Raw genomic sequence first — 576716 nt, forward strand, 5'->3', positions numbered from 1 at the left:
CTCATACTCCATCCCAGCAGCTCATACTCCATCCCAGAAGCTCATACCCTGCCCCAGCAACTCAAACCCTATCCCAGCAGCTCATACTTCATCCCAGCAGCTCATACTCCATCCCAGAAGCTCATACCCTGCCCCAGCAACTCAAACTCTATCCCAGCAGCTCATACTCCATCCCAGCAACTCAAACCCCATTCTAGCAACTCAAACCCCATCCCAGCAACTCAAACCCCATCCCAGCAACTCAAACCCCACCCCAGAAACGCATACGCCATCCGAGCAGCTCATACTCCATCCCAGCAGCTCAGACCCCATCCCAGCACATCAAGCCCCTCCTCCAGCAGCTCAAACCGCTCCCCAGCAGTTCATACGCCTTGTCCAGGAGTTCAAAACCCTCCCCCAGCAACCCAAGCCCCTCCCCCAGCAACCCAAGGCCCTCCCCAGCAACCCACACCCCTCCCCTAGCAACCCAAACCCCTTCCCTAGCAACCCAAGGCCCTCCCCAGCAACCTAAACCCCTCCCCAGCAACCCAAACCCCACCCCTAGCAACCCAAATCCCTCCCACAGCAACCAAAACCCCTCCCCAAGCAACCTAAACCCCTCCCCCAGCAACCCAAGGCTCTCCCCAGCAACCTAAACCCCTCACCTAGCAATTCATGCTTCTCCCCAGCAATCCAAGCCCCTCCCCTAACAACTCAAACCCCACCCCCAATGACTCAAAGCCCTCCCCAGCATCTCAAACCCCTCCCCCAGCAGCTCACACCCCTCCCCAGCAGTTCAAACCCCCCCCAGCAATTCAAACCCCTCCCCCAGCAACTCAAACCCCATCCCCAGCAAATCAAACTCCTCCCCCAACAGTTCAAACACACCCAGCAACTCAAACCCCCCACCTCCAGCAACTGAACCCCCGTCCAAGCCCCTTCCTCAACACAAAATCCCTCTTCACAAGCAATATACAGCCTTCCCCCATCATTACAAACCTGTCCAAAACAATGTGGTCACCTATTATTTGCCATTTATATGAGCAACATTGATGACTATGCGGGAAGTGTAATGTTCTTGTCGGATGGCCTGATTTATATTACAAGAACACTTGTAGCTAAAGCTATGAACAATTTATGAACATTAACTATGAGTCAAATATATACAAAACAACAGATGAATGCCGTTATTAACATGCACAAGCAACATCTCTCCCAGCTTCCCAGTCAGTCTGAGGTCACCTGACTCCAACATTCACTTATATACTAATGAGACACCTAGTGGTCAGTTGGCGAATTACAACACAACCATGATATCACTCCAGGGTGTACGTTTGTGGACGAAATTGGACAGGTGATTATCAGTGAGGTTGAGTATCTTTGGTCACAGAAAGATATAGATGGGTGGGTCAAATTATTGAAGAAGGGAGGAAGGGATAAACCAGGAAACTACAGGCCAGTCATTCCACCCTCAGTAGTGGGGAAGCTATTGGAAACTATTCTGAGAGACAGAATTAATCTGCATTTAGAGAGGGAGGGATTAATCAAGAACAGTCAGCATGGTGTTGTTAAGGGGTGGCCATGTCTGACCAACTTGGGGCAGCACGGTGGCGCAGTGGGTTAGCACTGCAGCCTCATGGTGCTGAGGTCCCAGGTTCAATCCCGACTCTGGGTCACTGTCCGTGTGGAGTTTGCACATTCTCCCCGTGTTTACGTGGGTTTCGCCCCCACAACCCATAGAAGTGCAGGGTAGGTGGATTGGACACGCTGAATTGCGCCTTAATTGGAAAAATGAATTGAGTACTCTAAATTTAAAAAACAAAAATGTCTGACCAACTTGATTGAATTTTTCAAAGAGTTGACCACGTGTGTAGATGAGGGAAATGCATTTGATTAGTCTACTTGCACTTCAGCAAGACTTTTGATAAGGTCCCACATGGGAGACTGATAGCAAAGGAACTTCCAAGGAAGTTTGGTAAATTGGATCCAGAATTGGCTGAGTTTCAAGGAAGCAGAGGGTGATGATCGAGAGGTGTTCTTCTGAATAAAAGCCTGTGTCCAGTGTGGTCTCACAGGGATCAGTGTTGGGGCCCTTGATGTTTGTTGTTTATATAAATGATTTATATATGAATGTAGAAGGGTTGATCAGTAAGTTCGCAGATGATATGATAATTGGTGGGGTGGTGTGGTGGTATGATTTGCATAGCTGCCTGCCATTGGTGCAGAACACTGGCTTACCATTGGCCCTGGTCGGTCATGTGCCTCTCGACCGGTTGGTTGAGACCAGTCATGTGACGGCTCCCCGATTGGTCGAGAGGCTGAGTTAACCCCGCCTCCAGGGCGGGTATAAATACCCAGTACTCCCGGCGGTCGTCCTTATACGGTAATCGACCGCAGGGCTAACATCTAGCTGATTAAAGCCATACTTTTGTACAGCAACTCGTCTCGCGTTCAATTGATGGTACATCAGGTGGTAAATAGTGAGGAGGGTAGCCATCGATTACCGGAGGATATAGCCAGGCTGGTCAGATGGGCTGATCAGTGGCGAATAGAATTCAATTTGCATAAATCTCAAGTGATGTGCTTGGGCAGGACAAACAAGGCAAGAAAATACATGATAAATGGCAGGACCCTGGGAAGCACTGACGATCATTGGTGTGCATGTACATCTGTCCCTTAAGGTAGCAGAGCAGGTGGACATGGTGGTTAATACTTGCCTTTATTAACCGAGGCAGAGAGTTTAAGAGCAAGGTAATGCTGGAACTGTATAAAACATTGGTTAAGCCACAGCTAGACTATTGTGTGCAGTTCTGGAATTCACATTATAGGAGGGATGTGGTAGCACTGGAAAGGGTGCAGAGGAGATTTACCAGGATGTTGCCTGGGCTGGAGAGATTTAGCTATGATGAGAGATTGGATAGACTTAGATTGTTTTCCTTGGAACAGAGAAGACTGAGTGGGAACATGATTATATCTATTTAATTATGAGGGGGATAGATAGAGCAGACAGGAAAAAATAATTCCCCGTAAAGTGGGGATCAATGACCTTAGATTTAAGGTAAGGGGCAGGAGGTTCAGAGGGCATGTGAGGGAAGGCCTTTTTACCCAGAGGATGGTGAGAATCTGGGACTCACTGCCTGAAAGGACTGGGGAGGCAGAGACCCTCATATCATTTAAGACGTATTTGTGTTCATACAAGGCTATGGGCCAATACTGGGAAATGGAATTAGAATAGTTAAGTGGTAATGGGCAGGTAAGTGGCAGATGGAATTTAAACGTGAAAAGTGTGAGGAGTAACTTTGGAAGGAGTAATTTGACAAGGAAGTATTCAATGAATGGCCTGACACTGGGAGGTTCTGAGGAACAAAGGGACCTTGTTGTGTTTGTCTATCGATCTCTGAAGGCAGAAGGGCAGGTTAATGGTGAAAATGGCACATGGGACACTTGCCTTTATCAATTGAGGCATTCGTTACAAAAGCAGGTAGATCATGTTGGAGTTGTACAGAACTTTGGTGAGGCCACAGCTGGAGTACTGTGTGCAATTGTGGTCTTCACATTATGGGAAGGATGTGATTGCACTGGAGGGAGTGCAGAGGCGATTCACCAGGATATTGCCTGGGGTGGAACATTTAATTTATAAAGAGAGGTTGGATAGACTTGGGTTGTGTTTGTTGGAGCAGATCAGACTGAGGGGCGATTTGATCGAGGTGGACAAGATTATGAGGGGCATGGATAGGGTGGATAGAGAGCCGCTGTTCCCCTCAATTGAAGGGTCAGTCATGAGGGGCCACAAGTTCAAGGTGAAGGGCAGGAGGTTTGGGGGGGATTTTAGGAAATACACTTTTACTCAGAGGGTGGTGATGGTCTGGAATACACTGCCTGGGAGCGTGGTAGAGGTGGGTTGCCTCACATCCTTTAAAAAGTATCTGGATGTCGTAACATTCAAGTCTATTGACCAAGTGCTGGCAAAATGGGGTTAGGTAGGCAGGTCAGGTATTTTTCATGTGGCAGTGGAGACCTGATGGGCCTATTCTGTACTGTGTGATTCTATGATAGCTCAAACACCTTCCCCAGCAACTCAAATACTTCCCACACCAACTCAAACACCTCCCCCATTGCTTCAAACCCCTTCTTCAGCAGCAAAGGTCCGACGGTGCTTTGGTGAGACCGCACTAATAATAATAATCTTTATTGTCATCAGTAGACTTACATTAACACTGCAATGAAGTTACTGTGAAAAACCCCTCGTCGCCACATTCTGGCGCCTGTTCGGGTACATAGAGGGAGAATTCAGAATGTCCAAATTACCTCATAGCACGTCTTTCGGGACTTGTGGGAGGAAACCGGAGCACCCGGAGGAAACCCATGCAGATACAGGGAGAACGTGCAGACTCCGCACAGACAGTGACCCAAGCCGGGAATCGAACCTGGACCATAGCGCTGTGAAGTCATAGTGCTAACCACTAGTCCAACACCGGCATCTCCACATCTGTGTCACTATCAGCACCCTTCTTAGTCATTATCTATTTATACTCGCTTTGTTTTTCTATCCACGATGCCTTTGTCATCTCCACCTATCGCTGGCCCTCTATCCAGCCCGACTGCTCTACCCCCTAAATGTCATCCAATCTCGAGTTCTCTCAAGTTTTGACAAAGAGTCACCCAGACTGGGAATGTTTGCTCCATCCTCTCTTCACAGATGCTGTCAGGCATCCTGAGATTGTCCAGCATTTTTTGCTTTTGTTTCAGATTCCAGCATCCACAGTAATTTGCTTTAATTTAAGTTCCCCACAGTGCCTTGGGCAGTTATATCATTGCTTTTTCTGAGAGTCTGCGGTGTGCAAATTGTGTGCAACAGTAAGTCAGCTTCAAAAGCCACTTCATTAGCTAACTTTACAGCTGTCAAGCTCTCAGGCCATGAAAGGCACGACATAAACGTACGTTCTTCTTTTAAAATTGAGGACAACATAAAATAAACAAATAGCTATCAGACCATTTTTCACTGTTGGCGAAATTAACCCGCCCTCTCCGCACGTTTTGTACTATTTTTACTGTTGTAGCAGTTCATTGAAATTGTCCAAAACCTCCACAGCGATGGTCCCAATGTCCTGACGTAACTTTGGTGAGAGGTTGTCAGACCTCTGCACTCTGAACTCCCATTGCAAAGATATTCTCACCAATTGCCTCTGTCCTGCTAAATGATGTGGTTTGGCACCTGGCATGTTACTGAGGCATGTGCCTCACACCCTGCTTCCTGTAAGGATACCATTCCATTTTCCCTGTTTCTTCATAGCATCTGTTCTGATGATGCTACCTTCTACACCAGTGCATCAAACATGTCCTCCTCATTCCTCAACCAATTAATTCCACCCAGGATGATTGACAGGATGATTGGGCAGCATGGTGGCACAGTGGTTAGCACTGCTGCATCACAGCTCCAGGGTCCCAGGTCCAATTCTGACCTCGGATGACTGTGTGGAGTTTGCACGTTCTCCCCGTGTCTGGGTGGGTTTCCTCCGGGTGCTCTGGTTTCCTCCCACAGTCCAAAGATGTGCAGATTATGTGGATTGGCCTTGCTAAATTGCCCCGTAGTGTCCAAAAGGTTAGGTGGGGTTACTGGGTTTCGGGGATAGGGTGAAGGGATGGGCTTAAGTAGGCTTCTCTTTCCATGGACCGGCGCAGACTCAATGGGCCGAATGGCCTCCTTCTGCGCTGCAGATTCAATGAAAGGGCCTTTCACCATGTGAGATGGTGGATGAAGTCCATTCTTAAGGTAGAGTTTTGCATCTCCCCAGGAACTCCAATTTTCTGAGCAGCTAGGGGAAGGGGTTGAGCTGCAGAGTTGGCAAGCTGTCAGCTGTCAGAGGCAGGGTTTGAGCTGCAGGGCCAGGGTTTGGGCTCGCCGGCTGAGTTTCACATACTGGGGCTTGGGGGTTTAGGCTAGTGGAGGCAGGACTCGAGTTGTAAGAGCGAGGTTTGCTCTTCTGAGAGTGTGTATGAACTGTTAGGGGTGGGTTTTAGGCTGCAGGGGGCAGAACTTTTATCAATAGATTGGAGTTGAAGCTACTGGAGGTGGGGTTTGTACTGCAGAGAAGGGTTTAAGAACGTAAGTAATGGATTATGAGAAAACCATTTTGCCTGTTCAGGGGCTGGTTTAGGACAGTGGGCTAAACAGCTGGCTTGTAATGCAGAACAATTGTTCAACCATTCCACATTGCCGATCTCCCATACCAATAGTGCAGCTCTGCCTCAGTACAGCTTCTCGAATTGTGTTTTTCCCACTCAGTACTGCCCATCTGCTAGTGCAGCATTTCAATACTGCACTGGGAATCTTACCTTGGATCAGCCATGATTCATGATGAATAATTAAACAACTAATTGGAGGAGGAGGCTACATGTACTTCCCAATTCTGAATGCCTAGCACATCAGTGCAGAAGACAAGGCTGAAACATTTGCACCCATCTTCAGCCAGAAGTCCTGAGTGTATAATCCATCACAGCCTCATCCTGAAATCCTCAGTAGCACAGATCCAAGCTTCAGCCAATTTGATTCAAGCAATGTGATAGAAAGAAATGGTTGAAGACACCAGACACCACAAAGGCCAAAGTAATATTTCAGTTGTGGGTAGCGTTCCAGAACTTGCCACACCCCTATCCAAGCTGTTTTAGTACAGCTACAACACTGGCATATTCCCGGCAATTAGGAAAACTGCTCAGGTATGTCCTGCACAGAAAAAGCAGGACAAATCCATCCCAGCCATAAGACCATAAGACATAGGAGCAGAATTACACTATTCGGCGAATCGAGTCAACTCCGCCATTCAATCATGGCTGATATTTATTTCATCCCCATTCTCCTGCCTTTCCCCATAACCCCTGATCCCCTTCTTAATCAACCTATCTATCTCTGTCTTAAAGACACTCAGTGATTTGGCCTCCACAGCCAAACTGCTCCGTCAGTCTATTCTCGATCATCAGCAAAGGGATGGAGGGATCATCAACAGTGCTATCAAGCAGACAAGCAGCACTTACTCAGCAATAACCTGTACACTGACACTCAGTTTGGGTTCCACCAGGGTCACACAGTTCCTGACCTCATTGCAGTCTTGGACCAAGCATGGACAAAAGAGTTGAAATACAGAGGTGAGATGAGAGTGAATGCCCTTGACATCAAGGCAGTAGTGACTGGAGACTTGGGATACTAGATTGATTCCAGAGATGGTGGGTTTGTCGTATGGAGAGAGATTGAGCAGTTTAGGCCTATACCAGAGTTTAGAAGATTGAAGGGAGATCAAATTGAGGTGTACAAGATGATAAAAGTTATGGATAAAGTAGACGTAGAGCAGGTGCCTCCTCTTGTGGAGCATTCTAGAATGAGAGGTCATAGTCTTAGAAAAGGAGGTAGCAAATTTAAAATGCAGTGGAGGAGAAACTATTTCCCCAAAGGGTTGTGAATCTGTGGAATCTCTGCTACCCCAGAGTGCAGTGGATGCTGTGACTGAGTAAATTTAAGGAGATTTTTGATTGGTAATGGGTTGAAGGGTTATGGAGAATGGGCAGGACAGTGGAGTTAAGGCCAAGATGAGATCAGCTATGATCGAATGGCGGAGCAGGCTCAATGGGCTAAATGGCCTAATTTTGTTCCTATATCTTATGAATTTATGAACTAATGACAGATCCAGAGTACTTGCTGTCTTGTTATGCTTTTGGCGTAGCAGAAGCTGCTCCCTTGATGTTCACTCTGACAAAGGAAGGTTCAGACGTGGAGATAACTTCAACACGTTTATTAAACTATTTCCAATTCTCCTACTCGGGTTCGTCACTACTGTTAATCCTTTTATAGCTACTCAGACTGACAAACAGTCTGCTACAATCCACATGGTGGGTGTGATGTTGAATTAACCCTGTGTCTGTACTCACTGTGTGTCTCCACTGGAAAGAGAAAGATCATGTGTGCTGTGTCCTTTATATATGAGTTGGTGTAATGCCCCCCCTGTGGTAGTGTCACCTCTGTGTGTATCGTGAATGCCCATTGGTCGTGTCCTATCTTACTGACCTATTGGTTGAGTGTCTGTGTGTCATGTCTCTGGTGCTCCCTCTAGTGTCTTGCTAGTCTACGTGTACTTATATTAACCCCTTGTGTGTGTACAGTGATGCATATCACCACATCCCCCTTTTATCATGTTACATATTTTCTGTACACTTAAAGAAAATTGAACAAAAAAACAGGTAGATAAGCGATGCTCTGTACAAGTCATGATAATAGTCATTAAGCAATAAGTCCAACTCATATGTATGAGTCCAAAACCAATCAATTATCATGGTCGAATATCTTTCTTGTTGGGTTGGTGAGTTGGTGATGTTGATGGTGGCATGTCCTTGTGAACGCCATCAGTGTCCCTGTGCATAAGGAACCAAGAAGTGGTCAAATCACTTCTTTGTCTGATTTGAAGTCTTTTTTTTCTTCCGATGCTTGTGATAGCGATGTTGGGTGGCATCTGTCCTGAAAGCTAGGTTGCCTGTTGGTAGTGTGGCAAACATGAATTGGGAAGATGCATCATCCTGCCATGGTATGTCATTATTCTGCGCTGAGCAGTAACAGTGTCCCTCATGGGCAAGGTTGTACCATGTCGTATCAGTCGTAGTTCCATTGGTGTAGTCTTTGTCGTGCTTGCTGTCGACGATGTTGTCTTTGGTACGCGTCGTGTCGTTGTCTTTGATATGGTATTCAGAGGTTGTGTTGTGTTGGATGGTTCTGTTGTTGTGTTCGCTGTGCTCAAGGACCACATTGTGTGGATAATACGAGTCCTTCACACAGTTACCCGTGTCAGTGTGCTTTGTGGCATCTGCTGTTTTCTTGAGCGTGCCGTTACTGAGTTTGCGGCACTCCCCGTCTAGAGTCATGTCCGGCTTACTTGAATCAGCTTTGGCGTTTGGTTGCTCCCCATCTGGAGTCTGGTCTGTTTCACCTGAGTCAGTGTTGGTTTGTCGATGCTCCCCATCTGGAGTCTGGTCTGTTTCACCTGAGTCAGTGTTGGTTTGTCGATGCTCCCCATCTGGAGTCTGGTCTGTTTCACCTGAGTCAGTGTTGGTTTGTCGATGCTCCCCATCTGGAGTCTGGTCTGTTTCACCTGAGTCAGTGTTGGTTTGTCGATGCTCCCCGTCCGGAGTCATTTCTAGTTCATTTGAGTCAGCTGAGATTTCTTGATGCTCCATGTCAGGAGTCAAAATGTTCAGGAATGCATTTTCTTGTAGAGAGGTTCAAGCGAATGAGGTTTGAAGTAACGTGGTGTCACTGGAGTCACCAGTAGTCTCACTGTGATCGTCGAGTGCCTCTGTACACACTAGCTGAGGTCTGTCACATTGCACATCCTGTATGGAAGTGGGATGCTGTCGTCACTTGTCGCACATACAGTGGATAGAGTCTCAGTAGCTTCTTGTTGTCCACTTGGGCTGGGTAGATTGTCAGAGTCTTCCTCTGGTGGCTCAAACAATGTGGGTGGAATGTCACAGTCGCTTTGTTGTTCACTGGAGCTGGATAGACTGTCATGGTCGTCTTGCTGTTCACTGGAGTGTGGTAGACTTTCATAGTCTTCTTGCTGTGCACTTGAGCATTGCAGACTGTCATAGTCTTTCTGTTGTTCACTTGAGCGTGGCAGACTTGCATCGTCTGCTGCTGGTTGCTCAGAAGAGGTTGCTAGACCCTCATGGTCTTGTTCATGCAAGGACTGTGCTTTGGAGTCTTGCGTTGCTTCTATCGTGGATGCTGTCCAGAAGCTCGCTGTGGAGGCTTGTGTCACTCCCACCCCCTGCAGGCCGTTATGTTTGGTCATCATCCAGCGATGTTGGCCGCCGTAGCGGGAGCTGTACATCTACATGTTGCCCCGGGGGTGCTGGAGCAGGAGCATGCCGCATGGAGGCAGGTGGCAGCTACCAAGGCTGGAGGGCTGCCCGCCCGATAGAACGAGGAGGAGGTGATGGCGATGCCATGGTGGTGGAGACGCCCGATGAGGCTCCGTGTGTACCGGCCCCGCTCGTCATACCAGGACCTCATGGACCGGGCATGCAGGGGGAGACTCCGGATGAGCCGGGGAACCATCGCCCATATCTGCCACCTGATGGCACGCCTGGCACCGCCTGGCACTGGGGAAGGACACCCTCTCCCCGTGGCTGTCAAGGTTGCAGTGGCCCTGAACATGTATGCCACGGGGTCATTCCAGACGCCGAGGAGGGACCTGGCCGGCATTTGCATGAATTGGTGCACCGGTGCATCCGGGCAGTGACAGATGCCCTATATACCATTGCGGACCGCTATATCCAGTTCCCTATGGACCGGGCCAGCCAGGATGCCCGGGCAGCGGGCTTCGCTGCCCTGGCCACAATGCCCATGGTCCAGGGTGCGATCGATGGGATGCACGTCACTGTGTGGCCACCTGTGGATTTTTCACAGAATTTACAGTGCAGAAGGAGGCCATTCGGCCCATCCAGTCTCCACCGGCTCTTGGAAAGAGCACCCTACCCAGGGTCAACATCTTCACCCTATCCCCATAACCCAGTAACCCAGTAACCCCACCCAACACTAAGGGCAATTTTGGACACTAAGGGCAATTTATCATGGCCAATCCACCTCACCTACACATCTTTGGACTGTGGGAGGAAACCGGAGCACCCGGAGGAAACCCACGCACACACGGGGAGGATGTGCAGACTCCGCACAGACAGTGACCCAAGCCGGAATCGAACCTGGGACCCTAGAGCTGTGAAGCAATTGTGCTATCCACAATGCTACCCTGCTGCCCACAACAGGGATAACAGGGCCGTGTTCACGAATAGGGAAGGGACCTATTCCATGAACGTGCAGGTGGTTCGTGACCACCGCATGAGGATCTTGCACGTCTACGCCCGGTACCCGGGCAGTGTGCATGACTCATTCGTATTGGCACAATCTTTCATCCCCACCATGTTCGAGGGATGCGCCCCCCGGCTGAGGGGCTGGTTGCTGGGCGACAGGGGTTACCAATTGCGGTCGTGGCTGATGATGCCGATATGAAGGTCACAGACTGACACGAAGAATCGCTACAACGATGCCCATGCAGCGACCAGGGGTGTGATAGAGAGGTGTTTTGGGCTGCTGTAGATGCGTTTCAGGTGCCTGGCCCGCTCTGGAGGGGCCCTCCGGTACCCGTCAGACAGGGGCGGCCGCATCATTGTGGTCTGCTGCGTCCTGCACAACATAGCCCGGCAGAGGAGGGGGAAGGGGAGGAGCAGCAAGACCAGGCGCAGACCTCCCCAGATGAGGGGGATGGGGGCAATGATCAGAACAGACAGGCTGGACATGGACGGGAGGCTGCCCATTGTCACCGGCTGGGCCAGCGGGCATGGGACAGGCTGATAGCCACCTGGTTCACTGACTAGGGAGGGCGTGGGAATCACCGAGTATGGGCACAGACTGCACACTATGGCACCAGCCGACCACCCTCACCCCACCCACCCAACACCAACCACCCTCACCCCACCCAACCACCGCCAACCCCCCTCACCCCACCCACCCAACACCAACCACCCTCACCCCACCCACATGCACACCACCCCTCCATTGCACATCCACCTGTGGCACAGTAGGCAGGGCTCACACGCTTGCCAGTGGAAGGGGGTCTATTGCAGGCCATGGAGGATGATGACAACCTGTTCTGCGATGAGTTCCGGGCTCTACATCATTGGACAATGTCTGACTCATGGCCACAGTACCACCCTCCACCCGGACCGTCCCTGCATGCAGCCTTGACACATAGAACATAGAACATTACAGCGCAGTACAGGCCCTTCGGCCCTCGATGTTGCACCGACCTGTGAAACCACTCTAAAGCTCATCTACACTATTCCCTTATCATATATATGTTTATCCAATGACCATTTGAATGTCCTTAGTGTTGGCGAGTCCACTACTGTTGCAGGCAGGGCATTCCATGCCCTTACTACTCTCTGAGTAAAGAACCTACCTCTGACATCTGTCCTATATCTATCTCCCCTCAATTTAAAGCTATGTCCCTTCGTGCTGGACATCACCATCCGAGGAAAAAGGCTCTCACTGTTCACCCTATCTAATCCTCTGATCATCTTGTATGCTTCAATTAAGTCACCTCTTAACCTTCTTCTCTCTAACGAAAACAGCCTTAAGTCCCTCAGCCTTTCCTCATAAGATCTTCCCTCCATACCAGGCAACATTCTGGTAAATCTCCTCTGCACCCTTTCCAATGCTTCCACATCCTTCCTATAATGCGGCGACCAGAACTGCACGCAATACTCCAAATGCGGCCGCACCAGAGATTTGTACAGCTGCATCATGACGTCACGGCTCCGAAACTCAATCCCTCGACCAATAAAAGCTAACACACCGTACGCCTTCTTAACAACCCTCTCAACCTGGGTGGCAACTTTCAGGGATCTATGTACATGGACACCGAGATCTCTCTGCTCATCCGCACTACCACGAATCTTACCATTAGCCCAGTACTCTGTATTCCTGTTACTCCTTCCAAAATGAATCACCTCACACTTTTCTGCATTAAACTCCATTTGCCACCTCTCAGCCCAGCTCTGCAGCTTATCTATGTCCCTCTGTAACCTGCAACATTCTTCCACACTGTCCACAACTCCACCGACTTTAGTGTCATCTACAAATTTACTCACCCATCCTTCTACGCCCTCCTCCAGGTCATTATAAAAATGACAAACAGCAGTGGTCCCAAAACAGATCCTTGTGGTACACCACTAGTAACTGAACTCCAGGCTGAACATGGGGGAGGGGGGATGGGGGAAAGAGGGGATGGGGGAAAGGGGGGTTATGGGGGAAGGGGGGATATGGGAGGATGGGGGATATGGGGGATGGGGAAAAGGGGGATATGGGAGGATGGGGGAAAGGGGGGATATGGGGAAAGGGGGGATAGGGCCAAGAAGGATATTGGGGAATGTGGGATGGGGGAAAGGGGGATATGGGGGATGGGGATATGGGAGAAGAGAGGACAGGGGAAAGGGGGGATATTGGGGAAAGGGGGCAGGCAGTGGCGGGTCTGACTTTGTGGTGCACCCCCGACCTCTGCATCCCCAACCTGCTGGTCCTCGGGTCCACCTGCAAGGTCCAGAGCCCTCTCTTCATGAATGGTGACCAGTCGCAATTTGGGGAGACCCCCTCCGGTCCTCTCACACTCCTGGCTGTTGTGAGCGCGCTTCTCCAGTGGGGAGTGGAGCGGTTGTGTGTATGTTGGCAGCGGTTCACAACCCATCCTGCCAATGCAGCCTGCATTGGTGGGTGCAGCCATGTCGGTTTTGCCTTGAGCTGTGCCGCCTTTCGGGGTGGGGGGGTACTCACCCTGGCTGCCCTGACTAGGCCATTGACCTTCTTGTGGCACTGGGTGCCTGTCCTGGCTGTTACGGCCACAGCGCTGACGGCCTCTGCCACCTCCCTCCACAGGTGTGGTGCGCCCCTGTGGCCGTATCCTGGGTACAGGGCCTCCCTCCTCTGCTCCACTGCATCCAGAGGCACCTCGATGTCGCGCTTTTGTGCTGCGGCGCCGCGAGGCTTCAATGACGGCGCACGCGTCCGTGACATGTGACGCCGTCGCAAATGGCGTCACGCCGCTGCTAGCCCATTCCCAACCAGAGAATTCGTGACGTTCCGGGGTGCCCAACGCCGGAGTGTTTCGCACCGTTTTTGGCGCCGGTGTCAGGCCATTGCGCCGATTCCCGGAGAATCCTGCCCCAGAATCATAAAAATAAATTAACTGATCATTTTCCTTCATGCTATTTGTGGAACTTTGCCATATGCAATTCGGTCACCATGTCATCCTTCACTACAACAGTGAGTTCACTTCCAAAGTACCTCATTGCCTCTGAAGCACTTTGGGATATACTGTCGGCAATATAAATCTCTATTCTTCTCTTCTTGTATCGCAGCTAAATCAACTTGTTTTCAGCTTAAATTTACATCCCCATATTCAGTTATCTGATCTTTTACATATCTGACCGATACTCTTTTGATACCTAAACCATCTTTACCCAGTATTTTCTATCTTCAACTTTCTAATAACAGGTTTCTAAGATCCTTAAGTCTATCCCCAAATATCATCTCTTTTTCTTGTAATGTCCATTTCAACTGCTAGTTTTATAGCCTAACAGTGAACCACCTATTATAGAACTGTCATTTGAGAATCACACAAATCCAATCAAATTCTGATTGATAACAACAACCTGTCTCGCAGCTCCACGGATCCTGCCTTTCTGGGCCAAGCAATGCAAACAAACAAATAAATAGTTCTCATTTTCCCAGCATGCCAATATTTCACGTTCACCCGTCAGGGGACTTTCTCCTTCCCTTTTGCTAATGATGGGGTTAACATATTAACTGAAGTTAGTATAAGTTTGTTTGAACTTCCCTGATTTGCCCTTAACCTTATGGTTGTTGTGCACGTGTCGCACAAACGAAAAGGCTTTTGCTAATAGGATTAAGCACACTGTTAATGGCTCCATATTAAACCTCAGAAGCCGGCTTATCCTTGTCTTTTTAGAAGCAATTTACCAGGAACATTAATATCAGGTGCGTTGGAAGTCAATTGAGCTGGAACACTTCTCAGAACTGAGACCTGTGAATTCGCAAGCAACACAATCCTAGTTTTGCACGGATTGACACTATTAACAAAGAACAAAGAACAATACAGCACAGGAACAGGCCCTTTGGTCCTCCAAACCTGTACCAGTCATGATACCAACCTTTGCCAAAATCCTCAGCACTTCCTAGTGCCGTATTGTAGCCATCTGGGATGGCCACTTATAATAAGAAACATGGGCGGTCGCAAAGGATAATGGGAAAAATGGCCAATGTAAGGTTCAGGCAGGCTCAGAGCCTGAATGTATATTTGTGAGCAAAGAATCCAGACGGTATCAAAACCCCCAACCGATTAGCATTTGATGGCCCATCTCCGCCAGACAAAGGACTGATACTTGAGCGACCGATACAATCCGAAACATTTCGGCACCACTCCCTGTACTCAGGAAGTCACCTGGTAACAGGGTCAATGACCGCTTAGGACACTCCCAGCCATCAAGGCACCCGCCCCTTTGTTGGTTCAAATCGAACACAGTGATCAGGAATGACCCAATTAGTGGGGTCCAAACTGAAGGACTGGCCAAAAGAGCGCGACAACCCCCAAGGATAAAGAGAGACAACCATGTGTTCGGCCTCTCTTGGACCGGGGGCTCCGGCAACATCTACCTCCATTTGCAGCACCACCACAAGCAAGTTCAAGTTCAACGCCTGCTACCAGACGAATGTTCCCAGCTAAACAGCAGTTACTTCTACAGACCCGGTAGACCCAGATCCGAACAACGGCCACTGTTCCTCTGACCTAAGCCGGGTGCCTGAAGTTAAGTACAGGTTGTCATTGTCGATAGGTGTAGTTAAACTAGTAGTGTCTATGTTGCATGATTAATTGTGTGTATAAATAAAGTACCCTTGACCTTGAACTAACTAACTAACTGGTGTTTGGCTCTTTGATCGATACCCGGTTGAACCTTGTGGTGGTATCATTTGATACCTGGCGACACTGAGCAATATAATATTGATATCCAAAGAAAGAAGGACAACCTTACTGATTGCGATATTTATAGCAGGTAAAAAAGGCAATAGCATCCCTCTATACCCATCCTATCCATGTGTTTGTCAAGGTGCCTTTTGAATGCCGTTAATGCATCTGCTTCCACAATCTCCCCTGGCAACGCCTTCCAGGCACTCGCCACCATCTGCATAAAAAAACCTGCCTCACACATCTCCTCTAAACTTTGCCCCACGGACCTTAAACCTATAACCCTGGTGACTGACCCCTCCACCCTGGGAAAGAGTGCCTGACCATCCAGTCTATCCACGCCCCTCATAATCTTGTAGACCTCTATCAGGTCACCCCCTCGACCTCCGTCTTTCTAATGTAAACTGTCCGAATCTATTTAGCCTCTCCACATAGCTAATACCCTCCAGAGCAGGCAACATCCTGGTAAACCTCTACACCCTCCTCAAAGCCTCCACATCCTTCTCGTAATGTGGTGACCAGAATTGTGTGCAGTATTCCAAGTGCGGCCTGACGAAAGTTCTATACAACTGTAGGATGACTTGCCAGTTTTAATACTCGATGCCCCATCCAATGGAGGCAAAGCATTACTTTGAGAACTCACAAAACCTGTTGGCTCAGTGGCAATTTCAGTCATGACATATTGTTAAAGCAATTTATAATGAGTTCATCCCTGTATCTAATCCATGACAAACCAGTAATTATTGTTTTTAACCACCAGAAGCAAATTCTAACTTGCACAATAAAGTTCTGTATTGTATTTAATTTTGTAAAACCAAAGGAGAGTTAATCTTGTTCACTTAGACTACATATTAAAGGATAATGGTACATCAGAAAAAACCTCGTAAGATGTTTCTGGTTTTCCTGATTCTTCTTCATAAGGCACTGGTTCCACAAATACTACTTTTTAAAAATAAATTTAGAGTACCCAATTATTTGTTTTCCAATTAAGGGGCAATTTAACGTGGCCAATCCACCTAACCTGCATATCTTTGGGTTGTGGGGGTTAAACCCACGCAGACATGGGGAGAATGTGCAAACTCCACATGGACAGTGACGCAGGGCCAGGATTCGAGCTCGGGTCCTCACCGCAGTCCCAGTGCTAACCACTGCGCCACATGCTGCCCCACAAATACTACTTTTATGATCCTATTAAAATCTGAAGAAGTAATCCAAATACCCAGCAATTAACTGACCGATCTTCGCCACAAGATTTAATGTTTCTATTGAACTATTCTGGAAATTGAGTTCTACTTCTTACTTCACCCCCAAGAGTTCCCTTACAGTAGGCACCTTTGCAGCTTCATTCACTTCTTTTCTGGGACCAACCCAAAGGTATATCACAGCTCTCCAGAATTCACTTTGATTTCTCCTCAGTGTTCCAGCTATTCTCCAAAGTGCAAGATTTCATGGGGGTCTTTTAGCTCAATTTTCCTTTAGAATCACATGACTCCGGATTGCACAGCTCAAGCACAGACCTCCCTTTCACTCAATGGCTTAAATCATCAGAAAACACCCTTGGTTTCCAATAGCACGCTGGATTGATTTCAAACTGCAACCAATCTGATTCCTCCCAGAACTCTGACAGCAATAAGATTAACTGGCTTTCGCTGAGACGATTACTGTAGATTTCTTCCTCGGCTTCCAGCTGAACAAATCTTCCAGTTATTTTCCTTTTACCAACTTTGTCTTATACTGAATACCTTCTTCCAATTGCAGACTGCATCTTGGATGATAGATCTCGCATTTAGTCCACTTCAGTTGAATGTCTGGCTTTATTTCTCAACATTTAACGATATAAATTACTTAAAACCCGAAGCTTAGCAGCTTTCCACACATCAACCTGTCTTTCTGTTGGCTGCTTTCCTTAGTTGCTTCTCTCAACCTGGCAGCTATGCACTAATTGTATGTACAGAGATAAACTCAAAACAAAGAATCTTACTAAGCTCCACCCATCTCCATGGCAATGTGATACAGGTAGAAATTACCAGGCAGCAATGTAACTGAACTACCTCTTAATTCCAAAGTTTTCCTTAATTCTGGGGAATTACATGAATAATTTATATCCCTTATTGGAATAACTGCAGATGTTGGGTCCAATCTACCGGCCGTGTTATGCCCGACAGGCAGCGCAGTGCGATGCGACTGTTAGATACTGGGAGCCACCTAGTCTCACTCCAATATGCATTCCCAAGATCTAACCAAGGCATGTGACCTAATCCCCTTCGCCTAGGAGATGTCAGACAAGTGCCATTCAGTGCTGGTCTCCACAAACGGGGCCCAGAAGGAACAGCACTCGTGGGGGTCTCCCAAGGGATTGGAAGCTCCCACTTGCTCGATCTGGGCAGGCTGGCATCCAGGCACTGCTAGATCCAGCCTGGCACTGCCACTCTGGCCCTCTGGCACTGCCACCTGGGTGCCAGGCTGGCAGTGCCAAGGTGCCATGCTGGCATTTTCCCATGATGGGGATCAGGCCCAGGTGCCCTGTGTTTGTGTGCAGTGGGGTGCGGGAGGCGAGGCTGACCATCCTGTACTCATTCCAATAACTTATCCTTGAGAGCATTAATGCTAATTTGGTTTCCCCAGTCTATATGGAGATTGAAATCCTCCATGTTGCCTGCATTACCCTTGTTCCATGCACTTCTAATTTCCTGATTTGTACAGTGTCCTACATTACAGCTACTTTTGGTGGCTGATAAAAATCTTCTCCCAATGTTTGGTGTTCGTTGCTGTTTCTTAGCCCCACACAAACTAACAGTGTAGAAGACTTCTGTACCTGTAGTGGGTGGGTTGTCTTATGAGCAATGGATGGACAGACTAAGTTTGTATCCGCTGGAGTTCAGAAAGAGACAACTTCATAAAATCATTGGATATTAGAATTTACAGTGCAGAAGGAGGATACTTGGCCCATTGAGTCTGCATCGGCCCTTGGAAAGAGCACTAAGCCCACACCTCCACCCTATCCCTATGACCCAATAACCCCATAGCCCCACCTAACCTTTTTGAACATTAAGGGCAATTTAGCTTGGCCAATCCACCTAACATGCACATCTTTGGACTGTGGGAGGAAACAGGAGCATCCGGAGGAAACCCACACAGACACGGGGAGAACGTGCAGACGCCACACAGAGATCCAAGTCGGTAATTGAACCTGTGACCCTGGAGCTGTGAAGCTACCGTGCTAACCACTGTGCCACCCTCCGTGACTTGATTGAAACATAAAGATCCTGAGGGATCTTGACAGGGTAGATGTGGAGAGGATAACTCCTCTTGTGGGAGAATCTAGAACTAGGGGTCTCTGTTTAAAAGTAATGGTTGTTCATTTAATATGGAGATGAGGTGAAATATTTTCACTCAGAGAGTTGTAAGTCTTTAAAACTCTCTCCCTGAAAAGACAGTACAAAGTCTTACAACAACAGGTTAAAGTCCAACAGGTTTGTTTGGAATCACTAGCTTTCAGAGCATAGCTCCTTCATCAGGTGAGTGAAGAGGTGGGTTCCATAAACACATTTATATAGACAAAGTCAATGATGTAAGATGATACTTTGAATGCGAGTTTTTGCAGGTAATTAAGTCTTTACAGCTCCAGACGGAGCAACTGGAGAGAGGGGATAATCACAGGTTAAAGAGGTGTGAATTGTCTCAAGCCAGGACAGTTGGTAGGATTTCACAAGCCCAAGCCAGATGGTGGGGGGTGAATGTAGTGAGACATGAATCCAAGATTCCGGTTGAGGCCGTACTCATGTGTGCAAACTTAGCTATCAGTTTCTGCTAGGTCATTCTGCGTTGTCATGTGTCCTGAAGACCGCTTTGGAGAACACTTACCCGAAGATCAGAGGCTGAATGCCCTTGACTGCTGAAGTGTTCCTGACTAGAAAGAAACATTCCTGCCTGGTGATTGTCATGCAATGTCCATTCATCCGTTGTCGCAGCGTCTGCATGGTCTCGCCAATGTACCACGCTTCGGGACATCCTTTCCTGCAATGTATGAGGTAGACAACATTGGTCGAGTCGCACTAGTATGTACCACATACTTGGTGGGTGGTGTTCTCACGAGTAATGGTTGTATCCATGTCGATGATCTGGCACATTTTGCAGAGGTTGCCATGGCAAGGCCGTGTGGTGTCGGGCCCGATTTGGGTGTCGGAGTCGATTCTCCGCCCAATCGCCGATTATGAGAATCCCGTCCCTCGTTTCTCTCAGGAAAACAGGGAGAGCCAAATGGACTTCCTGGCAAGGGATGGACTGTCTTTTTCAATAACTGCAATATAATGACATATCTGTCTGCTCATCTGTCTGCACATCTGTCCATTTTTACCAAGGTTTTGCCAAGGAACTAACTCCATCTCTAATCCAGTCTGACTGCCAATTCCATAGATTCAACCTTACTTTGTTGACTTTCGTGCGACAATCTGTCAAAGGAATTATTTGAAAATCAAGGTGCTCATCTACTAACATCATACCTCCCTTTAAAAAATTGAACAGGTCGGTGAGCCAGAACCTTCCTTTCCAGAAGCCATGTCCCCAAAAATTCCTTCTCTATCAAGGTGGCAATTTATAGAATCGCTAATGATCACTTCGAGCAATTGTCCTTGAACCAAAGTCAGTTCTTAACAGCCCTCAAATCTTAACATTGCTGAGAAAGAGTTTACTAACAAATCTATCTATTATTCTCTTCTCCTGTGTCTTTTTCTTTGTGAAGGGTAATTATTAGGCCTGAGATACATTATTCTCTTCATACTATTTCTAAGTTTATTATGCGTTAGATAATAGGGGCATGGGTTTGTTTCTAGGAACTATTCTCAGTGAACATGTATAGAAGGGGGGGCAGTCAGTGCCATTATAGTATTGTCACAAAACTAGGGTAATGTTCTGGGGTCCCAGGTTCAAATTCCACCACAGCAGATAGTGAAATTCAAATTCAGTAGAATACTTGAATTAAAAGTCTAATGATGACCATGAAACCATTGCCGATTGTCGTAAAAACCCATCTGACTCATTAATGCCCTTTAGGGAAGGAAATCTGCCATCCTTACCTGGTCTGGCCATGTAACTCCAGATCCACACAGCGGCATGGTTGACTCTTAACATACCCCCTTTAAACCGCCCAGCAAGCCACTCAGTTCAAGGGCAATTAGGGATGGGCAACAAATTCTGGCCCAGCCAGCGACGCCCACATCCCAAGATTTAAATAGCTGGGAAAATTCCCAAAGTGTACCAAAGATTTTTGTTAATTTCTGCACTAAGCATTTTAACAGAACTTGATTTTGTGCGTGTATGAAACTATTAAAATCACTTATGTCCTTTGTTTGTGATTTTAGTCACAATCGACTGATTTTGGTACACCTTTGTACATTCCTCATCGTGATCCAACATGATAGAAAGTGACAGCTTTAACTGCAAATCCCTACTTGTGCCATAAAAGGTTTGTGGAAGGAAAATGAACAGGAGAGGATGTGTACACAGAAATACCATGTTACTGTGGTCAGACAGTATTTACTGCCCCAGCACTTTAAATAAACCATAGAATCATAAAATTTACAATGCAGAAGGGGGCCATTTGGCCCATCGGGTCTGCACCGGCCGTTGGACAGTGCATCCTATCTCAGCCCATACTTTCACCCTATACCCACACGTCCAACCTATCCCCGTAACCCCACCTAACCTTTTTTGGACAGTGAGGGCAATTTAGCATGGCCAATCCACCTAATCATTGGATTGTGGGAGAAAACCGGATCGCCCGGAGGAAACTCACGCGGACACGGGCAGAATGTGCAGACTCCGCACAGACAGTGACCCAAGCCGGGAATTGAACGTGGGACCCCGGAGCTGTGATGAAACTGCGCTACCGTACTTTCACTGTACCATCTTTTCCAGATAGAAGCAATTACTTAGCTGTGGATTGAGTGAGAGGACTTTCTTTTTTTTTTAATTTAGTGTACCCAATTCATTTTTTCCAATTAGGGGGCAGTTTCGGATGGCCAATCCACCTTGCCTGCACATATTTGGGTTGTGGGGGCGAAACCCATGCAAACACAGGGAGAATGTGCAAACTCCACATGGAGTGGCCAAACTGAGTGTCTTGCTAGGGGGGTAAGTTTTTTTTTCTTCTAAATTTAGAGTACCCAATTATTTTTTCCAATTAAGGGGTAATTTAGTGTGGCCAATTCACCTACCCTGCACATCTTTGGGTTGTGGGGGTGAATCCCACGCAGGCACGGGGAGAATGTGCAAACTCCACACGGACAGTGACCCAGGGCCGGGATTCGAACCCGGGTCCTGAGCGCCGTAGGCAGCAATGCTAACCACTGTGCCACCTTGCTGCCCAGGGGGGGTAAGTTAAGAGTCAACCACCCCGCTGTGTGGGTCTGCCCCTTGATCCAGCAGAGGGCAGTAGAGCGGAGCTGCTGATTGGCTGTTGTGGGGGAAATTTGCATCAGTGCATTGCGGTCACCGTATCTTGAAGGTGGTTTGTGGAGGAGCTGTTGTCAAGTGACAGTTAAACCTCAAACAATTCTTCAGTGTTTCCCTCCCTACCTCCTCCTCTAACCAAACAAAATAACAATCACTGTTTTACCAGCTGAGTAAAGATAAAGGGGGAGACTCGAGGGCAGGTAGAAGAAGAAAGAAGGTGAACTGTGACATCACAGCCTGCAGGTAAGTGATTGGCTGGTGACTGGTAAGTAGTTTTTCTTTTCCCTGAGGTGTTATCGTGCGGGGTGCAGTGGTTGCTGAATGAGTGCTTGCTGAGAAGGGGAGTAAATTTTTAAAAACTTACTGTTGGGAGTTTCCAGCTGAATCCGGTCAGAGTGAGGACAGAGATACTGCTGGGTAAGTAGTAAAGATTTAAATTCTTTGCCCGGGCCCATAACAGCTGATTGCTGTTCTTGTGTGGGTTTCTGGTTAAGTGTTTTATTTTTACCCGTATTTAAGTTGGGCAGTTCCTAAACCCTAGACACTACACTTGTAGTGTCCCCCACACTTCCACATCCTTTAACCTAAGGGGTAGAGTGAATAGCAGGTAAGCTCTTTCTTTCTTTTTCTTTTTTTTGTTTCAGTAAGAGTAGGGAACGTGGTAAAAGAGGTGGAGGAGTAGCATTGTTAATCAAGAATAGTTTAACGGCTGCAGAAAGGCAGTTCAAAGAGAATCTGCCTTCTCAGGTAATATGGGCCGAAGTTAGAAATAGGAAAGGAGCGGTCACGTTGTTAGGAGTTTTCTATAGGCCCCCAAATAGTAATAGAGATGTGGAGGAGGAAATTGCAAAACAGATTATGGAGAGGTGTGGAGGTCTCAGGGTAGTTGTCATGGGTGACTTTAACTTTCCAAATATTGATTGCACCCTCTATAGGTCGAACAGTTTGGATGGAGCAGTTTTTGTACAGTGTGTACAGGAGGGTTTCCTGACATAATATGTGGATAGGCCGACAACAGGGGGGGGGGGGAACAACACACGTTGGATTTGGTACTGGGTAATGAACCGGCCCAATTTGTTTGTGAGTGAGCACTTTGGAGATAGTGACCACAATTCGGTGTCTTTCACTATTGCAATGGAGAGGGATAGGGCCATACGGCAGGACAAGGTTTATAATTAGGGGAGGGGTAATTATGCTGTGATTAGGCAAGAATTAGGGAGCATATGATGGGAACAGAAACTGTCAGGGAAAGGCACAAATGAAAAGCGGATCTTGTTCAAGTAACAAACACTGCGTGTCCTTGATAGGTATGTCCCTGTCAGGCAGGGAGGAAATGGCCGTGTAAGGGAATCATGGTTCACAAAAGATGTTGAATGTCTTGTCAAGAGGAAAAAGGAAGAGTATGTAAGGATGAGAAAACAAGGTTCAGTTGTGTCGCTACAAGGTAGCAAGGAATGAGCTAAGACAAAAGGGCTTAGGAGAGCTAGGAGGGGGCATGAGAAATCCTTGGTGGGTCGGATCAAGGAAAACCCCAAGGCTTTTTACTCATATGTGAGAAATAAAAGAATGACCAGGGTGAGGGTAGGGCAGGTCAAGGACAGTAGTGGGTGTCTTCTTATGCTCTTGGCATAAGCGGCTTCCTTGATGTGCAGGCCGCTCTCTGTGGGCTTGTACCGCTCTCTGTCTCTTGCTGTCAGGCCACAGCATAATCCTGCACTCACGAGTCAGGATGTCATATATGCTGGGCTGAAGATCCTCAAATCCGAAGAACTCGTCATCGGGGTCTCGAATGTACAACACGTCTAGTTGTGTTTCGGATTTGGTGCTGGGGTAGCCTCCCAAGGTGAAAGGTTCGTCTGAGTCATCTTCTAGGACCATATCATCACGTTTTGTGTCGGAGCTGGCATTGGGCTTGCGATGTCCAGAGAAGTAATAAAGGTCGGTGTCGTAGTATTCAAGGACTGAATCATCTCTTTGGGCGGAATGTTTGGGCTCTCTGTGTGGGATAGAGGGAAATTTGACCAATTAGATAAGTAACTGGCTATTACATAGGAGACAGAGGGTGGTGGCGGATGGAAAATTTTCAGACTGGAGACCAGTTACCAGCGGTGTACCACAGGGATCACTGCTGGGCCCTCTGCTATTTGTGATTTTTATCAATGACTTGGAGGAGGGGGCTGAAGGATGGGTCGATAAATTTGCTGATGGCACCAAGATTGGTGGAGTAGTGGATGAGGTGGAGGGCTCTTGTAGGTTGCAAATAGACATTGATAGGATGCAGAGCTGGGCCAAATAATGGCAGATGGAGTTTAACCCTGATAAGTGCCAGGTGATTCATTTTGCGAGAAAAAATTTGAATGCGGATTACAGGGTTCTGAGGAATGTTGAGGAACAGAGAGATCTTGGGGTTCATGTCCACAGATCTCTGTAGGTTGCCACTCAAGTGGATAGAGCCGTGAAGAAGGCCGATAGTGAGTTAGTGTTTATTAACAGGGGGCTTGAGTTTAAGAGCCGCGGGGTTATGCTGCAACTATACATGACCCTGGTGAGACCACATTTGGAGTATTGTGTGCAGTTCTGGTCACCTCATTATACGAAGGAAATGGAAGCATTGGAAAGGGTGCAAAGGAGATTTGCCAGGATGCTGCCTGGTTTGCAGGATAGGCCTTATGAGGAAAGGTTGAGGGAGCTAGGGCTTTTCTCTTTGGAGCGGAGGAGGATGAGAGGCGACTTAATAGAGGTTTATAAGATGATGAGGGGGATAGATCGAGTAGACATTCAGAGACTATTTCCTCGGATGGATTTAGCTGTTACAAGGAGGCATAACTATAAGATTCAGGGTGGGAGATATAGGAGGGATGTCCGAGGTAGGTTCTTTACTCAGAGAGTGGTTAGGGTGTGGAATGGACTGCCTACTGTGATAGTGGAGTCGAACACTTTAGGAACTTTCAAACGGTTATTGGATAGGCACATGGAGCACACCAGTATGACAGGGAGTGGGATAGCTTGATCTTTGTTTCGGCCAATGCTCAGCACAACATCGAGGGCCGAAGGGCCTGTTCTGTGCTGTACTGTTCTATGTCTATGTAACAGTGACACAGAGCCGGGATCGAACCTGGGACCTCGGCGCCGTGAGGCATCAGGGCTAACCCACTGGGCCACCGTGCTGCCCGCGTTAGAGGACTTTCATAAGTTTATACTTCATTCAATATACATACAGCTACTGCTTACCTCAATAGCTCTCTCTGATTTCAAATTAAAAATGGTAAGATAATGTTCAGTAACTTTGAACAAAATGCAGCAAATGCTGGAAATCTAAAATGAAATCAGAAAATGTTGCAAATACAGAGCAGGTCAGTTTCCATATGTGATGAGAGGGCTGCACTTGAGTGGTGAACTTGTCCTTTCTCTTTACAGTAGCTGGTATGTTTAATATGGTGGTTCAATGGTTTTATCTGTGAACCTTTTTTAAAGAAGGACTGATGTGATTATCTAGATTACAGAATGAATCAGCCCTCTCTTTCACCCTTCCCATTCCTCACCAATTTTTATGCATTAATAAATGTCTTATCTGTACAATTTACAAAACCAGGGGCCGGTTTAGCTGAGTTGGCTGGACAGCTGGTTTGTTGATGCAGAGTGAGGTCAATTCCTGTACCGGATGAGGGTATTCATGAAATACCTTCTCAACCTTGCCCCTTGCCTGAGATGTGGTGACCCTCAGATTAAATCACCACCAGTCAGCTCTCCCGCTCAAAGGGAAAAGCAACCTATGGTCATCTAGGTCTATGGATACTTTATTTGTACAAACTATATAGTTTATAGGTCACAGGTCTTATTATAAACAATTCTTTGCAGTTATTGAGAAGCAAGCAGAGCAAATCACCTCCAACTGTTTGGTAATGATTACTATGCTAAGGTTATGCCATAGGTCAATTTGAAACAGCTGGAACTCACTGAGTGTATTGAAAGGAGATGGAATAGTAAAGTGAAGTCAATTTCCCACCTGCAGGTGTTAAAACAATCAAAAAATACATGGCATGTATAGCACTTGAAGCAACAATTTCAACAATTAGGGCAGGATTCTCCCAGCCCTGGGCCGGGCCAGAGGATCCCCACGAATGGGCCATACCGCCCCGATGCCGGCATGTGATTCTCCGCAGAGCGGAGAATCGGCGGTGGCATGGTTGGCACAGCACAGGTCACGGCCGCACTACGTGGCCAGCCCGCCGATTCTCCAGCCCAGATGGGCCGAGCAGCCGTAAGAAAAGAGCCGAGTCCCGCCGGCGCCATTCTAACCTGCTCTGGGCCGGCAGGACTTCGGCGTGGAAGGGTCAGGTGGTGGCCTGTGAGGGGTGGGGTGTCCGATTCTGGGGGGCCTCCGATGTGGCCTGGCCCGCGATCGGGGCCCACCGATTGGCGGGCCGGCCTCTGTGGCTGAGTGCCTCCTCTCCTACGTGCTGGCCCCTGTAGTCCTGCGCCATGTTGCGTCGGGTCCGGCGCGTTGATGGAGGCCACTGCACATGTGCGCGTTGGCGCCAGAACCCTGCGCATGTCCTAGTTCGCGCCAGTGTAATTGCGCATGCGCCGATCCCGCGGCGCACAGTTCACGCTGGGATCGGCAGCTGGAGTGGCGCGAACCGCTCCAGCGCCGTACTGGCCCCCTTTCGGAGCCAGAATTAGTTATGAGAGCAGCCCGTTCACACCGTCATAAAACACGACGGCATTTACAACAGCGTGGACACTCGGCCGCGGGATTGGAGAATCCCGCCCTTAATTATTCATCTTAATTTGAAATGGTCACCTGCTTCTGATTTGGGGGAAAGGTCCTTCAAGGATAAACAGCGCAAAATGAAAAAGTTCATTATTTTGTGATTATGAATGTTATGAATTTGAATCTTGTGATAATATACGCGATTGACTGCAATGCTCTGCCCAATCGTCAAGGATGAATTCAACACGCAGTCAAACACTTGGAAGTTTTCTTCAAAGTTAAATTTCATAGCCTGCACAAAGGGGTCTTTGCAACCGAAGATACATATGTTATGGTTCAACCATCCAGGTGTCTCATTTTTTGTCTCCCCCGTTCATGATACAATGTTCTTGCTTGTAAATTTAGTGAAAAGACCATTTTTGGTGTTAGATTAGGGAGTATTGATCGATTGATTGATTTGTTTTATTGTCATGACTACCGAGGTACAATGAGAAGTATTGTTCTGCGTACAGTCCAGACAGATCTTTCCATACATGGAAAAAAAGGACATAAATAAATACACAATGTAAATACATAGAAAAGGATAGTATGGTTATAAGAGAAGTAAGAAGAGGATCTGTGGGAGAGAGCTCCAGACAGTCGCCATGCCTTCTTGAAAGTATTGGTGAACGTGGCAACACTCAAGACTCCATAGCACCATTTTAAGACATAACAAACTGTCTTGTCCATTTACGTGTACAAAAGGGGTTAAACAGATGGGTCTATCCATTGAAAGACCAAAGTTTTCCAAATATGTTTTAAATGACGGCAGCTTCTTTACAGGTATTACATTATATTTATGAGTTATTTATAATTCCAAGATTAACTACAGAATTTAATAATAAAGTGGAACTTACAATAAGCGATTCTTTCACATGGAATTGATTTTTTAACTACACCCATACCACATTCTGAGTAGTTTAAGAGTACTGTAGTTTCATTACTAAGTAGTCAGATGATTACCCATTTATTTGATGTACGTGCTACAATCTCAAATGATGCCCATTTCTATGATGCCAGCACCTTCTACACCATGGGAAGTTTTAAAAATGCAGGCCCGCCTATCCTCCTCCAGTTTTTTCCTGCTGTTGTTCTGTGCCACCTCTCCTGCAAGGAAGCATGTCAGCAACCATCCTACAGGATGCTTCCGTGATGTGACTATATTGGCTGAAGTTCATAAGAATGAGAGGGGAATCTCATAGAAACCTATCAAATTCTAACAGGACTAGACAAGAGTAGGTGTAAGAAGGATATTCTCGATGTTGGGAGTGTCCAGAACCAGGGGTTGAAATCTATGGATGTGGGGTTAACTTTTTAGGATTGGGATAAGAAGAAACTTCTTAATCCAGTGTGAGCCTGTGGAATTCATTATCACAGGAAGCAGTTGAGACTAAAACATGTCTCAGCAGGGTAGCATGGTGGTTAGCATAAATGCTTCACAGCTCCAGGGTCCCAGGTTCGATTCCCGGCTGGGTCACTGTCTGTGTGGAGTCTGCACGTCCTCCCCGTGTGTGCGTGGGTTTCCTCCGGGTGCTCCGGTTTCCTCCCACAGTCCAAAGATGTGCGGGTTAGGTGGATTGGCTATGCTAAATTGCCCGTAGTGTCCTAAAAAGTAAGGTTAAGGGAGGGGGTTGTTGGGTTACGGGTATAGGGTAGATACGTGGGTTTGAGTAGGGTGATCATTGCTCGGCACAACATCAAGGGCCTGTTCTGTGCTGTACTGTTCTATGTTCTATATGTTTTCAAAAGGAGTTAGATATAGATCTTGGGGCTAAAGGGATCTAAGGATATGGGGGTAAAGTGGGAACAGGTTACTGAGTTGGATGATCAGCCACGGTCATATTGAATGGCGAAGCAGGCTCGAAGTGCCGAATGGTCTACTCTTGCTCCTATTTTCTCTATTTCAATGACTATAGGGCGGGATTCTCTCTTCTGGGGACTAAGACCCCACGCCGGCGGGAAAACCGGCGCCAACCACTCCGGCGTCAACAGCCCCAAAAGTGAGGAATTCTTCAAATTTTCGGGGGTGTGGTTGGCGCCGCTCCAGCCACTGCCGGAAATCTGCTCCATACGAAATACCAGAGGCGGGCATCCAGGGAAGTCCCAGATGGTAAATTGTCTAGCCTCAGCGATATTTAACACTGCTTCAGCTAAGAGCTGTGCTCGTTCATATGTCTTCCCAACAGAGCATGGAAGACATTCGGGTAAGTTCAATGGAGCATTCTCATTGATGTTCTCAATACTGATGTAAGATTTATAGGGAAACCTGGAATGGAGAGTACCAATGTTCTCAGAGAGAGAACAATAGACTAATATTTCCAATACTTTCTGGTGGAAGCTCTTTTGTGGTGGCAGAGTGGTTAGCACCACTGCCTCACAACGCCAAGGACCAGGGTTAAATTCTGTGCCACTGTCTGTGTGAAGTTTACACATCCTCCTGTGGGTTTCCTCCGGGTGCTCCGGTTTCCTCCCACAGTCCAAAGATGTGTGGGTTAAGTGGATTGGCCATGCTTAATGTCCAGGGATGTGCAAATTAGGTTGTGGGGTTACTTACAAGGATAGGGTGGGGTGGACGGGTAGCGTAAATGTGTAGAGTGCCCATTCGAAGGCTCAGTACAAATTCGATGAGTCGAATGGCCTCCTTCTATACTGTAGGCGTTTTATGATTTCTATTCTATTCTATGAAACATTTTTTTTCAGGAGTCTCTGGCAATGCTGACAGGGCCTACTTCTGAGGCCGATTAAATTGGATATTCTAAATTAAAGAATTGGACATTTCAAAATCATACTACAGTCAAACTTCAGGCAGGCTGTTGGAATTCAAATACACAACCAACAGACAAGCTGTCAATCAGCCATCAGGACATCATTGCACCCTATTGATATGCACAGGTCTGTAGCCCAGATCGAGCCAGACTCTCGGGCACCCAGAGTTTCTGCTGTTACCTTATATGGGAACAAGTTATGTGCAACCCACACCACCAGAGATGGACACCTGGGGCGAGCTCAGGTGTCCTGTCAAACAGTCATCAACCAGACCATTGGGTGCTGAGACCCCCCTCCCGAGGCATCATTGGCAGAAAGCCAGAGGAAATGGCAAAAGGACGCGAAGGGATGGGGAATAAAAACATGCACCCGAGGCACATCAGTAGCGAAGGCTCTATACAGAGTCAATCAAGATGACTAACCAGGGCAGGAAGGAAGGAGGAAACAGTGTGCGAGACTCACCTTCACGACTGAGAAAAAGATTTTAAAAAGAAAGTTGAAGTATTAGCATTGCAGTTGACTGTGCAATGGTGCTCTGTTGTCTCAGTGAATAAAATGGCAGGTGCATTAAGTGCTGCAAAAACGATAGGAGTTACACAGATGCAATACCATACGTCTATCTGGATGGGTACCCTATTAAACAGATGAATTACAGCAGGTGTCTGGTTATGGATTGCAAATGGTAAAATCCCTGGGCTTTTATTGACAGCAAGCAGGGAATTTCTTCTCCACAAACATCAGGGAAAAAGGAACAGCAGTTCCAGACTGACAAGAATGATAACATGGTTTGATTAATTGCACCTTCGAACATTGTTTGTAATTCAGTATTTACAATCCAAAGAGAAGCTAACCCAACTGTTATGTCTAATTTCAGAATCAAATTATGTCAAACCACAATAAGTATCAAGCACACTTTACAGCATATGTACTGATGACACTTAACGTGGAATATGTATGGAATATCTCAGTCTTATTTGTTATCATCATCTTCTCATGGGCAGTTAGGAATGGGCAATAAATATTGGCCTTGCCACTGATGCTTATATCCCTTAAACCAAAAAAACTCTGAATTTATCTGGTAATGCCACAAAAACAGTGACAGACTTACACTTTGTGGGGCCCCACGCTCACCTTCATTTCTGGGCCCCCCCCCCCCCATGATGTCATGCTCCTCCCTGCAATGGTGGCATGCCCCTCCCCCATGACACCGCGCTCTTCCTGACCGCACCTACCCTCACCCCACAGAACGCAAAGGCGCAAGCCACAAAAATACACAAATTGATCACTGCTTAACTGCTTTAGTGCATTTTAACTTAGAAAACATGCCTGTGAATAATTGCTGAATACTGTAGAAATCCAAGCATACCTCTTGAAAGAATGATGGTAAAGATAGTCAATATTGCGCCATTATTTTTAAAATTTAAAGTATCCAGTTCATTTTTTCCAATTAAGGGGCAACTTTAGCATGGGCAATTCACCCACCCTGCACATCATTTTTTTTGGGTTGCGGGGGTGAGACCCACACAAACACGGGGAAAGTGTGGAAGCTCCACATGGACAGTGACCCAGGGTCGGGATCAAACCTGGAACCTCGGCGCCGCGAGGCAGCAGTGCCAACAACTGCACCACCGTGCTGCCCGTGCGATGTGTGTCTTGATGCCAACAAATATGGGGCGCGATTCTCCCAAACCGGGAGAAATCGTAAGGCTGGCGTCAAACCCGGGCGGGTTTGACGTCAGCCCCCCCCTTCCCGACCGGGAACCGATTCTGGTCCCCGGTCGGGGCTAGCAGCCCGACGCCGTAAGGTCCGGCATCACGGGCTTAACGAATTTCGTTAAGCCCGCTTGCCCGAGTTAGCGCCGGCTGACGCGTCATATGACGTCAGCCGCGCATGCGCGGATTGGAAGACTCCAACCCGCGCATGCGCGGATGACGTCATCGTGTATTTGCGCGAGACCCGCGCATGCGCGGGCCGGGATGCCCCTCAGCCGCCCCGCGAATGGATACTGCGGGGCGGCGGAAGGACAAATAGTGCGCGGGCATCGGGCCCGCTGCCCGCGATCGGTGGGCACCGATCGCGGGCCCATGGCACCCTTGGCACGGCCGTGGTACTGCCGTGCCAATCAGTGCCATGGTTATAAAATGCGAGTGTTTATGGCCGTTTTTACGAATGGCCAGACCAGGTGTGTTTGCCGTTCGTAAAAACAGCCGTAAAGGGCTGGGAACTCGGCCCATCTATCAGCTGTGAATCGCTGCCGGCCGTAAAATAACGGCGGCAGCGATTCGTGTGGGAGTTGGGCGTGGGGGGGGGGAGAATAGCGGGAGGGCGTCGGAACAGCGTGGCTGTAAAATTTTACGAGCCACCCTATTCTCCGCACCGTCGGGAGTGCGGAGAATCTCGCCCATGGAACCTGCTGATGAGCAGCAAGATGGAAAAAAAATCAGTTGATGACATCACGCAGGCCAGTGAAGGACAGAATGATTCAGTCCAGTGCAATACTGTAATCAACAACATGCATATTTCAGAGTCTCATTCAGTTTCAAAAATTAACTTCCTTACTTCCTCTCATAAAAATCAAAGAAGTTTTTGCTGTAAATTCATGTGAGTAGTTTGTCCAGTGAGTCCAAGTCACTGGCTCTCTCTGGCAGGATTCCATTATTCGTCCAGAAGAGACTTTCTGAAGGCCAGTCTTGAGAGCGATGGTGGAGCGATGGTTGAGCCGAATCGCATAGGTCGATCATAGAATCCCTCCAGTGCAGAAGGAGGGCATTCGGCCCATCAAATCTGTACCGACCCTCTGAAAGAGCAACTGACGTCGGCTCACTCCCCCAACCCATCCTCATAAACTCAAAACCGAACCTGCACATCTTTAGACTGAAATTAAGGGGAAGCAAGATAGCAAATTAGTGGGAAGGGAACAGAGGGTTATGGTGATAGATTTAGATGAGGAATAATGGGAGGACGGTCAAGTGGAGCAAAAATGCTGACAAGGGGCGGGATTCTCCGACCCCACGCAGGGTCGGAGAATTGGCGGGAAGCGGCGTTATTTCCGCTCCCGCAGGTTTTCGAATTCTCCCGCCGGTACAAAACCGGCGTTGTGCAAATCCCGCCGGCAGCCTGTGAAAACAGCTGGCGCCGGCGGGATTTCATTTTATTTGCACTGACCTTAAATCTCCGGCCCGGATGGGCCGAAGTCCCGCCGACGTGGCCACGGGTCACGTCGGCGAAAATCACAGTTGATTTAAAACGGCGTCAACCATTGATGATGGTTGACGCCGTTCAGTGTCGGGGGTGGGTTGCGGCATGGGGGGGGGCATCGGGGGGGGTGGGTTGCGGCCATCGGGGGGTTGCGTTGCGGCCATCGGGGGGGTTGCGTGGCGGCCATCGGGGGGTTGCGTTGCGGCCATCGGGGGGTTGCGTTGCGGCCATCGAGGGGTTGCGTTGCGGCCATCGGGGGGTTGCGTTGCGGCCATCGGGGGGTTGCGTTGCGGCCATCGGGGTGTTGCGGCCATCGGGGGAGTGGGTTGCGGCATCGGGGGGGTTGCGGCCATCGGGGGAGTGGGTTGCGGCATGGGGGGGGTTGCGGCCATCGGGGGAGTGGGTTGCGGCATGGGGGGGGCATCGGGGGGGGGTGGGTTGCGGCCATCGGGGGGGTGGGTTGCGGCCATCGGGGGGTTGCGGCCATCGGGGGGGGTGGGTTGCGGCCATCGGGGGGGTTTGGGGGCAGCGGCGGGCAGAGAGGGGGGGGCGACGGATGCCCGGGGCCAACGCACCGTCGCCCCCCCCCCCTCTGTACGCCGCTGCCCCCTACCCTAACCCCCCCCCCTCACCACCCCTACCTCCCTCCAACGCCCCTACCCCCCTCCCCACCACCCCTACCCCCCTCCAACGCCGCCCCCCATCTCTCGCAACGCCGCAACCCCCCCCCAACGCCGGGACCCCCCCCCCTCAACGCCGGGACCCCCCCCTCAACGCCGGGTCCCCCCCCCCCCCTCAACGCCGGGTCCCCCCCCCCTCAACGCCGGTTCCCCCCCCTCTCAACGCCGGGTCCCCCCCCCCTCAACAACGCCGGGTCCCCCCCCCCTCAACGCCGGGTCCCCCCCCTCAACGCCGGGTCCCCCCCCCTCAACGCCGCAACCCCCCACCCTCAACGCCGCAACCCACACCCCGTCCCCCTCCCTCTGAAGGCCGGTACCCACACCCCCCCCCTCTCTCTCCTCCTCCCCCCCTTCCTTCCTCCTCCCCCCCTTCCTTCCTCCTCCCCCCCTTCCTTCCTCCGTTAGTGGGGGGGGGGGGGTGCGGCATTAGTGGGGGGGTGGGTGCGGCGTTGGAGTGGGGTAGGGGTGGTGAAGGGGGTAGGGGTGGTGAGGGGAGGGGGTTGGGGTAGGGGCAGCGGCGTGCAGAGGAGGGGGGCGACGGATGCCCGGGGCCAACGCACCGTCGCCCCCCCTCTGCACGCAGCTGCCCCTACCCCAACCCCCTCCCTTCACCACCCCTACCCCCTTCACCACCCCTACCCCCCTCCACCACCCCTACCCCCCTCCACCACCCCTACCCCCCTCAAACGCCGCACCCCCACACTCCCACTAACGCCGCACCCCCCCCCCACTAACAGAGGAAGGAAGGGGGGGGAGGAGGAGAGAGGGGGGGAGGAGAGGGGGGGGGGGAGGAGAGAGGGAGGGGGGAGGAGAGAGGGAGGGGGGAGGAGAGAGGGAGGGGGGGAGGAGAGAGGGAGGGGGGGGAGGAGAGAGGGAGGGGGGGAGGAGGAGAGAGGGAGGGGGGGAGGAGGAGAGAGGGAGGGGGGAGGAGAGAGGGAGGGGGGGGAGGAGAGTGGGAGGGGGGGAGGAGAGAGGGAGGGGGGGGGAGGAGGGAGGGGGGGGAGGAGGGAGGGGGGGGAGGAGGGAGGGGGGGGAGGAGGGAGGGGGGGGAGGAGGGAGGGAGGGGGGGGAGGAGGGAGGGAGGGGGGGGAGGAGGGAGGGAGGGGGGGAGGAGAGAGGGAGGGGGGGAGGAGAGAGGGAGGGGGGGAGGAGAGAGGGAGGGGGGGAGGAGGAGAGAGGGGGGGGTGTGGGTCCCGGCATTGAGGGGGGGGGACCCGGCGTTGGGGGGTGGGGGGGGGACCCGGCGTTGGGGGGAGGGGGGGGACCCGGCGTTGGGGGGAGGGGGGGACCCGGCGTTGAGGGGGGGGGGGAGACCCGGCGTTGGAGGGGGGTAGGGGTGGTGGGGAGGGGGGTAGGGGTGGTGGGGAGGGAGGTAGGGGTGGTGGGGAGGGAGGTAGGGGTGGAGGGGGGGTTGAGGTAGGGGTGGTGAGGGTAGGGGTGGTGAGGGGGGGGTTGAGGTAGGGGTGGTGAGGGGGGGGGGGTTGAGGTAGGGGTGGTGAGGGGGGGGGTTGGGGTAGGGGGCAGCGGCGTACAGAGGGGGGGGGCGACGGTGCGTTGGCCCCGGGCATCCGTCGCCCCCCCTCTCTGCCCGCCGCTGCCCCCAAACCCCCCCCCCCAAATGCCGGAACACACACTCCCCCCCCCCCCCCAAATGCCGGAACACACCCCCCCCCCCAAAATGCCGGAACACACCCCCCCCCAAAATGCCGGAACACACACCCCCCCCCCAAAATGCCGGAACACACACCCCCCCCCCAAAATGCCGGAACACACACCCCCCCCCAAAATGCCGGAACACACACACCCCCCCCCCCATGCCGGGTCTGTCTCTCTCTCTCCTCCTTATCCTCCAAAAAACACCGGGTCTCACCACTTCCGCAGCTGGTGAAACTGACGCGTATCGCGTCAGTCAGCTGCTAGCCCCTCCGGGAACGGAGAATAGCGGCCTTAAAGAAGGCCCCGACGCCGGAGTCATTAACACCGATTTTTCTCGCCGGAAACCCGCGTTACGACGGGCAACGGAGAATCCCGCCCATGGACTGTTTGGGCCAAGTGACCTGTTTCTCTGTTGTATATTCTAATTAATTGTGGTGTTGCCTGCTCCTGAAAGAGAACTGGTAATGTGATAATGACAGAAATATTCATTTTAAAGAGATAATCTGCCACAGTTTAGTTGCTCCATGGCTGAATCAATTGCAGCTTATTGTTTGTTTTAATTTACCACAGTGGCCTCAATTTTCTCACTGGGACCTCTTTAACAGGACACAAACCAGGTTTAAACAACAACAGCAAAGGTTTTAACATTTTTAAATGAGTTTCATTCATGTAAATTGCAATTCAGGAGTTAGAGACTAGTTCTGAGAAGGGTAAATGGGCATTTTGAGTTTAGATGTAGCCAATACAATCAATGACTGTATGAAAGAATTGATCTGAAACAGCACAACTATTACAAAACATGGATAAAATGTTCAAACAATAATTGACTTGATTCATCACCTTCAGCGAAATTGTGAATTTAATTAAATAAGAAATCCTGCCACACGTAATATGATTCAGAGCCATGCAGCGTTAGATTAGAATATTAACAAAAAATTAAAAGCAGGTTAAATTATTGCTGGAAGTTTTGTCAGCGTAAGTGTCATTCTTCCTTCTACGCATGACAGACATGCAGCAAATCAAATCCTTTACAGGTGGATAGTTTCATATGGTGCACTTTTGCTGATGTTTGAAGACACCAACCCGCAAGGTCACTTACCTCTGATGAGTGCCAACACTTGGGAACTTTCCTTTTCAGAGGACAGCTGCATTCCAGACTTCCTTCCTTCCAGGGGCAGCACGGTAGCATTGTGGATAGCACAATCGCTTCACAGCTCCAGTGTCCCAGGTTCGATTCCGGCTTGTGTCACTGTCTGTGCGGAGTCTGCACATCCTCCCCGTGTGTGCGTGGGTTTCCTCCGGGTGCTCCGGTTTCCTCCCACAGTCCAAAGATGTGCAGGTTAGGTGGATTGGCCATGATAAATTGTCCTTAGTGTTGGGTGGGGCTACTGGGTTATTGGGATAGGGTAGAGGTGTTGAACTTGGGTAGGGTGCTCTTTTCAAGAGCCGGTGCAGACTCGATGGGCCGAATGGCCTCCTTCTGCACTGTAAATTCTATGATATTCTATGATATAGATGCTCCAAATGCACCACAAATAGCAACAATGAACGTTGTTCAGCTCCCTTCCTTGATAGCTACATGTTATCCATGATTCACCATCATACAAGGTCCTGATAACACAGGCCTCATAAACCAACATCTTGATGGTATATTGGCTCTGGAAACCTAGTAAAATCAAGCCTATGTTGTTTGAACATTTTATCTATTACCCATGTTTTGTAATAGTTTTACTGTTTCAGGTCAATTATTTCATGGATCAATCATTGGATATATCGATATTTTAAATTGTATCCTTCTCAAACTATTCCCTGGCTGCATCGAGATGTCTAGTTGAAGTTTGTGAGTTTGAGCAACAGAAGGATTGTCTAATCAGAGATAGGATTGGCTTAGGAACTAGAGATCCTGCTGTGAGGATCCTGCTGTGAGGAAGTCAAACTTACTCTCAAGAAAGTTATTGTCATGTTTAGAAGCTCTGAAATGGTCAATCATCAATTGAAGAGTATTGATGGGAGAACTGACGAGGCTTTGCTGAGAGGCAGTTCAGGTCTTCCAAGCACAAAACAATAGAGAGAAGGAAGAACTTTGAAGAAGATGCAACTCAAGGCTAGAGTTCTGGATATAAATATTGTGGCGGACACCACACAAGTGAAAAAGCAGTACGTCCGGTGTGGGGAAAGCGGTGCTCTAACTGCAAGAAGCTGGATCACTTTGCACACAAGTATTTTCATGGAAGGAAGAATAGCAAACCTATAAACCTGGTCCCTGGAGAGATGACAGATGATGAATTACTCTATGCCTGGGAAAATGTTGGCAGCCTTAACGCTCAAGGTAAAAAATGGTTTGTGACTATTGGAATGATGGCTGCAGATGGAGAGCATCAAGTTAATTGGACAGACACTGGCGGTACATGTAACATCATGTGCTTTGCAGTTTCTGAAGATGGTGACCCAAAAATGAAGGTTTCAAAGGTAAAGTTGAGATTATATGATGGAACAATGCTCACCCCAAGATAGTAAGAAGTCTTACAACACCAGGTTAAAGTCCAACAGGTTTGTTTCAAACACAGGCTTTCGAAGCACTGCTCCTTCCTCAGATGAATGGAGAGGTATGTTCCAGAAACATTTGTATAGACAAAGTCAGAGATGCCAGACAATGCTTGGAATGCGAGCATTTGCAGGTAATCAAATCATTACAGATCCAGAGATAGGGGGTGATGCCAGGTTAAAGAGGTGTGAATTGTCTCAAGCCAGAACAGTTGGTAGGATTTTGCAAGTCCAGGCCAGATAGTGGGGGGTGGATGTAATGTGACATGAATCCAAGATCCCTGTTGAGGCCGCACTCATGCGTGCGGAACTTAGCTATAAGTTTTTGCTCGGCAATTCTGCATTGTTGCTTGTCCTGAAGACCGCCTTGGAGAAGGCTTACCCGGAGATCAGAGGCTGAATGCCCTTGACTGCTGAAGTGTTCCCCGACTGGAAGGGAACATTCCTGCCTGGTGATTGTCGCACAATGCCCGTTCATTCGTTGTCGCAGTGTCTGCATGGTCTCGCCAATGTACCACGCTTCGGGACATCCTTTCCTGCAGCGTAAGAAGTAGACTACATTGGTCGAGTCGCATGAGTTTGTGCCGCGTACCTGGTGGGTGGTGTTACCACGTGTAATGGTGGTATCCATGTCGATGATCTGGCATGTCTTGCAGAGATTGCCCTGGCAGGGTTGTGTGGTGTCGTGGTCGCTGTTCTGAAGGCTGGGTAATTTGCTGCAAACAATGGTTTGTTTGAGGTTGCGCGGTTGTTTGAAGGCAAGTAGTGGGGGTGTGGGGATGACCTTGGCAAGATGTTTATCTTCATTGATGATGTGTTGAAGGCTGCGAAGAAGATGTCGTAGTTTCCCCGCCCCAGGAAAGTACTGGACGACGAAGGGTACTCTGTCAGTTGTGTCCCGTGTTTGTCTTCTGAGGAGGTCGGTGCGGTTTTTTGCTGTGGCGCGTTGGAACTGTCGATCGATGAGTCGAGCGCCATATCCCGTTCGTACGAGGGCATCTTTCAGTGTCTGTAGATGTCTGTTACGCTCCTCCTCTTCTGAGCAGATCCTGTCTATACGGAGGGCTTGTCCATAGGGGATGGCTTCTTTAATGTGTTTCGGGTGAGATGTTTCGGGTTCACCCCAAGATGACATATTAAGCTGAGAGCCCAATGCAATAGGAAGTATGTAGATTTGCAGTTCCAAATGTTGGATACAAAGAAGAATCCACTTATCTCAGCTGAGACAAGTCAAAACTTCAGCTGGTAACTCGCTACATACCAGAAGAGGTTTACATCTTTCGCACTCACAAAACCACTGACAGTTGAACAAATCCTAAAAATTACCAAAATGATTTCACAGTACTTTTTTTTTTTAATTTTAGATTACCCAATTATTTTTTCCAATTAAGGGTCAATTTAGCGTGTTCAATCCACCTACTCTGCACATTTTTGGATTGTGGGGGCGAAACCCACGCAGACACGGGGAGAATGTGCAAACTCCACACGGACAGTGACCCAGAGCCGGGATCGAACCTGGGACCTCAGCGCCGTGAGGCGGTTGTGCTAACCACTAGGCCACCGTGCTGCCCGATTTCACAGTACTTTGACATCTTCCTGGTGAATATAATCTTGAAGTATATGAGAGTGTAAATACAACACAGTATCTTCTGAGGAGAGTTTCAGCTGCCCTCAAGTCAAGCCTGAAAAGCAAGGTAAAGGAGCTCAAAAGGATGGCAGTAATCAAGAAAGTGACAACTCTGACAGACTGGATTAGCAGCATGGAACCAGGGAAACAACTTGGAAAGCTGGGAGTGTGCTTGTATCCAAAAGATTTCAATGCAGATGATGCAAGGTTGGGTGGTGGGGGAGCTGTGAGGAGGATGCAGAGATGCCTAAGCAGGATTTGGACAGGCTGAGTGAGGGGCATATGCATGGTAGATGCAGTACAATGTTGATAAGTGTGAGGTTATCCACTTTGGTAGCAAAAATAGGAAGGCAGACTATTATTTGAATGGGCGTAAATTGAGAGAGATGGTTACTCAGCGAGATCTTGGTGTCTCATGCATCAGATGCTGAAAGTTAGTGCACAGATACAGCAGGAAGTAAAAAAGGTAAATGGTATGTTAGCCTTCATAGCGAGAGGTTTTGAGTACAGGAATAGAGATGCAATTGTATAGGCATTGGCAAGGTCACACCTGGAATATTGTGTGCAGTTTTGGTGTCCTTATCTGAGAAAGGATGTTCTTGCCATGGAGGGAGTACAGCGAATGTTTACCAGCCTGATTCCTGTAATGGGGGACTGTCATATGAGGAGAGTCTAAATTGGTTAGGATTATATTCATTGGAGTTCAGAAGAGTGAGAGGGGCTCTCACAGAAACTTATAAAATTCTAACAGGATTAGACAGGATAGATTCAGAAAGAATGTTCCTGATGTGTGTGTGTGTGTGTAGGGGGAGGTCCAGAACTAGGGGTCATAGTTTGAGGAGAGGGGTAAACCTTTTAGGACTGAGGTGAGAAGAAATTTATTGACTCAGAGAATGGTGAATCTGTGGCACTCACTACCTCAGAAGGTAGTTGAGGTCAAAACATTGTGTAATTTCAAGAAGGAATTAGATATAGCTCATGGGGCTAAAAGGATCAAGAGATATGGAGGGAAGGTGAGATCAGGGTATTGAACTTGATCAGCCATGATCATAATGAAAGGCGGAGCAGGCTCAAAGGACCTAAAGGGCTCCTCCTGCTTCTATTTTCTATTTGTGCCTCTATGTATAAAGCTTTGAAGACACCTCACTGCCATATTCCAACCACTGAAAATTTTTTTGCCTCAACAGGTCAAGGTAAAAGTTTTTACTATGCTAGATGTGGAGAATGGATTCTGGCAAGTGAAGTTGGATGAAAGCATCAGTTTTCTGACCTTGTCCTTTTAGCAATCTGTCCGAGGCGACTGGATAAGGAGAAACTAGTTTTATTCCAGAGTAATAATATGTACATACTCTTCAGATCCCAGCTGGGGCTGAGGCATCAGTTCCAAGTCTGGCCAGCTTTCATATCAAAGTCTATTACCCAGTCCATGGGCTCCCTGCCCCTCAGCGAGGGAGATCCTCCTCAACAAGGCTCATGGGAGACTAATTGCTCCAACCCTGTAGGGCTCCGACCTTTAAGAGGAGGAGTAAATCATGGGTCAATTCTAAATGAAAATAATGCTTCTACTGCTCCTCAGTATCACCCAGTAACCAAAACATGGCACTGTAGACTCAAATAATGTTTTTTATTTGGTAATTATTTTGTGATATAAATTAGCTAAAATTACCAAACATTTAACATCAGAAATCCGATATCACAGCACCACCTACAGACAAAACTGGTTTTGCATGGAATGAGTGACTCAAATACAGATGTTAGTCATTAAAAGTCAACTTTGACAGGGGTGCAAAGTGAGGGCCTATTATATCCCTGCCGTATTTTCCTATTTATTGAAGTCAATTAAAGGGACAAACCAGGCAGAGTGCATAAAGGGAGCGCAACTGCATCTTTTGTCCCCTGCTCAAATTGGTCTTCATTTTCTGAATATATAGATGTGGATTCTTTTATATGTATTATGTACAAGGCATAATCAGAAGTGATGGCTGCATGCATTAATGGTTCTGGAGGTTACAGGTGGCACGGTGGCTCAGTGGTTAGCACTGCTGCCTCACAGCGCCGAGGACCCAGGTGCGATCCTGACTCCGGTCACTGTCTGTGTGGAATTTGCGCATTCTCCCCATGTCTGCGTGGGTCTCACCCCCACACCCAAAGATGCGCAGGGTAGGTGAATTGGCCATGCTAAATTGCCCCTTAATTGGAAAAAAAGAATTGAGCAGTTTAAATTTATTTTTAGAAAATGGTGCTGGAGGTATGCTGGGAAAAAGAAAAAAACTTGTAGAAATTATGCAAAGGTGGCGGTGTTGGTGATTTCCTTCATAAGTGTACCTTTCAGGGCTCGACAAGACAAGTGAAATGACAGACGACACGGTAGCACAGTGGTTAGCACTGTTGCTTCACAGCTCCAGAGTCCCAGGTTCGATTCCCGGCTTGGGTCACAGTCTGTGCAGAGTCTGCATGTTCTCCCCGTGTGTACGTGGATTTCCTCCAGGTGCTCCGGTTTCCTTCTACAGACCAAAGATGTGCAGGTTAGGTAGACTGGTCATGCTAAATCGCCCTTGGTGTCTAACAAAAGGTCAGGTAGGGTTACTAGCTTATGGGGATAGAGTGGACTTGTGGGCTTAAGTAGGGAGCTCTTTCCAAGGGCCGGTGCTGACTTGATGGGCTGAATGGCCTCCTTCTGCACTTCTGACATGAGATTGACTAGCAGGGGTACATGATTCCAAGTCATCCAAGTCAGCTCCAGATTGCTTTCCTGGGCAACCTCCCAACTTCTACCTTTTGCAGATTCTAGTTCATTCAAAATATTATTGCCTGTGTGCTTTCCTGGACCAAGTATTTTTGCCTCTCCTTGTTGACCTGTATTGACTCTTCATCCCCCAGAAGCATAAATTGAACATTCCCACACTTTTCTTTAATTCTTAATCATTTCACCTCTTCTGATTTCCGTCACCATCTCCAGCAAGCTGCTGCTGCTGTTTCACTGGCACCTTAACCTAAACTGACTCACATCAGAACAACTTTCTTCAAACTATGATTTTTCAAAGATGCTACATATTGCATTATGTAATGTTATAAGATGAACTCTTAACGAGGTAAATGTTCTACTCCTAGACCTGATGTAGCAGGACGAGATTACAGCTAATGCTTCGCACAAAGGTTGAACAAATGCATCCTAATCAAATAGTTGCAGTGAGTTTGTGGACTGATGCTCAATGCTTGCCTAACGCAGAGGAGGAATTTGATGTACCGAAGAAGCTCTTTAAAGACTGCTGCTTCTTTGAAAGGGTCGGAAGGTATTATTCATTCTCCAACACAGAGAAAGAATGGATAAGAACTGCTCATCATCAGATGCAGTGCAGGAAATCCTGTTGCAGTAAGTGCTGTCATGTTTTGGGACAGAGGGCCACTTCCTCACAAGAAAACCATTTGCACTGTGTGTGGAAATGACCAAAAAGGTGAACCTTCACAGAACCTGTGAAGAGAAGTGGAAAGATTTGGCAGGTGCCAATGTAAGGCGATTCAGATTTGTCAAGACAAAGTGACCAGAGGTTATTTGTCACAAACATCTTCCACTCAGCATGTTGCAGCCTAACTGAGTCCACACACAAATCTTTCAGACAACTAAATAGGTTTATATAGAACATACATAACTGTCAGGCAAACGTTGTGCAACCTGTCACTGAAAACAGGCATGATTGCTGTACTTGCCCCACACAGCAAGCTTCCAACAAAACCTTGGTGCATGGTACATTAGCATTATTTACACCAAGTTGAGAACTTGGGTGGGCACTTGGGTGTCAGCATTCATCATAATTTATTCTCGCAATATCACCTGAAAAGGCAATGGTTGGCTAACTATTTGAACTGCTGAAATCCTTGTGGGAATTGTGTTCAAAACTATGGGAACACAAAACCTGACCTGCTTGCTGGAAAACGAATTTGAAAACATCCATTTGACACTATGCCCAATTGTACACTTTCTATTTGAGACCACTTTCACCCTCTGAAGATACAAAAACTGGGAAAAGAAAATTCAAGAAAAAAAGCAGAAAACACAATTCCAAGAAACAAAACGACAACGATAAAAATGCTAAGTTTACAAAGCTGCACCCCCATCAAAAATATTCACGCATCACCAATTTTACATAAACATAGACATTCCTGATACAAAGGCTGAAAATTCACAAAGTCTTTGAATGCATTGTAATAAGGTGCGAGATGTTTTGTGAAGTTCTCCAGTGTGGCATTGCAGTGCTGAAATATGTACCAATCACAATGTTGTCCTTTCTGTGCATTCGGTTGGAACAGGCTTTATGACTTCTCATCTGATTTTACCCATTCTATTCCAACAACCTCAGACTGAAAAATAGCATTACGCATCATATTAATTTACCCAATATTTTATTTATTCTATTCATTACATTCTTGGATGCTACAATTCACAGTATAACTCCAGGCCGAATAGCTGAAATACCAGGGGCTGGATTCTCCACAGCCCCGCGGCAAAATTGTGTTCAGCGCTTGGGCAGAGAATCCACTTTCACGCTGAAACCGGGCCTGGCGCCAGTCCGGCAATTCTCCGGGACCCGACAATTGGCGTGATCGCAGAGTACACTGCACGGCTGTGGGCACATTGACAGTGGCCCGCTCAGCGATCCTTCGCTTCCTTCCGGCCGAGTTCTCGACAGCATGGAACTAACCACCTCTTGCCAGTCAGGAGGCTGCCCTGGTTGGGGGGGGTGGGGGAGCAGGGGATCGGACTCCGGCAGTGGGAGGGGGGAGGCCTTATAGGTGGCCGGGGGTTAGATCCGCGCGGTTAGATGCTCGGGCGCGCGGTTAGATGCTCGGGCGCGCGGCTGATCGGGGGGGGGTGGGTTCTCATTTTTTCGTCCGAGTCCGCCATGGAGCTTATGCGGCCGCTGGAATCCACCGCCGTGCGCATGTGCGGACTCCAAACCGGAAGTGTATCCATAGTCAAAGCTGCGAGAATTACCCCGTGTCCCTGCTAGCCCTCTGCAGGGTATTGAATTAGTTCGTCTTTTTTACAGGAATCTCTGTAGTAAAACTCCAGCTTTTTTACGCCGGCGTGGGGACATAGTCACATTTTGGGGGAGAATCCAGCCCCAGTTTTTTGATTGCAAACCAAAGCAAAAGTTGCTTTGAAATCCATTACAGTTGTGTAGCAGGTATGATGGCTTCTTTTGAGGATATTCATTCCCTCCCTTTTTTCCCAGTACTTGTGGCTTATTAGACCACACACCAGTTGCAGCGTAGAGGAAGTGAATGAGTTCCCTGCCATTGCTTCTCTGAGCCAACTTCCAGTTGGTGAAACTCCCAGCTGAGGTGAAAGCTCCCTCTAACTAATGCTCACTTTGATTTTCCTTCCTTTGTGTGAAGATGTTCAGCCCCTTTGTGATGCTTTCATTCTGTCCAAAGCACAATGCTGCTGACATGAAACACACTATCCTTGCTGCTGTGAATCCAACTATAATCTTCTCAAAATTCTCAAGAGGGATGATGTTGGGTTGTCAACCCTCTAGGATTGGCCTGGGGTATCCAGGAATTGAAGACCAATCTCCAGGGCACTGTAGTGTGCAACGCTGGAGAAAAATCACTGGGGCATTAAAACAAAAATACTTTTTTTTGTCATTTTCTTTGAACAGTTCTATTTACGTTGAACATTTCTATATCATTTTTAATTTAATTATTAATTTACGGGATGTGGGTGTCTCTGGTCAGGTCAGCATTTATTGCCATCCCTAATTGCCCTTCTGAAGGTAGTGGTGAGTTGCCTTTTTGAACCACTGCAGTTCCTGAGGTGTAGGTGCACCCACAGTGCTGTTAGGGAGGGAATTCCAGGATTTTGCCGTGGCGACAGTGAAGGAACGGTGATATATTTCCAAGTCAGGATGGTGAGTGACTTGGAAAACCTCCAAAGATATTGAAAATGAAGGGAAAATGGCTGTTTGGCTGACAGGCAAGCATCATCCAAGTGAGTAATGGGTCTTTTTGTTTTCCAGCTGATGCAGGAGGACAGTGTGTCACAAGAATGGATGCGTTGCCTGACTAATGGTGGAAGGCCATGAGATGAAAACCCTAGGAACACAGTTAATCACAGTTGACAAACCTAGCTGAAGGTTACCCTAGATTCTATAATTAGGAGAACTCATAGCATCTTTTGGAAGCATCCTTTGGAAGCAGGACCAAAGGGCCAACATGGTATGTTGCATGCCCAGTGCCAGGCTGAGGGACATCTCTTATCAGATTGTAAGGATATTAGTGAGGGAGGGGGAGGATCCTGTTGTTGTGGTCCACGTTGGGATAAACAAAATAGGCAAGACTAGGAAAGAGGACCTGGTTGGGGAATATCAGGAACTAGGAACAAAATTAAAGAACAGGTTCTCAAGGGTTATAATCTCTGCATTATTAGCCGAGCCACGTGCAAATTGGCATAGGGATGAGAAAATTAGGGAAGTAAATATGTGGCTGATGGAGTTGTGTGGGAAAGATGGGTTTCATTTCATGGGGCACTGGCATCAGTACTGGGACAGGAAGGATCTGTACCGTTGAGACTGTCTGCACCTGAACTGATCTGGGATATTTGTTCTAACGGAAAGGATAAATAGGGATAGCCACAAGGACTTTAAATTAGCAAATGGGGGGTGGGGGGAGGGCTCAGGAGAACTCAATACAGTTCCAAATGCAAGTAACAGGGCAGAGAGTAAGGAAATAGTCAGAAACATAACTTTAGGAACTGCAGCTAATGGTAAAACTACAAGGAGTATAATGGTTAATGAGAAGCAAAGCAGCAGGTCAGCATGTGAGGAGAAGGTAGAAGTTAATAGGATAAACAGGCAGGGCCAGTCTAACAATTACAGAGGGGAAAGGAAGCGTAAAAGATCAAAATGTTACATGACGGAGAAAATGATGGGGATGAGACTGAGTGTTATCAGAGATTAATGAAGGAAATTAGAACGCGTGAAAAGCATTGTGCATAAGAAAATTCAGCAAGGGAAAGACAAATCAGGAGGACATATTTAAAAACGTAGTACCTAAATGCACATAGTATCGGAATAAGCTCAGTGAGCTGATGGCACAAATAGAGACAAATGGGTATGATTTGGTGGGGTTTACTGAAACATAGTTGCAGGAGAACCGGGACTGACTGGTCAGGTTATTCAGTATTCCGAGCGGATAGACGGGATGGAACAGTAGATGGAGTTACTTTATTGGTTAAAGATGGCATCAAGAGTGGCATGCTGGTGCAGTGGGTTAGCACTGCTACCTCATGGAGCTGAAGACTGGGTTTGAATCCTGGCCCTGGGTTACTGTCCGTGTGGAGTTTGCACATTCTCCCCGTATCTGTGTGGGTTTCACCCAAAAATGCGCAGGGTAGGTGGATTGACCACGCTAAATTGCCTCTTAATTGAAAAAGAATAATTGGATACTCTAAATTTATTTTTAAAAATATGACATTAAGGCTGTATTAAGAAATTATATTGGCAGTAAGGGCCAAAATGTTGAATTGATCTGGGGGAAATGACAAACAATGGAAAAACTCCTTGGTAGGAGTAATTTACAGGCCCCCGAGCAATACTTCCAAAGTGGGACATATTATAAACCAAGAAATAATGAGGGCTTGTGAGAAGAGTAATCATGGGTGATTTTAAAATACATATTGACTGGATTAATCAAATTGGCAAGGGTAGCCTTGAGGGAGATGAGGAATTGTTTCTTAGAACAATATAGTAAGAAGTCTTACAACACCAGATTAAAGTCCAGCAGGTTTGTTTCAAACACTAGCTTTCGGAGCACTGCTCCTTCCTCAGGTGAGACCTGAAACAAGGTGAAACAACCTGGTGTTGTAAAACTTCATACTGTGCTCACCCCAGTACAACGCCAGCATCTCCACATCATTAGAACAATATGTTATGGAGCCAACCAGGGAGAAGGCTATTTTAGATTTACTATTATGTAATGAAGAAGGGTTGACAAATGGTCTTGTTGTTAAGGATCCTCTTGGAAGGAGTGATCACAGCATGCTAGATTTTTGAACTCAGATTGAGCGAGAGACGACTGAGTGCCACACTAGTGTTTTAACGTTCGGAAGAGGTAATTATACAGGCCTGAGGAAAGAGTTGCCCAAGTAGACTGGGCACAAATAATTGAAGGTAGGACATTGAGGAACAATGGCGGATGTTATGGAGATATTGGAGGGGCAGCAGGGTAGCAAGGGGCAGCAGGGTAGCATGGTGGTTAGCATAAATGCTTCACAGCTCCAGGGTCCCAGGTTCGATTCCCGGCTGGGTCACTGTCTGTGTGGAGTCTGCACGTCCTCCCCCTGTGTGCGTGGGTTTCCTCCGGGTGTTCCGGTTTCCTCCCACAGTCCAAAGATGTGCGGGTTAGGTGGATTGGCCATGCTAAATTGCCCGTAGTGTCCTAATAAAAGTAAGGTTAAGGGGGGGGGGGGGTTGTTGGGTTACGGGTATAGTGTGGATACGTGGGTTTGAGTAGGGTGATCATGGCTCGGCACAACATTGAGGGCCGAAGGGCCTGTTCTGTGCTGTACTGTTCTATGTTCTATGTTCTATATTAAATACCTCTCAATTAAAGTATATTCCTGAGAGGAAGAGGAATTGTAAAAGCGAAAAAAACTTTCCATGGCTAAAAAAGAAGCCAAAGAGGATAAAAAGGCAAAAACTAGGGCAAAAGCTAGTGATAAACTGGAGGATTAGGAGAACTATAAGGTTCAGCAAAAGGCTACTAAAAATTAAATCAAAAGAGCTAAGATGAACTATGAAAGGAAACTAGCAGTAAACATAAAAACTGATACCAAAAGCTTCTATAAGTATGTAAAGAGCAAAAGTAAATGTTGGCCCTTTAGAGGATGATACTGGTGAGGTAAAATGGGGAACACAGAGATAGCGGAGGCACTGAACCATTATTTTGCCTCTGTCTTCACGGTCGAGAATAATCAAAAAATTCCAAAAACTGCAGTTGATGCAGTGGAGCTTGGTGCAATAACCATCACTAGGGAGAAGATATTGAATAAACTAATGGGATTCAATGTGGACCAGTCTCCAGGACCTGATGACCTGCACCCTAGGGTATTGAAGGAGGTGGCAGCAGAGATGTGGATGCATTGGTTATGATATTTCAAAATTCCTTGGATTCTGGAAAAGTTCCGGTGGATTGGAAACAGGCTAATGTGATTCTCCTATTCAAAAAGGGAGAGAGAGAAAATGTAGGAAACTACAGATTGTTAGCTTGACCTCTGTGGTGGGAAAGGTGCTGGAATCAATCATTTTTTATTTAATTTTTTATTTAATTTTATTTAATTTTTAATAGATTTTCACGAAATATAAACAACAAAACAATATTAACAGAATAACCATTGTAAAAACCCAAGAACAACACCCCCCCCCCCCTACAAAAGCAACTACTAAATCGAAAACAAAAAGAAAACAAACAACAGAAAGGAAAGAGATAACACCCGCCACATTTGGAATCAATCATCAAGGAGGAGATGATTGAACATTTGTAAAGACAAAGCTCAATCCATCATTGTCAGCATGGTTTCATGAAACGTAAATTATGCTTGACAAACTTGCTTGAGTTCTTTCAGGAAGTAGCCAGCCAGGTGGATAATGGGGAACCTATGGATGTGGTATATCTAGACTTCCAGAAGACATTTGACAAGGTGCCATATAAAAAACTGATCCAGAAGGTGAGATTGCAGGGGATTGGGGGTAGAGTACTAGATTGGATTGAGAATTGGCTGACTGACAGAAAGCCGAGGATGGGGATAAATGGGTCCTTCTCTGGCTGGTGAACTGTAACTAGCAGGGAGCCGCACGGGTCAGACCTCGGACCTCAACTAGTTACTATCTATATAAATGATATGCAAGCAGGGGCAAAGAGTAACATAGCAAAATTTGCAGATGATACTAAAATAGGTGGGAAAGCAGGCAGTGAATAGGAGATAAAGAGTTTACAGATGTGTATAGATGGGCTGGGACATTAAAGCATTGTATCATAGAATTTATAGTGCAGAAGGAGGCCATTCAGCCCATCGAGTCTGCACCGGCCTTTGGAAAGAGTACCCCATTTCAGCCCACATCTCCAACCTATCCCCATAACCCAGTAACCCCTCCTAACCTTTTTTTAGACACTAAGGGCAATTTACCATGGCCAATCCACCTAACCTGCACATCTTTGGACTGTGGGAGGAAACCAGAGCACCCAGAGGAAACCCATGCAGACACGGGGAGAATGTGCAGACCCCGCACAGACAGTGACCCAAGCCAGGAATCAAACTTGGGACCCTGAATCTGTGAAGTAACTGTGCTAACCACTGTGCTACTGTGATACGATCCCGGTCACTGTCAGTGTGGAGTTTGCACATTTCACATGTCTGTGTGGGTTTCACCCCACAACCCAAAGATGTGCAGGTGGATTGGTCACGCTAAATTGCCCCTTAATTGGAAAAATATAATTGGGTATGCTAAATTTATTTTAAAAAAATAAACGGAAAGCAGATTCAAAATACGTCTGGGCAGAGGGATCTCGGTATCTTTGTTCATGAATTGCAGAAAGTTGGAATGCCGGTACTGCATGTAATTAAACAAGTAAATGGAATTTTAGCGTTTATTACAAAAGGACTGGAGTAGAGAAGTGTTGCTGCAATTGTTTAGGGTGTTAGTGAGACCCCATCTGGAGTATTGTGCCCAGTTTTGATCTCCTTATTTGTGGAAGGATGTGGTGGCATTGGAGACAGTTCAGAGGAGGTTCACCAGATTGATTCAGAGGATGAAAAGGTTGACATATGAGGAGAGATTGAACAGTTTGAGCTGATACTCACTGGAGTTTAGAAGAATGAGAGGGATCTGATCCAGGTATATAAAATACTAAGAGGGTTTAATAAAGTAAATGTAGACCAAATGTTCCCCCTTTGGGACAATCTAGAACGAGAGGTCACAGATATATGTTAAGAGGCGGTAAATTTAAAATTGAGATGTATAGATATAGAACAGAACAGGCCCTTCGGCCCTTGATGTTGTGCTGAGCAATGATCACCCTACTCAAACCCACGTATCCACCCTATACCCGTAACCCAACAACCCCCCTCCTTAACCTTACTTTTTAGGACACTACGGGCAATTTAGCATGGCCAATCCACCTAACCCCGCACATCTTTGGACTGTGGAAGGAAACCGGAGCACCCGGAGGAAACCCACGCACTCACTGGGAGGACGTGCAGACTCCGCACAGACAGTGACCCAGCTGGGAATCGAACCTGGGACCCTGGAGTTGTGAAGCATTTATGCTAACCACCATGCTACCGTGATGTGGATGTGGATGCTACCGTGATGTGGAGGAACTACTTCTCGCAGACGGTGGTGAATTTGTGAAACTCGCTGTCCCATAGAGCGGTGAAGACTGAATCATTAAAGGATTCAAAATAGAGATAGCAGTATTTCTGATTCTAAAAAAACAGGTTGAAGGATTATGGGGAACAGGCAGAGAGATGGATCTGAGAAGAGATCAGCCATGGTCTGATTGAATGGCGGAACAGGCTCAAAGGCCTGAATTGCCTACTTCTGCTCTTAATTCCTGTGTTCTTATGTTCCAAAGTTGCAATTTATTTAAAAGAAAGTGAACTGGAAACATGCTGCCCCTTCGATGTCTAGATATGAGAACAATAATCGATAAAAGACAAACTTGTGTTTCCAGTCTTCTCATCAGCTGGGGTGATGCATGAGGAGTGCCAGGACTGCAACAGTAGGATATGTAAAAGAAAAAGCCTTTCAGAAGGAGAAGAGTGTGCATTTTTTACATACTATCTAAGAACAACTCCCATAAAAAATGTCCACCAGCTCAGCATGTTGAAATACTGGCACCTTGCCAAAATCTAATCAATATTGTTTACTGGCTAATTACTGTGCCCTTCCCTCCACTAATTCTGACAGTTTTATTTCAATTAAGAAATAAACTACTGATTATTGTCTTTTTAGCAATGGCTGGGTAATAAATTCGATTTTAGAAAAACTCCTGGAAGTGAACTGTGAAAGCGGATGATAAATGAGCTCATATATTCTGGATGAGTATGTGGTAACAGGTGAATAAATAAACCCTTTTGGTCACTGTCACTGATTTGAAGTCTGTTCATATTACATTGTAAATAATCTGGAAAGGAATCGAAACTCTGAGAGTGTTAAAATTGGAGTTTATTCCCTGCTGAGTTCTTCTTGGAGGGCATATCTTCTAAGTTCATGGTTGTAACACTTTACTAAGGTCAACATGAGTTGTTATGGGATCATAGATAGTGGAACTCCTCTACAATCTGGAAACAGCACTGCAAATTGTAACTCCGTTTTTACTGAGTGTTGAATTTACCTGATTGTGACCACTGCGATTCAAGAAATGTGATTAATATTTTCAAAATATAATACTCAAAAAGGGAGAGTACAATAAACTGGAATTTAAACCAGTTTAAATTCCAGTTCACTGGAATGAACAATAAACAGATGAAGCAGCCAAATTAGTCGTTGAAAGTCAGTCCCACTGATGAAACTGAGTTTTTTTTCTTTATTTGTCCATGGGATGTGGATGTCGCTGGCTGGGTCAGCATTTATTGCCCATCCCTGAGGGCATTTATGAATCAACCACATTGCTGTGGGTCTGGAGTCACGAGTAGGCCAGACCAGGTAAGGATGACAGATTTCCTTCCCTAAAGGACATTAGTGAACCAGATGGGTTTTTATGACAATTGACAATGGTTTCATGGTCACGTTTAGACTTTTAATTCCAGATTTGTTATTGAATTCAAATTCCACCAACTGCCCTGATGGGATTGAAACCCAGGTCTCCTAGAGCATTACCCTGGGTCTCTGGATTACTAATCGTGACAATACCACTGTGCCACTGGCTCCCTTATCATGAAATGAAAAATGAAAATCACTTATTGTCACGAGTAGGCTTCAATGAAGTTACTGTGACAACCCCCTTAGTTGCCACATTCCGGCGCCTGTTCGGGGAATCAAACTGTGCTGCTGGCCTGCCTTGGTCTGCTTTCAAAGCCAGCAATTTAGCCCAATGTGCTAAATGCTTTGTTACTCCTGTCACTGATTTAAATCAATCTAATTTGCACGCAACAGAACTGAAGGAACATGAAATAGCACTGTGTGGATGTGCAATTAGAGATTGAAGATGCTTTTTGGTTTGAATTGGTTGTTCTCATTTACACCTCAGATAAAATATGAGCATGCTGTACATAATGCAAATATATTTTTGACTTTCTTCCCAGATAAATCTGTAAAGCCAAATTTCCTTTATTTCTAGCTTATCATATTCCACATTCAAAGGTTGCAGACCACGGGTGAATTTTCATCTGTGCGGTTCCATTGGCTAGAGGACTTGCAAAGCAAGCATGCTGCCTCTTTGTTTGAATCAGTGCAAGGTCTGAAACATGTTCAGAATCTTGCTTCAGAATATCAATGGTCTGTTTGATGATGTTCCATGTGGTAACATGGAATACAGATTGCAGTAGTCCAGAATGTGTCATGACTACTGCTAAAGTAATGGAAAAAGACCCTGCATGATGCACTGCCTTGACCGTAAGACCTTAAGAAATAGGAACATTATTCAGCCTCTCGAGCCACCATTCAATAGGATCATGGCTGATGCCACATTCCTCACGTCCGCTTTCCTGCCCTTTCCCCATAACCCTTGATTCCCTTGCTGATCAAGAATCTATCTATCTCAGCCACAAATATACACAAGGACTCTGCCCCCACAATTCTGTGGCAAGGTGTTCCAAAGACACTTAACCCTCTGAAAGAAGAAATTCCTCCTCATCTCAGTCTTCAATTGGCACCCCTTTATTCTGAGACAATGCCCCCTGGTCCGAGACTCTTTCATGAGGGGAAATATCCTCTCCGCATTTACCCTGTCAAGACCCTTGATGTACCATCAATTGAACGCGAGACGAGTTGCTGTACAAAAGTATAGCTTTAATCAGCTAGATGTTAGCCCTGCGGTTGATTACAGTATAAGGACGACCGCCGGGAGTACTGGGTATTTATATCCTGCCCTGGAGGCGGGGTTAACTCAGCCTCTCGACCAATCGGGGCGCCGTCACATGACTGGTCTCAACCAACCGGTCGAGAGGCACATGACCGACCAGGGCCAATGGTAAGCCGGTGTTCTGCACCAATGGCAGGCAGCTATGCTAATCATACCACCACATTCACCCCTTGCGGAGAAAGAAGCTGGGGGGGGGGGGGTGTCAACGAGAGCTGGGGGGGGGGGGGGAGAACTGGTGGTATGAGTAATGAGAGAAGGAAAAAAAAAGTAACCTTGGCTTCCCACTGGCCCAGACATTTAACAACAGTACATAGTGTCCATACAAGGTCCATGGTGGTGTTGAAAGTTAAATGGACTCGATCAGCCTTTTCGTTGCCCGTGACGTCCTGGCAGACCACCGCAGTGGAGTTGGTGACGCTGGTTCAGCCGATGGTGGTGGTTCCGCTGATATCCTGGACTCCGGGAGCGATGGTCCTTGAACTGTTTCCATACCCTGGTCTGGTGGTGGAGACGCCATGGATGGGGGAGGGGTGGCCTGGGTGGGGCGTTGGGGGAAAAAGAACAGGGGGGGGGTCTGTGGTGAAGGGGGGGAAGACCGCACGCCAGCGGGTGCCAGGTCCCGGAAGGAGACCGTGTCCTGCTGACCGTTGGGGTACTCCACGTACGCATACTGTGGGTTAGCGTGGAGTAACTGGACTTGTTCCACTAACGGGTCAGACTTGTGCACCCGCACATGCTTCCGGAACAAGATGGGTCCGGGGGCAGCAGTCACGTCGGGAGAGGGGATCCGGAGGACGACTTCCTGGGGAAAACAAGAAGACGTTCATGAGGTGTCTGATTTGTTGTGGTACAGAGGAGGGAGCGGATAGAATGTAGGGCATCGGGGATAACCTCTTGCCATCGGGAAATAGGGAGATCTCTGGACCGGAGGGCCAGTAGTATGGTCTTCCAGATGGTACCATTCTCCCGCTCGACCTGTCCGTTACCCCGAGGGTTATAGCTGGTCGTCCTGCTAGAGGCAATGCCCCTGCTGAGCAGGAATTGATACAGCTCGTCGCTCATAAATGAGGACCCCCGATCGCTATGTATGTACACGGGGTAGCCGAACAGGGAGCAGATGGAGAGGAGGGCCTTAATGACGGTCGATGTGGTCATGTCGGGGCAGGGAATGGCGAAGGGGAAGCGGGAGTATTCATCGATTACCATCAGGAAGTAAATGTTGCGGTTGCTAGAGGGAAGGGGCCCCTTGAAGTCTATGCTGAGATGTTCGAAGGGGCGGGATGCTTTGATCAGATGCACGCGCTCGGGGCGGTAGAAGTGCGGTTTGCACTCTGCGCAGATGTGGCAGATGTTACTGTCCTGACTTCCTCAATGGAGAAGGGCAGGTTGCGGGCCTTTATGAAATGATAGAAACGGGTCACCCCTGGATGGCAGAGGTCCGCGTGGAGGGAGCGGAGGCGGTTTATCTGTGCGCTGGCGCAGGTACCGCGGGACAGGGCATCAGGAGGCTCAATGAGCTTCCCAGGACGATACAAGATATCGTAGTTGTCCGTGGACAACTCAATCCGCCACCGTAAGACCTTGTCGTTCTTAATCTTGCCTCTCTGTGCATTATCGAACATGAAGGCCACTGACCGTTGGTCTGTGAGGAGGGTAAACTTCCTGCCGGCCAAATAGTGCCTCCAATGTCGCACAGCTTCGACTATGGCCTGGGCTTCCTTTTCCACTGAGGAGTGGCGGAGTTCGGAAGCCTGGAGGGTTCTGGAGAAGAAGGCCACGGGTCTGCCCGCTTGGTTCAGGGTGGCCGCCAGAGCTACTTCTGATGCGTCGGTCTCGACCTGGATAGGGAGGGACTCGTCGATGGCGCGCATCGTGGCCTTTGCGATGTCCACTTTGATGCGGCTAAAGGCCTGGCAGGCCTCTGACGACGGCGGGAAGGTCCTGGACTGAATAAGGGGACGGGCCTTGTCGGCGTAATTGGGAACCCATTGGGCGTAGTAAGCGAAGAAACCCCAGGCAGCGTTTGAGGGATTTCAGGGTGTTGGGGAGAGGGAGTTCCATCAGGGGGCGCATGCGTTCGGGATCGGGGCCTATCACTCCGTTACGCACTACGTAGCCGAGGATGGCTAGACGGTCGGTGCTAAACACACACTTATCCTTATTGTAAGTTAGGTTAAGGAGTTTTGCTGTTTGGAGGGATTTTCGGAGGTTGGCGTCATGGTCCTGCTGGTCGTGGCCGCAGATGGTGACATTATCGAGGTACGGGAAGGTAGCCGTAATCCGTACTTGTCGACCATTCGGTCCATCTCCCGTTGGAAGACCGAGACCCCATTTGTGACACCGAATGGAACCCTGAGGAAGTGGTAGAGGCGCCCATCAGCCTCAAACACGGTATACTTGCGGTCACTCGCGCGGATGGGGAGATGGTGATAAGCGGATTGAGGTCCACAGTGGAGAAGACTTTGTATTTCGCAATCTCGTTTACCATGGTGGAAATACGGGGGAGAGGATACGCGTCCAGTTGCGTAAACCGATTGATGGTTTGGCTATAATCGATGACCATCCGGGTTTCTCCCCAGTCCGGACCACCAGCACTTGGGCTCGCCAGGGACTGTTGCTGGCCTCAATGACGCCTTCCGTCAGCAACCTCTGGACCTCGGACCTGATGAAGGTCCGGTCCTGGGCGCTGTACCGTCTGCTCCGGGTCGCGACGGGTTTGCAATCGGGGGTGAGATTAGCAAACAAGGAGGGGGGGGTCCACTTTGAGGGACACAAGGCTGCAGACAGTGAGGGGGGGGGTATAGGGCCGCCGAATTGGAAGGCCAAGCTCTGCAGGTTGCACTGGAAGTCCAGTCCTACGAGTGCTGGTGCGCAAAGGTCGGCGAGGACAAGGAGTTTATAATTTTTAAAAACCTTCCCTTGGAACGTTAGGTCCGTGATGCAGCACCCGGTGATGTGGACGGAGTGCGAACCTGAGGCTAACCCGATTTTGTGTTTTACAGGGTGGACAGGGAGCGCGCAGCGTCTTACCGTGTCAGGGTGTACGAAGCTTTCCGTGCTCCCGGAGTCCAGCAGGCAGCCCATCTCGTGCCCGTTGAGGTGGATTAGCGTCGTCGTCTTGGCGAGCGTGCATGGACGTGACTGGTCGAGCTGAATGGCCGCGAGCCGTGGAGAAGATCCATCGTCGTAGTCGTAGTCGGCCGAGTAGGTGCTGGCAGGACCTTGTGTGCCAGTCCAGGATGGCGGTGCCCAGGATCCGCACGTGGAGTCGGGGCCCCAAGATGGCAGCGCCCAGGACCCACACGTGGAGTCGGCGCCCCAAGATGTTGGCACCCAGGACCCGCACGTGGCGTCCGGGGCCCAAGATGGCGGCACCCGCGGGACCCTCGTGGTTACTGGGGGCGGGGTTAGCGGTGCCAGCGGGCCGATCGGAGCAGCTGAGAGCGGGGGGCAGAGAGGCGCGCAGGCCGGGCGCAGGGGTCCAGAGGCGGGGGGGGGGAGATTGGCACGGTGCGCTGGAAGGGCCCAGAAAGGCCCGGAGGAGGAGATCCCCGGTTGCTGCGCGGCACAGCAGCGACCGATTTGGCCTGGCAGACCGACGAAAAATGGCCCTTCTTCCCGCAGCTCTTACAAAGGGCGGAGAGGGCCGGGCAGCATGGGCGAGGGTGTTTGGCGAACCCACAGAAATAGCAGCGGACGCCCCGCGGACTTGTCGGGGCGTCCCGCAGCGCAGGCCTGAGGGGGGTCGGGAGCGGCGGAAGGCGGTGGGGAAGCGTGCCAGGAGGCCCAGGGTGCTGCAGCGCGGCTGGGGACATAGGCGCGGGCGTTTAAGTCGGCGACCTCCAGGGAGGTGGAGATTCCGTGCCTCAGTTAGGCTGAGGTCGTCTTTTTCCAGCATCCGCTGGCGGATAGTGGCAGACTGCATCCCAGCCACGTAAGCATCTCCGATCAAAGGTTCCATGTGCTCAGTGGCTGAAACTTGGAGGCAGGTGCAATTCCTCCCCAGGACAGCGAGGGCCTGGTAAAAATCGTCTAAGGACTCACCGGGGAGCTGCTGTCTGGTAGCCAGCAGATGTCGGGCGAACACTCAGTTTACTGGCTTACGAAACTGTCCTTTCAGCTTATCCATGGCCGCGTCATACTCTTTTTCTTCCCCTATCATCGCGTAGGCCACCATGCCCGCGCTGGAATGGAGAATATCAAGCTTCTGTGCCATGGGGGGGGGGGGGGGGGGGCTGCTTGCGGACGCCAGGTAGCCATTGAAACACGCCAGCCAATGTTTGAAGATTTCCGATGCGTTCTGAGTTTGCGGGCTGATGCGGAGGCATTCGGGCTTGATCCGGAGCTCCATCTTCAAATTTCTAGCTGATTAAATTGATGTACCATCAATTGAATGCGAGACGAGTTGCTGTACAAAAGTATGGCTTTAATCAGCTAGATGTTAGCCCTGCGGTCGATTACAGTATAAATAAGTACTCCGGTTTCCTCCCACAGTCTAAAGATGTGCAAGTTGGGTGGATTGGCCATGAAAAATTGCCCTTAGTGTCCAAAATTCTATGATTAACCTAGGACAAAAGTTCGGCACAACATCGTGGGCTGAAGGGCCTGTTCTGTGCTGTATTTCTCAAAAAAAAGGACGACCGCCGGGAGTACTGGGTATTTATACCCCGCCCCCCTCTTGACCAATCGGGGAGCCGTCACATGACTGGTCGCAACCAACCGGTCGAGAGGCACATGACCGACCAGGGCCAATGGTAAGCCGGTGTTCTGCACCAATGGCAGGCAGCTATGCTAATCATACCACAACCCTTAAAAATCCTCTATGTTTCAATGTGACCACCTCTCATTCTTCTCAATTCCAATGAGTACAATCCCAACCTGTTTAACCTTTGCTCATAAGACAATCCCTCCAACCGGGGATTATCCTAGTGAACCTTCTCTGAACTGTCTCCAGTAAAATAATACATTTTCTTAAATACGGGAACTAAATCTGCTCACCGTACTCCAGATGTGGTCTCACCAGTTCCTTGTACAGTTGCAGCAAGACTTCCCTCCTTTTATATTCCAGCCCCCATGCGGTATTGTTGCACAGTGTCTAGCACTGCTGCCTAACAGCGCCAGGCACCCAGCTTCAATTCTGGCCTCAGGTGACTGTCTGTGTGGAGTTTAGGCCTCTCCTCCTGTCTGCATGGATTTCCTTGGGGTGCTCCGGTTTCCGCCCATGGTCAAAAGATGTGCAGGTTAATTGGATTGGCCATGCAAAATTGCCCCTTAATGTCCAAAAGGTTAGGTGGGGTTACTGGGTCACCAGGATAGGGTTGGGGCAAGGGCCTAGGTACGGGTCTCTTTCCACGGGTCAGTGCAGACTTGATGGGCCGAATGGCCTCCTTCTGCACTGTAGAGATTCTACGAAATAAGGGCCAACATTCCATTAGCCTTCGTGATTACCTGCTGCATCTGTGTGATTACTTTGTGTTTTATGCACAAGTACCTCCAAGTCTCTTCGTGTTGCAGCTTTCTGCAGTTTTTCTCTTGAATTAATACTCTGTTCTTTTGTTCTCCTTTCCAAAATGAGCAACTTCACATTTTCCCACATTATACTCCATGTGCCAACTTTTTGCCCACTTACTAACCTATCAATATCTCTTTACAAATAGTTTGCATCCCTCTCGCAACTTGCAGTTCCACCTATGTTTGTATCATCTGAAAATTTGGCTGCAGTACATTCGCTTTCTTTCTCCAGTTCATTAATATATAAAGTAAACAGTTGCAACCCCAGCACTGATCTCTGAGGAACACCTAATCTCCACTTTTTGCTTCCTGTCTATCAGCCAATTCTCTGTTTATGCCAATATACAACCTCCAACTTAACCTTTGTTGAGTGCCTTTTGGAAATTCAAATACAGCACATGCTGGTTCACCTCTATTCACTCCGGTTGAGAATTTTGAGGAAGGAAATTTTTAATTGCCTGAACTGCATAATAATGTAGTTACATTTTGCTGCACATGTCACACATTTCAGGTAATAGGGAAATCTCAAGCAGTAATCAATCCAGAATCTTTGATACCCATTTGAGGATCCTTTTACTAGGATCGTAATTGATTTGTGTAGGTCCCCTGCCTAAAACAAAAAGTGGAAATCAGTATCCGTTGACTTAATTGATGTGTCTACTAGATTTATGGAGGCCATTCCATTAAGAAACATTACAGCTAAGAGGGTTGTAGAGGAGCTAACCAAATCTTTTACTAGATATGGACTACCATCAGGGCAGGGGTCCAGTTTTATGTTGGAGTTATATAAGGAAGTTATGGATAGTTTAGGAATAAGGCAATTTAACTCCATCCAGAATCACAAGGGGTGTTAGAAAGATTGCATCAAAATTTAAAGATCACGTTGAGGGCCTATAGTCAGGATTATCCAGATGATTGGGATAAAGGAATTCCATTTGTACTATTTGCAATTATGGATGCACCTAATGAATCAACTAAATTCATCCATCCTATTTGAATTGATTTTGGTCATGAGGTGAGAGGACCACTTAAATTGACCAATGAAAAGTTGGTGAGTGAGCATTCGGAGAATACGTTTTGTTCTTTGTGTTAAACTTTAGGGAGATATTAACTAGGGCTGGTGAGTTGGCTAGAACAGTATTTTTAAAACTTTTTTTCCTGCGGCCCACTTTTGCCAATGGCCCAACTTTCGGGACACCTTCCAAATCCACGTCCCGGTTGCTTCCCCAATTTTCCCTGAGGATAGGCCATGATTGGGACACTAAAGCCTCCTTTCCCCAGACAAGGGAGAGAAAGAAAATCATCTAGTTTTCCTGTTCTTAATCACTATCTAGTAGCCCCTGGTATGTTGAACTTATGTCAACATTGAGTTAGGGCAGGGTATTTGAGCTAACGGACCCCAGAATGCGAAGTACTTGAATTTAAATCGGACAATACTGGAAATAGCCAGCAGATCAGGCATCGCTTGATCGCTGTGATGGAAGGCTATCAATCTGAAAAGTTTAGCCATTTCTTTTTTATCACTGAACTTGGAAACACTGCTCATTGCTAAAATGAAGGGTAAGAGAAAGTAAAGGCATATCCTTATTCAGTCATCCTGTCTCCCCCTTCTCAGCCACATGGTGTCTTCCATATTCCAAGTGTTGAAACCGCTGAGAGTTATATTAGCTGGTTGAGTTGTGCGATTGAATACATCCACCTTCACAGACACGTAAAATCAGTATAAGTGGGAAGGCATTCAATTAAAATAGATGACAGTTTTTGTGGTCAGTGGTGTGGAGGGATTTAAAACATGTGCAGAATCACAAAACAGTCTGAATTCCATTTGCAGATCTCTCTAAACAGTTCCAATGGTCAATTGTATTCAGCAATCAGAACAGAATTTCGGATAGGACCATATAAATTTGCCTCCAAGCCAATGTGCAATTTCACCTCGATCATTTAATGAGAATTGGTGACTCTCCCCCTTAATCAAGACAAATAAATCGATTAACCAAGATATTTATTGATGTATTGGGTATGCTGGGTCTGCGAGGACTGCGTTTACCATAGCAGTGAGAGAGACAGGCTTCCAACACCTTGAGAAATGCAACTCTATTTTGTTGAACTACCAACTGCTAAACATACTTAGACTGTGGGTTGACACTATGCTGAGTTGACTGGAGACCTGAGGCTAACCTGACCAGACTATCTTGCTACCACATGGTGAATGTCCGTGTGGTTGCTCACGGGCTCTGGCTGTATCAGAGGCTGCATCCCAAGAGAGTGGGAAAACTAGTGCCCTCTGGCTTTATAGTGGCTGTGTCCTGTCTGGTGATTGGCTGCTGTGTTCTGTGTGTTCATTGGTCAATCAATGTCTGTCTGTGCACCATCATATACTTGTGTATTATGACATTTATGATCTTGCCAATCCTGCCCTTCAATATGGAAGTTGCCTCCCGTGCTTTTACAATTTGATAGGCTAATCAAATGCCACCTTCAACACCGTTCACTGATCAGCAGACGGCTTTATCACATTCCTGGACAGAAATGCTGAGCACAAATTAGGGAAAGATTTTAAGCTATGAAGCCCCGTTCAGTTCTCACATACAGTGGATGATACACGGTCACTTCCCCTGAGTTGCATTCACTCTAGCATGATCTTCCTGATAAATGTACGTCCATCAGCCCCTATGTCCCTGAAACCAATTAAAGTGCACTGAAATTACTTCTTTAAAATAATTAAAGGAGCAAAATTGATAAACATGAATCTGGTGCATAAGTTAGAATCTCTAACTGTCAAATCTGTCTTCATTGTAATTGTTTAAGGAGAGGATTGAATTGATATTTTAGGTAGGATTTTCTCTGCAGGCTTCTGAATGCTGCTGTTGGGGAACTCTGTGCTAGCGGCTGATGGGCGTAATGAGTGTCATAATATCTATTCATGTATATAATGAGATACAGACAGGCAGTGGTTGACACACAGGATGACCAATGAACACACAACACAGAACAACCAATCACCAGACAGGACACCACCATGATAAAGCTCACAGGGCATTAAGACTCTCCCTCTCTCAGGACCCAGCTACTGAGACAGTCAGAGTGCACACATCAGTGAGCACTATTACCATGTGGTAGCTAGTAAGTCTGCTCAAGCCAGTAAGAGATCATCAGTTGGATTAGTAGAGTGTCAACCCATAGATGAACATGTACAGTAGTTCATAGTTAAATAAAACAGTGTTGAAATGAAATGAAAAATGAAAATGAAATGAAAATCGCTTATTGCCACGAGTAGGCTTCAATGAAGTTACTGTGAAAAGCCCCTAGTCGCCACATTCCGGCGCCTGTCCGGGGAGGCTGGTAAGGGAATTGAACCGTGATGCTGGCCTGCTTGGTCTGCTTTAAAAGCCAGCGATTTAGCTGAGTGAGCTAAACCAGCCCCTAAAACAACCCCTGTTGGATCATCTCCTGTGCCAGACGTCTGTTTCTAGCTTCACTGCATCCAGTTGCAGTCAATGTCGAACCAACCTGCCTAACACATGTGCTATTAACCCTAACGAACCTACCTCGAGTGAATCTGCAATGACCAGCAAGCAGCCATCCAGCGAAATGGAAAACATCCAGCCTCCTCCGCAGCTCCGCATCTCCGGCAACCCCTCTGCCAATTGGAAAATCTTTGAGCATCTAGTCCCTTCGAGTCCCTACACATGCCCACCACGACCGGGTGAACGACGAGACCGAAAACCCTAATGTGCAGGTGCGTATGTCGGCCAACCGTACTGTGCATGCACGATGGCGCACGGAACATGCTGACGTAAGCGTCATGACGTGTCCGAATTGTGGCTCCGCCCATTTAAAGCGGCAATGCCCAGCCAAAGGACGGCAATGTCTACAGTGTGGGAAGCCTGGCCATTACGCGGCCTACTGCAGGTCCGCTCCACCAATCATCAGCCAGCAATCCCAGCTGCGGCGCAGAAGTGTCCGCTCGGTACAACAAGGCATGCAGGATTCTGATCCCCACAGCCTAACAGACCCCAATGCTGACTGCCTCGAGTCTCCATATCGGGTGGGCATCATAACCACACGCGAGCTGGTCTCCACCGCCGGTCTCAACATCGTAGTTCCAAGTACTGATACGTGCTCTAAGTTCATCTCCCTTATTCCTGAGTTTAGTTCAAGGACTCCTTTAGTTCAAGACTCCTTTGTGTCTGAATTATTTTCAGGAATAACCAGATTGGAAGGCTAATTTTTAGGTCTGAACGTCTATCCTCTCCACACAACATTATGATAGCCAGGAACATTAAATGGACCCAGATACAATGAAGATTATGCAATATTAGGAAGATATCCTAAGCATCTTGGAGCAGTGCTTCTGACACCTGGAAAAATGTATTACAGTGCAGATATTACAGTGCAGCTCCACCAGGGTCTGTAAACTCATTATTGTATCCGACACATTATACTGCTTAGCAATCCATGGAGGCACAGCTGTGAATTAGGTGGGAGAGGCTAAATCACATTCAAGGGCAGATCAGGCTTCTGGGAATGATATGAAGATATTTCTGCCAAAACAGGTCAACAGTCAGGCTCCCATGGATGATTTTCAGTGACGTGCCTCACCTGTACAATGCAGTAATAGCCCCATCAAAAGTGCAGATAGCTAGGGCAGCACGGTGGTGCAGTGGGTTAGCCCTGCTGCCTCACGGCACCGAGGTCCCAGGTTCGATCCCAGCTCTGGGTTACTGTCTGTGTGGAGTTTGCACATTTTCCCTGTGTTTGTGTGGGTTTCGCCCCCACAACCCAAAGATGTGCAAGGTAGGTGGATTGGCCACGCTAAATTGCCCCTTAATTGGAAAGAAATGAATTGGTAACACTATATTTAAAATAAAAGTGCAGATAGCTGACAACACAAGGGCCGATAATTTCTGTTGCATTAACTTAGCTGTCATAGATACATATAACTTACAGTGCAGAAGAAGGCCATACGGACCATCGAGTCTACACCAACCCACTTAAGCCCTCACTTCCACCCTATCCCAATAACCCCTTCTAACCTTTTTGGAAACTAAGGGCAATTTAGCATTGCCAATCCACCTAACCTGCACGTCTTTGGACTATGGGAGGAAACCGGAGCACCCGGAGGAAACCCACGCACACACAGGGAGAGCGTGCAGACTCCACACAGACAGTGACCCAGCAGGGAATCAAACGTGCGACCCTGGCGCTGTGAAGCCACAGGATGCTACCGTGCTGCCCCTAAATGTCTCTTTCTTCATCTGCTTTTAGCTCACAATGCACTATCCAAAGACACGTCTGAAAAAGATGGCGCAATTATGTATAATTATATCTTCCCGTAACAGCCTTCCCGTAACAGTTCCCATAACAGCCTTCTCGAACAGGCGCTGGAATGTGGCGACTAGGGGCTTTTCACAGTAACTTAATTTGAAGCCTACTCGTGACAATAAGCGATTTTCATTTCATTTCAAGGGGCAGCAGGGTAGCATGGTGGTTAGCATAAATGCTTCACAGCTCCAGGGTCCCAGGTTCGATTCCCGGCTGGGTCACTGTCTGTGTGGAGTCTGCACGTCCTCCCCCTGTGTGCGTGGGTTTCCTCCGGGTGCTCCGGTTTCCTCCCACAGTCCAAAGATGTGCGGGTTAGGTGGATTGGCCATGCTAAATTGCCCGTAGCGTCCTAATGAAAGTAAGGTTAAGGGGGGTGTTGTTGGGTTATGGGTATAGGGTGGATACGTGGGTTTGAGTAGGGTGATCATGGCTCGGCACAACATTGAGGGCCGAAGGGCCTGTTCTGTGCTGTACTGTTCTATGTTCCATTTCATTTCATTTCTTATCCCCAATATAAGATCAATGTGTATGCCATTACACAATTATTATCCTGGTGCTTCTCCTTAGCGGCAGTATCTAATTTGTAGCTCCAAAGCCTGTTCAAATGCCATTTCTACATTCTTTTAAAAGGGACTTTCAGGTCAGATGGCTGTTTTGTCGAACAATAATTTTCTACTTGCCACAATGGACACAGATCTTGAATTGGCCATTTTCTCTTTAACCTAAGATTTCGCACCAACTCTTCCTAGTTGAATGAACTTATGGCAACAGGCCTAATCCAGCAGCCAAATTTTAATTTTCTGAATGTGAATGGGTTTTGAGTGAGTTAATATTGAACCCACATATGTTTATATCCATGGTAACCCCAAAAAAACGGACGGAACCAGTGATTTCCAGTTCAGTTAAGAGCAATCAAGGAGAATACGCTCACCCTGCTTAATGTGATAATTGTCCAGCAGCTTGCAGCAAGGAAGATATATCCCATGAATTGTGAATTTCAACAACTTGCAGGTCAAAGAAAGATTTGAGATGAATGGGGAGGGAGCAATTCTAACAAATGGGACATGCTGTGATATGCAAATTGTGAGCCTTTGTTCAAAATCTGTCAAGTAACTGGGGCTGGATTCTCTGCAGCCCCTCACCAAAATCGCGTTTGGCATGGGAGCAGAGAATCCGATTTCACGGCGGAATTGGGCCCGGCGCCAGTCCGCCGATTCTCAGGGCCCCAAAATTCAGTGCGTTCGCGTAGTACTCCGCACAGCTGGAGGGCCATTGCCAGAGGCCCGCCCAGCGATCCTCCGCTCCCAACCAGCCGAGTTCCCAACAGTGGGAAATAACCTGCTAAGGCCGGTCAGGACTCTTGCGTGGCGGCTGCGGACTCAGTCCGTGGCCACCCTGGTGGGGGGGCAGGGGGATTGGGCACCGAGGGAGGGGCCTTATGGGCGGCCAGGGAGAGATCAGGCCGGACGGATCCATGGGCACGCGGCCGATCATCTTCCAGATGCCTCCGCTGTCCGAGTCCGCCATGGCGCTCGGCGTGGCCGCTGGAGGCCGCCGCCATGCGCATGCGTGGACTCAAAACCGGAAGTGTGGGGGCCCATATCCACAGCCAAAGCTGCGTGAAGCACTCCGGGTACCTACTAGCCCCCTGAAGGTAAGTGAATCAGCTGGTATTATTTTGAGGAAACTTGGGATTGCAACGGCAATGTTTTTACTGATTTCTGCTTTCATCATCCCAAAAACAAATTCAATACGAGCACAGATTAATTACTAACAAAGTCAATTGTATTTTTATTGTGAATCTGCTTTTGACATAAGCATTTTAAAACATTCCATACACAGATAGAAAAGAATCATATATAACACTTCAAGGCATTCAAAAAAATGGAAGCGCATATAGTACATCAAGCATCATAACTGCCACCTTTCGAATAAACAAGAAATATCATGAAAACATTTCCGTGGTCACTTTTATTTCTGTTGTTGAAGCAAGGCTTCTGTACACACATGTTTCTTCAAGCTGAAGGACACCACAAATACTGTAACAATTACCCCCAAAACAAGATGCGAAACATTTCCAAGCTTGACCCCTCATTGACCTTTCTTTTGGCCTTCCACACTTGAAGTACTGTCTGTGAAATAATCAAAAATCTGCAGTTTTGTGATATATTGTTTGCTTTTAATTACCTGATAAAAGAGAGAGCATAAAAAATTCCAAGTCTTTTAAACGATTCCTTTGCACATGGAAAGGGACCTTTGTTATTCTCGACCAGCCTCATTGAGTGCAAAGCCAATCTTCTATTTTTGTGGCAAGATCTATCAAGAGATTCAACTAATCCTAGCTTTTCAGCAGGGCACAGGAATCGGGTTCAAGCGCAATGAAGTAGTTTTCTTAAGTCCAAATAAGAGTGGGATCCAAATTTACATGGCATTATCAGATTTGACGATAATCTTCTTCGTCTCTCAATCAGATGCATGGCTTCCTGAGAATTAAGGGAAAAAGAATCAGTGATAACACAATGACAAAAATAATCCGGTTAGCACAAAGTGCATTTGAGCCGCCGGATCTGAAGCTTTAGAGAACAGCAGACAGATATGGCTTTCAACTGGGCTGCACAAAGGAATGCCTTGGCTGGTAATGAAATATTGCGTTGGTCAGTGAAATTACTGTTGGGATAGTCAAGGACTTAAATCTCCACAAGAATGGTGCAGCCTCTTGGTTAAGTGTCTCTTCAACATCCGGAAAAACTTTATATTTGCATCACTGCTGAGCACCTCAACTGCATGTTTAATTCCAAATTTTTACAAGTCAAATGAGTGAAAGTTGCTCGGCTGGTGGGTCCCTGAGTCTCGCAGATCACCAACCCAGTTGCCTCCCCAGTTTCAGTTCCACCAAAGGCACCCCCACCTCGAGAACAAAATGTGAGCTGGATTTTATCAGCCCTTTTGGCTTGGAAACTTGAAGGCTAGTAAATCAAATAAAGTCGCCATAGCCACAGACGACCATAGACTGCTTTCCCCTTTGAGGGGGAGAGCTGACTGGTGGTGATTTAACATGAGACTCACCGCACCTTAGGCGAGGGGCAAGGTTAAGAAGGTAGTGCCTCAGCCAGTATGGGAATTGAACCCACACTGTTGGCCTCGCTGTTGCATCACAAATCAGCGGTCCAACCAACTGAGTTAAACCAACTCAGTCAACTGAGCTAAAGGGCCAGTAAAATGGTCAGAAAGGCATCGGGAGCAGGGTAAACACGACTTCCTTGTGTGCGAAGATGAGCCTGATACAATTCAAGGTGGTACATAGGGTTCATATGACTCGGACAAGAAAGTGTGGGCTCTTTCAGGGGGTGGCAGTGCAAACGGGGACCAGCAGACGCACTTATGTTCTGGGGCTGCAAGATCGAGAGGGTTCCTGGCAGGAGGTGTTCGCGGCACTAAAGAGGATTGTGGTAGAGGAGGTTGGGCCGGACCCTTTGGTGGTGATATTTGGGATATCGGAAAAGCCGGAGCTGATGGAGGGAGGAAGGCCGATGTTGCCTGGTTGCCTGGCGAAGGATTTTACTGGAACGGCGGTCGGCAATGCCACCGGGGGTGGCGGCCTGGCTGGGAGACTTATACGATTTTCTCCGCTTAGAAAACATTAAATACGAATTGAGGGGTTCAGCGGAGAGCTTTGAGGCAAGGTGGGGAATGTTCGTGGCCACGTTTGAGGAGTTGTTCGTTGTGGGGAGGAGGAGAGGGCGGGAGGGAGGGGGGATGAAAATGGGGAAAAAAAAATTCTGCAAACTGTATAATTGTGTGTTGGGGAGGATGTTCCTCAGACTGTGTATATTTTGTAACCGTTTGAATTAGTTTGGAATAAAATAAATTTTTTTAAAAAGGGAAACGCAGCACCACCTAAAGCTGCAGACTGGCTATCGGAATTTCTCCAAATGGAGAGAATCAAATTCGGCATCCGTGCGTCGGAAGAGGGCTTCCACAAAATATGGGAACCATTCACCCGACTGTTCCGGGACCTGTTTGTGGTCAACACATAAATAAATAAGTTTCCAGGAGCCAGGGAGAAATAGCCAGGACAAGATAGAAAGAGGAAAGTGAGGGAAGACCGGAGGACTTGGGGGTGGGGGGGGGGGGGGGGGGGGGGGGGTGGATAAGGTGAAGTAGCAAAGCCCAGAAAGAAAGAATGGGGGGGGGGGGGGGGGCAGGTGAAGCAGTGAAGAAGTAGAGGAGTGGGTAGGGAACGAGAACAAAAAAGGGAAGCCAGAAGGGTGAAGAGATAACAGAACAAAAACCGGGGTGGGGGGCACAGGGGAAGACGACAGTTGCAGCAGCCACAACACAGCTAGAGAACGTGAAGAAATACGGAAAGGTGAAACGAGCAATGGCCGATGCCAAGGCAACGGCACAAAAGAATGTAAAAAGCATTAGGGGACACCACACTAGTTAGATGATCTGTAAAAAGGAGAGAATAGAAGGGGAGGAAAGACCCCCCCCCCCACCCCCAATGTTATATTTCCTAGATCCTGTGTTTTGGTTTGCGATGTATATACCTGTATTTATAACTTGTACAAAATCCAATAAAAAACATTTAAAAAAAAAGAAAGGCAGGGGAGGGAAGCAAGATCATTTTAATCAAAATAACTTTAAACAAACATCAATATTAACAGACAAACAACACAAAATTGCGTTCCCAACCCTTGAAATGTGGGAAGTGTGCATTCCATACAAGTTTAACTCTGGTACATCTGTCTGGTTGAATTTCCCAACCTTCCATTTTCATTAAAGCCACAATTTAGAATTATTTGCAATGCCTTGGATTATGTACCTCTCTTTTTAAAGACTTTACAGTGTGGATTAAGCAATTGTTCCACGGCTTACACAGCACCTAATCGCTGAGGAAGTTTTTTTTTAAACAAAGCTGTTCTTCATTAAAAAACAAAACAAAACTAGGAGACTGCTCCATCACAAGGTCATAGACACTTAAACACCCCTGGCTTAATTTGAAATCCTAACCACTTCTGGAGAAAAACAAAGGAAACACGATGCATGTAAAATAAAGCAGCATGCAAAAACAAATGGCATCAAATGAAACCTGACACATCGTGACAACTGTGCCCCAGGATTTTAAAAAATAAACATGTTATCATCACCCATAACATTTCAATAAATTATACACATCCTGTGCTGAAATATGGAGTTCTGCATGTCAAGACAGTGAATGAGATCATAATATCCAGCAGTAACATCTCTGAGAGATTGGCTGATATCTTGACAGGCCATGCTGGTGTGAATGAATTAAAGTGTGGATATTAACATTTTGTATGTGCAGAATGGTTCCAGTATTTATTTAAAAATTAACACTGGTGTTACTGAATGAAGGAAAGGAGACAAAAAGAGTAAAGAATGGACATTGGAGGTGCATAGCTGTAGGATTTGTAGGGATATCCTATGGGAGTGGACAAACTTGATTGCCTTTATTGCTGAAGTTATTTTCTGCTTAGTGTGTGGTAAAATGATCAGTGGTCCATCTGCCTTTCAAGTACAAGAGAAACCACCAAAGTACTTTTTCGCTAACTAGTTCCTGAACTAAGTAAGAGTACACCAAGGGGCTGTGGCCTGCTCACTGGAAACTATGCATTTCCATCTAACCTTAATGTCACCCCAGATGTGAGTGCCTGGACTGGGACCTATGGCATTAGTGAATCATGCTATTGCAATTGCTTCTTTTGTGTCAGCAACAGGTATATTTATGAGCAATCACCAGGGGGGATCTTTAGAACACTGACCTTCCAGGCCAATCCCACACTAAATATCCTTTTTCTCTAATGGACCGTTCCCAGTTATTGACCTTTGATGGTCTGCTTTGCAACCACCCCAAAAACCAGAACTTACAGAAAAGAAACCTGCCTCAAAATGCAGCTGTGTTTTCATTTCTCCGAGAATTTGAAGTGTTGCTGATCTCAAAATCATTCACTGTGCTTATTAACATAAATTGCAAATTAAATCTAAAAATAAAAATTGGAAATCTTATTGAAGCTACAGCTTGATCAGATCAGACCTAGAACTGGTATTCAAAAGCAAATTGATTGGTCATTCTTACATTATGGCTTGTGGGAGCTTGCTGTGCCTACATCAGCTGTCAGGTTTTCGACATAATAGCAATAACTACACTTCAGTGATTGTGCTTCATTGGCTATAAAAAACTCAAGAATGTCTGAAGACAGGGGTGATTCTCCAGGGTCGCTAACCCCAGCCTGAATTTGCGATGGCCTGTTGTATTCGGTGAGACAGCCAAATTTGGGATTCTTGGTGGCATCAAACATTGCGTTTCTCCCGAACCCTGACCAACTGAGCCTGGCCCGATCAGGTTCTCGCCTGCTGATTACAGCTGATCTCCATCCATTGGGTTTGAGACCAGGCGCTCTGGTTCCCACCTCGCCCTCCCAGCCAGAAGTCCCGTGGGCACCAATCTCTCCTGGTCTTGACAAGTGTGGCCCAGATGCTGTGGATTATGAGAGGGGGTAAGGGGGTGAGTGCCCTATCTATCTCCAGAGTGCCTTCAGGGGGTCCTTCAAGGGAACTGGGGGGTCAGGGGGGCTCAGGCTGGGCTGGAGGGGCTCAGTTTGGGGATTTTCCCAGGGTGGGGGTCAGGTGGCAGGTCTGCCCACTGTGGCTTTGAAAGTCATTACCTATCTTTCAGCATGCAAAGTTGTAGTTCAAATTTTTCGATCTAATGTGCTGGAACTCTTTGATGTCTCTCCCAGCATGTCAAATTTAAAGGGGCACGGTAGCATTGTGGATAGCACAATCGCTTCACAGCTCCAGGGTCCCAGGTTCGATTCCGGCTTGGGTCACTCTCTGTGCGGAGTCTGCACATCCTCCCCGTGTGTGCGTGGATTTCCTCTGGGTGCTCCGGTTTCCTCCCACAGTCCAAAGATGTGCGGGTTAGGTGGATTGGCCATGATAAATTTCCCTTAGTGTCCAAAATTGCCCTTAGTGTTGGGTGGGGTTACTGGGTTATGGGGATAGGGTGGAGTTGTTGACCTTGGGTAGGGTGCTCTTTCCAAGAGCCGGTGCAGACTCGATGGGCTGAATGGCCTCCTTCTGCACTGTAAATTCTATGATTCTATGAAGGTGAACATCTTCCTCTGGTGTGTTGGAAACCTTTGAAGTGGCTTTTTTCAGTCAATTTCATTCCCTTTTAACTTTTTCAAGCCTTTGGGAGACTAAAAGCTTTGAATTGCATTGTTCACATTCAATTTCATGGTTCATTACAGTTTATAAGCCTCTTGATTGACAGGTCCAGGCTATTTCAAAGGAGGGTTGGCATTGTTTCTTATATAGCTCTTAACTCTATTAACTCTGAAGTGCATCCTCTTTTGAGCAGGTGTTGTTCCTAACCATAGTTTTTTTGAAAGAGGTTGAGCAGGATCCTCCATTTTGCTCATTCACATCCTGGGATTTCCCGACACCATGGGCGTGCCCACACTGGGAAGCCACATTGGCTGGCTGACGGAATGGAGAATGCCACTGCCAGCGGAGGCATGCCATACCAGAAAATGGGTGCGGCGGGATGGAGAATCCCACCCGTTGTTTCTTTGTTGGCATCCCTTTAATTTAGTTCTGGGAAAAGCACTTTTCTGCTTTTTCCATTCGTTTTGTGCCCAGATTCCAACATAACCTGGTTGGTTCGGCTAAATTATGCAAAAGGTCGGCATTTTTAAACATTGGTGAGTTATATCCTAAACCATGCCCTACGCTCATGATATCCATGAACATTTTCATTGGTTCAAGATTGAATTTGCCCAAATTGGATCCCAATCAGAAAAATGACCTGGCTTCCAAGTCAAAATTGCAAGGCTCTGTTGATTGCATTTTTTCGGGAAGGCTCTGCCAATTGTGTTTATTTGCTTAGGGTTCCAGACAGAAATTTTTCCCCATATCAAAAAGTTATAAAATTTACTAAGAAACTTACCCGTGTGTGTACCTCTGAAATTATTAAATGGTTTAAGTTTTTTTTCAGTAACTTCTCAGAGATTTTAAATCAGATTAGTCACAGGCAGAGGACCGGGTACCCTTTTTTAAAAAATGCTTAATTTTGGTGATAAACCTGTTACCACCGTTATTAATAAGCCTGCGCCTTGTCACCACTCTTAAATATGTCAAAACAAAATTTGGTGGAAAATAAAGATTAAACAATTGTGTTGCCCAACTGCACTGATTTATGGAGAGGCGTGTGAATTTACAAATGGTTTGTAATGGAAACATGAAAGCCAATGAGCTCAATTTCAAATCCATTTTGGATGTAATTCCCAAACTGCATTAAGGTTGAAACCCTCGTCCATGCTGTTATAGAATGTTTTCTATGTTGTTTTGTGGAGCTAACAAGTTATCTATCACTGGAACCTGCTGTGTCTCTCATTTATAGACAAGACAGTGGAAACGTCCAGATAACTATTTTTGGTTTCTTCCTTCTGCTCCAAGAGGTTCTCCTAATGGGCAGCAGTGTATAAAAGTGAGTTGTTAATGTTATTGAATCACGGATGAGTACTGAATCTCTGGGAACGGCTGCGCTTTGATGGATATTAGCAGACAATTACCCAGGTGGGTATTTTCTAATAGTCTCCAAGACTGATAGCTGATACCAGATCTGCAGCATTACTTTTTTGAAGTGATGTTTTTAGCATGACTGCGGATTAGTGGGACTCTGGTGGTACAATACCTTATTGTTTCTTTCATAATGAACCCTCCTAGGTCAGAATACCTATTTTCATGCTTAGATACATTTGAGCCCCTGATAATTATGATCATCGTTCAAACATAAACAGATGTAACACTTCAGAAACTTAAGAATGTTATGCACAAAATAGTGTTAAAAATTGTGATTTTCTTTAACCGATCCATTCTGTTGTCTGAACCTTCTAATTTTTGACAGTTCCTTTGGAAATCAGTTCCTGTCCTTTGTGGGTTAACAATGTTAATTCTGAGAGATCTAGTTATTTTGCTGATTTGCAATTTTTCAGGCAATGTGAGTTTTCCATTGCTGACATTGAAATTATTCAGTTTGTCTCTTTCTGTCTTCGTGAATAATGGTGTAAAACTCTCTGAGCAGGATTTTCTGTGCAACTCGCCACAGCACCATTGGCCAGCAGCAGGATCTTCTGGTACCGCCGTGCACCCTCACCGTCAGCAGGACTGAAGATCCCAGAAAGTTTTAGTCTCTATTTCTCAATCCTCATCATCGAGTGTCTTCAAATCAATGAGCACCGGAAACCATCAATGCACTCCTCTGTACAACTTCTGTCTAGCGCTGAGCACAAACACCAGCAACTTAGACTTCCGCCCAACATCATAGAATCAAGGAATCATACAGCACAGAGGAAGCTTTACTGTCCAATATGTCGGTAACAGCTCTATGAAAGTCTCACTCCACTGCTCTTTCCCAATATCACAGCAATATTTATCCCTTCTGCTTTATCTCCTTTTGAAAGTTATTATTGAATCTGCTTCTCCCTCTCTTTCATGCAGTATGTTACAAATCATATCAGTTCAACTGCATAATAGTCATCGCTCAAACATTGATGTAGCTAATCTGTTTTTTTTATTTCAGGATTTCTTTCTAATTTCTTAAGATTACATTAACTTAACTTTATTTTATAAGGTCACAAAGAGTCCACACTGAGTTTGTAGAAACAAAATCTTACTTTATTTTACAACTACTATGTGCAGGTTAGGTGAATTGTCCAGGCTGAATTGCCCTCAGGGTCCAAATTGCCCTTAGTGTTAGGTGGGGGTTACTGGGTTATGGGGATAGGGTGGAGGTATGGGCTTGGGTAGGGTGCTCTTTCCAAGAGCCGGTGCAGACTCGATGGGTCGAATGGCCTCCTTCTGCACTGTAAATTCTATGAAAGAAAATATACAGCTCAAGTAGCTCCCCACTGGGTCTTCACCAGTCGATGCCTTACTGGCTGACTATTTATATGTAGCCAGACATTATTATATTCTGCAAGGTCCAGAGGTAACCATTCCCACCCCGTAAGAACCATGCGGTTAATAACACTTTCCATTTATAATAGTGTGATTTCTGGACTGTGGCATAAGCAAGTGAGCTGTAAATCTATTGCATTCAGAGATATTATAAAGTGGTAACAAAGACCCTCCTAGACTCATGAAACCTCCAGCAGAATCCTAAATTTTCACGCAAGTCTCAAACAGCCTAACTCTAGTTGTTATCTCACTAACATTTTACACAGGACAATTTGTATGTGGAGTAATTAGACTGGTCACTCCATTCACACCTTCGCTGAATCTTGTAAAGGGTGACTGTCAGCGATTGACTGCTGGTAGGCAATTGAAATCAAACTAGTTACCACTGCGATTCTGATTATCTGCAGTGAGAGTGACGCACAATTCGAAGATTGAAAATAGACATTCCATCTTTCACAACATCCACCTTAGGAGAGATGTTTAAGGAAGGAGAATAGCTCTTCTCAACTCAAGGATGGAAAACAACAACCAAAAAGAACTTGGACAAAGAGGTTTTGAAGAGGGATTGTTGTGAAGAAGCGTCACTCATAGAGAATGAAAGAGCCTATAAGAGCCAGCCTTCAGAGAAAAAAGCCGGTTTATCAAAATCATAGAATAGAATCCCTGCAGTACAGAAAGAGGCCATTTGGCCCATCGAGTCTGCACTGATCCTTTGAAAGACCATCCTACCTAGGCCCTCTGCCCGGCCTGTAACCTCACCCTAAGGGGCAATTTAGCTTGTCTAATCCACCTAACCTGCCCTCTTCTCTTCAATCTTTACTGATTTTCTTGATAATATTGAACAGCAAAACAAATAGACACTAATATAAATAGTGCTGGTGGCATTCTCCTGGGAGTGTGCATGTCCGTGAGGGGGATTGGGGGGCATATGGCAGGCAGAGGGATTGTCTGCTCCATAAAGGCACACCTGACCCCATCCTTAATGAGAGAGTTAGGAGCATCGCATGTTCTTGCATATCAACTAGAGACTGCGGCTAAGGGATGGCTGGGATTAAAGAAAAGGACCTGGAGTTATAGAGTGCCTTTCATGACCTCAGAACATCCCAGAGTGTTTTAGCATGTATGACAATCTGCAAAGAACAAAGCAAAATAAACAAACTGAGTAAGTCAGAAATTTGTTGTGATCAAGTATCCTCACGAGAGTATCTTAATTCCATTATAGAGATTTTTTTTTTATTCTCCATATTTCATAGAATTTACAGTGCAGAAGGAGGCCATTCAGCCCATCGAGTCTGCACCGGCTCTTGGAAAGAGCACCCTACCCAAGGTCAACAACTCCACCCTATCCCCATAACCCAGTAGCCCCACCCAACACTAAGGGCAATTTTGGACACTAAGGGCAATTTATCACGGCCAATCCACCTAACCGGCACATCTTTGGACTGTGGGAGGAGCACCCGGAGGAAACCCACGCACACACGGGGAGGACGTGCAGACTCCACACAGACAGTGACCCAAGCCGGAATCGAACCTGGGACCCTGGAGCTGTGAAGCGATTGTGCTATCCACAATGCTACCGTGCTGCCCATACTAATACTAATAAAAGTAACAGAAAACTAGTGTGCTTTAAAGTGCTGAGTATGAATGGGTGTTGATTGGGAATAATATAAAGCTAAACAGTAGAGTGAAAAAGGAGAGGCTGAGAAAGTGACCCCCATGACCAACATGGCTGGGGATCTCAAAATGCTAAAAGAACTCTGAGTGAGTGTGAGATGATTAGTCCCGGTGCATATATGCCATGTCTTTGATTTTTGGCTTTAATTTAAACTCTGATTGCAAGATTGGAAGACTGAAGAACAAAATTAGCAAGTGTCAAGTGAAACTGAAGGTTAAAATAAACATGTTTTTCCTACAGTGTAATGGATATGAGGAATGGACTCATCAAAGGAAACTGATGCTAATGCTACGTTGATTAACTTCCTTTAAAGTGAACTGGAGGAATGGCTATGAAATAATTTGAAGTGCTTAAGGATAGCCATAGACGTTGATCACCAGGTTCCTTTCGGAACAATTTGGTGCCAGTTCTACTGGGATCATGTCATCTCTGGAGTACAATTGGTGAGTGTTGAGGGATGCAGGTTGCTATTTGCACCTAGAACATAGAACATAGAACAGTACAGCACAGAACAGGCCCTTCGGCCCTCGATGTTGTGCCGAGCAATGATCACCCTACTCAAACCCACGTATCCACCCTATACCCGTAACCCAACAAACCCCCCCTTAACCTTACTTTTTTTTTTAGGACACTACGGGCAATTTAGCATGGCCAATCCACCTAACCCGCACATCTTTGGACTGTGGGAGGAAACCGGAGCACCCGGAGGAAACCCACGCACACACGGGGAGGACGTGCAGACTCCGCACAGACAGTGACCCAGCCGGGAATCGAACCTGGGACCCTGGAGCTGGGAAGCATTTATGCTAACTACCATGCTCCCGTGCTGCCCCCATGCTACCGTGCTACCTGACATCATGTAGCTCGTGCTTACTGTTACTTTTGGAGTCCGCCTGGAAAAATTACAAAAAGTTTTCTTTTATCTCGTTATCACATTATCTCTGTGCATTCGAGATAAGCAAACAAATTAGAAAATAATTATTGTGACATAAGTAAACAATCTACTGAAAGAAGGAGGAGCGAGCTCAAGGTACTAAACCCTTTGCCTAAAAATTTATATTGGCAATGTTATAATGCTAACATGCGCATACACCATTCCTTAGTTTGATACTTTACTGGAGAAGTAGGTTAAAGCTTCATTTAGAACAGGAGACAGGAATGTTACAATTTAGCGAAGCAACAATCACCATTGGGTTGTCACACCAACCGTACTATTCTCGCCCCAAAACTGCATCACATTTTTGGCCCAGTCTTCCGTGCTCGGCTTCTCCAGAAATACAGAGCATATAGTCCACCAGAGAACTCCATCTCAGCAGAATAGGTGGAAGGTTGGACATGCCCCCATTTTAGGAGATTAGCTGCCATAAGATAGGTTTAAATGTCCAGTTTGAATGTTAGTGATTGGGCAAGTGGATGAAAGTTCATTAATGGGTGAGTGGATGTATGAGTGAATGGGGAGGGTGGTAGGATGGTTAGGTAATTATGCAGGTATGGGTAGGGTGGGTGAGTCAGTAGGCAGGTCAAGCTTGGAGCGGTAGTTCAGATGGGAGTTAGTTAGGTTAGATTTTGGGGGATTGTCGGGTGATGGAGAATAGTCATGTCGAGTCGGGGGAGTAATCGTCAGGTTGGAGGGGTTGTATGGTTGGGAGGGGTAGTCTGTTTGGGTCAGGCCGTGGGGTTTGGTTTGGGGTCAGGATTTTCAGGGTATCAAAGGAGGTATTCAGAAGGTCAGTGTGAGCGATGGGGGTGAGGCCGCAACAGGAATTAGACTAGGATTATCGGTCTAGCATTTCTTGGGTAAATATTCAAATAAGTACTTTCGACCTGTCTCCAACTCTAACTCAGAGTCAGAGATTTTTGCGAAGGCTCCCAGGGAGCAGGGGAATTGCCCGTCGGAAGTTCAAACATCACAGGTTATTCCCTTAAACGTCAGCACATCATGACTTCCTTAGGGTCCTGATGCACATCTTCAACAACCTGCAGACCAGAAGATCTGGACATTGTTGTTCTTCCATCAACATTAACACAGCCATATTCCTAAGGTCTTGTTTTAAACTTCATTTTCTGACTATCTGAGTAAGACAATTGATTCTTTGTCCTGTTTCCAGCAGCTCAGTGCAAGTTCCAGTTTAATATTAGCCTGAAATCTGACATTCAGAGTTGCCAGATTCACTGAATTAAAATAAGCAAAATACTCTCAACCACTTGCAGTAGCATATTTATTAACTGATACATGCACCAGAAATCTGTCTTTCCAACTGCAAATTACTTCATACAAGCACCAGCCAACAAAAATGCTTAAAACACTTGAATTTAACAATGCTAATTGTATTTAATCTTCAGAATTGAATTACGTTTCTATATCAGCTGGAGCTAAGAACCATTCAATCGGTAATTCTATCTTGTGAGTTACTGTCATCACTAATTTATCATGCTACTATTGAAAATAAAGACTGCTATAGAATTTCACTCTTACATTTTGCTTGTCTACAGTTTAATTGTCGACAAGTATTAAGTCAAATTTCTTCATCCAGTTCAGAACTACATATGCTGAGACTACATGGGGATCAGCTTGTCCGACAAGATTTTACATTAAAATTAATGCATGTGTGACCCTGTGGAGTGCATTAACTGCAATATGCTGTAGTGCTGCTTTTTATTTAACCAGGACGTGCTCCCAACCTCAATTCCCTCTCTCTCTGCCACTGACAAAATACTCACCAAATTCCATCCAACTGCCCTTTCAAAATCCCAACTGTCTATTCTTTGGTCATCTGTTGACTAAGATATTCTGTAGTTATTGATAGAATTCCTACAGAAGGAGGTCAAACGACCCATCAAGTCTGCACCGTCCCTCCAAAAGAGCACCCTAGCTAGGCCCACTCCTCTGCTCCAACCCCACAACCTCATCCACCCACCTTTGGACACTAAGGAGCAATTTAGCATGGTCAATCCACCTAACCTGCACATTTTTGGACGGTGGGGTGAAACCGGAGTACCTAGAGGAAACACACACAGACATGGGGAAAACATACAAACGCCAAGCAGACAGTCACCGATGGCTGGAATTGAACCCAGGTCTCCTGCGCTGTGTGGCAGCAGTGCTAACCACCGTGCCACTGTTCTGTCATACCGCTGATCGACCGTATCGTCATCTCTGCCTTCAATGGCCTAGTCCCTATTAAAACCACTGCTCTCTCCCATCTTGGCCATCCCCTTGTGTGAAATGTCTGGCAGCCAGATGATGAGGTAGGAAATCAGATGCCAATTTTTCACAGAATGCAATATTATAAATGTTTGTCCCTTCCTCAACCAACACCCAGTGTTCCATAAGTCTTTCTTCATACATTCTTCTGAACCCAATAAAACAAATAAACAAATTAAATTGTCAGCCCCTTTATGGGGCACTGTGACAAATAACAAGAACTTTTCAAAGGAAACTTATTGAATCAATCAAAATGGTGTTCCGTGGCTGACAACACAATCTAGCTCCTGTGGCGCCCACCAGTCACAGAAGGCCAAGTCTTTCTTTGTATTCGTTTAAATAGAACAGAAATATCAACAAATGAAACAAAAATGACATGGATGACAGCCCCTAACTAAAATAGAGCAAAAATAATGTCTTGTTCATCAGAGAACTGAATCCAGAATCACAACTGATAGATGCTCTGTGGGATTCTCCGTCGGCGGGGTCTTCCGCTTCGCCGACGGCACACATACGCCCGTGGACCTCCCGATGGTGTGGGCTGGCCACAATGGGAAACCCCATTGGCCGGCTGCAGGAACAGAGAATCCTGCTGCCGGTGGAGGCGAGCCATGCCAGAAACCGGGGCTGGCGGGATGGAGAATCCCACCCGTTGTTTTTCATCATTGGATTTGGCAATCAATGCCCTTCACTTGCATATTCTTAACTTTAATAACACAATTAACATACCATTAACAATCCTGCTTCATTAAGTCAAAGAGAAGCAGAATGAAACAGAATGAAACAGATATGACAGATAACTGGTTTAGATATTCACCGCCAGATCTGGCTAGACCACGGAAAGTACCATGGGGTCCTGCTCTCACCTCTGAAAACTGCTCACAATTCAGGATCATCCTGGAATTATGTTCTTTACAACACAGCGTCTCCTTAAATCTCTCCCCGTCTCCTCCACTTTCACGCTCAATGTGTAAGGAACGAGGAGCTCAGGGACTTCATAGATGAGCAGAAATTTCTTCCCATTAGACTTTGGGAATACTGAAATGATGGTGTTTTGTCCCTGTTACATAGTGTGGTCCCTAGCCACCAACTCTTACCATCTTCCCTGTCAACTGTCTATTTGTAACTTGGTATCATATTTGATGAGCTTATGACCATGTATTCGAGCTGTCATCAAGACCACCTATTTCCACCTCTGCACCATAACCTCATTTCACCTTTGTCATAAGAACACATGAAACAGGAGCCGCAGTAGGCCACTCAGCCCATCCAGCTCTGATATTCAATACAATCATGGCTGATCTTGGGTTTCAACTCCTCCGGGGTAGAGAATTCCAAAGATTCATAACCCTTTGAATGAAATAATTTCTCCTTGTCTCAGCCGTAAAATCATCAGCCCCTTACTCTGAGACTGTGACCCCAAGCTTTAGTTTCCCGACCAGATGAATCTCTCAGCATCAACCCTATCAGGCCCCTTCTGAACCTTTGTAAGATTTAATGAGACCACCTCATTCTTCCGGACTCCAGAGATTATAGGCCCAATAACTCAGCCTCTCATCAAACAGGCACCAAATTAGTGAACCTTTGCTGTACCTTCCCCAATACAAGTATATCCTTTCTTAAATGTTTCACAACTGCACACAGTATTCCAGATGTGTTCTCACCAAGGCCCTGGAGAAATGTAACAGGATTCCTGCACTCCAATTCACTTCAATAAACGGCAACAGCAATTTGCCTTCCTATTTGCTTGTTGTACCTGCATGCTAACTTTCTGTGCTCCTTGTATGAGCATACCTAAGTCTCTTTGAATATCAACGCTTAAAGGTTTCTTACCTTTTAAAATATATCTGCTTTTTTATTCTTACAACTTAAGTGAATAACTTCACACTTTCCTACATTATACTCTATGTTCTGTCTTGTTGCCCACTCACTTCACCTGTCTATATCTCTTTCCAGCGTCTCTGTGTCTTCCCCACAGTTTACCTTTTCAACCAGCTTTGTTGAATATAGTCAGCAACCTTAGATACATTACTCTTCGGGCTCAAGTTGCCCGAATTGGTACAAAGATCTATGCCCGCGATTAGCCACTGTCGAACGGCCAGTCATAGAATCAGAGAATTCCTACTGTGCAGAAGGAGGCCAATCAGCCCATCCAAGTCTGCATCAACCCTCTGAAAGACCACCATACTAAGCCCACTCATCCAGCCTATCCCCATAACCTCACCTAACCTACACATCTTTGAATACTAAGCGGCAATTGGTCATGGCCAGTTCACCTAACCTGCACACTTTTTTGGACTGTGGGAGGAAACTAGAGTACCCCGGAGGAAGCCCACACAGACACGGGGAGAAAGTGCAAATTCAACAGACAGTAACCCAGGGCTGGAATTGAACCTGGGTCTCTGGTGCAGTGAGACAACAATGCTAACCACTGTGCCAGCGTCCCAGTAGATTTGGGCAGACTAGGGGTAGATTTGGGTAGATTGGGGGCATCAACGGGGAAAGCACTAGTCCCGTTTTCTGCACTTCGGAGCTTTTCTTGCCTGAACCCCTCAGTGCAAGGTGAGAGCGGGACGCCATTTCTAAATTCAAAAAGACGTATAGAACTCTGAATCCCGCAAGATGGTGCCCGAAACCCCTCAGCCCAGCTCACCTATAAGGCGGCTCCCAGGCCACCCTCCCCCCACCTGCGCAGCACACCCCCGGGCCCAATGCGCATCACAAAAATGCCAGCCTGGCATCCTGGCAGTGCGGGACAGATGGCAGTGTCAACTGGGCACCTTGGCAATTCTAGGCTGCCAGGGTGCCAGGCTGGCAGTGTCAAGATGCCACCAACAGTGCTAGGGTGCCACCCTGTCCAGATCCCCTGGGAAACCCCCACAAGTGCCATTCCGCCTGGTCCCCATTTGTGGAGACCAGGGGCGAAATTCTCCGACCCCCAGCAGGGTCGGAGAATCGCCTGTGGCAGCATAAAATCCCGCTTCTGCCGTGGCAGAGATTCTCCGCCACCCGGGAAGTGGCGGCGGCGGAATCACGCCACTCCGATCAGAGAGGCCCCTGCGGTGATTCTCCGGCCCGGATGGGCCGAAGTCCCGCCGCTGGGAGGCCTCTCCCGCCACCGAGGTTTAAACCACCTCTGGAACGGCGGGATCAGCGGCGCGAGCGGGCCCCCGGGGGGAGCGGGGGGCGATCAAACCCCGGGGGGTGCCCCCACGGTGGCCTGGCCCGCGATCGGGGCCCCCCGCTCAGACTCCGGGCCAGTTCCCTGGCGGCACTCTTTCTCCTTCCGCGTCCGCCAGAAACCCACATCGCGCATGCGCCGGCAGTGACGTCAGCGGCCAGCTGCCGCCTACATCACTACCGGCGAAAGCCTTTCGGCCGGCCCCACTGCCGGGGGCGCCGTTTTTTTGCGCCAGTCTTCTGGTGCCAACCGCTCCGGCGCGGGGCTGGCCCCCAAAGGTGGGGAGAATTCCCCACCTTTGGGGAGGCCCGACCCCTGAGTGGTTGGCGCTACTCCCCTACGCCGGCACCCTCCATCACGCCGGGTAGGGGAGAATGCCGCCCCAGCAGTGAACAGTGCTTGTCCGAGATCTCCAAGCAAGGGGGTTAGATCTCCTGCCTTGGATAGACTTGTTGCCTCACTCTAATATGCAGATTTAGACAAAAGTGATCCTGCCCACATTGGGCTGGATTCACATTGAGACATCTCACAAAATCGCATTAGATCTCACAAGGCATGGCAAGCCTGGTAGATCCCAGAAGAGGGATCACCTGGCATCTACTGGTCTTGCCACACTGCCTTCATGTGTAACACAGCCGGTAGATCTCGCTCTCTGTCTCTTCATCTAAATCAGTGGTTCCCAACCTATGGTGCGTATGCCATTAGAATGCTGCAGGTGGTCCGTGGGAAAAGAAAATACAGTTCCGTGTACCTCGTAGAATAGAATCTCTACAGAGTAGAATCATAGAATCTCTACAGTGTAGAAGGAGGCTATTCAGGTCCTCCGAGTTCGCACTTACCCTTGGAAAGAGTACCCTACCTCAACACACCCCCAACTATATCCCAGTAACCCCACCTAAGGGCAATTTAGTATGACTAATCCACCTACCTTGCACATCTTTGGACTGTGGGAGGAAACAGGAACACCTGGAGGAAACCCAGTCAGACATGGGGAGAAAGTGCAAACTCCACACAGGCGGTCACCCGAGGCTGGAATTGAATCCGTGTCCCTGGAGCTGTGAGGCAGCAGTGCTAACCATTGTGCTATCTATGTATTATAATCAATTTTACACTATTATGCACAATGCAATTTGCTTCACAAACATCCTAGAGTAATATAATTCGCAATGTATTTGTGAGTCTGCAGAATAAACAATTAGAAATAGCTACATTTTAATGTAATAATAATAATCTTTATTATAACAAGTTGGCTTACATTAACACTGCAATGAAGTTACTGTGAAAAGCCACTAGTCGCCACATTCCGGCGTCTGTTCGGGTACACAGAGGGAGAATTCAGAATGCCCAAATTACCTAACAGCACGTAATTCGGGATTTGTGGGAGAAAATTGGAGCACCCTGTGGAAATCCACACAGACATGGGAAAATATGCAGACTCCGCACAGACAGTGATCCAAGCTTGAATTGAACCTGGGACCCTGGCACTGTGAAGCCATAGTGCTAACTACTGTGCTGCCGTGCTGTCTACACACTCTGCACAGACAGTGAGCCAAGCAGGGACTGCAGCATCCTAGTCTCCTGGTGCTGGGTTCTCCCCTGGGTAAGGCCATTCACTGCTGCTGGAATCTGTGCTTCTCGATTGCTCTTATAATTGTTGCTCTGGGGTCCGGCAACCATGCTTGCATATTCCATCTCCATCCTCTGCACCCAACCTCTTATCCTTGAAACATGAATTTCCACCCGTATCCTTGACTCGAGAATGTGGACAACTGACATTGTTGAGGGTGAACTCCAATGCCCAATTGGCTTGACGAAAATGAATGTTAGGGGACACAATTACTCTCCGAATCAGGGATAGGCAAGACTAAAAGGCACCATTTTTACTTAGGATGCATCATCCCGTGATCTCATTGCTGGCGTGTCTTTACATTTAAGACTCCTGTGGGGGCAAGGGTGTGACGAAGTGAAGGAGGCTGGTCTAATATCCATTGATATATAGTTTTGCGTTCCTTCAACCATAGGCTATTTAAAAAATAATTTTAAGAATGGCTTACATACATTGTGGTCCGCAAAATCTTTTGATGACGATCTATGGTCCGCATAAAGGAAAAGGTTGGGAACCACTGATCTAAATCATTAATATAGATTAAATAGCTGAGGCCCTGCAATGATCCTTGCAGCACTCCATTATTCAGTGTCTGACAACTTGTAAATGCTTCTTTTCTGCCCGCTCTCACCTTCCTTTCCATTAACCAATCCTTTTTCCACTCGAATATATAACCACCTGCTGCATGAGCCCTTACGTTGCAGATTAACCTTTTGTATTGCAGCATAACGAATGTTGTACACCCTCAAAAACTCTGTTAAATTTGTCAAACTGTGCAGCACGGTAGCACAAGTGGATAGCACAGTTGCTTCACAGCGCCAGGGTCCCAGGTTCGATTCCCCGCTGGGTCACTGTCTGTGTGGAGTTTGCACGTTCTCCCCGTGTCTGCGTGGGTTTCCTCCGGGTGCTCTGGTTTCCTCCCACAGTCCAAAGATGTGCAGATTAGGTGGATTGGCCATGCTAAATTGCCCTTAGTGACCAAAAAAAGGTTAGATGGGGTTCTTGGGTTACGGGGATAGTGTGGAAGTGAGGGCTTAAGTGGGTCAGTGCAGACTCGATGGGCTGAATGTCCTCCTTCTGCACTGTATGTTCTATGTTCTAATTAAAAAAAAAATAATTTCTCTTTAGTAAAAGCATATTGACTTGTTTTAATTATAAAATGCTTTTTTAAGTGAACTATTAAGACTTCCTTAGTAATGGATTTCCACATTTTCCCAACACTGATGCCAGGCTAACTGGTCTGTAGTCTTGAAAAATTATGTAACATTTCACAACTTCCAATCTGATGGGACCATTTTTGAATCAAAGGAATTTTGCAAAATCACAGCTAGTCCATCCACTATCTCTGCACCTATTTCTAGAATCCTAGGTGTAGACCATCAGGTCCAGGAGATTTGCTGCATTTTAAACCGTTAGTTTTCGCAAATACGTTTTTCTGGTGATATTAATTTCCTTAGTTTCCTAATTTTCTTTAGCCTCTAGTTTACTGTTACTGTTTATTCTAGGTATAAAACCTGTGTCTTCTTCTATGAAGAGAAACATAAAATATTCGTTCAATGCCTCTGTCATTTTGTCAATTCCATTGATAATTTCTCCTGTCTCTGTTTCTATGAGACCATTCTCATCTGCTCTGTTCTCTGCTCAACTGCTGCTGAAACCTTCATCCACGCCATTTTTGCACTTCGAGACTCGACGATACTTAAAAAAAAAAAATTTGAGTACCCAACTTTTTTTTTCAATTAAGGGAGAATTTAGCATGGTCAATTCACCTACCCTGCACATCTTTGGGTTGTGAGGATGAAACCCACGCAGACATGGGGAAAATGTGCAAACTCCACACGGACAGTTACCTGGGGCTGGGATCGAACCTGGGCCCTCGGCACCATGAGACAAGACTCAACGATAGTAACGCACAACGATACTAACGGACTCCTAACAGACCTTCCACACTCCACCCTCTGTAACTTGATGTCATCTGAAACTTTGCTGCCTGTGTTCTAACTTGCACTAAAGTCCTATTCACCCACCATGCTTGGTCGGCTACACTGGTTGCTGGTTAAGCAATGCCTTGATTTCAAAACTTTCATCATGGTTTTCATATGTTCTATAGTCCCACAGCCCTCCAATATAGCTGTTCTCTCTAATTCTGTTCTCTTAAGCATAACTGATTTTATCGCTTCATCATGTATGGCTCTGCCTTCAGCTGCCCCTGTAATTCCCTTCCTCAACCTTGTCCCATTTTACCTTGCCTTCTTTCTTTAAGACACTCCTTAAAACCTAACTCTTTTGGTCACCTGCCCTAATGTCTTCTTATATGGACCCGGGTTATATGCCCCTGGAATATTTATTATAATAAAGGCAATATATAAATGTAAAATTAATGCTATTGTATTTTAAAATTACTGTTCAAATCAATGCAGCATAGTCTTGTAGCTAAACTATCTCAATCATTACTCTCCCTCCCATGGTAGGGTAAGTAAATGGTGCACTATTGAACCGTACCGGCTGAGGTTATTCATGAAGGCCCACCTTCTCAACCTTGTCCCTCGCCTGAGGTGTGGTGATCCTCAGATTAAATCACCACCAGTCAGCTCTCCCCCTGACCAGCCAATGGTAATCTAGGACTATGACGACTTTGCTTTAATTTTCTGAACCATACACACTGGAAAGATCACTGTAAAATCTTCAGGAGACCCAAGAGGATGCTACAACAGATAAGGCCACAATGGGACATACAGCACATAGATCCCAGCCGGGACTACCAAAAATGCCAGTCCCAATCCAGGCCGGCTTTTATGTGTTAGTTTTGTGAGTCCCAGTTGCTAGGCCACCGCCCCTCAGCGGGGGAGCTTGCATTCCGTGAGTCCCACAGGGAGATCAATTGGATCATCCCCCTGGGTCTCATGAGAATTATTACAATCACAAACTACAGTCTATTGTGGTGAGCTGACACAGTCATAGTGATGCTAGGGATGCAAAACCTGCCTTATACCCAGGCTTGGGAGGAATGGGGGGAAAAACGCAAAAGAAGGGTTCCCATTTTGGAAATTGATGTCAGATGGGAACAGCATCAGGTTTAACAGTTATGCCCCCATTGGTCAAAGAACCTAACACCACCCACTGCCCAGGCTCAAACATGAAGATTCTCTTTGTGGATAAGGCGCTGGAAAGCCAGCAGTGCTCAGGGAAATGTGTTCATGCATTTTTAGAACTGAACAAGAAATTTAAGTATTCTTATCAAATTCAGCCTAAAAGCTAATGGGCGAGATTCTCCCATCGGGAGACTAAAGTGCCGACGCCGGAGTGAAAACCGGAGTGTTTCACTCCGGCGTCGGAGGCCGCTCCTCGCCCCCCTATTCTCCCACCCCCGGGGGGCTAGGAGCGGCACCGCATCATTTATGCGCGCCTGGTAAATAACGCGGCCAGCGCCGCGTAACTGACGTCACCCGCGTATGCGCAGGTTGGCTGGTGCCAACCCGCGCATGCGTGGTTGCCGTCCTCCCCACGGGCGCCTCGCACGAAATGTCGGAGTGATCTTGTGGGGCGGCGGAGGAAAGGAGTGCATCTCTCAGAGTGGCCGGCCCGGTCACCGATCGTGGCCAGACCCCTACTGAGCGCCGCCCCCCCCCCCCCCCCCCCGGTGCTGGATCCTCCCTCCCCCCCCCCCACCCCCACAGGCCCCCCCCCCCCCCCCTTAGCGTCCTGCACTGTTCACGCCGGCAGCGACCATTGGGCAGGTCGCTCGGCCCATTCGGGCCGGAGAATCGCCGCTCGCACCGGTTTGGGGAGGAGGGGGGTGGGAGAATCACGTGCGGGTGCCGGGGTGGCATGGCGGGACTCCCTCGACGCCCCCGCGATTCTCCCACCCGGTGTCCAATGTTTTTTTTCATTATGAGACCAGCTAAAAAATGTGTGGCAGCATTATGACAGATTTCACGAGATTTTAAAAATTAAAGTTACTGAATGGATCAATTCAGATTTCTAGATCATCAACTTTCTTTTTGTAATGTTTCATGAATAAACTATGGACCAGTAAACATGGGAAATGGTCCCCAGCTCTTGTACATGTTAGAGATATGCATTGGGTAAATTTTATAAATGGTGTTTGTGGTAATGTTTTTCTGACTTTTAGATTTATTTGGCAGAAAAATCTAGCGGAGCCTGCTGACCTTCATGCAAACATTCCCGCTGAGTCCTCACACCACATAAAGTTCAGTGCTTTGTGAAATCTACTTTTTTATGGAAGAACAGTTTTGAAGAGATAGCTGGACAGCTAAGGGAACACGAGGCTCTTCAAGCAATGCTTTTTGCAACTCTTAATTAACACAAGTATTCCTCCAGTGTAAAAAACAGTATTAGTGCATTTGTTTCATGCTCTGTTGTGTCAGGAGGGAGCAGATAAATGGGCAGGAGTCTGTTTCAGTTCTTTTGCCTTTTACTCATCTGAGGTGTCTCCAAGATAAGATCATTAGATTGTGGTAGTTTTCTACTGTAATTCACCCCCAAAGTGCTACCTGCTTGCCTCAGTTGTGACCTTAAGCTGCCCCTCAGTGACACTTGCATACTCAACATGAAACATTTCTGAGGTTTAGGTTAGTCTGCTGTGCCTGAGGATTTGACCCGTGACAGTTTGCAGGTTTAAGTTGTGTGTTGTTTAGTCAGCTTCTTATTTGGATGGATATTATCATAACAATGTTCTAACAAAGATCAAAGTATGACCCCAACCACTCAAAGTGGCCGAAATAAGCTTCACTAAGTGGATGAAGGTTTGATTTTGTGAGATAATCAAATAAAAGGGAAGATTACTTTCAAGACCACCGGATATCCGAAAACACTTTACAAGCAATGAAGCATTTTTAGAATGTAGCCACTTTTATAATGTGGCAAATGGTAGCTAGTTTGTGCACAAAAAACTCACAAATAACAATGCAATAATTACCAGAAATGTCAAAGCTAACTGCGCTTGTATATCTATTCGCTGCCCAAGTGATGTCCCTTTATGCCCTATCTTATCTGTGACTGGTTCTGCACAACGTGGATTGGCAAAATTCTTGGGCGAATTGTTACAAACAGTTTTGAGCAAGCTATCCACGTACACGGTGGTGAAGGACTCCTTCACATTTGCAAAAATCATGCAGGACTTGCATATCCACATGCTCAGTTGACATTGCTTGTCCATATGCTCAGTTGACATTGCTGGCCTATTAACCAATCTTCCACTTAAAGAAGATATTTGCTCTGCTGCATCATATCATGATGAGCTAGACGCACTACCATTGTGTGAATCAGTATTCATTGAACTTACGCACTCAGCAACTCGTGTAATTGAGTTCAGCTTCAACAATACAGTGTATGCCCAAATAGATGGTGTTGCCGTGGGATCTCCTGCAAGACCAGCTCTCTCTTTGTTGGGTTCCATGAGAAATGTGTTGTTGATGGAATGATAACTAACCTCCTACCCCTTGCATATTTCAGAACCATGGATGATACTTTGTTATATTTAAATACGTAGCGGCATGTAATTAGTTCCTTATATGTCTTAATGGCTCTATCCTGCACTCAAATTCACATTTGAAATGAAACCGTGAAATGAACTCCCCTTCCTCGATGTACTATTTGAGAAGTCTGCCAGAGGGTTCTCTACCATGGTCTGTGCAAACCTACCTTCAATACACACATTAGGATTCTTCAGTTCCACGTGCAATACAATTCATCTTATTGGCAACTTGGTAAATAGACCCGAGCTATTCGCTCACCATTCAAGCTTGATGCTGAAGTAGGCTGCATTGAAGGCACCCAGTGGAATAGTGGCTACCTTGATCATTTTGTGCTCTATATCATGTAAACTAAGTCTACAGCCATCACATTTGACCCTTAAAAGTACTTCAGATTATCCTGGATGGACTAGGTATCACAATTTACCAGCAATAAGTTAAGCTAGCTGTTTCAGACTGCTATTATGCAGTAGCCACACGAGCAGTAATTTGCCGCAGGGTGCTGCCGTCAAGCCAAAAAGACATTCTCCCTATCACATAAATTAATGATGTTGTATATGAATTTCAGCACCAGTGTGATGTTAAGTATGTAGACTGTACATCTCAAAGACTAACGGATCTTATCAAACAGTATGTACCAGCTGCTGTTCGCAATGTCCAACGTATAGGCCATTTCCAACCAGCCCGTGCTTACAAAACATCCAACATTAGATGTGATTCTGCAATTAGACAACATTTGCTAAATAATCCTCAGTGTGCTGAGAATTATGCCGACAACCAATTTAAGATCGTCAGTCAGACTCGCAATGCGGCTCATTTGCGTGTACTGGAAGTTACATATATTAATCCACAGGGCCCTGTTCTTTATAGACAGAAAGAACATGGACGCACATTGCGCCTTTTGCAGAAAAATTAAATTAGTGACAGGCGTTCGCTGATTCATTCTCCAGGGCACAGCTTTGACCATGCAGTGTCAATCTGCCTCGTTTAAATTTCAAACAATACTTGGCAGTTATGTGTCAGTCATAATCATCTAGTGCATTTTCCATGGTAACACGATTACCAATCAGAGTCCAACTGCCAACCAATCAGTATTCTCTTCTCATACAGTATAAGTTGTTGGTTTCCCCTTGTATTGGTATACTTGTGAAGTGTCCCAATAAATGTAAAATGAAAAAATCCGACATGTCTCTTTTTTCAGCAATACTCAAATTCTGTAATTCCAAACGACTATTTTTAATTACGAGGTAGTTATTCAGATGAATCCCAGTCGTCTAGGCTCCCTTGCACGGGAACTGGACCTACCCTCTGTCAAGGACCGTGTGTCTGCTGATGTGCAACGGCATACCCACGTTAAATGATGACCCATACAAGGTGTCAACCTAGAGGAAACCAGCCCATCCGCCACACAGACAAATCCCGCGGTGATCGGCAAGAAGTGACGGGGACAGGACTGTGTGATTTGGAAGTCCCTAGCTTTGGACCGGCACGTAGGCAGTGAAGTGTGGTTCATTCATCTCGCTCTTGGAATAGGAAAAGGAGAACATTTGGGCAGCTTTCTTCACGACTGACCAGCCCTCTTCAGGAGGCACCCAAATCGTTCTCCCCATGGAATACGAGCTCCCCTGTTAGTGAGCAGTGTCCCAACACCTGGAGCTCTTAAAATTCACCTCATAAAAGCTGGCCTGGACTGGGACCAGCATGAGCAGTACTCCCGATTGGACTACTAAATCGTGTAGCAGCCTTTACTTTTGTTGTCGAATTGAACTTCTTTCAGATTTACCTTCTTGGGCCTCCAGAGCGTTTATGTATGGATACACATCGGCCGGAAGTTTGGGGGAGTGGAATCCCTTTTAGTTGTTGAATAGAACAGGGTTGTCATGCGGTATTAGCAAAACTATGTGTATGTAGTCAATGACACCTTATACCATGGGGGAACCTGCAATCCAAGCAAGATTGCATACGCCCTCCACATGCAAGAGTGAATGAAATGTAGTTACATATCTTTGAATGGAGATTGCAGTTCAGGGGCGGCACGGTAGCACATTGTTTACATTGTTACTTCACAACGTCAGGACCCAGGTGCAATTCCTGGCTTGGGTTACTGTCTGTGCAGAGTCTGCACATTCTCCCCGTGTCTGCGTGGGTTTCCTCCAGGTGCTCCGGTTTCCTCCCACAGTCCAAAGATGTGCGGGTTAGGTGGATTGGCCATGATAAATTGCCCTTTAGTGTCCAAAATTGCCCTTAGTGTTGGGTGGGGTTACTGAGTTATGGGGATAGGGTGGAGGTGTTGACCTTGGGTAGGGGGTAGGGTGCTCTTTCCAAGAGCCGGTGCAAACTCGATGGGCCGAATGGCCTCCTTCTGCACTGTAAATTCCATGTAATTCGCATCCGCACCTCCTGGATAAGGGAAGGAAAAAGTGACTCAGGATTGTCACTCTTTATGATCATCAACCACCCCTGGTGGAAGTCTCCCCTGTGGATGTTATGTGATGGCAGGATCATACTGCTGTATTCTCCCATCCTGCCCTATCAATAGCCTGCCAACATGCAATATTTAGCTCATGGGACAGGGTAACCGAGGGGATCTGGGGGAAAAAAACTAACAGAAAGAGGAGAATATATAGACTTTTTAAAAACCTCGGCCATGTTCTTTGTGCTTTTAAGGAAATTACAGCCACTTGTGTTTTTAGACAACTGAGATATGCGCAGCAATAGCAGAACATTTCTGGGAAATGCAATAGTTTAAGCCTCTCTCTCATGGCTATTTAAGAAGTGTCTCCAGCAACCCTGCAGTTTGTCTCCCTGATCACAGATTCCTGAACACTTTCCACCTGCAGACAAGCTTCTTTAGGCATGTTAGTTATGCAGTTGTTGAGGAAATTCCCTCGCACTAGACAGCAAACTGTCTAATCCAATGGGCTACATCTAGTCCAGCCAATCAGAAGACCAAAACAGTCAGGAACACCTGTTACTTGCAATGTGCACCACATCAAAACTGTCACTTTGCAGTCTGTGCTAATTTACCTTTGCTCTCAAAATGATTTAAATTAATGCATCTTTTATCCATCAATATATTTTACAGTTCAATTAAAGTTCATAGGGCGCGATTTAGCGGAAATGAAACAAAGTCCCGTGTCGGGCGCGTTTTGCTTGGTGTTTCCTGGCGCTGGCATATCAGAGAATGACCCATCTATTAAATGGAATTCTGCTTTATTTCTGGGCCTTGAAGGAACGCCCTGCTGAGGCTGCACTTAGTCCCATTTCCTGCACTAACAATCTCCGCTCGCCAGTGCAGGAAGAGGTTGGGGCACCATTTAAAAATCTTTGAACCCCCACCATGGCCTCTGGAACCCCCCCCCCCCCCCCCCCCCCCCCCCCCCAACTTAGCAATGAGGGAGTCCTCCAGCCCTCTTGCACCTCACCTCATTAGGACAGGACACCTCCAGGATAATTCCCTGGCATGGGAAAGATGCCACCCAGGCACCCTGGCAGTACCACCTGGGCACCATGATAGTGCCAGGGTGGTACCCAGGTGACACTGTCATGGGGCCAGGTTGGCAGTGACACAGTGCCCAGGTAGCATCAGGGGTGTCAGGATATCACCCCACACAGAGTTTGAGCACCCAGGGGCCCCTGATCGCTTGGAAGACCACCCCAAATGCCAGTACGCCTGGTCCACGTTGGTGGAGACCAGCATTCGCTCAGGGTCTCGGAGGCATGGCCTTGGGTAACTTTTTGTTTTTTCATTGCTGTTAGTGGGACATTTCCTGGCAAGTTAGTCTACAGTATACAAGAGTAAATGCACGTCAAAAGTAATTAATTAGCTATAAAGCAGTTTAGGGTAATCTAAGTGTATAAATGCTATTAGATGAATGCAAATTCTTCCATTCTCTCTTAGCAATCCAGAAATGAAAACAAGATAATAAGACGGGTAGCAGCTGCAAAATAGTTACAATAAAATTATTTTGCAGTTTATAAACTGCATGAACAATTTTCAAATCATTTCACCAAATTCAGATTTGCGATTTGGGTAATACTCAACAATTCCAATTATATACAGCAGCTTGAATGTCAAAAAATGTTACAAGGTACTTCACAGAGTCATCTGGGAAAAATGGACAATGAAGCAAAAAAGATAGCTTCGTCAACGAGATGGTGCTTAGGAGTGTTTCAAAGGAGAGCACAGTGGAGACGCAGAGTGATGAAGCGGCTAAGGCACCGAATTCCAGAGCATGGAACCCAAGCAGCTAAAGGCACAGGCGTTAATGTTAAGGGAAAAGGTTGGAGAGAGAAATGCAGAAGAATTAAAATAATGTAGAGTTCTCAGAGGGATAAAGGGTTGTATGAGGTTACATAAGTTGGTAGTGATAAGACCATAAAGGGATTTTAACACAAACATGAGAATGTTACCCCTTTCACTTTTAATTCCTTGAAGTATTGCAAAAAAGATGACTATTACAAATATTCCATGGCAAAATAATGGTCAAAGTTCCAAAACGGTACCAGCTCTCCCTTTCTTTGTTTAGAAAGGATTATCTAAAGTGGATGACATTTGCTATGTAAAGATATCAAATTCAAGTTGAAACCTGAGTTTCTATAACCTTAAAAAAATCCTCCTGCCATCAGATTTTATCTGGTATTGTTTTTGAGTGATTCGGTGTTATGGGAAAAGCAAAATGCCTCTCTGAAAGAAAATATCATTAGCACTAAAACATTTTGTGCACACTTCAGTGAAACATAAGGAAAAAGTCTTATTGTTGCAAGCATAATTTGCACATTATGCTTGAAAAGTATATATTTTAGTGTTCAGAGTGGTCTATTCTATCCTTCAGCAAGATTCATGGTTTCCTGCCACACGCAAACACCGATCATACACACAACACGACTACACATCTCAGCATAGGCTTTGCTAAATTGCCCTTCAGAATCATAGAATTTACAGTGCAGAAGGAGGCCCTTTGGCCAATCGAGTCTACACTGGCCCTTGAAAGAACACCCTACTGAAGCTTTCACCTCAACCGTCCCCATAACCCAGTCACCCCAATTAATCTTTAGACACTATGGAGAAATTTAACGTGGCCACTCAACCTAACCCGCACATCCTTTGGCCCGTGGGAGGAAACCGCAGCACCCGAAGGAAACCCAGGCAGACACGGGGAGAACATGCAGACTCCACACAGACAGCGATCAAAGCTGGCAAACGAACCTGGCGCTGTGAAGCAACAGTGCTAACCATTGTGCTACGGTGTCACCCCCTCTAAGAATGTGCAGGTGAGGTGGGGTTACGGAGGTAGGGTGGGGGGGAGTGGGTTGGTGCAGACCCGATGGACTGAATGGCCTCCTTCTGCATGATAGGGATTCTATGATTTGCAACTCGACAATATGATAAATCTTTGAATCATATCATCATCCTATGGAATCACTCGGTGTCAATTTTCGCTTTTAGTGTTCTCATGGCAAAATGTGTTGAGAATTTGGGTACATGTCATTCTGACAATATTACCTACAGTATATATATAAAGAGGCTCAGATAATAGGTGGAAGGGTCGCTCAAAGCTCAGTGGCACATGAAGTCAACCATTTTCTTCATATCTTGCTCCTCAGCTTGAACATAGAACATAGAACGATACAGCGCAGTACAGGCCCTTCGGCCCACGATGTTGCACCGACATGGGAAGTCAAAAACTAAAGGCCATCTAACCTACACTATGCCATTATCATCCATATGCTTATCCAATAAACTTTTAAATGCCCTCAATGTTGGCGAGTTCACTACTGTTGCAGGTAGGGCATTCCACGGCCTCACCACTCTTTGCGTAAAAAACCTACCTCTGACGTCTGTCCTATATCTATTACCCCTCAATTTAAGGCTATGTCCCCTCGTGCTAGCCACCTCCATCCGCGGGAGAAGGCTCTCACTGTCCACCCTATCTAACCCTCTGATCATTTTGTATGCCTCTATTAAGTCACCTCTTAACCTTCTTCTCTCTAACGAAAACAACCTAAAGTCCATCAGCCTTTCCACATAAGATTTTCCCTCCATACTAGGCAACATCCTGGTAAATCTCCTCTGCACCCGTTCCAAAGCTTCCACATCCTTCCTATAATGAGACGACCAGAACTGTACGCAATACTCCAAATGCGGCCGTACCAGAGTTTTGTACAGCTGCAACATGACCTCATGGCTCCGGAACTCAATCCCTCTACCAATAAAGGCCAACACACCATAGGCCTTCTTCACAACCCTATCAACCTGGGTGGCAACTTTCAGGGATCTATGTACATGGACACCGAGATCCCTCTGCTCATCCACACTGCTAAGAATTTTACCATTAGCCAAATATTCCGCATTCCTGTTATTCTTTCCAAAGTGAATCAGGCCTCACACTTCTCTACATTAAACTCCATTTGCCACCTCTCAGCCCAGCTCTGCAGCTTATCTATGTCCCTCTGTAACCTGCAACATCCTTCCACACTGTCTACAACTCCACCGACTTTAGTGTCGTCTGCAAATTTACTCACCAAACCTTCTGTGCCCTCCTCTAGGTCATTTATAAAAATGACAAACAGCAACGGCCCCAGAACAGATCCTTGTGGTACGCCACTCGTAACTGAACTCCATTCTGAACATTTGCCATCAACCACCACCCTCTGTCTTCTTTCAACTAGCCAATTTCTGATCCACATCTCTAAATCACCCTCAATCCCCAGCCTCCGTATTTTCTGCAATAACCGACCATGGGGAACATTATCAAACGCTTTACTGAAATCCATATACACCACATCAACTGCTCTACCCTCGTCTACCTGTTCAGTCACCTTCTTAAAGAACTCGATAAGGTTTGTGAGGCATGACCTACCCTTCACAAAACCATGCTGACTATCCCTAATCATATTATTCCTATCTAGATGATTATAAATCGTATCTCTTATAATCCTCTCCAAGACTTTACCCACAACAGACGTGAGGCTCACCAGCCTATAGTTACCGGGGTTATCTCTACTCCCCTTCCTGAACAAAGGGACCACATTTGCTATCCTCCAGTCCTCTGGCACTATTCCTGTAGCATTGAGAAGGCATGTTTTTCTCAGGATGCAAGTGGCCTGTAGTTTGTGCCATCTGCAAATGTCATTTTTCAACGGCTATAGTTTCAGATATATTATGATTGGAATCTGATCTATTTGCCCCCACACCCTTTAACATCTAACCCTACTGTGCTCTACATATGCAGACAATGCAACCTGTTGCCTGTTTATCTGTAGCAAAGATCCAGCTACACAATGAGTCTAACATCTGCACACAACGGTGGCTTGTGTGGAGTTTGCACATTCTCCCCCTGTCTGCATGGGTTTCCTCTGGGTGCTCCAGTTTCCTCCTGCAGTCTAAAGATGTGCAGGTAAGGTGGATTAGCCATGCTAAAATTGCTCATTAGTATCCAGTAATGTGCAGGTTAGGTGGCTTTTTCAGCGGGTCGGTGCAGACCCGAAGGGCCAAATGGCCTCCTTCTGCACTGTCGAGATTCTATGATTCTATATAGTTGGGTCCGGGTTCAATTCTGTCCTTGGGTCACTGTCTGTTTGGAGTTTGAACGTCCTCTCCATGTCTGCGTGGGTAAGAGTGTAAATATTAGTGCTGCAGGAACACCAAGAACCCTCCTCTTCACCAAAATGAGATGCATGTCTTGCCAAAGCAGATGATAATCAGCAGGAGGTTTCCTTGCCCATGTTGGACCTGATACCATGAGACTTCATGGGGTATTTAGTCAATGTTAAGGACTCTCAGAGACACTTCCACCAGACTGTATACTACCTTGCTGCTACATCTGACAGGTCTGTCTCACTGATGGGACAGGACATACCCGTCTTCAGTGCTGTGGAGGAGTCTGGGACATTGGCTGTTAGGTTTTATTCATTGAATATGAATATGTTAGGCTGTTGCTTGGCAAGACTCTGGGACAGCCCTCCAAATTTTGGCACACATCCCCAGATGTTCATGAGTGAGCAGGATGTGCTGTGTCATATGTGCCTCAGTCGATGACAGGTGGTTTTATTCTTTTTAAAATAAATTTAGGGTACCCAATTATTTGTTTGGCCAAATGAGGGGCAATTTAGTGTGGCCAATCCACCTAACCTACACATCTTTGGGTTGTGGGGGTGAAACCACGGGGAGAATGTGGTCCACATGGACAGTGACCCAGAGCCGGGATTCGAACCAGAGTCCTCAGTGCCATCGGCTACATTGCTAACCACTGTGCCACGTGCTGCCGAGGTGGTTTTATTCTTAATTGAATTTTCTGTAGCAGTTTTTTGATTCATCTGTGGCTTGCCAGGCCACTTCCTTTTTGACAATCCAGTAGTCTCATGGTCATCATCACTGAGTGTGTAATTTTATACGAGATATGTTAATTAATTGAATTAAAAATTTCCTAACTGTGATTGTGGGATTTGAACTCATGTTTCCAGAACATTCTAGAACTCTGGCTTGCACGTCCAATAATATTATCACTGTGACACTCTTACACCTTTCCAATAAAGTGGTTGATTAATGAAGGTGGATTTACTTCAGTAGAATAGATCAATATCATGGGCTGGGATTTTCCCCTACCCGGCGGGGGGATCCCGGCGTGTTGGAGTGGCGCGAACCACTCCGGTGTTAGGCCGCCCCAAAGGTTTAGGGGCCAGCCCTCACATTGAGGGGCTAGGCCCGCGCCGGAATGGTTCCTACTCCGCCGGCTGGCGTGAACAGCCTTTGGCGCCAAGCCAGCTGGGGCCGAAAGGACTTTGCCGGCCAGCGTAAGTCCGCACATGCGCCGGAGCGTCAGCGGCTGCTGGATTCTCTGACCCCCCCGCTGGGTCGGAGAATCGCCCGGGGCCGGCGTCAATCCCGCCCCCGCCGTATCCCAAATTCTCCGCCCCCCGAGATTCGGCGGGGGTAGGAATCGCGCCGCGCCGGTCCCCCCGCACTGGTTGGCAGGCCCCCTGCGGTGATTCTCCGGCCCGCGATGGGCCGAAGTCCCGCCGCTGACAGGCCTCTCCCGCCGCCGAGGTTTGAACCACCTCTGGTGGCGGCGGGATCGGCGGCGCGAGCGGGCCCCCGGGGACCTGCGTGGGGGCGATCAGACCCCGGGGGGTGCCCCCACGGTGGCCAGGCCCGCGATCTGGGCCCCCCGCTCAGACTCCAGGCCAGTGCCCTGGGTGCACTCTTTCTCTTCCGTGGCCGCCACAGCCTCCGCCATGGCGGAAGTGGAAGAGAAACCCACATTGCGCATGTGCCGGTGGTGACGTCAGTGGCAGCTGGCCGGTGACGTCACCGCCGGCGCATGCGCCGACCGGCGAAAGCCTTTCGGCCAGCCCCACTGCCGGGGGCGCCGGTTTTTTGCGCCAGTCTTCTGGTGCCAACCGCTCCTGCGCGGGGCTAGCCCCCAAATGTGCGAAGAATTCCCCACCTTTGGGGAGGCCCGACCCCGGAGTGGTTGGCGCCACCCCCCTACGCCAGGACCCCCCGTCATGCCGGGTAGGGGAGAATCCCGCCCCGGCTTCTGGCATCGCAACACAGGGAATTCAGCCCTGTGAATATTACTAGCTCAGTATTCTCAATCTCTTAACTTCTACCTAACACACAAAGGTTACAATTGTTTTGGATTTTACCTTGCTTTTGTCATTAACATAGCTGTGTAATAAATGACAGAATGTAACACTGTGCCTATTCCACTGACTCTGCTCAAGCACTCTACAATGTCAATTGTGGCGCCTCCTCCCACAACCTAACTGCAAGAAGTACATTTCTGTTAGATGTTAATCAAACACTTTGAAAGTATTTCTCGGGAAGCATTCAACACACACTATACCACTATAAACCATTGCAAACTGCAACTATCCCACACGCTTAGGGCTTAATCTAACCAAAGAAAATCAGAGTCCATTCTGGGCGTGATCAGTGGGGTCATTCTGGTGTTTGCAGTGCCGGGAGCGACCTCGCTATATACCGGCACTCTGTTGTTATTTCGGGCCCTGGCGGGGAACGCCCCCTTCCTCAAGGCCGCACTGAGGAACTCTGATGAGCGGAGGTCCTCAGTGGAGGAAGAGATCGGGACAAGATTTTTAAATGGCGTCCTGATCTCCGAACCCCCCAGATGTGACCCCTGGACCCCATGTCCCAATTCACCTGTTGGGGGTATTCAAGCCCCACTCCCCCGCGCCCCACCACATACCGGCATGGCACCCCCAGGCCCGAATCCGACATGAGCAAAATGCCAGATTGGGACTGCTAGCCAGGCACCCTGGCAGTGCAACCTGGGCATGCTGGAAGTGCCAGGCAGGCACTCTGGTGGCACAGTCAGGGTACCCAGGTGGCACCAGAAGTGCCAGGGTGTTAGTATGGCCAGAGGCCGAACACCAGGGGGCCCCTGATCACCTGGGGTCCCACCAACGCGGGTACGCTTAGTTCCCATTTGTGGGGACCAGTACTAATCGGCGCTCAGCTGGAGTTTGCTCGGCGAGGCTGATAGATGCTGGGTGACCGTTCCCTCCGACATCAGCGCGACTAAGTGGGTTTTTAAACTCAGTTAACCTTGCGAGATTGGATCCCGCCCATTGTGGGGTTGGACCCAGATTGCAACGTCTTGCAAGATCTGGTTAGATCTCGCAAGGCATAACAACCATCGAGAATCCTGGGCGAGGCCTCTCCCGGGATCTACCAGCTGGATCCCGCCCCAATTCCGGAGGAACGGGGCAAATAAATTGGGCCTTTAATTTGTCTGCAATGGATCTACTGCTTGTGCAAATCATTAAAACAGCAATTTAATAGACTAGTATCCATGGTTATGGAAGAATGAGATAAAAGTTTAACTATAATACCCTGAAAATTTTAGTGTGTTATATTAACAAAGCGTGAATATATTTGTACAAATTTGCTGTGGTATTCTAATAGGACAGCAGCATACGCATTCATTTGTATTAAAATATCAAACAAAGGAAATTCCTGGAAAATCATTAACTGTTCATACAATAATATTGTATAATATAATATCTAGGCCCAGTTTGTTGGGTCAGCATTTTTATATAATATGGAAGAAAAAATGACACCCTTTCGTTGTAAAAGCTAAGTCACTGAATTAAAATGACCCACAGATCAGAATATTAAATCCTGCATGAAATAATCCTGAGCAATAATCCATAAACAATAGCACAGGGTAAACTATGTTGTTCAAGGCCATTTCTGGGGACAACTCTGTAAAAAACAGGTATTCCTCTAAGGATTAGGGAATTACATTTAAAGCTTCAGCGTTCAAACGAACAGGCTGGAGCTGTTATTGGGCTCTACGACTGTGACAAACAGGCTGGAAGCTGTTTAGAATATAGACAGTGATCTTACTTTACTGGCTTGACAATGCTTACATGTTTGGGATTATGCATAATATCCCAGAAACCAAAGTAAATTTAGCATGATATTTCTAAAGAGGCAACATGAAAAATGATGCCCAATACTGGATTCCTTTCTGGGTGGGACATTCAACAAGTTTATGCAGTTTCTGTTTTAACAGTGAAATGAAATAACTCCCAGTCAGGAAGCAATGTGAAGACTCATAAAAATAAACAAAGGAATCTCCAGTGTGCTGAAGTGCACATGGCTAGTCCATGAGATAAGATGGTAAAAGAAGACGACACTAATATTACTGTAGCAAATCACGTTACAAATGAGATTTTGAAACTTAAGCACCAATATTTGGTGTTGGCAGTCGGGTCAGATTGTAATTTGCAGTTGAGGGCAACTGACCACAAGAAGATTAACAGATATGTTTGGGCAGCACGGTAGCACAAGTGATTAGCACTGTGTCTTCACAGCGCCAGGTCCCAGGTTCGATTCCCCGCAGCGTCACTGTCTGTGCGGAGTCTGTATGTTCTCCCCGTGTCTGCGTGGGTTTCCTCCCACAGTCCCAAAACATGCAGGTTAGGTGGATTGGCCAGGATAAATAGCCCTTAGTGACCAAAAAAGGTTAGGAGAGGTTATCGCGTTACAGGGATGGGGTGGAAGTGAGGGCTTAAGTGGGTCGGTGCAGACTCGATGGGCCGAATGGCCTCCTTCTGCACTGTATGTTCTATGAACTGGAGAAACCTGCTCATCTCGCAGTTACTACCAGGGTAGAAATTCCCTTGAGTTGCAGTACAATATATTATCTTGATTTCCACAGTTGCGTTTCAAAGGCTGTTAAGATGGTGGTGGTCTCCACAAACAGCACCAATTTAAAGCTAAGAATTTAGTTTGAACAACAAGCTGGACTAGTGCCACGCCATTGTGAGGCCGGAGGGGGTGCTTGTACATTTCTCTCTGGTGTTATCTATCTCGAGCTTTTTCTTTGTTTCAATTGATTTAGTTTAATTTAAATTTGCTTTTCATGGACATGCCACATTCACTTCCTTGTTTTGGTGTTCCTCTAGAACCTCTATAATTTTGTCATTGGCGATTGGGAGGAGAATCCCTTTTGACGCTGAAATCGGGGCGGCGTCTGTTTGACGCAGGTTTCGTATGCTCCATCCCCTGTGAAATGGCATGATCACATGCCGTTGGGACGGCCTCAGCGTGTCCCCTGAAGGCCCTCCCCCAATCCGCTGCCCCTGGTGGGCCGTGTTCATGATGGCGCGGATCACTTCTGGACTGGGACTCTCTGATCCTGCTCCAGGTCGGAGAATCCCCAGGGGCAGTCGGGAATCCCGCCCTGACTGCCCTATTCTCCGCCGCCATTTTTCGGGATCCGTCAGGATTCCCACCATGATGGCAACGACCCCTCCGGCGATTCTCCGTGCCCCGATGCGCAGGTTTTGCCCAGTCCCGCCGGCGTGAATTACTCATCTCACACACGGCTGGACTTGGCAGGTAAGTGTGCGGGGCGGTCCTGGGGGCGGGGGGGCGGGAGTGCGGATCTGCCTGGCCCGCGATCGGGGCCTACCGATCTGTGGGTGGGCGGGTTCCGTGGGGGCCTTCTTCCCTCCGCACCGGGCCCCTGTAGGGCTCCACTATATTGCCTGGGGCCGGTGTGGAGAAGGTAACCCCGTGTATGCGCGGAAATATGCTGGCCGTTCTGCTCATGCGCGGAAATAAGCGGCTGGACCGCGCATGTGCGAGGTCATACCGGCCGTTCCACGCATGCGCGAACTCGCGTTCAGCATCATTTGGAGCTGCGGAAACCACTCCGGCATCAACCTAGCCCCCGAGGAAGTGGAGAATTCCTCACTTTCGGGGGCGTTGATGCCGGTGTGGGGACATAGCCCTATTATTGCAGAATCCCGCCCCTCATCACAGCCGTGCGAGATCCTGGCATGGTGGCTGCGGACTGTGTCCAGCGCCGCCACAGTCGGGCAGGAGCTGTGCTGCTGGCCGTGTGGGGGGGGGGGGGAAGGCTTGCGGGAAGGCTGGGTGGACTGGTGGGGGGTGACCAGGCGCGCACTGTCTGGCAGGTCGGGTCCTTGCACAGCCTATGCCTTGTTTTATGGTGTAACCGCTGCAGGTCATCACCATACACATGCGCAGCTAGAGACCCGGACATTCTCGTGGAGGCCGGGAATTTTACGTGGCGGTGCTGCTACCTCCCTCCCATCAGTTGCAGCATCGATGAGGGGGCGCTGCCGATTTTATTCCACGTAAAACGCCACACACCCTCCGCACTTAGCCTCAGAATCAGAGAATCAGGCCCCTTGGGTGGGATTCTCTCAGCTCGGGGCCAGGCCGGAGAATCTCCGTGACCGGCGGCAATCGTGCCATGCTGCCCCGACACCATGACACCGGCATGTGATTCTCCACAGAACGGAGAATCGGCGCCATTGGTGCTGGTGTGGTTGGCACGCCGCAGCTCTATGCGACTGGCCAGCTGATTCTCGGCCCGAGATGGGGCGAGCGACCATCGTAAAAGTGCTGAGTCCCGCTGGCGCCGTCCACACCTGCCCTCAGCTGGTGGGAACTTGGCCTGGAAGGGCCAGGGGGCAGCCTGTGGGGGGGGGAGGTATTTGACCCCAGGTGGGGGCCCTCTGATGTGGCCTGGCCCGCGATCGGGGCCCACCGATCGGCGGGCCGGCCTCTCTGGCTGGTGGCCTCCTTTCTTCCGCACCGGCCCCTGTAGACCTGCGCCATGTTGTGTCGGGGCCGGCGCTTTAAAGGAAGCCATTGTGCATGTGTGCGTCGGCGCCATTGTGCATGCGCGGATCCCGCGACACCCCGGGATCAGCAGCTGGACCGGCGTGAATCGCTCCAGCGCCCTGCTGGCCCCCTGAGGCCGTGTTGACGCCTTCGAGAAACGCGACGGCATTTCCAACGGTGTCAACACTTAGCCTCAGGATCACAGAATCCCGCCCTCTGTATTCATTCTGAAGCAATTTGTATTAAAATGGACTTTCCTCCTCCCTCTCTGCCTCTTTCCTAGCAACTTGCATCAGCTTAATTATTTCTCTCTCTTGAACATACCAATTTAGCCCATTTCTCCCTCTAATGAATACTAAACAACAGAATTCTCCCATACACTGCAGAGAATGGCATAGAATGTACACACAGAAGCAGACCACTCGCCCAATTAGTCTGTCTTGGTCTTTCGGCTCCATACAAGTCTCCTCCCATTCCATCTACCTCGTGTTCGCCTGGGTGCACTTACTCAATCATGCCACTCTGTCTGCTATATAAATATTGCAATTGAAAGAAAGACTTGCATTTCTATGTGACGCGATTCTCTAAAAATATGATGTTGTCGTTTTGAGTGAGTTTGGCGGGGTGTTCCTGCTGGCTTTTTGGGTGAGATCCAGACCTGGTCTCGCTCACACTTATAAATGTTGGGAACTGAAAATTGGCGGCGAGAGCAGCTCCTTGAAGATCGGGATGCCATTTTGAAAGGGTGCCCTGATCTCTAAATGAGCTTGAGGGTCCTCCCCTCCCCACAGGCAATGCCACCCCCACAGACATGGACATCCCACATTACCCTCAGTGAGCACAGCCTGCTATTGGGTCACTCAGGGCCCCCCTCGTTCAGGCCCCCCACTCCTCCTCTTTCAGGAGCCCCCCTTAACCCTAATGAAGCCCCATCATACCCCTCCTTCACCCCTCTTGCATGGGCATGGGCCTCCTCAGGCCCTGACCCTTGGCAGTGCCAAGCTGGCATTTGGGCATCCTGACACTGCCAGTTTGGCAGCCAGGCACTGCCAGGGTGCCAGGTTAGCACTGCTGAGTGCCGGGGGAATGATAGCGTAATGCCCTGCCTTGACCCTGACCACCGGAGACCAGTACTAATTGGGGGCCAGGTGAAGCCACACCGGGAGGATGCGGCCGTATCTAGGTGGGCAAAATTAAATGAGCCAATTTAAATATGATTATCTGAATCAGGTCGCACAAGGCGTCATGGATCGGGTGACTCGTGTGCTGTTTTGCGCCTGGCCCATAGCCCGATTCTGGCCTCCCCCATGATGCTCCCGGCACAACCTGATTGGCGCCTGGCACACACAGTAGAAAGATTGTGCCCATAATGTCTTTCACAATGTCTCAAAACACTCTACAGCAAATGAAATACTTTTGAAGTGTTGACATTGCTTCAAGTTGGAAATGCTGCAGCCAATTTGTGCAGAGGAGGTTCCCAGAACTAGCAATGAAATAAAGATGTACTATTCTGTCTTAAAGACGTTAATTGAAGGGCCGATATTGGCCAGAACACCAGGGATAACTAATTTTCTTTAGTGCCACGGGATCCAGCTGAGGGAGCAGTAATATGAGTTTTGGTGAATGGTGTTGTAGTAGCAGGAATTGATGCAATGTATATATATGCCATTCAGTCAAAGAAATCAGACCTCATTACCGCAGGGATTGTGAGGTTGACAAAAACCTCAAGCTCAGTTTAAATCAGAACGCTAGGCTTCCAAAATGTATATGGAAGTGTCGCTGGAAACTGATGGGTGTTCTAAGGTATCAGAATGGTGGCAGATAACAAAGCATAACTGCATTCACACTGCTTAGCATATTTCAGATACTGGCAGAGTTGATTTGTCTGGCATTACACTGAAAACATCGACAGGTATTAGATGCTGACTTGAAGAATGACACTGAATATGTTTTTACTTGGCAGGAGAGATGCAGATTGAATGACCTGGGTGAACATTTAGCACATGCTTCTAACTAAGGCATGGTAACACAGCTCCCTAGTCATCATATGTTAAAAGGGAGTTAGTCACATTAAACCATGAGGTTATGAAGTATAGCCCAGTGGCATATTAGTCAATATCAGGTTACCCTTCCATGGGTCAAAGCCCCTCTTGAAACAATAGAGTGAAATGAAGAAGCTGTGAACACTTTAAAAGGCATCAGCAGGGAATGATGAATGTTCCGATACACATTAAACTCACACTGAGAGCCCTTAACATTTTTTCTTATTTTTCTTAGTTGATAAAAGCATATGTATCCAGTAGCCTTGTGTGTGGATAAACAAGCAAAAATAAATTAACGGCATGAGATGAAAAGGTGGTAAGCACCAGCGAAGTAGGTGGAATTAATGAGGCAGAAAGGTTGCCATTTAATTATTTTGTCTCAGATTCTAACTAGTCAGTGACTTAACTTCCACCGACTTGCTCTTCTGTTGGAGCTCTGATGGAGGAGAGCCCTGACTCAATCCAGCGTCCCCAGTGAGAATGATGCTCACAGGGAACGCACGTCAGGAAATCAGACCCTCAGTTTTGCAGTTTCTATCAACAAGAATAATGAGCACTAGATTACAGAATTGTGTAATTGTGAATTGAGTTCAATACTGGAGAAATATATGGAGGCATTTGTGTGCAGTGACATAATGGGTGGAATTTTCCCCCAGAATGACCAAGGGTCAGATTTTGACTGAAAACCAAGCACGTTGCCAGGTTTTCTCTCCAAATCGTCTAACAATTTGTCAAAGATAAGGGGCGTGTTTTGCACCGACATGCTTGAGGGGCGCAGCCTAAAGATGCCAGCAAGCTCGCCTCCACAGCTAAAAAAGGACGCCCTGATCTCAAAGTCCCATTTGAGACCCCTCCTCCCCCATGGACATTGGGACCCATCCATCTATCATTGTTGGCAATCATCCCCTCACTCCCATCCATCATTGCCGGCAATTCTCCCCCTCATCATAGCCCCGATCCTTGGCTGCCAGGGGCAGGCATGTCCCTGAACACCCAAGGGTGACACTGGCCTCTTGCCCCCGTCCGTGATTTCCACCGCCATGATGCCACGCTTGCAAGGGTATTTGTATTTCTCCTCAGTCTATTCTGTTGGGATATCCTATCAATACACAATTGTTTTCTTCATAAGTTATTTGATTTTCCTCATTTTCTTGCTCTATGCTGATATCCATCTTTTATTCCATGCATTGTGTGTCAACCATGATTGAATGGTGGAGTGGACTCGATGGGCCGAATGGCCTTACTTCCGCTCCTATGTCTTATGGTCTTAGTTGGCTAAGTTTCATAATTTTCATTTTCTTTATGTTTTTTGTGTTGTCCTCAATCGAGAAGTTGCTCTTAAAAATAATTGACTAAAATCAAGCAGCAATGGTGATATCAATGGTGCAAAGGAAAACGCTCCTCCCTCCCTACTGATTTTAACACTAATTCATCCTTATGTCCTCCTCCATCTTTTTCCTCAATTCTGCTCCCCTTAAGATGCCAACTCACGGTTTCAGTTTCATCTGACAAAGGGGTAGTGGCTCACTGACTAGTTAGAATTCCTGTTTGATTTATCTTTTGCTTGCTTACAAGTTACAAGTTTATTTCATAAACTCTGGGCGAAATTCTCCCCCCCCCACGACGGGTGGGAGAATAGCGGGAGGGCCTTCCCGACTTTTTTGACGCCCTCCCGCTATTCTCCCACCCCCCCGCCGAAATCCCGACACGAATCGCTGCCGCCGTTTTTTTACGGCCGGCAGCGATTCACAGCTGTTAGAAGGGCCGAAGTCCCAGCCCTTTACGACCTTTTTACGAACGGCAAACACACCTGGTCCTGCCGTTCGTAAAAACGTCGTGACCACCTGGAAAAAAATAACCATGGCACCGATTGGCACGGCAGTACCACGGCCGTGCCAAGGGTGCCATGGGCCCGCGATCGGTGCCCACCGATCGCGGGCTGCGGGCCCGATGCCCGCGCACTATTTGTCCTTCCGCCGCCCCGCAGTATCAATACGCGGGGCGGCTGAGGGGCAACCCGGACCGCGCATGCGCGGGTTTCGCGCAAAAACGCGATGACGTCACCCGCGCATGCGCGGGTGGCGTCTTCCCACCTGCGCATGCGCGGCTGACGTCATATGACGCGTCAGCCGGCGCTAAGTCCGACAAGCGGGTTTAACGATTTTCGTTAAGCCCGACTTGTCGGAGCCTCCGACGTCGGGCTGCTAGCCCCGACGGGGGACCAGAATCGGTCCCCCGTCGGGAAGGGGCGCGATGCCGTAAAACCCGCCCGGGTTTTACGGCGGTTTGACGATTTTTCCCGTTTTGGGAGAATTTCGCCCTCTATCTTTTTCTTCTGGAATGACACCATGATCCATTAGTGTAGAAATATAGATCTGCTTTACTAAATCTATTCTGCCTGAAACTGTTACTATGCAATCTGTCAAAACTAATTTGGTCACTGCGTGGTCATTATATTGAGAAAAATGCAGAAAATATGCCTTAATTGTGATATTGATATTTCACAGTATGTTCAGTGTTGTTATATCTGACTGCAGAGCATTAATATGAGCATAATACTCTTCTTTGGAAGGTTAAAGTGTCCCTTTATTGCAGGGCAATTACTGTATTTCAAATGACGAAGTACAATGGTAATTATTACTTTACTATAGACATAGGAAAGTCAAAATGGGAATCATTACCCCAGCCTCAGTTCATTTATCTCACTATTCAAACCAAAACTGTTACATCACATGTGTTATGGGATGTGTGTGCGTCTGAATGCAAGTTACAATTGCACCTATCAATAAGTACAAGATATAAAATGTCACCATTGCTTCAGCGGAGGCAATGGCGTAGTGACATTATCACTAAGCTCATCGTTAAAATGCTCTTTGGACCCAGGTCGAATCCCACCATGACAGATGTTTAAATTTGAATTCAATAAAAATCTGGAATCAATGAATTGAGTTTAGAAAAAGCCATCTGGTTCACGAATGCCCTTTAGTGAAGGAAATCTGCTGTCCTTACTTAGTCAGGCCGGAACCGCAATAGTTGACTCCTGAAAGTATCCTCTAAAATGGCCCAACAAGCCATTCAGTTCAAGGGCAATTAGGGGTGGGCAATAAATGCTGGCCCAGCCAGTGGCACCCACATCCCATGAAGGAACAAAAAGTAGAACACCCAACTGTGGCAAAGTACAACATCCTTCAAGAGAAGAATGGACACTTGACTAAAATGTCAGGAACTGTAAGCACTATAGTTCAGTAATTCAGAGATTGTTTATGATAATGATATTACAATTCCAGGGCCATCTATTTAGAATCTTTCCATCTACATCTTTAGATGAATCTGTTCCTCGTGACATGTGGTCATTAATACACTTGTATTAGATATGTCACTTGACTAAGAGAAAAAATGTCCACTTCTGGGGTTGGGGGATATCATATTATATAATTGGTTTATTTGTGAATCTGTCTTGGGGGCGAAACGTGGCGGCACAGTGGTTAGCACTGCTGCCTCACAGTACCAGGGACCCGGGTTCAATTCTGGCTTTGGGTGACTGTGTGGAGTTTGCACATTCTCCCCGTATCTGCATGGATTTCCTCCCACAGTCACAGGTTAGGTGAATTGGCCGTAATAAATTACCCCAAAAGATGTGCAAGTTAGGTGGGGTTATGAGGATAGGGTGGGGGATTGGGCTTGGGTAGGGTGCTCTTTCAGAGGGTCAGTGCAAACCCAACAGGCTGAATAGCCTCCTTTTGCACTGTAGAGATTTTATGATTCTATGACGCCAAGATGAAAATCTTCAACAGCATGGACGCGATTCAGCGGACTTGAGTTAAAGTTCGCTGAACAGCGTGTGTTTAGTGGGGTGTTTCTTTGCCCCTGCAGCGCCTGGAAAGACTCTGCTGTTCAGTGGCACTTTGCTTTTATTTTACACCTCGGCGAGGAACTTCCCATTGAGGCTGCACTTTAAGTCAGATACTGCACTGAAAATCTCACCTTGCCAGTGCAGGAAGGTTACTCGAGGATCTGGGTGTCACTTTCAAAGGCAGCCCGATCTTTCGACTTCCCCTCAGCATCGACCTCCAGACTACCCATTTCACTCAACTTACATTTTCCGGGGTCCTCACCCCCCACCCACTTCTTCTGGCCAAGGCCCTGGCCATCCTCAATCCCAGACAAGGGCAGCCTGGCATCTGGGTACCTGGGCACTGCCAGCCTGGCACCTTGACACTGCCAGCCTGGCATCCTAGCAATGTTACCCACGCACCCTGGAAGTGCCATGATGGTGCTGCCAGGGTACCAGCATGGCACTGCCAAGGTGCTGGGTGGCATTGCCAAGGTGCCAGGATGATGATGCCAAGGTGCCAAGATACCAGAAGAAGCGCAAGAGTGCCACTCTGCCCTGTCCCCAACCACCCGGTGGGTCTCAAATGGCCTGGGAAACCCCCTAGGTGCCGTTACAACTGCTTCACATTTGTGTGGACCAGTACTAAACAGCGCCCTGGCAAGCTCTGCAAGGCATGACCGGTGGATCGAGGGCCCTGGGTGAATCCTGTGGATGCATATTTATATGAATCTAATGGCTTATTTAAATATACACGTCTGGATCTCACCCAGCGACAGTGAGATCCAGATAGCGACTCCTAGCGAGATTTTGTTGAATCTCACGAGACATTTTGAGCGTCTCGAATCGTATGAGAGGCCTCTCGCGAGATTCAACAGCCTTTTTCCGACAACAAGAAAGGTGTGACGAGGTCTTTGGCCAACAACTCCTGGATTGGGACCTGAACCCAGATCTTCTGTCTCAAAGGCACGATCTACCGCACTATAAACCTACATGTCCTATAATACGGCATATCAGAACTCCAGGAATTCTTGCAGCAGTGTGCAGAAAACCCTCTTTCTCCAATCTTTCAAAGTAGCTTTAGTCAATGATATCTGAAAAGTTATGACCTCAACTTGCAAGCCATTAATTATTTAGATCTATCTGTATTCTGACAGTGTTGGTAAAGTGACCTGGTTGCAGATTTGATGCTAACACCAGAAAAAGAAATACATGTCTGGTGAAAAAGATAACAAGAGTTTTGAAGGGTGATTGGAGAGATAAATGAGCAAAATGAAAGATACTTGGCTGTGCAAGAGGTCATTTATATGAATGGGGGGTGATAAACTTAGAAGTAAAATGGAAGGATTTATAGCATCCTGCAACATCAGAACTGTCAGTAAGTCAAGAAATGCCTGGTGATAATTACTATCAGGAGAATTACAGTGTGACACCCCTAATTGCTAAAACAACATAACGCATACCTAGGCTCCATTTGGTGGCATTGTGTTCCAGACCACTCCGTGTCATCGAACACCAATCTTGTTTTATGCTCTGCTAAAGCTAGGAAGCTTGTATGCTTGTAAAATTGTAACGGCCTTTAACAAAGCTGCATTTCACACCAAGATTCCATGGATTAAATTTGGGTGAAGAAAATTAATCTTCCCACAACACGTATGAAAACTTTTAACTGGGAAATTCATATCGAAAAAATAATAATCGGCTTCAGTAAATATTGATACATATGGTTATTTCATGAGAAGTATTTTTTATGCTGTGGTGATGTGGTTTTTTTCATTAGCATAATACTGTATAACTAATAAAGATTCACCAGATGATTGATTACAGGGGATGCAGCAATTTTTAATATGTGTATAGTTTTGTGAACATAAGCTTGTGGATTATTATTTTGTTATATTTCCCAAATACAATACAATTTTGAGGAGATAATTTCCTTACAAATGATATTATTCAGCTGGTCACGTTACAATCCAAGAAAGGGTAAAATTAAGTTTCCTAATCACCCAAATGAAAAACTCAGATTTGTTCTAAGGCAATCAGGCAATTACTTGGACAGAGATGTGAGGCAGGATTCTCCGGTGCGCCTGCTACGTGTTTCTCGGCCGCACGTAGTTTGCTTGTGGCGGGATTCTATCTTCCCACTGATTGTTAATGGGATTTCCTATTGTTAGCACCCACACCGCTGGGAAACCCGTGGACAAGGGTGCGTTGCTGGCAAGAAAAATGAATTGTGATGACTGGAGAATTCCGACCATGGTCTCCCACCCAATTAAGACCCTGTAAGGAGCAGTGACCATTGCCAATATTTTACTGGAGCTGACGCAAACCACTCCGGCGTCGGGCCTCCCCAAAGGTGCGGAGAATAGCCCGCGCCGGAGTGGCTCCCGCTCCGCCGATGGCGCCAAAACTGGCGGCAACGGCATTTGGCACTATGCTGCCCGGTGTCAGGACTGGCCGAAAGGCTTTCGCCGGTCTGCGCATGCGCCGGAGCGTCAGCGGCCGCTGACGTCACCACCGGCGCATGCTAGGTGGAGGGGGTCTCTTCTGCCTCCGCCATGGTGGAGGCCGTGGCGGCGGCGGAAGAAAAAGAGTGCCCCCATGGCACTGGCCCGCCCGCCATTCGGTGGGCCCTGATCGTGGGCCAGGCCACCGTGGGGGCACCCCCCAGGGTCCGATCGCCCTGCAACCCCCCCCCAGGACCCCAAGGGCCCGCTCGCGCCGCCATTCCCGCCAGCACAGAGGTGGTTTAAACCACGTCGGTGGGATTGGCCTGTCAGCGGCGGGACTTCGGCCCATCGCGGGCCGGAGAATCGCCCCGGGGGGCACGCCGATCGGCGGGGCCTGATTCCCGCTCCTGACGATTCCCGGGTGGCGGAGAATTCCGGCCACAGCGGGGGTGGGATTTAGGCCGGCCCCGGGCGATTTCCCGACCCTGTGGGGAGTCGGAGAATTCCGCCCCTTGTCTTTTCTCTCAAATGGACATTTAAAAAATCACCTAATGTTCTTTTGAAGAAAAGCATGGGAGCTGTCTTGGGCAATATTTATCCCTCAATTGACATAACTAAAGCAGAATACCTGGCCAGTGTCACATTGCTATTGTGAGTGCTGTGTAAGTCAAAATTAATTTATAGATTCAAAGGTGCTTTGGGGATATGCAAGTTCATAAATAAATGCAAATCTTTCTCCACTGAAAGAAAATTTCCAAGGGGAGGGCCCACCATCTGTGGTTAACTAAAAATAGTTGAAATTGTGGGGGAGATTCTGAGCCCACACTGGCCATGCGCGGAATCAGCGGTGTGGGCGAAAATTCCCACAAGAATCGAGAAACGTGATTCTCGCTGAAGAGCTCACTTATCCCGATTTTCCTCGTCCCTCGCCAGCGACGTCACAAGGTTAGATTTACATCAAATTAAATATTATTAACGCGCCCCCGTCGAATGATCCTTCCTCTCCAAATATTTATCCCGTGCCAATGTGACATGACATTGGCAAAGTTCACAACAGGTTTGGCCAAATAAGGAGCAGTTGAGGGGATTCGTCGGGGTGCAGAGGAACGTATAGTGTGGACGGGAGTGGTGGGGGGGGGGAGAGGGAAATGCACTGCCCACTGGCACAGGTTGGCACTGACAGGTTGGAACAGCGCCAACCTGGCAATGCAAAACTGTGCCAGGGCTAATGCCAGGGATGCATTGATGTGTAGTGGGGGGGGGGGGAGGGAAAAGTGGACACTGAGAGTTGGGGGGAGTTCCAGCGATACTTCCGCAGTGCCGATGGGGGTTTGAATGCAGCAATGACTGTCGTGGGGGGAGGGATAGGTAACTGCAATGTTATAATATCTAGTTATGATTGACAGATCCTGAACCACACAAAGACAGTTAAGTGCTTTCTGCAGAGAAAAAGAGGAAGTGAGAGCATTGAAAGCACTTAACAGGCTAGCTTCACAACTGACTACTTGAAAGTGATTCAAGCGTGAAGGGAGCTGAATGAAACAATGCAGACAATTGGGTGTGTGTGTTAACAGTCAATCACAGCCTAGTTAAAGCAATATGTTAAATATAGTTAAAGAGATATGAATGAAAGGCTTGCAGATCAAAGATCTGAGGGGATTTAAACCCAGCTGACAGTTTTTCTCTTTCGAGGATTTAAAAAAAAAATTTCAGAGTACCCAATTCATTTTTTCCAATAAAGGAGCAATTTAGCGTGTTCAATCCACCTACTCTGCACATCTTTGTGTTGTGGGGGCAAAACCGATACAAACATGGGGAAAATGTGCAGACTCCACACGGACAGTGACCCAGAGTCAGGATCGAACCTGGGACCTCGGCGCCGTGAGACTGCAATGCTACCACTGCGCCACCGAGCTGCCCGTGTCTTTCAAGGAACTGACAGGTGCTGCTTCCTGTGTCTGAGCCAGCAGGAGATTTGCCCAGGTGAGTTTAAAGCAGTGATTTTTTTTTTCATTGCCTCTGTCTGGACTGCTCTCTAGCCTCCAGACAGGGTCTCTCTTTTGAGGGTCTTCCAGAAAGGAGTCTCTCTACTGGGGGTCTCTGGGGGATGTCTCTGTAATTGGGGGGGGCTCGGGGTGGGGGTCTCTGATAGTTGGGGGTCTCTGGTGGGGAGACGTTGCGGTCATCTGTTGGGGGTGGGATTGGCAGGATTTGAATTGTGGGGGAGGGGGTGTGGTGCCCTCTGATGGAATCTGAGTGCAACTCTCTTAAACAGTTACCGCCTTGGCCCATCTCAAGGTCCACCGCATCACAAACACATTTGTAAATATCTGCAGCAATTCTCACCCACTTGATTCTCGGCCCAGAGGACCGGAGAATCATACGGACTTGGGAGAATGTGGTAGTTGGCCTGTTAATAGGATGTAAATGGGTCTTAATGACCCATTCGCATCCTTCCTCTGGCACGGGTGAAAACCTCAATGATGCCGCAAGCAGGTGACAGGAGCATCGGAAAGGGATTGGTGGCAGGCTAAGGGCCAGCCTGAAGGCAGTGGAAGCAGAGTGTTTGAATATTTTAAAGGCAGTGGTAGATAGATTAGTTATTAGCAAAGAATGAAAAGTTATGTGGGTACATGGCAATATGGGGTAGATGTTATCATCAGATCAGCCATGGTCTTCTTGAATGGTGGAGCAGGTTTGAAGGGCTGAGTGGCCTACTCCCGTTCCTAATTCATACGTTCTGAGGAACTAGGCCACAAATCAAACTGTTCTATTGAATAGATTGAGTGGAGATGTCAGTTTGATTGTTGAATGAAAAACAGAAGTGTGGAGGGGGGGGGGGGGGGGGGGGGGGAGAGAATCGCGGGGGGGGGGGGGGGAGGGGGGAGTTAGTTAAAGCTGTTTCTGCAGAATATTGTTGTTTGACAGAGTTTTTGTAATTCTATGTGATTGGTTCCGAGTCTTACCTCAGTGAAAGCAGCTAATGTGTGCTGGCTGGCAATGACACCAATTGCTTTTGTTCAGTTTAAGTAAAGGTAATTTGGGGTTGATGCTCTCCTTACCTGCATCAAATGCCAAATTAATTGGTTTCCTCAGTGACATTCTGTGCTCGTTTTGATTACCGAGATGTGTTAAAGGTTAGTGAGAAGGATGCCCGAGGACAAATTGAAGGCGGCATTCCTGCATCTTCAAAATGAGTTTGCTTACAGCTCTCGTGATTAGAATCACTGTTTAATAATCTGGAGAACTGGGGTTTTGTTAAAAGAAGAAATGTCCGAGAAAAAAAATCAAAACAGCATTTCATGCTGAACTGTAAACGAAGCAACACCATTTTTACGCCACGATTAACCCCTTCCTGCCTCCAGTACATGGAGCATCCCGGAGAACCATACATAAAAATGAGAGAAACACATTATTCTTGGGTGGCACAGTGGTTAGCACGGCTGTTTCACAGCGCCAGGGACTCGGGTTCAATTCCGGCCTCGGGTGGCTGTCTGTGTGGAGTTTGCACTTTCTCCCCGTGTCTGCGTGGGTTTCCTCCGGGTGCTCTGGTTTCTTCCCACAGTCCAAAGATGTGTATGTTAGTTCGATTCGCCATGCTAAATTGTCCCTTGGTGTCCAGGGATGTGCAGGTTAGATTACGGGGATAGGGTGTGGGAGTGGGCCTAGGCAGGGTGCTCTTTCAAAAGGTCAGTGCAGACTGGATGGGCTGAATGGCCTTCTTCTGCATTGTAGGGATTCTATGATTCTAGTCATGTGCACTTATCAAATACTGATGTAGAGGCCACCTGTTCGGTCCTGCATCCAGTGTTTAATGGAAGGAATTTTGTGGAAATGGGAGAAAGGGATTGTTTCTGTTGATTAATTTGCGATGCGAGTGTTACTGGAAAGGCTTATTGGCTACCTATAGTTTCCCTGAAATGGCTTCTTCTATTAATGCAACGGAGTAATTTGCCTGCCTACTTCAGAGTAGTTATGAATCAACCACATTGGCGTGTGATTGATGTCACATATAAATCAGAGCAGGTGAGCACAGTAGGCTTCCTTCTCTAACATACATTTGTCAGTGAGAATGGGTCTTGAAGACAATCCAACAACTTTAGGGATCATTTTACCAATATCAAATGTTCCTGGATCATTGCATTGCACAATTCTGATTACCCAATGAAAAATATTACTGGTAGGTGAGATAAGTGTTTGCAGGCTGCTTACTCACTTAGACCATAAGACCATAAGACATAGGAGTGGAAGTAAGGCCATTCGGCCCATCGAGTCCACTCCGCCATTCAATCATGGCTGATGGGCATTTCAACTCCACCTCCCAGCATTCTCCCCATAGCCCTTAATTCCTCGCGACATCAAGAATTTATCTATCTCTAGATTCCTCTGCACTCACTGCAAGTTTCAACCTCCAGACTGGTGTCACCCTCACATGTGGCCAGAGATACAGCTCGGGTCAGTGGGTATCTTTTTGATCGCCTTGAAGATCATGGCTGGGTGCCGTTTAGCACTGGTCTTCACAAATGTGGACCAGGCGAACTGGCACTTGGGGTAGTCCCCAGGAAGGAATTAGATATAACTCTTGGGGCTAAAGGGCTCAAGGGATATGGGGGACGGCGGGATTAGATTATTGAACTTGATCATCAGCCATGATCATAATGAATGGCTGAACAGGCTTGAAGGGCCGAATGGTCTCCTCCTGCTTCTATTTTCAATGTATGTCTCTATGTAATTCACTTCCTCCTCTAGCATGCTTTTTCCAGTTGGATTGAAGAGTGAAGAGAGTTGTCTAGTTTTTAATGTTAATTGATTCTAATCCTCTTCAGCAGGAGGAAGTTAATTAATCTTGGATTAAAGAACAGTGACATTTGATAAACTAATGGTAACAACCATGACTGAAAATGACTATATCCCAGGATTTTGCTCAGGACGCTAATTAGAAACTTGGTATTCTTTTGATAAAGGTCAACTGCAGTATTCTTGGTTGCCAAATTAATTGCTTTAAGCCTTTACTTAAAGACAACAGAAACCCAGGAAGTGTATAAAACCTTGCAGCATTTGGAGGTAGGTTCTAATTAATGGCAGGCTCAGAATATTTCACCATCATTCAGTGATGATGTTATTTTCAACACTGTCCTCACTTATAGGTACTTCTAAGCTGCTTAGAAATCAGATCTTCAGTTACTCTGTTTATTAAAATTGATCTTTTCATTATGAAATCAGGAATGAATGGTAATTGAACGATATTTGCAACTTACTTTTATTCTCCCAACCCTTCCTGAAGGAGCAAGCGGCAAACTGCTTTTAGGCTTCTTGAGCTACTTCAGCACATCACTGCTGTGGATGAGTTGCCGGGGACTCATCCCCCACTTATTATAGAAAAGTGCTTCATCTCTGTTTACTTCACCGTTCAATAGAACTGGATGAACATTCACCAACCTGGTTTTGAGTTTCAGCCTCAAGGCTGTCCAGCATTTTACTGCATTATACAGACTAGTTAAATTCACGTTATTATTTTACCAGCTATTTACTGGGCTGTTGATTAGCACTACGTTCCACCCTGAAAGGTGCGAAACATTGGATGGCATGGTGTCACAGTGGTTAGCGCTGTTGTCTCAATTCCGGGCTTTGGGTGACTGTCGGCGTGGAGTTTGCACTTTCTCCCCGTGTCTGTGTGGGTTTCCTCCCACAGTCCAAAGATGTGAAGGTTAAGTGGGGTTATGGGGATACAGGGAAGTGGGCCTATGTAGAGTGTTCTTTCAGGGCGCAGTGCGGACTTGATGGGCTGTGTAGCCATCTAAGATGGCCACCTGCAAAGGACCATGGGAATTATGGCCAACCCAGGACTCAGACAGATACACAGCCTACGTGTATCTAAAACACAGGTAACCAGACCTGACCGAAAACCCGCTTGTTTACATTTTAATGGCCCATTTTCCCAGGACAATAGAACTCCAATCAAGCAACCGGCACAGCCACAGACTGATCGGCGCCACTCCCCTTACTCAGAAAGCACAACTGCCAAGGTCAATGACCGCTAAGGACCCGCCCAGCTACCAAGGCACCCGCCCCTTTATTGGCCGAAATCGAAGAGAGTGATCAGAGCCCTGTCGAACTATTGGGTTCAAGGTTAAGGACCACCCCAAAGAGCGCAAAATCCCAGGGGGATAAAAGAGAGCGCAGCCATGTGTTCTGTCTCTCTTAGATTCGGCCTGTGCCAACCCAATTGCAGCAGGAACAGCCAGCTAAGTTCAAGGCCAATGATCGCTATCTGACGGATGAGCCCAGCAGAAACAGAGCCACTTTCTTCGAACCAGCCAAGTGAAATCCAGATAAAGGCCTTATCCGTTTGCACAGTGCCAGTCGCCCTGAAGTTAAGTACAGATTATTGTAGCTGATAGGTGTAGTCTAACTCGTAGTAGATATTGTGTTTGCATGTCAACATAACTCTTGTGTATGCAAATAAACCATCTTTTGAACTAACTAACTGGTTGTGTGGCCATTTGATCAATATAAGGGAAGGCTTGTGGTTCACTAAGGTAAATAGAAATACCCACAGTATTGGCGACGCTGTTGGGACTGAAACAGAGCAACAGCTGAATGGTCTCCTTCTGCACTGTAGGGATTCTATGGAAATGGATAAAGCTGGGCTATCTTGCTGGAGCTTACAGTTCTCCTTTCTCCTGGATATAGTACACTTCATTAATTTAGCCAAACATATAACTCCTTGGCCATTTACTATGGCACACCACTTATTGATCAAAATGAGCAATAAAATAAAGATAAAAGGAATTGACTGCAGATGCAAGAAATCAGAAATCAAAACAGAAAATGTTGGATGTATTCATTAGGTCAGGCAGCATCTGTGAAGGAAAGGGAACAATACGAGTTGATAATCTTTCATCAGAACAGAAGTTAGAAATGTAATAGGTCATAAGCTGGTGGAAGAGTGGAAAATAGAGGGTGCCAAAAGAACATTAGGGAAGAACTGTAATAGGGTGGAAATCAGGAAAGATTAAATGACAAATTAACTGGTAGTTTAGGGCCAAAGGGACTGAGATATAGAAGGAAACAAAAGGTGCACCTGGAGGAGGTATGAATGGCAGAATGATGAACAGCTAAGGTCAAAAAACAAGACTAAACTTGAAACTCAAAAAGAAAAAACTGATTTCAGGCACCACGTTGTGAAATTGTTGAAGTATTGAGTCCTGAAAGTTGTGGGCTGGATTCTCCGCAGCCCCGCGCTGAAATTGCATTTGGCGCAGGGGCGGAGAATCACAGTTCCCGAAGGAATCGGGCTGGCATCGCTCCAGCGATTCTCCGGGCTCCAATTATCCACAGGTCCGCAACTTACGCCGCACAGCTGGGGGGGGGGGGGGGGCATTGACAGAGGCCCGTCCAGCGTTACTCCGCTCCTGACCGGCCGAGTTTCCGACGGCGTGGAACTAATGTGGTATGGCCCGTTGGGACTCCCGCGTGGCGGCTGCGGACTCAGTCCGCGGACGCCCTGGTGGGGGGCGGGGGGGGGGGGGGGTTCGAGCACCGGGGGGGGGTGCTTATGTGCGGCCGAAACAGCGGGCCAGAAAGATCCTCGGGCACTCGGCCGATCGAGTGGGTCTAGTTTGTTGGTCCGTGGTCCGAGTCCGCCATGGCGTTCGGCTGGAGGCCGTCGCTGTGAGCAAGCGCGGACTCGGAACCGGAAGTGTGGGGGCCCGTATCCGCAGCCAAATCTGTGTGAACCTCCCTGGGTCCCTGCTAGCTCCCAGAAGGTAAGTGAATCAACTTTTATTTTTTGTAGGAAACTGTGGAGTGCAACACCAGCGTTTTTATGCCGGCGTGGAGACATAGCCCCATTTTGGAAGAATTAGCCCGTGGAATTCTGAATCAATAGGTGAGATGCTGGGCGGGATTCAGTGATCCTGGTTGACGCCGTCGGAAAAGCCGTTGCGTTTCTCGACGGCATCAACACGGCCGCAGGGTCAGCAATTCAGGCCCCTACAGGGAGCCAGCACGACACTGAAGCCGTTCACGCCGCTCAAGCTGCTGATCCTGTCATGAACTGGGCGAGCGGGATCCGTGCATGAGTCATATCACCGGTGCCAACGCGCACATGCGCAGTGGCACCGGCACCAACGCGTGCATGGGCAGTGTCTCACTTCAACGCGCTGGCCCCGACGCAACATGGCGCAGGGCTACAGGGGCCGGCGCAGAACGAGGCCCCCAGCCAGAGAGGTTGGCCCGCCATTGTTGGGCCCCGATCGCGGGCCAGGCCACAGTGGAGGCCCCCCCCCGGAGTCGGATCACCCCCTCCTCCCCCACAGGCCGGCCCCGACCCTTCCACACCGAGTTCCCGCCGGCTGAGAGCAGGTGTGTACGGCGCCGTCAGGACTCGGGATTTTTAGGACGGCTGCTCGGCCCATCTCAGGGCGAGAATCGGCGGGCCGCCCGTGTAGAGCGCCTCCGACCAACGCCGCGCCAACCACGCCGGTGCCAATGGCACCGATTCTCCACTTTCACATGCCAGCGTTGGGGCGGCATGGCACAAATCACACCAGTCGCGGGGATTCTCCGGCCCAGCCCCGGGCTGAGAGAATCCCGCCCGCTGTTCCGGAAACTTACTTGGAGCTTCGGTGAAATACTGCAGGTGGCCAATAACTGAGAGGTCAATGTGAGGGCAAGGTGAAGAATTAAAAAAAGCAGCTAAATTGAAGCTTGGGATCATGTTTGCATACTGAGTGGAGGTGTTCTGCAAAGACGTCACCCAACTTGCCTGTGGTCTCCCCAGTGTAGAGCAGATTGCCAGGTGAGCAGTGAATGTAGAATACTAATTTGAAACAAGCACACTACATGGCCTCAGGAGCAGCAATTCTGACCCCTACAGGGGACCAGCACGGCACTGGAGTGACACACGCCGCCCCAGCTGTCAATCCTGAAGTCAGATGGGCGCCACAGGTCTGCATGCGCATTCGGACTGCCGCAATTTCCTTGCATGTGCGGTGTTTCCCTTCTCCGCGCTGGCCCCGACGCAACATGATGTAGGGCTACAGGGGCCGGCGCAGAACAAAGGAGGCCCCTAGCCCGAGAGACCGGCCTGCCGATCTATAGGCCCCGATGGCGGGCCAGGCCACAGCAGAGGCAGAGACCCCAACCAGGCTGCCCCCGGATCCAACCATGCCGAGGTCCCGCCGGCTAAAACCAGTTTAGAACGGCATCGGTGGGACTTGTTTTTTTTGTATGGCCGCTCGGCCCCTCCTGGGCAGAGAATTGTTGGCCGGGCCCCGTAAAGTGGCCCCCAACCGGCACCGCGCCAGCGTCAATAGCGCCGATTCTCCGCACTCCGGAGAATCATGTCCCGGCGCCGGGACGGGACGGTGGTCACAGAATCCCGTCCAAGGTATTTTCCAGATATCTCACAGAAAGATAAGGGGTTGAATTCCTCTTCAGCGGGATCCTCGGCTTCGCCGGCAGCACACTCATGCCAGCGGATTTCCCGACGGTGTGGAGGTGCCCACAGTGGGAAACTGCATTGGCTGGTTGGAGGGACGGCGGATCCCACTACTGGAGGGGCCGGGCCGCACCAGAAAACTAGTGCGGCAGGACAGAGAATCCGGCACACAATCTATCCAGGTATCCATAGCAACACTTTTTATTTGGTGGAAATGCATGGAGTTAAAGGATAAGTTTGAGATGGTGGTGGTGGATGGGGACTGGTTGAACATCTATTCAAGGAAGAATCAGAGAGGCCTCAGACTATCCTGGTGGAAAATGGAAGTGTACAGAGATTGCACATCCAAGCTGAATAGGAGAGAGTTATAGCCAGGAAATTGTTTAAGTGGCAGAGAACATTGGAAGAATCAGAGGTGTATGTGGGAAGGGCAGGGAATGGGAGGAAAAATAGAGTTGAGATAGGAAGGAACAATTATGTAAATCTTGAGAAGGAGGTGGAGGTGGGCTTTTCAGGGATGGAGGGCTATGAGGTTAGAGGCTACGGAGGGAAGATCGCCAGAGGAGATGAGGTCGGTGACAGATCTGGCGACAATAACTTGATGTTTTTGGTGAGATCATGGTCCAGAGGAGGTGGGGAAAGGTCCAAAAACTGGCGTTAAACTTGCCAGTTCACCAGACAACAACAGCACCAGTCTTGTCGGCAGATTTGATGACAATTAGGGTTGGGCGTTTAAGAGAATGGAAGTGCAGAAAGTTCAAGAGGGGTGAATGTCGGGGGAAGTAAAATGGCCGATGTTACGCCGGCACATTTCAATGAAAGAGGGTAGGAGGCCAGAGGGAGGGTTCCAGGTGAAGGGATAATATTGGAGAAGGGCGGAAAGGTCCACTGTGCATGGGGAGGACTCCTGACCAAACAATCGAGTGCGGAGATGAGGGTGAAGAAAAGGCAGCTCAGTGTGGTGCCAAGCTCAAAATTAATTTAGGTAGGGTTAAAGCTGAGACTACTGATAAGGACAGATTGTTCACAGTCAGAAAATGGAGGGACACCCTGTCTCATTGACTCTTTTGTGATTTCATCTTCATCTTAGGGGCCTCACGGTAGCATGGTGGTTAGCATCAATGCTTCACAGCTCCAGTGGTCCCAGGTTCGATTCCCGGCTGGGTCACTGTCTGTGTGGAGTCTGCACGTCCTCCCCGTGTGTGCGTGGGTTTCCTCCGGGTGCTCCGGTTTCCTCCCACAGTCCAAAGATGTGCGGGTTAGGTGGCTTGGCCATGCTAAATTGCCCGTAGTGTAAGGTTAATGGGGGGATTGTTGGGTTACGGGTATACGGGTTACGTGGGTTTAAGTAGGGTGATCATTGCTCGGCACAACATCGAGGGCCGAAGGGCCTGTTCTGTACTGTACTGTTCTATGTTCTATCTTCATCGCATCCCTTTAGTCTTTGTTTCCAACCTTCTACTTTCCATTTTCTTGAAACCTATTATATTTTCCCCCATTTGCTCTGAAAGGCCTCGTCATGAAATAGTAACTCTGTTTTTCTCTACGGATGCTGCATAGCCTGCTGAGTATTTGAAACAACTCGACAATTGGTGAGGTTGGACAGGGGCAAGTTTAGAGAGGGATACCACTGTCACAAAGCAGTTGTTCAAGAGATTGTACACGTGACAAATAAAGATGAATATGGATTGTTTTCACATTTAGACATTCTCCCGATAGCAGCATCTAGATAGGCAAGATTTTGTGGTTGCTGTGGATACTGACCACTATCATTTCAATCTCCTCATTTAACTCCTGACCAGCTAATTACAATCACGGGCTCCGAACAGCACAGGAAGGTCAGACGTAACGATGCAGGATTTCCAAAACAATATACACTCAGCGTGACTTAAGGAATTCAAAACACTGACCACAAAGAAGCAATGTCAAGGATCTGACAAGTCAAACAAAGCCAATGCTAATGAAGATCGGATCATTAGCCTTAATTGTAATGCTTGGACTGTCTTCTGGTGAAATGATTTTCCACAAAGTACCTAACTTTGAACACTGTAACGTATTAATGGACAATACAATCTGAATGAATGCATTATTTTGAGGTTTTGTTCTCCTTTATTTATAATTTGGACAAAATTTATGATGAAATTTATCCCTCTGAAAAGGTTCACATCTTATTATTCATCTTCGTGGAAAATGAAAAACTCCTCACTTTTTGCTGCTCCTCATTCCTGTGGAAGAGTTGGATTATAGTAATGTAAGAACCACAAAGGTGATTTTGAACCTTTTTTATAAAATAATTGGCCGCTAGTTCAAAATCAGGGGCGCGATTCTCCGCAAATGCGGAGAGTCGTAAAGGCTGCCGTGAAACTGGCCGTGTTTCACGGCAGCCTCCGCATCCCTTCCCGGGACCCGATTCTCCCCCCCCGGTCGGGGCTAGCAGCGCGGCCCCGTGAAGCACGGCATCGCGGGCTTAGCGACCGTCGCTAAGCTCGCGCGCCAAGCGTCACGGCGGCTGACGCACACGATGACGTCAGCCGCGCATGCGCGGGTTGGACGGCTCCAACCTGCGCATGCGCGGATGACGTCATCGCGCATATGCGTCAAACCCGCGCATGCGCGGGCCGTCATGCCCCTCAGCCGCCCCGCGGACTGACCCTGTGGGGCGGCGGAGGAACAAAGAGTGTGCGGGTATTGGACCCGCTGCCCGCGATCGGTGGGCACCGATCGCGGGCCCATGCCACCCATGGCACGGCCGTGGTGCGGCCGTGCCAATCGGTGCCATGGTTGTCCGGAACGGCACTTTGCGGCCGTTTTCATGAACGGTGAGAGCAGGTGTGTTTGCGTTCGTGAAAACGGCCGTAAAGGCCTGGGAACTCGGCCCATCGGAGAATCGCTGTTCGCCATAAAAAACGGCGAGCAGCAATTCGTGTCGTGGGGCGGCTGTGGGGGGGGGGGGGGGGGGGGGGGGGGGGAATAGCGGGAGGTCAGGAAAAATGTCGGGAAGGCCCACCCGCTATTCTCTGACCCATCGTGGGCAGCGGAGAATCGCGCCCCAGGGGTTGGGATGTTGTCCTCTCCATGTGTTCCCAGGATCACCTGATACAATTATTGCCACCGGATTTTGGAGGATCTAAAGAATCGAAAGACAAAGGATGTAATTGTTAGGCAGCCTATTTTGGTTGTCTGACTTGGGAAAGGGGCCAATTTGGATGGTTGGAATCCATTTCCAACTTTTAAATATATAAATGTGCTGAGCATGGAGTGTCTGACTAGTTCCTCTTGTTGCTCGTTCTGGTGAGTGTGCTTTACACTCAATTGGCTCTGTTTTATTCCTTAGCTCTAGAGTCGGCAGGTATCTTTATGATACCGCCACGAGGTTCAAGTTCAAGTTCAGATAAATGACTCAATACACCAGTTAGCAAGGTTCAATCAAACACATTTATTATTACACAGTAAATCGATACTCATGCAACTAATACTAATGGACTAAACTATTCCTACCACTATAAGCCAATACTTATCTTCGATAAGGGAACACACTGGATCAGGGGACAATGGCCTCTTGTTCTGTCCTGAGACTGCAGGCTTCCCAGTTGGTACGGGCTAAGGGGTCAGGAGTGTCTACTCTCGTAGCGAGCGTTGGTTGGACACTTACTTGTTGGTGAAGCTGTTGGCCAGGCCTCTCCTTCTCACGGTCAAGTTCTTAGAGAGCTGCTGCAAAGGTGTTCTGCTGGGAGGGCCGGCTAAGAGAGAGAGCAAACTGGACTTGAGATCTGTCCTTTATAGGTCACAGGGGCTTTGCACCCATCTGGGCGGACCCTATACCTGCTTGCAATCAATTGGACCTCATACCAATCGATTGGTTTGAATTCCCCAATACTGGGGCTGTTTCCCGATAGCTGGGCGGTTCTTGGGGCTGTTTGTGACTTATTGTCCGGGACTCCTGCTGGCGCCGAAGAGTCTGGCCTAACCTTTGTTATTCTCGATTGTGTCCATTGTGCCCGGGAATCACCGGGAATCGTTCAATTAATATGCGCAACTGTTAGTTTCAGTGCTGTCTGGTTTCTTTGCAGACAGAATACACAGGGAGATTCTGCAGCCTGCCTGTTTTCCTTACATTGTCCTGTTTTCCCTGCATGCATTCCAATTCTCCATTTTGTGTCGGGCAGTGGCCAACTTCAGTGGCTACACTCTTGGTTCCAGAAAAACACACGGGGCGCGATTCTCCGCTGCCCACGACAGGTCGGAGAATAGCGGGAGGGCGTCCCCGACATTTTTCACGCCTTCCCGCTATTCTGGCCCCCCCACGGCCGCCCCACGACACGAATCGCTGCTCGCCATTTTTTACGGCGAACAGCGATTCTCCCAAGGCCGATGGGCCGAGTTCCCAGGCCTTTACGCCCGTTTTGACGGCAGCAAACACACCTGCTTGCATCCATAACGGACGCACTCTTTCTCCCTCCGCCGCCCCGCAGGATCAGTCCGCGGGGCGGCCGAGGGAGATGACGGCCCCGTGCATGCGCGGGTTGGAGCCGTCCAATCCGCGCATGCGCGGCTGACGTCATCGTGCGCGTCAGCTGGCGTGACGCTTGGCGCGCGGACTTAGCGACGGTCGCTAAGGCCGCGATGCCATGCTTCACGGGGCCGCGCTGCTAGCCCCGCCCGGGGGGGAGAATCGGGTCCCGGGAGGGGGCGCGGAGGCTGTCGTGAAACACGGCCAGTTTCACGGCAGCCTTTACGATTCGCCACATTTGCGGAGAATCGCGCCCACTGTATCACTGCTGCTATTGCTCAAGGAAAGTACAAGAGATGCATATGGATGTTGCAATGCAGAACCAGGCCATTTGGGACAACCAATCCACGCCAACAGTTTTCCCTTACACACGCAATTAACTCTAATCCTATTTTCACACCTTCCAATTCCTTTTCGCTATTCAATCTAATCTTGAATGTTGCCATAGTTACTGCCTTGACCACTAACCCTGGAAGTGAATTCATTGGGCGGAATTCTCCAGTCCCCCAGCCATGTATTTCTTGGCGGCGCACCGTTTACTGGCAGCGGGATTCTCTATTCCCGCTGCTTGTCAACGGGATTTCCTATTAAAGCTATCCTATGCCACTGGGTGCGTTGCCAGCAGGGAAAGAGAATCCTAACGACTGGAGAATTCCGGCCATTGTCTCCCAACTTTCTGAGCAGTCAAGGTGCACATTTCTATAATACAGAATGGCAGCATTGGAGGTTGTGTTTTCTTGGAACTCTAGTCTTATGCTCCTCAGAAATATCAGTCATAATGCAACAATCAAGTAAGAAGATAATTCTACATACTGCCACAATCAGCGCATGTGCCTTGGTTGCAGAATGATATGTAGAGTGAAAGAGCCATAACACGGGAGGAAATGAAAAAAGAATGCAAGCTGAGACATTATGAAAATAGAAGAGCAAAATGATTTTGGATGAAATTCAAGATGCACCAAGGAATGTTAAACAGAAGTTTCAGTTAATTACACTGGAATTCCAGACATTGTTATATGCACCTCTAACTACTGACTACATGATTGGGGATAAACAGAACAAATTGCTCAGGGAAAACTAGATGCCAACATGCACTTGAGGGTTGCATACTCAAAGTGATCTGTCAATAGAAGGATTACTCAAATGGCTTTCGTGGAAGATAATACCCCTCACTGCTCTGCAGTTGCTAGATGAAAGCAGATAGCAATACAAGTTAAATATAAATCATTCTGAATCACTACTACTCTGAAAACTTTGCAAAAAATCTGCAAGACTTGCACTTGCAAAAAGGACATAGTAAAGTCTTTGAGAAAGCCAGTTCATATTAATTTTGACAATATGAGATTCATCGCATATTTCACTTCACAGCACATATCTTGCTGTTCCTGACCTGAAGTAGATGTCAGCAGCCCAAAGACTCACTGCTCTTATCATTTTCCACTTAAACACTGAAATGACCTGGTTGCAGTGCCCATTGTAAAGGATTGTCTTCAGTTGATACGTCTTTTTAAGGTGTAACTAAATCCAAAAAGGAACCAGAGAGAAGAAGCATTTCAAAGAAAAAAGGAGCTGACATGCTGACTGCATTTCTTCAAGTGATACCAAAAGCTTTGACTGTTACTTGAACTGTTGCAGATATTAGTAAAAATAAAATATTTGAAGAGAGCGAACACTTTTAAAATAATAAAACTGCTCCGTGTTATCAAGTGCAACGATTGCATTAAAAAACGTTTAATTCTCCTCTGAGGCAAGATAAGTTGAAAATGCATTAGCAGTAAAACGATATTAGTCTCAGTTCAAATTGTCTTTTGCATAAAGAGTCCGCTTGAATGCATGGTTGACAAGAGAAATGGAACTCAGTTGGCAGACAATGATCTGTTTCAGTAAATGGCTTGTTTCCAGGGCATTTCACCTATATGAGGTAATGATGGTTGTAAATTAATATACCTTGGTTAAAGAATTCAAATCCTTTGGCCGGGATTCATCCAAAGTGTTTCACGCCGGCGTCAGTGGGCCTCTTGGCCCAGCGATTCTGTAGCGTACACAGGACCAGCACGACGCTGGAGTGCTCAGCGCTGCTCCGGCTGGCGTACACGGCCCTGCACTGCCGACCACGGGTCAGCGGGTCCACGCATGTGCGCCGCAGCCGCTACCACACTGGCCCCACGCAACATGGCAGAGCCACACAGCGGGCCGGCGCGGAAGAAGGTAAGCCCCTCCCAGAACGCACACGCTCACTGATGGGTGGCCCCCGATCGCGGGCCTGGCCATCATGGATCCCCCACCGGAGACCGATCACCCCGCTCCCCCACCAGGATGGCCACCGCAGCCCCGACGCCGAGCTCCAGCCGGGTGGAATCATACGTGAACTACGCCGGTGGGAACTCAGCCAGTCGACCAGGGAAAATCGCCACGGGGGCCTCTTTCAACGGCCCCCGACTGCCAATTCTCCGGTCGCCGGAGGTTCGCGTCCCGCTGTCGGACCTGATTGCGGGTCTGATGTGCCATTCTCCGCCCTCGCGCCAAGGGCGGCTTTGATGCGGAGGCTGGGAGAATCCTGGCCTTTATCTCCTTGAAGTTTGGCACACAATATTGTGTAGAGTAAGCATAGAGTAAACATAATCCAAAGAGCAGCTCAGTAATGATCAAGCATCATGGAAAATGCTGGAGAGAGACTTGTAAATATAATTTCTTATTCATTGAACATAAGGCTGCTTAGAATAATAAGGGAAGTGGATTTAGTGGTATTGAATGTTCCAAGCCATGTGAAAGATTTCCAATAGTTCATTGGGCCTAAGCTGTGAGGGGCTTTAAAGGGTGTTTTCTAATGCAAGGGAAGCCTAAGGCTCCCTTGAGAGACTCAGAGGAGCACCCCTACACCTCTTTGCCCACAAAGGAACTTCAAATTAAAATATACTTTTTAAGACATAATTTTAAAAATAACTTCCTGGCCTCTTCCAGCACATGAACCATTTCCAAGCAAACTCTGGCCTAATGAGGCATCCATCACTATTCCCCGCTCAAACCTCCAAGTAAAATTTTAATGCTGGGTTCCAATTACGGTCAGATGGCCAACGGCCTGAATCTCAGGCCTTAAACAGAACTGGACACTTTAAATTAAACCACAGTCAGCAGTCACAAACAGGTCTGATGGGAATTCAAACAGCCAAGTTCAAATCCACTTGGCAGAGACAACAAGCCAGGGCAAGTTTAGACTTGTCTTATGTTATAACCCCAATGTAGGTCCCAGGATCAGGACTGTACGATTTCCCGTGACCTCCCCGGAATATGAACTTCCCCTTCAAGACAGGCAGGCCATCCCCTCATCTAATGTTCCCATTCAGCCCTCCAAAACTGCAGCTTCGTAAGAACTATTCTGTCACAGTTAAGAGTACCAATACTGAATACGGGGATGTTGCAATTTATACAGATAGAATAACCAGGAAATGCAAGTAGTTAACACCCAGAATTGTGCCAAGGCCCCTGCCAGTTACATATTCTAGTTAACTCCGACAAATGCTTATTTCGAACAAATAGTCCTGATCATTTACCAATGCCATAGATGTTAATTGCAAAGGCATTGGCCAAACTATGTTAAGCATGCCGGCTATTTTAGGCACTTAAAGGAGTTTAGCTGTTGCAATCACTTTTAATTTCTCTGTATCTGGATTTCTTGTTAAAAAGAGTTTGACATTAATAAACTGAAATCTGGGAAAACCCAGATTTAAAAATCCCATCCTTATTTTCAAATCACTCCACATGTCCTCACTTCTCTGTACCTCTATAACCTCCAACTCTGCTAGCCTCTGAGAATGCTGTGCTCTTCCTAATCTGGCCTCTCGGCCATCACAAACTTTCATAGCTCTATGAATGGTGGCTGTGCCTTCAGCTGCCTATAGACCCCAAGCTCTGGAATTCACTCCCGAAACATCACTCCTACTTCATCTATCTCTCATACCTCCTTTACTCTCTTCCTTAGAACCTGCTAAAATCCCTTTATTGGTTCATCAAATATTGTCTGATGGCGCTTCTGTGAAGTGCGATGCTGAGGTGTGCTGTGAATTTAAGACTCTTGCGAGTTGGAGTAATAAGAAACCCCAGTGAAAATCCCAGTCTCTGACTGAACTACTTTACAGAGAAGCAGTTTGAGACAGCCAATTACATGTTTTGACAGGGCTCACCTAAACTGACCTAAAATCTGAATGAATGTGCGTTCATTCATTGAAAGAAAACAAGACCCCAAAACTGACTGGCAACAGCCAGAGATTCCAGCAATGAGATGCAAAAAGAAGAAAGATTGTTGTTTTTGTTTTCTGAGGCTGTAACATGAGCTGCTGTTATGGTCCTTTTAAAACAAAAAAACTATTCTTAAATAAATAATAGATTGAAAACTATAGGACGGAATTCAACTGTACAATTCTATCAGACAGGTACAACACCTTTTTTTAGTAAATTCCTTGGAGTGATATTTAACAGAGGCATTAACCTATTTGTCTTAAATTAGGTAATCCCCCATTAAGAATAAGACAAAGATTTAGTGTGAATTCCAGGTGTCGGTTTTCTGTTTTTCCCAGTAAAAGAAAAGGTTTATTCACATTGGTTAAAATGGAGTGGATGGCTGGCACATTATTCAATATTCAGTGGATGGCTGGCACATTCTATTGGAATGAGTGGGCAATTGTCAGTGCTAAATCAGGGACATTCTCAATACTTAGAGCATATATGTCAAACTCAAGGCCCGTGGGCCAAATCCGGCCCGCGGTGGAATTATCTTTGGCCCGCGAGATAATATCTAATTACCTTTTTTTTAATTTTAATTTTTAAAAAAAATTTAGATTAGCCAATTATTTTTTCCAATTAAGGGGCAATTTAGCGTGGCCAATCCACCTACTCTGCACATTTTTGGGTTGTGGGGGCGAAACACACGTAGACACGGGGAGAACGTGCAAACTCCACACGGACAGTGACCCAGAGCCGGGATCGAACCTGGGACCTCAGCGCCGTGAGGCGGTTGTGCTAACCACTAGGCCACTGTGCTGCCCTAATAATATCTAATTACTATTAAAGCTGGCCCCAGCAATTGAAGCGCCTATGGCGTATGATATGGCTGATGCCGAGTTTATTCAGGTATAGTGTGAATCACAAAGTGTTGGCCTGTGGAAAAATGTTTTCATTAGAAATTACTCTGGAAAAGTTCCAGATAAAGCAATAAGAAATAAATGCAACTAATTTATTTATTTATTTAATATTTAATGTTGTTTTTATAGGCAATAACCTAAGCTTTATTAGTTCCAGGTTCAATAAGTTCATTTCAATAAGTTTTGCAATAAAACATTGAACCAGTCCGGCCCTCGACTTGTCCCGATTTTTAAATTTTGGCCCACGGTGTATTTGAGTTTGACACCCCTGACTTAGAGCAAAGCAGTAGAACAAAGTAAAGTAAATTAACTGATAGGACACTGATAGATGCGATAAAACAAGTGAGTTTAAATATGGTAGAGACACTGCCAGAAAGGAATGGAGTTTCTCTAATAAAAAGCAAATCTATCACTTTTTCAAATTCACAAGAAGATATATCTGTGATGCAAAACTGGCTACTTTGCAAAATTGCTATTCTGCTCATAGTTTGAAGGTATCCTAAAATAACTTGCCTGGTCACATGACCACGGTCTTGAGGCCGCATGTTGTGTCTGCATTGCCACCTGCTGGTTGGAGGTCGCACCACATCACAGTAACTTAATTGAAGCCGACTTGTAACAATAAGCGATTATTATTATTATCCATCTATTGCTTACAGGCATATCACCACAAGAGGAAACAAGCATATTTTACTGATTATCAAAGCCCCCACTAGACCATTTATATTTTCTGTTGTAGAAAGATACGTCTTGGAATACCAGCTGATGCAACTTCAGTGGAGCTGGTATTTGTAAGGAGCATGGTTGAGAAAATGGTTTCCATTCCTGCTTGAACTACATAACCTTGCCTTGATTTGTATATTATTACAATGTTGTTCCCTTTAGATCAGAGCATGCAAATGCACCTTTTACTCAGACATGAAGCCATTTACATGGATGTGCCCTTATAGATATTTTTAAAATGTCAGCTCCCCAAGCTTCCCATTAATTCAAAAAGGTTCAAAGCTTGACCATGGCAATGTTCAGTTAATAGCACTTTTGAAAGGATGTTTTTTTTTCATTCCTCAAACTCAGATGCCCCATATAGCCCCTTAAAGCTCAAAGGTAATTATTTTTCTAAATCTGCTCCAAGCCTTAAGGAAAGATATTCTGAACAGTCATTGTTTGGGAGCACAGAGTCTCATTCATTCAATGTCTTCTGGAACCAGGCAATCTTATTAGTCAAGGGAATTATAATGAGTTGTACATTTTGATGTTGTTGAATTTACTGCGTTATCTCTGGACTAATGAGAACAAGGTTTAGTAAATACTTCTGTTAAAATAAACAAAATCTAGAGATAAAAGACTAGTTTGCAGATTGAATGCCAACTTTGTTGAGCTAATCAGCATTTACTCTATTTTGGGCGCGATCTTCTGGTTGTTCATGCTGGCAGGATCTTCTGGTTCCGCCGGCGGCTCATCCCAGCCGTGGGTTTCCCGGCAGCAAGGGGTGGATTTAATGGGAAATCTCATTGGCAGCGGCGCGACCAGACGATCCTGTGGCCGGCCAACGGCCGCTTACCTCCCACTGCCGGGAAAAACTACCTAAAATTCTGGCGGGAGGCCAGAGAATCCGGTCTGTTGTCCATCTATCCAACTAGGGGAGAAAAGCAGATCAGTGTGATTCTTGTTCAGGATATCCCCTCCATACAGCCTCAGCACTACCTTCTTAGTGCTTGCACTAGTTGAATGAACAATGCTAATTGTACTCTCACTGGCATCTTTTCTCATTTTGATCCTTGCGTTCATGGGAAAATTGGCACTTCCGCATTGCTAAAAGCAAAAGAAAATGACAAAGACTTTGTCTAACAATACAATGCACAAGGTAGTAAAATTAGACCCAAATCCCTGTAATTATCGTGCTGCTGGTCCTACACAATCAGAATTTCTGTCTAATATATCGACATGTATAAGTCCAGAACCACACAAATCTGAAAAAGTTGTTGACGTAAGGACAAAGTGCAAAAACTGTTAAATAGGATGTTATTCCAAGTTGTCCTCTCATCAATATCTCTTTACTTTTACTGATTTGTGCATTTTCAGAGATGGACAGATTGCGGAAAAGCATGATGCTTGGAAGTTGAGACCTGTAACTTGATCCAGCAATCATTCTGGATCTGGAATGACAGACATTTCCCAGAGCTTGCCTTAAGTTTTTTTGCATTATCCTCATTATTTTTTGATTTTAAACAAAAAAACTTAAAAGGATTTTTGTAGCCAAAGGGGAAAATGTCAATATATAAAATATTGTGCTTCTTCATTTGTGTCTATGACCATGTTGGACTCTGAACTTCCAGCATTTGGGGAGGTAGTTCTCTGGTGTATGTTGTACATCATTGCCAACTGCTAGTGGCAAGATTAGAAATGAACGGGGGTGGGTGAATCAAGGTACAGTTGTGGTCTATTTTTAAGCGAGGTCAAATGAGAAGCTCGACAAACCATTTGTGTCACATATAGATTTGAGCTGTCACCAAACATCCAAGCAAATATTTGTCTTGTCAACTACAATAACGCTCACTGACTCTGCTTTTTGCAAAGTCTGGTATTCAGGTTATATTTGTGCTCTTTGAAATAAGAATCCACACAAGGTCACGTTGATCTGATTCAAATCACGATAGCTTTCGCCTCTATCTACGGATATTGACTGTCCTGCAGCATGCAAATGTGTGAAACGCCAAACTCAGATGGAGATTACAATTCTTCCTAAAATTCAGCACCTTTCATAGGGCGGACGAGTCCCAAAAGTCTAATTTCACCTGTAGGTTGTTCCTTTCTTTATCGTTTAATTGTTCTTCTAATTTGCTACATATCCTAAAAATGAGTGAAATTAAAGTGTAATCTCCAAGGAGGTCATTGGACAGTGCTGGCCTGCCAATGCCAACTGGGCGCAGGGAATGATTCTTGGGCAGGGACAAGTAAACCTGTGGCCTGATAGAAATTGGGCCTCAGTCTTCAATTAAGTTAGATCAGTGAGTTAAGCACGCTTACTGTCCGATTTTGTTAGGTTATGACTCTATGATTATGTGAAGCTTTTTGAGGTGTCTTTCCATGTTAAAGGGCTATATAAAGGCAGATTATTGTTATTTAAACTATGGCACATGTCCTGTGTTACCCTTATCTTCCAATATCTTTTAGGGCAGCATGTGGCTCAGTGAGTAGCGCTGCTTGTCTCACGGCGCCGAGGTCCCAGGTTCGATCCCGGCTCTGGGTCACTGTCTGTGTGGAGTTTGCACATTCTCCCCGTGTCTGCGTGGGTCTCACCCCCACAACACAAAGATGTGCAGGGTAGGTCAATTGGCCACGCTAAATTGCCCCTTAATAAAAAAAAGGAATTGGGTACTCTGAATTCATAATTTAAAAAATCTTCCAATATAGAACATAGAACAGTACAGCACAGAACAGGCCCTTCAGCCCTCGATGTTGTGCCGAGCAATGATCACCCTACTTAAACCCACGTAACCCGTATACCCGTAACCCAACAATCCCCCCATTAACCTTACACTACGGGCAATTTAGCATGGCCAATCCACCTAACCCGCACATCTTTGGACTGTGGGAGGAAACCGGAGCACCCGGAGGAAACCCACGCACACACGGGGAGGACGTGCAGACTCCACACAGACAGTGACCCAGCCGGGAATCGAACCTGGGACCCTGGAGCTGTGAAGCATTGATGCTAACCACCATGCTACCGTGAGGCCCCGAACAAAAATATCTTTTTGTTGAAACTTCTATTTTGTTCTCCATTCTGTTAACACTACAATAATAAACATTTCTCATTTCAATATTAAATATCCTCTTTCCAACAACCTTACTCTTGAAATCGCTGGAGTCATTTTGACTTTGGATGTTAATGTAAAATGTGCAATATTGACGCAGGCACACATTGAACGGTTTGCTAATTTTGCTACAATTGGCTGCAATCATAGAACATAGAACGATACAGTGCAGTACAGGCCCTTCGGCCCTCGATGTTGCACCGACATGGAAAAAATCTAAAGGCCATCTAACCTACACTATGCCCTTATCATCCATATGCTTATCCAATAAATTTTTAAATGCCCTCAATGTTGGCATGTTCACTACTGTTGCAGGTAGGGCATTCCACGGCCTCACCACTCTTTGCGTAAAAAACCCACCTCTGACCTCTGTCCTATATCTATTACCCCTCAATTTAAGGCTATGTCCCCTCGTGCTAGCCACCTCCATCCGCGGGAGAAGGCTCTCGCTGTCCACCCTATCTAACCCTCTGATCATTTTGTATGCCTCTATTAAGTCACCTCTTAACCTTCTTCTCTCTAACGAAAACAACCTCAAGTCCATCAGCCTTTCCTCATAAGATTTTCCCTCCATACCAGGCAACATCCTGGTAAATCTCCTCTGCACCCGTTCCAAAGCTTCCACGTCCTTCCTATAATGAGGCGACCAGAACTGTACGCAATACTCCAAATGCGGCCGTACTAGAGTTTTGTACAACTGCAACATGACCTCATGGCTCCGGAACTCAATCCCTCTACCAATAAAGGCCAACACACCATAGGCCTTCTTCACAACCCTATCAACCTGGGTGGCAACTTTCAGGGATCTATGTACATGGACACCGAGATCCCTCTGCTCATCCACACTACCAAGAATTTTACCATTAGCCAAATATTCCGCATTTCTGTTATTCTTTCCAAAGTGAATCACCTCACACTTCTCCACATTAAACTCCATTTGCCACCTCTCAGCCCAGCTCTGCAGCCTATCTATGTCCCTCTGTAACCTGCAACATCCTTCCGCACTGTCTACAACTCCACCGACTTTAGTGTCGTCTGCAAATTTACTCACCCATCCTTCTGCGCCCTCCTCTAGGTCATTTATAAAAATGACAAACAGCAACGGCCCCAGAACAGATCCTTGTGGTACGCCACTCGTAACTGAACTCCATTCTGAACATTTCCCATCAACTACCACTCTCTGTCTTCTTTCAATTAGCCAATTTCTGATCCACATCTCTAAATCACCCTCAATCCCCAGCCTCCGTATTTTCTGCAATAGACGACCGTGGGGAACCTTATCAAACGCTTTACTGAAATCCATATACACCACATCAACTGCTCTACCCTCGTCTACCTGTTCAGTCACCTTCTCAAAGAACTCGATAAGGTTTGTGAGGCATGACCTACCCTTCACAAAACCATGCTGACTGTCCCTAATCATATTATTCCTATCTAGATGATTATAAATCGTATCTTTTATACTCCTCTCCAAGACTTTACCCACCACAGACGTTAGGCTCACCGGCCTATAGTTACCGGGGTTATCTCTACTCCCCTTCTTGAACAAAGGGACCACATTTGCTATCCTCCAGTCCTCTGGCACTATTCCTGTAGCCAATGATGACCTAAAAATCAAAGCCAAAGGCTCAGCAATCTCTTCCCTGGCTTCCCAGAGAATCCTAGGATAAATCCCATCCGGCCCCGGGGACTTATCTATTTTCACCTTGTCCAGAATTGCCAACACTTCTTCCCTACGCACCTCAATGCCATCTATTCTAATAGCCTGGGTCTCAGCATTCTCCTCCACAATATTATCTTTTTCTTGAGTGAATACTGACGAAAAGTATTCATTTAGTATCTCGCTTATCTCCTCAGCCTCCACACACAACTTCCCACCACTGTCCTTGACTGGCCCTACTCTTACCCTAGTCATTCTTTTATTCCTGACATACCTATAGAAAGCTTTTGGGTTTTCCTTGATCCTACCTGCCAAAGACTTCTCATGTCCCCTCCTTGCTCGTCTCAGCTCTCTCTTTAGATCCTTCCTCGCTTCCTTGTAAATATCAAGCGCCCCAACTGAAACTTCACGCCTCATCTTTACATAGGCCTCCTTCTTCCTCTTAACAAGAGATTCCACTTCTTTGGTAAACCACGGTTCCCTCGCTCGACCCCTTCCTCCCTGCCTGACTGGTACGTACTTATCAAGAACATGCAATAGCTGTTCCTTGAACAAACTCCACATATCCAGTGTGCCCAACCCTTGCAGCCTACTTCTCCAACCAACACATCCTAAGTCATGTCTAATGGCATCATAATTGCCCTTCCCCCAGCTATAACTCTTGCCCTGCGGGGTATACTTATCCCTTTCCATCACTAACGTAAAGGTCACCGAATTGTGGTCACTGTTTCCAAAGTGCTCACCTACCTCCAGATCTAACACCTGGCCTGGTTCATTACCCATCAAAGCAAAAAATTAGGAAAAGGGGTTAATGCACAGGTGAGCTAAAATTGCTCAGTTTGCATTATCAGCTGAGTCAATAATGGGGCTGGTTTAGCCCACTGGGCTAAATCGCTGGCTTTTAAAGCAGACCAAGGCAGGCCAGCAGCACGGTTCAATTCCCGTACCAGCCTCCCCGAACAGGTGCTGGAATGTGGCGACTAGGGCTTTTCACAGTAACTTCATTGAAACCTACTTGTGACAATAAGTGATTTTCATTTCATTTTTCATTATTCCCACTGTCTCCGAAGCTAATTGATTTTTTGGAGGATCCCAAACATTCCTCCATTTCACAATGGCTTGTAAAAGTCAAGTATGTGTCAAATTCATCATTGTCCAACATACATAGAAAATAAGAGGAGGAGTCGGCCATCCGGCCCTTCGAGCCTGCTCCACCATTCATTATGATCATGGTGGATCATCAACTTCAACACCCTGATCCCGCCTTCCCCCACACCCATTGATTCCTTTTTTAAAAATAAATTTAGAGTACCCAATTATTATTTTTCCAATTAAGGGTCCAATCCACCTACTCTGCACATATTTGGGTTGTGGGTTTGAAACCCACGCAGATACGGGGAGAATGTGCAAACTCCACGCGGACATAGGCCCAGGGCTGGGGTTCGAACCCGGGTCCTCAGTACCGCAGTTCCAATGCTAACCACTGCGCCACCATGCTGCCCCAAGAGCTACATCAAATTCCATTTTGAAATCCACTTGTTTTGGCCTCAACTACTTTCTGTGGTAATGAATTCCACAGATTCACCACTCGCTGGGTAAAGAAATTTCTCCTCACCTCAGTCCTAAAACTTATCCTCAAACTATGACCCCTACTTTTGGACTCCCCCGCCATCAGGAACATTCTTTCTGAACCTACCCTGTCTGTTAGAACTTTATAAGTTTCTACGGATCCTCTCTCACTCTTCTAAACCCCAATGAATATAATCCTAACCGACTTAGTCTCTCCTCATATGACAGACCCACCATCCCACGAATCAGCCTGGTAAACCTTCGCTGCACTCCCTCCATAGAAAGAACATCCTTCCTCAGATAAGACACCAAAACTCTACACAATACTCCAGGTGGGGCCTCACCAATGCCCTACACATTTGCAGTAAAGCTATTTCTATACTCAAATCCAGTCACTATGAAAACCAACATACAATTTGCCTTCTTCACTGCCTGCTGTACCTGCGGACTTACTTTCAGCGACTGATGCACGAGAACACCAAGGTCTCGCTGAGTATCCACTTTCTCAATTTAAATAATCTGCCTTCCTATTTTTACTAACAAAGTGGATCTCACATTTATCCACATTATACTGCATCAGCAATGCATTGGCCCATTCATTAAGCCTGTCCAGATCACATTGAAGCATCTCTGCGTCCTCCTCACAGCTCCTCAACTTTGTATCATCTGCAAATTTGGAAATAATACATTTGGTCCCTCATCCACATCATTAATTATAATGTGAATAGTTGAGGTCCTAGCACAAATCCCTGCAATACCCCAAGAGTCACTGCCTGCTAATTGGAAAAAGATCAGGGACCGGGATTCTTCCTTCTGGTGACTAAGTCCCCACTCCGGTGGGAGAACCGGAGCCAACCACTCCGGCATCAACAGCCCCCAAAAGTGCGGAATTCTCTGCACTTCCGTGGGCAAGGTGAATGCCGGAGGGGTTCGCGCCGCTCCAACCGGTGCCGAAGGGACTGCGCGAGTTCGGGCAATGCGCCAAAGGGCCAGCGTGACCTCGCGCATGCACAGAACCGCGGGTGTGTTTTGGGGGTTCTCTTCTCCGCGGCACGTACAGGGGGTTCTCTTCGCGCCAGTCAGGGCGGAGCCCTACAGGGGACGACACGGAAGGAAGGAGTGTACCCACAGCACAGGCCCACCCGCAGATCGGTGTGCCACGATCGTGGACCAGGCCACCGTGAGGGGCCTGCCCTGGGGTCGGATCCCCCCCCGTGAGGACAGCACCAGCGACTTAGCTGCCGGATCCCGCTGGTACGTGAGCGGAGTGATTCACACCAGCGGGATTGGCCAAAAACGAATGGCTGCTCGGCCCATCGGGGCCTGGAGAATTGCCGGGTGGGCTGTTGCCAATGGCCCCCGACCGGCGTGGCATGAATCCCGCCCCTGCCCAAAAAATGGCGCCGGAGAATACAGCAGCCGGCGTTGTGGCGACGGGGCGGGATTCGCGCTGCCCCCCGGGGATTCTCCGACCCGTCGGGGGGTTGGAGAATCCGGCTGCAGTTTCTTCTAACTCTTTGCTTCCTGTCTGCTAACCAGCTTTCCATCCATCTCAAGACACTACTGGCAATCCCATGCACTTTAACACTACGTTGTAATCTGCTTTGTGAGACATTGCCGAAAGCCCTCAGAAAGTCTAAATAAACCACATCCATCGGTTCTCCCTGGTCATCTCCACTAGTTATATCTTCAAAGAAGTCCAGTCAATTTGTCAAGCATGATTCCCTTTTGTAAATCTATGCTGACTTTATCTGATTATACCGTTGCTTTCCAAATTCTGAGCTATGAAATACTTGATCATGGACCCTAGCAATCTCCCTACTACTGACGTTTGGCTCACTGGTCGATAGTTCCCTGTTTTCTCGCTACTTCCTCTTTGAAGAGCTACACTCCAATCTGTGGGAACCATTCCAGAGACCAAATATTTTGGAAAATGACCACCAATCATCTACTATTTCTAGGGCCATTTCCTTAAGTAGCCTGGAATAAATTTTATCAAGCTCTGGAGATTTATCCGCCTTAAATCCCAATAATTGCCCCAAAACCATTTCTCTACTAATACTGATTTCCTTCAGCTCCTCACTAAACCTTCTATTTCTCAGAACGTCTGATACATTATTCATCCACCAAGTCCTTCTCTTTGGTGAATACTGATGCAAAGTACTCATTCAGTACCTCCCAGTATCTCGGCGCCGTGAGGCTACAGTGCTAATCACATCACCACCGTGCCGCTCCGTCCAAATCATTTATAAATACTACAAATAGCACTAATCCCTGCAGAATACCAGTAGTCACAGCCCTCCATTCAGGAAAGCACCCTTCCACTGGTACCCTCTGAATGCTATGACCGAGCCAGTTCTGTATCCATCTTGCCAGCTTACCTTTGATCCCACGTGACTTCACCTTCTGTACCAGTCTGCCATGAGGGACCTTGTAAAAGGCCTTACTGAAGTCCATGTAGACAACACCCACTGCCCTACCTTCATCAATCACCTTTGTCACTTTCTTGAAAAACTCAATCAAGTTAGTGAGACACACCTCCTCTTCACAAAACCATGCTGCCTCTCCGAATGCCTCCACTTGCTTCAAAATGGGAGCAAATCGTGTCTCAAAGAATCCTCTCCAATAATTTCCCTAGCACTGATGTAAGGCTCACTGGACTGTAATTACCTGGATTATCCTTGACACCCTTCTTGAACAAAGGGATAACATTAGCTATTCTCCAGTCCTCTGGGACCTCACCTGTAGCTAGTGAGGATACAAAGATTTCTGTCAAGGCCCCAGCAATTTCCACCCTTGCCTCCCTCAATATTCTGGGGTAGATCCCATCAGATCCTGGGTACTTATTGACCGTAATTTTTTCAAGATGCCCAACACCTCTTCCTTTTTGATGTCAATGTGACCCAGACTATCTACAAACCCTTCCCCAGACTATCATCCACCAATCCTTTTCTTTGGTGCATACAGATGCAAAATACTCATTCAGTACCTCACCCATTTCCTCTGGCACCACGCATAGATTCCCTCCCCTGTCCTTGAGTGGGCCAGCCCTTTCCCTGGCTATCCTCTTGCTCTTTATATACGTATAAAAAGCCTTGGGATTTTTCTTAATCCTGTTTGCTAATTACTTTTCGTGACCCTTTTTAGCCTCCTGACTCCTTGCTTAAGTTCCTTCCTACTTTCCTTCTATTCCCCACAGGCTTTGTCTATTTCCACCCTTCCCTGTCTTCTAGCCCTTACAAATGCTTCTTATACACAGTCTCTCTCACTCACACACCCATCCGGCAGCCACTCCAGACCCCAATCGGCAGCCACTCTGGGCCTCGCTCGGCAGCCACTCCGGCCCCCTCGGCAGCCATTCCAGGCCCAGCTGGACCTTCTACACTGCAGGGATTTTACGGATTGTGGGCAGCACGGTAGCATGGTGGTTAGCATAAATGCTTCACAGAACCAGGGTCCCAGGTTCGATTCCCGGCTGGGTCACTGTCTGTGCGGAGTCTGCACGTCCTCCCCGTGTGTGCGTGGGTTTCCCCCGGGTGCTCCGGTTTCCTCCCACAGTCCAAAGATGTGCGGGTGAGGTGGATTGGCCATGCTAAATTGCCCGTAGTGTCCTAAAAAAAAGTAAGGTTAAGGGGGGGGTTGTTGGGTTACGGGTATAGGGTGAATACGTGGGTTTGAGTAGGGTGATCATTGCTCGACACAACATCGAGGGCCGAAGGGCCTGTTCTGTGCTGTACTGTTCTATGTTCTATGGATACCAAGCTTAAACAAGTATCACAATCATAAACCTACTCAAATGTTTACTGCATTACTGTATTACTGCTGCACTATGAAAAAATAATCAAAAAATATTTTGAGTAAAATGTTAACACTCATTCTGGGAAATAGTTTGTACCACTACTAGTTCAATGCCAACCAGTCAGAGGCTAAGGCCCAACAAAGTCTCAGAAATCTTTTTAGTAAGTCCTGAGAACCCAGCATGCAGTGCCAAGCAGTTCACTAGTAAAATGTGGTACAATTATGTGGTAAAGTTGGGCCACTATGGTACCAACGGTGATTCTTTTGCAAGTCCATCAGGGGAGGTGAACCTCGACTTGAAGTGACCCACAGCACTGCTATAGAGGTAGGAGGAGCACTTCTGTTCTTCCTGGCTCTGCTTTAAAATAAGTTTAAAAAGGATTAAAAACAAAACTTATTTGATCTTTGGCAATGCTGCAAGCTCTGTGTTTACCAAACTAGAAAGGAGCCATTTAACAGGCAATAGGTCTCTTATCAGCATGTTTAAGTGGCCTCGGAGTGTTTTAGATGGTTCCGGGGACTCAAGCGTGTCCAACACAAAATGGGATCTGATGTGCTTCCAATTTTGTTGACGGTGTGGGAGATCGGCACCATGAATTGGATTTCGGTGCCCCCATTTGATGCCCAGCAAAAAGATACAACAGGTTGAATTTCACCCCATTCTGTCTTCCTATTTACTCATTCATTCTTTATTAAGGATTAAAGAATTACAGTACTACAGTATGAAAACAGGCCGTTTGGTCCATGCAGTCTATATCAATTCTTTTTCTTCCACTCTCCTGTTTACTCTCCATACCTTTAATACTCATCCTTTTTAAACAACAAATTCACGGTCAAAGAATTTATGGATTCTATTCCACGCCACAGTTTGGGGCATTGGATTTGGCACTGGTTACAAAAGGGTTGAGGATATCTTATTCCAATTACACTCTGCTTAAGGAATTCATAAATTCCCCTTTATCATCTTTGTCGAAACAATCCAGCACTATTTACCTTATCATAAATATTTCCAGTCTTGAAGACCTCTAAAGCTTTCCAGATCTAATGGAACAACTGCAATTTCTAAAGTCTCTTTTCATAACTGTAACCCGTCACCTTTAGTAAAATCTCTATTCAATAAACCCGTACTGCAACTCGTTAGCTTTGTGTTGGTGTGATATTAGGTGGTTAAGAGACTGACCCTGCCAGCAGGAAGTGAGATCTGTGTGGGGTGGGGAGGGATGAATGTCCAATTGCTGCGCTGTTGGATCCTGCCAATAATCCACATTATTGTTGTGGAAATGATGCAGGATTCCTACTTATCCTCACCCCACAGAAATAGTTTGGGGATTTTTTTCCTCTTCCCAAATACAGCTGCACACTCCACCCAGTGGTCCTTCAAAATTACACTGGAATTCTGTGGTATTTTATATGGCCCCAATTTGCACACAATATTGAAGCAGCTGTCGAATTCAGGTGAGCTCTTGCACCCCGGCACCGCCCGACCACCACTCCCAAAGGAAGGCCCCAGTAAATATGGTGCAGTCAGGATGGTTTCTACACACAGGAATGGGATAATGACCAAATAATCTGTTTCAATGATGTTGAATAAGGATAGATATCAGTCAGTGATCCAGGAATAATTCCCTTGTTATTCTTCAAAATAGCACCATGGAATCTTTTATGCCCACCGGAGAGAGTTGGCAATTAGTTTAACTTGGTTTAACATCTCATTCGAAAGGGAGGAAGCACTGACGTTGGAAACCATGGTAAAACAAAGCATTTGTGACTTTTCTAATTCTGGAATGCACGCCAACTGATTATTCTGGCAGAAGTCACCAATCAAACTTTGGAATTAACCAGTTTCTCAGTAAGTGCAGTCCTGATTGTGGGTCTGATCTTCAATTCTGGCTGTAATGGTGAGTTTTGCTCCTCTCAGGCATGGGTCTGAAATGTGGCCTCCTGTGGAATAACGCTAGAGCGAGATTTAAGAAGAAACTCCTAGGTCTGAAAGCCCAATGAGGAGGGGTGTCTCTGAGAGGTTCTGATTTTTTACTGCTCTTGCCAATGAGCTTCCTATGGAAAAATATGCTACTCCCTTTTCTTTCCTACTTATAGAACAGTACAGCACAGAACAGGCCCTTCGGCCCTCAATGTTGTGCCGAGCCATGATCACCCTACTCAAACCCACGTATCCACCCTATACCCGTAACCCAACAACCCCCCCCCCCATTAACCTTACTTTTTTTTTTTTTCTAATGTATTAGAGAAAAAATAGGATTTCCCTCGGGCATCACACTTTGATACTTTCAGAGAGTATATTGCAAGTGTTGCTGGCTGCTAATCCTTTTCAAGAGGATCAAATTTAAAGCTGAGGGCTTCAGATAAAAAAGGCAAAATTAATTCTGCAGAAAGATGTAGCAAAGCTACAAACAAAAACATTTTTGAACACAAAGCTACTGTGCTCTCTCTCTCTAAGACTGCACTAAGACCTCTATCATCAGGTCAAGGCAGTCCTGGCTGCCTTATAATAGGTTTTCTGTTAGAGTTCAAGATGGAATGTCAGAATTGAAGATGAATGACATCTTCCTCAATCCTTTACTTACGTCTTACTGATGCTTCCATTTCCTCGTAGATAATTCACAAAAAATTAACTGATACTGGGATGTATCTCGAAGTATTAACAGCAATACTGAATATGATTCAGTGCAGGAAGACGGTTCTTAGGTATTCTCGACTGGACTCTCTGAGACCTATCAGTGAAAGTAATCAGTACATACTTTTTCCTCCATATTACAGAAAGCTGGCCCATTCCAATTACCAGGAGACCTTCTTTAGATCACTGTTACTGCACATACATTATGTTCATTTATTCTGCTTTCCCGCTACTATCTTGTTGATGTGTGTCAGCTACTCCGAAACATAGTGAACTGGTCTTCCACATTAAACAAAGGAGGTATTGTATACAATGCAGGCGGTAGCTTTGTCCTCAAGACCAAGGTCGCAACTCAGTTCCTCTTAAATGCTTACTTCTGTCATTCACTTCAACAGTCTTTTGATATCAACTCAGTCTTGACTATGATGCCTGCTTTAAGTCACTGTCAATGACTCTTCATTTATCTAACTACAGGGATTCACATTTTTTTCATTGATTATAAGATTCATGGCCGACATCAATAATTTAGGAATAAGTAAAACACAGCTTAACATTCAGTTGTTATCTCGAGGCCTGAAAAGAAATTAAGTGAAATGGTTTAGAGTGCCACAGCACAGGATTTTATGAAGCCAAACCATGTTGTGATATTTTAATGTTATGACCCCATTCTCCTGTTTGTTCACAGTATTCCTCTTCTTCTATGTAGCTAATCCGCTTTTAAATTCATTTATGAACTTTGCTTCAAGAGCAGTTGATAACAAAGAATCCCACATTCTAACCACAGATTGTGTAAAAATATTTTTATCTACAATTCCTTTAACTTAACTTACCTTAACTTTGAAAATAAGCAATTGGTTAAGGTAATAGTTACTGGTTGAAATAATAGATTGAATAATAAACCAGAGAATGATCTTTAAACTAATGTATCTGAAGTTGATTGGGCTCCCCCATGAGTGTGCAATCCTGCACAGTCAATTATCCTCTCTGAATTCTACCCAGGTGATTCAATCTGCCAAGGAATAGGAACTGGTCCCCATGTGTCACCTAGGATTCGCAATAAATTTTTCCCTCGGGAATACTTAATTTTCTTAAGGATACAGTCTTCTGATCCAAGAACTTTGAAATGGTCACTTTTCTAATGTACGAATGCAATTCGTTTTATATGTATTTTAGTTTGAGACAAGAGTTGTATTATCAATGTTTTATGTTAAAATATAATACATGCCTGTAGTATTAAATTAAATGTAAATCCACAAGGGATCAGAAGGGCTAATACTCAGCACGGCGGTGCAGTGCTTAGCACTTCTGCCCCACGGCGCCGAGGTCCCAGGTTCGATCCCGTTCTGGGACACTGTCCGTGTGGAGTTTGCGCATTCTCCCCATGTTTGGGTGGGTTTCGCCTCCATAACCCAAAGATGTGCAGGGTAGGTGGATTGTCCATGCTAAACTGCCCTTAATTGAAAAAATGAATTGGGTACTCTAAATTTATACATACAAAAGGAAGGGCTAATATTATCAATCCTTGGAATATTCTGCATGGGAGAAACAAGAGCTCACCTATCTCCAAGAATATTCTGAGCAGGAACTTGCGAATCACTGAACACTGACACAGTCCATCAGGTCAATATCAGTGAAGGTAGGGCCTGGAGACTTCCAGTCATCAAGGTTGTCTGTGCTATCCTGGACAGGATTGGCTGCAATAAAGAACACACATGATAATCAAGTGGCTGAAAATGAATGTCCATGAACTACTATTGCTTTAACTAACCAGTTAACAATGTGAGATGTTTGGCGGGATTCTATCTTTCCGCCATTTGTCATTGGATTTCCCATTGAAACCATCCCATGTCACTGGGAATCCCGGGGGCGGGGGTGCGCTGCCATTGGGAAAAGCGAATCGCAATGACCTGAGAATTCCGACTGGTATTGTGGTAGAAGCCGCGAGCAGTAAGAAAGGAGCATGTTGTTTTCATATTGATATAAAAGGGATAGATAATTAAAGAGACTCCAATATATATGGACATGCTATCTACACTCTCCCGCCTTCTTTGTCATGCTCCATTCAGGTGATGCACATGAAAACTCTTTCCCAACGTGTATTGTATTAAAGACACTGGCATTGTGCTCATGGTAAGGAGGTCTCCCACCTCCCCCCCCCCCCCCCCCCCCCTCACCTACCAGGGTTGCTAATGGCACACAGTTATCCAATCTGTGTGACTGACGGGTGAGGCTTCACACTGGGGGCCTGTGTTATGCCAGCTCTATCTATTGTACAAAAGCTTTGATGGATTAGAAATTTGATACTATAACTTCACTGACAAAATGGTATCCTACTGCTAGGCTGCCTGAACCCCCGCACCTTGATAGCTCCCCATCCTAAGCTCCAAGCCCCAGTGGACTCAGCGAGCTGATCATTTTCCCGCCTTTCACAACTATCAAGTTGCAGCAGATTTCCCATGAAGTGCCCACAGCCGCCTGAGGCTCATCATTGAGGTCCACACCTGATAATGACAAGGCCTCGAGCTGGCGACAATGGACAGGCAGTGAGCCTGCTCCACCCATTATTTGTCAATTATCCCCCATAAAAGTACAATTGCATACCATATATTCACCTGGCAAACAAGCACCGGTGATCAGCATCCATTTTATCAGCAAAATATTAAAAATCAAATCAAATCACACAGCCCTGAAATTCTGAAGAGGCTTTACTTTTTTTAATTCTTTCAGCAGGTTTAGTATGGTTGGCAAGGCCAGCATTCATTCCTCATCCACAATCGCCATTGAATAACTTGCTTGCAGAGGCAATTAAGACATAACTACATTGCTCTCAAACCGGGTTGAAAATTCAGCAGCTTCAACAATGGGTGGGGAATCTGCTTGACCAGATTTTTGCAAAAACAATCAGCTCAAAATTACCACACGGGCTTTGGCAATTAAGCCATCAACTGGCAAATTGAACTGGTGTGGAGGTGCTGACCTACATTCACATATCTTATTCACTAGTCCCTTACTCCAGTCACATTGAGCAACAAAATGCTGGGGATTTGGCAGGAGCGGGAATCGCACTGCGCCGGTCATAGAACATAGAACATAGAACATAGAACGATACAGCGCAGTACAGGCCCTTCGGCCCTCGATGTTGCACCGACATGGAAAAAAAATCTAAAGGCCATCTAACCTACACTATGCCCTTATCATCCATATGCTTATCCAATAAATTTTTAAATGCCCTCAATGTTGGCGAGTTCACTACTGTTGCAGGTAGGGCATTCCACGGCCTCACCACTCTTTGCGTAAAAAACCCACCTCTGACCTCTGTCCTATATCTATTACCCCTCAATTTAAGGCTATGTCCCCTCGTGCTAGCCACCTCCATCCGCGGGAGAAGGCTCTCGCTGTCCACCCTATCTAACCCTCTGATCATTTTGTATGCCTCTATTAAGTCACCTCTTAACCTTCTTCTCTCTAACGAAAACAACCTCAAGTCCATCAGCCTTTCCTCATAAGATTTTCCCTCCATACCAGGCAACATCCTGGTAAATCTCCTCTGCACCTGTTCCAAAGCTTCCACGTCCTTCCTATAATGAGGCGACCAGAACTGTACGCAATACTCCAAATGCGGCCGTACTAGAGTTTTGTACAACTGCAACATGACCTCATGGCTCCGGAACTCAATCCCTCTACCAATAAAAGCCAACACACCATAGGCCTTCTTCACAACCCTATCAACCTGGGTGGCAACTTTCAGGGATCTATGTACATGGACACCGAGATCCCTCTGCTCAGCCACACTGCCAAGAATTTTACCATTAGCCAAATATTCCACATTTCTGTTATTCTTTCCAAAGTGAATCACCTCACACTTCTCCACATTAAACTCCATTTGCCACCTCTCAGCCCAGCTCTGCAGCTTATCTATGTCCCTCTGTAACCTGCAACATCCTTCCGCACTGTCTACAACTCCACCGACTTTAGTGTCGTCTGCAAATTTACTCACCCATCCTTCTGCGCCCTCCTCTAGGTCATTTATAAAAATGACAAACAGCAACGGCCCCAGAACAGATCCTTGTGGTACGCCACTCGTAACTGAACTCCATTCTGAACATTTCCCATCAACTACCACTCTCTGTCTTCTTTCAACTAGCCAATTTCTGATCCACATCTCTAAATCACCCTCAATCCCCAGCCTTTGTATTTTTTGCAATAGCCGACCATGGGGAACCTTATCAAACGCTTTACTGAAATCCATATACACCACATCAACTGCTCTACCCTCGTCTACCTGTTCAGTCACCTTCTCAAAGAACTCGATAAGGTTTGTGAGGCATGACCTACCCTTCACAAAACCATGCTGACTATCCCTAATCATATTATTCCTATCTAGATGATTATAAATCGTATCTTTTATAATCCTCTCCAAGACTTTACCCACCACAGACGTTAGGCTCACCGGCCTATAGTTACCGGGGTTATCTCTACTCCCCTTCTTGAACAAAGGGACCGGTCAGCGGCCATTAGCAGCGCACCCCCCCCCCCACGATTCTCCGGCCCGCGATGGGCCGAGTGGCCATCCGTTTTCGGCGGGTCTCGCTGGCATATGTTGTGACAGGTACTTACCAGCTGGACCTGGCTCCGCGGGCAGCCTCCAGGGTCCTCAGGGAGGCACAGGGTTCTCTGGCCCTGGGGCCCATGGTGGCCTGGCCCGCAATCGGAGCCCACCGATCCGCAGGCGGGCCTGTGCCGTGGGGGCACTCTATTCCTCCGCGCCAGCCACTGTAACGGTCCGCGATGGCTGGCGTGGAGATGAACTCCCCCCCCCCCCCCCCTGCATGCGCTGGGATGACGCCAGCACACACTGGCGCTCCCGCACATGTGCTAACTCGCGCCGGCCGGCGGAGGCCCTTCGGCGCCGGTTGCCGTGGCACCAAACCCTTTCCCCGCTGGCTGGCGCAGCGCAAACCACTCCGGTGCCAGCCTAGCCCCTGAAGGTGCGGAGGATTCCGCACCTTCGGGGCGTCCCAACCCCGGAGTGTTTCACACCACTACTTCGCGCCGGGGTTGCCCGCCCCGCCAGTTTCCGAAGAATCCCACCCAATATGCTTGAGGAGACAGGATATTGTTCCGCAACTGGACTGAATGGTTCTGGGATTGCTGCTCAAATGAGGGTCTCCTGGACTAAGTTGTTCCTCAACTAGATCTGGTCTTTCCACATTATTGTTCATCCACTTTCCTTCATGAAACAATCTCTTGTCTGTCCTTAAAACATAAACCTAAGAATTGAATAATCTCAATGATGTGGAGATGCCGGCGTTGGACTGGGGTGAGCACAGTGAGAAGTCTTACAACACCGGGTTAAAGTCCAACATGTTTGTTTCAAACACTAGCTTTTGGAGCACTGCTCCTTACTCAGGTGAATCAGGAAGGAGCAGTGCTCCGAAAGCTAGTGTTTGAAACAAACATGTTGGACTTTAACCTGGTGAATAATCTCATGCAGCGCTTCAGCAATTTGGTCCACTGAACACATTTGTTACTATCGGTGAACTGTAGGTGCCAGTTCTCACACCCAGAGACATCTTGCTGATCCAAGGACATCAGTAAGATTCATCCTTGTCCATATTCTCACCATAAAGGGCGAGAATCCTTGGCCTCCCCGTGGCGTGTTCCTCAATGGCAGGAGGCAGCAGGATCTTCTAATCCCGCTCTGTCATTGGGATTTCCCATTGAATTCACCTCATGCCGCCGCAAAACCCGTGGAGGGGGAGCATCGTTAGCTGGACATGAAGATCCCGCCAGTGTGAGCAGCCAGAGGGTCTCGCCCAAAATCTCTTGTATTGATTTGTATAACACTCAGGTTTGGCTCAGGTATAAATATTAAGTACACTGAATAATGTTCACCTCTTTATTTCTTTTATTTTCCTCTTTATTTGAGCTTTTGTTTGAGTTTTTAAATATATCATCAATTTCCATATCTGGACCCAACAGCAACAACTTATATTTACGAGCACCTTCAATGTACTAAAATGTCCTAAGGCGTTGTACAGATACATTGTAAAATAATGTATGACACCAAGCCATATATGGGAATATCAGATCAGGTGACCAGAGCTTGGTCAAATGCTTTTAAGGAGTGTCTCAAAGGAGGAAAGCATGGTAGAGGGGCCAACCCATGCCCTTACACACACAATGCCATCTCACCCAGATTAAATTAAGATTTATCCATAACGATACATCAAAACAATACATAACGATACATCAAAAAAATCCTGTGCAAGCCTTCAGGCCCATGAAGTGCAAAGAGAAAATATCAATAAATAAGGAAAACTATGGGCAGCACGGTGGCGCAGTGGTTTAGCATTGCTGCCTCACGGCGCCAAGGTCTCAGGTTCGATTATGGCTCTAGGTCACTGTCCCTGTGGAGTTTGCACATTCTCCCCGTAAATTTTTTAAAAATTTATTTAAAAAAAATTAAGGAAAACAAAAGAACTTGAGTTGCCTTGATTTGTTGGATACCTTGCACGTTAAATTCAACTTCGGCAAGAGCAACACGGTGTCACAATGGTTAGCACTGCTGCCTCACAGCACCAGGGACCCGGGTTCGGTACCGACCTTGGGCGTCTGTGTGGATATTCACCCCGTGTCTGTGTGGATTTCCTCCGAGTGCACCGATTTCCTTCCACAGTCCAAAGATGTGAAGGTTAGGTGGATTGGCTGTGCTAAACAGCCCCTTAGTGTCCAAAAGGTTAGATGGGGTTATGGGGATAGGTTGGGGGTGTGGGCCGAGGTGGGGTACTGCTCTTTCCAACGGTTGGTGCAGATCTGATGGGCCGAATTGCCTCCTTCTGCACTGTAGTAATTCTGTGGGTACAAAACTGATACCAACCTTGGGCGACTGTGGAGTTTGAACATTCTTCCCACAGTCCAACGATGTGCAGGTTAGGTGGATTGGCCATGTTAATGAGCAGGGATCTGCAGGTCAGGTTCTCGGTTGCAGGGAAAGGGCAGGGTGGACGGGGGAGTGTAATTGGGGAGAATGTTCATTTGACGGGTCAGTGCAGACTTGATAGATTTTAATGGAAAGGAAAATCAAATATATGGGTGGTCGATCTGGTGTATGATGCTTTTACCCGACCTTCACTCCCCACTAAAGTTGAAATTCATCTCCTTGCATCTCAGGGGATGTCAGGTGTCAAACTACTGAAAATGTAAATGACCTCTTAATTATAAATGTCTTTTAAATATGGTAACCTTTTTTGTCAAAATACTTTAAGATTTCTGAAACTACCTTGAGGAGGGTTTCCTTGTAACAGTGCATGAAATGGAAACCAAATGTAAAGTTCACTGTAGTTCTCTACAGCCAAAGTACATCTATTACAAAATGCTACCTTTAAATTCTCAGACCAGGAGTGCGACATGCCTGAAATACTTGTACAGGTCTCAGACAAAACAAACCGAGTATCTTTCAGCAAGCCAAGAGAATGCGATGCAATTTCATCCAGAGTCTGCAAACACCGCATCTGTAAAGGAGTCTCTCAGATCATATTCTTTGCTGAGACATGCAATGCTTGTCACTAAGGCCAAAATGAAAGCTTATAATTGGGGTTACAACATGGAACAACTGTCAGCAGTTTTCAACCAAACAATGTTAACATTGGTTCAAAAGGTCAGTATCATGCCATTCTGACATAATTCTACCCTTACACTGGGTGACTATGGGCACACATGTGTAGTCTTAGAATCCCATTGCTGGCTTTGTATTTCTGTAAAGGAACCAGGTTAAGGACATTATTCAATATCTTCTACCTATGCATCTAAATAGCACTAACATGCCATTGCACAGAACAATTCGCTACAATTTGAAGCTTTGTTGCCAAAGAGTGCTCATAAATTTGGTCCTGCTCCAATTTTTGGTACAGGATAGAGACAGAACTCACCTATACAAAATGATGATATGGTAACTACTTTTCACAGTTTAAGAAAACTATACAAATAATCAAAGATATGTGAGGAATAGTTGCTAGACTCTAATCTTATGGATGCATTCATGTCCAATCTGACGCAATTCTGAAGACGATCTGAATTCTGACAATACACTTTCAAAACATTTCTGTCATGGAATGTTTTCCATTTCTCATAGATTTAATGCACAATGTGAATATCAGTAACTTTGAAGCGATTACATTCAGCACAATATTGCAGAATTGAACAATGTATTTGAATTGGTTTTATTTTTTATTCAGCCATGGTGCGTGCCACTGTCAAGACCAGCATTTATTGCCCATACCCAATTGCCCTTGAGAGGGTGGTGTTGCACCACACTTTCAAGTCCAAATAATTGCAAGTTTTATTTCCTTTATAACTTAAATCCCTCCTCTGCCTCGCAGTGACTCATGCTAGGTGTGCTAATTCATGATGCCTTCTGTGCTTTGATACTTTGACTAATTTGCAAGTCTTTCCAGTGGGCGTCAGCAGTCTACCCCGCTGCTCCTTAGCTAACTTCACACATACAACATTTCGCATTCTCAGCACAATTTTCAAACCGCCATGGAGGTGAGGTCGGGTTTTGCAAGTAGTGCTCCTGGATGTTGTGTCAGTCTTCTGAAATGCGCGTCAAATTTCCAAATAAGGGAAGAGTATGGGATATGGCGGCTCACTCGTTTCCAATTAACTGACCGTTAAGCTCATTGAAGGGCTTGATGGAGGCCTGGAGGCAGCCAGAAGGAGATTTTCAAAGCAGTGAAGGGAAAGAGCAAATGATCTAATGCATGTTAGTGTATACCTGCCGGGAGTACTGCAGAGAGTAAGATCATAGGAAATAGTAACAGGGCTAGGCCATTCAGCCCCTCGAGATTGTGGACTTAACTCCCTTTCCTGCCTGCCCCCTATTTACCTTGTTGATCAAAATTCATATTAAATTAAATATTTATTAAATATTTAAATTAAATAATTATTAAATGCAATTAAAATATTGGGAAACAAGGGTTATTGAAATAGAGGTGTTCAGGCACAATGTTGTTTTTGCTTGAGTGGGGCAGATCAAATACCTGGTAATGAATTGTTTGGTCAGCTGTAAGAACTGGGAGGCTGTTGGCCCTCTGCCCTCATGCCCGCTCCAGCCTGCAATACAACAGCAAGCCCAGTCATGGCTGCCGTCTGCCTTTGAGTATTGGACTCCTGAGCCAGTTTCCACCTCCAGGCAGCGCCTGGCACCGCTAATTAGAGTTTGGCTCTGGCCCAATTAGGGGCTTTGCATATTAAAATAGCTTTGCATCAATGACATAGACTGACACAGGGCTGGAACCTGGAAATGTTCTGGGTGGCAGGTTCCAGTCCTAGATGAAAATCCAGCCCACTGAGCAGGATCAATCTACATTTCACACACTGGGCGCGATTCTCCGCTGCCCACGACGGGTCGGAGAATAGCGGGAGGGCCTTCCCGACATTTTTCCTGACCTCCCGCTATTCTCCCCCCCCACGGCCGCCCCACGACACGAATCTCTGCTCGCCGTTTTTTTTACGGCGAACAGCGATTCTCCCCTAGCCGATGGGCCGAGTTCCCAGGTCTTTACAGCCGTTTTCACGAACGCAAACACACCTGCTCTCACCGTTCGTGAAAACGGCCGCAAAGTGCCGTTCATGCTGAAATAGATTCAGACACCAAAACATAATCACGTGGCGTTTTATGAGCACATAAATGTGTGGTAGGTTCCACAGTGCAGATGTGTCATTCAACAAGATCCAGATGCCCCGTCGTCCTCAAGTACTGACACTTGTGGATTCCCACCTGTACCTGCACCATGCAGTTGAATCAGCCCGACACCATGGAGATCATGCCCTCAATCATGGACGTCATGAGCTGAACCATGGTTCGGACATCCTCTGCCATGGAGTCATGACCTGCACCAAGGTCTCCACTACGGAAGCCACCCTCGCAGTCTTTGCCTCATTGTGTAGGAGTGACAGCACCATCTCCTCAAACAGAATTCAGCCTTCCTGTCTGATGGGGGATACTGTCATCCCTTCCTGATGCTCGCACCTCTGCCTTTGCAGCTCCGTCAGCTCTGGGATAACCAGACCCAGAGGCATTTCATCGGCCGGGGATTCAGCTGAATCCTGGGCTCTGGCATCCCTCTGAGAACCGGATCCCTGGGATGTTCCTTCCTCTTCCTGCTGTGGATCATCAATTCTGAGGTGCTCACCAGTGAGTGCCCTAGACGTCTGTCTACCTGTTAATCCCACCAAAGTGTGAGTATCTGTGCTGGTAGTGAGTGCGGGTGACCGCTGTGATGCCTCTTTGATGCTGGTCTCCAAGATGTCTCCCTCGGAGCAGCTCAGGTCTGTGGTCTCTGGAGGGCGCGAGGATGGTCCAGGCTGGGCGATTAATTGACCTTCAAGGAAAGGGAGGTGGCATTGGTACATCGCAGCAGCAGATTGATAGAGAAAGTCAACTCACTTGAGGCATACACTATGACTGTGTGTCTTGAGATTTCTCACTTTTTCTTGTGGCCCCCACCTCACCCTCTGCACAGGTGCAGCCCTGCTCCTCACCAGGCAGTTCAAGGGCTCTCTCCTCAAAGGGTGTTAGGGATCTCAGATTGGGCATGACTCCAGCAGGCTGTGCCCGCTCATGCCGGTTGAGCTTGAATTTATCCTGCAATGAGACAGACGGGGAGAGTGTAAATGGGAGTCCGACTAGGCCAGAAGGTGATGAAGTCTGGCATGAGTGGGACTTGAGTAGGAGCAGGGATATGAGGAACCGATTATCTCCTGGTGGGAACCTGGAGACTGGGGGTGGGGGTGAGGGCACCACGATAAGTGTTGGGAATCTGTGAGGTGGCTGGATGAGAGATCACCATGAAGGTGTGAAGGGTGTCTGAATGGATGCAATGGTATACATCAGAAGGCAGACTTACCCTGACTGAGCAAAGAAGGTCATTCATCTGCTCCTGGCACTGTTGGCCCGTCCTCTTACAGAGCTGGCACTCCTTATGCAGTGAGTGGCTCCCAGGGCGGGTTTGGTGACCTTGCTTGCTGGATATCTGGCTGATAGCGGATAGAAGATGTGACACCTCTGCTCCACACCATCCAGAAATTTGGTGAGGGCTCCCTCTGTAAAATGTGGTGCTGTCTTCCTGGCAGCCATCCCCCGACTGGAGGTGTTTAATTGGAGTGCCCCACTGATTGCAGAAATTAAGTTTTCCCGGGGCGAGCCAACCAGTTGAAAGCCACCACAAGCATGGCGTGAATCCCGGGGAAAAAAAAAATGTTAATGAGGCTAAATATACGGTGAGTTTTCCCATCACCGGTGCTAACGAGATGTTCCCCAGTTTTCTCACCAGGACTGACACTTTGAAAAAAAAATGGGAAAAAATAACTAAATTCTGGAACACAGCAGGTCAGGCAGCCTCAGTGGAGAGAGGATCAGATTTAACGTTGCGGGTCAGTGACATTTCTGAGATGAAAGACTATCAGATTTTAAAACTGCAGTTTGGATGAAAGGTTATTGAGCTGAAACCTGAACTCTGTTTCTCTTTCCACAGCTACTGCCTGACCTGCTGAGAACAAATTATTTCTCAATATCTGTACATGGTGTCATTTTCTTCTGCACAGATATTTGACCCATTAATAATCAACAAAATGTGCTTTCAAGTTGTAAACTGGCTGCGTGACCTATAGGGTATTTGGCAGTGCTGGAGCAGGTGCTCTTTGTAGGAAGCTATGGTACCTGGCTATAAAAACCTGGGAGGTAATGGATAAGGAGCCCTTCATGTTCGAGGCATGTTTCTGAAGTCAGGTCAAATACAACAGGTTTTGGATCATCTCTCAGAGTCTGTTGTAACTCTCAGTTAGGTTGACTCAATCATTTTTGCTTTATAACTGCTGTCCATCTATCATTAGCAATAATGGAGCAATCAGTCATTTTTTACACCAGATTAATTGTTAAAACACAGTACAATAGGAGAAACAAGGGTTAGCTTAAAGGAAAATAGTTGCTGCCTGCACCGCGTTCACAGCACGCCCTCCAGCACTAATTGCACTAAAGGTTAGGTCACAAGATTAGTTGAAAAAATTCTTTCAACTCTCTCTTCCATGGTCAGTTTTCAACCATAGATTTATCTTGGCCCTTGGAATAAACTGTGATCTAAGTGTAACTCAAGATCAATGTGAGTACAGGCAATTTTCACAGCTCTTAATGGTTGAAGGAATCACCAGGCTACACTTCACAAGCTGGAATAAACCACTTTAAACAAAACCTCATTGCAGAGGTCAGAAGCTACTTGCAGCTGCTTTGGGGAATTGGGCAATGGCTGTTTCTGGTCATTCTAAATGGGGAGAAGGTTAAACCTAAAAGGAATGTGGCTATCAATTGTACTGGCACTTACATGAAACTGGGGTCCAGGGTCCCCAGGAATGTTGGTATCAACTTTAGAGACAAAATTGTAACTGGGTGGCAGCAGGAATGCTTTTGGATTTCACACGACCATTATATTGTTGTTCAATAAGATAGATTATTGAATTATGTGGAATTAAATAGAATTTACAGTGCAGAAACAGAATATTTGGTTTAACTGGTCCATGTCCTAGTTTATGTTTCACACCAGCCTCCTCCTACCTTTGTTCATCTAACCCTTCATATAAATTCTTCATTATTAAAACTGAACAGAGTTTTAAACTGTTTTATTGATTAGAATAATTTCAAAGTAGATAACTAAAGGATGATAAAAACTGTCCTGAGTTATTTTTAATTCAGTATCAAATATAAAAGCATCTGTAAATCTTAGAAAATTAGGAAACCAGAGATTTAAAATTTTGTTCACTTTTTCTGTTTATTCAGTGAAGTGATGCGATTGTACTCTTGTTCTATTTGATATCTTTAGAATAGAAGTCCCACTGTATGGTGCTAATGCAAAATCAGATAATCTACTCTACCAAAGTTGAAAGCACCTTCAATTGTCCTAACATAAGCTCTCTTCTCTCTCTACAGATGTTGTCAGACTTGCTGAGATTGTCCAGTATTTTCTGTTTTTGTTTCAGATTCCAGCATCAGCATTAATTTGCTTCTATTCAATTGTCCTTGAATGTTTTTTGAATTTTAAGGGCAACATGGAGAGCAAATTCAGTAACACCTCACAACTACCATTACCAGCCTGTGCTCAAATGGGGAGGTCATCATAATGTAGGTGATGCATTGTAAAAGTCCACACAGATTAGGGCCTCAGAGCTCATGGTTGACGTTTGGTGGGGACTTCAGGTAGGAAGATCGCAGACCTTAGGAGTGCTGTTGAAGTGGGAGTGGTTATACGAGGTTGGGGCCAAAGCTCAGGCTGAAGGGAGATCAGCAAGGTGCTGGAGCAAAGTTGGAGATCTCTGATCAGGAGCAGCAGTGATTCTAGTAAGCACTTAATACTTTTTATTTACATCGTCTCTAGAAAGGAAAATTCAATCCTGAGTCCAGTGGCAGGCAAGAAGTTCGATATGATTCCCATTGGACAGCAGGGTGACTGAACATGTGCAATCTTCCGCTGGCCAGATAAATAATTATGCACCCGTGAGGAACTTGGTGAAACTTGTGCTGGGGCAGGCAGGAAGTTGTTCACCCTGCCGTTACCTCATGGGGTTAAAAGTGATGTTGACATAGTTAAAAGGCATCTCGACAGGCATTCACTCAATATAGGCTTGAAGCTCCGCATTACTCCTCCAGAGTGCTTGCAGCCGCAGCTCATACTGGGGAAGCTGGCCGTTGTGAGCAACCATATCCTGGGACATACATGGGCACCTCCAGCATTGCATTTTGCTCATCTGTAGATAAGAGCACCACTGGTCAGGCCAATGCTCGCCGTTACGGTGGTCCATGTTCGCTAGCATCTTCACTGTCGAGAAGCCCTGTTGCCTCCAGCTGTTCAGGCCCCTGCTCCTCATAGCCCTGTGTCAACGAGAAATGGGTGTGCCTTTTCCTTACCTGGATGAGAGCCATTACCAAGGCATGGTTACCTGCAGCCTATATCATCAACATCTCAGTGGATGTGCGCATGAGTTAAAGTGATCCATTGAGTGAGAATCTCCAATAGAGGTTCCCCATTATCTCAAACCAGAATGCCCTCCACCTGGCCTCCATCTATACATGGCATCCTTACCCCAACCCATCCAGATGAAGGACACCCTGGAGGGCCAGGGATGGGTGTTCCTCTCATTCATACATGACTGAGTATGGAGACATTGCCATGTGACCAGAGTGATGACAGTCGTGTGCAAGAAGCCTCCCTCTGACACTACTCCGCTTGTCTCACTACCGTGAAGATCCTATAGAGAGACCTGGCAGCATAGAAAGACTAACCCCATAATCCCTTGTTAGCCAGAACCATGCACCCATGGAGATCGGAGTTGAAAGTTGTCCACAAGCCGTGACCCTTGGAGGCATTCTAACTTCCTCCCTCTCTTCATCCCTGACTGCAGCTCCAGTCCTTGCTGGGATCTGAATGTTATGAGGCCCATGAATCGGTAAAAAACCTGCTTCAATACAGTTTTCACCATAGAGCGGAGAACACAACTGACCAAGGTTGGCATCCAGTTACCTCACAATTATTAGGGTGTCCCATTAGTCGGCCACTTGTATTGACCTTGAATTCCCCCCACTCTTTTCCCACTCTGACGGATCTGAATGGCTGAGTGACTGTGTGGTCAAGGTTATTTAGTGAGCACGTCCATTACAGGTTTCCCGCTATCCCAAAGCCAGCAGGCTTTTGAAAAATGGCATGGATCACCTTTCAAACTTGCTCCACCACCTTCCACAGTGTTTTGCACAGGAGCAGTGGGAGAGTCTACATCTGGAGTGAGACACAGCCAGAGTGAATGTGGGTGTCGGGAGTTTGAAACACAGTGGGAATTCGGCGCAGAGCGTGAAGAAGTGATTTTTACTTTTCCCCCTTGCTTTGTAACTTTTCACAGCTTCAGTGAGTCGTCTTGCCCTGCTGAGCAGCTGAGGCTACAAGGGAGAGTGCTGATTGGTCAGGAACGGGTAAGGTCAGTAAATCTTTACAACTTTTATTACTTATTGTTTGAAAATACTTTTTGTAGTTTAGAATCTGTAAGGGCAACAATTGGTAGTGACGATGACCAGGAAAGAAGGGCCATAGAGAATTGGATATAATCTAATATCAAGCATCTTCCAACGGTTTAATTTAAAGGGGTAAGTAATGGCAGGGGAAATCAAAGCCGTGGTTTGCTCCTCCTGCTCCAGGTAGGCAGCTGGGATCATTTCCAGTGTCCTGGACAACGTGTGTGCAGGAAGTGTCTCCAGCTACAGCTTCTGGAAGCTGGAGCGGTGGCTGGGGACACTGTGGAGCATCTGCAAGATGCAGAGTATCATGGATAGCACGTACAGAGAGGTTGTCACACCACAGGCTCAGACTCCACAGGCAGCAGGCAGGAAATGGGTGACCACAAGGCAGAGCAAGAGAGTTAGACAGGCAGTGCAGGGGTCTCCTGTGGCCATACCCTGCAAAATCGATGTACTTCTTTGGATAGTGTTGACAGCGATGACCTCTCAGGGGAAAGCAGCAACAGTGTGGTAAACCACTGAACATACAACATGTATTATGGTACACTGCCATTGTACTCCAGTTACTATGGTAAATCCTGGCCTGCAGGCTCCACCCAGCAGGCTCTGTTTAAAAGTGTACGCTCTCCTGCACTGGCCCCACTCTTGGGTCCAGCTGCCGGAGGCTTTACATCTAGCATAATAAAGCCACAATAGTTCACCATTCGTCTCATGGTCATTGATAGGACATCAATTTATTGTACTAGAATTTTGAAGATGAGTGTCTTACTCAAGCCAGATCGCCTGGAACTGAACCCATATGCAACCGACGCCACAGCGACTTTCGAGCACTGGCTAGTCTGCTTCGAAGGATATCTCGGAACATCCACTGAAGTCATCTCAGACCCACAGAAGCTCCAACTACTCTACGCACGGGTGAGCCCACATGTCTTCCTCCTCATTCGGGATGCTCCCACCTATACGGAGGCAATAGAACTACTGAAAGGACAGTATGTCAGGACTGTAAATCAGGTGTTCGCCAGGCACCTTCTGGCCACGAGATGTCAACTCCCCGGGGAGTTTCAGGACGAATGCCTTGCGGCTACTTGGCAGAAACTGTATTTGCCAGGCGGTGTCGGCAGTCCAACACACGGAGCTCCTGATCAGGGATGCCTGTGTCACGGGCATTAAGTCCAACTACATCCGCTAGCGCTTATTAGAAGGGGGTACACTCGGCCTCACAGAGACAGTACAGCTCGCGAACTCCTTAGAAGTGGCCTCCCGCAACCTGGAGTCCTACACCTCATGGGCATCAAGGGCACCGCCATCATCCCACCCGGGTGCACTGCACGCCTGTGCCGCGCGGGAGCCAGCTAACTCCAGAGGCCCCAAATGCTACTTTTGTGGCCAGAACAAGCACCCAGACAACGTTGCCCAGCGCGGAGCGCGACCTGCAACTAGTGTGGCAAGAAGGGCCACTTTGTCACCATTTGCCAGGCTCGATTGGTCGCTGCCGTTTCTAGGCCCAGCACCACTACCGCAACATCCCCCATGTGCGATCCAAGGGCGCCGCATTTTTCACCACCGCCCGCCGTGGGTGCCGCCATCTTCGGCGCCATCTTGGAACGCACCCTAGGACCCCTGCTCGCCTGACCGTACGCTGGCCGCCGATACCTCCGCCCCCGCCGACCGGCCCTCTCACCACTTCCCGCAGCTCACCTCCATCACCCTCGACCAGTCTCGGCCTCGCAACCTCGTGACCGCCGCAATGACCGTTCGGATCAACGGGCACGAGACGACCTGCCTCTTCGATTCCGGGAGCACGGAGAGTTTCATACACCCAGCTTTGGTAAGGCGCTGCTCCATCCCGGTTCTCCCCGTGACCCAGAAAATCTCCCTGGCCTCCGGATCCCATTCCGTACAGATCCGGGGGTATTGTGACGTGACCCTCTCGGTACAGGGCGTAGAGTACAGTAGCTTCAGACTTTACGTCCTCCCCTATCTCTGCGCTGCCTTGTTACTGGGTCTCGATTTCCAATGCCACCACCAGAGCCTCACCCTAAAGTTTGGCGGACCCCTGCCTCCCCTCACCGTCTTCAACCACATCAAGGTGGGCATTGCCTAAGCCACGATGCACGCAGTCGACGAGTCACTCCCATTTCAGGTGGAGAGCGATGCATTGGACGTGGCTCTGGCCGCCACCCTCAACCAGGCGGGCAGACCCGTGTCTTTCTTCTCCCATACCCTCCATGCCTCCGAAACTCGGCACTCCTCTGTCGAAAAGGAAGTCCAAGCCATTATGGAAGCTGTGCGACATTGGAGGCATTACCTGACCGGCAGGCGATTCACTCTCCTCACTGACTAACGGTCGGTTGCCTACATGTTTAGTTACACACATCGGGGCAAGATTAAGAATGACAAGATCTTGATGATGAATATTGAGCTCTCCACCTATACCTACGAGATCTTGTATCGCCCTGGCCAGCTCAATGAGTCCCCAGATGCCCTATCCCGCAGTACATGTGTCAGTGCACAAGTAGACCGACTTCGGGCTCTCCACAACGACCTGTGTCACCCGGGGGTTACCCGGTTCTTCCACTTTATCAAGGCCCGCAACCTGCCTTATTCCATTGAGGAGGTCAGGACCGTGACCAGTGGGTGGAACATTCCAAATAAAATGAATATACTAATCGCTCAAATCGATATAAACGGATATGATATAATCAGGATTACGGAGACGTGATTGCAGAGTGACCACGGACGGGAACTGAACATCCAGGGACACTCAGTATTGAGGAAGGACAGGCAAAAAGGAAAAGACAGTGGAGTGGCAGTACTGGTTAAAGAGGAGAGTAACACAATAGCGAGGAAGGATTTTACCTTCGACAATGTGGAATCCGCATGGGTCGAGCTGAGAAACACAAGGGGCAAAAAACATTACTGGGCCCCCAAATGGCCTTAAACAGAAAATTAGAGATGCATGTGATAAAGGGAACAATTGTAATTATGGGTGATTTTAATCTGCATATAGTATGGGCAAATCAAATTCAACACGATGCCATAGAGGAGGAATTGCTGGAGTGTACACAGGATGGTTTTCTGAACCAATACGTTGAGGAACCAACTAGAGAAGAGGCCATCCTAGACTGGGTACTGTGTAATGAGAACAGAATCATTGGCAATCTAGTTGTGCGGAGACCCCTTGAGGATGAACAACCATAATAGGATAGAATTTTTCAACAAGAGCGACGTATTTGATTCTGAGACTAGGGCCCTGAATCTTAATAAACTATGCTGACATGAGGCACGAGTTGGCTATCGATTAGGAAACATTACCTAATGGGATGACTGTGAATAGGCAATGGCAAACATTCAAGGTGTGCAAAGGAAACTTGAACAATTGTTTAATCCTGCCTGGAACAGAAGTAAAATGGGAAAGGTGGCATATCTGTGGCTTACAAGGGAAATTCGAGATAGTATTCGATCCAAGGAAGAAGCTTATAAATTGGCCAAGAAAATAACAGGTTTGAGGATCAAAATCAGTTTAGAATTCAGTAAAGAAGGACCAAGGTATTTATTAAGAAGGGGTAAGCTTGCAGGTAACACAAAAATAGACAGTAGAAGTTTCTATAGGTACGTGAAGAGAAAAAGATTCCTGAAGACAAATGGAGGTCCCTTATTGTCAGAAACAGGGGAATTTATAATGAGGGACAAAGAAATAGCTGAGAAACTAAATACATACTTTGGTCTGTCTTCACAAATGAGGACACAAATAAAAAAAACAGAAATATTGGGGAACACAGAGTTTAAAGAGAGGGAGGAACTGAAGGAGATCAATATTAACAGAGAAATGGTGTTGGGAAATTGATGGGATTGAAGGCAGATAAATCCCCTTCCCAGAGTACTTAAGGGAGTGGCTCGTGAAAATAGTGGATGCATTGGTGGTCAACTTCCAGGATTCTATAGACTCTGGAACAGTTCCTACAGATTGGTGAGGATCTAATGTAATTCCACTATTTAAAGAGGGAGGTAGAGAAAAAATAGTGAATTATAGATCAGTAAACCTGATGTCGGTCGTGGGTAAAATTCTAGAATCCATGATCTTACTAATAGATGCTCTCATTAAACACTCACTTAGAGGATCAAAAACAGAGAAGACTTGGTTCTGTAGACAGAACGGTGTGTTCCCTCAGACATTGCTGCTGCAAACTGTGTGCTGTTGTGGCAACGCATGGAACCCTGTTCCTTTAGGTGCTGCAGCATGGCAACCACCACAGCAGCATTTTATTTCCTCCCAGAGATGGACTCGAGTGTAAAGTGTTACGAGTGCTCAATCGAATAGAGTTAATCCTGGCTGAGAATAATGATATGGGATCACAGTAAGGTATAAACACAATTTTCCCCAGCTTCCCCTAGTTCTTTTGCCAATCAATTCATATTGGTTTTCTTTAGTTTCTGATCCTCTTGCCAGTGGGATTAATTCATCTTTATTTAATTCATCAAAATCCCGCAAACTTTGTAAAAACTAAAACATCCTTTCGTTGTCCAGGCAACATGCCATAGGAACTAAACAAAAACTCATTTAGAATACTGGGTTCAGTTTTATTCACTATACAGAAAATATATTTGCATTAGAAATGGCACAGAAAAGTAAAAATAAGACTGATCCCAAATGGAAGAGGCATGATGTATGAGGAAAGATGATTGAGGCTTAAGCTTTAGCGTCTGGAAAGAAGGTCATAAAGTGAAACTTCGGGGCGGCACAGTGGTGCAGTGGTTAGCACTGCTGCCTCACGGGGCCAAAGATCTGGATTCGATCCCAGCCCCGGGTCACTGTCCGTGTGGAGTTTGCACATCCTCCCCGTGTCTGCGTGGGTCTCACCCCCACAACCGAAAGATGTGCCGGGTAGGTGGATTGGCCACACTAAATTGCCCCTTAAAGAAAAAGAGAAACTTCAAAGTAAATAAAAGATTAAAGGATGCAGTTAAGGCAAAACCTGAACATTGCCACTTAAGGCTGGAAAATAGAACCAAGAAAATAGGACAGAAATGGAAATAGTGAAAAGTAGATATAAAAACAGATATTGTGAAAAACGCTAACAAAGAGGGGGAAATGTTTGGGATAATCCATCAAACAAGGTCATGGAGCCAAAAAAAATGCATTGATTCAGAATATAACTAGATGCCGTGATGGGAGGATTAATGTACAAGAAGGATGATGATTGAAAAACTGAAGAGTCTTTCCTCATTCTTGACTGTTGCTATGTTCAAATGCTTCTCTTTAGTTACTGTTATCACAAGGAGCAGTGGGTCTGCCTTCCCAGCTCAGGGCTCACATCATGTGAAGCACTGCATAAAGCTTTCCAAGACAGCCAGGTGAGGTGATGACAGGATGGCATTCTTAAACAATCTGTGAATTCTCTCAGACAGCAGCTGCTCTTCACCCCTGGATAGGAGCTTGACTGATTTTAAAAAAAAACACCCTTCTAAAAGTAAATTCAAAATTGCTTATAGCTTAGTTATGAAAGAAATGGACGTGGGAGGGTAAAGGATTATTAAATAGGCCGTGGTTGTCATTCCTGCATTCTCATTGCAAGATAACATTTAACATTATACATGTGGCAGAACACTAGAATTGCACAGGGTTGCATAGTATGGGGCACAGAAACAAGCCATTCTGCCCAAGCTTTTCACATTGGTGTTTAGAAATTGAGAAACATATCTAACCAGAGAACGGTTAGAATGTGGAACTTGCTACCACATGGAGGTGCTTGAAGCAAATACCTGGAATATAGATGCATTTAAGGGAAGGCTAGAAAATACAAATGAGAGAGAAGGGAATTGAGGTTTATGCTGACCCCCCTTTCCTTCACACCAGCCTCCACATTCAAAGGATCATCCTCCGTCATTTCTGCCAACTCCTGCATGATGCCACCGTGGAACACCTTGCCTCAATCTGCAAGCATGAGCCCCAACCTTCCTGTCACTTGTCATTGTAACTCGGCATCTTATCCTCATTCACATTTCCCTCTTTGGCTGTTGCAATAAAGCCCAACACAAACTGGAGGAGCAGCATCCCATCTGCCCATTAGTCATGTTAGAGCCCACGGGTCTCAACTTTGAGTTCAACAACTTTAGACCAGGACCAATTCCTCCACCTTGAGCCCCTTTTTTTAATCCAAAATGTTTTTTGTCCCAAAGCAACCCCAACCTCTCCCTCCCGTCCTCCTCCTACCCTTTGGGCCATCTGTCATCTGTTCTTTAGTTTTGCTTTGACTGAGCATTGACCTTTGTTTTCCTATTAACACATTCTGCTGCCTTACTACTTTGCTATGATCAGCACCTTCTATAGACCTTCACACTGTCATTAACACGTGTTCTGTCTCGTGCCACACACATCTTTGTTGCGGTCTCTCGGCACAGATACGAAGATGATGCACCAACATCGAGGTTTGTGCCTGCCTGCCAGCTGGAGGATATAAATGAATGCAAGTGGATCTTAATGACCACCCTTTCTCTCACACCCTGAAACCCATTTGCTAAATGCTACTGCTTGCCCTTGGAACCACCTGCCAATCTCTGGACTCTCAAACTGCCCACCAACGAGCTGCTAATATTTGGAATTGGCAGCTAACCGGAGGTATGTAGACGAGGCCCAGGAGTTACAATAAGTTTTGCGTTTCACACTTGCTCCATGCCCACCAGCCTGAAAAGTAGTTTGGGATTAAAATACATTCCTTTGTCTCGGATGCATTTCTGCCGTTGGGCATTTCAAAGGTTGTATTGATAGAAGAGTCTTATCGCTGAGAAATATTTAGCTTCAAATGACAGCAAGTGATTCATCAAATTGAATATGATTAGTGTATGATGAGGCTTACGTGCTTTAATGACACCTTCAAAGCAAAAGGTGCCCATGTAAGGGTGTGAAGCCAATCACCTAACAACTTCCAGTAATTGAATTAAAATTGACTCACTTAACACGGGGAAGGAAGCAAGTTATGGAGCAGGAAAAAGAATGAAGAAGATGAAATTGGAGGCAATTGCATCATTAACAATAAGAAAGAAAATATAGCAATAGCTCCCAAATATAAAAAATTGCAGATTTACGTATCACCTGCATTGAACTGTAAAACAAATACTGTTGAGAAAAACATCACTCTGATTTCTTGTGCAATGTAAATGAAAATGCAGCAATTTTGAATATATCTATGATTTTACATGGCAATCAGAAAAATGGTTCCCCTAATATGGCCATTGATGCAGCAGAGAAAAGTTAAGACAACTCCAAGCCAAAATATCAATCCTGAGTGAATTAAGGAAAATTTGGAGCCTTTTCCTTCTATAATGGTAAATAAGATTGGTGAGTTAGAGGCATAGATTGCCATGTGAAAATAATGTTGTTATAATAACAGAGACCTGGCTCAAAGGCAGGACTGGTTGTTAAATATTCCTGGATAAGAGGTGTTTAGGAATGAAGGAAAGGAAGAAAATTAAGAGGATTGGTGGTATTGCTTAAGGAGAGCATTGCAGTTCTGTAGAAAGATGCTTCAGAAGGGTCAAGGGCAGAATAGACTTGGGTAGAACTAAGGAATAAAAAAAGTACAATTGCATTGCTCAGTGTAAGTTATAGACCATCAAAATGTAAGCGAACAAATTTACAAGGAAGTTACAGAGGTGTAAAAATTATGGAATAATTTTAGTGGCCGACTTTACTAACACTACTGCTCCACAATGCCGGGGAACCGGGTTCAGTTCCAGCCTCGGTGACTGTCTATATGGAGTTTGCACTTTCTCCCCTTGTCTGCCTGGGTTTTGTTCGGGTGCTCTGGTTTCCTCCCACAGTCCAAAGATGTGCATGTTAGATGGTTTGGCCATGATAAATTGCCCCTTAGTGTCCAAAATGTTAGGTGGGGTTACTGGGTTATGGGGATAGGGTGGGGGCCTGACCCTAGGTAAGATGCTGTTTCAGAGGGTCGGTGCATTCCCAAAGGGCCAAATGGCCTCCTTCTGCACTGTAGGGATTCTATGATCAATTATCTGAATATAGACTGGGACAGTCATAGTATAATGGGTAGAGAGGGGGAAGTATTTCTATAATGTGTTCAGGAAAGTTTTAAACAGCATGATGATCTCATTTCAATGAGATAGGCACTGCTTAATCTGGTTCTTGGCAATGGGGTGGATCAAGACCAAGTGGGTCAAATGTCAGTCGGAGAATATTTAGAGGTGAGTGATCAGTGCACCATAAGGTTTAGGTTGGCAATGGAAAATGGCAAAGAACAAGCCAGAGTAGGAACAATTAACCAGGGGGCAGCTAACCCGGGCTATGCATGGAGACAGTGAGCACAACTAACATCTTATCAAGGATGAAGATGATGCCCAGTACATGGTGAAACAGCAGGTAATTCAGACACTGGAAGGGTTTCAAATGGAAAAGAAGGAGGTATTGAATAAACTGCCTGTACTTAAAAACTGATAAGCAAACAGATTGGATGAGATGCAGCCATGGATACTGAGGGAAAAGAGAGTGAAAATTGCAGAGGCATTGGCCAGAACTTTGCAATGTTCCTGAGGAATGATGTCAGAGGACTGGAAGATTACAAACATTACATGCTTGTTCAAAAAAGTGCGTAAAGATAAGCACTGCAACAAGATGGGCCAATCGGTTTAACTTTGGTTATCGGTAAAACTTCTAGGAACAATGGGCTGTGACAAAATTAATACTCAAAAGAACAAATGTGGGTTTATTAAAGAAAGCAGGATGGCTTTCTTAAGGGAAAATCCTGTACGTTGCCGGAGTTATTTGAAGAGGTAATGGAGAGGGTTGATGAGGGCAATGCTGTTGATATAGTGCCACAAAACAGACTTGTGAATAAGGTTACAGTTCATGGAATAAAAAGGACAGTAGCAACATGGACATGGCTGAGTGACAGGATAAAGAGAGTAGTGGTTAACGGTTGTTTTCCGGGCGGGGAGAAGGTTTAGAGTTCTCCATTGGTCAGGGTTGGAATCCTTGCATTTCCTGATACATATAACCTCCTGGACCATGGGGGCACAAGTTAAAAGTTTGTGAATGGTATGAAACTTGGAAGCATTGTAAACTGTGAGGAGGACGGTGTAAACTTGAAAAGATCATTGACAGGCTGGTGGAATGCAAGGACAAGCGGCAGATGAAGTTCAACATGGAGAATGTGAAGTGCTTCATTTTGGTAGGAAAAACATGGAGAGACGTGATAAAGTTAAGTGTACAATTCTAAAGTGGGTGCAGGAGCCGAGGGACTTGGGTGCATATGTACATAAGCAACTGAAGGTGGTCAGACAGGCTGAGAACGTGGCTAATAAAGCATAATAGGGGTGGGATTCTCCGAGCCCCACGCCGGGCCGGAGAATCGGAGCAACCACGCCACGCCGCCCCGATGCCGGCACGCGATTCTCTGAGGAGTGGAGAATTGGCGCCATTTGTGCCAGCACGTTTGGAGAGGCGCCGGGCCGGGCCGCTGTCTGGAGAGGCGCTGGGTCGCCGATTCTCCGGCCTTGATGGGCCGAGCAGCCACGTGGAAACTGCAGAGTCCCGCTGCCCACACCTGCTTGCAGCCGGTGGGAACTCTGCGCGCAGGGTCGGGTGGCGGCCTGTGGGGAGGGGGGAGGCTCCTTTACCGGGGGGCCTCCGATGGGGTCTGGCCCATGATCAGGGCCCACCGATCAGTGGGCCGGCCTCTCCAGCCCTGGCCCTATTTAGTTACGCAGCCGGCCCCTGAACCCCCGCACCATGTTGTGTTGGGGCCGGTGCGTTGAGGAAGTTCCCCGCGCATGCGCTGGTTGGCGGGGCGCCACTGCGCATGCGCGGGTTGACAGCCAGTTGGCACCGGGAAGGGAGGCTGGAGCGGCATGAACGGCTCCAGCGCCATGCAGGGGGCCAGAATCGGTAGTGCCCGCGCCCGTTTCGCGCCATCGTGAAACGCGACGGTGTTTACGACGGCGAGGGCACTCTGCCTCCATTTCGGAGATTGACGCCCAATATCTTCGGATTTATTAATAGGGGCACAGGATAGAAGAGCAATGAGGTTATGTTGAACTTACATATGACTCTACTTTGACCTCAGCTGGAGTATTGTGTCCAGTTCTGGGCTCCGAACCTTAGGAACGATGTGAAGGCATTGGAGAGGTTCATATAATGGTTCCAGGGATGAGGAACTTCAGTTATGAAGAGAGATTGGAGAAATTAAGACTGTTTTCCTTGGAGAAAAAAAGGCTGAGAGGAGATTGATAGAGGTATTTAAAATCATCAGGGGTCTGGACAGAGTAGATAGGGAAAATCAATTCCCACTCACGAAAAGATTGAGAATGTGAGGGCGTGGATTTAAGGTAATTGGCAAAAGAAGCAAAAGCGATACGAGAAAAAACATTTACACCGCGAGTGGTTAAGGTCTGGAATGTGCAGCTTGAGAGTGTGATGGAGGCAGGTTCAATCGAGACATTCAAAAAGGAATTAGACTGTTATCTGAAAAAGAAGAATGTGCACTGTTACGGGGAGGAGGGAGAATGACATTAAGGGAATTGCTTTTTCAGAAATCTAGTGTAGACAGGATGGGTCGACTGGCACTATAACAATTCTGTGACAATTCCTTCATGATGGTTACACATTTAACTGTTTGTTATCTCTTCTCCTGCAGAAACTCGAATCGTACAGTATTGAGAAGCAGAAATTCAGATGTAACTCATTGAGAGCTCTTTGAGTGCAGTATGTATCTTGTGTAGATTGTAAAAGGTCAGTACTGTGTTATTCATAAAACTGTGGTGGCTCAAGACATATACTGGGGGCTTCCAATGGTTAACAAAGGGGTTTATTGATGAAAGGCAATGGCTTATAAGTAACAGGCACAGAAAACAACACAACAGGTCTTAACACTTTGGCTCCCTGGTCCCAGGGCCCCGTGCAAACTCCCCATTGGTCCGGGTTCGTGCCTCCTGCGCAATTGGCCCAGATCTGGTCATGTGGTCCATCGAGCCCACCCCCTTAAAGGACCATGCTACCACAAAAACAAACTCTTGCAGCAACAAACAGAAAATCAGTGATTTGTGAAACTTTCTTCCTTCGTACTCGCTGTTAAAACATCTCCTATAATTCAGTCCAGACTAAGTTTTAAGATAAAGTTACCATAGTCCCAGATGATCATAGGCTGCTTTCCCCTTTGAGGGAGAGAGCTGACTGGTGGCGATTTAACCTGAGGATCACCGTACCTCAGGAGAGGGGCAAGAACGAAAGAGAAAATGCTGGAAAATCTCAGCAAGTCTGGCAGCATCTGTAGGGAGAGAAATGAGCTAATGTTTTGGGTCCGATGACTTTGAGTAATCGGACTCGAAACGTTAACTCATTTCTCTCCCGACAGATGCTGCCAGACATGCTGAGATTTTCCAGCATTTTCTCTTTTGTTTTAGATTCCAGCATCAGCAGTAATTTGCTTTATATAGGAGAGGGGCAAGGTTGAGAAGGCAAGGCCTTCATCAATAACTCCTCTCTGATAAAATGAAACCAATTTTATGAGAAAGGCAATATACTTGTTACTATGGTTATCGCTCTGAGCAAACCTACTTTCATAAATGGAAATTACATTTTCGAAAACAAAATTCTTTATTACCCTAAAACATAACTTTATTAAAATAGTGATTTGTTCTGTGTGTGTAGCCCTTTGTAACGTACAAAGAAACAAATCTTAGGATGCTGATTGCAAAAACTAGGACACAGCTTAAATCATAAGTATTCTCATGGTAATTAATGACAGGAAGGCTCAACAGATCAATGTTAATGACCAACAGGGGTATAAAAAGCAACCACATTGGGTCTCTCGCTCTCTCTTGGGTGCACTGTGACCAGGACAATAGCAGACTAGTTCAGATGGCTAGTGGAGTTACGTATAGTTACCATAGTTAGATCTTGTTAACCTTATCACTCGTATCAAAGTTAAAGTAAAGAACTCATGCAATTATTGTTATAGTTACTCAATAAACCTTTTGTTACTACTGGACGAGTTCAAGTCTTCTTCATCGAGATTCAGAAGACCTCGGGCGGTATTCTCCCCCTCCCCCAGCCGGGTGGGAGAATCGCCGGGGCGCCGCGCGAATCGCACCACGCCGCCCCGACCTCCACAAGCGATTCTCCCACCCACCCCCCCGAGACCAGCAGCGTGCGAATCGCGCCGGGCCACTCAGAGAATCGGCGCAAACGGCGAGCAGCAATTCTCTGGCCCAGATGGGCCGAGCGGCCGCTCCGACACAACAGGATCGCGCCGGCCCCGTCCACCCCTGGTCATTGTTGGCGGGAACTCTGCGGGAATGCTCGGGGGGCAGCCCCCGACCTACACTCCGCAGGGGCCGGCCCCTGAACACCCACGCCATATTGCGTTGGGGCTGGTGCGTGTAAGACGTTCCCCGTGCATGCACAGGATGGCATGACCCAACTGCGCATGTGTAGGATTGAGCTGCCCAACTGCGCATGCACAGGTTGGCACGGCACCCATTTGGCGCCGTGTACAGAGGCTAGATCGGTGTGAGCCGCTCCAGAGCCATGTGGGGACCAGGATAGGACGTACCCGGTCCCTGTTCTCGCTGTCGTGAATCGCGACGGCATTTATGACGGCCCGAACACTTGGCCACCATATCGGAGAATCACCCCCCTCATCACTAACCAAGGTTTGAGTAGCACATGTTACCTACCACACAGGTAACAAAACACGGTACCAAGCATTTTGGCTTTAACAGAACTAGTTAGATTAGGTTAGACAAAAAGAGAAGAAAATTCAGACCGGATATTGGATTGTGGAAGACTTTGCAGCAAATGGATCCTCGACAACTAACTATGGGAGTCATTGGACCTCTAGGGCAGCTGGAAACAACTGGTAATTTAAGGTATGACTGGAGAAGATTTGAACAGATTTTCCAAATATTTATCGCAGCTAATGATGTAAGGACGGTCTCTGCGCAATGAAAATAGCACTACTAATCTCAATAGGAGGGCATGAAGCTAGAGAAAGCTATAATTGCTTAAATTACTTAGAAGGTGAAGACAACACCAAATTAGAAGTAATACTCAAAACATTTGATGTACACTGTAAGAGTCATTCTTGTGAGATGCTGGAAAGATTTAACTCTTGTCATAAATGCCATGGAAATGGGGGGCCCATCACTGATTGTATTACAAATCTCAAGTTAATATCACAAGACTGTGATTATGCTGATTTCAGAGACACTATGATATCTGACAAAAATTTGAAGGAAGAACTTTCATAAGATAGGTATCTAACTCTAGAAACTGCTATACAAAAATACCTTGCTTATGGACAAAAACAAAATTAATACTGTGAGTCTTTACAAACACAGAATCAGTATCCAGAAAACAAAATCGGTAAAATTGGCACGAATACTCACCACGAGGCAGAGGCAAGGTTGAAATTTAAGAAGACGGAAGTTCTGAGTGGCAGTCATCTTGCACATGTGCAGTCTGACCAGTCCGCACATGCGCACTTCCCTAAAAGACAAACTGGCAAAACAGTGTTCTGCGCATGTGCGAGAAGCCGTGCATGCGCAGTTGCAGAAAGAGCGCACAGTAAAGGAAACTCGGAGTGCGCATGGACAATCGAGTCCTACATATGACGTCACGAGCGTCATGATACCAGAGGACCCGAACCACGCCCACTTAAAAGGGAAATGAACGGAAATGAACAAAAAAAAATGTAAAGCTGCAAAACCCAATTTTCTTGCCTCAAAAGACAGAACAATGCCCGAACTTACACCAGCAGTTGAAAATAACTTTCACAACACCCTGGAACAAGCTTCACCCAAAGTAAAGAGCACAATGACAAATCCAAAACCCAAGAAGGTGATTTGTTCATTGAACATGAAGAGAATGATCACAACTCCAAAACAAAAATAGACGATTTGTCTACCGAGCAATACACAAAATACTACTCAGAAATGGCTGAGTTATTTGGATATGCTGATCACAGCATCCGCAACACGGTTGCAAAGCTCAACACGACTCTACTCATGGTAGATAATTCCAATACCATGGCAGATCGTCGATACATTGGATGACAGCAATACCCAATAAGAAAATGACGCCACACAGAGAGCACAGATCAACTCTACAACAAGAACACTGCACGACTCCACAGGGACAGCGATGACAGACTCCACAGAGAGAGCGATGAATGACTCCGCAGAGAGCGCGATGAAAGACTCCACAGAGAGAGTGACACAAGCCTCCACAAAGAGAGCGATGCAAGCCTCCACAGACAGCTCGGTGACAGACTCAAAAATTAAAGCAAGCAAACACTCCATAGCGAACGTCATGCATGAACAAGACTATGAAAGTCTACCAAGCTCACATGAACAACAAAAAGACTATGACAGTCTACCCAGCTTATTTGAGCCACCAGAACTCAGCTCATTTAACCAACAAGAAGACAGTCTACCCAGTTTATTTGAGCCACCAGAAGAAGACTATGAAAGTCTACCCAGCTCATTTAACCAACAAGAAGACACTGAATGTCTACCCACTGTATGGGAGACAAGTGACGAAGAAATCACAATTCCCATACTGGATGTGCAGGATCACAGCGAGACTGACAGATCTCAGCTCGTCTGCACAGAAGCAGTCAACAAGTCAACAATCAGAGGAGGGCTACTCATGAGTCCAGAGGGACCACATCAAATGAAATCGTGAAGGTTTTGACTCCAGAAGAGGAGCACCAAGAGTCCAGAGAGACCACGTCAATAGAAATCCTGAAGATTTTGACTCCAGAAGAGGAGCACCAAGAGTCCAGAGAGACCATGTCAATAGAAACCTTGAAGATTTTGACTCCAGAAAAGGAGCACCCAAAGGTGATTGAAATGAACCAGAAATAACTCCAGAAGAGGAACACAAAGAGATCAAAGATGATTCAAGTGAACCAGAACTGACTCTAGAAGAGAAGTACTAAGGAAGCAAATAAGAGGAATCAAATCCACCACAAATGACTGATGTCACCAACATCAATGCAACATAAGATCATTCTCATAATTCTCAAGAAGAAACGCTCAATGGAACAGATACCACAAAGGACACTGACACTAATAACTTGACAATGGCTCACATCATCCACACGGAACACTCATTGAGCGCAACAGGAACAACAAAAACTGCAAGAAGCACAGCAGAAACAAGAACAACAGCAGCAACAACGAAAACAACATGCAGCACAACAAGAGCAACAACAACAAGAAGCGCTGCAGAAACAAGAACGACAACAGCATCAAAAACTACAAGCACAACAACAAAAACTACAAGAACAACAACAAAACCAACAAGAAGCATAACAAAAGCAGAAACAACAAGCACGACAAAAACAACAACAAGAACGACAACGAAAACAACCAAGACAGAAACAACAAAGACAGACATGACAACAACAACAAACAGAGTTGTACAACATCATAGAATTATCAGAGAATTTACAGTGCAGAAGGAGGCCATTCGGCCCATCGAGTCTACACCGGCTCTTGGAAAGAGCACACTACCCAAGGTGAACACCTCCACCCTATCCCCATAACCCAGTAACCCCACCCAACACTAAAGGCAATTTTGGACACTATGGGCAATTTATCATGGCCAATCCACCTACCCTGCACATCTTTGATACAACTCTGCACATGAAGCACAATACCACAGCACACTGCAAAACGATGACAAGACTACAAACATTTTTTTTATAAATGTTTTTATTCAGTTTTCATATTTTATATTGAACAAATTACAAATTGTTAGGAGAGAAAAAGAACAAAAAAAAAAAAAAAAAAAAAAAAAAAAAACAAACAAACACGCAAAAATTAACATACATATTTACAGGTAAGCATCTTCGTAGTAGTAACTGCGCCCGCCCCCCCCCCCCCCCCAACATGTTTATTTAGTTTGGTTTTGGGCCTTAGCTAGCCATCGAACCCCCGTACCGAACCTGTAGCCCCTCCCGCTACCTTCCCCCGACTATTCTTCCTCTTGTACATTGGCCACAAATAGGTCCCGGAACAGTTGCATGAATGGCTCCCACGTTCTGTGGAAGCCGTCGTCCGACCCTCGGATGGCAAATTTGATTTTCTCCATTTGGAGAGATTCCGAGAGGTCGGACAGCCAGTCCGCAGCTCTGGGCGGTGCTGCTGACCGCCAGCCAAACAGGATTCTACGGCGGGCGATCAGGGAGGCAAAGGCAAGGGCGTCCGCCCTCCTCCCCAGGAATAGATCTGGCTGTTCTGAAACCCCGAAGACCGCCACTATCGGGCATGGCTCCACCCTCACTCCCACCACTTTGGACATAACCTCGAAGAAGGCTGTCCAGTACTCCACGAGTCTGGGGCAAGACCAGAACATGTGGGCGTGGTTGGCCGGGCCTCTTTGGCACCGTTCACATCTGCCTTCCACCTCCGGGAAGAACCTACTCATACGGGTTCTTGTTAAGTGGGCTCTATGTACCACTTTTAGTTGCGTCAGGCTGAGCCTTGCGCACGTGGAGGTGGAGTTGACCCTATGCAGTGCTTCGCTCCAGAGTCCCCACCCTATCTCCATCCCCAGGTCGTCCTCCCATTTCCTTCTTGTTGCGTCCAGTACGGTGTCGTCCCTATCTACCAGTCGGTCATACATGTCACTACAGTTCCCTTTCTCTAGGATACTTGCGTCCAGTAGGTCTTCCAGTAGTGTCTGTCGTGGCGGTTGTGGGTACGTCCTTGTCTCCTTTCGTAGGAAGTTTTTGAGCTGCAGGTACCGTAGCTCGTTCCCCCCAGCTAGCTGAAACTTCTCTGTCAGTTCGTCCAGTGTTGCGATCCTGTCGTCCGTGTATAGGTCCCTGACTGTCAGTGTCCCCCCGTCCTGCCTCCACCTTTTGAAGGTGGCGTCAGTCAGTGCTGGTGTGAACCTATGGTTGTTGCAGATGGGAGCCCTGTTCGACATTTTGGTCAGGCCAAGTTGCTGCCGCAGTTGGTTCCAGGATTGGAGGGTGGCTGTCACCACTGGGCTGCTGGAGTGTTTTTTGGGTGGGGATGGGAGTGCTGCCGTGGCGAGGGCCCGGAGGGAGGTTCCCATGCAGGAGGCCTCCTCCGCACGCACCCACTCAGCCTCTGGCTCCTGGATCCATCCCCTTACTCGCTCGGCTGTTGCTGCCCAGTGGTAGAATTGTAGATTCGGGAGGGCTAGCCCTCCCCTGGTTTTTGTTTTTTGTAAGACCTTCTTTGGGATCCTAGCATTTTTACCCCCCCATACGAACGCCATGATGAGTTTGTCCAGCGCTTTGAAAAAGGCCTTGGGGATGTAGATCGGAATGGATCTAAACAGGAAGAGGAACCTGGGCAGTACGTTCATTTTGATCGTCTGAACTCTCCCCGCGAGGGAGAGCGGGAGTGTGTTCCATCTTTGCAGGTCCTTTTTAACTTCCTCCGTCAGGCTGGTGAGGTTCCATTTGTGGATCCCTTTCCAGTCATGGGCTATTTGGATCCCCAGGTAGCGGAATTTATGTCGGGCTTGATTGAACGGCAGCCCCTTTAGTGCTGCCCCCCCCCCCCCCCCTTGCGGGTGTACTGGGAAGATCTCACTTTTGCTCATGTTGAGTTTGTAGCCCGAGAAGGCTCCAAACTCTTTCAGGAGCGCGATGATTCCGTCCATGCTGCTTTGTGGGTCCGAGATATAGAGGAGCAGATCATCCGCATAGAGTGAGACTCTGTGCTCTCTACCTCCCCTTCGGATCCCCCTCCAATTTTTTGCTGCCCTGAGCGCGATTGCTAGCGGTTCAATTGCTAGTGCGAACAGCAGCGGGGACAGTGGGCATCCTTGTCTGGTGCCCCTGTGCAGCTGGAAGTATTGGGAGTTGGTATTGTTGGTCTGTACACTCGCCATGGGTGCGTTGTACAGGAGCTTTACCCAAGCGGTGAACCCTGTTCCAAGCCCGAACCGCTCCAGTACCTCTATGAGGTATTTCCACTCGACTCTGTCGAAGGCCTTTTCTGCGTCCAGGGAGACGATCACCTCTTGTGTTCTCTCCCCGGAGGGGGTCATTATCACGTTCAGCAGGCGCCTGATGTTCGCGGTAAGCTGTCTACCTTTGACAAAGCCCGTCTGGTCCTCTGTGACCACCTCAGGTACACAGTCTTCTAGCCTCTTGGCTAGGATTTTGGCCAGTATTTTGGCGTCTGCATTCAGCAGAGATATGGGTCTGTATGACCCACATTCCGTTGGGTCTTTGTCTTTCTTAGGTATCAGCGAGATTGAGGCCTGTGCTAACGTGGGTGGCAATGTGCCCCTAGCTAGCGAGTCTGTGAACATCTCCCGCAGGTGCGGGGCCAGCGCTGTCGCAAATTTTTTGTAGAAGTCCGCCGGGAATCCGTCCGGTCCCGGCGCCTTCCCCGCCTGCATGGAGCTAATGCTGTCCATGATCTCTCCCAGTGCTAGTGGTGCTTCCAGATCCCGTTTTCTGCCCTCTCCCACAACTGGTATGTCCAGTCCGTCAAGAAACCGGTTCATCCCAGCCTTCCCCGTTGGGGGCTCTGAGGTGTACAGCTCTTGGTAGAAGGCCTTGAAGGTTTTGTTAATCCTCTCTGGTTCTGTTTCCAACGTGCCTCTGGTATCTCTGATTTGCGCAATTTCTCTGCTGGCTGCCTGCTTTCTCAGCTGGTGGGCCAACAGGCGGCTGGCTTTGTCTCCGTGTTCGTATAGGGTCCCGCGTGCCTGGCGGAGTTGGTGTACTGCTTTCCTGGTGGAGAGCAGGTCAAAGTTCCTTTGTAATTCTTTCCTCTCCGCCAGGAGTTCTACGGTCGGGGCCTCGGAGTATTTATGGTCTACCTCCAGTATGGAGTCGACCAGCTTCTGCCTAGCCACCCTTTCCTCCCTATCTCTTTGCGCTTTGTAGGCTATGATTTCCCCTCTTAGTACGGCCTTAAGCGCTTCCCAGAACGTGGAGGGTGAGACCTCCCCGTTTTGGTTGATCTCAGTGTACTCCGCTATGGCCCGCGCTATCCTTTCGCTGAAGGCCTTGTCAGCTAGTAAGGCACCGTCCAACCTCCATTTGGGGCGCTGGGCCCTTCCCGTCTCTAGCCGCACATCCATGTAGTGTGGGGCGTGGTCTGATATCACAATTGCGGAGTATTCCACCTTGTCTATCTCTGGAAGCACCGTTTTCCCCACCACAAAGAAGTCAATTCTGGTGACAAGACTACAAACATGCCACAGCATGACAAAGTATCTCACAGATTCACATCTGCTCCAGAACAAGCAAACACGCCAGCTTTCAAGGCAGATGACACACTAGATCAATACCGCAAGCACAGGAAAAAGTCCAGGTCAGACAACGGTGTCACACAGAATCACTACCACAAGTATAAAAGAAAAAAAAAAGGAAAGTCTAAATCAGACAACAAAGTGATTTGACCATTCGAACACCTCATGATGACTTGATGGTCACTTAAACACAAGAACACTGACGACATTAACAAAGAAATAACAACATCAACATCACTACTTCAACAACAGAAGAAGAAAGCAACTCAACCGAACAAATTCATAAAGTTTGGTCTCACAAAATGTTTTATTAAGTTTGGACTCATAAATATTCATTGGCTTTGTATAATCATCAAGATCATCACAACTTGTCATAACATCATTTGTCTACTTATTTCACACAAGTGAAAAAAACCTAAGAGACTAAATGTATTTACATTTGACGGACAACTCATTGATTTTAAGTAATGCATTTACAAACTGCATCCATTTTGTTTGTTCAATTTTCTTTATAACATACAGAAAATATGTAACAGGGAAAAAGTGGGATGTAGTGATCTCTATATGTGCATGTACACAAGGGGTTAATGTGTATCAGTAGCACCACATGATCACTAGAGGGCCGGACCAACAGGGGTATAAAAAGCAACCACATTGGGTCTCTCGCTCTCTCTTGGGTGCACTGTGACCAGGGCAATAGCAGACTAGTTCAGATGGCTAGTGGAGTTACGTATAGTTACCATAGTTAGATCTTGTTAACCTTATCACTCGTATTAAAGTTAAAGTAAAGAACTCATGCAATTATTGTCATAGTTACCCAATAAACCTTTTGTTACTACTGGACGAGTTTGAGTCTTCTTTATTGAGATTCAGAAGACCTCATCACTAACCAAGGTTTGAGTAGCACATATTACCTACCACACAGGTAACAAAATGATCCTTGCCCCCACATGAGAGCATTCATAGAAAGCCAAGACACTCATTAGGTACAGTTGTAATTAGATCAAATGGCACTGGCATAAAGTGGTCAGTCAAAGATCCTAGTCTACCTTTTCACCGAAAAACAGTTGGGATCAAAAACTCACTAATCGATCTCTTTAAGCTGCAGCCTCAAATAGGTACTTGGAGAGAAACCCTACTCAATATGATGGCCCCATTCAGCTTGCTTTGTGTCATTTCTGTTAAGTTATTTTCAGATTTCAAAGTGGAAGTGTCATGCCCCCTCCTTCTCTTATCTCACAGTCTCTAGCTTTGCAGGTAATAAAACAGGCTTGATTGTAGGGTATACTGAAAGAATATACACGTAGCAGAGGGAAGAATGTGATTCCATGACAAGAGTATACTGCCTGATCCACTCAATTGTAAATGCAGAACTGTGTGATTCTGATCAGTAAAAATTGCATCTCTTTGCCTTCAGTGGATAATCTTTTTTTAATAAATTTAAAGTACCCAATTATTTTTTTTTCAATAAAGGGATAATTTGGTGTGGTCAATCACCATCCACACAGACATGGGGAGAATGTGCAAACTCCACACAGGCAGTGACCCGGGGTCAGTATTGAACCTGAATCCTCAGCGGTGTGAGGCAGCAGTGCTAACTACTGAGCCACCGTGCCCTCCCCCCTCCCAAGCCTTATGTGGGTAATCAACAAATCAAGGTTGATACCAAAGAAAATAGAAAAGTAGTCACTGGAGAGTGGGAACGCTGGTTAAAATGAATTGTTATTTTCTATTCAACATTCTTCTTTTAAAAAAATATTTTTATTGAAGTATGTGCAAAATTTTGATAACAATAACAAACGAAATAATAATAGCATAAACATCAACATGGTAAAATAGACATTTCTTACCCAACCCCTTCTGTACATCCCTTAGCCATATTGCACCTACCCCCCTTCAGGATTCTGCTGCTGCTGACATTTTAATTGCCCCCGAGAAAGTCGATGAACAGCTGCCACCTCCGAGAGAACCCCAGCATTGACCCTCTCAAGGCAAACTTTATTTTATCCAGCTTGAGAAACCTATTAAACATTCTTGTCTACGGCAAGGAGGATTTATTTCTGAATCTAATTCATAGAGTCTTCTTCTGACAGGCAGCTACAAGCAAGCTAATAACCTTATTACAGCACAAGGGACACAGGTTGGAAATGACCACATTTTGAAGGATTTTGTATCTGTAGAGTGTAGTGAAGAATCGCGCAGCTACAAGCACGATGCATGTGTCAAAGCCAAAGCGGCGATGCATGTGCCAACTCATTCCTTAAAACAGAAGGCAAATAAATGTTTCACTGCAAAATGAATTGGAAGTTACAGTATAGACAATGAAAGTGATGATTAAACATTTGGTGGGTCGTGATGGTTCACTACTGCAGGGAATGGAAAATATGCAGCGGGATTCTTCATAAGCGGGATCCTCCGCTTCGTTGGCAGCATACCCACACCCGCGGGTTTTCCGATGAGCATCCAGCCCATGATATCTGTGGAAAACCAGATAATGGAGACATGGGCCGAGATTGTGCCTGGAAATCCTAAATCCTAACTCCAAACGCAGCACTTCCCATTTTTTGTGGGGGGGGGGGGGGGGAAGAGAGAGAGAGAGAGAGAGAGTAGGTTTCATGCTTACATGTTTTAGGGAGGCAGTTGATCATTTAAATCATCAGCAAGGGGGGTTGGAGACTGGTATGTCATCTGTCCCCCCTCAACCATATTATTCTACCCAAAGTTTTTGATGTCTTTCCTGCTAAATCACCCCTTTGTGTCCATTGCCATTTACTGCCCATACGTTTTTCTCCTATTCTTTCTTCCAATGTGCATTTTGAGGAGAACATAGAACAGCACGGTAGCACGGTAGCATGGTGGTTAGCATAAATGCTTCACAGCTCCAGGGTCCCAGGTTCGATTCCCCGCTGGGTCACTGTCTGTGCGGAGTCAGCACGTCCTCCCCGTGTGTGTGTGGGTTTCCTCCGGGTGCTCCGGTTTCCTCCCACAGTCCAAAGATGTGCGGGTTAGGTGGATTGGCCATGCTAAATTGCCCGTAGTGTCCTAAAAAGTAAGGTTAAGGGGGGGGGGGGTTGTTGGGTTACGGGAATACGGTGGATACGTGGGTTTGAGTAGGGTGATCATGGCTCGGCGCAACATCGAGGACCGAAGGGCCTGTTCTGTGCTGTACTGTTCTATGTTCTATAAAACAGTACAGCACAGAACAGGCCCTTCGGCCCTCGATGTTGTGCTGAGCATTGTCCGAAACCAAGATCAAGCTATCCCACTCCCTGTCATTCTGGTGTGCTCCATGTTCCTAAAGTGTCCGTTTACAGCAGGCAGTTCATTCCACACCCTAACCACTCTCTGAGTGAAGAACCTACCTCGGACATCCCTCCTATATCTCCCACCCTGAATCTTATAGTTATGCCCCCTTGTAACAGCTACATCCACCCGAGGAAATAGTCCCTGAACGTCCACTCTATCTGTCCCCCTCTCCTCCTTAAGTTGCCTCTCCTCCTCCTCTGATCCAAAGAGAAAAGCCCTAGCTCCCTCAACCTTTCCTCATAAGACCTATCCTGCAAACCAGGCAGCATCCTGGTAAATCTCCTTTGCACCCTTTCCAATGCTTCCACATCCTTCTTATAATGAGGTGACCAGAACTGCACACAATACTCCAAGGGGGAGTTTTTTTTTGTCAGAATACTATTGACTTGTAATTTTTTTTTTACCAAGTTCTGTTCGAATTCTTTAGCTGTCACATTAGACTCAACTGTCCCATTCACCCCAATCCCTCCAAGTGAATATTATCTGCACATCTGAGGAGCTTGCAATGCCTTTCTGAATGTTTGCATGGATCACAAACAAGATGACCCCAGTGCTAATCTATAACCACATCTCCCTCATCCAACATTCCCTAAGAAAGGAGAAAGCTGTCTGCAGGTTGGTACAAATTTCTGCTCGGCACACCTAATTGGCCATTTAAGAAGCAAAACTAAAGATCATGCTGGGTTTGCGAATATCAACTGTAGTTGGGTTGTGTTTTATGGAACATATTTGCTGCCCTCTGGTGGTCAACATAGGATCAAGTCCATTTCAATCATACTCAGCCTCAAAATTACCCACTAGGGCCAATAAAAGGTCTCGTGCCACATCAGCTTTTAAATGATGTTGCCAAATATTATAATACAGTGTGTTTAAGATTGTTCAGCAAAAGAACTTGTAATTATGGGTGTGATTTTAGGGGCATGCTGGCCCGCAAGGGCAGCTCCCGCGGCGCAACGAGGCCGATAGAATTCTGGAGACCCTGGTCCTGGGATCTACCTGTCTTGCAACGCCTTGTCAGATCTAACATGATCTCGCGAGATGTTGCGATGTAAATCCTTCCCTTTTAGCAAATCTGCGTATTAAAGTGTACGGCTAGTCTTCTCTAATGTGCAGGTAAATGTACCCGAAAAATGGGATCTATCTGCTCCATCTCGGATATCTCGGGCAAGCGATATTCAGTATTGGTCTCCACAAACAGGGACCAGATGGAACAGCACTCGTAGGGATCTCCCAGGGGATAGAACATAGAACATACAGTGCAGAAGGAGGCCATTTGGCCCATCGAGTCTGCACCCACCCACTTAAGCTCTCACTTCCACCCTATCCCTGTAACCCAATAACCCCTCCAAACCTTTTTGGTCACTAAGGGCAATTTAGCATGGCCAATTCACCTAACCCGCACATCTTTGGACTGTGGGAGGAAACCGGAGCACCCGGAGGAAACCCACGCAGACACGGGGATAATGTGCAGACTCCGCACAGACAGTGACCCAGCGGGGAATCGAACCTGGGACCCTGGCGCTGTGAAGCCACAGTGCTATCCACTTGTGCTACCGTGCTGCCCCAGGTGCATGTCCTTTGGGCAAGGTGGTACCCTGGCACTGCTGATCTGACACCCTGGCAGTGCCACCTGAGTGCCAGCCTGACACCGCCATGCTGGCATATTTTGCACGGTGGTGATCGGGCCAGGGGTGCTCTGCACGGGTGAAGGGGAGGTGTGGTGTGCCAGGGACCTTTCATAGCGTGTTGGGGCTGGGGGGTCAGGGATTGCTTTGGGGGCTCCAGAGATCGGGGCACAATTTAAAAATGGGGTCCTGATCTTTCGCTACACTGATGAGTTCCGGTGAGCAGAACTCCTCAGTGCTCAAAACGAGGCTATGTACGGCCTGGCCTGCTGAGGCCCCCTATCGAACCTGAGTGTCATTTTATAACGTTGTGTTTCTTGGAGCTGCGAACACCGGGAAACATGTGGCTAAACGTGCTCGCTGTGGAACTTTGTTCCTATTTAGTTAAATTGTGCCCTCTATAGCACCTTCAACAGGGCTGGTTTAGCTCACCAGGCTAAATCGCTGGCTTTTAAAGCAGACCAAGCAGGCCAGCTGCACGGTTCGATTCCCGTACCAGCCTCCCCGGACAGGCGCCGGAATGTGGCGACTAGGGGCTTTTCACAGTAACTTCATTGAAGCCTACTCGTGACAATAAGCGATTTTCATTTTTCACATAACACAACATCCCAAGGTGCGTCACAGATGCTAGAAAACAACATTGGACACTGAGCCACAGAAGGAGATAATAGGGGAGTCGACCAAAAGCTTTGTCAAAGAGGTTGGGTAAAGAGTGCCTTACAGGAAGGAAGTGAAGTAGAGAGGTGAAGAGGTTCACAGAGGGAATTCCAGAGATTGGGGTCAGGCAGATGAAGGCATAGCCACCAATACATGGATTCTGCACACAGTGGGGATTAGACAGAGTTTATATTATTTAACAATGATCAAGTGCTTCCCAACTACATAGAAATCTGTGTCCTTACCAAATGTTCGACTTTACTAGGTAAACTAAACCCATTACTTGGTGAATGTCAAAGAATGTGAGTTTGGCATATTTATGTTGTGGAAAGGAGAGAGGAACAGGTCTCCAGATTACACTTTTTAATAACCAGATCAGAGACCACGTCTGGCCTTTATTATATATATCACTGAAAAGATAGGCAAAATAGAAAATAAATGTGATACATGCTTTGGCATTTAGGAAGAAACATATTCATTTTGCCTATTATCAAAGGCCTCTTAATGGAATAGTAGTAAGGCAGTAATTAGTGAAAGAGCATTCTTACATTATAAATAACTGTGCCCCAATGATATATACGACTTGGGGAATGCAGAATGCTGCACCTAACCAATTTATCTCCCTGACCATGCAATGTATTGTTGTTTTCTGTCTCATTTCACAGCTCCACAATGTTATCAGTGGTGTTGTAATAGGAGCCGCATTTGTGAACTATGTGGAAAGCACAATCTCTTTTGATTAATGTACAAATTGTAAATTAAGGAAAATACTAATCAAAGATGTATGTGCTGCCAGATTGCGCAGCCTTGAGCATAAACACTGCCTGACAAATCTGTACAGTCCATTCATTCTCCCTAAAGCTCTAAATGCCTCCACAACTTTCAGCATTCATAAAATCCCGGAAATACCGGCACAGAAGGAGACCATTTGGCATGCAGTGTCTGTTTCCATGCTTGTTCCGTGTCAGAGATATATGCTCCAAATCCATTTCCCTGCACTTGCCCTGAAACCTTTAATATTTTTGTTGTTCACCCCCCCCCCCCCCAAAGTTCAGTAAAGATACATACGTCTGGAAACTTCTGCAACTGACTCCTTTTCAGGGGAAGGGATGGATGCTGACTTGCTGCGAAATATCTAGCCTAGGTCCGAGGAATGTACTAGCCCAAGAGTACCTTTTCATCCATGCTCTCTCTGATGTAGGATGTCATTCTTAGAACTGGTGGCAGTTCCGCCCCAAGAATCCCTCACAGAAACTGGCAGAGAGGGTCAGAGTAATCCCACCAGACTTACATTGGAAAAGCAAAGGAAAAACTGTGGATTTTCAGGATGCATTTGTTAAACAAAATCCTTCTAAAATGTTATAATTGATTTAATTTCAACATGTACTTTATATTCTGCATTTTAATAATCCTCTTCCGAGGAAACAAAAACCTTTAACTTCTTATTTTATGCTGCCAGTACCAAAACTAAATGTATTCCTCCTTGTTACCAATCGATTGGGCAGTGAACATAACCTCTGATTATTTACCCTCTGAAAATTTTTCAATAATTCTGTCAGATATTTCTCTATGTGAGCAGCCCACCACCTCGATACAATTTTTCAAAATTCTGCTCTGGAAAATATTTTGAAACAGATTTACTTGCAGCCAGCAAACCTGACCCAGGAGATTCTGAGATTTGAGGCTGGCTAAAGATCAGCATAATCCAGTATTTTATCAGACATTTAATGTGGGCCAGTCCAAATCTGGGTTCATAACCAAACTGACTACACAAGCTAGTACTGAGCCATAGAGCTGGTTCATATCCAGTGTGTGCCAGTGGTGTTGTTGTAATCAGAGACCCCATCTAAAGAGGGAGGGAAAAACTCTGATCAAGGTTCTTAATGCTGATCAGTATCCATTTGTGCTTTTTGGTATTCATTTAGTGTTGCATACAAACATACGAATTAGAGCAGGAATGGGTGACACAGCCACTCAGGTCTGCTCCACCCTTCAATAAGATCATGGCTGATCTGATTTTAACCTCAACTTCACATTCCTTCCTACCCCTTTCACCCCCTTGCTTATCAAGAGTCTATCTACTTCTGCCTTAAAAATATTCAAGAATTCTGCTTCAACCACCTTTTGAGGAAGAGAATTCCATAGTCTTGTAGTGAATCACAGTAGCATAATTCACACTGTATTACACATGTTGTACTATGTCTCTGTACGCTCGGCACATGAGCAGTTGCGCTGCTCTGCCACAAGGGGGAGATGCACTGGGAGTGTATGGGAGTTTGTACTGGGCTCCACCCTTGGCTCCACCCATGGCTCCTCCCCCTAACCGAAAGTATAAAGGTTGATGCTGAGAGCCTGCCTGCCAGTTCATCTGGAGTTCATCTTGTCACAGGCAGGCTCTGTTGTAAGACGATTAAAACCACTGTTCACTTCTAACCACGTGTCGCATGAATTGATGGTCTCATCAAGTCTCACAGGGCTTTTAGAGAAAAATGTTTTCTTTACCTCTGTCCCTTATTTTTAAACACTGACCCAAGTTCTAGATTCTACCACAGAAGGAAACATCCTTTCCACATCCACCCTGCCCAATCCCCTCAGGATCTTCCTGTTTTAATCAAGTCACCCCTTACTCTTCTGAAGTCCAGTGGATATAAGCCTAGTCTATCCCATCTATCCTCATAAAACAACCCACCCATTCTAGGTAGTAATCTAGTAAACTTTCTCTGAACTCTCACAGCGCTGAGGACTCTGTCTCCGGGTCACTGTCCCTGTAGAATTTGCACATTCTCCCCATGTCTGCGCGGGTCTCACGCCCACAATCCAAAGATGTGCAGGTTAGGGGGATTGGCCACACTAAATTGCCCCATAATTGGAAAAATATTTTTAAAAAACTTTCCCTAAACTGCTTCCAACACATTTACACCTTTCCTTAAATAACGAGACCAACACTGTACACAGTACCAGAAATGTGATCTCACCAATGCCCTGTCTAACAGATACATAACCTCCCTACTTGGTTATGTATCTGGTACTCTTGTATTCAATTCCCTCGCAATAAACAATAACATTCTATTAGCTTTGCTAATTACTTGTTGCAATTAACCATTTGCGATTCATGCACGAGCACACCCAGATCCCTTTGCATCTCACCCCTCTGCAATCTCTTACCGTTTAGATAGTGTGCCTCTTTTTTATTTGTCCTGCTAATATGGATAACCTCACATTTTCCCACATTGTATTCCATTTGCCAGATCTTTGCCCATTCACCAATCTACAGATTGAAAATCCCTTATCTGAAATGCTTGGGGCCGAGTGTGTATCAGATTTCAGAATCAGGTGCGGCGCGCATTATTGGGAACTGCACATATGCAGAACATTGGGAACTGCACATGTGCGGCGTGCATTGGGAACTGCGCATGTGCAGAACATTGGGAACTGTGCATATGCAGTGCACGTTGGGAACTGTGCATGTGCGGCACGCATTGGGAACTGCGCATATGTGGGACATTGGGAACTGCGCATATGCAGCATGCATTGGGAACTGCGCATATGTGGGACATTGGGAACTGCGCATATGCAGCATGCTTTGGGAACTGCGCATGTGTGGCACGCTCAAGTGCGGATTCCGGAACTTTTTGTTTTTCGGAATTTCGGATAAGGAAAGCTCAACCTGGGTATATCCTCTTGTAGATTCCTTGGGCTGGATTCTCTGGCCCACTAGCCACGTGTCTTTCGGCGGCGGGAGACAGCACAGTGGACTTCTCTGTTCCTGCAGCTGCCAATGGAATTTCCCATTGAAGCTCCCCCATGGCGTCAGGAACTCCATGGCAGGGGTATGTTGCTGGCGGGTCCAGAGAATCCTGCTGCGAGCGAATGGCCAGATAATTCCGGCTCTCTTGGCCCCATTGTTCTTTTTATTAATTTGTTAACCATTTTAATAGGTTAATCAATGCATTTGAAGGGAGATTGATAGATTAAGCGATTTGGCAAAACTGTGGAAAATGGAGTTCATTGTGGAAAAGTGTGAAATCATTCAATTTGGATCTAAGAAAGATAAATCTGCACATTTTCTCAATGGTGAGAGGTAAAGAACTATGGATGAGCAGGGAGATTTTCAGAAAGTAATGAAAGCAGATACAAAATTAATTCAAAAGGTAAATAAACTGTCAGTTTGTATCTCAACAGGACTAGAATACAAAGGGGTAGAAGTGACATTGTAGCTGTGAAGAGCTCTGCTGAGATCTCATCTAGGGTATAGTGCACACAGTTCTTGGCACTGCACAGCAGTAAGAATATATTGGAGAGACATCAGTAAGGAAATATTCGGCGCACATCAGTAAGGATATTTCGGAGACACATCAGTAAGGATGTATAAAGGGACACATCAGTAAGGATGTATAAGGAGACACAGCACCGATTTACTTGAAGGATGTTATTGTAATATGCCTTTCATGGGTAAGCCCATAATCTGTATACATCGTCAGACAGGATATGACGCCATGTGACACTCAGTTGGGATGTGTTAGTTGGTCAGAGAAGACAGGCCAGTAACAACTCTCCAGAAGTTTGTACATACTATACTTTTGTCACCATGTACAAATCTCTGGATAAAGGAGGGAGGAACGTACCCAACGTCTCCCTCATCCTGATGGCCACCTTTGTGTGCAGCTGCATCAAGCTGTGCGTGGATCCCCGGTATGCAAACACCAAGTGTCACTACATATTGAGGTTCTACCTGTCCCCGGTGTTACGAAGGATGGGCCTGGCCTCATTGCTGCGGAACGCTCCAAGTAGTTGGACCGTGCCGTACCACCTGTCCCTCGTGGAAAAATGTTTGAAGAAAAAAATCTTTGACCACAAGGCAATGAAGCAGTGGTCAGCACGTAATGTCCTCGAGGCCCTCAGGGAAAAGGAGACTGTGGAGGACGTTGGATGGTTCCCTTAGCAGACTGTCAGAGTCATCTGGCAGAATGTCTCATCACCAGAACTTTCAAACAAGCACCAAGACCCAGCTTGGCTGGTGGTGAGAAGTGCCCTCCCCGTCAGATTCTTCATCTACACCTGAAGACTCAGCACCGTTGCACGCTGCCCTCGGAGTGGCTGTGGGGGAAATGAGATGGTCACCCACCTCCTTGAGGAATGTGCCTTTGCAAAGAAGGTCTGGAGAGAGATGCAGTGGTATCTGTCAAGGTTCATCCCGAGCAGCTCTGTGACACAGGACTCTGTGCTCTACGGACTGTTTCCAGGGACACACACTGAAACAAACATCAACTGCTGCTGGAAGGTCATCAACTTGGTGAAAGACGCTCTTTGGTCTGCCCGTAACTTGCTGATCTTCCAGTGCAAAGAACTGTCCTCGACCGAGTGTTGCAGACTGGCACATTCCAAGGTCCAGGACTATGTGCTGAGGGACGCACTCAAGCTTGGGGCAGCTGCCGCCAAGGCGCAATGGGGAAAGACCACTGTGTAAGGTCTTCCAACAAATGTACACCGAGGGGCTGGTAACTGTGTAAAACACCTCGGTCTGTGTCATTAACACTCCAATGTATAAAAGAAACATGACAATGTAAATACTTAAGAAAGAATTGCAACGTAAAGAGGGATATATGTGTAATGTCATCTCATTTGAATGGAAGAAAGTCAAGGGAATGTGTAACGTTGATGGAAATGTACAGTCAAGACAATTCGAAATGTTCTGTTATGTTTATTATAGATTTTATGAATAAAGTATATTTTTGGAAAAAAAAATCCAGAAATGGGAACCAGACGGAATGGCACTGGTGGGGTTCTCCCAGGGGATTAGAGGTCCCCAGGTGCTTGCCCTTTGGGCAGGTTGGTACCTTAATACTGCTGGTGCCACCTGGGCATCTTGGCAGCGCCAAGGTACACTGAGGAGGTCCGTCGAGTGGAGCTGCTCAGTGTACAAAATGGAGCTATGTGTGGGCTCAGCCGCAGGTCCCCTGTTGAGGCCGCTTATCGATGGCGAGTTGCATTGTATAGCCTTGTGGTTCTCGAACTGCGAGCGTCGGGAAACACACGTTAAACGCACTCACTATGGGACTTTATTCCCATTTAGTTAAATCGCGCCCTTAGTATTCCCATCAGTGCAGCTGGAGAAAAATTATTTCTTCTGCTGGGGCAATCCAGAACAAGGGGGCATAACCTTACAATTAGAGCTCAGCTGTTCATGGGGTGCTCTCAGAATTCATATCTTTACACAAAGGGTAGCGGAAATCTGGAATTTCCTCTCCAAAAATGTTTGTTTAGGTTGGGACAATTGAAAATTTGATAACTGTGATTGGCGAGGTTTTTGTCAGGCAAAGGTTATTGAGGGTCAAGAAACCAAAGGGGGTAGGTAGGTGGAGTTAAGATGCAGGTCAATCATGATCTACTTGAATGGTGAAACGGGTTAGAGAGACTGTGTGACCTATTTCAGTTCCTGTGTTCTTATTGACTTGATACGTACACAGGGGAGAATGGAAGGCAACGTAGAAAGGGTTAGCTGAATGTCAGGATGTTCAAGGGACATAAACATGTTGAGGTTAGTTGAGTGAATTGCTTCTGTTCTGCAATTCATTGTAACTCTAATTCAATGTCATTTCAAATGCATTTTTATTACTTAAATGCTTTTCCCTTTAAAGGAATTCCTCACATAGCCGAATATGGGGAGATACAATATAAGCTGTCTGATTTATCTTGCTCTCCTGCAATTCCTTTCTATCAAAAGGGTTCAGGATCCTTTCACTGCCAGCAGGCCTGGTGAGGAGTGCATTCTTCTTTTTGCTCAATCACCATATTTCCTGACAATACTCTTAACTTCCTGTCATCCTTAAAGAAAGACAGAGCACAAAAGCTGCCTTATTAATTTAGGAGGTTCAAATTTATCAAATGCAACCGCTAAAAGGAATTTAATCACAATAAACTGAACTCTCAGTGGAGGGAACAAACTGGGACTAGAATTGCAACTGGATTGATTTTTCACTGGCCTACTTTGGAATTTCAAAATTGTCACAATTTGACAGATGAGAATTAAAAAAAAACTATAATTTGAAAAATCTGCACATACTGTGCTGTACCTCTGGCTGGCAAAACACAGATTCCTCAACTAGTGTATATCAAATGTAGTTAGCATCATTACTACACAGCTGTCAGAAATATCCTCACTGACAGGAAGGGAAAATCAAGGGGCTGAATTTTATAATGTTGATTGAAGTCCTGTTGCCAGGCCGAACAATCCCAATGGAACTCAAGGAGGCATATTCCCAGCTGTCGCCAATTGAGTGACCACTGCCAGGGTTGTCATCTCTGTTAAGAATGGCGGCACACCCCATTAAGTATTGACAAAGAGTTACCAGTCCAATCAGAGGACTGGCAGGTCGGTGGCTCAGCAGCTGCAGGATAAGTCCATATCAATGGCCAGCCACCTTTGAAGATAAATGTGGTCTCGGGGCACGAGGCCCAGTCAGGCAGACCTCAATGACAGGAGGAGGGAGGTGGGTGAGTTGCTGATGGTGGGGTAACTGTTGCCTTAAGGGAGCCCCTCCAATGGGCTATGGAATGGCCAAAAAAGAGGGACTTCCCAAAAACCCACTGGGAGGCCACTGGGCTTCACTGGTGCAACATCGAAAAGAGATTGTTAGCTTCCCATTTAAGTGGCTCAACCTGGGCTCCTGGCAAGAAGCTCATCTGCCAGCTTTCCACAAAACCCAGCCTTTATTTCACACTGAATTCAACCGCAGCAAAAATAGAGTGTGAAATGGAGGTACCAACCCAAAACCCCAATCCTGCTCTTTCTACCAATATTAACTAATTCATGCACAGAGAAAGTCACATATTACAGTCCCATTAGATTCCCCCCTGGAGAATCAGGTCGCAATACTCCTGAAAAAGCTGTAAATGTTGTATCCAGCGGGAAACGTGGTACAGTTCACCTCAGGTGGGTCGGCACAACCAGATCGCAATCCACCCACACTTCGAAAGTTTTTTAAGGGGGCCAAGGTTTACACCGGCACAGAGAGGGGCGAGAGCTAAACATGCCAGCAAGCCCAGCTTCACAGAAACCCCCCCCCCCCTTCCCCACCAACCCCACCATCAAGGCTTCAGGGACACCACCCACCCGCCCCCCTCCCCACAGAACCATCGGTTTCTGCCGCCACATCCCTTCATACAGGCATATAACATGACCATCCATGAGGTAACAATCAAATAAATTACATTTGACCTCTGACTGAAATGTAATTAGTGCAACAGGACTTTCCTGGCCCTGGGTTGAAATGCTGGGAGGTGAGAGTGGCCAGAAAGGTAGCAGGGAGTCACAATGGAACGCCTCTCCCAGTATCACAGCGGTGTGGCTGGACACAAAATTAAATACTTTAGGTCCTATTAAGGACAATATTTCCTGGCTGCCAGGTGAGCAACATCCCACTATGGGATTGTCAAATGCCCCCATTTCAGGACCTGCCCCCATTCAGGCCCCACCCCTTGTCAAATGCCCCATCCCATTTTCACAGTGGTGGGACTGGATATAAATTTAAATGAAGGCCCTATTAAGGACAATATTTCCCAGCTGCCAGTAGAATGTTGTTCCCTCCAGATTCATGGGGGTGGCCTCTCTGTAGCTGTTGGCAAGGCTGCCCTACCGCTATTTTTAAAAAAAAATTTAGAGTACCCAATTCATTTTTTTCCACTTAAGGGATTGTTAGCGTGCCCAATCCACTTACCCTGCACATCTTTGGGTTGTGGGGGCGACACCCATGCAAACAAGGGGAGAATGTGCAAACTCCACACGGACAGTGTCCCAGAGCCGGGATCGAACCTGGGACCTCGCCGCCGTGAGACAGCAGTGCTAACCACTGCGCCACCATGCTGCCCTGCCCCACCACTAATTGGCCATGCATGGGGAGTGGTATGTTGGCTTGACCTCTCTGATCTATATTGAAGTGCCCCTTCATTCCATGCTCCCTCAGTACCACCCAGCTCTCTTGGAGGGGCTGCCGAGGCTTCATACCTACTAACCCTCTGATTGGGCTGGCAACATCTATCTCATAGAATCATAGAAAACCTACAGTGCATTAAGAGGCCATTCGGCCGATCGGGTCCACACCAGCCCTCTGAAACAGCACTCTACCAAGGCCAATTCCCCACCCTATCCCCGTAACACCATCTAGGAGAAATTTAGCATGTCCAATCCACATAATCTGCATACCTTTGGACTGTGGAAGGAAACCGGAGCACCCGGAGGAAACCCACACAGACAGGGGAAGAATGTGCAAACTCCACACAGTCACCGGAGGTCGGAATCGAACCCAAGTCCCTGGCGCTGTGAGGCAGCAATGCTAACCACTGTGCCACTGTGCTCGCCATCCTTAATTGGGCTGCAAGCCCTGAGGTGACCAATTTGGATCCACCTCCAGGTGATTGCTGAGCTTGTCTCGTTGACGGAAAATGTGGGCTTCATGACCTCCATTTGTTATTGGCTCAAGGTAAAGGCCTGCCCTATTAATCAGTCATGTGTTACGGAGCCAAAATTAGAAAATGTTAACAATGATGTAACAATTTTTCAGAATTCCATTTAAAATAGTTGAACAACTTCAGAATGAATAAAAGCTTTGCTTTGAATGGATAAGCACATTGTATCGTTGTACTACTAAATAACGCTTATCAGTGCTGTGCAGGTTATTAACATGTCATTCAGTCATAATGACTAGCTTGACCACTCACACCCACAGCTCTTGGCTCCGTGGAATGTTGAAACAGGCAGATTTATCTGTTTCAGTTTAACAGATTAGCTTCTAATAATGCACTTACTTGTGAGATCTAGGAATAATACACAACACAATTGCATTAAATCAGAAAAATCAAGACAAAAGTTGGCGAAGGTGCAGAATTTGTTACATTCACTGCTTTGGTGTCACATGTATTTTGTCCATTTACGTCGAGGAATATGCTTGAAAATAAAACTGTCAGCTAGATCCTGATTTATTTGTCAAACGTAGGGAAGTCATTTCTAACCTGTTTGTTTCATTGGATCCCTTAAGGGAACTCCAGCTCAGGGCTTTTATTTAAAACAAATACACAATGAGCCAACTACACATGCAAATCAAAATATACCATCACTGCTAACAGGCAGGGGAACAACACAACTGTTGCTCCAGGCAACTAACGCCATTTCCAGGATTACATCCCACAAACATTATCAGACAGTTTACAATGAATACAAATGCTGATATGATACCATACGATGTATTTCTTGTCATTTTCACCCTAAAGGATAAGAAACGCCTGTGTAATACGAAAGGGATAATAGAGGAGGGGATAGGAGGGTGGGAGCAATTCTCTCCCCTTACCCTTGGCCTACACCCCAACACCCCAACACTGCGATTGCGCCCTCCTGATCCCTCAAGGCAACAGTCCCCTCCCCTCCCTGGGACCCTGGGTACGTACCAGTCCCAGGACAGGCAAGACACCGCAGTACCTCTTTTGGCCACTGCAATGCTGTGACTGGAGGGGAACCGTCAGATTGGCCGACAGCTTTCCAAGGACTTCTGTCCAAGTCCAATGGAAGTCCCACCTGTTGCAATCAGAGAACAATTGAGTGTGAAAATAGCAATGGGCGTATCGGAGTTGGTGGGGATGTGTTCCCTGCCGACTCTCAGGGCGACGGGCGCCAAGCACTCGCCATCAAAATTCAGACCATGGTATAATAATAACAATAATCTTTATTATTGTCACAAGTAGGCTTACATTAACACTGCAATGATGTTGCTGTGAAAATTCCCTTGTTGTCACACTCCGGCGCCTGTTTGGGTATACAGAGGGAGAATTCAGAATGTCCAAATTACCTAACAGCCCGTCTTTCAGGACTTGTGGAAGGAAACCGGAGCACCCAGAGGAAACCCACACAGACATGGGGAGAGTGTGCAGACTCCGCACAGGCAGTGACCCAAGCCATATATATATATATATATACTATGTATAATAAGGCAGAGTATTCATATTATTGCCATACCTCGAGGCATAGCAAAGCAATGCCTAGAAAGTTCATCTAAGGATTTAAATAACCTACCAGCGATGCTTTGTAGTCTATTGTGACAGACAACCTGATGTGGAGCATAGAATTGATTCTGGCAGTCTGGTAGAGTAGTGACAGGGAGGCAACTAGACTGTGTCCTGTCAACTGGGATAAGCTTTAAGTCAGCACTATTGTCAATAAGATGTTATGTTGGAATGCAGAGAAAAGTGCCAAATGGTCTGCTTTTGATGAGCGATATGGATAATTTGGTCTGCATTGTACCAAATATTTGGGTGCAACATTTGCTTGGGCACAACATGTAATAATTATTGGGTGCAAGATCCGACACTCACAATATGCCACTGTCATGTTGGTCTTTATTATTTTTACATGTCTTTGGCAGCTGAGAAAAGCATGGGCCCAATTTAAATCTGCAAAGGACCTTGCACCTGTTCCTTGAGTATTTGCTAGGGAGTAGTATCTAGGGAGGTTTTGGAAATAGTGTGCCCATACTAGAGGTCCTGTGGCTAGGTGATACTATTGAAGCCAAATTAGAAAGTCATTGCAATAGATCTTGCAGATACTACTTGGTGTTAAATGAATGGCAGTCACCATAGTCCCAGAGGAGAGCGCGGACTACTGGTGATTTTCCCTGAGAATCGCCACACCTCAGGCAAGGGACAAGGTTGAGAGGTCTTCATGAATAACCTCAACCGATACGGGTATTGAAACCGCGCTGTTGACACCTCTCTGCATCACAAAACAAAGGTCCAGCCAACTGAGCTAACCGACCTCCCTACTTGCCGTAATCACAATAGCTATGATATTCATTGGAGAGAAATTTCAGAGGAGGGAGGACCAGTTTCGGCTGTGTGTTTCAGAAGACTATAAGATATAGGAGCAGCATTAGGTCATTCGGCCCATCGAGTCTGCTCCGCCATTCAATCGTGGCTGATATGTGTCTCATCCCCATTCTTCTGCCTTCTCCCCATAACCCCTGATACCCTTATTAATCAAGAACCTATCCATCTTTGTCTTAAAGACACTTAATGGCTTGAACTCTACAGCCTTTTGTGGCAATAAATTCTACAGATTAATCACCCTCTGGCTGAATAAACTCATCTCAGTTTTAAAGGATTGTCCCTTTAGTCTGTGGCTATGCCCTCTGGTTATAGTTTCTCCTATTATTGGAAATATCTTCACAACCTCCCCTCTATCTAGGCCTCTCAGTGTTCTGTAAGTTTCAATCAGATTCCCCCCTCATCCTTCTAAACTCCATGGAGGACAGATCCAGAGTCCTCAACTACTCCTCATTTGACAAGACCTTCATTCCGGGGATCATTCTTGTGAATCTCCTTAGGACCCTCTCCAAACCCAGCACATTCTTTCTTAGATAGAGGGCCCAAAAGAGCACACAGTGTTCCAAATGGAGTCTGACCAGAGCCTTATACAGTCTCAACAGCATATCCCTGCTGTTGTATTCTAGCCATCTCGAAATGAATGCTAACATTGCATTTGCCTTCCTAACTGCCATCTGAACCTGCATGTTAATCTTAACATAATCCTGAAATAGGACTCCAAAGTCTCTTTGTGCTTCAGATTTCCAAAGCCTTTTCCCATTTGGAAAATAGTTTATGCCTCTATTGTTCCTATCAAGGTGCACAACCTCACACTTCCCCACATTGTATCTGCCCCTTTTTTGCTCACTGTCCTAGCCTGTCCAAGTCCTTCTGCAGCCTCCCCGCTTCCTCAACACTACCTGTCCCTCTACATATCTTTGTATCATCTGTAAACTTAGCAACAATGCTCTTAGTTTGTTCTTCCAGATCGTTAATGTATATCGTGAATAGTTGTGGCTCCAACACTGACCCCTGCGGAACACCACTAGTCACCGGCTGCCATCCTGAAAAAGACCCCTTTATCTTCTCTCTGCCTTCTGCCAGTCAGCCAGTCCTCTATCCATGCCAGTACAATACCCCTAACACCATGGGCTCTTATCTTATTTAGCAGCCTCCTATACGGCACCTTGTCAAAGGCCGTTTGGAAATCCAAATAGATTGCGTCCACTGGCTCTCCTTTGTCTAACCTCCTCGTTACCTCCTCAAAACATTCCAACAGATTTGTCAGGCATGACCTCCCCTTAACAAAGCCGTGCTGACTCAGTCCTATTTTATCATGCACCTCGAAGTACTCTGCAATCTTATCCTTAATAATAGACACTAAAGTCTTGCCAATGACCAGAGTCAGGCTAACCAGCCTATAATTTCTCTCCTCCTGCAGCCCGCCCTTCTTAAACAGGGGTGTTATCCCAAACATAGTTGAGTTACAACCACACAATGTGTGTGTTTTTTTAAGTAGGTTCCCTGCCCAGAGCCCAGCCTGAATGACAGCCTGACTGACAGGCGTTATGCTGATTTGGTTCGAGTAGTTCCAGAAAAATCCACAGTATCCACAGTTAACCTTTTATTTCTTTACTGTTCAAATGTCTATCTATCTTTGCTTTAAAAACATTTAATGAGGTAGCCTCAAATGCTTCACTGGTCAGGTAATTCCACAGATTCACAACCCTTTGGGTGAAGAAGTTCCTCCTCAACTCAGTCCTAAATCTACTCCCCTTATTTTGAGGCTATGCCCCCTAGTTCTGGTTTCACTCACCAGTGGAAACAACCTCCCTGCTTCTATCCTATCTATTCCCTTCATAATTTTATGTTTACATGAGATCCCTCCTAATTCTTCTAAATTCCAATGAGTATAGTCCCAGTCCACTTAGTCTCTCCTCATAAACTAATCCTCTCAACTCCGGAATCAAACTAGTGAATCTGCTCTGCACATCCTCCAGTGCCTTTCTCAAGTAAGGAGACCAAAACTGTACACAGTACTCCAGGTGTGGCCTCACCAGCGCCCTATACAGCTGCAACATAACCTCTCTGCTTTTAAATTCCACCCCTCTAGCAATGAAGGACAAAATTCCATTTGCCTTCTTAATTACCTGCTGCACCTGCAAACCAATGTTTTGCGATTCATGCACAAGGACACTCAGGTCCCTCTGCACAGCAGCATACTGCAATTTTTCACCATTTAAATAATCATCCATTTTGCTGTTATTCCTACCAAAATGGTTGACCTCAAATTTATCAACACTGAACGCCATCTGTCAGATCCTTGTGCACTCACTTAAACTATCTATATCTCTTCTGCAGACTTTCAGTGTCCTCAGCACACTTGGCTCTCCCAATCATCTTAGTGTCATCTGCGGACTTTGACACATTACGCTTGGTCCCCAACTCCAGATCATCAATATAAATTGTGAATAATTGCGGACCCAATACTGATCCCTGAGGCACACCACTAACCTCTGATCGCCAACCAGAAAAACACCCATTTATCCCCACTCTTTGCTTTCCGTCAGTTAACCAATCCTCTATCCATGCTAACACATTACCCGTAATACCATGCGCATTATTATGCAACAGACTTTGTGTGGCACCTTGTCAAATATGTTCTGAAAATCCAGATACACCACATCCACTGTGTTCCCCATTTTCCACCGCGCTCGTAATTTCCTCAAAGAATTCTACTAAATTAGTCAAACATGACCTGCCTTTTAGTGTCACTTCTGCTCTGAAGTGGTCAAACAGTAAGTGTGAGGGTTGAAACAATTGTGGCTTTGTCAGAATCTGCATTAGTATGCTTAGCACCTTTCTTGGAAATATATCTCAAACTTCAATGCTGATTGGAAACAATGAAGAACCATATGAGAGTTTTTAGATCTACGGTATTGTCACAAATCACCCTGATGTTATCCCAACTTGGAACACCGGTCAGGAGGGTATATTTTGTAATGATATGAGGAGACAAGTGATACCCCAGTGAGAATAAGTAGCCCAGTCATCGTTTAGCAATTATTAAAGACTATTTATTAAAGTAAAGAAAAGAAAAATGCACACTAAGAGGACTACTCTACTCTACGACAGTTACGGTATATAAATTTCTAAACACACCCACAGTTTATGTAGAACGCACCCCTTGTTCTGAAATATATCTACGATCCCTGAACTCCTTAAGAGCTCTCTGTTTCCCCAAACAAGATCCAAATCAAATGAATCTAAAAGTTAAAAACAACTTATAGATACCATACAATACAGGGATGATAGCCAAATCTTGGAAATGCCTTTTCCTGCTCCAGTGTAGATCTTTCAACTGCCTTTCCAAAGGTTTTCTGCTCTACCTTGTCTCTGAGACTTTGAGGCTGTTAGATGTAAAACTTGGCCTTTAGGCTTGATGGCTGGAAACTGGCTTGACTGTTCCAGATCCTGCTAGGTATTAACTGACCTCCCTTGCTTCTGAGGGTCCAGCCAATTATACTTTTGTTCCACTTTGATTTTGCCTTCTGAGTATTTGGCTGGCTGCCCGATCCAATTCCTTGTGCAGAATTCTCTGTCCCGCCAACCATGTTTTCCGGCACAGCATGCCCCCACCGGCAGCAGGATCCTTTATTTCAGCAGCCGGCCAATGAAATTTCCCATTGTGGCCATCGCACAGCATCAGGAATTACACGTGCCTGGGTTTGCTGCCAGAAAAGCGGAGGATCCTGCCGATGGAGAATCCTGCTGCTTGATTATAGACATTATCATACATAGATATTTCCAATCATCTAAGTAAACTGTTTCTACTCATAATCTATTCACATTTGAGTCTTATCTAAAATGCCTTCTAATCTCATTACTGGGAGAAATATCCAGACTTTTGAAAACTGGCTACTGCTGTCTCTAGGCAGATTTCGACCTGGTGCTGGGCAGATAGCATCCCATTATGTTTTGTTAAATTCATTTTACTGCTGTTACTAGGCAAATTCATGACAGCATTATTACCACTAACAATAGCGGACACAATCCTGTGGAATTATAAAAAGCTAGTAGCTCTCCAGCCAATCCAGGAGTAGCGCTGCAGTGGCCAGAGAAACTAAACGCTGGGAGACAATGGAAAGCTAAGTGGCAGGAGTTTGGGTTGGAGGGGGAAGGAAAGCCGTCAAGAGTGGCAAGTGGTGCGATTTAGGTCTCAGGGATAGGTCAAGGGAAGGAGGTCTGGGCCCTTAAGGGAGAGCAAGTCCAGTCAGAAGTCGGGCTTCTAATGGAGGTGCTCTTCACCCCCCCCCCCCCCCCGCCCCCCTTCCAGTTCAAGGTTGAAATCAGTTTAACTTTGGCTTAGCATCATGACCATGTCAGGATGGAGAGATACCAGAGGAATCCCATCCTTACAATTTTATGGCTTTCCCCCTCCCTCACCTCAGAACCCACTGGCCTGAGTGAAATAGCAAGCATTGATTTTTTGACATTTTTTTCTTCAGATCTAAAGGCAGGTTTAAATACCTTGAAATTTTGACAGTTGCCTTTGGCAGTTAATATTTTAAAATATAAATTTAGAGTACCCAATTCACTACCTCCAATTAAGGGGCAATTTAACATGACCAATCCACCTATTCTGCTCATTTATTGGGCTGTGGGGGCAAAACCCATGCAAACACGGGGAGAACGTGCAAACTCCACGCAGACAGTGACCCAGGGCTGGGATCGAACCTGGGACCTCGATGCCATGAGGCAGCAGTGCTAACCACTGCGCCACCATGCTGCCCCTTTGGCAGTTAATTTTGGCCCATTTGACAGTTGCCTTGACAGTTCATTTCGACACTTTTGACAGTTTCAGTGAGCTTGATGCCAATACGGTTATGCACTTTTTATACACATTCATACCTAATTTTAGCAATCCCAAAGGGCACCTGACCTCCCCGAAAGATGTCCGCGGACCATATCCAAAGGGTATCCTGGACGGGATTCTCCAACCCTCCGCGCCGGAATTGCACCCATCGTGGAGGGTTGGAGAATAGCTTTTCATGCTGGAAATCCGGCGCAACGGTGCTTCTGCGATTCTCTGTGGACCCGCCAGTCCCACGCATGTGGTCGCAGCACCGGTTGGAGGCCCATGGAACAGGCCCCCGCGGCGATTCTCCGCGGTCGACCGGCCGAACTCCCACTGGCGTGGTTTACATGTGGTACCACCCGGCGGGAGCAGGGACCTGCAACGCGATGGCGGTCCTGGTGCGAGGTGGGGGGATTCTGACTCCGGTGGGGGGGGGGCCTCAGTGGTGGCCAGGACCGTGATCGGGGTCCACCGATCGGCGGGCCTTTGCGATCTGGGAGGGACCTACCGTCCTCCGCACGGGCCCGCTATGTGGCTCCGCCATGTCGGCAGCGCCAACGCCGAGGTGGGCCGCCACTCGCATGCATGGCCACGCAGTCTGGCTAGCAGGGCCCAGCGGCAGCCAGAGCTGCGGGACGCACGCCTGGACTCTGCTCACTCCCTGGAAAATGAGAATCAACCTGGACCTTCGAGGAAAAAGTCCGGAGTGATTCTCACCCGCTTTCTGACAGGGGTGGGGACTTAGTTCCCAAATGAGAGAACCCTGTCCCCTATCTCTTCAAAAGGGTACCCCACCTTTCTAAAAAATTCCACAGAGTTCATACCTGCTCCTACCAGGTCTAATCTGAGCAAGTCATGTTGCACACTCCTGGGTCACCAAAATTAGACATGAGTGGAGACAGCTGCTGACTGATATGAGCAACTCTCTGTCATTGCAAAAATCCAAACCTTAAGGTGCACTTGTGTACTGCATCCAGATAGGATGAGGGTGTATTTGTGGGGTTTTTCTCTTATTTTGGTCAGACCTTCTAGAAGAAATGATGGGCGAGATTCTCTGTAACGCCGCACCCGTTTTCAGGTGCAGCATGCCCCTGCTGGGAGTGGGATTCTCTGTCCTGACAGCCGGCCAATGGGGCTTCCCATTGTGGACACCCCCACTCCAATCAGGAAATCCATGGGCATGTGTGCGCTGACGGCGAAACAGACGATCCCGCCGAAAGAGAATCCATAATTTTTAAATATAAAGGAACATAATATTCTACAAAATGCACAACTGTTTATGTAAAATTCAAAGTTTTCTGGCGAATCAGATAGAAAAGCTTAACCAAGTTTCTACTTTCAACTTCAAGATTTCTCCTTTGCGTTATCGAGTGTTAATGTTGTTTTCATAGAACTTCATCGAATTTACAGTGCAGAAGGAGGCAATTCGGTCCATCGAGTCTGCACCGGCTCTTGGAAAGAGCACCCTACCCAAGCCCACACCTCCACCCTATCCCCATAGCCCAGCAACCCCACCCAACACTAAGGGCAATTAGCATGGTCAATCCACTTAACCTGCACATCTATGGACTGTGGGAGGAAACCGGAGCACCCGGAGGAAACCCACGCACACACGGGGAGAACGTGCAGACTCCGCACAGACAGTGACCCAAGCCGGGAATCGAACCTGGGACCCTGGAGCTGTGAAGCAATTGTGCTAACCACAATGCTACAGTATTGCCCTTCCAACATAGGGGAAGCAATAGTGTGCCCACATTTTACATTTCAAAACCCATGGAACTATCTGTTGTTACATAACAGGTAACATATCAGGTGCAGTTTTTGGGACATGCTAAATTTTATTTAGGTTGGTGTGTACGAAACATTCTGTTGTACGACCACTGGTCACAGGAACTACTATACGATTTTACGTTAAGGAAATGGTTTCACGCTTGAGATCCCATATCCTGCTAACTAATTATCTTTGAAACATTCTACTTGCTTTGCCATAAATTTTTTTAAAAGCCTGTCATGGCACTGGTGAGTTTATTGAACTTGCCAAGTCCTCTCAACAGTCTTTTCTGGCAATTGGAAGTCCCCACTATTGACTACCAGGCTACAATTGTGCCACAATTACAACTTTGATGATGCATTTATTTTTCCTGTTATTTTCGTATTCATGCCCTAAATGTTGTCAGTACAGATCTGATTGGTAATGTGTTGATGTAACCATATCAACCCTTGGATCACTTTCTGTTCCTTACTTTTGCAAACTGGATCACAGAATTATTACAGAGTAGAAGGAGGCCATTTGGTCCATCGTATCTGCAGCAGCTCGCCAAACGAGCATTTTGGCTTAGTGCCATTCCCCTGCCTTCTCCTTGTACCCCTGCATAAGTAATCATCTAATGCCTTCTTGAATACCTCAATGGAACATACCTCCACCAGACTTCCAGGCAGTGCATTCCAGACCCAACTTTCACTATGTGAAAACATTTTTATTACATTTTTATTACATCACATTTGCTTCTGTTTCAAATCATTTTAAATCTGCACCTTTTGGTTCTTGATTCCTTTACAAAGGGGAAGTTTCTCCCTATCTACTCTCTCCAGCCCCCTCATGATTTTGAACATCTCCATTGAATCTCCTCTCAGTGATCTTCTCTCCAAGGAGAACATCCGAACCTGTCTAATCTGTCCTCATCATTGAAGTTTCTCATCCTTAGAACCATTCCTGTAAACCACTTCTGTACTCTCGCCAATGTCTTCACATCCTTCATTTAGTGAATGTAATATCCACGCTGAGAAAATGCACATTAACCAGCGAGTGGGGTGCAAACAATACTCTTTTAATAAGTACACACAAATACTACTCTCTCCGAAGGGTCTTGGTCCCCGACCTGCACTCAGGTTGGGGGTTTTATACTGTGAGGTCTGCTCTTGCGAAAGGGAAAGCCCCGTCCTGTTACCGGGGAAGTTCATATTCTGCGACAGTCACTGGAAACCGAATGGAACATGTTTAACAATAAAACGGCACTAGGATTAGATGTGGTGCCTCAGTGGGGAACAAGCGGTCGAGCCACATACAGCCCCGTTTTGTGTCCTGAGGAGGTCCACTTGCTGGAACTCCTCGGTGTAGCAAGAGATTGGGCACCATTTAAAAATGGTGCTCTGATCTCTGGAACCCCCAAAGCGATCCTCAAGCCCCCCAAGCCCAACACAGGTCCCCGGGCCATCCTGGTCCCCACCACACCCCTGGAACACCCGTGCAGGGCATCCATGGTCCAACTGTCACCACGCAAAAAATGCCAGCTTGCCACTTTACAGTGCCCCTTGCAAACTGCAGTGCTACCTGGGCACCTTGGCACTGCCAGGCTAGCACCCAGTCGGCACTTACGCGTGCCAGGCTGGCACTGCCAGGGTGCCCAAGTGGCATCAGCAATGCCAGGGTGCCACCCTGTCCAGTGGCATGCACCTGGGCGCCTCCGATCCCTTGAGAGACCGCCATGAGTGCTGTCCCGCCTGGTCCCCGTTTGTGGAGATCGGTACTGAACGCGCCGCTCGCCCGAGGTCTCTGAGGTGAAGGGGATAGATCCCAATGCCTCGGGTACATCGGGCATCTGTGTATTAAAGTGAGACTGGCAGCAGGGTAGCAGGGGCAGCAGGGTAGCATGGTGGTTAGCATAAATGCTTCACAGCTCCAGGGTCCCAGGTTCGATTCCCGGCTGGGTCACTGTCTGTGTGGAGTCTGCACGTCCTCCCCCTGTGTGCGTGGGTTTCCTCCGGGTGCTCCGGTTTCCTCCCACAGTCCAAAGATGTGCGGGTTAGGTGGATTGGCCATGCTATATTGCCCGTAGTGTCCTAAAAAAAAGTAAGGTTAATGGGGGGGGGTTGTTGGGTTACGGGTATAGGGTGGATACGTAGGTTTGAGTAGGGTGATCATGGCTCGGCACAACATTGAGGGCCGAAGGGCCTGTTCTGTGCTGTACTGTTCTATGTACTGTTCTATGTTCTAATATGCAGATTTGTTCTGACAATTTTGTATTCATGTTGCTACTGTCCCTTTTATTTAATGAGCAATAACGCTTCTAATATGTCTTGTGAGACTTGGCTCAATACCTCCAAGACCATTCTGTGATATGGCTTTTGAGGCTCCAAGGCTGCTTTTCACCCTGGGGCCTAATTCAGTGTCGGCGGTGGCCCCCACTCCCAATGATGCCACAGGTACTGAAGAGCTGCCGGCCTCTGATTGACTGGCAGGGTCCAAGAATCTCAATGATAACCAGGCAGGTACTCGACTGATGTTTAATCATGTCAGGGCAGCAGGATAGTCGCCAGCTCTGCAGCCAGTGGTCAGGTCCTTCGCTGCAACCATTACATCCAGCTCTTTGAATCAAATGTATTTTGCGTTTATTTAGTTACAGAAATCAAAATTACATTGTTTAGCAACAATTCAATTTTTAAAAATGGTTTATTTTAAAGGCACTACTAAATGTTCTTTAAAGGGAGAGTAGATGATTTGTATAGAATAGAATTGAAGCTTGGAATTCCTACAGTGTAGAAGTTGGCCATTCAGCCCATTGAGTCTGCACCGGCCCTCTGAAAGAGCACCGTACCTAGACCCCTCCCCGCCCTATCCCCTTAACCTCACCTACCCTACATGGGCGCGATTCTCCGCTCCCCATGCCGGGTGGGAGAATCACGGGAGGGCCGCACTGGCACCCCCCGCGATTTAGCATGACCAATCCATCTAACCTGCTCATCTTTGGACTGTGGGAGGAAACCGGAGCACCCGGAGGAAATCCAGGCAGACAAGTGGAAAACGTGCAAACTTCACAGACGCTCAATGAACTATGAACTCAACTCTCTATCAACCCAAAGCATAAAGCATGTTAATTCTGAAAATGCCATAGTCCAGGCATTGTCAAACTCAGGGGCGCGACCTGCAGGTGGGTAGCAGGCGGGTGTCGGGAGGGTTGAGCAGCCGTCCGTCACGGCGCTCCCGATCGCGCAAATGTGCGGACAACAGCCGCAGCAGCCGGCTGTTAATAACGGCGGCTGCAAGCGGCCTTCAAAATGGCCGCGAGCAATAAAAAAAAAGGGGCCGCTCTGCGCATTGCGTGCCAGATCATCGGCGTGTATGTGCAAAACTATGCGCATGCACGCCAATGATCGGGCATGCATGCGCAGTGCAGCCGCTTTTTTTTTTAAACGGTCGCAGCTTTTTGTTTTACAAGTTTGGGGTTTTTTCATTTATTTATTTATTTCATTTTTTTTTACAAGTTCGGGGGGGGTTCTATTTGATAAAATTTTACAGGAAAAATAATGCAGAACTTTGGACAGATGGAGGCTCCATACTTTCCGACACCGGAAGGCTTCACCTTCGTCCAACAGGTTCCATTGGGGAGCGTGTACGAGGGCCAAAGGGACCCAAAACCATTTCCTCCATTTTTATCAGCAGCCAACAAGTTAAGTGAAAATGGTGGGTCGCGCAGGTCGGCAGGCGTGGGTCGCGAAGGTCGGCAGGCACGGGTCCCGAAGGTCGGCAGGCGTGGGTCGCAAAGGTCGGCTGGGTTGGGTCCCTAAGGTTGGCCGGTTGGTAAAAATGGGTCTCCAGAAAAAAAGTTTGAAGAATACTGCCACAGTCCATCAATCTCCACTCCCTCCAGAATAATATCTAAAATAAAGTCTGACGTCTAACTTATGTTTCTAAAATTGTGGCAAAGAAAGTGCAATAAATAGTCATGTCAATTATGGATATAGGGGTAATAAACTCAAACAAAGGGACCAGTGACTAAACATTTTTCTTTGTACTGGAACTGGTGCCTGAATGTCGTCTATTTTCTTCAAGTGATGAAAGAAGATAAAACCGAAACACTGTTATCTCCTGTCCAAATTAACAACGAACCTTTTCCACAAAGATAGCAATAAGTCCATTACCTTGAAGAAATCTCATATTTGAAGGAGTGCAGCAACTCAAGTAAGGTGCAGCAGTTTCCTCAACCTGCTCCAAACATTGTGCTTTTGTATTCTGTCTACAGCAAAGCCTTGTCACAAGCAGACAAGGGAGGCTTTTTAGCTAAAGACAGTCCACTTTCATCATACCCATCATTTACAGATTCTTTTCACCCCACCATACAATTTTCTTATATATTAGGGTGGCCCTATATCAGGCTTGTGTCAGCTCCAAGCATTAGTAATGACAGGGCTGTGCCTCTGGCTTTGATCACCATTCAACTTTCTTTGAAAACACTAACTTCACAAGACTTGAAAGGTAATTGTTTTCTTGAGCTCAATGTAACACCATTGATTGAATTCGTAAAGTCAGCCAATTATTATTTGGGGAATTGAAATGGACCATTTCTTCATCATTGGTTATCTGATTTCTGTACCATCTTTCCAAAACTCCTGCCATTTTTAAAGATGATTTCTTCCCAATAATTATATTATCTTCCCTCTCCTTTCTCACACCCCAATGCTACTCTTATTTTCTCATTAAAGGTGACAGACACGCAACCTGGACCTGAGCTTTTACCAGTCCCATTCTGTAACATTGCTTTTCGCGGCACGGTAGCACAGTTGTTGTCACTGTTGACTCACAGTGCCAGGGTCCCGGGTTCAATTCCGACTTGGGTCACTGTCTGTGCGGAGTCTGCATGTTCTCCCCGTGCCTGCGTGGGTTTCCTCCGGGTGCTCCGGTTTTCTCCCACAAGTCCCACAAGACGTGCTGTTAGGTGAATTGAGCATTCTGGAATCTCCCTCAGTGTACCCGAACAGGCGCCGGATTATGGCGACTAGGGGCTTTTCACAGTAACTTCATTGCAGTGTTAATGTAAGCCTACTTGTGACACTAATAGAGATTATTATTATCAAAGAGTTTGAAAAAATTAGCTGCCTTTAAAGAGGAGATAGTTTGGGTACATCCAAGGTATATTCACACAAGGCAGAGAGGTAAGGCAGAGAGGTAAGGCAACCCAAGGCAACCTGGGTTCCCCAGTTTGTGTGTTTCTCAGCGGCAGGCCATTGACTGGTGATGGGATTCTGTCTTCCCGCTGCTTGACAATGGGATTTCCCATTGAAGCCACCCCATGCCCCAGGAAATCCAGGGTCAGGGGTGCGCTGCTGGCGGGAAAAGTAAATTGCAATGGTCGGAGAATTCCAGCCCAGATCTTGAATGGTGCAAATGATAGTGAGTAAGGTGGAGCAGAAAAAGGGATATGACAGATGTCATATTGATAATGGAAGTGAAAATCAGGCTAAATATAGGAAAGTCAGAATGAATTAACAAAGATAGTAAGAGGTGCAAGATCGAGCATGAATAAGGGACTGGCGGCTAACATAAAAATAAATTCAGAAGTCTTCTATGGCATATAAATAGAAAAAATGAAGTAGAAAGAAAGCTTGGGCCAATTTGGTACCATAAAGGAGATCTGCAATTGGAGGCAAAAAGCATGACTCAGGCATTAAATTAATATTTTGCATCTATCTTTTGATGCTGCTGAAGCCACAGTGAAAGAGGATGTAGTTGAGCTACTCAACAGACTGAAAATTGATAAAGAGGAGGTACTAGAAAGGGTGATTGTATTTGAAGTATATAATTCATCAGGACCAGATGATGTATCCAAGGATGGTGGGGAAACTAATTGAGGAAATTGCAGAGTTACTGTCCCTAATCTTCCAATCCTCCTTGGATATGAACATGGTGCTAAAGTGGAACTGTAAATGTTATACCCTTGTTCAAAAAACGGTGTAAGGATAAATCCAACCGCTACAGATCTGTCAGTTTAACCTGGGTGGTGATAAACTTTTTAGAAATGATCATCTTGGACAAAATTTACAGTCATTTGGACAAGTACAGATCAATTAAGGAAAGGCAGCGCAGATTTAAAAAAAAAGGAAATGGTGTTTAATTAACTTTATTGAGTTTTAGACGAGGTAACAGAAAGGGTTGAAGAGGGTAAGACAGGTGATGTGGTGCATACTGACTTCCAAAAGGCGTTTGATAGAATGCTTGTCAACAAAGTTGAAACAGTAGGGCGGCATGGTGGCACAGTGGTTAGCACTGCTGCCTCACAGCTCCAGGGTCCCAGGTTCAATTCCGGCCTTGGGTGACTGTCTGGAGTTTGCACTTTCTCCCCGTGTGTGCGTGGGATTCCTCCGGGTGCTCCGGTTTCCTCCACAGTCTAAAGATGTGCAGGTTAGGTGGATTGGCCATGATAAATTGCCCTTAGTGTCCAAAGGTTAGGTGGGTTGCTGGGTTACAGGGGTAGGGGAAACATAGGATGCTCTTTCCAAGGGCATGTGCAGACCCGGTGGATTTCCTGCACTGTAAATTCTATGATATAATTCTATGGAAGAAAAGGACAGTGGTAGTGGGATTGGCTAAATGACAGGAAACACAGAGCACTGATAAACAGATGTTCGACAGACTGCAGGAGGGTATTAGCCAGGGGTCATTACTTGCACTTAAACTTGAGTAGATAGGGAACAATTTCAAATTTGCAGGTGACAAAAAATTGAAAGTAATGTGAACTGTGAGGATGATAGTGATAGATTTTAAGAGGACACAGACATGCTAATGAAATTGGTGGGAAGGTGGCAGCCAAAATTCAATTTTGAAAAAAGTGAAATGATATTTTAAAAGGAAGAATGAGGGTAGGGAATATGAATCAAAAGGTGTAATGCTGAAGGGGTACAGGAACCGACGGACCTGGGGACATACGTGCACAAATTGCCAAACGTGGCAAGGCAAGTTTAGAAAGTGGTTAAAAAAACATGTGAGATCTGTAAATAGAGACATGGGATGTGATCTTCCAGCCACGGTACGCGGTAAAGCAGCTTGCTGCGGCGCAGTATGGCCGTTGAAAGCTGGGAGACTCCGCTCCCGAGATCTACCCAGCTCGCAACACCTTGCGAGATTCAACTTAATCTCGGGAGAAGTTGCAAGGCGAATCCCGTTCACTTTTGAGCCAATCTGCATATCTGAGCAAGGCAATTAGCCTCACTCTAATGTGCAGGTTCCCGCGTACCTGAGGCTTTGGCATTCAATCCCTTCGCCTTGGGGACCTCGGGCGAGCGCCGTTTGGTACTAGTCCCCACAAATGTGGACCAGATGGAACGGCACTTGTGGGGGTCTCCAAGGGGGTCAGAAGCCCCCAGCTGCATTCCCTTTGGGCAGAGTGGTGCCCTGACACTGCTGGTGCCACTTTATTACCCTGGCAGTGCCGCCTGGGTGCTGGCCTGGCACTACTAATATGCCAAGCTGGCATTTTTTTGCATGTGTGCGATTGGGTTGGGATTGCCCAGTGTTGGGGTTGGGGGGGGGGGGGGGGGCGGGGGGAGGGAACCTGTCCATATTGCATTCAGGCTGGGGGGAGGTTGGGGATTTTTTGGGGGCCCTGGAGATCAGGATGCTACAACGGGGAGTTCCGTGAAGCGGAGCTCCCCATTGTAAAAAACGGGGTTATGTGTGGCCTCGGCCACATATTCCTCACTCAGACCCCTTATTCAACAAGAGTCACGTTGAATACCTATGTGTTTCCCGGCACTGCGAGCGCTGGGAAACACGCGGCTAATCATGCTCACTCAGGAGTATCTCGCCAATTAAGTACAAATGAACATTTACAAAACACTGGTTTGGCCTCAACTGGAGTATTGTGTCTGAGAACGGTTCCAGGGATGAAGGATGTTGCTAAAAAACCTGGGGTGGGATTCTCTGATCCTGAGGCTAAGTGTTGATGCTGTTGGAAACGCTGTCGCGTTTCCCGACGGCGTCAACACAGCCAGTCAACACAACACAGCCAACTGGCCCCTACATGGCGCAGGAGTACAGGGGCCGGCGCGGAATAAAGGAGGCCGGGACACAGAGAGGCTGGCCCGCCGATTGGTGGGTCCCGATCGCAGGGCCAGACCACATCGGAGGCCCGCTCAGGGTTGGACCCCCGCCCCCCAGGCCACCTTCAATGCCGAGATCCCACCAGCTCAGAGCAGGTTAGAACGGCACCGGCGGGACTTGTTTTTTATTTACGGCCACTCGGCCCATCCGGGCTGGAGAATCGCGGGGGGGTGGGGCGCGTAGAGCGGCAACCAACCGGCGCTGTGCCAACCACTCGGCCCCAATGGCGCAGATTCTCCACTCTCCGGAGAATCGGCGGACCGGCGTAGGGGCGGCGTGGCGTGATTCACACCGGTCCCAGCGATTCTCCAGCCTAACCCCGAGGTGAGAGAATCCCGCTCCTGGGCTCCCAGCCAAGCCTAATTATGCCTGTATGGGTGGGGAGGGCATAGAATAGGACAGAGCTTTATTGTCCACACAAAAGTGGAAATATGTCTTTGGCTTCACCTTCAATATATGTAATCATGCAAGCATTAGTTAAAAACAGTAAATATTTCATGTATACCTACATCACACATTAGTGCATATATATCACGCATCCATCCCATGCAAACATATCACATTGCACTCTGCCATTAAAACAATTACTGCAGTTAAAATAAATTTAAAAAACAGCATGTTAAATTTACATTATGTTATTTTGTAACCTTATGGCGCTGGGAACAAAGGACTTCTTGAACAGATTTCTCCGAGCAATAGGCCTTTCAAATTGAAGATATAAGGAGTGAGAGGGATCACCAATGGTGGCCCGAGCTTTGTGCTTAACTGCTGTGTTAAATAAATTATCAAGCTGAGTCTGCTGTCTACCAATGATTTTACCTGCAGTGTTTGCAATTCTGTCCAGCTTACTTTTGCATTTCACACTCAGGTTACCATATCCGACTGCCATGCTGAATGTTAAAATACATCTTCCGGACTTTTGTATACTTTCTCTCAAACATCTTGACTCGCTCATCTTTCAGTTTTTAAATATACAGTCGATATCCTCTGTGAAGCTCAGCTTCTGACCTAGATATTTTCTCAGATACTTGAAGCACCCTACAACCTCTACCTGTTGATCATTTAAAAATTTTTTTTAGAGTATCCTATTCATTTTTTATAATTAAGAGGCAATTTAGCGTGGCCAATCCACCTACCCGGCACATCTTTTGGGTTGTGGGGGCGAAACCCACGCAAACACAAGAGAATGGGAAACTCAACACGGGCAGTGACCCAGAGCCGGAATTGAACTTGGGACCTCGGTGCCGTGAGGCGCAATGCTAACCACTGCGCCACCGTATAAAAGAAAATTACTGCGGATGCTGGAATCTGAAGTGAAAGAGAAAATGCTGGAAAATCTCAGCAAGTCTGGCAGCATCTGTAGGGAGAGAAAAGAGCTAACATTTGGTGTCCGATGATTCTTTGTCATCGGATTCGAACAGTTAGCTCTTTTCTCTCCCTACAGATGCTGCCAGACTTGCTGAGATTTTCCAGCATTTTCTCTTTTGTTCCACTGTGCCACCGTGCTGCCCTACCTGTTGATCATTAAGATACTGGGGTTCACACATATGCAGGCCATTGCTATATAAAGTCGCTCTTTGGATTTATCAACATTGATCTGCAGAGCAGTAAAGTGGCACCACTTGCGGAGCTGTTTAGCACAGGGCTAAATCGCTGGCTTTGAAAGGAGGCCAAGCAGGCCAGCAGCACGGCTCGATTCCCGTAACAGCCTTCCCGAACAGGCGCCGGAATGTGGCGACTAGGGGCTTTTCACAGTAACTTCATTTGAAGCCTACTTGTGACAATAAGCGATTTTCATTTTTCATTCATTTTTTCAGAAGGGTGGCAGAATATTCAAAGCAATTTCCTTCAGTTGTCATTTTATCTTTTGAAAATAATCCCTCCTGAGCCATATCATCTACTTAAATAAAGAAGTACTATTATTCCCTTGATTCTCATCCCATTGGTGTGTATGGAATATTACAGAGGTAACAGTACACAGCCATCAGGATTACTTATGTTTAAAATAAGTTTAGCAGATAAAAAGCCAGACATTTGATTTTGATTTATTGTCACATGTACTGAAGTACAATCAAAAGTATTTTCCATTGAAGTACAATGAAAAGCAATGGCAGCTGGGTCATTGAATATATTCAAAGGTGAGTTAGGCACCTTTGCTGAGGGTGATCAGAAAGAAAATCACTGATTAAATTGATTAGGCCCCTATTCACATCAAAGTAAACAACCTTTGTAACAGGAAAGGAATTTGCATTGTATTGAATGCTTAATTAAAATCAATAAATAAGACTCTGACAAAAGATTTTGGCTGTTGGCGTTGATTAGTTATCAATTCCCCGATGTGCTTTTTAAGCAAATTGTAGAGGTTCAAGATAATCTGAAGCAGACGAGGTGAGGTGGTTACTAACAACTCTCTCCATAGATTTAGCCAATAAAGAAGTAAGAGGCACAGGTTTAAAATCATTAAATGATGACTTGGCATGGATGGTACGAGGGGCCATGGGGGTGGGTGGAATGCATGGGTTGGCCTGGAAGCGACATTAGGACACAATTTGATATTACCTTTCAAAATGTTCCCGAATCCAGACAATGGGGGTGAGATTCTCTCAGCCCACGCCGGGCTGGGCAATCGCTGGGCCGGGTGAAAATCGCGTGATTCTGCCTTGCCGCCTGTCCGCCGATTCTCCAGAAAGCGGAGAGATGGCGCCTTGGCGCCGGTGCGGAGGAGGAAGACACCGCACATGCGCGCATTTGCGCTGGTCGCAGTGGGCATGCACGCATTCACACCGGTCGCAGCGCGCATGCGCAGACTCACAGCGCCCATTTGACGCCGATATCGGCAGCTGGAGCAGCGTGGGTCCATCCAGTGCCGTGCTGTCCTACTGAGGGGCTTGGAATTGCTGCTTCTGGGGGCTTATTGATGCCGTCGTGAAACACAACTGCGTTTATGACGGCGTCAACACTTAGCCTCAGGATCAGAGAATCCCGCCCTGGTTTCCCGCCCTTCTGTGGGTCCATGAACTATGAGTCATGGAGAAGCTGACCCAACCCCACAAGACACTCGGGGGCTAGCAGGGGAATGCTAAAAGAGGCCGTTCTTTAATATGTAGTGTTCTAGTTCCAAATAGACATAGGAATATATGAACTAGAAGCAGGAGCAGGCTATTTGACTCCTTAAGCCTGCTCCACCATTCAACAACATCATGGCTCATTCAAATGCTCCACTTTGCTGCCTGTCCTACCCAGAATCCTTAACTCCCTTGTGGACCAAAAATCTGTCTAACTCACCTTTGAATATATTCAATGACCCAGCTTCCATTCCTTTCTGGAGTGGAGAATTCCAAAGATTAATGACCCACTGAGAGAAGAAATTCCATCTTATCTCAGTCTTAGCTGGGTTGCTCTTTATTATGAAACAATGCTTCTAGTTCTAGACGCCTCCATGAAGAAAATATCCTCTCAGCAACTACCCTCTCAAGCTCCATCAGGTTTCGATGAGATCATCTCTTATTCTTTTAATTTCCAATGACTATAGGCCAAACCTGGCCCAGGAATCAACCCAGTGAGCGTTCTTTGAACTACTCTTATTCTTAAATAGGGAGACCAAAACACCATGTACTTCTCTTGGTGTGGTCTCACCAATGTCCTGTACAGGTGTGGTAAGACCTTCTATTTTTATACTCTACTCCCCTGCCCATCCATTTGTCTTCCTAATTACCTGCTGTATCTGCATGCTAAGCTTTGGTGATTCATGCACGAGGACACCCAGATCTCTCTGTACCATAACATTCTTCATTTAAAATATTTTGCTTTTCTATCCTTCCCAGCACAGTGGATACCCTCAAATTATCCCAAATTATGCTCCCCCTGAAATACCCATTCAATTAGCCTATCCATATTTCTTTGTGTCCCCTTCACAACTTGCTTTCCCACCTATCTTTGTCAATAAACACTGTGCCTTCATTCAAGTCATCAATTTGGATTGTAAATAGTTTCCCACCCTATAGATATTGGGCTGAAATTTTCACTTGGGTTTTCCTGATTGTCTGTGGTAACATCGACAGACACCTCAGAGGTGGTAGAACTGGACTTCGGAAGGGAACAATTATTCTCACATACAGAACTGGTGATAAACTATGTTTCATTCTCTAAACAGGCCTTGAATATCTCACATGGTTCCATTCTACCAACCAAAATAAAATCTAACAAATCATCAATTGCATTCTTCAGAATCACCAGAGCTCCTCATATTGTTCCATGGTGCTTACCTGGGCTGTGGTTTGATTCAGTCTCGCAGTTATTTTGCTTAGCATTGAGCTCTGGAGTTTTATCATTATCGATCTTGTCTTCATTCATCTTAACATAATTGTTGTCTTCTTTGTCTGGAAACACAGAAAACTTTGAATGAAAATTGAGATAAGCGTGAAAATCTCTGACCTCTCTCGCTTTTGGGATTCTCCGGTCCCGCTGAATGTGAATGGGGTTTTGACAGCAGGGCAGCAACAGACGAGATTGGAGAATCCTGCCCAAGAACTTGGAGTTTCTGTTTCTGTGCAGTCTGCAGTTTCTTGTATGTCAGCTGTACGGTTAGAAATGATTGAGACGGACTTCCGGTGGCGGCCATGGAGGTGTAGGTCGCGCATTCGGCAGCTCCTGTCTGGAATGGACTCTCGGACTTTTCTTCAGGAGTTTTCACGGACTTTTTGGGGCAGATTGGTGAAGCGAACACTGCCAAAAGGATTCCCTCTCTGTTGTATGGATAGGTGGACCAGGAGTGGCCAGGTGAAGCGTTTAAGTCCCAACAGACAGAAGCGTGTGGAGCGGGCATCAAAGCATGGCATGGTGGCCGGTATAGACCATGGTGCATGGGTGCAGTGGGCACAGGCGCAACAGGAGTTCCTTAGGGACTGCTTTGCTGATCTTAAAAAGGACATGCTGGCCCCGATGAAGGCATCAATAGACCAAATGATCGCAACTCAGGCGACACAAGGGAAAGCGATTAAGGAGATGGAGAAAAAGCTATCCGACCATGAAGACTAGTTGGTCGTATTGGCCCTTAAGATGGAGGCGCAGGATGACCTGGTGAAGGCAAATGAACCGCCGAGGGCCATAGTGGTGAGATTTCATCGCTTCTCAGACAAGGAACTTGTCTTGCAGTGGGCAAAAAAAGAACGGAGCAGCAGGTGGGAGAACAGCGTGATACGCATCTACCAGAACCTGGGTGCGGAGCTGGCCAAGAGGCGTGCTGGATTCAACTGGGTGAAGGCTATCGGGTTGGGGGTATGGAGTGGGGCTGGTATTTGGGAGCTGCGTCAGAAGGGTGTGGTGGGGCAGTGCGAAAGCGCGGGCTTTCCTCTGGTTTCCCGCGTTGCGGGGCTGGGGGGTGGAGACGATGACGGGGGGAGGCGGGGCCTTAACTGGTTCTTCCCCGCGCTGGAGCAGTGCCTGGAGGAGGGACAGGATGGGGGATGATCCCACTTTGGGAGGGGTCAGGTTTTTGGTGGGAGTTTCCGGGGTCAGCAGAAGTTAGCTGAGCCACGGAAGTACAATGGAGGACGGTTCGCGGCTAGGAGGGTTCCTAGCCTGGTTGGGGGGGGGGGGGGGGGGGGGGGGGGGGGAGAGGGGGGAAAGGGAAATACCAGGTTGCTGCTGGCAGGGTCAGAAAGGAGCTGGTGTGGGCCGGGGGGACAGAGGTGAGGTGTTGTTGCCGTGGGGACTGGGTCGGGCGGGGGGTGCTGGCCTGGGGCGGGCAGTCGACAAACTATGGCTAGTCGACGGGGGAGGGGGGGGCGGGACGCCCTCTGATCTGGTTGGTCACCTGGAATGCGAGAGGATTGAATGGGCCGGTGAAGCGGTCAAGGGTACTTGCTCATCTGAGTGGGCTAAAGGCAGATGTGGCAATGCTTCAGGAGACCCACCTGAAGGTAGCGGACCAGGTCCGTCTGAGGAAGGGGTGGGTGGGGCAGGTTTTCCACTCTGGGTTGGATGTGAAGAACCGGGGAGTGGCGATTCTGGTGGGGAAAAATGTGTCGTTTGAGGCATCTGAGGTGGTGGCGGATAAGGGGGGTAGGTATGTTATGGTTATGGGCAGGCTTCAGGGAGAGAAGGTGGTACTTCCTAGTGTGTATGCCCCAAATTGGGACAATGCGGGCTTTATGAGGCGTATGCTGGGACGGGTCCCGGATCTAGAGGCGGGAGGTCTGATTATGGGGGGGACTTCAATACGGTGTTGGATCCTCCACTGGATCGGTCCAGTTCCAGGACGGGTAGGAGGCCGGCGGCGGCCAAGGTACTGAGAGGGTTTATGGACCAGATAGGAGGGGTGGATCCATGGAGGTTTGTGAGGCCGAGGGCACGGGAGTACTCTTTCTTCTCCCACGTACATAGGGTCTATTCTCGGATAGACTTCTTCGTGGTGAGTAGGGGACTGATTCCGAGAGTGGAGGAGGCCGAATATTCGGCCATTGCAATCTCCGACCACGCTCCGCATTGGATAGAGTTGGAGATGGGGGAGGTGCGGGACCAGCGCCCGTTGTGGCGGTTGGATGTGGGGTTGTTGGCGGAGGTGGTGTGTAGGAGGGTCCGGGCAAGTATTGAGGGGTACCTCGAGGTGAATAATACGGGGGAGGTCCAGGTGGGGATGGTCTGGGAAGCCCTGAAGGCAGTGATTCGTGGGGAGCTGATATCCATCCGGGCACACAGGGAGAGGAGCGAGAGGAGTGAGAGGGATAGACTGGTGGGAAAGATGCTGGAGGTGGACAGGAGGTATGCAGAGGCACCAGAGGAGGGACGGTTGGGGGAGAGGCGCAGCCTACAGGCTGAATTTGATTTGCTGACCACTAGAAAGGCGGAGGCACAGTGGAGGAAGGCACAAGGGGCAGTGTATGAACATGGTGAAAAGGCGAGTAGGATGCTGGCTCATCAGCTCCGTAAGCGGGATGCGGCTAAGGAAATTGCTGGAGTGAGAGACAAGAGTGGGAATGTGGTGCGGAAGGGGGTAGAGGTGAATGAGGTCTTCAAGGACTTTTACGGGGAACTGTACCGGTCGGAGCCAACGGGAGAGAGGAGGGGAATGGAGAGGTTTCTCGACGGGCTTTCTTTCCCGAAGGTGCAGGAGGAGCAGGTGGAGGGGTTGGGGGCAGCGATTGAGCTGGAGGAGCTAGTTAAGGGGATCGGGCAGATGCAGTCAGGGAAGGCGCCGGGGCCGGATGGGTTCCCGGTGGAATGTTATAAAAAGTTTGTGGACCTAGTGGGCCCCTTGCTGGTGCGGACACTTAATGAGGAGTGGGAATGGGGGACTTTGCCCCCGATGATGTCGCGGGCGCTGATTTCGTTAATCTTAAAGAGGGACAAGGACCCCCAGCAGTGTGGTTCATACAGGCCCATATCTCTCCTCAATGTGGATGCCAAGGTGCTGGCAAAAATCCTGGCCACCAGGATAGAGGACTGTGTGCCAGGGGTTGTACACGAGGACCAGACAGGTTTTGTGAAGGGAAGGCAGCTGAACACGAATGTGCGGAGATTGTTGAATGTCATCATGATGCCGGCAATTGAGGGGGAGGCTGAGATAGTGGTGGCGCTGGATGCGGAGAAGGCCTTCGATAAAGTGGAGTGGGGGTACCTATGGGAGGTGTTGGGAAGGTTTGGATTTGGTGAAGGGTTCATTAGATGGGTAAGGCTGCTATATGAGGCCCCGATGGCGTGTGTGGCCATGAATGGGAGGAGGTTGGAGTACTTCTGGCTTTACCGAGGGACCAGGCAGGGTTGTCCCCTGTCCCCCTTGTTGTTTGCATTGGCAATCGAGCCGTTGGCGATGGCGTTGAGGGATTCAGGGAGGTGGAGAGGTTTGGTGCGAGGTGGGGAGGAACATAGGATGTCGTTGTATGCCGATGACCTGTTACTGTATGTGGCGGACCCGGTAGGAGGGATGCCAGGGGTGATGGAGCTGCTAGCTGAGTTTGGGACCTTTTCAGGCTATAAACTAAATTTAGGCAAGAGTGAGGTGTTTGTGGTGCACCCTGGAGACCAGGAGGAAGGCATTGGTAGGCACCCGCTTAGGAGGGCAGGGGAGAGTTTTAGGTACCTGGGGGTGCAGGTGGCCAGGGACTGGGGGACTCTTCACAAGCATAATTTCACCAGGCTTGTGGATCAGATGGAGGAGGAGTTCAAGAGGTGGGACATGCTGCCATTGTCGTTGGCGGGGAGGGTGCAGTCCGTCAAAATGACGGTGCTTCCGAGGTTCTTGTTCCTCTTTCAGTGCCTGCCCATCTTCATCCCCAGGGCCTTCTTTAGGAGGGTGACTAGCAGTATTTTGAGCTTTGTGTGGGCACATGGGACTCCAAGAGTGAAGAGGGTTTTCCTGGAGCGAGGGAGGGATAGAGGCGGGCTGGCGCTGCCCAACCTTCTGGGGTACTATTGGGCGGCCAATGTGTCAATGGTGCGTAAATGGGTGATGGGGGGGGGAGGCGTGGAAAAGAATGGAGATGGCGTCATGTAGAGGTACGAGCCTGGGTGCCTTGGCAACGGCGCCATTGCCGCTCTGTCCTAAGAGGTATACCACGAGTTCGGTGGTGGCGGCGACCCTAAGAATCTGGGGACAGTGGAGACGGCATAGGGGGGAAACAGGGGGCTCGATGGAGGCTCCATTGGGTGGAAATCATTGGTTCATCCCGGGGAACAGGGATGGGGGATTTAGGGGATGGCAAAGGGTGGGCATCAGTAAATTGAGGGACCTGTTTATTGGCGGGAGGTTTGCGGGCCTGGGGGAACTGGAAGATAAATTTGGGCTCCCCCAAGGGAACATGTTCAGATACTTGCAGGTAAAAGCGTTTGCTAGGCGACAGGTAGAGGAGTTCCCTTTGCTGCCCTCGTGGGGGGGCAATGGACAGAGTGCTTTCGGGGGTGTGGGTCGGAGAGGGGAAGGTGTCTGACATTTATAAGGTAATGCAGGAGGTGGAGGAGTCGTCAGTGGAGGAGCTGAAGGCTAAATGGAAGAGGGAACTTGGGGAGCAGACAGAGGGCGGGACTTGGGCGGATGCCTTGGAGAGAGTAAACTCTTCCTCTTCATGTGCGAGGCTTAGTCTCATCCAATTCAAGGTGCTGCACCGGGCCCACATGTCTGGGACTAGGATGAGTAGGTTCTTTGAGGGTGAGGACAGGTGCACCAGGTGTTCGGGGAGTCCAGCGAATCATGCCTATATGTTCTGGGCATGCCCAGCGCTGGAAGAATTCTGGAAGGGGGTGGCGGGGACGGTGTCGAGGGTGGTTGGATCCAGGGTCAAACCAGGGTGGAGACTCGCGATTTTTGGAGTTGCGGTGGAGCCGGGAGTGCAGGAGGCGAAAGAGGCCGGTGTCCTGGCCTTTGCGTCCCTAGTAGCCCAGTGGAGGATCTTGCTGCAGTGGAAGGATGCGAGGCCCCCAAGTGTGGAGACCTGGATCAGCGACATGGCGGGATTTATAAAGTTGGAAAGGGTCAAATTTGCCCTGAGAGGATCAATACAAGGGTTCTATAAACGGTGGCAGCCTTTTCTGGACTTCCTGGCTCAAAGATAGGTATCTTGGTCAATAGCAGCAGCAACCCAGGGCGGGGGGGTTCCTTATTATAGTTTCTATTTTTTTTTTGTTTTTTCTCTATAGTTATGTAACTTAACATTGTGTTAATTTAAGTTGTTGTTAATATGTTGTGTTGTTCATTGAGAAGGGGCGAATGTTTATGACTGATATCATTATTGTTATTGTTGGTATTTTATTATGGTTCGATGTTGTTGTATAAATACAAAATTTTTCAATAAAATTATTTTTTTTAAAAACTGGGTGAAGCAGGGGCAGCACGGTAGCATAGTGGTTAGCATAAATGCTTCACAGCTCCAGGGTCCCAGGTTCGATTCTCGGCTGGGTCACTGTCTGTGCGGAGTCTGCACGTCCTCCCCCTGTGTGCGTGGGTTTTCTCCGGGTGCTCCGGTTTCCTCCCACAGTCCAAAGATGTGCGGGTTAGGTGGATTGGCCATGCTAAATTGCCCGTAGTGTCCTAAAAAGTAAGGTTAAGGGGGGGGGTTGTTGGGTTACAGGTATAGGGTGGATACGTGGGTTTGAGCAGGGTGATCATTGCTCGGCACAACATCGAGGGCCGAAGGGCCTGTTCTGTGCTGTACTGTTCTATGTTCTATGAAGGCGACCCTCTTCAGCGAGGGTGTGAAATTTGGGATGCTACACCCAGTGAGGCTATGGGTCACGTACAAGGATCGGCATCACTATTTTGAGATGCCGGACGAGGCATGGTCATTCGCCAAACAAGAAAAACTGGACTCGAATTACTTCCCAATTTGCGCTCCCAGAAGCAATGTAAATGGGTTGCAATTCTCCTCCAGTGGGAGAACATAGCCTCACAAACGGAGACTCTTGCCCTGAGGAAAATTGAATCGGGAACGTTCCCTGGTCCCGTTGGGAAGCCATTCCGGAGACATTCAGCACATGTTAATGGGCCAGCATTTTGTCCATGTGAAACTAGGGCAATTCCACCTGACGTCGGCATTGGATTCGCTGGGGCCTGAATTGGCACCGGAGAGCTTGAGAAGCTGGAGCTGTATGTAAGCATTCCACTCCCCGCACACGCTCATTCCAGCCAGCAAGATGACCCCATACAGAGCTGCCCCGAGGTTTGCCGATGCGGAGCTAGAGACCATGCTGGCTGAGGTGGAGGAGAGGTGGGATACCCTCTTCCCCAGGGTGGGAACGAGGTTACCACCTGCTGATGTAAACCGGGCCTGGGTGGAGGTCGCAGAGCCAGTGAGCGTCATGAACCCCACCCCGAGAACCAAGCTGCAATGTCGCAAGAAGACTACCAATCCCCTTAGGGCAGTGCAGCTGCCACACCTGTGCCTCTGGCATCAACTCCCCATCAACGGCATCAATGGCGAGCGGCCGAAGGTGGGCACTACTTTTGTGGTCCGTGTCCGCAGGCTGAGTCCGCCATGGAGCTCGGCACGGCCGCAGCAGGCCACAGCCGCGCGCATGCGCGGCCACATAACCGATAATACTCAGGACCGTATCAGCAGCTAGAGCTGTGAGCTCTATTCCGCCTCCCTGCTAGCCCCGAGCAAAACCGTGAATTGGTGGCCATTTTGCACCAGATTTCCTGGTGTAAAAGACCACCGTTTTCACACCAACCTGGGGACTCAGTCTCCAAAACGGAGAATCCAGCCCCATATGTTTGTATGTCTGCCCTCAATACTGAACAGCAGCTGCAGTTTCAGAATGCAGGGTCATGTTTCTCTGCATATGAACTGTAAAGTGGGTCTTCCATTTAATTCCTGCCTGGCTGCTAATTTGATTATATTGGACACACCAGGAACTAAAATAAAATGAAAAAAAAGCCTACGCTTGGAATTTCTGCTGGTTCTTTCTCCAGTTGTCCACTGTAAATTGGTGAAAAATGAGAAAACCCCAGAGGAATAATATTAAATGATAGCTCGTGCCATTTCTCTGAGGTTTCTGTGACAGGGGCATGGGGAAACAGCCTAGAAGTTGGATTCAATATTAATCAAAATGACCTTCAACAGACTCGTAATACCTTTATAATACTACTTTAGAACTGTTAAATTCAGTGGATAAAAACAAATTACTGCGGATGCTGGAATCTGAAACGAAAGAGAAAATGCTGGAAAATCTCAGCAGGTCTGGCAGCATGTGTACGGAGAGTAAAGAGCTAACGTTTCGAGTCCGATGACTCTTTGTCAAAGCATCATACAACTCTTCCGTGTTAAATTCAGTAATATTAATATTAATGTTAATGTGGAAAACATCCCAAGGTGCCCACCGAAGCATAGTTGGACAAAATGGATGGAGAGCCAAAGATGGGGGTCTTCGGGAGTGACCAAATGTTAGTACCATGTACATTGTTGAGAATGATGTTTAACATGATTATACATTTAACATGATAGAAGACAGAGAGTGGTGGTGGACGGCAAATATTCAGCCTGGAGCCCAGTTACAAGTGGCGTACCGCAGGGATCAGTTCTGGGTCCTCTGGTGTTTGTGATTTTCATTAATGACTTGGATGAGGGAGTTGAAGGGTGGGTCAGTATATCTGCAGACGATACGAAGATTGGTGGAGCTGTGGATAGTGAGGAGGGCTGTTGTCGTCTGCAAAGAGACATAGATAGGATGCAGAGCTGGGCTGAGAAGTGGCAGATGGAGCATAACCCTGAAAAGTGTGAGGTTGTCCATTTTGGAAGGATAAATATGAATGTGGAATACAGGGTTAACGGTACAGTTCTTGGCAATGTAAAGGAGCAGAGAGATCTTGGGGTCTATGTTCATAGATCTTTGAAAGTTGCCACTCAATTGGATAGAGCTGGGAAGAAGGCCAATGGCGTGCGAGCGTTCATTAGCAGAGGGATTGAATTTAAGAGCCGTGAGGTGATGCTGCAGCTGTACAAAACCTTGGTCAGGCTACATTTAGAGTACTGTGTGCAGTTCTGGTCGCCTCATTTTAGGCAGGATGTGGAAGCTTCGGAAAAGGTGCAAAGGAGATTTACCAGAATGTTGCCTGGAATGGAGAGTAGGTCCTACGAGGAAAGGTTGAGGGTGCTAGGCCTTTTCTGATTAGAACGGGGAAGGATGAGGGGAGACTTGATTGAGGGTTATAAGATGTTTGAGGGGAATAGATAGAGTAGACAGTCAGAGACTTTTTCCTCGGGTGGAACAAACCATTACAAGGGGACATAAATTTAAGGTGAATAGAATTTACAGTGTAAAAGGAATTTACAGTGTAAAACATTTGGCCCATCGAGTCTGCACCGGCCATTAAAAAGAGCAACCCACTCAAGCCCACGTATCTACCCTATCCCCGCAACCCCCACTTAATCTTTTCTGGACACTAAGGGAAGTTCAGCATGGCCAATCCACCTAACCTGCACATCTTTGGACTGTGGGAGGAAACCGGAGCACCCAGAGGAAACCCACGCAGACACGGGGAGAACGTGCAGACACCGCACAGATAGTGACACAATCAGGAATGAACCAGGGACCCTAGAGCTGTGAAGCAATTGCACTAACCACTATGCTACCGTGCTGGTGAAAGATGAAAGAGCTGGTGAATGGTGGAAGATAAACGGGGGATGTCAGAGGTAGGTTCTTTACCCAGAGGGTAGTGGGGGCACGGAATGCACTGCCTGTGGAAGTAGTTGAGTCGGAAACATTGGAGACCTTCAAGCGGTTATTGGATAGGTACTTGGATTACGGTAGAATGAGGTGTAGATTAATTTGTTCTTAATCAAGGACATGAGTTCGGCACAACATCGTGGGCCGAAGGGCCTGTTCTGTGCTGTATTTTCTGTACCGCTTTCATATGTATTCGCCCTTGGTCAAGGCATGAATTTTGATTTGTGGAGGCACAAAATTACTAATTAAAATTAAATATACCTATTTACATAAAGAAGAATGGCAATAAGCTTTATCAAGGCAGGAATGAATAAGAACAAAGAACAAAGAAAATTACAGCACAGGAACAGGCCCTTCGGCCCTCCCAGCCTGCGCCAATCCAGATCCTTTATCTAAACCTGTCGCCTATTTTCCAAGGATCTACTTCCCTCTGTTCCCCGCCCATTCATATACCTGTCTAGATGCCTCTTAAATGATGCTATCGTTCCCGCCTCTACCACCTCCGCTGGCAAAGTGTTCCAGGCACCCACCACCCTCTGCGTAAAAAATCTCCCACGCACATCTCCCTTAAACTTTCCCCCTCTCACCTTGAAATCGTGACCCCTTGTAACTGACACCCCCACTCTTGGGAAACCCTTGTTGCTATCCACCCTGTCCATACCTCTCATGATTTTGTAGACCTCAATCAGGTCCCCCCTAAACCTCCGTCTTTCCAATGAAAACAATCCTAATCTACTCAAACTTTCTTCAGATAATGAAGTACATTTCTTGGAACAGATGGCATTTAATAAATTAACCCGTAGTTTCTATAAAGTAAGCCATTGTTTCCACCAGACTTGCCTGCTCCCTCATTGCCCACACCCTGACCCTCCCCCAAAAGCGCCCTGACTTAGCCCCAAAGTATTGGGAACAATGCCTTTGTAAAGCGATATATTTATTCATAATTGTCACTCAACCCTGTCATGTTTACTGTCCCCGGGTAGCTTGCTATCTGAAATGCAGCTATGACATTTAGCTGCTAAAATCTGGCCCATTCTTTTATGGTCACTTCACCTTTGTTTTTTTTTAAATAATTTTTATTGAAGAAATTTTTCAAAATACAAACATTTTAACCCCCCCTACATTTACATTTAAATTATAGCAAAACAAAGTCAGACCCCCCTACTTAACAAAAAAGGTCCCCCCCACCCCCTACTCGCGCGTCCCCCCCACCCCCCCCCCCCCCCCCCGCCGGCGGACCGGCAGTCAGACCCACTTATCATTTCTGGCAGTGTCCTCGGGCAGGCCTTGCCCGTGCCACCACCGCTACCGTACTTCCTTCGTCGTTGTCCCCCCTCCCCCCCCCCCCTCCCCCCCCTCCCCTCCCCTCCCGGGTTGCTGCTGTCACGGCCTCAGTTTCTATCTCTGATCTAAGAGGTCTAGGAAGGGTTGCCATCGCCTGAAAAACCCCTGCACCGACCCTCTCAGGGCGAATTTGATCCTTTCCAATTGGATGAAGTTTGCCATGTCGTTTAACCAGGTGTTAACACTCGGAGGCCTTTCGTCCCTCCACTGAATCAAGATCCTCCTCCGAGCCACCAAGGACGCAAAGGCTAGTATTCCAGCCTCCCTCGCCTCCTGTACCCCCGGTTCCACCCCAACCCCGAAGATCGCAAGTCCCCATCCTGGCTTGACCCTGGACCCCACCACTCTCGACACCGTCCCTGCCACCCCCTTCCAGAACTCCTCCAGTGCTGGACATGCCCAAAACATATGTGCATGATTCGCAGGGCTTCCCGAACATCTAATACACCTGTCTTCACCCCCGAAAAACCGACTCATCCTTGTCCCCGTCATGTGGGCTCTATGCAGTACCTTAAATTGAATGAGACTTAGTCTCGCACATGACGACGACAAGTTGACCCTCTCCAGGGCGTCTGCCCATGTCCCGTCCTCTATCTGTTCCCCCAGCTCTAACTCCCACTTATCTTTCAGCTCCACTACTGGTACCTCCTCCACCTCCTGCATAATCTTATAGATGTCCGAGATCTTCCCCTCCCCGACCCAGACCCCTGATAGCACCCTATCACTCACCCCCCTGTCGGGAAGCGCGGGGAACCCCTCTACCTGTCGTCTGGCAAATGCCTTCACTTGGAGGTACCTGAACGTGTTCCCCGGGGGGAGCCCAAATTTCTCCTCCAGCTCTCCCAAGCTCGCAAACCTCCCCTCTATAAACAAGTCCCTCAGTTGTCTAATACCCGCCCTCTGCCAGCTCTGGAATCCCCCTCCTGTATTTCCCGGCGCAAATCTGTGGTTCCCTCTTAGTGGTGCCCCTATCAGACCTCCCACTTCCCCCCTGTGTCGCCTCCACTGCCCCCAGATCTTGAGGGTGGCCGCCACCACCGGGCTCATGGTATACCTCGTGGGAGGGAGCGGCCATGGTGCCGTTACCAGTGCCCCTAAGCTTATGTTGCCGCAGGACGCCCTCTCCATGCGCTTCCAGGCTGCCCCCTCCCCTTCCATCATCCACTTTCTTACCATCGATGTATTTGCCGCCCAGTAATATCCTGAAAGGTTGGGTAACGCCAGCCCTCCACTATCCCTACTCCGCTCCAAAAAGACCCTTCTAACTCTCGGGGTGCCATGTGCCCACACATACCCCATGATACTACTCGTTACCTTCTTGAAAAAGGCCCTGGGAAGGAAGATGGGCAGACACTGGAACAAAAACAAGAACCTCGGGAGGACCGTCATTTTAACTGACTGCACCCTCCCTGCCAGCGACAGCGGCACCATGTCCCACCTCTTAAACTCCTCCTCCATCTGTTCCACCAGTCTGGAAAAGTTCAACTTGTGGAGGGTCCCCCAGTTCTTTGCCACCTGCACCCCCAAGTACCTAAAACTTTTAACTGCTCTTTTGAAGGGGAGCCTCCCAATTCCCTCCCCTTGGTCTCCCGGGTGTATTACAAAGACCTCACTTTTCCCCAGATTTAATTTATACCCCGAAAAGTCCCCGAACTCCGCTAGTATCCCCATTACCCCCGGCATTCCCCCCTCCGGGTCTGCCACATACAACAACAAATCATCCGCATAAAGCGAGACCCGATGTTCCTCCCCTCCCCTTGTCAGTCCTCTCCACCCCCCTGAACCCCTCAGTGCCATCGCCAACGGCTCAATCGCTAATGCAAAGAGTAAGGGGGATAGGGGACATCCCTGCCTAGTACCTCGATGGAGCCCAAAATATTCTGACCTCTTCCCGTTTGTTACCACACTTGCCATCGGAGCTGAATAGAGCAGTTTTACCCACTTGATAAATCCCTCCCCAAACCCAAACCTTTCCAACGTCTCCCACAAGTATTCCCACTCCACCCTGTCAAATGCCTTCTCCGCGTCCAGCGCTACCACTATCTCCGCCTCCCCTTCCACTGCTGGCATCATAATCACATTTAACAATCTCCGGACATTTGTGTTGAGTTGGCGTCCCTTCACGAACCCCGTCTGGTCTTCATGGACTACCCCTGGCACACAGTCCTCTATCCTGGTTGCCAGGACCTTTGCTAACAGCTTGGCGTCAACATTTAGGAGGGAGATGGGCCTGTAGGACCCGCACTGGACCGGGTCCTTGTCCCGCTTCAAAATCAAGGAGATCAGGGCCTGCGACATTGTTGGGGGCAGAACCCCCCCCTCGCGCGCCTCATTAAAGGCTCTCACCAGCACTGGACCCACCAAGTCCACAAATTTCCTGTAAAACTCCACCGGGAACCCATCCGGCCCCGGCGCCTTCCCCGCCTGCATCTGGCCTATCCCTTTAATTAGCTCCTGCAGCTCTATCGGCGCCCCCAACCCTTCTACCAGCTCCTCCTGTACCTTTGGGAACCCCAATTTGTCGAGAAAGTTCTTCATTCCCCCTCTCCTCTTCGGCGGTTCAGACCTATACAATTCCCTATAGAAGTCCCTAAAGACCCTATTCACCTCTTGCCCCTTCTGCACTACGTCCCCACCCCTCTCTCTCACACCCCCAATCTCTCTGGCTGCATCTCGCTTACGAAGCTGGTGTGCCAGCATCCTGCTTGCCTTTTCCCCGTACTCATACGCCGCACCCTGCGCCCTTCTCCACTGCATTTCCGCCTTCCTAGTGGTCAGTAGGTCGAACCTGGCCTGCAAGCTACGCCGCTCCCTTAATAGCCCCTCCTCTGGTGCCGCCGCATATTTCCTATCTACTTCTAGGAGCTCCCCCACCAGCCTCTCCCTTTCCTGCCTCTCCTTCCTCTCTCTGTGTGCCCTTATGGAGATCAGCTCTCCTCTAATCACTGCTTTCAAGGCCTCCCAGACCGTCCCCACCTGCACCTCACCTGTGTCATTCGTACCCAGATAGTTCTCAATGCCCGTTCTCACCCTTCTGCACACCTCTTCGTCCGCCAACAGCCCTACATCCAGGCGCCACAACGGGCGTTGATCCCGCGCCTCCCCCATGTCCACGTCCACCCAATGTGGTGCATGGTCCGATATCGCAATGGCCGAGTACTCCGTGTCCTGCACTCTCGGTATCAGCCCCCTGTTCAATACGAAAAAATCGATCCTAGAGTACACTCTGTGGACGTGGGAGAAAAAAGAATACTCCCTCGCCCTAGGCCTACCAAATCTCCATGGGTCTACCCCTCCCATCTGCTCCATGAACCCCCTTAACACCTCTGCCGCTGCCGGCCTCCTATTCGTCCTGGAACTCGATCTATCCAGCCCAGGGTCTAACACCGTATTAAAGTCCCCTCCCATGATCAGGCCCCCTGCCTCCAGTCCCGGGATGAGGCCCAGCAGGCGCCTCATAAAACCCGCGTCGTCCCAGTTCAGGGCATACACATTTACCAGTACCACATTCTCTCCCTGCAACCTACCCCTCACCATCACATACCTGCCCTCCTTATCTGCCACCACCTCTGCCGCCACAAACGACACCCTCTTTCCCACCAAAATCGCCACCCCCCGGTTCTTGATATCCAAGCCTGAGTGGAACACCTGTCCCACCCACCCCCTTCTCAGGCGGACCTGATCTGCTACCCTCAAATGAGTCTCCTGCAGCATTGCTACATCAGCCTTCAGTCCCTTCAGGTGTGAGAAGACCCTTGATCTTTTAACCGGCCCATTCAGCCCCCTTACGTTCCACGTGATCAATCGGATCGCTGAGCGACCCGTCCCTACTCCCTGTCGATTAGCCATGTCTTGTCCCTTGCTCGCCCCGGGTCATCCCTCCTTTTCTGACCCGCTTCCCATAGCGATGGCCCCCCCCCCCCCCCCCACCCCCCCGGCTCTCCCCTTCTCGTCCCTGGTCTTTCCAGCACACTTCACCTTTGTTGACAGGTGACTTAAATAGACATAACCTGAGGTGAATATGAGACTAATTTTTCAGAGACGTTTGTGTATTTTAGCAGTTAAGTTCAAATCTTCAATTCCCACCCTCGGCGAGAGACCAAGTTTTCAAGGACACAAAATCCAGCAGGAAAAACTAACTTTTGTAAACATTTGAAACTTTGAATTGATTTCTCTGAAAGACCGGAAGGCATCTGCTCGAAACAAACCTCTGATAGACTGACAAGTAGGTATGTAGATATACCTGGAATTGCATCAAGGGTGCCTGGGAAAACTGAACTACTCAAGGGAATGTCAGCATCTTCAGCGGTTTTGTGGAAAAGGTCGAAGGAATATCTCTGTAAAATACAAAATGACACACTCCTGTTACTAGCACTCTTACCATTAGCTTATATCTATACAGACAAAAATATCACAAGGCCATTGTCAACTATTTATACCTTTTCCCTGAGGGTCCTGCCATTCTCTCACTGATGTTAATGCAGTGTTACGTCTGAATGAACGTTAACATTGGTGTTAATAACTAACTGGTTGAATTTCCTGATCATTAAAAAATATTACTGTCAAAATATAAAAAACAAAATACAAGAGGTGTAATTGCTACAAAGAGATTTTGTCTATCCGCCATTTAGCGGACAGCTAGTAGTTATCAAGTCGCATACATATCAGGCAGGAGTTCAGGTCCCCTGTGGAAATTCAGAACTGAGATGTAGCAGATTTGTGTCTTTGTAAGTGTGCAGTAGACAGTATTCTGTTTGGGTGTATGGTGTATTTATGCGGCTACAGTGAGAATTCATAAGTCTGCGTTTATACAAACATAGGGCGGAATCGTGCCAGAAATCGGTAAAGTGTGATTCTGGGCAGTTTGTGACATTTGCCCAGCTGATGGCGATGGCAGATTTTTACGCCGTGTTAAGTATGCGGGGGTCCTCTGCACCAATGGCAACTCACGCTTCCAGGTACCGTAATACCCCTAGTCATACTACCACACCCACCCTGCCCCTGTAACTGTCTAACTGCTTTTTAAAGGACAAAATTGTACCCGCCTCCACTACAGCCTCTGGCAGCTTGTTCCAGAGGCTCACCACCCTCTGTGAAGAAATTTCCTCTCTGGTCCCTTTTGTATCTCTCTCCTCTCACCTTGGGCGGGATTCTCGAATCCCACAGTGTTGACGCTGTCGTAAATGCCGTTGTGTTTAACGACAGCGTGAACGGGCCGCTCCGAGTACGGATTCTGGCCCGCAAATTGGGACAGCACATTCGCCGCGAGAAGCGCGGGGAGGGGGGGGGGGGGGGGAGGTGGCGCGAGACCGCCGTCGGATACACGGGGCGCCTCGATGACGCGGCACCACGTCGCTTAAAGTGTGTGAGCGGAGCGGTGCACAGTCCCGAGACCCGGGAGATGGCCGTCGCCCGAGGTTCAGGGACCACAACCTCGACACGCTACTGGATGCGGCCGAGGAGAGGAGGGCGATCCCGTGCCCTAGAAAACCGCCACCGCCACCCGGGCAGCATAGTCCGGCGAACATGGAGGGAGGTGGGCAATGCCGTAACGTGGGGCACACCCCACGGCCCAGCCAACAGTGCCGGAAAAAGATGCACGAGCTGATGAGGGCAGCCAGGGTGAGTACACCGAGACGTGCCCCTGGCACCAAACCCACTCCGACCACCCACACATGGGAAAGTAGCCATCCCCGCCCCCAGGAGGAGGGCAAAACCCCCCACCTGACACACATGGGCTGCACACACCCCTGAGATCCGCTTTGGCCTGGTGCCTAGCGCCTCCATGCCATTATCTAGCCAACATCTGCGTGGCATGCGGCGGACCGCCTAACTCTGATGCTTTTGCGCCCCCCACCGCCCCACCAGGATAAGACCACCCATAACCATAGGGAGCATGAGAGAACCGGAGGGTGTCCACCCGTGCTGCACCCCCTCACAGTACAATAGCAGAGGGCACTGGACCTCGTTGGCGGAGCCAAGGACCGGGAGGTTGCCCCTTACCAGATCGGAGGTGCACCGGCAAGTGAGACTCCCCTGCCTGACTCCACCCCCTCACCCAAACTCCCCCCCCCCCCCGCACCACCCTATCACCCCTCCCCCCAATCCACCCTATCACCCCCCCCCCCCGCCCTCCCCCAACTCCAACCCCTCACCCCAGTCCACATGTCTAACGATACATGCTGTCTTCTGTCTTCCAGGACCTGCCGCTGATCGCCCCGGCCCGTCTGACGTACCAGGCCCACGACCAGTGCCAGGTCCAGATGCCCCCAGGGACGCATGCCATGGCGGGGAGGGCAGACGGCAAGGAAGGCCTTCCACCGACACTGGGACCCAGGACACTGACGCACAGAGGACCGATATCCAGAACACCGACAGCCAGACAGGGAGAGGCTGGACACAGATACACCCAACAGCCAGGACAGTGACACACAGATACACCCAACAGACAGGACAGCGACACACAGATACACCCAACAGCCAGGACAGTGACACACAGAGGCACCCAACAGCCAGGACAGTGACACACAGATACACCCAACAGCCAAGACAGTGACACACAGATACACCCAACAGCCAGGACAGTGACACACAGATACACCCAACAGCCAGGACAGTGACACACAGATACACCCAACAGCCAGGACAGTGACACACAGATACACCCAACAGCCAGGACAGTGACACACAGATACACCCAACAGCCAGGACAGTGACACACAGATACACCCAACAGCCAGGACAGTGACACACAGATGCACCCAACAGCCAGGACAGTGACACACAGATACACCCAACAGCCAGGACAGTGACACACAGGTACACCCAACAGCCAGGACAGTGACACACAGATACACCCAACAGCCAGGACAGTGACACACAGAGGCACCCAACAGCCAGGACAGCGACACACAGATACACCCAACAGACAGGACAGCGACACACAGATACACCCAACAGCCAGGACAGTGACACACAGATACACCCAACAGCCAGGACAGTGACACACAGGTACACCCAACAGCCAGGACAGTGACACACAGATACACCCAACAGCCAGGACAGTGACACACAGGTACACCCAACAGCCAGGACAGTGACACACAGATACAGCCAACAGCCAGGACAGTGACACACAGATACACCCAACAGACAGGACAGTGACACACAGATACACCCAACAGCCAGGACAGTGACACACAGATACACCCAACAGACAGGACAGCGACACACAGATACACCCAACAGACAGGACAGTGACACACAGATACACCCAACAGACAGGACAGCGACACACAGATACACCCAACAGCCAGGACAGTGACACACAGATACACCCAACAGCCAGGACAGTGACACACAGGTACACCCAACAGCCAGGACAGTGACACACAGATACAGCCAACAGCCAGGACAGTGACACACAGATATACCCAACAGACAGGACAGTGACACACAGATACACCCAACAGCCAGGACAGTGACACACAGATACACCCAACAGCCAGGACAGTGACACACAGATACACCCAACAGCCAGGACAGTGACACACAGAGGCACCCAACAGTCAGGACAGTGACACACAGATACACCCAACAGCCAGGACAGCGGCACACAGAGGACGGTGACCCAGGACAGCGACACACAGAGGACAGCGACCCAGGACAGTGAAACCCAGAGGACGGCGACCCAGGACAGTGAAACCCAGAGGATGGCGACCCAGGACAGTGAAACCCAGAGGACGGCGACCTAGGACAGTGAAACCCAGAGGACGGTGACCCAGGACAGTGAAACCCAGAGGACGGCGACCCAGGACAGTGAAACCCAGAGCGCGGGGACATAGTTGACGGACAGACCGGACAGTGACCCTCAGATGGGGGCGAGACGACGCAGGAGACCACTGACTTTGGCTCCGATGAGGACATGGTCTTTTCGTCACTGCTGTCTCCCACACCATCCACCATCACAGAGACTATCACCTCGGTTGGGCACTTTAGTGAATAGGCTTCTGGGACACTCACTGGTGAACACCACATAGCCGTACCGGTACAGCAGGTGGAGGTAGGAGCAGCCGAGGGGCCGGACGGTAGGAGGGCAGCCCAGCCCCAGCAACCAGTTGCCGCCCAGAGGGTTCCGGGTTCCTGGACTTTCCAGACCCACCCATAGACCCAATGTAGTCAGACACGCAGAGACTAAACAACGGGATTACGGCCAGCTTCCAGCAGCTGCAGACGCAGGTGGAGGAGTCCATCCGCGTCCAGGAGCAGGGAGTGGTGCCTGTCATGGCTGCCAACCAGGCTGACACCGCATGGGTGGCATCTGTGATGGAGGCAATGGGTGCAATGGTTTCGGCCATGGGTCAGGTTATGCAAGACGTGGGGCTTCATGTGTATGCGTCACCTGTGGCCCGGGACAGGGCTACCCTCTCATAGGCAGCCATGTGCCAGAGCCAACTGGGCATTGCAGCCGCTCTCCGCAGTCTGGCCAAGTCTCAGCAGGCCATGGTCCAGTATAAGCAGGCCATCGCTGAGAGCATGGGAGCCATTGCCCATATGCAGGATGGCGTCGTACAAGCCCAGAGGGAGGTGGCGCAGTCCCTGACTGGGATGGGCCACTCCCTGAGCTCCATCGCAGCTGACGTTAGGACCCTGGTCGATACCACAGCGGGCCACCAGGACAGGCAGCGCCAGGTGTCGTTGGTGCCTGTCTCCGCTCGCACCCCTGTCCCATAGAGAGGCCCGGGGGCCATCGGTCACCCCGAGGGAGGAGGAGGTTCTGGGGCCCGTTCGGGTGATTCCTGCAAGGGAGATCCTGGAACACCGCGAACCTTGGACTCCCCCGTTCCGTCCCTGGTGCATCTGGTGGGTAGCGGGTAGAACAGGGTGGCACCACTCCATCCAGCATGCCTGCGGAGCAGCCTGGCAAATCCAAGCTGGGCCTCCCCAGGAAATGGACGGCAACGGGGTGCCAGGTCGCAGGGCAGGAGTCTCACCAGTCCGCCTCCACTCCTGCTGTACCATCTGGGGAAACACTGAGACGTAGTGGTAGGTAAGGTCAAGAGGTTTGGCACGTAGTAAGTTGGCACGCTGGCAGGGCGCAGTTTAGTTATAGGGGCTAGGGCACATGAATTTTTTTTTTAAATTTAGAGCACCCAATTACTTTTTTCCAATTAAGGGGCAATTTAGTGTGGCCAATCCCCCTACCCTGGACATCTTTGTGTTGTGGAGGCGAAACCCATGCAAACACGGGGAGAATGTGCAAACTCCACACAGACAGTGACCCAGAGCCGGGATCGAACCTGGGACCTCGGCGCCGTGAGGCTGCAGTGCTACTCACTGGGCGACTGTGCTGCCCAGCACTTGTATGTTACCGTTCCAAGTAAACTCACTGTTACACCAATGCAAGATGCCTCTGTGCTATGTCTGTGCCTGCAGGGTTAGGTAGGGGACTGAGTGCCACTGTGGTCAAAGGGCGATAGAACATTGGGCCCAGGTGGGTGTACACCACCCCTCCGCCCCGGGCGTCCACGGAACACTGCTGCCAGCTACTCAACATGGCCATGTGATGGAGTGTCCAGAACGCATACAGGGACCACCCAGGTGGAGGGTGTAACTGTGGCCATGAGTCAGACATTGGCTAACGATTTGGAGCTCATCGCAGAGTGGGTTGTCATCATCCTCCATGGCATTGATCACACCCGCTTCCACAAGCAATCGTGTGAGACCAGCCTGTTGTGCTGCAGGTGGATGTGTGGTGGAGGGGTGCTGTGCATGTGGTGGTGTGGGAGCTAAGGGTGGTGGGTGGTGTGGGGGCTGCGTCTCATGGGTGTTGAGGGAGGTGGGTGTGCTGGGTGGTGAGGTAGGACGGTATAATGGGGTCAGAGCCCGTGCTCAGCGAGCCCCTACCCTCCTAGTTGGTGAAACGTGCGGCAATCAATGCCTCGCGTGCTCGCTGGCCAAGCTGGAGGAGTCATGCAGCCTCCCGTCCATATCCAACCCCCATGTCACGTCTATTGCCCCCCTTGTCCCCATCCTCCTCATCTGGAGAGGCATCCCCTTCCTCGGGTTCCCCCTCTGCCTCCTCCTCCTCCTCCAGCACATCGGCCCTCTGCTGGGCTATGTTGTGCAGGACGCAGTAGACCACAACGATGCAGCGGACCCTCTCCGACGGGTACTGGAGGGCCCCTCCAGAGCAGCCCAGGCACCTGAAACGCATCTTCAACTGGCCAAAGCACCTCTCAATCACACCCCTGGTTGCTGCATGGGCCTCATTGTATCAGGCATCAGCCACCTCAGCAACAGGTAACCTTGTCAACCAGCAACTAGCCCCTCAGCCGGGGGCGGGGCGTCCCTCGAACATGGCAGGGATGAACGATTGTGCCAGGATAAATGCGTCATGCACACTGCCCAGGTACTGTGCGCAGACGCTACAGCCAGGTGCCATGGGTTACATGTCTGCCCCAGTTGGCTGGTTGCGCCATAGCCACGCATGCACCCAGACCCCTGCCCACACCCTCTGTGCTCCGCCCACTATTGCACGTCCCTCCTGATAATGCCATCGTTGGATGGCTATGCCCTGACGGGGGGCTGCCATGGGTGCAGCCCTGGACCTACCTGCCGGCAGGTCCGGCCCCTGGGGGGGTCCGACACCCATGGGCACAGCCAGGAGGCTTGTGGGCGTCCAGCGCCCGGGGTCGCCATAATGGCGGCCATGGCTTTGGCACTCTCCTGCCATGATGGACTGTTCCAGGCCGGCTGGCATGTCGTCCCCACCCACCCCCCGCGCATGGAGGCCCTCACCCCCTCGCCCCCAGCTGTGCCCGTCCCAACAGACTCAGGTACCCCCACACGCCGGCCGCTCACCTCCTCTCCAGCATCGCCAGCCAGGACGACTGGCTGCCGATTTTTATTAGCGGATTAGAATGGCGCTTGTCGGGACTTCGGTACATCCGGCCCGCAGAATCAACGGGAACCTGGACAATCGCTGAATTTACCAAACTTACCACCTTGGGTGATTCTCCGGGTGGTGCGGCGCCGATCACGATGATCTCGTTCTCACTGGTTGAGAGAATGGCGGAACGGCGTCGGACCGTCGTCGCGTAAAATAACGGCGCGATTCTCTGAACCGGCCCAGAGTGAGAGAATCTCGCCCCTTAAACCTATGCCCTCTGGTTCTAGACTCCTCTACCTTTGGGAAAAGATGTTGACTATCTACCTTATCTATCCTCCTCATTATTTTACACACCTAAGCCTCCTACACTCCAGGGAAAAATGTTCCTTTGAAGCTTCACACCATCCTCCTCACTGTTCACAATACTCCCAAGTTTCATGTCAAGCCCAAACTTTGAAATTGTGCCCTGTACACCAAAGTCTAAATCATTAATATTTATCAGGAAAAGTAAGAGTCCTAACACTGACCCCTGGGGAACTCCACAATCAAGTTTCCTCCAGTCCAAAAAATAACCGTTCACCACTACTCTGTTTCCTGCCACAGCCAATTTCATATTCATGTTGCCACCGCCCCTTTTATTCTATGGGCTGTAACTTGGCTTACATGTCTGTTGTGTGGCACTTAACTGAATACCTTTTGGAATTCCGTGTGCACCACATCAATGGCATAACCTTCATCAACCCTCTCTGTTATCTCATCAAAAACTCAAGCAGCTTAGTTAAAGTTAATTTTCCCTTAACAAATCCAAGCTGACTTTCTTAAATTCACCCATATTTCCCCAAGTGACTATAGTATTAACTTTATCGTGAATTATCACTTCTAAAAGCTTCCCCACAATTGAGGTTAAAATTACTGGTTGCTTGCCTTATCCTTCCTACACTCTTTATTCAAAAGGGTGTAACATTTCCAATTCTCCAGTCCCCTGCAACCACCTGTGTATCCAAGGAAAATTTTTTAATTTTGGCCAGTCCCTCTACAATTTTTCCCCCTTGGATGCACAGCAAATGGTCGTGGTGCCTTATCAACTTTAAGTACAGTTAACCTATCTAATACCTCCTCCTTATTAATTTCAAACCAGTCTGGGCCAGGATTCTCCTTTTCGGGGACTAAGTCCCCACGCCGGCGGGAAAACCAGCGCCAACGACTCCGCTGTCAACGGCCCCCAAGATGAGGGATTCTCACCTGTCTCGGGGGCTAGGTGGACGGCGGAGGGGATGGCGCCGCTCCAGCCGGCGCCTATGGGATGGCGTGAATTCACGCATGCGCGGAACCGCCGGCATGATCTCGCGCATGAGCGGAATGGCCGGCATGATTCCACGAATGCGCAGACCGGCCAGCGTATTTTCGCCATGCGGCAAAGGGCTGGCATGATCTTGCGCATGCGTGCAACGGCTGGCGTGTTTTGGCCCATGCGCGGGGGGTTCTCTTCTCCGCGCCGGCCATGGCGGAGTCCTACAGGGACTGGCGCTCAAGGAAGGAGTGCCCCAATGGCACAGGCCTGCCCGCAGATCAGTGGGCCATGACCGCAGGCCAGTCCACTGTGCCCCCCCCCCCAGGGTCAGATGCCCCCGCGCCCCACCCCGTGGACCGCCCCAGCCGACTTACCTGCCAGGTCCCGCCTTGTGGGACCACGCCGGCGGGACTGGTCGAAAACGGATGGCCGCTCAGCCCATCGGGGTCCGGAGAATTGCTGGGTTGGGGGGGGGGGGGGGGGGGGGGGTGGGGCTGCTGCCAACGGCCCCCGACCAGCGTGGCATGAACCCCGCCCTAAAATCAGCGTCGGAGAATACGACAGCCAGCGTCGGGGGGGGGGGGGGGGGGGGGGGGGATTTGCGCCTCCGCCCGGGGATTCTCCAACTCCAGGGGTTTGGAGAATCCAGCTGCAGGTGTTTGAACTACCTCCTCTTTCACCATGATCTGAGCAGCATCACCTACCTTACAAATTTAATACCTCATCAATGCTTTTTGGTTCCATGTTTAAATACCCTTTATGGCCCTTTATTTGCCCCATTCCTCCGTTACCAGTCTTTTATTATTTATACGCTTGTAGAGGACTTTTATGTTAACTGCCAGTCTCTCCTCGTTGCTTCTCTTACTTGTCTTCCCTCTGGACTATCTCGTTTGAATCTTATTCTCAACTGTATTATCACTTGATATTTGTCATCAGCACACTTTTTCTGCTTAATTTTACCTTTTATCTCTTTCATCATCCAGGGAGCGATAAGTTTGTTTGCAGATGCACCACAGAAAGCATCCTATCTGGCTGCATCACAGCCTGGTATGGCAACTGCTTGGCCCAAGACCGCAAGAAACCTCAGAGTTGTGAACACGGCCCAGTCAATCAAGCAAATCCGCCTCCCATCCATTGACTCTGTCTACACCTCCTGCTGCCTGGGGAAGGTGGGCAGCAGAATCAAAGACCCCTCCAGCCCGGCCTACTCACTCCTCCAACTTCATGCAGGAGATACAGAAGTCTGAGAACACGCACAAACGGATTCAAAAACAGCTTCTTCCCCGCTGTTACCAGACACCTAAACGACCCTCTTATGGACTGACCTGATTGCTTCACCCGATGCCAGTGTTTACACTCTGTACCTTATGTTAACGTAGAACATAGAATATACTGTGCAGAAGGTGGCCATTTGGCCCATCGAGTCTGCACCGACCCACTTTAAGCCCTCACTTCCACCCTATCCCCGTAACCCAATAACCCCTCCTAACCTTTTTAGACACTAACGGCAATTGAGCATGTCCAATCCACCTAACCTGCACATCTTTGGACTGTGGGAGGAAACCGGAGCACCCGGAGGAAACCCACGCAGACACGGGGAGAACGTGCAGACTCCGCACAGACAGTGACACAAGCCGGGAATCGAATCTGGGACCCTGGCGCTGTGAAGCTATTACATATTTTATTTTTATTTTCACGTACTAAATGATCTGTTTGAGCTGCTCGGTACATGTGACAATAAACAAATCCAATCCCTCCCTTTCACCATTGTGGGAATATACCTTGACTGTACCTAAACTATCTCTTCTTCAAAGGCAGCCCATGGCTCAGGTACTTAATCTAGATTGGCAGCTCAGTGCATCACTGGGGAACTGCAAGCACTTTTGGAGGCGCCGTCATTCAGATAGGTAATTAAATCAAAACCTGGTCCACACTCTTGGGCTGACACAATGAATCCTGTATTTGAAAAAGAATGGGAAAGTACTGCCTAGCATCCTGACCCATATTTATATCTCAATCAACATTAAAACAGATTATTTGGTCACTTATCAGACCGGCTGTTGTGTTCCCATACCAGCCTCCCGAACAGGCGCCGGAATGTGGCGACTAGAGGCTTTTCACAGTAACTTCATTGAAGCCTACTTGTGACAATAAGCGATTTTTCATTTTCATTTTTTTTTTCAAATTAGCTGCCAAGTTTCCCAACATTATAACAGTGACCGCACGTCAGAAGTTTAGAGGGCGTCCTGTGATAATCTCTTATTTAAATGCAATGTCTTCCAGGGACTAAGTTTCAGAGAACCCACACCTTCAATGCCAGACAAAACAAATTATATGTTTTGAACATTTATTCCCTCCAATTTCCTCAGAGGACATGAACAATTTGGAGAAGTCTGAATCTAAACCTGAATCGCCCCTTTTGCTCACAGCGATATCTGTAGTGAAATGTAACTGCAGTTAGCTAAGCTGACCACTGTGTGTCACATGCGATCTAAACAGACCGGAGCAGGAACACTGAACATTTACCTCCTAAACTGACCACACTTCAGAATTCGTACTTGAATTTGAGCAATAAAGTAACTCATTATGACAGGCAAAGCAAATTATTGCTCCATTTGTATTTTTCCTTCACTTTTAGCTACTCCAGCACCGTATCGTGTGGACAGCGAGCTGGGCAGATTGGCCCTTTACCAACCCTGCTCTTCATCCAGACGGGTGATATGAGCAAAGCAACAACAAAGTGAGATGACTTGTTTATTCATTTTCCGTCTTTCCTGAAAGGGAAGTCTGGTATTCTCATACACATACTCAGAGGTGATTGGCAAGCCCACAGCTCGTCATTGTAACACTAAGAGTTGCAAATTAAAAGAGTGAATATTTCAAAAATTGCTAATTTAATAGGAATATGTCATCACTTTGATCTCATGAATAGCTTTTCATGATGCGAAGGCACACAATCATACCTCACTATTATAGAATCAAAGAATCTCTACAGTGCAAAAGGAGGCCATTCGGCCCATCAGATCAGCACCAACCCTCTGAATGAGTAACTACCTCGGCCCACTCCCCCGTCCTATCCCCATAACTCTGGACACTAAGGGGAAATTTTAGCATAGCCAATCCACCTAACCTTCCCATTTTGGGGTGTGGGAGGAAACCAGAGCACCCGGAAACCCACGGAGACACAGGAAGAAAGTGCAAACTCCACACATTCACCCAAGGCCGGATTTTAACCTGGGTCCCTGGCGTGTGAGGCGGCAGTACTAACCGGTGTGCCACCATGCTGCCCCTTTGTTTGTAATAGTTTTCATAAAATAAGTACTTAAGAAGTTTGAAGGATCCCATTTTACACCCCAATCACTTGTGTCCTTGTAAAATATAAATATCCAGCCAGGTAGAATTTCTACCATTGATACCTTTTCTTAAGGACTTCTTCTGATCTTTCAGCAAAGACTTGGGAGAATTATAGTGTAATCATAGTGTTAATATTACAGAAATACAGCTATTCCTAGAGACTGCGGCGCGGTAGCACAGTGGTTAGCACTGTTGCTTCACAGAGCCAGGATCCCATGTTCGATTCCCGGCTTGGGTGACTGTCTGTGTGGAGTCTGCACATTCTCTGCGTGGGTTTTCTCCGGGTGCTCTGGTTTCCTCCCACAAGTCCCGAAAGACGCGCTGTTAGTACTTTGGACATTCTGAATTCTCCTGTGTACCCAAAAGGCGCCGGAATGTGGCAACTAGGGGATTTTCACAGGAACTTCATTGCAGTGTTAATGTACTTGTGACAATAAAGATTATAAGATTATATTCCTGTAGACTACCACCAAAAATGAACTGGTCAAACAGACTACAGTAGTTTCCACTACCCAGTCTGTGCTGAGGTGGCTAATCTCACCCAGGCAGATGCCGCCATGTCTTGGTGTAAGGAAGGGGAAGGTAAGAACATAATTGGGTTCAACTGTACTGCTCTTTGTGGTTGACCAGTCAGGAAATATTCACTGTCAAAGTTCACCTGTGAAACACGACTGCTTGGACAAGGCGCCTGAGGTGATCTTGCTCTATTTATTCTATGTATTCTCCCACAGAGGCTAGTTAGCTATTGTATGGGTCAGTTTAATGCCAACGGCACAGGGTTAACCTTTGTTTCAGCTGAGGTAGTTTGCCTCCTCTCCCTACCTGTAGTTCAATGAATAATTACTAAGGACTGCCTTTGGGCAGAGAATCCAAGAAGATTCTCTCATACCCGTAATCATTCTCACAAAGTAAGGATTGTCCAGTTAATTATATGAGATAATGTCAATAGTAATCATTGTAGATTTGTGCTGTATTGAGCAATAGCCTTTATGCACTAAGATTACTCATGTAAATTGTAATTATACTTACACGTCTCCTTCTGCGCAGATAACAAGCCAGCACGATAGTGAGAATTAAAATTAAAATAAAGACCAGGACCCAAGTTGTTAAGACAAGTCCTAAAACAAAAGAAAAACAAAGGGATTAAGGATAAATCAATTACAATGGACACGGGCCTCAGCCTAATATTGAACACAATTCAGGACAAACTGTCATTAAACTAGCAATCTTATCCGGGAAAAAAAACGGCTGATGAAAATGGGACAATGGTGCCGCAAGGGGTGTTCACCTGGGAGAGAATAAGGAGCTTTATACCTCATTTACAGCAACAAACAGAAGTCAAATTGGCAACATAATAAACTGGATGAATTTAGATGTCCCTCTGGCACAACAAACATTGCAAAAACCAAGAACACAAATTGAAACATATGTTTTATAATGTCAGAGATCCGAAGAAGTAGTATTAAAGAGATTGGAGGTTGGAAGAATCAGGAAAATAAATCCAGCAGTGCAGGGATCATGGAAATGTTGTGTCATGGAATGCAACTGCACCAGGTTCAGTTCTGTGGGTGGTCCTTTTTATGATTTTGTGATTGTTTTTCGACCTTAGAAGCAGGGGTCCTGGTGAAAGCAAAGTACGTGCTGTATTGCTCCTTTCTAATGGTGTAAACAACACACTTTGTGCTTGCCCATATGGTTTTCTTCCAAGATAATTTGAGTCAGGATTGTTCCTAACAAGGCTAAATATTGCTTTGCATCCACACATTAGCAATTAGAATTATTGGACAGCAAATCCGGTTGTGAATCCTGGCTGTTTCTATCCAGCTCAGGAATGGGTTACAGCATTGCTGCCACCATTGCCCCTGTTGATATCTACTGACTCCAGCAGTGCCCTGAGGTATATTGGGGAATGTGGAGTGTACCCACTAGACATTTTTGGAGGGAACATTATACTCAATTTCTGGAAACACGTGAGCATGGGTGTATTGAGCAAAGCCCATTTTTTATATTTTAGAGTTTAAGAATGTCCAGAAGGACAAGACACTGAGGGATCTAACAAAAAAGATTTTAAGTGTCATTTGTCGTAGGTTTTTCTCGGGTTTACCATTGGCTCTGCTGGCAAGTTCCCCACCAGTGGCGGACTGGCCAGGGTGTCAGCTTGCCCGATGGCAAGTGGGCCCCTGATGAAGTGGATCCCCTATATCAAATAAAAATGCAATAAAGAAACAAACACAGACAACTGTTTTAGTAATAAAAAGGAATAAGAAAAAAAAGAGAACAGGACACAAATAAGCAGTGCATGAAAAGGAACGAAGCAGGGGAGGTAGTGGAAGGATGTGGAATAGGGGGCCCCAGGTCAGGCATAATTAAGGAAATTCCATGTTTGCAGCAAGAGTGTGTGAATTTAAAGATAAAGTTACAATTCGTGATTTGAGATGGTCGGCTACTTCAAAGGATATCAAGCAGTAGTCTTGGTTCAGCCGGTACATCGGTCCGGGGCCCGGAGAGCCAAGAAGGGGCCCGTGAATCTCTGAAGGGCCCTTAAAAATTATAATTAATTAGATAAATAAATCTCCAACTTCTTTCCTGAGATTTGTATTCTAAATTAATAAAATATAATTGTTTTTAAAAAGAGCAATACCAAATAAAAGTGCAATAAAGAAACAAACAAATAATCACTCAGTGTATGAAGGAACGAAGCAGTGTTAAATGGATGTGAAAAGGAGTGGGGGGGGGGGGGGGGGGGGGGCTGGTTCACCCGGGTCAGACATAGTTGGAAATCCACGTTTTCAGCAAGAGTGTGTGAATTTAGAGATAAAGTTACAGTTCGTGATTTGAGATGGTCGGCAACTTGAAAGGATATCAAGCAGTACATAGGCTCGTGAGGTCACCGAAAAGGAGAAGCAGTACCTTTGACCGTGAATCATGAGGTCAAAGATATTGAAGTGATAAGCAATGATCGGTAAACTCAAAGGGTTGCGACTTGTAAAACTACAGTGGTATCAAACTGGACATGTTAACTTTGGTCATGGGACCATTCTTAATGTCTTACTATAGTCGGACCAAACTTCTAAGTTTCAACAGTTGTCTCAGTTGCTTGCTGGTGTGAACACTGGACAGTGGATTGTCTCCTCTTCTGAAGCTGCATAGGCCACAGTAGTATTGACTAATGAACATAGCCTATTGAAGTGTAAGTAAGTTATTTTATATTTTTTATCAAGTAGGGGTTTATCTGGCGTTCCTTCAAGTTATTCTTGCAATCATCAATATTCATTTTTCCCAATGTGGGCTATTTTTAATTAAGTTTTTATTTCAGGAATATTACCCCTATCAGCATGGAAAAGAAAAAGCATAAATCTGGGTCACTAAAACGCAAAGAACAAAAAGAAGCAGAAAGGAAGGAATCAGCCAAGCAATGCAGGCCTATTACAGAGTTTATAATACCACAAGCACAATCCACATCAATATCCAGTTCTGCAACAAATAATCAAGAAGCAAGAAACAATGCTCATGGTGATGATGCAATGACATGCGAGTTACAAGGACAGAGAAGAGCTACTTTGAATGTAGAGACAAATACAAGTGCATCCATTACTAATCAACCCAGGCCCAATATTTCTTCTGGCTTCCTTGTTCCGGTATCTGTACTGCCTGTAGTTGCAACATCTGAACACATAGCTTCAACTAGTGACAGGGAATCAGATATTCCTTCAAGCATAAATGACTTGGTTTCTGAAGCACATCCTGTAAATGAACCTACGCAAGAAATGTCCATGTCTACCCATGTCTTGAATTTGGTGATAACTGAAACAACAAAATGTTGTGTGCCTGCAGTTTCTTTTTTCAATTTGCTCCAGAATTGGGCAGTACGGTAGCATGGTGGTTAGCATAAATGCTTCACAGCTCCAGGGTCCCAGGTTCGATTCCCGGCTGGGTCACTGTCTGTGCGGAGTCTGCACGTCCTCCCCGTGTGTGCGTGGGTTTCCTCCGGGTGCTCCGGTTTCCTCCCACAGTCCAAAGATGTGCGGGTTAGGTGGATTGGCCATGCTAAATTGCCCGTAGTGTCCTAATAAAGTAATGTTAAGGGGGGGTTATTGGGTTACGGGTATAGGGTGGTTAAGTGGGTTTGAGTAGGGTGATCATGGCTCGGCACAACATCGAGGGCCGAAGGGCCTGTTCTGTGCTGTACTGTTCTATGTTCTATGTTTTAATATAGCAACTTTTGTGAAAGCATCATACAAGAGAATGGTTGTATGGATAGAAGTTGTTGGAAAACATCTAGGACAAGAAAAAATGAAACGATTAATGCGAATTGGTGAGACCAGATGGTCAGGAAAATCCAATGCAGCAACAACTATATTTGGACGTTTTGATGATGCCGCTGCCAGTACTTTCGTAAATCTATTGACATGCTTATCAATGATACAAGATTCAGAAAAGTTTGATGCAAAAACAAAACATGAAGCAAATGTTTTACTTCAAAGTCTTCTAAAGTTTGAAACCATATTGACAGCATTTACTTACTTGTATATATTTGAAACTACAACCCCATTATCAAGTTATCTACAGACAAGTGGTTTAGATATGTTTACTGCATGGAGTTTGGTAGATTCAGCTACAACAAAGTTGAAGGAACAGACAAGAACATTTGATAACGTTCACAGCAAGGCTTTGGAATTTGTAAATAAATGCAATGACAGGATTTCACAGATGAATATGGATGAAAATCAAATATTGGAAATTGATGCGTTGGAAACAGCATTGCCAGTTAAAAGGCAGAGGAAGAAGAAAAGAATGGCACATGAGCTTATTGATGATGAAAGAAATTCCTCAGATTCTCTAGCTGATTTTCGAGTAAATGTGTTTCACCTAATAATGGATTGCATTGTCCAGTCACTAGAATCACGCTTTGTACAACACAAACAGTTGTATAAAGATTTGTCCTGCTTGGACCCAGCAAAGTTTAAAACTATTGCAGAGAAGGGCCTTGAAGATGAAGCATTGGAAGGTATTATTAAGCTGTTTCCACAAATCAGCAAAGATCAAGTAATATTGGAATTGTTTTCTTTTGCTTCAAACTTTGATGTATTAAAGCTATTGCTTAATGATGGTGAGAATATGGATTCCAGTTGCAACAATTGTAAAATTTGCAGCACTTGCCCATCGTGTGTACTAAAAATTCTGGCATCCAACAGACTTCATGACAAGGCATATGATAACCTTTATGAACTTTATAAAGTCATCTGCACACTATCAGTTACTCAAGTCCAATGTGAGAGGACATTTTCAAAGCTAAAGATCATAAAGACAAAGTTAAGAAATTTGCTGTCTGAGGAGAATTTGGAATCATACATGTTGCTATCCATTGAAAAGGAATGGTTAGATGAATTGGATGCAGAAGCAATTATTGGCAGATTCGCACAATCATCTAGCGAACACAAACAATTGCTCTTAATATAGTGGACTGCATGCAATACTCTATTGTGCTTTTGAACTATCTGTTAATGTGTAAATTATGCAGTAAACTATTTAAAAATATCAACCAATTACTTAAAATTTAAAAAAATAAATAAAAAATTCAATTATAACATTCCGTATTTACATTTGGTATCTACTGCCAGTAATATGTACAGTACACGTACACTGTAATTACTAAGAAATACACATTTTTTCCACAAAAATTTTAATTGTACCCTTTTTTCCATATGTATTTTTTGAAAATTTTATTTATTCATTATGAAAATTAAATGATAGCATTGTAGTTGTGGGTGGGCCCCCTTTGTCTCCTGGCAACCAATATTTTTAGACCCAGTCCGCCACTGTTCCCCACCACTATCTAACAACACTTAGGGCATGATTTAACCAAATGGGAACTATGGGCGTGATCCAACGGCCATGTTGCACCCGAAAATCAGCTCGCCGCGGTGCAACGTGACTAATAAAAGCCGGGAGACCCCATCCCTCGGAATCTACCTGGCTTGCAATGCCTCGCAAGATGCAACGTGATCTCGCGAGATGTTGCATTGTAAATCCCGCCCATTGTGGGTGGGAGAACCTTGTGGCAAATCTACATAGACAGCTAGTCTCACTCTAATATGCAGTTTCCCAAGGTAACTGAGGTGTTGGGAGCTATCCCCTTCACCTCGGAGACCTCGAGTGAGCGCCATTCAGCACTGGTCCTCACAAATGGGAACCAGATGGAACACACTAGTGGGAGTGCCCCAGGAGATCGGAGGTTCTCAGGTGCATGTCCTTTGGTCAGGGTGGTACATGGCACTGATGGTGCCACCTGGGCACCCTGGCACTGCCAGCCTGGCACCCTGGCAATCGGGTGAGGGTGTCCTTGTGGGTGGTGGGAGGGTGCAGGGCACCTCCCATTGGGGGGGGGGTTTAGTGGTTGTGTTGTCAGTGTAGAAATCGGGGCTATGTGCAGACTCAGCCACACGCTCCCTGCTGAGGACCCTTATTTAACACGGGTGCCATTGAATAGCCATGTTTTTCTAAGTGCTGCGAGCACCAGGAAACACACGGCTAAACACATTCCCTATGGAACTTTGTTCCCATTTTGTTGAATTGTGCCCTGTGTCCCATAACAAGCACGTTTAACGCGTTTCTTGGCCCTCACAGTGCCGAGAAGAAACACAATGCGATTTAACATGACTCTGTTTATTTAGATATGGGCCTTAGCGGGGAACGCACAGCTGAGATGCAACGTGATCTCGCGAGATGTTGCATTGTAAATCCCGCCCATTGTGGGTGGGAGAACCTTGTGGCAAATCTACATAGACAGCTAGTCTCACTCTAATATGCAGTTTCCCAAGGTAACTGAGGTGTTGGGAGCTATCCCCTTTTAACGCGTTTCTTGGCCCTCACAGTGCCGAGAAGAAACACAATGCGATTTAACATGACTCTGTTTATTTAGATATGGGGAGATTGACAAATCAAGTACTTCCCACTGGAAGAGATTTACAAGAAAAGAATTTGGGTCAAGGGCCTTCAGCAGCACTGTTTTATAAATACACTGTTCATTATTGCAACTTTTGAAATGATTTGAACTCATTATTTTGATAGACCATCTCCTCAAACGTCTCAGCCTGGTTTTCTCTGCCCAGCGTCAAAGTCTTTCTCTTCAAGCGTGCCTACGATTTTCCTTCTGAACTCTGCTACTTGGGCTGATTTGCCTAATTATTGATTAATGTTAATGTCCTTAAGGTACATTTTGCTGCACATTTGTGGACATGGATAATGGTGGAGAGCCTTGGTATTCATGTCGGGCAGCACTGTGGCATAGTAGTTAGCACCAGGGACACAGGTTCAAATCCAATCTTGGGTGACAATGTGGGTGGAGTTTTCACTTCCTCCCCGTGTGTGCGTGGGTTTCCTCCGGGTGCTCCCGTTTCCTCCCACATTCCAAAGATGTGCAGGTTAGGTGGACTGGCCATGCTAAATGCTCCTTAGGGTCCTGAGGCTAGATAGGGAGTGATTGGGCATAGGTAGGCTACTCTTTCAGAGGGTTGGCACTAATTTGATGGGACGAATGACCTCCTTCTGCACTTTAGGGATTCTATGTTCCCAAGAATCCTTAGTCCAGCTCTGAACTCCCCACCTGAGTCTCTATTTCACTAGACTAGTCTGTTATCTCCGAAGGAAAATATTTTGATATATAAATGTATTGATCATAAGACCAGTTAAAGAAGATATTTATTTCATGATCTTATTGAATGTTGGTTCTCGGGCCAAATGACCTATTCGTATTCCTATTTATTGTATTCTCATATCCTTACGTTGAGTTGAGGTTTACCGCTTGTTAGTGGGACTTCTGTCAAAGCCTTTCTTGTGGACTCCCTCCCCCTCGTCTACCCACCAAATTAGCTTCTAATTGTGCTGGTCTCTCTAGTTGCTGAAAGCAAAGTTAAGCACAGGTTTAAACACAAAGATACTCAATGACAGGGCTCCAACATCACCTGACCAGGCATCATGCAATGAGGAGTCACGCCATCAAATCTCCAGGAAAAGTCCAATCAGAGTTTGAAGCACTAACAGGCAGTCAATCTGCAATGCCAGCTTACTCCCTGGTGGCAAGTAGAAAACACACACCAACTTGCTTGCAAAATATTACCTTGGCCACCATTTTAATTTGTCCATTTAAACAGGTGAGTTAATTCCTGTATTAAAGTAGGAAACAGGAATATCATCTGAGAATACTAAACATTTATTCACTGCTCTTATGGTATGACGGTGTAATGGGCTAGCAACTCTCAGCAATTTGAAACAATAGTCCAGAGGGGTGGCACAGTGGATAGCTCTGCTGCCTCACAGCGCCAAGGACCTGGGTTCAATTCTGGCCTTGGGTGACTGTCTGTGTGGTATAGGTTGGTTTACAGGGATAAGGTGGGGACGTGGGCCTAGGTAAAGTGCTCTTTCAGAGAGTCGGTGCAGACTCGATGGGTCGATTGGCTTCAGACTGCACTGTAGTGATTCTATGAATGTGGCTACAAACTCATCACAGCAGTTTGAGAATTTAATTTCACTCACTATTTTAATGTAGGAAGCTGGACACTCATTGCAAGAAACAAACAACTTCCAATTGACTTTCACTTACTATAAAAAGAGTTGCAAGTGTTTTGCTCAGCCTTTCCAATGATTGAGGGTAATTTTCTCTTCAGATTTCATTCCTATCAAAGAGCAGACCATGAGTGCCATCTGCTGGTGAAGAGCACGTTACCCGATGCACTGCTTTGATTTTATGGCCAAACTTTTCCATTCTCCAAAAAAATTCTGAACATAAAATTATCAAAGTAAATCAACAACACAGTCTCAAAGAATTCGATCTACTTCTTGATCAAAGTTCTCAAGTATCAGCAGCTCTATTTTGCTGAAATGTACAGCATATAAGGATTGGGAATTCTAATTTTCCCAAGTAAGAAGCAATGTAGTTCCTGTCACCACAGTGACATTGCCAGCATATTTCTTCTCTTATATTGATGGGTGTTGAATAGAAAGATGGATAAATCATTATTTATCGGATTCGTACGTGCATGGGATGGGGCCGCGGGGGGGGGGGGGGGGGGGGGGGGGGGGGTGTTCTGAACAACGAACTGTCCATTCCATCACAGGTTGAAGCAGGAGAGACTTTGCACAGTGGTTCGCACTGTTGCTTCACTGACTGTGCGGAGTCTGCACGTTCTCCCCGTGTCTGCGTGGGTTTCCTCCGGGTGCTCCGGTTTCCTCCCACAAGTCCCGAAAGACATGTTGTTAGGTAATTTGGACATTCTGAATACTCCCTCCGTGTACCTGAACAGGCGCCGGAGTGTGGTGGCTAGGGGCTTTTCACAGTAACTTCATTGCAGAGTTAACATAAGCCTACTTGTGACAATTAAATTGATTATTAAAAATTAAACTTTTAGTTCCTCATCTGCATGGACCACAACAATCTCTCCTCAGAACCCATCGGGAAGTGCATGCTGCTGGGAGAACAGGGCAGGAATTCAAGAGGAGAGCCTTGCCAGAGGCATGAAGATATGGGGCTGGATTCTTCATTGGCTGACGTCGAAATCGCAAAACGCGATAGTGTGGAGAATAGATTTCAATGTTAAAACAGCAGCGGACGCTCATTTGATGCCAACTCGCAATTCTCCGTCACCTCGACAGCGGTGTCAATGTAGTTCGGATACACGTACAGTAAACACCGTTTGCATATTATTAGCGGACCTGACCCAGTATTCTCCGAGGCGTCTGCAATGCTCCACCTCCGATGGGCCGAGTTTCCGAAGGCGAGGTTCACTTGTGCTTTTTAAAATCGTGAAACCGGTGTCGTGGCTGCTGAGGGAAGGAGAGGAGGTACGGAAAGTGTCCAGAATTCGCCATAGTTTGCTAACAGTTGTGTCGCTAGCCGTGGGGAAAAGTGGCGGTGGGCTGTGGGGTTGGGGTGGACGGGCACAGAACACCATTGCTGCAACCGGCAATGCAGCTGCGCATGCCGCTAACAGCCCACTGTGAACTTAAGGCCACGGGCCTTTGGGAGGCCCCCAAGGCCCCCCCCCCCTCCCCCAGGTGCCCTCTGGCCCCAGCCGACCCATCAGCTGTATTGGCATGCTCCAGCACAACCAGTGCCACCTTGTTGGCTGAGATCAGTGTGTGTGGGGAGTGAAGTAAGTATCGAGCTCTGCCTGTCCTTGGCTGTGGGCACACCTCTTCAACAAAGTCTTATGGTTGTGCCTCAGCTGTTACTGAGCACTGTATAACATTGCTCCGTGTCCTCGCACCAACAGCACTATCTGACAGATCCTAGTTTCCCAGGGACTTATCCGAGAGCTGTTTGATTATAAGCTGCGACTTGGCACTGCCTCAATGAGAGAGGAAGTCAGACAACTGATGGGCTTGTTAACCAGGTATATAGTGAGGGTCAACTCTTGTCTAATGCTAGAGGACAGGAACAAATGCTGCAAACACCATTTAGTGCTCTCAGAAACAGGAATGTCCAAGTCTGACCCCTGCATTTGTCAAGTACATTAAGTGCTACGTATCAATGTACAATGCTACCGTGTGGCAGCATGGTGGATAGCACAATTGCTTCACAGCTCCAGGGTCCCAGGTTCGATTCCCGGCTTGGTTCACTGTCAGTGCAGAGTCTGCACGTTCTCCCCGTGTGTGCGTGGGTTTCCTCCGGGTGCTCCGGTTTCCTCCCACAGTCCAAAGATGTGCAGGTTAGATGGATTGGCCATGATAAATTGCCTTTACTGTCCAAAATTGCCCTTAGTTTTGGATGTGTTTACTGTTTTATGGGGATATGGTGGAGGTGTGAGCTTGGGTATGGTGCTCTTTCAAAGAGCCGGTGCAGACTCGTTGGGCCGAATGGCCTCCTTCTGTACTGTACATTCTATGATTCTATGAAGTGCGTATATGCGGCTTCACCTTGTCAGCCTCACGAGTGTCAATCGCGGACCCGGCGAATCCCGCACCATTTTTCATTGGAATCAATCGCGTTCCATGTGGCTCCAGTGCTAGCCCCTCCATAGTTGCTGAATTGATCAAGGTTCGGCGCTAGTTTTGCTGTCGTGACAAATTCTGCGCTGGCGTCAACACTTAGGGCTGGATTCTCTGATTTGCGGCTATGTCCGGAGGAAGCGTTTGGTCTTACAAACAAAAACTTGCCACCTCCCCCGCACTGATGCTGCACCCGGTGGGAGGCTAACAGCCATGCCACGTAAAGCCTGGCCCTGCAGATGTGGAGGGAGAATGGCCGGGTCTGTGGCCGCACATGGCAGCGACCTGCGGCGGCCCTGCCGTACAAAATGGCGGCGGCCGTGCGCAGATTTGGCCTGCCAGATAGTGCCTCCCTGTGACCCATCTCGCCACCTCCGGGCCACCCCCACCAGTCCCCCAGGCCCCACCGAAGCCCCCGCTACCAGCGGAACGGCTCCCCCCCCCCCCCCCCCCCCCCCCCCCCCCCCGACTGTGATGGCGCTGGACGCAGTCATACGCAACCATACTCAGTGGTCACGCCGTTTTTGAGGGAGTGGAGCATCCGAAAAACAGTGCCGGCCCAGATTTCTGCTTAAAAACGGATTCTCAAACTGCGTCGGCAATCGGCAGAACTCAGGCAAGCAGCGTTAACATTGGCCTTGATATTTTGGATTCTCTGGGTGCATTTCTTTTTTTAAATAAATTTAGAATACCCAATTATTTCTTTCCCAATTTTAAGGGGCAATTTTAGCGTGCACAATCCACCTAATCTGCACATCTTTGGGTTGTGGGGGTGAAACCCACGCAGGCATGGGGAGAATGTGCAAACTGCACACGGACAGTGACCCAGGGCTGGGATTCGAACCTGGGTCCTCAGCGCCGCAGTCCCAGTGCTAACTATTGCGCCAAATACCGCTCGCTCTGGGTACATTTCTAATCATGTCACGATGTTGGGCTTCTAATCATGTCAATTGTGATTGGGAGGAGAATCACGCAAAATGGAAGAAATACCATTTAGCGCCCGTGCCGATTCCAACACCAAGCTACGGTCCCTCGCTGGTGTCGATACAGAAGTTTACGTCCTGCACCGGCAGGTCCATGCAAAACCTTCATTTGCATGGATTTTAAAATAATTTGCAGCTTGGACACTTCATGCTCCATCTCACTGTGATGCTCAGGGCCCCCCCACCTTAGGTCGAAGACTAATTCGCAAGCACAAATTAGTGCAAGCAAGTGGGGCCTGTGCGGAAGAATACAAAAACCCTGAAAAAGTTTCAAAAATATTCCGGCTTGCTAGTGGACTAGCTGCCCGGGGCTGTGGGCAGTAGCGGAAGTGAGGTGGTGCCAAGTCCGTGCAGTCGGCGTGTCCCCTTTGGGATTGGGATGGTTTGGCTCAGAACGCCATTGCTGCAGTTTGTGATTGAAACGCACCCCTCTGCTACTCCTTACAGGCCCTTGGCTGCTCACCCTGCTGACTGCTCACTGTGTCCTGTGAGTGCTCAGAGAGCCTCGGGTTATCTGGGTGCCTACCGAAGCCACCGCTCTGGACAATCTCATATCTGAGCGTTATCAGTAAGTGGATGGGTGTGGCCAAGCTCAATCAAGGGCCCACCAGGTGCTGACACGCCTCAGACGTGCTGGCTCATTACAGAGGAAGTAAGGGATTTTCAGAGCCCATCCTAACCAAAGAACACCTACATCGTAGCCTTTGGAACCCTCCCTGGTTTTCTGTCCCACTCAAGGAAGAGGCCTCACCAGTGACTCCTAATCCTCCGAATTAATGGTGTGTCCTTCTGGAGAGGATGGCAGTGTTGACTGCCTCTTCCACCTTCTCCCAGGCACTTTTCAGGAGGGCAGGCTTGAGTCTGTGGGCCACCCTGGGGAAGAGGGTGTCTCTCCTCTCCTCACTGGCATGGAGCTGTGGGTCCACCTCGGACTCCCGAACACAGGGGGGCAGGTCTTTTCTGAGACATCTTCGTGGTTGTAGTGAGTGTGTGGTAAGTGGAGCACTTTGCCTGTGGTTCCTGCAATTGTCCGGCATCTTTCAGGCATGTCCTTCTTCCCCAAGGGCTATACTTATCTGGGCACTCTTCGCCTGCTTCCTGTTTTCAACAGCTGTTGTAAACCTCACGGGGGATTTCTTATCCGGCAACTGGTCAGAATCCACCATGTTCTCATCATCGGACGAAGCATTGCACTCCAGGATGAATGTCCTCATTGTTCAAAGCCTCTACCCTCTGAGCGAGTTAGAAAAAGATTGAATTAATTTCAGGGACATGAGGGGGAAAGAACCAGGAAGGAATTGGGAGAAGAACCTCTGTGAGGGGGTTAAGCATTGGGTAGCATACTGTCCGAGGAGGGCACATTGTGCATCTGCAAACTGGATATGAGATTGGATACGTGAATATTATTTTGAGGTATATTTTGGAGAGGCTTATAGACATTTATACACTGGATGATCCATTTGCTTTGTTTTTCTCGCCAGATTTCAGCAAGACTGGATCATCCAGAAGTGGCCAAGCAGTGCAGAATGGGTGTCGCCCTCACCCATATTTCTGTTTCCAATGCTGACTACAATGCATCACTACTGCAGGCATAGAACAGAATCGTTAGGATGATGCAAATGTCCGGTAATGCGTGTATTCCAATGTGTAATGCCACAGAACTGTGAGAAAGGAGCAATGACTCAATGATTCCCATGCTGCCATCAAAATGAGTTCAGTTGAAACTAGGACATTTCCTGTAGAAAACAAGAGAGAAAGGAAGGAAAACCCCCCAACAGTCAAGAGGACTCTGGTAAAACACGGTTAAAATAAAAGTCTGAAGTTGACAATCTGCCTTTCACTAAAACACAAGATGCTGAGCAGAGCAACCTCAAGACAGGAGGAAAAAATACATACAAAATGAGGTCAAGAAACAAATGTGTAACTGTTTAAGCTTGAAATAGTGAAAGTGGTATTCACATATGATTCTTGATTTTTATTTTGATGTCTTAGATGTTCTGATGAGTGTTACATTTTAAAAATTAGTCGTGAAGGGTAGGCTGGCGTAAATGTCAATGCTGAATATCCTGTTTTGAGGTGAAAAAACATCAAAAACCACTAGCTTGTCTATTCACAAGAATAGAATCTATACACCTCACAACTGCCCACTAAACAGACAGAAATAACTTCATCCTTGTGCTAATATTCCTGAATGTAGCAGTGAACAAGAGTTAATCAAGGGTTTACATGAATGTGTTCCTTTGTTAGTTGGAAAATATTACCAAGAGCAGATAAATAGAATTCCTGTGGGTGTCTGTCCAGGAAACTGTTCATACATGGTGACGTGCTCAGCAGAGCTGAACTACACCCTATGCCGCTGTGTTTCTGTGCATAGAACCACAGGTATAATAGGTCCACGACATTGTTTAGTTCTCATGTTATTAGGGTCAAAACGTTTTGCATTGTTTTTGTATGCGTATTACCCTCAGCAGGTACCATGATTTCTTGCTGCTTTACGGCACATGGAAATTGCTAGGCCAAAGCCCAGAGAGTTTGCCATTTACCATCCTGGCATTCACAATGATAATGGATTTGTTGAGCAACCGATTTCTGTGAATTAGTCAATAACAGATCCAGATATGGTGAGAGGAAAATTCCAGTGGTGGAGACATTTGGGAAACCACGATGAACGAGATTTCAACCCACTCAAAATCCACTCCCTTACACAGAATTAAAATCAGACCCATGACGCCCAGAGTCAACTGTTCATCCCACGTATGCTACACGTACCATATTGTTCAATCACTCATATGTTGAATACCAAAGATACTGGGCAGGATTCTGTGTCCTGCCAGCCTCTCCGTTCCCACAGCCGGCCAATGGGGTTCCCCATTGTGGGCCATCCCGCGCTGTCAGAAGACATGCGGACGTGGGTGCGCTGCCAGTGGGGCAGAGGATCCCGCTGATGGAGAACCTCGCAGACTACTTCCCAAATGTCTGTTTAATTTGTATTTGGATCATTTATTCAATCCTAATTGTTTCCACCATCTCTCCAGTAAGTCTGGTCCATAGGTTGGCTATTTGCACGTATTTGCTGCAGATTCACTTATATTCACTTGCTTTAAGCACAGACCATGTTCTCTGATTCTACTGCTCTAGACAAAATGTAATTGTTTGTTATAATCAGCATAACTAGCGACTTTAAAATCCTAAAAGCAGCCATCATATCTGCCATGAATTTTCGCCCGCATTTACCATGGGTTCAAGCATCGACGTGGGCGCAAAATCTCACAAGATTCGGAAAACGATTCTTGTTTTCTGATTTTCCCTGTCACTCACCAGTCATGTAATGAGGTTCCCACCCAGAAAGGTCAGGAACCTCATTTCAATAAATTCACATATAATTAAAGGGCTTCCTGCCACAGTAGAAATCCCCGGTGAGGTTTACAACATCTGTTGGAAACAGGAAGCAGGCGAAGGTTGCCCAGATAAGTATAGCCCTTGGGGAAGAAGGACATGCCTGGGCACAACTCTTTCATTGCCCCACGGCATGGCCCCCGGAACTAAATCCTGGCACGGTGCTGGGTCAAGTGCGAGGGGCAATATCAGGATGTAGTGATGGGGGCCAGGAGGCAGTGTGAGACGGCAGTGCTTGAGATAGTGCCAAGGAGACCCCTCTTGGGAGCTCCATTGGGGCTGGTTCCCATTACGTGTGGTGGGGGATTGCCCTTTTGCAGGTGGGAGGGGGGGGGGGATCGTCCTTGTGCATGTGGGGGGTTCTTCTTATCTGTGGGGGGCCTTCCCCGTATACGTGGGGAGATTTTTAGTGCAGATCGGTGTGCCTTTTGCCAGCTCTATCAGGCCTACCCACTACTGTGATGGTGTGGGCCAGGCCTCCAGATTTTTCCTGCACAGAGTACCGGATTATCTGGAGAGAAATCCCAACTGTGCGGTTGGGAAGCTCCATGTTGGTTTTCTCACCTCAAACAGCACCAAACCTTTGTTCATCATCTCTAATCTGTAGCATTGTGAACATCTCTAATTTATGTGATTGCCCTTCATAATCAAATCTCTCTATCCTCTGAATCATTCTGGTTACTCTTCTGTATCCTTTCAGTAGCTGCAATATACTTTGGACTGTAGCAAAAATAACTATTTTGGTTCAATATTAACCATTTAATACATCCCACCATCCGATTTGCTTCACTCACTATCGCTGGGCATATCTGCAATTCATCGTCAGTCAGAGTCCCAGATACCTTTCACTTTCCATTCAAAATATTTTAGAACCATAGAATTCCTACAGTGCAAAAGGAGGTCATTTGGGTCTGCACCGACCCTTCGAAAGAGCACTCTTCCCATTTACAATTGTCCACCTTGCCCTATCCCCGTAATCCCATAACATTAGGTTTTTGATTTGGTTTTTGAAGAATAAAGGAATAAAGGGTTATGATGTTCGGGCGGGAAAGTGGAGCTGAGTCCACAAAAGATTAGCCATGATCTCATTGAATGGCGGAGCAGGCTCGAAGGGCCAGATGGCCTACTCCTGCTCCTAGTTCTTAGGTTCTTATAACCTGCGCATCACTGGACATTAAGGGGCAATTTAGCATAGCCAATCAACCTAACCCGCATACTTTTGGGCTGTGGGATGACACCAGAGCACCCGGAGTAAATTTCCGGAGAGAGAATGTGCAAACTACACAGACAGTCACCCAAGACTAGAATTGAACCCGGGTCCCTGGCACTGTGAGGCAGCAGTGCTAATCACTGCGCCACCATGTCGCCCAGTGCAAGTCCCTTTCCATGTATCTTGATATTGAATGTCATCTGTCTGCCCAAGCTCCAAGAATATTCAAATCCTCCTTTAGCTTATCCTGTTCAACCATTAACTTTATATGAACTGCAAATTTATCTATTGTGCTTGTGATTTCAGCTTAGCTGGATTGACCAGGATCAATTGCCCCTTAGTGTCCAAAGATGTGCAGGTTAGTTGGGGTTACAAGGAGAGGGCAGGGGAATGGGCCTAGGTAGGGTGCTATTTCAGAGTGTCGGTGCAGACTCGATGGGCCGAATGGCCTCCTTCTGCACTATAGGAATTATATGGTTACAGGCCTCATCGGTCTGAGGTATTGTACAGTGCACCTTATTGAGGACAAGCCACCATCTCCCCAATACAAGCCTTGAAAATAGATAAGACCTGTGCATGGTGTTGGATACCATTTGATAGCTCTTAAAGAAGTCTTCATCATCTTAAGTAGGTTAACTGTATGTAGTAATTAACGACAAGAGCTATATACATATATACAGTAAATGGTTCAAGTAAGGAGCTGTCTCCAAGCTTGCTGTTACACATGACTCTGTCCAACACCAGACTGACCCTTAGGTGCAGTCATGGGTTCTTTTACAACATTGTGTGGTCAGCACTGTACTCAGACCCATGTTAACTCTACACGTGCCAGACTCTGATAGACAAGACCCAAGCTACCAATGGAGAAAACAGGCCCTGTTACTGCATAATGTGGTTAAATGGGAAAAAGTGGCCTGCTGAATGTGATCATGACCCCATCCAGGGAGAGAACACCAGAGGTGATCATCTCCCTGGACACAGAAAAGGTCTTCGATAAAGTTGAATGGAAATACCTCATTGAGGTACTGTAGCGGCTTGGAACAGGGTTCACCGTCTGGGTGAAACTCTTGTACAACGCTCCTACAGCGAGCCTACGGATAAATCCACCAGCTCCAGAGCCTCGCTCTAAGCATATGACCTGCTCCTCTACATCTCAGACCTGCAGAACAGCATGGAAAGAATCATGGCGCTCTTGAAAGAGTACGGAGCAAAAGTGAGATCTTCCAGGTGAACCCGCAAGGGAAGGGACTGCTGTTGAAACAAGCCCGACACAAATTCCGCTACCTGGGGATCAAAATCACTCATGACTGAACAAGGATCCACAAGTGGAACCTGACCAGTCTGATGGAGGAAGTAAAAAAGGACCTGCAGAGATGGAACACACTCCCACTCTCCCTCGCAGGGAGGATGCAGACGATCAAGATTAATGTGCTGTCCAGGGTCCTCTTCCTCTTCAGATCCATCCCGATCTACATCCCCAAGGCCTTTTTTAACTCATTAGACAAACTGATTATGACATTTGTGTGTGTGTGGGGAAGGAGGGGGAAGAATACAAGGAACCCAAAGAGAGTACTACAGAGAACGAGATCCACGGGGGACCTAGCCCCCCCCCCCCCCCCCCCCAAACCTGCAATATTACCACTGGCCAGCAACCGCAGGGAGGGTAAAAGGGCGGATAAAGAAGCCAGAAACGGAGTGGGTGCTTATGGAGGAGGGCTCCTGCAGAGGAACCTTCCCTCAGGGCCCTGGCCAAGGCAGCAATCCCATCCCCACCTAATAAATACTCAACAAGCTCAGTGGTGGTAGCAACACTCCAGTCGTGGAACCAACTGCAACAGCATTTCGGGCTAACTGAACTGTCCGACATGACCCCCATTGCAACAACCAGCGACAATGGACGCTATCTTTAAAAGGTGGAGACAGGACGGGGGGCGGGGGGGGTTTGCACTGACAGTTAGGAACTTCTACACTGACAACGCTCGAGGAACTGACGCAGAAGTTCCAGCTGACGAGGGGGGGGGGAATATGAACTAAGGTACTTGCAGATCAAAAACCTCCTACAAAGGAAATCAAGGACGTATCCAAGGCCACCACAACATCCTAGGGAAAGGGAATGTGGGAGCCATTCACTCAGTTGTTCCAAGACCTGTTTGTAACTAACAGCAACATGTATGAATGACTACTAAGGAGGGCTAACACCCAACTGGACGAGACGAGAGAGAAATGGGAGGAGGACTTGGGGTTTAAAATAGGGTGGAGAATCTGGAGCGAAACACTACATAGGGTCGCCTCCACATGCACAAGGCTAAGCCTAACACAGCTAAAAGCGGCACACAGAGCCCACTTAACCAGAACCCAAACGAACAGGTTATTCCCGGAGGTGAGGGACAAATGCGAATGGTGCCAAGGAGGCCCGCAAACATGTTCTAGTCTTGTTGCAGACTTGCTGGGTTTTGGGCAGTCTTCTTTGAGGCAATGTCCATGGTGGTAGGGATGAGGGTGGAACCATGCCCGAGAGTGGTAGTATTCGTGGTCTCAGAACAGCCAGATCTATTCATGGGAAGGAGGGCCATGCCCTTGCCTTCGCCTCCCTAAACGGCCGCTGGAGAATCCTGCTCGGCTGGCGGTCAGCAGCACCACCCAAAGCTGCAGACTGACTGTCCGACCTATTGGAATTTCTCCAAATGGAGAAAATTAAATTCGCCATCCGAAGGTCAGAGGAGGGCTTCCACAAAACGTGGGAGCCACTCACTCGGCTGTTCCATGTCCTGTTTGTAACCAACAGCCAATAAGCCATTAATCAGGAGAGGGTAATCACAATACAGCAAGGAGGCTGGGTGAGGGGGGGGGGGGGGGGGGGGGGGCGCGCGCGGATGGAGAGCGGGGGTGGGCAGGAAGACATGGAACCCAACTATGCCCAACAAAAACCATGAGACACAGCATCACACCAACACAACTGGAGCAGGGTACAAGAACAGATGAGGGAAGAAGGCATGCTGGACGATCGAGGGGGCGGTGGGGGTGGGGGGAGGAAAGGAAGTGGGAAGGGGAACCAGCCAGAATCAAAAAACTACTGGAGATAAAAAAACGGAAAACAGTAACCACTACTGTAAATAATGTAATATGACTGATGTAAATTATAGAAACAGACCAATGTGTAAATATTTTTCTTTATCCTTTGTCTCTTAAAGTATGTCCATGCTTCTCTTTGTTCTGTACACTACACAAATCTCAATAAAAACATTGTAGAAAAACGTATTGATCCCTGACATAAAAATTAAAGAGGTTTCAGTTGTTTTTAAAATAAATATATTTTCAGCTAGTCCCGTCACCTTCCCACCTCTGCTGGTATCTTCGGGGCATCTTCCTGCTGTTGCTTGCCAGTGGCTGGGGGCAGTGGGGGGGAGGGGGTCTATGCCAAGATGACAAGAAAGATTCTTCCTGATTGGGCATCCTGTGCTCCCAGAAAGGCTCCCAGAGAGGCAAGGGATACTCCTGCTGGAAGATCCCCCTCTGCCCTAATGATCACCCTGTCTCACCTCCTCTTCCCCCCCCCCCCTCCCCCTAACCCAACCCCCCTCATCACTAAAGCCTGCCCGCATCAAGCATGTCCTCCCAGTTCTCTTCTGGACCTTCAGTGATGTTTCTGGTCCAGGGTCTGCTCCAGTCCCAGCAGTGGCCACTACGCCTTGTGATGCTGCTGGGACAGAGAGTTGCCAGCCCTCTAATTGGTTGGCAGCTCTTGCAGTTGGCACATCCTGCCTCAGAGGGGTGGAAGTCATGACTACAGTTAAAGAATTGCCAGAACCATGGCAAATAAAAGTTGTGGCTTCCAGTGCCGGCAAGGATGGGTGTGTTCCCAAATTTCCATCCCATGGGTGGCGCTGCGACCTCTCTGGTAAATTCAGGCTTATGTTTATCTGAGATTCAGTGAACAAACACTGAAACCTGGGCGGGATTCTCTGGTCGCCAATTCCGAGATTGTGTTCGGCGATCAGCCGGAGAATTCCCGTTTCCGACTAAATCGGGGGCGGCGTCACTTTTGCAATGCTTCGCACTCCCCAAAGCGGCGTACTCTTGGAGTACACCGCACGCTGTTTTGAAGGCCTCAGGATGTTGCCTGAGGCCCATCCCCCGATGCTCCACCCCCGACCGGCTGAGCTCCCGACGGCGTGGGCCTCTCATGGTCTTACTTGTCAGGATCTCGGCGTGGCGGCTGCGGATTCAGCGCAGTTCCGCCACAGTCGGCGGAGGGCTGGTCCGCAGGCAGTGGGGACTTTGGCACGGGCTGGAGGCACTGTTGAGGGATGGTCCGGGGCTTGCGAGCCGGCAAAAGGGGGGGGCACTATTTTGCAGGCCATGTCCGCGCACGGCTGGCGCCATGTTGCACGGCGAAGCCAATGCATGCTGTCGCCGTGCATATGCGTGGCCACGGACCCAGCAATTCTCCGTGCTCTACGCTGCTCGGCTCCTAGCCCCCAGCCAAACGACGGATCGGTGGCCATTTTGCGCCGAATCTATCGGTCGTAAAACACCACCATTTCCACGCCAGCATCAGGACATAGCCTCAAAATCGGAGAAGCCAGCCGATGCACTTCCAAATTTCACCACTCTTGAATTATTATTTTCTTTGGAAAATTAAATACAATGCTGTTGTTATCGATGAATTCATCATGCCTCTGTATAAATTTATATCTTGTAACATATCAGCTTTGTTGGTTTAACTGTCCGAACTGTAATAGCAGTATTGAACGATAAGCATCTCATGTATCTTTTTTGGGCTGCACAAATTGTGAGAGTGTCAATGTTTGCTTACCTGTTGCCCGATAAATGCTGCAGCTCATTTTCCATTACAGTCTGGAGTCTTCTTGCAATGCACTCACTGGTAATGTGAAGGGACATTTAAATATATGTAACTGGGGATTACTGGTATTGAAGTTCCCTAAATTTGTAACTTGTGCCCCAGTCTATCTTCGAGTGAAGTAAAAGAGACACACTAATGACATTTAGGGAAGGAAATTTGCCATCCTCACATGGTGTGGCCTACATGTGACTCCAGATTGTAGCCACCGAAGTTGGCCATTCCCTCAATACAAAATGGAGGAATGCAAAGCTTGCAGGTTAAAATGGACAAAGTTTGCAGCACAAGCAGGCTGCACCAAGCCAATGTGTTTACTGTCTGCTAAGCGAGCAGACAGCACCAAGCAAACAAACATTCCGCATACTAATGAGGCAATCTCCGGGATAGTTAACGTAGTAATGGAACGATCCCAGGGACAATGGACACAAATAGGGAAGTGATTGCAACAGTGTATGGGAAACCAGACACCCCGGCACCAGCGGGGTTCGAAGACAAAGCACCTGAAGGCCCGCCCAGTAGCCGAGGGACAGCCTCAGTATTGGGGGGATTCAAACAAATCGATTGGGAAGAGACCCAATCGATCCCCAGCAGATAGAGGGACCGTCCAAAAGGGCGCGAAGCCCTAGGACCTATAAAAGACAGGTCCCAAACTTAGTTTGTTCTTCTTGACCAGCCCTCCTCTCTTGACCAGCTCTCTCGACCAGCCTTTTACCGAAGAAGATGCCAGCAAGTAAGTGTCTCACAATGATCGCTACCAGAGATAGACACTCCTGACCCCTTTTTAACCCGTACCAACGTGAAGTCTGCGGACCAGTGCAGAGCAAGAGGCCTTATCCCCTGATCCGGCAGTTCCCTTTAAGATAAGTATTGGTTTATTTAGTGGTAGGAATAGTTTAGTCATCTTAGCGTGTGCAAGGGCAGCACGGTTAGCATAGCTGCCTCACGGCGCTGAGGTCCCAGGTTCGATCCCGGCTCTGGGTCACTGTCCGTGTGGAGTTTGCACATTCTCCCCGTGTTTGCGTGGGTTTCGCCCCCATAACCCAAAAATGTGCAGAGTAGGTGGATTGGCCACACTACATTGCCCCTTAATTGGAAAAAATAATTGGGTAATCTAAATTTAAAAATTTTTTTTTTTTTAATCTTAGCGTGTGCATGAGTAGATTATAATTGTATTATAATAAACTCATTTGTTTGAACTTACTAATTGGTGTATGGTTTTATTGCTTTGAACTTGACCTTGAAACTTGTGGCGGTATCTTAACGATACCTGGCGACTCCAGAGCTAAGTAACGAAACAGAGCCAAAAGAGTGTTAAGCACACTCACCCAGAACGAGCAACAAGATCCACAGTAAGGTGCTTGACTCTTCAAAGGGCCCTCTGAAATGGCCGAGCAAGTCGCTCAGTTCAAGGGTAATTAGTGATGGACAAGAAGTGCTGGCCCAGATAACGATCCCCACATCCAATGAATAAGTAGAAAGAAAATTTGATGATAGCATCAGCTGGTGGAACTAAATTTGGAGCCTGTGGCTTTCAAGAAGCTTTCAAGAGAACATTCTGAGGTTGCCGAATAATCTTTATGTGTTGTTCGTTGGGTTGCACTTTAATAGATTTGGATGATTCACTGCCTAAAGGCCTGTGAGATCATTATATTTAAGCACATACATAGTTCATAATGTATGTTGCTCTTTTTGCAATTTTAAAAGAGAGGATGGCGTTTCAGAGGAAAGAAGAGAGCGACAGCTTTTAATGAGGATGTACTTTCCAAGATATCCTAAAAGAATTTACACGCATTGTGAATAAAGATCTCACAGAAAAGATCAGTGTGTGTCGAGCACACTTCAGCACAGTGACAATAGGGGAGCTATCCTAACAAATTAAAGACTTACATGGCAACATTCACCTATCCAGACACCTCTGCCTGTCATTTTGAGAATGCAGACCACATTCAATACCACTCACTAATTTTAAGCAACCACAGAGATTTATATAAAAACACCAAGTGCATTTTTCAGGCATTCATTCATCAGGTCACTGACATTTTTTTAGGAGAGTTGGCTAGAGCGTCCAATTTCCCATGACAGCAAGGCAGCAGTGCGATCTCGCCATCTGGTTGTATCATATTGTTAACAGATGTTGAGAATCTCGCACGACAGTCAGATTTGCTGAAGGCTGCCATGCTGTATTCAACTTTAGGAATTCTGACTTCCCTGAACTCTTCCAGAAACATATAGTCAAATGAACTGATGGCTTGTTGGTGACAAGACATACCCTTTAGGACCAATGAGAACGATCTACTAAAAGCTTCAAAAACAGCTGCTGAAAATTTCATTAAAAGGACCATCAGGGTGATGCTTTCACTCTTTGATAGATTACGGAGGGTTTCTACAATATGCCTCCCAGAATATTCTATATAGATGCAGTTTCCACAGCTTTGCCATTCAAGAACACCTTGCTCATGATGATTTTTGAGACCCCAAATGCTTTGAAGATAGATGTTCATGGAGTAGAGCAGGCTTGTCCAGTGTAGGTCATATCGCTGCTCAGCGTTGATGTTGGCGAATTTGCTTGCATTGCAAATTCAGGACTGTGTGCCGGGGCTGATAGGGGAGGTCCAGACGGGATTTGTGAAGGGAAGGCAATTGTCGAGAAAAGTGCGCAGGTTACTTAATGTGATTATGATGCCCTCAATGGGGCCTGAGGTGGAGGTGGTGGTGGACGTGGAGAAAGCTTTTGATCGGGTGGAGTGGGCATATTTGTTTCAGGTGCTGAGGAGGTTTGTGTTCGGTTAGTAGTTTGTGGATTTTGTCTGGCTGTTGTACAGGCGCTGGTGGTGAGCACATCGATTGAATTTGGCTTGATTGGTGGCGGGAATGAAAGTGTATTTTAAGGGGTGGGATGTGTTGCCACCATCGCTGGCCAGGCATGTGCAGACAGTGAAAATGACGGTGCTGCCCTGGTTCCTGTTTGTGTTCCAGAACTTCCCTATCTTTGTCCCTAAGTATTTTTTAGGAACATCAATGGGATAATTTGGGGGTTTGTGTGGGCGGGGAAGTCCCTGTGGGTGAGGCGGGTATTTTTGGAACCGGAGTGAGGGAGGTGGAGGCTGGCGTGGCCAGATTTGTTAAATTATTATTGGGCAGTGAATATTGCGATGGTGAGGAAATGGGATGTGGAGGAGAGGTCGGTCTTGGGGCGGATGCAGGCGGCATCATGTAGGGGAAAGAGTTTAACGGCTCTGTTGTTGGCACTTCTGCCGTTCTCATCGGCCAGGTACTCCTTGAGCCCAATGGTGGTGTCGTCGTTAAAGGTGTGGAGGCAGTGCAGGCAACATTTTGGGCTGGAGGGCTTGTTGCTGTGTGCGCCAATTTGCAAAAACCATAGGTTTATGCCAGCGGAACTGAAAGTGAGGTTTCAGGAGTGGCGGCAGACGGGGCTTGGGTATTTCAGGGAGTTGTTTAAAGGGGAAAAATTTGCGGAGCTGGAGGTGTTGCATGAGTTCCCCAAGAAGAATGGTTTTAGGTACCTGTGGGATTTTGTGAGGAGAGAGATGCCGCCTCCGGTGTTAGAGTCATCGTGCCATAGAATTTACAGTGCAGAAGAAGGCCATTCGGCCCATCGATCTGCACCGGCTCTTGGAAAGAGCACCCTACTTAGGCCCATACCTCCACCCTATCCCCGTAACCCAGCAACCCCATCTAACCTAGGGGCAATTTAGCAAGGCCAATCCACCTAACCTACACATCTTTGGACTGTGGGAGGAAACCGGAGCACCCGGACGAAACCCACGCAGACACGGGGAGAACATGCAGACTCCACACAGACAGTGACCCAAGCCGGGAATCAAACCTGGGACCCTGGAGCTGTGAAGCAATTGTGCTAACCACTGTGCTACCGTGCTGCCCATTTTGCTCAACAATGGCAAGAGAGAGCCCAGCTGGTGCTTCAATTTCACAAAGAAAACATGAGAAAGTCTCAGACCTTGTCGCTGTGAAGCCATAGTGCTAACCACTATGCTACTGTGTTGCAAGATAAGCTGTTGTCGGAGGAATAAATAGGGGAATGGAAGGTGTCGGATACAGACAAGGAATTGATGGAGAGGAAGGATGGTCTGGTGGAGGAGACCAAGCGCAAGTGGGAGGAGGAGCTTGGTAAGGAGCTGCGGGCCGGGACGTGGGCAGAGACCTAGCGGAGGATGAGCATTTCCTCGTCGTGTGCAAGGTTGAGCCTCAACGAGTTTAATGTGGTGCTCATTTACCTCCCTGATTGCCCGGAGAAGGACTTTGTTCGGTTGGTGGGACTCGGAGCCAACGAAGACGGGTGTGGGTAAGCGACCTAGCAGCATTCCTGAGGTTGGAGAAGGCCAAGTTCGTTTTGCCGGGTTCGGCAGAGGGGTTCACCCGGAGCTGGAACATGTTCATTGATTTCTTCAGGAGAATTGAAGGGACAGCAAGGGGGAGGGTGGTTTGGGGGTGGTAAGGAGGTTGATATATGGAAGGTGGGATATGGTAGGGTGTGGGTATCGGGGGGGTGGGGTTGGAGGTCTGTGGTTGTTTGTTGGGTTGATGTGTTGTTCTTCTGATATTCTGTGTATATATATATATATAAAAAGCCTTGAATAAAAATAATTTTAAAAAAAATCTTCGCATAAGCAAGTTTTCCACAGACACAGTGGCGGGATTGCCTGACCCACCGCCGGGTTGGAGAATCGGCAGGGGACGGCATGAATCCCACGTCCGACGTCCGCTGAATTCTCCGGCGCAGAGATTCGGCGGGGGCGGGAATCGCACCGCGCCAGTCAGCGGCTGCTCACAGCGATTCTCCGGCCTGCGATGAGCTGAACCCCGCTGGTTCTTTGCCAGACCCGCCGGCGTAGATCAGACTAGGTCCCTTACCGGCGGGACCTGGGTCCCACCAATCCACGGGCGGGCCTGTGCTGTGGGGGCATTCTTTTCCTATTCGTCGGCCGTGTCAGCCACCGCGATGGCCGGCGCGTAGGTGAACCCCCATCTGCGCATGCGCGGGAATGACGTCAGCAGTCGGTGCGCTCCGGCGCATACGCAGACTCTCGCCAGCTGGCGGAGTCCCTTCGGTCCTGGCTGGCATGGTGCAAAGGCTTTCCACGCCAGCCGGCGGGGCGTAAACCACGCCGGCGCCGGCCTAGCCCCTGAAGGTGCAGAGGATTCCGCACCTTTGGGGCGGGCCGACGCCGGAGTGGTTCATGCCACTCCGTCCCGCCGGGACCCCCACACCCCGCCGGGTACGGGAGAATCCCGCCCAGTATCCATTTAGTATCAGTAGAATTAGCAATGTTTTGCATTTGTTCATTTTTCTGTCTCCAAGGAGAAAGCACAAGTTAAACGTTCAGTAAACTATTACCAGCCTCAGTTTTGCCTTTGCTGCTGCTAATCTATTTCATAAACCTATTCCATAGCTTATTGCCTAAGCCAAGGACTCTTAGGGCGGAATTTTCCCACAAAGTGTTTTATGCCGTCACTCTGGTAGGGCGGGGCCGCTTAGAGCCAGCAACCCTGGGTCAACCGAGATCGACTCAAAGTGAAAGTTAAAACACCTCCCCCCCACTACCACCATCGCCGGCATTAGGGCCTCAGTGCACTCCTCCCCCTCTGCCCACCATCACTGAACCGACATTGGGACTTCAGTGACCGCCCCACATCATCGGCATCATCCTCACATGGAGGGAACCCTGTCCCTTGGGAGTGCCAACCTGACCACTCCGGGGCTACATTGGCCTCCATGTCCCTGGGGTGGTCATCTGGACTGCTGGAGAGCTGTAGTGATCCCCGCTGGCATGACATTATGCCTGGGGGCAGAGAAACATCTGACAGCCCCGGAAGTCATGCAATTATTTAAATGAATGCAAATTGAAGGGAATCTAGTTCACGCCCTCGCTAGACTTGAACCTGATTATGTTGTCAACAGGAAGCCCAGCATAAATCCTGTTGTGGCCCTCTTGCAAGAGTTAACAGCCATAACAATATTAATGCAAGTGCCCAGAAAATCCCCCCACTGTGTTCATAGTTTTACAAAGTATAGGAGTTCACAAGATGGCTTGTGATACTTTATGCAACCTAAAAACAGCCTAACCAGTACTATACATACAAAAATATACTCATGTCCATGGAGAAACAGAGCTCACATCACAGAATCTTCTTTGGCTTTGAACACATAAAGACCTGGATATTGTATGATGAGACTATCAAATTTATTATGATGTAAATTGGACAACAATATTCAGCAAATACACACGTGCAGTTAAACAAGGAAACAAGGAAATTATTGCCCAAGATGGCCAGTTCCTTCAGAAGATTCTCTGTAACAGTACCTTAATCAGAGAATCAGCATTCAAATGCACCAAACGCTACAAATGCGTAGTGTGTGTTTGAATGGAGCAGGAGCACTCTCTCTACGAGTGGGTCAGTCTTGTGAGTCCGGACGTGCTTCCGGAGGAGAACCGAGCCCGGTGTCTTTAACCATGCTGGGAGCGAAACCCCCGTGGTAGTGCCCCTGGAAAACACAAATAGCCGCTCGTGAGGGGTCTGGTTGGTGGCCGTACAGAGGAGGGACCTAATAGCATGGAACGCGTCGGGGAGGACTTCCTGCCAATGGGAGGTCGGGAGCTTCCTGGACCGGAGGGTCAGTAGGACGGTCTTCCAGACCGTCGCGTTCTCCCTCTCCACCTGCCCGTTTCCCCTGGGGTTGTAGCTGGTAGTCCTGCTCGAGGCAATGCCCTTTTCGAGCAGGTACTGACGCAGCTCGTCGCTCATAAAGGACAAACCTCTGTCACTGTCTACGTAGCTGGGGAAACCAAATAGGGTGAAGATACTATGCAGGGCCCTAATGACTGTGTGGAAGGTCATATCGGGGCACGGGATAGCAAAGGGAAAACGAGAGAACTCGTCGATGACGTTCAGGAAGTACACATTCCTATTGGTCGAGGGGAGTGGCCCTTTGAAATGGATAGCGAGGCGTTCAAAGGGCCGAGAAGCCTTGACCAGGTGGGCCCTGTCTGGTCTATAGAAGTGCGGTTTGCACTCCGCAGTCCCTGGTGATGGCTTTGACCTCCTCGGTGGAGAAAGGCAGATTTCGGGCTTTGACATAGTGGGCGAGCCGGGTGACCCCCGGGTGGCAGATGTCATCGTGAATAGCTTTCAGGCAGTCGTCTTGCGTGCTGGTGCACGTGCCATGGGACAGGGCATCTGGGGGCTCGTTGAGCTTCCCCGGTTGGTGCATAATATCGTACTTGTAGGCGGAGAGTTCGATCCTCCACCGTAAGATCTTATCATTTTTGATCTTGCCCCTTTGAGCGTTGTCGAACATAAAGGCGACCGATCTTTGGTCGGTGATGAGGGTGAACCTCCTACCTACGCGGTAGTGTCTCCAGTGACGTAGCGCTTCCACGATGGCTTGTGCTTCCTTTTCGACCGAGGAGTGTCGATGTTCCGAAGCGGAGAGGGTTCAGGAGAAAAAGGCGACTGGTCTCCCAGCCTGATTTAACGTGGCTGCGAGAGCGACCTCTAAGGCATCGCTCTCTACCTGGAAAGGGACGGATTCATCCACCGCCCGCATGGCCGCTTTGGCGATGTCCTCCTTGATACGAGTGAAGGCCTGACGAGCCTCATCCGATAGAGGCCTTAAATAGTGGGCGGGCTTTGTCCGCATATTGAGGGACCTACTGGGCATAATACGAGAAGAATCCCAGGCACCTTTTGAGGGCCCTGGGACAATGAGGGAGAGGGAGTTCTAAGAGGGGGCGCATACGTACCGGGTCGGGGCCCAGGACTCCGTTCTCCATGACATAGCCGAGGATGGCTAGCCTGGTCGTGCGGAAAAGGCATTTCTCCGTGTTATACATGAGGTTGAGTTTCTGGGCAGTCTGGAGAAATCAATCGAGGTTAGCGTCATGGTCCTGCTGGTCATGGCCGCAGATGGTGACGTTATCCAGGTACGGAAACGTGGCCCGCAGCCCGTACTGGTCCACCATTCAGTCCATTGCTCGTTGGAACACCGAGACCCCATTAGTGATGCCAAAGGGAACCCGGAGGAAGTGGAAGAGGCGGCCGTCGGCCTCAAACGCCGTGTAGTGGCAGTCCTCCAGGTGGATTGGGAGCTGGTGGTATGCAGACTTCTGATCCACCATGGAAAAGACTTTATAGTGGGCAATCTGATTCACCATGTCTGCAATTCTGGGGAGGGGATACGCATCAAGGAGCGTGAACCGATTAATGGTCTGGCTATAGTCCACTACCATTCGGAATTTTTCCCCGGTCTTGACGACCACCACCTGAGCTCTCCAAGGACTGTTACTGGCCTCTATGACCCCCTCAGAGAAAAATGGCGCCCAAGATGGCGGCCCCCATGAGTCGCACGTGGCCGACCGCGTGGAGGGGGGTTGCCAAGATGGCGGAGTTAGAAGAGGAGGCCTGTTTCGCCAGGCAGACCCGGGCGTAGTGTCCCTTGCTACCGCAGCTGCTGGGCAGTACTGCCATGGGTGCTGGGGCTGCCCGCAAAAGTGGCACACTGGGGCTGCGTGATGGCTGGGTGGCCGTGTGGCGCAGGCCTGGGGCAGTCGCTGGTCGGGGGCCCAGGATGGGGTCACTTGGTCCGCGAGGAACGAGGTGAGGCTACGGAATGAGACCTCCACAGTGGTAGTTAGTTCTACCGTGTCCTCTAAGTTCTGGGCCCCTTTTTCTAACAACCGCTGGCGCTCATAATTCAATCTGAGGCCTGCCACGTACACATCCCTAACGGCAAGTTCCATGTGCTGTTCGGCTGATACAGCCTGATAATTACAGTCCCGAGCTAAAATCTTTAACTCCCGCAGGAATTCTTCTAACGACTCCGCGGGGCGCTGGCGGCGGGTCGAAAAAATATGGCGCGCATAGACCTCGTTGGTGGGCCTCACGTACATTCGATCTAGCATGGCTAGTGCCCCCGTATACGAGTTGGTACTATTAAGTTGAGTAGATATACGGTGGCTCACCCTTGCGTGCAGTAAACTGAGTTTCTGCTCCTCTGTAGTTTCTGGAGTACTTGATTCAGCCAGGTAGGCCTTGAAACATCTGAGCCAGTGCTGGAAGATTTCTCTTGCCTCTGCAGCCTGCGGGTCCTGCGGGTCGAGTTCTAGTCGGTCAGGTTTGAGGGCTGATTCCATAGTTGTTTCTTGAGTTGTTCCTTCGATTTCTTCTTATCGATTTCTTCTTGTTTCCTCAGATCATTAAATTGATGTGACCATCAATTCACACGACACGTAGTTGGAAGTGAACAGTGGTTTTAATGATCTTACAACGGAGCCTGCCTGCGACGAGATGAACTGGCAGGCAGTCTCAGACTGCCAGGCTTTATACTTCCGGTTAGTGAGAGGAGCCATGGGCGGAGCCAAGGGTGGAGCCCAGTACAAACTCCTCATCTCCCCCTAGGGGCAGAGCCGCGCAACTGCTCGTATACCGAGCTTACACAGACACAGTTGTAGCCACCTAAGATGGACACTGGGCTACAAAAGGGAGAACTGCTGAGGCTGCAGGGAGAAAACAGTCTTAGCAAGGACAAGCAGCTTGCAGAAGGCTAATTAGCATTCTGTACGTACAGAAACCAGTTTATGGCCAGGTGCAGAGTATCAGCCAAAGGTGTAAATGGCAACAACGATCAACATAGTAATGAGGTGATCCAGATCCAGACCCCACACAATAGAAACATTTAAGTATGAATGGATACTTTTGAGTAGACGCCCAGACAGAACGGCACCATAGTATCCAACACAAAGAACCATAGAGACTGCCCCACCCATCGAGAAGCGACCCTCAGATTGGGGGGTTTGGAAAATATCGATTGGGAAGAGGCCCAATCGATACATGGCAGGTAAAGAACCGCCCCGAAGAGGCACGGACTTTGGGGGACCTATAAAAGTAGACCCCGCAAATGGTTCGGTCTGTTTGCTCCGGCTCCGTTGTTTTGGCTCCAGCTCTCTGCTTTTTCATCGCTTTGCTGATACATCGCACCCTGACTCCAGTTCCATCACCAGCCGTTGAGCCACCAGCCATCGAACTGTAAGTGCCACCACAACGATCGCTACGTGATCCAGACTTTACTAGACCCTGACGACTTTTAAGACTCTGAGAGTTGCAGACCAAGAACGGGACGAAGGCCTTGCTCCCTGACCTTGCCTGTTCCTGTCTAGATAAGTATTTTAGTTGTTTAGTTTAGAAGTAACTTAGTCTCTTTAGCATATGCATGTATATTTATCATATTTGTTATAATAAACACAATCGTTTGGACTTACTAATCGGTGTACAGATTTATTACTTTGAACCTGACCTTGATATACTTGTGAGGTGTCTAAATATGGCACCTGGCGACTCCTGAGCAGAATTACATACACAGAGCCGTAGTAGTGTTAAGCATACGGCCTTTAAACGGAGGCGTGTTAATACACTCCAATAAAACGCGTAACACTCCAGTAAAACGCGCAACATAGTACATCATATATAACAGTGTGAATAACACGGACTGTGATTCACCACAACTTTATTGTGTTTTTCTCTGTGATAAACATTGAATTAAATATTCTAATTTACATTTCCTTAAGCCTCTGTGGTGATCATTAAGAATCCTTCAATCTAATTGGTTAAGGAGATTCACACAGGTCCCAGATTCTCTGCAGGGGTGCTGCACTGAAATGGATTGTGAATCACCACAACTTTGAGTAATAAATCCTGTAACAAGTTTGTGGGAAAATTTCACTGTTCGTTTAAAGCTCACCAAATAATCTAGGCCATAATGTTATATAATGATTACTGGACGCCACATTTAAACTGATGTCTCTTAATGCTGCTCGGAAAGAGCTGCTGCCTCAGCAACCTGCAATCTATATTAATGATTTAGACAAACCAATCAAGCATAATGTATCCCCGTTTGCTGCTGACTGAAATCTGTGAGATGGACACTAAGAAGTTGCAAAGAATTGTGGACAGGTTAAGTGAACAGGCAATAAATTTGCGGACCGAGTATAATGTGGGGAAGTGGATGGCGTTAATTCTGATGGTAAGAATGGAAAAGCCAGATGTGTGATGCTTTTCATTGTTAATGTTCAGAGGGACTTCAGTGCATTTGGTGCAAGGAACACAGAAAGCTAGCATACAAGAACAGCAAGCAATTAGGAAAACAAATGGAGCCGGATTCTCCGTTCCTGAGACTAAATGTTAACACCGGGGCAGGATTAGTGGAGCTTAATCACAGCAAACCTGGACCAATTCATCGACTGTTGGAGCTAGCACCGGCACCATGTGGAACACGATCCATTACAATGGAAAGCAGTGTTGGATTCGCCGGGGTCAGAATTGGCACTCGAGAAGCTGACAAGCTACAGCCGCATATGAGAACTCCACGCCCTACCCACACTCATCCCAGCCAACGAGGCGGCACTGGTTGCGGTGGAGCGTGGCCATCCCGTTGATGGGTCTGTTGGGGCTGGAGGGAACCTAGGAGGGGTGGCCTGAGGGGACACCTGTACGACCCGTGGCACTAAGTTCACAGTGGGCCGTCAGCGGCGTGCACAGCCACATGGCTGCCTGGCAGGCCCTGGCTATGGTGTTCTGTGCATGACAACCCTGACCCCACAGCCCACCACCTGGCCACCCCCCGTTACTCCCTCCGGCCCTGGCAGAATCCCCCTGGCCAGCAGCACAATTGTCAGCACACTATGGTGAAGTTGGACATTTTTCGTATCCCCTTTCTCCCCCTCAGCAGCCACCGCGCCTGTTTCCCGATTTTTGAAAGCACAAGTGAACCCCCCCCCCCCCCCCCCCCCCCGTGGAAGCAGAGAATCACGACGGAGGCTCCAGAGAATACAAGGTCAGGCCCCCCCCCCCGTGGAAGCAGAGAATCACGGAGGCTCCAGAGAATACCAGGTCAGGCCTGCTAATGATATGCCAACTGCGTTTATTGTACGTGCGGAGAATTGCGATTTGTCATGCACCTGGCGCCAGCCACGATTTTGGCGTCAAAACCGATTCTCCGCCCAATCGCCTTTCCTGATTCCGGCATCAGCTGATGGAGAATCCTGCCTATTGTATATTGGCTTTAATGCAAGGGTATAGGATATAAGTATAAGGAAGTCTTGTGACAATATTATAGGGCTTTGTGAGACCATATCTAGCATATTGTACACGGTTTTGATCTCATATTTAGGGAAGGATATACTTGCATTGGAGACGGTACAGCGAAGTTTCACTCGCTTGGTTCCTGGAATGAGAGAGATGTCCAATGAAGTAGAGGCTGAGTAAATTGGACCCATATTCTCTGACATTTGGAAGTATGAGAGGTGATCTCATTGAAACTTTCAAGGTTCTTAATGGGCTTGACAGGTTAGATTGTTTCCCCTGGCTGGGGAATCTAGAACATGGGAGCACAGTCATGGGATAACGGTGAATGATATCATCATTTAGGACTGAGACAAGAAGAAACAACTTTGCTCAGAGGGTTGTCAAATTTGGCAGAATCTATTTCAGAGGATATTCTCCGTCTTTGGTATATTTAAGGCTAAGATAGGTGGAATTTTGGTCCCTGAGGTAATTAAAGGATATGGGAATTAGTGGGAAAGTAGAACTGTGGCAGAAGGTCAACCATGATCATACTGAACAGTGGAGCAGGCTTGAGGGGTCAAATGGTCTACTCCTGCTTCCATTTCCTATGTTCTTGTGCCTCATCTGTCTACATATTTTAATTCAATGAGGCACAGTGTTTTTGAGACTATTGGCTGGTTGAAAGAATAATGCTAATAGCTGCACTAATAAGGAATTTAAGATAATTAGTCAAGAGCATAATGTGTCTCATTTCCGCTTGCTAGAGATGACCTTTATTCATACAGAATTACCTGTTTTCTGCAAACAAAAGGAATATATTCAAGCCTTGTGTCTATTGAATTAACAAGAGAGTTTTGATACATGTGGTTCCCATTGCTTTCTCCATGGCAATGCCACAGCCATCAGAGCTGACTTGCCAACTAATCAGCACTCGTTTCTCCTTCCGTATAAATTGATGTGATTGTTTGAAATTTAGCATTCTTGTCTTTGTCCAGGGGAGCACAAGATGAAAAGCTTTGGTAACACGTCTCTCGCTTCAGCAATATTCTATAATGTTTGTGTTACCAAATGACTAAAGTCTTGATTCAGCTGCAAGGCTTTCATGTACATAAGGCAACTGATGTATTCAATTATGATATAGAAATATGAAATGAATAAAAAGTAATGATCTATTTCTTGTGGTTAGCAGTGTGGGTGGTATTCCTGTATTAGAATATTCCTGTATTAGGGTATTATACTTTCATGCAATGATTGCCCATTTGCTGAATTTCAATGGAATATGTAAGCAATTCCCCATGAAAGAGAAAAAAAATATTTAGAGGTATCTTCTAAACAGATCTAAAAAAATAGAGACTTTGAGGTTGCCCGAGAACTATTGGTCACTGATGGTGTCTGGTGGGAAGAGCTTGAAGGAAAGCGGTAAGGAAGAAAATAGCTTTGAACTGTAAGTGAGTGAATTCTTCCAGGGATCTTCCTGCTCTGCCACTATAACTTTGGCAGGAAATCCTTTTCTATGTTAAAAAAAAACAGGTTTCTGTCAAATTGACGACAGCGGTGCAGGAGGATCTTAAGGAAATTGATGGCTCAAGTGTTGCATGAACTAATTCAACATGACTGGCACAGTCAATCAGGCTAAGCTAAATCTCTTTATTTCCTGTACTGGGTATCTATTACCAATGTAATCTCAAGCGATTTAAGTGCCTTCAAGGCAGAAAATCAATTATTACTGGCAGAAACTTTAAAAAAACTATACCCTAACAGCCACATGAGTATTGAAAGAAGAATGGTAAAGATGGGAGATTTGAACCCGTAATATAGAAGTGGAATTCTATAGAGAAATAATATAGAGGAATTTAAAATATATATATATAGACGAGTAAGTTGAATGAAGGCTGTGATACAGCTGTTCTGGGCAGTGTAATAAATGTGAGGAAAAGCATTTCATCTCCAAGTCCTTTTTGTAGACAAATAAAGTAGCAACTCTCAAATATGCATTATTTGTTTGAATGGTTTGTGACAAATGGCGGGGGGGGGGGGGAGGGGGGGGGGGGGGAGGGGGGGGGGACAGTTTAAGATGGGTCTGGAATTGAAAGTAAAGGAGTTTGTTGAAGTTGAAATTTAGTACAATTGTCCGTATTTTGGTAACTGAAGACATCTGGACAGCAAGATGATCTCTTTCTTCTTTTACCCATTTTCATTACTGTACATCTTACTGTTGGCAGACATGTACTACTTTGCAGTATCATCCACATTAGCAGATATAAATCTACAGCACAAGTTTTTTTTACTATGCGTCAGATCAGAATATGGTTTATCTGAGGCAGATCTGTCAGTCAACAGTTCTGAAAAAATATACTAGTGTCTAACTACAACCATTATTTTTACTAGCGAGTGAGACACACAGACAACCACACCATCATCAAGTTCACAACTGAGCATAACAAAACAATGTTCGATTATTATCATGACCATCACCATGACCATCATCGGTATCAAATAAAAGTTCATTACTGAGGAAAAAGTGCAATCGCATTTCAGATTTCTCTTTTACACACAGACATACTTCAGGTAAATAACACATCTAAAAAATGAGCAAGAGATGGGGGGGGGGGGGGAGGGGGGAGAGACTATCCCTCAGCAAAAGCAGCAGCAATTATGTAATATTGAAACCATTTCATTCATGGCCAACTGATGTGGGCCAGCTCAGGTACCATCTTAGTTCATTAAAAAAATATCCAAATGATGCCAGTACTAGTTCCAGATTTGTCCATTGTGATCCTCTTTAATGTAAAAAGGCAATATTGTCTGCTTCTGCAATATGCAGCACAGTGTTTTGACGTTCTCTTTTTGTGCTTCACTCCCCCTCTCCTCCCCCCAAGCCCCGAGTTAGATTACCACCGTCGTTCTCTTTTGGAAGCAACATCATGTTAGATCAAGGCGGTCAGGGAGTGTCACAAGTAGAGCAAAATCTATCCATAATCATAAATCAAAATCCCCACTGATGCCATTCCTGCTGCTGATCCTATCTCTCATTTGGATTCTCAGAAATGCATCCCTGCTTAATATCTCAAGAAGCCTGGCTGATTATGAATGACCCTCCTTCCTTGGCACAGCCTTGACACTGTGACATAGCAAGTTGATCTTAGTTGCTGCCTCTCACTACAACTACTACCAGGTGTTGCCTTTTATAACAGTAGTCCAGTTACATTTTCTCATGGGGTTGTTCTCAGAAGACCGCAATTATCCCTGCTTCCCTACAGGCTGAAGCTCAGTATCTGAGTGAAGAGAAGTGTCAGGTTATTCACCTTGGTAGTAAAATTAGAAAAGCAGAATAATATTTTTCAACTGTGAATCAATGGGCGGCACGGTGGCACAGTAGCTGTTTCTGCTGTCTCAGAGCGCCAGGGACTCAGGTTCAATTCGGCCTTGGGTGACTGTGTGAGTTTGCATGTTCTCCCTGTATGAGCGTGGGTTTCCTCCCACAGTCCAAAAATCTGCAGGTGGATTGGCCATGCTAAATTTCCCCTTCATAAATCAAAGGTTAGGTGGGGTTACGAGGTTGCGAGGGAGTGAGCCTAGGTAGGGTATTCTTTCAGAGGCCGGTGCAGACTCAATGGGCCGAATGGCCTCATTCTGCACCATAGTGATTCTATTCCATAAATGTTCAGAGGCACACGACTGTACTTGTTGTCACACAAGGGAGATAGTAGGAAATTGGGTCTAGAAATGAGACCTCAGTAAAGGAAGCAATTTATAGGTTAAACAGACTGAGGGGAAAAATCTGCTCGGATAGAGTCAGCGGGATACACCCACACCTGGCTGAGTTATATTGTCCCAGTCAGACTTAAACGTGTTAGTGGAAATACATAGGAGGCACCAGATCCATTGTTCCTCAGGACATTCATGTCAGACCAGCTATTAGCACATTGCAGAGTCTGATGGCCTCTTTGTCTCTCAATGAGCGGTCAGTTGCATATCAATAGCATTGTTCTGTTCTTTTGTGTGAGGGGCTGGGCAGAGCTTAGAGAGAGAAGGAATGCTGTTGAACAGTTACCAGGCAGAACGCTTTGGAAACTGACTGAGCGTGATCATGAAAGTTACAGAGGAGAAGGCTTTGGAAAATGACTAAGAAGGTCAAGAATATTGCCACTGAGGCAGGCTTTGGAAAAGGGTAAAACAAAAATGTCCCAACCAGAAGAAAAATTGCTTTGTAAGTGCAATTACTGCCTTTGTCTCCCTGTGAAAATGGCATGAGAGCTGCATGTTCTGCTGCAATGTTGTTTAATGGGAACTGGCGTGTTAAGATTAAGAAACTGCATGTTGTCTGCTAATGTTAGGGTCGAAGTTTAAAAGTTTAAATATTGTTTTCTTTTCGCTTGTTATAATAAAATTTGTTTACAAAATAACCAAGCCCTATTTCTTATATGATCACTCCTGGAACAAATTGATCTTTTCATACCGTCTTAAAACTTAAGAGAATTATGGTCCTGGTATAGTCCCTTAGCCACTGTTGAGAGCTGACCAGGCATCCATCACATTGTACAAGGAACACAGAAATTATCTTACTTTCTACTTAGTGAAATGAAGCATTCTACTTCATCTGGATACGTTGAGGTATGGGGATAACATAATCAGTATCCCTGTTTTACCTGTGAGGAAATTGAAGTCAGAAAATATGGAACAAAATAAGACAATTTAGTCCATGAATTCTGTGAAGAACAGCTTGAAATTTTGCAACATTTAACACTTAGGGCTGGATTCTCCAATCGGCGACGCCAGAGTCGGGTTCAGCATGTGTTTTTATGCTGGAATCGGGGGCAGCGCTGTTTTTCTGATGCTTCGCCCCCTCAAAAACGGAGGAAACTACTCTCGATTTGGAACAGGCCATGGAGTTTTGCCTCTCTCGTGAACATGTGCAATCCGAATATTGCAACAATCCAGGTAACCTTGCAGGTCAATGGCCATCCGATGCTGATGGTCAGGGTCACCCGGTTTGGCTCAGGGAATACTGTCCCCGATAACCACTGAGGTTGCCATGAACCTGGGCATTGCACTTTAATGGCCCGGATGAGGGCGACTGTTTAATGCAATTAAACTGTGTCTCGGCTCCGAATATTGCAACAATCCAGATAACCTTGCAGGTCAATGGCCATCCGATGCCGATGGAAATGGACACCAGAGCTGCTGTCTCCATTGCCGCCCTCCGCACATTTCGGCAGCTTCGTACAGGGGTCGTACCAGTGGCATTGTGTGGCGCCAAAGTAAGGTTGGCAACCTCCACAGGGGAGACTTTGAAGATCGTTGGGACTGCATGACTCCGGTAACGGACCCGCATGGATGGTCTTCACCCGGTGGAGGATAAAGTTCGCACAATAAAGGGGGTCCCGACCCCGAGGAATGCTGCAGAGCTCCAGTCCAGAAGTTCAGAAGTTCATTGTCAACCTAGCCACTCAGTTAGCTCAGCTCCACGTGCTGTTGAGGAAGGACCAGGGGTGGTGCTGGGACACTTGTCAAGACAAGGTGTTTATTGCCGTTAAAAGTTGTCTGCCTTTGAAACAGCTTCCTACGCATTATGATCCGGCTAGGCCTCTGATTTTCACATGTGATGCTTCCCCCTATGGCATCAGGGTAGTGCTGGCCTATGGCTGGACGACGGCACGGAACGTCCCATTGCGTTGACTTCAAGGATCCTGGCAAACACAGAGCGTCTTTAGGCGCAGATAGAGAAGGAGGGCTTGGCTGTGATTTTCAGAATAAAGAAGTTGCATCAATACGTTCATGTGTCTCGTTTTTTTATTGTAATGGACCACAAGCCGCTGCTCGGCCTCTGAAGGTGGGATAAAGACATCCCTCCAATAGCATCGGCTAGGATTCAGCGTCGGGTTCTCTTGTTCACTGCATGTGAATATTCCTTCCAGCACCGTCCGGGTGCAAAGATTGCCCATGCACTCGCCCTCAACCATCTGCCGTAACCCATGAGCGCCCCAACCCCACCAATGCCGGAATAGGTGATTGCAACCCTCAACATAGACACCTTGCCGGTGATAGCTGCTCGGGTACAGCAGGACCTGGAATTGGCAAGGTTTGCTGTTGAGTGGCAGCCCTTCCACTGACCCTTGAGCCTTTTGCCCAGCCATGCGCCGAGCTCAGTTTGCAGGATGGTGTTATATTATGCAGAGCTTGTGTGGCCATCTCCCCACTGGGTCAAGAAGCCTTGCTACAAGACCCGCACAGTGGCCATTCAGGGCCGTTGAAATGAAAATGTTGGCCCGCAGTTATGTCTGGTGCCCGGTAATGATGGGGACATCAGGAGGGTGGTGCAAAACTGTCAGGTGTGCCAGGAACTTCAGAAACCCTCACTGACGGACTCCCTTAACCCTTGGAATGGCTGGGTCATCCAGGGGTTTACGTCCATGCGGATTTTGCGGGACCGTTCATGGGGTCCATGTTCCTTGTGATCGTGGAAGTCCACTCAAAGTGGCTGGAGGTCTGCAGAATGACCTCCACAACATTCAGGGCATGGTTGAAAATCTCCAGGGTACTAGCATCCATGGGATTCTCGAGATCCTGATGATGAATAATGGGGCACCGTTCATTAGCGAGGAATTTGTCATATTTTTGTGGCGGAATAACATTCGGGATATTGGAACCACTCAGTATCATCCCTCATCCAATGGACTTGCAGAAAGGGCCGTCCTTACCAAAGAAGGAGTTAACGGAGTCCACGGACATGAGGTTGGCATGGTTCCTTTTTAGTTACCGCTTGGTGTCGCATGTCGCATGGTGTTGCAGAGCTGGTTTAGCTCAGTGGGCTAGACAGCTGGTTTGTGATGCAGAACAAGGCCAGCAGCGCGGGTTCAATTCCTGTACCAGCTGAGAATTGTGAATTCCCCCTCTGTGTACCCAAACAGGCGACAGAATGTGGCGACTAGGGGCTTTTCACAGTAACTTCATTACAGTGTTAATGTAAGCCTACTTGTGACAATAAAGATTGTTTAATTTATTTATGTGACAATGGGAATCACCCCTGCGGAGCTTTTGATGGGCCAAAGGCTCAGGTCTCGGCAACAAAGTAGAAAGGCTACAGGAGACATAGGAGAGACACCAAGGCCTGAGGGCACTGGAGCGGGCGTTTCACACTGAGGGTGTTATCTATGCTCACTATTTTGGTGGTGGAGCATTGTGGTTCCCTGATATGATACTGGAATGTATGGGTCTGATTTTATACAAAGTCCGGGTTCAGCGAAGGATCCAGAGAAAATGCTTGATGAAGTGTGAACCTGCCCTTCAGGATGCCTGGCCAGTGGAGGTAGTGCCTTCGCCACAGCAGGAGCCGCACCTCAGTCTGGGGGCCCAGCCGGCCGGATCACCACGCCCTGTCGAGCATGAGGAGGATGATTCCAATTCCAAGATGGACTCAGAAGAGTCCTTGTCAGCGGATGATGACATGCCTGGAACTGAGGTCCCGGCAGTAACTCTTCGGTAGTCAGTCAAGAAACGGCCATCGGTCAGTCGATACACTCCACCAGGCGAGAGCCACCACAGGAGGAGACACAGCCATGGACGAAGTGGCGCAGAAGGCCTTCATAGTTGAAGGGGGACTCATGGGGCGGGATTCTCCGATAATCGGCGCGATGGCCGGGACCCGGCGCCAAACACGGTGCAGATCACTCTGGCGTCAGGCTCCTCCAAAAGGCGCATAATCTCCGGTCCGGAATGGGCTAGTAGCGGCGTGACGGACATGCAGCGTCATTGAGACCGGGAGGCGTCACAGTACAAAAGACGCCGCACCCCCCCCCCCCCCCCCCCCCCCCACGCAGACCTGACAAGATGGCCGGCCACCGCGCAGCCTCGAGGTTCCAGGAGGCGCTCCTGGAAGCAGTAGAGCAGAGGAGGGAGGCCCTGTACCCCGGACACGGCCGCAGGGTTTCCCCACGCCTCAGCCGGCGCCTGTGGAGGGAGGTGGCAGAGGCCGTCAGCGCTGTGGCTGTAACACCAAGGACAGGCACACAATGCCACAAGAAGGTGAATGACCTCGTCAGGGCTGCCAGGGTGAGTCCCCCACCCCCTGAATTTGCGGCACACCCCCAGGTGCAACCCTAATGTGCTGTGTACCCATGCCAATATCCGCACAACCGCTGGCCTGCATGTATATCCCTGCCACCCACCCGCCCCCCCCCCCCCCCCCCCCCCCCCCACAGGAGAAGCGCACACACAACAATAGGGAATGTGAGAGGACCGGAGGGGGCACAGTTGATGAGAAACCACTCACCGTTCATGAGGAGATGGCCCTGGAACTGGCAGGCGGACCCGAGGACCGGGAGGTTGCCGATGCAGAGATCGGGTGCGCACCACCAAGTGAGACCCCCCACGGCCCGTCCCCCATTCCCCTATATCCCCCTCCCCCATATCCCCCAATATCCCCCTCCCCCATATCCCCCCTCCCCCATATCCCCCAATATCTGCCCTCCCCCATATCCCCCCTCCCCCATTTCCCCCGATCACCGCCTGCGTGTCTAACCATGCATGCTGTATTGTGTATTGCAGGACCAAACGTCGAGGCACCCGTCCCCGTGGATGCCGACCGCCCGCAGGACGCCCCAGGGCGGCCACGAGACAGGGACATGCCCGGCCCCTCCGGCATGCGACGCCCCCACGACGCCCCAGGGCGGCCACGAGACAGGGACAGGCTTGGAGCAACACGGAGACGACGCCCCCATCTTGTTCGGGTTCGGCGCCGCAGGCGTGTGACACCCAGCGACGAGGGGGGCAACCACAGGCCGCCGTCATAGCTGAGCCAGGACAGCCCTACCCTGGACAGCCCTACCCAGGACACTCGTACACAGGACACCACTACCCAGGACACCACTGCCCAGGACACCACTACCCAGGACACCCGTGCCCAGGACACCACTACCCAGGACACCCGTGCCCAGGACACCACTACCCAGGACACCACTGCCCAGGACACCACTACCCAGGACACCCCCTACCCAGGACACCCCCTACCCAGGACACCCCCTACCCAGGACACCACTACCCAGGTCACCACTACCCAGGACACCCGTGCCCAGGACCCCCTACCCAGGACACCCCCTACCCAGGACACCCCCTACCCAGGACAGCACTACCCAGGACAGCCCTACCCAGGACACCGCTACCCAGGACAGCCCTACCCAGGACAGCCCTACCCAGGACACCGCTACCCAGGACAGCCCTACCCAGGACAGCCCTACCCAGGACAGCACTACCCAGGACAGCCCTACCCAGGACACCACTACCCAGGACAGCCCTACCCAGGACACCCCCTACCCAGGACACCACTACCAAGGACAGCCCTACCCAGGACACCTGTGCCCAGGACACCACTACCCAGGACACCACTACCCAGGACACCCCTACCCAGGACAGCCCTACCCAGGACACCCCTACCCAGGACACCCCTACCCAGGACAGCCCTACCCAGGACACCACTACCCAGGACAGCCCTACCCAGGACACCCCCTACCCAGGACACCACTACCAAGGACAGCCCTACCCAGGACACCTGTGCCCAGGACACCACTACCCAGGACACCACTACCCAGGACACCCCTACCCAGGACAGCCCTACCCAGGACACCCCTACCCAGGACACCCCTACCCAGGACAGCCCTACCCAGGTTACCACTACCCAGGACAGCCCTACCCAGAACACCCCTGTCCAGGACACCCGTACCCAGGACACCGACACACATGACACCGAAAGACAGGACAGTGACACACAGCAGACGGGTGGACATGAACCGCCACCCCAGGGGACCATGGATTCTGGGTCGGACGGTGCTCACGACACAACGCTGTCTCCAACACCCTCCACCATCGCAGAGACACTCACCTCGGTTGGGCACTTTAGTGATGAGGCTTCTGGTACACTCACTGGTGCGCACAACACAGGCGTACCGGTACAGCAGGTGGAGGTAGGAGCAGCAAAGGGGCCAGGAGGTCGGAGGGCATCCTGGCGCAAGCAAACACCTGCCGCCCAGACGGGTCCCGGGTTCCTGGATTTACCACACCCACCCTTAGACCCGATTCAGCCACCGAACCAGGGACGATCGAAGGGGTGACGGCTGGCTTGCAGCGGCTGAAGACACAGGTGGAGAAGCTGGGAGTGGTGCTGGTCATTGCTGCCACTCAGGCTGAAATCGCACGGGTGGCGTCCGCGGTGGAGGCAATGGGTGTCAGGCATGGGGAGCAGTATGCAAGGCCTGGGGCTTTCCCTGCAGGCGGCGTCTGTGGCCCAGGACATGGCTGCCCTCTCACAGGAAGCTATGAGCCAGAGCCAGCGGCAGATGGCAGAGGCGCTAAACGCCGTGGCCCTGTCTCAGCAGGCCATGGCTCAGTCTCTGCAGGCCATGGCTCAGTCTCTGCAGGCCGTGGCCCAGTCCCAGCAGGCCGTGGCCCTGTCTCAGCAGGCCGTGGCCGAGTCCCAGCAGGCCAAGGCACAGTCTCTGCAGGCCGTGGCCCAGTCCCAGCAGGCCATGGCGCAGTCCCAGCAGGCCGTGGCCGAGTCCCAGCATGCCATGGCCCAGTCCCAGCAGGCCATGGCCCAGTCCCAGCAGGCAATGGCCCAGTCTCTTCAGGCCATGGCCCAGTCCCTGCAGGCAATGGCCCAGTCCCTGCAGGCAGTGGCCCAGTCCCAGTAGGCTATCGCTGACGGCATCAGCGCCATTGCCCAGGTGCTGGCCGGCATCGCCCAGACACAGACAGGGATGGCCAACTCCCTGAGCACCATGGCTGCAAACATGCAGACCCTTGTCGATACCAGGGCAGGCCTCCAGGACTGGCAGCGCCAGGTGTCAGGGGGTCATCGGATGGTCGGTCCGTTCACACCCCCGACCCATGTAGAGGCCCGGGCGCTATCGGGCACCCCGAGGGAGGAGGAGGTGCTGGGTCCTGTCCCGGGTCCCCCTGCAGGGTAAGTCCTGGAACACCACGGCACCTCGGACTCCCCCCCCCCCCCCTTCCGTCCCAGGTGCATCTGGTGGGCAGCGGGCAGGGCAGGCTGGCAGCTCGCCATCCCAGTCGCCCGAGCCGCAGCCTGGCCCATCTCGGCTGGGCCGCCCCAGGAAACGGCCGCCAAAGGGATACCGAGTCACAGGGCAGGAATCACAAGAGTTCACCTCCAGTTCTGCTGTTCCGTCTGGGGAACCACCTAGACGTAGTCAAAGGGCCCGTAAGGCCAAACAATTAGACACTGAGTTGGCACGGGTGCAGGGCACAGACAGGTTATAGGGGCTAGGGCACGTGTCTGGACTGTTTGTTATTAAAATCACTTTCACACCTACAGAATCTGCCTTTGTGCTCTGTCCGAAGCGTGCGGGGGTGTCGTGTGCGTTGAGTACCAGTGTATGTGTGAGGGGTGGTATTACGTCGGCCCCAGGTGAGTGTGCCCCTCCCTCCCCTGGGGCCACCCTCGCCATCCCCCTAGGCAGAGGACGGGACCGTGCGCTGCAGTGTCATGGCCGCATGCAGGGATGGTCCGGGTGGAAGGTGGTACTGTGGCCATGGGTCAGGCAGTGTCCAACGATATCGAGCCATCATCCTCCATGGCCTGCAATAGACACGCTTCCACCGGCGACCGTGTGAGCCCGGCCCATTGTGCCGCAGGTAGATGTGCAATGGAGGGTTGGTGTGCATGCGGGTGGGGTGAGTGTGGTTGGTGGGTGGGTGAGAGGGGGGGGGGGGGGGGGGGGGGGGGGGGTGAGGGTGGTAGGCCGGTCAGTGGTGTGCGGTCTGTGCCCATACTCGGCGATTCCCACACCACCCTAGTCAGTGAACCGGGTGGCTACAGACCGCTGGCCCGCTGACCAAGCCGGTAACGGTGGGCAGCCTCCCGCCCATGTCCAGCCCGTCTGTCCTGACCATTGCCCCCATCCTCCTCATCTGGGGAGGGCAGCACCTCGTCCTGCTGCTCCTCCACTCCCCCATCCTCTGCCTGCGGCACATCGCCCCTCTGCAGGACACAGCAGGCCACAATGATGTGGCCGACCCTATCTGGCGGGTACTGGAGGGCCCGTCCAGAGCGGTCCAGGCACCTGAAACGCATTTTTAGCAAGCCAAAGCACCTCTCTATCACACCCCTGATCGCTGCATGGGCATTATTGTAGCTGTTCTCCACGTCAGTCTGTGGCCTCCGTATAGGCGTCATCAGCCATGACCGCAACGGGTAACCCCTGTCGCCCAGCAACCAGCCCTTCAGCCGGGGTTGGCGTCCCTCAAACATGCCGGGGATGGAAGACTGCGCCAATACATATGAGTCATGTACACTTCCCGGGTACCGGCTGCCGACGTGCAGGATCATCATGCGGTGGTCGCAGACCACCTGGATGTTCATGGAATAGGTCCCCTTCCTATTGGTGAACACAGCCCTGTTAACTGCAGGTGGCCGCACGGCGACATGCATCCCACCCCTCCATCCACCCTCACCCCTCCCTCTTACACCCCCCACACACAGACTGCGGCTATGCCGTCACTTCGCCTGCGGCCACCCCATGCCATGACCTACCTCTGCGCTGTCCGGCGTCAACCATCAGCACTGGTTGACGCCGTTATATAAGGTGGCTTAATTTACGCCGGCGGGACTTCGGCCCATCTGGCCGGGAGAATTCGGGCAGCCCCGGGGTCCATAGCATCACGCCGCTCCCTGCCATTCTCCGAGGCGGGCAGCACAGTTCACGCCTCGCCAACATTTGGGGGTTCGGAGAATTCGGAGGACGGCGGGGGTGGGATTCACACCGACCCCCGGCGATTCTCCGACCTGGCGGGGGGGGTCGGAGAATCCCGCCAATGAACTTCGGGGGAGGGGTGTCATAGCTCCCATGAGGACCATGGGGAATCCATCATTGATCTCCCTATGGGACTAATGGAGTAAGAGCTTCACAGGTAGGAAGCCAACCACTTGGGGCTCATTATGTTCAAACATAAAAGCAGGCCCAAAACAGGACCTGGTGTTATTAGTCCTCCCAGCTATTTCTACTGGGAGCAATAAGCTGCGTTATGCAGACCTTTGCAAATACTGTAAAGAAATCTATATTTGTTAACTGCCAGCCTTCTCTGAGTCATTAAAAAGGATCAACGGGTAAAGTCGAGATCTGACTATCTGATTAGGCCTCATGATTAAGGCCAGTTAATAACCCATATATGAAGTAAATGACCCTTATGGTGCTCATCTGACCTGCATACATGACTAATGAGTGCCATCAGAAAAGGAGCATTGAAGTTTTCAGTTGTCTCCAGCAATTAGGGAAAATGTAGAAATTCTTTATTTTAACACTATGTAATTATAATTTCAGTGATTTGCAAACATGCCAGAATATACTTATTCAAAAGGTATATTATTCAATTGCAAAGTGTGATGATTGCTTTTAGAGTATGTTCATTATGTAGGCCAAGTCTATGGAAAAATGTATTGATCAAAACTGATTTTGGTAGACGTTAATCATAATTTTGTATTTAGTTTATTTTGCGTTTACTTTTAGCAGCATCTGGAATTTTTAAAAATAGAATTTACAGTGCAGATGGAGGCCATTCGGCTCATCAAGTCTGCACCGGCTCTTGGAAAGAGCACCCTACCCAAGCCCACACATCCACCCCATCCCCATAACCCAGTAACGCCACCCAACACGAAGGGCAATTTTGGACACCAAGGGCAATTTAGCATGGCCAATCCAGCTAACCTGCACATCTTTGGACTGTGGGAGGAAACCGGAGCACCCGGAGGAAACCCACGCAGACACGGGGAGAACATGCAGACTCCGCACAGAGTGACCCAAGCCGGGAATCGAACCTGGGACCATGGAGCTGTGAAGCAATTGTGCTAACCACTGTGTTACCGTGCTGCCCATTTTGCTCAACAATGGCAAGAGAGAGCCCAGCTGGTGCTTCAATTTCACAAAGAAAACATGAGAAAGTCTCAGAAGGAGGTAGGTACTTTCTAGAGGGGTGTTTTCTAGAGCTGTTGGGGAGGGTTTAAACTAATGTGGCAGGGGGATGGGAACCGATGCAGGAAGTTGGAAGGTAGTAAAACAGGGACAGAAGCAAAAGGAAGTAAGGGGAAAAGTGCAAGGCTGAGAAGACATAGTCAAAAATCTAAAAGGGCGACAGTACAAGGTACAGTGACTGAGGGCAGCTCAGTAAATGGGCCCAGTAATAACAAAAGGAATAAAACTGGATATGTTAAGATTCAAAACAGAGGTAAAAGAACCAACATAAGTATACTTTACCTGAATGCTCGTAGTATTCGGAATAAAGTAAATGAGTTGGTGGCACAAATCATCGTAAATGACTATGATTTAGTGGCCATTACTGAAACATGGTTAAAGGATGGTCACGACTGGGAGTTAAATATCCGAGGGTATCAAACTATTCGGAAGGACAGAGTGGATGGTAAGGGAGGTGGTGTTGCTCTGTTATTTAAGGATGACATCCGGGCAATAGTAAGGGATGACATCGGTGCTATGGAGGATAAGGTTGAATCCATTTGGGTAGAAATCAGGAATAGTAAGGCGAAAAAGTCACTGATAGGAGTAGTCTATCGGCCACCAAATAGTAACGTTATGGTGGGGCAGGCAATAAACAAAGAAATAACTGATGCATGTAGAAATGGTACAGCAGTTATCATGGGGGATTTTAATCTACATGTCGATTGGTTTAACCAGGTCGGTCAAGGCAACCTTGAGGAGGTGTTTATAGAATGCATCCGCGATAGTTTCCTAGAACAGTATGTGATGGAACCTACGAGGGAACAAGCGGTCCTAGATCTTGTCCTGTGTAATGAGACAGGATTGATTCATGATCTCATAGTTAAGGATCCTCTCGGAAGGAGCGATCACAATATGGTGGAATTTAAAATACAGATGGAGGGTGAGAAAGTAAAATCAAATACTAGTGTTTTGTGTTTAAACAAAGGAGATTACAAGGGGATGAGAGAAGAACTAGCTAAGGTAGACTGGGAGCAAAGACTTTATGGTGGAACAGTTGAGGAACAGTGGAGAACCTTCCAAGCGATTTTTCACAGTGCTCAGCAAAGGTTTATACCAACAAAAAGGAAGGACGGTAGAAAGAGGGAAAATCGACCGTGGATATCTAAGGAAATAAGGGAGAGTATCAAATTGAAGGAAAACGCATATAAAGTGGCAAAGATTGCTGGGAGATTAGAGGACTGGGAAATCTTTAGGGGGCAACAGAAAGCTACTAAAAAAGCTATAAAGAAGAGTAAGATAGAGTATGAGAGTAAACTTGCTCAGAATATAAAAGCAGACAGTAAAAGTTTTTACAAATATATAAAACAAAAAAGAGTGGCTAAGGTAAATATTGGTCCTTTAGAGGATGAGAAGGGAGTTTTAATAATGGGAAATGAGGAAATGGCTGAGGAACTGAACAGGTTTTTTGGGTCGGTCTTCACAGTGGAAGACACAAATAACATGCCAGCGACTGATAGAAATGAGGCTATGACAGGTGAGGACCTTGAGAGGATTGTTATCACTAAGGAGGTAGTAATGGGCAAGCTAATGGGGCTAAAGGTAGACAAGTCTCCTGGCCCTGATGGAATGCATCCCAGAGTGCTAAAAGAGATGGCTAGGGAAATTGCAGATGCACTAATGATAATTTACCGAAATTCACTAGACTCTGGGGTGGTCCCGGTGGATTGGAAATTAGCAAATGTGACACCACTGTTTAATAAAGGAGGTAGGCAGAAAGCAGGAAATTATAGGCCAGTGAGCTTAACTTCGGTAGTAGGGAAGATGCTGGAATCTATCATCAAGGAAGAAATAGTGAGGCATCTGGATAGAAATTGTCCCATTGGGCAGACGCAGAATGGGTTCATAAAGGGCAGGTCATGCCTAACTAATTTAGTGGAATTTTTTGAGGACATTACCAGTGCAGTAGATAACGGGGAGCCAATGGATGTGGTATATCTGGATTTCCAGAAAGCCTTTGACAAGGTGCCACACAAAAGGTTGCTGCATAAGATAAAGATGCATGGCATTAAAGGTAAAGTAGTAGCATGGATAGAGGATTGGTTAATTAATAGAAAGCAAAGAGTGGGGATTAATGGATGTTTCTCTGGTTGGCAATCAGTAGCTAGTGGTGTCCCTCAGGGATCCGTGTTGGGCCCACAATTGTTCACAATTTACATAGCTGATTTGGAGTTGGGGACCAAGGGCAATGTGTCCAAGTTTGCAGATGACACTAAGATGAGTGGTAAAGCGAAAAGTGCAGAGGATACTGGAAGTCTGCAGAGGGATTTGGATAGGTTAAGTGAATGGGCTAGGGTCTGGCAGATGGAATACAATGTTGACAAATGTGAGGTTATCCATTTTGGTAGGAATAACAGCAAACGGGATTATTATTTAAACGATAAAATATTAAAACATGCCGCTGTGCAGAGAGACTTGGGTGTGCTAGTGCATGAGTCACAGAAGGTTGGTTTACAGGTGCAACAGGTGATTAAGAAGGCAAATGGAATTTTGTCCTTCACTGCTAGAGGGATGGAGTTTAAGACTAGGGAGGTTATGTTGCAATTGTATAAGGTGTTAGTGAGGCCACACCTGGAGTATTGTGTTCAGTTTTTGTCTCCTTACTTGAGAAAGGATGTACTGGCACTGGAGGGTGTGCAGAGGAGATTCACGAGGTTAATCCCAGAGCTGAAGGGGTTGGATTACGAAGAGAGGTTGAATAGACTGGGACTGTACTCGTTGGAATTTAGAAGGATGAGGGGGGATCTTATCGAAACATTTAAAATTATGAAGGGAATAGATAGGATAGATGCGGGCAGGTTGTTTCCACTGGCGGGTGAAAGCAGAACTAGGGGACATAGCCTCAAAATAAGGGGAAGTAGATTTAGGACTGAGTTTAGGAGGAACTTCTTCACCCAAAGGATTGTGAATCTATGGAATTCCTTGCCCAGTGAAGCAGTTGAGGCTCCTTCATTACATGTTTTTAAGGTAAAGATAGATAGTTTTTTGAAGAATAAAGGGATTAAGGGTTATGGTGTTCGGGCCGGAAAGTGGAGCTGAGTCCACAAAAGATCAGCCATGATCTCATTGAATGGCGGAGCAGGCTCGAGGGGCCAGATGGCCTACTCCTGCACCTAGTTCTTATGTTCTTATGTACTGGGGGAAGGGTGGTCAGGATGCAAGTTTAGAGGTCTGCAATGGGCTGTGGTATGATGCACGGGTACCTCTGCTGCACCAGAGTGCATGTTGTGGTTGATGAGGTCTCAGCTGGATGATCGCCATGTCCAGGGTTTCAGAGAGAAAGAGTCCAATACCCAAAAGGGAGATGAGATCATACTGTACAACAGTCAAAGAAAATTCATGTGAAACCAGGATCCAACAGTTCTTTGCAGGCTGGAACTGTTGTCAATTAGAGTATGTGAGAGAAGGTTTTGTCGATCTGGATGACATCCTACCCTACTGATGATGTGTTACTGCTGAGGTATTGACTACTAAATCAAAACAAATATCAATTAAAATACTCTGCACAACATGGGGCAATTTTGTTTAAAATCACGTTTTCTCTTCTTGAACAGAATTATGTGCATGATCTCAATTTAGGTCAGTACAACTGAGCTTACAATGTTGCGTGAAAATTTCTGGTTTGCCTTTTTCTTCATATGCCCTGAGTTATTCATTCTTTAGTAATTTAGCATGAATCACTCGGCACAGAATAAGATGTGATTAGAAATCACAATGGCTGTCATTCAGTAGACATGGAAAACAGACCGCTTTCAGGCGAGTTTGGCGGGGTGTTACTCAGCGGCTGCAACGCCGAGAATCCCCCCCCCCGTTATTCACCGGCACCTCGGGGAGTTTCTCCCTGCCAAGTTTACACTTCAGTTGAATTTCTGCACCTCTAAGAACAGCTCCGTACAGATAGGGGCACCATTTTGAACGGCAGCCCACCCCCCTTTCATCTCCCCCAATCTTTGTGTGGCCCCTGGAATCCCCCCCTCATCCCCCTCTAATGGGAAAGGCACCTCCCTGGGCCTGGCCCATGGCAGTGGCAACTTGGCACCCGAGCACCTTGGCACTTCCAGCCTGGCACCCTGATAGTGCCAGGATGGCACTGCGAGGATGCTCAGGTGGCACTGCCAGGATGCCAGGCAGGAAGTGCCAAGGTACCTAGGTTCCAGGGGGAGTACCAGGGTACCACCCTGCCTTGTCCCTGACCACCTGGGGGTCTCTAATGGCCTGTGAGGCCCCTGGTGTGCTGTCATGCTTGGTCCACAGTTGTGGAAACCAGTACTAAATCCAGCCTGGTCGAGGTCCCGCAGGTGACTCCCAGGCTCTGGGTGAAAGCTGCGTCCGAGTATTTAAATGAGTGTAATAGCTCATTTAAATATGCTGATCTGGATCACGCCCAGCGACAGATCGCGCCGGGCAGAGTGTGTCGGGTAACTCGCAATCGGCCTGGCCGCAGCCCGATTTGGGTCTCTCGCAGGATTCTCCCGGCTCCGCGCCAGACACAACGTGCCGGTTGAATCGCACCCGATATGTATGAATGCACTGATGTATTCACACACAAGAGCCTTTCTGTCTATTACTTTAGCAAGGATTTGAATCTGTTAACTTTATCACACACCCTCTTGTATTTGGATTAATGTAACTTGTTTGCAAATTGTGACAAGGGTATTATAGCAACAGAAAAAGGATTCATTTCTAAAATGGTAAATGAAAATAAAATTCAAGCTTATGCTTCTCCTTTCAGCTCTGACTTCATTGATTACAGAGCAACTGCATTTTTCCTAGCAATTTGAGTGGGGCACCATGGTTATGTGGTCCAGTTGCAGTGGTGTTGACTGAGAGAAAACAGAGCTCTGTGTATATGTAGTCAGTCCGTACAGAGTGCTGGTTTCCAGCCTGTGCTGCCGGAGAGACTACCATCAATTGAAGAGTTGACTTAAAACCCAGCTCTTTTCTGTCATCAGGGATTAGTAGCAACCCACCTCAGGGTTTTTCAAATTTTAAATGAAGGTTTAAAATCTTACGGCAATGACAGAAGTCATATTGCAGCCAATTGCAGGTGACCACCCTGTCAGTAACAGCATCTCATTCCTCTGAAGTAATCAGGACTACACTGATGTCAGTGTTGTACTAAGTGCTGCGCCAACACTAATCCTACATTATAACTTTGGTTTATTTTTAATAGTCATAATAATTCACAATGCAGTTGGTTACCTCTGAGAACAAGGTCAGATTGGATTGTGACACCTTCCACAGCCTATCAGGCTTAGTTTTGAATTGATTGACAGATTTTTAAAATTCTAACAGGACTAGACAGGGTAGATGCAGGGAAGATGTTACCAATGATAGGTGTGTCCAGAACCAGAGGTCACAGCCTGAGGATTCAGGGTGAACCATTTCGGACAGAGATAAGAAGACACTTCTTCACACAAAGAGTGGTGAGCCTGTGGTGAGCCTCCTCCTGCTCCGATCTTCAATGTATCTATGTATGTATCTATATAAGGGATTTGCAGCAATATTGACATGTTGTCCAATACGTTGGAGAAGGTCTTAAAACTACTAGGGGCTGGTCTAGCACACTGGACTAAATCGCTGGCTTTTAAAGCCGGCCAAGGCAGGCCAGCAGCACCGTTCAATTCCCGTACCGGCCACCCCGAACAGGTGCCAGAATGTGGTGACTAGGGGCTTTTCACAGTAACTTCATTGAAGCCTGCTTGTGACAATAAGCGATTTTCATTTCATTTCATACTAACAATTGCAGATAGTAACGGTTGAAGGATAATCCCGCTTTATTGCCCTCCAATGGGGTACACTTGAACACTCCGGATTACATTTTGTCATGAGGTTATCCTATCCCCTTTATTTTTGAAAATACTTTCAGTGAACTGAAAATTTTGCAATTTAAGTGAATTCTAAAATGAATCAGACCTTCCAAGGTGAAAGTGAAGGTGAAAAAGCAAACAGATCACCTCCACGGGAGTGTGAAGAGAGAGGCATTTCCTTTCATTCAAAGACCCACTGAATTCTTCATTAAGGAAGAGATATTAAAACACGAAGTGCGGTATACTGAAGTAATGATCGCCACAGACAGACTCACCGAACAGGTCAGGCTGCAGCTACCACAGAGAAACAACATCTTCAGCAGAGAAAACAGGCTGAAAGGCTGTGCTCTCTCCCTCTTTTGGAACAAATACATTAATCGATTTGGAAGCCAGCTTTACTGGCAGTCTACGAGCAAAATAAGATCGGCTTGTAATTGCAACATCTTCCACGTCTGACCACATCCAAGAAATCAGTAAATCCAAATCATAGAATCAAATCTCTACAATGCAGAAGAAGACCATTTGGTCCATCAAGTCTGCACCAACACTCTGAAAGGTCCACTCCCCCATCGACCCTGCCCCATCCTCATAACCTCATCTGCACATCCCTGGACACTAAGCAGCATGGTTAATCCACCTAATCTGCACATCTTTGGACTGTGGGAGGAAACCGGAGCAGCTGGAGGAAACTCCCCCAGACACAGGGAGAATATGCAAACTCCACATAGACAGTCACGCAAGGCCGGAATTGAACCTGGGTCCCTGGCGCTGTGAGGCAGCAGTGCTGAACACTGTGCCATCATGCCACCAAAATCAGCCTCAATGTTTATAAATCTACAAATAAACCTATGAATAAACCTCGCATCGTGTTTGGGAGAAACCCAAGAGAAAACTGGCAATGAGGATTGAGAGGAAAGAAAACTGGTGAATCACTAAAAGTGTCGACTTTAAAAGTGAAAACGTCCACGAGAGCAAAGGGGAAGATTCTCTGGTCCGGACTCAAATGTCAATCAAAGGAAAAGCCATTGATGCAGAAAGGTTTGAAAATAAGAACAAAACACAACAGTGAGTAAGCAGAACAAAGAGTTTTAAAACTTGCTTGCCGTTAGAAGTGGGCAGATTCTAAACTGCAGGAACCATACACGTGGCCAAGTGAAACGGGCTGCGGGAATGGGGATTCAAAAGTCTCTCTGATCTGGGCAAGCTACCACTTGAAAAAGACAAACCACAGTCCAGGCTTAAGAAAATATATAATAATAATCATCATAATAATCTAAATTATTGTCACAAGTAAGCCTACATTAACACTGTGAAAATCTCCTAGTCGCCACACTCCGGTGCCTATTCGGATACACAGAGGGAGAATTCAGAATGTCCAATTCACCTAATAAGCACGTCTTTTGGGACTTTGGGGAGGAAACCGGAGAATCCGGGGGGGGGGGGGGGGGGGGGGCTTCGGCGAGGGCCGGCATGGCGAGGGGTATCCAGGGAGGAATTGTTTGACAGGTCGGGTCAGCGCACCGTCAGCGCCATGTCGTATGTGGTGACCGTTGCAGGTCGCCGCCGTGCACATGCACAGCCACGGAATTGGCAATTCTTCAGGCGTTTATATTGGGAAGGCCCTGCCTTTTGGCGCGGGTGCTAGCCCCTCACCAGTCAGAGAATCGGTACGGCAACAGCGGCAACTTTTGCGTCGTAAAACCTGACACTCCCTCAGAACATAGTTTCAAAATCGGAGAATCCAGCCCCCCAAAAGGAGAACATCACGCAATAGCAACAAAGAAATAACTTATATTTAACAGTAACAACATTTTGGTTACCTTCTAACCCTGCCTCTACATATATTCCAATTAAGCAAACTACCCTGTCTTGAAAACCACCCATGCATAAAGTCAACTTCAAGGGATTCCGACAAAAGAGAGACTTTTTTCAGAGCAAACTGAACCCTGTCTGTCCAGCTTGGTGGTCCAGAAGCAACTCCCAAACCTTGTCCTCCCATTAACTCTGCCACCTGCAATTCAAACGTACACTACATTCTTGTGTCTTGTTCCAAAAGGTTACACTGCCCCTTTTGACATCAATGATTCTCTCTTAAAATATGAAAATTTCTTACATTCATCACACTGTGCTCAATGACAGGAGTTGAATTCCAACTCAAAATCAAGCCAAACAATATGCTAAATTGTCTCAGTGCCAGAATCGTACTTTATGCCAGTGTTCTTCAAACCTTTTTTCCGGGGACCCATTTTTACCAACCGGCCAACCTGCGCGACCTACCATTTTCTCTTACCTTGCTTGTTGCTGACAAAAATGGAGGACATGGTTTTGGGTCCCTCTGGCCCCAATAGTCCCTTTGGTCCCTTTGGCCCCCTGAACTTGGAAAAGAAAAAGTTGTGACCATATAAAAAAAATGAGTCTTTCGATGGGTCGGTGCAGACTCGATGTGCGCTGTAGGGATTCTAGGAAACCAGATACTACAAGTGATAGGGCTACACCAATAGTTCCTGTATGAAAACGTGATGGCTCAGTAAAGATGTGTAGCGATTTTAAGACAACAATAAACCCAGGATTGTGCGCAGATCACTATGCACTGCCGCTGATTGAAGACCTGTTTGCTGGACATTCTGGATGTCAGAAATTCAGTGAAATAGATCTAACATGGGCACGTGTACAAATGAATGTGGCTGCAAAATCACAACTGTACTCACTATCGTGATGCACAAAGGTCTGTTCCATTACAGAAGGCTCCCATCCGGGATAACATCCTGCTCTATTTCAGAAACCCATAGATCAAATTCTGAATGGGCTAAATGGGGTGTAATGTTAACAAGATGACGTTCTCATGACCGGTTCAAGTACTTGGAAGTTGACAAAATGTTGACAAAATCATAATCTACGAATTAAAAAGGAAATGTGTGACTTTTCCAAGACATCTCCAAACTACCTGGGTCAGACCATTGATAAAGATGGTTTGCATCAGGAGCAGAAAAGGATGGTAGAAATCTTAGAAATACCAAGTCCTCAAAATATGATACAACTGAGATTGTTTCTGGTATTAATAAATTATTTCAGTAAATTTGTCCCAAAGTCAGCAATGTGATTGAAGCCTTCACATACGTTTATATTTGCCAAACAGGCACCCGACAGAAGAATGTGAAAGTGCACATAAAGAGGTAAAATAAACTTTAAAGAAGTCAAAGGTGTTGGATCACGACAATCCCAAGCTGAAGTTACAACTTAATTGTGATGCATCACCTTATGGAGTTGGTGCAGTTGTCTCACACATAATGCCGTCAGGAGAGGAATATGCTTCACAAACTCTGGCGAGTGCAGAAACGAACTATGCTCAGCTAGAAAAAGAAGCTTTGAGGATCATAGTCAGAATAAGAAGGTTTTACCACTATCTTTATGGAGGTCATTTTACACTTTTGACAGATCACCAAAACTTGACAACAATATTTGGACCATATAAAGGTATTCTTTCTTTATCAGCTAGTAGGTTACAGAGAGGTGGCGGGAATCTCTGATCCCGGAGCGTTTTACGACGGCATCAGCTGGCATCTAGGAGCGGCAATCCTACGCTGCACAGGGGACCAGCACGGCACTGGAGCGCTTCACACAGCTCCAGCTGCCGATACGGGCGCCAGCACAGCCGGAGGGGGCAGCCCATGCGCTCCACGGCCGGCACGCATGCGTGAACTCGCGCCGGCCGTGGGTTGCCTTCTCTGCCCCGGCCGTGGGTTGCTGTCACCGCGCCGGCCCCCGGGCAACATGGCGGAGCCCTACAGGGGCCCGGCACGGAGGAACATAGGCCCCTCCCTGGATAAGCCCGCCCGCCGATCGTGGGGCCTGGCCACCGTGCCCCTCCCCCCCCCCCCCCCCCCCCCCTGGGCCTGGCCACTATGCCCCCCCCCCCCCAGAGTCAAATCCCCGCTCCTCCACACCAGGACGGCCCCCGTAGCATGAACGCCGAGGACCCGCCAGGTAGGACCACACGTGAACGGCGCTGGCGGGACTCGGCCGAACTCGGCGGGCACCCGGCCCGTCGAGCGCGGAGAATTGGCGGTGGGGGGGGGGGGACACACGTTGAGCGCCCCCCGACCGGTGCCGCGGTGACCATGCCGCCACCATTGGCGCCGATTTTCCGGCAACCGGAGAAGGACCTGCGTCGGAGCAGCGTCGCGTGATTCGCGCCCCCTCGGCGATTTTCCGACCCGGAGTGGGATCAGAAAATCCCACCCAGGAGCTTTGATATTATTGACACACACTTCCATTATCGTAAATCAGAGCAACATGCAAATACGGATGATTTGTCAAGATTGTCATTACAAATCAAGCAAGCAACTAAGAAAATGTTGTCAACATCGTATATTTCTCACACATGGATAATGTACCTGTGACTTCATCTCAAGTACAGAAATACACAAGAACTGATCCAGTGATGGGTAAGATTAGGGACATGATCCTAAAAGGAACGACGACAGATGCACATTGAAATCTGGACCTCAACCCTTACATCACAAGAAGACTTGAGCTGACAGTCCAGAATGGAGTTTTATTGTGGGGAATCCGAATGATTATTCCCCCATGCTTGCGTAGTAAAGTCATTGACCAACTGTATGAGGGATATCCTGGTGTGGTGAGCGTGAAGCGACTGTTATTTTTGGTTGACAGGATTAGATGCTCAGGTTGAAAAGAAAGTGTGGCAATATCAGCCCTGTGCAAAAGTAAGCAACTAAGAACCACTGCAACCCTTATATCTGTGTGAATGGCCAATGCAGCAGAGAATACACATAGGCCACGTTGGTCCAGCTGAGGGACATGTGTTCCTAGTGATTGTAGATGCACATTCTAAATGGTCTTAAGTAGTGACTATGAAATCAATGACAGAATAAACTACTGAATAGTTAGATGAAATACTTGCAAGATTTGCTGGACCGGTGCAGGTCCAGGGGGTGGCACGGTGGCACAGCAGTTAGCACTGCTGCCTCACAGCTCCAGGGACCTGGATTCAATTCCAGCCTTGAGTGACTGTGTGTGTGGAGTTTGCACTTTCTCCCTGTGTCTACATGGCTTTTCGGGTGCTCCGGTTTCCTCCCACAGTCCACATAAATGCAGGTTAGGTGGATTGGCCATCTTAAATTGCCCCTTAATGTCCAGGGATGTACAGATTGGGTAGGGTTACAGGGATAGGATAGAGGAGTGGGCCTCTTTCAGATGGTCAGTGAAGACTCGATGGGCCAAATGGCCTCCATCTGCACTGTAGAGATTCTATGATTCGAGGTCATAAGTGACAATGGAACTCAGTTCATCTCCAAAGAGTTCAGGAACGACATAAAATGAATGGTGTAAAGAACACAAAGTCGACTCCATACCACCCTTCATCAAATAGATTGGCCGAGCAATTCAGACAGTCATTTAAACGTTCCTTCATGACATCGAAGAATCAAGGTACATTTTCAAGATGAGTGAATAACTTCTTGATGTCACAACCAAAATATCGCACTGCAACAACAAAACGTTCACCAGCAATGTTGCTTTTCAAAAAAAAAGGCTAAGAACAAAATTTGACCTTTTGATACCACCTGATACTTCAGAGATTGTTAAATGACAACAAGTATAGATTGCTAGGCGGGAACAAAACTCAGCACGGTAGCATGGTGGTTAGCATAAATGCTTCACAGCTCCAGGGTCCCAGGTTCGGTTCCCGGCTGGGTCACTGTCTGTGCGGAGTCTGCACGTCCTCCCCGTGTGTGCGTGGGTTTCCTCCGGGTGCTACGGTTTCCTCCCACAGTCCAAAGATGTGCGGGTTAGGTGGATTGGCCATGCTAAATTGCCCGTAGTGTCCTTAAAAGTAAGGTTAAGGGGGTGGTTGTTGGGTTACGGGTATAGGGTGGATACGTGGGGTTAACATAGAACATAGAACAGTACAGCACAGAACAGGCCCTTCGGCCCTCGATGTTGTGCCGAGCAATGATCACCCTACTTAAACCCACGTAACCCGTATACCCGTAACCCAACAATCCCCCCATTAACCTTACACTATGGGCAATTTAAGTAGGGTGATCATTGCTCGGCACAACATCGAGGGCCGAGGGCCTGTTCTGTGCTGTACTGTTCTATGAGAGTGTGTACTCAAGGAGAGCAAGTGCTCGCAAGAAGCTACACTACAAATGAGAAATGAGCCTTTGCTTTTGTCCCAGGAAAAACAGGTCCAATGTCATGCACTGTGCAGATGGATGTTGAGAGAGTTTGGCTCATCATACTGACCAATTACTAGCTTCACAAAGTGAAATCGCTGAAACTTCCCAGGAAGTATTTCCATTGGACAATCTAAGCAGTGATACTTCTGAACAGAGACCAAACAGGAATGAATTCAAATTCTGTTTCTGAGGAATCTTCAACACCAATGGAGACGGACACAGGAGGTATGACCAACAGAAGAAAAAGAAGACGTGTCAAAGGTCTCGAGTAGCCTGGTTCCAGAAAGTTGAGTACAACCCAAAAGAAATAGACATCCACCTGAGAAACTGTCTTATTAAGTTGCATCTGTGCAAAAAGATAAAGGTGCAAAATAACGTATCCAATGTATAATTGGGTCTGTTGTCTGAACGTTAAGAAAAGTTGTCGCTTGTACTAAAGAAGTAAAGGGGGAGGGGTGTTATGTATTTAAGTAATACATGCCTGCTGGTATGATCACGTGATCAGTAGTGACATCAGCAGTGTTTTGCACAGGGCTTAGTCCTCCATCTTGTTTTGTATGAGCAACATCTCCTGAATAAACCTCACATCATCATAGAATCACAGAAATCATAGAATTTACAGTGCAGAAGGAGGCCATTCGGCCTATCGAGTCTGCACCTTGGAAAGAGCACCCTACCTAAGCCCATACCTCTACCCTGTCCCCACACCTCTACCCTATCCCCGTAACCCCACCTAACCTTTTTTGGACACTAAGGGCAATTTAGCATAGTCAATCCACCTAACCTGCACATCTTTGGACTGTGGGAGGAAACCGGAGCACCCGGAGGAAACCCAGGCAAACACAGGGAAAACGTACAAGCTCCACACAGACAGTGACTCAAGCCGGGAATCGAACCTGGGACCCTGGAGCTGTGAAGCAACTGTGCTAACCACTATGCTACCGTACTGCACGGTAGACCACTGTGCTAACCACAATGTTACCGTGCTGTCTGGAAGAAACCCAAGTGTGTGGCAACTCCATTCATAGAACATAGAACGATACAGCGCAGTACAGGCCCTTCGGCCCTCGATGTTGCACCGACATGGAAAAAAAAAAACTAAAGGCCATCTAACCTACACTATGCCCTTATCATCCATATGCTTATCCAATAAATTTTTAAATGCCCTCAATGTTGGCGAGTTCACTACTGTTGCAGGTAGGGCATTCCACGGCCTCACCACTCTTTGCGTAAAAAACCCACCTCTGACCTCTGTCCTATATCTATTACCCCTCAATTTAAGTCTATGTCCCCTCGTGCTAGCCACCTCCATCCGCGGGAGAAGGCTCTCGCTGTCCACCCTATCTAACCCTCTGATCATTTTGTATGCCTCTATTAAGTCACCTCTTAACCTTCTTCTCTCTAACGAAAACAACCTCAAGTCCATCAGCCTTTCTTCATAAGATTTTCCCTCCATACCAGGCAACATCCTGGTAAATCTCCTCTGCACCCGTTCCAAAGCTTCCACGTCCTTCCTATAATGAGGCGACCAGAACTGTACGCAATACTCCAAATGCGGCCGTACCAGAGTTTGGTACAGCTGCATCATGACCTCATGGCTCCGGAACTCAATCCCTCTACCAATAAAGGCCAACACACCATAGGCCTTCTTCACAACCCTATCAACCTGGGTGGCAACTTTCAGGGATCTATGTACATGGACACCGAGATCCCTCTGCTCATCCACACTACCAAGAATTTTACCATTAGCCAAATATTCCGCATTCCTGTTATTTTTTCCAAAGTGAATCACCTCACACTTCTCCACATTAAACTCCATTTGCCACCTCTCAGCCCAGCTCTGCAGCTTATCTATGTCCCTCTGTAACCTGCAACATCCTTCCGCACTATCTACAACTCCACCGACTTTAGTGTCGTCTGCAAATTTACTCACCCATCCTTCTGCGCCCTCCTCTAGGTCATTTATAAAAATGACAAACAGCAACGGCCCCAGAACAGATCCTTGTGGTACGCCACTCGTAACTGAACTCCATTCTGAACATTTCCCATCAACTACCACTCTCTGTCTTCTTTCAACTAGCCAATTTCTGATCCACATCTCTAAATCACCCTCAATCCCCAGCCTCCGTATTTTCTGCAATAGCCGACCGTGGGGAACCTTATCAAACGCTTTACTGAAATCCATATACACCACATCAACTGCTCTACCCTCGTCTACCTGTTCAGTCACCTTCTCAAAGAACTCTATAAGGTTTGTGAGGCATGACCTACCCTTCACAAAACCATGCTGACTATCCCTAATCATATTATTCCTATCTAGATGATTATAAATCGTATCTTTTATAATCCTCTCCAAGACTTTACCCACCACAGACGTTAGGCTCACCGGCCTATAGTTACCGGGGTTATCTCTACTCCCCTTCTTGAACAAAGGGACCACATTTGCTATCCTCCAGTCCTCTGGCACTATTCCTGTAGCCAATGATGACCTAAAAATCAAAGCCAAAGGCTCAGCAATCTCTTCCCTGGCTTCCCAGAGAATCCTAGGATAAATCCCATCCGGCCCCGGGGACTTATCTATTTTCACCTTGTCCAGAATTGCCAACACTTCTTCCCTACGCACCTCAATGCCATCTATTCTAATAGCCTGGGTCTCAGCATTCTCCTCCACAATATTATCTTTTTCTTGAGTGAATACTGACGAAAAGTATTCATTTAGTATCTCGCTTATCTCCTCAGCCTCCACACACAACTTCCCACCACTGTCCTTGACTGGCCCTACTCTTACCCTAGTCATTCTTTTATTCCTGACATACCTATAGAAAGCTTTTGGGTTTTCCTTGATCCTACCTGCCAAAGACTTCTCATGTCCCCTCCTTGCTCGTCTCAGCTCTCTCTTTAGATCCTTCCTCGCTTCCTTGTAACTATCAAGCGTCCCAACTGAAACTTCACGCCTCATCTTCACATAGGCCTCCTTCTTCCTCTTAACAAGAGATTCCACTTCTTTGGTAAACCACGGTTCCCTCGCTCGACCCCTTCCTCCCTGCCTGACTGGTACGTACTTATCAAGAACATGCAATAGCTGTTCCTTGAACAAGCTCCACATATCCAGTGTGCCCAACCCTTGCAGCCTACTTCTCCAACCAACACATCCTAAGTCATGTCTAATGGCATCATAATTGCCCTTCCCCCAGCTATAACTCTTGCCCTGCGGGGTATACTTATCCCTTTCCATCACTAACGTAAAGGTCACCGAATTGTGGTCACTGTCTCCAAAGTGTTCACCTACCTCCAGATCTAACACCTGGCCTGGTACATTACCCAAAACCAAATCCAAAGTGGCCTCACCTCTTGTTGGCCTGTCAACATATTGTGTCAGAAAACCCTCCTGCACACATTGTACAAAGAACGACCCATCCAATGTACTCGAACTATATCTTTTCCAGTCAATATTAGGAAAGTTAAAGTCTCCCATAACAACTACCCTGTTACTTTCGCTCTTTTCCAGAATCATCTTCGCCATCCTTTCCTCTACATCTCTAGAACTATTAGGTGGCCTATAGAAAACTCCCAACAGGGTGACCTCTCCTTTCCTGTTTCTAACCTCAGCCCATACTACCTCGGAAGAAGAGTCCCCATCTTGCATCCTTTCTACCACCGTAATACTGTCCTTGACTAGCAGCGCCACACCTCCCCCTCTTTTGCCCCCTTCTCTGACCTTACTAAAGCACCTAAACCCCGGAACCTGCAACAACCATTCCTGTCCCTGCTCTATCCATGTCTCTGAAATGGCCACAACATCGAAGTCCCAGGTACCAACCCATGCTGCCAGTTCCCCTACCTTATTTCGTATACTCCTGGCATTGAAATAGACACACTTCAAACCACAGACCTGAACACTGCCGCCCTCCTGCGAAGTCAAAACTGTGCTCCTGACCTCTCTACTCTCAATCTCTCGCTCCCCAAAACTACAATCCAGGTTCCCATGCCCCTGCTGAATTAGTTTAAACCCCCCCAAAGAGTACTAACAAATCTCCCCCCCAGGATATTGGTGCCCCTCAGGTTCAGATGTAGACCATCCTGTCTATAGAGGTCCCACCTTCCTTTTCTCTTTGCGACACATTGAGAATATAACAGCTCCATCACATTTTTCCTTGGGCATGGTGGTTAGAAGTTTGCTCTCTCTTTGACTGAAGAAAATGTTGTTTAATCAGCTCAATTTGTGGGGGTGGGGTTGGTTGTGTTGGTAGTAGAAGGTCAGTAAGTTGCAATTAGAACATTGCTTCATCAGCATGGGAGGGACTGTTATGCTCATCTAAGCCACAGAAAACATTTCAAAAAGCATGCAGTGTTTCTACATCATCCAGCAACTCCTTTAAGTTATGCTGTGGGTGGTTTAAGACAGAAATAGATAGGTTCTTGATTAATAAGGGGATCAGGGGTTATGGGGAGAAGGCAGGAGAATGGGGATAAGAAAAACATCAGCCATGATTGAATGGCGGAGCAGACTCGATTGGCCGAGTGGCCTAATTCTTCTTCTATGTCTTATGGTCTTATGGTTATGTTCTACAATGTTTTTACAGGCAGGACTTGCACAGTACATGTGCATACCCTCCAAAATCTCATTGCTCCTATATACAGCAACAAAAATAATTTGTACCACTCAGTAAATTCGTGCACACAGCTTCTGTTTGTTTTTCCCCACTGACCGATCATAATCGATATGGGTGGACAACACAGATCTGGCAATTCTTCTGGATTTGAAACGTCAAATTCCTTTCACGCACTGGTTGTGTTTTGATTTCAATTTCTCCTGGTTCCTTTCAGCTGATTTGTGATTTTGTCAGACATTGAATGAGGAAAAGTGAGGAAAAGTCTTACCCAAATTGGTTTGTGGCCCTTGACCAGCTCCTGAAGCCTGAAGAGTTGTGAACAGTTCCTGAGTGCTGCTCACTCTGACACTGTAGCTCACTGCAGTGGTAGTGGCAGCTGAGGATGCCTGTGTGTCTGATCTCTGACGCGTTGACACATCCTGTAGCTCAGTCGGGATTGGCAGGCCTACGGTTCTGGCACTGGAGCTGTTATCTGGGAAGTCACTGATACTATCTTTCACTCCTGGGTTAAGACTTTGATTGATGATAGGAGTACTATATATTTCAGTGGTTACAATAGTGTTGTTATCAGATGCATTGGCACTGGAAGCAATTTCATAACCCATTGTTACAACTGTATCCGAAGCCGCTCCATTAAATGAAGTGCTGTTGAAAGTAGGTTCAGGATCAGGGGTTGCAGCAGAGCTCAAAGAATCAATCCCACTTGTTTGATTTGCGACTGTAGTTTCACCATGAGATAACACTTCCAGGATACCTTTAATGAAAAAAAAATAATTAGCTTGTCATCTATTGAAACAGCTCTTCTGACCTACAATAGCAGTTCTGCAGTGACGTAACCCAATTACCTAGTACATATAAATATATGGTGTGATGAAAATTTCCCAGCTCTTCAAAGGACAAAGAACAATACAGCACAGGAACAGGCCCTTTGGCCCTCCAAGCCTGTACTGGTCATGATACCAACCTTTGCCAAAATCCTCAGCACTTCCTTGTGCCGTATCCCTCTATACCCATCCTATCCATGTATTTGTCAAGGTGCCTTTTGAACGCCGTTAATGTATCTGCTTCCACAACCTCCACTGGCAAGGCACTCCAGGCACTCACCACCCTCTGTTAACCTTCCCTGCACATCTCCTCTAAACTTTGCCCCACCGACCTTAAACTGACCCCTTCCAATGGGAAAGAGTGCCTGCCCATCCACTCTATCCATGCTCCTGATAATCTTGTAGACCTCTATCAGGTCACTCCTCAACCTCCTTCTTTCTAATGAAAACAGTACGAGTCTATTCAGCCTCTCCTCATAGCTAATGCCCTCCAGACTAGGCAACATCCTGGTAAACCTTCTCTGCACCCTCTCCAAAGCCTCCACATCTTTCTGGTAGTGTGGCGACCAGAATTGTGCGTAATATTCCAATTGCGGCCTTACCAAGGGTCTATACAACTGTGACATGACTTGCCAGTTTCTATACTCGATGCCCCGTCCAATGAGGGCAAGCATTCCGTATGCTTTCTTGACTACCTTGTCCACTTGTGTTGCCACCTTCAAAGATATGTGAACCTTCACGTCCAGATCACTCTGACTTTGATTTGATTTGATTTATTTATTGTCACATGTAGCGAAGTACAGTGAAAAGTAATTTTCAGCGGCCGAGGGAACGTACACAGTACGTACATAGTAGACAAAAGAATAATCAACAGAGAACATTGACAAATGGCACGTCAAAAAACAGTGATTGGTTACAGTGCGGAACAAGGGACCATACATGGTGCGCGATTCTCCGCCCCCACGCCGGGTGAGAGAATAGCGGGAGGGCCTCCCGACATTTTTCACGCCCTCCCGCTATTCTCTTCCCCCCCCCACGCCCGACCCACGCCATAAATCGCCGCTCGCCGTTTTTTACAGCGAGCGGCGATTCTCCGAGGCCGATGGGCCGAGCGACTGGGCCTTCGCGCCCGTTTCAACACGGCAGCAAACACACCTGCTTGCTGCCGTCATTAAACAGGCGGCAGTTGCCCGTTTGGGGCATCTGGGGGCCCGATTGGCACGGCCGTACCACGGCCGTGCCAAGGGGGGCATAGGCCCGCGATCGGTGGCACCGATCGCGGGCCGTGCGTCCGTAACGGACGCACTCTTTTCCCTCCGCCGCCCCGCAAGATCAAGCCGCCACGTCTTGCGGGGCGGCTGAGGGAAAAGACGGCAACTGCGCATGCGCGGGTTGGCGTTGTCCAATCTGCTCACGCGCGGCGGACGTCATCGGCCGTGCCAGCCGCCGTGACGCACGGGGCCGGGCTCCTAGCCCCGCCCGGGGGAGAATCGGCCCCGGAAGTGGCCGTGAAGGCTGCCGTGGGCCACGGCCTGTCCCATGGCAGCCTTTACGATTCTCCGCATTTGCGGAGAATCTCGCCCATGAGCTTTCTATATTCCTAAGAGTTTTGCCATTTATGGTATATTTCCCCTCTGTGTTAGACCTACCGAAATGCATTATCTCACATTTGTCCGGATTAAACTCCATTTGCCATTTTTCTACCCAGGTCTCCAACCTATCTATGCCCTGCTGTATCCTCTGACAATCCTCAACACTGTCTGCCCCTCCATCAACCTTGGTGTCATACGCAAACTTACTAACCAGACCAGCTACATTTTCCTCCAAATCGTTTATGTACACTGCAAACAACAGAGACCACAGTCAAGATCCCTGTGGAACACCACTAGTCACAACCTTCCATTCAGAAAAACACCTTTCTGCTGCTATACTTTGCCTTCTGTGACCGTGCAAGTTCTGTATCCATTTTACCACCTCACCTCTGATCCGTGTGACTTCACCTTTTGTAAGTCTGCCATGAGGCCCCTTGTCTGAAATCTTGGCTTTACTGAAGTCCACAACATCCACCGCCCTCCCCTTCCCGTACCAGCCTCCCCGGACAGGCGCCGGAATGTGGCGACTAGGGGTTTTTCACAGTAACTTCATTGAAGCCTACTCGTGACAATAAGCGATTTTCATTTCATTTCATCAATCATCTTTGTCACCTCCTTAAAAAATTCGATCAAGTTAGTGAGGTACAACCTCCCCTTTACAAAACCACGCTGTCTATCTTTAATGAGTCCATTTGTTTCCAAATGGGTATAAATCCTGTCCCTGAGAATTCTCTCCAATAATTTACCTACTACCGACGTGAAACTTACTGGCCTATAGTTTCCAGGATTATCCCTCACACCAGCCTCAGGAAATAGTGCCCAGTCAGACCTTTTTTTCAATCTGGGGAGAAGGGGGTGAGGGTGGATACGAGCCTGCTGACCCAAGACACAGTTTAAAGGCCACCACAGGGCCTGCCGAGTGCCAAGGTGGGCTGTTTAAAAGGCCGGCCTCAGTTCTCTGGGACTTCAGCCCAGTTGCTTTGTTAAATATTAAACCCTCTAACTCTCATCCTTTGCACGCCAGTAACACCCCAACCACTACTCATGCCCCATCCATGCCAACTCATATCTCACCAAACATTCCCATTAACCTTTATAAGACCATAAGACATAGGAGTGGAAGTAAGGCCATTCGGCCCATCGAGTCCACTCCGCCATTCAATCATGGCTGATGGGCATTTCAACTCCACCTCCCAGCATTCTCCCCATAGCCCTTAATTCCTCGCGACATCAAGAATTTATCTATCTCTGCCTTGAAGCCATTTAGCGTCCCGGCCTACACTGCACTCTGCGGCAATGAATTCCACAGGCCCACCACTCTCTGGCTGAAGAAATGTCTCCGCATTTCTGTTTTGAATTTACCCCCTCTAATTCTAAGGCTGTGCCCACGGGTCCTCGACTCCTCGCCTAACGGAAACAGTTTCTTTGCGTCCATCCTTTCTAAGCCATGTATTATCTTGTAAGTTTCTATTAGATCTCCCCTTAACCTTCTGAACTCCAATGAATACAATCCCAGGAACGCCAGCCGTTCCTCATATGCTAGACCCGCCATTCCAGGGATCATCCGTGTGAATCTCCGCTGGACACGCTCCAGTGCCAGTATGTCCCTCCTGAGATGTGGGGCCCAAAACTGGACACAGTACTCCAAATGGGGCCTAACCAGAGCCGTATAAAGGCTCAGTAGCACATCGCTGCTTTTATATTCCAACCCTCTTGAGATAAATGACAACATAGCATTCGCTTTCTTAATCACGGATTCAACCTGCATGTTTACCTTTAGGGAATCCTCGACTAGCACTCCCAGATCCCTTTGTACTTTGGCATTATGAATTTTCTCACCGTTTAGAAAGTAGTCTATGCTTGGATTCTTTTTTCCAAAGTGCAAGACCTCACATTTTCTCACGTTGAAATGCATCAGCCATTTCCTGCACCACTCTCCCAAACTGTCTAGATCCTTCTGCAGCCTCCCCACTTCCTCAGCACTACCTGCCTGACCACCTAACTTCGTATCATCAGCAAACTTCGCTAGAATGCCCCCAGTCCCTTCATCCAGATCATTAATATATATGGTGAACAGCTGCGGCCCCAACACTGAACCCTGTGGGACACCGCTGGTCACCGGCTGCCATTCCGAAAAAGAACCTTTTATCCCAACTCTCTGCCTTCTGTCAGACAGCCAATCCTCAACCCATGCCAGTAGCTCACCTCGAACACCATGGGCCCTCACCTTACTCAGCAGCCTCCTGTGTGGCACCTTATCAAAGGCCTTTTGGAAATCCAGATAGACCACATCCACTGGGTTTCCCTGGTCTAACCTACTTGTCACCTCCTCAAAGAATTCTAACAGGTTCGTCAGGCACGACCTCCCCTTACTAAATCCATGTTGACTTGTTCTAATCCGAATGTCCCATGCCAGCTTAATGCAAATTATTCTCCCCCACCCACTGACATGGTCCTTTATATCCCCATGCCAACTTAATGTCAACCACCCTTTGCACTTATACCCTCCATGCTAACTCCCCCAGTAGCCACAATGGGAAGACCTCAGGAGCCATGTTGAGCTAGAATAAAGGTCCAGGTAACAATTACAGCCGTATATATATTCATAAACCCATATCAAAGACAGCTAATTACTTGGTAAATCTTTTGAGCTGCCATTCAAACTGTGAACATACAACCTTCTTGATAGGATGATTGCAGGTTAGGAAGCAGTCAAGTATTAATAATGATTGCCTTTGGCCTAATGTCAACAGACTGCTTTGTAACAGCCACAAACATTTGTTTTCAACTTTTACTGACACAGGCAGGCGTTTTTGTTATTTTAAAGGGTCGTGGATTTAAATAACTTTGCAATTGGACAGCTCTACACACACACCTTCTCTGCCATTCATGAGCTTTTACATTCCTTACATAAAATCATAACTTCTATATTTGGAGTTAAGGCCCTTACAACATCAAATATGGTGTCTGTTGTTAATCCACATTGAATTGAATTGGTCCTGCTGAGTTTGGGATTCCCTCATGTCTGAGTCACGATATGCCTTTTTCTTTTACAGAAAAATGGTATTTGTCAGAAATGAGGGTGTAAGTTTCGTATCCAGGTCCCACTCACCATTTTCAAAGATCAGAAAAGTCTTCCTGATTCCAGAAAAGTGTGGTGTCTCCTCTCAGCATCTACCCTGTCAAATTCCTTCAGCATCTTCGACGTTTCAAAAAGATCAATTCCCATTCTTTTTTATATTCATTCATGGATGTGGGCTTCACTGGCCAACTAGCATTTATTGCCCATCTCTAATTGCCCTTGAGAAGTTGGTGGCAAGCTGCCTTCTTGAATTGCTGCAGTCCATGTGGTGTAGGTACCTCCATAGTGCGTTTAGGGAGGGAGTTCCAAGATTTTGACCCAATGACAATGAAGTAACAGTGATGCATTCCCAAGTCAGGATGATGAGTGGCTTGGAGATCTTCCAGGTGGTGGAATCTGCTAACTTGTCCCTCTACATGGGGCTGATTTAGCTCAGTTGGTTGGATAGCTGGTTTGTGATGCAGAGCGAGACCAGCGGGTTCAATTCCTGTATCGGGTAAAGTTATTCATGAAGGCCCCACCTTCTCAACCTTATCCCTTGCCTCAGGTATGGTGATCCTCAGGTTAAATCACCATCAGTCAGCTCTTTCTCTCTCAAAGGGGAAAGCAGCCAATGGTCATCTGGGATTATGGTGACTTTACTTTTACATGGTAGCGGTCAAGGCTGGTTTAGCACACTGGGCTCAATCACTGGCTTTTAAAGCAGACCAAGGCAGGCCAGCAGCATAGTTCAATTCCCGTACCAGCCTCCCCGAACAGGTGCCGAAATGTGGCGACTAGGGCTTTTCACAGTAACTTCATTGAAGTTTACTTGTGACAATTAGCGATTTTCATTTCATGGGTTTGGAAGGTGCTGTCCAAGGACAAATTACAATGATCTTAGGCCCAATCTTCTTAACCTTTCTCATGAAACAATCCCTTCATCGCAGGAATCAACCTAATGAGCCTTCTCTGAACTGGCTCCAATGCAATGTGTTCCTTCTTAAATAAGGTTCCCAAAACCCCAATGCAGTATTCTAGGTGTGGTGTCACCAATTTCCTGTTCAGTTGTAATAATGCTTCCCTACTTTTATAATCTCATGTTTTGCCATATTTTACCCCATCTGCCAAATATTTGCCCATTCTTCCATTTACAGGTGTTGACTGATTTCTTACCTCTCACTCTTCACCCTAATCCTAAAATGTCTTGCAATCTGCAGATGGGGTGACTGCAGAGCTCCTGCTTTCCTCAGCACCACCCTCTTCCCTTACCCCTACCCTTCACCCCAGCCTCCACCATCCACCACCCCCAGCCCTCCATTATACATATACTATGTTTTCAGAGAGTTAAGGATTATCTCCTTGTCAGCCGCAGTTGCCTTAAGAGAAAAAATCGAGGGAAAAACCAGGAGGAGGAGGAAGCACAATTAAATGGCCTTACACTCGCAGCCAACGGCCCGGATACTGACACTGCACCTGCCTGAGAGGTATGTAGGGAGTTGCAACCGGTCACTAGGCATACATAGACTGCAGACACACCAGGGAGTTTGGTTAACTTGTGTGTCAGTTTCCTGGAGGGTGTGATCATAGAGGAGTTTAGATGCAGACTCAGGTGAGGATCTCGTTGGGATAAAATACAGGAAAACAGTGATGCATACTGAGATGTGTGATGCTTTCGCAGGCCTGCCAGACAACCTCCTGTCACTGTTAGTCAGCATGGAGGAGTCTGGCTCCAACATGGACATGGCTTGGAGCACATTTTTGTTACCTTGGAAATGATGGGCAGCACTACCAGACTAACACATGTCTGTTGGTCACAGTCTCAGCTTCCATTATAGCCCAACCAAGGCCTTCTGATATTTCTGTGCTGTAGTGAAAGCTCAGACAGAGGTCAGTAATCCCTAGTTGCTAGTATGCAGGTTCAGATATTATGGCTGTGGATACCAGTTCTCAATGGAGCATGCAGGCTCCCACAGCAATGCTAAACAGCAAAAGAGTCCAAGGTGGCCTGTGGATTCCAGGAGACGGCAACTGGGCCTTCAGAATTGCAAGGTTGTGGAATAAGCAGCACAACATCACAAACATGATGGGTGTGCACTGCAGATATTGCCCTGGGCAATCTGAGCAGCGAACAAGGTGATTGAGGTGGTCAATGGCTTGCTCCACTCCATGGCTCTCACTGAATGCCCCCTGACCTTGCATGGTAGCAGGTCATGAATCCCGTGTGGAAGGTGTAGTCGTTTTCATTGGGAGCCTCCCTCCCATGGGTCTTGGAGTCACCATGTAAATGGCACAATTTAAAAGCTTTGAACATGTTGCTGTGATATCGGGCATTCACCAATATGAAATCCCTGGCTTAGTCACACATTATCTGAACATTCAGAGAGTGGTATCACTTGCAGTATTGCTCCCCATTGATGCGAAAAACTGGCAGAGCCATGTGTGTGTGCAGTCAATGGAGAACCCAAGTGCCCTTTCATCCTGGTGTTCCCTCCTCAGGGAAAAGAGGAGGAAGTCCACCTCCCCATGTACAGTGCCTCTGACCTCACTGAAGCGTGCGTCACAGGTTGCTGAAGTAATTGGGAATGGAGATAATGGGAGGGCTTGTCACAATCTTCCAATTTTCCATCAATAAGGATTGGAAAGTGGCAAATGTGACACACTTATTCAAGACAGAGGGTGAGGACATTCCTAATAATTGCAGGCCGGTTTAACATCAGGGGCGGGTAAAGTTTTTGAAACAATAATCAAATTTTTAAAATTAACAGGTACTTGGAGAGGTTTGAATTAATTAAGGAGAGCCAGCAAAAGGAATTGTAATAGACAGATTGTGCTTCACTAATCGAATTAAACATTTTGATGAAGTAACAGATAAGGTTAATGAACGGAACTCAGTGGATATAATTAATCTATGCGGATTTTAAGAAAATGTTTAACAAAGTATCACATAAAAAACAGGTTAATAAAATTGAGGTTCATGGAATAGGAGTGTCAGAGTGAACATGGATAAAGAAAATTGGCTAAGGATAGTAAGTCGCAATGAATGATTGTTTTTAGACTGGAGAGCGCTAGACAGCGGTGTTCCCCAAAGGTTAATATTTGGCTCATTACCTTTGTGTTATACATGCATAGGGAAAGATGGTGGAAAGTGGTGATGTAGCTGGCCTAATCCAGTGGCCTGGGCTACTGTTTTGGGGATAACGGTTCAAATCCCACCACAGAAGCTGGTGCAACTTCAATTAAAATCAATAAATCTGAAATGTAAAGTTAGTCTCAGTAATGATGACCATGAAACTATCATCAGTTGTCAAAAAAAAAATGTGGTTCACTAATGTCCTTTAGGGAAGGAAATCTGCCATCCTTACCTGGTCTAGCCTACATGTGACTCCAGACCCACAGCAATGTGCTTGGCTCTGAATTGCCCTCTGAATTGGCAAGCCATTCAGTTCAAGGGCGATTAGTGATGGGCAACAAATGCTGGTCTTTCCAATGACACCCAAATCCCATGAAAGAAAAAATAAAGAAATAACTTGAACATTGGCAGACAGAGAGTAACATTTTCAAATGTTGTTGATGATGGCAAACTTGGGGGTGTGGCAAACAGTCAGGGTCACACCAATTGGCTTCAACAAAATATAGATTAAGATGGGCAGCCACGTAGCAGATGGAATTTAATTCAGAGCAATGTGAGGTGATGTAATTTGGCAGAACAGTTGGGGAGATTAAACGCCAACATGGAGTAGTTGGGGTGAATGGTCTATTTCTGTATTGTAAGTTCTATGTACTTTCTTGTATTCTATGACAGTACAGGAGCTGGCAGAGAAGCTGTTGCTGGAAATGAACAGATAGTTTGTACGTTGCAAAAGAGATACTATCTGGTGAAGATCTCAACGCTCACTTTTTGAATAAAATATAGATATTTTTAGATAAAGGGCACATGTGAACAGAACAGCTGGTAATCAGACTTCTTGGTAGCCACTGGGTTTTGTAAAAGAGGTGCTAAAGAAGAGACAATCTCTATACCATTAACCTCCAAATGACTTTCATTTTGCAAGCATTGATATTTCACTGCCGAATAAAACATGTACTTGGCCTTTCTTTCCTGTATTGCAGATATGCAGTGTTTGAATTTTTTTCAAAGGAAACAAACAGGACGTGTAGTTCAAAAGAAACCTCAGACACTGCAATTATCACTTCGACATATTGCAACAGAATTTTTCTATTTATTCATGGGTGTCGCTGGTTAGGCCTGCATTTATTGCCCATCCTACTTGCTCTTCAGCAGATGGTGGTGAGCTGCCTTCTTGAACCGCTGCAGTTCTTGAATAGGTACACCCATTGTGCTGTTAGGGAGGGTATTTCAGGATTTTTCCCTTGCGACAGTGAAAAAGCGGTGATATATTTCCAAGTCGGGATGGTGAGTGACTTGGAGGGGAACATTCAGGTGGTAAGGTTCCCAGATATCTGCTGCTCTTCTTCTAGATGGTTGCGGTCATGGATTTGGAAGGTGCTGCCTAAGGAACCTTGGCTAGCTACTGCGGTGCATCTTGTAGAAGGTACATATGGCTGCCACTGTTCGTCGATGGTGGAGGGCTTGAATTTTGTGGAAGGGGGAGGAATCAAGCGGGCTGCTTTGTCCATGATGGTGTGAGATTCTTGACTTTTTGGAGCTGCACTCATCCAGGAAGTGGAGAGTATTCCATAATAATAATAATCTTTTATTAGTGTCACATGTAGGCTTACAGTAACACTGCAATGAAGTTACTGTGAAAAGCCCCTAGTCGCCACACTCTGGTGCCTGTTTTGGAACACTGAAGGAGAATTCAAAATGTCCAATTCACCTAACAAGCACGTCTTTCAGGACTAATGGGAGGAAACTGGAGCACCTGGAGGAAACCCACGCAGACACGGGGAGAATGATCAGACTTCGCACAGACAGTGATCCCAGCTGGGAATCAAACCTGGGTCCCTGGAGCTGTGAAGCAACAGTACTAACCACTGTGCTACCATGCCACCCCAACACTCCTGATTTGTGCCTTGTAGATGGTGGACAGGCTTTGGGGGGGTCAGGAGGTGAGTTACTTGCTGTGGGATTCCTGGCCTTTGACCTGCCCTGGTAGCCACAGTATTAATGTGGCTAGTCCAATTCAGTTTCTGATCAGTGGTTTACCTTAGGATGTTTCATTGTAGGGGATTCAACGATGGTAATGCCATTGAATATCAAGGGGCGATGTTTAGAACCTCTCTTGTAGGAGATGGCCATTGTCTGGCACTTGTGTGGCATGAATGTAACTTGCCACTTGTCAGCCCAAGTCTGGATATTGTCCACGTCTTGCTGCATTTGCACATGGACTGCTTCATTATCTGAGGAGTCGCGAATGGTGCTGAACATTGTGCAGTCATCTGCAAACATCCCCACTTCTGACCTTATGATGGAAGGGAGGTCATGGATGAAGCAGGGAAGATGGTTGGGCCTAGGACACTATCCTGAGGAACTCCAGGAGTGTTGTCCTGGATCTGGGAATAATTGACCTCCAACCACCATAACCCTCTTCCTTTGTGCCAGTTACGATTCCAACCAGCGGAGAGTTTTCCCCCTGATTCCCATTAACTCCAGTTTAGCTAGGGCTCCTTGATGCCATACTCAGTCAAATGCTGCCTTGATGTCAAGGGCAGTCACTCTCACCTCACCTCTGACATTCAGCTCTTTTGTCCATGTTTGAACCAAGGCTGCAATGAGGTCAGGAGCTGAGTGACTCTGGGGAAACCTAGACTGAGCGTCCGTGAGCAGGTTATTGCTGAGTAAGGGCCACTTGATAGCACTGTTGATAACTACTTCCATCACTGTGCTGATGATGGAAAGTAGACTGATAGGATGATAATTGGCTGGATTGGATTTTTCCTATTTATTGTGTACAGGACATACCTGGGCAATTTTCCACATTGCCAGGTAAATGCCAGTGTTGTAGCTGTACTGGAATAGCATGGCTACGGGTGCGGCCAGTTCTGGAGCACAAGTCTTCAGTACTGTTGCTGGTGTATTGTCAGGGCCCATAGGCTTTGCAGTATCCAGTGCCTTCAGCTGTTTCTTGATATCACGTGGAGTGGATCGTATTGGCTGAAGACTGACATTTCTGATGGTGGGGACATCCGGAGGAGACCGTGATGGATCATCCACTTGACACTTCTGGCTGAAGATTGCTGCGAATGCTTCAGCTTTATCTTATGCATACATGTGCTGGGCTCCTCCATCATTGAGGATGGGGATGTTTGTGGAGCCTCCTCCTCCAGTGAATTATTTAATTGTCCACCACCATTCACAGCTGGATGTGGCAGACTGCAGAGCTTAGATCTGATGCGTTGGCGTGGAACTGCTTAGCTCTGTCTATTACTTGCCACTTATGCTGTTTGGCACACAAATAGTCCTGCGTTGTAGCTTCACCAGGTTGACACCTAATTTTCAGGTATGTCTGGTGATGCTCCTGACATGCTCTCCTGCATTGTTCATTGAACCAGGGTTGATCTCCTGGCTTGGTGGCAATGGTAAAGTGGGTGATATGCCGAGCTGAGAGGTTGCAGATTGTGGTTGAATAATTCTGCCGCTGCTGAAAGCCCACAGCGCCTCATGAAGGCAATCCACACTCAATTGGCAGTGTCATCTAACCCAGAGCCATTATTATTTAATAGAAACTATAGGTTGTGTGGTAGCAAAGGCTGGTTTAGCTCAGTGGGCTAGACAGCTGGTTCGTGATGCAGATCAAGGCCAGCAGCGCGGGGTCAATTCCTGTACCAGCCTCCCTGAACAGGTGCCGGAATGTGGCGACTAGGGGCTTTTCACAGTAACTTCATACTTCTGACAATAAAAGATTATTATTATGCTCCTTTAAACCATGAAATCATAAGATACAGGAGCAGAATTAGGCCATTTGACCCATTGAGTCTCCTCTGCCATTTGATCATGGCTGATATGTTCCTCATCCCCATTCTTCTGCCTTCTCCCCATAACACCTGATCTCCTTAGTAATGAAGAAATTCCCTTATTAATCAAGAATGCCAGACTTGTGCGTGAGGTGTTGTTACCGACAGGGCTACACACCAAGAGCTGGAAGGTGGAAGAAGACAGAAAAGTTAGTTCTTCCAACATAAGGTGCAGGAGTAGGCAGTTTAGCCTCTCGAGCCTGCCCCACCAGTCAATACGATCCTGGCAGATCTCATCAAGGCCTCAACTCTACCGTCCTGCCCATTCTCCATAACCCTTCAACCCATTACGAACTAAAAATCTATCTAGCTCCTGAAATTTATTCACTGTCCCAGCATCCACCGCACTCTGGGGTAGAGAATTCCACAGATTCACGACACTTTGGGAGAAGTAGTTTCTCCACATCTGTTTTAAATTTACTACCTCTTATCCGAAGACGCTCGTTCTAGAATGCCCCACAAGAGGAAACGTCTGCTCCACGTTTACTTTATCCATGACTTTTATCATCTCAAGTACCTCAATTTGATCTTCCCTCATTCTTCTAAACTCTAGAAAGAATAGAGCGAACCTGCTCAATCTCTCTTCATACCACAAACCCCTCGGGCGGGATTCTCAGTTTCAGAGACAAGTGTTGATGCCGGGACTGAATCGGTGACTTCTACGACAGCAAAATTGGCGCATCTCCTGGACCAATTCATCAACCGTGAATAGGCTAGCACCGGCGCCACACGTAACACCATCGATTCCAATGAAAAACAGTGTCAGATTCACCGGGGTGGTGATTCACACTCGAGAGGCTGACAAGCTGCAGCTAAATATAAGCACCCCGGCACCCGGTTTCGCAGATGCGGAGCTGGAATCATAGAATTTACAGTGCAGAAGGAGGCCATTCAGCCCATCAAATCTGTACCGGCTCTTGGAAAGAGCACCCTCCCTAAGCCCACACCCCCACCCTATCCCTGTAACCCAATCCAACCTTTTTGGACACCAAGGGCAATTTAGCATGGCCAATCCACCTAAGCTGCACATCTTTGTACTATGGGAGGAAACTGGAGCACCCGGAGGAAACCCATGCAGACACGGAGAAAATGTGCAGACTCCGTACAGACAGTGACCTGAGCCGGGAATCGAATCTGGGACCCTGGAGCTGTGAAGCAACTGTGCCAACCACTGTGTTACCGTGCCCCCCAAGAGTCAAACCTGGAGACCCTGTTATATGCCATGGAAGAGAGGTGGGCTACCCTGTATCCCAGGGTGGGAAGGAGGTTGCCACCCACTGCCTTACACCGGGCCTGGGCGCAGGTGGAAGAGGTGGTGCCAGCCGTGGGTCCCACCGCCAGTACCGGACAGCAGTGCTGGAAAGACTGCACAATTTCCTCAGGATGGCCAGGGTGAGGAGGCAGCACTGTGCCCCTGGCACTAACCCCCATCCCACACACCTGTAACTCCAACCCTCTCACCCAGAGGACCACTGAACCCCCATCCTGCATCACATGCCCTGGCCACCAAGGTCACCAGCTACCAACCCCCATGTGCTGCATGCATCCGACTGTCTAACTCGCTGTGTTTTCTGTCTCCTCCACCACCCCACCAAGAGAAGGCGGCCCACAACCACCAGGACAGGGAAAAGACTGGAAGGACCGCCGGACCTGCGGCCACTCACCACCGCAGAGCTGTGGACCTGATTGGTGGGCCAGGAGAGAGAGCAGTCACTGGGGCGGGCATCAGAATTGGGCGAGCAAGTGAGACCCCGCTGAGTTGCGGTTCCCCATGGCACATGTGTGACCACACCCACCACTACCCCTACCACCCTTCCCACACACCCCCTCCAGCACCACCACCCTCACAACACCACTCCACTACCCCCACTTCCCACCCCACCATCACCACCACCCACAACCATCCTCCACCCACACCACCCCCACCACGCCGCCACATTCCCCTCCACCACCACCAGCCACCCCAACCCACGATCCAATCAGGTCTTGTGTCTTTCAGGATCTCCTGGCGATGAGGAGGGCCCCTCTGGTGTCCCCCATCCCCCGATATCAACCAGAACCCCAACCCCAAGTGGATAGCAATGAGGAAGAGGACATAGACCCCGACAGGAGCACGCCACCCACTGCCCGAGACATCCTGGAGCACCAGTCTGGGGACAACACTGCCTTCCCATCACAACTATCTCCAACACCTTCCACCAGTCAGGCACTTTAGTGAAGAGGCTCCTGGGGCACTATCTGGTGCACACCACAGACGTGCTGCGGTACATCAGGGTGAGGTAGGATGGTTAGAGGGCGGCCCGACTTCAGGGACCAGCTGCTGTCCAGACAGGTTTTGGGCTTCTGGAAAGGGCGGTCCCATCAATAGTGGAGATGTAGTTGCAGAGGCAGGGACTGCATGAGGGGGTGTCGGCAGCCATCCAGTGCCTGCAGGTGCAGTTGGAAGAGTCTGGTGGACGGGGAGGGTGGGCTTGGGCCAGGGACCCCAGTTTCTCACTGCTCCAGTGCCCCACCCCAATCTCTCCACACTCCATACACCCCTCAATGAAACCCCCCCCCCCCCCCCCCCCCCCCCCCCCCACGGCCCAGGCATCTGTTCCTGTTACTAGGGGTACCGGTGGCTGGCGCAACCCATGCCAGCGCTACACTCTGCGGCTCCCGTCCACTGCCCTCCTGCAGGGATTACTGTGGTGTTGCTTTTGGGTGGGCTACGTGCTGCCCCGCTGGAGGGTGGTGGCTGTTTGGTAGGGAGGAGCTGGTGGGGATGAGGGGGCGCGGGGTGTTGGAGTGCGGGCCGGTGGGTGTGCGGTGGATTGCTGGGGTGGTGGGGTGGGGGCACCCATATGGCTGGTGCCACTCAGCATAACCACGGGCCACGGTGAGCGGTGAGTGGGGTGTACAGCATGGTGGCTGCCTTGCAGGCCTAGCAGATGATTTCCCATCCCCAAAGCCAGCTCAGCCCAGTGGCAGGTCCGGAAGCCCATGGTCGTGCCTCTGCATGTCCTACCTCCTCTCTCTCCCTCATTGGCCACGGTGCCTGCTTCCCAATTTGTGAACCCACAAAACTCGCCATTGATAATTGCTCCTGGCGGAGGCGGAGCATCGCGGAGGCCCCAGAAGATCCGGTTCAGACTCGCTCATTATATGCAGACGGCGTTTACTGTATGTGCGGAATAGAATGCATTGACATCGTTGTCGAGGACCAGAGCATGGCATCCTGGCGGGCGCCTAATGCTGGCCACAGTTTTGGCCTTACCACAATCGCCTTTTCTCATTTCGGCGTCGGCTGACGGAGACTCCCATCGAACGTGAAGGCGACGTGGCCGGTAGATGCCAGGTGAAGCCTCCTGCAGTCTTCCCAGCAGCCAGTGGGCCTCGTGGGATTTACCCAAGTCCCGTGAGGTGTTGAGATCGGGAGCCCGATCACAATGGGCGTGACCAAGCCAAGCTCTTGTAAGTAGGCATTAAATCTACTAAGGCCTACTCACCCGGGATTCACCAGCCTCCCGGCATCTCACGGCCTCCCCTTGGGAGTCCCCAGCTGGGCACCGTTCAGTACTGGTCCACAGAAATGTGGACCAGGCAAACGGCAGCCGGGGGGTTTCCCAGGCCACCAGAGGCCCCAGGTCAGTCCAGGGATAGGGCAGGTTGGTCCCCTAGCCCTCTCCCTGCAATGTGGGCATCTTGGCACTGCCCAGCTGGCACCTTGTACTGCCACTCTGGCCCTGTCAAGGCACCTGGGTGGCACTGCCAAGCCGGCAGGAGCATTGCCAGGGTGGCAATGCAAGGGTACCTGGATGCCAGGGTGGCAATACCAAGTGTCAGGGCCCAGGGGCAATGCCCATGGAAGGGTGGAGGGGGTATGGAGACTGAGGGGTGCAGGGCAGGTAAGAAGAGGACCCAGGGAGGTTGGGGATGGTGATTGGTGATGGTCCTGAAAAGGGGACTGTAAGAGGGCGTGGGTGGGCCTGAAGAGGGGGAGGGGCTCCAGTGACCGCATGGCAGGGTGTCCTCACTGGGGGGAGTGTGAGGTAATGCTTATGTGAATGGGGGGGGGGGGTGACAATGTCTATGGGTGAGTGGTGTGGGGGTCTGTTAATGGGCTAGCACCAACCCCACATGGACTAGAGGAATTCCAATGAAAAACGGATTGGCACTCGAGATATAAGCACTCCACTCCCCACACACACTCATTCCTGTCATGATATGCAGACATACAGATAATGAACACAGAGAATAAGACATGACCAATGAGCAGGCAGGACACTCAGGGGTGGTATCTCACTATAAAAGGCACAAGGCATTCACACTCTGCCTCTTTCCACTGGTAAACATCTACAGAGTGAGTCAGGATGTATTTACAGAATCACACCTCCAGTACGTGGCTAAGAGCTAGTCTGGTTCAGTCAGACAGAGTAACCACATTTCGGTTAGAAGAGAGTCGAACCCATAGAGAACTGTTCTAACTGTGCTGCTGGTTCAATAAATCAGATTGATCTAACTTCAAGGTCTGGCGTATCTTTTGGTTAAAGCTGCATCCAGTTGCAGCCTGTGTTATCCCAGAGAACATAACACGACAATTCCAACCAACAAGATACCAACCCAAAGATCCACACCCCAGTTTGCAGATATGTAGCTTGAGACCCTGTTGGATGGGGGAGAGGTGGACCACCCTGTACCCCGAATGGGAAGAAAGCTGCCACCTATCGCCATACACTGGGTGTGGCATAAGTGGCAGAGGCCATGAGCATCTTGGGCCCACTGCCAGGTCCAGTCAGCAATGCTGGAAAAAGCTACTCAACCTCCTCAGGGTGGCCAGGGAGAGTAGCCAACACCACATTCCTGGCACCAACCCCGTAAGGCCAGAAAATTAGACACTAGGCAAGCTGCACGGGTGCAGCACACGGGATAGCATTAGGGGCTAGGGCACAAACCTGTAGAAAGATGCTCATCCATCCACAATGAACACCTGTTCGCAAACGTTTCAACCTCCCTCGGTGCTCTGTCAGTCGTGTCTGAGGGATGGGCTGGGCTGGGCTGACTGCAGAGAGGGCGCTGGAGGGGGGGTGGAAGCGCAATCGTTGGTGATGGGCATGGGCTAGTGCCCCCAGGTCAGCCACTGCTCACCGCCCCAGTACCCGGCTCCACCCCATCACACCCCGCCCCAATGTTCCCCCCGCATCTCATCCCCACCTCCGCCACCCCAAGGTTTTGGTGGGACCGTGTGATGGAATGACGAACTCACATGCAGGGGTCACCCAGCTGGATGGTGCAAAGTGCTACCATGGACATGAGTCAGACATAGTCAGACAAGGCAGAGTATCAGAGCTCATTGCAGAAAGGGTTATCATCATCCTCCATCACATGGGCCAGAACCGCTGTTACTACAGCGAGGAAGGTATGTATCATGGAGTGGGTTACAATGCAGGGTTTGGTGCAGGGTTGGTGACCATGGGAGAGCATGGTCAGCTGGAGTTGGGGGGGGGGGGGGTTGTGGGGTTGCGTTGGGATATTTGTGCCACCTAGTCAGCAAACCTGGAGGCGATTAGAGTGTCCCATGCGCGGAGGCCCTAGCGCACACATTGTATGGCCTCCTGTGCCTGCCCGGGTCCCATGCCCTGCCCATCCTAACCCTCCCCCCGCATCCTCCTCATCAGACAAGGTCTGCCATTCTTTCCCCTCCTCCAGTATGTGGCCCCTCTGCTGCGCAATGTTGTGGAGGATGCAGCAGGCCACCACAACGTGGGAAATTCTCCTAGCGCTATACTGGAGGGCCCCTCCAGAGCGGTTCAGGCACCTGGACCGCATCTTTAGCACGCCGATGCACCACTCTATCATTCCCCTGGCCTGGGCGTTATTGTAGTGCATCTCTGCATCAGGCAGTGGCATCCGGAGAGGAGTTATCAGCCATGACTGTAGCGGATAATCCCTGTTGCCCCTCACCCAGAGATGCACCTCAAAAGTGTTGGGAACTGTTGAATGTGCAAGGATGAAGGCGCCGTGCACGCTGCCTAGATATCGGAAGCAGACGTGCGTGATGTATATCTCATGGTCACAGACCAGCTGCATGTTCATGGAGGGGAACCCCTTTCGCTTTGTGAAGACCACCCGCTGTGCGTCAATGCTCGTAGGGGGACATGCATCCTGTCGCTCACCTCCTGACCTGGGCGTCCGGCCGATGGCGGTGAACCCCACTACCTGGGCAACCTGGTGGGCTCGCTCGACATTGAACCTGATATATTGTGCCAAGCGGGTATATAGGGCCTCCATGACGGCACGTATGCACCTGTGCACCGAGTTCTGCGAGATCTCTGACAGGTCCACACTAGGCCCTGGAAGGACCCATTGGTGAAAATGTTCAGCCGACTGTCACCTTGACATTCACCAGGAGCAGGTGTCTCCCGAAAATCCCCACAATTCCAGATGCGCCATGATCCGGCAGATATACCATAAGGTTGCCCTGCTCAGTTGGAGTTTTCATGGCATACCTGGTCCAGCAGGTTCCCGAATATCAGGCACCGTCGGTACACACAAGGCCTAATGCGGTCCCACCTCCTCCTCAGCCTGTTGTAAATCTAAAATAAAAATAGAAAATACTGGACAATCTCAGCACCTGTCCCTGCCGGCAGGGGTACTGATGGCTGGCGCTGCTCATGCAGGCAATATGCCCGGTTGCCCCTGTCTGAGGCCCTCCTGTAGGGGTGTAGTTGGTGGGATGGAGGTAGGGTAGAGGGATGGGTTGAACATAGAACATTACAGCGCAGTACGGGCCCTTCGGCCCTCGATGTTGCGCCAACCTGTGAAACCATCTGAAGCCTATCTGATCTACACTATTCCATTTTCATCCATATGTCTATCCAGTGACCACTTAAATGCCCTTAAAGTTGGCGAGTCTACTACTGTTGCAGGCAGGGCGTTCCACACCCCTACTGAGTAAAGAAACTGCCTCTGACATCTGTCCTATATCTACCACCCCTCAATTTAAAGCTATGTCCCCTCGTGTTGGTCATCACCATCCGAGGAAAAAGACTCTCACTGTCCACCCTATCTAACCCTCTGACTATCTTATATGTCTCTATTAAGTCACCTCTCAGCCTTCTCCTCTCTAACGAAAACAACCTCAAGTCCCTGAGCCTTTCCTCGTAAGACCTTCCCTCCATACCAGGCAACATCCCAGTAAATCTCCTCTGAACCCTTTCCAAAGCTTCCACATCCTTCCTATAATGTGGTGACCAGAACTGCATGCAGTACTCCATGTGCGGCTGCACCAGAGTTTTGCACAGCTGCAGCATGACCTCGTGGCTCCGAAACTCAATCCCCCTACTGATAAAAGCTAGCACACCATATGCCTTCTTAACAGCCCTATTAACCTGGGTGGCAATTTCCAGGGATTTATGTACCTGGATGCCGAGATCTCTCTGTTCATCTACACTACCAAGAATCTTGCCATTAGCCCAGTACTCTACATTCCTGTTACTCCTTCCAAAGTGAACCACCTCACACTTTTCCGCATTAAACTCCATCTGCCACCTCTCAGCCCAGCTCTGCAGCTTATCTATGTCCCTCTGTATCCTATAACATCCTTCAGCACTATCCACAACTCCACCGACCTTCGTGTCATCTGCAAATTTACTAACCCACCCTCTTCCAGGTCATTTATAAAAATGACAAACAGCAGTGGCCCCAAAACAGATCCTTGCGGTACACCACTAGTAACTGAAATCCAGGATGAACATTTGCCATCAACCACCACCCTCTGTCTTCTTTCGGCTAGCCAATTACTGATCCAAACCGCTAAATCACCTTCAATCCCATACTTCCTTATTTTCTGCAATAGTCTACCATGGGGAACCTTATCAAACGCCTTACTGAAATCCATATACACCACATCAGCCGCTTTACCCTCATCCACCTGTTTGGTCACCTTCTCAAAAAACTCAATAAGATTTGTGAGGCATGACCTACCCTTCACAAAACCGTGTTGACTATCGCTAATTAACTTGTTCTTTTCAAGATGATTATCAACCCTATCTCTTATAACCTTTTCCAACATTTTACCCACAACCGAAGTGAGGCTCACAGGCCTATGATTACCAGGGTTGTCTCTACTCCCCTTCTTGAACAAGGGGACAACATTTGCTATCCTCCAGTCTTCCGGCACTATTCCTGTCGACAAAGACGACATAAAGATCAAGGACAAAGGCTCTGCAATCTCCTCCCTGGCTTCCCAGAGAATCCTAGGATAAATCCCATCTGGCCCAGGGGACTTATCTATTTTTACACTTTCCAAAATTGCTAACACCTCCTCCTTGTGAACCTCAATCCCATCTAGCCTGGTCGACTGTACCTGAATATTCTCCTCGACAACATTGTCTTTCTCCAGTGTAAACACTGACGAAAAATATCCATTTAACGCTTCCCCTATCTCCTCTGATTCCACACACAACTTTCCACTACTATCCTTGATTGGCCCTAATCTTACTCTAGTCATTCTTTTGTTCCTGATATACCTATATCAGGGTTAGGGTTTTCCTTGATCCTATCCGCCAACAACTTTTCGTGTCCTCTCCTCGCTCTTCTTAACTCTCCCTTTAGGTCCTTCCTGGCTAACTTGTAACTCTCAAGTGCCCTAACTGAGCCTTCATGTCTCATCCTAACATAAGCCTTCTTCTTCCTCTTGACAAGTGCTTCAACTTCCTTAGTAAACCACGGTTCCCTTGCTCGACAACTTCCTCCCTGCCTGACAGGTACATACTTATCAAGGACACGCAGTAGCTGTTCCTTGAAAAAGCTCCACATTTCGATTGTACCCATCCCCTGCAGTTTCCTTCCCCATCCTATACATCCTAAATCTTGCCGAATAGCATCATAATTGCCTTTCCCCCAGCTATAATTCTTGCCCAGCGGTATATACTTATCACTGCCCATCGCTAAAGTAAACATAACCGAATTGTGATCACTATCACCAAAGTGCTCACCTACATCTAAATCTAACACCTGGCCAGGTTCATTACCCAGTACCAAATCCAATGTGGCATTGTTGGCCTGTCTACATACTGTGTCAGAAAACCCTCCTGCACACACTGCACAAAAACTGACCCATCTATACCTGGGACTTCGATGTTGTGGCCATTTCAGAGACATGGATAGAGCAGGGACAGGAATGGTTGTTGCAGGTTCCGGGGTTTAGGTGCTTTAGTAAGGTCAGAGAAGGGGGCAAAAGAGGGGGAGGTGTGGCGCTGCTAGTCAAGGACAGTATTACGGTGGTAGAAAGGATGCAAGATGGGGACTCTTCTTCCGAGATAGTATGGGCTGAGGTTAGAAACAGGAAAGGAGAGGTCACCCTGTTGGGAGTTTTCTATAGGCCACCTAATAGTTCTAGAGATGTAGAGGAAAGGATGGCGAAGATGATTCTGGAAAAGAGCGAAAGTAACAGGGTAGTTGTTATGGGAGACTTTAACTTTCCTAATATTGACTGGAAAAGATATAGTTCGAGTACATTGGATGGGTCGTTCTTTGTACAATGTGTGCAGGAGGGTTTTCTGACACAATATGTTGACAGGCCAACAAGAGGTGAGGCCACTTTGGATTTGGTTTTGGGTAATGAACCAGGCCAGGTGTTAGATCTGGAGGTAGGTGAACACTTTGGAGACAGTGACCACAATTCGGTGACCTTTACGTTAGTGATGGAAAGGGATAAGTATACCCCGCAGAGCAAGAGTTATAGCTGGGGGAAGGGCAATTATGATGCCATTAGACATGACTTAGGATGTGTTGGTTGGAGAAGTAGGCTGCAAGGGTTGGGCACACTGGATATGTGGAGCTTGTTCAAGGAACAGCTATTGCATGTTCTTGATAAGTACGTACCAGTCAGGCAGGGAGGAAGGGGTCGAGCGAGGGAACCGTGGTTTACCAAAGAAGTGGAATCTCTTGTTAAGAGGAAGAAGGAGGCCTATGTGAAGATGAGGCGTGAAGTTTCAGTTGGGGCGCTTGATAGTTACAAGGAAGCGAGGAAGGATCTAAAGAGAGAGCTGAGACGAGCAAGGAGGGGACATGAGAAGTCTTTGGCAGGTAGGATCAAGGAAAACCCAAAAGCTTTCTATAGGTATGTCAGGAATAAAAGAATGACTAGGGTAAGAGTAGGGCCAGTCAAGGACAGTGGTGGGAAGTTGTGTGTGGAGGCTGAGGAGATAAGCGAGATACTAAATGAATACTTTTCGTCAGTATTCACTCAAGAAAAAGATAATATTGAGGAGGAGAATGCTGAGACCCAGGCTATTAGAATAGATGGCACTGAGGTGCGTAGGGAAGAAGTGTTGGCAATTCTGGACAAGGTGAAAATAGATAAGTCCCCGGGGCCGGATGGGATTTATCCTAGGATTCTCTGGGAAGCCAGGGAAGAGATTGCTGAGCCTTTGGCTTTGATTTTTAGGTCATCATTGGCTACAGGAATAGTGCCAGAGGACTGGAGGATAGCAAATGTGGTCCCTTTGTTCAAGAAGGGGAGTAGAGATAACCCCGGTAACTATAGGCCGGTGAGCCTCACGTCTGTGGTGGGTAAAGTCTTGGAGAGGATTATAAAAGATACGATTTATAATCATCTAGATAGGAATAATATGATTAGGGATAGTCAGCATGGTTTTGTGAAGGGTAGGTCATGCCTCACAAACCTTATCGAGTTCTTTGAGAAGGTGACTGAACAGGTAGACGAGGGTAGAGCAGTTGATGTGGTGTATATGGATTTCAGTAAAGCGTTTGATAAGGTTCCCCACGGTCGGCTATTGCAGAAAATACGGAGGCTGGGGATTGAGGGTGATTTAGAGATGTGGATCAGAAATTGGCTAGTTGAAAGAAGACAGAGAGTGGTAGTTGATGGGAAATGTTCAGAATGGAGTTCAGTTACGAGTGGTGTACCACAAGGATCTGTTCTGGGGCCGTTGCTGTTTGTCATTTTTATAAATGACCTAGAGGAGGGCGCAGAAGGATGGGTGAGTAAATTTGCAGACGACACTAAAGTCGGTGGAGTTGTAGACAGTGCGGAAGGATGTTGCAGGTTACAGAGGGACATAGATAAGCTGCAGAGCTGGGCTGAGAGGTGGCAAATGGAGTTTAATGTGGAGAAGTGTGAGGTGATTCACTTTGGAAAGAATAACAGGAATGCGGAATATTTGGCTAATGGTAAAATTCTTGGTAGTGTGGATGAGCAGAGGGATCTCGGTGTCCATGTACATAGATCCCTGAAAGTTGCCACCCAGGTTGATAGGGTTGTGAAGAAGGCCTATGGTGTGTTGGCCTTTATTGGTAGAGGGATTGAGTTCCGGAGCCATGAGGTCATGATGCAGCTGTACCAAACTCTGGTACGGCCGCATTTGGAGTATTGCGTACAGTTCTGGTCGCCTCATTATAGGAAGGACGTGGAAGCTTTGGAACGGGTGCAGAGGAGATTTACCAGGATGTTGCCTGGTATGGAGGGAAAATCTTATGAGGAAAGGCTGATGGACTTGAGGTTGTTTTCGTTAGAGAGAAGAAGGTTAAGAGGTGACTTAATAGAGGCATACAAAATGATCAGAGGGTTAGATAGGGTGGACAGCGAGAGCCTTCTCCCGCGGATGGAGGTGGCTAGCACGAGGGGACATAGCCTTAAATTGAGGGGTAATAGATATAGGACAGAGGTCAGAGGTGGGTTTTTTACGCAAAGAGTGGTGAGGCCGTGGAATGCCCTACCTGCAACAGTAGTGAACTCGCCAACATTGAGGGCATTTAAAAATTTATTGGATAAGCATATGGATGATAAGGGCATAGTGTAGGTTAGATGGCCTTTAGTTTTTTTTTTCTCCATGTCGGTGCAACATCGAGGGCCGAAGGGCCTGTACTGCGCTGTATCGTTCTATGTTCTATGTTCTATATAGTACTCGAACTATAGTATTTCCAGTCAATATTTAGAAAGTTAAAGTCCCCCATAACAACTACCCTGTTACTCTCGTTCCTGTCGAGAATCATCTTTGCAATCCTTTCCTCTACATCTCTGGAACTATTCGGAGGTCTATAGACAACTCCCAACAGGGTGACCTCTCCTCTCCTGTTCCTAACCTCGGCCCATACTACCTCAGTAGAAGAGTCCTCAAACGTCCTTTCTACCGCCGTAATACTTTCCTTGATTAACAATGCCACACACCCCCCTCTTTTACCATCTTCTCTGTTCTTACAGAAACATCTAAATCCTGGAACCTGCAACAACCATTCCTGTCCCTGCTCTACCCATGTCTCTGAAATCGCCACAACATCGAGATCCCAGGTACCAACCCATGCTGCAAGCTCACCCACCTTATTCCGGATGCTCCTGGCGTTGAAGTAGACACACTTCAAACCAGCGTGAGGGTGAGGGGATGGGGTGGGTGCACCAATATGGCCAGTATAGTTAGACGCAACCACAGGCCACGGTGGGCGGTCAGTTGGGTGCTCAGCAAGGTTGCAGCAATGACGGTCCGGTGCCGGGGGTTACCCTGATGTCACAGCCCATCGCCTGGGCCTCGCCCCCGCTACTATCCCCAGCCCTGGCAGACACCAATTCCCCCCGAGTACACCAGGTGCACGTTGATGGAGACCAGTGGTAAACGATGCTCTGCCTTGGGCAACACCGGCGACAGTATAGTCAAGTAAGGCTGACAGGGCAGCACAGTGACGCAGTGGGTTAGCACTGCTGCCTCACGGCGGCAAAGTCCCAGATTCGATCCCAGCTCTGGGTCCCTGTCTATGTGGATTTGGCACATTTTCCCCGTGTTTGCATGGGTTTCGCCCCCACAACCCAAAGATGTGCAGGGCAGGTAGATTGGCCATGCTAAATTGCCCCTTAATTGGAGAAAATGAACTGAGTGCTCGAACTTAAAAAAAGAGTGAGGCTGACTGCACACTTGAATATGCAAATCTGGATTCTATCCTCATTGGGTGGGATCTAGATTGCGAAGCCTCATGGGATCTCGTTGGAGATTCCTCTCGCAAGATTTACCGGCCTTATCGTGTCGCGAGTCAGTCGCGACGAGGCTAGAAGATCATAGCCTTACTCATTTTTTGGGGATGTGGGAGTTTCTCAGACATTGGACTTTGCACTTTGAAAGGGTGCCCCGATCTCTCAGTGAGCCTGAGGGTCCCCCATACACCCCACCCACAGACAATGTCACCCTCCCCCTCGGACACATGAACATTACCCCCCCCCCCCCCGCCAAGTGTGGGCACCCTGCTATGGTGTCGCAGGGTGCCTTTTCAGACCTCTCCACCCGGTTTCGGGCCCCCCCCCCTTTCTGCATCCCCACCCTTCTCCCCCCAACCTTTAGGATGGCCCTTCATACCCCCCCTTCACCCCCCCACCCCCCATCGTTCATAATCCCCCCTCATCCTCTCTTTCAAGGGCATAGCCCCCTCAGGGATAGCCCTTGGCAGGGCTGCCCTGGCACCCAGTAATCCTGGCACTGCCACCCAGACACCATGGCAGGCCCTGCTCGCCTGGCAATGTCACCCGTGCACCTTGGCAATGCCAGGGTGGCAGTGCCAAGGTGCCAGCCTGTCACTGCAGGGTGCCCAGGTGCAAGAGGGTGAGCCAGGGTGTAAGCCCTGCCCTTTTCTGACCACCCAGAGGTCTCCATTGGCCTGGAGACCCTCCCAGGTGCTGTCACACCTGACCAGTACTAAACGGCGCTATGTCGAGGTCTCCCAGGTGCGGGCATTATTTCCTGGGCCTTGGGAGAATCAGGCACCGACATATTTAAATGAGCCCAATTGCTCATTTAAATATGTCTACTTGGATCTCGCCAAGCGAAGGAAACATCCAGAACACGACGGCTCGCGAGTTCTCATTAGATCTCGTGAGGTGTTCTGACTATCGTGAATTTTGAGAGACTAATGACCTTGTTGCGTCACCAAGTCGGGCACGACGAAGGAGTTTAATTGCACCCAAACATTGTTAATTTACAGCGTAGGGCAGAGAGTCAGAGCTGTCGGTCAAGCAGTGTTTTAATCAGGGCTGAATATATTCTTGGCTGAAAGCCCAGGCATCAATTAGAGTACTAAAACACCTGATCCAAGGTTTCAACTTCTTAGTTTCTGCTACTGATAAAGGGTTTAGTACTTTTATTGGGCTGTAGTAAATATGATTTTTTTTAAGCAAGTGGAAAATGATCAATAAATGACTGTTTTTGTTGAAAGCCTTTATTTTTTTACAAATCTATTATCTCTATCAGACTCAGTGCTTGTATACGGTGTATAGTGAGTGAATGGGCATGGATGTGCATTAGCATGGTCTTGGAAGTATGAGGGGCAAAAGGGGCTGTTTGAGGGGCACACCTTGGCATGGGGGCATGAAAGAACATGGGGGATATTTGGGGGAACATAGCTTTCAAGAAGTGTATGAAGGAACATCGGGGATTGGGGGAGGACATGAGATGAAATGGACGGTTTATGGGAGTGTATGGGGGTGGGGGGTATGAGGGATGAGGGCTGAAAAGTCTTTCTGTTTTGATTTTATATGGGATGCAACACTGAGGTGAGCCCTTTAAGTTGCCTGCCCCTGCACTCAGCAAGCCCTATGTCTGCCTCCGAACATTTTCCCAGGTTGGATGGCTCAACTGCAGCATGTACCACAATGGAAATGCCATCCCTGCAGGCACTCTCTCCCAGGGTGGGAGCGCCGGGCCAGGAAATGTCTTTGCCAAAGTCATCCAGACTAAATGTTAGCCTTCTCCCTCCACAGATGCTGTCAGGCCTAATGATATTGTCCATTATTTTCCATTTTTGTTTCAGATTCCAACATCCACAGTAATTTGTTTTTATATACTTGTGAATCTGTCCTGATGAGTTCAAGATGAAAAGCTTCGACAGTATTTTGTCTTTTTCTGGAAATCCTCAAGTTCTTTACTGCCAAATGGCTCATTTATATTTCATTACATTGCAATAGTAATTTGCTTCTACAAATCAAAAATGTCGCACAACTCATTTGGGTCAATTCTTTTTTTTTTCATTTTATTTTTTTTATAAATTTAGATTACCCAATTATTTTTTCCAATTAAGGGGCAATTTAGCATAGCCAATCCACCTACTCTGCACATTTTTGGGTTGTGGGGGTGAAACCCACGCAGACACGGGGAGAATGTGCAAACTCCACACAGACAGTGACCCAGAGCCGGGATCGAACCTGGGACCTCAGCGCCGTGAGGCGGTTGTGCTAACCACTAGGCCACCGTGCTGCCCATTTGGGTCAATTCTGAGGCAATGTAAACATGACAATCTTAATGTTCAATCATTTCAAGAAAAAGTCTGAAAAAATATTCTCAAGACTTCATAAAAGAGTTTGATAAAAATTGAAAGTAGTGTTAAAAACGCTTTTAATAATTATTTTTGATAGGACGAGACAGAGAGGTTGTGCAGGATTTCTGGCTGTAAATTTCATATCAATTCCAAGTCATACCTGGCACAAAAGAAGATGGTTGTGTTTGTTGAAGGTCCCAGGGTATCACTGCAGGAGTTCTTCAACAGAGTGTCCTAGGCCCAACCATCTTCAGCTGCTTCATCACTGATCTCCCTTCCAACGTAAGGCCAGATATGGGGATGTTCGCTGGCAATTGCACAAGAAACTGAAGCAACCCCCGTGTAAATGCAGCAAGACCTGGAGACCTTGGGCTGACTCGTGGCAAGGGCCAGGCAATGACCATCTCCAATAAAAGAGAATCAAACCATCGCCCCTTGATATTCAATGGCATTACCATCACTGAATGCCCAACTATCAACAACCTGTGATCATAATTGACCAGAAACTGAACTGGACTAGCCATATAAATACTGTGGCTACAAGAACAGGTCAAAGGCTAAGAATCCTGCGGCGAGTAACTCACCCCCTGATTACCCAATGTCTGCTCACTACCTACAAGGTACAAGTCAGGAATGTAATGGAATACTCTCCACTTGCAAGGATGAATGCAGCTCCAACAACACTCAAGGAGCTCAATGCCATCCAGGAAAAAGGAACCCTCTTGATTGACACCCCTTCCACAAGCATTCACTCCCTTTACCACTGACGCACAGTAGCAGCCGTGTGTACCATTTACAAGATGCACTGCAGGAACTCACCAAGGCTCCTTAGGCAAACCTTCCAGACCCACAACCAGTAGCATCTAGGTTAGAAGAACAAGAGTAGCAGATACCGGGGACCCCACCACCTGGAGGTTCCCCTCCAAGTCCCTCACCACCCTGACTTGGAAACATATCACCGTTCCTTCACTGTCGCTGAGTCACATTCCTGGACTCCCTCCCTAATAATACAGTGGGTATACCAACACCACATGGATTGCAACAGTTTGAGAAGGCAGCTCAGCACCACCTTCTCAAGGGCAATTAGGGATAGGCAACAAAGGCTGACTTAGCCAGTGTAGCCCACATCCCACAAAATTAATTTAAAGAAAAACTCTCCTCCACTGGTGGTTGGTTGGATCTTAAAATTACTGCTTTCACACCTTTAGAAAGAGGATAGTTTGTCTTTGGGATTATAAATACCCCGGAGGCCGAGTTGAGTAAATGCTAGTTTCTTCATGGTGAAAGGAAACGGCTGCTGCAGAGGTGTATACACACAGTATAAGTCCCAGTTGGGACCAACATGTTGGTCCCAGTACTTTTACTGGCTTTTAGACAGGTTAATTATGATCTCCAGTTGGACGGGCCTTCCCCCGTTAGCTGGGAAACTCATCTTCCACGAATCCCACAGGGACATCAATTGAGGTATCGGTGTGGGCCTCGTGAGGCTTATTGCAGTGATCTAATCATCACGGGTGTGTACTGAAACGATCACAATGCCCGATGTGCAGATCTAGAAACACTAACCCATCAAATGACATCACTGATTGCTCGAATGCCATTATTGAATAATGAAGGCATTCATACTGGAGACAAATGATTTAAATTATGGAGGAAAAAATGTAGAACACCACTAAATCTCTGTGGAGTAAAATAATCACAATGCGAGTTCTTATAACACAAGCATGCTGAATTTGTCATGATTTATGATATAGAAATTCACAAAGATGTTTTCTCTCGATATACATACTCCACCAAATAACCCACTTGTTCCAGTTATTCAGCCATTTATCACCTTCAATCCGTTAAGACATTTAAGGCAGAAGGAACTAGTGGTAATATATTGCCATTAAAGGACAAAAATGGGTTTGCATCGACGAGGCAATCAGGTGCACACTGGAGCATCCCTCTTAATTTCTCAGTTTTCAGCCAAACAGAGAAGACGAGCAATCAATTTTGATGGATGCAATAAACCTAAAATCAGCGGCAAATTGCAACTGTGACTACCCAGTCTATTCCTGAATACAACTAGATAAGACTACCAGAAGCCAGAAAGAAAGTGAAAATCATCGCCATGTGTGAAGAGGCCATGTGGTTGCAAAGAGACATGTAGAAAAAATTCAAAAAGTACACAATAAAATGTTAGAATGATCACAATTTCCTTTATCGCACATTAAAGAAAAATAATCTTACATGGATTTACAAGTCAGAGATTTCAGCTTACCAGTAGCAAGGAGCAGTTTGGCAAAAAATGTCAAATATGCCATCTTTATTTCCTCCAGTGGAATAATTTTGTAGACAGATGTTTAGGTCACAAAATAAAAACGTACCCTTCAAGAACTCTTAAGACTTTTTTAAAAGATAAAGTGATTTCATCCAACCTCTTTTACCTCTGCTTGCATCATTTCCTTTTATTTTTTCAAAACAGCCAACCAGGGCAGAGCTCTAGATTATCTGCATCTGCAACAACAAAATTGATGATGCTAGCTTTTGAGATTGTACGGAAAACCACAACAGGATGTTAATTGCTCGAGGGGCACAGTCTTAAATCACTCAGAATATTCTGCACCGTAGTGCCAATGCTGCTAAATGTTATTAAATGAATGAGATTGCACAAGGTAGATTCAAATTATTTTTTTGCTCTCATCAAGGACCGTTCTTGAGGAATGTGTGAACATTTCCATTTTGCTTGAACAATTCCTCAAAATTAAACCTTTCCCGTCCCAGTTTGATACAAGTTAAACGCAGAGGGAAGCTCTAGTCGCTCAACGTTGTGTTGAAACCAATCACAGGTAAATACTCTGTTGCATATTTTCCACACCAGCCAGCCTCAAGTCTTCTTTGAGTGAGGTTTTCAATTCTGGACTATGTTTCAATGGTATCAATAATAAATAAAAAATACTATGGTGGCATTTTCGTGGGAATTCTCCTGATCTTCTGCTATAACTTCAGTGGAAGATGAGTGTAAACCAAGGGAAATTATGTGGAAATATGTTGTGCTGTTTCTTTCAGGCTTTCTCTCTGATCTTCTGTTAAGGTAATGACAGGAGAGTTGGAAATCCCCACACAAATTCTGGCGCGTTAGGTGGAATTTTCCCTGAGTGGCACCAAGTGCAGCAGGCGACATGAAAAAAGACGTTGTTCCCACCAGCTGCAAGGGTGATTCTTTTTTGTGCCATATCATCCGCTTCCTGCCTCGTTAATTATGCAGGCACAGGAAACATGCCGTATCACTGGCAGGCAGCCCCTGAATTGACCATCATGCTGTTACCGCGCCGCCTCCTCACTCAAGATATCATATCTAAATTACTGCCGTGCACACAGTTCTCGATACTTTCAGCCCAGGGCTGCTCCAGTGAAGACATGGCCCTGAAAGCCAAGGAGAGTTCAGTGAGCCATCCATTTGTAAACCTGTGGTGATGATCTCTACCCCCCACTCTGACCATAGGAGGGCCAGCAATCTCACCACTCCTGCTTGGGAGGCATTGGCAGTGGTGGTCAGTGCCAACATTGCAAAGAATAGTTCACCTATCCAGTGCAGGAGGAAGAATGATCTCATCCGTGCCTCCAGAAAAAAGCAATAATCTCATTGCTCTGAACTCACATGCCTATCACACATCCACTGGCATCTCACTCACTGTCAGCACAAGGGACATCACAACACACTCCCTCACACACCATCCATCTGGCCTCATCTCCTGCGAATATTGCCTCCACAACCCTCAGCACGTTGAGGACACTTGCACAAATGCATGTTACTTATGCACCATTGTGAAAGACGTCAGCATGTAATCACGATTCAATGTGGGGGGGTTAGGGGGGGTGAGATACCCTCAATTACGACTCAGGAGAGCAGATTGGTAATACAAAGGCTTTAATTACCAGAGACAGCTGCCGAGAAGTGTGGTCACAGCATGCTGTCCAGTGAGCATCACCTTATATACCGTTTCCTGGGGGCGGAGCCAGAGGCGGAGTCCCACAGAGTTCCAAGCCCAGTCTTAAAGGGCCAATGTATTAAAGGCAAGGTACAGTTACAGCAGTTACTGATACCATTCATCACATTCACCCCCTATTTAAAAAAAACACATAGTCCGTCGGGGGTGAAAGTGGAGTTATAGGTTAAGTCTGACTGTCCGTGCTGACCTTCTCCGCTCCGGTGGTGGTGCCGTGGATACGGTTGGTTTTGGTGATGGTATATCTGGGAGCATGGTTGACTGAGCCTTTGCCCGTTTTGGAGCGGGGGGGGGGGGGGGTTATCCGGGGTGACTAGGGTGATTGGTGCCGGCGCCGGCTCAGGGCAGGGGGCGCTATGGGGGGGGCGCTGTCGGGGTCGGGAGTTGGTGCGGGGAGGGGAGCGTCGGTAGGAGGGGGGGGGGTTGGTGGGGAAGCTGGCGGGTGCCAGGTCTCGCAAGGAGACAGTGTCCTGCCTGCCGTCGGGGTGCTCGACGTAGGCGTATTGAGGGTTTGCATGTAGCAATTGGACCCTCTCGACTATTGGATCTGTTTTATGGCTCCTCACGTGTCTCCGGAGTAGGACTGGTCCCGGAGTCGTCAGCCAACGTGGAAGCAAGACCCCAGAGGTGGACTCCCTGGGGAAGACAAACAAACGATTGTGAGGGGTCTCGTACGTGGCCGTACAGAGGAGCGACCTAATGGAATGTAGGGCATCGGGTAGGACCTCCTGCCAGCGGGCGATTGGGAGACTCCTTGACCGTAGGGCTAGAAGGACAGCCTTCCAAACTGTCGTGTTCTCCCTCTCCACCTACCCATTTCCCCGCAGGTTATAGCTGGTCGTTCTGCTCGAGGCGATGCCCTTGCTGAGCAGATGTTGACGCAGCTCATCGCTCATGAACGATGTACCCCGGTCGCTGTGGATATAAGCGGGGAAACCAAACAGTGTGAAGATGCTGTGCAGTGCCTTGATCACGGAGGCCGAGGTCATATCGGGGCAGGGGACCGCAAAAGGGAAGCGGGAGAACTCATCGATAACGGTGAGGAAATAGATGTTGCGGTTGGTGGACGGGAGGGGCCCTTTGAAGTCCACACTTAGTCACTCAAAGGGCCCAGAGGCCTTTATCAGGCAAGCCGTGTCTGGTCGATAGAAGTGCGGTTTGCACTCTGCACAGATCTGGCATGCCTTAGTCATGGCCATGACCTCCTCTGTGGAGTAAGGTAGGTTGCGGGACTTGATGAAATGGGCAAGCCGGGTGACCCCCGGGTGGCAGAGGTCATCGTGGAAGGCTCTCAGGCGGTCTTTTTGTGCGTTGGCGCACTTGCCGCGGGACAGAGCATCTGGGGGCTCGTTGAGCTTCCCTGGGCGATATTTAATATCATACGTATAGGTGGAGAGCTCTATCCTCCACCTCAGAATTTTGTCATTCTTTATTTTGCCCCGTTGTGCGTTATCGAACATAAAGGCAACCGACCGTTGGTCGGTGACGAGGGTGAACCTCCTACCGGCTAGGTAGTGCCTCCAGTGACGCACGGCCTCCACTATGGCTTGTGCCTCCTTCTCGACTGCAGAGTGCCGAATTTCCAAGGTGTTGAGGGTTCGGGAGAAGAACGCTACTGGTCTGCCCACCTGGTTGAGGGTAGCAGCCTGGGCGACGTCTGATGCGTCGCTTTCTACCTGGAATGGCTTTGTCCACCGCGTGCATGGCGGCCTTGATGATGTCGGCCTTGATACGCCTGAAAGCCAACGTGGTCTTAATGAGTGGTCGGGCTTTGTCCGCATATCTGGGGACCCACTGGGCATAATAGGAGAAAAGCCCCAAGCACCATTTGAGTGCCTTGAGGCTACAGGGGAGGGGGAGTTCCTTAAGGGACGCATGCGGTCGGGGTCTGGGCCTAGGACCCTGTTTTAAACGACGTAGCCGAGGATGGCTAGCCGGGTTGTGTGGAACACGCATTTCTCTTTGTTATATGTGAGGTTGAGGCAGTCTGGAGGAACTTCCTCAGGTTTGCGTCGTGGTCCTGCTGGTCATGGCTGCAGATGGTGACTTTGTGCAAGTACGGGAAGGTAGCCCGTAAGCCGTACTGGTCCACCATTTGATCCATCGCGCTCTGGAAAATGGAGACTCCGTTTGTGACACCAAAAGGGACCCTGAGAAAGTGAAACAGCCGACTGGCTGCTTCGAAAGCCGTGTAGGGGCGGTCCTCTGGGCGGTTAGGGAGTTGATGATAGGCCAATTTTAGGTTGACCATGGAGAATACCCGATACTGGGCAATTTGAGTCACCATTTCCGCTATGCGGGAAAATGGCTACGCATCGAGTTGCGTAAAGCGGTTTATGGTCTGGCTATAATCCACTACCATTTGTTGCTTTTCCCCGGAGCGGACTACCAATACTTGAGCCCTCCAAGGGCTGTTGCTGGCCTCTATGACCCCCCTCTTTTAGTAGCCGCTGAACCTCTGACTTGATAAAAGTTATGTCTAGGGTACTGTACCGGCGACTCTTGGTGGCGACGGGCTTACAGTCGGGAGAGAGGTTTGCGAAGAGGGGGGGTGGCGCAACTTTGAGTGTTGCCAGGCTGCATACCGTGAGTGGGGGCAGGGGCCCGCCGAACCTCAGTGTCAGGCTCCGGTGGCTGCACTGAAAGTCCAGACCAAGCAGCAGGGGGCGCAGAGGTGAGGGAGGATGTAGAGTTTAAAACGGGTGTATTCAGCGCCTTGAATCGCGAGGTCCGTGACACAATACCCCGTGATTTGTACCAAATGGGACCCTGAAGCGAGGGCGATAGTTTGGGAAGCGGGGTGTGTGCGCAGGAAGCAGCGCCTTACCGTGTCTGGATGGATAAAGCTCTCCGTGCTCCCAGAGTCGAATAGGCAGGGAGTGTCGTGGTCGTTGATTTGTACCCGCATCATTGAGTTCCGCAGGTGCTTTGGCTGCGATTGATCGAGCGTGATCGCTCCTAGTTGCGAGTAGTTAGAGTCCTCGGTTAAGTCGGACTCACAAAATGGCCGCCTGGAATCACAAAATCGCCGCCGCCGTGGGTCGCACATGTCGGGATTCGAAGATGGCCGCCGCCAAGATGGCCGCCCCATGACTCGCACGAGGTCGATGACGCGTCGGAAGTAAGCGTGTCTGGCCGCTGTGCGGCCGCGTTGCGTGGCCTGTGAGGCTGGGAGCTTGATTTCTGGGCCTGGTGAGGCTTTTGTTTGCGGCCTTTGGGCCCAGCCGGGCAGACTTTAGCGAAGTGCCCCTTCTTCCTGCAGTCGTTGCAGATCGCAGAGCGGGCCGGGCAACGCTGACGTGGATGCTGGCCTTGCCCACAGAAATAGCATGGGGAACCTCCGGAGTGAGCGGATTGCCGTGTGCGCAGGCCTGTAGCGTGGTCGAGTCTGGAGGGGATCGAGATGGATTCGCAAGGTCCGTGGAGTATGTACGGAGGTTACGGTGGGCCATTTCTAGAGAAGAGGCAAGCGTTACCGTTCCTTGGAGATCCTTTGCCCCGTCTTCTAGGAGCCGCTGCCAGATGTACGTGGACCTGATACCGGACACGAAGGCATCACGAATATGTAAGTTCATGTGGACTTCTGCCGTTACTTCTTTATGGTTGCAGTTCCTCGCGAGCGCAGTGAGTCTCTCCACGTATTCGTCTAGAGTTTCCCCGGAGTGCTGGCTGCAGGTTGAGAGCAAATGTCTGGCGTGTACCTCGTTAATCGGCTTTACGAAGCGTTTCTTTAGTATATCGACCGCAGTTTTGTTTGTCGTAGCGTTCTCGATCACGGAGGAGAGTCGGTGGCCCACCCGGGCATGTAGTAGGCTCAGCTTGCGAGCGCCGGCGACTTCAGTCTCTGAGGAGTTTAGATAGGCCTCAAAACACCGTAGCCAATATTAAAAAATTTCTGGGGCCTCCGGCGACCGAGCGTCTAGGTTGAGTTTCTCCGGCTTTAGAGCGCTGTCCATCTTGATGTGTCTGGTAATTAAATTGAGATACCCTCAATTATGACACAGGGGAGAAGATTGGTAATTCAAAGGCTTTAATTACCAGAGAACCAGACAGCTGCCGAGAAGTGTGGTCACAGCATGCTGCCCAGTGAGCATCACCTTATATACCGTTTCCTGGGGGCGGAGCCAGAGACAGAGTCCCCCAGGGTTCCAAGCCCGGTCTTAAAGGGCCAATGTATTAAAGGCAAGGTACGGTTACAGCTGTTACCGATACCATTCATCACAGGGGGATGACTCCGGTGGGCAGGGCTTATAATGAGTTGCTAAAGTATTGAAATTAGGATCCCACTATGCAGCGGCGAGCAATGAGGCCCGCTATTGAAAGGAGGGGGCAAGATCGCAAACTGGTTTTACAACAACGTGAAACTGATTTTTGCAATCAACAGATATTTTCCTCTCCCGCCTGCTGTGAAACCCGCTACAAATAGGAGCAGAAAACCCAGTCTTTATGTCAGCATGTGCTTCCTGACAGCAAAACTTTACTTCTTATTTAGCTATGTTTGTGTCAGTTTACCATGGTAAATAATGGTATCAATCTGCCTTTATAATCTTGTCATGCTGCAATTATGACCTCTTAACTGAGCTGATTGTAGTGATCTGTTAGAACATAGAACGATACAGCGCAGTACAGGCCCTTCGGCCCACGATGTTGCACCGACATGGGAAGTCAAAAACTAAAGATGGTAAAGGTTAACAACTGCATCATAGTGTTAGACAACCACTAGATGGCAGCACTAGATTCAAGTGTGTAAACTGAACTCGGAGGATCTTGGGTCCCTGTGAACCAGGATTGACTAGATAGCAGAGTGTTAGAGAGATATAGAGAGATACAGGTTGGCATATGTAGTTAAATATAGTTAATACTTCTTCTGATTTACTTTATCATCAGTTATTGTCCTGTAGAGTGAACAAACTCATTAGTATTTATATTTGTTATTCATAAAAACTAATTTGCTTTAAATTGAAGATTGATCATTTCATTGAAATATAACTGCCAGACCATTCTGGAAGTAAAGCAAAGAGTAACAATATATTACGTTCAAGTAATATAACACTGATGCCTTAGCATGGCACTCTGCCTATACTGCAAAGAAGCACTACTCCAATCAACTAATATCTCTGCTTCCCACATTGCTCATCTATTTAATTCTATATGCTGAAATATGTTCAAAATATTCCACAAAAATAAGGACAGAATGCATGAACTTAAAATTGGTTACGTGCACCCTGGTTTAATTCTTTCCGTCTTCTGAACACCATGCTTGTGGTGTGGGCAGGGTTGTACTAAATGACGCAGCACTGGGAATCCAATGGGCAAGACTGAAAAGGAAATGATCAGGATGATGGCGAATTAATTTATCCTCAACCAGAGTTAAAAGTTAGGTCAAGGGAACTGGTCAGATGACATTTAGAGTGCATTCTACTAATGAATAAAATGACGAAATGTGTCACCACCTTTGGAAGCCAGAGGAGACTGATCGTGGTGCCATTTTGGAACTCATGGCTCCAGTTAATGTCCTCTCTTAATGTCACACAGCTAAACACGAGTTCTACATTGGGAAGGACCATCCAGCAGCACTACCTAAAAGGAGCAGCAACTACTTTGGGGTTTCTTTCTGGTTGATTTCAATTGGCTGCTGCTGAGTTAGTAGACATGGTTGGAGACGTGTATTGTTATTTAAAGTTGGTCGAATCTACTCAGTGTTGTGTGGCACATGTTGAAGGCATTGTTTCGGACTTCAACTGACCTGTTCAAAGCGCTTGTTCCCAGTCCTAGTTTCCCACTCTCAGTGAATGCTGCAGTTTGTATTGTCCGTGATCTGCAGTACGAAAAGGAGAATTAACTAAGTAAGCGCAGAGGTGCCTTCTGTAGTGCTTAACACTGCCATCACACCTATCACTGACCTATTTTGCTCCACAAGTTCCACCCCCCCAAACAATATATAGTCCATCACATTTCTCTCTTTCTTTAACTCTGAGAAGAGTCAAAACGTTAACTCGCTTTCTCTCTCCACCAGTGTTGCCAGACCTGCTGAGTTTTCCCAGCATTTTTTATTTCAGGAGGAGGAGGAGTTGAGAAAGGAGAGTTCACAGCAGTAGGCAATGTCTGCCTCAGGGAGCAATTCTCCTGTCTGAATTTCACTGAGGAAAACTGTGTGTGATGTCTCCATTTCACAAAGGTGTTTCACACAGAAAGCTGCCGCTTGTTGGAGGCAAACCTGCAAACTCTGTACAGGGCCAGAACAGTGAATGCATAGAATCCCTACAGTGCAGAAGGAAGCCATTTGGCCCACTGAGTCCGCACTGACCTTCTGACAGAGCACTCTACCCAGGCCAGCTCCCTCACCCTATCCCTGTAACCCCGCACATTGATCATGGGCAATCCACCTAACTTGAACATCTTTAGACAGTGGGAGGAAAGCAGAGCACCTCAAGGAAATCCGCGCAGACACGGGGAGAACTTGCAAACTCTACACAGACAGTTACCAAGGCCAGAATTGAACAGTGAGGCACCAGTGCTAACCATTGTGCCACTGTGCTTTTGTCAGTAACCGCAAATGTAATAATAGCCTTCAGAGTCTTCGTGTTGGGCCCCTTCCAGACTGGAGCAGGTAATATCTCCGATATCTTATAGTTTGCCATCCGGAGTTGTATATGGGAAGTCATTGACACTGCATTTTCTCCAAAGAGCATATGGGTTCACCAAGAATGCAAACTTGCCTATGGTGCAGTGTGCCATTGACTGCATACTTGTCATTTTGTGGGCGTTAATTCAGTGATAAACCACAATTTCAAAGGGTTCTGCTCCTACAGCAGTCAAAAATGCTACTTTGAAATCTGAAATTGATTTATTTTTGCCAGTCAAAGGCATAAGGAATATTGTGGGAAATGTTACAGTTCCCTCCAGTGAGTGTGTTTTTGGCAGAGGGACATGTAAAATAGGTTGGTTGGGTGGCCCACTCCTTTCCTGCCAACCCCCTACCATGGTCCCCATAGTAGAGGGGGAGATGGGGTACGGCACCCACTAGGCTACCCACCTTTAGACCAGCTGAAGCCCTTTACAGTTCAATTATGTGGGAATTAAGAGCGATGGTCTGCCTGCGCTGAAGGTGAGTGAGAGAGAGAAAGGTCATTTTTTCACTAAAGTTGGTGAAAGGATTGGAAGGAAGGAGTACTTACTATCGGGGAGAGCCCTGTGCATATCAGGGCCCCCAACTAAGATCATACCAACCCACAACCCCACCACCCTCCAAAGATGCCCGATCCCTCCCTGTCCAAGGTAACACGGAATAGTTTTCTGGGTGTCCATTACATTTTTTTGTGGGCCTCTTCGAGGTTCCAGAGTGCCCAAACTCTCTTCTAGTGAATTCAGCCAATGGAGCCAAGGTGAGGGGATTGAGATGGGATTCAGATCAGATCTCACTAAATGACCAAACTGGCTATATTCAACCCATGATGCTTGATAATGCTCATTATCCTGGCAGCATTCACAAGGCCATTATTCTGTGCCAGTCCACTACTACCCTGGCAGCATTCACAAGGCCATTATTCTGTGCCAGTCCACTATTGCCCTGGCACCATTCACAAGGCCATTATTCTGTGCCAGTCCACTATTGCCCTGGCACCATTCACAAGGCCATTATGCTGTGCCAGCCCACTATTGCCCTGGCAGTATCCACAAGGCCATTATTCTATGCAAGTCCATACTGCGTTTGAGCCACCCCAAGAGCCAGAGGGTGGCCACTGGGGTGAAAAGGATTATCCACTGAAGAGCTTGTTCATGACCCTGGTGTTCAAGCCATATAGAATCATAGGATTTACAGAAGGAGGCCATTCAGCCCATCGAGTCTGCACCAGCCCCTGGAAAGATAATCCCACCTAAACCCACACATCCACCCTATCCCCATAACCCAGTAATCCCACCCATTTCTTTTGGACACTAAGGGCAATTTAGCATAGCCAATCCACCTCACCTGCACATCTTTGGACTGTGGGAGGAAATTGGAGCACCCGGAGCAAAACCATGCAGACAGGGGGAGAACATGCAGACTCCACACAGTGACCCAAGCCGGGTACCCTGGAGCTGTGAAGCAACTGTGCTACCCACTGTGTTACCGTGCCGCCCTATATATAACTTCAAGTATATAACAAGAGCCATGCTACCACATGAAGTGTCACTGATCAGACCACAGGGGTGTTAAAGCAATGCTTCTGCTGTCTGGATCACTCTGGAGAAACCCTGTAATAGTCTCCAGAGCATGTGGTACAATATGTTGTGGTGCATCTGTTGCATGATGAAAAAGCCAGCCATCACGAGGGTAACTGGTATGTGGCAAGGGGCTGAAGAAGAGGAGGAAGCGAAACAGGATGTAGGGAGGAAGCAACCAAAACATCCCCATTCACGGTATCCATGATAGACACATCTGATTCCAGTACTGGTGTCACCAACTCCAATGTCCCTATTGAGCAACAGTCTCACACTTGACCTCCCCCTGGTATTGAACATATTTCAAAGCATCCTTTGAAATAAAAAGTAGACAAAGCAGACAAACTAAATTTATCAATCAGTCCATTCGATACTCCACACAAGAGGCACCAAGTTATCCTTGTGGATTCACACATTTCCTGTCTTGTGCATGCCTTTGGCTGTCCCTGTGATCCAGTGCAGTGCAGCATGGCTGCAGAAGGTTACAGATTTTCAGTGCAGCAGACTGCAGGATTCACTTGAGGAAACCTGGGGTTTGAGTTATGAGATGTCAGCGGTTTGGGCTGGCTGGCTGACCAGCAACGGCACGGGCACTGTAGAAGTGACAATGGTGGGAGGATTTCTATTGTCATCATGAGGGTTTCACTGTTCCAATGCCCATACAAGGAGACCATTCAGCCCATTGCATCTGTTCTGGCTCTCTGAAGGAGCAATTTCCCCTGCCTTTTCCCTTTTTAAAAAAAAAATAGAGTACCCATTAATTTTTTCCAATTAAGGGGAAATTTAGCATGGCCGATCGACCTACCCTGCACATCTTTGGGTTATGGGGGAGAAATCCACGCAAACACGGGGAAAATGTGCAAACTCCACACGGAAAGTGACCCAGAGCCAGGATCGAACCTGGGACCTCAGCGCCGCGAGGCAGCCGTGATAACCACTGCGCCACCGTGCTGCCCCGCCTTTTCCCTTTTCAGGGCAGATTGTCGGGCTGCTGAGAGATCCTACAAGCCCCTTTGAACACTTGTATGCAAAGCCAGAGTGGCAGCTGTAATGTATTGAAAATGTTATTGTGCACTTTGTCCACTTAAGACGACCATACCCATGAACCAGCAGAGGGAGTTGAGAAAGAGAATAAAGGAATTCATATTTTAACAACATGTGCAGCAGTTTTGTTTCTGATTCAATCTTGCTGAATATTACTGTTTCTTCCCAATGTTGGGTTCCCCTGACATGGAACAGAAAAACCTATCTTGTAAATATTTATAGATATTATCCTCATGCCTATTTATGAATTGTAAACTGTACTTTTCTGCTGAACAAAGACAATTAAGATGGTTGGCCCTCTGTCTGAGAATGATCCCCAGCAGTATCCAGAACAAAAGAATTATCATCTCAGTTTTGGGAACATCATACCTTGTTTTGCCGAAGGAGCGTCTAACAGACCACGTGACACTGTATAGACCAATTTCAAAAGGAACTACAGGGATGCCATTTGCCTTTGTTAAGCCAACATTGCTGGCAGAGTCTATGGGTCTGTTAAGATACTGGCTTCTTAAACACCAGCAGACCCTCAATACCAATGGCACCCCTTTCAGCACATAATGACTGAAAACAAAACCAAGTTCTGGTGCTGGAGAAAGATCCTTTGTTGAAGTCATTGTGGAGAAGAAAGGTCACATGACCCAAGTCTCGGGCCTTTTGAGCAGTTTAATATTAGCTTTCTGAGCTGTGCAGCCACGCTTCTGTTTAACATCCAACTGGGAGGCCACAGAGAAGCAAGCTCTGTACAGTTTGGACCTCCAGCCCATCTAACCTGACCCTACTGGAAGATATTGGGCGGGATTCTCCGTTGGCTGATGCCAGAATCGGGAAACGTGATTGCACGGAGAATCAGTCCTGATGCCGAAATCACGGTGGGCGCTGATTTGACGGCAAATTCGCAATTTTCCGTCACCTCGACAGCAGTGTCAATGGGGTCCGGAATGCACGCACAGTAACACCATTTGCATATCATTAGGGGCCTAACGCGGTATTCTCCGAGGTCTCTTCGATTCTCCGTCTCCGATGGGCCGGGTTCCCGATGGTGCGGTTCACTTGTGCTTTTAAAAATCGTGAAACCAGTGTCTGGCTGATGAGGGGGAGAGAGGAGGTAGGACACAGAGAGGCGCGACCGTGGGCTGCTGGGCCGGACACTGGCCGGGCTGGCTGGGGTGGTGACGGGTGGCACTGCCAGGGCCGGGAGGGGGTGGGGGAGGATGGGAGAATGGGCCGTGTGGCTGGGATGACCCCCATGGGACTGGGACGTGTCCTGGTATGGATCACCATTGCCGTGGCCTGCAGGGCAGCCATCTTGCTGCGCACCCCACTGATCACCCACCTTGGTCTCTGGTTCTGCAGAGTGACATCAGCCATATGGGTGCCCCCACCTCCGCACCCTACACTCTGCCATACCTCCTCCCCAACTGGCCGCCACCCGCCGGTGGGTCATCAGGCAGCTCACTCAAGGGCAATGTCCACTGTATCCCCTACGGGGACACCGGGCTGGGGCCGCGGAGCGTAGAGCTGGCAAGGGCAGCACCAGCCGATGATACCCCTGACTGGAGGGACGGGCACCAGGGCCAAGTGTGTGGAGATGGGGGGTGGTGGAGACATGCGGTGGCAGAGCCCGCAGTGTCAAACGGGGTCACCATGTAGCCCGGTGGACCTGGTTCGGCATGGAGTTACGCACCATGCTAACATGTTGGCCATTCACCCCCTGCAGACAATGGAGATTGGAATTCAACCAGCAAAGGTGGTCTTCTTGCTAGTTGACACAGCCCTGGGGGATGCCCTGCAGCTGTACGAGCTGACACTGCTCAAGGAGAAGGAAGCTGCAGCAGAGGAACAGGAGGCTGCGTCCCAGGATGGAGAGCTGATCGCCCAACAGGCCGGGGAGGTGCAAATGAGGCACCGCATGAGGCTTCGTGTGTACCGGCACCGCCTGTCATTCAATGACCAGCTGGACCGGGCATGCCACCGAAGACCCTGGCTGAGCAGGGGGACAGTGCGACATATCTGCCAGATCATGGCACACCTGGCACTGCGGGGTTATGGGGGAGGTCATCTGCACCCGGTGGGCGTCAATGTGATGGTCGCCCTGAACTATTACGTAACTTGTTCTTTCCAGGCGCCGAGTTGGGACCTGTCCAGGATCTCACAGACATTGGTGCGCAGGTACATCTGGGCCCTCACGGAGGCCCTATATTCCCAGTTGGCTCAATGCAGCCATTTCAATGTGGACCGAGCCCACCATGAGCACCTGCAGATGACAGGCCTACCTACACTAACTGAAAGGGTTTCCACTCGATGAACGTGCAGCTGATATCTGATATGCGATGATACCAGGGCAGTGTGCACGATGTCTTCATCCTGGCACACTCGACGTTTCCTGACATGTTCAAGACACCCCCGGCTAGGAGGTTGGTTCCTGGGTGACAGGGATTATCCACTATCCAGCGGCCACAGACCGGCGTGGAGACTGATGTGTTGGGCAGGCTGGGTCGATGTGGACTGCACTTGATGCAGTGTAGCGAGAGACAGACTTCCAACACTTGATGAGATGCAACACAATTTTATTTAACATCTAAACTATTTTACATGTTCAACTGTGGGTTGACACTATGCTGACTTGACTGGAGACCTGAGGCTAACCTGACCAGACTTACTAGCTACCACATGGTGTTTGCACTGGGTATCTCATGAACTCTGACTGTCTCAGAGGCTGGGACCCGAGAGAACGTGCTTACTGGTCATCCTGTGTGTCAATCACCGCCTGTCTGCACTCCATTATATACAAAGATGTATATTATGACAGAGACCCGCTACAACGACGGCTATTATGCAACCAGGAGCCTCAGCTGGACTCTCCAACCCCTTGCCGGGTCGGAGAATCGCTGGGGGGGGGGGGGGGCGGCAGCGTGAATCCCGCCCCCGCCGGCCGCCGAATTTTCCGGCACCGGAGATTCGACAGGGGCGGGATTCGCGCCACGTGGTCGGCAGCATCCCCCCCACCGCCCCCCCCCTCCCCCGGGGCGATTCTCCGGTCCGCGATGGGCCGAAGTCCGGCTGCTGTAATGCCTCTCCCGCCAGCGTGAATCAAACCACCTCCCTTACCGGCGGGACTGGCGGCGCGGGCAGGCTCCGGTGTCCTGGGGGGGGGGGGGGGGGGGGGGGGGGCGCGTGGGCCGATCTGGCCCCAGGGGGGTGCCCCCACGGTGGCCTGGCCCGTGATAGGGGCCCACCGATCCGCGGGCGGGCCTGTGCCGTGGGGGCACTCTTTTCCTTCCGCGCAGCCATGGCCTCCGCCATGGCCGTGCGGAAGTGACCCCCCTCCCCTGCGCAGGGATGACATCAGCAGTCGCTGACGCTCCGGCGCATGCGCGGACTTCCGCCGGCTGTCGAAGTCCCTTCGGCCCCGGCTGGTGTGGCGCCAAAGGCCTTCCACGCCAGCCGGTGGGGCGGCAACCACTCCGGCGCGGGCCTAGCCCTCAAGTGAGGGCTTGGCCCCTAAATGTGCGGAGAAATCCGCACCTTTGGGATGGCCCAACGCTGGAGTGGTTCACGCCACTCCGTCCCGCCGGGACCCCCCGCCCTGCCGGGTAGGGGAGAATCCAGCCCCCGTTCCAGCGGCGCTTCGGCCTCCTGAAGCTAAGGTTCAGGTGTCTGGACCACACTTTAAGGGCCACCCAGTCTGATGCTTAGAGTGTCATCCGCATCATGACGGCCAGCTGCATCCTCCATAATATCGCACAGCAGAGGGGCAATGTGCTGGAGAACGAGGATGAACGGCAGACCTCATCCGATGAAGAGGATACGGGGGAAGGAGAGGGTGGGCAGGACAAATGGCCCAGGCAGGCACAGGAGGCTGTATGGCATGTGCGCCAGGGCCATTGCGTACGGGGCACCCTGATCACCACCAGGATCATTGACCAGGTGTTGGGGGGGGGGAGGGGGGGTGGGGGGAGATCTGGCTAGGGGCACAGACACCGCATTCCACCCCCACACCCCCCTCCCCCCCCAGCAACCCCGTGGTGGAACGGTAACACATTCCACCACTTTCAATATACTTTGCTTTGATGTGTATTTGGAGCCATCATCGCTACTTCCACCATGGCAAAAGTGGTTGTGACATTTCGAAGGTACAATGTCAGGTTTTGCAATCACAGATAACAACAGAAAAAGGCCCTACTTTTCTACCAAGAAGGTGAAGAATTGGAATATATTTTCAAGACACGGCAATGCAAGATTGAAACGACTGCAGCTCAGCAGAAAATGCTTTAAGAACCTATGCACGCTCAAGAGAAAAACAATGTATGAAGTAATTGTCTTCCGATGTACTAAGCAAGAAAGTCAATTGATCAATATTGCACGCGACTGATGCAACTAGTCATGAAAAGTGACTTGGGTTATGTTTGTTTGGATAGATAACTTTGTACACTGGGCTTGTCTTACCAATATTGTTTTTTATAATGTTTTTTTTGGGTTTTGAACAAAGTATATTTACCCTTAAGTACACAGAATAAGATATATATGTGTATACATATATATAGAAGAGAAGGGCACACACAAATATACCAAACAAAACAGTAATAATAAAAAATAAAATAAAATAACTGGTAGGGTATTTTGCACCAGCTCAACAGCAGCAACTCTGTACAACTGGCAAAATTATTTACAACACATAAGTAGGCAAATGTTTGTGGGGGTGGGGGGGGGGGCGGAGACTGGGGAGGTAGATATACATTCGGGTGCCGGAGAAACAATTAGTTTCAAATGGGTCTGGTGTTGGTGTTGTCAGTTGCTTCTCCTGGACGGATCTCACTGCCGTTGTCGTCTCGCGCTCACAGCCGTTCGTCCCGTCTTTCACCTGTATTCTCCTTGTTCTCTGTCAAGTTTGTTATCGTCTCCCGTGCCTTCCTTCCGGCTATCATTTCCTTGCCACCCCCACCTACTTGGTTCTCCTCTCTTGTTCTCTGTCTCTTCCCTCTTCCCCACCCCCTCCCCCCGCTTCTGCCCCCTCCTGTGGTTCGCCTTTCTTTCCTCTTAGGTTTAGATGTTTCCCCCCCCCCCCCCCCCCACTTCTCCCGGTCTATCTCTCCCTCTCATGCTTTGGCAACTTTCCCCTGCTTCTTGGCTCCCTGGCTATTCTTCGGCTTGTTCGTTGGCCACAAACAGGTCCCGGAACAATCGGGTGAATGGCTCCCACGTTCTGTGGAAGCCATCGTCCGACCCTCGGATGGCAAATTTGATTTTCTCCATTTGGAGAGATTCCGAGAGGTCGGACAGTCAGTCTGCAGCTTTGGGCGGTGCTGCTGACTGCCAGCCGAACAGGATTCTACGGCGGGCAATCAGGGATGCAAAGGCAATGGCATCCGCCCTCCTCCCCAGGAATAGATCTGGCTGGTCCGAAACCCCGAAGTCTGCCACTTTCTGGGCATGGCTCCAACCTCATAACCACCACTTTGGACATTGCCTTGAAGAACACCGTCCAGAACCCCGCAAGTCTGGGGCAAGACCAGAACATGTGGCCGTGATTGGCCGGGCATCCTTGGCACCGTTTGGTCTTACCAATATGACCTCTGATGTCATTTTATGTAAACAAAGGTTTTGGGCAGTAGCCATTTTGCATACTACATGGAACATGGGCCTGACTTTCCAGGATAGCAAAAGCTCAGCATCCTGGGAGTCAGCAGGGAATGTATCCATAGTGGGCAGCACGGTAGCATTGTTGTTAGCACTATGACATCACAGTGCCAGGGTCCCAGGTTCGATTCCCGGCTTGGGTCACTGTCTGTGCAGAGTCTGCACGTCTTCCCTGTGTCTGCGTGGGTTTCCTCCGGATGCTCCGATTTCCTCCCACAAGTCCTGAAGATGTGCTATTAGGTAATTTGGACATTCTGAATTCTCCCTCTGTATACCCGAACAGGCGCCGGAATGTGGCGACTAGGGGCTTTTCACAGTAACTTCATCGCACAAGTAAGCCTACTTGTAACAATAAAGATTATTGTTATTATTATATCTAAGGAAGTGCTGTCCATCTTACAATCCCACAATCCACTAGCATTGACACTAGCACTGCAGAGCGAAGTAGAGTGTGCTTAAGGTTGGTTATAGGTGTGGAAGGGCACTGCACCAGAGTGCAAGATGAGGTGTCCGAGTCAAAAACATTTGTGCACAGCTCCCCACAGAAGAGTGGGCACAATGATAGTGTGCTTAAGTTGCCATTGGGATTGGATCTCAGGAATCACCTTATGGGACACAGTACTTGGATTGGCAGCAGCACACATGGGAGAGTTTCCCTGAGTTAATGCATGCTCAGGCACTGCGAGTGGAGCAGGAGTCATCGTGGCAATGAGCTCAGGAGCTCAACTGCATGAGCTCCAACCATGAGAGACTAGCCAATCACATAGGTCAGGCACATGCAGCATCACTCAGAGTGGATGCAAGAGCAGAGTAAAGTTGCCATAGTCCCAAATGACCACAGACTGCTTTCCCCTTTGAGGGGGATAGCTCACTGGTGGTGATTTAACCTGAGGTCGCCACATCTCACGCAAGGGACAAGGTTGAGAAGGGCCTTCATGAATAACCTCAGGCAGCACGGGAATTGGCCTGGCTCTGCGTTACAAACCAGACATCCAGCCAACTAAGCTAAACTAGCCGCCAACAAAATAACTCCATGTAAATGGGTACAAGGCTCACTCAGAAGCCTGGAGCAGACAGTTCAGCAATTTGTTCTTTCTTAAAATTATTATTCTGCTAGCCTATAGTTCAGTACAAAAGGTTATTGAGCTCTCTGTCCTGGTGCCATGGACCCAATGTTAGTATGCGGCGAGAACACTTCTTTATTTCAGCTGAAAATTATTCCTGGAAATCCAGTTGTCTCAGATTGTTAAAGTATTGCAGGTTTGGTTGCAAACGCACCTCAAGTTTCTTGTACTGAAAATAAATATCATTCGATCGATGAACTCAACTGCATATTATCAATGTGTGTGCAAGGGTTAAAATCTGCTTTATTTTGCAATAAAATCCCATTGCAATGAACACTGGGTCTGATTTAAATTGTTGTCAATGGCCTTACAACATCTGGATATTTTCCATGAATAATTGTCAATCTCAACAAAATACTTCTCCCTCTCCAATTTTCTGTCAGACTCAGACTTTTGCAGTATTTGCGCTACGCCTCTTGCCAGCTCAGCAGAGTGCACTTCGCATTAATCTCCTGAATCAGACCACCCTGCTTTTTCACCCTGAAGACAATATGTAAAGAACACAACGTTGAGGGAAAATAAGCAGTGACCAATAAGCAAGCGTTCCTCCTAAATAATACTATGAATTTCTGGCATATATTTTATACCTTAAATCAAGCTGCTGTTATTTAACATGTCTAATTAATCATTCAGATCCATTTCAAGATTAGAAATGTCTCATGCACTGGTCATCTGCAGAGTCATGCCATCACATGTGACAATATATCTATTTGTGCCTTCCTTTGTATTATGTTTAAACAAGAGAGCAGCTTAAGTAGATTGCCGTGGTGAGTTCTTCATTGATCTTTCTCTCTTCATTCTTTCATGGACAGAAATCTAGGACTGGATTTTCAAACGCCAGTGGGGGTGAGGTCGGGTGGGGTCACACTTTGAAAACAGCAAGCCTGCAGGATGTGTCAGTCCTCTGACACCTCGGAATACACTGCAATTTTCAAAGCAAGGGTGGGAGATAGAGGGGAGGCGGCAAACCCTTGTCCCTCCAATTAACTGTCTGTCAAACTCCTTGAACAGCTTATTAGCTGGCTGGAAATGGATGGAAATTTTCAAATATTGAGAATGAGAGGAGCAACAACCTGGGACTGAAGGAGCACACCAGTGTTGTTACTGCTGATATAACATTTTGGAAAGAAAGGGAAATTCTAACTGAGGTGCTCAAGTGCCAGCACAAAGTTGAATTGTTTGAGCAGAGCTGATGAAGAACCTTATGACTGACCATTTGGACACTGCCTGCTCCATTTTGCAAGGTAACAGCAACCTGATCATGGCTAATGCCTATCGTTCACGTTCTCCCTTCAGATCCAGATAGTGCGCAATGCCACAGGTTAGACACTGAGCTCACCGACAACCAAATTAAAGGCTTTGCATGTAAAACTAGCGTCACATCAGCCATGCACCGGGTCGGGATCAGGGAATGGTCCAAGCATCGGATTCCTGAATCCAGACTGAAAATCCAGCTCCTAGATTTACAAATTTTTATTCCGTGGGTTTAAAGGCTGTGTAAGTAGAACAATCTGGGATATTCACCACAGAAAAATGTCTGGCTTCAGAAAGAACTGCATTTTGAGGTGACTGTGCTTGTTCAATTGTACTGAGTTAACTATGTACAAATTAAAGCCTGAAACACTGCTGCAGAAACGTTTTGAAAGACACTGAATGGCACCATTAATGCGCCAACTTTTCTTTCTAGATTTTTCAGATAGTTTATGACTCAGATCTTCCTTGAAGCAGCAATCATCGTGGGATTGTGGCCCCACTCAAACCTTCCACTCTCGGACACTGCTCTTGATGGGTCTTTTGAACTTGGCTTCTCAAGAAATATAGTGCACAACATCGATTGAAGAACTCCATTGCAGTGCTGTAGGGTTGGTGGTGGTAGTGGGTGGCAAAGGTCTAATTTGAATGTTAGAGAATGGGTGAATAGGTGAGTGCATGAATGAGTGAATGGGTAGGGTGGGTGTTATAATTCCCACAAGGCCATGGGAAACTATTTTTGATCTCCCCATGGGACTTGAGGAGTACGAACTTCCCAGGTAGGGGGCAGAGGCCACCTAGCTGGAGCTCATTAAAGACTACACATCAAAGCCGGCCCAAGCAAGGCCTGGTGTGATTAGTTCTCCCAGCAAGGACTGGAGTGGGAGCGAGTTACTGCCATGAGCAGAATATTGTATATCGTTCAATAAATCTCTGTCCAACTACCGCTGGTTTCCTCAAGTTACTTTACTGGCGACGAGGACAAAAGGAAACTCTGGACTCGGTTGTGGAACCACATAGCTACTTGGCTGATTACTATCCCGGAACGTGTGGACGAAACAGTTCAAGATGTCACTGTTCGGTAAACTGGAAGCCTTCGATACAGGTCTGGAAGACTGGAGCCAGTATGTTGAATGCATGAGGTAATTCTTCTAGGCATTTTATGGGATTTTTGGAAAAGACTGTCAAAAAGTCATTCACCTGACTGCCTGTGAGGTCCCAACTTTTGGAATCATAGAAAATTTAAGTATTCCGGCCGCACCTGACTCCAAATTGTTTGATGAGCTCGTTGCGTTGGTAGCTGAACTTTATAACCCTAAACTTTCTGTGATCATGCAACATTATAGGTTTAATATGGTGATGTGGTCTCCAGGTGAATTGTTCGCTAACTTCTTGACACACCTGAGGTGCCCAGCTGATAGCAAGTTCAGATCATTCCTCTCTGAAATGTTGAGGGATAGATTAGTATGTGGCATAAACAACATTAGGAGAGAGCTGTTCGCAGAACCAAACTTCAACATAAAATGGGCCATTGAGCTGCCAGTATCTCAGGAACACACAGAGGATATCTTGCAGGTTCTGCCAAAGGTAGCCATCTATCTAGGTGACATGGTCATCATGGGCAGGGAATTAGGTTTTCAATCACTCAAGTTATGATGGAAAATTATAAACATTGACCAGAATTTCACATTGTTTGAGAGGGCTCGTGCCCGACCTGACAACTCGTGAAATCGCACAAGACATTGAATATTTTGTTCAGCAGTCTGAAACAGGCCTTTTGACAATTAAACAGGCAATTAAGCCCATCAAAGAGTCAAGTGAAAGCCAGTTTACCTGGCCCAACCACTTTTACAGTTGGCAGATGGGCCACTTAGCCAGGCAGCCTTCATGGTTTTGCTACCACCTCGATCCCAGGCAGGATGAAATATCCAGCATTAAATACATTGAAAAAAGGTGTCTGAGGACTGGTCTTTTTGAGTTCTGCTGTCAGTTGCTTGATTGTGCTGTATAGACATAGTTTACTTTTCATCTCATTTAACTTGTGCAGGTGTGCGGCTCCCTGAGGCAGCTTCATAGCAGCTGTCCGCCTCCAGGGGGCTCATTAGAAGCACCTGCCCGCACCTTCACCTCTCTATACGTTCTCCTTCTTCCCACAATCGTGCCCGCCTCAGAGGAACCAATCCTTTCTCAGTGTGCATTTCACGCTGGCCATCCGCTTCCAGTCCTTCTGATGACACCCGCCCAACAAGCACAAGATTCAGCCCAACAAAAACAGAAAATACTGGACAATCTCAGCAGCTCTGACAACATCTGTGGAGAGAGAAGGGAGCTAACATTTCGAGTCTGGGTGACTCTTTGTCAAAGCCAAGATTGTCAAGGTTCAAGCCACATAGATTTGACAACATAGTGCATCAAATCTAGCTTAATATAGGGTTGGCGCTTTCCTAGCTTAAAATGTTTAAGTGATAGGTTATGATAATTTGCTAAGTTTTATGCATGGCGCTCTGAGAAAGAAGGACAGGTAAAATAAAGTTTTGAACAGGGTAGGCAGTCATAAAAAGGATCTACAATCAAACGTAGTGCAGACATCACAGCTGCAGAGGCTTTCCCAATTTTCTGGTGGAAAGGGTTAAAATAAAAGTGCGTAACTCTGTGTCAACAGCACTATAAATCACCAAGCCACAAAGTGGCATGTAAACTGAAATCTAGCACTACTGATGGCTCCGTAGACCACCGTGAGTGTGGCTTTCACTTAAAAACTAGCTTGTGTCGTGCCATAACCACAAACCGTCGTGTGTGTGGGTGTGTATGTGTGTGAAACAGTAGGGTTTCACTTCAGCAAATGTACAGTTCGTCGAACTAACCCAGTGACTGACTGGCTGACAAACAAACTTTAGCACCCCTTTCCACTAAATGTATGACATATCATAATAAATAAGGGTTATTTATTGAGATGAATGCTTGATCCAAGTTTTTACAGGCTTACAGCTGCTCTCACATTGCAAATGATAGAACTGATCACTGAACCTATAATTCGGTGCGCAAATTGAATTAACCATGTCACCAGTGAGATGAGATTCAAACAGAAACAGATTCTCTGCAGCTTTGAAACTCAATATCGGCTGAAGTTCCAAAGCAACTTGTTTCCATAGCACTGTCTAATGTTCTCTTCTGCACATCTCACTCACTACCAAGTTAGGCAATATTCGAGCCAACCTGTCTTTCAATGGCAGACATTTAAAAAAACCAGGAAATAAGCAATGAAACGGTGTTCAGCAGAAACTCTGACATCATGCAATATATCTATATTTCATTAACCCATGTGTTCGCATCTTCATTTTACTTGCAAACATAGCCGCCTTAATATTCCTATTTTTCCGCAGCTTTTCCTTCAGAATCATTCACTTTTAACAATGAGCTCATCCCTCTTCAATAGCTGGCTTTGAAAGCAGACCAAGCAGCCCAGCAGCACGGTTCAATTCCCGTAACAGCCTCCCCGAACAGGCGGCGGAATGTGGCGACTAGGGGCTTTTCACAGTAACTTCATTTGAAGCCTACTCGTGACAATAAGCGATTTTCATTTCGTTTTTCATTTTCATTCTATAAACTATTCTACAAGAGTCTATTTGTCACCTTCACTAGCGAGATGCACTCACACATTGCCATATTTATGTCTATACACTTTGCTCTGGATCATAAAATAGCATAAAAGCACATCTTTTCCGAAAACAAGGTAAAGGAATGGAACAACACCAGGCTCCACAGTTTCATTTGTCATTTGGAATCAAGAAAGAGGAAGTTTCAAAGACTTAAAATACCTTGGTATATAATGTGGGAACTCCCAATTATAAATAAATGCTCAGAATAGAACTGAAATCGTCTAGCTAGATTTCAATACTTATTTATACAATTAGATTTAACTCTTGCAATCTCCGCACCCTGACGCCGAAATCGTGGCCGCCACCGGTTCCCTGATTCTGTGGGCCCCGAAAAGTGCCATACTCAGAGAGTATGCAGCGCTACCTAGGACCTACCTGGGGTCATTGCTGGAAGCCACACTGCTATTCTCCGTCCCCAACCGGCTAAAGTGGATCTAATATCATCCAGCCGGTCGGGAAACTAGCATGCTGGCCGCTGCCGCCATGGTCGGGGTCAGGCCGATCGGAGGGCAGGGGTGGCCTTATATGCAGCCGGGAAATGTTTGTGGAGGGACAGGATCGGGCACGCGGCCGATGGGGAGGTTTATTTTCAGGGTCAAGCTCCGCGGTCTGAGTCCACCACCGTGCGCATGCACGGCCTCCGACCCGGAAGTGCGCGGGCCCGTATCTGCAGCAAAAAGCTGCTAGATCTACGGCGGGTCCCTGATAGCCCTCTGCAAGGCTAGGAATACATGGCCCTTTCACACCAATTTTTCTGGCGTGCAAGTCCACAGTACTGACACCAGCGTGGGGATGTAGCCCCAATAAAGGAGAATCAATACATCTAGATTAGATTTGGTACTTTTGTTTTGCAACCATCATATGATAATAATCTTTATTGTCACAAGTAGGCTTACATTAACACTGCAATGAAGTTACTGTGAAAATCCCCTAGTCGACGCATTCCGGACCCGTTCATGTACACAGAGGGAGAATTCAGAATGTCCAAATTATCTAATTTGGTCTTTTGGGACTGTGGATGGAAACCGGAGCACCCGGAGGAAACCCCCCACAGACACGGGGAGAACACTCCACACAGACAGTGACCCAAGCTGGGAATCAAACCTGGCACCCTGGTGCTGTGAAGCAGCAGTGCTAACCACTGTGCTACTGTGCCACCCTATCATTATTCATGGAACTCATCAACCAGAATCTCATTTTATACAGACTTTCAGAATTGCTCTAACACTGATATTGCCATCTAACATCACGACCAGTAAATATTTTAGATGCTACAGCTGTGGTAGCCCCACATTAGAGACTGAACTAGGAGACTGAAGGTTAAATCTTAAACATCACTAATATATTTTCTTGTCAGGGTTTTGGGGGGGGGGGGGGGGGGGGGGGGGATTTCCCAGTCTTGAATGCAGCATAATCGCAAACTATCATCTGTGTGAAACTTTTTGCGGGCAGCAACGAAGGAACGGCACTCAACGTTCCCTCTGCTGACAGGTGTCCATGACGTATTCGAGGACTCTTGAGTGAAGGCTTGCTTTAATCTGTTGTCTGAACCTGCATAGCACCCTCTACAGGGAATCTGTGGAGTGCTTCTTTTGAGGTGACCAAATAAACTAAGTAAAAAGTCAGCCTCTTAAAGCGATACTGCATCAAAATTAACAGAATCTCAAAGTCCGGGGAGTGGAGGTCGAGGTAAGTTAATGGGTCCGAGGCCTGGGGTTGGTGAGAAGGGGATGATCGAAGTGCCAAGAAAGGCTGTAGGGAGGTTCAGAGACCAATGGGGATGGGCACACCCAGTCGGAAGGCAGATGCCCCTCCACACGCAAGACCTAGGCCCATTGATATTCAGGCTACCCGACACCAGGGCAATCTTCCGGCCAGCCTGAAAATTGAGGCTGGGCAGGTAACAGCCGTTAAGTGACCAATAATTGTGTGTAATTTTTAAAGGAAAGGCTTGCAGACTGGTGAATGTAATATATATATGTATATATGATAATTCACACTGTCTTTGTAAGCGCAGTAGCGCTATCCTACCACTAGGGGGAGTAGCTCTGGGGGTACTCAGGAACTTGTACTGGGCTCCACCCTTGGCTCCGCCCACGACTCCTCCCCCTAGTGCAGCTGCACCCTTGTCCAGAGTCAGCCTGAGTTCACTAAGAGTTCATCAACGGGTAACAGGCTGGCTCTGAAGTAAGTTGATTAAAGCCTAGATTCATATCGGAAACACGTGTCTGGTGAATTGATGGTTCCTTCACAGACCATGAAGGCATAAGCAAACAAGAGCTTTATTCGAAAGGCATTTACTCAACAGGCTGTATGGATAGACTGCCCATTCGCATGCACAAACAAAAGATGATATCCTCAATGACATGGCAGCACAGTGGCCAGTGGTTAGCACTGTGGCCTTACAGCTCCAGTGACCTGGGTTATATTCCGGCTTTGGGTGACTATGTGGAGTTTGCACATTCTCCCTGTTTCTGCATGGGTTTCCTCCGGGTGTACCGCATTCCTCCCACACCCCAAAGATGTGCCAGTTAGGTGGATTGGCCATGCTACAAAATTGGCCCTTATTGTGTAAAGATGTGCAGATTAGATGAGGTTATGGGAATAGGGTGGGGGTTGGCCTAAGTAGGGTGCTCTTTCAGAGGGTCAGTGAAGACTCGATGGACTGAATGGCTTCATTTTGCACTGTAGAGATTCTATAGATAATAATACATATCGTGATCAGTCTCTCAAAGTGACATGTTCCAACTAGGAACAAACATGAATACCCAACACGCTCTGCTCACTTTACATTAGAGGTCCCTGCAATGAAACACAATAAAATGTTAACAATCAAAATTAACAATATGAACAATTAATAAACACAACAGTCAATAAGTTAGATGTTTCGGAGGACGTCAATTTCTGTATGGTTGTCGGCAAATCTTAGGTGTCTGCGTTTTCGTGTTGACTGCTACCTCTGATGTTTTTGGTTTAGTTTGAACATTGTCCGTAGTTGTCTCAACCAGAGTCGATGTTGTGTTTGCAGGTTGACTCAGTGTTGAAGTGTCTGCAACTGGGGTACTATCTTCTGCAGTTGTTTCTGGTATTGTCAGGTTCTCAGGAATGTTTAGGTCTTTTCTTGGCAGTTTGTTGTGGATCCTCGGTTGACTCTGTCTCTGTCAACCTTGTTCTAGTTGCTAAAGTTGATCAGCGTGTCTTCTCCACACTTCATCATCCCCACTTTGAACGGTGTAGAAGACCAGTCCTGTCTGTGCCAAGTTGATGGTAGGTATCCACTTCTCACTGGTAGAAGAGTTCCTTGCCAATACTTCCTGACCTTTCTGAAAAACATAACCTGCTCTCACAATGCAAAACCTGATCTTGGTGTTTCCTCTCAACAATCTCTCTTGTCTTAGGCAGGTTCAGCAGATCAAACGCACAGCATAACTGACGTCTTATCGTGTGTAATGCCAGAGAACTTCCGGTATGTCATCAGGAATTGGCTTAGTCGTTTAGACAATGATCCTTGCTCACGAGTTACCTTCAATGAATGCTTCAGTGCCCGTTTGTGGCAGGATGATAAGGTCTTTCTATTGTTCTCTCTGAAGACATAGGGTGTGATTTACCGGCCGCAGCTGGCCGGAATCAGGGTGGGACATGGGTGGTAGATCCCGGGAGAGGCCTTCCCCGGGATTCCCGGCGGCTGTCACGCCAAACAAGATCTAACCAGATCTCGCAAGACATCGCAATCTGGATCCCGCCCACAATGAGCAGGCCCCAGTCTCGCACGGCTAAATGAGTTTAAAAACCCACTCAGCCGTGCTATTGCCGTATTATACAGCCACCCGGCATTTATCAACCTCGCCGAGGAGATCCAGTCAGGTGCAGTTCAGCACTGGTCCCCACAAACAGGGACCAGTTGGAACGGCTTTAGGGGGCGCAAGTGATGAAAGGGGTGGTCAACTGTACTATTAAGCAGCACTTTCTTAGCAATACCCTGCTCACTGACGCTCTGTTTGGGTTCTGCCAGTGTCACTCAGCTCCTGGCCTCATTAAAGCCTTGAGCCAAAACAGCTGAACTCCAGAGGGGAGGTGAGAGTGACTGCCACTGACATCAAAGTAGCATTTGACCAAGTGCGGCATCAAGGAGCCCTAACAAAACTGGAGTCAATGGGAATCAAGAGAAAAAACACAAAGCAAAATGGTTGTGGTCATCTTAATCCTGGGACATCACTGCAGGAGTGCCTCAGGATACTAGGCCCAACCACCTTCAGATGCTTCATTATTGACCACCTTGATCATAAGGTCAGAAGTGGGGATATTCGGGGATTATTGCACAATGTGCACTGCCATTTGCGACTCCTCAAATACAAAAGCAGTCTGTGTTCAAACGCAGCCATATCCGGACAACATCCTGGCTTTGGGCTGACAAGCGGCAATTGATAGTCATGCCACACAAGTGCCAGGAAATGACCATCTCTAACAGGATAGAATATAACTATCACCCCTTTGCATTCAACAGCATTACCATCACTGATTCCCCCACTATCAACATCCTGGGGGTTACCATTGACCAGAAACTGATCTGGAGTAGCCATATTAATACTGTGGCTACAAGAGCAGGTCAGAGGCTAGGAATTCTGTGGCAAATAATTCACTTCCTGACTCCCCAAAGTCTGTCTACCATCTACAGGAGTGTGGTGGAATACCTGCCACTTGGCGGATGACACTCAAGAAGCTTGATACCATCCACAAACATTCACTCCCTTCACCACCGACGCACAGTATCAAGCAGTGCGTACCATCTACAAATGTACTGCAAGGCTCCTTTGGCAGCACCTTTCAAACCCACGACCACTACCATCCAGAAGGAGAAGGGCGGCAGACACATGAGAACACCACCTGAATGTTCCCCTCCAAGTCACTCACCATCCTGATTTGGAATTATATCGACGTTCATTCGCCGTCGCTGGGTAAAAATCTGTGAACTCCCTGACAGCACAGTGGATGTACCTATATCTAATCTAGCCAGTGAAGCCAAATCCCTTGGATTAATTTTTAAAATGCTGTATTATGAAGCCAACATTTATCAGAAACCTCTTTTTTCCAGTTCATCTTAATCTCAATTGGTGCCAGTTTTAAATGTGCATGTCACTGAAGCCAAACAGCCATCTGGAGCAGCACAATGCACTGTTAGCTGCATCCAGCAAGACATCTCAAAGGAACGGGGGGGGGGGGGGGGGGGGGGGGGGTGGTTGCATAGGTATCCCCTGTGTGTGCCAGATGCAGCTGGCCCAGTGTTGTCCTGACTTCACACAGCCCAACCAGTTGACAAAACACCCGTTGCCCTAATTTGCATCACACAGGCCTGTTCAATAAACTTGTAATTTACTCCCCAAGATCAAGCATCCTCCATAAAGAGTGCCCAGCTTTAGAATGATTTAAAGGAGCATGCAGCCAATTTGCAAATCATTGAGTTTGAAGAACTGTTATTGCAAATTGTCTGGAAATGATCGTGGAGCTGTTGTAAATTATTTTGTCGAGAGTGTAGCCACATAGCCACAGGCAGGGTAGAGGATTTAGTGATACATCCACACAAAGGCTGCAACAGCTGTGGGAGAGAGAACAGAGGTTGGAGAGAGAGCAAGTGATGCCAAATTGGAACTGGACTCCTCCATGACTCCTAACAGTGACAGGAAGTTTGTCTCGCAGGATGGCTAGTGCACTCACCATCTTACTTTGCTTTCTCATTAGTATTCTTCTCTGTGCCATGCCATCAAAATCCTCATTTGAATCCTCTGCAGCCAACTCGTCTGCAATCTCATCCTCCGGTGAGCTGGCAAACTCACCACCATTTTCCTTTGGTCAGTCTGCAGCCCATTTGTGCTCAGTGACTACCATGTGCACTCACCACTCTACACCAGCCTCCATGTGCAGTCGTATGTGCAGTTCCCATGTCTGAGCTGGTGGCCGCGAGTGTCAGGTCAAGTGAGAGGTTTTCTTCATCAGTGCTGATGCTCTCTCTTTCTCACTCCTGGGGGTGTTGTAGCTGGACCTGCAATAGTTCTTGGGCTGGATTCTCCGAGTCTGGGGGTATGTCTGCACGCCGGCGTGGGGACGATGCCGTTTTATGCCAGGAAAAATGGCGTATAACGGTCACCGGTTTTCCCCGTTTTGCGAGGGGCCAGCATGCCGGCACCGAGAGCACCCGGCTCTAGCTGCCGATATGCCGGAGAACTGCCGGGTCCATGGCTGCGCATGCGCACAGCGGCGGCCTGCAGCGGCCACGACGCGCTACATGGCGGAGGCCGCTCATGGACCCGGCCCATGCAAAATAGTGCCTCCCTTTTGGCCGGCCTGCGGGCCCTGGACCCGCCCCCCCCCCCCCCCCCCCCCCACAGTGCCCCCAGCGCTTGGCAAAGTCCCTCCTGCCCGCGGATCGACCCACCCCGACTGGACTGAGTCCGCATCCGCCACGCCGAGTTCCCGACGGATGAGACCACACGCGACCGACGCCGTTGGGAACACGGCCGGTCGGGGGGGGGGGGGGGGGAGCATTGGGGCGGGCCTCAGGCAAAGTCCTGCGGTCGTCGATTCGTGGCATATGCCACTTTGGAGGGGGCAGAGTATTACGAAAGCGGCACCGCCTCCAATTTGGTCGGGAACTGCGATTCTCCGGCCAACCGCCAAATGCGATTTCGACGGCTGGAGAATCCAGCCCCTTGTCTTTCTGAAAGCAGTAGGGGAAAAATGGAGTGAGGGAATGGGGGAGGTAGTTTGTGTAGGAAGCAGGATTCTGTAGTCATGCTATCAGCAGATTGCTCATCATGCAGGATAGTAGCATGAGGATGGCCTGGGAGTTGAACGGGAGCATGACAGGGTGGCACGTTGGCACAGTGGTTAGTTCAATTCTGGCATCAGGTCACTGTCTGTGTGGAGTTTGCACGTTCTCCCCGTCTGCATGGGTTTCCTCCCACAGTCCAAAGATGTATGGGTTAGGTGGATTGGCCAGGCTAAAATTGCCCCTTAGTTTCGAGGGATGTGTGGGTTAGGTTATGGGTTAGGGCTGTGTGGATGGGTGAGTGAACATGGATAGAGTACTTGTTCGGAGGGTTGGTGCAGTCATTATGGGCCGAATAGCCTCCTTCTGCACAGTAGGGATTCAATGACTCTATGATATGGTCATCCTCAGTGATCTCAGTGACACCGATGCCATGGACTCTTTCACAGCAAACCCTCTGATAGAACATAGAACAGGCCCTTCAGCCCTCGATGTTGTGCCGAGCTTTGTCCGAAACCAAGATCAAGCTATCCCACTCCCTGTCATTCTGGTGTGCTCCATGTGCCTATCCAATAACCGCTTGAAAGTTCCTAAAGTGTCCGACTCCACTATCACAGCAGGCACTCCATTTCACACCTTAACCACTCTCTGAGTAAAGAACCTACCTCGGACATCCCTCCTATATCTCCCACCCTGAATCTTATAGTTATGCCCCCTTGTAACAGCTACATCCACCTGAGGAAATAGTCTCTGAACGTCCACTCTATCTATACCCCTCATCATCTTATAAACCTCTATTAAATCGCCTTTCATCCTCCTCCGCTCCAAAGAGAAAAGCCCTAGCTCCCTCAACCTTTCCTTATAAGACCAACCCTCCAAACCAGGCAGCATCCTGGTAAATCTCCTTTGCACCCTTTCCAATGCTTCCATATCCTTCCTATAGTGAGGTGACCAGAACTGCACACAATACTCCAAATGTGGTCTCACCAGGGTCCTGTACAGTTGAAGCATAACCCCACAGCTCTTAAACTCAAGCCCCCTGTTAATAAACGCTAACACACTATCGGCCTTCTTCACGGCTCTATCCACTTGAGTGGCAACCTTCAGAGATCTGTGGACATGAACCCCAAGATCTCTCTGTTCCTCCACATTCCTCAGAACCCTGTAATCTGCATTCAAATTTGTCCTACCAAAATGAATCACCTCGCACTTATCAGGGTCATCCATCTGCCATTTTTCGGCCCCGCTTTGCATCCTATCAATGTCTCTTTGCAGCCTACAAGCCCTCCACCTCATCCACTACTCCACCAATCTTGGTGTCATCAGCAAATTTATTGACCCACCCTTCAGCCACCTCCTCCAATCATTGATAAAAATCACAAATAGCAGAGGACCCAGCACTGATCCCTGAGGTACACCGCTGGTAGCTGGTCTCCAGTCTGAAAATTTTCCATCCACCACCTCTATGTGATAGCCAGTTACTTATCCAATTGGCCAAATTTCCCTCTATCCCACACCTCCTTACTTTCTTCATGAGCCGACCATGGGGAACCTTATCAAACGCCTTACTGAAATTCATGTATATGACATCAACTGCTCTACCTTCATCTACACACTTAGTTACCTGTTCAAAGAATTTAATCAAATTTGTGAGGCAAGACTTACCCTTCACAAATCCGTATTGACTATCCGGATTAAGCTGCATCTTTCCAAATGGTCATTAATCCTATCCCTCAGGACCTTTTCCATTAACTTACCGACCACCGAAGTAAGACTAACCGGCCTATAATTACCAGCGTCATTCCTATTCCCTTTCTTGAACAGAGGAACAACATTCGCCACACTCCAGTCCTCTGGCACTATCCCTGTGGACAGTGAGGACCCAAAGATCAAAGGCTTTGCAATCTCATCCCTTGCCTCCCAAAGAATCCTACGATATATCCCACCTGGCCCAGGTGACTTGTCGATACTCAGGTTTTTCAAAATTGCTAATACATCTTCCCTCAGAGCATCTACCTCCTCCAGCCTACCCACCTGTGTCACACTCTCATCCTCAAAAACATAGCCCCTCTCCTAGGTGAACACTGAAGAAAAGTATTCATTCAATGCCTCTCCTATCTGATGCTGAGAGTCATCTCCTCCAGAGGGCTCAACAGATGAAGAAGTCATTGACTCTGCCAGCTCTACACTGCTCCCTTAGTTGTGTGCCACTTTGGACAGGCAAGAGAGAGATCAGAAAGTCAGTGGTTTTATTGCGCTGTTTAGTAATGTGCCTGCCATTATTGAATAGCTGGTGCGATGTGAAGACAGGGTGTGGGCCTCACAACATTGTAGGTTAGTGAGGATGGAGTGGAATAATTGGATGTTTGCCCTGAATCCTGATTGTCAGGGACAAGTGCTGATTTCAGATCAGAAGATCGCATAGCTGCCGGGGATTGCACTTTACGGGGCAAATCTTTGTCGAATTGTTGAAATCCACTGGGATGGTGGAACTGGGCAACTGGAATCGCAAACAATATTGTTAAAACTGTGCGAAAACATTCCACTAATTTGGTTAAAATGTTGCCCGTGTGATCCAAATCACAGGAACACAAGGGATTTATCCTACCCTATTGTGGGGTACATGGGCTATTATGGAATGCACAAAGTGCCAACTCCATATTATATACAGCGCTGCTCCAATCCAATTCCGAGCAGTTGTATACATTACAAGTACCCAATATTTTCAAACAGAGGGCATATAGATCAGGAAGATAGTTATTTGGGCCCCGCCCTCTCGAACAATGTCTAGTGCCACCTGACAAGTGGATCCCTCAATTTAAACGCTAATGCCACAAAAGGACCTCTACAATGATTTACATTATGAAAATTTGATCACCTTCAAAAACCTGCAAGGTGCAGGGGAAAATCAAACAACTGGTGTCACCAAATGCTTCAACAGCTTATAAAAATGCTCTTTAGGAAAGAAATGATCTGGCTACAAGAAACAAGGAGATGTCCCATGATGTAAAATACTATGCCTCGCGCACACCCTGACCTTAAAACAGTGATAACTATAATTCTGAGTGCAACAGGAGAAAATATAACTTGGTACAGAACAGGAGCCTGGTGCTTCATTATGTAAGCAGCCGATAAGAAGAACAAGTAAATATTTTCCCAAGCAAGGCCAAAACAGAACTGGAAAATAATGGAGTGAAATTGAGATGGACTGGAGAGTGCCTCTCCCCCGCATCAAAGATGTGCAGCAGAATTTGTGGACTTCTATGACAGAATAACTAGCACCGCACTTGGAGCAATTCAAGGACCGTTAAGGGGCTAACACTGGCACCATGATCGATTCCAATGAGAAACGGTGCTGGATTCGGCAGTTTCGCGATTAATACTCAGGCGGCTGACAAGCTGCAGCCGCATATACACACTTCACTCCCCACACACACCATCCCAGCCAACAAGGTGGTAGCGAGGAGAGTGACACCCTGTTTCACGGACGCCAAGCTTGAGATCCTGCTGGACATCGTAGAGAAGAGACAGGCGACTATTTACGCCGACCCTGGAAGGAGGCTGCCAGCCGCCGCCGTTCACCTTGCGTGGATGCAGGTGGCGGAGACCGTCAGCACCGTGGGTAACACCGTCCGCACTGGCCAGCATTGCAGGAAGAAACCAAGGAGAAGGCTACTCATAACCGCCGGGAGTGGGAAAAGACTGGAGAAGGACCACCGAACCTGCATGCCCTCACCTCGGTAAAGCAGTGGACCCTGGATGTGGTCGGCGGGCCCGAGGAAAGTGCAGTCGCTGGGGTGGAGGCTGGCTTCGGGCGAGGAAGTGAGACTCCACTGAATGGGGGCTCACCGTGACACCTGTGTCAATCCCTTCCTAACACCACCCTTACCCCCAAAGCACCCTCACACTACCCTCAAACCACCCTCACCCCCACACCACCCTCACCCCGACACCAACACCTCACCATCCTCACATTCCAAACATCCCTCCCCAACACACCCCACCATCCCCACTCCACCTTCGCTCAGGGTCTAAACATGCGTCTTGTCTTGTGTCTTACAGGAGCTGCTGGTGATGGAGCGGGCCCTGCTGATGTCCCCTGTCTCCAGCCACAGCCCCAGGAGCCGACCAGCGACGATGACACTGACGTGCGAACCATAGACCCGAGACGCAGGACACCTCAGAGCTCGAGTCCGAGGATCACACGGATTTCCCATCACAGCTGTCTCCAACATCCTCCACCATCCGAGACACTCACCTCAAGTGGGCATTTTAGTGAAGAAGCTCCTGGTGCTCACCACACACATGCTCCGGTCCAGCAGGTGGAGGTAGGAACTCCCGAGAGGGCAGGCTGACCCCAGGGACTGGCTGCCGTCCAGACAAGTTTCAGGCTTCTGGAACGGACAGTTCCATCAGTCATGGAGATGCAGTCGCAGAGCCAGAGACTACATGAGGGCTTGTCGGTGAGCATCAAACACCTGCAGGCGCAGGTGGACGAGTCCAAATGTGTGCAGGAGCATGAGGTGGTGCCAGCCATGCTTGTCACCCAAGCCAATACCGCACGGGTTCCGTCTGCGATAGAGGGGCGATGGTTTTGGCTATGGATCAGCATGTCCAAGGTCTTTGGCAATTTGTGCAGGAGGTGACCGTGGCCGTGACAAGGCTGCCCTCTCACAGGCAGCCATGTGCCAGAGCCAGCTGGACATCGCAATGTTGCTCCTGAATGTGGCTCCGTCACAGTGGGCCATGGTTGGAGCGTCAGGGGCATTATCCAGGTGCTGGCTGATATGGCACAAACACAGAGGGAGGTGGCCCAGTTCCAGGAGGAGGTGGCATAGTCACTGGCTGACATGGCACAGACCCAAAAGGTGGTGGTACAGTCACAGTGTGATGTGACACAGCCCCAGATGGTGGTGGCCCACTCCCTGTGCTCCATGGCAGCGAGCATGCAAACCCTGGTTGAGACGGCACCGGGCCTCCAGGATTGGCAGCGGCAGGTGGCGGGGAGCCTCAGGGGATAGCTCTGCTCGCACCTCCATCCAATGGAACAGCCCAGGGGCCATCGAAGGAAGAGGGGGGTGATAGGGCCTCTGCCGGTCACTCCTGCAGGGGAGGTACCGGAACACTGCAGCACCTCGCACCCACCCGCCCCTGTTCCTGGTGAATCTGGTGGCAGTGGACAGAACAGGATGGCACCACAGTGGATAACCCCTATCGCCCAGGAGCCAAGCCCTCCCCCAACCGGTGGTGCACCTCGAAGAGGCCGGGAATCGCCGAGTGTGCCAGGTATCGGGCACAGACGTGCATGATGTGCAGCTAATGGTCACACACCAGCTGCATGGTTATCGAGTGGAACCCATTTCGGTTTGTGAAGTCCGACCTCTTATCTGCAGATGCTCATAGGGCGACATGCATTGTGGCTCTCCTCACCATACAAATTTGTTAAATACCCTCCCTTACAGCACTAATAAACCTACAATGACATTGCTTTCAGCCCTATTCAGTATACTGGTCCTTCCAATCGCAAAACTGCTCTGAATACCCCAATAATCTGTAGCCTTCCTCCTGTTGCATTTCTATTAACTTGTTGTTCATTTTTTACTAGTACATGGCATCCTCGAGGTCCTTCTCTTTAGTTGCCTGAATCTCTGTTTGTAGGAAATCCCATATCATAGAATCCCTACAGTGCAGAAGGAGACCGTTTGGCCCATCGTGTTTACACCGACCCTTTGAAAGACCGCTCTACCTAGGCACAATCCCCATCCTATTGCTGCAATCCCACACAAAGAGACAATTTAGCATAGCCAATCCACCTAACCTTCACATCTTTGGACTGTAGGAGGAAACCAGAGCAACCAGAGGAAACTCCACACAGTCACCCTTGGTGGGAATTGATCCCGGGTCTCTGGCAGAGTGAGGCAGCAGTGTTAACTACTGTGCCGCCATGTCACTCATTTCATCCCACATCACCCCTCTGTTGTTGTTTTTTTCTTTAACAGGAAATAACTAGAGGAGTCTAAGACATGGAACCTTCCTGCTTGGTGCCAGACATGATGGATTTGTCTAGTCCTGAAGTCGAGGTAGGAAAACATGTTTATAGCTTTTGTGCTGACTACATGTATATTGTGTCTTAAGAACAAGCTGTTAAGGTCACTGACAACTGGTTAATTAGAACATGTTGCTTAACCCTTATGCTGACTGCTGCAAACAGTTCCACGTCAGCAAGTACCGAACATCTTTGTAAAATTGTCCTTGATTGCTTTAGTATACTGTACTACACTATATAGATTCAAAAATCCCAAAGAATAATTGGCATTAATAAGTTGCTGTTAGTGAATCCTAATCAGTTAACTACCCACAAAACCTCCAATCTCCCACATCACCAGATCATCCCCCACGTCCCACATCAGAAGCTCATTCTTCCCATATCCCACATCACCAACTCATCCCCCCACATCACTACTTCATCCCTCCCACATCCCACACCACACTCATCCCTCCCACATCCCACACCACTATCTCATTCCTCCCACACCACTATCTCATCCCTCCCACATCCCACACCACTATCTCATTCCTCCCACACCACTATCTCATCCCTCCCACATCCCACACCACTATCTCATTCCTCCCACACCACTATCTCATCCCCCCCACATCCCACACCATTATCTCATTTCTCCCACATCCAGGGGCTGGTTTAGCTCACCAGGCTAAATCACTGGCTTTTAAAGCAGACCAAGCAGACCAGCAGCACAGTTCAATTCCCGTACCAGCCTCCCCGGACAGGCGCCGGAATGTGGCGACTAGGGGCTTTTCACAGTAACTTCATTGAAGCCTACTCGTGACAATAAGCGATTTTCATTTTCATTTCATCCCACACCACGATCTCATCCCCCCCACATCCCACACCATTATCTCATTCCTCCCACACCCCACACCATTATCTCATTCCTCCCACATCCCACACCACTATCTCATCCCCCCCCACATCCCACACCATTATCTCATTCCTCCCACATCCCACACCACTATCTCATCCCCCCCCCACATCCCACACCATTATCTCATCCCCCCCACATCCCACACCACTATCTCATCCCCCCACATCCCACACCACTATCTCATTCCTCCCCCCCACATCCCACACCACTATCTCATCCCCCCCCACTATCTCATCCCCCCCACATCCCACACCACTATCTCATCCCCCCCACATCCCACACCACTATCTCAACCCCCCCCCCCCACATCCCACACCACTATCTCATCCCCCCCACATCCCACACCACTATCTCATCCCCCCCACATCCTACACCACTATCTCATTCCTCCCACATCCCACACCATTATCTCATTCCTCCCACATCCCACACCATTATCTCATCCCCCCCACATCCCACACCATTATCTCATTCCTCCCACATCCCACACCACTATCTCAACCCCCCCCCCCACATCCCACACCACAATCTCATTCCCCCCACCACATCCCACACCATTATCACATTCCTCCCCCCCACATCGCACACCACTATCTCAACCCCCCCCACATCCCACACCACTATCTCATCCCCTCCACATCCCACACCACTATCTCAACCCCCCCTCACATCCCACACCACTATCTCATTCCTCCCCCCCACATCCCACACCATTATCTCATCCCCCCCACATCCCACACCATTATCTCATTCCTCCCACACCATTATCTCATTCCTCCCACATCCCATATCATTATCTCATCCCCCCCCCCACATCACTATCTCATTCTCCCCCCCCCCCCCCCCACATCACTACCTCATCCCTCCCACATTCCAGATCACCAGTCTCCCCCCTCCTTCAGCCGGCTCGCGCACCTCGGACCGCCCCACCACAGTGCCCCCAGCCCCGAACATATCCACTCCTGCCCCCGGATTTGCCCTCCCCCGACTGTGGCAGCGCTGGACTGAGTCTACAGTGTAGAAGGAGGCCATTCAACCCATCGAGGGGCAATTTTATCATGGCCAGTCCACCTAACCTGCACATCTTTGGACTGTGGGAGGGGAAACCGGAGCGCCCGGAGCAAACCCACGCAGACACGGGGAGAATGTGCAGACTCCGCACAGTCACCGAAGCCAGAACTGAACCCGTGTCCCTGGCGCTGTGAGGTACGGTGTTAACTCCTGAGCCACCATGCCACCCTGCAGTTTTAAAACTTGCTTTCTAGTTTCTGAGAGAGAAGAATGGGTAAGAGTAGGTGAATTGATCAGCACCGGTCTGCCAAACATGAGATATGCCAGTGGTGGAATAGTTACATTGAAAGACATCACTTTCAGATATAACAATTGGTCTGTCTACATCTGGAGAATAAGGATTTCACCGTGCGAATCATTCGTTCAGCTAAACCATCAGATGTACTGATCCCTGTAGGTACATCAAATAAACTGAAAATACTATTTACCATGTGCGCAACAGTTTGTTGATGTGTTTTGCAATTGTCAATTAATAAGCAACTTGGTAAAGTAGTGATACTGAAGCCAGTGCAGTGAACATAAAAGAGGTCGGGGCCGGATTTTCCGGTCCACCAGCCATGTTTTCCTGTGCGGCAGCGGGCTTCTCCGTTCCCATAGCCGGCCAATCGTGTTTCCCATTGTGGCACAGGCAAATTGCCACCTGTGCACCTTGGCATGTCAGTCTAGCATCTTGGAAGTGTCCCTGCCAGCCTTGCAGTGCCACCTGAGTACCCTGGCAGTGCCAGGGTGGCACCTGGGTGTCAATGTGGCCTCACGGTAGCATGGTGGTTAGCATCAATGCTTCACAGCTCCAGGGTCCCAGGTTCGATTCCCGGCTGGGTCACTGTCTGTGTGGAGTCTGCACGTCCTCCCTGTGTGTGTGTGGGTTTCCTCCGGGTGCTCCGGTTTCCTCCCACAGTCCAAAGATGTGCGGGTTAGGTGGATTGGCCATGCTAAATTGCCCGTAGTGTAAGGTTAATGGGGGGATTGTTGGGTTACGGGTATACGGGTTATGTGGGTTTAAGTAGGGTGATCATTGCTCGGCACAACATCGAGGGCCGAAGGGCCTGTTCTGTGCTGTTCTATGTTCTATGCTAGCATGCCTGGCTGGCAGTGCCAGGGTGCCCAGGTGGCACTGGGGTGCCAGGATACCACCCTTTCCAAAGACCAACCACCCAGTGCCCTCCAATCACCTGAAAGTCCCCAGACATGCCATTCCGCTTTGTCCTCATTTGTGGGGACAAGTGCTAAATGGCGCTGGGCTGGGATCTCCTCGGCAAGGCCGGTAGATCCCTGGCGCCCGTTAGGTCTGGCATCAGCATAGTTAAGTGAGCAGTTAGGTTTAATTAACTATGAAAGTCTGGATCCCACCCATTGTGAACGGGATCCAGATCACTACGGCTAGCAAGATCTTGTTAGATCTCGTGGGATGTAATAACCATCAGGAATCCCAGGAGAGGTCTCTCGCCCGTTATACCAGCCACATCGCGTCCCAATTCTAGCAGGATGCAGCCGGTAAATCTTGCCCAATATGTTTTCTAAATTACAAAGACGTTTATTATAAAACCAAAAATGTAATTTAAGTTTGATGGTGATTGCAACATTGATAGTTCAAGGAAAAGTGGGTATAATATTATTTCTCATAGAGAATCCAAGTCTAATTAATGTTAGAGAGATATTTAAGACATCCATCAATACTTAAAGTAATATTTACCTAAATCCCAGAGTATAGATTTACCAAGTCTAGCAAGATACATCTATCCCAATTAAGGGTAGGACTATCATCTCTACAGTACAGCAGTTACCTTTACCTTCAGAGATGCCTGAGTGAATCCAATAAATCTAAAGGTCCCACTGTATAGTCCCAATATTTATACCGTAAAGAATTGAACCAGCAGGAAACATGTTGAGAACTCATGCTGAACAACATCCTTTGTTCTCTGTTAACATTCTTCATTTTTGTCGACATCCTTCAATCAAACAGGGTGCAGGTTATGACCATTTCTTTGCAACACCCAGCTTCCAGGGTTTAGTTAAGAAGTTATTTAGGGTCAACTTTAAAGTTATCCATTGTTAGATTGCAGTAGGTTACAATTTATTGATGCCTTGCCAAGGTGATGTAAATGTCAGTTCCTCTATTTTTTCCAGAATTGCCTTACGTTAGGTGATGTGCCACAGGATGTTGTCCATGAGCACACAATTATGCCCAGGCAAGTTTATAAACTTTTAAACCTTTGTCCAACAGATAAACTTTGAATTGAGCTTTTAATTTTTAATCTCTAGTTCATAGAAGAATCACTCTTTTTTAATCTTATAACTCCTTATTTATAGTTGGATTCTCTTTTAACTTTGTGTTTAGCTGCATTCCCTCACAAATGGCCTCATATGTTTATGAACATATTGACTTAAATTGACTTGATGTTGATTTTCCACAATTTCTGTGGTGTAGAATCTTCCGCTGATGGTTCTTATAGATGCTGGCATTTGCATTGCACAAGATGTACCAGATCAATTTGGAGAACATCTTCACGTTTGACGTCAATGAAGTAAATTTGTATGTAAGGATATCTTCCTTATTTTTGGTGGGTTAGGCAATTGGATAAATGTATCCTATAAGGGTCTTCTAGTTCATTCCCTTAGTTTCCCTTTTATTTTAGCTGTTACTACTGATGATTAATGGACATGTGTCTTTAATTCAAGCAAAAGAATCCAGAAGCAGGAGAGATCACTGTGCTAGTCTGTGCTGGTTTACACTGGAGTTGTAAACTAGCCGGCACCAGTGAGAAAGATGGGCTGGGACTCAGTTTGATTGATTTGGCTGATGCCAATGAATTGGCCCAAAAGACTGTGTCCTGTCCAGCAACGGGTGGTGATTTCATCCCACTGTAAAGGTTCTCAGGGACCTTATAGTTTCAGTTTTGATTATGGCAGCAGGGTGAAAAGATCCAGCTAATCCTCTCCAGAAAGATTCAACTAACTCTCTCCAGCAGGTTGCTGTGAGGGTTGTCTCTCTCTCCAGAAAGTCTGTGGGTGTTGGATTCCTGGAACTACAGAGGCCCAAAGACAAACTACGATCTGAAAGCAAGGATTGATGAGAAAGGCTATGGAGAAGACCAATACAGGCTACAACAAATACTTTATTCTGCAACTCACTGTGAAGAAAGTATGCTAAAAAAAATCATCTGAAATAAAGACTCTTTCCCTTTCACTTATGAATTTTACCCCTTTCCACCCCTCTGTATTTGTCTTTTGTATGTGTGTATGTGTGTGTAGCGGGTGGGGGGCAGGGTAAAGTGGGAGTTAGGTATCAGTTAATCATTAGCCAGCTGCTGCGTATTTTATTTTCGTGCTTGTTAGAAATAAACAGTAATTGTGTTTACATTTACCAATCCAGTCACAGTAATTATTGGGCAGCCAAGGGCCAAAGACTTTGTGTATTTTTATAAGAAATATTGGTTAATTCACTTGTGTTGTGACTTCGGGCCGTGTGGGGTAGAATCAACCACGCTGTCCAGGCTGTCGTAACAATCCAATGTCACCATCAGAATAATTGGTTTGTACCAAATTTCACAGTCTTAATCTTGAATCTTTATCAAGAGCATTAGCAATTTTGGTGGTGCACTGGTAAATAGTTTACTGAGGAGAATTAGCTTAGTTGTCTGTTCTATTTATCAGAATCCAATTTTTGCAAGGAAGCCTAAGGTCCCTCAGTTACTGATGTAAGATACCTAACAATTATTTCAAGGAAGTACCAAAAGGCCTGAAGAAATAGTGCCACTCAACACTGAAGTTTGGATTCTGAAATTGACTCTTTGCATCCATTTAAAAACTGCTGTAATGGGGTCCAATTCTTACCTCTGAAGGTTTACTAAGGCACAAGAAATGGATCCCCACCCCACACCCTCCTCCAGTCCGTGCCTCCATACATCTCCCCAAAAATGAACACTCACTTGGTGCTTTCAATGTTTGTATTTCCCTTTCAGGCGTCCATGTATTTACATTTGTTCTCTTCCAATACAAGTGAAGGAGTGTTTGCTGTACCTGCAACTCAAGTTACAAAGCCCAAGGAATTACTTGTTTTCACAAGTCAGAACCATTTTTCAGATGTCAGCTTTTTTGGAAGCTGTGGATCAGCATTTGCCAGCTACTTAAACCGGCATGCTCACACTTGTTTAACTCAGTATTTAGGAGATTATCATCTATGCACTAACATCTCCACTTTACGTCACTAAAATCAGCTCGTTTACCCTGATCATAGTATCGGAGACCCACTTTTGCTTCTCTCCTGAGTGTTCCCATCCTATGGATCATGTGTCCCTGTTTCTGTTCAGGCCCGTCTCTGTTCGCTAGTAAATGAGACTGTCTTAGCATCTTGTGTCAATCCTGTACCAATTATCATTTGAGCAGTGAAAAGGATTGAGTAAGTTCCACAAGATAGGACCTATCCTTTGTCCATATCAGAACATTATTGTACAATCTTGCCAACTGAAAAATGCATCTGCTTTTGCTAACATTCTAACAGGCTTTGATTTGGTTCAAAGACCAAAGACAGTGTTCTGTAAATTGTGTTTATAAAAATGCATTTTGTTTAAACATTGAACTTTCAAATTTAAGAAAGATGTAAACACAAAAATAGATCTGTTTGAGTTAAATCAATGTTTGTTATTTGCAGCTATCAATATTTATAATGCTTTCACTCTTTACTGTAAATAAAAGTGTTGCAAAACTGATCTAAAACATTGTTTTATTGTAACTGCATTCTCATTAAGATTTTTCAAAACTGTTTGAATATTCAATTAAAAGTATTTTATTTTGTTAGACTACTGCCAAGCCATACAAGTCTGTTTAAGGTCCTACTAAATAAAGCTGTAACAACAAATAATGATGCATATTATGTTGACACAATCAAATTATCAAAGCATAACATCACAGAAATATTTGTAATCAAACACTAATCTGTCTTTTCAGTTCATTAATATATTCATTATACTGCACTGATCATAGTTAACTCAGCACTAGATATTTTCCCACTTTATATCCAAAATTCCTCTGTGCATTTTTACCTAAACACAAATTGGCTCCAGCAAAGTTAAACAGAGAATGATTGATTTAAAAGCATTTAATCCATCACAAAAGCATTCTCTTTGTTGAACAAGTATGTGTCTATGTTGTCTGAGGAACTATATACTGTAACTGCATATTGTAAGTATAATGTTCTTCATCTGTTCTTCCGACCCCAATACCTCTCCAACACCAAAACAGTCCACATAATATCACTCACCTCCACCCTTTCCTCAGCCCATCTGCGGCTGAAATGCTTTCATTCATTTCAGACTCTACTATTTCAATTCTATCCTTTACCCTTCATAATCTTAAATTCATCCAAAATTTTGCTGTCATATTCTAACTTGCACCAAGTGCTGTTCACCCATCAATCCTGTGCTCACTAATCTCTACTCCAGTCCACAAATTTAAAAATTATCATTCTTGTCTTCAAACATCTTCCTGGCCTGGTCACTCCATATCTCTGTTAAATCTGTTCTATCTCTGTTGAATCTGTATCTCTATGGTCTTCTCCAGCCACTCCAAGAATTCTGTGTTCCTCCAACTCTGGCCTTGTGTACCCCCCATTACATTCACCCCACCACTAGCAGCTCTCCTAAACTAAGGAAGGCGCTCCCTAAACCTCTACGCCTCTCTCTCCTCCTTCAAACCCATTTTTTTTTTTTTTAAATATTTTTATTGGGGTATTTGCAATTTTTATAATAATAACAATAACAGCAACATAAACATGGTACAATAAACAGTTCCACCCCCATCACAATCTTAACACACCCCAACCATAAAACAAAAGTCTGGCCCTCTCCTCTCCACCCCCCCCCCCCCCCCCCCCCCACCCCCACTCTTTGAAATTCTGCTTCTGCTGACATTTTCCCCCGCTTTGGAATTCTGCTTCTGCTGACATTTTCCCCCGCTTTGGAATTCTGCTTCTGCTGACATTTTCCCCCGCTTTGGAATTCTGCTTCTGCTGACATTTTAATTTTCCTCGAGAAAGTCGACGAACGGCTGCCACCTCCGGGTGAACCCGACCATTGACCCTCTTAAGGCAAATTTTATTTTCTCGAGGCTGAGAAACCCAGCCATGTCACTAACCTAGGTCTCTACACTCGGGGGCTTCGAATCCCTCCACATTAACAAGATCCATCTCCGGGCTACCAGGGAGATAAAGGCCAAGAGATCAGCCTCTTCGCCCTCTGAACTCCCGGCTCTTCCGACACTCCAAAGATCGCCATCTCTGGACTCGGCACCACCCATGTTTTTAGTATCGTGGACACTGCCTTAGCAAAACCCTGCCAAAACCCTCAAAGCTTCAGGCATGCCTAAAACATGTGGACATGATTTGCTGGGCTTCCCGTGCACCTCGCACACCTGTCCTCTACCCCGAAAACTTGCTCATCTGGGCCACTGTCATGTGTGCCTGGTGGACTACCTTAAATTGTATCAGGCTGAGCCTGGCACATGATGAGGATGTATTAACCCTGCTTAGGGCATCCACCCACAGACCCACCTCTATCTTTCCCCCTAGCTCGTCTTACCACTTGCCCTTGAGTTCCTCCACCGGAGTTTCCTCCGATTCCAAAAGTTCCTGGTAGATATCTGATACCTTCCCCTCTCTCACCCATGTACTGGAGACTACTCTATCCTGTATCCCCCGTGGCGGCAGCAGTGGGAAGGCTGGAACCTGCATTCGCAGTCTCGCACCTGCAAACACCTAAACCCATTCCCTGCTGGCAATTCAAATTTATCCTCCAAGGCTTTCAAGCTGGGGAAGCTCCCGTCTTGAGGATAGCAAATGTGGTCCCTTTGTTCAAGAAGGGGAGTAGAGATAACCCCGGTAACTATAGGCCGGTGAGCCTCACGTCTGTTGTGGGTAAAGTCTTGGAGAGGATTATAAGAGATACGATTTATAATCATCTAGATAGGAATAATATGATTAGGGATAGTCAGCATGGTTTTGTGAAGGGTAGGTCATGCCTCACAAACCTTATCGAGTTCTTTGAGAAGGTGACTGAACAGGTAGACGAGGGTAGAGCAGTTGATGTGGTGTATATGGATTTCAGTAAAGCGTTTGATAAAGTTCCCTACGGTCGGCTATTGCAGAAAATACGGAGGCTGGGGATTGAGGGTGATTTAGAGATGTGGATCAGAAATTGGCTAGTTGAAAGAAGACAGAGGGTGGTGGTTGATGGGAAATGTTCAGAGTGGAGTTCAGTTACGAGTGGCGTACCACAAGGATCTGTTCTGGGGCCGTTGCTGTTTGTCATTTTTATAAATGACCTAGAGGAGGGCACAGAAGGTTGGGTGAGTAAATTTGCAGACAACACTAAAGTCGGTGGAGTTGTAGACATTGTGGAAGGATGTTGCAGGTTACAGAGGGACATAGATAAGCTGCAGAGCTGGGCTGAGAGGTGGCAAATGGAGTTTAATGTAGAGAAGTGTGAGGTGATTCACTTTGGAAAGAATAACAGGAATGCGGAATATTTGGCTAATGGTAAAATTCTTGGTAGTGTGGATGAGCAGAGGGATCTCGGTGTCCATGTACATAGATCCCTGAAAGTTACCACCCAGGTTGATAGGGTTCTGAAGAAGGCCTATGGTGTGTTGGCCTTTATTGGTAGAGGGATTGAGTTCCGGAGCCATGAGGTCATGTTGCAGCTGTACAAAACTCTGGTACGGCCACATTTGGAGTATTGCGTACAGTTCTGGTCGCCTCATTATAGGAAGGACGTGGAAGCTTTGGAATGGGTGCAGAGGAGATTTACCAGGATGTTGCCTGGTATGGAGGGAAAATCTTATGAGGAAAGGCTGATGGACTTGAGGCTGTTTTCGTTAGAGAGAAGAAGGTTAAGAGGTGACTTAATAGAGGCATACAAAATGATCAGAGGGTTAGATAGGGTGGACAGTGAGAGCCTTCTCCCGAGGATGGAGGTGGCTAGCACGAGGGGACATAGTCTTAAATTGAGGGGTAATAGATATAGGACAGAGGTAGGTTTTTTACGCAAAGAGTGGTGAGGCTGTGGAATGCCCTACCTGCAACAGTAGTGAACTCGCCAACATTGAGGGCATTTAAAAGTTTATTGGATAAGCATATGGATGATAATGGCATAGTGTAGGTTAGATGGCCTTTAGTTTTTGACTTCCCATGTCGGTGCAACATCGTGGGCCGAAGGGCCTGTACTGCGCTGTATCGTTCTATGTTCTATAAATAGATTCCCCATCCTCCTAATTCCTGCCCATTGTCATCTCCGGAACCCACCATCCAGCCTACCCGGTACAAACCGACAGTTATTATAAATTGAAGTCCAAACCGATGGTCCCTCCACTCTCTTATGTCTCCTCCACTGCCCCCAGATTCTCAGAGCCGCAACTACCACCGGACTTGTGGAGTATCGGGCTGGTGAGAACGGAAGAAGTGACGTTATCAGTGCTCCCAAACTTGTGTCTTTACATGACGCCACCTCCATTCGCTCCCACCCCCCCCCCCCCCCCCCCCCACCCACTTCCTAATCATGGCTGTATTAGCCGGCCAGTAGTAATTGCAAAAGTTCGGCAGCGCCCACCCACCCTCTCCCCGACTGCGCTCCAGCAACACTTTCTTCACTCGCGGGGTTTTACCCGCCCACGCAAAGCCCAAAATAATCTTATTCACCCGCTTGAAAAAGACCCTGGGGATGAAGATGGGGATCCACTGAGAGACAAACAGAAATCTGAGGAGGACCGTCATTTTCACAGTCTGTACCCTCCCCGCCAGTGATAGCGGGAGCATGTCCCATCTCTTAGAGTCCTCTTCCATTTATTCGACGAGCTGGGATAGGTTTAACTTGTGCAGTGCCCCCCATTCCCAATCCCACTCCACCTGGATTCCCAGATATAGAAAGCTCCTTCCTGCCATTCTAAACAGCAGCTCTCCCAGTCTCTTCTCCTGCCCTCTCGCCTGTATCACGAACATCTCGCTTTTCCCCATGTTCAATTTATACCCCGAAAAATTATCAAATTCCCCTAGGATCCGCATAACATCCCCCATCCCCTCCAACGGGTCTGAAGTATACAAGAGCAGGTCACCTGCGTAAAGCGAGACACGGTGCTCCACCCCCCCACCCCCCTGAACTAGCCCTTTCCAGTTCCAAGAGGCTCTTAACACATGGCCAGTGGCTCTATGGCCAGAGCAAACACTAGCGGGCAGAGGGGACACCCTTGTCTCGTCCCTCGGTGTAGTTTAAAATACCCCAACTGGTTCATACGCACACTAGCTACTGGTGCCTGATAGAACAACCGCACCCAGTCAATGAAGCCCTCACCAAACCCAAACCCACACCAAACGGGCAGCACGGTAGCATGGTGGTTAGCATAAATGCTTCACAGCTCCAGGGTCCCAGGTTCGATTCCCGGCTGGGTCACTGTCTGTGTGGAGTCTGCACGTCCTCCCCGTGTGTGCGTGGGTTTCCTCCGGGTGCTCCGGTTTCCTCCCACAGTCCAAAGATGTGTGGGTGAGGTGGATTGGCCATGATAAATTGCCCTTAGTGTCCTAAAGCATAAGGTTAATTGGGGGGTTGTTGGGTTAAGGGTATGGGGTGAATATGTGGGTTTGAGTGGGGTGATCATTGCTCGTCACAACATCGAGGGCCGAAGGGCCTGTTCTGTGCTGTACTGTTCTAAATTCTAAATTCAACCTTCCCAGCACCTCCCACAGGTAATCCCACTCCACCCGATCAAAGGCCTTCTCCGCATCCATCGCAACCACCACTTCCATTTTCTCTCCTTCTGAGGGCATCATAATAACATTTAACAGCCTTCAGACATTGGCCTCGAGTTGCCTGCCCTTTACAAATCCCGTCTGGTCTTCCCCTATCACCCCCGGGACACAGTCCTCCATCCTTGTGGCCAATATCTTCACCAGCAGTTTTGTGTCCACATTCAGTGGAGAAATTGGCCTGTATGACCCACATTGTTCCAGATCCTTCTCCCGTTTCAGGATTAATGAAATTGAGGCCTGCAACATTGTTGGGGGGAGGACTCCCTTCTCTCTTGCTTCATTAAATGTTCTCACCAGCAGTGCGATCAATATCTCAGAAAACCTCTTATAGAATTCCACCGGGTAGCCATCATGCCCCGGGGCCTTGCCCGACTGCATGCCCTCCAGCCCCTCCATTATTTCCTCAATTTCAATTGGGGCTCCCAGCCCTTCCACCAGATCCTTATCCACCCTCGGGAACCTCACCTGACCCAAAAACTGTCTCATCCCCTCCACCCCAGCCGGGGGTTCCGACTCATATAATTTGTTGTAAAAGGCCATAAACACCTCGTTCACCCCCGCTGGGTCCAGGACCGTGAGCCCTATCTCCCTGGCCACCTCCCTTTTTCTGAGCTGGTGCGCTAACATTCTGCATCCCTTTTATCCATACTCATAGATCGACCCTCTTGCCTTCCTCAGCTGTTACACCACTTTCCCTGTAGTCAACAGCCCAAACACCACCTGTAACCTCTGCCGCTCCCTCAGTAGCCCCGCATCCGGGGCCTCCGAGTATCTCTTGTCCACCTGGAGTATCTCCTCAACTAACCTGTCCCTCTCAGCCTGTTCCTCCTTTTTTCTGTGGTCCCGTATCGAGATTAATTCCCCTCTGACCACTGCCTTTAAAGCTTCCCAGACCGTTGCTGCAGAGACCTCCCCCATATCATTTGTTTCCAGGTAGTTCTCGATGGACTTGTTCACCCGCCCACAGACCGCTTCGTCTGCGAACAACCCCACATCCAGCCTCCATAGCGGCCGTCGTTCTCTCTCCAAGCTAACCTGTAGATCCACCTAATGTGGGGCATGATCCGACACTGTGACTGCCGAGTACTCAGTATCTACCACCCCCGGTATTAGCGCCCTGCTCAGAACAAAAAAGTCGATGCGAGAGTATACCTTTGTGGACAAGGGAGAAAAGGGTAAACTCCTTCGCACTTGGCCGTGGAAACCTCCATGGGTCTACTCCCCCCATCTGTTCCATAAACCCCTTCAATTCCTTTACCGCGGCTGGCACCCTCCCTGTCCCGGATTTTGACTGGTCCAATTCCGGATCAATGACTGTGTTAAAATCTCCCCCCATGATCAAGTTATGTGACTCTAAGTCTGGGATCTTACCTAACACCCTCCTCATAAATTCACATTGTTCCAATTCGGAGCAGATACGTTCACGAGTGCCACCCACACCCCCTCCAGCTTCCAATTCATCATTATGCACCTGCCCCACGTGTCTGACACGATTCTCCCTGCCTCAAATGCCAGCCATTTATTAATCAAAATCACTACCCCCCTGGTCTTTCAGTCCAGCCCGGAGTGGAATACTTGGCCAACCCACGCCTTCCTCAATCTAGTATGGGCTGTAACCTTTAGATATGTCTCTTGTAACATTGCCACGACTGCCTTCAGCTCCCTCAAATGCGCGAACACGCGAGCCCTCTCGACTGTGACCAGCCCGTTCAGCCCTCTAACGTTCCATGTAATCAGCCTGGTCAGGGAACTTTCCATCAACACCATCCCCCTGCCGACTAGCCATCACACTTTTTAGGCCAGCCTCCAGCTCGCGGCCTCCTCGAGCCTCCCCCTCGGGCATCCTCCATTTGTTCCCCAGTAACAGTTCCTCCCCTGTCAGCAAAGCAGCCCCCCTCCCTCCTCCCTGGTAACTGCACCAGAAACCCAACCCTCCCCATATCAAGCTCAATCTTATCACCTGCTCACCCCCCCCCCCCCCCCCCCCCCCATTGTCCTTCCGTGAGTCAGCTGACCAAGCTGACCTGATAGCTCCCACCCATGGCTCCAAAACAGACTTTCTCCCCATTGTTCTCTCACCTCTCCCCCCACTTGAACATACATATTCAAAGATCACATTCCCCATTAAACAAACAGCAGAAAAAACAGTGGAAAAACAACCACAGAAAAATATCAATCACAGAAATCCCCCCTCCACCCAGCAAGACAAAGTTAACTTTCGCCCTCGGAACAGCCCCTTATTGCCCATAACACTACTTATTCAAACTAGCACAAAAGCGATTGTCAACAAATCGCCATTGCAATACTCTCCCCAAGGATTCAGTGTCTTTAGTTCACATCCAGTCTTTATTCCCTGATGAAAGTCAATGCATAATCCAGTGTTTCGAAGTAAAATTCCCAGTCCTCATATGTGACCCACAGGTGCGCTGGGAACTTCACTCCTTTCTTAAAGAGGACCGATTTTGCCCGATTAAACCCGGCTCCTGGTCCAAATCTCCATACACTGGAGGGGGTTTTCTCCTCACTGTCTCACTCTCCACCGATTCATCCAATAAAATCCGGGGAAAAACAGGAGAAAAAGGTCCAAATGTCCGTCGCAGGCAGGAGCTATCAAATGTGTGACCTACTCCTCCACGAACGCCACCGGAAATCCCAAACCTATTTTTTTGACCAAGCTTTTGGTCACCTGTCCTAATATCTCTTTCTTTGGCTCTGTGTAAATCTTTGATTATGGTCTGTGATGTGGCTTGCATGTTTAAAATATCATAGGTGCTAGATAAATGAAAATTGTAGATAATCTGTTATGACCCCCTGAGCTGGAAGGGCATGTGCACCATCCAGTCCCCATTAACCAATAATGAGTATGAGTTCCCCCGATAAATGGGAATGGAGCTTCCCCCTTAAGAGGAAAGTCTCCACAGCTTAAACACCCCAGCCTTGGTGCAGGCCGGGGAGGGTGACCGTTCATGGCGTGGGAGTTTAATAGTTCATCTTAATAAATCTCCTGTTGTATCCTACCGTCTCGTCTGTCGGATTAAAACATTGCCCCACTGATGTCTCGGAGTTTGAAACTTTCTGTAAGTCTGCTCATAGCAAGTGGCTTGGCTGCACCTCTCCCTCTGCAGTGAAGCGGAGGTGGTGAAGATAGATTTCTTCTGACATACCCGGGAGCATGTGTCATGATTTGTAAACATGGATCCTGGGTTACTGACAGCAGTGAACATAATGCCTGAGGTCTCAAAGATTTTGACAGCCAATGAATTGATCCCCCTCATCCAAATCATTGACTCTGAGAACATTCAAAGGGACTCCCAACTCCCAACTTTGTTAACTGTTGGTTGCAATGCAGCAGTCATTGGCCAGGTTTCAAGAAAATCTTGCTTCATGAAATAACGACATCAGCAAAATGGTTTATGCACACAGGATATTAAAGTATGCAAGATCATCAATGCATAAATACACACTACCTAAAAGAAAACTATGAGTGCGATCTAACGGAAAACTTTCTAAATGTGGTAGCGAGCGGAAACTGCCGTGAGCATCGCGATGCCCGACCGGGCGAGGCAGTCACAGGTATCAAACGTAAATTGGACCACTGCACAAGGCCCCACGGGCTTCACACTGTAAATGATGGTCCTGCCGGCTGATTCACTCAGACTGCGCTCGCCAGCTCCCCGCTAAAAAGGGCGAGCAGCACTTAAACTGATCCTGCAGAGCAAACCCCCACATAGTTCGCAGCCATGCAACTGAGGAGACCAGTCCCACGATTCAACCTAGCCAGATAATTGAACAAGGTTGAGACCAGACGGGACGCCCTCTTCCCCTGAGGGGCTCGGAGGGTCAGCCACAGGGCTGCCAGTGGCGACTGGGAAAAGGTGGCAGCGACCGTCAGCTCGGGGAACGTCACCAGGACAACCGGCATCCAGTGCCGTAAGAGGATCAACAACCTCCACTGGTCCGCAAGGGAGGATTGGCATTGGCCCCTGCCCATCAACCCCGCAACCCCCCCCCCCCCCCCCCCCCCCCCCCCCCATGACCATGAGCCTTCCACTGCACCTGGCCAGCATCATACTGTTCCCTGGCCTCCCCATCCTGTCATCCTCCCCATCCCTCATACTCCCTACCCCCCCATACTCCCCATCCCCTTATACTCCCCTATCCCCCCCTACTTCCCATCTCCCCATCTTCCCTATACTCCCCATCACCACACTCATACTCTCCATCCCCTCCCCATACCCGCAATGAATGAAGCGTGTGGCTCACAATGAATCACTAGGGATTCAATCCCTTCGCCTTGGGGACCTCGGGCGAGCAGCGTTTGGTGCTGGTCCCCACAAACGTGGACCAGATGGAGTGGCATTCATGGTGGTCCCGAAGGGGATCGGAGGCTCCCAGCCGCATGCTCTGGCACTGCTGATGCCACCTGGGTACCCTGGCAGTGCCAGCCTGGCACTGCAATCCTGGCACCTTGGCAGTGCCACCTGGATGCCTGCCTGGCACTGGTGAGGTGCCCAGGTGGGTCTACCAGCTGGGAGAGACTGTCAGGGTGCCAGTTTGGCACCGCTAAGGTGCCAAGCTGGCATTTTGCATGCCCACGCAATCGGGCCAGGGTTGCCCGGTGTGGATGTTGTGGGGGGCAAAGGGACCATCCCATATTGTGTTCGGGCTGGGGGTAGATCGGGATTTTTAAAAATGAGCATTGGATATCGGGGCGCCATTTAAAAATGACATCCCAATCTCTTGTTACAACAGGGAGTTCCGATGTGCAGAGCTTTCCATTGTAAAAAACAGGGTAAAAAACAGCGCTTGAATATCTTTTCTGACTTTACTTGTTACTTGACCAAATATCAGAAACGCTGCAGAGTTTTATTCATTTTCTGGAGGGGTTATGTGTTTGTGGTTTTTGCATTAGTAGGTAGTTGGATATATTTGTACATTTTAAGTATTTTGTAAATATTGTCTGCATCTTTATCTAATTCAGTTTTACCAGTAAAACTAACTCTGTACTTGGTAACTTAAGGAACCTGGCTGGCCTTTTTCTTCATAGAATCCCTACAGACCATCGGGTCTGCACCGGCCCTTGTAAAGAGCACTTAAGCCCACACCTGCACCCTATCCCAGAAACCCGACCAAACCTTTTGGACACCTCGGGCCAATTGAGTATGGCCAATCCACCTAACAGGCACATCTTTGGACTGTGGGAGGAAACCGGAGCATCCGGAGACACGGGGAGAAAGTGCAAACTCCACACGACAGTCACCTGAGGTCGGAATTGAACCCTGGCCCCTGGAGCTGTGAGGCAGCAGTGCTAAACACTGTGCCGCCCACTTGCTCTGAGCTACAGTTAAATTCATCTATTGAGTTGGCAACAATGCTTCCCTTTTAAACCCAGTTATAACCGACTCAGGAGTGTGTCATCCTCGGCAAATGCACAGTCAACAGCCCCACTCATCCCAGAGTCATAATGCAAGAGAATTAACTCATGGTTCTTCGAAAAATACCCAAAGGTAGCACAGTGGTTAGCACTGCTGCTTCACGGCACCAGGGATTAGTGTTCGATTCCCAGCTTGGGTCACTGTCTGTATGGAGTCTGCATGTTCTCCCCGTGACTGCGGGTTTTCCTCCAGGTGCTCTGGGTTCCTCCCACAAGTCCTGAAAGATGTGCTGTTAGGAGAATTGGGCATTCTGAATTCTCCCTCAGTGTGCCCAAACAGGCGCCGGAATGTGGCGACTAGGAGCTTTTGACAGTAAGTTAATTGCAGTGTTAATGTAAGCCTACTTGTGAAACTAATATAGATTATTATTGGAAGTCTTTGGCCCTTGGCTGCACAATAATTACAGTCACCAGGTTTGTAAGTTTAAACACAATTGCTGTTTATTTATAACGAGAACTATAATGGAATATGCAGCAGATACAGTTAGCTAACTAGTGACAAACAACTAGCTCCCACTTTAAGTGCATCCCACCCTCTAGATACAAAACAGGCAGAAACAGAGGGGTGGGAAGGGATTATAAAAAACAGAAGTCAAAGAGCAGTCTTTGTTTCAGATGATATTTCTTAGCCCTAGTGATGAAATTCACCAGGTCACTGGTCCCAGTGTGGTTCTGGTGAATCTTTGCCAATGTTACAGATGCCTCTTTTCTCAGGGCTGGTGTCAGTGCTCTGTAGATGGAAACCCATTTACCCCACGCCAATTTTTGAGCTATGCATTCAACTCTCTGATCTCATTTACCCTATGCCAATTTACCTGTGGCTCAGGCAATAATCCAATGGTCCACAGTGGGTACTCATATAACATATAGTCCAGAGGGTCAAGTGAATGGAGGGGTGTGACAATTTTGGGACATGCAGGAAAAACTACTGGCAAGTTTGGATATTGGTTGAATTTTCAGAATGATGGCCAAAAATCAAGGCCACTGGATTGGCAGAATGTAGTGAAAAAGTGGAGAATAAGAAAGGGCAGTGTACGTCTGGAGGGGCCGATTTAGCTTAGTTGGCTGGGCACCTGGTTTGTAATTCACCTAGTTTGTAATGCAACGTGGGTTCAGTTACCATACCAGCACATTTATTCAGGAAGGCCCTGCCTTCTCAATCTTGCCCCTCACCTGAGGTGTGGTGATCCTCAGGTTAAACCACCACCATTCAGCTCTCCCCCTCACAGGGGAAAGCACACTATTGTCATAAGGGACTAGAGCAACTTTACTTTTAGTTGGTCTGGAAATAACTCTTGCGGCAGAAAATGATCTTCTATCACAGGAAAAGCCTCTGATGATGCAAGAGAAAGATTGCACTAGTATTTTGAGGCTTAAAGATGAAAAGATGAGAAGGATGTCGATCGAGATGAATCAAGGTAGCTAAGCAAAAAAGACAGCTCAAAATGCCACCAACACACCTATTGACAATGCCATATATGCCAGTTCACCCAGCAGAGAGCCGAAGGTGTCGTCATATCACTTCTGTTATTCAAGCTCAGGTAACAAATTAACGAAAATACCAGGGTCCCAGTAAAGACTGAAACCAACAACAAACAATTAGAAAGTTTCAAGAATTGACATGGCATTCGCAAATTTATCCATAGAACCATAGAATCCATACAGTGCAGAAGGAGGTCATTCGGCCCATCGAGCTTGCACCGACCCTCTGAAAGATCACCCGACCTGTGCCAACTACCCCACCCTATGCCCTAACCCTGGACACTAAGGGGCAACTTTATCATGGCGAATCCACCTAATCTGCACATCTTTGGATTGTGGAGGAAAACACAGGAGTTCAACAGACGGTCCAGCTGCAACAGAATTTCCCTCTGGATTGAAGACTTTGTTTGGCAAAGAATGAAACACCGGAAAGCAGAACTACAATTTATTTTTTAAAATAAATTTAGAGTACCCAATTCTTATTTTTTCCAATTAAGGAGCAATTTAGTGTGGGCAATCCACCTACACTGCACATCTTTGGGTTGTGGGTTTGAGACCCATGCAGACACGGGGAGAATGTGCAAACTCCACATGGACAGTGACCCGGGATTAAACCCAGGTCCTCAGCGCTGTGAGGCAGCAGTGCTAACCACTGCGCCACCGTGCCACCCTGCAAACCTACAATTTCTATGAAATAGCCCTCAACCATAAAATGTTACCACACCAGTTACCAGAATATCTTCTGGAGGGGGTGATGTAGAACATAGAACAGTACAGCACAGAACAGGCCCTTCGGCCCTCGATGTTGTGCCGAGCCATGATCACCCTACTCAAACCCACGTATCCACCCTATACCCCCAACAACACCCCCCTTAACCTTACTTTTTAGGACACTACGGGCAATTTAGCATGGCCAATCCACCTAACCCGCACATCTTTGGACTGTGGGAGGAAACCGGAGCACCCGGAGGAAACCCACGCACACACGGGGAGGACGTGCAGACTCCGCACAGACAGCGACCCAGCCAGGAATCGAACCTGGGACCCTGGAGCTGTGAAGCATTTATGCTAACCACCATGCTACCGTGCTGCCCCCGAGAGTGTGGACCAATAATCCAGAGGCCCAAGCTAATGTTCTCGGGGCATGGGTTCAAATCCCACCATGGCAGCTGGTGGAATTTAAATCCAATTAATAAAAGTCTGGATTAAAAGCTAACCTCGGTAACAGTGACTATGAAAGTATCTTCAATCATTATTTTTAAAAAATATATCTTGTTCACGAATCCCCTTTCGAGAGGGAAATTTGCCATCCTTACCTGGTCTGTCATGTAACAACAGACTTACAGCAATGTGGTTGACTCATAACTGCCCTCTGAAATGGCCGAGCAAGCCACTCAGTTCAAGGGTTATCAAGGATTGGCAACAAATGCTGGCCTTGCCGGTGAAGTCAACATCAAACAAGAGAAATAAAGAAAAGAAACTAGTGACAAGAAACAACACAAACAAAGAACGCCAGGTTTTAAACGGAAAAAGACAAGTTTAACAGTTCCCCTTCATTTATAATAAAACTGGTCAATACAAGCTGACTCCACTTGTCATCAGAAAATTGGCCGAACCGTACTGCTTCCATCATCTAAATCAAAAAACCATGCCAATACTCTAGTTGCGCCAAAGTTTGTGTGATTTCATCAATTTTCTCATCATGAGTTCGTACCAAGATTCTGAAAATAGAACAAACGAGCAAAGAAGGTCATCTATCTACTTGACAATTGCCCTGAACTCCCAGTCCTAAAAACCGTGGTAATACAGGACAGGAACATAAAATGTGTCTATGTGCTGAAAAACACGACATCAAAAATTCAATCCTTTGATCAAATCATCATACTGACCTTCAAACATAACCACAGAACAGAACTGATCAAGAGAATGGTGACCTGTATGGATGTCATGGAAATGTCTGAATAAACTCAAGTGCAAAGAAGGAATCAAGCATGCAGCTGCACATGGATGGAAGTTATAGTCAGTTGCATCAAAAACTCTTGGAAGCATGCCTTGCCACTGTGTTCAAGACAGAAATCAACAGTGACAACATGGATGGTTTGGAAGCCTTCACTGGAGAAGAAGACATTGCCCCTTAGTGTCCAATAAGTTAGGTGGGGTTACTAGGTTACGAGGATAGGGTGGGCTTTAGTAAGGTGATCTTTCCAAGGGCCGGTGCAGACTCAATGGGCCAAATGGTCTCCTTCAGCACTGTAGGGATTTGCTAAAAACAATGAAAGAAAAGAAGCCGAGAATTAAATTGTGGACAATGATGGATTCAATATACATGATCCAAGCAAACCCAGGTCCGTATTTTGAGACTGATGACTCATTGTGTCGCTTTTTCTTCTATATGTTTAGAGTACCCAATTCGTTTTTTCCAATTAAGGGACAATTTAGCGTGGTCAATCCACCTACCCTGCACATCCTTTGGTTGTGGAGGCGAAACCCACGCAAGAATGGGGAGAATGTGCAAACTCCACGTGGACAGTGACCCAGAGCTGTGATTGAACCTGGGACCTCGGCGCCGTGAGGAAGTAATGCTAACCACTGCGCCACTGTGCTGCCCTTACTCATTATGTAGCTGAATATCAAGGACCAATTAGGGCAGGATCTTCGAGGCAACCCGCCACGTTTTCCCGGTGGCAGAGGTGGCCCTTCATTGGCTGGTGGTGTTGATGGACCTCTCTGTCTTTTGGAACCCTGGCTATACGTTATCCCTTCCTAGTTCCCAAATAACAGAGATTCAGGCTGTGCTTTTTGGCAAAGTTTCATTGAACTTTATTTGTCAGCTTTAGTGTCCACTGGTAAACTTTGGTTACAATACAAACTTAGGTCAGATTGATTGTCTTTTGCGAATACAGTAGTTGAGTTTAAAATACAATCACCGATCGTAGTAATTGTTCAAATCATGATACGCAGTACAAACTTACTGATTGATTTAAACAAAAGAAAGATGGCGATTTAGCAAAAGCAAGCAAAGAAAATAAGTTTCAGAATGAAGTGGACTGATTCTTGAATGGATTTCTCCATCCCGACAAGTGATTTTTAAGGAGATTATTATCTTAAAGTATCACCTTCTTTTCATCTCTAATTGGCTTTAACTAATTTATAATATACTCAATTTGACCGAAGTGTCTGTCTGTCAATTTTGAGAGAGATATGTATTTAAATATATTGGTCTGATTTTCTCATACCATTGCCTGAGAAAAACACATTTTCCGCTAGGCTTATCACCATGGACTGGTTGTTACCATAGAAACAGAGCTGGGCCCTCAGCCCAGTTCTTTGTAACACAATAGGGTCTTTTAGCTATTTGACCTTGCAGTCTCTAGCAGTCTGCAATTAAACCTTTTATCTATCTCATTTATAGCTAACTAGAAAAGCTGATTTCTATCAGCCACCATACTGCCCTCACTCATTGTGTAGCTGAATATCAAAGACCAATTAGGGCAGAATCTCCTACGCAACCAGTCATGTGTTTCCGGGTGGTAGAGGTGGCCCTTCATTGGCAGGTGGTGAGATCTTCTGGACCCGCCATTGTCAACAGGGTTTCCTGTTGAATACACCCCATACTGCTGTGAAACCTGAGGCGGAGTTGCGCCATCAGCAGCACTGGAAGACACCACCGGCGCTGATCGTCGGAACGTTCTGGCCCAAGAAGCTGAAAATGCGATAATGACAGATCATGAAATATTGGCCAATGACAGATCATGAAATATTGGCCAGTGTTACAGACCCAAAGCATCAAGTCATCCAGGAAAGTAAAGATGATAGCAATGATGATGGTGCAATCAAGCTAATGCGGTCATCCCATCCAGCATTCACTACCTAGAAGAATTGCTGAGATAGTTGGAAATCAACAAAATATCAACTGTTGCAAGTGTGACACAACTTCAGAACATCTTACAATAGGGGAGAGCAGAAAATTTAAAAGGTTAAGAATTACAATTTCTTCAACAGCGTTCCATCCATTTAATAAATGGACTACAATTTTGTAGACTGTGTGATCTCTCAGTAGTTTTGTGCTGTCCATATAAATGAGAAATGACCATGTGATTTTAATTAGTGTGATTGTGCATGTATGTTCACATTTCTATTACCGGAAGAAATAGAATTTGATATACTTGGATATAATTTACATCAGATCAGATGGTTTTATCTGTTTATGAGCCTGTATGTATTTCTACATTACACTGGTTACTGGCTTGGCACTGTTGAAAGGATCTCGTCACAACAAGATTTCACTTATAACATGGTCTCGGGATACGGGGCGGGATTCTCTGGCCAGCAATGCCGGAATCACGAAACGCGATTGGGTGGAGAGTCGCGTGTGAGGCAAAAGTCATGGCTGGCGCAGACACCCAACAGAATGCCATGCTCCGGTGCTTCGACAGCGGCATCAATGCATTCTACTCCGAGCATACAGTAACGCCGTTGGCATATCATTAACGGGCCTGATCCGATATGCTGCGGGGCCTCCGTGATGCTAAGCCTCCACCAGCAGGAATTACCTACGGCGGGTTTCACTTGCGGTTTTAAAAATTGGGAAACGGGTACCATGGTTGCTGAGGGAGAGAGGAGGAAGGCCATGTTCCCAGAGTTGCGACTGTGGGCTGCTGGACATACTACTGGCAGAGTTGGCTAGGGTGTGTGTGTGGGGGGGGGGGGGGGGGGCATCTGCCAGGGCTGAGTGGGCAGTAACGGGGGTTTTCCAGGCACAGACCACCACTGCCGCAGCCTGCAACGCAGCCATTTTTGTGCACCCCAGTGTCTGCCCACCGTGGCCCTTGGTTCGGCACCAACTGCCAAAGCGGCATCACGTGGTCAATCCAAAGGGGACGTACTCCCGGCGGTCGTCCTTCTACTGTAATCGACCGCAGGGCTAACATCTAGCAGATTAAAGCCATACTTTTGTTCAGCAACTCGTCTCGCGTTCAATTGATGGTACATCAATTTAATCTGCTAGAAATTTGAAGATGGAGCTCCGGATCAAGCCCGAATGCCTCCGCATCAGCCCGCAAACTCCGAACGCATCGGAAATCTTCAAGCATTGGCTGGCGTGTTTCGATAGCTATCTGGCGACCGCAAGCAGCCCCCATGGCTGAACCAATGTCACCAACTCCACTGTGGCAGTCTGCCAGGACGTCACGGGCAACGAAAAGGCTGATCGAGTCTATTTGACTTCAGCACCACCATGGACCTTGTATGGACACTATGTACTGTTACTAAATGTCTGGGCCAGTGGGAAGCCAAGGATGCATTTTTTTCCCTTCTCTCCTTGGGGGCAGCACGGTAGCATGGTGGTTAGCATAAATGCTTCACAGCTCCAGGGTCCCAGGTTCAATTCCCAGCTGGGTCACTGTCTGTGCGGAGTCTGCACGTCCTCCCCGTGTGTGCGTGGGTTTCCTCCGGGTGCTCCGGTTTCCTCCCACAGTCCAAAGATGTGCGGGTTAGGTGGATTGGCCATGCTAAATTGCCTGTAGTGTCCTAAAAAAAAGTAAGGTTAAGGGGGGGTTGTTGGGTTACGGGTATAGGGTGCATACGTGGGTTTGAGTAGGGTGATCATGGCTCGGCACAACATCGAGGGCTGAACTGTGCCTGTACTGTGCTGTACTGTTCTATGTACTCATACCACCAGTTCTCCCTCCCCCCCCAGCTCTCGTTGACACCCCCCCCCGGCTTCTTTCTCCGCAAGGTGTGAATGTGGTGGTATGATTAGCATAGCTGCCTGCCATTGGTGCAGAACACCGGCTTACCATTGGCCCTGGTCGGTCATGTGCCTCTCTACCGGTTGGTTGAGACCAGTCATGTGACGGCTCCCCGATTGGTCAAGAGGCTGAGTTAACCCCGCCTCCAGGGCGGGGTATAAATACCCAGTACTCCCGGCGGTCGTCCTTCTACTGTAATCGACCACAGGGCTAAAATCTAGCTGATTAAAGCCATACTTTTGTTCAGCAACTCGTCTCGCGTTCAATTGATGGTACATCACAAGGCACCTGGATCGGATGGTTTTCCGGTGGAATTTTCTCAAATGTTTACGGGTACGTGGTGCCGTTGTTGGTGGAAATGTTTGAGGATGTGATGGTTGGGGGGGGGGGGGATTATCAGAAGTGATGGTCAGGCATCCATTTCATTGCTGCTAAAATGAGGTTAAGGATCAGGTGCGTCCTTGGTAAGTCGAGAGTTGGAATAAGAGGGGAATTAGGCTGAGGTTCTGCTTCTGTCTGGATCAAAACCATCAACACATGAACACATGATGAGCTCACTCGAACAAAGGCAAAAAATATTCCTTGACATGGTGGATTGAAAATCTATGGGGCGGGATTCTCCATCCTGGCGCAGCCCTTCTCTGGTGCGGTGCACCCCCACCAGCAGCAGGATCCTCCGTCCTGACAGCCGGCCAATGGGGTTTCCCATTGTGGCCGACCCCAAACGTCCCCGGGCGTCAGTGAGCTGCCCACGAAGCAGAGAATCCTGCCCATGGTCTTCCCAGCTCACTTTTCTTTTTCTCATTCATGGGCTGTGAGTATTGTTGGCAAGGCCCATTCACGTAATATATCAATGATATGGACGAGGAAACTGAATGTATTATCTCCAAATTTTCAGGTGATACAAAGCAGGGAGGGAGGGTGAGCTGTGAGGCGGATGCACAGATGCTTCAGCAGGATTTGGACAGGCTGAGTGAGCGGGCATATGCATGGCAGATGCAGTATAATGTGGATAAATGTGAGGTTATCTGCTTCGGGAACTAAAATAGGAAAGCAGATTATTATTTGAATGGGCGTAAATTGCGAGAGGTGGATACTCAGCGAGACTTTGGTGTCCTCGTGCAGCAGTTGCTGAAAGTAAGCGTGCAGGTGCAGCGGGCAGTAAAGAAGGCAAATGGTATGTTGGCCTTCATAGCGAGTGGATTTAAGTATAGGAGGAGAGATATTTTACTGCAAGTTTATAGGGCATTGGTAAGGCCACACCTGGCGTATTGTGTGCCGTTTTGGTATCCTTACCTAAGGAAGGATGTTCTTCTATGGAAGCAGTACAGCAAAGGTTTACCAGGCTGATTTCTGGGATGGTGGGACTTTCATATGTGGAGAGACTAAATCATTAGGATCATTGGAGTTTCGAAGAATAAGAAACCTTACACCAGGTTAAAGTCCAACAGGTTTATTTGGAATCACTCACCTGATGAAGGAGCTTCGCTCCGAATGCTAATGATTCCAAACAAACCTGCTCGGCTTTAACCTGGTGTTGTAACACTTCTTATTGTGTCCACCCCAGTTCAATGTCGCCATCTCCACATCATGCTTGGAAGAGTAAGAGGGGATCTCAGAGAAACTTTAAAAATTCCAATAGGAATAAACAGGGTAGATTCAGGAAGAATGTTTCCGATGGTGGGGGAGTCCAGAACTAGAGGTCACGGTTTGAGGATAAAGGGTAAACCTTTTAGGACTGAGGTGAGGAGAAATGTCTTGACCCAGAGAGTGGTGAATCTGTGGAATTCATAACACAGAAAATAGTTGAGACCAAAGCGTTGAGTAATTTCAAGAAGTAATTAGATATAGTTCTTGAGCTAAAGGGATCACGGGATATGGGAGAAGGCGAGATTAGGATATTTTTTACATAGAATTTACAGTGCAGAAGGAGGCCATTCAGCCCATCGAGTCTGCACCGGCTCTTGGAAAGAGCACCCTACCCAAGGTCAACACCTCCACCCTATCCCCATAACCCAGTAACCCCACCCAACACTAAGGGCAATTTTGGACACTAAGGGCAATTTATCATGGCCAATCCACCTAACCTGCACATCTTTGGACTGTGGGAGGAAACCGGAGCACCCGGAGGAAACCCCGCACACACGGGGAGGATGTGCAGACTCCACACAGACAGTGACCCAAGCTGGAATCGAACCTGGGACCCTGGAGCTGTGAAGCGATTATGCTATCCACAATGCTACCGATCAGCCATGAGCCGGAGCCGGCTCAAAGGGCTGGCGAGTGTCGATCATGGACCCGGCGAATCCCGCACCGTTTTTCAGGGGATTCAGTGGTGTTCCACGGGGCACCGGTGTTTGCCCCTCACCGGTAGCTGTAAAGGTCCAATGATTCCCCGTTAGCGTCAACACTTAGTTGCAGAAATGGAGAATCCAGCCCTGAGTGTTGACACCAGTTAAGAATCTGTGGGCTTCCACGACAGCACAACTGGCGCTGCTCCCGGGGCAATTAATCAACCGTTAATAGGCCAGCACTGGCACCACAGGGAACATGATCAATTCCAACAAAAAACAATGCCGGAATTACCGGGCTCGGGATTGACATTCGAGAGACTGAGAAGCTGCAGTCGCATATGAGCACTCCACTCCCACACACACTCATCTCAGCCAACAAGATGGCACCCCGGTTTGCGGGGTCGGAGCTGGAGGCCTTGCTGGATGCGGTGGAGGAGAGGCGGGCCACCCTGTACCCTGGGGTGTGAAGGAGGTTGCCACATGCCACCGTACACCGGGCTGGGGCGCAGGTTGCAGACGCCGTGGGCGCCACCGTACAGGACCGGACAGCAGAACCACAAAAAACTACTCGGCCCCCTCAGAATGGCCAAGGTGAGCAGCCAGCATGGTGCCCCGACACCACCTGGTCCCACATACCCATAACCCCGCCATCCCCCCAACCAGAGGGTGACTGGACCCAACCCACCAGCGGTGTGCGCATTCTCCACACTGCACCACATGCCAGCAGCCATACCGCCTGCTATGGCTGAGTGCCCTGGCCACGGAAGCCCCCACCAGCTACCCAACCCCGGCGCTGCATGCGTCTGACTGATTAACCCTGTGCGCTTCCTTTCTAACCCCCCCCCCCCCCCACCTCCAACCAGGAGAAGGCGGGCCACCACCGCCGGGAGAGGAAATAACCAGGGGGGGACTGCTGGACCTGCAGCCCTTCAAGCAGCGGAGCAGCGGGCACTGGACCTGGTTGGTGGGCAGTCGCTGACGTGGATGCCGGCATCGGACAAGCAAGTGATATCTCTCTGAGTTCCGGTTCCTCATGGCACGTGTGTCACCACCCCCATGCCCTCTGTCACAGCCAGCCATGTACCACGGCCACCAGGACATTGCAGCAGCACTCCAGAGCATGGCCCAGTCACAGTGGGTCATGGCTGAGGGGATCAGTGGCATTGGCCGAGTGCTGGGTGATGTGAGCCAGTCACAGAAGAAAGGTGGCGCAGTCACTGGCTGATGTGGCACAAATCCAGAGGGCAGTAGTCCACTCTCTGTACTCCATGGCCATGAGCGTGTAGGCCATGGTCGCGACGGGAGAGGGCCTTCAGGACTGACTGCAGCAGGTGGCAGGCGAGCTTTGGAACCCCCATCCCAAGGAACCACCAGGCACCCTGAGGGAGGAGGAGATGATGGGGCCCATGCAGGTGACTCCCACAGGGGTAGTGCCGGAACACCACGATTCCTCGGACTCGCACCCTCCTGTCCATGGTTCATCTGAAGGGTAGTGGGCAGAACAGGGCGACACCACGCCATCTAGGAGACCCAAGCAGCCGCCGGGCCCATCCAGACCCAGTCACCACAGAAGACGGCCGCCAAAAGGGATCCAGATCACAGGGCGGAAATCACAGCAGGCCGCCTCCACTCCTGATGCACCGCCTGTGGATCCACCTAGACGTAGCGTTAGGGCCCTTAAGGCCAGAAAGATAGACACCAGTTAAGTTGGCACGAGTGCAGCACACATTATAGCGATTGGGGCTAGGGCACAGACCTGTACATATATGTTCATCATTTAACAACAAACATCTGTTCACAATGTTTCAATATGCCTTGCTGCTTTGTCAGACGGGTGTGAGGGATGGCCTGGGCTGGCTGCAGAGGGGGCACTGAGGGCAGAGGGAGATGGGACCCCAGTTCAGCCAGCGCTCATTGCTCCGGTGCTCCATTCCCATCACTCGACACCACTTACCCCCCTGCCATCCCCCCACCTGCCCATTGTCCCCACCTCCACCATCCAAAGAGGTCGGTGGAACGGTTTGAAGGAATGGCCACCCAGGTGGTTGGTGGAAAGTGCTACAGTGAGTAGGAGTCAGATGTTGTCAAATGGTGCAGACTGCCAGAGCTCACTGCAGAGCGGGTCATCTTCATTCTTCATCCCATGGACTAGACCTGCTGTTACTGGTGACCCAGGACCCCGCACCCTGTAGTGAGGCAGGTAGGAATCATGGAAGGGGTTGCAAAGGCGGTGGCGCAGGGAGGGTGTTTATGAGAGGGGATGGACGGCTGCGTATGTGTGGGGATGTCTATGCTGCTGGTCAGGACCCCTAGTCAGTGAACCTGGAGGCGATTAGGGCGTCCTGTGCACGCTGGCCCAGGCACACACATTGTGCATCCTTCTATTCTTACCCGAACCCCATGTCCTGACCATCGTCGGATGAGACCTGACGTTCACCCTACTCCTCCAGCATGTCACCCTTCTGATGCTGTTGTGGAGGACACAGCGGTCCACCATGATGTGGGAGACCCTCCTAGCACAATACTGGAAGCCTCCTCCAGAGCGGTCCAGGCACCTGAACTGCATCTTAAGGTTGCCAAAGCACCGCTCGATCACACCACCGGTCGCAGCATGGGGGTCTTTGTAGCCGGTTTCTGCATCAGTCAGTGGCCTCCGGGTAAGTGCCATCAGTCACGAATGCAGTGGATAACCCATTGCCGAAGAGCCAAGCCCTCAGCCGAGTGTGCGCCTCGAAGAGGTCAGGGACCGTCATGCACACTGCCCAAGTATCGGGCACAGATGTGCATCTCATGGTCACACACCAGCTGCACGTTCATCAAGTTGAACCCCGAAAGTTTGTGAAGACGGGCCCGTCATGGACCGGTTAGTAAGACGACATGCATCCCATCGATCACCCCCTGGACCCGGGGCATCTCGCCGATGACAGTGATCCCCATTGCCCAGGCATCCTGGTGGACTCGGTCCACATTGAATTTGATATATTATGCCGATTGGGCATAGAGGTCCTTGATCAAGTGCCACAATCAGGCAGAAACGAGGCTGTGCACAACAGCCATGTAGAGAAAGAAGTACTTAGTAGCACTTAACTTTTCAAATTATAAATGAATCAACATGCTCATAAATCTGGAATGTTTTGAATTTGGGAGCACTCACAAAGCTAGCTGAAAACAGCTGTAATGCATCTTCCTCTAGTGCGTGGAGCACTTGAAAACCATTTGTCCTAAGAAGGGTCTTACTAATGAGAAAGGGATATGTTATTTGCCAACAGGCAAGATAAGTATGAAGGATGGCTGTAAGAAGCCTTGTTAGGCCCTCGTTCAGAAATGCAAAAAGCAGGTCGCCTGCAGATTTATCCCTGCACTTCCTTGTGTGTTGTGATTTTCAAATTTTAACAGGATGGGCGTGTTATATTACTTTTGGTGGTAATATGTCATTGTTCTTTGCCTTTGACCCAGAATGGTCCGATGAGTTGATGACAAAGACACCACCAATCATTATATTGAATCAAAACTAATTTATTGGATAACAATAAATTAAATGAGGTTCGCACACACTACTGAGCTATAACTAATAATAATGTAATATTGAATCTGTCTGGCACTGATCATTAATCTAGTAGTCACTAATGATATCCTCGTATTAACTCTAACATTATTCTACTCCTCGTGCTGTACTCAGTCTTTACCTTTGCTCACTACCCAGCATTGCCTGAGGTTTGATATTTATACTGATAACTGGTGGTGCCCTCTAGTGTTTGAATTACACTGAGATGTAATAATTAACCCTTCACTGGCGTGCCTATATACCTATCATTACAGGGCGTATCTATAATAATGTTACTCTTCCAGATAAACTGCAACTTTTGAAACCATGGGCTGCATTTCACGGATGCCAGGCACGTGTGCTAAGTGGGGGGTGGAAGCAGACTTGAAATCCACTCCATCCAACTTTCCCAATAAAGAGGCAATATCATACAAGGGGGTTGATTATAGATCCTCCAGTGTGCAATGTGCCTGTTTGTTGGGTCAGCATGTGGGAGGGTGGTGGGGATAAAGGATAAGTCTTAAAACATGGAAATGGAGCGGGTGTGAGGTAGACAACTTTGGCCGAGTCGCACGAGTATGTACCGCGTACCTGGTGGGTGGTGTTCTCACGTGTAATGGTGGTACCCATGTCGATTATCTGGCACGTCTTGCAGAGATGGCCATGGCAGGGTTATGTGGTGTTGTGGTCGCTGTTCTGAAGACTGGGTAGTTTTCTGCAAACGATGGTTTATTTGAGGTTGCATGGTTGTTTGAAGGCCAGTAGTGGTGGTGCGGGGATGACATTGGCAAGATGTTCACCTTCATTGATGACGTGTTGAAGGCTGCGAAGAAGATGTCGTAGTTTCTCCGCTCCGGAGAAGTGCTGGACGATGAAGGTTGTGTCCTGTGTTTGTCTTCTGAGGAGGTCCGTGCAGTTTTTTGCAGTGGTGTGTTGATCAATGAGTCGAGTGCCATATCCTGTTCATACGAGGGCATCTTTAAGCGTCTGTAGATGTCTGTTATGCTCCTCCTCATCTGGGCAGATCATGGTATATGGAGGGCTTGTCCATAGGAGAAGGCTTCTTTAATGTGTTTAGGGTGGAAGCTGGGGAAGTGGAGCATCGTGAGGTTATCCGTGGGCTTGCGGTAAAGCAAAGTGCTGAGGTGACCGTCCTTGTTGGAGATGAGTGTGATCAAGAATGCAACCCATTCTGGAGAGTAGTTCATGGTGAGTCTGATGATGGTTTGGAACTTATTGATGTCAGCGTGCAGTCGTTTCAGTGATTCTTCACCGTGGGTCCAAAGGAAAAAAATGTCATCGATGTATCTGTTGTATGATGTTGGTTGAAGTTCCTGTGCGGTGAGGAGGTCTTGTTCAAACTTGTGCATGAAGATGTTGGCATATTGAGGTGTGAATTTGGTCTCCATGGCTGTTGAAAGAATGGCTGGCCTCTGATTGACCAGCAGTTCTTGGTAGGCGAGACCATTTCTTCAAGGGTCTTGATTGCAAGGGAAGGCTCACCATAGGCTTAAGCAGTGCCCTATTGGATTGTAGTTTGGTGGGGTTTCCTGAAATGTGACAGAGTGGATCTCTCAATGGCCCTCCAACCTGTAGGAGAGACCAATGACTCCGCAACAAGATTCCACCCATAGGGCTGAACTTTACACTACCCTACAAGGTAGATTCTGTATCGGACTAAAATACCCATCCTCCCCATAACCCTTTGCTTCCAGTCACTAAGGGTACGGAAGATGTTTGCCAGGATGTTGCCTAGTCTGGAGTGTAATAGCTATGAGGAGAGGTTGGATAAACTCAGATTGTTTTCACTGAAACAACGGAGGTTGAGGGATGACCTGATAGAGGTTTACAAAGTTATGACAGAGTGGATAGTCAGAATATTTTTCCCAGGGTGGAGGAGTCAATTATTGGGGAACATAAGGTTAAGGTGTAAAGAGCAAGTTTAGAGATGTACGAGGCAAGCTTTTTACACAGAGAGTAGTGGGTGCCTGGAATGCGCTGTCGGGGGAGGTGGTGGAAGCAGATACGATAGTGACATTTAAGAGGCTTCTTGACATATACAGGAATAGGATGGGAATAGCGGGATACGGACCCCAGAAGTGCAGAAGGTTTTTTTTTGACGGGCAGCATGGTCGGCACAGGCTTGAAGGGCCTGTTCCTGTGCTGTACTTTTCTTTGCTCTTTGTATCCATAATGCCACTTTCCCTTCAATTCTATGGGCTTCCATCTTCTTAATAAGCCTCCTACACTTTTCTGGATGCCTTCCAGAAATTCATATATCCATTTGCTGCGCTGCCAGGATTAACTTTCTCCATTATCTCAACAAAGAACTCAGTCAAGTTAGTCTGGCATGATTTACTTTTTGCCTTGCAAAATCCCTTGATTAACCCGGGCCTTTTCAAATTAAAGTTTATTTTGTTCTTGATAACGACTTCCAAAACCTTATCACTGATGTTAGGTTCATGGGCCTGTCGTTCACTGGTTTATTCTTCACCTCTGCTTAAATAGTGGTTTAACATTAGCAACTCCCCAGCCCTCTGGAAGTGCTGCTGTATCCAATGAGGTTTGAAATATTGTGACCAATGCCTCTGCTATTATTGCCTTTGCTTCTTTCAGCATTCTAGGATGCATTTCCTCTGGACAGCGGGACTTACCAAATTTTAGTCATGCTTATCTTTTTGAGTGCATCTTCTCTATCTATTATTATTCTGTCCATAACTTCCTTCTCATTTTTGAAGACAGATGCAAAGGATTAATTTCATACTTCAGCCATGTCTGTGCCTGTATTAGGAGAACCACCATTTGCTCAAGTGAACCATTTGTACTTCAGACAGTAAGTGACTTAATTTTTTAGGGGTTTCAATTCCACATTCCTGCTATTTCTTTCCAGCAACACTTCTCTATCGCCAGTGTTATGTATTTTCAATTTCCCCTTCCAGTTTTCCAGTTACTAACAAATTATTGCTGCTGAAATATTTTCAAAGCCTCCTTTTACAGATTTATTTTAACTTTTATTTCCTTTGTCACTGACGGGGCCTTAGCTTTGCTTAGTCAAGGTACTTGAGGTACATGTTGGTCTCCAATTGATAAAGAGAGGACATTAAAAATTCTGGCTTTAAAGTTGATAAGTCACCAGGACTGGTTAAGATGCACCCCAGCAAGCTGAGGTTAATAAAGACGGAAATTGTGGAGATACTGGTCAAAACTTACAAATCCTCCTTGAAGGTGCCAAAGGACCGAGAATTGCAAATAGAACATAGAACGATACAGCGCAGTACAGGCCCTTCGGCCCACGATGTTGCACCGACATGGGAAGTCAAAAACTAAAGGCCATCTAACCTACACTATGCCATTATCATCCATATGCTTATCCAATAAACTTTTAAATGCCCTCAATGTTGGCCAATTCACTACTGTTGCAGGTAGGGCATTCCACGGCCTCACCATTCTTTGCGTAAAAAACCTACCTCTGACCTCTGTCCTATATCTATTACCCCTCAATTTAAGGCTATGTCCCCTCGTGCTAGCCACCTCCATCCGCGGGAGAAGGCTCTCACTGTCCACCCTATCTAACCCTCTGATCATTTTGTATGCCTCTATTAAGTCACCTCTTAACCTTCTTCTCTCTAACGAAAACAACCTCAAGTCCATCAGCCTTTCCTCATAAGATTTTCCCTCCATACCAGGCAACATCCTGGTAAATCTCCTCTGCACCCGTTCCAAAGCTTCCACGTCCTTCCTATAATGAGGCGACCAGAACTGTATGCAATACTCCAAATGCGGCCGTACCAGAGTTTTGTACAGCTGCAACATGACCTCATGGCTCCGGAACTCAATCCCTCTACCAATAAAGGCCAACATACCATAGGCCTTCTTCACAACCCTATCAACCTGGGTGGCAACTTTCAGGGATCTATGTACATGGACACCGCGATCCCTCTGCTCATCCACACTACCTGAATGGGAATTTGCTCACAAAAGGAAATGAGGACAAATCCAGCAACTCCAGGGCAGTCAGTTTAACCTTGGTGGTGGGAAAGCTTTTGTAAATGATAATTTAGGACAAAACTAGTAGTCACTAGGACAATAACTTAGGATTGGATGTGGAGAGCACAATTTCAATATTTGCGATGACACAAAACTTGGACGAATAGTGAACTGTGAGGCAAATGGTGACAGACTTCAAGAGGACATAGATGGGCGGACACGTGGCAGAAGAAATTTAAATACAGAGATGTGCAACCCCTAGTTCTAAAATATATCTACGATACTTGAATTCTGTAGGACTTCCCCTTTATATAAAGTATCTATCAGGCACCTGAATATAACCCTATTATCTGTACTTTGGTGCCTGTGATTCCAGAGCCCTGAACATGATATGATTGTGTAATCAGTGTTTGTAAAGAACAGGACTAGCTGAATTCAAAAGCACAATTAAGAACCAGTAAGAACAATGGCAACAAACTTAGAATAGACTGCATATTGTTATATAGTAGGAAGTGTTATTGCACCAACCCTTGCAGTAAGATTGCTAAATAAGGAAATTCATTATAGATAAAACGACATTTGAGGATGCCCCAAGTATGCATAAATGATAAACAGATGTCAATTCATCCAAGAATGTTATGTGAATGTATTTGAGTAGCAGTACAGTTCTGGTCAACGTATGAGAAAAAGAATAAAGGAACATAGAAAATAGGATCACGAGGAAGCCACCTTGCCCTTCGGGCCTGCTCCGTTGTTCAGCCTGACCCCACCTTCCCTCCATATCCTTTGATTCCCCTTCATCACTACTTTCTGTGGTTGCAAATCCACAGGCCCACCATTGTCTTGGAGAAATGTCTCCTCATCTCTGTCCGAAACAGTCTACCCCGTATCCTCAGACTCTGACCACTAGCTCTGGACACCCCCACTATTGGGAACATCCTGCTTGCATCTGCCCTGTCTAATCCTGTTAGAATTTTATAGGTTTTTATGAGATCCCCCCCTCTTTCTTCTGAACTCCAGTGAATACAATCCAAACCGACTCGATCTCTTCTGCGACGGGTGCGACAATTGTCAGACATGGAGGTAAAGCTACTCGCAATTTTGGATATTCGTTGGAATTTTCAGAATGATGGCCAAGAAGTGAGGTCACTGGATTGGCAGAATGTAGTGAAAAAGTGGAGAATAAGAATGTACAGTGCATGTACTGTTAGTTGGTCTGCAGGGGCTGGTTTAGCTCAGTTGGCTGGACAGCTGGTTTGTGAGGCAGAGCAAGGCCAACAGAATGGGTTCAATTCCCATACTGGCTGAGGTTATTCATGACGGCCCTGCCTTCGCACCCTTGCCCCTCACCTGAGGTGTGGTGATCCTCAAGTTAAATCACCACCCGTTCCCTCGAAAGTAGCCTCTGGAACTTTACTTTTATCTATGTAATAACATTCTAATCTCAAAAAGGGAAATGAAAGGAACAGGGAGCATTCCTCGTCCAGATCCATTTCCCCAAATATATGAGTTGGTTGATCAAGTATGTTCAAATTTCTAGCAAAACCTTAAAAAATAGAGCAGTGCTTATGATCTGCAACTATTGAACTCAGTATTGAATCCAGAAGTCTTCAGACTGTCTCACTGAAAAATGAAAGATCATCAATATGAATTTAATCCAGCTGCAGAGCCAGTGAGAGCCCCTCATTGTCTCCATTGGGGAAAGCCCACCATACCTCATGCCAGTCAGGCACTTAAGTGGATAATGGCGGGCCTTTCCCAGGATCAAGGACCTCAGGGTGAAAATTCTGCCCCCTGAGAGCTGCTGGCCAATCGGAGACTGGCAGCTCATCATTGTTGCCAGCGACACTGAGGGTGCCATGGTAACTGCCAGCCGTGTACCAAGCACCCAAGAAGTGTGATAGATCAGTGTGGGACAGAGGCCACAGGGAAGCCAGGGCGGGATGGGAGTTGCGCCAAGAAGTTACCAGCTGGGGAGGTGGGGTGGAGGATCCATTTCTGTGGGTGACAGGGGAATCAGAAGAAAGGGCAAGGAGGTTGCTTTTAGTACTCATTCCCCTTTCAGATGCCGGGACCCTTGATCAGACACCAAGCAAAGCAAGTTTGCAAGCAAACATGACAAAGTTTTTTTTCAGGATTCCCGCTTGGTAGCTGGTTAAATAACAACAGTGGTTGGATGACCACTTAAGAGCCTCATAAGATTATCAGAAATAGAAGCATGTGTAGGCCATGCAGTCTCTTGAGCCTCCTCCACCATTCAATAAGGCCATGGTTAATAGGATTGCGGCCTTAACTCCACTGTCCTGCCCCAATTATCCACAAGTCTATCCTCCCCAGACTTAATTGGGACAGAGACAGAAAGAGAGGGGTCTCCTTGGTTCCTCCCTCACAATTAAATGCCTCCATTTGCTGATGGGAAAGGCGTTGAATTTGACCTATTGATTTTGATTTTGTCTTCACAAATGCTTTCTGAACTGAATTTTCAGTCTTTAGTTCGGATTTCCATTATCCACAGTATTCTGCTTTTCCAATGTGCTATTGAGACTGGAATAATTTCCTCAATATATTCTGTTATTTTATGATACTGCAGAGGACAGTAAATCAAACAAGTGTGCCATAGACAAATAACTCTGAAACGACAACCGAAAAAGGGGTAAAGAGAAGAAAAGAAAGAGATAATTTAAAAAGTAACAGAAAAAATAAGGTACAAATGCCACTATTATCCTGTAGGTTGCAGTATTGCTTTGATTTTCATGGCAGAAAGAGCAAAGAGCCAGGTTTCCAATGTGAATTTCAGACGGTCAGAGCCCCAACCATGTGTATCCACATGTACACACAGAACACATTTTACTGACCTCCCACTGCAACAATTCATGCTTACAGAAAAGAACTTGTGAGTTAGCTGTTACAAACATGATTCACAGTACAGAAGGTCATCAGAGTTTGTTTCCATACATTAATGAAATTGAGGGCTCATTTTTCCCAAAGGTTCTCCCACTTGTTCAACTTGTTCGAGTATAAATGCTGGCACGTCATGCTACAGTTGTATAGAACCTTGGTAAGGCCGCACTTAGAATATTGCGCACAATTCTGGTCGCCACACTACCAGAAGGGTGTGGAGGCTATGGAGATGGTGCAGAGGAGGTTTACCAGGATGTTGCCTGGTCTGGAAGGTGTTAGCTATGTGGAGAGGCTGAATAGACTTGGACTGTTTTCATTAGAACATCGGAGGTTGAGGGGTGATCTGATAGAGGTCTACAAGATTAGGAGGGGCATGGATAGAGTGGATGAGCAGGCACTCTTTCCCAAGGTGGAGGGGTCAGTCCCCAGGGGGCATAGATTTAAGGTCCATGGGGCAAAGTTTAGAGGAGATGTGTGAGGCAGGTTTTTTTTACACAGAGGGTGGCGAGTGCCTGGAAAGTGTTGCCAGGGGAGATTGTGGAAGTATTTATATTAACGGCGTTCAAAAGGTATCTTGACAAATACATGGATAGGATGGGTATAGATGGATACGGCACAAGGAAGTGCTGAGGGTTTTGGCCAAGGTTAGTATCATGACTGATACAGGCTTGGAGAGCCGAAGGGCCTGTACCTGTGCTGCATTGTTCTTTGTATACCTTGATAGAAGAGCTTTAAAAACCCTGGGTAAAAGGTATCAGCAGTGTTGATACAATTTCTCCCAGCTCTTTGCAGTTGTCCTGCCGATTTAAACTGAGAACCGTCATGGAAATTATTTAGCCCTAGATTTTTTTCTGCTGCTTTCACAGGAGTTGCCCTTATACTTGTAGTTGAAGCCCATTCAAAGAGCCTCCCTTTTCGGGGTGGCTTGGGTAACAGTGCGTTGGCTTACATCGAACCATTTTTATACTGTAACTTTTTCTGTATTTTCTGCTCAAATGTGTATCTAATTGTGTGAAAGGCAGCCGTAATTAAAAATAAAAGAATCAGTTTGAATGCAACAGCTGTAAGTTTAATGGGTTTGTGACAACACCACAGAGAAGAGTACAAATTGAAGTTCAAGTTCCACTCGAGAGATGTTAGGACATAACATAGTGCTTGAGGGTGTTCTGCATTACCGAGGTGCAACCTTTCAGATGAGACATTCATCGGTCCCTGTCTGCACTCTCGGGTGAATGTAAAAGATACAAAGGCACTATTTTGGAAAATGTCACAGGGGCTATCCTCAGTGTCCTGGTTAATATTTCCCTGAATTAACATTACTAAAACAGGTCATCTGCTCACACTATTTTTTGTGGGACCTTGCTGTGCACAAACGAGCTGCCAAGTTTCCCATATTGCAACAATGATTATACTTCAAATGTACTTCATGGGTACATTGAAGGTACTTCATAAATCTTCCGGAAAGTGGCTATTGCCGTTGGATTGCCACTTTGCTCCAGTTTTTTTGGAAAAGCACTCGAGTTCTGCATTTCCGGCCCAGACTTCCAACTAAGGCCTCTTCAGAAATGTATAGTATACCTGTTCATAGAGTCCTCCTTTGTCGGACAGGGTTTTTGGGGGAAGTGAAACCAGCCATCCTCATTACGGTACTAGTTCACATATTTTATAAGTCTTCATTCACTAAAACAGTGAAAGATTTTGGGTGGCAAGGTTTGCAGGGTGGTAAGTCTGTAGGGTGCAGGGTGCAAGGTGGCACAATGGGTAGGGCCGCAGGGGACAGGATTGGGAGGGTGGAAGGGTGGGCAGATCGGTTCGGGCAGGAGGGTGTGTCGGGTAGTGTTGTCAGGTCAGATTAGGTTGAGAAGGGAGTCAGAAGGTTGTGGAGGGAATTGGAGGGTCAGGGGCTCTGAAGAGTCAGGGGTGTCAATGGGTCGGAGGGGAGTTGGATTTTCGAGGGAGGTGGGAAGTTCAGGGAGGTCAGTGGGTTATGGGGGGGTCAATGAAGAGTCGGGGGCCATGGGGGTCAGTTGTTTCATTACCCAGGAGTTGAACATGGTTTAAACGTAAAGAAGTAACACATGCTGTGGTCAAAGTGGAACTGGAGGATGTACTGTACTTTGATTTTCAGAAGGCATTGGATAAGGCCACATCAAAGGGTATTGTGGAAAATAAAAGCACATGGCTATGGGGGTAACATATTGGCATGGATAGAAGTTTGGCTGGCCATCAGGTCTCAGCGAGTAAGCATAAATGGGTCATTTTCTGGTTGTCAGGAAATGACGAGTGATGTGCTATCAGTGTTAGGAGCTCAACCTTTTACAATTTGCCCCCCTCCTTGGAGGTGGCCGCATGTTCCTCCCCCTACACCTCCAGCATGTCACCACTACTGTGCCAGGTTGTGGAGGGCACAGCAGACACATCGAAATTCTTTGGGGGGGTTTACTGAAGTGCATCACCAAAGCGATCGAGGAATCGGAAATGCATCGAGGAGGCCGATGCACCTCTAAATGGGAGCCTCGGTGACTGCATGGGCCTCACTGTATCGGGTCTCTACATCGGTCAGCTGCCTCCTTACTGGCGTCATTAGCCAGGTTCTCAGCGGGTACCCCTTCTCCCACAAGAGCCAACCGGCCATTCTGGGGTGGTCCTCGAAGAGACCGGAGATGGCTTATTATCCATGAGGTGGCTGTCACGCACACACAAGCATGATCTTCATGTTGTGGTTGCACATGAATTGGATGTTCAGGGAGTGGAACCACTTCTAGTTTATTTGGTTCACTGCCTGGGCAAACAGGGCATCTGTGACCTCACGGATGCACTTTTCATAGAATTTACAGTACATTCGGCCCATCGAGTCTGCGCCGGCTCCTGGAAAGAGCACCCTACCCAAGGTTAACACCTCCACCCTATCCCATAACCCAGTAACCCCACCCAACACTAAGGGCAATTTTGGACACTAAGGGAAATTTATCATGGCCAATCCACCTAACCTGCACATCTTTGGACTGTGGGAGGAAACCGGAGCACCCGGAGGAAACCCACGCACACACGGGGAGGATGTGCAGACTCCGCACAGACAGTGACCCAAGTCGGGAATCGAACCTGGGACCCTGGAGCTGTGAAGCAATTGTGCTAACCACAATACTACCGTGCTGCCCTTCAACTTGTGGGCTGTAACTTGTGAAATGCCACAGAAGTCCCCACTTGAGTCCTGGAATGATCCTGAGGTATAAAAGTTCAGGGCTGTGGTGACCTTGATGGTCACCAGGAGCAAGTATCCTCCTTCACGTGGTGCCAAGTCCGTGAGGACATAGAACAGGTGCCGCACCGTTGAGGTAGAGCCTCCTGCAGCACACACTGCCCACCATCTACTCAAAAGGCTAGCGATGGCTGTACACCTTGGGCCATTGCCGGCCCCCCCCTCTGGGTCCCTCCGTGGCCTGATGGGCAGCTGGGTCCTCAGGGTGTGGGACGGGGCCCTGCATATGGGCCGCCACCTCAATCCTCGGTCAGTGCTGCTGCCACTGCCTTCTCCGCCGTCTGGCCATCTGACCTGCCAGCAGCACCACAAGGGGAATCACCGAGGGGTCCAGGACATCATCCAGCCCATGTAACATCTGGAAGGAATTGGAGGAGGTGAGGGACTGACAACCAGGGTGCCTTCCACCCTAAGACCCTCCATTCTCCCATTGCTCCCCACATCTCGCCCCCCTCCCTCAGCCAACGAAAATGCCCTGACCACACACCCATGGCTGCACTGGGAGCTCCTTGGCACCGGACCCCAGCACGTAATATCAATGGGCGCTAGTCCCCTCCCAGTGCACATGCCCACTCTCTGGTCACAGAAATGCCCCTGGTGCTGGAGCCCATCTCTAGATGTTCGGATGTTGGCTGCTGTGTCCATGGTGTAGCTTCCTGCAATGTTCAGGCACAGTGTTCTGATTGGGATGTGAGGCAATAGCCCCCACAAGCTACATGGCCCACCCACCCCAGCAATCCACTTGGGATATGTGAAGTGCTCAATTAACTACAATTGCCAATTCCCTATTAGGAAAAACCTTCAGCCACGCAGCCAGACGGCTCCATGATCAATGGGAGTTATGGGTGGTCGGTGGGACAGACAGGCAGGAGCTGGGGTTGCTTCCGCTATGGGGTGGCATTGAGGACCCATGGAGAAGGTGGGATCAGAGTATCGAACTTGATGATCAGCCATGATCATAAAGATCGGCGGAGCAGCCTCGAAGGGCCAAATGGTCTTCTCGTGTTTCTATGACCTGAGATGCCCCCCAAGCAGCGGGGCAGCAACCCCAGTACCCGGGCTCATTGCCTGGGAGCAGAGATGGCTATTCACCTCCTCGGATCCCCACAGCAGGTATTCCACCAGCATCATGTTTTTAAAAAGATGTACTAATTGGCGCCTACATGACCACTGGCTGGGGAGGCAGTTAGATCACCGAAGGCTGTTAGAGGGAGCGTCGTTCCCATTAATTGTATGGATATTGGCTCAAAGTGGAGATTATTGGTTTCTTGCCACACCATGGCAGGATCCTGATTTTGCCAACGGGAGAAGGCCGGTTAAATGGCAAACTGATGGAAGCCCATCGCGTTTCCCACTTTTGGTGGCTCCTGTGATCTAACAGTCACGTTGCTCTCTCACTCAGGCATGACACAGCTGTAAAATTGCGCTCAAATTCTTTGAATATCTTAAAGGCAGAGCTAGATAAATTGTTGATAAGCAAGGAGATGAAAGGTCATTGGGCTTGGCAGGGATGATAAGTAGATGTTAAAATCAGATCAGCCATGATCGAATTGCAGGATTTTTCAAACTCAGGATCACGATCCACGGGTGGGTCATGGGCGAGTGTTAGGATGGTCGTGGAGTGATCGGTTGTGGCTTTCCCAAATGCCAGCTGCAGCCAGTCCCTGATTGGTTGCAGCATTTGAGGGAGTGGGCTGGGCTAAGCACACACGCGATAGGGACTGGGACTGACGGACGCTTACCTGGGTGCGCGATGCTAACAGTGGTGACCCCAGCTTGGAGCTCCGCTCATCCACTGCGCATTGCTCGGCTCATCTCCCACCACTGATCGGCAGTATGTGTCCTGCGGCTCCGTGCTCAAGCTGTTCAGCGGCCGGCACAACGTCAGCTTGCACTCCCACAACGTGAAGTGCTGGTGTGAAGTGTTCTGGCATGGATGCAGTGAGAGGGAAGTCAGGCAGATTTGTCGGTGAGGAATACCGATCAAATGAGGCCAGTCAATTGGGCTGACACATTTGAACACTGGAAGAAACCTACAGTCATCACTTTGTGTCACCACTCTGTGGAAATCAGGAAATAAGTGCTTTTGGTGAGAATGGAGCAGGAGATGACTTGCATGTTTGGACAGCACAAAAAAGTGGAACCAGTAAGAAATAGTGTGACATTGTGTGTGTTTGACAAGTTACTTCATCTCCCCTAAAGTCATAGTTTGTAAAGTAAAAACAACATTATACTTTTTTCTATACTTGTTTAAATTTCTAAAGAAATGGGAATATATTTAAAACAAACGTTTGTGTGTAAATGTAAGGACGCACATGATCAACTGAAATTGTTTTAATTTTCAGCCCCATGAGCCTGCTCCGCCATTCAATAAGACAATGTTTTTCAAACCTTTGTTCACGGGACCCAATTTTACCAGCTGGCGAACCTTCGGGACCCATGCCGGCCAACCTTAGCAGTCACCCCGGCAAACGCTTGCAACACACCATTATCTTTAATGCAGCAGGTGAGCCTGCTTGGCCGTCATGATCTCACTTACTTTGTCATTCGACGTTACACTTCTGCTGAGGAATTCAACTGACAATTTAAGTTCTCGCTGCATGCTTTGAAAAAAAAATTAAGGGGTTTGCCCTCTAACTCGCCATGCTTAGTCTTCAAATGCCTTTGAAGATTTGAGGGTTTTAAACTTTCATTTGCCAGTACTTCCCTTCGTATAACACACATGGGCTTTGCATCCTGATTTTCAATGGCACAATTAAAGCCATACCTCAAGAAATCAGGAGAGGGATTCTCCCATCGGGCGACTAAGTGCTGACGCCGGCGTAAAAACGGGAATATTTTACTCCGGCATTGGCGCCCATTTCAGAGACCCGATTCTCCGGTCCACAGTGGGGTAGCACGGCTCTGGAGCAGCCCACACTCCAGAGTAGGTTGTTGATATTTGCCGGCCTTCTTTTTTTATTTCCAGTACCTGATTTTGCCAGGTTTATTACTTTTCACTGCTGAAAATTAAAACAATTTCAGTTGAACATGCACATCCTTACATTTACGCATTAACATTTGCTCCTAATTTGTCTGTATTTTTCCCTGACATTTCCTTGCTTACTGTTCTGCTCAGTGAATCAGAACCCGCTGAGTCTAACTCAGAGTTGGAGAAATTTGGGGGGGGATTCTGGATGAAAATTAATTGCCCATTGGAAGTTGAAACTTCCCGGGCAATTCCCATGGAGCTTTTCCAAGGGGTCATCAGAACATCTTCCGGGTCCCCTCAGGTATAACCATCTAGAGAGCAGACAATTAGGGCTTTTTTTTGTTCTTGTAAGGCAGAATTGAGGAGATGCATGTTGAAACATATCTCCTTTATTCTGCATAGTAATCTACTTGAAGGTTTAGTGATGTGATGGTGAAGTAGGTTATGTATACAGCATTGTTCCAGAGTAATGCAATATCAGCCAACTGATCATTGCAAATTTTCATATTTACCAAGAGCACAAATAGTTGGTTTATTTCCTCTGGACATTCATCCATGTTGGCATGTAAACCAATGCCTTGATAACACCTTCAGAAATTGTCACTTACTTGATCCGTTTGGGTTGTGGGAGGTTGCAAAGTGCACATTGTGAATTGGCAGCCCATTTCACACCGCATCTGATTTCATTTTCTATTGTCTAGAATGGAAAACAAAATCTATTAAGTTGGGAGGCGATTTATTATCATCCAATTTTCACCATCAGTGACACACTTCAAACCTATGCTTCCTGTACTAGTGAGACCTGATCTACGAGTGGATGTTAAACAAGAAGATACATTCCACAGGGCCATGTCATTTACCAAACCATGTGGTGCCACACTCTGTAAATAATTTCCAGCAAATGCATTTAGGTGTTGTAGTTTTGTATTCTGCTGAGTGCAGAAATGTGTTGGTGCCCCCCTTTAGCCAGCTCACGGGCCCTGGGCCACCCCCGACTGAGTCCGCAGCTGCCACGCTGAGTTCCCGATGGGTGAGAAATGTGTTGGTTATGCTGTCTGTTGCACAACTATTTAACTACAGGCTGAAAACCAAAGTCACGGTGGAGGAGATAGGGGCCGGGATTCTCTGAGCCCGCCCGCGGTGGCCGTCCTGGTGTGTGGTTGGGGGGGGGATCAGAGTTCCGGGGGTGGGGGGGCTCCATGACAGCCAGGCGCATGATCGGGGGCTACCGATCGGCGGTTGCGCGTTATCTTGGGGCATACCTTCTTCCACGCCATGTTGCGCAGCGCCAGTGCAGAAACCGCGCCGGCATTGCAGGGCCGCCTTTCAGCGCCGGAGCTGCGTGGAGCACTCTGGCGCGGTGCTGGCCCCCTGTGGGCCACTGAATCACTGGGCCAAGAGGCCATTGCCGCCGGCGTCAACACTTAGCCGGGATTTTGGAGAATCCCGGTGAGGGTTTGTGTGTGCATGTGTATTAGAAGAATAGGTTAGGGCTCTTTTAAAAATAAACAAAAGTACTGTTGTTTTTTTGCATGCAGCATTGAAAATAAAGAGCAAGTGGGAAAGTATTCAAATGACTCGTGTCAATTGGAAATGTTGCCAGGATGACAATAACATATTGGCAATCTGGGACTGCAGAGGTCTTACTCATAACTGACTGAAATCTTGAGCAACATGACAAGAAACCAAAAAATCTATTTGGATAATGCTGAAAAAAGAGCTGTGCTCTCAAAACTTTTCATCTTGCAATTATGAGGGCAGAATTACAATACCGAATCTCAAAGGGGACAACAATTTGCATGACAATACCTGATTGATACTGTAAATTCAGTTAAGTGGAAGCGGTTTGACAATGCAAGTAATAATGTCATCAAACAAATAGTAAATCTTTCTGACCATGTACTTTGTAAAGGTGAAGGGCTGGATTCTCCGATCCTGAGGCTATGTCGCCGTTCCCACGCCGGCGTTTTACGACCGAAAATTTGTCGTAAAACGGCCACCGATCCTCCATTTTGCTGAGGGCTAGCAGCTGAGCAGTGTAGAGCACCCGGCTCTAGCTGCCGATACAGCTCAGAAAATTGCCGGGTCCATGGCCGCGCATGCACATGGCAGCGGCCGCACCGTGCAACATGTCGGGGACACGGCCTACAAAATAGTGCCCCCCTTTAGCCAGCTGACGGGCCCCGGACCAGCCCGACTGAGTACGCAGCTGCCACGCTGAATTCCCGACAGGTGAGACCACGAGAGACCCATGCCATCGGGAACGCGGCCGGTCGAGGGAGGAGCATCTGGGGGGGGGGGTTGTGCCTCAGGCAATGTCCTGAGGCCGTCGATACACCGCTTTGGAGGAGGCGGAGCATTGCAAAAGCGGTACCACCCCCGATTTGGTCGGAATCGGGTATTCACCGGCAGATCGTCGAATGCGATTTCGGCGGCGGCGACCAGAAAGTCCCACCCGAGGAATCTGTTCTCACTCATGGCTTCAGTTTTGGTGTGTCTTCATCTGACAGAAAAGAGAAACGGTATTTGCTGAGTGCAAACTCCTCTATTCCCAGATATCCTGCCACAATCCAACATCCAATGATGACACTGAGTCCTTGAAAGTGCACCAAGCGTATCTAGTGCATGCATGTTGTAGCCAATTTTCACATGCGAGGCGAATGTCTCGTAGCATTGTGAGGCCTCAAGGCCAACCCATACTTATATATCTGTAAACCCAACAAAAAGGAGTGAAATAGTCATCCTTAACAAGTGTGACCATATTGACACAAATGCACAACATTGTTAATGATAAACCCCACTTATTGGTCTTTTATAAGAGTAACAACCTGCCTGGTGGAGTGTATGATAGGTTAAACATCACGATTCAGTGTCCAGATGTGTATAGTCTGCCGAAGACTCACAAAGTGATGTCCTTTTATGCTCTATCATATCTATGAATTGGCCAATGATTGAGCAAGCTGAATTGGCCAAATGGTTGAGCAAGTTGCTTTAACCAGTTCTGAGTAGGTTTCCCATACACAAAATGAAAGATTCCTTCACCTTTGCAAAGACCATACAGGACGTGCATATCGATTACAATGCAGTCATGTGTTTCTTGAACATTTCTACCTATTCATCGTGTACCGTTCAAGGAAGCCATAGGCATTTGTACCATTACACCATATCATTTTTTTTTATTTTTTTTTATAAATGTTTTTATTCAGTTTTCGTATTTTATATTGAACAAATTACAAATTGTTAGGAGAGAGAAACAAAAAAAAAACAAACAAAAACAAACACGCAAAAATTAACATACATATTTACAGGTAAGCATCTTCGTAGTAGTAACTGCGCCCCCCCCCCCCCCCCCCCCCTCAACATGTTTATTTAGCTTGGTTTTGGGCCTTAGCTAGCCATCGAACCCCCGTAACGAACCTGTAGCCCCCCCCCCCTCCCGCTACCTTCCCCCGACTATTCTTCCTCTTGTACATTGGCCACAAATAGGTCCCGGAACAGTTGCATGAATGGCTCCCACGTTCTGTGGAAGCCGTCGTCCGACCCTCGGATGGCAAATTTGATTTTCTCCATTTGGAGAGATTCCGAGAGGTCGGACAGCCAGTCCGCAGCTCTGGGCGGTGCTGCTGACCGCCAGCCAAACAGGATTCTACGGCGGGCGATCAGGGAGGCAAAGGCAAGGGCATCCGCCCTCCTCCCCAGGAATAGATCTGGCTGTTCTGAAACCCCGAAGACCGCCACTATCGGGCATGGCTCCACCCTCACTCCCACCACTTTGGACATTACCTCGAAGAAGGCTGTCCAGTACTCCACGAGTCTGGGGCAAGACCAGAACATGTGGGCGTGGTTGGCCGGGCCTCTTTGGCACCGTTCACATCTGTCTTCCACCTCCGGGAAGAACCTACTCATACGGGTTCTTGTTAAGTGGGCTCTATGTACCACTTTTAGTTGCGTCAGGCTGAGCCTTGCGCACGTGGAGGTGGAGTTGACCCTATGCAGTGCTTCGCTCCAGAGTCCCCACCCGATCTCCATCCCCAGGTCGTCCTCCCATTTCCTCCTTGTTGCGTCCAGTACGGTGTCGTCCCTATCTACCAGTCGGTCATACATGTCCCTACAGTTCCCTTTCTCTAGGATACTTGCGTCCAGTAGGTCTTCCAGTAGTGTCTGTCGTGGCGGTTGTGGGTACGTCCTTGTCTCCTTTCGTAGGAAGTTTTTGAGCTGCAGGTACCGTAGCTCGTTCCCCCGAGCTAGCTGAAATTTCTCTGTCAGTTCGTCCAGTGTTGCGATCCTGTCGTCCGTGTATAGGTCCCTGACTGTCAGTGTCCCCCCGTCCTGCCTCCACCTTTTGAAGGTGGCGTCGGTCAGTGCTGGTTTGAACCTATGGTTGTTGCAGATGGGAGCCCTGTTCGACATTTTGGTCAGGCCAAGTTGCTGCCGCAGTTGGTTCCAGGATTGGAGGGTGGCTGTCACCACTGGGCTGCTGGAGTGTTTTTTGGGTGGGGATGGGAGTGCTGCCGTGGCGAGGGCCCGGAGGGAGGTTCCCATGCAGGAGGCCTCCTCCGCACGCACCCACTCAGCTTCTGGCTCCTGGATCCATCCCCTTACTCGCTCGGCTGTTGCTGCCCAGTGGTAGAATTGTAGATTCGGGAGGGCTAACCCTCCCCTGGTTTTTGTTTTTTGTAAGACCTTCTTTGGGATCCTAGCATTTTTACCCCCCCATACGAACGCCATGATGAGCTTGTCCAGCGCTTTGAAAAAGGCCTTGGGGATGTAGATCGGAATGGATCTAAACAGGAAGAGGAACCTGGGCAGTACGTTCATTTTGATCGTCTGAACTCTCCCCGCGAGGGAGAGCGGGAGTGTGTTCCATCTTTGCAGGTCCTTTTTAACTTCCTCCGTCAGGCTGGTGAGGTTCCATTTGTGGATCCCTTTCCAGTCATGGGCTATTTGGATCCCCAGGTAGCGGAATTTATGTCGGGCTTGTTTGAACGGCAGCCCCTTTAGTGCTGCCCCCCCCCCCCCCCCCCCCCCCCCCCTTGCGGGTGTAATGGAAAGATCTCACTTTTGCTCATGTTGAGTTTGTAGCCCGAGAAGGCTCCAAACTCTTTCAGGAGCGCGATGATTCCGTCCATGCTGCTTTGTGGGTCCGAGATATAGAGGAGCAGATCATCCGCATAGAGTGAGACTCTGTGCTCTCTACCTCCCCTTCGGATCCCCCTCCAATTTTTTGCTGCCCTGAGCGCGATTGCTAGCGGTTCAATTGCTAGTGCGAACAGCAGCGGGGACAGTGGGCATCCTTGTCTGGTGCCCCTGTGCAGCTGGAAGTATTGGGAGTTGGTATTGTTGGTCTGTACACTCGCCATGGGAGCGTTGTACAGGAGCTTTACCCAAGCGGTGAACCCTGTTCCAAGCCCGAACCGCTCCAGTACCTCGATGAGGTATTTCCACTCGACTCTGTCGAAAGCCTTTTCTGCGTCCAGGGAGACGATCACCTCTTGTGTTCTCTCCCCGGAGGGGGTCATTATCACGTTCAGCAGGCGCCTGATGTTCGCGGTCAGCTGTCTACCTTTGACAAAGCCCGTCTGGTCCTCTGTGACCACCTCAGGTACACAGTCTTCTAGCCTTTTGGCTAGGATTTTGGCCAGTATTTTGGCGTCTGCATTCAGCAGAGATATGGGTCTGTATGACCCACATTCCGTTGGGTCTTTGTCTTTCTTAGGTATCAGCGAGATTGAGGCCTGTGCTAACGTGGGTGGCAACGTGCCCCTAGCTAGCGAGTCTGTGAACATCTCCCGCATGTGCGGGGCCAGCGCTGTCGCAAATTTTTTGTAGAAGTCCGCCGGGAATCCGTCCGGTCCCGGCGCCTTCCCCGCCTGCATGGAGCTAATGCTCTCCATGATCTCTCCCAGTGCTAGTGGTGCTTCCAGATCCCGTTTTCTGCCCTCTCCCACAACTGGTATGTTCAGTCCGTCAAGAAACCGGTTCATCCCAGCCTTCCCCGTTGGGGGCTCTGAGGTGCATTACACCATATCATGACGATATAGAGGCGCTGCCATTGTCTGAATCTGTACTCATTGAACTTATGAACTTGGCAACTTGCACAGTTGAGTTTAGTTCTAATCACATAATTTATGCCTAAATAGATGGTATTGCCATAGCACCCCCTCAAGCCCCAGCTCTCAGTAACACATTTGTTGGTTTCCATGAGAAATGCATCTTCAATGGAATGACCCCTAATGTCATACCCATTGCATATTTTAAAAATGTAGATTATACATTTGCAGTGTTTGAATCTCCACCTGCTCTCCAATTCACCTTTGAAATGGAGCAGCCAAATGAGTTCCCTCTCCTTGACGTGCTAATTGAGAAATCTGCTAGTGGATTCTCTACTATTGTCTGTCGCAAACCCAACCTCACTGATCAATATACGCATTGGGATTCCTACAGTGCTACGCACTATACGATTGCCCTTATTGGTAGCCTCGTAAATAGGACCCAAGAAATGTGCTCACCGCCGGAGTAGGGCGTATCAAAGCTATCCTGCAAATAATGGCTACCCCAATCAAACTACTGCTTTCTGTATATCACACAAACTCATGAATGGATCTATTGCCACCACGTTCGGTCCTAGAAAATGCCCAGTTTACTTCACATTACGCTGGAAGGGTAAAATGTCTCAAAGAATGGAGCAATAGGTGAAACTAGCTGTTTCATGCTATTACTATGCCGTAGTAACACAAGTTACTACTTGGAGCGGCACTGTAGCACAGTGGTTAGCACTGTTGCTTCACAGCGCCAGGGACCCAGATTCGATTCCCGGCTTGGGTCACTGTCTGTGTGGAGTCTGTACGTTCGCCCCATGTCTGCGTGGCTTTCCTCCAGGTGCTCCGGTTTCCTCCCACAGTCCAAAGATGTGCGGGTTAGGTGGATTGGTCAGGTTAAATTGCCCCGTAGTGTCCAAATGTTAAGTGGGGTTGTTGGGTTGGGGTGGAGGTGTGTGCTTGGGTGGAGTTCTTTTTCGGGGGCCGGTGTGGACTCGATGGGCCGGGTGGTCTCCTTCTGCATTGTGAATTCTATGATTCTATAAGTAGTATTCTCTACTAACAGGGTGCTGCCATCAAACCTAAAGGATGTTCTGCCTATTACACAAATGAGTAATGTGGTACATGGATTTCACTGCGGTGCCAGTTATGGAGGCTGTACACCTAACGACTGATGGATCGTATGAAACAGCATATTTCTTCAGCTGCTCACGGCAAAAAGTACTGACCATACTCAAACAACCCCTTTTTGCAAAACTCAGGACATAATGTCCAACAATAGATGAGGTTGCACAGTTAGACAACACTTCCTAAACAATACCAATTGTGCTAATAATTAACCCAACAACCAATTAAAGATTGTCAGTGGGTTTGCAATGTGGGTCACTTACATGTGCTGAACATGTATTCAGAACCAGGGGCGAAATTCTCCGACCCCCCAGCAGGGTCGGAGAATCGCCTGGGGCCGCCGAAAATTCGGCCCCCGCCGTGGCAGAGATTCTCCGCCACCCGGGAGGTGGCGGCAGCGGGAATCACGCCACTCCGATCGGCGAGGCCCCTGCGGCGATTCTCCGGCCCGCGATGGGCCGAAGTCCCGGCTGGGTGGCCTCTCCCGCCGCCGAGGCTTGAACCACCTCTGGTGGCGGTGGGATCGGCGGTGGAGCGGGCCCCCGCGGGGGGTGATCGGACCCCGGGGGTGCCCCCACGGTGGCCAGGCCCGCGATCGGGGCCCCCCGCTTAGACTCCGGGCCAGTGCCCTGGGTGCACTCTTTCTCTTCCGCGGCCGCCACGGCCTCCGCCATGGCGGAAGCGGAAGAGAAACCCACATCGCGCATGCGCCGGTGGTGACGTCAGCGGCCAGCTGCCGCTGACGTCACCACCGGCGCATGCGCGGACCGGCGAAAGCCTTTCGGCCAGCCCCGCTGCCGGGGGCGCCGGTTTTTTGCGCCAGTCTTCTGGTGCCAACCGCTCCGGCGCGGGGCTAGCCCCCAAAGGTGCGGAGAATTCCCCACCTTTGGGGAGGCCTGACCCCGGAGTGGTTGGCGCCACTCCCCTACGCCAAAATCCCGCCCCAGGGCCCTGTCCTTTTCAAACAAAAAGAACTTGTCCACACATTACACATTTTTCAACTAAACAAAAGCTTGGAGGACAGTCATTCCCTGGTTCATCCTCATAACAACGCCTTGACCAATCACACTTGATTTGCCTGATTCGAACTTAAACAAAAGCTTGACAGGTAACTGTTTCCCCATGCATTCTCCTGGAAGTGCATTGAACATTCTAAGACCATTTGCCTACCAATCAGCACTCTTTTCTCATGCAGTATGAATAGTTGTTCCCTCTGCGATTTGGTGTTTTGATACTGTTTTGATGTGTAAAAGACTTAAAAATTTGACAGCATGTCTCTTTTTTCAGCAATATTCAAGTTCTGTACTACCAAGCGACTAAATAACATATTGTTCCATGCAGACATCTTGTGGTGTGGGGAGAGAGGGGGTGGTTGGTGGGGGCTTGAGGCAATGAGGCCCACTTCCATCTTGAGAAGCATCTCATCCACCCATTATTCAAACTATCCAATTTTCCTCACACTTCAGAGCTTCGGTTTTCAGATATGTTTTCATACAGTGTGAATTTACACATGAAATGAAAAGGAAATGTTGCGTATATATTTTCTCTTGAAAAAGGATTGAAAAACACCATCATAGTGCTTCAAATGCATGTATATGGTTCTGATGCTCACAAAGTTGATTTCATGCATCAGATAAACCACCAAATGTTGTCAATTGCTGTGTGTGGGATTGGCTTTAATGTTGTTTATGTTGTTGCTTGCTTGTGAGCCTGGCTGTGATTAGTTGAGGTTGGCAGCTAAGTGATTACATACCATATTTACTCCACTGCGGTAGACCAAGTCCTTTCTGCTTGGTTGTTTTTTGCCCTCTGGGTCCTTTTCCAAACTGCTTCCAGACATCTGATGCTGCTGATTATTTTGGACAATATGTCTTTGACACACACATGGTGAAGTAAACAGTAGCCTGTGCCGAGGATAATGGACTTTGTAACTATCACTACTCCTGAGGTATTTGCATTACGTAATATATTCCACTCCCCAAAATGTGACAATTACCTCTGATATTTGCATTTGGTTTTTTTTCAGTCAGAAGTGTGACGAAAATATACCCTTTTGCATTTAAAGCTAGATATTGCTGTGAATCATTGGTGTACATACATTTAGTGAGTTTTAACATATTAATCTGTTCACCTTTTTTTGGAACATTAAGCCATTTAATTACGTCACCACTAAATTAGTGAACATGCTAAATGTTTGGTTTCTAATATCACACAGTCATCCATGTTTTAATTTACTTCTGATGTGGAGATGCCGGCGTTGGACTGGGGTGAGCACAGTAAGAAGTCTTACAACAGTCTTACAAATGGGCAGCACGGTAGCATTGTGGATAGCACAATCGCTTCACAGCTCCAGGGTCCCAGGTTTGATTCCGGCTTGGGTCACTGTCTGTGCGGAGTCTGCACATCCTCCCCGTGTATGCGTGGGTTTTCTCCGGGTGCTCCGGTTTCCTCCCACAGTCCAAAGATGTGCAGGTTAGGTGGATTGGCCATGATAAATTGCCCTTAGTGTCCAAAATTGCCCTTAGTGTTGGGTGGGGTTACTGGGTTATGGGGATAGGGTGGAGGTGTTAACCTTGGGTAGGGTGCTCTTTCCAGGAGCCAGTGCAGACTCGATGGGCCGAATGGCCTCCTTCTGCACTGTAAATTCTATGTAAATCTATGTAAACACCAGGTTAAAGTCCAACAGGTTTGATTCAAACACGAGCTTTCGGAGCAGGTGACATTCACCTGAGGAAGGAGCTGCGCTCCGAAAGCTCGTGTTTGAATCAAACCTGTTGGACTTTAACCTGGTGTTGTAAGACTTCTTACTTAATTTACTTCAAGAGGTTAATTTCTTACGAGGACACCCATCATCTTTTGTAGTGCTTTTAATCTCTTGCAACTGCCTTTCCTTTCAAGTCAAGTGACTCCTGTAACAAGAGAAACACTTGTTCCTTGCTATTTACAAAGTCACTCTTGCTACCACAAGCAATTCAAGAGCATTAGGGAAGGCAGTGGTGTTGTGGTATTGTCACTGGACTAATAATCAGGGGACCCAGGCTCAAACCTCACCATGGCAGATTGTGAAATTTGAATTGAATAAAAATCTGTCTATTATGACCATGGAACCATTGTTGTGAAAATCCATCTGGTTCTCTAATGTCTTTTAAATAAGGAAATCTGCCATCCTTACCTGATCTGGCCTGCACGATTCCAGATCCACAACAATGTGGCTGGCTCTTAAATGCTCTCTCAAGGGCAATTAGGAATCGACAATAAATGTAGGGCAGCCAGCAACACCCCAACCCATGAAAGAATATTTTTAGAAAGCAGTCACGTTCCAAATTTTAATATCTTTTGCCAGACTTCTACTTGGCACATCCCAGCACAAAATGGCTGAAATTCCACAACACAAAGAACAAATGAATCTATATCTACCCTGTATCACTGCATTTTGTGTTCTGATATAAGTGTCACTGTGATAATATCTAGTTCCCTATATATTGAGACACAGCTCTTGAACTTTGTTGCACAAACTACTATGGATCTCCGTTCATCTCTGTTTACTCCATGCATGGGTGAATCTGGGGCTTGTTCCCTTATGGCCTGGACTCTATGATTTCCCCAGCGCTGACTCTGTCGCTCTCTCTGAGATTTGAAAATCAGTAAGACTTACGTTAATTGAAAGGAGCTAATCCTCCATCTTTGTTCAAATTCTAATGAAAAGCAGGGTCACCTACGGTGTGGTGCCACAGAGTAAGTGGCTACAAGGTCACTCAAAAAGGATGACTATCTTACCCTCAGCCAACTGCAAAGCCCAGAGGTTCACATTCACATGGAATTGTAGGGTAAACATATGAATGCATCATCTAACTGATGAACTATGAATATGGAATAATTGTTCTTTAACTGTGACAGACTGTAAGTATGGCATACCTGTAATATATAACTGATGAAATTTAAGTAAGGAAAAATTCATTTATTGACTGTAAATATGGAATTATTCATTATCCATGACAAATGCATCAATGGACAGAAAACAGAGTCAAAATAAATGGGTCATTTTTGAACAGGCAGGCTGTAAATGGTGAGGTACCACCTTGGCTCTTGGCTATTTACAATCTATAACAATGATTTTGATGAGGGAGCAGAGTTTAATGTTTACTGATGATAAGAAGTTAGGTGGGAAAGGTTGACACGGTGGCACAGTGGTTAGATATTGCTGCTTCGCAGCGCAGGGACCCAGGTTCAATTCTGGCCTTTGGTGACTGTGTGGAGTTTACACATTCTCCCATGTCTGTGTGGGTTTCCACCAGGTGCTCCGGTTTCCTCCCACAATCCAAAGATGTGCAGGGTAGGGTGCTCTTTCAGAGGGTCAGTGCAGATTCGATGGGCCGAATGTTCTCCTTCTTCACTGTAGGGATTCTATGGTTCTATAGTAAGTTAAGGAGGACACAAAGGGATAGAGGAAGGTTAAGCAGTGGGAAAGAATGTGGCAGATGGAATATAATGTAGATAAATGCACAGATATCGACCTTAGCTAGAGAAGCAAGCTATTTTTAAAAGGTGAGAGATGGGAAAAAGTTGATATTCAGAAGGATGTGCATGTCTTTGATCATAAAACACTGAAGTTAAAATGCCATTGGAACATATAAAATTCTTAGGGGGCTGGACAGGATAGAGCTGAGAGGATATTTCCCCTAACTGGCAAATCTAGAACTCGGGATCACAGCCTCAGAGTAAGGAGAGGCCATTTAAGACTGAAATGAGCAGGAATCAAAGATCTCTATTCCAGAGGGCTGTGGTGTTTGGTCATTGAGTATATTCCATTCAATAGATTGCTGGATACTAAAGAAATCAAGGAAATGTGGGGATACGATAGGAAAGGAGAGGCAGAAGGTCAGCCATGATGTTATGAATGGTGGAACAGAGTGAAAGGACTGAATGGCTTACTCCTGCTTCTATGCGGAGATGGTGATCTGGTGACTGTCAATGGACTTGTACTGCAGAGATCCAAGATAATGGGGGCGATTCACCCAAATGGAGCCCAAGTGTTCGCGCCGACGTGAACGTCGTCAGGCATGGGGACGACCGATTCTGTCCCCCACATGGGGGCCAGAATGGCGCTGGAGCGGTTCACGCCGCTCCAGCCTCCCTTCCCGGCGCCAAATGGGCACCGCGCCAACCCACGCATGTGCAGTTGGGCTGCGCCAACCTGCTCATGCGCGGGGGACTTCTTCAGCGCGACGGCCCTGACTCAACATGGCGCCGGTGTTCAGGGGCCGGCCGCGCAGGAAAGTAGGCCGGGGGGGGGGGGGCGATTGTGGGCCAGGTCCCATCGGAGGCCCCCCTGGGGACGGAGCCCCCCCCCCTTCCCCCCACAGGCCACCCCCGACCCTTCGCGCAGAGTTCCCGCCGGCAACGACCAGGGATGAATGGCGCCGGCGGGACTCTGTCGTATCTGCGCGGCCGCTCAGTCGATCTGGGCCGGAGAATCGGTAGCACCGCCGATTCCAGCGGCCTGAGTGGCGCGGTTGTGGCGATTCTCCGGCCCGGCCCGGGGCTCGGAAAATCACCCCCAATGTTCTGGGATCACAGGTTCAAATTGCATGGCAGCTGGTGGAATTTAAATTCAATTAATAATCTGGTAATCAGTAACGATCACCATTGTTGCAAAAACCCACCTGGGTCACTAATGTCCTATGTCCTACAGGGAAGGAAATCTGCCATCCTTACCTGGTTTGGCCTACATATGACTCCAGACCTATAGCAATGTGGTTGATTCGGAAATGATGATGACAAGCCACTCAGTTCAAGGCAATTAGGGATGCGACTGACACATCCCATGAATGAATAATTTAAAAAATATATATTATGGATGGAATTTTCCCCAAAAATGACTAAATATCATTTCAGGCAGGAAAAATGGTGCAAGTTGTGCCTGCAGTTTCGGTGCAATTCCGATCGCAATCTTCCCATACTTAGTCCTTATTTTGGAGATTGGGGTAATTTGTGCCGTAAATGAGATGTGCAGGCTCCAAAGACACTGACAAGACCGTATCCTCAGAATGGTCATCACATTTGCTCTGTCTGCGGAGAACAGTAGTGATTCATGCCAGCTTAATGTCGCGCCTGAGGGTGGAAGCATTGCAGGAGCCGAGAGAATTCGTCTTATAACTAATTCTTATAATGAATTGATTTCTAATACTCTAATCTGGCTCAATCCGAACAAGGGCGTGAGCCAGATTGCCTCTGTCGGGTGGGCTCGAAAATTAGCGAGATAGAGATAAACACAAGATTAAGTGAGGAGAAAGACAAAACAAAGTGGAGGAAGGAAGATTTAGGGTGGAAGGCAAGGAGAGACAACTACAAAGGAGAGGGATGATTTGGTTTTGATTTATTGACCCTGGCCTATGCAACAGGAGGTCAACTTGCAAGCAGTTTGAAAGATGGTGTTTAAAATGCCATGCCTTGTATGATCGATACTCTTTAGTATAAAGCAGAGTAGCGAAATGTCACAATCTCAACATTTCACATTCTATTAAAGTTATTTACTCAGTTTTTTCCCTTGTTGGAAAATTTAAATCATAATGATTTAACACATGGGCTGAGGAACCCAAAGGACACATTTGCTGGTTCAGAAAAATAGGATTCAGTTTAGAAAACCCAAAAGATTTAGTTATACGCATTCATATGCTTTTTTCCTCTCTTACATTTATCTGAAAAATATAAATTGTGCAAACAGATTACAAGTTGTTCTGAATCAAAAAGGGAAACTAGCTATTAACAATTAATAGTGCAAGCATAAGCTACTTCCAAACAAAAAAATAAAATGTTTTTATGAATTGAAAAATTGTGCTGGTAACGAAAGATTGCCTTAACTCTCAGAATTAAAGTTTCATGTCATTTATTTTCTCCCGTGTATAATTTCCAAACTCTTTACAGCTTCGGAATGCTAAACCTTCCATCTTACAACAGCCCTCAAAGGGTTAATGTTCCAGAGTGTTACTTCATTATAGCTGTTTAGACATGTGGCTAGGAAATGATCCATGGGGAAGAAAAATACACAGATTTACTCTACAGCTCGTACTAAAATAATCCAAAAGTGAGCACACTAACACATACCATATTTCACATGTTGCTGACATCCTCAGAAAATCGTAGATAATGGCAAAGAGAGCACTTTGGGACTAGATGTTATAGCTCTAAGATTACCAGGAATCTGTTGCAAGTGAAAAATTCCCTGTGACAAACATTTATACCCATGAATGCGTGGCTTTTGTTTTATTTCCCCTCCCCTTCTCCTTGAAGCTCTCACCACCCAGGCACTATCAACAACTGGGAGGCCTCCTCCCAGGCCTCTGCCAATATACCAATCTACAGCTAGCTACTAGGAGCTACACAAAAGTGTCCAGGGGCCAACTAACCCCGTAATCTTCTTTCCTGTGGGAAGCACTTGACCTGCGTTCTTTGCTTTCCCGGATGCCACAGTTCAAGTGAGGAATTTAATATGTGTGGATTTGTTGCAGCGAAATCCCATCCTCCTCATCCACAGGGGAGGATGCTTGGGCTCTAATACGGATCTTCTGCCTGACAGAAAGATGCCAGCATTTAGCTTGAGTCTGCATCAATTTCACAATGAACATTATTTTCATCAACTTCAGTAACAGGAACGTTAAAAACAATGCAATAACGAAGCTTTAGCTGAAGTATGAAAATTTATAAAGACGGAATTTTGCCATCTTTTGGCAAAGTGTCCCCTCGGGCTGGAAAAGTGGAGGGTAATCCATCAGCTGTGCTGCTGGCTTTACCTACATTCTGTCAAAAAACATCCACGTGACGGGTCCCATGTCATCACACTGGCAGGGCAGGCTCAGCAACTTTGGCTTTAATAGATCAGGCCTCTCTAAAATTTATAAAATTGGAACCCTCCCCCAACAGAACTCACCCCCAACCCACAGAACACCCCTATAACAACGGAACTCCACCCACCCCCACTGTGGAACTCTCCCGGCACATTTCCCACGGCATCCCCACTGCACCTCCCCCTATGGAATCTCCCGCATCACCCTATGGAATGCCCTCCCTCCCGCCACATCTCCCACAAGAAATCCCCTGCAGCACCCCCCATGGAATCCCCCAGGGACCCCAACTTTTAAAGTTGGAAATATCATTGGTGAGGTGCGGGAATAATTGGGTGGGGAAATCTCTTTGGTGTAAAAGTTGTTTTGGGGGTCCAAGATACTTGTTGTTTTGGAGGTCTAGTTCGACCCTCCTCCCCACCTTCCGAAAACAGGAGTGGAAAATCCCCCTCCCCCCATGTCCCAGGTGTCCTCAGACAATTAAGACCTAATTTATTTTTTACTTGTAGACAGCAATTTCTTGCTTTCAAGTAAAAGGTTCCGATAGTGCAGGCTTTATGGTAAACGGAATAACACTTCTAATGATTCTTACTTTGGACTTTGAATGAATGACAAGGAGTATAGCAATTTTCCAGCCAGAAGCGTATAGATCGCCATATTGGGAAAAGAAGGCACTGGCAACTGAAACATACATTGGCAACATTTAAAGGTAAGAATAATAGCGGGTCTTACATTTCGTTCAGGATTTGTTGTAGATTTTCCCTTGTGCTTAAGTCGTTACTGATTGAGGTTTCATAGCCCATCTGTCATCGCCTAATATTTAGTTGAATGTGGAGCTGAGAGGAGTAGAAATATTCAGCCCAAGGTGCAGTAAAGGAACACTCCTCCCCTTCCCTTGTCTCCTCATTGCGAATCTTTTTTTTAATTTAGAGGACACAATAATTTTTTTTCCAATTAAGGGGCAATTTAGCGTGGCCAATCCACCAAACCTGCACATCTTTGGGTTGTGGGGGTGAAACCCATGCAAGCATGGGGAGAATGCGCAAACTCCACACGGACAGTGACCCAGGGCCAAGATTTGAACCCGGGTCCTCAGAGCCGTAGTCCCAGTGCTAACCATGGCGCAATATGCTGCCCTCTCCTCACCGTAAATCTTGTAATCGGCCAATCTTCCCACCCCCAGCCACTCATTACAACCCCTCTATCCTCCTCCACCAGCTAGAGATCAACTCACGTCCCTCGCCCCTACCCTGCTGACCATTGTTCCTGCTATGATCCTCCCAGCCAATAGCAACACCCCCTGAACCATAATGGCAGCTCCTCTCTGTGGTCATTGTCCCTTTATGGATGACACAGCAGAGTGAAGGTCACCCAGCCTGGGTGACCAATCTGAACTCAGAGTATGCAATCACCCATGGTGTGAAAGGCTCCTAGGCAGAGAAAATTTGGGAACTATCTATCGCCATGAGACTGTTGTACAATTCTGAATAGAAAATACATTTTGTGTTCACAAATGAAGCCTGTGAAAGTGTATATTTATATATCTGGCGCCAAGGATAAATTATCTTGACACTGCCTGTGGCTCGACACCTGTGAGTATCCTGTTTTAATTGACGTCTAAAAAAGAATGCCTCTCTTTGGGCGAAAAGACACATTTGACTCCTCTAAGGAGGACTGGACACAACATGTCGAGCCCCTTAGGTATTATTTCCAAGCAAACAAAATAGAGGAGAAAATACACAAAGTAATTTTCCTAAGTGTTTGTGGAACTCAGACCTATAACCTTATTCACAGTCTTACAGTTCCAAGAATTTCCAGTCTCCAAATCCTTCAGTGAGCTCATGGACATAGTGAAGGCTCAATTACAATCTCAACAATCAGTCATAGTCCAGAGATACAAATTTGAGGATGATAGCCCCAGATGAATCAATCGCGACTTACATTGCTACACTGAAGCAATTATTGGAGTATTGTGATTTTGGAGCCATCCTAAATGACATGTACCAGGATCGTTAGTCTGTCGCATGAACAATAACAATATTCCACACAGGTTGCTTGCTGAGGTTGACATATATTTGAAACAAGAAATGGAGATAGCACTGGCCATGGAAAGCACTGGAAAAGGCGCACCAGACCTGCAGAGTGCACAAAATGATGCCATTCACCAGTTAGGGCAGGAACCTGCAGCCAGCCATGGCACCAAAACCACTAAAGCAGCAAAGTAGGAAACAATTTCAGCCACCAACAAAACAAAAAGGTACAGAATAAGCAATCAGTCAGTAATGCTTAAACATAGAACATAGAAAAATACAGCACAGAACAGGCCCTTCGGCCCACAATGTTGTGCCAAACTTTTGTCCTAGATTAAGAACAAATTAATCTACACCCCATCATTCTACCGTAATCCATGTACCTATCCAATAGCCGCTTGAAGGCCCCTAATGTTTCCGATTCAACTACTTCCCCAGGCAGTGCATTCCATGCCCCCAATACTCTCTGGGTAAAGAACCTACCTCTGACATCCCCCCTATATCTTCCACCATTCGCCTTAAATTTATGTCCCCTTGTAATGGTTTGTTCCACCCGGGGAAAAAGTCTCTGACTGTCTACTCTATCTATTCCCCTGATCATCTTATAAACCTCGATGAAGTCGCCCCTCACCCTTCTCCGTTCTAATGAGAAAAGGCCAAGCACCCTCAACCTTTCCTCGAAAGACCTCCTCTCCATTCCAGGCAACATCCCGGTAAATCTCCTTTGCACCTTTTCCAAAGCTTCCACATCCTTCCTAAAATGAGGCGGCCAGAACTGCACAAAGTACTCCAAATGTCGCCTGACCAAAGTTTTGAACAGCTGCATCATCACCTCACGGCTCTTAAATTCAATTCCTCTGCTAATGAATGCTAGCACACCATAGGCCTCTATCCACTTGAGTGGCAACTTTCTAAGATCTATGAACATAGACCCCAAGATCTCTCTGCTCCTCCACATTGCCAAGAATCCTACCGTTAACCCTGTATTCCGCATTCATATTTGTCCTTCCAAAATGGACAACCTCACACTTTTCAGGGTTAAACTCCATCTGCCACTTCTCAGCCCATCTCTGCATCCTATCTATGTCTCTTTGCAGCCGACAACAGCCCTCCTCACTGTCCACAACTTCACCAATCTTCGTATCGTCTGCAAATTTACCGACCCACCCTTCAACTCCCTCATCCAATTCATTAATGAAAATCACAAACAGCAGAGGACCCAGAACTGATCCCTGTGGTACATCAAAGGTAACTGGGCTCCAGGCTGAATATTTGCCATCCGCCACCACTCTGACTTCTATTGGTTAGCCAGTTCGTTATCCAACTGGCCAAATTTCCCACTATCCCATGCCTCCTTACTTTCTGCATAAGCCTACCATGGGGAACCTTATCAAATGCCTTAGTAAAATCCATGTACACCACACCACACCACATCCACTGCTTTACCTTCATCCACGTGCTTGGTCACCTCCTCAGAATTCAATAAGGTCTTCCTGTGTGCACCATGGAGACTTCCGGTGTGCACCATGGAGTGAGTGGTCACACACACTGCAGCTCCTGCTAAGATCACAGAAAAGAGCTCTTTTTTAAGCAATATGGAGTGGAATTTTTATGAAAAAGTATAGGTGAAATGTTGGAGGAGTATTTTCTCCCAGGAATGATATGTTTCTTGGTTTCCAGTCCCGCAGAAACAGTGTAGGATTTGGCTGGGGCTGCAGCAGAGAGACAAAAGCCTATTCAGCAGGCAGGCGGGGGAAGGGCTGTGTTAGAGGCTTCAAGCTGACCTGAGGGCCCTTATGAAAGCTGGATTCTAGCAGCAAAGGGAACAACTGGAAAAGATCTCACCAAGGGCTCTTTTAAGGGCCCGCAACGGCGCTGATTTGATTTTTCCCCAGGTGGGAACGCAGCCTCGGCGCTTGGGGGCCGGTGGATGGGCTGGACTAGAAGTGGAGCGACCAGAAAATCAACTTTGCAGCAGAAGAAGGTGCGAGGCAGAAAGGACAAGATGGCGGCGGGCGGGGAACCGAGAGCGTGGCAGCAGTGGGCGAGGGAGCAGCAGGAGCTGCTGCTGCGCTCCTTCCAGGAACTAAAAGCTGAGATCCTGGAGCCATTGAGGGCATCGCTGGCCAGGCTCGGGGCGACTCAGACTGTGGAGATTCAGGAGCTGCAGCAAAAGGCTTCGGAGAACGAGGACGAACTGCTCGGCCTGGCAGTGAAGGTGGAGTCGCACGAGGCGCTTCACAAGAATTGGTTGGCAAGGATGGAGGAGATGGAGAACCGCTCCCGCCGGAAGAATCTGCGGATTTTGGGCTGGAAGGTTCGGATTTGGGGGCCTACGTGGTCCTGATGCTGAACTCGCTGATGAGCGCGGGGTCGTTCCGGGGACCCATGGAGCTGGAAAGTGTCCATCGGGTGCGACTGCGGAAGCCCGGGCCAAACGAGCCACCCAGGGCGGTGCTGGTCCGATTTCAACGCTTGGTCGACCGTGAGTGTGTGCTTCGTTGGGCGAAGAGGGAGAGGAGTAGTAAGTGGGAGAATACGGTGATCAGGATTTACCAGGACTTGAGTGCGGAGGTGGAGAAGAGAAGGGCTGGGTTTAACCGGGTGAAGGCAGTGCTCCACAAGAAGGTGGTCAAGTTTGGCCTGTTACAGCCGGCACGCCTGTGGGTCACTTATAAAGACCGCCAACTTTATTTTGACTCCCCAGTGGAGGCCTGGACTTTTGTCCAGGCAGAGAAGCTGGACTTGAACTGAGGACTGGGGGCTGGGGAACGTTTAACGCAGCCCGGAGGCTTTGTCCTCCTTGATATCCTTTCGCTCTTTTTGGTTCTATTGGTCGATGTTTTTTTTGTTGCTGTCTTGCCTTTTCTTTTCTGCTTTTCGGGACTGTTATCTGTTTACTTGGGTTTTTTATCATATCATGTGGGGATTTTTATTATTTCACTGGTTACGGGTTTGGGTGGGGTTCGCGGCCCTGTTGGGTCATGTGCCTGTCTTCCCGTGTTTTGGGTCAGGGGGGCGGGGCTTGGGATGGGGGGCGAGGGCTTTTCTCCCGCGCTGAAGACGCAGGGGGCGGGGTCGGCATTGGGCGAATGGTTGGGGGACACTGGGGAGGGTAATTGGGGTGGCGGGAGCAGCCGGGGTCAGCAGGAGTCAGCTGACTTACGGAAGTACAATGACCGGAGTTACGCAGCTAGGGGGGGGGTTTGGGAAGAGGTGGGGGATACCGGGTTGCTGCTGGAATGGCTAAGAAGGAGCTGGAGCGTGCAGAGGGGATCAGTATGGCGGTCTGTCGCTGTGCGGAACGGGCTGAGCAGGGGGGGGGGGCGCAGGCACGTGGCGGACTACGGAAGGGTGATGGCTAGTCGATGGGGGAGGGGGGCAGGTGGCCCTCCGATCCGGCTGATCACCTGGAATGTGAGGGGACTGAATGGGCCGGTCAAACAGTTCCACGTGTTCGCGCACCTGAGGGGGCTGAAGGCGGACGTGGCTATGCTTCAGTTGACGCACCTGAAGGTGGTGGATCAGGTCAGGTTGAGGAAGGGGTGTGTGGGCCAAGTGTTTCATTCGGGGTTGGATGCAAAAAACCGGGAGGTGGCGATCCTGGTGGGGAAGAGGGTGTCGTTTGAGGCGTTGAGTGTTGTGGCAGACAGCGGCGGGAGGTACATGATGGTGAGCGGCAAGCTGCAAGGGGAGCGGGTGGTGCTGGTCAATGTATATGCCCCGGATTGGGATGATGCGGGTTTCATGCGGCGCATGTTGGGCCGGATTCCAGATTTGGAGGTGGGGGCCTGATAATGGGGGGGGGGGGGGGGGGGGGATTTCAACATGGTACTGGATCAGCCACTGGATCGATCCAGTTCCAGGACGGGTAGGAGGCCTGCGGCGGCTAAGGTGCTGAGGGGGTTTATGGACCAGATGGGAGGGGTGGATCCTTGGAGGTTCGCGAGGCCAAGGGCCAGGGAATTTTCATACTTCTCCCATGTGCATAAGGCCTATTCCCGGATCGACTTCGTTGTTTTGAGTAGGGCGCTGATTGCGGGGGTAGTAGCCGCTGAGAACTCGACAATAGCCATTTCTGACCATGCCCCGCATTGGGTGGACCTCGAGCTGGGGGAGGAGAGGGACCAGCGCCCGTTGTGGCGCTTGGAGGGGGGGCTGCTGGCGGACGAGGATGTGAGGGGGCGGGTTCAAGGATGCATCGAGAGGTACCTGGAGGCCAACGATAATGGGGAGGTCCGAGTGGGGACGGTCTGGGAGGCGCTGAAGGCGGTGGTTCGGGGGGAGTTGATCTCCATTCGGGCCCACAGGGAGAGAGGGGAGCAGAGAGAAAGGGAGAGAATAGTGGGGGAGATGGTGAGGGTGGACAGGAGGTACGCGGAGGCCCCGGAGGAGGGATTGCTGAGGGAGCGGCGCAGCCTTCGTGCTGAGTTCGACTTGTTGACCACCAGAAAGGCGGAGGCTCAATGGAGAAAGGCTCAGGGTGTGGTGTAAGAGTATGGGGAGATGGCGACTAGGATGCTGGCACATCAGCTCCGTAAGCGGGATGCGGCTAGGGAGATTGGTGGAGTTAAGGACCGGGGAGGAAATGTGGTGCGGAGGGGGGTAGACATTAATGGGGTCCTCAGGGACCTTTATTAGAGACTATATCGGTCCGAACCTCCGGCGCTTTTTGGACCGGCTGAGATTCCTGAGGGTGAAGGAGGGACGGGTGGAGGGTCTGGGGTGCCAGTTGAGCTTGAGGAGCTGGTTAAAGGCATAGGGAACATGCAGTCGGGGAAGGCGCCGGGGCCGGATGGGTTCCCGGTTGAATTTTACAAGGCGTATGCAGACCTGCTGGGCCTCCTGTTGGTTAGGACCTTCAACGAGGCGGGGGGGCTTTGCCCCTGACGATGTCTCGGGCGCTGATCTCCTTGATCCGAGACAAGGATCCCCTGCAGTGTGGGTCATACAGGCCGATCTCACTCCTGAATGTGGACGCCAAGTTGTTGGCAAAGATCTTAGCCACGAGGATAGAAGATTGTGTGCCGCAGGTTATCCACGAGGATCAAACGGGGTTTGTGAAGGGGAGGCAGCTGAACACTAATATACGGAGGCTCTTGAACGTTATTATGATGCCGGCGGTGGAAGGGGAGGCGGAGATAGTGGTGGCGCTAGATGCGGAGAAGGCCTTTGATAGGGTCGAGTGGGGGTACTCATGGGAGGTGCTGGAAAGGTTCGGGTTTGGGGAGGGGTTTGTCAGTTGGGTGAGGCTGTTGTATGAGGCCCCGATGGCGAGTGTGGCCACGAAAAAGAGGAGGTCGGAGTATTTCCGACGATACCGAGGGACGAGGCAGTAGTGTCCCCTGTCCCCCCTACTTTTTGCGCTGGCAATTGAACCCCTGGCTATGGCGCTGAAGGAGTCGGGGGATTGGAGGCGGCTGGTCCGGGGTGGGGAGGAGCACGAGTGTCGCTCGATGCGGATGACCTATTGTTGTATGTGACAGACCCAGTGGGGGGAATGCCGGTGGTGATGGGGATTCTCCGGGAATTTGGGGATTTCTCAGGGTATAAGCTTAACTTTGGGAAAAGCGAGCTGTTTGTGGTACACCCAGGGGACCAGGAGGGGGGGATTGGGAGGCTCCCACTGAAAAGGGCGGAGAGGAGCTCAGGTACTTGGGGGTTCAGGTGGCCAGGAGCTGGGGGGGCCTTGCATAAGCTAAACCTCACAAGGCTGGTGGAGCAAATGGAGGAAGAGTTTAAGAGGTGGGACATGCTGCCGCTGTCTCTGGCGGGTAGGGTGCAGTCAGTCAAGATGACGGTGCTCCCGAGGTTTCTGTTCCTGTTCCAGTGCCTCCCCATCCTTATCCCGAAGGCCTTTTTCAGGCGGGTTAACAGGAGCATTACGGGGTTTGTGTGGGCACACGGGACTCCAAGGGTGAGACGGGTGTTCTTGGAGCGGGGCAGGGATGGGGGGGGGCTGGTGTTGCCCAACCTCTGTGGGTATTATTGGGCTGCCAACGCAGCGATGGTGCATAAGTGGGTAATGGACGGGGAGGGGGCAGCATGGAAGAGGCTGAAGATGTCATTCTGTGTGGGCACGAGCCTAGAAGCGCTGGTAACGGTGCCGCTGCCGCTCCCTCCAACGAGGTATACCACGAGCCCGGTGGTGGCAGCTACCCTCAAGATTTGGGGGCAATGGAGGCGGCACAGGGGGAGGTGGGGGCCTCGATGGGGTCCCCAATACGGGGGAACCACTGGTTTGTTCGGGGGAGAATTGATGGTGGGTTCCTGAGTTGGCACAGGGCAGGTGTCAGGAGGCTGGGGGACCTGTTCATAGACGGGAAGTTTGCGAGCCTGGGTGAGCTGGAAGGGAAGTTCAGGCTCTCCCCGGGGAACACCTTAAGGTATGCAAGTACGGGCGTTTGTCAGGCGGCAGGTGGCAGGGTTCCCCCTGCTGCCGCTGAGTGGGGTCCAGGACAGGGTGCTCTCGGGGGTATGGGTTGGAGAGGGGAGGATCTCGGAAGTGTACCAGGTGATGCAGGAGGTAGACGAGGCCTCGGTGGAGGAGCTGAAAGGTAAATGGGAGGAGGAGCTGGGTGAGTAGATTGAGGAGGGGACGTGGGCGGATGCCCTAGAAAGGGTGAACTCCTCCTCTTCGTGTGTGAGGCTTAGCCTCGTACAGTTTAAGGTACTGCATAGGGTTCATATGACCGGGACAAGGATGAGCCGGTTTTTTGGGACCGAGGACAGGTGTATTAGGTGCTCAGGGAGCCCAGCAAACCATGTCCACATGTTCTGGGCATGCCCAGCACTGGGGGGGATTTTGGAAGGGTGTAGCAAGGACGGTATCGAGGGTGGTAGGATCCAGGGTCAATCCAGGCTGGGGACTCGCAATATTTGGAGTTGCAGTGGAGCCGGGAGTGCAGGAGGCGAAAGACGCCGGGGTTCTGGCCTTTGCGTCCCTAGTAGCCCGGCGGAGGATTCTTCTTCAGTGGAAGGATGCGAGGCCCCCAAGCGTGGAGGCCTGGGTGAACGATATGGCGGGGTTTATTAAATTGGAGAGGGTGAAATTTGCCCTAAGGGGGTCAGTGCAGGGGTTTTTCAGGAGATGGCAACCATTCCTAGATCTCCTGGCAGAACGGTAAAAACAAAAGGTCAGCAGCAGCAGCAACCCGGGGGGGGGGGGTTTGTCTCTTTATTTTTGTTTTGGATTGAATATCTGTTTTTTGCCAATGACGGGCGTTAATTTATTGTTTCTCTTTTGTATTTACGGCAGGGGAGGGGGTTCTGGTTTTTTTCTTAGAATTTTCTGTTATTGTTTTCTTTTTTGTGAAAATGTGAACATTTGAATAAAAATTATTTTTTAAAAAAGAATTCAATAAGACTTATGAGGCAAGACCTATGCCTCACAAATCCGTGCTGACTATCCCTAATCAAGCAGTGTCTTTCCAAATGCTCAGAAATCCTATCCCTCAGTACCCTTTCCATTACTTTGCCTACCACCGAAGTAAGGCTAACTGGCCTGTAATTCCCTCTTCCCTTTCTTGAACAGGGGCACGACATTCGCCACTCTCCAATCCCCTGGTACTACCCCTATTGACAGTGAGGATGAAAAGATCATTGCCAACGGCTCTGCAATTTCATCTCTTGCTTCCGATAGAATCCTTGGGTATATCCCGTCAGGCCCGGGGGACTTGTCTATCCTCAAGTTTTTCAAAATGCCCAACACATCTTCCTTCCTAACAAGTATCTCCTCGAGCTTACCAGTCTGTTTCACACTGTCCTCTACAACATTATGGCCCCTCTCATTCGTAAATACTGAAGAAAAGTACTCGTTCAAGACCTCTCCTATCTCTTCTGACTCAATACACAATCTCCCACTACTGTCCTTCATTGGACCAATCCTCGCTCTAGTCATTCTCATATTTCTCACATATGTGTGGCCTTGGGGTTTTCCTTGATTCTACCTGCCAAACATTTTTCATGCCCTCTCTTAGCTCTCCTAATCCCTTTCTTCAGTTCCCTCCTGGCTATCTTGTATCCCTCAAGCGTCCTGTCTGAACCTTGTTTCCTCAGCCTTACATAAGTATCCTTCTTCCTCTTAACAAGACATTCAACCTCTCTTGTCAACCATGGTTCCCTCACTCGACCATCTCTTCCCTGCCTGACAGGGACATACATATCAAAGACACGCAGTACCTGTTCCTTGAACAAGTTCCACATTTCATTTGTGTCCTTCCCTGACAGCCTTTGTTCTCAACTTATGCACTTCAGTCCTTGTCTGACAGCATCGTATTTACCCTTCCCCCAATTATAAACCTTGCCCTGTTGCACGCACCTATCTCTCTCCATTACTAAAGTGAAAGTCACAGAATTGTGGTCACTATCTCCAAAATGCTCCCACACTAACAAATCTATCACTTGCCCTGGTTCATTACCAAGTACCAAATCCAATATGGCCTCCCCTCTGGTCGGACAATCTACATACTGTGTTAGAAAAGCTTCCTGGACACACTGCACAAACACCACCCCATCCAAACTATTTGATCTAAAGAGTTTCCACTCAATATTTGGGAAGTTGAAGTCACCAATGACTACTACCCTGTGACTTCTGCACCTTTCCAAAATCTGTTTCCCAATCTGTTCCTCCACATCTGTGCTGCTACTGGGGGGCCTATAGAAAACTCCCAACAAGGTGACTGCTCCTTTCCTATTTCTGACTTCAACCCAGATCCTCCTCGAACTGCCTTTCTGCAGCTGTTATACTATCTCTAATTAACAATGCAACCCCCCCCCCCTCCCCCCCCCCCCCCCCACTTTTACCACCCTCCCTAATCTTATTGACAGATCTATAACCAGGAACCTCCAAGAACCATTTCTGCCCTCTTCTATCCAAGTTTCCGTGATGGCCACTACATTGTAGTCCCAAGTAGCGATCCATGCCTTAAATTCACCCACCTTATTCCTGATGCTTCTTGCGTTGAAGTATACACACTTCAACCCATCTCCGTGCCTGCAAGTACTCTCCTTTGTCAGAGTTACCTTCCCCACTGCCTCACCACACGCTTTGACGTCCTGAACATCGGCTACCTTAGTTGCTGGACTACAAGTCCGGTTCCCATTCCCCAGCCAAATTAGTTTAAACCCTCCCGAAGAGTACTAGAAAACCTCCCACCCAGGATATTGGTGCCCCTCTGGTTCGGATCCATCCCGTCCTGCTTGTACAGGTCCCACCTTTCTCAGAATGCGCTCCAATTATCCAAGTAATTGAAGCCCTCCCTCCTACACCATTCCTGCAGCCACGTGTTCAACTGCACTCTCTCCCTATTCCTAGCCTCGCTATCACGCGGCACCGGCAACAAACCAGAGATGACAACTCTGTCTGTCCTGGCCTTTAACTTCCAGCCTAACTCCCTAAACTTGTTTATTACCTCCACACCCTTTTTCCTACCTACGTCGTTGGTACCAATGTGCACCACGACTTCTGGCTGCTCCCCATCAAGGATCCTGAAGACACGATCCGAGACATCCCTGGCCCTGGGGAGGCAACATGCCTTCCGAGAGTCTCGTTCGCGACCATAGAATCTCCTATCTATTCCCCTAACCATTGAGTCTCCTGTCACTATTGCTTTCCTATTCTCCCCCCTTCCCTTCTGAGCCCCAGGTCCAGACTCAGTGCCAGAGACCGGGCTGCGAGGGCCTTCCCCCAGCAGGTCATCCCCCCAACAGCATCCAAAACAATATAAAGTGCAATGTTACCATGTCAGCAGTAACCACACTCCTGAATAATGTTGGCTGCTGTGCAATTCTTCTTATTATGTACCTTTTGTGTTCACTAATGAAGTCTGTCAAAGTGCGTCTTTACACGCCCCCACCAAATGAGTTGCCTCTTTCCCTCCTCTGCTGGAATGCACTACATGGAACTGGGGTCAAAAGTCACAGTGAAGCACATCAGATTTTGCCATTCAGGTGCACACAGAACACTACTCGGTCTTTTTTTTCTTTATTTGTCCATGGGATAGAATCATAGAATTTACAGTGCAGAAGGAGGCCATTCAGCCCACCGAGTCCACAGCGGCTCTTGGAAAGAGCACCCTACCCAAGCCCACATCTCCACCTTATCTCCGTAACCCAGTAAACCCACCTAACGTTTTGGACACTAAGGGCAATTTAGCATGGCCAATCCATCTCAGCTGCACATCTTTGGACTGTGGGAGGAAACCGGAGCACCCGGAGGTAACCCACACAGACACGGGGATAAAGTGCAAACTCCACACAGCCAGTGACCTGAAGCCGGAATCGAATTCGGGATGCTGGAGCTGTGAGGCAGCAGTGCTAACCACTGTGCCACCGTGCTGCCCTTGCCACCATGGCGCCCGGATTGGGTGTCGCTGGCTGGATCAGCATTTATTGCCCATCCCTGAGGGCATACAATAGTCAACCGGCGGAGTCACATGTAGGCCAGACCAGGTACGGATGATAGATTTTCTTCCCTGAAGGACATTAGTGAACCAGATGGGTTTTTATGACAATGGTTTCATAGCCATCATTTTTAATTCCAGATTTTTCTTGAATTCTAATTTCACCATCTGCCCTGGTGAAATTTGAACCCGGGACCCCAGAGCATTACCCTGGGTCTCTGGATTCTTAGTCCAGTGACAACACCACAACACCACTGCTTTCCCCTATTACCCAAGTAAGGCAGCAGATCAGTCTTGCAGTACTGGCAAGCATGGGACACCAATATGCTGGCCAAGTCCCAGATTGTTCCCTATTCCAGGCCCACAAACAAGTTGAAATGAATCTCCATAAAATCTTAGAAATCATGTAAATTTCATATTGAAATGTAACATTGCAGAGAAATATGTTGTCAACAAGTTTTATGTTGCTTGACATAAGTTGACAATAAAACAATAAAGGCAATAAAACAAAAATTGAAATGTTGTCTAGGGTATTATTATTCACAATGGGCATCTGTGGTGCATCAGCAACACACATCTGAGGGATTGGGCACAAGGTTGAAACCATTCCTGCTTCTCCTGGTTTCAGAAAAATTCCAGGCACTATTTGGATGGCTTCCAACATTCCCTTTAAAAAACACTTGCTCCTGGATACAATGGATGGAGCATATATACCACACACCCTTCCCATTTGTATTTGGAAGTAGTAAATGAGCATTTTGAATCGAAACAGCTTCTCACCCTGTTTTAGGTGGACATGCTGGTAGTCTACAATCTCGAGCAATCAAGGTATGGTTGGATGTTTCAACTTAGAAAGAGAACACCAGTAAATTGCCTGCACAGTCTCGATACAATAAAAGGTGTCTATCTCTATCAGGAAGTTTGTGCTGAAGGACACGTTGCTGCCTGAAACTTTGACACCCTAGAGAAAATTAGTTGGAAATTCTAAATGTTCAATATCAAGCTGTTGTGAAATTTTGAATTATCCAAACAAGCCCATTACTGTAAAGGCAGACAAACCTTAATATTGTTGGGACAAATAAATTGGACTCAGATTTACTTCACTACACTTCCAATCTGGTCAGCTTCACCGACGCAGGAACCGCAAGCAAGGCAAAAAATCTGCCATCCACACACCAACCAGAGTGTAGAACCTCATTGGACACAACTATACCCTTAACACCGCATACTCTCACCGTCTCCCAGGCTCAAAAAGAAGCAGTCACTCCAGGAAGCGTGGAAAACGTGCAGGCCTGCAGGTGAGAGTGAAACAATGCGGCCCCAAAACCCCTCTGCCTAGCTTACTCCTAGCTAATGTCCAATCTCTGGAAAACAAGCTAGACAAACTTAAAGCCAGACTCACTTTACAAAGAGAACTGAGGGACTGCTGTGTGCTCTGTTTCACGGAGACATGGCTCACTTCTGCATCACCGGACTGTGCCCTGCAACCAGAGGGCTTCTCAATCCACCAAATGGACCGTACAGCGGCGTCAGGCAAAGCTAGGGGAGTGGGGTCTGCCTCCTAATCAACACCTCCTGGTGCCTAGATGTAGCAACACTGGTGAGTTTCTGCTCCGCGGACCTAGTATATCTGACACTAAAATGCCGCCCCTTCTACCTTCCGCGGGAGTTCAGTTCCATTATCCTGACGGCAGTTTACATCACACCCCATGCGGACGTGAAAATCGTGCTGGATGAAAAAACCACAAATAGCCTTGAAACTAATCATCCTGAGGCCTTGTTCATCATGGCCAAGGACTTCAATCAGGTCAAGCTCACTACCAAGTTACCACCAACACATCACCTGTTCCAACAGAGGCCCAAACATCCTAGACCACTGCTGCACAAATATCAAACATGCCGTACCGCTCTATCGCCCGCCCACATTTTGGCAAATCTGACCACAAGGCTGTGCTCCTTCTCCCGGCTTATAAGCAAAAACTGAAGCGGGAGAATCCATCAAAGAAAGTCGTGCAATGTTGGTCTGAGGAATCGGATGATCTCATACGGGACTACTTGGAGTCAGTGGACTGGTCAGTATTTAAAAACTCTGGGATCAGCCTGAACGAGTACGCCACTACAGTAACTGACTTCATTAGAAGACTGTGTGCCAAAGAGGCAAATCCGCGTGTGTCCCAACCGCAGACCCTCGATGAACAGGGATATCCACTGCTTGTTCTAGGTCCGAGGTGTTCAAGTCAGGCGACCCTGACCAATACAAGAAAGCCATATATGATCGAAGGAGAGCCATCAAAGATGCCAAAAGACAGTACCGGACCAAGCTCAAGTCACAGGCTAGCCACACGGACCCCCGCCGACAATGGCACAATCTGCAAGACATAACAGGCTACAAGATGAAGGCATGTAAAATCGACACTCGAACGCACCCCTCAATGCTTTCAATGCCCACTTTGAGCAAGAGGTCAGCGAGAGCACGCCCTCCACCCCAGAAGCCTCAGATGAATTGTATCTGCGGTCACCATTGCAGATGTCAGAACAGCCTTCTCGAAGGTCAACCCACGGAACGCCACTGGCCCAGATGGGGTACCCGGACAAACACTCAGGTCTTGCATGGATCAGCTGGCAGGGATATTACAGACATCTTCAAGATCTCTTTACAACAATCTGAGGTCCCTATCTGCTTCAAGAAAACGACCATCATCCCTGTACTAAAGAAAAGCCAAGCGGCGTGCCTTAATGATTATTGTCCAGTGGCTCTGACTTCCATCATCATGAAGTGCTTCGAAAGGTTAGTCATGGTATGAATCAACTCCAGCCTCCCGGATTGCCTTGATTGCCTACCACTTCAACAGGTCCACAGCAGACGCCATCTCCCTGGCCCTGAACTCAACCCTGTAACACCTGGATAACAAAGACACCTATGTCACACTCCTATTTATTGATAACAGCTCAGCCTTCAACACCGTTATTCTGAAAAAACTCATCTCCAAACTCCGTGGCCTGGCGTCGGCCCCTCCCTCTGCGACTGGATCCTGAACTTCCTAATCCACAGGCCACAATAGAACATAGAACAGTACAGCACAGAACAGGCCCTTCGGCCCTCGATGTTGTGCCGAGCCATGATCACCCTACTCAAACCCACGTATCCACCCTATACCCGTAACCCAATAACCCCCCCCTTAACCTTACTTTTTAGGACACTACGGGCAATTTAGCATGGCCAATCCACCTAACCCGCACATCTTTGGACTGTGGGAGGAAACCGGAGCACCCGGAGGAAACCCACGCACACACGGGGAGGACGTGCAGACTCCGCACAGACAGTGACCCAGCCGGGAATCGAACCTGGGACCCTGGAGCTGTGAAGCATTTATGCTAACCACCATGCTACCGTGCTGCCCAAATCAGTGGGGACAGGCAACAACACCTCCTCCATGATCATCCTCAACACCGGTGCCCCACAAGGCTGTGGCCGCAGCCCCCTACTATAATAATAACCATCATGGTCACAAATAGGCTTACATTAACATTGCAATTAAGTTACTGTGAAAAACCCCGAGTCGCCACATTCCAGCACATGTTCAGGTACACAGAGGGAGAATTCAGAATGTCCAAATTACCTAATAGCACGTCTTTCGGGACTTGTGGGAGGAAACCGGAGCACCCGGATGAAAGCCATGCAGGCACGGTGAGAAGGTGCAGACTCCGCACAGACAGCGACCCAAACCGGGATTAGAACCTGGGACCCTGGCACTGTGAAGCCATAGTGCTAACCACTATGCTACCGTGCTGCCCACAATACTATACTCCTTATACACCTATGACTGTGTGGCCGAGGGCAGCATGGTGGCGCAGTGGGTTAGCTCTGCTGTCTCTCAGCGCCAAGGTCCCAAGTTCGATCCAGGCTCTGGGTCAGATCTCAAACAATGATGAGACAGAGTACAGGAATGAGATAGAGAATCTGGTGAACTAGTGCAATGACAATAATCTCTCCCTCAATGTCAACAAAACAAAGGAGATTGTCATTGAGTTCAGGAAGCATAGTGGAGAACATACTACTGTCTAACTCAATGGGAATGAAGTAGATAGGGTCGAAAACTTCAAGTTTTTAGGTGTCCAGATCCTAGCTATGATTATAACATGTACGGTATGCGTTGTCTGTATAGCATGCAAGAAACAATACTTTTCACTGTATACTAATACATGTGACAACAATAAATCAAATCAAAATCAAACTTTGGGTTAATGTTTACTCTCTTGGAAGACAATGTGATGACAATTTTAAACAACAGCATCTGGAAATTCATATCTAACAGTACAAATAGCAATCCATTCAAATTTGAGATGGCTGTGGTAACCACATTAGATAATAAATTGAACTAACTGGTGAATGTAATTTCTCTCCAGATGTCTGACGACCAATTTTTTTTGCCCCCTACACCCATTGGACCCCGACCAACTATTTCTCCTTTTGTCTTCTTCTCACTGCTGTGCTTTTGTCTCATAGATTTCAGTCATTCTCCATTAACTCATGTCTGTTGTTCAAGCTGAACCCATTGCTCATTGAGTTTCTGTGGGAAGAAGGTACATTAAATTCTGGGGCCAGAGACCATAATGAGGGTGGAGGATGAACAGGTTAGAGGCAGCCATCAAGTTCATAGCTCATACCTCCATTGCTTGTTATTATTATCCTCTGTAATATCAGTCACTGACACACTGGTATACATTTCACCACAGCAACATAATACACAAGCTTGGTGTGTCGTATGGCCTATGCATTTGTTTTCAGGAGCTGATGAAGTGCACTGGACCACAAAATCGGTTCTCTCATATCTCGGCTCCACACCAGTTTGCAATAGGCTTTAAAAACTCCTGCCAAAGTAGGGCGGAGAAGAACCATGTCAGGAGGCCAGGTGAGGTCAAACTAGCTGTGCAGAGCTCCATGTCGTCCTGACAGTGTCTGCAAAATCATATGTACAGCAGGAGGTGACGTGGCCTCATTTTGGCAGAGAGCAGTTGTGGCAAACTTTCACTTCCCAAAGATGGCTACAACAGTAGCTACCGTAAATAAGTACCTGATCCAACTATAATGCTGGGTGATTCTTCATAAAAGTGAAAAGAGTTTCTCGCTAATTAGTTCCTAGCTCTTTACAGATATTCACAGACAGTACAACACATCCCTCTATCTTTAAAATGTAATAACCATATCAATGTAGGGGTTCCAGTCATTAACTTTTAGAAACTGAAGAAGATTATCAATCAGTTTTTGGAAAAAAACTCAGCCCCTTTCTCGAGTCTTTTATAGCATGCATTCTTTTCTAAAAGTATTCTTCACAGTTTTGCTGAGGTGGTAATCAATCTGTTGATTTGACTTTCATTACTGTTAGTGGTGAGTTAGCATGCTGCACTAGCGGTGTGTGTGTTGTCCCTAGTGTTGCAGGAGTCATGCTTGCTGTTGCCAATGTTGTATCATTTTAGAACATAGAACATAGAACAGTACAGCACAGAACAGGCCCTTCGGCCCTCGATGTTGTGCCGAGCAATGATCACCCTACTTAAACCCACGTAACCCGTATACCCGGTAACCCAACAATCCCCCCATTAACCTTACACTACGGGCAATTTAGCATGGCCAATCCACCTACCCCGCACATCTTTGGACTGTGGGAGGAAACCGGAGCACCCGGAGGAAACCCACGCACAAACGGGGAGGACGTGCAGACTCCACACAGACAGTGACCCAGCCGGGAATCGAACCTGGGACCACTGGAGCTGTGAAGCATTGATGCTAACCACCATGCTACCGTGAGGCCCCTAAACGTGCTAAATCCCAACCTGAAAAGGTGTCCCATTTTCCTGTGATATTGTTAATGTTGTCTCCCTGGATATTGATATTTCCAGTGTTGTTCATGGTCTTTTCTGTTATTCCCGCTTGGCTGTAGGTCAAATATGGAGTCTGGTTTCTTCTCATTTTCTTTCCGGTATCAATGATGTCTTGGTGTTTCGACATCAGTAACAGCTTTTGCTGGGCTCCAAGTTTTCAAGATTGGATCCTGTACATGGGACACCTTTTCAGGTTGGGATTTAGCACGTTTGTTGAAGTGCTGACCTTCTCTTTCTTGTATTTCAATGAGTTGTGTCATCTGGCACAAGCTTCTATATAAATGATTTGGAGGGAAATGTAACTGGTCTGATTAGTAAGTTTGCGGATGACACAAAGGTTGGTGGAATTGCGGAAAGCGATGTGGACTGTCAGAGGATACAGCACGATATAAATGGTTGGAGACTTGGGCGGAGAAATGGTAAAAGGGGTTTAATCCAAACAAATGTGTGGTAATGCATTTTGGAAAGTCTGGGCAGGTGGGAAATATACAGTAAATGGCAGAACACTGAGGAGTATTGACAGACAACCAGATCTGGGCTTACAGGTCCACAGATCACTGGAAGCGGTTTTTAATTAGTAATGTGTTGAAGAGTTATGGAGAATGGGCAGGAAAGTGGAGCTGAGGCCCAGATGATCAGCCATGTTCATATTAAATGGTGGAGTGGGCTCGAGGGGCTGAATTGCTCATTCCTGCTCCTAGTTCTAATGTTCCATCTCGTCATTTGGAGGAAGTATTTTGCTTGGCAGAATCTTATATTTTCTTCCATTCAACAACTCTGAAGGTGATTTTATGTCGACTTAAGATGTGTGGATTAGATGGTGAGGTGATAATTTTGAAACTATACTGTTCAGCGAATGAAATGGGTGCCATTATCACAAATTAATCTTTCAGGAATTCCTTGCTGAGCAAACTCGTACTGCTGAGATGATTGCTGTGGCTCTTACGTCTTTCATCCTCTGGATAAAAGTCTGTGAGGATGAGATACCATTTTTTGTTTGTGAATAAATCTGCTCCCATCTCACCGTCTGGCTGGTACTTTGATAGCTCTCATCTTCTCCTTCTGCTGTGTATTTCTGTACTTCTGGCGTGTAGGCGCCATATTTTCAATGTCTATTGCCTATGCCTAGCCAGGACACAGCTAATATAGCCCTAAGCTTAGACTCCTCCATTCCCATGTGGCCTAATTTAGCTTCCAGTGAAGTCCTCCCTGCATTGCTTTGGGTGTGATTATCCTGGATCTGGCGAGCAGAATACCATCTTCCCGTGCAGTGGTTTTTTTTTCAGTGACCCAACTTTAACCAAGTGGTTCATCGCATGAGCCAATAATTTGCAAACTGTTCACCAGAGTTCCAGCTGCTCTATACACAGCTAACGTTAGTGCTGTTGTGGTCTCAGTGGAGCAACTAATGTTCTGTCTGGAAGACTCAGATGTGAGATCCTGGCCAGTAGGTTTATCGGTTATTGATTTCTCTGGCCCTGTCTTTCGGATGACAAAATGATCCATGGGTTACATGCAGCTTGTCATTACATGCGTAGCATAGAAAGAGTGTTTATCAATTTACTAGAAAGGGAAAGAAAATTGGCGCCAATTCCACGTACAGAGCAGGCTGAACTGTTTATTGCCTCATGTGGCCATACATGGCAGAGAGAATGTGTTTCATTTACCCAGAGAAAAATGGGCAGGGGATCTTTACAAAATCAATTTTGGCGATGCATTATTTTAAACATCCCCCGGTTCGCGACCCCCCACTTTGAGAACTACTGTTCTAAAGAGATGTCATCTCCCATTGAGCAGTACTGCCGAATTATTGGCTGTGTTTGCTGCATCTTATCAGGCCATCCCTGCATTAGTTTATATACTGTTTCAAGCCGAAGGAACTTTTCAACTCTCTCCTATCTCTTGGAGCTTCCATCCCAGAGATAGCCATGACTCTTTCAGGGCGTGGCTTGACTCTGACAAGTGTGTAGATCATTCTGAAGAATACCATCCTGTTACTTTCAAATGTATTTGCATTTAACTTGATCCCAGTTTTCTTGGTTCTCTCCATGGCTTTATGTACATGGTAGTATTGATATTTTTTGTCTGCACCATATATTTGGATATCATATGTTATGCCCACTGCTCCTTTGCATCACCTGGATGTCTCATCTACTTTCTGTTGTAACATATCCTGGCTGACTTTAAGGCCAAAAGTTAGAAGCAGGGATGTTTACTGTCCAAATGGTGTGTCGAATATTGTCAACAGCAAAGATTCCATGTCCAGTTTTATATTCCAGTAGCCATTTTTGGCATTGAACTTGCTGAAAACCTTTACCCCTGCCAGTGCTGGTTTTTTCCTGTGTTGGAATGGGGTAGTGATCCCTCTTTATGCTTGCTTAAGATCTTTGGGATCCAGGCAAATTCTTAGCTCTCAATTTGGCTTCACACTCACGACAATGGATTTGCCCAATCTACAGGCTCTGTGACAATCACCTTCATCTCTTCCATCTCCTGGAGCTCTCAATCAAGCTTTCCTTTAAGTTTTATTGGTACTTTATGTGGGGGATGAATTACTGGTTTGATTGCTGTGTCAACAGAAATTTGATATCCAAAATCTGAGAGTCACTGTCTATGTCATCAAGACGAATTGTGTGGCATCAAGAAATCTGAGCACAACTGAAGTCAATTGGAAAACACTCCATGGTTTGGAGTCATACCTAGAACAAAAGAAGATGGTTGTGGTTGTTGGAGGTCTATCATCTCAGTCTGGGCCTGAGGCCGAACCACCTTCATTTGCTTCATCAATGACTTTCCCTCCATAGGCAGCACGGTAGCATTGTGGATAGCACAATTGCTTCACAGCTCCAGGGTCCCAGGTTCGATTCCGACTTGGGTCACTGTCTGTGCGGAGTCTGCACATCCTCCCCGTGTGTGCGTGGGTTTCCTCTGGGTGCTCCGGTTTCCTCCCACAGTCCAAAGATGTGCAGGTTAGGTGGATTGGCCATGATAAATTGCCCTTAGTGTCCAAAATTGCCCTTAGTGTTGGGTGGGGTTACTGGGTTATGGGGATAGGGTGGAGGTGTTGACCTTGGGTAGGGTGCTCTTTCCAAGAGCCGGTGCGGACTCAATGGGCTGAATGGCCTCCTTCTGCACTGTAAATTCTATGTAAAAAATCTATGTAAAAGGACAAATCTGGGGATGTTCGCTGAATATGCAACACTATTTCACATCTGCTCAGATATTGAAGTCCATATGCACTAATTCCTGAAAAATATTCAGGCTGGGGCTGATATGTGGCAGATACATTTGCGAGGCAAAGACCATCTCCAACAAGAGAGAATCTAACCATCTCACCTTGTCATTCAACAGCATTACAATCGCTGAATTCCCCACTGTCGACATCCTGGAGGTTTTCATTGACCAGAAGCTGAACTGAACTAAGCATATAAATACAGTGGCTACCAGAGCATGTCAGAGGCTGGGAATCATGCGGTGAATAACTCCCCCCCCAAAGACTGTCCACATCTAAAAAGCACAACTGAGGAATGTGTTGGAATACTTTCCACTTGCCTGGATGAATGCAGCTCCAACAATACTCAAGATGCTTGACACCATCCTGGAAAAAGCAGCTCACTTGATTGGCATCCTATCTATTACTTCCTCTCCAGATGTGTGCACCTGAAACCCCATTTTCAATTCCTATTTGGTTCTAAAACTGCTAAAAACCAAATGCTGGGCTGGATTCTTCATTTGTGAACAATGGGCTGGATTCTCTGATTCTGAGGCTATGTCCAGAGCATGTGTCTAATCTTAAGACCAAAAAGCCAAGTAAAGCCCTCGGCTTCACCTGCAGATAGAGATGGAGCATTGCCGGGTCCGTGGCAAAGCATGCACATGGCAGCGACCTGCGGCAGCCGCACCGTACAACATGGTGCCGGCCGCACATGGACCCAGCCTGCCAGATAGTGCCCCCCGTGACCCCCTCGTCACCCCCGGACCATCCCCCACCAGTACCCCCAGCCCCCGCCAAAGTCCCACCCCCCGGCCAGTGGAATGGCTCCTCTCCCTCGACTGTGGCAGCGCAGGACACAGTCCACAGCGAGATTCCCGAAACCTGTGAGCACACCATCGGGAAGTCAGCCCATCAGGGCCGGAGCATCGGGGGAGGGTCTCAGGTGAAGTCCTGAGGCTGTCCCAACAGTGCATGGCGTACTCAGCGATTATGCCATATTTGAGGGGGCAGAGCATTCATAAAACAGCGCCGCCCCCGATTTCAGCATAGAAATGGATTCTCCAGCCAATCATCAAATGCGATTTCAGCATCGGCAATCGGAGAATCCAGTCCTATGTATGTCTCCTGTTGAAACTGAATCTCTTCCGATTCACACTGGTGCAAGGAACAGTGTCCAGAAGTAATTCACTCTCCCTTGCCATGCAAATTTATGTATGAGGGGGATCACATGGGGTTCTGTCTTGAATCCTGCTATATAGGGTTACCATTCTGAGCAGATAGCTCGATAGCGACTGGCTCTCCGCATCCCCATGCAAAGCAAGTCCAATTCCTCCGCCAATGACAGGGGCATGCTCCCTACACCCCCCACAGCACACATTTAGAATTTAGAACAGTACAGCACAGAACAGGCCCTTCAGCCCTCGATGTTGTGCCGAGCAATGATCACCCTACTCAAGCCCACGTGTCCACCCTATACCAGTAACCCAACAACCCCCATTAACCTTATTTTTTCAGACACTAAGGGCAATTTAGCCTGGCCAATCCACCTAACCCGCACAGCTTTGGACTGTGGGAGGAAACCGAAGCACCCGGAGGAAACCCACGCACACACGGGGAGGATGAGCAGACTCCGCACAGACAGTGACCCAGCCAGGAATCGAACCTGAATCACACATGCGTGAGTGATCCAAACCCCCCTAGTGACCTCCTACCAGAAATGCCCATAACAGAGAACCCCCCATATCAGAGAACCCCCATATCAGAGACCTCGTGTACCAGAGACTTCCCATATCTGGGCTCCCGCATATCAGAGCTCTGACCATATCAGAGCTTCTCCGTAACAGAGACTGCCCGGAACAGAGGCCAACCCATAACAGAGACCCCCCAATAACAGAGACCCTCCTCGATAAAATAGATCCCCTCCCTCTCCTGCAGTCACCTCTGGCTGGAAACAAAAGCAGTCCAGACAGAAACAGTGAAAAAAAATCATTGTTTTTCAACTCACCTGTCCTTTACACCAGCTCCCTCAGACAGATGTCTCGAAAACAGCAGCTGCTACTTCATGGAAAGACAAAACTAAGGGGATGATGTCCCTACTTGATGATGTTGCTGTCCATGAAAGGGACAAAGCAGAACATAATCAGTGGTGCTCAATGGACATGTGCAGCACAATTTTACATGCAACAAGGATAAGTGCACATTCCTGGCACCTGAGATTGACTTTCTAGGGTACAGGGTGACAGCAACTGGAGTGAAACCTATACACAAAATGTTAAAGCTATTCTTGAGCTTCCAACCCCATCTAACATAAGAGCTAACATAATTTCTCAATGCTACCAATTTCATCACAAATTCATTTCTAAGTACACAGAGATCACATTGCCTATTTGGAAGCTAATGTACAAAGATTAACAATGGGAATGGACAATAGTATAGCAAACTACATTTGATACGTTAAACGCTATCTCCACCAATCTTTGTGCATTTCAACCAACATGTGCAAACATATGTCACAACAGATGTATTAGGAACTGTAATTGTAGATTGCAGAGCCAATCACGAACATGTCATGCCAATTGCCACAAACCGAATTGTTATGACACCCTGGGCGAGTGTGCGGTCACTTCCAGCCCCACAGACCCCGGAATCCCTACATAAGTGAGAATTAACAATAATTTGAAAAGTTTCCTGAGATCTTTGACCTCAACTGCTTTAATGACTTACAGGCACCACATTTGTAAATTAAACATTTAAAAAACTGTTTATTTATAAAAACAGAAGAGATAGACATGTAATGGCAAAAATGGAACAGCCTTCATGGGAAGGTGGGACAGAGTGGTCGGGTGCAGGGTGGGAGAATTGGTGGGCGAGTGGGGGAATAGCTGAGGGCCTTCCTGATCCTCCAGGCATGCAGGTCCCTTACCATCGCTGCCTGTCCTCTATCCACTGGCTGCTCCCCAAGGTACATCCTGGGCAAGTCCTCCAGCCCCTCTTGGTCCAGCCTCGCCTTGTCCTCCTCCTCAGATGAGGCCACATGTCCCTCATCTTCCACCTCCAGCACATGCCACGATGTGGAAAGCACAGCAGACCACCACAAAGCGGACGATATACTGCATTGCACCACCAGAGCAGTAGAGGCATCGGAACATTAATTTGAGCAGTCCGATGCACCATTCAATGACAGACCAGAAGGAGACATGAACCTTGTGATACGGGTCTTCACATTGGCCTATGGCCTCCCCACTGGTTAGTCAGGACCTCAGTGGGCACCCCCAAGAGCCAACTGGTCATTCTGAGGTGTTCCTCGAAGACACAGGGAATCTCCAACTTCGCCAGAGTGTAGTTGTAGACAATCCTGAGGAAGTGTTCATACACTCACAGGGCGACACGGTAGCACACTGGTTAACACTGTTGCTTCACAGCTCCAGGATCCCAGGTTCGATTCCTGACTTGGGTCACTGTGTGTGCGGAGTCTGCACATTCTCCCCGTGTCTGCGTGGGTTTCCTCCGGGTGCCCCGGTTTTCTCCCACAAGTCCCGAGAGACGTGTTGTTAGGTCATTTGGACATTCTGAATTCTCCCTCTGTGTACCCAAACAGCCGCCGGAATGTGGCTTTTCACAGTAACTTCATTGCAGTGTTAATGTAAGCCTACTTGTGACAACAAAGATTATATTATTATTACACTTCAATGATCCCAACGTGGTGGTCGCACACAAGTTGAACATTCCGGGAGTGGAACACCCTCCTGATGATGAAGGGCACTGTTGCCCGGATGTGTGCAAGGCGGTCTTCATGTCATCTATTACCTCCTGGACAGGAGGCATCCTGGCGAGAATCCTACTATCTGGGCACCTTGTTGGGCTTGGTCCAGAGCAGCTCCAGAACCCCTGGCCTGATTGCCCCATTTTGAAGATGGTTATTCACGTCCTCCCATCCCCTCAGCAGTCATTGTGCTAGCTTCACTTTTAATTGGTGTGATAAAGGGTGCCCACGTGACCTCTTGCTGGGAGCCAGTTAGATTACGGGAGGCCAGTTGATAGGGGTCTGTCCTGTTACCGATATGGAGATTGGCCTCAATTGGTTTCCTGCCACTTCTAAGCAGGATCCGAAACCCATCAAGGGGAGTGGGTTGGTTAGATCGGAATCAGATCAGCGTCCAGTGCGTATCCCGATTTTGGCCTCTCCCATGATCTAACTGGTTCACACGGATCCATGCCGGGCGCAACGTAGTCATTAGATTGCGCCCTATGTATCAACAAATGGGCATATTGGTCATAACTTCAAGGTTGAGTATCCCGAAGGTTCACGTTTTACACCTCTCAACTGACCGCAACAGGATGAGTTTAGATAAGTGTTTTATCACTTTGGGTACAATGACATCTAAGGACAGGCACAAGGCAGGTTTTCTCATAGGTTTGAACTGAAAGAAGGGATGAATGTTTATTTTCTCAACATCTGAAATGTATAATGCAACAGAACCTACTTACTCATTCACGCAAGACGCACATATGCAAGAAATGGTGATAAAAAAAAATTCTCCAATATGTTTGTAAGAATTTGAGAAAATGCTGATACTGTGTACTTCAAGATGGTCATTGGCAATGTTGTAGGCCTGAGAAATCTTTTGCTTCACTAAAGGATAATTGGGGACTCCAAGTAATAGCAGCTTCATGGTTTTTTCAGTCAAAGTTGTGCAGTGAAAAATGTAATCAGGCAAAAACAAATAAACCCACTTCTCTGCCTGGGGTGGATTTTCTAGGCAAGGTCTTCATTTTGCTGAGCAAGGTGTAACCTACCTGTCCCAGTCTCACTGGGGCAGACCTTGTGAATGAATAAGGTATTTTCTGTCACAAGTCAGTTTCTGTCACATGATCATAGTTTCAATGTTTCTATTATCCACACAAATAGGTTGATGGATAAGCAATTTGCCACACATTGGAAGATATTTGACATCCCATCAATATTCCAGTTATGAATAACTTCCAAATTTGGAATTTAATCTTTGAGGGGTAGCAAGTCCAACAGTCATTTTTACTTTAGGTCTCTTCAACTGACACGGAGAGTGGCATTCATCAACATCTGGGAAGGTCATTTATATTTTAAATAACTTCACAGAGCCACACCTGGACATGTCTGTATTAAACATACACAAAGTCACTTGACCCCCCCCCCCCCCCCCCCCCCCCGTGCTATCTTGGGTCAAAATAAATTGTCCATATTCCATTCTGCCGGTTAAAAGTAAAAATGTCCATCTTCTCTATAAATGTATAGCTAAATGGCACAAGCATAACAAACACAACTGAGTAGCTGACATACCCAACTGTACTTATGACTGCATGCGGTGTTAGCAATAGAGAAGTGACATATGTCACTGTGATTTTTCAGCGACAGTGAATCTTGGTATGCAAGAGGAGTTGAAGGCAGAATTGGCGACAATGTACCACAGGAAGTAATCCAGGGCCTAAAAGCTGAGCTGCTTCACAAAATAGAGGAAGAATTGGTCCTATACCACAGAGTATGCAATCACACTGTTCGACAACATTCATATTGCATGCAGAACTCGAGTGATTATGCCAAACGTTCTGCAGTAACATGTGCTGCATTTTACCCATGAGGGACGTCAGGGTATCGTTAAGATGCAGCAACAATCCTGTGAAGCAGCATGGTAGCCAGCAACAGAAATGCTTATTAGAAAATGCATAGCTTGGACACACAGCGAAAAATCTGTAAAACCATGCCCCATCTCTACAACTGACCACATAGCCAACAAAACCATAGCAATAATTCCAATTGATATTTTTGGAGGCGAGCAGTCAAGAAAGATTAGAAATCAATGTTTTTGCTTGTTGTTCATGATCTACGTGACAAATGGCTAGAAATCAGGTCAACACATTTGTATAACTACCTGTTTGCTCATTGACATTTTAGACAAGCTGCTAATAAATGGGATTTGCCAAAGACTATCTCGACAGAAAATGGAGTGCAGTTTGTTTCAGTCAGTTCAGAGTTCCTAGCAAGCTATGGAATTCATCACCATCTGACATCATGATACAACTTCAATTGATTGGTGGAATCGAACAATTTCACAGGGTGGTAACGGACAGTCTGAGAGCCGTCATGTCAGAGGAGAAAACATTTAAACATTCCCTTCATATCAATGGGGGTGGGGTTGTTGGGTTACTGGTATAGGGTGGATACGTTGACTTGAGTAGGGTGATAATTGCTCGGCACAACATCGAGGGCCGAAGGGCCTGTTCTGTGCTGTACTGTTCTATGTCCTAATACTTCACATATTTTGCCCTCTCTGACTGGAAATCTACTAATTCAATTTATGATAGGTCAGGATGTCACTGACTAATTTTTTTAAAATTTAGAGTACCCAATTCATTTTATTTTCCAATTAAGGGGCAATTTAACGTGGCCAATCCACCTACCCTGCACACCTTTTGGGTTGTGGGGGCGAAACCCACGCAAACACGGGGAGAATGTGCACACTCCACATGGTAGTGAACCAGAGCCGGGATTGAACCTGGGACTTCGGCGCCGTGAGGCCGCAGAGCTAACCCACTGCGCCACCGCGCTGCCCGTCACTGACTAATTTTAAGCTATCACTGCCATCCAGTGAAAATGTCACAGTGAAAGCAGAAGAAACGGCAATGAGACAAGGTTAAGCAAAAGCTAACTTTGCCAGGTACAAGGGAACTATGATTTAAAGTTGGAAATTAGGTATACATCAAACCGCCAAATCATGGTCACAAACGCCTGATCTGGACATAAGCAGATCAAGCAGTTGCTGGGTCCCACACCATTGGATGCCAATACGACATGGAACGTGAGATGCACAGTCTAGGATATTTTGAGATCAGCTATTGAGGCTAGATTTCCTTTTATGATGAGTGATTGTGATGTTTATCATTCATCTCATTAGGATGATCATGCAGTACCACATCTCAAATTCCTAGATCTCAACAGCCATCACAGACCTTTGTACCTCGAAGACTATTTCTGTGCTTAGAGAAAATCGGGCTCAATTAGTTAAACAACATTTGGCAGTTAACTATCAGTCACAATTAACTGATACATTCTCCATGCAACACCTCTACCAATCAGAGTCCACATTCCAACCAATTGGCACTCTCTTCTCATGCAGTATTAAGTTGTTATTTCCCCGGACATTGGTATTCTCGCCATTGTCCTGATTGAAGCCCCCTATACCCCACCCCCACCACCGAGCCACTCTACACCAGCCACCTTCTTAGGTGCAATCGTATAACTGCTAAGGGGGACATAAGGCAGGATCACCTTACATTTAAATTTACTTTCCCCATGTACCTCCTCAGATCCCCTTCATCCACATCCAAAGGCAACAAGACGTATAAAGTTTTGACAAAATGTATTTTTGTATCAATACTTGAATGGTTCAATGTACATGTATTTGTTTTGTTTGGCTGAATTTAAAATAAGGGGCGGAATTCTCCGAACCGGCCCCCGCCGGCTGCTGACTTCTCCGGCGCCGGACATTCGGCGGGATCGGGAATCGCACCGCGCCGTTCGCTGGCAGCCCCCCTGGCAATTCTCCAGTCCTGGATGGGCCAAAGTCCCGCTCACTCTATGCAGGTTCCGCCGGCGTAAATGGGATCAGGTCCTTCACCAGCAGGACCTGGTGGCGTGGGCGGGGTTCCTGGGGGGGCACGGGGCGATCTGGCCCCAGGGGGGTGCCCCAATGGCGGCCTAGCCCGTGATCGGGGCCCACCAATCTGTAGGCGGGCCTGTGCCGTGGGAGCACTCCATTCCAACGCACCGGCCGTGTCAGCCTCCACCATGGCCGGCGCAAAGGTGAACCCCCCCAGCGCATGCGCAGGGATGATGTCAGCAGCCGCTGATGCTCCCGCACATGCGCAGATCCACGCCGGCTGGCGGAGTCCCTTCGGCCCAGCTGGCGCAGCGCCATAGGCCTTCCACGCCGGCCGGCGGGGCGCAAACCACTCCAGCGCTGGCCTAGCCCCTGAAGGTGCGGAGGGTTCCGCACCTTTGGGGCGGCCCGACGCCGGAATGGTTCACACCACTCCATCCCGCCGGGGACCCCCCGCCCTGCCGGGTACGGGAGAATCCCTCCCAAGGTCTTTAGTTTTACAAGGGAGGGAATATCTCCTGTTCAATTGCTCTGCCTGATTATGTGAGTTTGTTCAGTATTGGCGCTTGCTGTCTTGATTAATTATGCCTGTTTGAGGACTCAGAGAAAAGTAAACATGCTTTAGAAAGAGTGGGGAGCCTGAGCTGAAGTGTGCACCAGACATTTTAAAACACTGAATAAAACCTGTTTCACACATGGAAACTGATGTCATCTGTGTATCGCTCTGAGTACACTGGTCCTCTAAACAGGTGTGCTGATAGCACTGGCTGCATGTCTCAGTCATGATAATCAACAAGCAGCACAGCAATGGAGTTCTGCCTGGAATGACATTAACAGCTGCATGAAATGTGCAACGCCCCTCTCTGCCTCCCCCCCCCCCCCCGCCAACTCACACACAGCACCCACCACGACCACCAACTTGGAGCCACTCTACACCAGCCACTTTCCCAGGTGCAAACTTATAACTGGTAAGGGGGACATAAGGCAAGATCACCTTATATTTAAATTTAGTCCCCCATGCACCGCTTCAGATCCCCTTCATCCACCTCCAAAGGCAATGATTGGTAAGATGTATTGAGCAGGATGCCCATATTGAGAACTGTGACTGTAACAAGCTACAGCTGTCGCCAAGCCACACAGATGGAAAACTGTGAACATCTGAAAAGTCCCCAGAAGTTGTAAAGCTTAAGCCACAAATGAAACCAACAACTAATTCAGCAAAACCAATTCAAAAAAGATGTTCGAGCATTAAGTGTTACATCAAGAAAATTCTATGTTATGTCGGAAATGGGTGAAGGGACCTCAAAGCAAAGCCATTCTAAATGGATCTCAATGACCTCAACAGGTTTTCAGTGTCCGGCATCGAAATGGTGGTGCTCGGTAATTTAAATGAAGTAGAATAAATTTCAACGGAATATTGAAAAATGTGATTGTGCTTTGTAAATCCTGATCTGGCAACAGATTGGTGCTCTGTGCAATTTGGTGAAAAACACCGTAAGGGCTGTTCGCTGAGAATATCCTCTCAAATACGATTCTGATTATATAATGAGTGGAATTTTATTCTGCATTGTCGACTGGACAAAGTGGATGCAGGTGTACCCTCGCAGGGCCAGGTACCTCTGGCGGCTAAAGAGGATAGCTGTTTTCTTTTTAATTTGGGAGGCGTGTGCTCTTTTAGGGACCATTAAAACTGTAAATCCCTCCACCACCACCCTTCCCCCTGCCCCAACACCATGCCTTAAACCCAGCAGTGCTTGATCTTGCAAATATATAATTCTCTGATTACAGCATATTTTGCATACCCTTCCTGATGAATATACTCATATTTCTGAATATGATGGACAGGAAATGACCAGTTGCTCCATCAAACCTGCTCTGTATTCAATGCTGCTGCTGCGCATAATAATTCCCACCTAACAGCAGACATGTAATTTCCTGAGACAGCACTAACCTAGGATCATGAAGGAAACCGTTGGCCAATTCAACGGAAAAGGACTTTTGGGAATTCCGCTTCTGATTCCGAAGAAATTCAAAAAGATCAGTGACCAGTCTACAGTGATATCAGTTTCACCCACAGTATCAACCAGCTCTCATGTAAACACTCATGATCAATGTGCTGTCACTGCACGAGCCACCAACTTGTCACAAAATTTGATGCCCCAATATGAGAATAACAAACATCAAAACTAGTTCAATGCAAGTCTAACTTACACACAAGTTGAGCATCAATCCTGACGTCCCAGATTATTACGACTTTAGTAGAGAACTTTCTGTTGCCCATCAGTTGAGGCCTGCATTACAGAGATGCATAATACTTTTAATTCAGTGCCAACAGTGTCTCATATTCCTTCAGTAGGTTTTGCTGGATTATGTAAAATCATTGTGGCTCAGTCTGCAGGGAACCATGCTCAACAACTCTAAGATGAACAATGCCGCAGAAGATCTATGAGTGCTATTTATATTTTGGAAAGTCAAGTGCTATTAATTTCTATGAGGGTTCTCCAGCAACATTTTCGTGGATATGCTGGACTGGCAAGATAAATGGCTAGAAAAGGCTACGTACGCTGACGCAAACAGGGACTCCATTGATTTCCTGCTGATTTGACTGCAGACGAGTGGGTGAACCCTTCATAAATTCAGGGCCGATGTATATAACAGTGCTACTTAACCAAAGATTTTTGAAATGTGATGTTCTGGGTGACAAAAGGCTATTCTTTCTTCAACGAAACATTTCTCCCTTTTGTTGGCCTCTTGAGCAACTATTTAAAACTATCAAAATCAAATCTGTTGAGCATATGTACATGTTTAAAATAACCTTGGGTTTTCAAAACATTTTATATGGTTTGTTCAGCATGAATGGTATAACGCTTAGTTACAGCTATGAGTTTATGAAAAGACTCAGCAAATTTTTTAAAATCTAATTAAGTGGCTGCATATTTATTGTTACACACAATGTATGACTTCAATAGAAGGTCTAGTTTTATTTGCTGTGGGCATTTTGGTAAAAACAAAGTAGGCATGGAGTGGAAGAAGGCATTGAAAAAAACCCAGAAAAAAGAAAAGGATATTAGGAGAAGCTGAGGTATTGGGATGGAAGGATAACAAACTAGGATTCAAATTTCTATCCACAATTCTCCAAGCGGTGATTCTATCCACAGTTCTCCTGCCCTGTCTAAGATGCCATTGTGGGAGGTGTTCAATATGACCATACAATTCTAAAGACCGAAAGGTAATTCAGTGGTCTCGTCATCCCAAAATGTTTCCATATGCCATTCATAGAGCATACAGTGCAGGAGGAGGCCATTTGCCCATTGGGCCTGCACCGACCCACTTAAGCCCTCACTTCCACCCTATCCCCCTAACCCAATAACCCCTCCTAACCTTTTTGGACACTAAGGGCAATTTAGCATGGCCAATCCACCTTACCTGCACGTCTTTGGACTGTGGGAGGAAACCGGAGCACCCACAGGAAACCCACGCAGACACAGGGAGAACGTGCAGACTCCGCACAGGCAGTGACCCAGCGGGGAATCGAACCTGGGGCCCTGGCGCTGTGAAGTCACGGTGCTAACCACTATGCTACCATGCTGCCCGAATTCAATTGGTGGCAAAAATGTCACTTGGAAAATGCTTTGAACCAGGTCCTCAGCTTGTACTCATAGTTTGCAATCCGGATAAAGAAGGGAGCACGCTTCCCTGAAAACTGTTGGAGCATCCCCAAGGCCACCATCAAGCAAGCCTGCACTCAGGTGGCTAAGAGGGTCAGTGCGACCACAGACCAAATTCAAAGCAGAAAAAGGTTAATGACCTTACAAGTGTAGGAAGGGTAAGTGCAGCTCTTCACCACTTCAGCTCTCTCAACAGCACCCGAGAACATTCCTTTCACCATTCCCTTCTAGCTTCTTACCACATACCCAACATCTATGGATTCCTTCTTCCCTTTATATTACACATGTCTCCCTTTGCATTCATAACCTCACGTTCTCATTCTATCATCCAGATTTCAGGACTCAGGTGGCATCAGGAAAGGCAAGGTATCGGCATATTACTCATAACGTTTTATTTACCTCTGTAATTAAAAAAAACATTGTTCATGGGACGTGGGCGTCGCAGGCTGGGTCAGCATTTAATGCCCATCCCTAATTGCCCTTGAGGGGCAGTTAAGAGTCAACCACATTGCTGTGGGTCTGGAGTCACGAGTAGGCCAGACCAGGTAAGGATGGCAGATTTCCTTCCCTAAAGGGCATTAGTGAACCAGATGGGTTTTTACAACAATAGGCAATGGTTTCATGGTCATCATTAGACTTTTAATTCCAGATTTTTATTGAATTCAAATTTCACCATCTGCAGTAGCGGGATTTGAACCTGCATCCCCAAAGCATTACGCTATGTCTCTGCTTAACTACCATTATGCCACCGCACAGAAATGTGCTGCAAGCTGCACAATTTCAAGATCATCACCTACAAATGGTGGCTTCTATCTGCCACCTAACTCTTGTCCCTTATCTCTTTTCTCTAGGTCATTCTCAGCAAGAAATTCCTGCACAAGAAGAAAACTCAGAGGAGGATAATGCTCCAAAGGATGTACTGCACACATACACACACATTCCATCGCTCCGAGGCACCGTCTCAAATATCGGTACAGTCTCAAATATCGGTACAGTCTGCGGATGAGATAGTGAATCAGAGGAAGTTGCACATGCTGAAATGTGGAAAATTGTGCCCTGAGCACAAAATGGCCCCATCAACCTACTCTTGATCATCAGCAAAGTGATGGAAGGAGCATCAACAGTGCCATGAAGTGGCACTTGTTTAGCAATAACCTGCTCACTGACACTTAGTTCGGATTAAGCCAGGGCCACCTCATTACAGCCTTGGTTCAAACATGGACAAAAGAGCTGAACTACAGAGGTGACGTTAGAGTGACTGCCCTTGACATCAAGGCCGCATTTTAACGAGTGTGGCATCAAGCAGCCCATGCAAAACCAAAATCAATGGGAATCAAGGAGGAAAATCTCTGCTGATCCTAGCAAAAAGGAAGATGGTTGTGATTGTTGGAGGTCAGTCATCTCAGCTGTAGGACATCACTGCAGGAGTTCGTCAGGTTTGTATCCCACGCCCAACCATCTTCAGCTACTTCATCAGTGACCTTCTTTCTATCATAAGATCAGAAATGGGGATCTTCAGCAACATTAATGAAGCAGTCCATGCCCAAATGCAGCAATACCTAGACAATATCCAGGCTTGGGCGGACATGTGACAAGTAACATTCGCACCACACAAGTGCCAGGAAATAACCACCTCCAATAAAAGAGAAACTTCGCCCCATGACATTAAATGGCATTACCATTTAATCCCCCACTATCAACATTCTGGGGGTTACCATTGGCCAGAATCTTAATGGACTAGCCAAATAAATACTATGGCTCCAAGAGCAGGTCAGAGGCTAGGAGTCCTGCGGCAAGTAACCCACCTCCTGACTCCCCAAATCCTGTCCACAATCGATAAGGCACAAGTCAGTGGTGTGATGGAATACTCCCCATTTGCCTGGAATAGTGTAACTACAACAACACTCAATATGTTTGACACCATCCAGGACAAAACAGCTGCTTGAATATCATCCTATCCACAAACATTCACACCCTCTACCACCAACACCAGTGGAAGCAGTATGTATCTTCTACAAGATACACTGCAGGAACTCACCAATGTTCCTTAGACAGCACCTTCCAAACTCATAATCAAGGGTGGCATGGTAGCACAGTGGTTAGCACTGCTGCCTCATAGAACCAGGACCGGGTTTGACTCTGAACTCGGGTGACTGTGTGGAGTTTGCACGTTTTCCCCGTGTCTGTGTGGGTTTCCTCCGGGTGCTCCGGTTTCCTCCCAAACTCCAAAGATGTGCTTATTAGATGAATTGGACGTGTTAATATTGCCCAAATAATTAGGTGGGGTTACGGGGATCGGAGCAGTGGATTGGGTCTAGGCAGGCTGCTCTGTCGGAGCAGGGGCCAGTGCAGACCTGATGGGCCAAATGGCCTCCTTCTGCAATGTAGGGATTCCATGATTTCTATGAATCATTCCATACAGAAGGACAAGAATAGAAGATACATTGGAGCACCACCATTTAGAAGATCCCCTCTAAGCCACTCAACATCCATTCTGCTAAATATATTGCCGTTCCTCCACTGCCCTGGGGCTCTCCACCTAATGGCACCGTGGACTGATATCCCTTGAATGAATAAATATACCTAACGTCAATGATGTTGACATTGACGTCAACGTTAATACCCAACTGTAGGTCCAGATGGCAGGGATAATTCATGGAGGGCAAAGCCCTCCCTTATGCAAATGTACTTGGAATTGGTGAGACCACACCTTGCTCACTACATAATTTTAGCCTGTTTATTTAGAGAGGAATATACTTACACCAGAGGCAGCTCAGAGGAGGTAAATAGAATGATTCCCAGGATGAAAACTTTGTCTCATGAGAAAAGCTTGAGCAGGTTGGGTGTTTATGAGAGGTATGGATAGAATGGATGGGCAGGCACTTTTTCCCAGGGGCAAGGGGTCAGTCACTAGGGAGCACAGGTTTCAGGTCAGTGGGGCAAAATTTAGAGTAGATGTGCGAGGAAGGTTGTTTGCACAGAGGGTTGTGGGTGACTGGAACGCGTTGCCAGGGGAGGTTGTGGAAGCAGATACATTAACATTGTTCAAAAGGCATCTCGACAAATACATGGATAGGATGGAGGGATACGGCACTAGGAAGTGCTGAGGGTTTTAGCCAAGGCTAGTATCAGAACCAGTACAGGCTTGGAGGGCCGATGGGCCTGTTCTTGTGCTCTATTTTTCTTTACATTCATCATAGTTTAGAAGAATGAGAGATGATCTTATTGAAACATATATGATTCTAAGGGGGTGTAACTGGGTAAATGTCTGGAGACCATTTTGAATCAAGAATTAATGGGAACAGTTTCAAAATAAGCTGTCTCCCATTTAAGAGCGAGATAAGGAGGAATTTCCTCTCTCAGGGGACTTGTTAATCTTTAGAATCCTCCATCTTAGAAAGAAGTAAAGGCTGGGTCAAAAAATATATTTAAGGCTGATTTAGATAGATTTTTGATCTATAGGGAGTCAAGTATTATGAGGGACAGGCAGAAAGTTGAGTTAAGGCCACAATCAGATCAACCATGATCTTATTGAATGGTGGATGGGCCAAATAGCATATTCCTATTTCATATAGCAATGTAGATAAGGGGAATCTAGAGATCTGCTGTACTTGGATTTCTAGAAGGCATTTGACAAGGGGTTGAATTCTCTGCTTCGTGATGCCATAAATGCGAATCACGCTCGGGTGGCGAATTGTGGATAATCTATAAATCGAGGTTTGCATCCTGCACCGATTCCGATGCCTTGCTTTGGTCCCTCGCTGGTGGCGATATCGAATTTTGCTCTTGCGCCAACGGGTCCACACAAAACCACCATGTGCATGGATTGCAATATTATTAGCGGCTTAGGCATGTAAGGAACTCGTTAAATCCTTATCTGTTTCGTATTTTCTTTTTAATTCTGTCCCGCCACTTTGCAGATTTTGTTTTAAAGTGCAGACTTTGGTCAAACTGAAAACACCCCTGGTCTAATGTACTGGCCTAATCCTCTCCTTGATGCTCTGTTGTGGAGATGCAGGCGTTGGACTGGGGTGGGCACAGTAAGAAGTCTTACAACACCAGGTTAAAGTCCAACAGGTTCATTTGGAATCATTAGCTTTCAGAGGGCAGCTCCTTCATCAGGTGAGTGACTCCAAATAAACCTGTTGGACTTTAACTTGGTGTTGTAAGACTTCTTACTGATGCACTGTGGCACAGCCGTGATGTCATTTTGATGGACTTGGCAGGCAGCCAATCAATGCCTCTGAGATTCTGGGACATCCTCAGTTCTCGTGGATTGGTCGAGCTTGTCAGAGAGTTGCTGGAAGAATCTGAAAACCCAGACCAGCTCCATTTTGTCTCTCGGTTCTGTGCATACTTCGAAAGCAGCACAGACCTGGAGTTGCAAATGTTTCCAGCCAGCCTGAGAAAGTAACTTCTGCCTTGAATCTCTCCAGCCAGGTCAGTGAAAGTGCAAAACTCTGTTTGAAAGGCATGGCAATTAAAATCCAGCAAGCCTGTGAAAGTGCCCAGGCTGTTGTAACTGGGCACTGATGCTCCACCCCTCTTAGCCGGAGGTCTCACCGGCACAAATTAGTGCCATAGCTGTAGAGGGGGACCGGGAGGCTAAAAGTACACTGAAATGTCTGAAGGTGGATAAATAACCGGGACCGGATGGACTACACCCCAGGGTTCTAAAAGAGATCGCTGAGGAGATTGTGGAGGCAATGGTGGTGACCTTTCAGGAATCACTGGAGGAAGGGAAGGTCCCAGAGGACTGGAAAGTGGGTAATGTAACATCCCTGTTTAAGGGAGGGAGGCAGAAGACGGGAAATTATAGGCCAATTAGCCTGACTACGGTCATTGGTAAGATTTTAGAGCCCATTATTAAAGATGAGATCACGGAGTACTTGGAAGTGCATGTTAAAATAGGACGAAATCAGCATGGCTTTGTCAAGGGGAGGTCAAGTCTGACAAATCTGTTAACAGTTCTTTGAGGAGGTCATAAGGAAGTTAGACAAAGGAGAACCAGTGGACGTGATTCATTTAGATTTCCAGAATGCCTTTGACAAGGTGCCAATAGGAGACTGTTAAGGGTAAGATCCTGGCATGGATAGAGGATTGGCTGACTGGCAGAAGGCAGAGAATGGGGATAAAGGGGTCTTTTTAAGGATGGCAGCCGGTGACTAATGGTGTGCCTCGGAGGTCTGTGCTGGGACGACAACTTTTCACAATATCCATTAATGATCTGGAAGAAGGAACTGAAGGCACTGTTGCTAAGTTTGCGAATGATACAAAGATCAATAGAGGGACAGGTAGTATTGAGGAAGCTGGGGGGCTGCAGAAGGACTTGGACAGGTTTCGTGAGGGCCACAAAGAATCCAGCACGAGTCTTCAGGATACAAAGAAATAACTTTTATTTACAATAACATATATATACAACAGCAGCAGCAACTTCCCTTGCTGCTCACTCCTCTCTCTCCCTGGTTCCAAACTGGCCAGCTCTATTTATGCAGGGAGTCTGCTAATGATTTCTCTGCCCCCCTCATTGGGAAAGCTCATACTCCCATAGGATTGTGGGATTGTCATTAGTCCCCAGCCAGTGGTAAGCAGGCAGGTTATAACAACAGGCTAGGAGAGTGGGCAAAGAAGTTGCAGATGGAATACAATGTGGAAAGTGTGAGGTTATGCACTTTGGATGGAGGAATGGAGGCATTTTCTAAATGAGAAAATGCTTCGGAAATCAGAAGCTCAAAGTGACGTGGGAGTCCTTGTTTAAGATTCTCTTAAGGTTGACATGCTGGTTCAGTTGGTAGTTAGGAAGACAAATGCAATGTTGGCATTCATGTCGAGAGGGCTAGAATACAAAAGCAGGGATATACTTCTGAGGCTGTATAAGACTCTGGTCATACCACTTTTGGAGTATTGTGAGCAGTTTTGGGCCCCATATCTAATAAAGGTTGCGCTGGCCTTGGAAAAAATCCAGAGGATGTTCATAAGTATGATCCCTGGAATGAACAGCTTGTCGTTGGAGTTTAGAAGGATGAGGGGGAATCTTATTGAAACTTACAGGATAATGCGAGGCCTGGATAGAGTGGACGTGGAGCGGATGTTTCCACTTGTAGGAAAAACTAGAACCAGAGGACACCATCTCAGTCTAAAAGGACAATCCTTTAAAACAGAGTTGAGGAGGAGTGTTTCAGCCAGAGGGTGGTGAATCTGTGGTGGAACCCTTTGCCGCAGAAGGCTGTGGAGGCCAAGTCACTGAGTGTCTTTAAGACAGAGATGGATAGGTTCTTGATTAATAAGGGGATCACGGGTTATGGGAAAAAGGCAGGGGATGAGAAAAATATCAGCCACGATTGAATGGCGGAGCACACTTGATGGGCCGAGTGGCCTAATTCTGCTTCTGTGTCTTATGGAATCAAAAACCCAGCCCTAAGAGTGTACTGTCAAAGGACATCCCAAAATGATGTCAGAGGAGATGTGTATAGGACACTGCGCTTCTGCAGATACTGCATTTGGACGTTGAGCTTGTCAATTAAACAATTGTCAAAACCCTCCCCTTCCCCCTACAACCTCCTCTTCCCTCTCTCCCCTTCCCCCTCCCCTTTACAGACCATTGTGTTTAAGTGAGAACATATTTTTTATTGCAAGAAATTTGTAAACATTGAGTTAAATGTTAACTGGTTTCAAAAGTTTTCTGTACTTATAAAATAATTTTTGTTGATAGATGTTTCACATTAAATTTTACACGCTTCTACAAATGACTTACTGAAACATCAGAACACAATATTTAATTAAAGTAATTATAAATGAATAACTTAATTAAAGTAAACAAGGCAGAAACATAACTGCTGCCTCACAACACCAAGGGTTCAATTCAGGCCTTGGGTGACAGTGGTGTTTGTACATTCGCCCCGTGTCTGCATGGGTTTCCAAGAACCATGAATTAGAACCATAGAATCCCTACAGTGCAGAAGGAGGCCATTCAGCCCAACAGGTCTGCACAGACTCGCTGAAAAAGTACCCTACCTGGGTCCACGCCTCTGCCCTATCCCTGTAACCTAACCTATACAACCCTGGACAATAAAGGGCAATTTAGCATGGCCAATCCACCTAACCTGCATATCTTTGGATTGTGGGAGGTGGTGCCGGCCATGCATCCCACCAAGGCCAACACCGAACGGGTGGCATGCACGGTGAAGACCTTGGGGCGAGGGTTTCAGCCACTGTTCAGCATGTCCAAGGCCTGGGGCACTCTGTGCAGATGGTGGCTGAGGCCCAAGACAAGGTTGCCCTCGCACAGGCCCAAAGGATGTTTCCCCTTGTGGGACTGACTAGAACTTGGGGGACACAGTTTAAAAATAAGGGCTCCTCCACTGAAGACATAAAAATGGAGAATTCTTTTCTCTCAGAGGATCGTGAGTCTTTGCAACCCCAGCGAGTGACAGAGCCAGGGTAATTTAATACTTTTAAGGCAGATGTGATAGACTTTTGATTGACAAGGAAATCAAAGGTTTAAATAATCAAAAATGCAGTGTGACAGTACATTAACATTGTTTAATCCTTCCAACAATTTATTTGTCAGAACAGTTCTGGATCCCTTTTTACGCATTACGCATTTGTGTTATGTCATATTTTTATCACCAGCTTTGAGATTTTGGCATCTCTTTATCGAGATGCTTTAAATTGTACTTTCCCTTCAAGGGAATTTGTATGTCACATATGCTGTTTAACAGTGTTGTTCTGTGGCCTTTAATTTGTGAATTACAGCTCACATAAAATGAATTCAAAATTATTCTATTGGCACATTAAACAGTAAAACCATTGCAAAAGGAACTGATTAGGAACCAAGAAAGGGATTTATGCATAGAAGCACTGAGGTACTAAATGAGGTGGAGATGCCGGAGTTGGACTGAGGTACTAAATGAGGTGGAGATGCCAGAGTTGGACTGGGGTGGGCTCAGTAAGAAGTCTTACAAAATCAGGTTAAAGTTCAACAGGTTTATTTGGAATCACTAGCTTTCGGAGCGCAGCTCCTTCATCACCCGATGAAACAAAGAGGTTTGATAATGATATTGTACATGGAACTCCAAACATATTTGATAAAGAGTAATTTAAGAGGTTTGTCAGTGAAGTTATAGTCCATTAAATAAAAAGCACATTGACAACATTGATGCAAAATTAGCTAAGTTACAGGCAACAGGTGAGGTGAACGGCTATCTTCAGACTGAAGGAAGACATACAAAGGAATTGCCTAGAGGATAGCGTTAGATTGCAGTTTTCATCACAGAATTCATCTGTAGCCTTCTGTTGTTACTACAGACCTTCACCTTATAAATCAGTTCCAGATTACAATCTTCATCGCAGAAACCACCTGCTGATTCCAATCTTCACCACACAAACCAGCTGCTGATTCCAATCTTCACCACAGAAATCAGCGGCTGATTCTAGTATTCACTGCAGAAACCTCCTGCTGATTCCAACAGTCATCACAGAAACCACTTGCTGATTGCAATCTGCATGCAGAAATCACCTGCAGATCCTAATCTTCACCGCAGGAACCACATGCTGATCACAATCTTCATTGCAGAACCCACCTACTGATTCCGAACTTCATAGTAGGAACCACTTGCCTATCCCAATCTTCAACACTGAAACCACCTGCCAATCCCAATCTTCATCTCAGAAACCACCTGCTAATCCTGATCTTCTTCGCAGACACCACCTGCTGATCTCAATCGTCTTCGCAGAAGCCACCTGCTCATTGCTTTTTCACTACAGAAACCATCTGCTGATTCCAACCTTCACCACAGAAATAATCTGCTGATTCAAATCAACACCATATAATCTACCCACTGATTCCAATCCTCAGCGCAAAAAACACTTGCTGATTCCAACATTTATTGCAGGAACCAGCTGCTGATTTAACATTCCAGGCCCAAAACACTCATTCCAGGTTAAGCAGTGTTTCACTTACACCTCTTCCAATTTGGTCTATTGCATTCGCTGCTCCCAATGTGGTCTCCTCTATATCGGAGAGACCAAACGCAGACTGGATGATCACTTTGCTGAGCATCTTCGGTCTGTGTGCATTCAGGAGCCTGACCTTCCTGTTGCTTGCCATTTTAACAAAAGACCCTGCTCCCATGCCCACATGTCTGTTCTTGGCCTGCTGCAATGTTCCTGTGAAGTGCAACGCAAACTGGAGGAACAACATCTCATCTTCCGGTTAGGCACACTACAGCCTTCCGGCCTGAACATCGAATTCAACAACTTCAGATGATCAGCCCCACCTCTACCCATTTGTTTTCATTTCATTTTAACTGTCTTTTACCATTTCTTTCTTTCTTAATATACCTTTAATCCCCCTCCCCCCCCAATCTTATCCACCTTTCCTGCACCATTCTCCTCTTTGCTTCCCCCTTCCCCTCCCCCCACACCTACAGTTCATCCTCTGATGTTAGTTTCCCTGCTGTTTGACCTTTCACATCTTTTGTCCTCTCTGGGGACTGCCATTAACACTCTTTCCCCTTGGTATCTGTGGCCATTAGCACCCAGTTTCCCTGACTCATCTTTCATTCTCACTCCAAAGTATAAATATTTCCCACTCTCTGTCTGTTAGCTTTGACAAAGAGTCATTGGACTCGAAACGTTAGCTCTTTTCTCTCCCTACAGATGCTGCCAGACGTGCTGAGATTTTCCATCATTTTCCCTTTCGTTGCTGATTCAACTTTCACAGTGAGAACCACTGGTTGATCACAAGATGTAGTTCCCACAGGAACTACTTGCTAATTCCCATCTTCCCCTTAGGACCCACCTGCTGAATGCAAATCTCATCACAGGAAAGACCTGCTGATCACAATTATCACCGCAGAACCCACCAGCTGATTCTAGTCTTCACTGCAGGAACCACATGCTGACTCCAATCTTGACCACAGAAAGAATCTGCCGATTCCAATCTTCATCACAGACAACACCTGACGCTACCAATCGTCAGCACGGAAACCACTGGTTGATTCTAGTCTTCATCGGAGAAACACCCTGCAGATTCCAATCTCCACGACATAAACCACCTGCTTATTCCAATCTGTAACACAGAAACTACCTACTGATCCCAACCTTCACTGCAGGAAGCACCTACTGATCCCAACTTTCACTGCAGGAAGCACCTACTGATCCCAACTTTCACTGCTGGATCTTCATGATGATTTGATCATCACCGTACTAACCACCTGCAGATTGCGATCTTCACATCACAAACCACCTGCAGATTGCAATCTTCACAGCGTAAACAACCGCTGATTCCAATCTTCACCGCACAAATCACCTGCTGATTCCAATCTTCACGGCAAAACCCACCAACAGATACCAATCTTCAGGGCAAATACCACATGCAGATCCAAATCTTCATGGCACAAACCACCTGCGGATCCCAATCTTCACGGCAAAACTACCTGCAGATTCCAATCTTCACTGCTGTTACCACCTGCTGATTTCAATCTTCATGGCATAAAGCACCTGATGATTTCAATCTTCATGGCACAAACCACCTGCAGATTCAAATCTGCACGGCACAAACAACATGCAGATTCTAAACTTCATCGCTGGAACAACCTGCTGAATCAAATCTTCACAGCACAAATCACTTGCAGATTTCAACCTTCATGGCACAAAACATCTGCAGATTCCAATAGTCACGCACGTACCACCTGCAGATCCCAATGTTCACGGCATAAACCACCTGTTGATTTAATCTTCACTGCTGGTACCCCCGCAGATTCCAATCTTCACTGCTGGTACCCCCGCAGATTCCAATCTTCACTGCTGGTACCCCCGCAGATTCCAATCTTCACGGCACAAACCACGGGCTGATTTCAATCTTCACGACACATACCACATACAGATCCCAATCTTCATGGCACAAACCCCCTGCAGATCCCAATCTTCACTGCACGAATCACCTGTTGATTCAAATCTTCACGGCACAATCCAACTGCGGATTCCAATCTTCACCACAGAAACCAGCTGATAGCAATCTTCACCACAGAAACCAGCTGATACCAATCTTCACCGCAGAAACCAGCTGATACCAATCTCCACCGCAGAAACCAGCTGATACCAATCTCCACCACAGAAACCAGCTGACACCAATCTCCACCGCAGAAACCAGCTGATGCCAACCTTCACCGCAGAAACCAGCTGATACCAGTCTCCACCGCAGAAACCAGCTGATGCCAATCTTCACCGCAGAAACCAGCTGATACCAATCTTCACCGCAGAAACCAGCTGATACCAATCTCCACCGCAGAAACCAGCTGATGCCAACCTTCACCGCAGAAACCAGCTGATACCAGTCTCCACCGCAGAAACCAGCTGATGCCAATCTTCACCGCAGAAACCAGCTGATACCAATCTCCACCGCAGAAACCAGCTGATACCAATCTTCACTGTGAGAACCATCTATTAATCCTAGTCTTCACTGTAGGAGCCACTTGTTGATTCCAATCAACACTGCAAAACCACCTCTGATCCCAACCTTCACAGCAGGAATCACCAGCTGATTCTAAGCGTCACAGTGGAAACCACACACTGATCGCAATCTGCATCGCAGAAACTACCTGTTGATCGCAATATTAATCGCAGAAACCACCTGCTCATCCCAATCATCTCCACAGAATCCAGTTGCTAATCCCATCTTTCTCTCATCTGCTGATCTCAGTCTTCGCCGATCCCAACCTTCACGGCAGGAGCCACCCACCGATCCCAACCTTCACGGCAGGAACCACCCACCGATCCCAACCTTCACGGCAGGAACCACCCCGCTGATCCCAACCTTCACAGCAGGAACCACCCCGCTGATCCCAACCTTCACGGCAGGAACCACCCCGCTGATCCCAACCTTCACGGCAGGAACCACCCCGCTGAACCCAACCTTCACGGCAGGAACCACCAGCTGATCCCAACCTTCATGGCAGGAACCACCCCGCTGATCCCAACCTTCACGGCAGGAACCACCCCGCTGATCCCAACCTTCACGGCAGGAACCACCAGCTGATTCTAATCTTCACCGTGGAAAATACACGCTGATCCCAATCTTCTCCGCAGAATCCATCTGCTAATTCCATCTTCCTTTCATCTGCTAATCTCAATCTCCATTGTGGAAAGAACCTGCTGCTTCCAATCTTCATCACTGAAACCAACTGTTGATCACAATCTTCCACCGCAGAAACCACGGCTCGTAACCAATCTTCTAGTCTTCACAATAAAAACCACCTGCTGATTCTAGTCTTCATCACCACATGAACCACCATTGATTCCAATCTTCACCACACAAACTACTTGATATTCCCAATCTTCACCGCAGAAACCAGCTGCTGATCCCAATCTTCATTGTGGGAAGTACCTGTTGATCCAACCTTCATTGCCGGAGTCACCTGCCGATTCCAATCCACACCGCAAAACCACCTTCTGATCCCCATCATCATTGCCGAAATCACCTGATTCAAATCTTCATTGCAGAAACCGCCTGTTGATCACAATATTCACCGTAGGAATCACAGCTGACCCCAATCTTCATTGCAGGAACCACCTACTCATCCCAATCTTCACTGTAGGAAGCACCTGCTGATCCCAATCTTCACCGCAGAAATCGCCTGCTGATTCCAATCTTTGCCGCGGGAACCACTTGCTGATCCCAATCTTCATCACTGAATCCACTTGTTGATCCCATTGTTCACTGCAGGAACCACCTGCTGATTCAAATCTTCATCGCAAAAACCATCTGCTGAGTTAATTTTATTTATTATACAAGTCAAGTGCGGCTTTGTTATAGACTTTTCATGCTGTTGGCTTTCCATTTGGGATCAAAATGCTCCCATTTCTCACAAAATGAGTTTCAATTATTTGAGACAATTTTTGTCTGGTTTCAGAACCAGAAAGTTTTTAGTCTTGCAGGAGTGGTACGCACAATTGGATAAGAAGCAATGATAAAAACTAGCAAGGTGTGTGTCTTAGCTTCCCCCAGTACCTCCTGCCCTTACTCTTGTTGATGGTCGAGTGTATGGGTTTAAGAGATGCTGATTTCATTAAGTGTCATAGTTTTCCTTCAAAACCAAGCACAGAATCTCCCAAGGAGTATCATTGCTGAAGATGCACTTGAGTTTAGCACCACAGAAAATGTTTACGTTGGCTAAGAGGAATTAACAATTGGCAAGATAAGAATTTAGTTGGCTGAAGTGTCACCCTGTCACCCTTGAGCTTTTATCACACGCCTGCTTCATTGCCCTCATTCACCAGCTTAAACATCCACACCAACTGTACCATAGCTGCTGGGTGTATAACCAACAAGATGCACTGCAACAAGTCATCAAGGTTTCAGAAGCAGTACCTCCAAAATCCATGATCTTGAAGGAGTAGGAAAGCAAGTCCATGGGAGCATCTCCATCTTCAATTTTCTCTCCAAGTCATCAACTGACACCTTCAAACGAAATTAGGGATGGTCAATAAATGCCAGCTTTTCCAGCAATGCCCTTATCCCGAGGTTAAAAAAGGATAGCATGAGGATTCCATAAGCCACTCTATGCTGCTGGTGAAGGAAGCAATGTATATGTGATTACATGCAGAAGGTTAGGTAACTAAAGATAAGAAATCAAATAGAATCATCGAATGTGTGAGGACTACCAGTTTATTAAACAACTTACATTTATATTAAATGCAGCAAAATGTACCCATAGAACATAGAACGTAGAACGATACAGCGCAGTACAGGCCCTTTGGCCCACGATGTTGCACCGATGCTCTTCACAGGTGCAGAATTTGATGCAGAAATACAGTTGCTTGCGCAGATGACAGAGCTGAGTTAAAACCAGCAGGCAGCAAGCTCAGTAAAGAACAGGGTTAAATGCAGATGGGTTACAAAAAGAATGAGCAGAAGAATCTGAGAAATTGAATGTAGAAGGTTAAGAAGTTAGCTCGAAGAGTAAGAGGTTAGAAACTGGAGAAAACAAATTGAGACAGGTACTACGAGATCAACGGGTTAAGACCAAAGGGAAGGCTATGGCACTGAACACATGTAGACAGCAGAGCACATCATGAGTCCAAATCTGTATATAACAAACAGACTGAGGGAGGAATCTCCAAAAGCAGGGATTGTGGTCCACAATTAATCAACACCTATTGCAAGGAGCACATTAAATTGATGCTGCCTGCAATTTAAATGATCGCTGCATGCAGCCAGTAAATGTTAATTGCATTATTCATTCGCTGCATGCATTAGCTGGACCTGATATTGCGAGGGGAAGCTCACATTACTGGCATCATGACTCGGGATTTCACCATTCAACATGTCCATCAACCTGTTCGTTAACAGATCTTCAGGATTGTTAAGGTGTCCACCCAGTGGGTACATGAAACTATTTGGGACGGAATGATGGCACAGGAGTTAGCACTGCTGCCTTACAGCGCCAGGGACCAGAGTTCAATTCCCGCCTTGGGTCACTGGCTGAATGGAGTTCTCCCTATGTCTGCGTGGGTTTCCTCCAGGTGCTCCGGTTTCCTCCCATAGTTTAAAGATGTGCAGGGTAGGTGGATTTGTCTCTTAGTGTCCAAAAAGGTAGGTGGAATTATTGGGTTATGAGGATAGGGTGGTTATGGGCCTGGATTGGATGTTCTTTGAGAAGTTTGGTTCAGACTCGATGGGCCAAATTGCCTCCTTCTGAACTGTAGTCATTGTATGAAACACAAATGTGCAGCCTTCTCTCAGGATGACAGCATTCGTGTTCCTAGCTCTACAACTGCACTGACCCTTGTTGTTGCCGGTAAGTCAGCCAACCCAGACTGCTGCAAGTAAGGTAGAGTCCGAAGCCAGGGATAACCAGAGCTGCTCGTATTCACTGTCTCAGTAATCTTCAATCCTGTAAACTGAAAACCAGCAGCATTCCACCATCCCCGCAGAAGCCAAAGAGGAAGCAAGAAGATGCCGAGAAGGGAAAATCAGTTCAAAATTTTCAAATCCCAGTAAAAACCAATAATACTACCCATCACATTTCATAGAATGATACAGCGCAGTACAGGCCCTTCGGCCCTCGATGTTGCACCGACATGGAAAAAAACTAAAGGCCATCTAACCTACACTATGCCCTTATCATCCATATGCTTATCCAATAAACTTTTAAATGCCCTCAATGTTGGCGAATTCACTACTGTTGCAGGTAGGGCATTCCACGGCCTCACCACTCTTTGCGTAAAAAACCCACCTCTGACCTCTGTCCTATATCTATTACCCCTCAATTTAAGGCTATGTCCCCTCGTGCTAGCCACCCTATCTAACCCTCTGATCATTTTGTATGCCTCTATTAAGTCACCTCTTAACCTTCTTCCCTCTAACGAAAACAACCTCAAGTCCATCAGCCTTTCCTCATAAGATTTTCCCTCCATACCAGGCAACATCCTGGTAAATCTCCTCTGCACCCTTCCAAAGCTTCCACGTCCTTCCTATAATGAGGCGACCAGAACTGTACGCAATACTGCAAATGCGGCCGTACTAGAGTTTTGTACAACTGCAACATGACCTCATGGCTCCGGAACTCAATCCCTCTACCAATAAAGGCCAACACACCATAGGCCTTCTTCACAACCCTATCAACCTGGGTGGCAACTTTCAGGGATCTATGTACATGGACACCGAGATCCCTCTGCTCATCCACACTACCAAGAATTTTACCATTAGCCAAATATTCCGCATTCCTGTTATTCTTTCCAGAGTGAATCACCTCACACTTCTCCACATTAAACTCCATTTGCCACCTCTCAGCCCAGCTCTGCAGCTTATCTATGTCCCTCTGTAACCTGCAACATCCTTCCACACTGTCTACAACTCCACCGACTTTAGTGTCGTCTGCAAATTTACTCACCCATCCTTCTGCGCCCTCCTCTAGGTCATTTATAAAAATGACAAACAGCAACGGCCCCAGAACAGATCCTTGTGGTACGCCACTCGTAAATGAACTCCATTCTGAACATTTCCCATCAACTACCACTCTCTGTCTTCTTTCAACTAGCCAATTTCTGATCCACATCTCTAAATCACCCTCAATCCCCAGCCTCCGTATTTTCTGCAATAGCCGACCGTGGGGAACCTTATCAAACGCTTTACTGAAATCCATATACACCACATCAACTGCTTTACCCTCGGTAGAGGGTGCTTTCACAAGCACTTTATCTCCTGTTATGACACCCTGGGCTGATGCGCGGTCAATTCCAGCCCCTCAGGCCCCGAAGTCCCAAAATAAGTGAATTAACCAATAATTATATGTTTTCCCGAGATCTTTGCCCCTCGACTGCTCCAATGACTTATAGGCACCAGGGCGCGATTCTCCGCTAATGCGGCGAGTCGTAAAGGCTGCCGTGAAACTGGCCGTGTTTCACGGCAGCCTCCGTGTCCCCTCCCAGGACCCGATTCTCCCCCCCGGGCGGGGCTAGCAGCAGGGCACCGTGAAGCACGGCATCGCGGGCTTAGCGACCGTCGCTGAGTCCGCGCGCCAAGCATCACGCCGGCTGACGCGCACGATGACGTCAGCTGCACATGCGCGGGTTGGACAGCTCCAACCCGCGCATGCGCGGATGACGTCATCATGCAGACGCGTCAAACCCGCGCATGCGCGGGCCGTCATGCCCCTCAGCCGCCCCGCGGACTGATCCTGCGGAGCGGCGGAAGAACAAATAGCGCGCAGGTATCGGACCCGCTGCCCGCGATCGGTGCCCACCGATCGCAGGCCCATGCCACCCGGCGGTGCGGCCCGTGCCAATCGGTGCCATGGTTTCCGGGACAGCACTTTGCGGCCGTTTTCACGAACGGTGAGAGCAGGTGTGATCGCGTTCGTGAAAACGGCTGTAAAGGCCTGGGAACCCGGCCCATCGGCCTGGGTTTGCCGTAAAAAACAGCGAGCAGCGATTCATGTCGTGGGGCGGCCGGGGGGGGGGGGGGGGGGGGGGGGGGGGAATAGCGGGAGGGCGTGAAAATTGTCGGGAAGGCCATCCCGCTATTCTCCGACCCGTCGTGGGCAGCGGAGAATCGCGCCCTGGGGCCAGATTTGTAAGTAAAATATTTAAATCAAACTATTTATTGATCATAATACATAAACATGTAATGGAAACAATAGAACAATAGTCTACTAATCAACTATTCCCCAAACCCCGTCCCACCTTCCACCCTGACACACACAAGACAGACACACGGTGGAGGGGGTAGGAAATGTTCAAAAATAAATGGGCTGAGACAAATCTTTGCTGCTGAGATAGATTTTACTTTGGAGTCGATGACCTTGAAATCATTGGTTGGTTTGGATCCTTTAGAATTTGCCTTAAATTAGGCCTCCAGGGCTGCAGGAATTCTCCTGGAAGTTAACTTCACTCCCACTGACCTGAGCTTTCAGTGAGAAGATTCTCCTGTGGTCTGTGTAATTCTAACTTACGTCCACTTGATGGACCATCAGTCTCACTGAGTCAAACTGAAGTTCTCACCATGAGAAGTTGCAAGAATGTTCTGTCCACTCTGCCTCTGGAATGCTTGTTTGCTCTTTCTACAGAAGTTGACTAACAGTAGTGAAGAGAAGGCCCTTTCTTACAGACCTCTAGAGATCGCAGGGAGTGCTATTAACATTGTGCCTTCCCCAGCCTTCCATAGAGGTTAGGCTTTCTCAGGCCTGGCTTCAGAGGTTACATTTCACAGGCCTGGCTGGGTAGAATGCTTGCAGCATTTAAATCAGGAGTTAAACCTTCACAGGCCTGATAGTGTTGAAATCAACTCTTGCTGCTTCCTAGGTTTTTCACAAAACTGGGATAAAATGGAGGCTCCCTCCTTTTCCAGAATCTTCCAAAAGTCTCTCCCACTCCCAAATCGAAAAAAAGAAAATCTCCCGGAATTGCAGAAAAGGAGATTGGCTGCTAGCCAGACCATCAAAATGACATCACAAGCTATGCCACAGGGCACACTGTATCAAGGGGTGTGCCAGGGTCAGTTGAAATAGCAGCTTGCAGTGGGGGAGTTTCAGTTCAAAACCAAAAGTCTGTAGTTTTAAAAACAGCCTGCAGGACAGACATTAAAAGGAAACCGGGATCAGGCACGGTTGTAAACAAGCTTCCGTCCACTCCTGACTTTAGTGGTGTATCTTGGTTGATCATATGCACTGCGGAATAGTTCAGGAAGATGTGCGCATTGGATGGGGGTTGGAGGCTTTACAGCACTCTGTAATTGTGAAGAAAGTAATATAGTTCGTACTTCCATGACTTGTTCTTAGCTCTAGCTGTACGTATCACTTACTTCAAAGTATATCTTAGTTTCTCCAATAGTTCTCGGCCAACAGGGTGTGATTTTTGCGCTAAGCGAAACCTGAAGTTCACAAATTTACTGATCTCATCACTTCTCACCAAACAAGGTGAAGGTCTGGTCAACCTTTGGGATGACTCCTTTCATTGAGATTGACTTTGATATTTCCATGGCTGGGAATCGTCAGTGCCAACACACAGGTGTTCACCAGTGTGCAAGTCTATGAAGTCAACACTAACCCTCAATCCATGGTCCTGGAGGTAGTTCAGACATCTTGAGAACATCACAAAGAATTGATATTGTGGTTACTTGAAATATCATTCAGTGATTGATTTTGTGTTCAACCGTGAGATCAATTCCTGAGAACCTCCCCTCTTCCTCAAGGAGCTGTTTGGTTTTGACAATTCCTTGACGGCCTTCATGTGCTACATTGACAACATATTGCTCTAATGATTGTGCAGTTACTGCATTGTGGTCATAATGGTGAACTAATTTTGAACATTGTGTAGACCTAATAGTGTGTGAGGAGTTTCATTGGTAGATTCTCTGTCGATCATATCTTTCCAGATTTGTGATTCCCTAGCAATCAATCATAGTTGTTACACCTCAATTTATTTTGTTTCCACTTTGAAGTCAACAGCTTTAGGAGTTTTAATTCTATCGCCGCATTTCGGCTTACCTTTTCCTCATGACTAGTCGGACTAACTGTTGGCAATGGATGTCACAAACAATAACCCACTGTATTGAGCTTACCTGGCTGATACTCAACATGGAACTTGTGCTCTTGTTTGAATATCCAACACTCTATTCTTGAGTGCATGTGGATTGTTGAATAGGTTTCTTAGTGGTCTACGTCAGTTATGACTTCAAACTCGCTTCCATAGAAATAGGGTCGAAACTGTAAGATATCCCATATAAAGAACAAAGAAAAATTACAGCACAGGAACAGGCCCTTCGGCCCTCCAAGCCGGCGCTGATCCAGATCTTCTATCTAAAACTGTCACCTATTTTCTCAGGATCTGCTCCCTGCCCATTCATGTATCTGTCTAGATACATCTTAAATGACGCTATCATGCCCGCCTCTACCACCTCCGCCGGCAATGCGTTCCAGGCACCCACCACCCTCTGCGTAAAGAACTTTCCACGCATATCTCCCTTAAACTTTTCCACTCTCACCTTGAACTCGTGACCCCTAGCAATTGAGACCCCCATTCTGGGAAAAATGTTTCTTGCTATCCACCCTGTCTATACCTCTCATGATTTTGGAGACCTCAATGAGGTCCCCCGTCAACCTCCGTCTTTCTAATGAAAATAATCCTAATCTACTCAACCTCTCTTCATAGCTAGTGCCCTCCATAGCAGGCAACATCCTGGTGAACCTCATCTGTACCTTCTCCAAAGCATCCACATCCTTTTGGTAATTTGGCAACCAGAACTGTACGCAGTATTCCAAATGTGGCCGAACCAAAGTCTTATACAACTGTCACATGACCTGCCAACTTTTGTATTCAATAACCCTTCCGATAAAGGAAAGCATGCCGTATGCCTTCTTGACCATTCTATCGACCTGCACAGCGACCTTCAGGGTACAATGGACCAGAACACACAGATCTCTCTGTACATCAATTTTCCCCAGGGCTTTTTCATTTACCGTATAGTTCGCTCTTGAATTGGATCTTCCATAATGCATCATATGATTGAGAACTCGTATTTCTCTGCATGAATAATGTTGTTCCAGGGGTATTAATGATTGGTTTGCCAGCACAGCAATTGATGGGTTCCCTGCATTGTCTTTTTGCATGAGAACTGCACCTAAGCCAACCAAGCTCACATCCACAACTAGCTGGGTGGTTTTCTCAAGAGTTGAAACAGGCATGTGTGCCACATGCTGACAATCACTGTTTGATCTGGTGTGCAGGCATTTGGTGGTCGCTTTTGTTGTAGGGAGGTCAGGAATGAAGTGACTTCAGTACATAATGAGTCCTAGCAGGCTCCAGACTTCCTGCATGTTTGAAGGATCCACATCGTTTGCAATAGCTTCAATTTCCCCTGGATCAAGTGATGCTCCTTCAGCACTGAAGACTTGACTGAAGAATATGATTCTGCTTTCATTGAGCAAGCACTTGTCTTTGTTCAAGATGAGGTTAAATTCTCTCCAAGCCATTTTAGGAGTGTCTCAATTTAACCTTCAGTGCGACTGTGGATGAGAATGTCATAACTGATGTTCAGCAAACCTTCACATCCTTGAAGTGCAGACTCGATCAAATGCTGGAATCCCTCAGCTGCTGAATTGACTCCAAAGTTTAGGCACTGATTGGGTTTTAATTAGCTTTACACTGTTTACCAGTAGCAGGACTCGCTGTCCGGTGTGGGGAAGCACTACGGACAAGCCTGTTTGAGAGACTGCTGTTTGTTGCTTTTCAGGTACTTTTCTTGCACTTGAGTGATGAATGGCGTTTACAGGAGTTGAACTGGGAGTGTGCCTTTTGGCGGCTTCAACTTCGGTAGCTCTGGACTCAAGAGGGTGAAAGTGATTTAGCTCCAACAGCTTTCTGACTTCCTAGAGTGTCGAGAGCTGGAGAGACAACCTGCGATGATTTCTGTTTTTATTCCCTTTCACCTGTTCAACTTCACCAAGGTCATGTTTGACTGTTAGTTGCCTCAAGTGGGTGCAATGCTGGTCAATTGTCTCGTTGGCTTTTTGCGTCTAAAGACGATTGTCTCTTTTGTGGGCATGAAATAGGACATTAGTGCCTTTGTAGCTGAGTCCTACTCATTTTGTTCAGGTTAAGATTTATTTTATTTATTTGTTCTCAGGATATAGGTAGTGCTGGCTCAGACAGCATTTATTGCCCATCCCTAATTGTCCTTCAGAAGTTGATGGTGAGCTGTAGTCCACGTGGTGTTAGAGAGGGAGTTCCCGAATTTTGACCCATTGAGAGTGAGGAAACAGCGTTAACAGTTCCATGTCAAGATGGTAGTGGCTTTGAGGGGAACTTCCAAGTGGTGGTGTTCCCATTCATCTTCTGCCCTTTTACTTCTAGGTGACAGGGTTTGGAAGGTTCTATCGAAGGAGCTTTGATGACTTGCTGCAGTAAACCTTGTTGGTGATACACCCTGCTGCCACTGGAGAGACTGAACGTTTAAGGCAGTAGATAGGGTGGCAATGAAGCGGACTGCTTTTTCCTAGATGGCGTCGTGCTTTTTACTTCTCGTTGGAACTGCACTCTGATGCACCATCAATTGGACTCGAGACACGATGAAGATCCAAACTGTGGCGTTAATCAGCTAGTTGTTAGCCCGGTGGTCGACTGCAAAGAAAGGCCGACTGCCGGGAACTGGGGTCTACTTGCCTCTCGACCAGTTGGTGAGCAGTCACATGACTAGTCCCAGCCAATCAGAACGAGAGGCACATGACCAGCCAGAGCCAATGGGAAACCAATGCTCTGCACCAATGCTCACATTCATACCACCACACACTCGTTCAGGCAAGTGGAGGGTATTCCATCACACTCTCAACTTGTATGTTGTAAACAAGTATTGGGGAGTCAGGAGTTGAATTCAGAATTCCGAGCCCCTGGCCTGCTCTTGCAGCCACAAATGGTTAATCCAGTTCTGCTTCTCGTCAATGCTAACCCCCAACATGTTGATAGTGGGGGATTCAGCAATGGTAATGACAATTGAATTTCTAGAGGACATGGTTGGATTATCTCTTGTTGGGCATGATCACTGCCTGACACTTGTGATGCAAATGTTACTTCCAATTTATCAACACAGGCCAGGTTATAGTCCAGGTCTTGCTACAAATAGGCATGGCCTGTTTCAATATCTGAGGAGTCACAAATGGTAAGGATCATTGTGCTATCATCTCCACTTCTAACTTTATGATGGAGGGACGGTCATTGATGAAGCGACAGAAGATGGTTAGGCCTAACGCACTACCCTGAGGAACTCTTGCAGTAAATGTCCTCGGACAAGGATGATTGAATGACCGCCAACAACCACAACCCATCTTGATTTGTGGAAAGTATGACTGCACCAGGAGAGAATTTTCTCTCTGATTCTCATTGACTGTAACTGAGGGTCAGTGTCGACAACACCTTCTATCACTTTGCTGATGATCGAAAGTGGACTGAAAATGAAATGAAAATCGCTTATTGTCATGTTTAGGCTTCAATGAAGTTACTGTGAAAAGCCCCTAGTCACCACATTCCTGTGCCTGTTCGGGGAGGCTGGTAAGGGAATTGAACCGTGCTGCTGGCTTGCCTTGGTCTGCATTAAAAGCCAGCAATTTAGCCCAGTGTGCTAAACCAGCCCCTTAGTGTGGCAATAGGTTGGATTGGAGTTGTCCGGCCTTTTCTGGGCAGGACATATCTAGACAATTTTCCACATGATCGGGTAGATACCAGTGTTGACTGTCTCCAGTACTTGGACTGTTTTTAAACTTGGAAATCATGGAGCATTCTATTCTTTGTGTCCAGTTGCAGTGTCTCATTAGTTCTCTGAAGGTTGAGGATCTTATTTAAATCTGATCCAACAAAATCTCTTTGGCCAAGAACTGAACAGTAGTTAGTACCTGTTGCCTGTCCAGACGAGACACCTTAGCACTATCCAATAATTTAAATGTAGGTCCTGGTCCAGGGCTCCTGAAATTGAATTTGATTAATCTTTTATACAGTCCGTTATTTTGAACCGTGCGCAGGATTGGTGGTATGGGTAGAAAATCAAGCAAGAAACAGAAAACGCGATTCTCAATGGAGAGATTAAGGGCGGCATTCTCCGCAAATGCGGAGAATCGTAAAGGCTGCCGTGGGACAGGCCGTGGCCCACGGCAGCCTTCACGCCCACTTCCAGGGCCGATTCTCCCCCCCCCCCCCCCCCCCCCCCCGGGCGGGGCTAGGAGCGTGGCCCCATGCGTCACGGCGGCGCGGCCTTGATGACGGTCGTCAAGACCGCACGTCAAGCCGGCTGACGCGGCCGGTGACGTCGGCCGCACATGCGCAGGTTGGACAACGCCAACCCGCGCATGCGCCATTGCCGTCTTTTCCCTCAGCCACCCCGCAAGACGTGGCGGCTTGATCTTGCGGGGCGGCGGAGGGAAAAGAGTACATCCATTACGGAGGCACGGCCCGCAATCGGTGGGCACCGATCACGGGCCTATGCCCTCCTTGGCACGGCCGTGCCAATTGGGCCCCCGATGCCCCAAACGGGCATCTGGCACCCGTTTCACAACGGCAGCGAACAGGTGTGTTTGCTGCCGTGCTGAAACAGGCGTGAAGGCCCTGCCGCTCGGCCTCGGAGAATCGGCGGTCGCCGTAAAAAACGGCGAGTGGCGATTCGTGGCGTTGGTCGGGCATGGGGGTGCGAGAATAGTGGGAGGGCGTGAAAAATGTCGGGAGGCCCTCCCGCTATTCTCCCACCCGGCATCGGGGGGCGGAGAATCGCGCCCCAAGTTTCCTGGTTTTCCCAACCCCTCACCAGCAACGTCACGAGTGCATGAACCTCAGTTATATACTTTTCCATCAATTTAAATGTTATTAGCAGGCTCTCTGCCACATGATCCCCCCCTCGGTAAATATTCATACCTCACTGACGTGGCCAGATGAAAGACAGTTGCAGGATCCCCCTTGGGCGGAGAGGTAAAGATGGGGCAGAGGGTCATGAACTCAAAGTGCCCTTTTTTTTTAAAAAATAATTTTTATTGAAAGAGTTTTTCCATACAGACATTTACCCCTACTAATTTTTAAATTATTTACAACACAATCCCTCTAGGCAAATATCCCTCCCTCGCCCCCCTCTCGCGCGCACCAGTCCTCCCCCCCCCCCCCCAAGCAACAACTTAACAAACAAGGCTGCCTACAGTTTCAGACATGAGCAGCGAGCAGACTTGCCCGCGTTACAGTCGTGCATGTCCCCCCACGACCATTGCTGCCCCCCCTTCCCCTCCCCTCCCCCCCTCCCCTCCCTCCCCCCCCTTCCCCTCCCTCCCCCCCTTCCCCTCCCTCCCCTTCCCCTCCCCTCCCCCCCCTTCCCCTCCCTCCCCCCTTCCCCTCCCCCCCTCCCCTCCCATCCCCCTCCCTCCCTCCCCTCCCCCTCCGCCCCCCCTCCCCCCCTCCCCTCCCCTCCGCCCCCCTCCCCTCCGCCCCCCTCCCCCCCCCCCTCCCCTCCCCCCCTCCCCTCCCCCCCGCCCCCCTCCCCCCCTCCCCTCCCCTCCGCCCCCCTCCCCTCCGCCCCCCTCCCCCCCCCTCCCCTCCCCCTCCCCCCCGCCCCCCCCCCTCCCCTCCCTCCCCTCCCCTCCCCCCCTCCCCTCCCCCCCTCCCCCCCTCCCCTCCCCTCCCCCCCCCCCCTCCCCTCCCTCCCCCCCTCCCCTCCACCTTCGACACCGTCCTTGCCACCCCCTTCCAGAACCCTTCCAGCACCGGACATGCCCAGAACATATGCACATGGTTCGCTGGGCCTCCCAGACATCTGACACCCTGTCCTCACCCCCAAAGAACCGGCTCATCCTTGTCCCCGTCATGTGAGCTCTATGCAGCACCTTAAATTGAATGAGGCTCAGCCTCGCACACGAGGAGGAAGAATTGACCTTCTCCAGTGCATCCGCCCACGTCCCGTCTTCTATCTGCTCTCCCAGCTCCACTTCCCACTTGGCTTTTCAGCTCCTCCCCTGATGCTTCTTCCGCCTCCTGCATTATCTTGTAGATGTCTGATATCTTCCCCCCTCCGACCCAGACCCCCGAGAGCACCCTATCACTCGCCCCCTTACTGGGGAGCAGGGGGAACCCCTCCACCTGCCGCCTAGCAAATGCCTTCACTTGTAAATATCTGAACATGTTTCCCGGGGGGAGCTCAAACTTCTCCTCCAGCCCTCCCAGGCTCGCAAACCTCCCCTCTATAAACAGGTCCTTCAGCTGCCGTATGCCCACCCTGTACCAGCTCTGAAATCCCCCGTCGATGTTCCCCGGGATGAATCTATGGTTCCCTCTTATTGGCGCCGCCAACAGACCTCCCATTTCCCCCCTGTGTCGCCTCCACTGCCCCATATCTTGAGGGTGGCCGCCACCACCGGGCTCGTGGTGTACCTCGTGGGGGGGAGCGGCCATGGTGCCGTTACTAGGGCCCCCAGGCTTGTGTTGCCACAGGACGCCCTCTCCATTCGTTTCCAAGCTGCCCCCTCCCCTTCCATCATCCACTTGCGCACCATTGACACATTTGCCGCCCAGTAATACCCCGAGAGATTGGGTAGTGCCAGCCCTCCACTGTCCCTACTCCGCTCCAAAAAGACCCTTCTCACCCTTGGGGTGCCATGCGCCCACACGTAGCTCATGATGCTACTCGTCACCTTTTTGAAGAAGGCCCTAGGGAGGAAGATGGGCAAGCACTGAAATAAAAACAAGAACCTTGGGAGGACCGTCATTTTGATTGACTGCACCCTCCCTGCCAGCGACAACGGTACCATGTCCCACCTCTTAAATTCCTCCTCCATCTGTTCCACCAGCCTGGAAAAGTTCAACTTGTGGAGGGTCCCCCAGTTCCTTGCCACCTGCACCCCTAAGTACCTAAAGCTCTTTCCTGCTCGCTTGAAGGGGAGTCTCCCAATACCCTCTCCCTGATCCCCCGGGTGTATCACAAAAACCTCGCTTTTGCCCAAATTTAGTTTGTACCCCGAAAAGTCCCCAAACTCTGCTAATAGTTCCATTATCTCCTGCATTCCCCCTTCTGGGTCTGCCACGTACAGCAGTAGATCATCCGCATACAGCGATACTCAATGTTCCTCCCCTCCCCTAATCAGTCCTCTCCACCCCCCTGAACCCCTCAGTGCCATCGCCAACGGTTCAATCGCCAGTGCGAAAAGTAGGGGGGATAGGGGACATCCCTGCCTGGTCCCTCGGTGGAGCCCGAAATACTCCGACCTCCTCCCGTTTGTCACTACACTCGCCGTCGGGGCCGAGTAGAGCAACTTCACCCACTTAATAAACCCTTCCCCAAACCCAAACCGTTCCAACGTCTCCCACAGGTACTCCCACTCCACCCTATCGAATGCCTTCTCCGCGTCCAGCGCTACCACTATCTCAGCCTCCCCCTCCACTGCCGGCATCATAATTACATTCAGCAATCTCCGCACGTTCGTGTTGAGCTGCCGCCCCTTCACGAACCCTGTCTGGTCCTCATGGATTACCCCTGGCACACAATCCTCTATTCTAGCTGCCAGGATCTTTGCCAGCAACTTGGCATCCACGTTCAGAAGCGAGATAGGCCTGTAGGACCCGCACTGCACGGGGTCTTTATCCCGCTTCAATATCAGGGAGATCAGAGCCTGCGACATTGTCGGGGGCAGAACCCCCCCCTCTCGCGCCTCATTAAAGGCTCGTACCAGTACCGGTCCCACCAAGTCCACATTTTTCTTGTAGAATTCCACCGGGAACCCATCTGGCCCCGGCGCCTTCCCCGCTTGCATCTGACCTATTCCCTTGACTAGCTCCTCTAGCCCTATTGGCGCCCCCAGCCCTTCTACCAGCCCCTCCTGGACCCTTGGGAACCTCAATTTGTTTAGGAAGTCCTCCATTCCCCCTCTCCTCGTCGGCGGCTCAGACCGATACAACTCCTTGTAAAAATCCCTGAAGACCCCATTCACTTCTTGCCCCTTCTGCACTACCTTCCCGCCCCTCTCCTTCACTCCCCCAATCTCCCTAGCCGCATCTCGTTTGCGAAGCTGGTGTGCCAGCATCCTGCTCGCCTTTTCCCCATACTCATAGACCGCGCCCTGTGCCCTTCTCCACTGCGTCTCTGCCTTCCTGGTGTCAGCAGGTCGAACTTGACCTGCAGGCTGCGCCGTTCTCCCAGCAGCCCCTCCTCTGGTGCCTCCGCATATCTCCTATCCACTTCCAATAGCTCCCCCACCAGCCTCTCCCTCTCCTGCCTCTCCTTTCTTTCTCTGTGTGCCCTTATGGAGATCAGCTCTCCCCTGATCACTGCCTTCAGGGCCTCCCAGACCATCCCCACCTGCACCTCACCCGTGTCATTCAAGTCCAGATAGCTCTCAATGCTCTTCCGGACCCTTTTACACACCTCGTCGTCCGCTAACAGCCCCGCATCCAGCCGCCACAGCGGGCGCTGGTCCCGCTCCTCCCCCATTTCCACATCCACCCAATGTGGTGCATGATCAGAGATCGCAATGGCCGAGTACTCAGCTTCCCGTACCCTCGGGATCAGCCCCCTGCTCAACACGAAGAAATCGATTCTGGAGTACACTCTATGGACGTGGGAGAAAAAGGAATACTCCCTCGCCCTCGGCCTACCAAACCTCCATGGGTCTACTCCTCCCATCTGCTCCATGTACCCCCTCAGCACTTCTGCCGCTGCCGGCCTCCTATTGGTCCTTGAGCTCGATCTGTCTAGCCCGGAGTCCAGCACTGTGTTAAAGTCCCCCCCCCATGATCAAGCCCCCTGCCTCCAGTCCCGGAATGAGGCCCAATAGGCGCCTCATAAAACCCGCGTCATCCCAGTTCGGGGCATATACGTTGACCATCACCACTTTCTCCCCCTGCAGCTTACCCTTCACCATCACATACCTACCCTCCTTATCCGCCACCACCTCCTCCGCCACGAACGACACCCTCTTTCCCACCAGAATCGCCACCCCCCGGTTCTTTGCGTCCAATCCAGAGTGGAACACCTGTCCCACCCACCCCCTTCTCAGGCGAACCTGGTCCACTACCTTCAAATGGGTCTCCTGTAACATTGCTACATCAGCCTTCAGTCCCTTCAGGTGTGAGAATACCCTTGATCTCTTGACCGGCCCATTCAGCCCCCTCACGTTCCAAGTGATCAGCCGGGTCGCGGGACGACCCGCCCCCTTCCCCTGCCGATTAGCCATGTCCTGTTCCCTGCTCGCCCCGGGTCGACCCTCCCCTTCTGACCCGCTCCCCATGGCGATGTCCCCCTCCCCCCACCTCTCCAGTCCTCCACTTCCCGTTTCTGGTCTTTTCAGCAGCAACCCGGTGTCCCTCCCTAACCCCCCTCTCCCCCCCCCCCCCCCCCCCCCCCCCCCAGGCTAGGACCCCTCCTAGCCGCGATGTACCCTCCATCGTACTCCCGTAAGTCAGCTGGTTCACGCTGACCCGGCTGCTCCTGCCACACTCCGACTCCCCCCGGCTCGGGGGGGGCCGCCCCCCCCTTGCCACTCCTCCCTGGCCCCGCTCCAGCGCGGGAAAGGTCGCCATTGCTAGCCACGCCCCGCACTCCTCCCCTCCCCCCTCCTCTGCCCCGCGCGCGGGAAAACAGAGGAAAGCCCGCGCTTTCGCCCTGCCACACCCCACCCCGCCATCTTCAGTTCCACCCCCGTCCCCGTCCATGCCTGTAAAGAACCCCCCCTAGGAGCCCATATCCCCGATCTGCTCTCCCCCCCGTCCCGCCTCCCCAACTTAACATTATAAATAACAGATAGATAACAAATAACAATGTACTTAACAGTCGCCCTCTACCAAACAGCATAAATAACCATAAATAACCATGAATAACCACAATAACAATAACTAAGGGAAGTTGGCAAAGGGGGGAAAAAACATCAGAAGAAAAACCCACAGCAAGAGTTCAAAATCCAAACAAAGAATTCAGCTGAAAGTACCCGAGCGGCTACGGCCGCCAAGTATCCCCTGGGTCTAATTCGAGTCCAGTTTCTCTTCCTGTACAAAGGCCCACGCCTCCTCTGGGGACTCAAAATAGTGGTGTTGGTTCCTGTAGGTGACCCACAAGCGCGCTGGCTACAGCATTCCGAACCTGATCCGTTTTGCATGTAGCACCGCCTTCGTCCGGTTGTACCGGGCCCGCCGCTTTGCCACCTCCGCACTCCAGTCCTGGTAGACCCTCACCGTCGAATTCTCCCACTTGCTGCTCCTTTCCCTCTTGGCCCACTCCAGCACTCTCTCACGGTCGCTGAGTCGCTGGAACCGCACCAGCACCGCCCTCGGGGGCTCATTTGCTCTTGGCCTCCTAGCCATGACCCTGTAGGCCTCTTCCAGCTCCAGGGGCGAAGGGACGGCCCCTGCCCCCATCAGGGAGCTCAGCATTTCTGCTACGTATCCCGGGAGGTCTGACCCCTCCAGGCCTTCTGCCAGGCCCAAGATCCTCAGGTTCTTCCGCCTCATTCGGGTATCCAGCTCCTCAAAACGGCTCTGCCATTTCAGGTGGAGTGCCTCGTGCACCTCTACCTTTCCCACGAGGACCGTGGCCTCCTCCTCCCTCGCAGTCATCTCCTGCTGCAGCTCCCGAATCGACGCCTCTTGGGTCGCCTGGGCTCCCATCAGCCTGGTGGTCGTCGCATTCATTGACTCCAAGAGCTCCATTTTCAGCTCCGTAAAGAAGCGCAGGAGAGCGGCCTGCTGCTCCTCCGCCCATTTCCTCCATTCCTCGGGTGCGCCACCGGCCGCCATTTTGGTCTTCTTCCCCCGCTTTTTTTTGGGAGCTGCTGTTGCTTTCTTTACCACCCCACTCCGGGTACCGACCATAAAGTTGGTCTGGTTCTCTTCAGGGAGCCTTCCCCCACCGGGATTTGTCCTTACAGCGCCGTTGGGGCCCTCCAATCGGCCCGAAAACACCTTTGTAGCAGGAGCAGCCAAACGTGCGACTTAGCTGGTCATAGCCGCAACCTGAAGTCTCAAAGTGCCCTTGATACTACCCCAGAACAGGTTGGCACTGTGCCGGGGCAATGCCAGTGTGGGCCTTAGTTGGAGCTCTATGGGGAGGGCAACATTTATGTGTGGGGAGGGGGCAGAGCGGACATGGGCGGGTTGCTTTGTGCTGAGAAAAGGAAGAAGGGAAAGCACTTAGCACCTCTGGATGTGATAATGAGGTGTCAAGAGCGTTTGTAAACATTGTGGTTAACATCAAACCAGGTTAATTGAGATGCCTTCAAGCGTGAAGCGAAAGATAAATAAATGCCTTATGCAGCTGGGTCCGGACCAATAAAACTGTCAATCCCTGGCTAGTGAAATGTATTGCTATGTGAAATTGAGTGGAAGATTTGCCTTTCAAAAGCTGTCAAGGGATGTGACGCCTTTTGAAGTGTACTTGGCTTTCGATGGAAGCCTCTGATACTTGTCACACTTGCTGCTTTAAACACTTTTGTCTGAGGCAGCAAATGTTAGGGACGGGTAAATAAAAATGCAACAATTTTCACTGGACTACCTGAATTGCTCTCCAGCTTTCAGGGAGGGGTGACATATGGGGTGTAGGGGAGAGGTGGAGGAGGAGAGACAATGCCCCCAGTTGTCATGGGGGCAGTATTTGCGTTGTCTGGGGATGAGGGCCCACCACTGGACCCCGGTATTGGAATGCACGCTCGAAATGGTGGTCCAATACCGGGATTCCGACAGAATCCGGCGAGCTCTTCCTCTTGCATATATTAGCATGGTAAAGGGGAGGCCCGCATACCAAGCCTCACTCCTAGCGCCAGCGGGGATCAGTAATGGTTCTCTGCTGGTGGGTGCAGTTAAGCTCCAGAATGGAGAAGCCCAGCCGGCATCTTTCATGCATCCGGGGGGGGGGGGGGGGTTCATCCAACTTGGTAGAATGCAAGCTGTATATTTTTGCCACATCGGCAGACTCTATTGTCTTTAAAAGATATCTGATTATTTTTTTAAATTTTAGACAGAAAAAGATTAGAAATGTTATTTTTCCTAAAAGAAAAAGCATATTGGTTATATAGACATGCCATAGCTTAAATAGGTAAATAGGTTACATGGCTTGCAAATTGGTATCCTGTACCAGATTGATCAAAAATTGTTAGGTTGGTTTATTAATATTACAATAAATACTGCATTATTTAATGAACCAACAGTTAGTCCACATGTGGAAAAATTTCTGGGTCAGCAATCTCACTAAACACAATCCTAAATTCAACTGAAATTGTCCATATTTCAGAGAAGCTCTCCCTCTGTCTTTATTTCTTTAGCGGGTCTCGATATCAATAAGCAACATTGCCCTTTAAAGGGATTCCGTGATTGGAGAATCAGCACAAGAGTTTAGTATTAGGTTTGAACTATCTAGACATACAAATGTTTTTACAAAAAGAGCACTGCAGAAGGCAGAAGAGGATTTACTAATTAATTTACTGCAGGCACAGCGAACAGTGACATTCACACTCCAACATATTTGAGGAATTACAAAACATTACAAAGTATTTTGGCATGCACATTAGAGAAGGCTTTGTTGACATTGCTGTGTTGATGCAATTTATTTCTAAATAAAACAGGCACCAGACATTAATCTCACCAGAGCTGTGGACTTTGATGGTGAGATATGTTGTTGCCTGAGAGTCAAATTGTTGGGCTATCTTGACGCTCGGCTACTTTTTAAACGTTCCCCTTTATCCTATTTAATTAATTTTCTGGTTATCTCTGGTGCTGGGCTGCAGCATTTGCAATTATTTTCAAGTCATTAATTAATTTACAAATTGAACAGAATGAGATCCTTGGGTTATTTAGCAATGGCGGCATTCCCACGCCAGAGGTTATATATTCCCCTGTTTTTGTACAGTTCTAGCAGTATCAAAGTTCCAATTTCACTGCACTGTGAGTTCCTGCAATTTCCATGCCAACATTTTTGATTATCAAATCGATAAAACATATAGATATAGAGAAATACAGCACAGAACAGGCCCTTCGGCCCACGATGTTGTGCCGAACTTTAAGGTTAATCATAGAATTTTGGACACTAAGGGCAATTTATCATGGCCAATCCACCCAACCTGCACATCTTTGGACTGTGGGAGGAAACCGGAGTACCCGCTTGAAGGTCCCTAACGTTTCCGACTCAACTACTTCCACAGGCAGTGCATTCCATGCCCCCACTACTCTCTGGGTAAAGAACCTACCTCTGACATCCCCCCTATATCTTCCACCATTTACCTTAAATTTATGTCCCCTTGTAATGGTTTGTCCCACCCGGGAAAAAGTCTCTGTCTACTCTATCTATTCCCCGATCATCTTATAAACCTCTATCAAGTCGCCCCTCATCCTTCTCCGTTCTAATGAGAAAAGGCCTACTCTCCATTCCAGGCAACATCCTGGTAAAATATCATTCCACAAAGCAGCTATCTAAGGTCTGCTCACTGAGTTGTTAAATTGTTTCTCCCTCCACAGATGCTGCTTGATGTGTTGAGCATTGCAGCACTTTCGGATGCAATTTTGGATTTGCAGCATGCACAGTATTTTACTTTTGTTTAAATGATCTTTGATTGGAGACGATGATTTATCAGTGGCAGCTAAAACATAAGAATGGGACTAGGAATGGGCCATTTGGCCCATAATCATAGAATTTACAGTGCATAAGTCTACACTGGCCATTGGAAAGGGCACCCTATCTAAGCCCACACCTCCACCCTATCCCCATAACCCAGTAAACCACCTAACCTTTTATGGTCAGTAAGGGCAATTTAGCACGGTCACTCCACCTTACCTGCACATCTTTGGAATGTGGGAGGAAACCAGAGCACCCGGTGGAAACCCACGCAGACACGGGGAGAAGGTGCAGACTACGCACAGACAGAGACCAAAGCGGGAATCGAACCTGGGACCCTAGCGCTGTGAAGCCACACTGCTAACCACAGTGCTATCGTGCCGCTCAAACTGTAAGCTTGCTTTGCATTCAATAAGATCATAGCTGACTTCCAAACTGCCCACGATATTCTCGCTGCAATTATTTCCTTAGTGCCAAAAATGTACCCTTGCCTCAAATATACCCAAAAATTGAACATCCACCACCCTCTGGGGTAGAGAATTGCAACATTCTCAACCCTTTGAGAGACAAAATTTCTCTTATATCTCTTTGTTCTGAGACTCTGACTTCTAGTTCCTAAGCTCCCGAGCCAAGGAAAACATCCTCCCAACATCAACTCTGTCAAACCCCTTAAGAATTTTATTTATTTCAATGAGATCATCTCTCATTCGTTTAAGCTGTCAAGGATAGAGGCTGAGTCTACTAAATGGCTGCTCAAGGGACAAAAACTTGATCATGGAATAAGTCTAGTAAATCTTCTTTTCACTTCCTCGAAAGGCAAATAGATTTTTGCTCAGGTGAGGAGACCAGAACTACACAGTACTCTATTTGTGGTCTCATCAAAGTCCTTCAGAATTATTGAAGATTTATTTTATGTTCTACTTCAATGCCTGAGTAAGAAAGGCTGACCTGTATGCTAACCTAGATTTCCTTACCTGCATGTTAACTTTCTGTGATTTGTGTACAAGGGCCCCCAGGTTCCTCTAATTACCAAGGTTTCCCAGTCTCACCATTTAAAAAAATACTTGTTTCTCCGTCTTCCTACCAAAATGTATAATTTCACAATTATACTCAACCTGCCCACTCACAACCTGCCTAAATCCCTTTGCAAGCTCTTTGGAACCTCCTCACAGCTTGTTTTCTCACCTAACGTTGTATCCTTAACAATCATGGATACTCTCACTCAGTTCCCTCACCTAAGCCATTAATATAGATTGTAATGAGCTGCGGCCCCAGCACTGATCCTCTTGACACGCCACCAGTAACAGTCTGCCATCCTGAAAAATGACTGTTTTACTATCAATCCTCAATTCACGCTGATATATATTGCACCCAATCCATGGGCCCCGTCTTAAAACCCAGTACAGCTGAAAATTAAAATAAAATGAGAAATACTGCTCCACTGTGCAGTAATGATGCATGGGTTACCATCACATGTTTATATAAAGTCTTATTCCTGACAGCTAGAAAAAAGGTTGTGCTGCAAAATGGCTTCACCAATGTTTGTAAATAATAATGCTGTGACATTCTTCTTCATTATATAAGCATCTTGGTTGTTCTAGCAGCCTCCAATTATTTTACTCTTTGTAGTCATGACTGTGGGCAGTAAAGTTTGGTTGCGTGTGGTTCAAGCTGACTGGGGCAATTACCATTTTATTTACTTTTCGGCTGGTGTTGAGGGTAGACATAGATCATATGGACATGTATTATACCCAATTAGACACTTGATCAATGAATATAATTCTACATGGGAGCCTAAGGTTGTCCTGAAGTAGTTCTTAATGTTTTAATTTAAAACGGGGTGTTTTTCTTCAGGATGTCTCCTGCTCCATTGCTGTAATGCCAATAGATGTCCAGAGGAAACTCCGTAAAGTAGGTGGGGACAAATCAAGGAAATTCCCAGTGATCATTTATCTGAAAAAACAGGGACTGAGGAGAACCCCTGAGGAAATGCATCCCTAATCTGTTGCTAGTAATGTAAGGCGGTTGCCAACTATTCTCCTTGGGAATTAAGCTTCCCAACGGATGAGAAAACTTAAATGAGACATGCCATGTGAGATTTATTCATGATGTGGAGATGCCGGTGTTGGACTGGGGTGAGCACAGTAAGAAGTCTTACAACATCAGGTTAAAGTCCAACAGGTTTGTTTCAAACACAAGCTTTCGGAGCACTGCTCCTTCCCCAGGTGAAAGCTAGTGTTTGAAACAAACATGTTGGACTTTAACCTGGTGTTGTAAGATTTATTCATGTGATCTTTTTAAGTGGTTTTTGGTTTCGCTGAATGGATCAAACTCTCCTGTACTCAGAAACTCAAGTTTGTTAGATATGGTTCGCCCTTAATAAATTTGTAATGTCTGTCATAAAGATTGTAAGAACATAATGGGTCACAACCTCCTGGCTTCTCAGCGTAGAATTAAGGTAGTACCCCAATGATGAGCAGGGGAATTCCTCTTGGAAGTTCCCAAGGGTTTACACAGCAGTGGGAACTTTCCCTGGACAATAGAGCTGGGCTGGGAACCATCTGACAAAATTTAAATGGCTAACCTTGGATGGTTCGATCAGTTTTACCTTCATAGGTACCCTGAAAGAGTTAGATGGAGAAAAAGCACTTCTAACTTCCAAGTAACTATATTAAAGACTATATTGGGACACCACCACCCCACCCCCACAGGACTCCCCAACTCCCCCCCCCCCCAGCCACACATCCCTCTACTGGACTACATAAAGGGTCCACTCCTGGCAGTGCCAACCTGGTATTACCAGGATGCCTAGGGCAGGGCCAGACTGGTTTTCGTTTTTGAAAACGGACGTGAGTCCTGCCAGGGGTTAGGGAGAGCACATCTATCTGGACGGGGATTTGATTTATTGTCATGCATACTGAGGTACAATGAAATGTATTGTTTTGCGTACAGTCCAGATAGATTGCTTCACACGTGAAAAACGTAGGACATACATAAATACACAATATGGAGGGCTACGAACTGTGAGCTGGCTCCTGTAATAGAGTAACTGCTTTGTATTCTTGTTCTGTTGCATTAAACCTTTTTCCTTTGACTCAACCTGTTCGGCTTGGTGTGGACCCCTTTTGGACGTTATAATACTGGCGACGAGGAGCAAACACTGGTCTCTGGACGACACTGCAGCCTTCAGCTGCTGCCACCGCCTCCGAAGCCCAGATTTATGGTTGTGTTCTTCCGCTCTTCGATTGGTTTAACCAGGTCGGTCACGGCAACCTTGAGGAGGAGTTTATAGAATGTATCCGCGATAGTTTCCTAGAACAGTATGTAATGGAACCTACGAGGGAACAAGCAGTCCTAGATCTTGTCCTGTGTAATGAGACAGGATTGATTCATGATCTCATAGTTAGGGATCCTCGCGGAAGGAGCGATCACAATATGGTGGAATTTAAAATACAGATGGAGGGTGAGAAGGTAAAATCAAATACTAGTGTTTTGTGTTTAAACAAAGGAAATTACAATGGGATGAGAGAAGAACTAGCTAAGGTACACTGGGAGCAAAGACTTTATGGTGGAACAGTTGAGGAACAGTGGAGAACCTTCCAAGCGATTTTTCACAGTCCTCAGCCAAGATTTATACCAACAAAAAGGAAGGACGGTAGAAAGACGGAAAATCGACCATGGATATCTAAGGAAATAAGGGAGAGTATCAAATTGAAGGAAAAAGCATACAAAGTGGCAAACATTGGTGGAAGACTAGAGGACTGGGAAATCTTTAGGGGGCAACAGAAAGCTACTAAAAAAGCTATAAAGAAGAGTAAGATAGAGTATGAGTGTAAACTTGCTCAGAATATAAAAACAGACAGTAAATGTTTTTACAAATATATAAAACAAAAAAGAGTGGCTGAGGTAAATATTGGTCCTTTAGAGGATGAGAAGGGAGTTTTAATAATGGGAGATGAGGAAATGGCTGAGGAACTGAACAGGTTGTTTGGGTCAGTCTTCACAGTGGAAGACACAAATAACATGCCAGTGACTGATAGAAATGAGGCTATGACAGATGAGGACCTTGAGAGGATTGTTATCACTAAGGTGGTAGTGATGGACAAGCTAATAGGGCTAAAGGTAGACAAGTCTCCTGGCCCTGATGGAATGCACCCCAGAGTGCTAAAAGAGATGGCTAGGGAAATTGCAGATGCACTAGTGATGATTTACCAAAATTCACTAGACTCTGGGGTGGTCCCGGTGGATTGGAAATTAGCAAACGTGACACCACTGTTTAAAAAAGGAGGTAGTCAGAGAGCGGGTAATTATAGGCCAGTGAGCTTAACTTCGGTAGTAGGGAAGATGCTGGAATCAATCATCAAGGAAGAAACAGCGAGGCATCTGGATAGAAATTGTCCCATTGGGCAGATGCAGCATGGGTTCATAAGGGGCAGGTCGTGCCTAACTAATTTAGTTTAATTTTTTTGAGGACATCACCAGTGCAGTAGATAACGGGGAGCCAATGGATGTGGTATATCTGGATTTCCAGAAAGCCTTTGACAAGGTGCCACACAAAAGGTTGCTGCATAAGATAAGGATGCATGGCATTAAGGGTAAAGTAGTAGCATGGATAGAGGATTGGTTAATTAACAGAAAGCAAAGAGTGGGGATTAATTGGTGTTTCTCTGGTTGGCAATCAGTAGCTAGTGGTATCCCTCAGGGATCTGTGTTGGGCCCACAATTGTTCACAATTTACATAGATGATTTGGAGTTGGGGACCAAGGGCAATGTGTCCAAGTTTGCAGATGACACTAAGATGAGTGGTAAAGCGAAAAGTGCAGAGGATACTGGAAGTCTGCAGAGGGATTTGGATAGGTTAAGTGAATGGGCTAGGGTCTGGCAGATGGAATACAATGTTGACAACTGTGAGGTTATCCATTTTGGTAGGAATAACAGCAAACGGGATTATTATTTAAATGATAAAATATTAAAGCATGCTGCAGTGCAGAGAGACCTGGGTGTGCTAGTGCATGAGTCACAGAAAGTTGGTTTACAGGTGCAACAGGTGATTAAGAAGGCAAATGGAATTTTGTCCTTCATTGCTAGAGGGATGGAGTTTAAGACTAGGGAGGTTATGCTGCAATTGTATAAGGTGTTAGTGAGGCCACACCTGGAGTATTGTGTTCAGTTTTGGTCTCCTTACTTGAGAAAGGATGTACTGGCACTGGAGGGTGTGCAGAGGAGATTCACTAAATTAATCCCAGAGCTGAAGGGGTTGGATTACGAGGAGAGGTTGAGTAGACTGGGACTGTACTCGTTGGAATTTAGAAGGATGAGGGGGATCTTATAGAAACATATAAAATTATGAAGGGAATAGATAGGATAGATGCGGGCAGGTTGTTTCCACTGGCGGTTGAAAGCAGAACTAGGGGGCATAGCCTCAAAATAAGGGGAAGTAGATTTAGGACTGAGTTTAGGAGGAACTTCTTCACCCAAAGGGTTGTGAATCTATGGAATTCCTTGCCCAGTGAAGCAGTTGAGGCTCCTTCATTAAATGTTTCTAAGATAAAGATAGATAGTTTTTTGAAGAATAAAGGGATTAAGGGTTATGGTGTTCGGGCCGGAAAGTGGAGCTGAGTCCACAAAAGATCAGCCATGATCTCATTGAATGGTGGAGCAGGCTCGAGGGGCCAGATGGCCTACTCCTGCTCCCTGTTCTTATGTCCTCTTCACAACTTACTTTATTAACAATTTTTGTGTTATCAGCAAATTGACCAATTATACCTTTTGTCCCTTAATTGAATTCATTTATGCAAGCTGTAAAAGGTTGAGGCCCCAGCTCTTATGTTGCCCACCACTCATCACATCTTGCCAACCAGAAAATGACCCATTTATACCTATTCTGTTTCCTGTTAGCCAGCCAATCATTGTCATTGTATTACCCCTACACCACACATACGTAATTACCTTTGATGAGGCACACTAAACAACAAATACATAATGGTACATGACATGAATAACACAAGAATTATCAACCCCACAAAACCGAACCCTTCAACATATAACTAAAAAAGACTAATAAACCCCTGACAGCTGACGTGAGCTAACTCTGTGAAAAAGGTAAATGAATGGCTGCCATCTCAAGTAGAACTCTCCTATTGATCCACTAATAGTGCACCCTGACCTTCTCTAGATATAGGAACTCGACTGGATCCTCCAACCAGACCATGGCCCTGAGCAGAGTAGGCGATATCTATCACAACAGAACTCGCATCCGGGCTATCAATGAAGCAAAGGCGAGGGCATCCGCCTTCACCCAAGTCTGCAGCACCAGCGAGTCTGAAACTCCGGTAAATGTGGCACGGTAGCACAGTAATTCGCACTGTTGCTTCACGGCACCAGGGTCCCAGGTTCAATTCCTGGCTTGGGTCACTGTCTGTACAGAGTCTGTACATTCTCGCTATGTCTGCGTGGGTTTCCTCCGGGTGCTCCGGTTTCCTCCCACAAGTTCCGAAAGACGTGCCGTTAGGTAATTTGGACATTCTGAATTCTCCCTCTGTACCCAAACAGGCGCTGGAATGTGATGACTGGGGGCTTTTCACAGTAACTTCAGTGCAGTGTTACTGTAAGCCTACTTGTGACAATAAAGATTATTATTATTAAAGTGACAGGATTAGCCATTTCCTCTGCCATCTGGTCTTCCTCATGGTCTTTTACCGGGCTCCCCGTCTAAGATTTTGTCCCCGCAGCTTTCTTCAATGCCATCCTCTCAGCACTTCGAACTTTCTCACTTGTCCCGGGTTAAAACCCCAAAAAATTCCGATCAATAACGGAAGAAACAGACCGAAATATCAGGACCTTTGCGGGAGCAACCTTTTTTACATCCTTCCTCCTACATTACACTGGAAATCCCCAACAGGCAACTTTTTTAACAAGTGCTTTAAAGGTATAGAGACTTTTGTTTTGCTCTTGCTTTTAAACAGGCATTCTTTTGATTCCTTTAAAGTAATTATTTTTTTTTATGATTAAAGGTGATTAATTAGGCTTTGTTATTTGTTTTAAATCCGTGAAACTATTTAAATTAGCACTATATTATTATATGATTTTACGTGTGGCATGCTTAAAAATCATAGAATCATAGAATTTACAGTGCAGAAGGAGGCCATTCGGCCCATCGAGTCTGCACCGGCTCTTTGAAAGAGCACCCTACCCAAGCCCACATCTCCCACACCTCCACACTATCCCCATAACCCAGTAACCCCACCCAACACTAAGGGCAATTTTGGACACTAAGGGCAATTTAGCATGTCCCATCCACCTAACCTGCACATCTTTGGACTGTGGGAGGAAACCGGAGCACCCGGAGGAAACCCACGAACACACGGGGAGAACGTGCAGACTCCGCACAGACAGTGACCCAAGCCGCGAATCGAATCTGGGACCCTGGAGCTATGAAGCAATTGCGCTAACCACTATGCTTCCGTGCTGCGCACCACTATGCTACTGTGCTGCCCGTATGTTCGTATGTTTTAATTTGGATTATGGTCATAAGATTTTATAAGTGTCTCCACCCTATCCCCATAAGCCCACCTAATCTTTGGACACTAAGTGACAATTTAGTACGGGTAATCCACTTAACCTGCACATCTTTGGGCTATGGCGGGAACTGTAGCCCCTGGATGAAACAATAGCAGCATGGTAGCAGTGACTAGCACTGCTGCCTCACAGCACCAGGAATCTGGGTTCAATTCCGGCCTTCGGTGATTGTCTGTGTAGAGTTTCCACGTTCTCCCAGTGTCTGGGTTTCCTCCGGGTGCTCTGGTTCCCTCCCACAATCCAAAGATGCGCAGTTTAGATGGACTGACCGTGTTAAGTTGCCCCTTAGTTTCCAGGGATGTACAGGTTAAGTTCCGGAGATAGGACGCGAGAGTGGGCCCAAGTAGGGTACTCTTTCAGAGGATCGGTGCAGACTTGATGGGCTGAATGGCCTCCTTCTACAATGTAGTGCCCTTGAAAGAGTCAATAGCACCAGTATCCAGGCCATGATCATCCAAAACCAATACCGCTGGGCCGCCCATATGCTCAGGATGTCAGGGAGTCACAATTTCCAAAGAAAATCTTCTTCACCCAGCTCAAGGAAGAATCCCGAACAAGAGGAGGCCAAAGAATGCTCTTAAAAGACACCTTATAGGCTTGTCTCAAAACCTGGGAGACATTTGTTCAGAAGAGACCTACTTGGAGGAGCCTCCTGATTGAAAGGTCATAATTCTTCGAGAACCCCCGACGGCAATAGGAGGCCCAGAAAAGGAGCTTGAGAAAGGAATACCCATGAGAGTGTCTCAGGACTGATCCCACATTTTGGAAACTCCTGCCAAGTGAGTGCTTGAAGATGTGGCTCCATGATCGGGCTCACCAGCCACAAAAGGACTCGCAGAACACGTGGCCAGTAATATTGAGTATCTGAGATGGACAATCATACCAGTTAGCAAATTATTATTATAGTTCCTTTAATGGAATTAAAATCCTCATGACAAACCAAAGTTAAAAAAATATATATCTTCCTTTCATTTTAAACATATTTATAAATGATAAACACTAATAACATAAAACATTAACCTACCAAAAAAAATGTCTTCCGATGTCTTCTGCTCATGCCAAACCGACAATTTTCAGCGTATATAAAAAAGGTGTAAAAACTCACCTAAAATCAGGGTAGGTGGTCCAAGTTAGCACCGTAGCTGGATTTTTCATTCAGCACCTTCAGCACACCGCAGGACTCCAAGCCGTGCGTTAGATGCCTGTACGCCCACACTTCTGGGCCATCACACCGCGCCAGACAAGAAGTTACGGGCCAATTAGGTTAGGTACTTTGGCAAAGTAGATTTTAAGGTGTAAATTAAAGGAGGAATTGTTTATGGAGGGAATTCCAGAGTTCAGGGACTAGACAGCTGAAGGGACAGTCACCTCTGGTGGAGCAATTAAGGTTAGGGAGGTCAGAATTGGAGATACACAGATCCGAGGATTATAGCGCTGGAGGAAGTTTCAGAGATACAGAGGGTCAAGGACATGATGATATTAGAAAACAACAATGGGCATTTTAAAATCAAGGTGCTGTGGACCACAAGCCAGTGTGGGTCAGCAAGAACTGGGTAATAAATGATTGAGGCCTGGTGTGTTCGGATTTTCAATGAGTTGAAGTTCATGAAGGGTAGCAAACAGAGATCTGGCCTGGACACTGGACTAGTCAAATCTCAAGGTAACAAAGGATGGGTGCATCAGCAGCAGATGAGCTGAGATGGGGCAGGGATGAGCATGTTATGAAGGTAAAATCAGGTTCTACATTGCAAGACTAGAGTGTCAGTCATATGTGCTGCACTGTCAACCTGTGTATAAGGGAGTGAAGTGCCTGCATGCATTGTTAAGGAATGAAAAGCAAAGGAGAATACCAGTCAGAAAGAAAATCCACAAATACTGGGAATAGAAACATGCGACCATACAAATTAGGAGGAGGATGAGGCCACTCAGCTCCTCAAGCCTGCTTCGCCATTCAATAAGATCCTGGTTGATCTGACCATAATTCCAACCCCATATTCCTGTTTGCCCGATAACCTTTCTCCCCCTTTGTAAATCAAGAATCTTTCTCCCCCTTTTTAAATCAAGCATCTATCTGGCTCTGCCTTAAAAACATTCAACAACTCTGCTTCCATTGCCTTTTGAGGAAGAGAGTTCCAGAGAATCACGACTGAGAAAATTCTTCTCATCTCGGTCTTAAATAACCACTTATTTTTAAACAGGGGTCCATTCTGAGTTCTAGATTCTCCGACAAGAGGAAACATCCTCTCCACATCCACCCTGCCCTGCCCTGCCAAGACCCCTCAGGACCTTGTATGTTTCAATCAAGTCGCTTCTTACCCTTCCAAACGCCAGTTGATACAAGCCTAACCTGTCCAACCTTTTCTCGTAAGGCAACCCACTCATTCCTGGTACTAGTCTAGTAAATGTCTCTGAACTGCTTCTAATACATATGCATCTTTCATTAGACAAGGAGACCAGTGCTGTACACAGTACTCCAGATGTGGTCTCACCAATGTCCAGTGGAACTGAAGCATATCCTCCTTACTTTTGTAATCAATTCCCCTCACAATAAACGATAGCATTCCATTAGCTTTCCTAATTACTTGATGTATCTATATACTGGCCTTTTGTGACTCGTGCACTGGGACACTCAGATCTCTCTGCACCTCCGATATTTAGATAATCACCATCATTAAAAAAGGGAAGGTGATCACATTGTGTGTTAACTCTTCATCATCTTTCTTTCCCAAACTCACCCAGTAAGGGTAATCGAATTGCAAATGTTAGTTAAGCCTGATGGGACAAATGGATATAGAAACAAAGACCCATCATGTAATATATACTAAAGAGTACAGGTTATTTAACTCTGTAAACCACTGTAGAATAACATTAACCCTAATTTGTCAAAAGTCATAGGAATTTCTAATTTCCTGATGTAGAATCAATCCCTAATGTTAGAGTTACTTAATTACAGCATTATAGTAATATTTAGTTGTACATCAAAATACTTAAAATGATTTAAATATAATAAAACTGAAACACTTTACTTCAGCTTTTCCATTCTTTTTATCCTCATTCTCTCCTTTTTCCCACTTTTCTTTTCAACTTTTATCTCAATTGGTTTCCTCACAAAGAATGGCAACTTATTCTAATATTTCTGCTGATTATTTTGCTTTCTAAAAAAATTACATTTTTTCATGTTATCACTGATGGTTCCAACATCCAATAAGCTCTCTTGAACATGCAAGCTACATTGGAAAGAACAACCGATATGCAGAATTTTAGTTGCAAAAATCATTTTTATTTCAGCCAATAATATAACTGTAATAGATAGATAGAATTTACAGTGCAGTAGGAGGCCATTCAGCCCATCGAGTCGGCACCGGCTCTTGGAAAGAGCACCCTACCCAAGGTCAACACCTCCACCCTATCCCCATAACCCAGTAACCCCACCCAACACTAAGGGCAATTCTGGACACTAAGGGCAATTTATCATGGCCAATCCACCTAACCTGCACATCTTTTGGACGGAGGAAACCGGAGCACCCGGAGGAAACCCACGCACACACGGGGAGGATGTGCAGACTCCGCACAGACAGTGACCAAAGACGGAATTGAACATGGGACCCTGGAGCTGTGAAGCGATTGTGCTATCCACAATGCTACCGTGCTGCCCTTATCATTGACATGGCGGCATCAAAAATTCCACTTTAATGATTTGAGACCCAAAATCTAAGCGATTATCTTGTTGCAGTACTGTCTGTCAACTTGATGATAAATCAAATGAGATTCTCATTCCTTTTTTGTAAATTCTTGGGATAGTTGCTGGCAACGCCCATCCTTAATTGCAACCGAGAAGGTGGTGTTGGAAAGCTGCCTTCTTAAACTGATGTTGACATGCAAGTACAGCCACAATGTGGTTAGGGAGTTCCGGGATTTTGACCCAATGCGGTAATATAGCGGTGATCGAACAGCCTCGTTGTACCCAACTCGATGATGCAATGAGATTTGTGACACCCTGAACCTCTGGGCAAGGTGGAGATTAACATATTTAAACTCGTGCCTAGGGGGCGTCACCATGGTGTCGTTTAGCACTGATCCACACAAACGTGGGTCAGGCTCAACAGCATCTGAGGGGGTCTCCTAGGCCATTGGATGCCCCTAGGTGGTCAGGCTCTGGGTAGGATGGTCCCCTGGCACTCCCGATGTCACCCGGGCACCTTAGAACTGCCACCCAGGTAGTGCCACCCTGTCAGGGATCGGGTCTGGAGTTGACCTGCCCTTATCAGATGGGTGAGAAGGGGGCTTGAGGTAAGAGGTAAGTTGAGGCGTTGGGGTTGTCCAGAGGCCGTGGTGAGAAGTCCTAGCAGAGGTCCAGTGATTGGGGCGGTATTTTAAGATGGCGTCCCAATCTCTTCGTGCACTGATGAGCTCAGCTTGTCTGTGCAGAAAATGAGGCAAGTGCAGCCTCAGTGCATCATTCCCGACCGACGCCAAAAACAAAAATCAGTTTGATAGCACCGTCATTCCCGGCGCTGCAGGCTCCAAGAACACCCCGCAAAACGCACCCAAAGCGGCACCCTGTTTCTGGACGTTAAATCACACCCAGATGTCCAAGTTAATGATGGTGTATGGCTCGGAGGAGAACTTGCAAGTGGTGGTGTTTCCATGCATCTGCTGCCCTTGTCATTCTAGGTGGGCCTGTGGGCTTGGGCAGTGCTGTCGCTGTGCTGTCAAAGGAACCTTGCTAAGTTGCTGCAGTGCATCTTCGATTGGAAAAGGCAGCCACAGTGGAGGAGAAAGTTCAAGATTAGATGGTGGATGGGTGCCAACAAGTGGGCTGCTTTGTTGTGATTGGTGTTGAAGTTTCATTCATCCAAGCAACAGGAGAGTATTCTATCATAATGATCACTTATGCCTTGTAAATGGTTGGCAGGCTTTGAACAGTCGAAAAGTGAGTTATTCGCCACAGAATTCCCAGCCACTGACCTGGTCATGCAGCCAAAGAATATCTTGTTTACTTCAGTTTTTGATCAATCATGACCTCTCGGATGTTGATGGTTGGAGATTCAATGATGGTAATCACAGAAGTAAAGATTTGTTTTAGTCCAGAAGGCTATTTGGCCCATCGGGTCTGTGCCATTTTTCCGCCTTTTCCCTGTAACCCTGCACATTCTTTCTTTTAAAATAATAGTCTAATTCCCTTTCAAGTGCCTCAATTGAACCTCCCTCCAGCACACTGAGGTAGTGCATTTCAGACTTTAACCACTCATGAAAATTTTGTTTTCTTATATTGCTTACTTACTTCTTTCGCAAATTACTTTAAATCTGTGCTCTCCCATTCTCTTTTCATGAGTGTAATAGTTTCTCCCTATCCACTCTCCAGAACCCCTCCTGATTTTTGGATCACTCACAAATATTCATTGTTCATTTATGACCATCTCGTATATCAGACCAATGGAATTCAATCAAGTCAAAAGAATGGAGCATTGTTAAAGTGTTGCTCTGTTTATCTGGCTCTAAATATGGTCGCCTTCCTTAATCCTAATTATGTTTTGCTCTAGAGTCACCAGGTATATTTCGATACGGCCACAAGGTTCAAACCCGAATACTGATCAAAGAACCAATGCACCCGTTAGTTAGTTCAAAGTCAATACCATTTAATCACACACAATAATCTCTACTCATGCACAAATACCATAAACTAAACTATATCTCACGCTAACGCCTATACTTAACTTCGGGTGCCCACTCAGTCAGAGGAACAATGGCCATTGTACGGATCTGAGGCTGTTGGGTGCGAAGGTGTAACAGGAGAACAGCTAAGGTCGTCCGTCTGATGGTGAGCGTTGACCTTGGACTTACTTGCTTCTGGTGCAGCTGGTGGACGGGTCTCTCCGCGTCGAGAGCCGAGTCCAAGAGAGAGATTCTCTCTCGGGGGCTTCTTCTTATCAAAGGGGCTTCGCGCACTTTTGGGCGGGCCTTGAACTTGGCCCCAATTAATCGGGCCGCATCTTGATCATCCGTATCGATCTTGACCAATAAAGGTGTGGGCGCCCTGATGGCTGGGCGTGTCTTAGGTAGCCGTTGGCCTTGCTTTGTTTGTGTCTTTCTGGCGCCGGGGTGTCTGCCTTAGTATCAGTTACTTGAATGTTATTCCTTTGTTCCTAGAGATGGGCCATCAATAGGCTAATTGACCTACAGCAGGGGTGGGAAAACTACAGCCCGCGGGCCGCATGCGGCCCGCCAAAGGTCTTTATGCGGCCCACCAAGATCAAGTCATAAAAATTTTTTTTTTTTTAAATTAAGGTTAATGGGGGGGGGGGGGGGCTGTTGGGTTACTGGTATAGGGTGGATACATTGACTTGAGTAGGGTGATCATTCCTCGGCACAACATGTGTTTCATGTGAAGTTTCTACTTTAAAATATTAATTAATAAAAATTAATTGCTTTTTTTTTCTTTAAAAACCTTTTATTTTGGCTATTTTAAATATTAATTATTTTACTTAATATACTATGCGGCCCTTTAGAATTGTGAATTTCTGAATGTGGCCCTTGCACAGAAAAGTTTGCCCACCCCTGACCTACAGTTTCAGTCTCGTCTGGGAGTTGCCTTCTCAATACGCATCCAGGCTCTGTGCCTGTTTGTTTTCTTAGCACTGTCCATGTTTCCCTATAGTCTTTGCAAACATTCATTTTGTAATCTGGAAGTGGCCATCCCAGATGTCTACAAAATAATTTACCATTTTGGGCCAGAGGGCATGCCATATAAGAGATAAATTGATTATAGATCACACAGCTTGCCTTATTCTTTTAATATCATATTGAAGTGATAAGACATTGAAATCCCATTTTTTAATTTCAAACTTCAAGGTGGAAAGACATGAAACTTCAAAACTGTTAATTATTTTCATGCAGTAACAATCCAAGCTAATCAACCTTCTGAAGCTTTTTGTTCCTAATCACAGATGTACTATGTATCTTTAAAATGCCAGATTAAACAAATATCCTGCACAGGAACGGTTCAGAAAATAACGAGTTAAAACAGTGCCAACAGTGTCCGAGGACCAATTTGTCGACTGCACGGATTTCTGAAATAGCATTTCTCATTGAATTCCCCTGCAAAGTAAAACTGAATCTCTGTTCATTTGTTCACAAAGTTTTAAATTGTGAATGTATTAATACATCATCAACTCAGAAATACAGGCTTTCAAATTGGTTTTGTTTTTCATGATAGCGATTTTCCAGCAATGCCTTTCATTATACGATGTGCAATCTGAAACATCTCTGGGTCTGATCCTATAGTAAATAATCCCTAGGTTCCTATTTAGCCCCCATACAAGCAATGTTTTCAGCTACGGCTTGGCCATTGCAGACATTTTTGTGGTGAAAGCATTGAACCCACGTGCAGTTTTCTTTCTGTGGTCATAGGGGGTTGTGCTCTTCTCCCACTGGTTGAATAAATCATAAAGTTTCCAGACCACACAAGAAGTTCGCAAGGCAAGCCACATGCACAGCCGCGTCCTGTCATTTCTATCAAAATACAGGGAAAAGAAAAACAGAAACAACCAGAAGAACTGGTTAGGTAAACCACTGGAATTTTGTCTTTTAATTTCCATAATCATGAATGCAGTTTCATTTAATGACGTTGCAATTGCAGAATGAGTGCGTCGCTTCATAAAATTAAATACATTATCCATCATAGACACCGCATTTTAAGCCAGCAGCAGTCTGGAGTTTGGTCCAGCGTAACAAAAGAAATGTAAAGGAATCCAATGCAAAAATGAAACAATTCTGGTGCTTCTTCATGAAAAGGTCCCCACCACTGCGATGCAGTGCAACTAATTAGATATTAATTAAATTGAACCAAAGGACCTGTCTCGTTTCTTCGGTCAATGATTCATGTTGCCAGTGGCAGTAATGTGTTTGTGAGGTCTGGATGTCTGACAAGTAACTGTACAGCTAGTTCCCATCAATCAGGAAATGAGATAAGAGGCAAAAATTCAAAATTTGCCACCAACATGCAAACCTTATCACTCCCCACTGATGACCAGTGCCTGTGTCATTAACAATGTAGCCAACTAATTCATTGCAAGAAAAACCTTAAAGGATTCTTGGCACACGCAAAAACAAATAATGGCTCATATGCAACGCAGAGTCTGGCATTTTGCAACACATCTGCGGCAGGGTTATTTTAATAATTTCAAACAAACTGACAGCGAAAGAAAGAAAAGGAATGTAAAGACACACCGGACTTTTTGGTAAATTCACCTTTTTCAGTTAACAATTCAATTATAGACACAGCATAACAAAATGGCACTTTTGATTTTTCTACTTGTACCAATGGACATGCTTGCAGCAAACTACAACATTAGATACTGAAGACTTCAAAAAAGAAAAAAAAGAGGAAAGGGTTTTTTTGTTAACTACACTACAGTCACTACACTGTAACAACTGCTCTGGAAACCATTATCAACCTTGAATTTCATATGTTTGGAGGATTCCACTTATCGACACCAACTTTTGTAAAGTTCCAGAGGCAAAGACCTCACACACGTTTGCATGACAAATATAATTATTGTTACAGACCACTAGGAATCTTGAAAAAACAATTACAGGGAAATAAAGGGACTAGTTTTGAGGTCTCTCAGCCTTAGCCATTCATACTATAGTTGAGAGGAAAGTTTCCTCACTTTACTAGTTTTAATAAAATCATAAATACCACTGTAAAGAATATGGTAACAATTTTGCTGCTGTGTTTCCCCCCCCTCAACCCCCCAAACACAAATGCTTCTGGGCATTGATTCAATTCTGCCTTCATGGGTGAGATGCTCTCACCTGCATGGTATTAGAACAGATGAAACTCATCAAAATAACACAAATATCTCAGCCGTTACTCAAAGACCAGCCAAATCATATGTTAGTATATCTCTGTGTGTTTAGCATTCATCTGCATTTCTATAGCACCTTTAACAACAAAAAATCCAAGGGTGCTTCATAAATGAGATAAGCCAGAAAGAGATGGAAAAGGCAGAAGATACCGACCCCCCAGGAAGGGGATGGACAAGGAGGTCTGTGTTAAGTCAAGAGGAGATTCAGACAAAATTCAGTGATCTCTTGGAAGGGCGTGTCCTGAGGATGCATCAGGCGAGACAGGGTATCACGTTCAGGTGGCGAGCGTGGAAGCAGCCGCCTATTACGCCGAAGAAAAGAGCCACCATGCATGCAAACTAGAAATGATCTGGGGGCCACTTGCTTGACCACCACAGCTGTGGCAGACCAGCCACCGTCAGGTAGCTGGACACGAACTTGGTCAGCAGGGACGAGAGCAGGGAGATCTGCGGCGTGGGCGTCATACGACGACTTGCATTGGGCCCGAGACAGTTGCATTCTTTGCAGGACCGGAAAAGTGTCAAGGTCCGGGATGTGGATTAGTGTGCGGTTCATTAGCAGTTGTGCTGGGGACAGGCCAGCGGACAAGGGAGTCGCCTGTAGGCGAGCAGTGCAAGGTTAAAGTCTGAACCCGAATCAGCCACTTTTCATAGCAGTCGTTTGAAAATGTGTACACCCTTTTCAGCTTTCCCATTTGATTGGGGGTAGTGGGGGCTCGAGGTGACGTGCGTGAAATTGTATCGTCGGGCAAAATTGGTCCACTCCTGACTGAATAAGCACGGGCCATTATCGGTCATGACCGTGAGCAGAATGCCATGACGGGCAAAGGTTTCTTTGCACGCCCTGATGACTGTTGCTGATGTGAGGTCATGCAGTCTGACCACCTCGGTGTAGTTGGAGAAATAATCCACAATGAGGACGTAGTCCCGGCCTTTTGCGTGGAACAGATCAATGCCAACCTTGGTCCATGGGGATGCCACCAGTTCATGCGGCTGCAAAGTCTCTTTCGGCTGAGCAGGCTGGAACCGTTGGCACGTAGGGCAATTTAGAACAGTGTTGGCGATGTCCTGATTGATGCCAGTACACTGCCTCTCAGGCTCGCCGGCAACACTTTTCCACCCCCAAGTGACCCTCGTGGAGCTGGCCAAGGACGAGCTCCTGCATACTTTGTGGTATGACGATCCTGTCCAATTTCAACAGAATGCCATTGACCACTGCCAGATCATCTTTTATGTTGTAGAATTACGGGCACTGGCTCTTTTGCCACCCGTCTATGAGATGGCGCATGACCCGTTGGAGCAGAGGATCCTTGACCATTTCACGACAAATCTGGACGACTCGTTCGTCAGTGGCAGGAAAGTTGGATGCGCAGAACTCAACATGGGATCGATCTGGCAGATGAAGCCCGACTGCTCGCACGGCGTGGTGATGGAGCGAGAGTGCATCGGCCACGATGTGCTCCTTGTCTGGGGTATAGAGCAGTTCGAAATCATAGCGTCTGAGCTGGAGGAGGATGCGTTGCAGGCGTGGCGTCATATCGTTGAGGTCCTTCTGTATGATGTGATCCAGTGGCCTGTGGTCCGTTTCGACCGTAAATTTGGGACGTCCATACACGTAGTCATGGAATTTGTCAATCCCCGTGAGGAGGCCCAGGCACTCTTTTTCGATTTGAGCATAGCGCTGCTCAGTAGGTGTCATGGCTCTAGATGCATATGCGACTGGGGCACAGGAGGAGGATTCGTCGCGCTGGAGGAGCACTACTCCAATGCCAGACTGGCTCGCATCAGTGGAAATCTTTGTCTCCTTGACAGGGTCGAACAATGCCAGGGCCTTGGTGAGTTTTGCCCTGAGTTCACGCCACTCCCGCTCATGAGCGGGGAGCCACTGGAAGTCGGTGGTTTTCTTTACAAGATTGCGGAGAGCTGTGGTGAGAGATGCAAGGTTGGGGATAAACTTCCCAAGGAAACTGACCATCCCCAGGAAGCGGAGGACCGCCTTCTTGTCCTCCGGTGTCTTCATAGCATTGATCGCCGACACCTTATCTGCATCTGGCTGCACACCGAACTGCGAAATATGGTCGCCGAGGAACTTTATTTCTGCTTGACCGAACAAGCATTTGGCTCTGTTGAGTCGGAAGCCATGCTCATGGATCCTCTGGAACACTCGCTTGAGTCGATCGATGTGTTCCAGCGGAGTAGTGGACCAGACCATGATATCATTGACGTACACCCGCACCCCTTCGAAGCCCTCCATCATTTGCTCCATTATTCGGTGGAACACCTCCAAGGCGGAGATGATAGCAAAGGGCATCCGGTTGTAACAATACCGGCCAAACGGGGTGTTAAAAGTGCAGAGCTTCCGACTGGATGTGTCAAGTTGTATCTGCCAGAACCCCTTGGAGTCATCCAACTTTGTGAAAAATTTGGCACGAGCCATTTCGCAGGTGAGCTCTTCGCGCTTTGGGATAGGGTAGTGTTCCCTCATGATGTTACGGTTCAAATATTTGGGGTCGATACAAATGCACAGTTCCCCTGATGGTTTTTTAACACAAACCATGGAGCTAACCGACGTCAGTACGCTCCGTGCACCACCGTGCATGTGCGGTGCTGTCGAACGATGTGCGCACATGCGCAGTTCGGTCCTCGGTCTCGCCGTCCACTCGGTCGTTGCGCGCATGCGCATGAGCCCGGGAAAAGCGCGCAAAATGGCTGCACTCATCCAGATTCAGGCCCTGGAGCTGTTTTACGGCCTGCACCCGCTCAGCATCGTGGGGGCCTTGCCGTGCCGTCTCTGCCGCCTTGATATGGGAGTACCGGTTAGTAGCGTGCTCATGTAGGACGCAGGTCTCGATGGCTATTGCGAGGATGAGCTGCTTCACTTTAAGGGGCTGCTGGCGAAGGGGGTTGGAGTGGACCCCGAAAATGATTTGGTCGCGGATCATGGAGTCGGAGGTGGAGCCGTAGTTACAGGATTGCGCGAGGATGCGGAGATGGGTTAAGAAGGATTGAAAAGGTTCATCCTTACCCTGCAACCTTTGTTCAAACACGAGGCGTTCAAAACTCTCGTTGACTTCGATGTCACAGTGGCTGTCGAACTTGAGCAGGACTGTTTTGAACTTGGACTTGTCCTCACCTTCAGCAAACGTGAGGGAGTTAAAAATGTGGATGGCATGGTCCCCGGCCGTAGGGAGGAAGAGAGCAATCTTTCTGGCATCCGATGCAGCCTCGAGGTCGGTGGCTTCGGGATACAGCTGAAACTTCTACTTAAAAATCTTCCAGTTGACTTCCGGTGGCGGCGATGACGTAGGAAGCCACACATTTGGGAGCTCCCGTTTTAAACGGACTTTTCGGCTCCTTTTAGAGCCCAAAACGGAAATTTTTCGATGTCTCCCAGTGGGAGAAGGTGTGCTGATCGACTTTCCCCGCAGTCCATGACTCGAACTCGGAGTGGAAAGGGGGAAAAAACGGCAGCAGCTCCCCAGAAAAAACGGGGGAAGGAATCCAAGATGGCGGCCGGCGGAGCTCCGGAGGAGATTCAGACGATCCAGGGTGCTGCCATCAAGGAGTTGCAGACGCAGGCCACCGAACGAGAGGAGGAGGCCGGGATCCTTTTGAGTAAGGTGGAGGGGCACGAGGCACTCCACAAGAAGTGGCAGGAACGCTTCGAGGAGCTTGATCACCGCATGAGGCGGAAAAACCTGCAGATCTTGGGCCTTGCGGAGATGCTGGAGGGGTCGGACCTGACAACCTATGTGGCTATAATGCTGAACTCGCTAGTGGGGGCCGGGTCTTTCCACCTGCCCTTGGAGCTGGAGGGAGCACACAGAGTGCTGGCCAGGAGGCCTCAGGAGAATGAACCCCCGCGTGCGGTGCTGGTGAGGTTCCACCGGTTCAGTGATCAGGAGTGTGTGCTGTGCTGGGCCAAGAAGGTGAAGAGCAGCAATTGGGAGAATAGGGTAGTACGGATCTACCAGGATTGGAGTGCGGAGGTGGCTAAGCGGCGGTCCGGATTTAATCGGACGAAAGAGGTGTTTTATAGGAAAAAGATAAAGTTCGGAATGTTGCAGCCCGCGCGCCTGTGGGTAACTTATTCGGACCGGCATTATTATTTCGATTCCCCGGAGGAGGGGTTGGGGGTTGCGGGGTCGGTTGTAATGCTTTATGGCTGGTTTCTGCTGTTGCTGTGTTCTCTTTTTTTTTGTACTTTTGCAATTTTGATATGGTTATTTGTGGGGGTGTTGTTAGGTTATTTTTTTTTTTGCTGTGGGGCATTGTTTGAGTTTTGTATCTTGCGGGGAGGATTGGGGGGGGGTTTGTTGTATTCTATGTCGGGCTGGGGGTATGGAGTGGGGCTGGTATTTGGGAGCTGCGTCAGAAAGGTGTGGTGGAGCAGGGCGAAAGCGCGGGCTTTCCTTTGGTTTCCCGCGCTGCGTGGCTGGGGGGCGGAAACGATGACGGGGGAGGCGGGGCCTTAACTGGTTCTTCCCCGCGCTGAAGCGGTGCCTGGAGGAGGGATAGATTGGGGGATGATCCCACTTTGGGAGGGGTCGGGTTATTGGCGGGAGTTTCTGGGGTCAGCAGAAGTTAGCTGACCCCCCCGGAAGTACAATGGAGGACGGTTCGCGGCTAGGAGGTTTCCTAGCCTGGGGGGGGAGGGGGGGGGGGGAGAGAAAGGGGAATACCGGGTTGCTGCTGGTAGGGTCAGGAAGGAGCTGGTGGGGGCTGGGGGGACAGAGGTGAGGTGTTGTCACTGTGGGGACTGGGTCGGGCAGGGGGTGCTAGCCTGGGGCGGGCAGTCGACGGGCTATGGCTCGTCGATGGGGGAGGGGGGCGGGACACCCTCTGATTCGGTTGGTCACCTGGAATGCGAGAGGATTGAATGGGCCGGTGAAGCGGTCGAGGGCACTTGCTCATCTGAAGGGGCTAAAGGCAGATGTGGCAATGCTTCAGGAGACCCACCTGACGGTGACGGACCAGGTCCTCCTGAGGAAGGGATGGGTGGGGCAGGTTTTCCACTCTGGATTGGATGTGAAAAACCGGGGAGTGGCGATTCTGGTGGGGTAAAATGTGTTGTTTGAGGCATCGGAGGTGGTGGCGGATAAGGGGGGTAGGTATGTTATGGTTAGGGGCAGGCTACAAGGAGAGAAGGTGGTACTTGCTAGTGTGTATGCCCCAAATTGGGACGATGCGGGCTTTATGAGGCGTATGTTGGGACGGGTCCCGGATCAGGAGGCGGGAGGTCTGATCATGGGGGGGGACTTCAATACGGTGTTGGATCCTTCACTGGATCGGTTCAGCTCTAGGACGGGTAGGAGGCCGGCGGCGGCCAAGGTACTGAGAGGGTTTATGGACCAGATGGGAGGGGTGGATCCATGGAGGTTTGTGAGGCCGAGGGCACGCGAGTACTCTTTCTTCTCACACGTACATAGGGTCTACTCTCGGATAGACTTCTTCGTGGTAAGTAGGGGACTGATTCCGAGAGTGGAGGAGGCCGTGAATTCGGCCATTGCAATCTCCGACCACGCTCCGCATTGGATAGAGTTGGAGATGGGGGAGGTGCGGGACCAGCACCCGTTGTGGCGGTTGGATGTGGGGTTGTTGGCGGAGGAGGAGGTGTGTAGGAGGGTCCGGGCAAGTATTGAGGGGTACCTCGAGGTGAATGATACGGGGGAGGTTCAGGTGGGGATGGTCTGGGAAGCCCTGAAGGCAGTGATTCGTGGGGAGCAGATATCCATCCGGGCACACAGGGAGAGGAGCGAGACGAGTGAGAGGGATAGACTGGTGGGAAAGATGCTGGAGGTAGACAGGAGGTATGCAGAGGCACCAGAGGAGGGACTGTTGGGGGAGAGGCGCAGCCTGCAGGCTAAATTTGATTTGCTGACCACTAGAAAGGCGAAGGCACAGTGGAGGAAGGCACAAGGGGCAGTGTATGAACATGGTGAAAAGGCGAGTAGGATGCTGGCTCATCAGCTCCGCAAGCGGGATGTGGCTAAGGAAATTGCTGGAGTGAGAGACAAGAGTGGGAATGTGGTGCGGAAGGGGGTAGAGGTGAATGAGGTCTTCAAGGACTTTTACGGGGAACTGTACCGGTCGGAGCCAACGGGGGAGAGGAGGGGAATGGAGAGGTTCCTCGACGGGCTTTCTTTCCCGAAGGTGCAGGAGGAGAAGGTGGAGGGGTTGGGTGCGCCGATTGAGCTGGAGGAGCTAGTTATGGGGATCGGGCAGATGCAGTCAGGGAAGGCACCGGGGCCGGATGGGTTCCCGGTGGAATTTTATAAAAAGTCTGTGGACCTAGTGGGCCCCTTGCTGGTGCGGAAACTCAATGAAGCGTGGGAAGGGGGGACTTTGCCCCCGACGATGTCGCGGGCGCTGATCTCGTTAATTTTAAAGAGGGACAAGGACCCCCAGCAGTGTGGTTCATACAGGCCCATATCTCTCCTCAACGTAGATGCCAAGGTGCTGGCAAAAATCCTGGCCACCAGGATAGAGGACTGTGTGCCAGGGCTTGTGCACGAGGACCAGACAGGTTTTGTGAAGGGAAGGCAGCTGAACACAAATGTGCGGAGATTGTTGAATGTCATCATGATGCCGGCGATTGAGGGGGAGGCAGAGATAGTGGTGGCGCTGGATGCGGAGAAGGCCTTCGATAGAGTGGAGTGGGGGTACCTATGGGAGGTGTTGGGGAGGTTTGGATTTGGTGAAGGGTTCATTAGATGGGTACGGCTGCTATATGAGGCCCCGATGGCATGCATGACCATGAATGGGAGGAGGTCGGAGTACTTCCGGCTTTACCGAGGGACCAGGCAGGGTTGCCCCCTGTCCCCCTAGTTGTTTGCACTGGCAATCGAGCCGCTGGCGATGGCGTTGAGGGATTCAGAGAGGTGGAGAGGTTTGGTGCGAGGTGGGGAGGAACATAGGGTGTCGTTGTATGCCGATGACCTGTTACTGTATGTGGCGGACCCGGTGGGAGGGATGCCGGGGGTGATGACGGGGGATGCTGAGTTTGAACATAGAACATAGAACAGTACAGCACAGAACAGGCCCTTCGGCCCTCAATGTTGTGCCGAGCCATGATCACCCTACTCAAACCCACGTATCCACCCTATACCCGTAACCCAACAACCCCCCCCATTAACCTTACTTTTTTTAGGACACTACGGGCAATTTAGCATGGCCAATCCACCTAACCCGCACATCTTTTGACTGTGGGAGGAAACCGGAGCACCCGGTGGAAACCCACGCACACAGGGGGAGGACGTGCAGACTCCACACAGACAGTGACCCAGCCGGGAATCGAACCTGGGACCCTGGAGCTGTGAAGCATTTATGCTAACCACCATGCTACCCTTTGGGACCTTTTCAGGTTATAAATTAAATTTAGGCAAGAGTGAGGTGTTTGTGGTGCACCCTGGAGACCAGGAGGAAGGAATTGGTAGGCTCCCGCTTAGGCGGGCAGGGGAGAGCTTTAGGTACCTGGGGGTGCAGGTGGCCAGGGACTGGGGGACTCTTCACAAACATAATTTCACCAGACTTGTAGATCAGATGGAGGAGGAGTTCAAGAGGTGGGACATACTTCCATTGTCGTTGGCGGGAAGGGTACAGTCCATCAAAATGACGGTGCTTCCGAGGTTCTTGTTCCTCTTTCAGTGCCTGCCCATCTTCATCCCCAGGGCCTTCTTTAGGAGAGTGACTAGCAGTATTTTGAGCTTTGTGTGGGCACATGGGACTCCGAGAGTGAAGAGGGTGTTCCTGGAGCGAGGGAGGGATAGAGGCGGGCTGGCGCTGCCCAACCTTCTGGGGTACTATTGGGCGGCCAATGTGTCAATGGTGCGTAAATGGGTGATGGAGGGGCGGCATGGAAAAGAATGGAGATGGTGTCATGTAGAGGTACGAGCCTGGGTGCCATGGTAACGGCGCCGTTGCCGCTCTCCCCTAAGAGGTTTACCACGAGCCCGGTGGTGGCGGCGACCCTAAGAATCTGGGGACAGTGGAGACGGCATCGGGGGGGAAACAGGGGGCTCGATGGAGGCTCCACTGGGTGGTAATCATCAGTTCATCCCAGGGAACAGGGATGGAGGATTTAGGGGATGGCAAAGGGTGGGCATCAGTAAATTGAGGGACCTATTTATTGGCGGGAGGTTTGCGGGCCTGGGCTTCCCCAAGGGAACATGTTCAGATACTTGCAGGTAAAGGCGTTTGCTAGGCGACAGGTAGAGGGATTCCCTTTGCTGCCCTCGAGGGGGACGATGGACAGAGTGCTTTCGGGGGTGTGGGTCGGAGAGGGGAAGGTGTCTGACATCTATAAGGTAATGCAGGAGGTGGAGGAGTCATCAGTGGAGGAGCTGAAGGCTAAATGGGAGGAGGAACTCAGGGAGCAGATAGAGGACGGGACTTGGGCAGATGCCTTGGAGAGAGTCAACTCTTCCTCCTCATGTGCGAGGCTTAGTCTAATCCAATTTAAGGTGCTGCACCGGGCCCACATGTCCAGGACTAGGATGAGTAGGTTCTTTGGGGGTGAGGACAGGTGCACCAGATGTTCGGGGAGTCCAGCGAACCACGTCCATATGTTCTGGGCATGCCCAGCACTGGAAGAATTCTGGAAGGGGCTGGCGGGGATGGTGTCAAGGGTGGCTGGATCCAGGGTCAAACCAGGGTGGGGACTCGCGATTTTTGGAGTTGCGGTAGAGCCGGGAGTGCAGGAGGCGAAAGAGGCCGGTGTCCTGGCCTTTGCGTCCCTAGTAGCCTGACGAAGGATCTTGCTGCAGTGGAAGGATGCGAGGCCTCCAAGTGTGGAGACCTGGATCAGTGACCTGGCGGGATTTATAAAATTGGAAAGGGTCAGATTTCCCCTGAGAGGATCAATACAGGGGTTCTATAAACGATGGCAGCCTTTTCTGGACTTCCTGGCTCAAAGATAGGTATCTTGGTCAATAGCAGCAGCAACCGGGGGGGGGGGGGGGGTGGCGGGGTGTTCCTTATTGTAGTTTCTATTCTGTAACTTTGTATTGTGTTAATTTGCGTTGTTGTTAAAATGCTGTGTTGTTTATGGAGGTGGGGCGAATGTTTATGATTGCTAATATTATTGTTATTTTTGGTATTTTACTATGGTGCGTTATTGTTGTATAAATTCAAAATTTTCAATAAAAATTATTTCAAAAAAAAAAAATCTTCCAGTTGGCATCAAGGTTGACGACGACGCAGAGCGGCGAGGTGGGGCAGACGCTGTCCATATTACCGGATGGCTGATCACTGGTCAAAGGCAGACTATCTCAGGGTAGGTCCATCAAACTCTAACATCACGCACTGATACCATGATGTGTTGGGTATGTTGGGTCTGCGAAGACTGCGTTTACCATAGCAGTGAGAGAGACAGGCTTCCAACACTTGGAGAAATGCAACTCTATTTTATTGAACTACCAACTGTTAAACATACTTGAACTGTGGGTTGACACTATGCTGAGTTGACTGGAGACCTGAGGCTAACCTGACCAGACTATCTTGCTACCACATGGTGGATGTTCGTGTTGTTGCTCACGGGCTCTGGCTGTCTCAGAGGCTGCACCCCAAGAGAGCCCTCTGGCTTTATAGTGGCCGTGTCCTCTCTGGTGATTGGCTGCTGTGTTCTGTGTGTTAATTGGTCATCCTGTGTGTCAATCAATGTCTGTCTGTGCACCATCATATACTTGTGTGTATATTATGACAAGGTCCATGGTGACACCATCAAAAGCTTGCACTTCATGCCAAACAGCAGGAATTGAGAAGGGGCATGAGGCACAACACACCTTAATTCCCAATGTTCCCAGTGATATTGGATGCCATGGGCTTCATTGTAACAGGTCCCATGATTGAGAGAGCCATCTACTCCATAGGACTCAGGATATGTAGGTGTCCTTGTTCCTCTGCATTTCTGCTCTGCACCCTTGTACTGTGTATGACCTTCTGCAGTAAGCCAGAAGGCAGAGTGTTTATGCAACACTGTGTTTCGGTGATGTGTCTCCCATTGTCGAATAGCTGGAGGTATATCTCACTTTAATTCACCTTACTTAATACCATTTCAATTTAAAGTGATTTATTCTTTTGAGTCTGTTGTTCTGATTAACATCACCATTTCCATTATGTCACTGCATGCATTGCATCGTCTCATCGGCATCACACATGTTGCACACCAATGTCACAGCCCAGCCTGGCTGTCTTTGTTGCTAACACCACTTCTAGGTACAAATACGCCAGATTGTTGCCTTGCTACTTTACTGCCAGGCAGCAGGGCAGGTAGCTACGTAACAAAGATGGTGCTGCTGATACATTCACAGGGCAGAAACCCTGGAGCATCCCAACAACCTTTACAAAAGCCAGCAGTCGGGGCAGAGCCATGTGGTGGCGGAATGGCGCAGAGCTGTCTAGCAGGATTGCGTCAATGTAAAGGTGATGGTGGAATTTGTAGACTTCCCGGGTGGAACAAACCAGGTTGGGACGGAGGAACCACCCTGCAGAAATTTCAAGTTTCTTCGTCCCCTCCCCTGACCTTTTTGGCATTTTCTTCATTGTAATGGCAAAACTAGGAACTTGCAGTAGCTTTAATTAACAAGCCAGTACCAATCAGAGTAATCAGCCAGTGCCAATCATGTCGACGCTGCGGGGGAGGGATTGCTTTAAACTGTACTCCACTCTAAATCTAACCAATAAATAAAAGAAAACAGATATTCTGATAGCCTTGAATGTATACTTTGAAACCCAAGAAACTGTTGCTTACGAACACTATGGGTGGGATTCTCAGACCCCCCTGTTGGGTCGGGGAATCCCCGGGGGGTGCGGCGTGAATCCCACCCCGCAGCCTCACCGCGGCTGCCGTATTCCCCGGCGCCGGTTTTCGGGCGGGGCAGGATTCACGCCACGAAGGTCGGGGGCCATTGGCAGGCCCCCCCCCCCCTCCCCCCCCCCTCCCCCCCCTCCCCCTCCCTCCCTCCCCCCCTCCCCCCGGCAATTCTCTGGGCCCCGATGGACCGAGCGGCCGGCCGGTTTTGGCCCCCCACGGTGGCCTGGCCCGCGATCGGGACCCACCGATCTGCGGGCGGGCCTATGTCACGGGGCACTTCTTCCTACCATGCCGGTCTCTGTAGGGCTCCTCCATGGCCGGCGCGGAGAAGATACCCCCCCTGCGCATGTGCCAGAATACGGCAGCTGGTCTGTGCATGCACTAACTCGCGCTGTCCCTTCAGCGTCGGCTTGTGCGGCGCCAACCCCGCTGCCAGCCTAGCCCCCCGAAAGTGCTGAGAATTCCACTACCTCTGGTCGGCCGGACACCGGAGTGGTTTGCGCCGTTTTTGACGCCGGCGTCAGGCCATCGCGCCGATCACGGAGTATCCCGCCCCAGGTATTCAAGAGCTCAAGGTGAAAAGGAAACCATAGATCAGCATGTGACTGCTGTAATACAGCTGGCAGAATCCGGTGAACTTGGTAAAAGATGATCTGATTTAAGGTAGATTAGTTTAGGCATACAAAACCCCTCGGTGAAAACAAGTCTACTGAAAGAGGAGATACTTATGCTCAAGAAAGCGAGAAATGCGAAAAAATGCAGAAGCTGCAAAACATCAGCTACAGCATATGAATTGCAGAGCAGACCAGGAGATACATTATGCTTAAGACACATTCCAGGCTGAAACAGGAGTGGAGTCACAAAGGGCAGGATGCAAATACTGCAGAGGACATCATGTAAAGGAAAAGAAGGATTGCCCAGTGGGGAAAACATTATTTTCATTGAAAGGGGCCCAGAAACACTTTGCACACAAGTGTGTGTCTAGAAAGAAGCAAAACACGTGAATACCGGTCGCTGGAGAGATATCAGCAGAAGAATCTGATAAAGGACAATATAAGGTCCAACAGGTTGTTTTCGTCAAGCCTATAGGTCATCAATAGTTTGTGACTGTTCCAATGACCACTGCAGAAAGAGAGTATCAAGTGAACACAGATAGACACTGGTGCTTCATACAGCATAATGACCTTTACTGACCTGCATACAAAGTAGCTCATCATGGTGATCCAACACTGAAGCACCCAAAAGTGAGGTTGAAGCTATATCATGGCAAGACACAGAGGACAGATTTGCCTGACAGCCCAATGCAAAGGCAGGAAGGAAGATCTAGAGTTCCAGATCATGGCCATCGCAGCAGAAGCAAGTCTGAAGCTTGCGCTGGTAACACTAAACGTGCCAACAGGGAGTCCACATGAAGCAGCAACTTAACATTATCTTGAAGTCAACAACCCAACAGGGACATTACATCTGACAGACAAACGCCTTTCTCAAATCAAGAAAACTAACCAAAAAGATGCAACTCTCCAAGTGCTGCAAGATGCAGGGATGAAAGGATGGCCTGAGAAAATAAAGGACACAGCTGTGGTTGCAACAGCATGTTTGGCACACTGGGATAAATTGACAGCCAAAGATCTTGTACAAAAGAAACAGTCATCATCCCTGAGCAGATATTGAGGTGCATCCATACAAACCATCAAGGAATTGAATCAAATCTGAGAAAGGCAAGAGAAGTGCTCTGCAGGCCAACCATGAGCAATGAAATTAAAGACCACATCAAGAGCGATGCTGGAAATGATTATCAAGCTAAACAAGCTGGAAAGCTGCTAATGATACATGACATCCCAGGCAGATCATAGATGAAGCTGGGAGCAGACCTCTTCACCATAGCAGGAACTGATTATGTTGTGACTTTCGAATATTATTCTGATGACTGGGAGTTAGAACAGCTGACTTCAATGATGACAGTGGAAATAGTAGAATGCCTGAAAGCACACTAAAATCGTTACGGCAGTCTAGACATTGTGATGAGTGACAATGGTCCTCAATTCACGATTGCAGAATTCAGCTGTTTCACAAAGGATTGGGAAATTCAACACGATACAGCATCTCCACATTATCCCCAGTCAAATAGAAAGGCTGAAGCAACAGTGAAAATTGTCAAAGGAACCATCAAGAAATCAAGCAGATTTGGCACAAATGTACTGTAAATACACCCTAGGCCAGTGTGCGGTCAATTCCTGCCCCACGTGCCCCAGAGTCACAACACAAACGAATAACCAATAACTCTAATAAAAATTCCCCAAGTCTTTAGCCCTTGGCTGCCCAATAATTACAGTCGCCAGGTTTTTAAGTGGAAACACAATTACTGTTTATTTATAACACAAACAATGATGAAATATGCAGTAAATGCAACTGAATAACAAGCTAATCTACTGCCCCCTTTAACTGTCCCACCCTTAACCACACACAAGACAGACAAACACAGGATATGGGGGGGGGGGGGGGGGGGGGGGGGGGGGGGGATAATAAGGTTGAAGGTCAAAAGAGGAGAGTTTTGCTTCAAATGGTGTTTTTTTAAAGCACACTTTCCTCGCACCACAATCACTGATTAAAATCTTTAGTTTACAGCTGTTGATCGAGAATCATTCATTTTGGTTCGATAATTTAGTACTCACTGGCCGCAGGCTTCCTGGAGAGATGCTTTATTCCTCATCAAACTGGGCCTTCAGCTTGAGGTTCACCTCAAGAACTACATCATTCTCTATAGACAATTTATTCCACATCAAACCTTGCTTTCAGGGCGTGATTTGACTTCAAGCTTTTGCAGACTTGAGAGAATGAAACGCAGAGTTACTGGAGAGGGAATCAGCCCTCACAGTAGCCTTATGGAGAGGATTAGCCAGATAATTTTGAAAATAATTAATTAGAACCCTTCAGACAAGCTACAGAACTAAAAGTAAAAGCAAAAACGTCACCTCTGAAACATTCCATTGGGATCAGATCCAATCACCACCTGTTAGTGGGCAGATCACAGCTCTTTGGGACAATTCATTGGTCACCGTTCAAAATCAATCAAACCGAGTCAGCACTGATGTCAGCCAATCTGAAATCACCAGCCTAAAAAAGCACAGCTTTCCGGATCCTTCCATGTAAATTAAAGGCACAGACTGCTTACAGGCTGTTTTGCTTTAAAGTCACAGGTCCATTAAACATCCATGGATCAAAAATGTATCAGCAAAAATAAAAGATAGGGTAAATAAGGGAATAAATAAGAACAAACAGGCAGGATCCTACAATACACAAGACAATCTTTGAGTAGAGAAACACACTTACAGAAGGCGTAGAAAGTAGTCCAGTCCAAAGACTAATGTCACACTAATGCTGCACAAAGATTACTCTTCCAATAGCACGGTAGCACGGTGGGTAGTACTGTTGCTTCACAGCTCCAGAGTCCCAGGTTCGATTCCTGGCTTGGGTCGCTGTGTGCGGAGCCTGCACATTCTCCCTGTGTCTGCGTGGGTTTCCTTCGGGTGCTCCAGTTTCCTCCACAAGTCCTGAAAGACGTGCTGTTAGGTCATTTGGACATTCTGAATTCTCCCTCAGTATGCCCGAGCTGGTGCCGGAATGTGGCGACTAGGGGCTTTTCACAGTAACTTCATTGCAGTGTTAATGTGCGCCTACTTGTGACAATAATAAAGAATATTATTAAAGAAAGAAGGTATCACACCAGCTGTACAGAGTATAGAACTCCCATCAATTCCAGAGGTCTCTGTGCCCACAACAACCCGAATAGAACAGTCAGCATGGCAACAAATGGCACAATATCGACACTCCCTGGAGTAGGAACGTCATTCAGACGGACAATCAATGACAATGCACATGGGTACTATTAAGAGACGAGCATGATTTAACGATTCTGGGAGCAATGCAGGTTTAGAAACTGATTAGTCAAACAGACAGTTACTAACGTATGAGAACAGTGGATGTACAGCAGGTTACTTATTGACACATGATCGTGAATGCAAATTTAACTTTTGTTCAGTTATGGAAATATGAAAAGCGGGATGTTTGGGTTTTGAAATGCATCAGTCCTATCTGACTTATTGTAGTCAGGTGACCTCTGCCTCATGGCAATCCCTTAAAGCTGCCATTTTAGAAATCAGTTCAATAAAAACAAACACTGAGAAAGCACTGAGAAGCTTTGCTGTCTTCAAACACAAAACAGAATCACTATTAAACATGCGTCAAACGCTCAGCATTTGGTGGTAAGTGAGTCCACTGCTGCTAAGAAAGCATGAAGACCAACAATGAGAAAGCACCATGGTTTCATCATTATCGTTAGCCTTTTATTAAATTCAAATTTCACCACTTGCTTTGGTGGAGTTTGAATCAGAGCCCCCAGAGCAGGTCTCTGGATTACTAGTCCTGTAAAAATATCATGACCCCAATGCCTCCCTCATCACAGAAGATGACCCAAACAAAGCGCACACAGTGTCAAAGTGAACAGGAGGATCAATGATGACATCAGCTGCTACAGAGGGGTCTATTGGGAGAAGCAAAAGAAAACCTTCCAACAGGCCTTGAATACATTTTTCAAGGTTTTTGACAATTCTGGCCCTTTGTACTGTTATCTCCACCAGGATCTGGTTGTTGGACTCCGCCTTCAACTCAAAGCCAAATTGAGTTTCTCAGAGGAAGAGGACCAGGATATTAAACACGAGACTAAGGTCATGGCACCAAGCACCTTAAAACGTCACCAGCCATGTCTTCAAAAACTCCATTGACAAAAAAGTTGATGCAATGCAATAAGTCAAGCATCGAGGTGCAAAATCACTTAAAACCACTTCCATTGAAATGCTTATGGGGTGATCCCAGAAGAGGTCAAACATCTCCATCAACTTATGATGACTGACCAAAATGGGAGAAGCTTCATTCAAGAAGGCACCAAACACAGACTTTATCGGGAACATGCAGTGGCTAAGTCAAGGCGGCCAAGAGAGTACAAAAACTCAGAAACAAGGTAACATGGTGGTTCGCACCGCTGCCTCACAGCTCTAAGGACCTGGGTTCAATTCGGCCTCGGGTGACTGTCTGTGTGGAGTATGCACTTTCTCCCAGTGCCTGGGTGGATTTCCTCCAAGTGCTCCGGTTTCAAGGAACAAGCAAAGAACAATACAGCACAAGAACAGGCCCTTCTGCCCTCCAAGTCTGCGCCGACAGTCCAGGATGTGCAGGTTAGGTGGATTTGCCATGCTAAATTGCCCCTTAGTTTCCAAATGGTTATGTGGGGTTACTGGGTTATGTAGATAGGGTGGAGGAGTGGGCTTAAGAAGGGTGCTTTTTCCAAGGGTCAGTGCAGACAGGATGGGCTGAATGGCCTCCTTCTGCTTTGTGAATTCTATGATTCTATGAACTGACCCTCCAGGCAAGACATACCCGCATGTGGCAGAATCTGGAGATGGCACTTTGGACTTATCAGTCATCTCAGAACCCATCGGGCCAGAGCAGAAGCAAGTCATCCTCAAACCTGAGGGACTGGCTAAGAGAGATTGGAGAATGCTTTCTAATTTGAATATATATTAGTGAGTGCTTTCTAATTTTAATTTATACGGAATTTATTTTGTTGTTAGAGATTTATTTTATTTTGCAAGTTATTTGAGTTAGGAGTGCACAGAACTGCCTATGTATTTCAAATCGTACATTGTTTTTTCCAGGTGGGAAATTTTCAATGGAACCTAACCCGAGTTTTACCATTGATTTCTATGGGAACCTATGATTCACTTAAAGTCGCTCCACTTAAAGTCCACTTTAAACTACAACTTTAATTGAGGAATTGCTGCAGTTTGTATGTGTCTATACTGCAAATCTAACAATACCAAGCAAAATTGGTCAAGGACCAGAGAAAATAGCTGAATATTGATTCGCATAAAAAGTGGGAAAGTATCCTTATGTACTGGAGGGCACCCCACCTTGATAGGTTCATTTAGGACAACTGTCATTCCATTGTCTCTGGTTCTTGGCAGGGAGGAAGAGAAGCAGTACAACCCCATTCCCTTCCCCACCCCAAGACTTGTTTGAGACCTAGATCTCTTGTTGGACTCTAATGTGCCCTTTACAGACTTGATCAATGAGATGTAACATGCTATGCCATGTCTTTCCTGAAAGCTCTGGGCATGGAAAATCTCAATGTTGGAAGTCGTCACCCCTTTCTCCACGGAAATCACCACCCTTCTAAGGAGTACTACATGGTTTCGCCCTTTCCAACATCAATCTGAATCCATCTCTAGTATTGGGCCAAGAGTTTATTTGAGTTCCAACCTAACTTCTGGCCCTTTCAACATGAAGTTGAACATGTGTTGGAAGTGGACCAAAATAGCTTCAGCCACTATCAAAAGCAAAATGAGTAACATCATTGGCACATTTTTATCCCAAGGACTTCCTCCTTGACATTAAAGAATAGTACATTTCCAGGGTGCAAATTTCTCCTGAAATATTTGCAATCTCATTCTTAATTAATCAAGTAATATTCTGGACATGATCAAAAATTGGTTCACGAAAACAGACTACTTCCCAAAGTAATTCAGCCATACATTCCACATGTCACCAGCCCAAATACCGGTGCTATGTCTTTTCGTCCGACGTCATTTCGTCCAACGACACTTCGTCCACGTCTTTTGGTCCAACGTCTTTTTGTCCGCCCGTCTTTTGGTCCAACGTCACTTCGTCCAATTATCCAATTACAAATAGTTTAATTTAGTTTTTCAATGTTACTGCTCAAGGATCCTCTCCACCTATTTCGCCTCTTGAGGTTGAGTTCTGCATTTGTGCTGCTTGATCTTCAGACATTATTAAGATAAGCTGCAGGATATTCACCCATGTATGCTCCAGCGTGATGAGAGCCATTGTATCTGATGGAATATATGATAATTTCAGACCTGTAATGTCAGAACCCACTGCCAACCAGAGGTTTTAATCACTCGACGAAAATCGAGTTTAAATCTGCTTCTTTCAGAACTGCACTCATTGTCTAAATCCAATTAGACTCCCACTTATATCTGTGTCTGTCGGAATTGTAGAATATCAAATCATCTTGTCCTCTCCCCATTATTCTCTCTCGGGTACAGTTCTGGAAATCTAACTTTTAGGGAATTTCGGGAATTTACAATTTACATCAATTTTAAGTAATTTCGGGATATTCTACAATATATCCGAAGAGCTTTAAACCTGAAAAAGACGAGGCATCAGATAAACAAAGAATGGAGACATTTCGAGAATGTGGGGCATACATTGCAGGTATTATTAACTTTTAGGGAATTTCGGGAATTTACAATTTACATCAATTTTAAGTAATTTCGGGAATTTTAAGTAATTAGTAAACTTTTAGATTTTTTAACTGCATTTTTAGATTTTTTAACTTTTTAACTGCATTTTTCAACTTGCATTTTACTTGCATTTTATCAATTACTTGCATTTTAGCAATTAAATTCCCTTGCTGTATTGTACTTGCATTTTATCAATTAAATGGTTTTATACGGAGTTAATTTGTAATTGGATAATTGGACGAAGTGACGTTGGACCAAAAGACGGGCGGACAAAAAGACGTTGGACCAAAAGACGTGGACGAAGTGTCGTTGGACGAAGTGACGTCGGACGAAAAGACGCGACACGCAAATACCATGTCATTGCTAGATCACATCATTGCTTCTCTTGGGTATTCCTTAAGCACATCTCCTCCTTCAAACTCCAAATTTTATTCTGCATTTCCTGCTTTTCTTTTAAAACCATCACTGTTTATTGCCCCACTCCATCCCTGTAATGATCACTTTTCCAAGATCTCCAAATTCTCAACTAACATTTGAACTAAACAATTTCCTTCCTGTCTCCTCACTGTCTCTGCGCCCAAATCAACCAATTACTTCAGGATCATCCTAGAAGTTCAAAACAATCCCAAACCCATCTGATTCCTTTCTTCAAATTTCCAAAACAGAAGCTTGGCTGTGTGGTCTTTTCACACCTCTATTCCTGGCACTTCCAAACCTTTACCTTGCGACTTGACATTGCATCACTTGGCAATTTTACCCCAATTTTATCCTCAAGTGCTCACCATTATAATTTCCTCTGTGAAACTGACCTCCTTCAACATCCTCTGCAAATTGCCTCCCCCCACCCCCTCCCCCCTCCCCTCCCCTCTACCTAATGCAACTCTTGATCAAAAAATACAAACTTCTTTCATCTCCCTTTCCTCACTAAGGTCTTTGAACATACATTGATACCTAACAGTGCACTCACCTCTTCAATAATTCCCTACTGAAACCCCTTCAGTCTGATTCCACTAAAATACCAATTAAGCCCTGATTAAAGTACACTCTTGAGACTTGAACCATTACTTACTATTCCTCTTTGTCCTCCCCATTACATTCAACATGTTTCAGTGTTTCAAGCATCCCGATCAGTTTGTCCTGTGGCCTATCTCCATGGAGTTTTGACCCAAAGTAGCAAGCACGTGCATTTACCCTGTGAGAAAGGTATGGTTGAGAGGCATTTTGTGAGATGTCGAATGTCAAAGATGGAGCTGAGATTGGCAGAGAAGTTACAGCTGGTTCGTCTATCTTAGTCAGAACCTGTGAAATTCCAGGTTAGGGACAGATGATTGGCATGGACCCATACACGTTCTCACTACCCAACAGCATTCTGCAAGTGTGCAGACGCTCACGGTATTCAGCTGGGGTGTGATATAATTTGGCATTGCATTGGCGGGGTTTCTGATGGAATATTGTTTGATTAGATATCAAGTCACTGCACTCCAAAATGGACAATAAGCTTTGAATATTTCAATGTGATGGCAGCACTAGCACCCTGCAAGGTGTCATCGTCATCAGGAGCAGAGAAGAGTAACAAATGGATGACAGACAATAATTTGCAGCATTGATTCGAAATGATTCTCTGAAATGTCCGTGCCCATTTTTCTCACATAAAAGTAAAAAATGCTAGAAATACATTAGGTGTAAGTGGAAAAGACAGGTTGGAATTGGGAACTGCTTAGGGGACATGTTGCTCGTTCTGGGTGAGCGTGCTTTACACTCAATTTGGCTCTATTTGTTCCTTAGCTCTAGAGTCGCCAGGTATCGTTAAGATACCGCCACAAGTTTCAAGTTCAAGTTCAGACCAATAACTCAATACACCATGTAAGTTCAAACAAGACACATTTATTATAATACAGTTATCTACTAATTATGCATATAAAACTACAAGACTATGATACTCCTACCACTAACAGGCCATTACTTATCTGGAATAAGGGAACTGCCGGATCAGGGAACAATGGCCTCTTGCTTTGTCCTGGATCCGCAGGCTTCCAGTCGGTGTGGACTAAAGGGGTCAGGAGTGTCTACTCTCGTAGCGTGCGTTGTATGACACTTACTTGATGGCGGCTGCTGACCAGGCCTCTCCTTCTCAAGGTTCTTCGAGAGCTGCTAAGATGTTCTGCTGGGAGGGCCGGCTAAGAGCGCTGGTCAAAAGAGGCTGGCTAAGATAACGAATCAGTCCTGGGACCTGACTTTTATAGGTCCCAGGGGCTTCGCATCCTTCAGGGCGGACCCTCTATAAACCTGCAATCAATTGGGTCTCTTCCCAATCGATTGATTTGAATTTCCCCAATAACGGGGCCGTTCCCCGATCCTTACACCTTATTGGTGTCCTTTGTCTTAGACTCTACTTGCGCCGGAATGTCTGGCCTTCCATAGAATGTTTAACTGTTGTGTCCATTGTGCCTGGGAATCACCGTAAATCGCTTCATTAATATGTGCAGCTTGTTAGTTATAATTCTGTCGGGTTTCTGTGGCAGCTAGAATACAGGGGATTCTGCAAACTGCTGGTTTCTTTGCCAATGTCCATTTTACCCTGCAATCTTTGCGTTCTTCCATTTTGTGTGAGGAAGTGGCCAGCCCAGGTGGCTACAGACAATAGATCCAGAAAGGGGATTGGGCCAAGACCTTTATCGATAAATAAGGACAGCATGTGTCAGTATATGTAGTGTTTTATCATGTTCTCAGGACATGAGAAAATCATTTACAGCTAATGAAATGCAATTACTGTTGTTAATGCGTCAAAAAAGGGCCCTTATGTGTTATACAGCAAAGTTCCAGTAATAGCAAAGTAATAAATGGCATTTTCAGTGGTGTAGGGTTGACCAGGATACGATGGGAACGTTCTGAAACTTCCTTACATAGTCTACTAAAGCTGACAGGTCAGGTCCAGGTTTAAACATTGATCCCAAAATGTTCTCCTGACCGTGCAACCTTTGCTCAGTGCCACCTCGTATATCCAGGTTCCAACCCGAATTCTAACCCTTCCAGGAGACATCTTTTGTAAGATTTTGCTGGACAAGTTGTAGAATTTCATGGCTATATTCCTTTGAGCACAAACTTAAAAGAAAACTCTCACGCAGTAAACAGCACTTCCTGTAATTACATACAGCTGTTTTAAATGTTCAGCAAAATTGTTGTAACAACAGGTTACATACTGCCGTGCAGATTTATATGATTTTTAAGTCATTGGAAAACATGGTCAAAAAATAGTTCATAATTTAATTCTATCTACTACTGTCCCTAACATCTACTAAACTAATTTGTGGAACACATGATAGATTCATTGATTTGAGTCTGACATTTCATTGGGATATAGTGATGTAGTCACGTATCACAATCTTGTTAGTTCCGAATGAGCTAAATAAGAACAAGAGTACACTGAAACTCCCATGTAAACTTTGTATAACAGTTTTAGCAGAACAGTAATTATTTATAAAGCAATTGTATAAGCAGACTCTCGATTTACATCATTCTCCAATTTCTTTTGGAAAAACAAGTAATGCTTCTAAACAAAGCAAAAAGTCAGTTATTGAACTACAATTGTATTTTTTTAATACAATTCTTCTTATTTATTTAACATATTAAGTCTTGGGTTGGTCATATACATGTCTGATGTAAAGATACTAATTTCTGTCAAAATACACAGAAACACTCACACTCATTGTTCACAACTAAAGTGAAACTGTATTAGTTCTTCAGCGGGTCCACCAGATGGAGTGGTCCACCAGGGGAAATAAAGATACTTAATCCAACTAATTGCAGGTAAACTCACCTCCTGTTGACAGTGTATCATGGGTGTAAAAGACTAGTGTCTCCAAGAACTGCTCTTGGATTGACCAGTGAATATCTGTTCCTGTGCTGAAGACAGGGAGCTGTGAGGCACAATTTCAATACTTGTGATGGAGTCATGAAGATGGAATCAGAATCGCTACTGAGACAAAGATTGCATCCTTCAACTCCACAACATATACCTGTGCATTCAACATATGAAATATAAATTGCAATCAGAAAGTATAGATAGGCATTTTAATTGCAGGTTAGCTCCAAGGTTGGTACAGTGAAGCTGTATTTTTTAATGCCATTCAACCCCAGCTGGTTCATACAATATGCTACAGGTCAAGGTAAGATGCAAGAATTGCCAAAGCAAAGGCAGGCCTTCGGCGGACTTTGAGTATCAGCCAGGAATCAAAGAGGAACATGCCAAGAAGCTCAAATGCATCACTTCATAAGTTCAGAAAATATAGGAGCAGAATTAGGCCATTTGGTCCATCATGTCTGCTCCGCCATTCGATCTCTAAGCCTGGCCTTAACTCCACCGTCCTGCCCGTTCTGCATAACCCTTCAACCCATTACTGTACCAATTAGAAATCTGTATAGCTCCGCCTTAAAGGTACTCACTGTCCCAGCATCCACCACACTCTTGAGATAGCGAATTTTACTTGAGCTGCCTTCAGAGGGTTTGGGAGATCAGCCCTCCTCTCAAGGAGCCATCCAATGAGCCGGTTGTGCTGAAGGACAATCCCCCTGCACACGCACCCCCGACTACATTCTATGCTCTCAAAGTGATCAAAGGAAGCACTACAAGGGTACTCCAAAGGCTTCATTTAGGAGTTTTGACGTCAACTTCAAGTCCTGGGAGAAGCTCGTCCAGAATTGCTGCACCCAGTGGAATCAAGTAAGAGCCTGTGCGGCCTCCTTGAAAAGCAAGCGCATATCAGAGGCAGAGAGAAACACAAGGAGAGGAACTCCTGAACAAGCAAAACAAAATCTTCTGCAGCACCCTGCCTTATTTGTAGCAGAACCTTCCAGGCATAAATTGACCTCAGTAGTCACCCATGAACCCACATCCAAACATGAACATCTTTGCCTCGACGGATGAACAAGAATATAATTTCATATGGTACAGATCAAAAGTTATAAAAGACAGCCAATCAATACAAGACTTGTAAATGAAAAATGGGATTCCCCAAAGGAGAACATTTGTTCGACTAACTTTAAATAATGCTGATAAAACCAAAATCTCTAGATTTAGATTTGTCACGTGTACCGAGGTACAGTGAAAAGTATTGTTCTGCATGAAGTGTTGGCTAGTGTAGACTTGAGAGATGAACAGACACTTCCAACACTGATGAAGGTTCAACTCAATTTTATTAACTACTTCTAGGGCAGCACGGTAGCATTGTGGATAGCACAATCGCTTAACAGCTCCAGGGTCCCAGGTTCGATTCCGGCATGGGTCACTGTGCGGAGTCTGCACATCCTCCCGGTGTGTGCGTGGGTTTCCTCCGGGTGCTCCGGTTTCCTCCCACAGTCCAAAGATGTGCAGGTTAGGTGGATTGGCCATGATAAATTGCCCTTAGTGTCCAAAATTGCCCTTAGTGTTGGGTGGGGTTACTGGGTTATGGGGATAGGGTGGAGGTGTTAACCTTGGGCAGGGTGCTCTTTCCAGGAGCTGGTGCAGACTTGATGGGCCGAATGGCCTCCTTCTGCACTGTAAATTCTATGATTATAACTAACTAACACACGATGACTGTGGGTCTAAATGATGCTAACTTAGTTGAATTAACCAGTTGATTCTCTCAGCATGTGGTGTGAGTCTGTGCTGGGCTGGATGAGTTCTTGTTATACTCAGAGGCAGCACCCAGAATGAGCGGGAACCGTCTGCCCTCTGCCTTTATAGTGTGTGTATTCTAGCTGGTGATTGGCTGCGGTGTTTGTACATGTTGGTTGGTCCCTGTGTGTGTCCATCAGTGTGTGTCTGCACCATGATATACTGGTGTATATTATGACACTACATACATTCCAGGCAGATAATTCCATACATGAAAAACATAGGACATGCCCTAAATACACAATGTAAATATATAGACATTGGGTGAAGCATGCGGAGTGCAGTGCTACAATAGTGGAGAGCATGCACTAAGAGGTCAGTTCAGTCATAAGAGGGTCTTTCAGGAGTCTGGTAACAGCAGGGAAGAAGCTGTTTTTGAATCTGCTACTGCGTGTTCTCAGACTTTTGTATCTTCTGCCCGAAGGAAGAGGTTGGAAGAGAGAATAACCTGGGTGGGAGGGGTCCTTGATTATACTGCCCACTTTCCCAAGGCAAGGATGTGAATTTCAAATTAGTTTAATGGAATACCTTCATGCTATTTTTGCATATAGTCACACCCACTCCCTCTCGGAATGGAAATGTACAGTTGACGATACAGAAATTGCAAATTACTGTAAAAGCAAAATACTCCATATGCTGGAAATTTTATATAACAACAAAGTGTTGGAAATACTCAGCAGGTCTGTGGAGAGAGAAGCAAAGTTAGCGAGCGGGATTCTCCGGCCCCTTCATGTTTGTCGGCAGCAAGAAGCGGCGCGCTGTTCGCTGGCAGCAGGAATCTTGGTTACCATTGAAGCCAGCCCATGCTGCCGGGAAATCCACGGGTGCGGATGCGCTGCTGTTCCGTTCGCCCGCAAATGGGCAGTGAATTGCGGCCAACACTGGGACAAATTTGACTCTTCAGGCAAATGAGTCATATTCGATTCAAAATGTTAACTCTGTTCCTCTCTCTACAGATGCTGCCAGATCTGCCAAGTATTTCCAACATTTTCTGTTTTTATTGCAAAATATTACACATTTTAGACTAGTGACATGGGAAGCAGATTGTACAGGCAAAATGTACTGCTTCAATAAATATCAAAATAATGTTGTATAACATAGAGGCTCCTGCAGGGAAACTGTGAAAAGGCAAAGGGCCATCATGATGTAGCAGCTTCAAAAACAGCTGAGAATACACTCCACACCCTTTGACTAAAGAAAACAAACAAACCCACAAACCCCTGGCAACCATACATTACCAGAGCATCAAAATTAGTCATAACCACAAGAATTCAACAATTATCATGTGTCGAAAAACAGTAACACAAATGTCCTTGAGAATTCTCTCACATATATTTTAGGAGATGTGCCCTATGCAGGAAGCAGGAATAGATAATGAGCTGCACTGGATGACAGCCGCAATCCTCCACAGCTGACCCCCTTTAGCTGATCTAATGTCCACAGCCACATGATACCATAATAAGCATCATATAAAAGTACAGCCAACTTTTATATTGCCGACAAGTTATGTAATTTAACAAAAGCTTAATTATAGAGCAAACCGAATATTTGTTAGTATAAATAACAGAAGTCACATGAAAGGTACATGGAGCATTGATTATTCTGTATTTATTGTCAGCAACCAGAGATCATAATACACTATCAGAACATTTTCAGAAGAGCCATTCTGCCCACTTGGAAACATAATGCTGGCTCATGACAATTTTCAAATTAAACATAAGCTGAAAGAAAAAAAATAAAATGACTATGTATATTCCCATCCATTTGAAGTTGTCTGTGAAACTAGTCATTGTTTCCAAGTCCATATTAAGTCTGAAACAAGGTGTGAGTATTTATGTGTCCCAGTACCAAAATGGTCAGATACTCAATGTTAAACACAGGATCTCCAAAAATAACCAAGCTTTTGTTGCTGGCATTATATCTATATCCCCTTGCGTTATTTCAGGGTTTCATAGTGTACAAAGGCAAATGATTCTTATCTGCTTGTGCTAACTATTTGCTGTTCAGAAGTGGTTTTCATTTGCTACGTTGTCAAAGGACTGTGCCCAGCTACTTATGTTTCAGAATATAACTAATTTAAGGAGGGCGAAGATGTAAAGCTCAGCATTACATATGCAATACGCTCCTAACATCGACACACATCATGGTATCACTGCAGAGGCAGACAGATTAACTGTTGCATAGTGGAGCTTTGAGATATTAAATTCACTTCAGAAAAGGTAATACAGCGCGATCTAACAGCTGCATTGCGCCCGACGTGGATCCATGCAAGCCTGTTACATCGCAGGAGAGACCGAAATCGGGACCATACCGGACGCCGATCGGTTTCCGACCCAACCGGCCCTCTCCCCGTTGTCAAGTTCCGGATCCTGCCTAGACGTGGCAAGAAACCAACTGACACCAATCGAGGCCAATCTCCACATCGTTAATGGGACAGACCCCACCATCTAACAGCCTCCCGTGACCTAACCGGCTCCCCAGAGAACAGTCAATGGTCGCCCTTTAGCACACCTAATTAAAAACGTGAAGTTCGCACAATGATGGCTAAGGGTATCGGAGAAGGAGATGAGCAGCCATCTTCGAAATCAGGCATGCAGCCTGGGCGCTCTGGAGGTGCTGTACCGGTGATCGGGGGGGGGGGTGCTCTTGATGGGGGTCAGCCCTGGGTTGGGGAGCGAGAGCTCAGCGCCTGCACGTCCACAATCCACTCCCCGGATTGTGTATACACATAACAGGGGCAACTTCAGCTGCTGCCTGCCGTCACACCGAACACCCCCAGGGACAGAGCCCAGTCCATGTTAATATGGTGACGGTCACCTTAACTCCGACTGACCATAGCGGCCTCTGGCTGTACAGCTGAAGGCTTTCGCTAATGGGGAACATGCATCGTTAGTAACATGAGCATTTCACAGCTCTCCAGTGGGTAGATGTGCCGTGTCGCAGGCGAGTGTTACTGCCTAACATCCCAATCAGACTGTGAGGACTGTATACTTTCCTGAACACTGGAGGTGTCAACACCATAGACAGCAGCCAACAATCAAACATGCCAGAGTTTGGCTTCAGCACTGGGGATATCCCCGCGACCAGAGGGTGAGTGGGTGGAACGGGGGGCACCTGAGCCCAGTCCAAGCAATATTCCCGGCAGGGGTCTGGGGTCTGCTGCCCAGGGAGGGTGGGCTGGGAGGGGGGTGCGTGTGCAGGAGGGGTAAGCCTCAGCACAACTGGCTCATTGGATGGCACCTTGAGAGGAGGTCGGAAGTGTAAGCTTGGGGGAGGCTTGGGGGATTCGAGGGTACCGGGATGGATTGTCAGTCTCTCACCCTCTCCAACCCCTTACAGATATCACATTATGGACTGTATTGTGGACTCTGGAGCAGCTGGTGCTGGTGGTGGGCTAGGTGGCCAGACGCCAGAAAAGGCGGCAGCAGTGTCAACAGTGGCTCGTGATGGCAGCCCATGTGCAGGGCCCTGCCCCACACCCTGAGGACCTGTGCCTTAACCTTGCAGACTTGGTACCACGTGGAGGAGGATACCCACTCCTGCTGAGCGTCAAGGTCACAGCGGCCTGAACTTCTATGCTTCAGGTTCATTCCAGGGCTCGACTGGGGACTTGTGCACCATATCCCAACCTACAGTGGACGAGTGCACCCGTGAAGTCACAGATGCCCCAAGCAAACATGACCATTGACCTGCAGCAAGCCAAACAAGATGCCCACGCAGCAGGATTCTCCACCACCGAGGGAGTAATAGATGACACGCAAGTCGCCATACGCACACTGGGTCAACAAGGAGTGCCCTTCATCAACAGAAAGGAGTTCCATTCTCTAGATATTCAACTTGTGTGCGACAACACCTCTCGATCATGCATGCATGTGCACGCTTCCCTGGGAGTGTGCGCAACAGCTACATCCTGCGGCAGTCCGAAATCCGCAGCGTCTTAGAGGAACACCCCGGGATGATGAGTCAGCTCTTGGGGGATAAGGGGTACCCGCTGACATCCTGGCTAATGGCGCCAGTAGGAGGCCGGAGACCCGGTATAACGAGGCCCACCTGGCCAGTCATTGAGTGGTGCATCAAACTGCTCAAAATGCGGTTCCGATGCCTCAAACACTCTGGTGGTGTACTGCAGTACATCACCCCAGAGAGTGTCCCACTTTGTGGTGGTCCACGGTCCCTGCAGAATCTGGCATAGCAGCGGGGCAATTTGGAGGTGGAGGAGGACATGCAAACTCGTCCGAGGAGGAGGATGAGGAGGACCCATGAGAGCAGCCAGCAGATGGAGCACAAGCAGAGGCAAGGAGAGTTGTTGGGAGTTTTCTATAGGCCACCTAATAGTTCTAGGGATGTAGAGGAAAGGATGGCGAAGATGATTCTGGAAAAGAGCGAAAGTAACATGGTAGTTGTTATGGGAGACTTTAACTTTCCAAATATTGACTGGAAAAAATATAGTTCGAGTACATTAGATGGGTCGTTCTTTGTACAATGTGTGCAGGAGGGTTTCCTGACACAATATGTTGACAAGCCAACAAGAGGCGAGGCCACATTGGATTTGGTTTTGGGTAATGAACCAGGCCAGGTGTTAGATCTGGAGGTAGGTGAGCACTTTGGAAACAGTGACCACAATTCGGTGACCTTTACGTTAGTGATGGAAAGGGATAAGTATACCCCGCAGGGCAAGAGTTATAGCTGGGGGAAGGGCAATTATGATGCCATTAGACATGACTTAGGATGTGTTGGTTGGGGAAGTAGGCTGCAAGGGTTGGGCACACTGGATATGTGGAGCTTGTTCAAGGAACAGCTATTGCATGTTCTTGATAAGTACGTACCAGTCAGGCAGGGAGGAAGGGGTCGAGCGAGGGAACCGTGGTTTACCAAAGAAGTGGAATCTCTTGTTAAGAGGAAGAAGGAGGCCTATGTGAAGATGAGGCGTGAAGTTTCAGTTGGGGCGCTTGATAGTTACAAGGAGGCGAGGAAGGATCTAAAGAGAGAGCTGAGACGAGCAAGGAGGGGACATGAGAAATCTTTGGCAGGTAGGATCAAGGAAAACCCAAAAGCTTTCTATAGGTATGTCAGGAATAAAAGAATGACTAGGGTAAGAGTAGGGCCAGTCAAGGACAGTGGTGGGAAGTTGTGTGTGGAGGCTGAGGAGATAAGCGAGATACTAAATGAATACTTTTCGTCAGTATTCACTCAAGAAAAAGATAATATTGTGGAGGAGAATGCTGAGACCCAGGCTATTAGAATAGATGGCATTGAGGTGCGTAGGGAAGAAGTGTTGGCAATTCTGGACAAGGTGAAAATAGATACGTCCCCGGGGCCGGATGGGATTTATCCTAGGATTCTCTGGGAAGCCAGGGAAGAGATTGCTGAGCCTTTGGCTTTGATTTTTAGGTCATCATTGGCTACAGGAATAGTGCCAGAGGACTGGAGGATAGCAAATGTGGTCCCTTTGTTCAAGAAGGGGAGTAGAGATAACCCCGGTAAGTATAGGCCGGTGAGCCTAACGTCTGTGGTGGGTAAAGTCTTGGAGAGGATTATAAAAGATACGATTTATAATCATCTAGATAGGAATAATATGATTAGGGACAGTCAGCATGGTTTTGTGAAGGGTAGGTCATGCCTCACAAACCTTATCGAGTTCTTTGAGAAGGTGACTGAACAGGTAGACGAGGGTAGAGCAGTTGATGTGGTGTATATGGATTTCAGTAAAGCGTTTGATAAGGTTCCCCACGGTCGGCTATTGCAGAAAATAGGGAGGCTGGGGATTGAGGGTGATTTAGAGATGTGGATCAGAAATTGGCTAGTTGAAAGAAGACAGAGAGTGGTAGTTGATGGGAAATGTTCAGAATGGACTTCAGTTACGAGTGGCGTACCACAAGGATCTGTTCTTGTCCCTGGGGCCTCACGGTAGCATGGTGGTTAGCATCAATGCTTCACAGCTCCAGGGTCCCAGGTTCGATTCCCGGCTGGGTCACTGTCTGTGTGGAGTCTGCACGTCCTCCCCGTGTATGCGTGGGTTTCCTCCGGGTGCTCCGGTTTCCTCCCACAGTCCAAAGATGTGCGGGTTAGGTGGATTGGCCATGCTAAATTGCCCATAGTGTAAGGTTAATAGGGGGATTGTTGGGTTACGGGTATACGGGTTACGTGGGTTTAAGTAGGGTGATCATTGCTCGGCACAACATCGAGGGCCAAAGGGCCTGTTCTGTGCTGTACTGTTCTATGTTCTATGTTCTATGTTCTGGGGCCGTTGCTGTTTGTCATTTTTATAAATGACCTAGAGGAGGGCGCAGAAGGATGGGTGAGTAAATTTGCAGACGACACTAAAGTCGGTGGAGTTGTAGACAGTGCGGAAGGATGTTGCAAGTTACAGAGGGACATAGATAAGCTGCAGAGCTGGGCTGAGAGGTGGCAAATGGAGTTTAATGTGGAGAAGTGTGAGGTGATTCACTTTGGAAAGAATAACAGAAATGCGGAATATTTGGCTAATGGTAAAATTCTTGGTAGTGTGGATGAGCAGAGGGATCTCGGTGTCCATGTACATAGATCCCTGAAAGTTGCCACCCAGGTTGATAGGGTTGTGAAGAAGGCCTATGGTGTGTTGGCCTTTATTGGTAGAGGGATTGAGTTCCGGAGCCATGAGGTCATGTTGCAGTTGTACAAAACTCTAGTACGGCCGCATTTGGAGTATTGCGTACAGTTCTGGTCGCCTCATTATAGGAAGGACGTGGAAGCTTTGGAACGGGTGCAGAGGAGATTTGCCAGGATGTTGCCTGGTATGGAGGGAAAATCTTATGAGGAAAGGCTGATGGACTTGAGGTTGTTTTCGTTAGGGAGAAGAAGGTTAAGAGGTGACTTAATAGAGGCATACAAAATGATCAGAGGGTTAGATAGGGTGGACAGCGAGAGCCTTCTCCCGCGGATGGAGGTGGCTAGCACGGGGGGACATAGCCTTAAATTGAGGGGTAATAGATATAGGACAGAGGTCAGAGGTGGGTTTTTTACGCAAAGAGTGGTGAGGCCGTGGAATGCCCTACCTGCAACAGTAGTGAACACGCCAACATTGAGGGCATTAAAACATTTACTGGATAAGCATATGGATGATAAGGGCATAGTGTAGGTTAGATGGCCTTTAGATTTTTTCCATGTCGGTGCAACATAGAGGGCCGAAGGGCCTGTACTGCGCTGTATCGTTCTATGTTCTATGTTCTAAGGGTCACATATGCCCAGAGGATCAGGGAGACCCTCATCCTTGCCCGCTTCTCAAAGGACGGGACTCACCCCTTCTCCCTTCCCCTCATCCTCTCGCCCCCAATCCTCATCCCCACTCGCCCACTCATTCTACCCTCCCCCAGCCCCCAGTTCAGAGCTCTCCACCAAAATGTTTTCTTGGAAGGTACCATCAGGAAGGGGGAATGGGGGGGAAAGAGAACCCGGATGGGCTGGCACCATCAGATGGGGATCCTGTGGGAGAATGGACATGTGGTCAGTGAGAGGGAAGGATCTTTCTGTCTGTCATGTACTACGCACTTGCAACGGGTCATCTGGGTGAAGGGTCAATGGATGCTCACCTCTGCGGTGCAGGCCAACCTTGATGTTGGTGAGCGGTCTGTCCTCGGTCACCCCTGCGGCCTCCAGGGCTTATACCTCATAGGGGGTGGAGACACATGTCCCACACCCCGTCGCCTTTCTGGACCCTTTTCCGCCTATCGTGTGCCAACATCTCCTGCTAGAGCGGTGGTCTATGGCGTGGGCACCACTTCTGTGCATGGGTGGGTTGTGCTGGTGGGTACAGGGTGTGCTGGGGCAAGTATTGTGCTGGGGGAGGGGTGTGCGATGCCAGGTGCTGGCTCATGGAGATGGGGTGGGGGGTTGGCAGGCGAGACCGGTGCAAGAGGCCAATGCCAACCATGAGGTCCAGTGGAGGTTGTCGAGCTTCTCACAGCACTGGATGGCAGTCCTCCTGGCTACACTCTCCGAGCTGGCGGCTGCTGCCACTGCCTCCCAGGCAACACCGGCTGGTCTGTGTTTGATCTGCCGACCCCCTCGGGGGAATAGTGTGTCCTGTCGCAAATCCACCGTATCCAACAGTCGGGCCAGGTCAGCATCAGGAAATGTGGGACTGGTTTGCGTGGTGGCTTGGCGGCAGGGCTATCTGGGGTTTGCTCGGAGGGGGAGGTTTAAGTGATGCTCCTCCTTGTTAGCGGGGAGCTGCCAGGTGCGGAACAGGCAAATCAGCGGGCAGGACAACCGTTTCCACCACAAAACCCGTGGAGATCATTGCTCGATGGTCAACAGGAGATAGAACGGGCGGGTGGGGTCCAGGTTCCCCACTGATCTCAGGGCTCCTCCTTGGCCTTATGGGGGATGGCCTCTGGGTCCTGCGTGAGGCCTCCAGGCAACGTGCCGGTGGTTCGCATCGTCGTTACGTGGTCCAGGTGGAAGTGCGTCTCTGCCCCTGCACCTGGACGGTGTAGGAGACCGGCCCAGTCGCTTGAAGGACTGTCCAGGGATCCATGTGGCTCCGGTCCCAAAGTCCTTCACATAAACTGCCTCACCCATTGTAAAGGTGCACGCCCGTCGGCGGCGGAGAGAGTCTGTCTCGGAACGGTCCTGCCGCTGACAGACCCGTGCCCCGTTGTCGGTGCCCCACTAGTAACTCTGCCGGTTGTGACGTGAGACTTTGTCCGATAACTGAAAAGAAGCCTCGCCAACCAAGTTTCACACAACCCCGAGGTCATCTTCCTCATGGCTCTCTTGAACTGGATGAAGGCTCGTTCGGCTAGCCGATTGAAGACTGGATGGTATGGGACCTTCTGTACATTCGCATCCATGAATGAAGCAAACTCTTGGCTCGTGAACGGTGCCCCATTGTCAGACACCAGGGCCTCGGGTAGTCCGTGCGTGCTAAAAATAGCAGTCAGCCTGTCGTTGTTGCTGGAGTGGTTGCCATGTGGACCTGGTGTACTTCTAGCCACTTCCAGCGGGTGTCCACGACTATAAAGAATGTGACCCATGAAACGGGCCGTCAAGGTCAATATGTAGATGGGACCAAGGCTTCACGGGCCACTTCCAGGGGTGCACCAGGGCCGCTGGTGGTGCCTTCTGGTGTTCCTGGCCTGGGGTGTAATTTTGCGTCACCTGCTAGATTATCCAGTCTTGGACACCATATGTAGAGCCGGGCGTCAACATTTTCATCTTGGCCATCCCCAGGGTGCCCGTTATGGAGGTCTTTCAGCAGGGGCGCGGATTCCCGTTCGGGTCTGACCACCCCACAAGAGGACACCGTCTTCGACGCTCATCTCGCTAGCTTGGTGACGTAGGCACTCAGCCCGTCTGGTAGCGCCCTATGTCGGGCTCCATATTGGACCATATTTTGGATCATTGACAACTCGACCATCTGTGTCCATTCTCTGATATGAGCTGCCATTACTGGCAAAGTGTCCATGAAATGGAGAGTGGCTATCACCTCCGCGGCCGGAGCGAGAGCCGCCAGCTTTGTGTACAGGCAGGCAGCTCAACCCATCCGCATGTGGGATTCTTGTGCCCGGGCGATGCTCCATGGTGTATGTGTAGACAGTCAGCAGTAGGGCCCGTTGAACCAGGGCGGATGCTATCGACGGTATCACCCGATCTTCTATAAATTACCCCACCAGGGGCCTGTGGTCAGTATAAACCGTGAACAGCCACCCATAAACGTACTGGTGGAATATCCAAACCGCGAACACCACTGCCAAGCCTTCTTTCTCTATCTGGGTGTAGTTCTGCTCAGCGCCGGCCAGCGTGCGGGAGGCAAAAGCTGTAGGTCACTGAGCTGTCGGGCATGTGGTACGCCAGGACCACCCCAACGCTGTATGGTGAGGCATCGTACGTTTGGGGGGGGGGGCCTTGTCCGGGGTGAAATGGGGAAGTAATTCCTCTGACAGGAGCTGCTGCGCCACCTCGTGAAACGTCTTCTGGTGCGGGGGGGGCCCTAATCCCACTTCTGTCCCTTATTCAGTAGTTGGTGGAATGGACTGAGCAGCGTGGCTATCCCGTAATGGACTTCCCGTAATAATTCACCGGGCAGAGGAAAGAGCGGAGTTCCATTTGGTCACGAGGCATGGGGGCCTGGCGAATTGCCTGCACCTTTTCCTCCACTGGATGGAGGCGTCTGCTGACCACCCAGTAGCCACGATACGTGGCTTCCAGCGCATGGAAAACATGCTTCTCTCTCTGGAGGTAGACCCCGGCCAAAGCACACCACTCGAGGGCCTCAGTTGGGTTCTCCACGTGTTCCTGATGTGAGGTCCCGGTGATGGGAACGTCGTCCTTGGCAAACCTCACAAGATGTTCTCCATAACCCTCTAGAATATCACACAAGCAGAGGAGATTCCGAACGGTGACTACGTATATTCATACAATCCCCGATGGGTATTGATTGTCACGTATTTCCGGGAACTTGGTTCGAGCACCAGCTGCAAGTGCTCGTGGCTCATGTGCACCTCAGTGAACGTTTTTCCCCCGCTGACCCGGGCGTAAAGATTCTCGATCCAAGGGAGTGGGTAACAGTCAAGGCGGGATGCCCTGTTCACGGTCATTGTACATTCCTCACAGAACCGCACCGACCCTTCCGGCTTCAACACGGGGAACACGGGCGCGGTCCAATTCACATAGTGAACAGGGCAAATAATCCCGTTGCTCGAAACGGTCCAATTCCTGGTCTACCTCAGCACGAAGTGCGCACGGCGCAGGGTGAGCACGGGAATAGCGAGGCTGGGCGTTTTCATCCACATTTATTGTGGCCATAGCTCCTTTAATGGTCCCAAGGCCTTCGGAGAAAACCAACAGCAACTTGGACAGCACTCCATCCAGTCTATGAGGGTACAACTGGCAGACGCATTGCCAATTCAAACATAGGTGGCACAGCCAATAGGCTGGGCCCATTGCCTTGGACTACCACCACCAATGATAGGCACGCGGACTGGTCTCCGCATGCCACAGACACATGAGCGATGCCCTCGATTTTGAAGGGCTCCCCGGTGTACGTGGACAGTCGGGCACCCCGTGTCGCAAAGTTGTAGTGGCTGAAGACCTGTCCGGATGGCCGCAAACGTGCATAGACTGATGACCGAAACTGCCGCTCCCATATCCAATTCCATCTCAGTGGGGTGTCCATTTAACAGCACTGCAACCCGAATTGGTGCCGTTCTGGGGCCAGTCACGCAGAGCAGAGGTAGAGTTGGCTCCTCAGTGTCCCAGTGCACCAGGAAATGCATGCAGCCACTTTGGGGGAGATGCAGACTCATTTGTTGTCGGGGGGATGGCCCTTACGTGATTGTCCGGAGCCTCGTTCCTGGCCTTGTGTCCCACTCGATATTGGCATCTGTCACCCGAGAACGTAGAGTCGGGGAAAGCTCCACGGTCTCGCCAAGGGGCGAGTCGCGGCAGCGGTTTCAGGACTGTGGTGGCTTCCAACCTGGGAAGTCCCCGTTACCTTGCTTCCAGTAGCTGTCAGCCAGAGCAAGCGATATGCCGACGGCTTTGTCAAGGGTCAGGGGTCTCTATTAACAGCTTCCGCTGCGGCTCCATTTCCCTAAGTCTACAAACGATATTCCCTTGTGGACTCTGCCGGCATCTGCGATGCGGTATGGAACCTGTACCATCGGACCATAAATCGGTGACTTTTGGATTTAGGCCCACCCGGTCAATCAGCGTGGCGAATGGCAACCCATCCGGACTGTCCGGTTGAGTCAAGTTCCTGATTAGTGCATATGTCGGTCTGAGTCAACGTCAAAAGGCTCAAGTTTACATACGTATGCCATGCCTGCCGGTCAGAGAGCAGCCTCCTGAGGTGGTTGAAAAACGATCTGAGGTCGCAGCCCTTGCCTCTTACGGCAGTTGCACTTGATCCTCATCGCCAGTGTTGTAGACAGAGGCAAAGACTCCACGAGAGACCAGGCTGACAGTGTACAACTCACTTTATTCCACACTAAGTCACAATAATCATTCCTCCCAACACTCCACTGCCCACAGGGTCTCCTTCCCTGAACTGCTTCCAGGTCAGTATTTATATTCTGTGGGGTGCTCCTCTAATTAGGAGGGTGCTCAGCCCCCTAGTCACCTGAGTAGGTGATTCTCAGGTATGTAGATGGGGAAGCGGATGTTATATAGAAGGCTTGGTACGGTTCCTGCTCTGCCCAAGACCGCAGGAAACTACAAAAGGTTATGAATGTAGCCCAGTCCATCATGCAAACCGGCCTCCCATCCATTGACTCTATCTATAATTCCTGCTGCCATGGAAAGTCAACCAATTAAGGCCCCCACGCACCCCAGATATACTCTCTTCCACCTTCTTCCTTCAGGAAATAGATACAAAAGTTTGAGGTCACGTACCAACCGACTCTTCTCTGCTGCCATCAGACTTTTGAATGGATCTACCTCGTATTAAGTTCATCTTTTCTCTACATCCCAGTTATGACTGTAACATTACATTCTGCAGTCTCTCCTTCCTTCCCTAAGTACGGTATGCATTGTTTATACAGCATGCAAGAAACAATACTTTTCACTGAATACTAATACATGTGATAATAATAAATCAAATCAAATCAAATCAGGTGGTCTTTCGTCCCCATCAGAGTTTGTACCGACCCTCCAAAATAGCACCCCACCCACGCCCAGCCCCTATCCTATCCACATAATCCAGTAACCCCACCTAAACCTTTGGACACAAAGTAGCAATTTATCAAGGCCAATCCACCTGACCTGCACATCTTTGGTCTGTGGAAGGAAACCGGAGCACCCGGAGGAAACCCACGCTGACACGGGAGAATATATAAACTCCACACAGTCACCCAAGGTCGGAATTGAACCCAGGTCCCTGACGCTGTGATGCAGCAGTGCTAACCACTGTGCCACCGTGCCAATGTGAATTAGAAGACCAGAGGATGAGACACAAATAAGGTCTGGTACAATAGAGGCTGTATGTACATCGAAACCCCAGGAAGCAGAGTCTCTTTATAGACTGTGCTTTGAAGAATAACGAGTACCTGGTTTGTGGACTAGCTGGGTCGGTGGCTAATTGGAGAAGCAAGTTCAATATTGTGCTGTGCAATCAGTTTTAATTCAGGTAGGAAAAGCTTCAATGTCATTGTGACATCCGCAAGTGATAAGACAAAAGTACGTGAAATGGGAAAAAAACTAAACTGCAGCCGAAAGAAAGAGAAGAAATCAAAAAGAAATCATACCCTGGGCGCAAAAATCACTGAGGATTTGGTGGAGCGCTCTAAAAGCTGCCTGTAAATTGACACATTTAGTTTCTAGCTGAGTGATCTTCTGTTCGGCCTCCTTTCTTATCAAGACAGCACGTTGCGTGTATTGATAGCCCTTGTCGTACTGGGTTTGGAAGCTGCTAAGATGTATTATACTGGACTGGTGGATACGTTTAACATCCGCGATTTCCCTGTCCTTGGCAGCCAATTTCCCCAGGTATGGGATAGAGGGAAATTTGGCCAATTGGATAAGTAACTGGCTATCACATAGATGGTGGTGGATGGAAAATTTTCAGCCTGGAGACCAGTTACCAGCGGCGTACCACAGGGATCAGTGCTGTGTCTTCTGCTATTTGTGATTTTTATCAATGATTTGGAGGAGGGGGCTGAAGGGTGGGTCAGTAAATTTAATGATGACACCAAGATTGGTGGAGTACTGGATGAGGTGGCGGGCTGTTGTAGGCTGCAAAGAGACATTGATATGATGCAGAGATGGGCCAAAAAATGGCAGATGGAGTTTAACCCTAAGTGTGAGGTGATTCATTTTGATAGGACAAATTTGAATGCGGATTAGAGGGTCAACGGCAGGGTTCTGAGGAATGTGGAGGAATGAGAGAGGTCTTGGGATTCATGTCCACAGATCTCTGAAGGTTGTCATTCAAGGGCAGCACGGTAGCACAGTGGATATCATTGTGGCTTCACAGCGCCACGGTCCCAGGTTTGATTCCCCGCTGGGTCACGGTCTGTGCGGAGTCTGCACGTTCTCCCCGTGTCTGCATGGGTTTCCTCCGGGTGCTCCGGTTTCCTCCCACAGTCCAAAGACGTGCGGGTTAGGTGGTTTGGCCATAGTAAATTGCCCTTAGTGTCCAAAAACGTTTAGGAGGGGTTATTGGGTTACGGGGATAGGGTGGAAATGAGGGCTTAAGTGGGTCGGTGCAAGACTCGATGGGCCGAATGGCCTCCTTCTGCACTGTATGTTCTATGTAAAAGTGGATAGAGCCGTGAAGAAGGCCTATAGTGTGTTAGCATTTATTAACAAGGGGCTTGGTTTAAGAGCCGTGGGGTTATGCTGCAACTATACATGACCCTGGAGAGACCACATTTGGAGTATTGTGCGCAGTTCTGGTCACCTCACTATAGGAAGGATATGGGAGCATTGGAAAGGGTGCAAAGGAGATTTACCACAATGCTGCCTGGATTGGAGGGTAGGTTGTAGGGATACTTTGATCTTGGTTTCGGACAAAGCTCGGCACAACATAGAGGGCTGAAGGGCCTGTTCTGTGCTCTACTGTTCTATGTTCTATGTGTCCCTCTTTTAGTTTCCTAATCTCCTCCTCTCCCTCTATTAATTGACTCTCGTCGCAATTGAGCCAAGCAGCACACTAAGGCCATTGGCTTTTTACACATTGGTGCATTTTTCTTGTATATCTTACACGTGTCTTCCCACCAGGTTTGTCCTATCTTGCCAGGACCTGACTAGGGGATCGTGCAGAATATTCCAGGATATTCCAGGAGCCCGGGACCCGTCTGGGCAGCACCTGTTTGCTGGGGCCGGGCTGCCCTCCGACCATCCGGCCCCTCCGACATGCACCTGCTGTCCCAGAACGCCTGTATGGTGCGCACCAGTCAGTGCCCCAGAAGCCTCCTCACTACATTGCCCAATCGAGGTGATAGTCTGAGATGGTGGAGGGTGTTGGAGATAGCAGTGACGGAAAGTCAATGTCCTCATCAGACCCGAAGTCCGATGTCCCCTGGGTCGTGGTCTCCTGTGTGTCTGTCCCCTGTGTATATGTCTCCTGGGTCGTTGTCTCCTGTGTGCCTGTCCCCTTGGTCGTGGTCCCCTGTGTGTCTGTCCCTTGTGTGTCTGTCCCTGTGTGTCTGTCCCTGTGTGCCTGTCCCCTGGTTCATGGTCCCCTGTGTGTCTGTCCCCTGTGTGCCTGTCCCCTGGGTCATGGTCCCCTGTGTGCCTGTCCCCTAGGTCATGGTCCCCTGGGTGTCTGTCCCCTGGTTCATGGTCCCCTGTGTGTCTGTCCCCTGTGTGCCTGTCCCCTGGGTCATGGTCCCCTGTGTGTCTGTCCCTGTGTGCCTGTTCCCTGGGTCGTGGTCCCCTGTGTGCCTGTCCCCTGTGTGCCTGTCCCCTGTGTGACTGTCCCCGTGTGTCTGTCTCCTGTGTGTCTATCCCCTGTGTGTCTGTCCCCTGTGTGCCTGTCCCCTGTGTGACTGTCCCCGTGTGTCTGTCTCCTGTGTGTCTATCCCCTGTGTGTCTGTCCCCTGTGTGCCTGTCCCCGTGTGTCTGTCTCCTGTGTGTCTATCCCCTGTGTGTCTGTCCCCTGTGTGCCTGTCCCCTGGGTCGTGGTCCCCTGTGTGTCTGTCCCCTGGGTCGTGGTGTCCTGGGTTGTCCTGGGCAGAGGGCTGGTGTTCATGGGGGGCATCGGCCCTGGCACTGAGTGGGGGCGGGGAGCCCCGGATGGGCCGAGCCCATCGCCGGCTGGTCCTGTAATACACAAGACAGTATGTATGGTTAGACAGCGGGCTGTTGGTGAGGCGTGAGGTGGTATGAAGGGTTGGGGTGTGGGGTGAGGGGGATTGGAGTGTGGGGTGAGTGGCGTTCGGTTGTGGGGTGAGGGAGGTTGGGATGTGGAGTGAAGGGGGTTGGGGGGTTGCGATGTGGGGTGAGGGAGGTTGGGATGAGTTGTGAGGAGGGTTGGAGTGTGAGGTGAGAGGGATTGGGGTGTGAGGTATGGGGGGTTGGGGTGTGGGGGGTTGGGGTGAGGGGGGGTTGGGGTGTGGGGTGAGGGGGGTTGGGGTGTGGGTGAGAGGTTTGGGGTGTCGGGTGAGAAGGGTTGGGGTGTGAGGTATGGGGGGTTGTGGTGTGGGGGGTTGGGGTGAGGGGGGTTGGGGTGTGGGGTGAGGGGGATTGGGGTGTGGGTGAGAAGGTCGGGGTGTCCGGTGAGAGGGGCTGGGGGTGGTGTGAGTAGGATTGGGGTGTGGGGTGAGGGGGAGAGGTGGAGTGAGGGGGGTTGAGGTGTGATGTAAGGAGGGTTGGAGTGTGGGGTGAGAGGGTTTGGGGTGTGTGGTGAGAGGGATTGGGGTGTGAGGTATGGGGGTTTGGGGTGTGGAGGGTTGGGGTGAGGGGGTTTGGGGTGTCGGGTGAGAGGGGCTGGGGTGTGGTGTGAGTAGGATTGGGGTGTGGGGTGAGGGGGAGAGGTGGAGTGAGGGGGGTTGAGGTGTGATGTGAGGAGGGTTGGAGTGGGGGGTGAGAGGGTTTGGGGTGTGTGGTGAGAGGGATTGGGGTGTGAGGTATGGGGGTTTGGGGTGTGGAGGGTTGGGGTGAGGGGGGTTGGTGTGTGGGTGAGAGGTTTGGGGTGTCGGGTGAGAGGGGTTGGGGTGTGGTGTGAGTAGGATTGGGGTGTGGGGTGAGGGGGCGGTTTGGGGTGAGGGGGTTTGGGGTGAGGGTAGTTGGGGTGTGGGGTGAGGGGGGTTAAGCTGGGCACACATGTGTCGTGAGGAGGTGCAACCAGGTCTTACTTGGTGGCGCGCCTCCGGCCTCCGCATCGGCGAACTCCTTCTCCTCCAGCCCGCCAACTATATCTAGTGCCCACTGCTCGGGCACAGTGAGGGGAAGCAGTTCTGGTGGTTCCCCCTCCGGTCTTCATGCAGCCCAGGAGTTGGGTCTCTGATGGCATTGGTGCACAGGGCACACGGCCTTTGCGGCTGGTATGGGTGGGTGCAGCCATGTGGGTCAGGGTTCGGGTGGGGCCCATCCTCCTTTGGGGGGGGGGGGGGTCATGTGTGTGTGGTGGATAAAGTGGTTGGTGCCAGGGGCACAGTGCTGGGGACTCACCCTGGCTGCCTTGAGGGCGTTGTGCAGTTTTATTCCTGCACTTGCCCTGCCACCTCTGCCCATACATGGCGAACAATGGCTCCTGCTGACCTCCACCCCGGCCCGGGCTACAACACCAGCCTCCTCTCCTCCACGGGACTCGAGGAGGGTCTCCAATTCGACGTCCCGAAATCACGCCGCAGCTCTCCCTACGGTCATTTGTCTGCGACGCTGTGTGTGGGAGGGGGAGAATCCATTATGTGCTGCGGCGGCATCGCGCCAATCACGGGGCCGGTGAATTGGCCGCCGGTCCGGTGATATCGTGAAGAGCTTCACAATGCGCCCCTGCTGGCCCCTTGTGGGCTGTTGAATCGCAGCAACTGGTCCCCACCGTTTTCATGACATCGTCAACACTTCGCCTCATATTCGGAGAATCCTACCCAAGGAATTTGAAGACTTATTTGTTGACCTTGACCAATGATGTGATGTCTCTAAACCTGTTGCGGCACTTCATCCAAGACCTTGGATCATGACTCCTGGCATTGACCCGTCTGCTCTCACTGACTTCTGAGCATGTGTCTGGAGGGCCTCCTGATCCCAGGTGAAAGCCCTCTTCCTTTCCACCTCTTCCACCAAGGCCCCTAACCCAACTGATTTCCCTCACAGCTGCCATCACCTTCTCCAGCCCCAATGAAGGTCCCCTTGAGGTGCAAGCTAGCTTGTGGCTGCGGGGGTCACTCATGATATTGCCTAATGCAAATCAACAGTAGAGTTAGCGCCAGTGGGTAACCAAAATCATCGCAAAGCACAGACACCACTAAGTTGCTAAGTTGCCTGCATTGCAAGCAAAAGGCACAGAAAACCCCACGCAAAAATCTCCCCTTCCATTTTCAGGGCTAATCAGCTTTACAAGGTAATTCATAACACTTCCTTATAGGATCAGTAGTGAAGCAGAGGAGCACTACATTTACACTAATGTGAAGATAAAGATAAGAATAAAAATTGAGCATGATATGGAGCTGCTCAAAGGAAAGTTTGGTGTCTGGTAAGCAAACAGCATTTTTTCGCAAATTGTGGAATCACTTGGTATTATTTTTAACTTTACAATTATAGTCATAGAGGTCTACAGCAAAGAAAAGGCCATTTGCCCATCGAGTCTGTGAAGGTCAAAAACAACCACTTATCTATTCTAATTCCATTTCCCAGCACTTGGGCCCTAGCCTTGTATGCCTTGGGATTGCTTTGTATGCCTTAGGATTGCAAGTGCACATCTAAATACTTCTTATGAGGGTCTCTGCATTCACCACCCTTACACGCAGCGCGTTCTAGGCTTCCACCACCCCCTGGGTAAAAAGGTTTTTCCTCACATCCCCTCAAAACCTCCTGCCCCTTACCTTAAATCTATGCCCCCTGATCATTAATCCCTCCAACAAGGGGAAATGTTTCTTCCTGTCTATGTCTGCCCATCAATTTTATACATCTCAGTCATGTCCCCCTCAATCTTCTCTGCTCCAAGGAAACCAATGCAAATCTATCTAATCTTTTTCTGTAATAAAAAGTGTCCAGCCCAGGCAATATCCTGGTAAATCTCCTCTGCACCCTTTCCAATGCTATCGCATCCTTCCTATAAAGCGGATTCCAAAACTACACACTGTACTCTAGCTTTCGCCTAACCAATGTTTTATACAGTTCCAGCATAAGCTCCCTGCTCTAAATTGCTATGCCTCAGCTAATAAAGTCAATAGGCTTTCTTAACCACTGTATCCTCCTGCTCTGCTACCTTAAGGGACCAGTGTGAAGGTCTTGGGAGACCTTGCGATCTGGATCCCGCCCACAATGCAGGACCCAGTCTCACAGTTTAGTTTAAAAACCCACTTAGCGTGCTGAAGCTGGATCGAACGGCCACCCTTCATCTATCAGCCTCGCTGCAGAGACCCCAGCCTAGAGCTGATTAGGACTGGGCCCCACAAACGGGGACCGGGCCTACTGGCACATGGGAGGGGGGTCTCCCAGGTGATCGGAGGCACCCGGGTGGTTGGCCTCTGACCAGGTTGGCACCCTGGTATGGTTGGTGCCACCCAGGTGCTAGCCTGGCATTGCCAGGATGTCCAGGTAGTACTGGCAGGGGTACATCCAGGCTGGCAGTGTCAAGGTGCCTGCCAATTTGCCCACACCTGGGATCAGGCCCAGGGATGCCCTAGCGGTATGTGGTAGGGTGCAGGGGGGCTCGAGGTTCCCCCCCCCCTCAGATGAGTTCCCGGGGGTTGGGGGGGGGGGGGGGGGGGGGTGGAGGAAGGAAGGAAGGAACTCTGCTCTTCAGAGTTCCTCAGTGCAGGATATACAACTAAGTATGGCCTCTTCGGGGCATTCCCACCGGGGACCAGAAAATAAAAATGCCGTTCGATAGCAATGTCGTCACCGACGCCACAAGCGCCAGGAACGACCCCTAGATTCCCACACAGAACCGACCCTTTCTTTGGTTAAATCGCATCCAGTGTTGCCAATCGACAAATTAAACACCAAGCAATCTAGAATTCAAATACTTCAGTGAGTCATTGATTAAAACGTCTTTCGTTCTGTCACCCCATGTGACTGTATCAAAATCTCTGCATCCTGTTGAAACATTTCTTCATCTTTCTCCCCCTAGGTTCTGTAAAATTTAGGCTGATGGAGTGAGGACCCAAGCTATTTCCAGGGTTGAACATTGCAGGTTCAACCAGAATGCAGGTATTAACCAATATCACAAATAATTTCTTCAATCCATGTTGCACTCCTGTGGAATAAAAATAAATACAGCATGTGCGCATGATGCAATAATCGTTCTAATCTTGTCTATGTTTTTATAATTTAATACAACCTACTAAAGATTAACTAGCGTCTTAGTAAAAAACCATTATCCATATTGCTTTCTCTAAACTTCTGGAATATAATTATAGCCAGTTTTAGGCTGGTATTCTTTTTGTGCACTCAAAGAAATGTTCTGAAATGCCATTTAAATCAAAGAAATTCAAAACCCTACTTAACATATTCTAGTTATCGCTTATATTTCAAAGTACTGTATATAGAATTATTTGAGGCTAAGAAAACTGTTTACATCTTTCCTTTCAGATGGTTACAGCACCAAATGAAACCAAGTGAATTCATCAACTTTTTTCTGCAAAGCATGTTTAAAGTACCATTAAACAAAACTGATACTTGATATTTCTAAAATAAAACATTGATCAGCCGAGCGACAGGAATCCTGTCTGCTCAGGGAAAATGAACAAAAATGGTAGGATGGAAAACATATTTTTAAGTACTCTACTAATGATTTAGTCTGTTTAGTTCGTAACGGTATTAAATCACAGTTTAAATGACACATTTGTCTTGACCTAATTAATAGTCACCAGACCTTAATAGCATTCAATATGAATCAAACAAGAAGCTTGTTTGTCTTGTTTGCACCATGATGACAGTTTGCATGTTTTATTTGTAGTCTGGTGTACCACTGACCCTCGCAAAGCAATCATGTACCAAACAAAGAGAAAAATAATCAAGAAAATCTAAAATTCATTTCATTTTCAAAAATGTTTGGTAGGACTTTTCACATGATGACGGTGGGGCAGTGGATGTTGTCTACATGGACTTCAGCAAGGCCTTTGACAGGTTCCTCATGGCAGACTGGTATAAAAGGTGAAGTCACATGGGATCGGAGGTAAACTGGCAAGCTGGATCCAGAACTGGCTCGGTCATAGAAGACAGAGGGTAGCAGTGAAAGGGTGCTTTTCTGAATGGAGGGCTGTGACTAGTGATGTTCAGCAGGGATCAGCGCTGGGACCTTTCCTGTTTGTCGAATATAGAAATTATTTGAAAGAAAATGTAACTGGTCTGATTAGTACATTTGCGGACGACACAAAGGTTGGTGGCATTGCGGATGGCGATGAACACTGCAGAGGATACAGATCGGTTGGAGACTTGGGCTGAGATGGCATATGGAGTTTAGTCCGGATAAATGTGAGGTAATGCATTTTGGACGGGGTATACACAGTAAATGGCAGAACCTTAAGAATATTGACAGGCAGAGGGATCTGGTTGGACAGGTCCACAGGTCGCTGAAAGTGGCAACACAGGTGGAAGAGGTGGTCAAGAAGGCATATGGCATACTTGCCTTCATCAGCCGGGGCACTGTGTATAAAAATTGGCAAATCATGCTGCGGCTGTATAGAATCTTAATTCGGCCATGTTTGGAATATAGTATTCAATTCTGGGGCGGCATTCTCTCCTACCCGGCGTGACGGAGGGTGCCAGAGTAGGGGAGTGGCGCCAACCACTCAGGGGTCGCGCCTCCCCAAAGGTGGGGAATTCTCCCCACCTTTGGGGGCCAGCCCCGCACCGGTGCAGTTTGCACCAGAAGACTGGCGCAAACACCCGGTGCCGCCGGCAGCGGGGCTGGCCGAAAGGCTTTCGCCGGTCGGCGCATGCGCCGGCAGTGACGTCAGCGGCAGCTGGCCGCAGACGTCACTGCCGGCGCATGCGCGATGTGGTGCTCCCTTCCGCCTCCGCCATGGTGGAGGCCGTGGTGGTCGCGGAGGAACATAGTGCACCCAGGGCACTGGCCCGGCCCCTGATCGGAGGGCCCCGATCGCGGGCCAGGCCACCGTGGGGGCACCCCATGGGGTCCGATCGCCCCCCCGCCCCCCCCAGGACCCCGGGGGGCCTGCTCGCGCCGCTGAGCCCGCCGTTCCAGAGGTGGTTTAAACCTCGGCGGCGGGAGAGGCCTCCCAGCGGCGGGACCTTGGCCCATCCGGGCCGGAGAATCGCCGCAGGGGCCTCTCCGATCGGCGGGGCGAGATTCCTGCCCCCGCCACTTCCCGGGTGGCGGAGAATCTCTGCAACGGCGGGGGCGGGATTTTAGGCGCCCCCAGGCGATTCTCCGACCCTGCTGGGGGTAGGATAATTTCGCCCCTGGTCACCACACTAAAAGGAGGATATGGAGGCTTTGGAGCGGATACAGAAGAGGTTTACCAGGATGTTGCCTGGAATGGAGGGCATTAACTATGAGGAGAGGTTGGGTAAACTCGGTTTGTCCTCACTAGAATGACAGAGGTTGAGAGGCGATCTGATAGAGGTCTACAAAATTATGAGAGGCATGGACAGAGTGGATAGTCAGAAGCTATTTCCCAGGGTGGAAGAGTCAATTACTAGGGGGCATAGGTTTATGTTGTTGACTTCTTTATTTCTCTGTGAACCACAAGCTGCTTCTTATATTAACCGAATGACCACACAACCAGTGAATACTAGGCCTTTCCAAATAAAGGGAAGTGGCGCCGGTTAGTCTGCTACTGTTGGAGCTCCTTGATTCAAACTCTATTGTCCTGGGGGAAATGGCGATTGACTTTTAACGAGTGTAGGTCCGGCTTCTTTACACAATACACAGAGGCTATGTACTTGTCTGTGTCCAAGTTGACCACAATTCCCATGGTCCTTTGCAGGTGTCCATTTTAGATGGCTACAAAGGTGCGAGGGGCAAAGTTTAGAGATGTGCAAGACAAGTTTTTTTTCTTTAAAACAGAGGGTGCCTGTTAACTCACTGCTGGAGGAGGTGGTGGAAGTAGGTACGATAGTAACGTTTGAGGGGCTTCTTGACAAATACATGAATAGGATGGGAATAGAGGGATATGGCCCAGGATGTGAAGGTTTGAGGTTAGACGGCCAGCATGGTTGGCGCAGGCTGGACGGGCCAAAGAGCCTGTTCCTGTGCTGTACTTTTCTTAGTAATCCCTAAAATTAGATTTTGTAAAATTGGTCCCCACTATATTTTGGGTGCAGGAGTCCCGATTCCATACATATGCCCACATCCATAGCCAAGTAGGTCAGCCACATTTGAATTTCATGCTGCCTCCTCATTTACCTGATTACAGCATTGATTCAATGGTTCCGCGCTGCTGGCTGCCTGAGCGCTGATGCAACAAGTCTATGCCTCTTAAAGCCAGTCTGCCCCCTTACAGGGGAGCTGTAATCAGCTCAAGGGAACTGCTGCTAGTTGCCTGCACTGACATTGGCTGCAAACAGGAGCTGCAGAAATGGAGAACCGTGGAAAAGAGAGGGCTCCTAGGTGCACATATGCGGCGTTGGAGGCCTTAGTAATGGATAGAGGCCATCTTTTCATGAGGGGCCAGGAAGCCCTCAAGGAACACTCTCAAAAGGGAATGGGGGAAGGTGGCAAAGTCACATTGCAAGGAGTCTAGCCCAGTCTTTCAGCAGTGCCACAAGTGTAGCAGCCTGGCACGGTTTAGTGATTGCATTTTCACATGACATTTCCCACTCACTGCTCATTGCACCACTCTTCCATCATTCAACCAGCAGCAATCTCTGGCAGAACCCTGACAGTAGGAGTGACAGCAATACCACAACACTGATGATGAAGCCACATTACTTAATCTGGCTCAGGACTGTCCAATTCTTACAGGCTAGTATTGATGTGCACGTGGTGAGTGACGGGGCACAAGGGAGCTGCAGCCAGGAAAGGTGGAAAGGATGGATGCTGTGACGACTCCCCAGGTGGTGTGGTCACAGGAAAAAGTCTGCTGCAGGGGATTCCATGAGAACCTCAATGACATGGCTATAGGAGAAAGCTAAGAAGGATGCACAGCAAGATCATTGATTGATTCATTGTCACATGTACCGAAGTACAGTGAAAAGTATTTTTCTGCGGCCAAGGGAACGTACACAGTACGCAAAAGAATAATTGACACAGTACATTGACAAATAGTTATTGGTTACGGTGCGGAACAAGGGCCAAACAAAGCAAATACGTGAGCAAGAGCAGCATAGGGCATCGTGAATAGTGTTCTCACAGGGAACAGATAGGTCCGATGAAGAGTCATTGAGGAGTCTACTAGCTGTGGGGAAGAAGCTGTTCCTATGTCCGGATGTTCAGGTCTTCAGACCTCTGCCTGATGGAAGGGTCTGAAAGAGGGGAAACCTGGGTATAAGGGGTCTCTGACAATGCTGTCTGCCTTCCTGAAGCAGCGGGAGGTGCATGCAGAATCAATGTTGGGGTGGAAAGCTTGTGTGATGCGTTGGGCTGAGTTCACCACACTCTGCAGTCTCTTGTGATCTTGGGCCGAGCAGTTGCCATACCAAGCTGTGGATGCAGCCGGATCAGATGCTCCCTATGGCACATCACAATGCTGCAAGAGTGCCCTACTCAACATGAGGCACCATGTCGACCATTGTAAAGCAGCTGATGGACCCAACATTACTTAAAAATCAATGTCATGGTGGAGGTTAAAATCAATGTCATGAATAAGGTTAAAATCAATGTCATGAAGGAGGTTAAAAAAAATTTTCAAAAACAATTGAGAAGAGCTCCCAATGTTTTGAGATCGGCAGTTTAAGTGTTGCAACAGTAAACAATCTGTGGGGTTTTATAAGAGGCACAATAGGATTAAATCCAGCACTCAAACCTGTCATAATACATGTAGCGGAAAAATAAATATATCGACAAATTTCTGGTATTTTGTTCTAACTGTTAACTAAAAATGAAACCCAATTTTACCTGTGGTTTTCCTACTTATGCTAACGTCATGCTGAATTTTCCTGGCCCCATAGTGGGAGGCATGGAGGTGTGGGGTCTGAGAGAACAGGAAGGAGTCATGTGGAATAGTTCGCAGACACATTCCCATTACCTGGGGACGCCCAAGAGTGGGTAGGAAACCACATCAGCTGCCCATTCATGGGGACAAGAAGCCAACTAACATTATCAAGGTCCCATTTAAAGGGTGATTATGCAAATTGCAGCAGTGGAGTGGACTTCCCCACAAGTGCAGAGTCTTCCAGCTGAATGGAGGCAGAAGAAGGGTAGGGAGGCTTTGAAGCCAGAGGCTCCATGCATGCCCCAAAAGAGGGAGTTGCATTCATGAAAGGCTACAATCAGGCGGCGAGAGCGCGTGATAAGCACCCAGAACGCGGGGCAGGCACCGGGAGCGCGGGGCAGGCACTGGGAACGCTGAGCAGGCACCGGGAACACCGGGCAGGCGCCAGGAGCACGGGAAAGACACCGGGAGTGTCTTTCAACCTCCAATATCCAGGACAACCCCATGAATGTGAGATTGTAGCACCCCTACACAATACAGGACCCTTCATTGCAAAGACGCCCCCCAGGAAGATAGGAAATTCAAGCCAGAGCCCCCAGCACACCAACACGTGTGCCCCATTGAAAATATATGTGGATGGTTCATCCACAGTTTTAGATGGAGAACACATCACTGGATGCGGGATCTATGTTGAGGATGCGCAGGGTCGCGCACTAGAAGAGATCGCATTAAAACTACCAGGTCACTTAGGCGCGCAGGCAGCAGAGCTCGCGGCCATCGCATATATAGTGGACCACCCAGATTCGTTTCCCAGCCCAGCAGACATATACTCGGACAGCTTATAAGTCTGTAACAGCCTCACAGACTTTCTACCCCTGTGCAGGACAAGAGGTTTTGTCTCCGCAGACGGGAAGCCCCTTTCATCAGCCCGATTACTCCGCCATATCCTAGAGAAGGCAAAGGATAGGACGTATGGCATTATTAAAGTTAGAAGTCACCATAGGTCATCCCCCCTGGAAATGCAAAAGCCGACGCACTGGCAAAAGCAGGTTCCAGGCAAGGTCACATTTGGACACCCCCAGCTAGCGCACCAGCTAGCGCCTCTGTGAGTGCAGTTCATGTCTCACAGACAGAAATCAAAGATTTAGTACAGGCACAGAAGCAGGACGAAAATAGAGACACAGACTCCGGGCGAGAGAGACAGCCATCGGGCGCGCAAGACAGCCACCAGGCTAGAGAGACAGCCACCGGGCGAGAGAGACAGCCACCGGGCGCGCGAGACAGCCACCGGGCGCGCGAGACAGCCACCGGGCGCGCGAGACAGCCACCGGGCGCGCGAGACAGCCACCGGGCACGCGAGACAGCCACCGGGCACGCGAGACAGCCACCGGGCGCGCGAGACAGCCACCGGGCACGCGAGACAGCCACCGGGCACGCGAGACAGCCACCGGGCGCGCGAGACGGCCACCGGGCACGCGAGACAGCCACCGGGCGCGCGAGACGGCCACCGGGCACGCGAGACAGCCACCGGGCGAGAGAGACAGCCACCGGGCGCGCGAGACAGCCACCGGGCGCGCGAGACAGCCACCGGGCGCGCGAGACAGCCACCGGGCGCGCGAGACAGCCACCGAGCGCGCGAGACAGCCACCGGGCGCGCGAGACTGCCACCGGGCACGCGAGACGGCCACCGGGCGTGCGGGACAGCAACCGGACGTGCGAGACAGCCACCTGGTGCGCGAGACAGCCACCGGGCGCGCGAGACAGCCACCGGGCGAGCGAGACAGCCAACGGGCTCGCGCGAAATCCACCGGGCGCGCGAGACAGCCACCGGGCGCGCGAGACAGCCACCGGGCGAGCGAGACAGCCACCGGGCGAGCGAGACAGCCACCGAGCGAGCGAGACAGCCAACGGGCGAGCGAGACAGCCAACGGGCTCGCGCGAAATCCACCGGGCGCGCGAGACAGCCACCGGGCGCGCGAGACAGCCACCGGGCGAGCGAGACAGCCACCGGGCGAGCGAGACAGCCACCGGGCGAGCGAGACAGCCACCGGGCGAGCGAGACAGCCACCGGGCGTGCGAGACAGCCAACGGGCTCGCGCGAAATCCACCGGGCGCGCGAGACAGCCACCGGGCGCGCGAGACAGCCACCGGGCGAGCGAGACAGCCACCGGGCGAGCGAGACAGCCACCGGGCGAGCGAGACAGCCACCGGGCGAGCGAGACAGCCACGGGCTCGCGCGAAATCCACCGGGCGAGCGAGACAGCCAACGGGCTCGCGCGAAATCCACCGGGCGAGCGAGACAGCCAACGGGCTCGCGCGAAATCCACCGGGCGCGCGAGACAGCCACCGGGCGCGCGAGACAGCCACCGGGCGCGCGAGACAGCCACCGGGCGAGCGAGACAGCCACCGGGCGAGCGAGACAGCCACCGGGCGAGCGAGACAGCCACCGGGCGAGCGAGACAGCCAACGGGCTCGCGCGAAATCCACCGGGCGAGCGAGACAGCCAACGGGCTCGCGCGAAATTCACCGGGCGCGCGAGACAGCCACCGGGCGCGCGAGACAGCCACCGGGCGAGCGAGACAGCCACCGGGCGAGCGAGACAGCCACCGGGCGAGCGAGACAGCCAACGGGCTCGCGCGAAATCCACCGGGCGCGCGAGACAGCCACCGGGCGCGCGAGACAGCCACCGGGCGAGCGAGACAGCCACCGGGCGAGCGAGACAGCCACCGGGCGAGCGAGACAGCCACCGGGCGTGCGAGACAGCCACCGGCACGCGAGACAGCCACCGGCACGCGAGACAGCCACCGGCACGCGAGAGAGCCACCGGACGCGCGAGACAGCCACCGGACGCGCGAGACAGCCACCTGGTGCGCGAGACAGCCACCGGGCGAGCGAGACAGCCACCGGGCGAGCGAGACAGCCACCGGGCGAGCGAGACAGCCACCGGGCGTGCGAGACAGCCACCGGCACGCGAGACAGCCACCGGCACGCGAGAGAGCCACCGGCACGCGAGAGAGCCACCGGGAGCGCGAGACAGCCACCGGGAGAGTGAGACAGCCAACGTGCGCGCGAGACAGCCACCGGGCGCGCGAGACAGCCACCGGGCGCGCGAGACAGCCACCGGGAGAGTGAGACAGCCACCGGGGGCACGAGACCGCCACTGGGCGCGCGAGACAGCCACCGGGGGCACGAGACTGCCACTGGGCGCGCGAGACAGCCACCGGGCATGCGAGACAGCCACCGGGCATGCGAGACAGCCACCGGGCATGCGAGACAGCCACCGAGCACGCGAGACAGCCACCGGGCACGCTAGTCAGCCACCGGACGTGCGAGACAGCCACCGGGAGAGTGAGACAGTCACCGGGCACGCGAGTCAGCCACCGGACGTGCGAGACAGCCACCGGGCACGCGAGTCAGCCACCGGACGTGCGAGACAGCCACCGGGAGAGTGAGACAGACACCGGGAGAGTGAGACAGACACCGGGAGAGTGAGACAGACACCGGCAGAGTGAGACAGACACCGGGAGAGTGAGACAGACACCGGGAGAGTGAGACAGACACCGGGAGAGTGAGACCGACACCGGGAGAGTGAGACAGACACCGGGAGAATGAGACAGACACCGGGAGAGTGAGACAGACACCGGGAGAGCGAGACAGACACCGGGAGTGTTAGACAGACACCGGGAGAGTGAGACAGCCAACGGGAGAGTGGGACAGCCACCGGGAGAGTGAGACAGCCACCGGGAGAGTGAGACAGGCACCGAGAACGCCAGACAGACACCGAGACTTGTTTACCTTTTCCCCATTACGTTGCCCATCACTACCTCCTTAGTGATAACAATGATCTCAAGGTCCTCACCTGTCACAGCCTCATTTCTATCCGCCACTGGCATGTTATTCATGTCTGCCACGTTGAAGACCGACCCAAAATACCTCTTCAATTCCTCAGCCATTTCCTCATCTCCCATTATTAAATCTCCCTTCTCATCCTTTAAAGGACCAAAATTTGCCTTGGCCACTCTTTTTTGTTTTACATATTTGCAGAACCTTTTACTCTCTGTTTTTATATTCTGACAAATTTACTCTCAGAATCTATCTTACTCTTCTTTAGAGCTTTTTCAGTAGCTTTCTGTTGCCCCCTAAAGCCCGGGGCAGAGCGACCGAGGCCGAGAGCCTGGGGCAGAGCGACCGAGGCCGAGAGCCCGGGGCAGAGCGACCGAGGCCGAGAGCCCGGGGCAGAGCGACCGAGGCCGAGAGCGAGGGACAGAGCGACCGAGGCCGAGAGCCCGGGGCAGAGCGACCGAGGCCGAGAGCCCGGGGCAGAGCGACCGAGGCCGAGAGCCCGGGGCAGAGCGACCGAGGCCGAGAGCGCGGGGCAGAGCGACCGAGGCCGAGAGCGCGGGGCAGAGCGACCGAGGCCGAGAGCGAGGGGCAGAGCGACCGAGGCCGAGAGCCCGGGGCAGAGCGACCGAGGCCGAGTGCGCGTCGCAGAGCGACCGAGGCCGAGAGCGCTGGGCAGAGCGACCGAGGCCGAGAGCCCGGGGCAGAGAGACCGAGGCCGAGAGCCCGGGGCAGAGCGACCGAGGCCGAGAGCCCGGGGCAGAGGGACCGAGGCCGAGAGCCCGGGGCAGAGCGACCGAGGCCGAGAGCGAGGGGCAGAGCGACCGAGGCCGAGAGCGAGGGGCAGAGCGACCGAGGCCGAGAGCGAGGGGCAGAGCGACCGAGGCCGAGAGCCCGGGGCAGAGAGACCGAGGCCGAGAGCCCGCGAGAGCCCGGGGCAGAGCGACCGAGGCCGAGAGCCCGGGGCAGAGCGACCGAGGCCGAGAGCCCGGGGCAGAGCGACCGAGAGCCCGGGGCAGAGGGACCGAGAGCCCGGGGCAGAGCGACCGAGGCCGAGAGCCCGGGGCAGAGCGACCGAGGCCGAGAGCCCGGGGCAGAGAGACCGAGGCCGAGAGCCCGGGGCAGAGCGACCGAGGCCGAGAGCCCGGGGCAGAGAGACCGAGGCCGAGAGCCCGGGGCAGAGCGACCGAGGCCGAGAGCGCGGGGCAGAGCGACCGAGGCCGAGAGCGAGGGGCAGAGCGACCGAGGCCGAGAGCGAGGGGCAGAGAGACCGAGAGCCCGGGGCAGAGAGACCGAGGCCGAGAGCGAGGGGCAGAGAGACCGAGGCCGAGAGCCCGGGGCAGAGAGACCGAGGCCGAGAGCCCGGGGCAGAGAGACCGAGGCCGAGAGCCCGGGGCAGAGAGACCGAGACGGAGAGCCCGGGGCAGAGAGACCGAGACGGAGAGCCCGGGGCAGAGCGACCGAGGCCGAGAGCGAGGGGCAGAGAGACCGAGGCCGAGAGCGAGGGGCAGAGCGACCGAGGCCGAGAGCCCGGGGCAGAGCGACCGAGGCTGAGAGCGAGGGGCAGAGAGACCGAGAGCCCGGGGCAGAGAGACCGAGGCCGAGAGCCCGGGGCAGAGAGACCGAGGCCGAGAGCCCGCGGCAGAGCGACCGAGGCCGAGAGCCCGGGGCAGAGCGACCGAGGCCGAGAGCCCGGGGCAGAGCAACCGAGGCCGAGAGCCCGGGGCAGAGAGACCGAGGCCGAGAGCCCGGGGCAGAGAGACCGAGGCCGAGAGCCCGGGGCAGAGAGACCGAGGCCGAGAGCCCGGGGCAGAGAGACCGAGGCCGAGAGCCCGGGGCAGAGAGACCGAGACGGAGAGCCCGGGGCAGAGCGACCGAGGCCGAGAGCGAGGGGCAGAGAGACCGAGGCCGAGAGCGAGGGGCAGAGCGACCGAGGCCGAGAGCCCGGGGCAGAGCGACCGAGGCCGAGAGCGCGAGGCAGAGCGACCGAGGCCGAGAGCCCGGGGCAGAGCGACCGAGGCCGAGAGCGAGGGGCAGAGAGACCGAGGCCGAGAGCCCGGGGCAGAGCGACCGAGGCCGAGAGCGAGGGGCAGAGCGACCGAGGCCTAGAGCGCGGGGCAGAGCGACCGAGGCCGAGAGCGAGGGGCAGAGAGACCGAGGCCGAGAGCGCGGGGCAGAGAGACCGAGGCCGAGAGCGCGGGGCAGAGAGACCGAGGCCGAGAGCGAGGGGCAGAGAGACCGAGGCCGAGAGCGAGGGGCAGAGCGACCGAGGCCGAGAGCGAGGGGCAGAGCGACCGAGAGCGCGGGGCAGGCCACCTACAAGCCCCAAACGGGCTTCTCACTCCCGTTTCACGACGGCAGCGACCAGGTGTGTTTGCCGCCGTCGTGAAACAGCCGCGAACGGCAGGCCGCTCGGCACATCCGGGTCGGAGAATCGCCGTGAAAAACGGCGAGCGGCAATTCTTCCGAGCGGGTGTGGGGGGTGTGGGGGATAGAGAATCACGGGGGGGCGCGAGAATTTTGTCGGGGGCCCTCCCGCGATTCTCCCACGCCGCGTGGGGAGCGGAGAATTGCGCCCAGAGCTTGCACACACTAAAGAATTCTAAGGTGCTACATGGCTGATAACTCAAAGTTAATGTTGCACATTGAAAACTGACAACCCAATCATCGAATCAAATGTATTGAAGACTCATCCAAAGCAATCAGCATGTTACAGGGGAAGGAATAGATTGACTTAGACTGATAACAAATTCCTTAAAGGTAATAGTTCAGGCTACCATTCTCCATTCTCGAATCATCCTATTCTGTTTGCCTAGCTATTTACTACCTTGTTTTATATTTTCCATTTACACTGTGAACCTGCGCAGCTGTTTGCTTTGAGTAAAGAAACCATTCCTGCTATTGTATTTTGAATTCAAGTCATTCTGTAAGTTTCTAAGTATAGTCATCTCAAGTAAAGCCTTCTGCAGGGGCCGGTATTGAGAACATTTGATTTTGTAAACACAAGATTAGTCTCTTTTATAATCAATAGATACCAATAAAATTTCATTTCGAACCCGAGAAGTGTAGTGCAAATTTCTGCCCAGTTAAGTGTATAGGAGAATACATCAACACAAGGGCAGTGTTCATCAATTGGCGTACTGGCAGAGGGGAGGAGATAGCTGAGCCGGAGTCGGTCAGAAAGAATCATAAGAAACCGGAAGACCATAGATCATACCGTTAACAGAAAGACCAGAAGGGTGGAAGACCAAAAGACATCTATCCAAAAAACGGCTAGACTGGGCTAAGAAAATATTTTTTCACCCATTACAGGTCTGAAAGCCGCACCGGCTAGTGCAACAACCCCCTCTAGAAAGGATCTGTAAAGAAAGAGCTATTCAGACGGGAGAGGGACTTGAAATAGGCACTGGAAAGGAGGTCGAGGGTGGAGGCAGCTATAGGGCGGGCCAGGAAGGGCGCGACGCACGGGTCAGGGGCCGGCCCGAGAAAGGCTATGGCTGACCGGCGGGGTGGGGGGGGTGGGATGTGCCCCCCGACCAGGCTGATCACCTGGAACGTCAAGGGACTGAATGGGCCGGTTAAGAGGGCGCGGGTGTTCGCGCACTTGCGGGCCCTGAGGGCGGACGTAATTATGTTGCAGGAGACACATCTGAAAGTGTCAGACCAGACCAGGCTAAGGAAGGGCTGGATTAGCCAGGTCTTCCACTCGGACTTGGACTCGAAGTCCAGAGGGGTGGCAATCATGATCAACAAGCGCGTGCAATTTGAGGCAGAGGGCATATCCGCAGACAGGGGGGGCAGATACCTGATGGTACGGGGCAGGCTGGAGGGGAGAAGAGTGGTGCTGGTGAATATATATGCCCCGAACTGGGATGACGTGGACTTCATTAAAAGAGTGCTGGGGAAGATCCCGGACTTGGATTCTCGCAGGCTAATAATGGGAGGGGACTTTAACATGGTCCTTGACCCGACTTTGGATCGGTCGTGTCCCAGAACGGGTAGACTCTCAGTAATGGCAAGGGAGCCGAAAGGGTTTATGGAGCAAATGGGGGCAGTGGACCCCTGGAGAGAGGGACAGCCAACAGGAAGGGGCTACTCGTTTTACTCGCACGTCCACAAAGTATATTCCAGGATAGATTTCTTTGTGCTAAGCAGGGACTGTAGGGGGGAGGTAAAGAACACGGAATACTCAGCAATTACCATTTCAGACCATGCCCCGCATTGGCTGGACCTGCAGTTCGGGGGAGCGAGTTATCAACGCCCGCAATGGAGGCTAGATGTGGGACTGCTGTCGGAGGAGGGCATCTGCGAGAGGCTTCGGAAATGTATAAAAAATTACCTGCAGGTGAATGACACTGGGGAGGTCTCAGCGGCGACCGTGTGGGAGGCGCTAAAGGCAGTAGTGCGGGGGGAGTTGATTTCAATTGGGGCCCATAGAGCCATGGCAGACCGGGCAGAGATGGATAGATTGGTCAGGGAAATGGGCCGGATAGATGAAGAGCACGCGGAGTCCCCGGGGGAGGTTTTACTCAGGGAGAGGCAGAGGCTACAGGCGGAACTGGGGGCACTATCCACGAGCAGGGCAGTGGAACAACTTAGGAAGGCAAGGGGAGTGGTGTACGAGTATGGGGAAAAGGCTAGCAGACTGTTAGCGCAGCAACTTAGGAGGAGGGAGGCGGCCAGGGAAATAGGTAGAGTGAGGGACGAGGGGGGGCACAAAGTGGAGGATCCGGCAGAATTGAATAGGGTATTCCGGGACTTCTATCGTAAGCTGTATACTTCGGAGCCGCCAGAAGAACCGGAGAGGATGAAAAGGTTTCTGGATGGGTTAACATTCCCAACAGTTGGGGGGGGGGGTGAGTGGAAGAGCTGGGGGCCCCGATTAGAGTAGAGGAGGTATTGGGTGGCCTAAAGGCCATGCAGTCAGGGAAGTCCCCGGGGCCGGATGGATACCCAGTAGAGTTTTATAGGAAGTTCTCGGAGCTGGTGGGCCCGGTCTTGGCGAGGGTTTTCAATGAGGCAAGGGACAGAGGGACCCTGCCGCCGACGATGTCACAAGCCACCATATCTCTGATATTAAAGCGGGGTAAAGACCCGGAGGTGTGCGGGTCCTACAGGCCAATCTCCCTGATTAATGTAGATGCCAAGCTCCTGGCAAAGGTACTGGTGGGTAGAATGGAGGACTGTGTACCGGAGGTGATTGGGGAGGATCAAACGGGGTTCGTGAAAGGTAGGCAGCTGGCGGCCAATCTGAGGAGATTGCTCAATGTGATAATGATGCCCCCGGCGGGTAGAGAGGTGGAGGTAGTGGTGGCTATGGACGCCGAGAAGGCCTTTGGCCGGGTGGATTGGGAATATCTATGGGAGGTGCTCGGACGGTTTGGGTTCGGGGAGGGATTGGTGGATTGGATCAAATTATTATATCAGGCCCCGAGGACCAGCGTCAGGACCAACAGAGAAATGTCGGAGTACTTTAGGTTGTACCGAGGGACCAGGCAGGGCTGCCCGCTCTCCCCGCTGCTGTTTGCGCTGGCCATAGAGCCGCTGGCGATTGCGCTGAGAGCCGCAGAGGGTTGGAAGGGGATGGTGAGGGGCGGGGTTGAACACAGGGTTTCTCTTTATGCAGACGACCTGCTCCTGTACGTGTTGGACCCAGTGGCCGGGATGGGAACTATACTGGGAATGCTGAGGGAGTTCGGCCAGTTCTCAGGATACAAATTAAATACGGTCAAGAGTGAAATGTTTGTGGTACAGGCAAGGGGCCAGGAGAACAGATTGAGAGGGCTACCGTTTAGGTTAGTTGAGGAAAATTTCCGGTATTTGGGAATCCAGGTGGCACGAGACTGGGGCAGGCTGCATAAGTTAAATTTGGCCAGGGTGGTGGAGCAAATGAAGGGAGAGTTTCGGAGATGGGATGCACTCCCGCTGTCGCTGGCAGGGAGGGTGCAGACTGTAAAGATGACAATCCTCCCTCGATTTTTGTTTATTTTTCAGTGCCTCCCGATCTTTATCCCACAGTCCTTCTTCAAAAGAGTTAACGGGCTGATTATGAGCTTTGTCTGGGCGGGAAAGTCTCCGCGGGTGAAGAAGGCGATGTTGGAGAGGAACCGCAGCGAGGGGGGGCTGGCGTTGCCGAGTCTGGTCAATTATTACTGGGCGGCCAACATCGCTATGATAAGGAAGTGGATGGTGGGTACGGGGTCTATTTGGGAGCGGGTGGAGGCGGCTTCGTGCAGGGGCTCCAGTTTGGAAGCCCTGGTCACGGCTCCTCTACCGCTGCCGCCGGCCAAGTACACCACCAGCCCAGTAGTGGTGGCGACCCTGCGGATATGGGGCCAGTGGAGGAGGCATGTGGGGGAGATGGGGGCATCTGTCTGGGCGCCAATCTGCGACAACCATCGGTTTGCCCCCGGCAGTATGGATGGGGGGTTCAGAGTATGGCGGCAAGCAGGGGCGGGAAGGGTGGGTGATATGTTCCTGGAAGGGAGCTTCGCGAGTTTGAGGAGCTTGGAGGAGAAATTTGGGTTGGTAAGGGGAAATGATTTTAGATACCTACAGTTGCGGGACTTTGTTCGTAGACAGGTCCCATCTTTCCCGCGCCTCCCGCCAATGGGGATCCTAGACAGAATAGTCTCTGGGAGGGACGAAGGGGAGGGTAGAGTCTCGGGTATTTATAAGGTGCTCATGAGGGAGGAAGGGTCCCAGACAGAGGAACTGAAACTTAAATGGGAGGAGGAGCTAGGCGGGGAAATGGAGGATGGGCTGTGGGCAGAGGCCCTGAGTAGGGTAAACTCGACCGCGACATGTGCTAGGCTCGGGCTGATCCAATTTAAGGTCGTTCACCGGGCCCATATGACGGTGGCTCGGATGAGCAAATTTTTCGGGATAGAGGACAAATGCGCTAGGTGCGCGGGAGGACCAGCGAACCATGTGCACATGTTTTGGGCATGCCCTGAGCTGAGGGGGTACTGGGAGGGATTTGCGGGGGTCATGTCCCAGGTGCTAAAAACAAGGGTGGTGATGAGTCCAGGGGTGGCAATTTTTGGGGTTTCGGAAGACCCGGGCGTCCAGGGGGAGAAAGCGGCCGATGTGCTGGCCTTTGCTTCCCTGATAGCCCGGCGACGAATATTATTGGCGTGGAGGGACTCAAAGCCCCCGAAGACTGAGTGGTGGCTTGCGGACATGTCAAGTTTCCTGGGGATGGAAAAAATTAAGTTTGCCTTGAGGGGATCTGTGCAGGGGTTCACCCGAAGGTGGCAACCATTTATTGACTTCTTTGCGGGAGAGTGAGCGTCAGCAGGGGGGGGCGGGGGGGGGGGGGGGGAGAGTAGAGTAGGAGGGAAAATATGGCGGGTAGTACGGGTGGGAGGGGAGCGGGCTTGTGCAATACGGTACGATGGAAGTATTGAAAGTACGTGGATGTTTGCACATTTTTGCCTTTTTTGCTTCCTTTCTGATGATGTCTGTAACTGTTTATAAAGCCAAAAACTACCTCAATAAAATTGTTTATTAAAAAAAAAAGTAAGAGCTATTCAACGGGTGCAGGCCATACAACTGAATGAAACACAACTGCCAAGTTGTGAAGGTGTAATTTCAAACGGCACGCGACGACATCAGTATTTTACTGATTTATGCGGTCGCTGACAATAACTTTGAATACGACCACCTGTTTGCGACCAAAAGATTCGATTTTAAGGCAGGATTTATGGCGGAAGAAAGTCTTAAAATAGATCCTGTTCCTTCCAAGGGTAGAGCACAGCTTCCTACAACTTCAAAGGGAGGCCGAGATGTACCAGAGTTATCTATTGACGATATTTTGGGAGACCTTAAATCTTCTATTTATAGACATTTTGGATTGTCTAAAGTAGCTACGAAAATTGTATCAAAATATGACATCCCTAAAGGACAGTGGTCCATTGACGACATTAAAAGAGACTGGGGAAAAACCAGACGATTGACCAACAAAAAACGTGTGAAATGGTCTTTTGTAGTAATGGGACAGCTCCGTAAGCAACAAGAAACAATCACAAACACATAACACAATTGCAAACTTAAATCTGCCAAAGAAAACCTCGTGGCAGTCATTGACCAATTGCGAGCTGCAAAATCTAAGCTCGGAAAATCTGATCAAACTGAAACACTATTGACAGACTCGAACTGCAGAACTCAGCAAATACTCTTACAAATTGGGGAACTCCAAAAGAGAAATACTGAATCCACAGTTCAACAGTTAAGATCACAAATTGATGGACTAAAAACTCAAAATAACCATTTACTTAAGGAAAAAAAATACTTTGGCGAATTAAATGGACACCATGAAATGTCAGAACAAATTACTGACAAATTAACGACTCAGAGGCCCGCAAATCTGTCGTTAAAACCTCAGCTATATCTCAATTCTCCAAAGCAAACAACTCTGCAGAGGCAGATGCAGAAATATTCCTAATCAAGATTGCACCGCTTGCACAATGTCCCACAATGCAGGATCTGCAAGCTGCTGCTAACATGCCAACTATCGTTCCGGGTTCAAGGACCCTTGCGCCCCTGAACAAGCTGTTATCTCACTCTCAGACTGACCAGGACATACTGCTGGCCCAGATTCAAAAGCCTCTCATGGCAGCTTTAACAGACTCCGAGATTGTTAAACAAAGGAAGCCTGTTCAATTGAACCATAATAATTACAAAAAGGACAGGCCTAGTGGCAGACAAAGTGTAATACAACTTAACCCATTAAGCACCGAACAGCTTAAAGTTGACAAAAACACGGCCTGTGTACAAAACCATTTAAAAGGTCTCACAGACTATGATGAAATGTTTGAAACAGTTTGGAAGGAGTTTTCTGGAATGGAATTCCAGCCAAGAGAGGAAAACTGGGATGCGAGTACATTAGGACCATTCAAAACCGCTTTTGTCACTGGTTTAAGACCAGAACTGTCTACAGCTTTGAACTGGGAGCTAGTGGGTACTACCTTCAGGACGTTCATAGAACAATGGATTAAACTGGACTGCAGCTTGCAAGTTAAAAACCGTAACAGACCTCAGCCCCAGTCCAAAACAGCAACTGCTAAAAATACTTCTTTTCCTCCTCCAGTAACACCAACTCCGACCCTGTTTTTACTCTAATAAAGAATTCCAGAAAAGATATGGAATGCCTTTTCTGTGATGAAGACGGCCATTTTGCGAATTTGTGAACTTTCAGAATACAGAGAATCAGGGGCGGAATTCTCCGACCCCCCGCAGGGTCAGAGAATCGCCCGGGGCTGGCGTAAATCCCGCCCCCGCCGTGGCCGGAATTCTCCGCCACCCGGGAATTGGCAGGGCGGGAATCGTGCCGCACCGATCGGCGTGCCCTCCGCACCGATCGGCGAGCCCCCTGCGGTGATTCTCCGGCCCGCAATGGGCCGAAGTCCCGCCGCTGAGAGGCCTCTCCCGCCGACGTCGTTTCAACCACCTCTGGTGGCCGCGGGTTCGGCGGCGCGAGCGGGCCCCTGAGGTCCTTGGGGGGGGGGGGGGGGGGGGGGATCGGACCCCGGGGGGTGCCCCCACGGTGGCCTGGCCCGCGATCGGGGCCCACCGATGGGCAGGCGGGCCAGTGCCATGGGGGCAATCTTTTTCATCCGCCACCGCCACGGCCTTCACCATGGCGGAGGCGGAAGAGACCCCCCTACCGCGCATGCGCCGGTGGTGGCGGCCGCTGACACACCGGTGCATGCGCGGACCGGCAAAGGCCTTTCGGCCAGCCCCGACGCCAGGCAGCGGGCGTCAAGGGCCGTTGGCACGGGTTTTGGCGCCAGTCGGCGAGGCACCAGCCACTCCGCTGCAGGCCTAGCCCCTAAAGGTGCGGTGAATTCCGCACCTTTGGGGAGGCCCGATGCCACAGTGGTTGCCGCCACTCCGGGACCACCCCCCCCCCCCCCCCCCCCCCCGCAGGGTAGGGGAGAATCCCAGCCTAGATTTCACGATTACAAAATTGATTCCTACGACCAAGACCTGCCCTCTGACTACAGCGATAAGCCCCAAGTCACGTATCACCAAAAAGGCTATAGCTACGCAACACAACAGTTCATTGCCAGGAACTATTAACTTCAGAAGGGCAAACTGTCATTTGATGAATTATGCTTTATTAATTATTGTCAAAAAAATTAACAAGTTTTGTTAGTTCTACTTACCAACAGATTAGGCATGGCAAGATTAGAAGCTGGCAAATCCATCTACAGAAAACTAAGTTCATTCAGAGCAAGATTGATTCAGTCATATATTCAACAAATTATTGTGTTTAGTATTTTAAAATAATGTTTAAAATTAGTTTGGAAATTAAACTTCATGCAATGTGGAAGCTGTTTTAAACTCTGATTTTAAAAAAATTAAAACCTCGCGGTTGCAAGACAGAGGTTTGAAAAGATAACCCATGTTTAGAGCACACTGTTCCCAATACAAAGATAAGGATGAGTTTGGCAGCAATCCAATTTTAACTCGCCGGTCCATTCCAAGTTATCCTCCTCTTTTTGTCTCTGTACAGAAATTAACCAGTTCAGCAGGCATGATTGATTTGGTTTTTTTTTAATTTGAGAGACAGTTAACAACTCATTGCCCAGTTTTTTTTTAATAAACATTTTATTGAGATAGTTTTGGTGTTATAACAACAACACAATAAACAATGTACGTGAAACTATAAACATAGTGCAAAAGCCGTCTCCCTCCCTCACAGGTCCCACCTTTATTAACCCCCTACTCCAAGCTAAACTAACCCCCCCCCCCCCTTCTGCTGACGATTAATTTTCCACGAAGAAGTCAACAAGCGGTTGCCACCTCCAGGCGAACCCGAACACTGACCCTCTCAAGGCAAACTTGATTTTCTCCAAACAGAGAAAGCTAGCCATGTCCGATAGCCAGGTCTCCGACTTTGGGGGCTTTGAGTCCCTCCAAGCTAATAGTATCCGTCTCCGGGTACCAGGGAAGCAAAGGCCAGAACGTCTGCCTCTTTCTCCTCCTGGATTCCAGGGTCTTCTGACTCCCCGAAAATCGCCTCCTCTGGACTCAGCGCCACCCTTGTTTTTAACACCGTGGACATGACATCCGCAAACCCCTGCCAAAATCCCCTCAGCTTCAGGCATGTCTAAAACATGTGGACATGGTTCGCTGGTCCTCCCGCACATTTTGCACACCTGTCCTCCACCCCAAAAAATCTGCTCATTCGTGCCACTGTCATGTGAGCCCGATGAACGACCTTGAATTGTATCAGGCTGAGCCTGGCACATGTTGCGGACACGTTGACTCTACTCAACGCATCCACCCATAGACCATCCTCTATCTCTCCTCCCAGCTCCTCTTCCCACTTGTGCTTCAGCTCCTCGGTCTGCATCTCCTCTGACCCCTAAGTTCCTTGTAAATGTCAGAGATGCTCCCTTCTCCTACCCACCCTCTGGAAACTACCCTGTCCTTAATCTCCCTTAGCAGTAGGAGCGGGAAGGTTTTCACCTGTTTACGTAGGACCTGCAGATAGACCTGCAGATAGCTGAATTTGTTTCCCCTCGCCAACCCAAACTTCTCCTCCAGCGCCATCAAACTCAGAAAGCTCCCCTCTATAAACATCTCCCCATCCTCGCAATCCCTGCTCTCCGCCATATCTGGAACCCCCCCATCCATACTTCCCGGGGCAAACCAGTGATTATTACAGATTGGGCACCAGACCGATGTTTCCTCTGCTCCCACATGACTCCTCCATTGCCCCCAGACTCAGGGCCGCCACCACCACGGGGCTCGTGGAGTACTGTGTCGGCGGGAACGGCAGAGGTGTAGATACCAACGCCCCCAGACTGGTGCCCTTGCATGAAGCCGCCTTCATACATTCCCGTGCCGACCCCTCATTGCTCAGTTTTAACAAGCCTACAGAATCTCACTGGTAATCAAACATTTATGGACCGATGGTAAATAGAGGAAATTGCCCATTATTCTTCATATAACAGAACCTATTTTATTTGTAACGACCATAAGCCACTCTCCAGGCCTTGCAGTATTCTCTAAGTTTTAATAAGTACCCCCCTCATCCTTCGAAACTCCAACGAGTACAGACCCAGAGTCCTCAACCGTTCATCATACGACAAGTTCTTCATTCCAGGGATCATTCTTGTGATCCCTGGACCCTTTCATAGAATTTACAGTGCAGAAGGAGGCCATTCAGCCCACCAAGCCTGCACCGGCCCCCGGAAAGAGCACCCCACCCCATCCCCACAACCCAGTAACCCCACCCAACACTAAGGGCAATTTATCATGGCCAATCCACCTAACCTGCACATCTTTGGACTGTGGGAGGAAACTCCGGTTTCCCGGAGGAAAACCCACGCACACACGGGGAGGATGTGCAGACTCCGCACAGACAGTGACCCAAGCCGGAATTGAACCTGGGACCCTGGAGCTGTGAAGTGATTGTGCTATCCACAATGCTACCGTGCTGCCCCCAAGGCCAACACATCCTTCCTTAGATATGGGGCCCAAAACTACTCAAAATATTCCAAATGGGGTCTGACCAGAGCCTTATATAATCTCATAAGTACTTCCCTGGTCTTGTCCCTCTTGACATGAATGCCAACATTGCATTTGCCTCCTTAACTGCCGACTGAACCTGCATATTAACCTTAAAAAGGACTCCCAAGTCCCTTTGTGCTTCTGATTTCCTCAGCATGTCCCCGACAAAGCATATCCTGGCTTCCAAAATTTTGGTCAGGGTCTTGCTATTTAGGATATGCAATGCCAGCTATCCATCATTTTCCTCATCTCCCTTCTCTATCAGGCCTACCCAGTCAAAGAAATAAGTGTGCCCTCACTACACGAGATGCAATCTTTGCCAAAACTATTCCTTTTTTTCAAAATAATTTTTATTAAGATTTTCAAAAACATAAAATAAAACCGTATTAACAACAACAAAAAGAAAAAGAAATGACACAATAACCCCCAAAACCAACCCCCCCCCCCAGTATCTACAAAAACAAGAAATAGATAAGCACCCGGCATATTCAATAAACACATATACACATTTCCCCCTTCCCCCGCAACAAACCCCCCCCCCCCCCCTCCTCTTCCACCCTCCACCCCCTCTCCAGGTTGCTGCTGCTGCCGGCCTATTTTCCTACTGTTCTGTCAGGAAGTCAAGGAAAGGCTGCCACCGCCTAAAGAACCCCTGTACTGATCCCCTCAGGGCAAATTTCACCTTCTCAAATTTGATGACCCCCGCCATATCATTGATCCAGGCCGCCACGCTTGGGGGTCTCGCATCCTTCCTTTGAAGCAAAATCCTCTGCCGGGCTACTAGGGACGTAAAGGCCAGAACACCGGCCTCTTTCGCCTCCACTGTAACCCCAAAAATTGCGAGTCCCCAGCCTGGCTTGACCCTGGATCCTACCACCCTCGACACCGTCCTTGCTACCTCCTTCCAAAATTCCCCCAACGCTGGGCATGCCCAGAACATATGGGCATGGATCGCTGGGCTCCTCGAGCACCTAGAACACCTGTCTTCGCCCCCCTTTCCTGCACCTCCCACAAGTACCCCCACTCAACCCTATCAAAGGCCTTCGCCGCGTCTAATGCTACTACTATCTCCGCCTCCCCTTCTACCGCCGGCATCATGATAACATTCAGAAGCCTACGTATATTGGTGTTCAGGAACCTTCCCTTCACAAACCCCGTCTGATCCTCATGAATGACCCC

General features: G+C 48.2%; 1 protein-coding gene across 1 annotated transcript; it reads right to left on the bottom strand.

The window, feature by feature from the left end:
• Nucleotides 1-65919: 65919 nt before the first annotated feature.
• LOC119963183 lies at nucleotides 65920-335265 on the bottom strand. The gene is made up of 7 exons (XM_038791915.1): nucleotides 335061-335265; nucleotides 305314-305799; nucleotides 241893-241981; nucleotides 229571-229664; nucleotides 215091-215204; nucleotides 145891-146027; nucleotides 65920-66639 (listed from the first exon to the last, which is right to left on the bottom strand). The coding sequence occupies exons 1-6, from the start codon at nucleotides 335101-335103 to the stop codon at nucleotides 145927-145929; spliced, it is 927 nt and encodes a 308-aa protein (XP_038647843.1). The 5' UTR covers nucleotides 335104-335265; the 3' UTR covers nucleotides 65920-66639; nucleotides 145891-145926.
• Between the last annotated feature and the right edge of the window lie 241451 nt (nucleotides 335266-576716).

Source organism: Scyliorhinus canicula, chromosome 3 (assembly GCF_902713615.1).
Source record: "Scyliorhinus canicula chromosome 3, sScyCan1.1, whole genome shotgun sequence".
NCBI lineage: Eukaryota > Metazoa > Chordata > Chondrichthyes > Carcharhiniformes > Scyliorhinidae > Scyliorhinus > Scyliorhinus canicula.

Coding starts and splice junctions, on each gene's coding strand:
- LOC119963183 (XM_038791915.1), bottom strand. CDS start 335,103: ATGGCATATTTGACATTTTTTGCCAAACTGCTCCTTGCTACTG. Junction 229,665..241,892: donor ATCTGCGCAGAAGGAGACGT/GTAAGTATAATT, acceptor TGTATTTTACAG/AGATATTCCTTCGACCTTTT. Junction 146,028..215,090: donor TGAATCAAACCACAGCCCAG/GTAAGCACCATG, acceptor TCTTTATTGCAG/CCAATCCTGTCCAGGATAGC.